Source organism: Myxocyprinus asiaticus, chromosome 10, assembly GCF_019703515.2.
Source record: "Myxocyprinus asiaticus isolate MX2 ecotype Aquarium Trade chromosome 10, UBuf_Myxa_2, whole genome shotgun sequence".
Lineage (NCBI taxonomy): Eukaryota > Metazoa > Chordata > Actinopteri > Cypriniformes > Catostomidae > Myxocyprinus > Myxocyprinus asiaticus.
The window spans coordinates 12,651,921-13,154,155 of record NC_059353.1 but is presented as its reverse complement, the minus strand read 5'-3'; the positions used below and the strand labels follow the sequence as shown (position 1 = coordinate 13,154,155).

At 41.1% G+C, this 502,235-nt stretch overlaps 2 protein-coding genes across 3 annotated transcripts; both read left to right on the top strand.

Moving 5' to 3' along the window:
- The first annotated feature begins 34,332 nt into the window (after positions 1-34,332).
- On the top strand, positions 34,333-34,710 carry LOC127447353 (uncharacterized). Its single transcript, XM_051709173.1, has one exon. It carries the CDS (start codon positions 34,333-34,335, stop codon positions 34,708-34,710), a length of 378 nt encoding a protein of 125 aa, XP_051565133.1.
- Positions 34,711-137,639: 102,929 nt separating this feature from the next.
- LOC127447516 (unconventional myosin-XVI-like) lies at positions 137,640-434,194 on the top strand. 2 transcript variants are annotated; one of them, XM_051709448.1, is made up of 36 exons: positions 137,640-137,800; positions 171,615-171,875; positions 222,542-222,612; positions 228,784-228,927; positions 250,379-250,487; positions 258,651-258,775; positions 267,312-267,437; positions 270,811-270,886; positions 276,284-276,431; positions 278,021-278,171; positions 279,934-280,044; positions 286,180-286,245; positions 289,175-289,302; positions 293,043-293,148; positions 295,822-295,939; positions 299,400-299,547; positions 305,068-305,185; positions 307,047-307,164; positions 309,479-309,550; positions 315,790-315,931; positions 318,143-318,215; positions 328,636-328,788; positions 330,616-330,816; positions 331,021-331,096; positions 332,597-332,769; positions 340,544-340,627; positions 351,285-351,490; positions 384,956-385,058; positions 386,179-386,275; positions 386,355-386,601; positions 390,936-391,306; positions 391,814-392,980; positions 399,518-399,670; positions 402,786-402,871; positions 411,190-411,279; positions 434,058-434,194. In XM_051709448.1, the coding sequence occupies exons 1-35, from the start codon at positions 137,773-137,775 to the stop codon at positions 411,235-411,237; spliced, it is 5,604 nt and encodes a 1,867-aa protein (XP_051565408.1). In that variant the 5' UTR covers positions 137,640-137,772; the 3' UTR covers positions 411,238-411,279; positions 434,058-434,194. The 2 variants fall into 2 exon arrangements, with proteins under 2 accessions (XP_051565408.1, XP_051565407.1); XM_051709447.1 differs by having other exon boundaries at positions 399,518-399,685.
- The last annotated feature ends 68,041 nt before the right edge of the window (positions 434,195-502,235 follow it).

Below are 502,235 nucleotides of genomic sequence, written 5' to 3'. Positions count from 1 at the left end.
GGCCGCAACCCACCACCTATTTTCGGTACAATGAAATAGGGGCTGTAAAAACCTTTCTTCATCTCGGCTGGAGGGACAGGCTCTATCGCATCCTTCTGTAGGAGGGTAGCGATCTCCGCGCACAAGGTAGCAGTGTTCTTGTCCTTCAACAAGTTGAAGTGTATGCCGCTGAACCTGGGCGGACGCCTGGCGTGGTGAATCACGTAGCCGAGTCGGACGGTCCGGACCAACCATCGCAACAGGTTGGAAAGCGCAAGCCACGCATCCAAGCTCCGGACGAGGGAGACCAAGGGGACGTCGGATGTACCTGCGGGTGGGGCCTCACGGCGGGGCGGAGTTTGAGGTGCCACACTGTGTCATGGCCGTGCTGAGTTCAGGGACATCGAAGTATTTACCTGGCTCCTTGTGACCACCCCCGGAACAGCCTGGGATGGGGGAGGAAGAGGCCTGTCCTCGTGACCCGTGGAGGCTGTCACATAGGGGGCGGATTTGTGCCACAGCTGGGTGCGCAGGGGCGGGGAGACCACCGCTGGAGCGCCAAACCTGCCAAAATGGAGTGATGGACGGTGATCATGACCACGGCCGTCGTGCACAATGGGTATGTGACCCAGGGAACAAGGAAACTGCTCTTGCTGAACTCTTGGGTACCGCAGCCACTTGGGCATGTGGCGCAATTAAATGCAAAGGTAATAAAAGATTCTCCTCCCGGCCCTCCACCAGGGATGGAGGGGTCTGCTTACCAGCTCCAGAGCAGCAGGTTTCGTCGTCCCTAGGTCACCCGTCTCAGGGGTGCTTCAAAGCCTTTTGTGGGTTCTTGGCGGCCGTGAGACAGGTGGTGTCTGCTTCCTGCGGTGGGCTCCACGCCGGGGCCGGGCCGCAGGGACAGGCTGTGGCGGAGCTGGTGCAGTCACCGCAGGGGGACGCCCTTGGTGATGAGCAGACTGGGTGCGGGATCTTGAGCCGTGCTGGGGCAGGATGTGCCGAATAGCCTCCGTCTGCTGCTTCACCGCCGAGAACTGCTGGGCAAAGTCCTCGACATTCGACCAGGTTGAGCCAAAGGTGGCGCTCCTGGACCACTAAGGTGGATATCGCCCGCCCGAGAGACCGTGCCGTGACCTTCATCGCCCGGAGAGGGAGGTCGGTCGCCGAGCGCAGCTCCTGCATCAAATCTGGGGTGAAACTACCCTCGTGCAGTTCCTTTAGCGCCTTGGCTTGGTGGACTTGCAGGAGAGCCATGGCGTGCAGGGCGGAGGCGGCTTGTCCAGCGGCACTGTAGGCTTCGGCTGTCAGGGACGACGTAAAGCTACAGGCCTTGGACGGGAGCTTTGGGTGTCCGTGCCAGGTGGCGGCGCTCTGCGGTCATAGGTGCACCGCGAGCGCCTTATCCATTGGGGGAATCGCCAAATAGCCCCTAGCAGCCCCACCATCGAGGGTAGTGAGGGCAGGGGAGCTGAAAGATTGGGACCAGGCAGTAAAAGGTGCCTCCCACGATCTTGTCAGCTCCTCATACACTTCTGGGAAGAAGGGGACTGGAGTGGGGCATGGCTTCTTTGAGCGGCGCCGTGAGCCCAGGAACCAATCATCAAGCTGCAAGGATTCAGGGGAGAGCAGAGTGTTCCACTCTAGCCCGATGCTTGCGGCTGCCTGGGAAAGCATGTCCGTCATTTCCGCATCAGCCTGTGACTGGGCAACCGTACCTAAGGGGGGGAGCCCAGCTGAGGCTTCTGCATCCGACTGGACGAGCCTGCTCTCCGATGCTGCGCTCGAGAGCTCATCAGCTTCGCGGGCTCCGAACAAGAGGTCGAACTCGCAGTGAGGTGAGCCGGTGGACTCATCCAGAAGCCCGATCTAGACAGACGAACGTACTGGGGAATGGGAGGTCCGTGGGGGGATACCCGGCGGAGGTGGTCCCATTGGGTTCCCCAAATCGCCCCCTTTTCTTATGAAAGCAAGCCGTGACCGCAATATTGCCATGGTCGTGTTCTCGCAGTGAGTACATGATCCATCCACGAACGCTGTCTCCGCGTGGGTTGCGCCCAGACACGAAAGACAGCAATCATGGAGGTAACGACCGCAACCAGGAATAACACACAAATGGAATGGCATCTTTAAAAAGATGCGTCTTTAAAAAGACGTTCCATGTGTGCCGCTCTTTTAGAGAAATATACTCTTTTAGAAAAATATATTCTCTTTTTTCTGCCGAAGCACCCAGGGGCTTTCTCTGCAGTGCACCAGTGCAGAGGAGGGAGAAGCTGCTGAAATGTGCCGTCGATCCAGCAGAGGTGAATGAATAGTCAGCTCAGTAAACATCGACCGTTCGGCTCCGAACAGAAAATCTGAATGAGTGGTTGCATACCAGTTCCTTTTATACCCGTATGTCCAGGGGAGTGGTATGCAAATATCATTCGCCAATTTTCATTGGCCTTTTATCAAAGACCAGAGGGGTCTCGGGCTCCCAAGAGTGACCCCTAGTGTCACTACATCGACACAACATCGAGTGAGTGACAGATAGGGAACGGTTGTTAAAATCAACAGTAGTAAAATAGCACCCTCAACTGACTTTTATGAACAACATGGCATAAAAATGCATTATGCCTCAATAATTTGTTGCAACTACAATACTATGAGAATGCACAAAATGATTGACGGAAAAAGTGTCCGTGGATACATTTTTGTTTGCTGTTTACAGAGTCTAGAGTTGTTACAGAGACAGGCGAGATATATCAGGGCACTTATTTCATTAATATCTTTCAGGGAGTAGGAACATTTTTGCATACCTTTCAATGAAAAACAAATCGCTTTCAGCACCTCTAATCTCAGAGATAGTTATTTTGGTATATAGCTCTTTATTGAATTTTTTTAAAGGCCTAGGGAAAAATTAATGGGAAAAATACTTCTGGAACTAAGGGTACTAAAAAAGTGGGCATTCACTATATGCTAGGTCTCCACCTAAAGTTTGTATGAAAGCAGCATACTTTTTTTTTCATTAGTTTCTGCCTAGTGTGATAAGAAGAAGGGATGCACACACACCTTGTTTATAGGCCTACTGTGGAGAAATCACTTGCTCATGGCATATCTTTCACTTTCATACCTTGTACTCATTTCCTGTTGCTTTTCTTTTATCCTAGTTTAACCTTTCCCAACAGTATCCCAGGATATTTTAGACTTAAAAGACATATGGGAGAAGAGAAGGAGAGAGACAGTTTGTGAGAATAAGAGTACGACAGCAAAAGAAAGATAGATTTTGTGTTTCACACCCGCATTTACATACATTTTATCCACCTAAACACACAGGCTAGTTTACTCGAGGCAGATTTGCGGCAATGTTCTTTGAAATGAATATGTAGTCAAAGTGTTTTATCCTACAAGACTACTTATGAATTAATCATAAGATATGTGTTATGACAGCTCCTCTGCACAGTTTAATTCTCATAGAGTTTAAATATTTAAATTGGTATAAACATTAAGGATAAACATGAAACATGAACTTTATCAGAGATTGTGGATAGTTTTAAGGATGCTGCAGGCACAGTTTGTTTTAACTGTGTTCTTTTTTTAATGTTACTTCAGTTATCTCTATTAACTCTACTAGTTTATCTCATTCCTCACTCGAGGTTTCTGATGTTTCTGTATTTTCCCTGTCTGTCTTTGGTGAACACTGTTGCAATTGAAGTAGAAGAAAATTCTTGGGGAGATTTCCTGCTAAAAATAATTATGCTGAATGGTAGTTGTTGTCCCGCAACATCATCAGATGGATTACAGCAGTGGTTGGTTCTCAAACTTTTCAGGCCAAGTACAACCTTTGATCAAATCAGAACATCCACATACTGGTCACAACAATGTTCCTTCTAATTTTTTAAATTTTATTATTATTATTATTATTATTATTATTATTATTATTATTATTATTATTATTATTTTTATGTTTGAGCAAATTGACATTTCAATAGGCACAAAAAATAGTTCACCCAAAAATGAAAATTTTGTCTGTTACTCACAAAGCAAGCGGATGGCTTCAAAAGACTATGGCTTGAAATATAGCACTTGAGTTATATGTACTACTTTTATGGTGATTTAATGGTATTTTTCACCCTTTTTAGAGCTTGACAGATGTGGTTAGCATGAGCAGTCATTGTTTGGCCAGGCCTGCATAAAGTAGGGATGGGCATTATCGATTAATTTGTAGTTGAGTACTCTAACACACAAAAAAACAACTAATCTACTACTAATGAAATTCAAATCTAAGTTAAAAAAAAGTATGACACTTACCTGAAATTTATATTTAGTTTTTATTCACAAACGTTACCAAGAACTGTTTCAAAATAAGCTAACTTCAACCAACTTTTTGTTTGTTTGTTTGTTTGTTTGTTTGTTTGTTTTGTGGTTAAAAATAGTTTTTTTGAATGTAATATTTCTCTTTATTCAATAGGTGTCATACATACTGTAGAAACCCAAACTGGCTGCATTAGGGTAATGCACATTTATTAATTCTGAGTCTACATAAAGGCCATCACATTATTATAATTTTGCATGTTATTGTTCAGTAAAACAAGTGGTGAAAGTTGGCTTTTTAGAAAATGCGCTCTACCACTGTTCAGACATTTAACAAACATACTGGTCTGATATGCTTCAGAGTTTCTCGTACTGCTTCGCATTTTCTTTCAACCATAAAAGCTGATCATCGTCCGTTGGTATGCATGACTCTAACAATAACAGAAAACAGGATCATTTCATAAGATCCAAAATATAACAAGTATTGCCGCACTTGGCTTTGCTTTAAAACAATGACGCCATCATATCTTCTTTTCTCAAGGAATGCCTCGACGACACAGTCAACAGTCAGAAAATCAAATAACACTTTTATTTATTTAAAGAAACAGAAATATAAGTATCAAAGGCATTAGGAGGGGGCAAGGCCAAAATAAACAAAAATAATCTTCCATGAAGAGGGAAGTAAATTACCTGTAAAAAAAAAAAATATTATAATAACAAAGAAAACTTCCCTGTCTCCCTTTCAGGCATATTGAAGCCTTAATGACATTAAGGTTCGGCATAAACAATGTTTTTTCTATATGTGAGTGTTTTTGTTACCAGATTTTAAATGAATGGTTTCTGCCTTTTTTTTCTTTCAGTCGAAACCCTAAAATAGCATTTTATGCCAATTTCGGTCAAAAATGTTCAGCGGCCTAGATTTTGGTGCATCCCAAATTATAATGTAATTGTATGAGTTAATATGCACATTTTGCAGTCCAATTCAAAAACACTAATTCTAAATATAGGCTGTATTAGAATTTAATCTTAAAACTCCCATTTGTCTAGAGTCAGACTGTTAGATTATCGATATCATGCTCACAACGTAGTGCTGAATCCAGTTTTTATGAGTCAAAAGGCCTTTATCAATTTAAGCATGCTTACTTTGGAAACAAATAAATAATATCTCACCTGTTTTGTTGATCGTTGCAGATTTTGCAGATTTTCTTTTTAGCATGTTGAATGCTCTTGCACTGATGTGGTAAAGCACAAATCTAAATAACTTTTTTGTAGATCAGAAATTAGGAATCAAATATGAGGTAAATTGTCTATATTTTTTAGTATTGTTAATTTTCAGAGTCGTGTTGCATGCCACCTTTGAACACACAAGTATTCCAAAGTTTAAAGAAGCACAATCAGGAAAACAATGGAAAAGGACAGAGCACAGGGGGATGACTTGAGTTCAAACTATAATGGAGAGCAGAGAAAAGGCTGAGCCAAGTGAAAGGCCAAACATGCAATCAGCCAATGTCTTTAAACGCTCGCTTTACAAACAGAGCATCTGGCAGTGCAAATGTCTATTGAGCACAGGGTGAGAGAATTGGGTGGCCTCATGTCTGAATGTGTCAGCCAAGCAATGCCCCCCCTCCCAAAAATGTCTTTGTGTGCTGCCATGGCAACTGCTGGTGTGTTGGCGGAAGCTGATGTCATTGTGAATTTGCTTTTGAGGAGAAGGAAGGCAAATGGGGTGATGGAGAGAAAGAAGGAACGATGGAGACAGTTTTGTCCTACAGGAAATGAAACAAGCTGTGTACACACTGTGGCTGGCCAAACACTGATGAACTCATTCACACATATTAACATACATATTCTCTCATAAAACTGTGCCCTGCTTTCCCTTTGTTTATGCAAATCAATATCCATTTCTATCTTTTTTCTGCACTCATCTCTATCTCTATATTCTCCTCTTTATTTTTGTCTTTATTCTCTTCCTTACTCTCCAATAGAAACCTGTCTTTTTCATATACTTACTTTTTAGGGGTGTAGCTATATATTAATGACATTCAGGGCTTAGTTCATTAGTGCCATATCATAATGCAAAGCTATCTACAAATCTAAATAATTCATACCAGATCACCAGATATGTTTAGTATTTTCAGTTTAGCTACTAATGCTGCTATCACGTTTGATAGAAAAGATAATAAAATAAATGATCAATTAAGAATTAAGACATAGAGAAACATTGAATTAGAATTAAAAATTATGACGAAGGTCTTGAGTACTACTTTTTTTTTTTTACATTTCTGTATAGGCACATATTTTTTAGCCTGAATTGGCTGTAAAAAAGCTATTGAATATTTCCACTGTATTTTCCCATGTAAAAAAAAAAAAAAAAAAAGTTAATTGAACACGTGTTGATCTTTTGGGACAACATGTCCCAATGGCGGGAAATGTTTTTGACAGCGTTGTAGTCGAGACCAGCACATCCAAGTCCAGGCCTAGACCAGAGTAGGTCAAGCCTGAGTCAAGAATATGTTAAATGTATATTTAAAGTTTAAAGAACTATTGAGCCTTGGCTCATTAATCAAATATCCCTCATATTGATTAAGCTTATATTGGTTAAATTATTAGTATATTTCCAGTCGAGAATAACAATTTATAAATGCCACATCCTAGGTTAACGCAAGTGTATTACTATTTCAAAATGTCAGTGTTAACAACGGTACGTCCATTGTCCTCTTGGTCCCCCTTTCGCGGAACTTGGATGCGTGGCTTGCGCTTTCCAATCTTTCGCGATGGCTGATCCGGACCGTCCGACTCGGCTACGCGATTCAGTTCGCCAGGCGCCCGCCCAGGTTCAGCGGTATCCACTTCACCTTGGTGAAGGACGAAAACGCTGCTACCTTGCGTGCAGAGATTGCTTCCCTCCTACAGAAGGGCGCGATAGAACCTGTCCCTCCAGCTGAGATGAAGAAGGGGTTTTACAGCCCCTACTTCATTGTACCGAAAAAAGGCGGTGGGTTGCGGCCAATCTTGGACCTGCGAGTACTGAACCGGGCCTTACACAGACTCCCGTTCAAGATACTGACGCAGAAATGCATTCTGGCAAGCGTCCGGCATCAAGATTGGTTTGCGGCGGTAGACCTGAAGGACATGTACTTCCACGTCTCGATCCTTCCTCGACACAGACCCTTCCTGCGGTTTGCATTCGAGGGTCAGGCATATCAGTACAAGGTCCTCCCTTTCGGCCTGTCCCTGTCTCCTCGCATCTTCACAAAGGTCGCAGAGGCAGCCCTTGCCCCGTTAAGGGAAGTGGGCATACGCATTCTCAACTATCTCGATGACTGGCTAATCCTAGCTCACTCTCGGGACATGTTGTGCGCACACAGGGACTTGGTGCTCTCACACCTCAACCAATGGGTCAACTGGGAAAAGAGCAAGCTCCTCCCAGTTCAGAGCATCTCTTTCCTCGGTTTGGAGTTGGACTCAGTCTCTTTGACAGCGCGCCTCACAAACGAGCGCACCCAGTCGGTGCTGGCCTGTTTGAAGGCGTTCAAACAGAAAACAGCGGTTCCACTGAAACTTTTTCAGAGGCTCCTGGCGCATATGGCATTCTCGGCAGTGGCCACCCCGCTCGGGTTGATGCATATGAGGCCGCTTCAGCACTGGCTCCAGACTCGAGTCCCAAGATGGGCATGGCACCACGAGACACATCGCATGGTCATTACGCCAGTCTGTCACCGTCTTTTCAGCCCTTGGACCGACCTCTCATTTCTACAGGGAGGTGTTCCCATAGAACTGGTCTCCAGGTGCATCGTGGTCATGACAGATTCCTCCAAAATGGGCTGGGGCACCATTTGCAATGGGCATGCAGCCGCCGGCCTGTGGATGGGCCCGCGACTGCATTGGCACACCAACTGCCTCTAGATGTTGGCAATTCTGCTTGCCCTACGGAGGTTTCAGCCGTTGATCCAGGGCAAGCACGTGTTAGTTCAGACAGACAACATGGCAATGGTAGCATATGTCAACTGCCAAAGAGATCTGCGCTCTCGTTGTATGTCACAACTCGCACGCCATCTCCTCCTCTGGAGTCAGCAGCACTTCAAGTTGCTGCGAGCCACTCACATCCCGGGCAACCTCAACACTAGAGCGGACATGCTATCATGGCAGGTTACCCTCAGGGGAGAGTGGTCCAGCCGATTTGGAGTCGATTCGGACAGGCACTGGTGGACCTGTTAGCCTCCCAAGAATCCTCCCACTGCCCGCTCTGGTACGCCCTGACTGAGGCCCCCCTCGGAATAGACGCACTGGCACACAGCTGGCCCCCTGGCCTGCGCAAATATGCGTTACCCCCAGTGAGCCTACTTGCACAGACCCTGTGCAAGGTCAGGGAGGATGAGGAGCAGGTCGTCCTGGTAGCAGCCTACTGGCCCACCCATACATGGTTCTCGGACCTCACGCTCCTCGCGACAGCCCCCCCTGGCGAATTCCCCTGAAGAAGGACCATCTTTCTCAGGGACGGGGCACCATCTGGCACCCGCGACCAGACCTCTGGAATCTCCATGTCCGGCCCCTGGACGGGACACGGAAGACTTAAGCGGTCTACCGCCCGTGGTGGTAGACATGATCACTCAGGCTAGGGCCCCCTCTACGAGGTGCCTGTATGGCTTTAAGTGGTGTCCATTCGGATCAGTGCTTTCCTTCCTGCAGGAGAGGTTGGAAAGGTGGCTGTCCCCTTCCACCTTGAAGGTGTACGATGCCGCCATAGCAGCACACCACGACGCAGTCAACAGTAAGTCCTTAGGGAAGCACGACCTGATCATCAGTTTCCTGAGAGGTGCCAGGAGGCTGAATCCCTCCAGACCGCGCCTCGTTTCCTCATGGGACTCTCTGTAGTCAGGGTCACTTCAGGGTCTACAGAGAGCCCCCTTTGAGCCTTTGCAGTCAGCCAAACTTAAGGCACTCTCCTTGAAGACTGCCCTCCTGACTGCGCTCACTTCCATCAAGAGGGTAGGTGACCTGCAAGCGTTCTCTGTCAGCGAAACGTGCCTGGAGTCCGGGATACTCTCACGTGATCCTGAGACCCCGACCGGGCTACGTGCCCAAGGTTCCCACCACCCCTTTTAAGGACCAGGTGGTGAACCTGCAAGCGCTGCCCCAGGAGGAGGCAGACCCAGCCCTGTCGTTGCTGTGTCTGGTGCGTGCTTTATGCATCTATTTGGATCGCACGTAGAGCTTTAGGATCTCTGAGCAGCTCTTTGTCTGTCTCCAAGCAGAGGATTGCCCACTGGCTCATTGATGCCATAGCTATGGCATATCACGCCCAGGACATGCCGCCCCCGGTAGGGCTACAAGTAGTGGCCTCCTGGGCCCTGGCCAGCAGTGCCTCTCTTACAGACATTTGCAGAGCAGCAGGCTGGGCAACACCCAACACCTTTGCAAGGTTCTACAACCTCCGGTTGGAACCAGTTTCTTCCCAGGTAGTGGCACGCAATACAAGCGGATAAGCCCGGGATAGCTGGCCGGGTGTATCGCTTGCACATAGTGCCATCCACATCTTTTTAGCTGAAGATGTGCGCCATTAATTCCCAGTAGTGTTCACAAACTTTGTTCCCTGGTTGACTTCCTCCGAGCCCTGTGGCAGTTGAATTTTCGGAGAGACTCGCTGCCGGCCCAGTACACGTGCTAACTAAGAGCCCTGTTCTGGGGTAGGTGCTCCGCATGTGGCGGTTCCCTGTATGGCAAACCCCATGCAATGTATATCTTCTGCTAAGTAATTTCCCTGTTGGCAAACTGTGTCTTACTTGGGCAGAGCCCCTCTGCCCCAGTCTCCATGTTTGTAGTAACTCCTCCCCTGTTGGGTAGGATCTACCTTGAAGACTCTCCACATGGTCGGAAAGACCATGTGACATATTTTTCCAATTAAATATCCCCCCCTCTCTTTTGGCGAGGTGTGGTCTCCGCGGTGTCGTCCCCTTGGGAGGGACACCCCCTGACTAGACCTGGCGGCCCAGTTGGATAATCCCCCTTCTTTTTTAGGGAGTGGAAAAAAAGAAGGGGAAAAGAGGCCACGACTGGGTTAGCCTGTCTCTATGTTTTGGGTAGTCGACTTGTCCCCAAAGGGCCATTCGACACTCATAACTATGTTGGGGGAGGTTACATGTCGACCTGGTGTGCTGGCTACGAGGCACACAGTGGTCTGCACATCACACACCACCAGTTCACGTAACACAGTTCAGCCAGTTGTGGCATTTCATATAGGGACCCCAAGTGTCACTACATCGACACAATGTCGAGTGAGTGACAGATAGGGAACGTCCTGGTTACTTGCGTAACCTCCGTTCCCTGATGGAGGGAATGAGGCGTTGTGTCCCTCCTGCCACAATGCTGAACTACCTGCTGAAATGGCCGGATCTTGTCTCGGCTCCTCAGCATAAAACCTGAATGAGTGGTTGCATACCAGCTCCTTTTATACCCGTATGTCCGGGGAAGTGGCATGCAAATACCACTCGCCAATTTTCATTGGCCTTTTATCAAAGACCAGGGGTGTCTCGGGCTCCCAAGAGTGACCCCTAGTGTCACTACATTGACACAACGTCTCGTTCCCTCCATCAGGGAACAGAGGATACGCAAGTAACCAGGACGATTCACGTAATATTCAATGATATTGTCAGTCAGATCAATGTTTGTCAGATAAGTTGAAGCGCTCATGATATTTTTTTGAAGGGACTCGACTGGAATGTGGTAAAATCTGAGTCCACATTTATTTGAGTCCGAGTCAAGACAGAGTCCAAATGCTGCAGAGTCCATGAAAAGACCAAGACCATATAAATATGGTCTTGAGACCGTGTCCGAGACAGAGTGTGGTCTTGAGTACTACAGCACTGGTTTTCACACTATCCATCTTTTTCCTGAATGTGGAAGTGTTCCATGGTTGGCCTGTTTTCAATTTCCAGTTTCCAGTGTTTTACCTGCGTTTATTCTTAGCAGGTAAAGTATTACATTTATAGAAATTGTCAAAAAGCATGTGGCTCTATAGCGCCGATGCTTCACAGAGTTGAGGTGACCTTTTTGTATTAACAGTGCTTCACCTGATTAGATAGATGACATGAAGTGATGGTCTGAGGTTAATTACGTTGATATCATTAACTACTTTTACTTATTACTTTTTACTTTTTTTACTTTTACTTTTACTTTTAGTTTTTATGAAAGCCAACAACTGCACAAGTTGAGCGTGAAATACATTTTTACTCCAAATATCACTTAAATGGTTGTTGTTCTCAGTCTGGATCACTCGTTTCGGTTAGTTTTACATTGCGTCTTGAGACCAGAAACAGAAAACAGCTGATTAGAATCATCATAAGTGCTGCCCAGTGGTTGCTCAAGAAAACTGTGGAAGACTGTAAGGAGAAAGTCATCACAACTGGACCTTGCCTATATTGTCCATGCTTGGATGCATGGTCATGATGACATTGCAAGGATTACTGAGAATGATTATAGTTTAGGGCTGTTATAGGTAAATATTTCCGGTAACACTTTACAATACGGGTGCATTAATATGCATTAATTCATGCTTAACTAATGCCATTTTATAAAAGCAATAAGCAACTCCGCTTCCTGCCTAAGAATGCCCCTTACCCGTGGCAAAATCACCGTAACCAACGACCTTTCATGACTTAAAGCTTTATGTCTTTTATCATGTTGTTGTTATTTTTTTGTCAGAGCCAGGAATTGAACTCTGGTGCAAGAGTCTTAATTTCTACCACTGAGCCACAGAAGGGAGTTGAACCCTATAGTCAGACGCGCTCTTAAAAGAACTCAGAAGAGTTTATTAACAAAAATAGCAAAAGAGTACAAAAGCAATTTCTTACTGACAATCACAAAAAACAGCAAAATCTTTAGTCCAGAAAAGGATCTGAAAGGAGGAAAAATAATCTCCAAAAAACTCAGGAAAAAGACATCAAAAAACAGCAAAAAATAAACATGGGGAAAGAACAAACCAAAAGGCTTACAAAGTTTAGTACTTGGAACTAGAGCAAACTTACGGCAGTAACTGGCTAGGAACATCAATAACCAAGCAAAGAAACAAAGGAAGTGAACAACTTAAATACACAGTCCAGAAAGAGGCACAGGTGAAAACAATAACACATGATAAAATGGCGGGAAACTGAAAAGAAATACAATGAGGGCCTCTAGTGTCCAAAATAAAACATTAAAGCAGAAAACTCTGACAGGACCCCTCCCTCTAGGAACGACTCCTGACGTTCCCTACTGGATGACTGGACTTGCGAGCATGAAAATCTTGAATTATTTTGGGGTCCAAGATGTCCTTGGCAGGGACCCAGGAGCGCTCCTCAGGGCCATATCCTTCCCAGTCCACAAGGGACCCACGTACTCGACGGGCATCCAGTATTCTGTGGACTGTGTAGGCTGGCTGGCCACCAATGATACGAGGAGGGGGAGGTTTACCTGTCGCAAGAAAAGGAGAATACGAAACAGGTTTTAACAGTGAGACATGAAAAGTGGGATTTATCTTCAAAGACCTAGGCAAATATAAATGGTAAGTAACTGGGTTTACTTTCCTGGCAATCCTGAAGGGGCCAATGAACCTCTGGGAACGTTTATGGGATTCCACCCGCAAGGGAATGTTCTTGGTGGAGAGCCAGAGGACCAAGAGGTAGTATGGGCAGAGGAATAAATCGGGCGGCCTTGGAGAATCTGTCAACTATGACCAGGATAGTGGTATTGCCTCGTGATAGCAGAAGTCCAGTGATAAAATCCATAGAAAGATGAGACCAAGGTCTATGAGGTATGGAGAGAGGATGCAATAGCCCCTGTGGAGAGCGGTGAGGGACCTTATTTTGGTTGCACGTGGGACATGTGTTTACAAATGTTGTCACATCCTCTTTGATAGTTGGCCACCAAAATCGTCTCGGAGGAACTCAAGAGTGCGAGAGGTACCAAGATGACAAGTGAGACGAGAGGAGTGTCTCCACTGGAGGATCTGGGAGCGGACAGCTTTAGGGACAAACAGGCAGTGGGTTGGCCCCCCTCCTGGGTCAGGTTCTCGGGCTTGGGCTTGTTTTACAGTATTTTCCAGATCCCACCTGATAGGAGCTATTATCTTGGAACTGGGAATAATTGATGCAATAGAATCTTCCTGAGGAGTGTTTACATATACTCGGGACAAAGCATCAGGTTTTAGGTTTTTAGAGCCGGGGCGGTAGGATAAGATGAACTGGAAACGGTTGAAGAATAAGGACCAACGTGCCTGGCGGGGGTTGAGTCGCTTTGCCTGCTGAATGTATTCCAGATTTTTGTGGTCCGTGAATACTTGGAATGGGTGTTTGGCCCCCTCAAGCCAATGCCTCCACTCTTCAAGCGCTAGCTTAACTGCCAGTAACTCTCGATCCCCTACATGATAGTTCGTCTCTGTCGGTGTAAGGCGGTGGGAAAGGAATGCACATGGATGCAACTTGTTGTCCTCCCCTCTTTGGGACAGCACAGCTCCAACCCCTACGTCCGAAGCATCGACCTCCACGATGAAGGGTTTATCTGGGTTAGGGAGAATGAGAAAATGTGCAGAGGTAAAATGGCTTTTGAGTTTGCTGCTTCATGTCCCCAATTAAAGCTGGTTGTGTTCCCCTTGGTAAGGGCAGATAAAGGAGCCATCACAGTACTGAAGTTCCGGATGAACTTGTGATAAAAATTGCGAAACCAAGGAAACGCTGTACTTCCTTTACCGATGAGGGGGAGGGCCAATCCACAACTGCTTGAACCTTTTGAGGGTCCATTTGTATCTGGCCAGGCTTGATAATGAACCCCAGGAACTGAACTTTGGTCACATGGAACTCGCATTTCTCAGGTTTAACATAAAGATGGTTATCAAGAAGATGTCTGAGAACCTTACTGATGTGTTTTATATGTTCTTGGAGGGAACTCGAGAAGATGAGGATATCGTCCAAGTAGACAAACACAAATTGGTTGAGCATGTCTCTGAGAACATCATTAATGAGAGCTTGAAATACTGCAGGAGCACTGGTGAGACCGAAGGGCATAACCAAATATTCATAGTGCCCAGTGGGCGTGTTGAAGGCGGTCTTCCATTCATCTCCTTGCCTGATGCACATGAGATGATAGGCATTGCGCAAGTCAAGCTTAGTGAAGATTGAGGCTTCTTGCAGAATTTCGAAAGCAGTGGTCATTAATGGCAAGGGATAGCAGTTTCGAACAGTGATCTTATTAAGGCCCCTGTAATAAATACATGGCTGGAGTCCGCCATCCTTCTTCCCAACGAAAAAGAATCCAGCTCCAGCAGGGGAAGTGGATGGTTGGATGATACCTGCCGCAAGGGATTCGTTAATGTATTTGTCCATAGCAGTTCGTTCTGGGGGAGACAAAGAGAATATATGACCTCTGGGGGGGCAGGTTCCTGGGAGCAGCTCAATGGTGCAATCATAGGGGCAATGAGGAGGTAAGGAGCTGGCCTTCCTTTTGAACACTGCCTTGAGGTGGTGGTACTGAGCAGGGACTTGAGACAGATCTAGGGTTTCTTGGGACTCGAGAACAAGATCAGGGGAATTCTGGGCCAAGCATGTAGTCTGACAGGTGGGACCCCAACTGAGAACAGTGCTAGTGGACCAGTCAAAGTGTGGGTTATGCTGGAGGAGCCAGGGGTGACCGAGGATAATAGGAAACTCTGGAGTCTGTATAAGGTGAAAGCACATTCTCTCCTGGTGCTGGTAAGTGACGAGACCAAGGAGAGAGGTGAGGTGGGTTATTTTCCCTGGAGCTAACAGTCTTCCATCCAAGGCTGTCACAGTTAGGGGGGCAGGAAGGGAATTAATAGGAATCTGGAGAATCTTGGCAAGGGAAATATCCATGAAATTCCCGGCAGCACCAGAATCAATCAATGCCTGGAGTTGGTGTTTTTGATCTCCCCAAGTGAGTGTGATGGGAAGGAACAATCCAGAGTTGGAAGGTGAAGCTGTGCGTGTAACTCCCATTACAGTCCTTCCTTGCCTGTACGGGACTGGGCGTTTCCTGAAAGCTCGGGGCAGGCAGAGCGAAAATGACCATACACTCCACAATATAGATAACAGCGCTCTCTCATGTGACGGTCTCGTTCTGATGGGGAAAGCCTAGTCCTTCCCAATTGCATGGGTTCCGAGGACTCGTGGGGCACTGGTAGCATTGGAGCAAGTGCTGGACTGGCAGACAATGTGGAAACAGATGGCCGGTTCAGGCTTCTCTCCCTCAGGTGATTATCCAGCCAGATTGCTTGATCCATGAGGGTCTTGAGATCACGAGTAGGTTCTCTGGTAGCCATATCATCCTTGATTGCCTCAGACAGACCATTCAGGAAGCACACCATGAGGGCCTCGTCGTTCCAGCCGCTCCCTGCTGCAACTGTCCGAAACTGTATGGCATATTCAGCCGCGCTGCCATTACCTTGTTGGAGGGTGAGAAGTCTCTTAGAGGCTTGCCGGCCACTGAGGGGGTGGTCAAAGACTCGCTTGAACTCCTTTTCAAACACAGAATAACTGGAACAGAAGGGTGCCTGTGCCTTCCAGACCACTGTTGCCCAAGAAAGAGCCTTGCCAGAAAGGAGGGTAATAACATATGCGATCTTGGCCTGATCTGAGGGGAAGGAAGATGGTTGTAATTCAAATGTGAGAGAGCATTGAGTCAGGAACCCATCACATGCACTGGGATCACCTGAGAAATGTTGTAGTGGAGGTAGGCAAGGTTCAATCAGGGGAGAGAGTACTCGAGAATCCAGAAGGGGTACCGAGGCAGCAAGAGAAGCAGAGGTCCAGGATCTGATAAACAGAAATCATGAGATCTGACAGCACTTGTAAGTGTTTAGCCATCACAGTCTCCTGCTGGACTAGTGCTAACTCATGGCATTGGATTGTGGACTCCTGCTGAGCAATTGTGGCCAGGAGTTCTTGAGCATTAGGCATCTCTGGGTTCATAGTGTGGCTTGGTTATTCTGTCAGAGCCAGGAATTGAACTTGGGTCTCTGGCACAAGACTCTTAATTTCTACCACTGAGCCACAGAAGGAAGTTAAACCCAATAGTCAGACGCGCTCTTAAAAGAACTCAGAAGAGTTTATTAACAAAAATAGCAAAAGAGTACAAAAGCAATTTCTTACTGACAATCACAAAAAACAGCAAAATCTTTAGTCCAGAAAAGGATCTGAAAGGAGGAAAAATAATCTCCAAAAAACTCAGGAAAAAGACATCAAAAAACAGCAAAAAATAAACATGGGGAAAGAACAAACCAAAAGGCTTACAAAGTTTAATACTTGGAACTAGAGCAAACTTACGACAGTAACTGGCTAGGAACATCAATAACCAAGCAAAGAAACAAAGGAATTGAACAATTTAAATCCACAGTCCAGAACAAGGCACAGGTGAAAACAATAACACATGATAAAATGGCGGGAAACTGAAAAGAAATACAATGAGGGCCTCTAGTGGCCAAAATAAAACATTAAAGCAGAAAACTCTGACATTTTTACATGCAATAAACCACTCAAGTCTATGCATTACAGTGATTTTACGACTGGTAAGGGGGATTTAGTTACTCCACTTTGCATCATGCCCAAGAAAACTTACCATTGTAAAATCACGGTAATACGCTGGCTCTTGTGGCTTATTGACAAGCTTAAGCTGCAATATACAGTTATTTGGAAATATGGTAACACTTTACAATATGGGTGCATTAATATGCATTAATTCAAACTTAACTAATGCACAGATAATATTGAGCTAATGTATGACACATGATTAACTAAGCCTCCCTCAGTTTTCTTTTTTTTTTTTTTAGTGAAGCAATGTTTTTGCAAACCGATGTTAAATAAACAGCTTTAATAAAGTCCAATGATGGTCATTAATGATAAATTAGTTCTCAAGTCATAACGTTTTAGGCAGTACTTTGGCTGTATCAGCATTTGCTTTAGGGAATAATTAATTAATGGTTTGCAAAGATATCATTATGTTATAACTTTACTTGTTGAGGCACATGACTATTAACTCATCATTAAGTAATTGTTGTAATTAACACATGAATTTGCAGTAATAAAGCATGTATTAATGCATATTAGTGCACCCGTATTGGGTGGAAGTTCAAATACATGGCTTTGGCTCATTGTTGTAATTAACACATTTAATTTATTAACACTATTAGTTCATATAATAAGTTGCTAGGGAATTAATCCACGATGACACATTTAATTAATAGCAATTCAAATATGACTTAATATATTAATCAGACTGACTCTTTATTAGTTGCTGATGTGGCAATCATTAATGAATGGCTTAGTTAATCATGAGTCATACATTAACTCAGTATTATCTGTGCATTAGTTAAGCATGAACTAATGCTTATTAATGCACCCATATTGTAAAGTGTTACCATATTTCCAAATAATTGTATATTGCAGCTTAAGCTTGTCTATAAAAAGTAATAAGCCACAAGAGCCTGCATGTTACCGTGATTTTACAATGGTGAGGGGGTTAATAGACACCTCCTAAGTTGAGGACTGGTTTTTATCTCAATTTTGGTATCCATTCTATAATTTCAATTCTGTCCTAATAAATGCAAAAAAATAAATACAAATTCTTTAAAATTGCAAAATCAAATATTTTCCAGGCATAGCAGATGTAACATTCCTGTTTGAAGGTGAACAGGATCACCTCGTTCCATGCTGCAGTCAGACTCTGCTTGACAGTGACTTATTTGTTGTTGCTGGGCGCATGATTGGCCACTCATTTCTCCATGGTGGTTCTTGGCTACCTGGGATTAGCCTGGCCATAATACATGTGTTGGTGGGTGGTGCCATTGAGACTGCAGAAATTCAGCTGAAGGACTGTCCTGATTTGGATCAGAGGCATACTATCCAATTGGTAAGTGCTGAATATTGCTGTCAATTTATTTCTGCTGACAAAAAAGATGTGACATTTTATTTGAGGACCAGCTGTCCATTGCACTGTTATAAATGATTTCCTGGCATATTTTACATACGTATGTGGTGAACCAATATACAGAAAAGTTAAAAGAATTACAAAAATACAAGAATTGTAACTGCAAGCTTGTGCAATTTTGTAAAAGATGTATATTTTTATCAGCTGGAAGGGAGCCATAATCTTTTTGAGGAAGAAAGGGAGGAAGACACCAGGCTTTCTGTAATGTGGGACCTTCCTGGGTTTTCTGAACACCACCGGAAATGGCTGTTTAACCGGATACTGCAACATGCTGTGAGAGTGTTAAACCTTCATTAATACTGAACATTCTTCATTGATGTTTGACACTGTTGCAATGCAGTCTCAGATCAACTAAATTTTAGATAGAAAAATTGACTTTCATAAAAGATCATTTTATGAGTGTACTTGATTTTCTTAGGTTTTGTATAGGACTAAATGTCAAGTAAAGCAGCTAAGGTGTGAAATCAAAGAAACCAAGATTTGGTCATTGATCACTGCATGAGAAGATGCAATTAAAGTTGTCTTTCCCAGGGCAAGTGAAGTTCAGTATGACCCAGAGGTATATGTTTTACATAAGACCACAAGTTCTATTTCTTGTTCTATATATTTGATTTATCAATTTGTTTCAACATTGTTGTTGTTGTAGGTCATTCTCCAGCACATTGCTTGACCTGTTGCAGACTCTGATGATGATGATGATGATGAAGACAGTTTTAGCCCTGAGGCTGTCACTCATCAAACTGCATTCCTTTGCGAATATATTCAGAAATTTAAAATGGCTTTCCCTGCCTTCTTAACATTTTGCTTTTTTACTGAATATTGCAACAATCAATTATTAATCATAGTTTATTCATTTATACTTTTTTGATTGTTAAAAGGGCTTTACATCATGTTAAAAACTGTTTAATCATGGGTAATAAACGCTTTCAAAGTATTATTAATATTTTATATTAATATTTTCATTTTAAGACTAGTGATACTGTTGATCACTGTTCATCATAACAGTTGTTAACACATACAACCTCCCTGTGAATCTTTAAATTAGATTTTTATATGCATCTTGTGATTGTTTGCCCATGTAGCCACCACAGACCAGCTGCATAAGCTCATGTCATTTTGGACTGGTTGGGAGGTGCCATCCCAGAGCCTGCAAGTTAAATTATGGAAGGGGAAATTCTTCAAGGCCTCCACCTGCAGCAGAAGCCTGATGCTTCACGCTGACATACTGACAATGTATGATTTTTCTTCCACATTGCAAGCTTGTGCAAACACAGGATCTACAGGATTTGGACTTGTTTGTTAACACTTATGGTCTTGCTCTCATTTGGCGGAGCAATCCTTATCCCAAGATAAAAAATAAAAAAAATGCAATGAAACGTATTTTCAAACTAAGTGTCTAAATGTGATTGTGATTTCTGACAATTTTAGACTGTCCCGCTCTATACTCTGTTTGTCAAAAGACAGTGCCATCAGGAAAAACTGATTTGCATTCAGTTATATAAATCCTTTGAAATATTACTTCAATGAAATAATTTGTGTTTTTAAAAAAAAATTTTTTTATATATATTAACGTAATGTGAAACCAAACTATTGCCATAGCAGATCTTGTACACTATGTAATATGGGGTATTCATTTATGGTTTGTGCTCCTAAGATAATATAATATGATTCATGTTTTATAAAGGCATTATATGTGCTACTGATCCTTTGTAGTGTCTGTTTGGATCTGCCGTGTAACATTAAGAGTAAAGGTTTTGACGACACATGCATACATTTTCATTATGTAGCTAGGAGTTTCAGTCAAGAAAGTTTGTAAAAATTAAAACAGCAGACTCATACAGCCAGCCAGGTTAGCTATAAAGCTAATGATCAGGACACTCTACAAATGGGCAATTTTCAGCTGTCGACATTTAACAAGACACTGCACATATTCATAACTGAGAGAAAATGATATGAACCTTAAGTCACAGTACTCCTCTGATGGCATCCGTTAATTTAAAAGTTTGCGGCCTTGAGCATATCTGTATGTGCTTGATTCCATGCACATGAGAGCGCTGTGACTCTGGTCCCGCCCTGATAGTAAAATGAAGCATGACTGATTGAAGATAGAACATGCTACGATTGGTCTAAATATTGTAGCCATTATCTGATTGGCTTGAGTACACGATGGGTGGAGTCCACCTATTTGTGGATTGCCTGAAGCTCTCGCACAATAAATGTTTCAGAAGTCACAAATGCACAGCAAGTGATCCACAAATGAATGCTGGACTGAGTTGTGTTTGTGAGTTAAAACATATATTTGTAAATCATTTTTTATTTGCAAATCTAATTTTATTTATTTGTGAATTCAATTTATTTTTGTGAAACTCCTAACATATATTTGTAAATTTCATTCTTTTTATTTGTGAACCATTTTTTTTATTTGTGAATCTCTTTACATTTGTATGTTAATTAGAAACATTTCTAACCCCATATAGAAGGGTTGGCACTCCTTAGAACATGTAATATTGAATTCCTATTCATTGTCATTTTCACATTAATGAGGAAAAAGCGGCATTGCTGACATTACAGTTGAAAAAGTTGCACTTACTGTTCATGATGTGGTGAAAATAATCCAAAACACTCTAATCCTATAGACATTGACCTCTGAGATATTATCTATTAAAGGTGCTGTAAGCGATTTTAGTCATTCTAACTTCCACGAGGCTGAGCCGTTGATTTAGCCACACCCCCTCTTTCCAAAACACTGCACTGATACCATTGAAACCGACACAAAGCATGTTCCCATGCTTGTCAAACACAACAGTAGCGAAATAGTGCCCTCAACTGACAAATTATAAATAATAATATAGCATTAAGCCTCAATAATTCGCTGCAATGACAACACTATGAGAACACCCAAAATGATGACAGCAGTAGCGGTTCTAGCTTGCATGGTGCCCTGGGCGAAACCCGCTTCAACACGCCCTCAAAAGCAGTTGACCGGGGGGGTAGTATGGCTTCATGCTACCCCCCCACAAGATGCCGCCCTGGGCAACTGCCCATGTCGCCCATGCCTAAATCCGCCACTGGATGACAGGCAGAAAGAGCCTCAGACACTGCCTGATTGGCTACAGAACGAATATGTCTGCAGTCCACGGACACTATTTATTTGACCTTTTACAGAGATTATAACTGTCACAGTGATTGGTGTGATATCTCAGGGCAGTTATTTTAGTGAAATCTTTCAGGGAGTAGGATTATTTTTTGCATAACTTTCCATGAAAAAATAGCTTACAGCACCTTTAAGGCTGCACGATTGATTGAATTAAGAATAAAATCACAATGTGGCATTGCTCAATTTCAAAACAGCAAAAGGCTGCGTGTTATGAAACAGTCTCCATTCAGAGCTTCAGTCAGCGATGTGTGATCGTGGGGCGCCCACTATAGGTGCACATGTTGAGTAAAGCAGCCATTTTAAATGAATATTTATCATATTACAATATAAATCATCTTGCCGGACAGCGAAAGACGCATCTGATGGGTCCCGGTTACCTTCTCTCCACCTAGTGTCACAGTTAATTTAAAGATGACACTGCATGACTTGATGCTGTTGTTTTGTGATGTGATAGTTAATCCCAGCTCTGACACTATATTCGCTTCTGGAATTCGTTTGAATAGAGGCATAAAACTCTCGTAATGTGTCATTACGGAGGACAGCGAGAAGGCGCATTAATATAGAACGGTGATTAAAACTGACTGGAACTGCCTGTGCATTGAACGTGGCTCAGCCAATCAGAATTCAGGGTCAGAATTATACGTTTTAAAATGTTTGATTAACCCTTAAATGCATGTAAATTTCCCCAAGCACTCTTAAATATTCGGGTCTTTAGAGACCTGGCACTTTATATCTATCAAAAATGGATGTACAAAATGCACAGATAGTGTCAAATTTTAAGATAATTAGAAAATAATAAAATAAAATATATTTTGATGTTTTATTTTTCATATATCAAAGACAAAATGCAACAAATCAGGACAAATTAAGAACAGGATTCATTATTTTCACACTGAAATTTCATGAGATGCAACTGGCTGTCAAACACATATTGATCTGCACATAACATGTAATCTACACATAAGATACACATCAGCTACACTTAAGTTACACATACGTTACACATATATATTTTCTCAGACACTTATTGAGCCTAAATAGATGAACAACTTATTTCAGTTGTACATCCAATTGACAATAGCCATATCATACTGTTCATGTGTTACACTTGCTATAGTTTACTTCAATGTTGTTTCTACATCAGCTAGCAATGTCAAATGTAAATCAAATCAATCACTGAAACATCAGTGCCACCTTGAGTAAGAAATAAAAAGTATAATATGTATGTGTACACGCATATGGGATACCGATAATTCATCACTGTTGATTATTCATTGTTGCACAGAAAATCAATGTGATATATTGTTTATTTGCACAAATATAGTACTCAATTCTCTTGTAATAAACAAAGAAACCGATATCTTGTGTTAGTAAACTTAAATAGATATGAAATAACCATAAAAAATATAATTTCTGAAAGTGCGGACAAAACTACAGTCTTACAGACCTCGGGTCTCTAGAGACCCTATACACTTTTGGTAAAATGTGTTGCAATTTTGACTTTTTTTGTGTGTGTGTGTGTTACACTATTTATAAGAGAAAGATTGAGGAATACTAAAGACGTGTGGGCACAACTCCAAAAAATGGATGAGGTAAAGGGGGTGGAATGTGGTCCTGGGTCTCTAAAGACCCGAGGGATAAGTTTAAGGGTTAAAGAGGTAACTTTATTATTTATTATTATTGGAATAAACAATTCTTCTGCAAGTAACATAGTTCATTGTCCTGACTGTAGGTTGTTTACTTGCCAAGCAATGCAGCAACCAGGCATTCTTAATATAGAATGTGATCAGAGGTGTACATTTATAGCCATTATAAAATGGCTTTGAACAAAGCTCCTCCAATCAGAATTTTGAGTCTGAACTATCTGTTTTATAATGCCTCAATAATATAGTCAAAGTTAATGTACATTCTGTGCCCACGTGCCTTTAAAACTGAAAAGATTTGGGACTACAGCTCCTTCAGCCCAGGTCTAGAGATGACTACATCTCCTTCAGCCCAGGTCTAGAGATGGCCCTGCCTCCTGTTCAATACCCCAGAGCATCACTTTGCATAATTTTTTGCTGTTACGGTGACTCCTTGTATCCTCTTTAGCATGTATGATGAATGAAATTGGTCCCTAAATCGTCTACATTACTGTTGCCTCCTACTCTACCTTGTTATCCACCCTAATTCCCTCTCCTGCCCCAGAACAAGACCACCACACCACAATAATAACAGTGCTAAGATGGACTGTGTCTCAAACCTTACACTAGCCTCAGGTGTCACATAGTATTTCTTAATATAAATGTCAGTGTTGTAGGCCCCACAGCACTTGCTCCTGGCGGCCAAACTCATTTTGGCTGGCTCTGAATCCCAGAATCCATCACTCAATCCTCTATGAGTTCCCTGTCTGTCACTCACTCGACGTTGTGTCGATGTAGTGACACTAGGGGTTCCATCTTGAGTGCCCCAATCACCTTTGTTTAAAATAGAAAAGGCCAATGAGAATTGGCGAGTGGAATTTGCATGCCACTCTCCGCCCCGGACATACGGGTATAAAAGGAGATGGCGTGCACCACTCATTCAGATTTTTTCTTTGGAGCTGAATGCATGCTTGTGTTCGTCCTCTCACCTTTCACTTACGCTGCTGGATTTTACCCCGTATATCAGCGGTCACCCTTGCACGGTCGAGTGTTGTGCTTCCCCTGGGCACTTCGGCAGCTGAGTCTACGGGTGCTAAAAGAGTATTTTCAAAAGAGTATATTTCCTTCTAAAAGAGCTCGCGCAAACGCTTGCCGTCTTTTAAAGATGTCCTTCCGCGTTTGCACTACTGGATGTGGCCATTATCTCTCCCCTCCGGACAGCCATGAAATCTGTCTCGAGTGCTTGGGGCACCAGCACGCCAAGGCAGCTTTCGTGGAATTGCGAGAACATGCCCATGAGAACGTTGCGGTTGCGGCTCACTTCCTTCTTCATGAAGCAAGGAGCCACCGCAGCTGCTCCCCAACCTGGTCCATCCTGGGCTGATGCTCAGCCGGCCGGGTCGGCAAGCACCGCGGGCGATCTGGATGTGGACATGGGAGCGTTTCCGCCGGCTCAGCCCCGCGAACCTCCCATCCCCGAGCACGCTCGTTCTATCCAGAAGAGCTGTCTAGTGATGCAGGCGGCCCGCGACGAGGGTGAGCTTTCGGTCGCAGCATCGGAGGGTTGCCAGGGCGGCTGCAAACATCGGGCTAAAGTGGAACCCTCCACACTGCCCTGAGCATTAGTGGCTGGATTATTGGTTTCTGGGCTCGGAGCGTGACTCATGGCCACGCCCCGCCCCAGTGCCTTTCTTCCCGGAAGTGTACAAGGAGCTAACGAAGTCATGGAAGGCAGCTTTTTCTGCCCGTACACACTTCGCGGGCTCGTGCACTCTGACTACCCTCGACGGCGGAGCGGCTAAGGGATATGTCGAGCTTCCCCAGGTAGAGTGCGCCATAGCGGTGCATTTATGCCTGCAGGGTGCAGCCACCTGGCGTGACCGACTAAGGCTCCCTTCCAAGGCCTGTAAGTTCTCTTCCTCTTTAATGACGAAGGCTTACAAGGCCGTGGGTCAGGCCACTTCCACCCTGCACACCATGGCCATCCTGCAGGTCCACCAGGCCAAGGTGCTGAAAGATCTACATGAGGGTAGGACTGATCTGGGGCTGATGCAGGAACTGCGTACTGCGACCGACCTCGCCTTACGTGTGACGAAGGTCACGGCACACGCCCTGGGCTGGACGATGTCCACTCTTACACTCTCAACCTTGCAGAGATGTGTGACGCCAAGAAAGTCCGCTTTCTCGATGCGGCCATCTCCCAAGGGGGGCTTTTTGGCGACACTGTCGAGGATTTCACCCATCAGTTCTCGACGGTAAGGAAGCAGAATGAGGCGATTAAGCACATTCTGCCACGGTGCGACTCGGCTACCTTCAGGCCTTCGAAGTCCCGTGCCCCGTCTGCTTCTCACCAGAGCCGTTTCCCTGCGGTGCCGGCCCCAGCTCCTGTACTATCGGAGCCCGTACACCGGCCTCAGAGAAAGATATCCTCAGCCGGTACCCAAGAACCCCAGACGGGCTTCGAGGTGGTCCTGATACGGGCAGCCCAGGGATGAGGCAACTAATTCTGACTGGTCTGGCCCCGGGTGATCTCTCCAGACCCACCATCGCCCTTGGGCCAGCGTGTGGTGAGTATTCCATCGCCGAGTGCCCTCTGGGCATCACATGGTCCATAAAAGAGCAGTTTCCTCATTCCCTGGACCATCGCACTCGCAACGGCCAGGCGCTGGAAGTCTTTCCGATCAATCAGGCGAACCTCCCGTTCCCTTGTTCTCTGTTGAGAGACAGCTGGCGAACAGGTAAGTGTGCTGGTCTCTGGGGTCGCTTGCCCGCCCCAGTCACCGGCCACAGTTGCAGGCTTATAAAGCAGCACGTCCCCCCTGGGCTGCCTTCCAGGTGGGGCACCTGCTCTGCCTTGACATAAACCACCCTGCCCGGGCACAGTAAGTCCAGTCGTCCCCTTGGTGTGCTGTCGCGGAGACTGGAGGCCTGGTTAGTGCTCTCCAGCCCCTCGCAGTGGCTCATCAGGACAATTCCCCTCGGCTACGTGATCCAGTTTGCCAGACGCCCACCCAGGTTCAGTGACATCCTCTCCACTACAGTGTGGGGTGAGGGTGCCTCCGTCCTCCGGGCACATCCTTCCTAGACACACCCTTTCTTCGGTTTGCCTTTGAGGGATGAGCATACCAGTACAAGGTCCTCCCCTTCGGTCTGTCCCTGTCTCTGCCCTGGTCCCGCTGAGGGAAAAGGACATACACATTCTCAATTATCTCGACGACTGGCTAATCCTAGCTCACTCACGATATCTACTGTGTGCACACAGGGACCTTGTGCTTCAGCACCTCGACCAACTCAGGCTTCAGATCAACTGGGAAAAGAGGAAGCTCTCCCCTGTGCAGAGCATCTCTTTTCTTGGTATGGTCACTCTCAAGGCATGTCTTACGACCGAATGAAGACCTTCAGGCAGAAGGTAGCGGTGGCAGAAAAAATGTCAGAGGCTCCTGGGGTATATGGCATCCTCGGAGGTGGTTCTCCCCCTCAGGTTTATGCATATGAGACGGCTTCAGCACTGGCTACAGACTCGAGTCCTGAGGTTGGCATGGTGCCACGGCACCTGACGTTTGACCATCACGCCACAGTGCTGTCAGACTTTCAGCTCTTGGTTGGACCTGGCATTTCTACGGGCAGGTGTTCCCCTAGAGCAGGTCGTGGTCATGACAGACACCTCGAACTCAGGCTGGGGCGCTGTGTGCAACGGGCAGGCAGTGTCAGGGCATTGTAAAGGGCCCCGACTCCAATGGCATATCAACTGCTTAGAGTGGCTGGTGGTATTGCTGGCCCTGAAGAGGCTTCAGCCATTGATTCAGGCCAAGCATGTGTTGGTCCGGATCGACAACACAGCGACCGTTGCGTACATAAACCGCCAAGGCGGCGTATGCTCGCATCACATGTCGCAACTCACCCTCGCCTCCTCCTTTGGAGTCAGCAGACGTTGAAGTCTCTGCAAGCCACTCACCCTCCGGCGTCCTCAACTGTGCAGCAGACGCGCTCTCGTGGCAGGAAACGCTCCGCAGGGAGTGTAGACTCCACCCCCATGTAGCCCAGCTGATTTGGGAGAGATTTGGGGAGGCGCAAGTAGACCCTCGGCACGGATGCCTTGGAGCACAGCTGGCCTCGGGGGCTACGCAAGTATGCGTTTCCTCCTGTGAGCCTCATTGCACAGACTCTGTGCAAAGTCAGGGAGGATGAGCAGCAAGTCCTGTTCATTGCGCCATACTGGCCCAACTGGACTTGATTCTTGGATCCCCTCTACGAGGTGGCTGTATGCCTTGAAGTGGCATCTCTTCACGAACTGGTGTTCTTCCCGTGGGAAGACCAACAGAGATGCTCCGTTGGGTCTCTGCTGTCTCTCATTCAGGAAGGGCTGGAGAGATGGCTGTCTCCCTCTACCCTGAAAGTGTACATGGCTGCCATAGCAGCATACCATGATACACTGGACGGGAGACCCTCACGACAGCGTGACCTGATCAACAGGTTCCTAAAGGGCGTGAGGAGGTTGAATCCTCCTAAACCGCACCTGATTCCCTCTTGGGATCTCTCTGTGGTCCTACCTGCCCTGCAGAGAGCCCCCTTTGAGCCCGTGGAGCAGGCCGAGCTCAGCACTTTGTCTCTGAAGATGGCCCTCCTGGTGGCACTCACTTCCATCAAGAGGGTGGTCACCAGCGAATGCTTGGAATTTGAGCAGCACACTCTCATGTTATCTTGAGACCCCGGCCCGGTTACATGCCTAAAGTTCCCACCACTCCCTTTCAGCCCCAGGTGGTGAAACTGCAAGCGCTCCCTTCAGAGGAGGAAGACCTGGGCTTGTCGTTGCTGGGTCCAGTTCATGCCCTACACATCTATCTGGACCACACACAGAGCTTTAGACACTCAGAGCAGCTCTTTGTCTGTTTTGGAGGGCAACAGAAGGGGAAAGCTGTCTCCAAGCAGAGGCTGGCCCATTGGATTGTGGATGACATTTTCCTCACATACCAATTGCAGGAATTGCCGTACTGCTTGGGAGTCTGGGCGCACTTCATTAGAGGTGTTGTGTCCTTCTGGGCACTGGCAAGGGGGGCCTCTCTAGCAGACATATGCAGTGCTGCGGGCTGGGCTACACCCAATACCTTTGCGAGGTTTTAAAACCTACGCATAGAGCTGGTTTCGACCTGAGTGTTACACGGTAACAGCAGGTAGGCCAGGCGGCCAGTTGGGTGTACCACTAGCATTGCACCTTTCCCCTTTTTCAAAGGTGTTAATGTGCACATTTTGTCCACAGTAGTTCCCCTTATCTGGTGAAACCCGGATGCATCTTTAATTCCTAAGCACTGTTCGGTGACAAATTCGGCGGAGGAGTTATGGCACCAGGCCCAGTACTCGTGGTATGCCCCTTTTCAGGTGACCCCATGTGCTCCAGCTCAGTGCTCCATACGTGGTGATTCCCCTTTGTAATCCCGTATGATGAGTTTCCACTGTTCGGTTTCCCCATAGGTGAACCATGTGTTTCCCCTCGCCAGAGCTTTCTCTGCCTTGGCCACTGTTGCTGCATATCCTCTCTGTAGATAGGGTCATCTGGTGGTATCATTCCATATGTGAACTTCCCTGTTGGTAAGTCCATGTGAGGTATTCTCCACATGTTAATCTCCCTCCGGTAGGATATGTTCTCTGTAGTGCCCTCCCTCCTGGAGAGGGAAGAGCACTTCCCAGCGCTATTCTAGAAAGTGCTTGGTGGGAAATTGCTTAACAGCAAATCAGGAAAGGCTCTGCCAGTAGCCTCCTTGGGTAAGTGCCTCCTCCCCCCTTAACGGGACTAGGGAGATGCCTTACCTAACTCGCTGGAAGGTCACGACGTGGTTGAGCGCTCGCTGCAAGGCACACAGCAGCTTGCCCATGTCCACTCTTCTGTACCTCGTGACACGGTTCAGCGCCTGCAGCGTTTCCTATAGGAACCCCTAATGTCACTACATTGACACAACGTCACATCGAGACAGTCAGGGAACGTCTTGGTTACTGATGTAACCTCTGTTCCCTGATGGAGGGAACGAGATGTTGTGTCCCTCCTGCCGCGGGTCTGAACCGGCCACTGGCATGGCCGGGACTCTCTATTGGCTCCTCAGCATAAATCTGAATGAGTGGTGCACGCCATCTCCTTTTATACCCATATGTCCGGGGCAGAGAGTGGCATGCAAATTCCACTGGCCAGTTCTCATTGGCCTTTTCTATTTTAAGCAAAGGTGACTGGGGCTCTCAAGATCGAACCCTTAGTGTCACTACATCAACACAACGTCTCGTTCCCTCCATCAGGGAACAGAGGTTACATCAGTAACCAAGACGTTTTTCCCTGCCAAGAGTGTTTTTGTTTTTTCCTGTATTACATACATTACCAGACAAAGTTTGGACACACTCACTCTTTAGAAGGATAGTAAAGTCTTTAATAATAACACATATGGAGTTATGAGAATTTTGGGACCAAAAACAAACAAAAACATATAAAAACTATTTTTAGTTTAATCTTTAGTTTAGATTCTTCAATGTAGCCACCAGTTGCCTTGCAAACAGCTGCATGCTTGGCATTCTCTCAATCTTAACTTTATGAAATATCAATTTGGGTTGCTTTGCAAACATTATTTCAGGGATTTGCAACTTGCAACTTGCAACGTTCCCTTACGACTCAGTACACTTGACATTGCATGCAACGCATATGGGGAACAGAATCCCATCACTCCGCACTACACGACATATCCTTCCAGAGAGGAAACATAACGCCGCAGTTCTGTGGGATGGCAGCCAACATGAGTATGCCACAAGTGAGTGACCCTCATGTTGGGCCAGGAGGGGAGCACTCAGAATGAATATATGAACTATAGTCATATAGTATGAATGAACCCCTTCACGAACCCAGTCGGGAAGGGAGTTTATTTATAATGTAAGTGCTTGTGACTTTATGGTAAATTACAACGGCCTGAATGCAGGCGGTTGTGTAAAATGATGAGGAGCATGTACTTAAGGAGAGGGGCATAAGTATATGTTTGGCAAACGAAATAGCAAGCGCTTTAAACAGAGAGGACTTGTGAAGAGAGATACATTACCTTTAGGTTGAAAAACCTTGCAAATATGTTTTGAGAAGGCCATCCTGCTGCAAAACATATGTCTTGTAAAGACACACTGTTCGTTCATGCCCATGAGGAGGCCATGCCTCTAGCTGAGTGTGCTTTAACACCAATTTGGCAAATCTTACCCTGCGACTCATAAGCCAGGGCAATCGCATCAACGATCCAGTGAGAAAGTGTTTGCTTGGAGACGGACATTCCTTTCATGCATCCTCCATAGCATACGAAGTGCTGATCAGACATTCTGAACTGGCAGGTGCACTTAATGTATGTGTGTAGTGCCCGCACGGCATAACAAATGCAAGGATTGTTCCTCATCCAAATTAAATGGAGGAGGGAAGAAGGCTTTAAGGTGAACCAACTACGCTCTGAAGGGCGTGGTTAAAACCTTAGGCACATAGCCTTTTCTGGGTTTGAAGGGGCTTTTGAAAGACCGGGGCCAAACTCCAGACATGAATTGTCAATTGATAGTGTATGTAAGTCAATGACCTGTTTTACTGAGGCCAGAGCCAGCAGTAGTGCGGTCTTAATGGAGAGAATGCGCAAATCAACAGAGTCCAAAGGCTCAAAGGGGGGCCCTGCGAGTGAATTTAGGACCAAAGTTAGGTCCCAAGTTGGGACTGTAGCTGGCCGAGGTGGATTTAATCATCTTGCTCCTCTAAGGAACTTTATGATTAAATCATGTTTGCCTTTAATGGTGTTGGCTCCAGGTGCGTGATATGCAGATATAGTCGCCACATAAACTTTGAGCACTGACGGAGTCCTGCATCTAATTGCTCTTGTAGAAATATGAGAATTTAATATATGGGGCAGTTTACTGGGTCTTTGCCATGTGAAAGACACCAGTCAGTGAACACATTCCATTTTAGCACATAGAAGTGTCTCGTGGACGGCGCTCTGGCCTGTAAAATGGTGTTCATGACTGAATGCATCAGTTCTGGCATATTTAGCATGCTCCACTCAAAGGCCACATGTGTAGGCTTCGCAGCTCTGGCTGGGGATGCCAAATCATGCCTTGTGTTTCAGAGAGAAGATCTTTCTTCAGCTGTATTTTCCATGGAGGCCCGTCCAGTATTTCTACCATCTCCAAAAACCAGGACTTATTGGGCCATTTTGGCACAATTACCAGAACTGTTTCCATGCCCACTCAGACTTTGCTGATGACAGAATGAAGGAGGCAAACAAAAGCACATACTTGCGTTTCGCTGGCCATACGTGGGCCAGCGTGACATGGCGACATATATATGCCACTACTATTGTGTTGTCCGAATGAATCAGAATGTGGTGATTCACAATATTGGAATGAAAAGCTCTCAAAGCTAGAAAGACAGCCAGTAGCTCTAGGCGGTTGACATGTCATGGCCGTTTCGCACCTGTTTCCAGGTGTGGAAAGCCAGGCATCCATTATGCACCATGCCACAAGCTGTGTTGGATGCATTTGTGGTCAGTAGTTTCTTTCTGAAACTTGACCCAGCATTACAACCTGTTGGTAGAAGGCTGGCACTGTCCATGATGCTAGAGCAGCCAGACAATGGAGAGTTACCACAATGCACATGAAAATGAAATGACTTCAGTGGTACTGTTTTTTCAGTTTGAACTGGAACAAACACTGACGAATGCTCTGTATGCGCTCATTTATGAGGTGCGCACGCAGGAGATTAACTGGCTGGGGGAAAGTGTGCTTCTGACCAGTTGACATTAGACCAGATTTTCCATATGGCAAAGCAGCAAGTCTCTGTGTTCGCTCAGTATTGCTCTGATTGGCTAGTAATAGCCAATTGCTGAGGTAATTCAAAACACACACACACCATTCATTTTCAAAGGGGCGAGTGCCGCATTGACACATTTTGTGGACGTGCAGGGAGCCAGAGACTGACTGAAATGAAGGACTTTAAATTGATAAGCAGTCCCCTCGAACGCGAATCTAAAAAGCCGGCTGTAACGCAGTGCAATTAGTACATTAAGTACATGTCCTACAGATCTATTGACACAAATCAGTCCCGAGGACGGATGTGGGATAAGATCTGTTTCTGAGTTAACGTTTTGAATGGGCGCATCATGAGCACGTGATTCAAGCATTTCAGAACTAGAATGGGCCGAAGCTTGCCTCCTTCTCCAGAATGAGGAAATAACAGCTGTAAATCCCACTGTGTGTGTCGCAGACTGTGCACGCAACACCAGCATATCGTGTGGCCGGATCATATATTGTGCTCGATCGTTGTAAACACCAGCTCTGACACGCCCATGAGGACTTGGGACAGCAGGCTTATTAATACATATGCAATAAACTCTATCACGTTCTTTGCGATAAGATTCTATATTTTGGTTCGCAACACCGGCACGTCTTCGGATGGAACCGTGGAAGACAGAACACCATTGAAACAGGCTGGCTGACGTGTAAATTGGATTGTATAATTATGTTCGATAGTTTTTTTAGCACCCAGTCAGAATGCCAGTAAGAGCTCGCCATGTGTCCACATAACAGGACAGAGGGCATTTGGTATGTTCATACCATGATATAATGTGCTGCTCACCATTGGGAAGCGATTGTGCAGAATATGTGGGCTTGAAGTGGGAAAGCCCTTTATTGAAATAGTGTGAGCGTCTCGTGCGAGCGCTGTATTCTTTTTACAATCTTTTTATGTTCATACATGATATAGGAAGCGGTTGTGCAAAATGTGTGTGCAAAACTTGGAGCACAGTCATTGCGTGGATTGCTGAACCAGTTTTGCCCGCCACTGACTATGCTTTTCCAGCCAGTGTGGACGTTAGTCGACACGGCTTAGAAAGATGAATGGGGTGTGGATGAGTGTCATGGGAGGATTAATTCTACTGGTTTGTTTCTGTGTGTCTCTGTGTTGTTGTTGGTGCAGAGTTAATCACGCAGCAGCGTTGCCCAGCAACGCTCATTACCAGCCACTTCTTGATTAGCTCGGCATCTGCACACTATCTTCTCTCTCCCTCATAAGCAGCCCTTTTCAGTATCAGTATCAGTTCAGTATCAGATCGTTCCCTTGTTGTGTGCTTTGTTACTTGTGTTCTCACACTGTTCTCTGTATTTTTTAGTCTGGATATATTTGCCTATTTTCCTGTGCTCCAGCCATTACCATCAGCTCCATTCACCAGGATTTCTCACCTCTGTTTCTCTCTGCTCCAGTCGTCACCATCTCACACCCTGGAATAAACATTACCTCTACTCCAACCCCGCTGCAGCTGCAGCTGCTGCCGTCAGAGTCCTCCACCTCATCTTCTTCCACCTCGTCTCTGGACTGTTCCATTGTTTGTGCTACTTCATATTTTTTCATCATATACCTGAACTTTTCACTCATTAAATAGTGTTATATTGTTACTCCTGCATCTGGGCCCTATTTATATCTTGACATAACAATCTGATCAAGATGGACCCAGCAGGACTCACTCAGATACAACAATATCTTACCAACCAGGAATCACGCATCACCCAACAGGAGGAACTGGCTAAAACCACCAGGACGGCCATCGAGGCTCTGGCGGCGTGATTCACTGAGCTCTCATCTATCGTCCAACAGAGTCCAGCATCCAGTGAGTCCCCTGTACCGCCACCATCAACATCCATAGATCCAGCAATGCTGCCCACGCTTCGATCCGAACCTCGCATCAACACACCAGTGAGCTATTCGGGTGAGCCGAACTACTGCAGAGCATTTCTGTCTCAGTGTTCTTTAGCTTTTGCTTTGCAGCCATCTGCTTTTCCTACTGAAGGTTTCAAGGTGGCTTATGTCATCTCATTACTGTCGGGCCGAGCATGCCTTTGGGGCACGGCAGTGTGGGTTATTCCTTGTTCCAGTCATTTTCCAATGAGCTACTGAAGGTCTTCGACCATTCGGCACATGGCAGAGAGGCTGCCCGAGTATTAGCGGAACTATGACAAGGTAATTTGTCTGTCTCTGATTACTCCATAGAGTTTCGCACGTTGGCAGCCAGCTGTAACTGGAATGAGGAGGCGCAGTAGGACTTATTCCTGAATGGCTTGGCTGATCGCATCAAGGACGAGATTTATGCTCTGGACTTACCCAAGACCTTCGTTGAGTTGGTCGACCTCGCCATTTGAGTGGACTCATGTCTTCAACGTCGCTCAAGGTTGGCACTAGCTTCTCGTCCAGAGCACACTCCCAGCGTCCTTCTGCCACCTAGGAGTTCCTGTCTTCACGGTGCGATCAGCCAGTCATCAGAATGAGAACCCATGCAGGTGGGCAGAGCTCAGTTGACCCCGGCAGGATTCATTGTGTCACCGGAGGGAATTCAGATAGATCCAGCTAAGGTTAAGGCTGTGGTGGATTGGCCAACCCCGGATTCTCACAAGGCCCTGCAGAGATTCCTGGGTTTTGCCAATTTCTTCCGGCATTTTATTCGCAATTACAGCCAACTAGCCGTGCCTCTGACTGGTCTCACCTCTGCCAAAACTGAGTTTCGGTGGTCTCAGGATGCCGAATTAGCCTTCACCAACCTCAAAGGCCGCTTTGTTTCGGCCCCAATTCTAATCAACCCCTATCCTTCTCTTCAGTTTGTGGTAGAGGTGGACGTGTCGGATGTGGGGGTAGGTGCGGTACTCTCCCAATAAAGTCCCTCTGATGACAAAATGCATCCATGCGCCTTTTACTCCCATCATCTTTCTCCCATTGAACGAAATTATGATACTGGCAACCATGAGCTGCTGGCTATTTTTTCAACATATATCTGAACTTTTTACTCATTAAATAGTGTTATATTTTTACTCCTGCGTCTGGGTCCATAATCTCGACAATGAACTACTCGCCGGGCAGAGATGTGCCGCTATTGCCTCTTTCATGTGGAGTATTTGGGCATAATCGTTTTCTTCCCTGTGATCCACATTAGAGAGGATGTAATTGCTGCGCGGGGGAGCTGAATAGGGCACGTGCCAGGATTTTGACAGTTCGTTATGAACTTCAGGGAATATCTATGGGATGTGGTCGCTTGACGGCATCCGGACTGCAGGAACCATTCATCAAGGCGAGATTGTGTAGGTTCCTCTGAATGAGACCACTCGATATTGAGCTCTTCAACCACCCTTGAAAGAACGTGAAGCATCTTCTTTTCAGTGCCGTATACACGCTCCTCGCTGGGGGAAGGGGCGGCAGCTTCATTCACTGACCTCTCGCCTGATGCAGCGAGAGACATGACATCGTCATCATCCCCAGCATCAGAACCGCCGAACGAGATGAGGCTGTGCACTCCTGCGGAATGCCGGAGCTCGTCACACACATAATGTATCGGCATAGATATGTTACATGGAGATTGAGGGGCTCGCAGGGCATGTGCTGGCACGAGGACCACCTCAAATTCATCCTGCTTGACCTCGCAGCCCCGCTGTGCCTCCTCGTGTGATCCCTCGGGTGTCACAGAAGAGGTAGGTGGGAGGCTGAATCGTCCCTCAGAAAGAGAGCGATTTGCAAGCGAAGCATCTTGAGAGTCATGCCCTCACAGTGAGGGCAGTTTGTCTCCATGAGAGCTGACTCTGCGTGGGCACGGCCCAGACAGTGAATGCAGTTGTCATGCTGATCCGACGGCGGGATGTGCCTCTCACACAAGGAACAGAATGACATCTTTAAAAAGATGTGAACAGGTAAGTGACTCTTTAATATATATATACACACAAAAAATATACAATTGCTTTATAAGGATACACAACTCCTGCCAAAGCGCTGCGGGGAATCAGAATGCTGAAGCGGCCCGTTCACCAGTGAAGCGTCAGGCAGCGAGGTGGAACACTGCAGGGGAGCGGAGAGTCTTCTCGTTGCCGTGAAGATTCCGCCCACTGACTCATGTAGTCGACGGCGAAGCAGTAGAGGGCTTCTAGATGAGAAATGAATCGCTGTCTTAAAGGAAGAAAATTCTGAGGAATGGTGTTTGTGCACCTGCTTTATAGCGGACAGCTTCGTGCCTAAAAAGGCTGGGCTCAAACACCATAGCCAATATTAGAATATTGGTGTTATTGTAGAGAGGTTTCAACTAGGTCATGTGGAAGGACAGTTTTGTCGTAACGGAACTAAAATGAACAGCTAAGTTGGCCCACCAGTTAAACCAGCAAATAACTAGCATAAAGCCTTGACTAGCATGAAATTTCACAGTGGTCCAAGCTGGTTTTTCAGCAGAGTCTTTATTAACCTACATTTATTTATTTATTTTTGTAGCTCTACCGTATTAACAGAGGCCTTGAATGCTCTGAGACATTCAAGTTTGTTGCATGTAAGGTAGCCATTTTGACATTTATGGGTGTAATGACTGGAAGGGTTATAGTGCTGGCAATTGCAATGAAAAGTCAGTTTATGGTCCATGCCTTAAAACTGTAAGAGTTTTGTTGTTTGTTTCTCTAATAGTTGTTTATTCATGTGCTGTTTGTGGCTTTATATTTTCAGTGTTGCAGTCAGAGCTGCTGAAATTTACTTTAATAATTCATGTGTCTGTGTGGTTGTTCATGAGGCGAGAGTAGAAAAGAGGGGAAGTTAAGGCCTATTTATCAAACCTCTGTCACAGACAGACCAAAGAAAAATGACTCGCTCTCCACACTTCCTTTCAAGGCCTTTGGCTTTAGTAGGAAGAAAAGAAGAAAACAAAATTGGGAATGAATATGAAACAACTAAAATGGTTGTTTTGACCACGTCCCACAATTTCTGTTTGTAGATTATCTTTTCCAGGTGTAGCAGAAGGATGAACAACTTGGTTTGGCTGTAGGGTTTAGACTGGTGGAGGATGTGGTGGTCTTTGCATGCTTTCATCAGTCTTTTATGTCAGATTTGTGTGGGACTACACCAGATTTTACACTGGACATCAAATGGTGACCCAACACAGTACCAAAATTGTTTACTGTCCAAAAGTAAACAAGAATCTCCTGCTATTGTATGTATTAATAATACCATAAACTGCATAGGCCCGACAATATCCACAATTACATTGTGGTGTTTAGTTTTTAAATGTCTCTTGAGTTCGATGATTTCGTGCTCTGGGCAGCCAATAATTCACTGTATAAAATGCATTGCACCCGAAATACAGAATAGTTTGATTGGACACATGGCATTTTACATCAACAACCAAAGATATGGGAAGCATTATTTTTCAACCAAAGAACTAGTTCAAATGAGTTCACTCCAAACACAAGCACACTCTGGATTATTTTGAATTCACATTGACCATGTGAACTGTTCCACAAACATTTTCCAGTACACAGAAAACATTAAATGTGACAAATCACATTTTAGATTAATAAATATTTAAACAATCTCATTCTCATGAAACAAATCAAAACTGCATGATTTGATCTGTGTAACTGTAAATTTAAGCTCCCTTAATCTCTATCTAATTTCAATAGGAGAATGGGATAAAATAGCATAATTGTATGCCTTTTTGCCTTTAAATTCCTACACACCACTAAGAAAACGATAGGGGGAAAAATAAAAGACTCATGTGAATTGCTGGGAGAGAGTGGAGAGATGAAAGAGGAACATTTTCAGACACTGAAACAATTACATACTATGATTAATATTTAATGTAAAATGGCTTGATTTTTCATCCTTGTCATGAAATGTAGGTTACATTTAATTATTTTTTACGGCCAGCCCTAGTATTTTGGGGGCCCTAAGCAGATTTTCAAAATATGGCTCCCCACCTATAGGTACACCTAACCAAACATACCAAACATCAAGCAACTAATCTGTGCAAATAAACAATTTAAAGTCAATTTATTCAAAAGTATTGAGCTTAAAAATGCAAAACTACCAACTGTAGATTATTAGCAGCACTAAGGTTTTTGGATAAAAATGAACAAATTGCCATTATTGATTGAGTACATAAATAATCAGTGTTCAAAACAATTTCCTTACCTTACTCCGATTCACTACAGTAAGCCTATAAAAATTGTTTATATTATGAGCTGTCGTTCGGATTTGGAGCGAAATCGCTGGCTTATGTCGTTCATCCTTACGTCATTACGTTATGTTCGTAAACACAAGAAAGAAGTACTGGCCGTCACATGTTCCGGCTGGAGAAACTACGTTCAGTGCATTGACAGTCAATCTCACACAGTTCAGGACAACATCGCTGCAATCTGGATGGATGTATATCTGTTATCCGTTCGGCAAAGTTGTATTATCAGGCCTATTTACACTTGGCCACTTCAGTGTGTCTCTGCCAAATGTATCTAATTCCGATCTTCAATTCCAGCACTATACATAAGTGATTATGGTAATTCCGGGCAGTGAATTTAAAAGATCTGCTTTATTATTTGATTCCAAGTGAATTTGTATGGGATCAAAATCCCGTATTGGGGTCACGGATCCAAAAATAATAAGCGTGAATCAAAACAGAATAAGTGCAGATCAAAATAATAAGTACAGATCAAATTTATCAGTGCAGATCAAAAAATAAGAAGCATGAATCAAAAATATATAAACACATTTAAAATATGCTGCAAAAAAAAAAAAAAAAAAAAAGCAAAGTCATCAGAATTGAAAACAAAATCATGTTTTCCTTGGTTATATTACTGTTTTTTGTGCTCTCTGACAATTTTGCTCATATTTTCATTTTTTTATAAGCTTATGCTGTATTTTTTTAATTTGCTTTTGTTTCCAAGTTCTGCGCTTGATTTTCCAAAACTTGTGAGTAGCGTTTCATGTAAATCAGTGGGCGTTTTGCATCCCTATTGGTCCACTAGTTCTTGATCGACAGCTCCTCCTCTAGCCAATCATTCGAAGAGGGGAGGTGACGGCACTCCTATGCAACTCTGACGGTTGCTGCTCAATATTATATTATTTGTGGTTGATAGATACACTGTTTGTGTCTGTTTTGAGTATTTTCTGCCATCTTTAGGAAACAATGTGTTGTCCGAGTAGGCTATTATCATAGTCCGTTAACACATGTATCGAATCTGAATTTAATTAGCAGAGTCTTTAGTTTAGGCATTATTTAAGACTTCCTTGTTTGTAGGTTATTGGCTGCATATCTAAAATAAAAATAACAAAATAAGGCTGGGTTGGTGTGGATGTTTGATGCATGTTCCCTCTCTGTCACTCACTCGACATTGTGTCGATGTAGTGACACTTGGGGTTCGATCTTGAGAGCCTTAAAATATTTTTACTTAAAATAGAAAAGGCCAATGAGAATTGGCGAGTGGAATCTGCATGCCACTCTCCGCCCCCGGACATACGGGTATAAAAGAAGATGGCATGCACCACTCATTCAGATTTTTTCTTCGGAGCTGAATGCATGCTTGTGTTCGTCCTCTCACCTTTCACTTACGCTGCTGGATTTTATGGCACATATCAGCGGTCACCCTCACATGGTCGAGTGTTTTGCTTCCCCTGGGTGCTTCGGCGGCTGAGTCCGCAGGTGCTAAAAGAGTATATTCAAAAGAGTATATTTCCTTCTAAAAGAGCTCGTGCAAAGGCTTGGCATCTTTTTAAAGATATCCTTCCATGTTTGCGCTACTGGATGTGGCCGTTATCTCTCCCCTCCGGTCTCGAGTGCTTGGGGCGCCAGCACGCCGAGGCAGCTTTCGTGGAAGGGTTATGTTCTCATTGCGAGAACATGCACATCAGAACGTTGCGGTCATGGCTCACTTCCTTCTTCAAGCAAGGAGCCACCGCGGCTGCTCCCCAACCCGCTCCGTCCTGGGCTGATGCTCAGCCGGCGATCTGGATGTGGATATGGGAGCGTTTCGCCGGCTCAACCCCCGCGGACATCCCGTCCCCCAGCATACTCGTTCTATCCGGAAGAGCTGTCAAGCGATACAGGCGGTGCGCCTCAGGGTGGATTTAATTTGTCTTTCGCGGCTTTCGGTCGCAGCATCAGAGGGTGGGCTTCTACTGTCGGAAGCGGACGAATCTTCTGAGCTCCCGCCCATGGGCGGTAGAGCACAGGATGATGTGGATGCTGAGATGGCAGCCGTGCTTGCCTGGGTGGCTGCGAACATCGGGCTGAAGTGGAACCCTCCACCCTGCCCTGAGCGTTCGCGGCTGGTTGATTGGTTTCTGGGCTCAGAGCGCGACTCACGGCCGCCCCCCGCCCCGGTGCCTTACTTCCCGGAAGGGCACGAGGAGCTAACAAAGTATTTTTCTGCCTGTACATGCTTCGCGGGCTCATCCATCCTAACTACCCTTGACAGTGGAGCGGCTAAGGGATATGTCGAGCTCCCCCATGTAGAGTGCACAGTAGCGGTGCATTTATGCCCACAGGGTGCAGCCACCTGGCCCGACCGACCAAGGCTCCCTTCCAAGGCCTGTAAATTCTCTTCTTCATTCATGACGAAGGCTTACAAGGCCGCGGGTCAAGCCACTTCCACCCTGCACACCATGGCCATCTTGCAGGTCCACCAGGCCAAGGCGCTGAAAGATCTTCACGAGGGTAGAACTGACCCAGGGCTGATGCAAGGACTGCGTACTGTGACCGACCTCACCTTATGGGCGACGAAAGTCACGGCGTGCGCCCTGGGCCGAATGATGTCCACTCTTGTGGTCCAAGAGAGGCACCTGTGGCTCAACCTTGCGGAGATGCATGACGTCGAGAAAGTCCTCTGTGCAAAGTCAGGGAGGAGGAGCAGCAAGTCCTGTTCGTTGTGCCGTACTGGCCCAACCGGACTTGGTTCTTGGATCTGATGCTCCTAGTAATAGCACCTCCCTGGCACATTCCCCTGAGGCAAGACCTTCTCACTCAGGGGCAGGGCACGCTCCAGCACCTGCGGCCGGACCTCTGGAATCTCCACGTCTGGCTCCTGGACCGGAGCGGTGGTAAGCACAGTTACTCAGGCCAGAGCCCCCTCTATGAGATGGTTGTATGCCTTCAAGTGGCGTCTCTTCGCGAACTGGTGTTCTTCCTGTGGGGAAGACCCACAGGGATGTGCCGTCAGGTCTGTGCTGTCTTTCCTTCAGGAAGGGCTGGAGAGCCGGCTGTCTCTTTCTACCCTGAAAGTGTACGTGGCTGCCATAGCAGCTTACTATGACACACTGGACGGGAGGCCCTCACGACAGCACGACCTGATCAACAGGTTCCTCAAGGGCACGAGGAGGTTGAGTCCTCCTAGTCCGCGCCTGATTCCCTCTTGGGATCTCTCTGTGGTCCTACTTGCCCTACAGAGAGCCCCCTTTGAGCCCCTGGAGCAGGCCGAGCTCAGTTCTTTGTCTCTGAAGACTGCCCTCCTGGTGGCACTCACTTCCATCAAGAGGGTGGGGGACCTGCAGACGCTCTCTGTTACCAACGAATGCCTGGATTCCGGGCTGGCACACTCTCACGTGATCTTGAGACCCCGGCCTGTTTACTTTCCCAAAGTTCCCACCACTCCTTTTCAGGTCCAGGTGATGAACCTGCAAGCGCTCCCTTCATAGGAGGAAGACCCAGCCTTGTCGTTGCTGGGTCCAGTTCATGCCCTCTGAATCTATCTGGACCACACACAGAGCTTTAGACGCTCGGAGCAGCTCTTTGTCTGTTTTGGAGGACAGCAGAAGGGGAAAGCTGTCTCAAAGCAGAGGCTAGCCCATTGGATTGTGGATGCACTTTCTCTTGCATACCAATCTCAGGACTTGCCGTGCCCCTTGGGAGTCTGGGCACACTCCACTAGAGGTGTTGTGTCCTCCTGGACACTAGCAACGGGGACCTATCTAGCAGACATATGCAGAGCTGTGGGTTGGGCTAAACACAATACCTTTGCAAGGTTTTATAACCTATGCATAGACCCTGTTTCGACCCGTGTGTTACACGGTAACAGCAGATAGACCAGGCAGCCGTTTGGGTGTACCGCTTGCATTGCGCCTTTCCCCTTTTTCAAAGGTGATAATGTGCGCCTTTTTGTCCACAACAGTTCCCCGTATCCGGTGAACCCTGGATGCCTCTTTAATTCTTAAGCACTGTTCGGTGATGAACTCGGCAGAGGAGTAATGACACAAGACCCAGTACTCGTGGCATGCCCCTTTTCAGGTGAGCCTGTGTGCTCGGGCTCAGTGCTTCATGCATGGTGATTCCCCCTTGGTAATCCCGTATGATGAGTTTCCACTGTTCGGTTTCCCCTTAGGTGAACCCTGTGTTTCCCCTCACCAGAGCTTTCTTTGCCTCGGCCACCGTGGCTGCGTACCCTCTCTGTAGATAGGGTCCTCTGGTGGTATCATTCCATGTGTGAACTTCCCTGTTGGTAAGTCCATGTGAGGTATTCTCCGTATGTTAACCTCCCTCTGGTAGGATGCGGTCTCCGTAGTGCTCTACTTCCTGGAGAGGGAAGAGCAATTCCCAGCGCTATTCTAGAAAGTGCTCGGTGGGAAATTGCTTAACAGCAAATCAGGAAAGGCACCGCTGGTAGCCTACTTGGGTAAGTGCCTCCTCCCCCCTTAACAGGACTAGGGAGACGCCTTACCTAACTTGCTGGAAGGTCACAACGTGGTTGAGCGCTCACTGTGAGGCAAGCAGCAGCTTGCCCATGTCCACTCTTCCGTACCTCGTGACATGGTTCAGCACCTGCGGCGTTTCCTATAGGAACCCCTAGGGTCACTACATCGACACAACGTTGAGTGAGTGAAAGACAGGGAACGTCTTGGTTACTGATGTAACCTCTGTTCCCTGATGGAGGGAACGAGACATTGTGTCCCTCCTGCCGTGGTGCTGAACCGGCTGCTGACATGGCCGGGATTCTCTATCGGCTCCTCAGCATAAGTCTGAATGAGTGGTGCACGCCATCTCCTTTTATACCCTATGTACGAGGGCGGAGAGTGGCATGCAAATTCCACTCACCAATTCTCATTGGCCTTTTCTATTTTAAGCAAAGGTGATTGGGGCTCTCAAGATTGAACCCCTAGGGTCACTACATCAACTCAATGTCTCGTTCCCTCCATCAGGGAACAGAGGTTACATCAGTAACCAAGACGTTTTTACTAGCTGTACCAATGTAGTCGTGAGTTCAGAGCCGAACTTGATCCGCTTTTCCATTAAATAAAATCCAGATCCCGACACCAAGGCCTATTACAATACTGATGAATATAGAAATGCTTACATATAATTGAACTTTTTTTTATTATATAAAAAATCTCAAATGTGTGTAATATTGCTGACACCTAGATTCAAGACTGTAAGTCATTTGCTTCAATGATATTGAACTTGTATACTCTGTTATGAAAATGTTTGTAAATGTTTTGAATATGTATGCTCCAATGTTGCCTGTATCTTTAGAGACGGTCCCTAAATTTGTGACTATTTGTGAATAAAGAACGTCAAGCCCACTTTTTTGCATTATTTATTGACGTGGGGATGCTTGGTCTCTTGTTTCTGATTTCGCTGCAGTATCGTGGAAAAAGAAACTACATGTAGCCGTGCCAACAATGCCAACATAGGATCAGTATATAACGGCATAATCAGCAATATGGAAAAGCAGATTATGTTTACTAGCTGTACTGGTACAGCTAGTAAAAACATTCATCAAACATCCACACCAACCCAGCCTTGTTTTTTTTAATTTTTTTTATTTATTTATTTTTTTTTTTATTGATATGCAGCCAATAACCTACAAACAAGGAAGTCTTAAATAATGCCTAAACTAAAACTCTGCTAACTAAATTCAGCTGACTCGATACATGTGTTAACAGATGATAATGGCCTTCTCGGACAACACATTGTTTCCTAGAGCTGGCAGAAAATACTCAAAACAGACACAAGCAGCGTATCTATCAACCACAGATAATATAATATTGAGCAGCAGCCGTCGGAGTTGCATTGGAGTGACATCACCTCCCCTCTTCGAATGATTGGCTAGAGGAGGAGCTGTCGATCAAGAACTAGTGGACTAATAGGGATGAAAATCTCCCCCTGATTTACATGAAACTCTACTCACAAGTTTTGGAAAACCAAGCACAGAACTTGGAAACAAATGCAAAGGCAAATACAGCATAAGCGTACAAAAAATTTTAAATATGAGCAAAATTGTCAGAGAGCACAAAAAACTGTAATAGGTATAACCAAGGAAAACATGATTTTGTTTACAATTCTGATGACTTTGCTTTAATTTTTCTGTTTTTTTTTTTTGTTTTTTTATTATTTTTTTTTTTTTGCAGCATATTTTAAATGTGTATATATTTTTGATTCATGCTTGTTATTTTTTGATCTGCACTAATTATTTTGATCTGTGCTCATTATTTTGATCTGCGCTTTTTATTTATTTTTGCGCTTATTATTTTTTTTTATCTGCACTTACACTACCGGTCAAAAGTTTTGAAACACTTGACTGAAATGTTTCACATGATCTTAAAAATCTTTTTATCTTAAGGCATATGCTTAAATGTTTGAAATTAGTTTTGTAGACAAAAATATAATTGTGCCACCATATTAATTTATTTCATTATAAAACTAAAATTTAATTTAAAAAAAAAAAAGTTTTTGAAATTGATGACTTGGACCAAATAATAAAGAAAAGCAGCCAATAAGTGCCCAACATAGATGGGAACTCCTCCAATACAGTTTAAAAAGTATCCCAGGGTGATACCTCAAGAAGTTGGTTGAGAAAATGTCAAGAGTACATGTCTGCAAATTCTAGGCAAAGGATGACTACTTTGAAGATGCTAAAATATAACACAGTTTTGATTTATTTTAGATTTTGTTTAGTCACAACATAATTGGCATAGTTCCATTTATGTTATTCCATAGTTTTGATGGATTTACTATTATTATCAATGTGAAAAAAAAATTAAAACAAAGAATAAGTGTTTCAAAACTTTTGACCAGTAGTGAATTATTTTTTGATTCACACTTATTATTTTAATTCACGCTTATTATTTTTGGATCCGTGACCGCAATTCTTTTGACGGGATTTTGATTCCATAAATTTGCCCAGCGTGCACGTGTCTGTGTGTGTGCGCGCGCTGTGTGTTTTACCCCTCAGGGAATTTCATAGGTAAGACACGTCTTGCGTGTCAGCTGCGCTCATGTCAGTGTTTAGTTTCAGTTTCATCAGCGATCTGCATCATATAAATGAGGGAAAAAGTTCTGTCTCTCCTACAACATGTATTTGTCTCTTTCTTTGTTATTATTTACTGCGTGACGCAAACCCTAAGCAAATATTAGGTGATAGCTGAAATGTTTAGCAGTTTTCCTATGCTGACATAGTGCTGTTTGGGCAGAGTAAAGTTTACATATGTGACTTGAACAGCCAGATTCATTTAGACTTGACCAGTTAGGAAAGGAATGTGTCTCAAACCACCTCTTGAAGTGGTCTGAGCGATAGGATTGCAATCCGTCTCGAATGCGTTTTGGAGGGCATTTACATCTGGTCTTTTCATGATCGGATAGCTATCCCATCAGTGAAAACGTATGAAGTGGCCAAGTGTAAGTTGGTTGAGGAGAGTCCCCTCTTCTCTGTGTAAAAGTGCTTTGGGTGTAGAGTCAGATAAGCACTATAAGTGTAAAATTAATTAATTCAAATTATGTAAATAAGAGTGTTTTTTTATATCTTCAAAGTAATATTTCCATTTTAAATGTTTAATTATATAACATAATATAAACGAAAATAGCACATTATGACTCCGTCTCTGAATATCTCCCAGTCATAATCACACATAGGCGATGTCCAGGTAAGCGCAAATCATGAGACTAGAAGAGCAGTGACGAAACATGACTGACGTAATGTGTTTTTCCTCAAATTGCTTGCAATTTTATCTTTCAACAACAGATGGCGCTAGAGAGCACAAATTTACGTAGTGCATCTTTAAGGTATTGTAGATGCTATTGACACTTATTGTAAATAGTGGCACATGGTATTTGCACCCTGGTGTAATTTGTTGCAGATACGATTTGCACAAAAGTGTATTCTAAAACAGAATACTGTATAATATAACAACATATTTAGTGTTTGTTGTATAAGTATCTTGACCAGGGTTGGGAGGGTTACTTTTGAAATGTATTCCACTACAGATTACAGAATACATGCTGTAAAATGTAATTTGTAACGTATTCCATTAGATTACTCAAGGTCAGTAACGTATTCTAAATACTTTGGATTACTTCTTCAGCACTGGTAGATTTTTTCACTTGTTTTGACTATAAAAACTCTGCCAGTACAGTAAGACAAAATACACATGTTAAAAATACATTCTCTGAAAAACCTAAATATATTATGCAGTGTTGTTTCTAAAACAAGATCAATCAAACTGATCTTGTCTTAAGGATTTTTTTTAATATTTTTACAGGAAAACAGTAAAAAAAATTACCAAGAATAAGATTTTTGCCCTAATATCAAAGTTCTTACTAGAAAAAAAGAAATTATGATCCAACGTGAATTTTCTTGATAAAAAAATATGATCGTGCCTGATAACATGTGCATGTAAAATGGCTAGAAATAGCATTTTAGCTTAACGTAAAGCTGACAATTTACACAAGGTTTATTTCTATTTCTTCTCCTCCAAACTTTAAACTTACTTCTCTGTCTGCTCGTATGAATGTAACACATCATAAGAAAGTGTTTCACTGCTGTTCAAATGCACTTTGAATTGCATAATTTATATGTATAAATGTTTTCCATCTGAAAGCACTAAATATTAAATGAAACAAATGACAATAAAATGCAAAGTAGTCTCTTCAGTAATCAAAATACTTTTTGAATGTAACTGTATTCTAATTACCAATGATTTAAATTGTAACTGTAGTGGAATACAGTTACTTATATTTTGTATTTTAAATACGTAATCCCGTTACATGTATTCCGTTACTCCCCAACACTGATTGTGACATAACTTAAATACATCACTGGCAGTGAAACGCAACTGATTTGTTATGTAATGGTGCCTTGTAACTCGTAAATGCAGAGCAGGGCACTAAAGACACTGGTCTCTTCCTCGTGTGCTTGTCTCTTCCCCTCACTCTCCGCCGGCCCTTGAGATGCTGAGCTGCTGAAGAAAGCCGCCACCGATGTGTCCTGGACAAGAAAAAGCATGCCCCCTCCCTCCCTACCTAAACCAAACCATTCCGCTGCACCTTCAGTCCCTGGATCACCATGAGGACATTGTGTTTACTTTTATTTATATCACACTCCCCTTATATATTTTATTTTCACCCTGTGTGTTTGTTTTTATTTAAAATAAATGACTCTCCAAAGGCATACAGCCACTGTCTATTTTCAATTACATGAGATGGATATGGGGAGAAGAATGCAATTTGGAAAAAGGCAGACTCAAATTCTGATTGCACGCACTGAAAGTAAATTGCTATACTAATGTCGCCAAGGGAGTTCTAAGATTTACAAGTGTCAAATGTACATATTTATGTCTTAATACCTTTTCTTTAACATTAAAATAATAATAACATTTTTTAGATTTGTCAGGTTTCATCAGACTATTGGCTTGCATAGCCGAGTGGTGTGGCCAGTATTTTTTGTTTTGTTTTTTGGTGCAATTAATTATTTGGCTTAACCCTAACTGAACCTGTGGTAGGCGGCCCACTGGTTGTCGCTGGGCCCTATGCAGCCGCTTATGCCACTTATTAGGTAGGGCCAGCACTGATTTTTATTCTTAATTTTATAAGTCAGATTTGTTGGGCACATAAAACTTAAATGGCACAAGAGAGTGTTAAAAAGGTCAATGATTTCTGAGCTAGAAAAGCAAAAGCAAATTGAATCATTGTCCAGGAAACCCACAGTAATAATAAAAATGAGAATGTGTGAGTGGAATTGAGGAAAGGTCATTTTAAATAATGAGCACTTTATTAGTGAAGGCGTAGCTGTACTTTTCCAAAATGCAGAGCATGACCTTTTGAGATAATGACAGTTATTCAGAAACCAGCAAAATACACACATTTCGTTACTAGGCTGGATAGGATGTCCTGTATTGTTATAAAGGGATATATCTTGAGGAATAAAAATGTCCTTAATCTTTTGAGATAAGTGTCTGTACTATGAAAAAATACTGTTACTTTCATAATTTAAAGGGATAGTTCACCCAAAATGAAAATTCTCTCATAATTTACTCACCCTCATGCCATCCCAGATGTGTATGCCTTTCTTTCTTCTGCAGAACACAAGCAAATATTTTTAGAAGAATATCTCAACTCTGTAGTGAATGGTGACCAGAACTCCAAAAGCTTATCTTGTAATTGCAGTCTCTAGACGCGATCGTGATTTCAAGTTCGATTACCCTTCCTAGTGCTTGTCGCATGCGCAGAGCGCTAGATGGCGCTAGGAAGTGTTATCATTGAAATCATGATTGCCAAGGAGACTGCTGTCAAGATGTACAGTAAAAAGGAGTTATATTTTGGTCTGTTCTCACTCAAAACCAACTGGATCACTTCAGAAGACATTTAACCACTGGAGTCTTACTTTTATGCTGACTTTATCCTTTTTGGAGCTTTTGGAGTTCTGGTCACCATTCACTTGCATTGTATGGACCTACAGAGCTAAGATGTTCTTCTTAAAATCTTTGTTTTGTGTTCAGCAGAAGAACACATACACGTCTGAAATGACATGATGGTGATTAAATTATTTTCATTCATTCAATGAATTTTCATTTTTGGGTGATCTATGCCTTAAAAAAAAATTATTGTGGAAAATAGAGCATTTAGTCAAATTAAGCTTTCAAAATGCTTGCAGAACTCTGTAACTTTCTGATGTCAGCCATGATTAGTTTGGTCACGTGTGAAAGCGTCCAATTACAGAGGATTAAGATAAAGCCAGTAATATTAAAGTAATGTTCTGGGTTCAATACAAGTTAAACTCAATCAACAGCATTTGGGCATAATGTTGATTACCACAAAAATTTGTTTCGACTCATTCCTCCATTTCTTTTGTTGGGACTCATGTATTCAGATAGGAGACAAAGGTAGGCCTACATACAGTCATAAAGCCTGACTGCAGCCTATAGGTACACTCAAAGCCTGATAACACAAACAGTGCCAAAATCAAACAAAGGGAGTCCAAACAGACTACAGATCCCATCAAGCCATGCTCAGTTTACACCTATGTGTGAAATTCTGAAGGATCAAACTCTCAACTCCTATTGGATGAAACGCACTACAGAATGCTTTCCTCAACAATGATGTCATCGAGAGTATAAAACCCCGGAGATTCCTCATATGCTTCGCTTCCAACGACAGTATGCGCCACGTCTAGTTGCAGCCCTGCTGCTCCCAGGTGTAGCCTCGTTGCCCAAGGAAGTAACGTACATACTTGAACTTTGGCCATACAATCTCCATCTCCCTGGACGAGCCGAGATTTCTCCGTGTTCCACCAAGCACGCTAACGGATCCGAAGGAGACCAATCCGCGTCTCACCCATTTGTCTGCAGAAGTGAAGAAAGAAGATTTCTCTTCCTCCTTCAACGAGTTGACTTCACCGATTTCTCTGCCAACCCGCCGAGAATCAGCTGCCGTACCACCTGCCAAAAGAGCGAGGAAACGGCCTTCCGTCATCACCCGAGCTTCGAGAAACTGAGTCGGAGTCACACGACAGATGAACACACATTCTACCCACGTCCTCACGTGACTCAACTAAGAGGTTTATGTCTGGGCAGAGATAGATTATTATAGTGTGTTATTTTTGTGTATCAAGGCAATTGCTTGTACAGTTTACGGACCGCCGAGTCTGCTCATTGCTGCTAATAATACTCAAGGTATTATTGTAACTTACTGTTACTACGAATGAGATTTCCTGTGTTGTCGTCCAACCACGTTGGGCTGTTTGTGCATTTCTACCATCGCGGTGAGACAGGCACACTGAGTTTATCCATTAAAGAACCAACAACCGCAGCGGATGGATGACGAGCCGTTCACCGCGTCTCTGAGTGATAAATCTAACGGTCGCCTTCTCTCCCACGATCGAATAAACCGGCTTTGGTGCCATCACTCTGTTCTCTCTCTCTCGTACTAACTGCACACAGGACCCCTCGCAAACATACATGCACACACAGTTGGCGAGCAGATAACTTAGCAATAGAGCCCAGCTTTGTCCCTAAGTTATCGTACCAGTGGAGACACGCGTTAAAGAGGCAGACGCCATTAACCAGTCTCTCCACCCACATTCGCGGCCACATTCTCTGTCCGGAAACCTCACGTGACGTACTCTCCATGAGAGCCATGTCCGCCAATTTGTGCCCTCCTTCTCTCCTTACTCACACACACACACGCACACACACACACACACACACACACACACCCTCCTCATATGTAGTATAGGCTTATCTGTTACCATATCTAATCATGTTACTGTATAATTTGTAGTTGGAAGTCGGACGTTTAAGCATTGTATTGATTATTAATTGATATTACTGCATCAATAAATTTTGTTGAGTCTGTTCCACGCCACGTCATAGCCACGCCTGAATCTGCTCCATGCCATGTCACAGCCAGGCCTGATTCTGCTCCATGCCATGTCACAGCCACGCATGAGTCTGCTCCATGCCATATCACAGCCATGCCTGCCACGGCCAATGAGCCGACGCCCACGCCTGCCACGCCAACGAGCCCATGCCCACGCCTGCCACAGCAATGAGCCCACACCCACGCCTGCCACGGCCAACGAGCCGATGCCCACACCTGCCACGGCCAACGAGCCGACGCCCACGCCTGCCACGGCCAACGAGCCGATTCCGCACCTGCCACGGCCAATGAGTCGACACCCACGACTGCCACGCCAGCGAGCTGGAAGCTTCGTTCATCCCAGAGCCTGCGTTGCCAGCCTCGTCCATCCCAGAGCCTGCGTTGCCAGCCTCGTCCATCCCAGAGCCTGCGTTGCCATCCTCGTCCATCCCAGAGCCTGCGTTGCCAGCCTCGTCCATCCCAGAGCCTGCGTTACCAGCCTCGTCTGTCCCAGAGCCTGCGCTGCCAACTTCGGCCTCTTGGAGGAGGAGAAAGGCTTCTGTTCCCAAGTCTCTGTCCATGTACATGACCACGGAGGTCATTTCCAAGTCTCTGCCCATGTTCACGACCACGGAGGTCGTTTCTAAGTCTCTTCCCATGTTCACGACCACAGAGGTCATCTCCGAGTCTCTGCCCATGTTCATGACCACAGAGGTTATCTCCGAGTCTCTTCCCATATTCATGACCACAGAGGTTATCTCCGAGTCTCTTCCCATGTTCATAAGCACAGAGGTCATCTCCGAGTCTCTTCCCATGTTCACGACCACAGAGATTGTCTCCGAGTCTCTGCCCATGTACACGATCATGGAGGTCGTTTCCAAGTCTCTGCCCATGTTCACAACCACAGAGGTCATCTCCGAGTCTCTGCCCATATATATCACCACGGAGGTCGTTTCCAAGTCTCTGCCCATGTTCACAACCTCAGAATTTATTTCCCAAGTCTTTGTCTACGCCCATGACCACAGAGGTTGTTTCCGAGACTCTGCTCATGTTCGCGACCACGGAGGTAATTTCCCAGTCATCCAGGACTCTTTGTCTTGAGCCTCCCACGGCTCCGCCTTCCACTGCTTTGCCCCTCGAGCCTGCCACAGCTCCACCTTCCACGGCTTTGCCCCTCGAGCCTCCTATGGCTCCGCCTTCCATGGCTTCACCCCTTGAGCCTCCTACGGCTCCGCCTTCCATGGCTCCAGTCTCTAGTCTGTAGTCACCACTCAGGCCTCCTGACCCTGTTTCAGCTCTGTGGCCATCAACCAGGCCTCATGATCCAGTCCCCTGAGGTGGTCTCCCTGGTCTCATGGCCAGCCGCCTGATCTGCTCTGGTCTCCTGGGTCCCCTGGCCATCTGCCTGATCTGCTCTGGTCTCCTGGGTCTCCTGGCCATCCACCTGATCTGCTCTGGTCTCCCTGGTCTCCTGACTGTCCGCCTGATCTGCTCTGATTTCCTTGGTTTCCAGGTCGTCTGCCTGATCTGCCCTGGTTTCCTTGGTCCCCTGGTTGTCTGCCTGATCTGTCCTGGTTTCCTTGGTCCCCTGGTCGTCCGCCTGATCTGCCCTGGTTCCCTTGGTCCCCTGGTTGTCTACCTGATCTGCCCTGGCTTCCTTGGTCCCCTGGTCATCTGCCTGGTCTGCCCTGGTTTCCTTGGTCCCATGGTCATCTGCCTGAACTGATCTGGTCTCCTGGGTCCTTTGACCACCAGCTTGTTCTAATCTGGACTCTTTGTTCTCCAGCTCCATGTTGGCCCTGCCACCCCTTCCTGCCCTCCTTGGGCATCAGGAGCCACCCATTGGGGGGGGGGTTATGTTATGATTCACTGTTGTTGTCTGCTCTGTGTTTTGCCTCTGTCACCTGTTCCCCCCGGACTACACTTCCCATAATCCCCTGCTCTGATCACTTCCAGCTGTTCCCCATTGTTTCTCACCTGTGTTTCATTTACCACATTATCCTTGTGTATATATTGCCCTGATGTCTGTTTTACCTTTGTCAGTTGTTAAGTGTTTGTCACCTGTTCATGCTCCGGTTTCTGTCCCATTTGTTTACTTTTGTTTTGCATCCTGTTTTATATTTTGTTTTATCTCCATTAAAGTAGCTTCTCTTAGATCCTGCTCTCATCATCTCCCTCATTTTTTAACAGTAACCATTCAATTTTATGCATATCATCTGTGTAGATGATATAATCATTTTTGTTGAGTGTAAAATAGATTGACAAATTCTAGTCAATCCTTTGGGAATTTTGTCTTAAATCTTCAGCCAAGTTGAACTGGGCAAAAAGCAAATCTGCAACAGTGGGAATGAGATCTACCCATATTTGCAGCTGGAACTGAACTTTAGTAAAGATCAGATAGCTACAGAACTGGAAATGGTTTCTTCCACAAATTTTTTTTTCATAAATTTTTGTCTTCCTTTATTTAAAGGTCAAGTTCAACCCAAAATTAAAATTGTATCATCATTAACTCACTCTCGTGTCCTAGAACTGGTGATATCTGCTTTTGCCAATGAACCGCTCCAGCCAGTTCACAAATCAGACTGAATGTTCGGGTCGCAACAGCTCTCGAGTCAACAGTACATTGAGTCATTCGCAGCAGTTCTTGAGTCAACAGTACACTGATCCGAGGACAGCAGCTCTTGCATCTGCAGTACATTGAGTCCATCACAGCAGTTTGCAAGTCACCAGTACACTGAACTGAGAATTGCCTCTTTCGGACATAATACTGAGAACTGCTGATCAGTGAGCAGCTGATGAGCATGCATGAACCAAGGACTTGAATGAGGGGGCGAAACGTTTCAGTCGAGGGATGTAAACAAATTTTACTATTGTGTATTGTTTATGCAGATTATATCTGAAGTTGTGATGAGCTGGATCATGGTTTCTGTAAAAAAGGGTGAGTTGATTAAGACTAGTTTAATCACTTTTTATGCTTTAAACATGTAGAACATCCATGTTTGTATATCAGTGTCAGTATTGGGTGCTTTAGGTGCAAAACATTAATGTAGGTTGTATTGTAAGATCACTGAATGAAACACTGATGACAATAAACACCCTTATTATTATTACTAAATAAAATAAAATGTTATAATCAGCAATATGCCCTTACATATGGTTTTATTGAATGTGTTTAAGTGTGTATTCTACAACGCCAGCGTATTAGCATTATATATAGTGATGTCATTACGTGATGACATAAATGAACTGGTGAATTGGTTTTTTGAAAGGACTGAAAGGACCGGTTTGCGGAAAAGAATCGGACTTCCCATCATTAGTTCTGTTCTGTCTGTGTGTTAGCTGAAGTAAATATTGTGTGTGTGCTTATATTAGACCAATGGTTCTCAACTGGTGGGTTGGACTTCAAAAATGGGTTGCAGGTCTGTTCTGATAGATAATTTATAGTTAGGATAGCAAAATAAATAGACTTGTCAACTTAAAAAAAAAAGAGAAAGAAAGAAAGAAAGTGCTTTTCATATATTTTGTTGTTGACTTCAAAGGTTGTACAATCCAATAAAAACATTAAGGTATTTTGGCACAAATTCATCTGTCATTTGGCAATATGGCTAACACAATTGGCCCAGTTTTTATTCCATGTGTTAGGTTGGTAAATCACACTTTAGCATATGTCATGTTAATAATTTTGCATATTGTTGTGACTATGCAGTTCATGATGATTTTCAGGACATTTATGTTGTCTTTGTTGGTAAGACTCCCCCATTCCCCTCCCCCGCCACAATTTCATGGCCACCAGAAGTCCTGTGTCACCATTTAAGAGCAGCTGCTCTCTGCTAAGCAAAAGTAATCAGAGATTTGGAGTCTCTCTCTCAGCAACTCATCTGTACTCTACCATGTAGCTCTGTTTTACTCAGTGTAGCCTTCTCCTTTTTAAGTTTTCTTTAAAGCAGACTCATTCTCATCAAATTGCATCCCATTTTACTTCACACCCTTCTTTTCATTCATCACTGTGACTCCTCCCTCTCTTGTTTTTTTTATCTGTCTCCACTTCTGATAGGGCTCGGGTACTCGGATGAGTTGTGGAAGAAGTCCACGGAAGTTGTGTTGAGTAGTAAATCACAAAGCTCTCTGTCCCTCTGTAAGTAAGAGATGCAATAAAACAAAGAAGAGAATGTAAGATCATTTGAGATGTTTTGAACAATGTGGAAGACCTTTGGATTACACAAAACATCAAGAAAGAACTGTTAAACTAAGAGCTAAAGCTAGATCAGCACTATGAGGTAAGTTTTTGTGTTCGTGTGTATGTAGGTTAACTTAGCTCAACTTTAAGGACAAAATTGTCCTAAAATGTTGCTAAATCTGACAAAACCTCTCTATGGCGACATGTTTTTTCCTTTTTTATTTATTTATTTATTTTTGTGTAAAAAGTGGGGTTTTTTTTAGGAGTAGAGTTAGGTTTTGGGTTAAGGTTTGTCTGGAGTAGTTTAAGGGTCGTGTTCCCTCCAATATTTAGAATAGTGGTTGATTGGTTTTTCAAACTTTTACATCTGCTCCAGCTTACTTTCTTGAGTATTTGATTACAAACTTTTCCTCATTTGCGCACTGGATCTTAGGCTAAGTTATGTTTTACTCTTGTTGGATTGTAAGTTTGAGTGCTTATTTGAATGAGGATTTTAGAAGCAGTAGTAGCTTGTCTAGTGGTAGTTTGCCCAGTGTCCTCAGGCCACCCTTCCAGATGATCAGTGTCAAGAAGGACCCTAGAAAAAGAAAAAGTGATTTGAACGCAATTAACAGTGGTCACAGTGGGTGCGTCTCATCTCACTCCCTAACTCCCTATGTCATGAATCAGTGGCACTGAGTGGGTGTTCATCCACTGAACATTGGGACACTTACGACTCAATTACCTGCGACACGATTATGAGGTTGCGCATTTAAACACAGCTGGTATTAATCAACAACATTGCTGTATTAAAGACACTATTGTGCATTTTTGTTGTAGATATTAAAATATACAATCATATTATGAAAGATAAATTACATAAATTAAATTATGTATTTCATTTCATTAAATTTTAAGCATGCAAAGTGCCTCAAAAACACCCAAATATAGGAAGGAATAATAACAATTAATGCGTTGCCATGGCAACAGTACTGAAGATATCAAATATTCCTTTGCAATTTTGCATCAAAAGTGTATTGACATTATTCTAAAGAATTTTGAAGCAATTCATATAAACACAAGAGGGCTATTTCAAACTCTGTTAAAAGTGCCATACTTCCTGCTGCCAGTTGGTGGCGCTATGACCGTGAACCATAATTGCCACATCAATGTGATCATCCCCCATTGCCAAACATACAGCTGAATTTTCATCTAAATCACACAATGCACACAGAAGATATAAGGCACTTCCTGTTTCACATTTTTCACTATAAATTTATTGCTTTGCCATGGCGGCACCATTCAAAATATCAAAAATCCGTTTGCAATTTAGCATCTACGGTGTCTCGGCATGATGTTGCACAAATTTGGTGCCAGTCATATGAATCCCTTAGGAGAAGTATTGAAATGTTCAGAGACTGTGATTTTAAAAAAAATGCACATTCAATCCAAAATGGCTGACTTCCTGTTGGGTGGAGCTAATGACTGTAATTTTGAAAGTTGTCCTGCTTGATGAGAACAATATATGTCGCAAGTTTGGTGACCATAGAAGAAACTGACCCCACCACTTTTGTCAAAAGGTGGCACTACAGAGCTCCCAGGCCACGCCCATGTGTTAACTTTAGCCCAGGCCTAATGGCCGACAACTCTGATGTGTGTGCAAAATATCATGAAAATTCATAAAGTGCACAAGTTGTACAGAAAGACCACATTTATGATACTTTTTTGGTGCTTTTTTGTCCTTTTAGCTGCTTGAAAGCTCCTGGTCTCCAACCACTTATGTATTCTAGTGTATACAAGCGAGCAGCTCTGACATTTAAACTTCACTTTGCGGTTCCATGCAGGAAAAAAAAGATAGTCGAACAGGTTTTGAATGACATGAGAGTCCTCAAAAGTTGCTAAATCTGACAAAAACCTCTCTATGGCGACGTGTGGATGTCTTCAATTTTCTTTTTTTTCGAAGTGTAAAAATTTTCTTTTAGGGGTAGACTTAGGGTTTGGGTTAATGTTTGCCTGGAGTAGTTTAAGAGGCCATGTTCCCTCCAATATTTAGAATAGTGGTTGATTGGTTTTTCAAACTTTTACATTTTCTCCAACTTTCTTTTTTGAGTATTTGGTTACAACCTTTACAGTAATTATAATTAGCTGTATAAAAAAACAATTGGAGTTTATCCTCATTTGCACACTGGAGCTTAGGCTCAGTTATGTTTTTACTCTAGTTGGACTGTAAGTTTGAGTACTTATTTGAATGAGGATTTAAGAAGCAGTAGTATCTTGTCTAGTGGTGTCCTCAGGCCACCTTTCCAGATGATGACAGTGTCAAAAAGGACCCTAGAAACAGAATAAGTGGGTAGAATGGCAATTAACAGGGGTCACAGTGGGTGCATCTCATCTCATCTCGCTCCCTAGCTCCCTGTGTCATGAATCAGCAGCACTGAGAGGGTGTTCATCCACTGAACACTGGGACACTTACAACTCAGTTACCTGCAGCACAATTATGAGGTTGTGCGTTTAAACACAGCTGGTATTAATCAACAACATTGCTGTATTAAAGGCACTATTGTGCATTTTTGTTGTAGATATTAAAATGCACAATGGTATTATGAAAGACAAATTACATAAATGAAAAAATAAAAATACAAAGGAGTGTATTTTTAATCTTCTAACAACTCTACTATTTAAAAGATCCTTCCTCTTTCATGCAGATTATGGATGAAAGACAATTACTAACAAAATCTCTTTTACAAACAAGAGGGCTATTTCAAAGTCTGTTAAAAGTGCCATACTTTCTGCTGCCAGTCGGTGATGCTATGACCATGACCCATAATAGCTGCATCAATGTGATCAACCCCCATTACCAAACAAACAGCTGAATTGTCATCAAAATCACACAATACAAGTGCTGAAACAATTAGTCAACGTTATCGACAACGTCAACAATAGAAAATTGTCGATAACATTTTTTGTTGTCGAATAGTCGTTTGATCTCATTTAACGTAACATGAGAGCACATTAAACTCTGATGATGAAGTGTGTGAGCAGCACTGCAGTTCGTGCCTGACTGAGGAGAGGAAGAATTACACAGCTCACAGTCCAGATGCACTCCAAACTTTCCAAACAGCTTCAGGTGATGTAGACTGCACAGTATGAGGGAATTATATAAAAAAATACCAAATAAGTAAATACAGAAGCACTCTCATTGTGGAATAAGCAGAGCCGGAGCTCTTTAAAGGAAACACCCCAGCGTTACATATTAAATGCAGTTATATTTAATGCGTTATAGCTTTATTAAACTTATTAATACAGAAGAAGATCATGTAAATAACTACAAACTCTGAAACTGGCATTTCTCTGTGCAGTCAGCGCCTCTTCTATTAGTTGCGTGAAGTGTCCCGATCTAAGGGGGAAGAGACTGAAACTGCACCTGGCTGAGGGACATTCTGTCATGGGGACGCTCATCCCACAAGCACGCACACTTAATGCAGCTAGATTATAACATGATGGCTCACAACTTATTGAATCATAATATATGTCACTGTGTATTTCTTATAGTGAAGAAAATTGGCAATATGCAGCTTTATTAATATGAGAGAGTTTTTTTTTTTTTTTTTTTTTGTGAGTTAAGGATGGACATGCAACAAAATATGTTTCTGATTTGTTTTTGTTTTGGCTTATTTTGCCATATAAATATCTAAAACTCCTTTAAAACAATGTACATTTACTTTAGCAGCTATACTGCAGAAGAAAAAATTGTTATCTGAGAATGTTGAATATAATATTAAAATACAAATATTTTAAAATATCTAAAAATCCTTTTAAAAAGGTGCATTCAACTGAGAAGCAGCATATCAGATATTTAGACTTGCTTTTAGAGACTAGATCTTGAATATAGTATATTTTGTCTTTACTGCACTCACAGAAGTATAACCAAGTGAAAAAATACACTTATATTTAAGATACATTCTCTTAAAACAAATATCTTATATGTTGCTTTTCAAGTAAATGTATCTTGTCTTAAGGATTTTTAGACCATTCTAAATGGAAAACAAGACAAAAACACTTCATAACAATAGGATTTTTTGCAATGAATTTCTTTACTGAATTAAACTTAATAAAAAGTATTTTTCCTCTTTAATTCAGTGAATGTCATTTAGAGGTATTTTTAAAAGATGACTTTGTCCTCTTTATTGTTAGTAAGCACATTTATTACAACCTTTTAAGTTGGGGAACAAGCTGAATAATTGGTTAAGAGCTAATGATTTATCGTTGCAATAATCACAGAATAGTCAAATAATCGTTCTAATAATCATTTGATTAATCAATTATCAAAATAATAGTTAGTTGCAGCCCTACACAATACAGACAGAAGATATAAGGCACTTCCTGTTTCCCATTTTTTGCCATAAATGTATTGCTTCACCATGGTGACACTGTTCAAAATATCACAAATCCATTCGTAATTTAGTATCTACAATGTCTTGGCATGGTGTTGCACAAATTTGGTGCCAGTCACATGAATCCCCTAGGAGGAGTATTTAAAAGTTAATAGCCTGCGATTTTTAGAAAATCCAAAATTGCCAACTTCTTGTTGGGTGGAGCTAATGACTGTAAGTTTGAAAGTTGTTCGGCTTGATGAGAACAATATATGTACCGAGTTTAATGACTCTAGGTGAAAAATGGGGGTGCTACAGAGACCATGTTACATGCACATTTTAAAGGGGGCGCTACAGAGCACCCACACACACACGCCCATGTGTGAACTTTTGCCCAGTCCTAATGGCCGATGGCTCTGATGTGTGTGCAAAATTTCATAAAATTTTAAGTATGCTAAGTGCCTCAAAAACACCTAAATATAGGAAGAAAGGAATAATAACAATGAATGCGTTGCCATGACAACATTATTGAAGATATCAAATATTCCTTTAAAATTTGACATCAAAAGTGTCTTGACATTATTCTAAACAATTTTAAAGCAATTTGGGTAAATACAAGAGGACTATTTCAAAGTCAGTTAAAAGTGCCATACTTCCTGCTGCCAGTTGGTTGTGCTATGACCATGACCCATAATAGCCACATCCATGTGATTAGCTCCAAAGACTAAACATACATTTCAATTTTGATCTAAATCACATATTGCACACAGAAGATATGAGACACTTCCTGTTTCCCATTTTCGCCATTACTTGAATGCCTCGCCATGGCAACACCGTTTGATATATCAAAAATATGTTCACAATTAAGCATCTTCAATGTCTTGGCATAATGTTGTCTAAATGTGGTGACAGTCTCATAAATCCCATAGGAGAAGTATTTAAAAGTTCAGAGACTGCAATATTAAAATATCCAAAATGGCCCACTTCCTGTGGGGCGGAACTAATGACTATAATTGTGAAAGTTGTCCTGCTTGATGAGATCTATATATGTACCAATTTTGGTGACTGTAGATGACAATGGGGATGCCACTGAGGCTGTCTTACATGCCTTTCACGACCTGTTACTGACCAACTGTCACTGGTCAACAGGTGGACCTTCTGTTTGAGTGTGGCTAAAAAACAAATGCTTTGTTTTATATCAAAAGCTTCATCAATGGTCACATACTTGGTATCAAATTAAAGCTTAAAACTCAACTTTCATCTTCTGCAGTCTATTTTGCAATTAGAACATTACCGTGAAAAACATATTTTAAAATGTTAATAGAGTGCATTTTTAAAACATGCGATATGTGAGCGACAATAGGCTACTTAAGTATCATATTCTCTGCTTATGATCCAATCCAATGATTGAAGAAAAAACAGCATGCATTTTATTAGGCTCGTTTGAGATGAGCAAGTTCTGCGCAGAACCGATCACCGGTGATCACAGACAGGTGCATGCTGGTTAGAAATGTGTCTGACTTGCTGTGATATCATGACCACGTGTGTCAAAAATACTCCCACGAGAGCGAGGTGGCTGCAGTTGTAGAAAGCAGGCAGCGCAGTTGCTTTTTCCGAGTTGCGCGAACTGCGAGCACGATCGGAAATGCCTTGCTGACAACACAGCTTAATGCTCATTGGCTTAAACAACTGTGATGTTTTTTTCTCTTTTAAAATGTTTGATTTTTTTATCTCTAATATCATGTTTTATGTGTAGAAATTATATGTAAATATTCCCAACATTCTGACAGTGCAATCTCTGCATGGGATATGTGATTGGTATCATATTTCTGAAATATCTCAAATACGTGTCTTTATTCAACTAAATATTTAAGGGAAGACACATCTTATGGGGGGAATTAAATTACAGGTACATTGAGTGTTTTGTTCACCATATTTATTTTCATTTAAAAGCAACAGAATTTAAATTGCATCCACTTTATTAACAACAAAGGACTTGAAAGTGAATCACGCGATATTTGCCTTTGATATCGTTGCAGCTGATCCACTACGAGAAGTGAGAACTGTCCGACTTGACAGCTCTTATTTCACTCCTCCCCAGACTGCACCAGCCAGCTCTCATCTACTTTCAAAAGGAGAGGTGTTTGGCATCTCAAACAAGCCTAACATGTGGGTCCACTGATGAAAATTGACTCAACCATTTTATCAAAAATATCAAAAATAGGGGGTAAATGGAGAAAAAACCTGACTGATCTGCTATTTTTATGTTATCATGTAATCAAAAATGTCTAATTTCAATAAAATATTGATACTAATTAATTTGTAGCATTTTTTATCAAAATCGATCGCTGTGTCTGAAATCGTTCAATCGTTCACTATTTCCTATATAGTGAATGGCAGTGAGTGCACTATATCTCAGCAGTGAGTGAACGAAATGAGTGAGTGAATTCAGATGCTGACGTATACACCGAGCATTGGAGCTCTGGGGCTGTCGCAGAAACAACACATGTCAACTTTTAAAATAATTGAGCCCAGTTGCATAAAGCACCTTAAGTGTAATTTTTCCTTAAAGAGCCCATATTATGCTAATTTACAGGTTAATAATTTTATTTTGGGGGTCTACTAGAATAGGTTTACATGCTTTAATGTTCAAAAAACACATTATTTTTCTCATACTCTACATTGCTGCAGCACCTCTTTTCACCCTCTGTCTAAAATGCTCTGTTGTAGCTCCTGTCTCTTTAAAGCCCCCCTTTCCGAAAAACCCAGTCTGCTATGATTCGTCAGCTGGCCCAGTCTATTGTGATTGGTCAACCGCTTAGAGCATGTGTCGGAAATGTAACGGCACTAACATAACCAAGTTTCAGCTCCTGAGGCTTCCTGTGTAGCACATTCCTGAGGTGGGCATTATGCAAATGTGTTACATAGTGACATAGCTATGCCACAGAAGTAATGGCTGGACTGCAAACCAGGCATTTCAGGCATTTCAGGCAGTTCAGGAGCAGTGTTTTCTGTGGGAGAGTGTAACTCCCTTTGGTGTGGACTTTGTGCTTTGCAACTTTGCAGACAGACAAACAGCTATATTACACACTAAATGAAAGGTAAAAGCCCAAAAATTATAATAGGGGCTCTTTAACAATGCCCTAAAGTTTCCCTTAAAATTAAAGGAGTTGCAGAAAATAACCATTAAGTGTTATTTAAGGGGTTTATAAGTAAAACGTCATAATCCCTTTCGGTTTCCCTTAAGTATTTATTTTTTTACTTAAGAACGCCCTTAAAACATGTTAAGTGTTGCATAAAGCCCCTTAAGTGCTATTTTTCTAAGAAAACCTTAAGGTTGGGAAGTTAAAGTGTTTATAAAAACAAGATGGCTTAGTTTATATAACCAATTGAAGAGTACAGTATGTCAATGCAATTTATTTCATGATAGAAAAACTGTTGCAGGAGTACATATTTGACCATCATGTCTATGACTCCCGGACCATCAGTACTGGTTCCCCTTAAGGCTGTGTTCTTTCCCCTGTACTTTTCTCCCTGTACACTAACAGCTGCACCTCTAATCACCAGTCTGTCAAGCTCCTGAAGTCAGCTCCTTTATTAAAACCAGTCAGTTTAATTTTTCTCTATATATTGTATCTTAAATATAGTTTATTATTTATCTTACTATATTTATTAGGGCCCAAGCACTGAAAGTGTGGAGACCCTATTGTTCTTCTAAGGATTATTATTTTTATTATTATTATTATTATTATTAGGGTCCAAGCACTGAAAGTGCGGAGACCCTATTGTTCTTCTAAGGATTATTATTTTTATTAGTAGTAGTATTATTAGGGCCCAAGCACTGAAAGTACGGAGGCCCTATTGTTCTTCTAAGGATTTTTTTTATTTTTTTTTATTATTATTATTCTTTTCAAGGTTTTCAGTACTTTTGGGGTACATAACATGTGTGAAAACTCTTGAAAGTTTGCACACACATTAGAGTCACTGGCCAATAGGGTGTGGCAAAGTTACAGGTGGGGAGGTGTGGGGGGGTGGGGTGGGGTCTCTGCGGCACCACCTAGAACATGGGCATGTTTGGGGGGCTATGTAGCACATCCCTGTTGAGCTACAGTCACCAAACTTTGTACACATATAGATCTCATGAAGCCGGACAACTTTCACGCTGACAGTCATAAGCTCTGCCCAAAAGGAAGTTGGCCATTTTGAATTGTTTGAAAAATGCATGCTCAGGAATTTGATATACTCCTCCCAAGGATTTTATGTTACAGGTACCAAATGTAGGCGACATCATGCCAAGATATTGACGATGCTAAATTGTGAAAGGATTTTTTATATATCGAACGGTGTTGCCATGGCGATGCGATAAATTAACATAATAAAATTGGAATAAGGAAATGTGTCATATCTTCTGCATGCAGAAAATTAAAAACATCAAAATTGAGACAAATGTTTGTCCTTGCAGGCTGATCACATTGATGTGGCTATTGTGGGTCACGGTCGTAGTGCCACCAACTGGCGGAAGGAAGTGTGTCACTTTTAACAGACTTTGAAATATCCCTATTATGTTAACCTGAATTGCTTAAAAAAATTGGAATAATGTCAAGACAGTGCAGATTTAAAATTCTGAAGGGATTCTTGATATCTTAAATACTGTTGCCATGGCAATGCATAAATGTCATCATTCCTTTTTGCGCACATTCACATTTTTTGAGGTATATGGCATGCTTGGTTTTTAAAGTTTATTGTTAATAAACATATGTCTTTATTTTTATATAAATAAAATATAATAAAAATATCAATTGAAATGTAAAAATACTAGAAAACCCACGTCTAACCCAGTGTTGTAACTGCCACTATGAGTGACAATTACAAGAAATGTCCAATAGAGGGCATCCAAGCTCCATTGTTGAATGATTCCCAATAGTTCTAATTCTAAGTCCAGAATGGGTGGGGACTGAGTTCATGAGTTTGAGCTCTTTTGCAGTGGAATCCCACTCAATATATGCATCAACTGAGGTGCGGATGCAATCTTTGTTAATTAAAACATATAGTTTTATATGGACGGATTAGAACCTTTAACATCTTATGCAATGGGCAGATAAATTACCACTAGACCACTCAGTCAGACTCTCTTTATCAGCACTGATTTATGTACTTCTCCACTGATGTACAATATCTCATGACCGCACACTGGTGTACCATGGCAGGAGTGCCGGTGTGCCATGGAATTTGTAGAGCTCCAGCATTTGCGAGTGAAAATTACTGCGTGTGAATTCGGACAATTATTTGGCTGCACCGGTGCGAGTGACAGCTGATCTTACACCCAAAGTTATAAACTTATTATTGCAAACTACAATCAGAATAAAAAATCCCTGATGCATCTTGCATCATATACCAAGCACTTTTAAAAGAGGCACGTTAGTTAGTTTTACATTCAAAGCACCGTTTTCTCAGTCTCACACGGCTGCGAGTGCTCTCCTCTTCTCTCTTTCACGTGCACGCATAGACAGAGATAGTGAAGATATACCACGTGAAAATGGTTTAAGCGGAGATTCTTGCTTGTAGGCCTATCTATCAAAATGACGGACAGTGTTTTGAATAATTAATTATCGATGGATGATGTCTTAACCTCGCACTCAAACGCAAGTTTCTGAGAAAAATAGCGAGTCAAATAAAATTGCGTGAATCCATAAAATGCACGATACCAATAAACAGCATGTCACCGTCCTCGTCTAAATTATCATGATAAGCAAAATCTCAAAAAATAACCATGAGATGTCACTAACAATAAGAGCCTCTTTGCACAACTGCGAGAGGGTGACAGCGCACTGAACCGAACATTATTCTGCTTCTAATGGAGATGCGCATTGTAATATTATAATCATGCACTGCCAGACTGCAAAAACTTATTAAAACTGCATAGCTAGGTAAAAAGACCCGGTGGAGGGCTGGAAGGAAAATCATTTGTTGCCTTTTTGTTTGATTTTGCCGCATGCCCAAGTGGCTGCGGTACCCAACAGTTCAGCAAAAGAGCGGCTTCCTTCCTCCCTGGGTAACATACCTGGTGTGCATGGTCGTCACCATGACTACTGTCCACGGGTTTTTTCTTGCAGGATTGGCACTCCAGCGGTGGCACACAGCCACCACCGATGTGGCAGTCTCCATGGGTTACGAGGACAGGCCTCTTCCTCCCCCATCCCAGGCTGTTCTGGGGGTGGTCACAAGGAGCCAGATAAGTGCTTCGATGTCCCTAGACTCAGCATGCCCACGACGTGGTGTGGCATCTTGAGCTGCACCCCGCCATGAGGCCCCACCTGCCGGTACGTCCGACGATGTTGTCCCCTTGGTCCCCCTTGCATGGAACTTGGACGCGTGGCTTGCGCTTTCCAATCCGTCGCGATGGCTGATCCAGACGTCCGACTCGGCTACGCGATTCAGTTCACCAGGCGCCCGCCCAGGTTCAGCGGTATTCACATCACCTTGGTCAAGAGCGAAAATTCTGCTACCTTGCGTGCGGAGATCGCTACCCTCCTACGGAAGGGCGCGATAGAACCTGTCGTGGTCATCACGCCGGTCTGTCACTGTCTTTTCAACCCTTGGACCAACCTCTCATTTCTACGGCAGGAGTTCATCTAGAATTGATCTCCAGGCGCTTCGTGGTCACGACAGATGCCTCCAAAACAGGCTGGGGCGCTGTTTGCAATGGGCACGCTGTCGCTGCCCTATGGACGGGTCCGCGACTGCATTGGCACATCAACTGCCTCGAGTTGTTGGCAATTCTGCTCGCCTTGTGGAGGTTCCAGCCATTGATCCAGGGCAAGCACGTGTTAGTTCGGACAGACAACATGGCAACGGTAGCATATGTCAACCGCCAAGGTGGTCTGCGCTCTCGTTGTATGTCACAACTCACCCGCCGTCTCCTCCTCTGGAGTCAGTAGCACTTCAAGTCGCTGCGAGCCACTCACAACCCTGTGCAAGGTCAGGGAGGACGAGGAGCAGGTCGTCCTGGTAGCACCCTACTGGCCCACCCAGACATGGTTCTCGGACCTCATGCTTCTCGCAACAGCTCCCCCCTGGCGAATTCCCCTGAGGAAGGACCTTCTTTCTCAGAGACGGGGCACCCTCTGGCGCCCACGACCAGACCTCTGGAATCTCCATGTCTGGCACCTGTGGTGGTAGACACGATCACTCAGGCTAGGGCCCCCTCTACGAGGCGCCTGTATGCCTTTAAGTGGCATCTGTTCATTAAGTGGTGTTCTTCCCGACGAGAAGACCCCCAGAGATGCGCAGTCGGATCAGTGCTTTCCTTCCTGCAGGACAGGTTGGAACGGAGGCTGTCCCCTTCCACCTTGAAGGTGTACGTTGCCGCCATAGCAGCACACCACGACGCAGTCGACGGTAAGTCCTTAGGGAAGCAAGACCTGATCATCAGGTTCCTAAGAGGCACCAGGAGGCTGAATCCCTCCAGACTGCTCCTCGTTCCCTCATGGGACCTCTCTGTAGTTCTTCAGGGTCTACAGGGAGCCCCCTTTGAGCCTTTGCAGTCAGCCAAGCTTAAGGCACTCTTCTTGAAGACTGCCCTCCTGACTGTGCTCACTTCCATCAAGAGGGTAGGAGACCTGCAAGCGTTCACCAGGTGGTGAACCTGCAAGTGCTGCCCCAGGAGGAGGCAGACCCAGCCCTGTCATTGCTGTGTCCGGTGCACGCTTTACGCATCTATTTGGATCAAATGCAGAGCTTTAGAATCTCTGAGCATCTCTTTGTCTGCTTTGGTGCACAGCAGAAAGGAAGCGCTGTCTCCAAGCAGAGGATCGCCCACTGGCTCATTGACACCATATCTATGGCATATCATGCCCGGGACATGCCGCCCCCGGTAGGGCTATGAGCCCATTCTACCAGGGGTGTAGCGGCTTCCTGGGCCCTGGCCAGGGGTGCCTCTCTAACAGACATTTGCAGAGCAGCGGGCTGGGCAACACCCAACACCTTTGCAAGGTTCTATAACCTCTGAGTGGAACCGGTTTCGTCCCAGGTAGTGGCACATAACACAAGCAGATAAGCCCGGGATAGCTGGCCGGGTGTATCGCTTGCATATAGCGCCTCCCACCTCCTTTTGAGCTGAAGACGTGCGCCATTAATTCCCAGTAGTGTTCACTAAGTGTCCTGTTCTGGGGTAGGTGCTCCATATGTGGCGGTTCCCTGGAAGGCTAACCCCATGCGATATATATCTTCCACTAATTCATTTCCCTGTTGGCAAACTGCGTCTTCCTTGGGCAGAGCCCCTCTGCCCCAGTCTCCATGTTTGTAGTAACTCCTCCCCCATTGGGCAGGATCTACATTGAAGACTCTCCACATGGTTGGAAAGACCATGTGACGTATCCTTCCACTGAAATATCCCCCCTTTCTTTGGGCGAGGTGTGGTCTCCGCTGTGTCTTCCCCTTGGGAGGGACATCCCCCGACTAGACCTGGCGGCCCAGTCAGATAATCCCCCTTATTTTTTAGGGAGTGGAAAAAAGAGAAGGGGAAAAGAGGCCACGACTGGATTAAGCCTGTCTCTATCTCTTGGATAGTCGACTTGTCCCCAAAAAGGGCCATTCGACACTCATAACTATGTTGAGGGAGGTTACGTGTCGACATGGTGTGCTGGCTATGAGGCACACAGTAGTCTGCCCACCACACACCGCCAGTTCACGTAACACAGTTCAGCCAATTGTGGCGTTTCGTATAGGGACCCCTAGTGTCACTGCATCAACAAAACATCGAGTGAGTGACAGATAGGGAACGTCATGGTTACTTGTGTAACCTCCATTCCCTGATGGAGGGAACGAGACGTTGTGTCCCTCCTGCCACAATGCTGAACTACCCGCTGAAATGGCCGGACCTTATATCGGCTCCTCAGCATAAAACCTGAATGAATTGTTGCATACCAGCTCCTTTTATACCCGTATGTCCGGGAGAGTGGCATGCAAATACCACTCGCCAGTTTTCATTGGCCTTTTATCAAAGACCAGAGGAGTGACCCCTAGTGTCACTACATCGACACAACATCTCATTCCCTCCATCAGGGAATGGAGGTTACACAAGTAACCATGACGTTAATGCACATCTTCACCCTGCGTACTGAGAATGACACAAAACACACATTTATACAAAGAATCTCTAACATTCACTTAAAATCCCCATTAGTTGTGTAATAAAATGTGATTAGAATATGAAGTGCTACTAATACAGTAGGCTATGAATCTGAAAATGGCAATATATGCTGAACAAAATGACAATTTGTGGAATTTAAATGTGTACAAAAATACTCAAATATATGAACTCTAATTGTATTTGTTTGATTTCTTGGGGCCAGCAAAGCCTTCTCTGCTGGCCTAACATGCCAAATAAATAAATATTTTTTCATCCTTTCATTCTCAATCACCTTTTTTCCAATGCATTTTCAATCGCTTTCCACTCATAATTCATCTACAAATGAATAGCAAAAAATAAATAAAAATAAAAATAAATTATCCAATTCCTTGATGCTTACAAGCAAAGTGTGACAACTGTTTCACAAATCGCATTCCTGAAACCATGCTTGTTAGCCGAAGCAGTGCATGAGTTTTAGCTCCACCCCAACATCATTCCATCAGAATCCCTCAACAATGCACATGAATAGGCATCTAAAGTCAGTTTGTCAGACTCATCAGCCAATCAGATTGATTTATTTGTTCTTGTGGGTGTGGTCAGTGTGAACATGCAGTATTCTAAACAAATTTATGTCCTCATTTGCCCAACATTAATTTAGAGGCTATTTAAACAGTTGTGCGTATGAATAATTTAATGTACTTCATTTATTTTGACAGTGCACAGAGAAAAGAATGCAACAACAGAACTGCAACGAAATTACAAGTTTAAATGACTTCTGTGCTCATATTAAAATCTACTTAACACCTAATGCCATGAATTACATTTGTTAATTTAATTTAAAGCTGGTTTATGGATAAATATAAATGGTAAATAATTTCATTGCAATATAATCTTTAGATCTACATATTTTTTTCAATAAATAATTAAATTATAGCAAAAATGTCAAATTAATCAGTTAGCAAAAAATTTAAAATTGCAATTAAAAATGTATATAGATAGATAGATAGATGATAGATAGTTAGATTCTCTGAATGGTGATTCATGAGACTGTTCTTCACCACATTTAGACAACATTATGCCAAGACATCAAAGATGCTAAATTGCAAACAGATTTTTAAATATCGAATGGTGTTGCCATGGCGATTCACTGCAATGGCAAAAACAGGCAACCAGGAAGTGTCTCATATCTTCTGCGTTCATTGTGTGATTTAGATCAAAACTGAGTTGTATGTTTTTTCTTGGGGGCTAATCACATGTACGTGGCTATTGTGGGTCACAGTCATAGCGACACCAACTGGCAGCAGGAAATGTGGCACTTACAACAGACTTTGAAAAAGTTTTCTTATATTTACCCAAATTGCTTAAATTGTTTAGACACTGCTGATGGAACATTTTGAAGGGATGCTTGATAGCTTTAATAGTGTTGTCATGGCAGTGGATTAAATTACATGAAGTTGTAGTCAAACTGGAATGGTGGCATATATCTAAAACACATTGTATGTTTAGGGTCCAAGTTTACATTAATGATGAGTTGTTGCTGTGTCCATCATGCTTTGTTTTCCGAAAGCCACAGAGTGGAAATGGACCCATGGTGCTTGGGCCCGTCATCGCTGCTTGCAGCTATATTTGTTTATTGTTATTGTATGCATCCAACACCAAGGCAAATTCCTTGTATGTGAAAACTTACTTTGTCAATTCTGATTCTGATCACATAATATGAAAAATCGCCAACAAGATGGAAGGTGATATAATAGGAACACACACACACAGAAATGTGCCTAGTATTTTCTGCTCTCTGCATCTTTATAAACTGTATAAATGGATTAAAATCATGATGCAAGTTCATTTGTGATATATATTGCTGTGGTGATGGGGGCGTGGCCGAGCGACATCTGTGGAGAACGAGGCAGAGAGAGTGAGTGCGGTAAGGACTGGCACCTGTGGGAGATCACTTCTAACAGCTGTTTTGTGTTTGCAGTGAGAGCGGAGAGTGATTTAAAGGGCGATCCAGACCGCCGGAGGAGAGAGAGAGAGAGAGAGCCAATGCTGCACGTGTGTGTCAGTGCAGCGAGTATTTGAGGTTTAAGCTTTTGAGTTTGAGAAAATAAAAGTACCTTTTGAGTTTGATTCGCCATCTCCCGCTTCATCCTTGAGAGAATTACTTTTGCCACAATTCGGGAATATGTATATAGGCTATATATCTTACAGTCTTACTGACCACCACTAATATTCTTAATTTAGGATGGCAATCAGTTCTCTGCACAGTTAAACAAGCATCTTAACATCTTGCACCACCATCCACCCCTTACCTCCCATAGTAATTAAAATTCAAAGGTATCTTTCTCAAGAGGGCTCTTACAGGCTGTAAAAGCAGAATCCTTCATTAATTGGTCCACATGCAAAACTCAGGATGTTTTGTTTTACTTACACGGGAAAGATTTGAACTCAAAAAAGTGTTTGAATCTATTAATTTCCAGGATTGTACATCATACAAATGGAAATCCACCCGTGTTTCCTCCAGAAATTAGTTTGAAAAAAAGAAACGTTATGCAGTAATCACAAACGACTGTGATTGGTACAGCCTGAAAATTGCTGAGAAAAGGAACAGTTGTCACGTGACAATGTTCCCCTCATGCATTTATTCGCTGCTTCAGAAGAGGACGGACAATAATTTACATATTAATAATGAGTAATATCATTAATAATGATTTATAATAATGATAAACGGATGGCCGCCTCAGTGTGGAGCACTCCTATTCTTTTGTTGTTTTTGTTTGTTTGTCCTGTGTTTAGTAATCTTTTTCCAATCAGTTTTACCAGAGATGAACTGCTGAAGATTCGGCAGCATATTCCAGACAATCTTTCCCCGGTTTTTTAATATTCGGATGCTTTACTGGACATTTTAGACGGAGGCGCAGCTTTGCTGTTCAAGAGACGCAGGCGAGGGAGATGAGCAGGCGCACTGATCAGGCTCTGTCGCACGGCTTTCGAACAGTGCTACCGAGCATTCATCTAGCGAATCTCAAACAAAACGGACGAACTACATCTCCTCACCCATACAAACAATGACTTTTCAACCTCTGCTGCCTTGTGCTTCACAGAAACCTGGCTGAGTGAAGCCATTCCGGACAGCGCATTACATCTGCCGGGCTTTCAGCTGTTCAGGTGGTGGAACATGCTTTTACATCAATGAAAGTTGGTGTACTGATGTAACAACGTTAAAGAAGATGTGCTGTCCTAATTTGGAAGCGCTCTTTATTAACTGTAAGCCTTTCTACTCGGTGCAGGAGTTTTCCTCATTTATATCGCACCAAACGCATGTGTGAATGCAGCGCTGCAACAGATGGCTGATCAGATCACTGTCTGGTTCATCTTCTTCCAACCTACAGACAGAAACTAAAATCTGCTAAGCCTGTAGTAAAGACTGTAAAGAGCTGGACCAATGAAGCAGAGCTGGAACTACAAGCCTGCTTTGACTGCACTGATTGGAGTGTTTTTGAGGCTACAGCCACCGACCTGGATGATCATATATCAGTTTCTGTGAGGATATATGCATTCCTATTAGGACTTATTTAACGTTCAACAACGACAAATCATGGTTCACAGCAGAACTCAGGCAGCTTTGTCAGGCCAAAGAGGATGCTTACAGAGCTGGGTTTAAAGTCTTGTACAATGAGGCCAAGAACACACTGAATAAGGAAATCAGAGTGGCTAAAAAAAAGATACTCTTAGGAGCTGAAAAACAAGTTTTCAGCTAATGACCTTGCATCAGTGTGGAGTGGCATGAAACAAATTACGAATTACAGGAATCCTGCCCCCAACCCTGTGCTGGACCAACAACTGGCTGGCGACTTGAATGTGTTCTACTGTAGATTTAAAAGGCCCAATCTCACACCCCACACCCACTCTGACCTTCACTTCACACAAACACCAACACCTCCTGCAACTCCCCTCCTCCCTCTCCTGCTACTCAACCTGCACTTAAGATCTGTGAAGAGGAAGTGTGCCATGTCTTCTGAAAACAAAAGACAAGGAAAGCACAGGGCCCAGATGGCGTTTCACCCGCATGTCTTAGATCCTGTGTTAACCAGCTGGCCCCCATCTTCATACTGATTTTCAATAGATCACTGGAGCAGTGTGAAGTCCCATGCTGCTTCAAATGCTCAATCATCATTCCTGTCCCAAAGAAACCAAAAATTACAGGACTTAATGTCTACAGACCTGTCGCCCCCTGACGTCTGTGGCCATGAAATCATCATGAGAGACTGGTGTTGGCCCACCTGAAGGATATCAGTGCCCTCCCCACTACTCTTCTCCCTCTACACCAATAACTGCATTGCCAAGGACCCCTCTGTCAAGCTCCTGAAGTTTGCAGATGACACCACTGTCATCGGCCTCATCCAAGATGACGATGAGTCTGCATACAGGAGGGAGGTTAAACAGCTGACTGTCTGGTGCAGTCAAAACAACTTGGAGCTGAACACACTCAAAACGGTGGAGATGATTGTGGACTTTAGGAGGAACACCCCAACACTGACCCCCTTCACCATTCTAAACAGCATTGTGGCAGCAGTGGAGTCATTCAGGTTCCTGGGCACTACCATCTCACAGGACCTGAAGTGGAAGACCCACATTGACTCCATTGTGAAAAAGGCCCAGCAGAGGTTGTACTTCCTTTGCCAACTGAGGAAGTTCAACCTGCCACAGGCGCTGCTGATACAGGTCTACTCAGCAGTCATTGAGTCTGTCCTCTGCACTTCAATAAGTGTCTGGTTTGGTTCAGCTATGAAATCAGATATCAGAAGACTAAAAAGGACAGTTCAGACTGCTGAGAGTATTATTGGTTGCCCCCTGCCCACCCTTCAAGAACTAAACACTTCCAGAGTGAGGAAAAAGGCTGAAAAAATCACTCCGGACCCCACTCACCCTGCCCACTACCGTTTTGAACTGTTGCCTTCTGGCCGACGCTTCAGAGCACCAGAACCGTCAGGCACAGGAACAGTTTTTTCCTCAGGCTATCCATCTCATGAACAGTTAAAACTGCCCCATTGAGCAATAATTATGTGCAATTCACAGTCTAATCTTTTTTATACTTATCCAACACATACAACCTCTTCTGCCATTACATTCCCTTGCACGGTATATAACAGATTTGTATTTAGATTTGCACTATGTATGTGTATGTGTGTGTCTGTGTGTGTATATTTGTATATACTGTATGTATGTGTGTATGTATGTATGTGTGTGTGCATATGTGTATATGTATGTGTATATATGTATGTATGTATATATATATGTGTATATGTGTGTGTGCATATATATATATATATATATATATATATATATATATATATATATATATATATATATATATATATATATATATATTAGTCTTATCGTGTATTCTATATATACATTATTTTCTATTCAATTTTTTGTTATTTTCTTTATTCAAAATGTGTTTTTTTTTTTTTTTAATTATCTATGTCTTGTTGCTGTTTTGTATTGTTGTGCACTGGAAGCTCCTGTCACCAAGACAAATTCCTTATATGTGAAAGCATACTTGGCAATAAAGCTGATTCTGATTCTGATAGTGTGAAAGTTTAATAGTCATTTAAATGAAAATAAAAACATAGTATAAAGTTAAAGTATTTTCTATGTGGTAAAATTGCCCAAATGTTGGTCGGGACATTTCCGATCTTCTGAAAGTAGGTAGGGACATGTTGTATCCATGGTAAAAGTAATAATTTTATTACGGTAAAACCTTGCTCACTGTAGTAAATTCCTTAACGGTTTCCCTTAGCTAAGAGAAGTGTCTTAGGGATTATATGCAACACCCTCATGTCATTTCCTTAGGTAAGGGAAAATCACACTTTAAGTTTTATACTTAAGGTGTTTTATGCAACCGGGCATTGGGCCTTACGTGTTATTCTTATTAAATAATATATTAATACAATAAATCTTCATTCTGTTTAGGCAATAGTGTAAGGTCTCCATGGTTACATGGGCTGGCCTTTCTCAGTTCAGAAAGCGACATTAACCACGTGAACATTTCAAGCGTTCCAGAGAAATTTTCTTGTATAATTTATGGCAGAAAAAAATATAATATGTTTGTTGAAAATGAAAGTTATTATAATATTTCTAATCTTGTAAACATCTTATATAATGTTGTGCAATAAAATGTTGTCACTTCACATGTGGTTTGAGAGGTGTTTCTAACATTAGTTTTGTTTAGATCCCAAAAACTTTATATCTTACTCTCCCACCTTTATGGCATTTTATGAAAAAGAAAAAAATATAAAAAAAAAATAAACTTGTGCTCTCCTTAGAAAAAGCTTTCATATAACTGATCTTTTTGTATTATTGTTCTCAGATTCATATTGTGTTTTTATGTCAGCTCCTGTCGGGTTTACTCAGATAATTGTGCAGATGTGGTCTTTTGGGAATCATTCACCAATGAGCTTCACTGTCCTCTATTGGATATTTCTGAATAAAAACTGCCACCAAAAGGTCATTTTTTGATATATCTACCTAAAATTTGGATCAGATCTGGGTTAGATATGTGGCTTTGATTTTATAATACTTTTAATTTTCATTTTATATTTTTAGTATATTTTATTTATATAAAATATAAAAAAGTTTGTGCAGTACATTATCATTACAATAAACCAGTGTTGTAGTCAAGACCACCTAAACGGAGACCAAGTCATGACCAAGACCAGAGTGAATTGAGACTGAGACAAGACCAAGACTCTGAGGGGTTGAAACCAAGTCAAGACCAAGACCAAGGCAGGGCAAGACAGAGTCAAGACCAGGACCAGACCTGTGTGAGTCCCACACTGCATGACATACTTACGATAAAATGTGGAGCATGCAAACCATAGGTACTCCTCAAATTGATCTGAAAGATCCACATTCCCATAAATACACCCAAAGAAAACAAATGAAGATTCCTCTTCATTCACCTCTTTTATTGCCATATATACAGTATATGTGTGTATGTATAAGTGTACCATGAGAAATGTCTTGATAAAATAATCAAAAGGCATTGCAGAGGTGCATTTTATGTGTGGGAATATTCCTTTGTTTTCTATGTGCAAACAAATACAAACAAACGCTAAGGAGATGAAATCAACTTAATCTTTATTCAACACTCCTTTTCCATGTTTTACCATCCACCTAACACAATAAAATTTTTGTGCAAGCATCAGGTTTTCTGGGTGACTCTTGTCTTACCCTAGAAACCATCATTAAGTACAGAATGTATCTAACAATTATTCAGTACTTAAGTCCTGACTTTTCTCTGTCTTTTCTTAAACTATAGTAATTTTTTTTTTTTTTTTTTTTTACAAACAACAAGCCTTATTATATATGTGTATAAATGTGTGCAATTTGCTAACCACATAGCTAAATCTCGAAAACAGAACAAAGAATGCCAAATATTCAACATTTTAAAATGCAGAAAAATGCAGAAAAGCTGTAAATACCTGAGATACACTATATTGCCAAAAGTATTCGCTCACCCATCCAAATAATTGAATTCAGGTGTTCCAATCACTTCCATGGCCACAGGTGTATAAAATGAAGCACCTAGGCATGCAGACTGCTTCTACAAACATTTGTGAAAGAATGGGCCGCTCTCAGGAGCTCAGTGAATTCCAGCGTGGTACTGTGATAGGATGCCACCTGTGCAACAAGTCCAGTCGTGAAATTTCCTCGCTACTAAATATTCCACAGTCAACTGTCAGTGGTATTATAACAAAGTGGAAGCAATTGGGAATGACAGCAACTCAGCCACGAAGTGGTAGGCCACGTAAAATGACAGAGCGGGGTCAGCGGATGCTGAGGCGCATAGTGCGCAGAGGTCGCCAACTTTCTGCAGAGTCAATCGCTACAAACCTCCAAAGTTAATGTGGCCTTCAGATTAGCTCAAGAACAGTGCGTAGAGAGCTTCATGGAATGGGTTTCCATGGCCGAGCAGCTGCATCCAAGCCATACATCACCAAGTGCAATGCAAAGCGTCGGATGCAGTGGTGTAAAGCACGCCGCCACTGGACTCTAGAGCAGTGGAGACGCGTTCTCTGGAGTGACGAATCACGCTTCTCCATCTGGCAATCTGATGGACGAGTCTGGGTTTGGCGGTTGCCAGGAGAACGGTACTTGTCTGTCTGCATTGTGCCAACTGTGAAATTTGGTGGAGGGGGGATTATGGTGTGGGGTTGTTTTTCAGGAGCTGGGCTTGGCCCCTTAGTTCCAGTGAAAGGAACTCTGAATGCTTCAGCAAAAATCTCTATCTCCAGTCCATCCCTGGGCTGGACCAGCCACAGTTGTTTGGACTACTGGACAATGCATTTTATAGAGATTACTGGGCCGCCCCAGATTGCACACGTACAGCTCCGAGATGTCTGTCAAATTTCAATAATGAAATTTCTAATGAAAAAGCAACATGATGTCATTCTTTTTCAATTAGTCTTGCCAATTTCCAGCATCATGAGCAATCGCTAGCAATGTGACAAAGTTGACAACTACTTGTTCAGTTTGGTTCTTTACTCACTACACAAATTTGATAAAAATATGATTTCACTCCCATAAATCAACTCTGTGTACAGAAAGAGATTTAAAAAGTCAGAAGAGGTGTGACCAGGTGGGTCCGGTTGTGCTTTAAGAAATTACATTTACTTTATTCCCGCTTGATTTCAGACTGACAAGTCTCTTTCCAAACCCTCAAAACAGAGCTTACACATTCCTATCCGTCAAGTGCTACACTGTTGTGAGTGTGTAGGCGTGTTAAGAGTGTGTCATTAAATATTCTGTGTTCACACTATGGGTGTGTGATACTGACAAAAAATTATATCTCTATATTTTCTGGGATTTTTGTGGATAATGATAAGTAGACAATATTTTGCATCCTTCAAAATTGTCTTTGTAAAAGTCTTATATTGTACTAGCTTGCTCTTGTTAATAGGATATTAACTTTTTTGCAGAATGATTCCGCTAATGATTGCTGAGTGTGTTTTTGTGCTGGTACCTTGGCTGGTTTAGGCCTGTCATGGACAGCTGACTCCTGAAGCTTTTCATATTCTTCATATTCTATGTGGTGGTTTGTTCGCAGATGGTGAAACAAGTTAGTTGTCGAGCTGTCTTTAATGGCAACCGATTATCAACAGTTTGCAGATTGCCATCTTTTGAGCAACATCCATATTTTCAAAGACAAATCAACTCCATGCGAGTGAGGATGACACACATCTAGCAATTAAATCTAACGATGTGGATTGCAAGGCTGGAGAAGTCTATATTTTGTCTCCTGGCGCTGTTTGTTCACTAATTTTTAACTTCAGTCATGCATTTTTAGGCAGCTACGCTAGCATAATTTGTGGTGCAGTGACCATGTACGCCTATACTAGCACACTGCATTCTAATAGGCTACATCATGCAGTGAAAGTGTGCACTCTCAATGCGCACATGCAGTAGTCTATCCTACTAGGCTACATCACGCAGGGAATGCGTGGACTCTCAAGGCGTGTTTTTAATTGTTTTTTGTGAAGTGAGTGACATACTCGATAATGTCAGCTCACACATCTTTAAAACAACAATTAAGATATTATCGTAGATGATGCATATCACACAGCCCTAGATCACACACAGGAAAACTTTCTCAGAATGCAGCATTCTGGGTGTACAAAAGTGGGTCAGGTGTAATTGTGTGTGAGGTATCGCGGAGGTTGGAGAAAGGCAATAAAAGTGAGTGATGGCATGTACAGATGGTGTCTTTGGGAATTCAACTCTCTGATATGCCTTCAGATAGAAACTCTGAGGGGGTTGGAAAAAATCCAGCACATTAACCTGATTTAGAGGGTCTGTTACAGCTAATGAGACCACATTTTTTGAGTTTCACACTCTTTGACTCTCTTTCTTCATCCTCACACTAGTAGCGTAGCCAGCAACTTTTTGGTGGGTGGGACAGAAGAAATGTATTGCATTGCTAAATATTTTTAATGTTTAGCTAATTGTTTTGTTGGGCCTCATGTATTCAGATAGAAGACAAAGGCAGGCCTAACACAGTCATAAAACCTAACTCAGGCCCACATACAAATTCATAAATCTTACTGATAAAAACCGCGCCAAAATCAAACAAAGGGAGTCCAAAACAGAATACAAATCCTATGAAGCCTTGCTCACTAAAGGATCGAACTCTCAGCTCCCATTGGATGAGGCACACGACAGAACGCACCTCAACCATGACATCATCAGGAGTAGAAATACCTCTGAAATGCTTCCAGGATTTGCTTCCAGCAACTTTGCTCGCCGTGCGTAGATGCAGCTCATTGCTGCTTTCAGGTGTAGCCTCGTTGCACAAGGAAGTAACGTACGACTTGAAACTGTGGCCATACAATCTCCATCTCGCTGGATGAGTTGAGATTACTCTGTGTTCCACCGAACACTCTAACGGATCCGAAGGAGACCGCCGAGCAATTCGCATCTTCATCCGTTTGCCTGCAGAAGTGAAGAGATTAAAGATTTCTCTTCCATCTTCTATCAAGTCGATGTTGCTGATTTCTCCGCCAGCCCACCGAGAATCAGCAGCTGTACCGCCCGCCGACAGAGCGAGGAAAAGGCCTCCCGTCATCACCCGAGCCTCAAGGAACCGAGTCGGAGTTAAAGGACGGATGAACACACATTCTAGCTGCATCCTCATGCGATTCAAGTAAGAGGTTTATGTCTGGGCAGAGATAGAATATTATAGTGTGTTATTCTTGTGTATCAAGGTTATTGCTTGTACAGTTTACTGACCACCGAGTCTGCTCATTGTGGCTAATACTCAAGGTATTAATTATCACGAATGAGATCTGTTGTATTGTAGTCCAACCACATTGGACTGTTGTGCATTTCCACCATCGTGGGTGAGACCGGCAAACTGAGTTATCCATTAAAGACCAAAGACCACGGGACGGTTTACGAGCTGTCCACCGCGTCTCTGAGTGATAAACTAACAGCTGCTTTCTCTCCCACGATCACGAAACCGGCTTTGGGGCCGTCACTTAATTATTTCTCTCTCTCGTACTAACCACACGCGACCCCTCACAAACATTCTCGCACACATTTTTGGCTAGTAGATAGCTTCGTGATGAAGCTCAGCTTTGTCCCTAAACTATTGTACAAGCGAATACACACGGTAACTGGTAGACGCCATTGACTGGTTTCTCTCCGCCAAACTTCGCAGCCATATTCTCTGGCCGGAAGTCTCGCGTGACATACTCTCCACGTGAGTCACGTCCGCCATTTTGTGCGCATCCCTCCTCACACACACACACACACACACACACACACCCTCATGTGTTATAGGATTATTTTGGTTTCCATATCTAATCATATCACTGTTTAGTTTGTAGTTGTAAGTCGGAGGTTTATTGACTGCATTGTATTAATTATTAATTGATATACTTTGTTATATTTCAAAGAGAAGTGTTTTGGTTTGTTTTGCATACACCTGTGTCACATGCTGACGTGATGTCAGTGCTCAGATTCAAGCCTTAATTCATTGGGTTTTTTTTTCTGAAAATCGATATTCTTCGGATGTCGATTTTTCTAAGAAAACAATCTAATATTGAGACTGTTATACTATCTGGTTATTAGTCCCTGATTCCAGGGTGGTGCCCCAGCAATATTAATCCTTATTAAATTCTATTGATTTCTATTGATAATTATCTTTGATGATTGTTGAATTTGAAGGATCAATAAGCTAGTGTTAATTTTAATTAATGTTTCATCGATGTTAATGATTAGTGATTATCTTTGATAATTGTTGATTTGAAGGATTAAAAAAGCTAACATTGATTCTCATCAATGTTCTATTGGTTTTAATAATTAATAATTATCTTTGATAATTATTAATTATTGCTAATAAACAAACCTGCTCCTAAATGTAGTGCACTACATTTACTGGAGCCCCATATGAAGTTTTAATGAGTTAGATTCAATTAATTAATTTAAATATTAATTAATAACTAAATAATTAATTATTAATTAATTCTGATAGTAACACTGATCTAAACAACCAGTAAAGCCCTACAGTTTCCAGGGGTGTATTTAGGTGATTTATATACAGTTGATGTCAGAAGTTTACATACACCTTAGCCAAACACATTTAAACTCAGTTTTTCACAATTCCTGACATTTAATCATAGAAAACATTCCCTGTCTTAGGTCAATTAGGATCACTACTTTAAGAATGTGAAAGGTCAGAATAATAGTAGAGAGAATGATTTATTTCAGCTTTTATTTCTTTCATCACATTCCCAGTGGATCAGAAGTTTACATATACTTTGTTAGTATTTGGTAGCATTGCCTTTAAATTGTTTAACTTGGGTCAAACATTTTGGGTATCCTTCCACAAGATTCTCACAATAATTTTTGTGAATTTTTGCCCATTCCTCCAGACAGAACTGGTGTAGCTGAGTCAGGTTTGTAGGCCTCCTTGCTTGCAAATGCTTTTTCAGTTCCTCACACAAATTTACTGGATGTGGCCTTTATCTCTCCCCTCCAGACAGACATGAAATCTGTTTCGAGTGCTTGGGGCGCCAGCACGCTGAGGCAGCTTTCATGGAAGGGTCATGTTCTCATTGCGAGAACATGCCCATGAGAACGTTGCGGTCGCGGCTCACTTCCTTCTTCATGAAGCAAGGAGCCACCACGGCTGCTACTCAACCTGGTCCATCCTGGGCTGATGCTCAGCCAGCCAGGTCGGCAAACACCGCGGGCGATCTGGATGTGGACATGGGAGCGTTTCCGCTGGCTCAACCCCCACAGACCTCCCATTCCCCAGCACGCTCGTTCTACCTGGAAGAGCTGTCGAGCGATGCAGGCGGCCCGCCTCAGGGTGGGTTTAATGTGTTGTTCGCGGCTCGCGACAAGGATGAGCTTTTGGTCACATAATCGGAGGGTGGGCTTCTGCTATCGGAAGCGGACGAATCTTCTGAGCTCCCAACCAAGGGCAGTAGAGCACAGGATGAGGCGAATGCTGAGATGTCAGCTGTGCTCGCCCGGGCGGCTGCAAACATCGGGCTAAAGTGGAACCCTCCACCCTGCCCTGAGCGTTCGCGGCTGGATGACTGGTTTCTGGGCTTGGAGCGCGACTCATGGCCGCACCCCGCCCCAGTGCCTTTCTTTCCCAGAAGTGCACGAGGAACTAACGAAGTCGTGGAAGGCACCTTTTTCTGCCCGTACATGCTTCGCGGGCTCGTCCACTCTGACTACCCTTGACGGCGGAGCGGCTAAGGGATATGTCGAGCTTCCCCAGGTAGAGCATGCCGTAGCGCTGTATTTATGCCTGCAGGGCGCAGCCACCTGGCATGACCGACCAAGGCTCCTTTCCAAAGCCTGTAAGTTCTCTTCCTCTTTAATTACGAAGGCTTACAAGGCCACGGGTCAGGCCGCTTCCGCCCTGCACACCATGGCCATCCTGCAGGTCCACCAGGCCAAGGTGCTGAAAGATCTACACGAGGGTAGGTCCGACCCAGGGCTGATGCAGGAACTGCATACTGCGACCGACCTCGCCTTACGTGCGACGAAGGTCACGGCGTGCACCCCTGGGCCAGACTATGTCTACTCTTGTGGTCCATGAGCGGCACCTGTGGCTCAACCTTTCAGAGATGTGTGACGCAGAGAATTTTTGCTTCAGGCAGAAGGTAGCGGTGCCAGTGAAACAATTTCAGAGGCTCCTGGGGCATTTGGCATCCTCTGCGGTGGTTCTCCCCCTCGGATTGATGCATATAAGAACGATTCAGCACTGGCTACAGACACGAGGTGGGTTACCATCACGCCACAGTGGCGTCAGACTTTCAGCCCTTGGTCGGACCTAGCATTTCTACGGGCAGGTGTTCCCCTAGAGCAGGTCTCAAGGTGCGTCGTGGTCATGACAGATGCTTCAAACTCGGGCTTGGGCGCAGTGTGCAACGGGCAGGCAGTCCAGAGCCCCGACTCCAATGGCACATCAACTGCTTAGAGTTGCTGGCGGTATTGCTGGCCCTGAGGAGGCTTCGGCCGTTGATTCAGGGCAAGCATGTCTTGGTCCGGACCGACAACACAGCGACCATAGCGTACATAAACCGCCAACTCGCCTGCCGCCTCCTCCTTTGGAGTCAGCAGACATTGAAGTCTCTGCGAGCCACTCACCTTCCAGGCATCCTCAACTGTGCAGCAAACGTGCTCTCACGGCAGGTAACGCTCCATGAGGAATGGAGACTCCACCCCCATATAGTCCAGCTGATTTGGGAGAGATTCGGGGAGGCGCAAGTAGACCTGTTCACGTCCCAAGAGTCCTCTCACTGCCCCCTTTGGTGCTCCCTGTCTGAGGCCCCCCTCGGCATGGATGACTCGGCGCAGAGCTGGCCTCGGGGGCTACGCAAGTATGCGTTTCCTCCTGTGAGCCTCATTGCACAGACTCTGTGCAAAGTCAGGAAGGACGAGCAGCAAGTCCTTTTCGTTGCGCCGTACTGGCCCAACCGGACTTAGTTCTCGGATCTGATGCTCCTGTCAATAGCACCTCCCTGGCGCATTCCGCTGAGGCGGGACCTTCTCACTCAGGGGCAGGGCACACTCCAGCACCCACGGCCAGACCTCTGGAATCTCCACTTCTGGCTACTGGATGGGACGCAGAAGTAGTAAATACGATCACTCAGGCCAGAGCCCCCTCTATGAGGTGGCTGTATACCTTGAAGTGGCATCTCTTTGCGAACTGGTGTTCTTCCCGTGGGGAAGACCCACAGAGATGCGCCATCAGGTCTGTGCTGTCTTTCCTTCAGGAAGGGCTGGAGAGATGGCTGTCTCCCTCTACCCTGAAAATGTACGTGGCTGCCATAGTAGCATACCACGATACACTGGATGGGAGACCCTCACGACAGCACGACCTGATCAACAGGTTCCTCAAGGGCACAAGTAGGTTGAATCCTCCTAGACCATGCCTGATTCCCTCTTGGGATCTCTCTGTGGTCCTACCTGCCCTACAGAGAGCCCCCTTTGAGCCCATGGAGCAAGCTGAGCTCAGCACTTTGTCTCTGATGATGGCCTTCCTGGTGGTGCTCACTTCCATCAAGAGGGTGGGGGACCTGTAGGCGCTCTCTGTCACCAGCGAATGCCTGGAGTTCAGGCCAGCACACTCTCACATGATCTTGAGACCCCGGGCCGGTTACGTGTCCAAAGTTCCCACCACTCCCTTTCGGGTCCAGGTGGTGAACCTGCAAGCACTCCCTTCAGAGGAGGAAGACACGGCCTTGTCGTTGCTGTGTCCAGTTCATGCCCTGCACATCTATCTGGACCACACGCAGAGCTTTAGATGCTTGGAGTAGCTCTTTGTCTGATTTGGAGGGTAGCAGAAGGGGAAAGCTGTTTCCAAGCAGAGGCTGGCCCATTGGATTGTGGATGCCATTTTACTCGCATACAAATCGCAGGACTTGCCATGCCCCTTGGGAGTCCGGGCGCACTCCACTAGAGGTGTTGCGTCCTCCTGGGCACTGGCAAGGGGGGCCTCTCTAGCAGACATATGCAGAGCTGTGGGTTGGGCTACACCCAATACCTTCACAGGTTTTACAACCTACGCATAAAGCCGGTTTTGACCCGAGTACTATGCGGTAACAGCAGGTAGGACGGGCGGCCGGTTGAGTTTACTGCTTGCGTTGCGCCTTTCCCCTTTTTCAAAGGTGATAATGTATGCCTTTTGCCCACAACAGTTCCCTGTATCCGGTGAACCCTGGACACCTCTTTAATTCTTAAGCACTGTTCAGTGACAAACTTGGCAGAGGAGTTACGGCACCAGGCCCAGTACACGTGGTATGCCCCTTTTCAGGTGAGCTGTGTCCTCAGGCTCAGTGCTCCATATGTGGTGATTCCCCTTGGTGAACCCTGTGTCGCCCACTGTTGCTGCGTACCCTCTTTGTAGATAGGGCCCTCCGGTGGTATCATACCATAAGTGAACTTCCCCATTGGTAAGTTCATGTGAGGTATTCTCCACATGTTAACCTCCCTAGGATGTGGTCTCTGTAGTGCCCTCCCTCCTGGAGAGGGAAGAGCACTTCCCAGTGCTATTCTAGAAAGTGCTCGGCAGGAAATTGCTTAGCAGAAAATCAGGAAAGGCTCTGCCGGTAGCCTCCTTGGGTAAGTGCCTCCTCCCCCATTAATGAGATTAGGGAGACACCTTACCTAGCTTGCTGGAAGGTCACAACGTGGTTGAGCGCTCACTGCGAGGTATGCAGCAGCTTGCCCATGCACACTCTTCCGTACCTCGTGACACGGTTCAGCACCTGCGGTGTTTCCTATAGGAACCCCTAGACACAACGTCGAGTGAGTGACAGATTGGGAACATCTTGGTTACTGATGTAACCTCTGTTCCCTGATGGAGGGAACGAGACGTTGTGTCCCTCCTGCCGCGGCGCTGAACCGGCCGCTGACATGGCCGGGACTCTCTATCGGCTCCTCAGCATAAATCTGAATGAGTGGTGCATGCCATCTCCTTTTATACCCGTATGTCCGGGGCGGAGAGTGGCATGCAAATTCCACTCGCCAATTCTCATTGGCCTTATTCTATTTTAAGCAAAGGTGATTGGGGCTCTCAAGATCAAACCCCTAGTGTCACTACATTGAGGTTACATCAGTAACCAAGATGTTTGAAGGTGGGCCTTAAAATACATCCACAGGTACACCTCCAATTCGGTACACTTCCAATCAGAAGCTAATTGGCTAATTGTCTAAAGGCTTGACATCATTTTTTGGAATTTTCCAAGCTGCTTAAAGACGCAGTTAACTTTGTGTATGTAAACTTCTGACACACTGAAATTGTGATATAGTCAATTAAAAGTGAAACAATCTGTCTGTAAACAATTGTTAGAAAAATTACTCGTTTCATGCACAAAGTAGATGTCCTAAATGACTTGCCAAAACTATAGTTTGCTAATATTAATCTGTGGAGTGGTTATTTTTTTTTTTTAACGACTTCAAGCTAAGTGTATGTAAACTTCTGTCTTCAACTGTACTAAAGTTTGTCTACTTTAAGAATATTAAAAGATCAATTAAGAGTATTGAATATTGTACATTCACAAATTTTTTATTTTATTTTACATGCTTAACAAATTAAATGTTAGGGGGCCTTGTGGCTGAGAACAGATATTGATTATTATATGGGGATTTGGGGGAATTACCCTTGACATTTAAAAATTTTTTAAAACAGAATGGACATTTTAACTATAGAATGGACCAATTTTGGTAATTTGTTTCTTAGCACAATTTGCTGGCGTGTCTTTGGATGTATGAAAATGATGGATAAAAATTATGGATTTATGTTCGTGTCACTGCATCAAAACTTAACTCTCATTAAAGTGGGCAACAGATGATGATGCTGCGATAATGCGGTAACAGAGAAAACGCATAAAGTAATCAGGTTCTGAGGTACAGAAAAAAATATTTTGATCTATTTACGCCTGTGACCGTTTCCATTTCCGTTTTTTTTTTTTTTTTTTGAAATTTTTAAGTTATGACTTTTTAAGTTATAAAATTTATAGCAATAAATTCACACATATGATATTTGGAAATAACATCATTTTATTTTAGTCGTATGGGAAAAAATAGAGGAATCTTAGGAGTTTTGAGGGCATATTTTATCATCCAAAATAATGTATTTCAGAGTAGCTTATTTATGCTGTCACAAGCTGTTTTTGATGCAACGTATAGAAGATATAATGGATAAAATTCAAAATCAATTCATACATAAAAATACATCTGTAATTAACAGATATCACACGTATGTATGATGTAAGATAATCTGTTATGGTTCTGCCCGTGAGCATGTGTAACGGGAGCCAGCTGGTACGTGATAGCTGTGCGGTATGTGTAAACCTCACTCCCCTGGCCTCAAGAGGCACACTAGCGAATGATGCTAGAGCCTGTAGCCTTTAGCCTCCTCGTTAGCACGTCCGACTCCCTTACAAAAATCGAGAGTTCATGGCAAATTAGATGCAAACTTGCACAGAGCTGCAAACTTCTGGCAAACTTTTGCAGCGAATCAAAAGCTCATTTACATGTGAAAATAATGAGTGGCATATTTGCTGCAAATTTGCGGCAAGTTTGCAGCTAGTTTAGATTTTTTGTAAGTGCTCCCATGCTGGGGATCGCTGGTTCGAATCCTGCTCGGAGCAGGTAGAGCAGGACCAATTACAGTGGTGCCGTGACCCGAATGGGAGTGAGGTTTAGGGGGGTGAGTGTAGCGGGAGCCAGCTGGTCCATGATAGCTGTGTGGTATGTGTAAACCTCACTCCCCTGGCCTCAAGAGGCGCAGTAGCGACTGTAGCATTTAGCCTCCTCGTTAGCGCATCTGACTCCCATGCCAGGGATTGGATTGAGCAGGACCGGTTTCACGTGCACAGGTAGAACCAGAACCCAGCTTCAGCTAAAGTATAACTCACATCATTTTTGTTACATTGAAAAAACTATACTGTATATAATAAGACTATTTTATATTTGTGTGGGTATGTGTGTGTGTGTGTGTGTGTGTGTGTGTATCTATATAACGTGTGTAATTTAATACATTATATGTTTATAAGGACACCGGGAGTATTTTTGCGTATGATTGGTTTCATTTGGTCCTATATTTTTTTCAAATAATGCACTTTAGTGTGAATTTATTGATGAATCATGATTTCTGCCTGAAAAAATGAATACGCAGGTTTCAAGCACAAATATGTGCGTATGCACAGTTAATGAATGAGATCCATTGTGCCTAGAACTGATTGCCCATAAAAAAATGATAGCATGCAGGTTGCGTACTTCCAGGATTGCATGCGCCAGCTGAGCAACTGCCATTGAGATGAATGTGAATGCTAATGGTTAACTCTCTCTTGGTATTATGGACCTCTCTGACCCAAACAGCATCTTTCCCAAGGGAGAGAACACAATTTTTCTCTAGTATTTTCTTCCATTTCACACATCTCTTTTTCCTAAATGTCTTTTTCTGTATATATTTTGTATTAGCTGTGCATCAGAAGCATTTGAGATGCTGTGACAGTCTAATCTAATTTTCTCCCTCCTCCCCGCAATACCTTGTGGAGGAATATTTTTCTCTGCAGCTATGAGAAGGCAGAATTATCTTCCGCTGTTTCAGCTAGCCTTTTTCTTGCATATCTTTCCTAAGTAATCATAAAGAGTGGCTGTTTCAAAACAAGTTGTTATTTTACTAAAGCAGACTGTAACACTTGTTTACAAGCTGGGCTTATTTTCTCATGTATTCTGTTAGCATGTGTTTGGATAAAAAAAAAGTGTCTTCTAATTGAAAAAATTTGACTGTAATTGTAAATCAGTGGCATACTTGATTGATATATAAACAGCACCATGGTAACCAAATGTTCTGTTAATATCTGAGGAGCATCCCAACCTAGAGACTTGATGCATGACTTGCTATATGGAGGTCACTGTGGGATTCACATACAATAGTTTTCATGTAGTGGCACACAAATCACACTGGTACTATGTTGACCAGAATTGCATTTGTCCTGTTAATTAATTATTTTATTTAGATCATTTGTCTTAGCTTTAATTTGATTGCTTTAAATAAACTTTTAAATATAAATAAACCTTATTTATACTTTTTCTATCATGAGAAACTAGCATCAGTGTGGTATATAGTCTTTCCAATAAAGAGTGGGTGGGCAATTTAGTTATTTGACCCCTTTATAAAATGGTAAGAATTTCATAAAGAACTACATCAATTGTGGAGATGGCAACTGTCCTGTATTAGCCAAGACGTCCAGTTTTTTGTCCGAAACATGGAAAAAAATATCCCATATTGAAGGTATTGTGTCATGTATTGAAGCGTTTAATCTGACACTCCAGGTGTTCCTCAATTAAGGTATCTTTGACCACATTTTTTAAAATTTAGTTGAATATTTATTTAAATTATAAGAGAGTTTGCATCACTACCCCTAGAATGCATATATTTCCTACAGTATATGACCTATATCTGTTTACTTTGGTTTCAATGCATTTAAAACTGGTATTACTATTTTTTTACATTGAATGTTTTCGGTTTCCATTTTCCATTTATGTAATTAAATTAAAAAAAAAACATTTTCACATTCATATTTATATGTAGTATGCAAGTATAGCAGGTTCTCATTCAGCCCTTGCTTTTATCCAAAGTGCACAACATTATACCTACTACAGGGACAGTCCCCATGGAGCAACCTATGGTAAGAATTCTAGTTCACAGCAAGGGCACAATGGTAATAGCTCCTGGACCACTTCTTAGTGTGTTTGAACCTGCAAATTTTCTTTATTCAGTAAGCCTTTATCATTACAGTTATATTTTCTTAAAGAAATTAATTTATAACCAACACCGCACAACATGTCGGAGCATGCATACATCCCACCAGGCCATATCTCTAACATGTCTCAATATTTTATCATGGATATCTAAAAACAGAAAAGCAGAGAGCTGATGGATGCCTATCCATATGCTGGCTGTTTCAAGATGGAAAACCTGAGAGAAATGTGAAACACTTCTGACAGCTGAATTATCATAATGCTTCTGAAGGTGGTAAATGCTTGATTGCTCTGAATTAGGATTTGTTGCTGAGAACTAGATTTTGGTTTCCTTGTTTGAGTTTAAACTTTGTTTCAAGCAAAAAAAAAATAAAATAAAATAAATGAAATCCTGAGAATGGTTAATGAGTTTGGCCGTTTGTTACCTTCCTGACTTGGTACACACACAGACACACACAAAGAAACATTCACAGACATACACATAGGACCTGCTTGGCTACTTTCTATTCTGGAACCGCTGGTTTGAGAGGCTCAGCTTACTCTGTTTCCTGTTTGGCTCCTGGTATATCTCCAAATGTACAGATCCATTTCAGTCTCTTACGTCCCTTCAGTCAGCTGCTGATTGGACAGTTGGTGTGTAGTGGAAATACTAGAGACAACTTTTTAGAAGGTCACTTTTTGCATTATAGTATCACATTTTCGTCATAATAATATATAACGCAACAGTATGGTTCCGACAATACAAATCCCATCCATTAATTTATTTTTATTTTTTGACAGAATAATTTGTTTTCTTGTGCGTTTTTTATTTTTTAAATACTTTTTTTGCTTCAATCAAAGGTTGTAATGTTGTGATTCATCTCAGAGCTGGTTTGCTTAATGACTTAGAACTCTTTATTGAGGCCCCCCCCCCCCCCCCCCTTTTTTTTTAAGTTGGTGAAAATGAATGGAAAAATACTTCAAAACCAATGCAATTTAAAAAGAGCATGGTCACTGTTACACTCTCTTTCAGACCATGTGCCTTTAAACACAAATCCTTTATATCCATTTAAGGTAAATTGGTAATATATGAAGGTAAAATAGTGCCTAAATGATTCACATGTGCAGGGTGAGATTTGTGAAAGCATAAATCAAATTGCAAGCAAAATTTGTTTTGCATGCCCACAGAACATTTTGAAAAGGTGTAAATCAAGTTGCAAGCATAGGATTTTTTTTTAGTATTATTTAAATGCTTTGCATAAGTGTAATTTGTGTGTTGCGAATCTGTTATTTCGTATTAACACAAAGTAAATGTGGTCTATATTCTTATAATCTCCTTTTTTTTTTTTTTTTTTTTTTTCGCTTACACTTTTGGCACTGTTTTTGTGTCTAAACATGGCCAAAAACATTGCAAACCTGCAATCAGCGATATGCAAGCAAAGAAACGGTATAATGAACAGCAAAACGGATTGACCACATAGAATCAGTCTGTATGTGGAAAATAAACTACTACAAACATGTAAATGACTTGTGTTTGTGGCATAAATATTTTCCTGAAATAATCCGATATACACTGTTCCGTCTTCCCTTTTGTTGCGTTAACAATTTTGGCACAAATTTCTCACTGAAAATAATTTTGCGGGTCTATCTGTGTCTAGTAACCAATCAAATGAGGTTTTCCTTGACCAGTTTACTCTGACCTGATTGGTTTAACAACATGACAGACAGCTTCTTTTTTATATGGCTAAGCGTCTTTCCTCTGGGTATCTCTTCTCTCTTTAATATTAAACTTAAATATTAATACATACACTTTTATTGTGAGAGTAACGTTGAGCAGACACTGTTTATTGATATAAATATGATTCTAAGTCTGGTGTTCAAATGTTTCTTCTTGTTGCTGTTCATTATTTTAATTATATTTTAATTACAGCATGGCAAATGGGTGGATGGATGGACGGATGGATGGAACTTGCTGGTATCATAGAACTCATTCTAAAAAAGAAAATTATATAAGTAAACTATTTATCTATCTGTTCACAGAGTTTTGTTTTACATGACTTTATTAATTTGTTTTCTAGCACGAGTTCTATGATAGCTAATTCATCAAAATGCCTTGCCAATGATAATTAAAAGTAAATATAATTAAAATAGCCAACAGCAACAAGAAGAAACATTTCAACACCAGATTGAGAATCATATTTATGTCAATAAATGGTGTCTGATCAACTGTACTCTCACAATAAAAGTGTTGTATTAATATTTAAGAGAGTAGAGATACCCAAAAGGAACAACGCTTAGCCATATGAAGAAGAAGCTGTCTGTCACGTTATTAAACCAGTCATTGAATTACACTTATGCAAAGCATTGAAGTATTGCTAATATGTTTTTTTCTTAGGCTTACAACTCGTTTTACACCTTTACAAAATGTTCTGTGCACATGCAATTTATTTTTACGCTTGCAATTTAATTTACGCTTTCATAAATCTTACTCTGCGCATGCAAATCATTTAGGCACTATTCTACCTTCATAGTAATAACCACAACTTTTTTTTAAGAAAGAAGTTAAAATCCATTTAAAAATAATATTGCAAGTAAAGAAGGCTGAGATCACTGTAGAGAAACAGATGTAAATTTCAGTCCCTCCAGAAGATACAAGATTCACCTGTTCCTGGCAGGTGATAGATGTCCTTGCTATCTTTGCTTATCTTTCCAGGCTATTATTGGTGAATGGCTTGGCTGGGTGACAGGCCTGATGTCTGGACTTGTCAGGACATGTAGAGAGAGACTGAGGGGAGGGTCAAGTTTGTGTCAGGTGTAAATGTGTTACTGAATGTTGCATATTATGTAAGTAAGTTTTCAAGTTTCAAGTTTCATTTAATCTAAAATGGTCCAGTTTGTTGCCTATTCTGGCTAAGAACCACTTTCTTAGACAGGAAAGGTTTGTCTGACCAACATGGAAAGCTATCAATAAACTACGTTTCCATCCAAGGATTTTTTGCGAAAAAAGTTTTAGCGCATCAAAATAAAGCTGATGGAAACGCAAATTATCGCAAAAATTTCACAAGTGTCGACATAATATTTTTCCATTTAACTCTAGCGCATAAACTCTATGTCAATACATCACATGTCGTGAAAAACTGGTTTGGAAACACTTTTTGTCGAGAAAATTGGCATTAATGCAAAAATATAGTGTCACATGACAGAATTTACCCCAATCGTTAGCCTGTGTTAATCATGACGACAAGGTAAAGGATCCTTGAAAGCCAATTTATTGTACGTGATTATAGATTGATCTTAACGGCTTATAGATCCGATGCTGCAAACATGACATTCCAGGAGTACCAACACAAATATCTTGTATCATGCACATCGACAAGTGCACGGAGAACAAATTAATGGCCACTCTTTGCGATTAATTTAATCACGGTTGCCATCCGTTTATATATTAAAGTTGCTTTTCCACAAAATAATATTCAAAATAATAGACAGCAGTCACGGAATTAGCCCACAATAAAAAAAAATAAATTAAAAAAATATATATAAATAATAATAATAAAAAAAAACATATCATTTCTATGCACAAATATGTTTTAAATTAGAAATAAATACACAATACCAGGAGAAAAGCTTCAGTGTGCTTTTTTGGAACACGAACATATAACCCAATTCTATACAATTATTGTTTAGTTTACTTTTGAAAAAATGCTAGCAAAATTCCCTATATTAAATTAAACAAATTACCAAATGAAAAATGCATTAAATTAAAAAAATTAAATTACCAAACGAAAAAAAATTATATTTATAGACTTATATATGCCTTTTCTTTACACAAACTTAAATTAGCCATACCCTGTTCTGTAGACGAATAAAGTCGTCTGAATGACATTTTCTACACTTCAAGACTATAAACTATCAGAACTATTTGTCCAATGCGGAGTTCACTTTCAGAAAACCAGCTTTTGAACCTTTTAAAACTTTTAAATATTTTAAATCTAACCCTCTTTACCTCGGATCGCATTTGCTGAGCTTCTTCAGAAAATGTAAATTGCATTATGACGCTAAAATTAATTTTAGATGACAATCAAGCTCAATTGGTCGTTAAAAGTTGCTGGACAAATATGCAGGACATAATGCAGTTGTGATGGCAATGCTTTAGATTAGATGATTGTTCAAAATAGCCTATTGAATATCAGGAATGTATCATATGTAAACCTTGATATTACACTGCATCAGTTTTTCTTTCATAGCTGTGCACACCGCATACACACATGGTCCTTATACTAAGACCGAAAGTTTCCCCCACTACTTGGTGCAGGTTGCTAGCTTGAAAAGGGCCATGACGATTCGCTTTCGGGTCAGAACCGGTGGCAACCTGAAATTTCTCTCCATCCAAAAGGAATAAGTACCAATTTAGTTTACTTGCAACTAAAGGCCTAAAAAAACTTTACAGCATCGCTTAATGCACTTCCCTTCTTACCCTGACGCGGCCATCACTTTGGAATAGGGTAAATCTGGACTCATCAGACCACATGACCTTTTTCCATTGCTCCACAGTCCAATCTTTATGCTCCCTAGCAAATTTAAGTAGTTTTTATTCTGTTTAGCCTCACTGACAGGTGGCTAATAATACATTCTCGTCGCATTGTGCATGTGGAAATGCTCTTACTTTCACTGTTAAACATAGCCGTGAGTTCTACCGTCGATTTTTTTACGTTGTGACTTCACCAAGCATTTTAGTGATCTCCTATCATGATAATTCAAGATTTTTTTCTGACCACATTTCTTCCGTGAAGCTGACGGTTCACCACTATCCTTCCAGGTTTTAATAATGCGTTGGACAGTTCTTAACCCAATTCCAGTGATTTCAGCAATTCTTAGTTGTTGTCTTTGTAGCTTCTCTTTTTAATTAAAGAGAAGCTACACACTGCATCAGTTAGGTTAAAAGAATTGTTGCCAGCTGAAACATATTAATCACTGTAATAATGATCCAATCATAGGCTCTTAAGTACCTCCTTATTTAAATCCAAACGGGGATTTAAAAAAATAATAATTTTTGGCCAGGCAGTCTAGTTAAACTCCAACATACAGTAGGTGTGCTCACCTCAGCTGCTTTCTGTATATTCTTCATGAATATACACCCCCTCACTAAACCACATCACCCACATATTGAAGATGTCAACAAATAATCTCAGGAATTCGTCACAGTTCAATGGTCAGGTTTTGGGATATTTAAAGAGGAAAGTCTGATGGAGTAGAGTAGTCTCAGTGTGTATGTGTGTGTGTGTGTGTGTGTGTGCAGGTGGGTTTGGCTGATTTACGAGGACATTTTTTTAGGTTACAAACTGGTAATAAGGGTATTATGCTATAAATGTGGTTTATGAGGACATTTCTAGTGTTAAAAATCATACTAAACTATGCTTTTTTTTTGGAAAATGTAAAAAATGCAGAAAGTTTTTTGTGAGGGTTAGGTTTAGGGGTACGGTTAGGGTTAGGGGATAGTTTGTACAGTATAAAAATCTCTATGTCTATGGAGAGTCCTCATAAGGATAGCCGCACCAATGTGTGTGTGTGTGTGTGTGTGTGTGTGAGAGAGAGAGAGAGAGAGAGCTCTGAGAGCAGCTGGCATGTTCTTGGGGCTTTGGAATGGAATGTGTCTGTTGGCAGGTGCACGGAGCAGATTGGCAGAAGCATCTTACATCAGTGATCACGGCATGCTGACTGTCCACCCCCCCCCCCCCCACATCCCTATCCCCATTAAATCTGCTGAGCAATGAAAGAGCAACCTCTGAGCAATACAATTTCCCTCTGGGTACTTATTTCAGGCTTAAATCAGATCAGTTCATTTCAGTTCATTCAGCAAGATCATAATAACAAGGTTCATACTCAAGATACCAGCAGTGGCTCTCTTGAGTTTAGCAAAGTTTGGAAGAAAAATGCATATGAAATAAGAAATAAGAGAAAGAGACAGATAGAAATATAGAATGCCAGATGATTCCAAAAAGACGAATACCTGAAAAGAGAATGAAAGGATTGCCGCACTGCTGAAATAAGCAGAAGGTGGACTGTGTAATGAGACATGAACCAAGAAAGGGAATTTAAAGGGAAAGCCACACATCATCTCAGAGCAATGTGGATAACAGGGTGAAAGGAAAATGTGAAGAACAAAGAGATGAAGAACATGTTTGTGTGTGTGTGTGTGTGTGTTAAGCAGAGGGGATAGAGGAAAGAGAAGGCATATCTGGCTAGATTAAGTGGGGATCAGGAGATTTGGGATGCGTCTGTCTTCTTTACATGTTCATTGCATGCTGAGGTCTGGCCAGCTCTGTGCTGTTTGACTGGACAGGAGCACTAAAGCCCAACACGCAGGCAGAGCTATGACAATTCACTGCAAGAGCAGATGGTTAGTGGGACAAAAATCACTTCCACACAAAAGTCACAAAGTCTTGTTCTCCCTGTCTCTTCATCTCTGTCTTTTGTTTGCTCTCCTGGTAAGTGACATGTTAGAAGATCCTCGGAGAATCATTAATGGAATAATTCATACATTCACTCATCCTCATGTCATTCCAAACCGACTGCTATTTTTTGTGTGGAACACAGTAGATGAATGTTTGAAAAATCTTCAGATGACCCATGTGCTACATTAAAAGTCTTCTGAACAGACTCAAATCTCATTCACCATTCTATATACAGTATTTAAACTGACACATCATTTTCAGACACATGGGAGAACCAATGGCATTTTGGTACATTAAACCTGGTGCGACATGTCCATAGGCAGTTTTTTTTTATAAGACACAAGTGCAAATGAGATTTCCAGCCTGATCTCATGAAAATTACATGACTGTCGTGACTTTTTTGCAAAATTATATTACATGGTTCAGTATACGTATCACAGCACTTCTGAGGTGAATTGTCCACTGTGTGGCGCTAAAAGCGAGTTATATTCTGACCCAAAACAGATGATGTTTTTAAGGTTTATGCTCTTCCGAGTTTTAAATCAACAAAACCTACCTCCCTACCCTAAACCTTAAACCTAAACATGACCAACAGTGTCATAAAACAACCCCAAAGTGTCAAATACTGCCGCTTGTGCAAGAGCCCAGTGCATCAACATAGGGATGACAAAAGCACCCTCTAGTGTCTGTTTCCCGACATGGCAGGTGAGCCCAGCATAGTCTCATTTTGAGTGGTAGTTTATCTTCATATATATTAAGTGCGTGTTTAACCACAATATATTTTATAATACTAGTAAATATATTAGTGTAGTTACATTCTACAATCATAATGATATTTTATATCCCCTAAGCCAACCCAGTTCCTAAACCTAACCAATGATAAACAATATAAAATATGAAACAGACAGGTAAATATAGTCACAATAATTTGATTTGCATTACACTATTATATGTACATTTTTTAGCTCCTAACCCAACCCCTACACCTAAACGTGACAACGTATCAACAATATAAAAGATGTTACAAGCAGATAATTTTATTTTAAAAAAGTTGCAAAAGCACTATAAAAGTATTCCAAACCAAATGATAGCTTTATGTGAGGAACAGAGTGAAACTGAAGGTTTTAATCGCTGAAAATCTCTCCCCTCCATGAAAGCAGTCACATCCAAGGAGCTCTAAAATAGCAATCATATCTCATTCGAAAGATACTGTAGGCCTACATCTGAACTTAAGATACATCTTTGTCATGCAAGAGCCAATGGATCACAGACATCAAACCTGTGTCTTAATGCTTCTCGAGGGGAAAATTTTTGAATCTTAAAACCAATGCAGGATTTTTTTTTTTACAGCGGATGCAGGGGGACTATGATCATTAAAAAATTGCTTAAATTTGAATCTGTTCGTCGATGTCACAGAAAGCAATCGGAACATATGGAAATACATGGAACAAAACAGGTCACTTCAGCTCTTGCATAAGCGTCAGAATTTTACACATTTGGAGTGAGAATGTGTTGCATTAAAAGCAAATGTGACATGAAAAAGTTATCCTTTGAGCTACTACTCAAACAAGCTTGTAAATGTAGTTGGTTATGTAATGCAAACATTAAAATATATCGGCATTCAAGTCATGCACTTTAGTAAAAGTGTTAAGATGTCATAAGATAGTGATGTGTGAGGAACAAAGCGAAAAGTTAGTGTTTATGAACTGATAATCTGCTGCTTTACTTGTGATTTATGTGAAAGGAAAGGCATTGTTGTAGTGCTTCCAGTGTTCATTTCACTAGGAAACTGCAATGAACCTTAAAAGTATAATAATGTGATTCTTTGAGACCAGGTTGGAGATTTCCAAACTCCAACAAAGCCTTCTACAGGTTAGTGAATACATTTTCAGTTGAAATGTGAAAGCTTTGTTCACAGAGGAAAAAAAGGATATATGGATTATGGGTAAATAAGGGGAATTTGTATATTGATTGCCCTTTCAGTCTTGCTGTATTTCTCAAATGTACTGTAGTTTGTAGTTCCTGATCTTTATGATGAGAAATGATGAAGTCCTCTCAGGCCTTTAGTGGACATAGTTGACATTTAATCTCATTGGTCAGTGTACTGCCTTTGAGATGGCGATACAAACTGGATTAGCACGCTTGGAGAAAGTCATAATGTGATGGAATATCCTTTTAGATTTGTAACAATAATAGAGAGCTATGTTCACTTTTGCCAGCACCTTCCCGTGCACAGCCGTAACAAACAGCAGAGAAATCAATCCTGTCATCTAACAGCGGGGACAGAGATCAATGCAATCATCTGGGACTGGACCGTGTCACTGCACACAGACTCTTATCACACATTACACACAGACAGAGAAGGAGAGAGATGGAGATGAATGGTGGATGCATGAAAGTGAGGAGTCTTTGATGGAGAGATTTAGAACTGGAATGACAGAAACATAGAATTCAGAATTTGATTCTGAGCTTTGAACGCATTGAAATAGTTTAACTTGTGCAACTAGACTGTATGCGACTCTCCAACCAGATGTGATGGGTTCACATGAAAAACTATTAGCTTAAGCAGTGCCTGAATTGATTCCAGTGACAAAAGGACACCTTCTGTGATAAACCTTTTTTAAATGATAATTTTTTTAATTAACCTTACAGGCAGCACCATAATACATCAGTCCTGACGGATCTTATTAAGCCACTAATAAACTAATAGTACTGTATATTGATGACACTTTATACTTCCATTTGCCATTAACAAACATATACATATAAGAATTAGGTAGGCCTAATTCTTCACAGATTTTTAGCTAGTTCATCAACATTTAAATCTTTCAAATCAAACTTTCATGATATTCATAACTACATTAATGTATGAGGGCGTGGCTGTGCCGTGATGGAGCACGGCCGGCACTGAATCAGCTGTTCAGCGGGAGAGTCAATTAAGGGGCGGCTGGAGGTGCCGGTTCGAGAGAGAGAGATGCACGTGGCCACGCTGCACATTTGTTTATGTTGGTTTTAAGTTTACCATTAAAGTTTATGTTTACTGTTCAGCCGGTTCCCGCCTCCTCCTTGCCCGACCTTTACCTGTTACAATGTATTTTCAGTTTTAACTGTCTATTAAGCATTGAATAATGCAATAATGCTAAATGGGTTATTCATGAAAGTTATACAATGTTAATATATTTTATATGACATAAACTACCACAAAGAAGCAATTCTGCATCTTTATATGCTGTTTTTCGCGAACAGACACCACTTCAAGGCATACAGCTGCCTCGTAGAGGAAGCTCTGGCCTGAGTGATAGTGTCTACCATCGCTGGTGGTAGCCCACTTAGGTCTCCTACGTCCCTTCCAGGGGCCAGACATGGAGGCTCCAGAGGTCTGGGCACGGGTGCCAAATCGTGCTCCATCCCTGAGAAAGGAGGTCCTTCCTCAGGGGAATGTGCCATGGAGGGGCTGTCACGAGGAGCGTGAGCTCCGAGAACCAAGTCTGGGTGGGCCTGTATGGTTCCACCAACACGACTTGTTCTTCGTCCTCCCTGACTTTGCACAGAGTCTGTCCAAGCAGGCTCACTGGGGGAAACGCATATTTGCGCAGGCCCCGGGGCAAGCTGTGTGCCAACGCGTCCGTGCTGAGCACAGTCTCTGCCAGGGAGTACCATAGCGAGCAGTGGGAGGATTCCTGGGAAGCAAACAGGTCTACCTGCTCTTCACGGCAATACCACCAGAAACTCAAGGCAGTTGATATGCCAACGCAGTCGAGGTCCTGTCCCGGAGCTCATGGCTGTGTTCCCGTTGCAAACGGCACCACAGCGTGACCTGGATGCGTCTTTTCTGACAACAACATGCCTGGATGCTTGTTCTAGGGGAACCCCTGCCCATAGAAGTGCAAGGTCCGTCCAAGGGCTGAACGTGTGGCGACAGCTCGGCATGATAGCCACTCGATGCGTACCGATGCGCCATGCCCATCTTGCGACTTGAGTCTGAAGCCAGTGCTGAAGCGGTCTCATATGCATCAACCCGAGTGGTGTAACCGGCACTGAGGATGCCATATGCCCCAGGAGCCTCTGAAATTGTTTCAGTGGGACCGCTGTTCTTCCCCTGAATGACTTCAGGCAATTCAGCACCAACCGAGCGCACTCGCTCGTGAGGCATGCTGTCATAGTGACTGAGTCCAACTCCGTCCAGGGAAAAGAGATGCTCTGCACTGGGGCGAGCTTTCTCTTTTCCCAGTTGACCCAAAGCCCCAAACGAGCCTGACTTCCGAGGCAGAATCAAGACATGAATGTACACATCTACTGCCGTGAACCAATCTTGACACTGGACGCATAACAGAATGCGCTTCTGCATCAGCATTTAGAACGGGAGCTTGTGCAGGTCCCAGTTCAAAGCTCGCAGGTCTAAGATTGGCCACAACCCACCACCTTTCTTCGGTATGATGGAGGAGGGGCTGTAGAACCCATCTTCATCTCAGCTGGAGGGACAGGCTCTATCGCGTCCTTCTCTAGTAGAACTGTGATTTCCACATGAAGAACAGTGGCGTCCTTGCCTACTAGTGAGGCAGAACGGACGCCACTGAACCTGGGCAGGCATGTGGTGAACTGAATTGCATAGCTGAGTCAGATCGTCCTGAGCCAGCACGATGGGTTGAAAAGTCCAGACTCCATACAAGGGAACCAAGGGGACAATCACCTTTGACATACCTGCATATGGGGCCTCGCGGCAGGGCAGAGCAGGAGTTGCCACGTCGAGAGGCTGTGTGTCGCAGCTGGGTGATGAAGGCGGGGGACTCGCGTCCCTGCTGCGAATGTTAGGTGTACGGCTGTTGTGACAATGACGGCCGTGTGACCCAGAGAATGAGGAAACCGCTCTTTTTCTGAAAATGAAAGTGCCGGTGCCCCTTGGGCATGTGGCAACCAAAGATTCTCCTCCCGGCCCTCCACCGGCTGCAATAATAACTTAATAACTTTCGGCGTTAGATCAGCTGTACTCGCGCCATGCGCCCAAATAATTTTGTGAGAAATATTGTATTGAAATTGCCTGCTACTTCAGCAGATTGGACAGTTTTGAATAAAGTAAAAAACTGAACATTCACCATGACTGCCACCAGGGGGCGAAATCTAACAGTAATTTACAAAGGTGAACAGTGGTTTTATTGCTGGAGATCACCTTTTTGGTCATAGTGCATGTTCCTACTTCTCGTTGCCGTAACATTATTGGTGGGCTGCACAGCTGGCCATACTGTAGTTTCTGAAGACCTGATAAATGAGATGTTCTAATTAGAGTATATATTTTTCAATGTATCTAGATCTTCATTTAAACTATTCCGATATCGATTCTCAAATCCCAACATCGATGTGAGTAAATCACTTGCATATGCCATTACATTTTGTTCTATGCAACTACAAATCTCTGTGATTAGCCACTGCCTGGTAAATTTTCAGTTTTCACTCAGCAGTAATTCAGTAGCACAGTGGGGAAGAAGTTCAGCACCCAAAATACTTTCACTGGGCTTTAAGAGTCGATGTTTGGTTTGATTTATTCTGTGTATGTGTCTAAAGATGAGATCCAAGCAATCCACTTGTCACTGAAAAATGTCTCTTTTAATACCCTGTCTGTTCTTTACAGTCGGTTGTTGATAAAAAAAAAAAAAAAGATTTGTAATCACACATAGCATGGATGTGGTAAAGAGGCTTTGTGACTCCACTCCCGTTAACATGCACTCAACTGAGATACTCACTGAACTGCTTCTATTCTTAAAGAGACAGTACTGTAGGCCTATCCCTGAATGCACTGAAAATAAATATAGAACACTGACACAGCGATATTACAGTAACATTAACTTTTCTGTCTTGCCTACACACTACATATCTCTCCAGTGTTTTCACTCCTACTGGTAGTTGCTGCATCGCAAACTTTTCTTAACTTTTTCATGTGTTGACACACCCACAGCACATTGCTAATGGTCAATGTCACTCATGTCACCAGAAAATGCCAACTGAGAAGGAATTACTCCCGGTCCCTGATGGGCAACTGATAAACCAACCTGTGCTGAGAGAGGCTGAAATATTTATGTTCATTACCAATCTAGAGCTTGTTCTATCATAGTGCCTTACAGGCTTCATCTTCTCATTAAAACACTGACAGCAAGCCAATGTTGCCCCCAGTCATATATCAGAGCTGTGGTGTTTAATGACAGAAATAGTTTTTTTATAGGGAACGTGGGGGTGAGTTGGACAGGTTACTGATGTGACAAAACAGCATTCTTGATGCAGTATTTCTGTGTGTTATGAATGAGTGAACAGAGTGTTTTCATCTGCCTGTTAACCTGCTTCATTACCTATGTGCAGAATATGAATCATTATTGATTACTGACTGTGGTGCACCTGTTTAAAGGAGCACTTTGGAGAGAATGTTTAAATCAGTGGGTCTCATTCACTCACCATGAATACACAAAAATGTATTATAATTTTACGAAAAAATGTAGGACCAACTGAAACCACACATACAAAATAATCACATACTCCCTGTGTCCTTATAAACATGAAATAAACATGAAATTGATTAAATAATACACACTACATATACTATACAGTATGTACTGTATGAACACAATATACTCTCATTGAGCACTTTATTTGGAAGACCTGTACACCTACTTATTCATGCTTTTAAAGACTGACTTTAGCGCATGCCAATAGCATTTGAGAGTGGGCTGTGAAGGAGCTTATCATTGATTTGACCCACTGAATGAATACAGCCATTTACTGAACTAGTATTCAGTCATTTGAGTCTGAACGAGACGAGATTAGACACTTCGTTAAAGAACGAACTGAATGAATTCAGTCATCTCAAGCTGCTGAACGAGAGGAGAAGCTGCATGTTGATCGTTCATTTCGTCAATCTCGTTCAACAAGAAAATGGTCCAGATGTATAATGAATAAAAGTGAGTGATGACCACACATTACAATGACATATGGACATTAATGAAACTCAGAATAATTTATTTAGGTTAGTATATTGTTTACTTTTTTGCATAACTTGATAAAAAGTTGTGCTCAGCATTTCACTGGTTCTGGATCTGCCCGTGCATGCTCAGTGATAGAGCGCACAAAGGCGTAATATGCCATTGGATGTGCCTGGATGCTGCTGGTGGCTTCTTACAGAAGAGAAAAGTTTTGTCAGATGGCTTGAGCATGTTGTGTACTGCACAACATTGCAATGGTATTGGGAGTTTCTTTAACTTATGGCAATGCTTGAAGTGCGCAATTAGTGACACAATACTGGCATTGATTATAACTCTTATAAGGTGCCGGTATGGTGTCCTGTTCACGAAACAATCAGGCCAAAAGGCAGACCCCACGTGGATTTCTTTGCACTTTGAGCACTGCATTATGGACCACACAGACAGTCTGAACCTGTGGATGATGAGGCAAATATAAATGCTCTTGCACAAGCTCCTGATAATCTGTAGTTTTGCTCGTGATGGAAATAAAAGTCATTGTTGTTTTAGTGCCTCTAGTGTTCATTTCACCAGGAAACTGCCATTAGCCATTTAGCAAAAATGTAGGTGTAGTAGCGTGATTCTGTGAGACCAGGTTGCAGCACCTTATTGAGTGTGCTGTCAGATTATGGAAGTAAAATGGGTTGCTTACAGTGTTTCATGTTTTATAGTGCTGTTTTCAGTTTTGCTTTCTCACTATTATTCAAGGTCATGAAAAGTTCACTTATCTTTGCATACTGTAGATGGCATTCCAGTGATTATGATGATTATGATCAAATTTTTTGTGTGTGATTTGAGAAAAACATTGCTGCACACCTGAAGTTTACCAAAGACCAACACTACTGGGAAAATGTTTTGTAGACTGATAGAAACTAATGTGGAACTGTTTGGTAAGAACAGGCAGCACTACGTATGGTGTAAAAAGGGCACCGCATACCAACATGAAAACATCATCCTGACGGTGAAGTATGGTGGAGGGAGCATCATGATTTGGGGAAGATTTGCTGCTTTGGGGCTGGACCGTTTGCCATCATCGAGGGAAAAATTTATTCCCAAGTTGATCAAGATATCCTACAGGCTAATGTCAGGGTTGCTGTGTGCCAGCTGAAGCTCAGTAGAAGTAGGGTGATGCAGCAGGACAATGACCCTAAACATCGAAGTAAATCCAATACAAAATGGCTTCAAAAAAAGAAAATCCACCTTTGGGAGTGGCCTAGACCTCAAGAGAGCTGTTCACACCAGGCATTCTGATCCAAGAATATGGATGAGCTGAAGCAGTTCTGTAAGGAAGAATGGTCCAAAATCCCTTCTGAATGTTGTGCAGGTCTAATCCGCAGCTACTGGAAATGCTTGGTTGAGGTTTATTGCTGCCAAAGGAAGATCAACCAGTTATTAAATCCAAGATTACAAATATCCAGATATTTACCAGTGGATGTCTACAGAGACATTGGCAGTTTGTGTAGGAACCATTAAGCATTTGTTTGCAAATACTTGCTTGAGGAATAGACACCATCAACATACAGTAATAGTATATGGACATTTTGTTACAAAAGTTGAACACAAAAGAGGTATATTCTCCTCAACAAGTGCTTTTGAACAACAGCCACAGGAGTTTGAACTCTTTGAGAATCGTTCCTTTCACTCCAGGGAAACATCCACGTAGAAGACATGATTCTCTCTGGTCTTGTTTAGCTGGGAGTATGTGAAGCTCAAAGCTACATATCGGCATCAATTCATAAATCATTCACATCTCTGAGCTTCAGCTCCTGCTCTCCTAGAATCCGTTGTTATTTGATGTCTTTTTGAAGAAGGCTGCTCTGCTGTGGGTTGGTTGAGATGTATATATGACCTACTTTTGCTCTGTTATATATTTTTTTCCTCACCGTTTTGTAGTGTTTTGCCCCCAAGCTGTGCATTGACTGCAGATTTCAAATGAAACACTTTTCTATTCCCATTGAGGTACACATTTATGGTCATCTATTTCATAAAGGCTATTCTGGGAAGATGTTATCTCAGTGTGAAGAAAACTGAATCTAATTTAGCCAACCTGTTTAGTATATAACAATTCAATTATGCACTACTGTGAGATGTATTAATGTTCTTGATGCACTGCGTTGGTAGGTTAGGTAAGAATTGATGGAGCTTTGTTTATTTTTTATGTGTGTGAGGTATTGGCTGTGCCATCAGTTGTTGGCACAAGCTTGCTGAGATCATCTAGCTTTTTCCTTGCAAAACAGTTAAGTGGTGTGACAGTTTCACACTTAGTTCAGTGAGAGTCAGTGAGAGGACAAACAGTGAGGGGAACTTTGCTGAAGGTAATTTGGACACTAGCTTGTTTATGATTTGCTGACAGCAGTATTGAAATACTTGACAAGTGACTGCACACACACATGGATATATGGAATGGGTGATGATTTTTAAGTCAACATGAAATTAAAACTGACCTTCTCAAATTGATTTACTTCCTTAATGCACTTTCCTAGTCTTATTGTGCATGTTATTCTTCATAAAAAATGTTTGTCTTTGTCAAAATATGTAATTGTTTATCTTTTATCAACATATAATAACTTGCTCCGCTTCTGAAATGACTTCTTCAACCCCTCAACTCGTAATGCCTACTTTTTTAAGATTTTATCTCAGTCTGATCTCATGAAAATTACGTGACAGCTGCAGCATTTTTGCAAAATGACATTACGTGGTTTCTTACACGTATTGCAGCAGTCAAATGTTCTCCCAAACAGATGTTGTTTTTGAAGTTAATGCTCTATCGAGTTTAATTAACAAATTGTACCTCCCTACCCTAAACCATCAACCTAAATCTAACTGATAGTGTCATAAAAAGCAAATGTAACATGAAAAATGCAATTGCTGAAGCAACCATGTCATTAGATGACTTTTACCCTGGTCCTTTGCATTGCAGGTGCAACATTCTATCACATGAGCTACCGCACAATTGGATCACAATTGAACAAGGTTAGTTGGTCAAGTTAGTTATAAGTCATGGACTATAAAAAATATAAAAAATATTTAACTGACAATCTGTTTTACTTGTGATACTTGTTTTAGTGCCACTATAGTGTTCATTTCTCAAGAAAATTGCCACAAGGCATGTAAAAATCATTTTGAAAAAATATAGGCATAATAACGTGATTTTATGAGACCAGGTTGCAGCACCTTGTTGAGTATCCTGACAGATAATGGAAGTAAAATGTAACAACACTAACACTGTTTCATGTTCAGTCTGATCTCATGATCTCATTTTTGCAAACGAAAATTAAGTGCTTTATAACACATTTAGCTGCAGTTTCCCAGTGAGATGTTCAGCAGGGGGCGCGAAAAGCAAGTGAAATTGTGTCATAATCATGAGGTTTTTAAGGTGAATTTTGGATGGAGATTTTAATGAGTAAAAGGTTTTTAGGTTTTTAACCTAAACCTTAACAATAGTGTTCTAAAAGATAAATGAGAGGTGAACAAAACGGACATTTTTACCCTGAACCAAGACCTAAACCTAACCGATAGTGTTCTAGAAGCAAATGAGAGGTGAACAAAACAAACATCTTTACCCTAAACCATGACCTAAACCTAACCAATAGTGTTTTAAAAGCAAATGAGAGGTGAACAAAACAGACATCTTTACCCTAAACCACGACCTAAACCTAACCAATAGTGTTTTAAAAGCAAATGAGAGGTGAACAAAACAAACATCTTTACCCTAAACCATGACCTAAACCTAACCAATAGTGTTTTAAAAGCAAATGAGAGGTGAACAAAACAGACATCTTTACCCTAAACCACGACCTAAACCTAACCAATAGTGTTTTAAAAGCAAATGAGAGGTGAACAAAACAAACATCTTTACCCTAAACCACGACCTAAACCTAACCAATAGTGTTTTAAAAGCAAATGTTACATGAAAAGCAAATTTTCTTAAGCAACCACATCATTTCGTGTTGCTTCTATGACACTATAAGTTCAACACTCTGAACAGGTGAGCTAAAGCAAAAGCTAATCACGTTGAAATAGGTATGTAAATGTTGGTGGGTCTGTAATACAAGCGTTAAAATGTTTTGTTTTTCAAATAATGCATTTGAGTAAAGGTGTTTTGATATCATAACATACTGTAGCAGGGTGTGAGTAATAGAGCAAAAAATAACTGTTTATAAAGTCATAATCAGCCATTGTCTTAATGATTTGTGTGAAAGTGAACAAAATGCACAGTTGTTGTAGCGCCTCTAGTGTCTTATCACCAGCAAAATGTAGAATGAGGCACGTAAAACTCAATTTGCAAAAATTTTGTTATAGTAATGTTCATTCCATGGGACTTGGTTGTTCATGTTTTATAGTGCTGTTTTCAGTTTTGCTTGTTATTCAAGGTCATGAAAAGATTATCTTTGCATAGATGGAATTCCAGTAAGTGACTATGATCACATTTGTGTCTGTGTGTGTGTGTGTGATTTCAGCTAAAGAAACAAAATTTATGTTACCATTTTGTCTGAAATTATTGGTTATTTTAGGGGGCTTTCACACTGGCAGAATCCCAGTTTAGTCTAAAACAGAGCATGGGGACTGTGGTATGGAACTCGGGATTACCTATAGGAGGTGGTCTGAGCTGGGTTGCAGTGGAACTGTGGCATGATATGCATGAGTAAGAAAGCAACCTGTATTCAGGTTCGCACTTGTTCAGGAAGTAAAATAACTTGCACATAAGTTTTTGCCGATTTAGGCATGACAACATCATCAGTTGCACAAAAATGCACAAACACTTGCACCTTGAGTGGCAGGGTAACATAAGCAACGCAGGCAAATACTGCTTTCAACCAGCTGTCTCCTCAAAAAATACGTGTGCATACATTACATACTGTATAGTCGCCTTCTCCCGGGCCGGACATGCGTATCTTTTGAATTATGTCATACAACACACAGAGGCGCAAGTGTCATTCACAGTGGTGTGCATAATGACACCAAATTAATAAAAAACACACAAATATAGCGGCCCGCGTTGTGTTCTCTATCATGTGCACAGTTGTGATGATGCAAGTTGATTACGGAAAAGCACCAGAGTTCAACAGAACCTTAAAGAGTCTGAAACCAGACCAACACTGCAGATGGCACTGAGAACATCCACACTTGTATTCGGACTGCAGCAAACATGCCTAGTATGAAAACCTGAAATGTTATTGAAATATATGGCTAAGCTAACACAGACAATTTTTCCCCCATTCAATTAATCAAAGATGGCTGTCGAGTGGACTGACTTGCCTTTAAAGGACTTTGATTGTAGTCTGTTGTAATCTGCTATGTACTAAAAGCATTATACTGATTCAATAATTTAAACAGACATCAGACAGCATTGTATTCTTAACACAACATCACACACTTTGTGAAAAAAGAAACCAATTTCTAGTTTCCTTGTAGTTACAGTATGTCTCTAAATAGGACAGATTACTACCTGAGAAATCCTGTAGGCCTCATTTATAAAACGTACGTTCAATCAGATTTGATCCTTAATTTCATGGATTTGATCCCACGTCAAATGTTAGGAACAAATCGGGATTTATAAAGGCAGAAACTGATGTGAAAATGTTCTTATGCATGCGTCAACTGAAACTTTTTTTATTTTTATTTATTTTTGTGCTCATGTCCTGGTGTGCCAGTGTGCGCTGACTTGATTTTTTTACTTTTTAGTGACTGACTGAATTTATTATTAAATAAGTGAGCACATTTAAGTGAACAAGAATATTCCTATATGAGTCAGAATGTGGTTATATTTAGATTATGTATGTGTAATGAAAATGCTTTATTTTGGAAATCTGCTGTAAGAAAATATTTATTCATAGCCCTATCTGGATGTTTCCATAATATATTAATTTTGAGACCTACGAGACCAGGCAGGTGTAATATGGTATGTAATATGTCAAGCACATTTATGGAGCGATGAGGAGGAGAGATGATAGTTTACAGCCCTTAAAACATAGCTAAATCAAAAGATGGTTGAAAGCACTCCAATAGTCTCATATTAAACACTCGCCTACATTTTTTTTATCAATTCATCTTTCAGCCTCTAATCTGCTGTTGTTGGGGACATGAAAAATGAATGATTTGACTAAAATGCAGCATAATCAAGAGCAAACAGAAGAGAATAGCGGGAAAAGAATGCGCATGTGGTTTACACAGAACGCAGTTGTCATGTTGACTGTGCAAAAGAGCGTGTAAACCTCTTTTTGGAATTTAGGCTTAAAATAAATATGGACATTGGTTAAATAATAGTGTGGATTAACAGTAAACGCAGTTAATGAATTGATTTATTACTGTTAATGAAAATAAATAACAGATGATGAGTTGATGATCAGAATTTTTTACAAAACCTTGCCAACCGTATAAGAACATTCTTTTTTAATGAATGAATGAACGAATGAAAACGCGCACATGTGCTTTAATTGTATTCTGTCTCACCTTGTTAGGATAATTGTGGGCCTTCTGTAGGTAGATACCTAAGATTTTAAGATAAATTGCGATTTATAAAGGTTTTTTCGTGCACACAGGAGTTTTATAAATCGTTCGTAGGAACATTTAGGAAATTTGTTACACATTGTCATTTAAGATCATTCTACAAACTTCTTTATAAATGAGGCCCCAGGAGAGGGTCAGTAGGGTCAGACAGACTCCTGAAGACAGAAGGATGGATGGATGGATGGATGGATGGATGAATGTATGGAAAGAATTAAGAAAGCTTACAAAACTAGAAAGAAATGGCCTGTCAAAGAGGGAAAAACAGCTCCCAGAGGCATTCTTTCTTTCTAATTTCTGACTCTCAGTTTTAAATCATTTCTTCTGTCTTCCTCACACCATTTATCACATGTTCTGTCACCCATTCATTGCTTGCCTGCACTTTATTGAAGTTTGGAGACAGCAGGACAAAAAGCTCTGATCGATTTCCTGTCTGCGGGTGTAATAAAGCAGAGTGTAAGTGTTGATGATACAGTGAGACATCACTTAGTTCTGAAACTCTGATGTAATGTAGATTCTACTCTCTCAGACACATGAGGACAAGAGTAGTCTTATATCAACCTCTCTTGGAGAAATACATTGAGAGGTATGCATAAACTGAGTCATGAATTTACTTGACGAGGGCAGGTTTCTTTCATGTGTTGACATATTTTCTAATAAGGCGGGGAAGGCGGGAAACATGGAAGGACTTAGCCAATAGCATTTAGTTTGTCATAGCTATGAATCATGATGTGTTATGGATAAGGCGGTTGCGGTGCACCTGTGCCCGCAAAACGCTGCCACCTGGTGGGCCCGCCCGAGACCCCCGTCCAGTGCCTGTAGGCTTACGTCGTCTCTGGCGACTAAGGCCTGTGGTGCCGCTGGACATGCTGCCTCCGCCCTGCACGCCATGGCTCTCCTGCAAGTGCACCAAGCCAAGGCGCTAAGAGAACTGCACGAGGGTAGTTCTGACCTGGGATTGATGCAGGAGCTGCGCTCAGCGACCGACCTTGCCCTCCGAGCAACGAAGGTCACGGCGCGGACTCTCGGGGAGGCGATGCCCACGCTGGTGGTCCAGGAGCGTCACCTATGGCTCAACTTGGTCGAGATGTGGGAAGCTGACAAGGTACAGTTCCTTGACGCCCCCATCTCCCAGGTCAGCCTGTTCGGCAACACTGTCGAGGACTTCGCCCAGCAGTTCTCGGCGATGAAACGGCACATGGAGGCTATTCAGCACATCCTGCCTTGGCTCGGTTCAAGACCTCGCACCCGTCTGCTCGTCGCCAAGGGCGTCCACCTGCCGCAACAACACCGGCTCCACCGCAGCCTGCCCCCGCGGCCTGGCCCCGGCCCCGGTGTGGAGCCACCTACAGGAAGCAGACGGCATCTGTCTCACAGCCGGCCACCAAGAACCCAAGGAAGGCTTCGAAGCACCCCTGAGATGGGGTGACCCAGGCATGTGGAGACCTGCTGCAGGCCTAGAGATGGTAAGCAGACCACTCCATCCCCCGGTGGAGGGCCGGGAGGAGAATCCTTTGCCTTTTCTTTGATTCGCCGCATGCCCGAAGGGCTGCGTCACCTACATATTCAGAAAAGGAGTGGTTTCCTCATTTCCTGGGTTACATATCCAGTGCTCACACCCGTCGTTATCACGACCACCGGACCCCCCACCCTTGCGTGCCCAGCTGTGGCACAAACAGGCCGGTTCTGACAGACTGTGGGGATGATTTTCCTCCTCCCCCCTCTCTGACCAGCCCTATGGTAGGTATCCGGAGCCAGATAAGTCCCCAGACTCAGCACGGCCACGGATTCGGGGCTCGAGCCCCTTCGACGTGGCACCTTAGGCTCCGCCCCACCGTGAGGCCCCATCCGCCAATACGTCCGTTTGTCCCCTTGGTCCCCCTCGCCCGGAGTTTGGACGCGTGGCTTGCGCTCTCCAACCCGTCGCGATGGCTGACCTGGACCGTCCGACTCAGCTATGTGATTCAGTTCGCCAGGCGCCCGCCCAGGTTCAGCGACATCTGCTTCACCTCGGTGAAGGGCGAGAACACTGCTGCCTTACGCGTGGAGATTGCATCCCTTCTACGGAAGGACGCGATAGAGCCTGTCCCTTCAGCCAAGATGAGGAAGGGGTTTTACAGCCCCCTACTTCATCTTACCCAAAAAAGGCAGTGGGTTGTGGCCAAAAATGCACTTTAGCGAGCGTCTGACATCAAGATTGGTTCATGGCAGTAGACCTAAAGGACGCGTACATCCACGTCTCGGTTTTACCTCGACACAGGCCTTTCCAACGGTTTGCTTTCGAGGGCCGGGCATACCAGTACAAAGTCCTCCCCTTCGGTCTGTCCCTGTCACATCGCACCTTCATGAAAGTCACAGAGGCAGCCCTTGCCCTGTTAAGGGAAGTGAGCTTTCACACCCTCAACTATCTCGACGACTGGCTGATTCTGGCTTACTCGCGGGACTTGTTGTGTGCACACAGGGACCTGGCGCTCAGGCACCTCAGCCAGTTGGAGCTTCGAGTCAACTGGGAAAAGAGCAAGCTCTCCCCGGTTCAGAGCATCTCTTTTCTCTGCATGGAGTTAGACTCAGTCTCGATGATGGTGCGCCTCACGAGCGAGCGCGCGCAGTCAGTGCTGAACTGTCTGAGAGCATTCAGACAGAAAATGGTGGTCCCACTGAAACTGTTTCAGAGGCTCCTGGGGCATATGGCGTCCTCAGCGGCGGTCACGCCGCTCTGCGTGATACATATGAGACTGCTTCATCACTGGCTTCAGACTCGAGTCTGAGATGGGCATGGCACCACGGGGCACACCGCGTGCTCATCACGCTGATCTGCTGCCGTCTGTTCAGCCCTTGGACCGACCTAGCATTTCTATGGGCAGGGGTTCCCCTAGAGCAGGTCTTCAGGCACGACGTTGTTACGACGGATGTCTCCAAGCATGGCTGGGGCACCACGTGCAACGGGCGCGCAGTCGCCGGTCCTTGGACTGGCCCGTGACTGCGTTGGCTCATCAACTGCCTCGAGTTGCTCTCCCTGAGGAGGCTTCGGCCGTTGATCCAGGGCAAGCACGTATTGGCCCGGACGGACAACACGGCGACGACAGCATACAACAACCGCCAAGGCGGCATGCGCTGTTGTCAAATGTCGCAACTCCCCCGCCGTCTCCTCCTCTGGGCGGGGTGTGGCGGGGTGCAAAACTTGAATGAGTGGTTGCGAACCAGCTCCTTTTGTACCTGTATGTCTGGGGGAGTGGCATGCAAATTCCATTCGCCAATTCCCATTGGCCTTTTCTCAAAGATCAGAGGTGTTTGGGGCTCCCAAGGGCGACCCCTAGTGTCACTACATCAACACAATGTCTCGTTCCCTCCAGCAGGGAACGGAGGTTATGAAAGTAACCAGGACGATCACCAATATTCATCAGTATTATTAGATATTAATTTATATATCCTTCAATATCTTTGGTCTAAAATGTCAGGGGTCTTTAAATGTTTATTCACATTTCTTGCTGTCTCAAGGTCCTTTCACATGACTTGCATTAGGGCTTCAACGCACTACTAAATGCAAACATCATGTACTGCTTTGACATCCACATGATGAATAGTGTTGCAAATAGTATCACGGAAGAATGATTTTATGAATTTGTTACGTAGCAAGAAAGTAGTATGTGTACACAGTTTCACAGGGAATCCATGTATTTGAGCGTAGAACAGAAAATAATTCTTGGCAATTGCAATATTACAGAAAAGAGCAGTCAGTAAAGTTAAAGCATATCAAAAAAACATTGCATGACAGCATACAAAAGATGAAGAGTATTAGATATTAATAAAACAATAAGGTAAATATAAATGTATTTAAATTATGAGGTATGCAAAATATTTTCATAAAGTTTGACCATTTTTAAAAATGTCTTATTACTTTATTCTCTAAAAGACATCATTGGTGAGGCAAAATCATGTGTGAAAATCCCAAAGTTAGGTACAAAGCTGAATATGCTATTGCAAAGACGGACATTGCATACTTAAGGTACTGCGAATTGTCCGGTAGTCATGGGCTGGGCTTCGAAAGAACTTTCAGCACAAAAGAAGAGTGACTTCACTGTCCATAACCAGGTCAGTTTTTGAAAAGGAATAGAAAACTACTGCATTCAATGCATTTCTGAGCAAGGTCATATTTATCCACACAACATACACCTAATGTTAGATCAGCGAGAAAATGTGGCCTTGCGGTTACAGAATCAATTTTCATTATTCCACTAGAACGTGCAATTCAGTCTGGTTCTAAGAATTCATCAGACTGATGATATTCCAATTGACTATCAGTCCAGACAGTAATAAGGAGGGGGTTCTTATCTCTTTACAGACATGAAGGTCTGGATGATTAATTTGAGGATGTACAGGGTCTGTATGAATATGTAGACCCCCCAAGGTCAGTCCGGAGCCTGCCAGAGTGTGCACTGTAATGAAGGGGGGCAGTCCCATTAACTATTTATTACTGGAGTCTGGGGGAAAGAGAGAGCTTAACCTAAACACCAAGACAGGGCTGCAGGGGGCGTCAACAAGGTGGTATGGGGGAACACACATAGTATGCCAATAAGCAGTTAATTTGTGTACATGTGTGTGTTTGAAGTACATGATGATAGGACTCAACCCAGCATGAAGATTGTAGGGGTTCTTGATTAATGGCTGGATAAAACACTCTCTCCCTCTGTGCTTCAGGGGTTTTACTGCTTAAAGGGATAGTTCACCCAAAAATGTAAATTTTGTCATCATTTACTCATTCTCATGTTGTTTCAGACCCATATGATTTCTTCCTTGGAACACAAAAGGATATGTTAGTCAGTATGAGAGCTGCAAAATTAATTGAATAAATTAGGGGTTTTCAAACCTTTTGATGCCAAGGATCCCTGTGTGAGAAAAATAGTAAACATGATATTATAAAGACATGTTGTTTGCTAAATAAAACACTGTTACTGGCTAGTGCCATTGTACTAAAGCAAAATTAACTATTCAGATTTTATATGGAAAATATATACTTTTTTTTAATTATTATTATTATTTATATTAGGCTTTAATATACAATTGTTTTGGATGTGTAGCCTACATAAAGAATATGACATGCAGTTGATTGTCCCCAAATAAGTATTTTAATGTACATTTTTATTAATCAAAATAATAGCAATATTGCAAACTGAATAAAATAATAATGTTGGTTTAACTTAATTCAGTTGTGGACATTGGTTCTACACAATGAAAAGGTCAAGGAGTTTATTTGATATGGAACTAAAATGTAGGCTCGACTCAAATACTTTGTGTATGAAAACCTAAATGATACTTACATAAATTAAACTTACATTTTATCTGATCAAGTAAACTGAGTGTTTACAGACTCCCAGTCAATCATTAAATTGATGATTCCTCAGTATTTACTTCATGAGAATAGCAATACTAACTTATTTTCTTTGTAGTAAAGAACCCAACCTCCAAATAACCATTAGCTCCAATGTTTTCCACAATGGTAACCTAAAAAGAATTCAGCATGACAGAAACTCCTCGAAATCCTAACATAACAGAACATTAAACACTAACAAGTATCCTACTTGTTTCATTTTGTGTAGAAATACATTAAAATACCACTTAATTTTTAGATTTACTCTACCAGTCTAGTCCCATGCAAAGCATGCTGGGAACTGAAAATCTTCTGTTCAGTTTCAGCAATACATTGATACAACACATATTATTCACATAGTCCCAACACAACTGGATTAAGTGAACACAGATGGAATGTACACAATGCAATTAAGTTGAGACCATATGTTAAAGAATCATGATGCATTAGCTCATAATAAATAAGTTAACTGAGCAAGCAGTAAAAATCAAGTTGAGTGATTTGACCATCTATTGGAGTCTGAATCCATATGAACATTTCATAGCAACGTGATCATATCACTTTTTGATAACTGTGTTGAATATCACTTGGACTTTACGCAATACAATTATATTCTCACCTCAAACATAAATGTATTAAGTTGATTTCAAGTGTACTGGTTTAGTACTTTCAATAGAGATACTTTCCTTTTTTTTATCAAGGAAAATAATTGATTTTTGTCATAATGGAGCAGCGCTAGGCTGGGGCGGAGCTGGGGGGGGACCCCATTGGCCACCCCACTCACAGCCACACCTCTCCGTCCGAGTGTCACTGTACCCACTCCCCTCTGTTTTTGTATACACTCGCCCCTGCTACGCAGTATGTTAGCCCAGTATTATTCACTTTTATTGCATTTTTTCCCCCATACAATGAAAGTGAATGGTGACTGAGGCTAACATTCCACCTAACGTCTTTTTTTGTGTTACTTGCAAGAAAGAAAGATGGTCAAACAGGTTTGGAACAACATGTAAGTAAAGACAGAATTGTTTTATTTTTGGGTGAAGAGGTAAGACAAGTGAGATGGTTTTGTGTTTACTGATGCTTCATGTAGATCAACTGATAGAGCATCAAGCTAGAAACACCAAGGTCATGGGTTTGATTCCCAAGGAATGCACATACTGAAAAAAGAAATGTGTAGAGAAAATTAATAACTTGAAAGAATTGTAACACCCCACGTTAGCTGAGTGAGGATTGGGAGTGTGGGACTTAAAAGAATGCACTGATATGCAAGAAAACAGTGTTATAGAATGGCTGAACCCCAAACTACACTGGCCAGGGTTTCCATGGCAACTCCAAACTGATGAATGAATGAGATAATGGGGACTGGGAGGTGAGAGAGTGTTAAATTCATTTGGTGGAGCAGAGTGGAGGCGTACACGGGCAGACACATTTTTTCTCCTTCTCCCTACCTTGCCGCCCCTCTTTCACTTCGGTTCTTCACACGTTCCCTTCACCACTGGATGGGATTACTGGTAAGACGGGTTCTTCATTGTTTACTCCAGTGTCTGATTTGCTTGCTCATGTGTTGCTTTGAACTCTAGTGCATATTGTTCTTCTTAGCAACATGAAGTAAAAAATGTGGTAGAGTAAAGAGTGCATGAGGATAGAAGGGTGCAGAGAGATGTGTACAGTATTTATACATCTAGCAGCCCAGTCAGGATGAGTTAGTGGGCTGATTTGAAGTGCAGTTGATTTGGCTCTAAATATACCATGTGTAACGTGAGGGGCGGCTTGTTAGAATGTGTGAGAGGATGAGATCACAGAGTGGAATTTCGACTCACTAACAAACACAAAAATGCCAATGGACTGTATACTGTGACACCAATAGATCCAAGGTCACAGATATTAGTGGACATTTATTTTTTTCCATTGTACAACAATTTTATAACCAACATATTACTTCAGACCAGTCTATATAAGTGTCATGCCTTTTTGTGTGCATGTACAGACGTGCGTAAGCTAGGTATATGTGAGTGTGTAAACACCATGTGCACATTTGTGATACACTGCCTCTGTGCCAGCCACATTTTCTTTTACCAGCATATAAATGGAAAAGTCTTTCAATGTCACGAGGAGCTGTGTGTGTGTGTGTGTGTGTGTGTGTTTGTGTGTGTGTGTGTGTGTGTGTGTGTGTGTGTGTGTGTGTGTGTGTGTGTGTGTGTGTGTGTGTCTGAATTCTGCTTTAGAAGATCATCCACCTTTCTCCTCAACACATTATTACTTAGCAGGAAAAAAAATTTCACTCTCAGCCATTGTAACATGATGTTGATAATTTAGTGGCTACTAGCGCTTGTGATTGATGACAAGCACCGACTTCTGTGATAATTGCAGGAGCGCAATCAGCAAGGGTGAAAGGTCATGGCTAAGCCAATCAAGATCCATAATCTTGTCTATCCTCTGCTCAGTTGTTTTGTGAAGCACTGACAGATGAATTTGATGAACAGTAGAGACACTATGAGGTTTTAGTTTGGGCATGTGTCTAGAAACAAGAGTATGAGAGTTTGTTTGCATCCAGGGGTGTTTGTTTATGTGCACTTTGGTTATTTATGCATGCATCAAACACTGTGGGCATCATTTTTGAAAAACAAGCAGGACAAATTTCTGTGCAAAATACTGGTAAAGCGATTCTTACATAAGTGGTCGCATTGAATTGAATGCATTGCAGTTTTGTTTGTTAGTGGAGAAACTATGAGCTTTAAGTTGGTTCATGTGCATCTAAACAAGAATGTTATTGTTTGATTGCATCCATGGGTCTTCGTTTAAGGGCACTTTGGCTATGTATGTATGCATTTCGGTTTGATGCCCATAGTGTAAATTGCTGCATTCACTTCAGTGCAGCAATTTAGGTATGAATGGTTTCATTAACAATGAATACAGTAATCTATTCTGAGTGTGTTCATGAATGAGACCTTATTTGTGTACATACATTATCACTCATAATGTGAGAGTTTGGAAAATGTTCTGCTGCATTCGTTCATCAGTGCTACGGTATTTCAATTATTCATGCTGTTCATTATGCCTGTGGGTTCATTTAGCAGCTTCATTTGAATATTTACTGCAACTCTGAGGAAAAATATGGAGCTCTAGGAGATCCTTTGTTAGAGACTTAATTCATATTTTTAAAACCAAGCATATGTATTCATTCTCTGTTTTGATTCTGAAAGAGTTGGACAATTGATAACCTTGCACAAGATCCCTGCAGGGGGACCAATGCATGCTGCAGTTATTTGTTTCTTTGTTGGCCTTTTCATGTCAGGTTATGGTAGATTAGAGATGATTAAACTGGGGCTTTGTTGTGTGTGGCTGAAATTTGTTTAGCTGGTGACAGGGTCCAGTGAGAGAATGGAAAAGCGTAGCCCAAACTGTACAACTATGGATAATGTGGGAACAATGACACCCGCAGTCCGTAATGGGAAATGCAGTGTGGTTGTTACAGCCAAGGACCATCATTCAAATGTGCCCTTTCAGGAATTTGAGGCAAGTGGATTGATTTTGAAAATAAAATAAAATAACACATCTTTGATAATTAAGTTGCATAAGTATTGTAGATAAAAAAGTATTTGTCCAAAACCGTGTAGCATACATCACTCCCATACACATGTCTAAATTTGGTCAGTCCTTCCGCAGATCATTTGCTTTAAACTGAAAATGTGTCATCTACCCACCCTAATGTTGAAACCCAAAAGATATCACAATCAAACTGTTTACTTGTACTCTGCTGACAAAACACAAAAAAAAAAACACACACACACACACACAAAAACAATTAAAGGTGCATTCAGTAATTTTTTTCCTCAGTAAAAAAGTTTCGCTCCTAAGACATGAATTGTAATTTTCGATATATGTAGGAAATCATGACCACTCACATTAAAATTAAGACTCCGCACATGGGGGCAGCCATGTTAGAATCACATGACCAGCTGAATACTACTCGCTTAATCTCAGTAACCCTCCTGTTATTTGACACTTTCTCTCATTGATTAAAGTAATAATGGCTGACTGTGAATAAACTTCTACAATGGCATCTGAAACTGAAAACTACTGATTTTAAATGATGCTGCATTCAAGCTGCTAGGTGTCAGTGTTAGTCCAAGACAACACAAAGACAAAAGTTGCTGAGTGCACCTTTAAATCAGCATTGATTTAGCTTGCTAGGCTTGATTAGCTCTTTTGCTGGTTTTAAAGCAGTTTTGTTTATTATTATTATTATTATCTGCAGGGTACAACTACACTATAACAAACAAGTACTAAAGCAGGTGTATGTAGCCCAGCAGTCTCATTCACACTTACAGTATATTCCATTACTATGCACAAGCTGCTGTACTTAGACCGTTTGTTGCTTAGCGACATGATGAGTTTGTTTACACAACCACAGAGGAGTGAGCGAACTAATGAATGTGTGTGTTTGGATCATCTGGTGTGCATGGCTGTGGTCAGATCCTTCTTTCCTCTCTCTGTTCCTGTCTCTGGGGAGATATTTACTGCCACCACATGTCTCCCCAGTGCTGTCTTTGGAGTGAACAGATTTATATGTTCTTGTCTGCTTTTCCTTAGGGTGGAAAATGCAGAGTGTTTGAGTATATGACCTACTGTCTCATGGGGATCAAAATAAAAGCCAGTGTTTGGGTGCTTCTCCAGCTTTAAGCTCTATAATGTAGGTCTGGAGGGCAAATCAGCTGGCCTGGCACGAGTCTTGGTATTAGTCATTTGAAATCCCGTCCCTCTATCCTCTCAGGATCAAACTCCTCCCCTCTAGCCCTTTTTATGTTTTCCGTTAGGCTCCATTTTCAAACAGCTGTGGCTTGAGGGACAGGTGGAAGTTTGAGAATGTTGAATGACTTCAGAGGGTGCAGCTGTCAAAATGGCTTCATAGCATAACAACATTGTCTCGACGGTGTTGAAAGGACTCTAAACGAGGCTCAGAAGAAGAGAGAAAGAAGAAAAACGGTGAGGGAGGCAGGGTAGCCCAGTACGATGCTCACAATAGGACTGACAGATGATGTTGAGGGTAAGCTGAGGACATGGGACTGTGTTTGACTGTGTTTCTATTTCTTTCTTTCTTTCTTTCTTACTTTCAAAATAAGCATTGTGGGCAAGTAGCTCTCTCTCTCAATCTCTTTCTCCTTCTCTTCCCCTGGCAATGGCAGTTAATGGAGCAAATTAATCACTGATTTTTCAAGGCCAGTCTTTCTGCAGCTTTGTATAATGGCGAGTGTAGGAGTGAAAAAAATAAATATTTATGACTATACTGACTCTGAAAATGTGGAGAAAACAAATGAAACCTTTTCCCAACAGATGAGTAAACTAACATGGTAGAAGAAAAGATTAAATGTCAGCACAGAGCGAACTGATATTATTGCTCCAGATTTTATTTTAAGAGGTTGAAACTTTGCATTGTTGGAATTAAATTAGGGGCAATAATGTCATTGTGCACACTTTTTTTTACACTGTTTCCAAACCATCAGGTTTTTTTTTTTTTTTTTTTTAACCTGCCGTGTTGAGACATTTTGTCAGTTGCTTGGTTTTTATGAGTTCAGAATGGCATACTACCATACTACTCTTACTATTTCTGCCATGTACATGTATTGCATTGTGTTTCCTGGTTAGTGATTAGGACACAGTGTTACTAGTTTTTTTCTCCATGCCTCACTGGTGTTGGATATGCATATTGTTTTATAATTTCTACTAAGCAATTACAGTACAAAGACTAAACAAACCAAAAAATAACAATAACAAGGAAAAAAAGATTTATTGATGGAAAATGTCAGCTTAAAAAAAAAGAAAAAGAGCGATCAATATCCCAGTCTGGTGGGGTGTATTGAGTCTGTGGTGTTGGTGTTTACCTGAAGGTTGCTCAGTAGACAGGCAAGTGAGTGATGAGGCTTACCAGGTCTGCCTGTTCCGTTCATCAGCTCTGCTTGTTCACGTGCACATATTCCTCAAATGGAGTGGAACAGACCTGGAGCCCATTCAGGGAACAATGCACAAATTTACTGCAATGCCTGTACATCAATCTCCACCCTCTATAAACATTATTGTAATGTTTGCTCTTCAATAGGATGTATCTGGGTCATTCTTGCAATGCAGTACCTTTTAAACTGTAACAGTGGATATGTTTGCAATGTAATTTAAGGACATATTTGGTGTAAATAGGTAAGTGGACATTCCGGGTTCGATTCCCCCATTTGTCCCACTTTTTCCCATCTTGTCTCCTGTCTCCACTCTTAATATTTATTTTAAAACAACTTATAATAATAAGTAAAAATGAACATAAATGTTGTTTGTTTGTTTGTTTGTTTGTTTTTTGACATGGTGGGGAGTTGAGAGAAAGGTTTGATGTGGGTAAAATTAACCATGATTTTACTATAGTAATATTGTAGTAACCGTGCTTTTTGGCCATAGTTTTAATGCAGTTAACCATGGTGTTACTACATTAATATGGTGTTAATATAGTAACCATGTATAATTTTGTGGTTTACTATGATTTTACTACAAAATACCATGGTGATACTATGGTTTCTGTAGCTAAATCATGGTTAATTTTTGTAAGGTAAGGTTAGGGTTAGGTTTAGGGGTAGGGGTTGGTGTAGGGTGTCTTTGGGAAATAAACACAGTGCAGTGATGCCCTGTTAGTATTTAATTAGGAGTGCAAATAGCAGATGCCAAGAAGCTTTTGGTTGCTATTTACACTTAGTGCAAATGGCCGCTTCCTTTTTCAATTTGATATTATTATGCTGCTTTCCATAATTGTATAAAACAGGATAGATGTTTTAGAGTGAGACAAACACTCAAAAGTGGCTTAGGGTTAGGTGTACACTCACTGAGCACTTTATTAGTAACACTTTTTCACCTACTTATTAATGTGATTATCTAATCAGCCAATCACGTGGCAGCAGTGAAATGCATAAAATCATGCAGATATGGGTCAGGAGCTTCAGTTAATTTTCACACAAACCATCAGAATGGGTAAAAAATGTGATCTCAGTGATTTTGGCCATGGCATGATTGTTGGTGCCAGATGGGCTGGTTTGAGTATTTCTGTAAACCGCTGATCTCCTGGGATTTGCGCACAACAGTCTCTAGAGCAGGAGTGGGCAATTATTTTGGTACAGGGGCCACATCGGGCTTTAAGTAGTCCATAGTGGTCCACATTGTACTCCTTTTGAGATACAGTGTTCCATATTGATTTGGTTCTTGTATCTTTTAAGCCCAGAAATAGTTGTGTACTAAATTTTCTGAAGGGTATATGTGAGGAATGCAACTATTCTGTAATTGGCTAAAGTATTTTATTGTCTACAAAGGTAGATATTTTTCTATTAGGCATTAAATAATTTAATAAAGGCTGAGCATAATTACAAATTATTTATTTTACCATATTTACTTCCCTGGTAATTTATTATTCAATTTTAACACTCTCTACATCAGGGATCTATTTTAATTTGTTAAAAAACTATAGAAAATTAAATAACTTTTTAATGTTTGGCACAAAGTGGGCCAGTTTACTTATTTTATTCTCAAAATATTACCCATTTACACGCAAAAAGGGTCATGATGTGGGTCTCGTCAATGGTTTGGCTTTCCATTCAGCACACAACTGAATAAAACAGGCTTCATGACTATGATAAATTATTTCTGCAAGAGTTAGATTAACATACAGGTGCAAGGGACTTCAACATTTCTAAATTACACAAATAAAAAATACAATAATATTCGTCTCTCGCTTGCTTTTGCTCGCATCTCAATGATTACCCCTCCACGTGTTAATGATGCCGAGATCTATGTTTATCTTTTTATTGAAGTTCATCACTGAAAAGGTTTGCTCGCAAACTTAGTAGAACCAAACAGCACAAGCAGCCTCAAGAATGGACACAGAGTGGCCATATCACACATTTCCTTGAGCAGAAGAATATCGCACTAGCAGGGTTGGGAATGTTACTTTTGAAATGTATTCCACTACAGATTACAGAATACATGCTGTAAAATGTAATTTGTTACGTATTCCATTAGATTACTCAAGGTCAGTAACGTATTCTAAATACTTTGGATTACTTCTTCAGCACTGGTAGATTTTTTCACTTGTTTTGACTATAAAAACTCTGCCAGTACAGTAAGACAAAATACACATGTTAAAAATACATTCTCTGAAAAACCAAAATATCTTATGCAGTGTAGTTTCTAAAACAAGATTAATAAAATACATTTTGTTTTAAGGATTTTTTGATATTTTTACAGGAAAACAATACAAAAATGATTATCAAGAATATGATTTTTGCCCTAATATCAAAGGTCTTACTAGAAAAAAAGTAAGTATGATCCAACATGAATTTTCTTAAAAACATTATTATGCCTGGTAACATGTACATGTAAAATGGCTAGAAATAGCATTTTAGCTTAGCGTAAAGCTGACAATTTACACAAGGTTTATTTCTATTTCTTCTGCTCCAAACTTACTTCAAACTTACTTCTCTGTCTGCTCGTATGAATGTAACACATCATAAGAAATTGTTTCACCGCTGTTCAAATGCACTTTGGATTGCATCATTTAAATGTATAAATGTTTTCCATCTGTAAGGACTAAATATTAAATGAAACAAATGACAATAAAATGCAAAGTAATCTCTTCATTAATCAAAATACTTTTTGAATGTAACTGTATTCTAATTACCAATTATTTAAATTGTAACTGTAGTGGAATACAGTTACTTATATTTTGTATTTTAAATACGTGATCCTGTTACATGTATTCCGTTACTCCCCAACCCTGCGCACTAGAGATCGCTAGGTTTGTTCAAAGGAGAAAGCAAGAGCTAGAAAGAGCACAATCACATGCATGGTTGCCAGATTGCACAAAATATGTATAACATTAGTCCCAAGTATAAACCATTAATTGGGGAGTTTGTAAATGTTTGTGGAGGCACGTTAGGTCCCAACGCAAGAATAACTGAAATATGTGATAAATGAGCTGCGGGCCAGATTAAACCATATGGAGGGCCAGATCTGGCCCGCGGGGCATAAGTTTCCCATGTGTGCTCTAGAGTTTACTCAGAATTATGCCAAAACCAAAAAACATCCAGTGAGCAGCAGTTCTGCAGATGGAAACGCCTTGTTGATGAGAGAGGTCAATGGAGAATGGCCAGACTGGTTCGAGTTGACATAAAAGCTACGGTAACTCAGATATCCACTCTGTACAATTGTAGTGAGCAGAATAGCATCTCAGAATGCACAACACGTCGAACATTTAGGCGGATGGGCTACAACAGCAGAAGACCATGTCAGACCATTGTGTTCCTAATAAAGTTCTCAGTGAGTATATAGGAATAGGACATGAACATGTTCTGCATATTTAGAATGGCCCATCTGATCTTTAACTGAAAAAGTAAGACTATCTCTTTAACTTATTATGGCTTGAATTCCTTTATTACCTTTTACTGTCTCTGTTAGTTTCAGTTTTTTTCTTTCAATCTGTAGCTTGTCAAATTCAAGTTGTAGATGTGACAGAAGGGGGTTCAGATTTCTGCTCCTTGGGTTGTAGTGAGCGACAGAGAGAGCGTGAGTAGTGTGTCCATTAAACATTCAGAGGCAGCTCTAACAGTACTGACTCTACACCTGCTGCCTTTACTGGATGAAATGCATAGTCATCTTAATTGGTTCCAAAGACTATCCTCTTGAGACATGGCTTTTACAAAGTTTTTGGCTTCACTATGTAGTATGTAAGTGTAAAAGTGTATCTTAGTTTGAGATAACAGTGACTACGTTTGCATGGACACCAGAAAGCAGCTTATTGTTAGAGAGTCATGTATTGCGAAGAAGTGGCGTTCCAGTTTACATGCACTGTATAAGCAGTGTACTCTTTACTCCCGTATACATGCGGCTCAGTCAGTAAGCAGTTTTCTCCACAGCAACGTAATTTCCCTGCGACGCTTGTGTAAATAACAAACATGGTACCCAAGGAAGACTTCACTATTTTATTCCCCATTGCTTCGCTTTATTTCCAGATATTCCAGAGTTGTTGCTGTGTTTGTTTCCTTAACTTTCTAATGTGGCCGGTAACAGGATTGCGCCACTATATTGGAGTTTCCCTCTAACATAAAACTCCAGGATTCTCTCAATGTACGAGCGCATACGTGGCCACATACTGTAAACTGCGTTCTCTGGAGAAACCTATATCTGTTAAACCACTTTCTCTTAATCCCTTAAACGGCAAAAGAAAATCGGCGTTCTCTTTTACATGACGTTTTAGAATGCTGCTTTCTGCAAAAACTGTTTTCATAAGTGCATGTAAACGTGGTCAGTGTTAACGGAGGCTAATTACTCACAGTCAGTTATAAAGTGACAATGACTGATTCTGTCCTTTTGGTGATGTGCTGCTAAATGTTGAGCTGCCTGTTAGGAGGATAAACTATCGGATTAAAATCTTAAATACACTGCCTGATGCTGAGATTTGGATAGATTTAAGGGTGTTATAAGAGGATATACCAGATCCAAATCGGGGATAAGTGATAATCAGTGTGTTTAGATTAACCCTGCTGAAATCTTTATTTTGGGGATCTAAATCAATTTAACTCTGTGAGTGAGGTCATATTATACACCTTTAATCATGCTATCGCAAACATAAGGCACTTATAGCCTCTGCTGGAAATTTAATAGCAATTTTTTTTTTATTAATTTTTTTTTCATTTAGAAGTCATGTGTGAACAGGATCCATTGTTTAACTGCAGGCAAATCAGCTCTGCAAACTTTAACATTTAGCATTTTGCCCCACTATCCTTCAAACTAGTAGAAGCCTTGTATACATCCGGCACTAGCCACGACTGCATCAAGCGAGGAGCTACCCAACATTTCACCCACTGTGAAATCCAGCCTGATCTAATGACAATTATGTGACTGTGGCAACATTTTTGTTAAATGATAGAAGGTGGTTCCTTATATGTATTGCGGCAGTTCCGAGGTGAAATGTCCACTGAGTGGCACGTTAAAAGAGAGTTAAATATTCTCCCAAACAGATAAGGTTAGTAATGTTAGTTTGAACAAGCTAGCTGTTGGTTTGTTGTGAAATGAAAACTTAAAAAATGTATCACTTTACCAGCTATGCACTATAGTAAAAGTGTTCTGATGTCATATCCCTGCTGGTCACCAGCTTATGTTGTGTTTTGTGCGCTAACTAGCTAAACTAGCTTCATCAGAAAGATCATGCTGGCCAACCAAAAGCATGATTATGGTGGTCCACCATCTAGACCAGCACTAGTTCAGCACTAACCAGCATAAACCAGCCTAGACCAGCATGTGAATTGCATTCTGGTTATTAGCATTATTAGCTGGTCTTATTAGCATGGAATATAGCATTGTGTTAGGAACAGTGCGAAAAGCAAGTGTTTATGTACTGAAAATTGGCCCTTTTACTCGTGATTTGTGTGAAAGGGAATAAAAGTTGTTGTTGTAGCACATTTTGTGTTCATTTCACCATGAAACTGCTGTGATACATGCAACAAGCCATGTAAAAATCATTTAGCAAAAATGAAGGTATAGCAACATGATTCTGTGAGATCATGTTGAGAAATTGATTAAAAATCCTGCTTATTATAACCGTACATTTAACTTCCAATATATTCTGATTGGCAATAATTATGTCAGGTCACTCATGCAAATTGCTTGTTGCTGGAACCTTATTGCATTGTGCCTGGTTTAGACACAGTGTAAAAGATAGAAAGCCATTACTTGTGTAAATAACATACCATTATATGGTATCTTTTCTGGAAAAAGTTAATCTGGCAAGTTTACTGGTTTCATGTGTGAAACGGGCTGTGGGAAAAATGTTCTCTAGTTCTCCAGAGTGATTGGTTTGGGAAATATCTCTCTGCTGACTTTGTCAAATCTCAGAGAGCATTCCTCATCCTCAGTGGGGCACCAGAGTGTGTATATCAAAGTACTTTGTGTGTGTGAAAGAGAGAAGAGAAACTGCTGCACTCTTTACAGAAAATAAAGTTATAAAGTGGTTATCAGGAGTGAGCTATTGATTAGTATTACAAACTTAATCATAATTAAATCTTATTTACATCTAATCTAATGTAGTCTTGTAGAATTATTTCATGTAGTGACAGCTAACACAATAAGCTCTGCTTATTTCAAACATCATTCAGTGGAATGGGGAGGGGGTGGATGATGAGCCTTTGAATGTTGTTTTGCACAACAGAGGACGGTGATCACCCGGTTTGGCTCGATCACTCTTAAAAATACAGCTTAATTATATGGTCAGAAATAAGTAATTATGTACAACCACTGAGTAGTGATTTATCTTTGTTCAAACATCAGCCAAATGTGCTGAGTACTTTCCTCCCAAAAGGACTCACTCCCAAAAATATGGGAGTGTTAACTTGCCATCTGCAACAACAGCTGAGGTAACTGCATGTCATACCTTTTTTCCTTTGTTAATGTATCCTTATAAAACGTAAGTTGAGTGTAGAAAAAATACAGACCATAGGCACCGATTTATGTTTGGCAAAAACGGGACAGTTGTAAACCTTAGCAGCATTAAGCATTACATATGCCACCTCTCCCGTTTTTTTAAGCAGTTTTCTGTGAAGAATGTGTTAATATTTGGATGCCCTCATGAAAAACATTCTTAAACTCTCACATATTGTATGGTGAACATACTCAAGCTTGCATCGTTACTATGACAACTAGTGGACGTGCTAGCAAAAGCGACTGCAGTGAGAACAGAAAAAAAAAAAAAAAAATCTGTCCACATATAACCTGCAGTTTGAACAGTCAGTCTAAAAAAATAATATTTGTGGGAAAAAAAGAAGAAAAAATTATCTGATTTTCCTGCAGTGTGAACAAAGCAGTGTAATTTGGGCTAAGCACGGTGCATGCACGAACACTTCCAGACACACAACAAATGCCCATTAACTATAAAAAAATGTGTATCCTAAGTAATAGGAAGGAATATAAGATTGTGCATACTAAGCATGCTCAATTACAACGTTTTTTTTTTTTTTTTTTTCTCAGTGCGGTGGTGTGCTTGATGAATAAATTATTCAAGAATTCAATCTGCAGTTGTGTCTCGTAAAATCCAACGAATAATTCCTCTGGCTCCAGAGTCCAGGGGCCGGTTGCACCAGCTATATGTACATTACAACTTAGCCTAGCTGTAGCGTAAATGGGAACTAAGTCACAATTTACGCACTACTAAATATTTGAGCGTTGCACCATTAAATTAGGTAGGACATAACCCTACGTATAAACATAATATTTACGGAAGACTCCGACCAGGAGTAACGGATGGAATAAAAAGCAGACTGACATTTTATGACAACAATGAGCTCATGTTTTGCATGACAGGCATCGATCATTTCAACATACATTTGTTTACATTAACGAGAGAGAGAAAAAAAATGCTCTTCAGCATGAAACCGATCTAACGGTGCAGTTTCGATTTCAACACATTCAAAATATATATAGGATCTTCAAATGAATAAATGTCTATTTTTCCAGCCTGTTGTATTAGTATTTATTTATCACCCCTCATTTATTTTAGATACAGTTCATATATATTGTTATATACACAGGGCAAATATACTATTTATCAAATCTACTTTTATTACGTATCATATTTTAGTGGGGATATAATTTATTACAGCTGACATTTACATGAGCAAACAAGGTTTGAACATCAACTGTAACAAGATCAAATTGAAGTTCACGGTTGTTTAACACTTGTATGTACACATTTGAAGGATGTTTACTGAATAATACAGGTAAACATCATATTATGTGACTACGCATTACTTTATGGAGAGCTTACGACCTACTAGTTAAGTCTTGCGTTAAGAAAAGGTGGCCTACTCTTTGTTTCTTCAAAAGTAAAAAAAATAAAAACAAAAATAAACATTTAAAAGCTGTAGCAAAAATGTATTATATTCCCTCACTCCCCTAATGTAGCCAATGACTAATTTAATAGAGCTGAACTAGTGATATGATAATTTTTATTATCAGTCTATTTCTGCCTAAAATACAGTTAGTGTTACTATAGTAAATTCAAGGGTGGCCATGTAGAATTCTGTGCCGAATTTAAATGGTTTCCGCGTCTCACTTCTCACTGGTTTTCGCAGCACTGCAATAATCAGAGGTGCACATTTAAGAGCTCGAGACCAGTCTGTGATTAAAAACGCACCTGCTTTGTGCTCGTGCTGCTTTGTCCACTGAGCCATATCCACCTACAGAGCCATACAGGTGCATTAGCTGAGGTTGCGACTTCACCTGTCTATTTGACGCTGCTAAACCAGATACTTCAGATGCGTCACTAGACTTCAGAATCAGATGAGCTGTGGTACAAATGCATCTAGAGTCTAGATAAACATTTTAATGCAAACAGGAACTTGACGATAGATTTGATTAACATGACTGATAAACACCCCCATTTGTAACTTAACGCCCTCCTCTCTACTAATTTGCTCTCAGCGCCCCCTAGCATCCTTTGAATGGCCACTGGGGGGTGGTACCGCCCCCGCTGAGAACCCCTGGTCTAACCTGTTAACATGGGTGGCGAAAAAATATGCACTGCTTCTGCTCTGCTTTCATGTGTGGTGTGCAACAGGCATAAGCCTTTTCAGTGTACAGTGAAGCACACAGCTGTAGCCCAGTAGATTCACAGACCTTCTCTCTTAATTCCATCTCTCCACATGCAAACACTTTACCTGGTGATCACTGCAGCAGACTGGCCTCTATTGACAGTCAGTCCTAGTCGCCACATTGCTTTATCACATTTCTCAAAATGGACATTGAACCAGACAAGCTCATTTAAAGAATCAGCCGTTTAATCTAATAAAAGCACTTCAGCTCTGATCATTAAAGTGGGGTAGCGTCTACAGTCATCGTTCAACCTTCATTCCAGACTCTTAACACATTCCTTAATGCACAGAAAATTTGTCCTGCTCTTGAGTGAGTGGCAAAGCATTTAATGAATGGATTTTAAAACCTGTCATGATAGAAGTAACATTGATTTAGACCACCAAACTGAAAAGAGAAAGTGTTATAGAGAATCACAAAGGGGCTTTTTACACTGCGATTAACCCTGGGTTATTGTCTTTTTAAACACTGCCTTTGACCATGGGTACTGTGTCCATTACAACAGTCTTAGTAGAGTCAGATATTTTAATGCAATAAGTCACACCGTATAATTAGTTACTTTCACACATACAACCTTTTCTTGAAAATTAACTGCAATTTTCAGTTTAGAGGTCGTGTGTAAACACGACCCATTTGAAAATACCGGTAAATTAAGCATGGGTATTCCCTGAATGAGAAGTTATAACATTACCTGAAAGGTTCAGTTTTGATGTTATGTGTGAACAGAGTCTTAAGATTAATGGTTTGAGCATGTACGATGTCAGAACATAAGACGGAGATGATTCAGTTAGTCTGGAGTCTAAAAATGTAATCAAATTGGACAAATACTTAAATTATTCAAATAAACTATGATATAAAAATACACTCACTGAACACTTTATTAGGAACACCTGTACACCTACTTATTCATGCAATTATCTAATCAGCCAATCGTGAGGCAGGAGTGCAATGCATAAAATCATGCAGATACTGGTCAGGAGCTTCAGTTAATGTTCACATCAACAATCAGAATGGGGAAAAAATGTGATCTCTGTGATTTCGACCATGGCATGATTGTTGGTGCCAGATGGGCTGCTTTGAGAATTTTTTGTAACTGCTGATCTCTTGGGATTTTAACGCACAACAGTCTCTAGAGTTTACTCAGAATGGTGCCAAAAACAAAAAACATCCAGTGAGCAGCGGTTCTGCGGATGGAAACCCCTTGTTGATGAGAGAGGTCAATGGAGAATGGCCAGACTGGTTCGAGCTGACAGAAAGGCTACGGTAACTCAGATAACCACTCTGAACAATTGTAGCGAGCAATGGGCTACAACAGCAGTAGACCACGTCAGGAACTTTATTAGAACCGTAGTGTTCCTAATAAAGTGCTAAGTGTATTTTATATTTTAGAGCAGACTATAGAGGAAATATCATAGTGTATGGTGTTCCACAACTCAAATCTGAAGTCATATGGTGAGCAGCCAATGGAAATCGACCATGCACGGCCACAACACTGGACCACAAAGAAATGGAGATTGCGAACAAGTGCTCAAAGTGGAGCTAATCATTAACGCCACTCACTTCTAACTTGCATTCTCTGTCTTTTCACCCAAGACCGCACACAAATGCGCCCGCCTCGTTTCTTTTGAGACTCGGAACAGAGAAGCAGTAACATCAACGGCAGTGCTCCCATACATCCATGTTTGTGTACATCTGCCATGTGTCTCTGAGAAGGGGGGTGTGTGTTTTCTCTTGAGTTTGGGATGGGATCGACTTGACAGCTGGAGTGATCCCCAGTCATTTAGTGTGTGATGCCAGTTTTTGTCTGTATCCATTTCCATAGACGGTAGGTGTGATTATTTTTAGTATTTTTAGATTCTGTTATTATTTTAGAAGTGGTGTAGTGCTTCTCTTCATTCGCTCAAATTTGTCAATAAAATAACTAACATGTCAAGAGTTTTAATGGCTTGTTAGTGCAGATGTGTGAATGGTATCAAAACGGAAAAAATACGGAAAGCATTGCATGTGTGAATAGCTGTAATTTACCAGGTTGCATGTATGAAAGGGGCTAATGAAACCTGCAGTTTAGGATGGACAAGACAAATCAGATTACTAATCTTTCAACCACAGCCTGAAAACTGATGTTGGAGAGCTTATGACCCTTTTGCACTTTTGTATTAATATCCAACTCGGGTGATCCAATCACAATGGACAGACAAGGGCAAATCCTCATTTACACCTAATAGTAATGTGCATGTCAAATGTGTCTAATCATTTGTGATGTTCAGAACTCTTCTTTTAGTGCAACTGATGATTGATTTGTGAATAGACAGTCCTTCGGGATGCATCATGATGGATTAGCATTTACACTACAAAAGTGATGTAGCTCCAGAAGGGATTACAAAATATTTTGGACTGTTTACACCTGTATTTTGTGCTCTCCACTTGTTATTGGATCTCACACAGATGTTAAAGGGATAGTTCACCCAAAAATGAAAATCCTCTCATTATACTACTTTCTTTCTTCTGCTGAACACAAACAAAGATTTTTAGAAGACTGTTTCAGCTCTGTAGGTCAATGCAATACAAGGGTTACAAACCAGTATGATTTTTTTCTTCCGTGGAACAACAAAAAAAAAAAGGTGAAATTTTGAAAAATACCGTATGAAGAATATCCAGTGAAAGTGAATGTGGACTGGGGCTGTCATGCTCACATATGTGATGTCATGTACTAAGCCTTAGAGGAACAGTTCACCCCTAAATTAAAATTCTGTTATTATCCATTCACCGTCATGTTGCACCAAACCTCTATGATTCTTTTCTATTGTGGAACACAAAAGAAGATATTTTACAGAAAGTAGACAGTGACCAATGGCTGTCAAGGTCCAAAAAGGACAAAATAGCACCTATTTTACATGAATTACTCAAAATGTTCAAGAGATAAGGGTAATAATATGCCACTTAATGGACCACTAGATTACAGTCAACTGTACTATTTGTGTGATCTTAAATCTCCAGTAAACCTCTTTTTTAGATTTCATAAAATATTTTTAAATCATCTTTGAATCAGCTGTGAATTAAGTGTTTCTAAGGTTTACGCTTGGCGGACAATCTGTGTACTAGACTATTCACAGTTTTAGAAGATTTCCATTTGCCAGTCTACTGGTTAGTGAAATTAACCCTTCAATTACGCTAATAGGATTCAGCACTCAAATTTGGGAAAAATAAATATTTAGCAATGTAAATATAACACAGGAGCTGAATAATTAATGTCATGTTGAGATTGTATCACATGTTTAATTCATTCTTCAAACCCTGGCCCTTTCTCGGGCGCTTCCCCTCCCCAGGCCAAGACTGCTGCTGTAATTGAAAGCATTGGTTCAATATGGCTGTATTGATTCATTAGTGTTTGTGAGATCCTTTTCACATGCTGTTTTAATTAGTGAAAAGAGCTTTCTCAGGGTCTCATCAACTGTTTTAAGGCAGTGGTGTGTGGATATAAAGCAAGTGATGATGAGGTCGTACACATGATATTTTTACTAGGCACTATAAAATGCTGTTTGGCTATGCTTTATTATGCATATTTAGAGGAATATTTGATAGGCTCATCTGCCTGAGCTCTTGGGTATTCATGCTGACATAAAAACTCGTGTGATGTTTGTGACTGCATCAGCAAAAGCGTGCATTGTTATCATTATGCAAAATGTAGCATATTTCTTTTACCCATAATTCATCATTCATAATTCATGAGATTAATTTGGGCCTCTTACACTGCAGTCTTTGAACATACTCTGCTGTTGAATTACAGAGACAAAGCTTCATTTTCACTGTCTGAGCTTGGAGCCTAATAATCTGGAACAAAAAGGCCTGCAAGCCTAGGGTAATTGCGCCTAACTAATAATAATCAAATTATTACTTATTTATAGGTTTAGACATAATCTCCAGACTTTTTTTGTTGGGAGTTAAGAGTACTATACACTTACTAGTAGCTGAAAGAATGATCTAATTAAACAAAATATTTTGTTAACAGACATGTAAGGGGAGGGGGATGTGTAGAACTTTGTGTATAACATGCGTGTTAAAGTTCTATGAAAATCTGCAGATATTTCCACAGAGTTCTGTTGGAAATTTATGTTCAAGTTTTTGTTATAATCGATTACTTTCTGCTACACCTAAACTGAAAAAAGAATGAAAAAGAAAATTGTTAAAAAAAACAAAGGAATTAATCATTACCTACCATTAGAATATAAAAAACTTAAAAATCAATAAAGACATATAATTTTTGCCTTACAGCAATAAGTTATGTTTGCTGACAACATTTCAGGTACTATTGGGGAGACCTTTTTAATGTATCTATTCCTTGGAGAGATGCTTTAGGACACTTAAACTTAGTGTAAAAATGTGAGCCTTCCGTTTTAAATTATTTGATAATATATTGCCCACAAAATTGATGTTATGCAAGTGGAATATTGAATTAGATTCCTCCATTAGATTTTGTTTAGAAGAGGAGGAAGATATTATGCATCTGTTTTGGTGTTGCCCTTTTGTTGTTACCTTCTGGTCCAATATAGTAAATTGGCTGGCTACACTTGATATTAAAGTACCACTGAATCCGTATGTGATAATTTGGGGTGATCACACACACACACACACACACACACACACACACACATGTTGGTGCAGCTATCATTATGAGGACTCTCCATAGACATATTGATTTTTATACTGTACAAACTATAGATTCTATCCCCTAACCCTACCCCTAAACCCAACCCTCACAAAAAACTTTCTGCATTTTTTTTAAGCGATGTGAATTATGGGGACACTAGAAATGTACTCATAAACCACATTTATAGCATAATACCCTTGTAATTACCAGTTTGTAACCTAACAAAATGTCCTCGTAAAACCACTTAACTCAAGTATTATTTTGGTTGGAAAAGCAGTCATCTTTAAAACCATTGACTGTGAGGGTTTAAGTCTATCTGCATTTAAAGTATATCTTTAAGGGTTATGAAACCTCCTGTTTCAGCATAGTTCTCACCAGTTATGAAAAATGCAAAGCAAATTGGTTGAGCAGCTGAGTGAGGGGAAGGGGGGAGAGCACACAAACTGCATTTCTCATCCAGTCAGTTTTATTTAGCTATAAAAGAGTTAACAGTATCTAAGTTTCCCTTGAGTGCACATTGTTATGCACAACTGCATGCAACAACATGATTAACAAGTAAAAGGTGATTTGATCATTAACACACACTCACTGTAAGAATGAATGGGGTTTGTGATGCTACTGCATCACGCCAAGGCTGCGTCTTTCAGGACAACCAGCCCGTCTGACACCAACAATCATGCCACACTCTCACACAAATCACTGAGATCACATTTTTTTCCCCATTCTGATGGTTGATGTGAACATTAACTGAAGCTCCTGACCTGTATCTGGATGGTTTTATGTACTGCACTTCTGCCACATGATAGGCTGATTAGATAATCACATGGATGATTTTTGGTGCCAGGCGGGCTGGTTTGAGTATTTCTGTAACTGCTGATCTCCTGGGATTTTCACACACAACAGTCTCTAGAATTTACTCTGAATGGTGCCAAAACCAAAAAAACATCCAGTGAGTGGCAGTTCTGTGGATGTAAACAGCTTGTTGATGGTCGGACTTTAGGAGTGAATGCACTTAGCTGCATAGAGAGCTATAGGATGATCCCTTGCTCCCTATTTAGTGAATGTTTTAACATTTAGTGTGCTTTCTGTCTGCACTGGTCTCAGAACAGTTTGAAATACACCTTATTTTCATCCTAACTTTATATAAAGCCTCTGAAAGCTATTTTTTCAGCTTTTGGATGAACCCATTGATTCTCAATGTGATAATGCACAGTAAATATAGGATTTCAACGGAAATGTTTTTTTCTAAAGTACACATTAGTGTAAATTGTTTTTAGCAGCATGGCGTTTAGTGATAAATCACTCACATTTAAAAAAAATGGCTAGATAGATAGATAGATAGATAGATAGATAGATAGATAGGTAGGTAGGTAGGTATTTTATTAATCCCCTGTGGGGTAATTAGTGTGCAAAAGCAGCCAAACTATACAATACACATAAGTACCACATATAATAATACAATAAATAAATAAATGACATCCTAAGATAATTACACAATATGCAATATATGTGTGTGTGTGAAGTGGTGATGAGGATGAGGCGTCAGATGAGTATGAGTGTGCTTGGGTGTAGGTGGGGGGTTGCTAATTTACCAGCACGTTCACCAAAAAGTCAGTGGTGCCTCTGCCCATGTGGGATGAATTGTACAATCTTATGGCAGTAGGCACAAATGACCTTATGTAGTGCTCACTGTTGCACCGAGGTAGGATTAGCCTACTGCTGAAGGTGCTCCTCATTTCAACAAGCATGCCATATAGGGGGTGAAATATATTGTCCATGATGGTCAGAAATTTAGACATTATTCTCTTCTCAGCAGCCACCTCCAGAGGGTTCAGGTCCACCCCAATGACAGAGCTTGCCTTCCAAATGAGCTTATTTTTAATGAGGATGAAACTAGAGACTCTAATCATTTGACTCAAACAGGTTTCAATGTAAAAATTTAATTAGGTTTCTTACCAGGTGTAGTTTTGTTGGCGTTTCTCCCAAAGACAAACTCTGCTGTGATCGGCGGCATTTTGTTTTGTCACTTGACTCCATACGTTGAAAGTTTAACCCTTTACTGACAGCCCAGAGCCTTCTGAACTGAGATCAGTCAGTTTAAATGATTACATTTTTGGTTGTTTTTCACCAAAATCAATCGAATGCCTTCAGCAGACTCGAAATATGTCTCACAAGTCACATTGGCTCCTTTAGTGACATGTTTGGGTCCTAAGTGAGTCACTATTAACTATCATTGTATTGAAAGCAGCAAACAGGACATCCTTTAAAATTCTATCTTTTGTGTTCCGCATAAAAAAGTCATATGGATTTAGTAAATGAAGACAGAATTTTAATTTTTGAGTGATATATTCCTTTTAATTTATTCAATACTGGGAAAATATGTATCAGAAATCTATTTTATCTATTTTAGTAAATTTTTATTATTAAAGTACCATGTTATTATTAACTTAGCAACATGCTAATGTAAAACTATTGAAAACATTTGTGAGTTCAGTCACCAGTGCACTTTGAATGAGGAGCACTCTTTATACCTTTTCGACTCACAGAATTGCCGCCTATGTTGGCTGTAGACAGCAAGGCAGCTTATTATGATTTGGAACAGAACCTCAGTGTTGTAAAAGGCCATACTGAATACAAAATTAAGTTCCTCTTTTTCTACATGATTACATTTTAATGTATTTCCTTGCCACTCTTTATTTGGCTGTTTTAGTCTCTAACACCTTTCATGTTTTTGTCATGACATCTCTGTTATCTTCAGTCTCTTTTGTCACCCACTGAATAATCAAAAGCTGCATAAAATATTCCTCTTGTCCATTCCTCAGCCCAATTATTCTCCATCTATTTGCTTTCATATCTCTATCTATCATTCACCCTTCCATCTGTCATTCCTCCATATCCCTTCTTTTCTATTCCTTTTGCTGAGGGGCGCTGGGTGAATGCATCTGTTGCAACTGATATCAGTGAGAAAGATGCATCCTTTCAAATACGTCTCCTCGTCATAATAATTATTTATCTGTTTTTCGGGGTTTTTTTGTGATGTGGACAAGCTGACAGAATTGCTTCCACACAATCAACACTCTAGCTATTTCAGAGCTATTTCAGAACATATTGTGTACGTTCTATGAGAATGTTAATTATCTCTGTAAATGATGTAAATGTGGATTAAAATATTGTGGATTAATGGATTGTGGATGGGGATATGGGTTTTATGATGGCTTGAAACATTAAAGGCTCCCCCAGTTAGAACATTGTTAGAATATCCATCCACGCCATATGAATTTTACTGCAAATGAGTCCCGGCGCTCCTTGCAGAAGCAGGAAGATGAGGGTTAAATCTGTGACCTGGATACAGATGACAAGCTTTATTTTGGTCTCTTTCTCCATTACTCAGGCTCTCATGGTTGGCTTTTTTCTTTGTAAAGTGTAGTTGATGTGTGGGTTGTGTGGAGGTGTTTGGCATAAGGACAACGAAATGCACACATTCACAGACAGTAATACCCACACACACTCAAACACACAGTGAACCAGATTAACTTGTCAAAATGGCAGTGGTAATGCAATGTAATCAGTCTGATGTGTTTTATACTTTCACGTTTTCATACTATCACGTCTGTAATTCACAGTTTTGGCCTTGCACATACGTGAAAGTGTTAACCCAGAACAAGAGCTTGTCAAAACTAATTTGTGGCCAGTTAAAAAACACTGAGAGTGAGAAATGAAACCCCATTAAACTATGTTTTGTAGATTCTAGAGAGGTGTACACACGGGATGCGTTCTTGTGTTCCATCTACACTAGTTTTTCATTGTTGGTCTATGTACATAGTGTATATCAGACGTACAATTAGTGTGTTTACATGCACACCAATATGCTCAAAACTAACAAAGTATACTCTGGTCAGAAATAAACGCTATGCACCTGCGTACAGGACGCGTGGTACAAATTTAGTCATTAGCAGAGTGCTCGAGCAATGAACGCATGTGGCCCAATTTTTCTAACCACATATACCCTGAATGCGCTTCAGCCTGTCAGTGCCAAAAGGGCACCTTTAGATTAGTGAATGACAGGGGCAGGGGCCTGCGCCCGGTAGCCCCCGTTCTGTGCACCTCAGTGAGAAGCGGTGTCAGATAGCTGCACTGCAGCAATTTACCTCAGCCGCTCTCTTCCTCAGTCTAAACCCTCTTTTCTTTCTTCTTCTTTAAATGTCATACGTCCTCTCATTACTATCACTGTCATTTCTCACTATTAGCCTCTATCTCTCTGGAGAGAACATTTTGGCGCGTTTCTGTGTCTGTGAGCTATTGGGGGTGTGTGCTGCGATGGGCGGGCTCACGGACGTGTCTATCAGCAGCGCTAGAATAGCACGTGTGGCGGTCATGGTCGTAGAGCTGCTCGGTGAAGTCGACGCGACTGCAGATTGAGAAGCAAATGAGAGAGAGAGAGAGAGAGAGAGAGAGAGAGAGAGAGAGAGAGAGAGAGAGAGAGAGAGAGAGAGAGAGAGAGAGAGAGAGAGAGAGAGAGAGAGAGAGAGAGAGAGAGAGAGAGAGAGAGAGAGAGAGAGAGAGAGAGAGAGAGATGCAAGCGCCGGTACCGTCACCTTGCCAGTCATTCACCACTCTTCCTTTACTACTACCACAAGCATCTCTGCAACCCTATCGTTCTTTAATAATGCATGGGGAGATAAACCGAATACCAGCGGCTGGGCTCTGAATTATGTATCCCACCCGTAACTACAGCACGGTACCGGAGAGCAGGAACTTGTAGCTTTGTGATCAGCGGAGAAAATGTCACACTATCATTTCATCAAATGCTGTGAGTAACGAGCCGGGAGAGAAACGACTTTCGTTACATGCATCTGGCAATGATGTCATTTATCAATGATGTAATTTATCAATGATGTCATTTTGTGCGTTTGCTGGAGAGAGTGATCGAGATGGATGTGTGTGTGTGTGTGTGTGTGTGTGTGTGTGTGTGTGTGTGTGTGTGAAATTGTATTGGGTGTGTTTCTACAGTATATAGATGTAAACCCTTCTATTATAGTCAAAATAAAGACAACAATAATTATAATGATATTAATTGTATATAGTTGTATTAAGAATGTTTATAGCAATTAGTAATCCAAATAAATGCATGGACGTTGAATGCAAGCACGCCATATAAGCATCCGAACCATCATATGCACTGAGAGCATCAGAGATGAGCTGAAATTATGATGCGGTTTTCTGACTGTGCATGTGTGCCTTTGTGTGTGTGAAGTTGCAGCAGGGTAAAAGTTGACCAGTGGCTTCGGCAGATGTGTAGGTATCTCCTGCGGGAGTCTGCCTGCATTCAGAGAGACAGTCGGTGTGTGTGACAGAGTCTGACAGCCTCTGCAGGATTCCTCTCTGTGTGTATTTGATGTGTCACATCTTTGTGTTTGTGTTTGTGGTGTGTGTTTGTCGTGAAAAAAATAAAATAAAAATAAAATCAGGTATGATAATAGAGAAGGATGGAGAGAGGGAGAGTGTTTTAGAAAGAAACTGATGGAGAAATGGTGGATGGGAGGATACAGATGCTGATGCGAGAGAAGGGGTTAATCAGGAAGTGTTTTGTTGCCAGCTGCAGATGAAATGCAGTCCTTAAACTGCCATCCCTCTCTTTTCATCTATATTCAGATAGTCTAATTCTCCTTCATCTTTGATTCTTTCTCTTTTGTTTTACACATTGGAACACACACCCACACACCCCTCTGTTGCTCTCAATGGACTGTATTATGTCTTTGCTCTTTTAATTTATATATATATATATATATATATATATATATATATATATATATATATATATATATATATATTAGGGCCGCATATTATGAATATTTTGATAATCGATTAATCTAACGACTATTAGAATGATTATTTGACTATTCTGCGATTATTACAACGATTAATCATTAGCTCTTAACTGATTATTCAGCTTGTGCCCTGACTTAAAAGGTTGTATTAAACATGCTTACTAACAATAAAGAGGACACAATCATCTTTTTAAAACACCTCTAAATGACATTCAGTGAATTAAAGGGGAAAAAATACTTTAATTCAGTAAAGAAATTCACTGCAAAAAATCCTATTGTTATCAAGTGTTTTTGTCTTGTTTTCCATTTAAAATGGTCTAAAAATCCTTAAAACAAGATACATTTACTTGAGAAGCAACATATAAGATATTTGTTTTAAGAGAATGTATCTTAAATATAAGTGTATTTTGTATTTAAGTGTATTTTTCTTCGCTTGGTTACACTTCTGTGAGTGCAGTTAAGACAAAATATACTTATATTCAAGATCTATTCTCTAAAAACAAGTCTAAATATCTTATTTTTTTTTTAAAAGGATTTTTAGATATTTTAAAATATTTGTATTTTTAATATTATATTCAACATTCTCAGATAACAATTTTTTCTTCTGCAGTATAGCTGCTAAAGTAAATGTACGTTGTTTTAAAGGAGTTTTAGATATTTATATTGGAAAACAAGCCAACACAACAACAAATCAAAAATGTATTTTGTTGCAGTGAATAATGGGGCAAAGACTATCCTCTCTCACCTTTCTGTTCACTTCAATCCATCTTTAACTCACAAAAAAAAACAATCTCTTCACGATAAGAAATGCACAGTGACACATATATTATGATTCAATAAGTCACGAGCCATCACTTTATAATCTAGCTGCATTAAGCGTGCTCGCTCGAGGGATGAGTGTCCCTGCGACAGTGTGTGCCTCAGCCAGGTGCAGTTACAATCTCTTCCCCTCACATCGGGACATTCGCGCAACTCATAGAAGAGGCGCTGACCGCACAGAGAAATAACAGTTTCAGAGTTTGTAGTTATTTACATGATTTGCTTCCGTATTATTTGATCTTTAATAAAGCTAAAACACATTAAATATAACTGCATTTAAGATGTAACGCCGTGTTTCCTTTAAAGACACTCGACATGCTAGTTTTGCTTGAGTATTTTTGCATTATAATTCCCTCATACTTTGCGATCTACATCACCTGAAGCTGTTTGGAAGGTTTGGTGTGCATCTGGACTGTGAGCTGTGTAATTCTTCCTCTCCTTAGTCAGGCGCGAGCTGCAGTGCTGCTCTCACGCATCATCATTAGAGTTTAATGTGATCTCATATTACGTTAAATGAGATAAATTTTTGTTGTCGACAATTTTTCCTGATATGTTAGGGCTGAAACGATTAGTCGATGTTATATATATATATATATATATATATATATATATATAAAATGTATGTTTAATGTATGTATATATGGTGATATAGATATACTGTATATATTTTATAGTTTGTGCTATAATTTATCCCTCTACTAGTGGTTGCCCGATGCCTATATGTAGAGGGCACAATGGTCCATATTATGCCAATATAATACAGTTTTAAAGCTGAAGTGTGTAGTTTCTGCACCACTGTCTCCAAGTGGAACTGCAAAAAACAAATGTTGATTTCAAACATATTTCAGAATACACCCTTTGTATGCCATTGGCCGAACAAACAGACAGTCCCGCCCCAAACTCATGCCATTAGTGGAGCCAATGTTGCTGTGCCGGGTGGAATGGGCCGCTCCAAACAAACAGATCAATATTTAAAAGCACCACAGAGGCAGTGTTTTCACTTTTCGAAGTAATCATCCTACAGATGGGTTACTAAGAATTGTCTATGCATAAAGGTGCACTCAGTAATTTTTTTAATGCATGTCGTCTTGGATTTAAACTGACACTTAGAGGCCTTTATGCAGCATTATTCAAACGCAACAGTTTTCAGTTACTGATGAGATACTGAGTTTTACCTTTGAAAAGGGATAAGAGAAAGTATTGACTGTCTTGTATCCCAATGTGCAGAGGCCGCTAAGACATACGTCATTTGTATCAAAAATTGTAAACAACATCAGCCCAACACATTGACACTAGCTAAACCAAAAGAGCAAGCTTGGGTGAAGGACTCTGATCTGTCTGACCAATTGGATAGTTCATTATGATGGTCACGTTTGATTCCTGGTTTAGATAGTGTGGCCAATGCATAGACTGCTGAAAATGGCGTTTATATGAGGTGTTTACAGAAAATGAATTTAAAATGTGTTGTAGTGTCTCAAGGAACACACATGAGGCCAAACTTATAAACAGTGTGTCGTTGGCCACAGACACGCCGTACACTCTGTATCTGTTTGGAGAACCACACTTGAAACAGCGGTGAACCCCTTTATAAGTTGGATATGCAACTGCAGGGTAAATGATGTCATAGAAATCCTCTGCTGGACAACAACCAACACTTTATAAAATTACAATTTCTGTTAACGCCTTTCTTATGATTTCACATATGCAACTTTATTCACTTTTTGATAACACTTTACAAGTTTCAATTTGTTAACATTGGTTAATGGATTTGGTATAATGAAATAACAATGAAAACTATATTTACAGCATTCATCTAGCTTAATGTTACATTTTAATATACTATTGTTCATTGTTAATTACTGTTCATTAATAATATATTACATCATGTTAATGTATAAAAATTGACATGTTAAATGTATACATAGAATTAACATAAACCAAGATTAATAAATGATGTGAAAGAGTTGTTTGCAGTGTTATTTTATGTTAGCTATTGCATTTACCTTATTGTAAAGTGTTACCCACAATTTTAACACTATTTATTTCATACCATTTGTGTGCTCTTCACTGTTGGCAGAGGCACACAGTAACACAATGTTAAGAGGATGTTATCTCCACTCTCCTCCCTTTCTTGTAAACACGCTCATGCTGGTCTCAGCCAAGTCTCTAACAAGTCTTCTCTGGAAGTCTCCCCTCACATCAACAATTAAGCCCTACTCACACCATGATCACACTGTGAGATCTCACTCAGTTTTAATGAGCGCTCATATGACCGTAAGTAAGCAAGCACATGCACACGCTTGTATCGCGAAAGCTGATCTTGTGCACTGAGCCAGTTGAACACATCGGGAGTGTTTGGGAAACCTGTAAGAAAAGTTTTTTGCATTTCCGTTTGGTGATGTTAATGGTTTAGAAATTACACACTTCACCTTCAATGATAGCAAATGAGACATACATAGAATTGAACACTTCACCCAGTATTTCAAAATGCACTTTTTTTCATAAAGGCAAATAGCCAGTTATGTTATTGGCCAACTGGATGTTGGATATTTGCTGATGGCGATAATCTCAAAATGGCCAGATATTGGCCGATTAATCAGCCTATCCAATACATAGGTCTATCTTTAACATCTGTTCTTTCTCTCAGCATATTTGGGCAGAGATACTAAATGGTGGCCAGTGCCAGCAGCAAACAGCGAGAGAATATGCAAGGTCACACTCTCAGGTGCAGAGCCAGTAGAGTGTTTCTTCATAGATTCCCCTGAAGGTTTGACAGTGGGTAAGCAACCAGATTGAGCCTTACTACCGCGGGGAGTACCGCCGCGTGAAAACTTTAAATTCTCACACGTGAGACACGTTCGCAAAATCACCACCAGAAGGCTCAAAGGGACACTTTTGTCACCATCGTTTAGTAGTGTGAAGAAAGTGAGTTATTATGATTAAATTGTTAATATTATTATTTGTATTGTGTTTTTTACATTTTGATGTGTAGAAAGTGATCTAACAATGCAAATTTAATGGCAGCATTATATAAGTTATAGCTTAGTTAGCTTATGAATTGATATACAGAACAAAATGCTCGAATGTCAGCCTTTTTCAGTAAATTAAATTAAAACTGTTGCATCATAGATATTAGTTATTTAATTATCTTCCAGAAAATCAAAATGAAAATACATTGTGAACATTTATCTTATCTTATTGTCTGTTTGGACACATGTAGAAAGTAAATAAAATCCAGCAGATTCACAAAAAGCCATTTTGCGCTGTGGCTGCTTACTGACTGTGTCCAGTAAGATCATTGTTGGTCATTTGTTCATATTATACTGTATATATTTTATACATGGTTTTTAACTTATATTTGTCACCACAACTGTGTTTAAAAGGTAAAATCATTTGTGATACAGTGGCATAGGTTGGCAGCGTTCTTGATTACATGATAAAATTAATTATTCAACTTAATGATATTATACAGAAGCCTACAACAGCGTGAGTGTAGTTCACGATAGTGTGGAACACAATTGCTTTTTGTCACATTGTATTGCACACGCTGCAGCCGAGTGAACCGAGACAATGTGCCCCGCGATGCGTGTAATGAATATGACGTCTGAGCAAGATTTGTTCTCCTTGCTCTACTTTGTTGTTGTTGTTTTTTCATCACGCCTGCCGCTGCACTGTTATAGTGGGGGTTCCCTCTACGTCATTCTTCAGTGTTACGGTTTAACTGGGGCTGAGTTCTGAATAAACTTATTACATAATGTTTGCATCCTTGTACAGATGAAAACAATGAGTACAATTAGCTCAAACAGCAGAATGAAAAAAAAAAAAAACTTACCGAAGCAGGAGATTTAATCTGGTTCAAAAACAATATGATCAACGCAACTGAACAGTCTTATCAGTTTGAGCAATTAGGCGGCGATAACAGTAGCGAGCATCTTTATGTTCAAATGAGGTTTCTTTATTCGGTGTGAAATGGTGCACATTATCAAGCAATATTAATGTAATTTTAGACTTTTGCTTCACGTAGTATTGGGTTCGAGTCCACCTTAGTCGAGTCTGAGTCTTTAAACAGTCGAGTCTGAGTTGAGTCCGAGTCCAAAAGGGGCAGAGTCGGACTCAAGACCGAGTCCATAACAGGCCGAGTCCGAGTCGAAAATCATAAATCTGAATTAAAATTGGAACCGTAAACTCAACATCAATATTTTAAGCTTATTTTAAACTTCACAACTAAGAAAAACAATTTGTCAATATAAATGCAACAAAAATACCTCTGTTGCATTTCATATTCACATTTTATGATTAGTATCCTGCTGAAAAAAACTTAAATTTGGTTTCAGAATGAAAGCATGTGCTTTAGGTGTATGAAGACAAAACTGTCCTTCATCAAAATTCTTATTGCGTTCTGTTGGTATTTCAGTTATTTGTTGTGTTTCCCCTCCACTGAAACATAGACTAAAGAAAGTGAAAGCTGCATTAGTCATTAAAATCAGAGTTATTATTATTTCGAATTTTAATTTTGTTTTTATTTCTACTTCATTTTCAATTTGTCCATTCAATTTAGTTTTGTTTTATCTAAAATTATGGGTGAAATACATGTAATGTAATTAATTAAATATATTTAATGTGTTTAATACATTTAATAAATGATAATATTAAAACATTTATTAATGCCCATAAAATTAAACAGAAAATAAAAAACAGAAAAGATCAGATACCATTAGAAATGTAATTTTATTCTACTACACTTCACGCTTTTCAGTCCTCCTACTGTGTCCAGGTATAGCCAGCCTACTTTCCTAAAGTTAAGATACATTTTTTTATGACAAACTCTCCTTGAGCTGATGTGTTGTTGTTTTTTTGTTTTTTTTTTCACATTATATTTAGTATGGATAATAGGTGAATATAGACTTCTCCCATCACTTGTGTTCATTGTATTTTCTGACTTTTTTTGCCATTGAAACGAAAGTGCCAGCTTTACAGGTAACACACAGAGGTTGTGCTACAAATATGTGAAGGCCTGAGTTGTACAATTTCCATCATGGTCTTTTTCATCCATCATGTTTGTTTAAATATCCCTAATGCATAGCATATATGATTTTCAGTTAGAAATGGCTTTGCGTAGTAATGTGAGTCTGATAAAACATTTGTTCTATTTAATGATTTGCAGAGTTGGGAAACGTACTTTCAAAAGTGTACTTATGTTATTGATGTTTCTGGATGAGGGTGACAGAGCACGTGTGGCGATCTCTTTCATGCACACACATACAGCACACGCGCGGGCGAGAGAGAGCACTTTGAAAGAGTGCGCGCTGCTGCTCTCAGCCAGAATAATCACACGTAAGAACATATACGTGTGAAAACTGATGTGCAGTATCAAATACACAGAATGTATGATAGTGCTAACTGTATAGAGTCTTCATCATTATGAAGACAAAGCCAAATCCCGGACATTTAGAGGCAATTTTGAATCCCGGCCCGACGCTTTTTCAGGTCTGAAAAAGAGGACATGTCTGGGAAAAAGAGGACAGATGGTCACCATATTTATGTTATTTGTTTGCTTATTTGTTTGTAATTGCAGCACAAATGTCATGGACTCGGCTGGACTCGGAAAAAATTCAGAGTCCAAAAGGCTCGAGTCTGAGTCAAGTCCGAGTAAAAATGCATCCGAGTCCGTGACAAGTCCAAGTCCATTAAAATTGGACTCGGACTCGAGTCCGAGTCCGAACTCGAGTACCCCAACTCTAGCTTCATGTTCACAATATGATGGTCTTGTCAAATTATGACATTGTATGTAATCTGAACGTCTTTTTCTCATCGAAACGCTGCTCCTAAATATTATGCAATATTATAAAATCAATCAGTAATTGAATGAACAACAAACTGCCAGAATGAATAAAACCCTACTGAGTTTGTTTGTTGTTAGTGTAAATATATTTTTTAAGTGCATGTTGCTAATGTAATCGATCATGTTCTTGCCTGGCAACATGTGAGTCCCCACTGCACCTTTTTCAGCTCAAACAAAAGATTTGAACACCTCCTCCCCCAAATTAAGGTGTCAATCGCTGAAGCTCTGGGTGAACGTATGTCTGTTAAAAAAAGTTTCTAAAAAAATATCTTGATAAAAAGTGTTAAAAGGGTTCTAAAGTCCTGAATAATGCACTAAACCGATTGGAACACGGGTCTGTCCTGACGTCCTCTACAGATAAAATAACTTTAGTATCACCATGGTATTTTGTAGTAAAATAATTGTAACAACAAAATTAAACATGGTTATATTAACACCATATTACTGTAGGAACACCATTGTTAATATCATCAAATCTATGTTTTCCACCAAATAAAACATCCTTTATATTATTTTTTTTATTATAAATAGTAAAAAAGAAAATATTAAGAGTGGAGATACAAAACATTGTCGTACACCAAGTTATGCTCCACGCCATTGGATTGACACTCTCAACACATTTTATTGTGTATTTCTATGTTGCCAATAGTCTATTGGGGTTACGTCTGAAAGCAAATAATCACTCCGAAAAATAATCAAATGTAATCAAGCTTTGTGTCAAGATTGGTTAATAGCAAATATGAATTACTAATAAAATATTAACAACAGATAATGAATAACAAAGCGCGTAACCTACAGGTTTGAACTGCATAGTGTTTCTGGTTATAATATGTGTAGTGTAAAACTCAAACACATGTATTGAGACAAATATCTTACAAATAATGGGTAACAATACTTCCACTCTAATCCATGTAATGGAAAATTGCGATACTTCTTCAAATATTTTATAACATCTCATTTGATTAGTATTCTGCTCCTATAAATAAAGATTCTGCTAAATTTTTCTTTCATTTTTATTGCCAGGAGAACATAACATAATATGACACAATGGTATACATATAAATTAATTAATTCACATTTGATAATCCTGTTTAAAAATAGAATATATTGGCTAGCATATTGACACATTAAAAGAAAGCACAGGTGTAGAGTCTTAACAGTATTTTGAAGTTACAATTGTTGCTGTCTAATGATGATCGCTCATAACGTCTGTGCATATGTATAAAGATACTCACAAATGATAATACTCTCTAATGAAATGTGAATGAATAAATACAAAAAAATAACTTTACAATGTGTAGATGTCCCCGTGAATGATGAATGCTGCAGTAAAGTATTTATCATGCTGTAACAAAAAGGTCTCTTGCTTATCGGAAAGGAGGAGGCGGGAACCAGATGAACAATCACGAAGACTTTTAATCAGACACAACACAAACACTGACGCACACACATAACTCCACGTGCATCTCTCTCTCTCTCGAACTGGCAGCTCCGGCTCCTCTTTATCCCTCTCCCGGCTGACTGGGATGATTCAGCGCTAGGCGTCCAACCTTACGTCCGGCCACGCCCTCCTCCTTGTCGCACATTTGTCTCCATTGCGATGTGTAGCCAGAACATATGTTGTGGTGTTTTTAAGTTTGTTGTTGTTCTTCTTTCTTCTCTTTTTTTCTTTTTTATGGCGGTTGACAGAACAAGCATAACTTGCCCTTACTGCCTCCAACTGAATGGTCATTATGTTGGGAGCTTTGAGGCATTTTTGAGGCATTCAGCTCTGGCCTGTTGAAATTATATTGTAATAGCTCCCCTTAGCGGGTAAGAGCTGCTAATGACCCATTCACGCGGTGATCGCGGCAATTAAAAGCCTATTCTGAGTGGATACCCACTGTAGCACAGGAGACAAGGGTAGGCTTATGGAAGACTCACACATCTGTATTTGTCTAATCCCATCAGTCTCCTGTGGAAAAAAAGCAGTCATTTTTTCAGTCAGTGCATCCGCAGTAGGAGTTTGTGTATTCAGGTTGAATATGTTTGTGTTTGCTAAAGAAAGAGAGAGTGCTCTCTGTCTAATGTATGCCCCTCTATTGCCCTTCCTTTTATATTAACAGAAGCTCATAAAATATTCCAGTGTAAATCAATATCTGAGAGCCAAGAAATAGAGACACAAGCTACTCAAAGGAAGGAGAAAACCTCACCCATCTCCCTCTCTCCATCCTATCATTCCTGTCATTCACTGCCACTCTCTAACACACACATGCCTCGTTCACTTGTAAATGAGTGGCATGTTGTGTTATCAGTGTCACCAACACAACCAGCACCCATGACACACTGTATGTGTGTAAATATCAATACCGTAAACATTTTCATGCCCTAAGGGTTTACGTGGATTCTGTACTGTAAGTAAACAAAGTTAAAATCGATCCTACTTACATTCCTGGTCTTACTGTGCACAAATCATCAGTAGATAATGTAACCTTTCTAAAATTGTGCCAAATAATGTGCTATTTTTGGAAAATTCACATAAAATTTCACTACTACTTGACAGATGTCACTGAAATAGGTGAACTGAGGAATTGAGACTATGTAAACAGCAAAAAAGAGTCAGGGGAACAGCCTGTGCTTTTCTTTTTTTAGCCAATCAGAAAACTAGCCAGTCAGAAACATTCTCTGTTTGCAAATTATTTTGAATGTTTGGGCTTGTTGACATTTGGTTTGCTGTCTTTGGTGGTGGAGAGATTTTGGATTGAAGGGGCAGTCACACTAGACATTTAGCATGCGAAATTATTTCAGACCACGCAAAGAAAGGGATATGATGTCACATGCAAGGACTTCTGGTTTTAATGAATAATAAATCACAAATAACAAAAAGAAATCTTCAAAATGTTAAAACACACTGTCTAGTACTGCAACAATAAAAACACGCAGCTTTGTAATATGTTTCCTTTGAATTGAGCCAAGAAGTCAGTGTGTGATGTTTTTATCTTCATATTGGTCACACATTTTTTTATCATCCAAATTCGCAGGTCATAGTTCACCAAACTTGAACCTTCCTCCACAGCGGAATGTGAGATTTATTTGCAGGATCTTGTGTTTCCGGTCTCCTGTGTTCAAATTTATTTGAATAGGAGTGAATGGAGTGCAGAGTAGTGTGAGTTAGCAAGTTGGAAAAATTGTAAAATTAGTGAAATCGTTGACAATATCCATACTGTGATAAGTAATGAGCCATGCAAAAATAACGTAAAAAAAATTTAGGGATAGTAACGTGATTTTTTTAAGACCAGATTGACAAAATGTTGCTAAACCTGACAGATACCATTGAAAAGGTGTAGGGGCCTACTGAAAAATCACACCTGTCTCTGTGAAAGCCCTTCGTTCAGTAAACAGCAAAAACAGTCTTCAACAAGTGACTGCAAACTCGCATTCATGTCTCCTTTGTGGTATGCAACACTTATTTTTTACAATAATAATCTCTTGATAGATAAAATCACGTTCTGTCCTACATTTTTTTTTTTTTCACTTGGAAGGATGTCACATTACGGAAATAAAATGGTTTGATAATGCTGTTTCATGTTGACTTTGAGGAGAACTTCTATAATGTGTGTGGGTGTGTGTGAGTGGGTGGTTGTGTTTGACTTAATGCAGTCCTCTATAAAGCAGTTGTGGACTCTTCAGTGTTGCAGGCAGCAATGAATGAGGTCAAGAGGAAAGAAAGAAAGAAAAACAGCTGGAAAAGTTGGTGATAAATGGCTGAATAAAGAATCAGGGATGGAGGGAACAGCAGGTGGATGGGACTTTAAAGTGGCTGTAAAATAGAAAAGAATAAAAGCTGATGGCTTTATTAGACAGAGAGGGAGTTAAAAGGAAAGATGGCAATGGAGGAGAGCAGAGGGAAGAGATAAAACAGAGAGGGAGATTATTTCTGCTTCATCCAGTCTCATGCTGGGACTAGCAGTTTGCAACATCTTATTTCTGCCTCTTGATTTATGTATACTGATGTCCGAAGAAAAACTGCTCTTGTATTCCTCACCACTGGAAATGTTTTCTGCTAATTACCACATATACAAATTAATATAGTAATTCTGTCCTGGTTTATGTCACCATTGAACCTGCAAACAGATGTCAAGTTGTGTTAAAGGAATCGTTCACTCCCAAATAATAATTATGTTATTATATTAATTATGTTCTAAACTGGAATGACTTTATTTCTTCTGTGGAACACAAAAGGAGTTATTTTGCAGTTGTCTCAGTTGCTGTTGTCTATACAGTGATAGTAAATGGGTACATGGTCTGTCGAGCGGCAAAAAAACATAAGAGTATTATATATGTAGGCGATATGACTACTTTATATTCCTAAGTCTTTGGAAACTATACTATAGCTTTGTGACATAAATTTAAACCTTGCTGAAAATCTTTGTTGTACCCCTTAAATCTAATTCATGTTCACATACACTGAAATATAATGTATTCAACATGTGTTGCTCCACCATATTTTAATGTTTGCAAACATGATGAATGATTACAGAAATTCCTTTTTTCTTTTTTTTTTTTTTTACAGTGCCTTTTTAGAAACACATTTAGATGGCTATACCACACTTTTTCAAGTTACACCGTGACCATGTTGTGTTTGAAAGATTTTGGGGATTTATGTTTCTATCACCCGCATCTGAATCACATGTCTTTAATGTCTCGAATGTCGATTCGAATGTCTTGACCTACTTGAAAATCCTTGGTCCTTACCAGTAGCCAATTTATTTCTCAATTTTACTATCCTACTTTCTGAGAGTAGCATCTAATCTCCAAATTGTAAACCATCGCCATTGCCAAGTAGAATGTATTTGGTCAGTGTTCATGGCTGCAACATTAATCCATATGATCTTCATTCTTGGCTGAGTTTAGATCGTGCTTGTTTGATTTAGTGACTGGGAATAGGCAGTGTGTCAGAAATATAGCTTCATATGAGCTCAAATCCCATGCCATACAGTCCTGTGATTATACTGTATGACTGCCATGCTACTGTGCCACTGTGCTACATATCTGTGGTTTACTGATAGCAGGCTGAGTGGGAGATGAAAGCTCAAAGCTATTTCCCTTTTGTTAATGAAACTGTGTTCATGCTTCTTCTCTCTGTGTGTGTGTGTGTGTGTATTTTGGGGGTGTTTTCTGAGAGTGTTTTACTGACTTCAGCTCAGGGTTAAGGCTTGTGGATTGTGTTCAAGGATTTAAACGAGCAGAATGTCTTCCAGTCTTCCACATCCATTATGTTGAAATGGAGTTGTGGGAATCCTTGCAGCTCTTAGTGTGTCTGACGGGGTTTGACATTGCCATGCATTTGAAGGGCAAATGTTCATGGCACAGCGTTTAAATCTGCAGGCTTTTGAATAACAGCAATCATAACACTTATGCTGCCTTCAGATAATTCCAGAAAGATTGTATTTACGAGATGAGCACTTAAGAGCAGCATCATAATATAATTACAGTAATTACCAGTGAGAAACTCTACATTTTCTTAGAGCTGCGACTTTCTAAACTGGGTGCGTGTCAGTTAAAGAATAATGTCAAATGAATTAATCATATGTTAATGGTGAATGTTGATGGTACATTTTAGCTTGTACATATTTTGTGTCCTTTTTATGAAGAACAGCAATAAATACTACCTATTTAGTTGCATTTATGAGTTGCAGGCTTGAGCAGCAAAACTACATTACCCATCATTTTCTGTGCATCAGTTGTGCATTCAACACTCCAAATGTGCATCCTCTGCTCCTTATTTTAAAAAAAAAAAAAAAAAAAATGCATCGTCTTTGTCAAGTATTGAAATAAATTTGAAAGAGTGAAAAAAATTGACCTATGCATCCATTCTATTCAGACCAAAATCACTTAAGCGAACACCATGTCATAATTACGATTTGCAAACTCTTATGTAGGAACTACCCAGGAGGACTTGAAGGCAGCATTACTTGAGGAGCTGTGTGTGTTTACTTGTGTGTTATGTGTATAGTCAGATGGAGGCGATTAAAGGTTTTTGAAAACTTATATAATGTGTGAAAGACTCGCCTCATTCCTCTCGATGCTTAGTATTGGGAATAAACATGGTTTAGAGCTGTAACCGCCCCTGTGGAATTGGATTTTACCAAACACATGCATTTACTGAGGTTAACACATATTCGATGAGAGTCCAAGAGTGTGAAGATGCTATCTGTTTCCTCTGGGGCTTGCGTCATAACTCCTCTTACCAGCGTTCCTGGGGAGAGACAAAGGATAGAGACTATGGTACTGTTTTTAGGGTAATTGGATTCTTTTAGGACCAAAAGCTTATTTAACTGCAGTGCTGGAGCAAATTTTGAAATGTTTTTAATCTTCCCACAATTTTCAGAGCAGAGACACTGAGTCAGCACACAGAAAGAGAAAGCCTATATCTGCTGCTCTCCTCAATGAATCCAGCACCAGAAAAGAGAAGAGAACAGAAGATTGGAAGGATGAATAATCTCTGCATCCTGTTCTGTTTGCAGATCCTGTATTAGGGGAAGAAGGAGATGTAGGAGATTAAACTATTTTTTTCAAAGTGATTATATTTCAGGCAAAGTCACCAAGAACTGATGCCATCCACAGTAATGCATAGTAGCGGGTAATGCATACTATGGAAATCACTTTGATGACAGCGCAAGTGTTTGTCTGTCCGTCCACAATTTGCGGCTGACATTGTGCTAAACTTCTAATTTTATTTGCTGTGGTGCTGTAGATTCAGCTGTGGTGCTAGACACTTTCAAGAGTATTTTAGTACAGTGTTTCAAATTAGAGGACATACTGTATGTAGACATTCAAGAAATTCTAGATTCTGAATAAAGGCAGAAATATACTCTACACAAGTACGTGAACGCAGATGCTTCCATATACGCAAGCTTGATTTTGTGTGTTGTGTTTCAAAATGTGTCAGACTGCAATTCATAACATAAGTATGCATTGCATTCTCAATGTTGCCGTAAGGGGCGCAATAGCGCACATTAGTGTCTGTACTTCAGCAGAACTCTCGATGATGTAAACATTGTTGAGCAAGTAAGGTAAAGGCAATATATTTATAGCAAGTTAATAACACATCCAGTTTAATGGCTCAGACTTTTAAAGGCAGCTCTATCACCCCTTTGATTACTGAGGTCTGTTAATGCCACAGTAACACAAGAACACATGTTAAGCAGTAGCGGTTTTAACCACCATGCAAACCACACAGTTGTGTGGGGCCCCTGACGTCGGGGGGGCCCCCGCTCCGGAAGGAAAGCTCCACAAAAATCGCTTGAGGGGTGACATGTTCTGGGCACATGCACGAATACGTTATTCTCAGAGCGGTTCTCATTAGAAGCCGACGGGTTCAGGTCAGTTTTTCAAGTAGGACTTTGGGTTCGGGTTTGTAATTTATGAAAAAATATATAGGCCATCTGAATTTGTTTCACCCACGTGCTCTCACTGACAGATATGCGCAAACGGATGAGTTAGGGGCCGTGCACACCGAATGTGTTTTTGTGGGCGTCTGCCCTGTTTTTTCATTGTTTTCCTATGTAAACCCGCTGGACAAATGTGCTTGACTACTGCACTGTGTCTCACTGTTTCTTCAGTGTCTCACCATGAACCGGCACATCTTTAGACACTGTGTCAAGTTAATAAGAACTTCAGGTTTCAAAAACGCATGTCGAGACTTAACATTCTAAACAAGTTCAGGTTGCAAAGAGGTGACTGCTACAATGTTTAACATTATTCCAGATTGTTTTGCACTAAGCAAAGTTTCAGTGCTTGATAAACGGTTACGCTCTAGTGTGCTGAGGGGCCGCCGTGTCTTGTATGTTTACTGTTACAATACTGTTATGGATGTTGCCTGCAATGCTTGCAAAAAATACAGCCTTTTGCAACATGGTAAACAATACACTACAGCATCAGAATATAAGCTCCAGGTGAAAGTAAATAAGACAGGAATATATTACTATTGTATACATCAAATCCTCAAAGTAATAATAATAATACTATATCATATTATAATGACAAACTGGACAACAATACATAATTGTTGGGTTATATTATTAATAAATAACAACTGAATTCCAAAATGTTACTGGGTGAAGTAGTAGGTTTTGCACACCCTGTTTACTAAAAAAAAGAAGTGTTTTGTAAACATATATGTAGTTAAATATTGCTTTTTTATCACTGTATTGTGGAAAAAATGGAAAACAGGCATTTCATTAAACATTTTGAATGTACTTGGCTAAAATTATGATTTAAAATAAATTGTATGTAATTTATAAGCTTAAATTTTCCAAATGGCGCCCCGGGTTGGTCGGTTGTTTAGGGCCTTTGAAATCGTAAACCCGCCCCTGACGTTAAGCATGTTGAACTGGACCATTCAATTTCCAATTAAATTAAATGAATGTTAACTAGGCATGTAATACACTATCGATAGACTGATTATTGATTGGCTTGTTATTTTATTGAAATATTTTTGAGGCATCTATATATTAACATAAGCCAACTTTTAAATTAGAAGCCTAATTTGCGTGCTTTCCAATTCACTCAGTTGGACTTCGGTTGAATTTCTGGCATAATAGCATTGGGAACCATAAGGGGATGATATATATAGGTTGCAAGGCACAGGATGGGCACACACAGCACAGGACGCATACACACAAAAGTTATGAAGGTTTTTCTGCTTCTTAAAGAATGAAAGTGACATTGATGAGTTTGCAGGTTAGTGTCTGAAACTGAATTAACTGCGTTAACTAAGCAATTCGAAATTAATATGCAATTTCCCTGTATGTATGTTTGAAGAGGTTTCATTCAAGCTGTTAAACCACAAAAAGACTTGTAACTGAAAATAAATTGTTTAGGCTATATGAAAGATTCATATACATAATATATCATCCAATGATGGCTAGAATAAATGACCTTTGTCCTCTGATAATGATTTGGGTTTAATTGAATTTAATGGAAAACTATGCCTCCGTGGTATTGCTGAGACGGTGAGCCTGCTTTGTGTACGTACCTTCATTGAAAAATATTATTTTGAATTTTAGAACACGCCATGTCATCTGTTGGACACGACCCCCTTTAATTTACCCTGCCGATCACATTTGATTAAAGTTGTGTTGAGAAATATGTTTGAAAAGACAAAGACTATAGTGCAACAGGTAGCCCTATTTATATCTGAAAAATCCAGATATATCGATAATCATCGGGAAAATCTTCCATTATCGATGCATGAAAAAGGCATCAATCCCAAGCCTAATGTTAACACAATATATAATTAAAAGTTATAAAAAATAAGAAAGCTGAAATTTATTTCTTTTAAATTGACATGGTTGTCTGTATATTATAACTGATGATCAGTTGAGCTGCAGTTGTTATCGGCTGCTAGCAACAATCTCAAAATGGCCAAATATTGGCTGATTAGCAGATTAATAACTACTCAAATAATAGTAATTTACAACAGTAAATTGTGGTTTGGGATAAACACTTCATGTCTACTTCTCTCTTTCTCTGTTTTTGTCTTTGTCTTGAGGCTGTTTTCAACTCAAGCGCTTCTCAAGTTCATGTATCCCATATGTCACTTTGTTGGATTGTTGTTTGGCATAATTACTATTTAACACTCCACTCACATCTGTCCTACAGTGTTATGCAAAGTAAACCTGACCGTATGCAAATGCTTCGCTGAATAATGTCATGCCGTATGTGTTCTTCAATGTCCTCTTTTTAAGCCATTGAACAGGTGTGATGCTAAAAGCAGATAGTTATCTCTGTCTCTCTTTCTCTCTCTCTCAGAGCAGATTGAAAGCATCAGTCATGCTCTCTTTCTCTCCTCAGCCGGTGTCTGATTATCATCACAGCTCACAGCACAGAGAATGCTTTCTCTTAACTCACAGAAAGACAGAATTACCTTTTTCAAAATGTCTTTGTTCACATCAGTGTGTCCTATAGAATGGGCGGCGGTACTCTTAGGTGTTTTGGTGCATGTCACTTAGTAAATGGGTTTGTTCAAAAATCTCTTAGGGATTGGCATTGATTTTCACACATTAACATTGTCGTCTAAGCATTGGTGCGGTCCAATGACTTGACTCTAACAAACCCAAGGGCACTCTGGTTGAATACTCTACCACAGTTTGAGTCTAGCTTTTTGGGCCTGTTTTAACTAGTTTAGGAGGGTTGCTGATACCTCAAGTTCCCTATCTGTCACTCACTCGACGTTGTGTCGATGTAATGACAATAGGGGTCGCCCTTGGGAGCCCCCAAACACCTCTGATCTTTGAGAAAAGGCCAGTGGGAATTGGCGAGTGGAATTTGCATGCCACTCCCCTGGACATACAGGTATAAAAGGAGCTGGCTCGCAACCACTCATTCAGATTTTTTCTTCAGAGCTGAGCGGTTGTGTTTCAGCGAGCTGAATTCCTATGCCGGTCCATTCACCTCTGCATGCTGTTGGATTTAAGGCGCATTTTAGCGGTTTCTCCCCCTCGTGCACTGATTGAGTGCAGAGAACGCCCCTGGGTGCTTCGACAACCTAAAAGAGTATATATTCTTGCAAATAAAAGAGTATATTTTCTCTAAAAGAGTGGCACTGACGGAGAGCATCTTTTTAAAGATGGCTTTCCGTCTGTGTATATTTCCTGGTTGCGGTCGTTACCTCCCTGCTTCTGACGGTCATGATCACTGCCTCGCATGTCTGGGCTCAGACACGCTGAGACAGCGTTCGTGGATGGCTCATTTTCTCACTGCGAGAGCATGACCATAGCAACATTGCAGTCGCGGCTTTCATTCTTAAAGGGAAAAGCCACTCCAGCTGCTCCCCGCCCCAGTCCTTCTACCTACGGTTATGAGGCCGCTTTGGTTAGCGCATTTACTTGGATCGCATGCAGAGCCTTAGATGCTCTGAGCAGCTCTTTGTCTGCTTCGGAGGACAGCAGAAATGGAGCGCTGTCTCCAAACAGAGGATGGCCCACTGAGTCGTTGACGCCATCGCTTTGATATACCATGCCCAGGACTTGCCGCCCCCCACTTGGAGCTTCGAGCACACTCCACCAGGAGTGTGGCGGCCTCCTGGGCCCCGACCAATGGCGCCTCTTTAGCAGAGATCTGTAGAGCAGCGGGCTAGGCAACACCTAATACCTTTACGAGATTCTACAATCACAGGGTTGAGCCGGTTTCGTCCCGTGTGTTGTCAGGTACAAACAGGTAAGTATGCGGGACAACTGGCCGGGTGTACCGCTTGCGTACAGCGCCTTTCCCCTCCTGGAGGGGAAGACATGCCCTTTTTATCCCCCAGCCGAATTCACGAGACCATGGACCCTGGATGTCCTTCCTCCTTAGCCCTGTGGCAGGCGAATTCGCGGAGAAATTCGACGCCGGCCCAGTTCGTGTGCTAGTAGGCCCTGTACTGGGGTATGTGCTCCATCTTCCGTGATATGTTTTCCCCGTTGGTAAACCAGCATCTTCCTTGGGCAGAGTCCGCTCTGCCACCAGTCGCCGTGTTTGTAGAGCTCCGCCCCCTCTGGGTAGGACCTACCACGGGGACTTCTCCACATGCGACACTGCCGACAAGACTCGGTAAGACCATGTGACATACTTCCCCACAGTTGCCTCCCCTTCGGGCAGGGTGTGATCTCTGTGGTGTCTTCCCCTTGGCCTGATGCGGACACTTATGGCCCTCAGCTGAACAATTTCCACTCTTTTTTGGGGACAAAAAAGAAGAGAAGAGGCCACGGCTGGGGTGGTCTGTCCCCATTTTGGGCAGTCGACTTGTCCCCGAGGTGCAGGGGACCGTACGACGCTCGTAGGAGTGTTGGGGGAGGTTACGTGATGGCCGGGTGCGATGGCTACGAGGCACACAATGGTTTGCCCATCTTGCACCGCCAGTCCACATAACACAGTTCAGCTAGTTGTGGTGTTTCATATAGGGACCCATAGTGTCACTACATCGACACAACGTCGAGTGAGAGACAGATAGGGAACGTCCTGGTTACTTTTGTAACCTCCGTTCCCTGATGGAGGGAATGAGACGTTGTGTCCCTCCTGCCACAACACTGAACTACCCGCTGAAATGGCCGGGACCCAGTCTCGGCTCCTCAGCACAAAACCTGAATAAGTGGTTGAGAGCCAGCTCCTTTAATACCCATATGTCCGGGGGCGTGGCATGCAAATTCCACTCGCCAATTCCCATTGGCCTTTTCTCAAAGATCAGAGGTGTTTGGGGCTCCCAAGGGTGACCCCTAGTGTCACTACATTGACTCAAAGTATTCCCATTAACTTGGAATCATATAATGAAATAGGGATGCACGATTTCCTTTAAGGCTTTATAAACGTATGAAAAAAATAATATTTTAAATATCAAAATAATGCCCTTAAATTTTCAACATGGAGTGCCATTTTATATTTGTCCTTGCAAATGATGTGCCTATGCCCAGATATCTGTATATAAATATGACAAATACATACATTTAATACAGATTATTTTTCATTACAAATAATATTCATCAGCATAACAGTTTAAGTGAAAAATTGAAACCTAAAGATCCATGTTCCCTATCTGTCACTCACTCGATGTTGTGTCAATGTAGTGACACTAGGGATCACTCTTGGGAGCCCCAGACACCTCTGCTTTTTTGAAAAAAGGCCAATGAGATTTGGCGAGTGGAATTTGCATGCCACTCCCCCGGACATACGGGTATAAAAGGAGCTGGTATGCAACCACTCATTCAGATTTTCTCTTCGGAGCCGAGGGGTTCTATTCATTGAAGCTGAATTCATCCGCAAAGTTCATTCACCTCATCTGCTGGATTCTACGGCGTATTTCAGCGGCTTCTCCCCCTCTGCACCCGTGGAGTGCAGAGAACGCCCCTGGGCGCTTCAGCAGAAACAACAAAAAGAGTATATTCTAAACAGAGTATATTTTCTTTCTAAAAGAGCGGTACACACGGAACGTCTTTTAAAAGATGACTTTCCGTTTGTGTGTTATTCCTGGTTGCGGTCATTATCTCTCCGCTTCTGACAGCCACGATCGCTGTCTTACATGTCTGGGCGCTGCCCATGTGGAGACATCGTTTGTGGATGGGTCTTGTCCTCATTGTGAGAACATGATCATGGCAACGTTGTGGTCATGGCTTGCATTCGTAAGAAAGCAAGCCACCCCAGTGGCTCCCTGCCTCGGTCCTTCTACCTACGGGTACGAGGCCGTGCTGGTTAGCACTGGGGGCAATTTGGGGACCTCAATGGGATCACCTCCACCGGGTATCCCCCATGGACCTCACATTCCCCAGCACGCTCGCTTGCCTCGGTCGGGCGCTCGGACGAGATCGCCGGCTCGTCTCAAGGCGAGATCGACCTCTCGTTCGGAGCCCGGGAAGAAGACGAGTTATTGAGCGCAGCATCGGAGAGCGGGCTCGTCCAGTCGGACGCAGAGGCTTCGACTGGGCTTCCTCCTTTGGGAATGGTTGCCCAGTCCCAGGCCGACGCGGAAATGACTGACATGCTTTCCCGGGCGGCCGCGAGCGTCAGGCTAGAGTGGAATCCTCCACTCTCCCCTGAACCCTCGCGGCTCAATGATTGGTTCCTGGGCTCGGGGCGCCGCCCACGGCCACGCCCGCCCCGTTCCTTTCTTCCCGGAAGTGCATGGTGAGCTGACAAGATCGTGGGAGGCACCTTTTACTGCCCGGTCCTGGTCTTTCAGCTCCCCCGCACTCACTACCCTTGATGGCGGAGTGGCCATGGGGTATTCGGTGATCCCCCAGGTGGCTAAGGCGCTTGTGGTTCACTTGTGCCCGCAGAGGGCCGCCACCTGGTGCGGGTGCCCGAAACTCCCATCCAGGGCCTGTAGGTTTATGTCGTCCCTGACAGCTAAGGCCTACGGTGCCCCTGGACAAGCCGCCTCCGCCCTGCACACCATGGCTCTCCTGCAAGTACACCAAGCCAAGGCGCTAAAAGAACCGCACGTGGGTAGTTCTGACCCAGGATTGATGCAGGAACTGCGCTCGGCGACCGACCTCGCTCTACGGGTGACGAAGGTCACGGCACGGTCTCTCGGGCAGGCGATGTCCACCCTGGTGGTCCAGGAGCGCCACCTTTGGCTCAACTTGGTTGAGATATGAGAGGCTGACAAGGCACGGATCCTTGACGCCCCCATCTCCCAGGTTGGCATATTCGGCGACACCGTCGAAGACTTTGCCCAGCAGTTCTTGGCGGTGAAGCAATAGACAGAGGCCATACAGCACATCCTGCCCCAGCACGGCTCAAGACCCCGCATCCCATCTGCTCGTCGCCAAGGGCGTCCTCCTGCAACTACAACCTCTGCCGCAGCCTGCCCCGTGGCCCGGCCCCGGTGTGGAGCCCAGCACAGGAAGCAGACGCCACCCGTCTCACGGCCGGCCGCCAAGAACCTGAGGAAGGCTTCGAAGCGCCCCTGAGACGGGCGACCCAGGAGCAAGGAGACCCGCTTCTCTGGAGATGGTGAGCAGACCACTCCATCCCCCGGTGGAGGGCCAGGAGGAGAATCTTTTGTTTCATTTTCATTTAATTTCACCGCATGTCCAAGAGGCTGCGGTACCCAAAAATTCAAGAAAAAAGTGGTTTTCTTGTTCCCTGGGTCACATGTCCGGTGCGCACGGCCGTCATCACGACCACCATCCACTGTTCCATCTTTTCAGGTATGGTACTCCATCGGCGATCCCCCCGCCTCTGTGTGCCCAGCTGTGGCACAAACACGGCCACACGGGATTGGGTCCGGTGGACTACGGTGACGAGACTCCTCCTCCCCCTCCTCGGGCAATCTTATTGTGGGCGGCAGGAGCCAGGTAAGTGCTTCAATGTCCCTGGGCTCAGCATAGCCACGGGGCTCGAATCCCCTCGACGTGGCACCTCGAGCTCCGCCCCGCCATGAGGCCCCACCCATCGGTATGTTGGGTTCTACAGCCCTTACTTCATTGTACCGAAGAAAGGTGGTGGGTTGCGACCAATCCTGGACCTGCGAGTACTGAACCGGGCTTTGCACAGACTCCCGTTCAAGATGCTGATGCAAAAACGCATTCTAGCGAGTGTTCGGCATCAATATTGGTTCGTGGCGGTAGACCTGAAGGATGTGTACTTCCACGTCTCGGTCTTACCTCGACACAGACCAGGCGTACCAGTACAAGGTCCTCCCCTTTGGCCTGTCCTTGTCCCCTCGCGTCTTCACGAAGGTCGCAGAGGCAGCCCTTGCCCCGCTAAGGGAAGTGGGCATCCGCATCCTCAACTACCTGTACGACTGGCTAATCCTAGCTCACTCTTGAGAGTTGCTGTGCGCACACAGGGACCTCATGCTCTGGCACCTCAGCCGACTGGGGCTTCGGGTCAACTGGGAAAAGTGCTCCCAGGTTCAGAGCATCTCTTTTCTCAGTTTGGAGTTGGACTCCAAGTCTCGATGACAGCACGCCTCACGAACAAGCACGCACAGTCAGTGCTGAACTGTCTGAAGGCGTTCAGACGGAGAACAGCGGTTCCACTGAAACTTTTTCAGAGGCTCCTGGGGCATATGGCATCCTCAGCGGCGGCCACACCGCTCGGGTTGATGCATATGAGACCGCTTCAGCACTGGCTTCAGACTCAAGTCCCGAGATGGGCATGGCGTCGTGGGACACATCGCGTGGCCATCATGCCAATCTGTCGCCGCCTCTGTCGCCACCTGCGGTGGTAGACACGATCACTAAGGCTAGGGCTCCCTCTTCGAGGCGCCTGTATGCCTTGAAGTGGTGTCTGTTCGCTAAGTGGTGTTCTTTCTGACGTGAAGACACCCAAATATACGCAGTCGGATCAGTGCTTTCCTTCCTGCTGGAGAGGCTGGAGGGGCGGCTCTCCCCCTCCACCCTGAAGGTGTATGTAGCCGCCATTTCAGCTCATCACGATGCAGTAGATGGTAAGTATTTGAGGAAGCACGACTTGATCATCAGGTTCCTGAGAGGCACTAGGAGGTTTAATCCCTCTAGACCGCGCCTTGTCCAGGAGACCACGGAGACCAGAGCAGATCAGGCAGACAGCCAGGAGACCAAGGAGACCAGAGCAGATCAGGCGGGAGGCCAGGAGACCAGGGAGACCAGAGCAGATCAGGCGGACGGCCAGCAGACCAAGGAGACCAGAGCAGATCAGGCGGATGGCCAGGAGACCAGGGATACCAGAGCAGATCAGGCAGATGGCCAGGAGACCAAGGAGATGACCTCAAGGTGGGGACATGGTCAGGAGTCCTGGGAGGCGGCCGCAGGACCAAGACAGGGTCACGAGGCCTAGGAGGCGGCCGCAGGGCCGAGACAGGGTTAGGAGGCCTGGGAAGTGGCCGCAGGACAGGGACTGGTTCAGGCAGTGGAGCCTCTGTAAGAGGAGTCTCTGGGGGAGTGGGCGGAGCCGCTGGGAGAATAGTCTCTGGGGGAGCGGGCAGAGCCGCTGGGGGAATAGTCTCTGGGGGAATGGGCGGAGCTGTGGAAGACTCTGGGGGTGGAGCCATGGAAGAATCTGGGGCGGAGCCGTGGAAGGCCAAGCCATGGGAGGCTTGAGACAAAGAGTCCTGGATGAATGGGAAATGACCTCCATGGTCGCGAACATGGGAAGAGACTCGGGAAGGACCTCTGTGGTTGTGGGCATGGGAAGAGACTCGGAAATGACCTCCGTGGTCGTGAACATGGGCAGAGACTTGGGCACAACCTCTGTGGTTGTGGGCATGGGCAGAGACTCAGAAACGACCTCCGTGGTCGTGAACATGGGAAGAGACTCGGGAACGACCTCTGTAGTCCTGGGCATGGGCAGAGACTCGGAAACGACCTCCGTGGTCGTGAACATGGGATGAGACTTGGGAACGATCTCTGTAGTCGTGGGCATGGGAAGAGACTCGGAAACGACCTCCATGGTTGTGAACATGGGCAGAGACTCGGGAACGACCTCTGTGGTTGTGGGCATGGGCGGAGACTCGGGAACGACCTCCATGGTCGTGTACACGGGAGGAGACTTGGGAGCGACCTCTGTGTTCGTGGGCATGAGCGGAGACTCGGGAACGACCTCCGTGGTCATGTACATGGGAAGAGACTTGGGAACAGAAACTTTTCTTCTCTTCCTCCTTCTCTGGATGGCCGAAGCAATGCTGTCTCTGGCATGGGCAAGGCTGGCAACGCTAACTCTGGGACGGACGAGGTTGGCAACGCTGGCTCTGGGACGGACGAGGTTGGCAACGCTGGCTCTGGGACAGACGAGGCTGGCAACTCGTTGGCCATGGCAGGCGTGGGCGTTGGCTCATTGACTGTGGCAGGCGTGGGCGCTGGCTCGTTGACCGTGGCAGGCGTGGGCGCAGACAATTTTTGAGGTAGGGTCTTCATGGACCTACGCACCGACATCAGTGGCAGATCATACAACTTGGAGACAGGGGTCGTGGAAGGCTTCAGAACCGGGGCCGTGGTACCAATATCTTTCAATTTGAGCAAAATCTGTACATTATTCCAAACTTTTGGCTGCCAGTGTGTGTGTATATATATATATATATATATATGTATATATTAATGTGTGTGTGTGTGTGTGTGTGTGTGTGTTTCTGTGTGCAATTAATTAGTTAAACAAATTTGAATCGATTTACAGCCCTAAAAATTATGCATTTATGCCAAGAGATCATATTTGCTTTATTCCTCATTTGGACAGTAACATTTTATTAGAATTTAAAGTGCACAATAATTGTGCTCAATAATTGCGATTATCTTAAATAACCATAGAACTGATCATTTGTCTTCATTAGATTGATAAATTAATAGAAAATAATACAATAGAATGGAACAAAAATAGAACTGTCAGTTTCATTAATATAATATAATAGAATATTTCTCTCTTGATAAGGTTCAGTTCCATGAATAGAATATAATAGAATGTAATCTTACTGCCTTTATCAGATTCTTTTCCATGAATAGAATAGATTCAAGTCATTTTGGAATAAATCTGAGCCTTCATTTTGGAATAAATTTGAGCCTTTTGGTTTCATGAATAGAATAGAATAGAATAGAATAGAATAGAATAGAATAGAATGGAACAGTCTATGTGTCTACATCAGATTCCATTCCATAAATAGAATTAGATTAGAGTGAAATAGAATAGAACAGAATAGAATATAATGCTTTCTGAATACATTTGATCATTTGTTTCATGAATAGAATCTTTGTCTCTTGATAAGAATCAGTTCCATGAATAGTATAGAATAGAATAGAACAGAATCTTTCTGACTTCATCAGATTTTGTGCCATGAATATAATATAATAGAATGCATTTGGATTATATTTGATCCTTTCAATTCCATGAATAAAATAAAACAGAATGGAACAGAGTCTTTCTGTCTTCATCATATTCCGTTCCATGAATAGAATAGAATAGAATAGAAATGAGGAATGTCAGTGAGACACTGGGGAAAAAGCAGCATCTTAAGTGGGTTTTTTTGCTCTCAGTGTAACAGACGTGCCAAATGTTGGAGAGAGAGAGAGCACCAAGAGTCTGTGTGTGTGTGTGTGTGTGTGTGTGTGTGTGTGTGTGAGTGTTAAAGAGAGCGAGAGGGCAAAAAAAAAGAGCTCCCTCTTTAATTTGTCTACTTTTGAAACTTTTATTTCCCTGGCTGAAGGGCTTCTGGTGACCTGGATTATCTGAGTAATTACAGCTTTGCACAGAGGCCTGTTTGAGAGAGAGAGAGTGAAGTCATCCCTCTCACTCTTGCTCCTAAAACACAGCCTAAGGGAAGGGGATTGATGTCCCGTGATTAATATGATAGAAGTGGCCACGTCAGCAAGGTCAAACAAACTTTTTCTAATCCACACAAACTTTAAAGCTCTAGATTTAACGCTTTCTCACTCAGCCTCTTTTCCTAATATGAGCTCATCTTCTTTATGGGATTTCTCATTCATCTCTCTCTGTGTGAGATGGGTGGTGAATGGCTTCATAATGTATGATGTATGTGTCTGGCGGTGGCTCAGTTGAAACCTGTGAGAGAATGACTGAGCAGCTCTGTGATTGCAGCAAATGAACCTTGAGGAGAAGGGCAGCCAATCTGACTCAAACGTTCCAAACCTTCAATTATTTATCAGCATAAAAAATTCCTCTTAAATGGAAATGGTGATACATCCACTTGTGACCGTGAGTGAAATACCAATGTTTCTAGTGCTTCTATAAAAATAAATAAATGAATACATGAAGAGCTAATTGTTAGCACACTTGCTCCAGACATATTGAGCCTTGGTGCTCATTCTAGAGATGCAGGTTTAAATCTGTGTACTATACTGTCTATACTGTCTATCAGTGAAAGTGGTGAAAGCCCCCTTCCTCCAAAAGTTAGACAGCAGTGATTTTATATCTGAAGTATTCATGGAGCATGCATCAATTGTAATGGATTAGACCAAAATCTTATATCATGGTATAAGTAATTTAATGGTAATGTTATATATCATGATGTATAGTTATTTTTTCTGGAAATTCTATTATAAAATTGTTTATATTTTATATAACACTGTGTTTATGCTTAGTTTTGCATAATTGGATTAAATATTTGACCAATGAAAAGGTATTTAAAGGAATATTCGGGGTTCAAAACAAGTTAAGCTCAGTCGACCCCATTTGTGGCATAATGTTGATTACCACAAAAAAAATAAAAAAATAAATCCTCCTAGGTTACAGCGAGACACAATGGAAGTTAGGGGGGCCATTTTTTGGAGGGTTTAAAGGCAGAAATGTGAAGCTTTAAATTTGATAAAAGTAGTTACATTTACTTCTTCTTTTAAAACTAATTTATTATTTAATTTTTACAGTCATTTTAGGGTTTTAGGGTAGAGGTCGACCGATATATTGGTTTTGCCGATTAATCGGCACCAATAACAGATTTCTGGAACTATCGGTTATCGGCAAAAATCCACACTGATAGTTTTTCGGTGCTAGAGCGGCTGGGAAGGGTTCGCTGTTATTATACAGTATGAGAGCGGCCTCTAGAGGCGAAATAAAAACAATCACTTCACTGATGCCATGAGGTGTTTGTTTTGACACGTGAGACTACACTGCATGGAGCGGAACACTTCAGATGCAAATTTAAAAGATCAACAACGTAAAGGTATGTATATCCTAGTATATCCTAGGTATGGTATTGTCATGTCATTATAAAGTAATTATTTTGATGGCTAGATGCTGCATTAGTAGAGAATAGCAGTTTGATTGCCGACATGGCTGAGAGGACGCTAACATTAAAGCTAACCTCAAGCGGTTAGAACAATGTGACAAAAATACATGCAAGTCCTACCCAAATGTTTAAATGTCACGATTGTTAACATCTATTACCATATATATTCACATTAGTTTATATCCAGCTGGTCAAGTTTATGCATTCGTTAGCCAGCTAAGTTGCATATTTAAAGCTAGTGACGTGAGAAAGCAAATTAATATCTTCATGCAGTCAAGAGAAACGTATAAACAAATCAGAAATGCATCTAATTTCAATTTAAAAAAAATACGACGACTTCAGATCGATCACATTCTTGCACTAAAAAGGCTAGACACAGCACAACAAATACAGTTTAACAGAAAGCAGGTGTCTCAATATGCTTTTAAAGTTCTTTTTAATTAGACACATCATCTTAAAAACAGCGCTCCTGCACGAGACGATGAATAAACAAAAACAAAGGGAAACAAATACGTTCGTCTAGCGCGCATTTACACCGAGAAACAAATGGATGGTTGCAGAAGCGTTCAGTGTGAACAGCCCCTTACAGTTGGTGGAGGTCTTTGGCCATTACGTCTTTCTCTCTTATAAGCATTTCTCAGATTAAGCAATGCGATTTTTTAAAGGCTTTGTCAGGAAAATAGTTCAACTTGGGAATGTGTGTCTCGAGATCCTCGCGTTCGGTTCCAGTCTGTTGTGTTCCATCTGTTTGAACAGCCCCTGGCCTGGGCTCATAGTCTGAGCCGCTTCACCACCAAGTTCAGACGAATACTACTGCTATCTGTGAATATTGCTACTCTACATACAACTGTACTGAATAAAAAAACTATGTGGTATTTCGCTGTTATTTTAAAGCTTGAGTCTGGAGTAGTAGAAATCAGTGCAAATGTAACACCATATGAACTGTCTATTGAAGCGTTTCCCCTCTTCATTTTACTTTTGACTTAACATTTGAAAATATGGGCCAACTAAAACTTTGTATTTATTTATTTTATGCACATTAGTTGAAATGAAATGCTCTTTTTTTAACAGCCAGGATAGGAATGTTCTATGCAATAAAATAAGTATTTATTGCGCGCTCTTGTGGACTAAGGAAACAACATCAATTGAAAAATCAGCTGACTTTAAAATTTAAATATTAGTTCATATATATTAATATTTATATATTTATTTCATTTAAAAAAGTACAATAAATTTTCATGGTTCAGTCAGTACTGTTTATTTTTGTAATAAAGTTCAGCACTATTTTACTTTTGAGTGTTATTTTTCCATTCAGTATCAGTTTTAAAAACTATCGGGCGATTAATCGGTTATCGGCAGGTACTGCCCAACTTAGTTATCGGTATTGGTAAAATCCATTATCGGTCGACCTCTATTTTTAGGGTTTGTTGACATTATCGTCATGGCAACAAACTTGTAAAATTGGCTATAACTTTACACAGAAAAGGTTAGTAAGTGATTTTATCACACTACAATCATGTTAACTTGCATATTGTTTATGTCTTGTGGCTATACTTTTAAAACAGTGAGTATTTTAACGTTTACAGATTGGTCCCATTCACATCCATTGTAAGTGCCTTACTGGAACCCAGATTTTTGCTTTTTAAAGAAAAGGAGGGGTAATTAATATTATGCCACAAATGCTGTCAATTGAGCTTAACTTGTATTATATTCATTTAAGCTGAATTTTGATTATTTTCTCTTTTCAGCCACATTTGAAGCCGTTGTTAAATACACAGTATGTGCACATAGTTCAGTTCATTTTTATATTATTGCTGCAAATTGCAACATTGTTCAGCAATCATATACAACTAATGCACAGCCTTTAATTACAAGTTCGTCCTTGTTTTGACTTGTTTGGGACACATTATTTGTATTTTTGTATTAATTCATGTTTCTTTGTCGCTGTGGGTGCAGTTTTCACTCTAATTTATGGCCCCCTGCAGATCCCAGAGCATTTGGCCGACACTGCTCTGCTGTACAATGTGTAAAAGGAGAGAGATGGCTTTATGCCATGCTAGGGAGAATCTCGGCTCTCTTTCAAGGTTAAATAGACTCAGCACAGTGTGCCAGATTACATTTGAATGGACTGAGCTTTGAGGAATACACAGACTTTTTCTAGACAAGTATCCGTCTTGACCTTGTTTTAGTGTGAAAACAATGACAATGTCTGTAGCCCGATTCCTATACTATCCATACTATATAATCTGCAAGACTAGTGTAGGGCTTTACTGGTTGTTTAGATCAGTGTTACTATCAGAAATAATTAATAATTATTTCTGTAGTTATTAATTAATATTTGAATTAATCAATTGAATCTAACTCATTAAAACCTCATGTGGGGCTCCAGTAAATGTAGTGTGCTATGTTTAGGAGCAAGTTTGGTTATTAGCAATAATTAATAATTATCAAAGATAATTATTAATTATTAAAATCAATAGAACATTGATGAGAATCAATGTTAGCTTTTTTAAATCCTTTAAATCAACAATTATCAAAGATAATCGTTAATTGTTAACATCGATGAAACATTAATTAAAATTAACACTAGCTTATTGATCATTCAAATTCAATCATCAAAAGATAATTATCAATTATCAAAAATCAATAGAATATTAATAAGGATTAACATTGACGGGGCACCACCCTGAAATCAGGGACTAATAACCAGATAGTAAAACAGTCTCAATATTAGATTGTTTTCTTTGGAAAATCGACATCCGAAGAATATCGATTTTCTGGAAAAAACAATGAACGAAGGTTTGAATCCGAGCACTGACATCCCGTCAGCATGACACAGCCGTATGCAAAACAAACCAAAACACTTCTCTTTGTAATATAAACAAAGTTTATTTATGCAGTAATATCAATTAATAATTAATACAATGCAGTCAATAAACTTCCGACTTACAACTACAAACTAAACAGTGATATGATTAGATATGGAAATAAAATAATCCTATAACACATAAGGTGTATGTTTGTGTGTGTGTGTGGGTGTGCGTGTGTGGTTAGTACGAGAGAGAGAGAGATGACGGCCCTAAAGCCAATTTTGCGATAGTGGGAGAGAAAACAGCTGTCAGTTTATCACTCAGAGACGCGGTGGACGGCTCGTAAAAGTCCCGTGTTATTTAACTCTTTAATGGGTGAACTCAGTTGCTGTCTCACCCGCGATGGCGAAATTGCACAACAATCCAATTTGGTTGGACCACAATACAGCAAAACAAACTTGTGATAATTAATACCCAGAATATTAATAATGAGCGGACATGGCGGTCCGTAAACTGTACATGCAAAACCTTGAAACACAAGAATGGCACACTATAATATTCTGTCTCTGCCCAGACGTAAACCTCTTACTTGAATCGCATGAGGACACAGGTAGAATGTGTTTTCCTCCGTCCTTTAACTCTGACCCGGTTCCTTGAGGCTCGGGTGATGACGGGAGGCTGTTTCCTCGCTCTGTCGGCGGGCGGTACGGCTGTTGATTCTCGGCGGGCTGGTGGAGAACTCAGAAATGTCAACTTGATTGAAGATGGAAGAGAAATCTTTAATCTCTTCACTTCTGTAGGCAAACGGATGAAGATGCGAATTGCTCGGCGGTCTCCTTCGGATTCGTTAGTGTTCGATTGAACACAGAGTAATCTCAACTCGTCCAGCGAGATGGAGATTGTATGGCCACAGTTTCAAGTCTGACGTTACTTCCTTGTGCCACGAGGTTGCACCGGAGAGCAGCGAAGAGCTGCATCCACACGCTGCAAACAAAGTCGCTGGAAGCGAATTCTGGAAGCATTTCAGAGGTATTTCAACTCCTGATGATGTCATGTTTGAGGGACGTTCTGTTGTGTGCCTCATCCAATAGGAGTTGAGAGTTCGATCCTTTAGTGAGCAAGGCTTCATGGGATTTGTAGTCTGTTTTGGACTCCCTTTGTTTGATTTTGGCGCGATTTTTATCAGTAAGATTTACGACTTGGAATGTGGGGGCTTGAGTTAGGTTTTTATGACTGTTAGGCCTGCCTTTGTCTTCTATCTGAATACATGAGGCCCAACATTAGGATTAGTGCATTTCAAATGTAGTTTGATGTAAATGATTTGACAAATGTTGCACCCGGATGGCCAACTGTTTCCGTTGAATTTTGCAATTATGCATGGCATGCATGTTTTTTGGGCCGATAATTTCCATAACCCTATGTGCTACAAAATAGGAGATATTTGGAGGTTCGGACTTTCAGTTAAAAGGGCCAGTTGCCTTTTTGATTGAGGCATTAGATTAGACACATGCATTAGTTGGACCAGCCTGAAAAATACAAAATGCTAAATGTATGACACCATTGTTGTTAGATTTTATTAGTTATTTGACATATGTTATTCAAGGTGGATAGGAGCTGTACTTGCATGCCTATTGCTTACAGAAAATAGCTGCCTGGGGGATAGCCCAGAAAATCGGCAAGTGCACTGATTTAAGGGTCCATTTTGCTGTGGTATCAAGACAAAGTGGTCTTTGGTATTAGTGCACAATTTTATGGCATGGTAATGTCAATACTGGTGTGCACCTTACTACTTACTTTAAAGTATGCACCTTCCCATCACCATCAAAGTTAATAATTTCAGTGCAAAGCATAAGTAAACAGATTTAAAGGTGCACTCAGTAATTTTTTATGCATGTTATCTTTGACTTACACTGACACCTAGGGGCCTGAATTCGACTAGTCTAAAAAGAAACAAACCTTCAGAAAACAAGAAATAAAATGTGTTTATGCGACCCATTTAAAATACTTAATCTATTCCAAATCTGATGCTAAATTCCACTGAAAAGGGGCATTATGATCATTGTACATTAAATATAGAACATGACACGCATTCACAGAATCAACGTTAGCGAATATTTAACAGGCGTATTAATTGAAAACGGAATTGAAAATGGAATTCACGGACATTGTTGAAAATAATTAACAGACAGGCTAAGCCAAATTTACGAGAGAGAAAAAATGTGCTGAAAAGTTGCGCATATTTCAAGACGTGCAGTCATGATTAGCCATTGATCTAATATGACAGCTGCTCAGTAAAGAACGATAACCAATAACAGTTACGATGTAAAAAAAAAAAATTAGCTATAGGATAGAAAAAATTGGTCTGTGATGTAGCCTAAAATAAACCTAATGTATTCTAAACATGACGTGCACACAGAATAAAAGATTAAGTTAAGCAGTCGGCACCTCGTTGAAAATAAATAGTCATTTTCTAGGCTACTTACTCAAAAGCATAAATTTTTTGATGAGCAAAATTAACACGTCGACATGGTCCGGTGAAAGACGGGACTTGACTCACCTGAGGCGGCTATCCTGCGCTAGAAAAAGCCTGCATAACGGAAAAATAACGTACAAGCATGCACAGATTTAAAGAAGACTTAAATGTGAAAACATCCATAGGGACTTTCATACGTTTGGAAATCCAATTCCTGCACCACCATAACTATTTTGCTGAGTTTGCTTGTCTAGCGAGAGGACATGAGTTAGAGACGGAAGAAGCACACGCAGCCTGAGGTGAAATGAACCTTTGTATCTGCTCCAGATATCCTCTTTTTAAAATAATATTTTTTATGATTCATTCTATTTAAAAATATGTAACATTAATATTACAGTAATTTAAGTGCAGCCTCTATAAAAATATAAAGCCAAACGTAAATGTGTAAAAATGTTGATCAGATTAATGGGGGGAAATATAACCAACTAGTAATTCCAGTGTTGACTAGCAGCATCAGAACCGTTTAGTCGACTAGTCTCGCAAATCCCTACTTTAAATTCAGCCAAGCTATGTCTGAGATTAACAGATTTTTTTCTCTTCTATTCCCTCTGTCCTCACTTTCTTTCACTCCTTCCTCATGTTCCAACTTTTCCCTGCCCATCTCCTCTTTCGCTCTTTCTAGGTTGTTTTCAGCTATGTAATGTGTTCAGGCAGAACATGGAGATAGACCAGTGTCTGCTTGAGTCTCTGCCATTGGGCCAGCGCCAGAGGCTGGTCAGACGCATGCGCTGCGAGCAAGTGCGGGTCTACTATGAGCGGGAACGAACGTTACAGAAGCAGAGCTTCGCCAAGCCTCGGTCCACCCACCGCAAAAAACAAAGAATCAGATTTTTACTCTCAGATGTCATCCAGGACGCAATCATACGGCACGATGACAAAGAGGGTAGGTGTAAAAATCTATTTGGCCATTAAGCAATGAGAGAAATGTTTGTCTGTTGTCTTGGATTCATGTTGGAATCTATGAACTTTTAACAAAAAGTTAGTCCTGTGCAGAGTGACGTTGACACTCAAATGTGCTGCAAACTATGTAAGGGGTCGTTCACACAGGATATGCTCCTGTGTTACAAATAGCTAAACCGAGCACAATGGAATGCCTTACAAACATGGCACGAGACACTGACAATACAGGGGAAATAATAGACTGTGGGGGAGAAAAACATGCTTTGGAACATGATTTGATAAAAAAAAATAAAAAAAATAAAAAATGGTTGGCATAGACAACATTCAACGATCAACAAGGGGCACTCATGTGAAACCTGGAAATGCCCACATTCAAACATGGTGGCCAAAAGTTTGGAATAATGTACCGATTTTGCTGTTTCTGAAGGAAATTGGTACTTTAATTCACCAAAGTGGAATTCAACTGATCACAAAGTATAGTCAGGACATTACTGATATAAAAAAAAACAGCACCAAAAAACAAAACAAAACAAACCTGAAGATTTCATACAAAAGTGTACACTACAGTCTTCAAAGACAAGGACAACTGGCTCTAACAATGACAGAAAGAGATGTGGAAGGCCAGATGTACAAATAAACAAGAGGATAAGAACATCAGAGTCTCTAGTTTGAGAAATAGATGCCTCACATGTCCTCAGCTGACAGCTTCATTGAATCCTACCCGCTCAACACCAGTTTCATGTACAACAGTAAAGAGAAGACTCAGGGGTGCAGGCCTTATGGGAAGAATTGCAAAGAAAAAACCACTTTCAAAACAGAAAAACAAAAAGAAAAGGATAGAGTGGGCAAAGAAACACAGACATTGGACAACAGATAATTGGAAAAGAGTGTTATGGATCTTAACCCCATTGAGATTTTGTGGGATCAGTTAGACTGTAAGGTGTGTGAGAAGTGCCCGACAAGACAGCCACATCTATGGCAAGAGCTACAGGAAGTGTGGGGTGAAATGTCACCTGAGTATCTGGACAAACTGACAGCTAGAATGCCAAGGATCTGCAAAGCTGTCATTGCTACACGTGGAGGATTTTTTTTTTTATGAGAACTCTTTGAAGTAGTTTAAGTAGTTTTTTCAAATTGTAATAGTAATTTTTTATGTTATTAATGTCCTGACTAGACATTGTGATCAGTTGAATGCTACTTTGTTGAGTAAAAGTACCAATTTCTTTCATAAAAGCAAAATCTGTACATTATTCCAAACTTTTGGCCACCAGTGTAGTATGTCCAAAATGTATACACACAACTGCATACCTAAAGAACATCCTTTATTAACAGGCAAGAAGTTCAGCTCTGAAAACAATAGGGTGGGATCTGAACAAAAACAAGAAGGCAAGATGGACACCAAACTTCAAAATAAAAACAACATAAAGACACATGAAACAAATTCCACAAAAAACACTAAATAGCCCCCAAACCATACACTGACTATTTTCAAGACAAGTATTTTATGCCAGTTTGCTTGTCAAGTAAATAAATCACATTTTAAGAATGTTTAGATAATTTTACTAGAAAACATGATGAAAATACTTGTCTTGAAAATCATTTTTTGCAGTGTAACACTATGTGATTATCATGACGTATATCTCACTTATGACATAAAATAACCAAACTAAAAGGAATTGGGTGTCTGTTTTATAAGTGCTTGTGATTGATTGTGTGTGTATGAGTATCTGAGAGAGAGAGAGAGAGGAAGAGAGAGTGGTATAGTCAGCGAGAGAACCGGTGAAATTTCTCATTTTCAGAGAGTCGAACTGTCACAGGAGTTGCCATTAGTTGCCGAGTATTAGATCATTCCTCAAGCTGATTATTGGCAAGTCAAAAAGCTAATATTCTGAGTGTGCTGAGCCACGCCTGGGACAGGCAAAAGTAATCTAAACAAGAGCTTGTGCAAGACAGGGTGACTGGCCATCTTCTGCCATCTTGAGCGATGGCGCAGGCAAAATTGATTCAACCCAAGTCAGCTATTTCTGCCTGTGACTTTGCGGTAGGGAGTGGCAGAGCTATTCTCATTCTGCTTATGCAGGTTGGAGCGCTCTCATTTTTAATGTAATGCCATCCTTCAGAGGAGAACATAAAACTTTTTATATCACCCACTATCTGTTCTCCTTCACAAGTAAGTACTCAGACAATTTTAATGTCATACAGACTAATTTCCCATGTGATACAGATGTTTTAAAAATTGGCTCTGCTAAAACTTAAACACTTGACTCCTAATAAATATACCCAGTCTTACTGTGCACATTTCAGCAGTGCATGTTGTTCTAAAATAAAATAAATAAAATAAAAAAATGAACAGCACATTAAACAAAAAAACACAAAATTCAAACACAATACAATCACAAATTTCTGTATACATGGTGTAATATTTATGCCACCTATTACTTGGAAAATGGCATAATGTTACTTAAAACTGAGAATCCCAATTAAAACGAGCCCCAAAACAAAAAATATCGGCAGTAATTCCACTATTGCCGCCATAATAAAAATTATTTGAGTCTCCCAGTAATCAGCCAGTTATATATTGGCCTCTGATATATCGTGGACCCCTACCTAACATGTTTCACCCCAATCAAATATAACCAAATCAGGGTGGATAAAATAATGCCCTGGCCTACATTATTTCCTGGTGAATATTTTGTTTCTATATGAAATATGTCTTATTATTGAAGTTAAATGCATTGCAAAAGCCGTTTCATGTGGCTTTACAGGGAATAATTGTAAGAGGTTAGCATTAGACTGCTACGTTTTGATTGCCACTTATGACAGCCTGCTACTGATATGAGGTGATGTTTCACTACCTCCTAATACTGATCCATCTGTCCTTTTGTCTTCATCTATTCAATTTTTTGTTACGCTCGTCTTTATATTTTTCATTCCCTCTGTCCCTGCCAACCATTTACCCAGCTGTCTGGGTAAATCTGTGTCACATATCCCAGCAGCCTTTGCAGGTCATCTTGTTCATCTGCCTTGTTGGCTGCCGGCCAGCTTCAGCTGCTCCATGGCACCAGCTGATGTTCCTGTGGCAACGCCTGTTGGAAACATGGCACCTTTGGCTGTGGATGAATGACAACTTTAGCCCACCTACTAAACACTAATTACCAATCTGGCAGTGGCCTTGGTTTTTGTTCTGCTCATGCTCACCCTCCCTAACGTGATCAGTGTCCTGTGCAAATGCTTTTTGACCAGTCAGTGACACAGAATATTGATTTCTTATGGCTCCATGCCTGTGTTTTGGTTTAAGGCAGGGGTGACAAACTCATTTTGGGCGCGGGCATGATTGGACCAAGAGACATTGCTTGGGGGGCGAAGTTTTCTTCCAGGATAACCTTGTACGTGGCTTGATTCATGCTTCCTTCACAAACATGAATCTGCCCAATTCCAGCCTTGCTGAAGCACCCTCAGATCATCACCAATCCTCCACCTGGTCGTCTAATGGTTAGACGGAGACCTGGAGAGGCCTTCAAGCCACAGTGTCTTGCACCCACTGTGAAATTTGTTGGAAGATCGATGATGATCTGGGGGTGCTTCAGCATGGCTGGAATCAGGCAGGTTTGTCTTTGTGAAGGACGCATGAATCAAGCCACGTACGAGGTTATCCTGGAAGAAAACTTGCTTCCTTCTGCTCTGATAATGTTCCCCAACTCTGAGGATTGGTTTTTCCAGCAGGACACTTAGCGAACAGACGCCACTTAAAGGCATACAGGCGCCTCGAAGAGGGGGCCCTAGCCTGAGTGATCGTGTCTACCACTGCAGGTGGTAGACCGCTTAGGTCTTCCGCGTCCCATCCAGGGGCCAGACATGGAGATTCCAGAGGTCTGGTCGCGGGTGCCAGAGGGTGCTCCGTCCCTGAGAAAGAAGGTCCTTCCTCAGGGGAATTTGCCAGGGGGCTGTCGCGAGGAGCGTGAGGTCCGAGAACCACGTCTGGGTGGGCCAGTAGGGTGCTACCAGGACGACCTGCTCCTCGTCCACCCTGACCTTGCACAGGGTCTGTGCAAGTAGGCTCACTGGGGGAAACACATATTTGTGTAGGCCAGGGGGCCAGCTGTGTGCCAGCGCATTTATGCCGAGGGGAGCCTCGGTGAGGGCATACCAGAGTGGGCAGTGGGAGGATTCTTGGGAGGCTGGAGCGCCATATCCTGCAAGAAAAAACCCGTGGACGGTAGTCATGATGACGACCGTGCACACCGGGTATGTGACCCAGGGAGGAAGGAAACCGCTCTTTTGCTGAACTGTTGGGTACCGCAGCCACTTGGGCATGCGGCAAAATCAAACAAAAAGGCAACAAAAGATTTTCCGCCCGGCCCTCCACCGGGGATGGAGTGGTCTTCTTACCAGCTCCAGGTGAGTGGGTTCCTTCGTCCCTGGGTCGCTTATTATAATGTTTTGAAAAACAAAACAAAAAAACAAAATGCAATAAATATCTCTATTTCAAAATATTTTTGATGAACCAATAAAATCATAACATTAGGGATGCATCAATATGGAATTTTGCGGCTGAGATGGATTGTGGCCCATACTGATACAGATGACCGATAATTTTAAATTTTAAGTTTTAACCATGTAAACTGGTGCTGCTAGCAAATTAATTTAAAACTACCAAAAGAACAAAATAGGTGTCGTTTAAAACTTGGAATTTGGACTTAACAATATCTGACCAACTCTTAACTGCTGCTGTTTAAGGTTTGGCAGATGTAACCTGAACCAAAAGTGTGACTATATAACAGATGCGTGCTGAGTTGAATGAGAAATAAATTGCATTACAATTGCATAAATTGTATCGTGTATGTATGGTAATCCTGATGAATCACTAAGTTTAACAGAGAATAATGAACTTCAAATGGATGTAATGAATTAAGCCAAAACGGGAGGATAAATTAACAGCACATTAAACAAAAAACACAAAATTCAAACACAATACAATCACAAATTTCTTTATACATGGTGTAATATTTATGCCACCTATTACTTGGAAAATGGCATAATGTTACTTAAAACTGAGAATCCCGATTAAAACGAGCCCCAAAACAAAAAATATCGGCAGTAATTCCACTCGCCGAGTCGGTCGCCGAGCGCAGTTCCTGCATCAAATCTGGGGCGGAAATACCCTCGTGCAGTTCTTTCAATGCCTTGGCTTGGTGGACCTGCAGGAGAGCCATGGCGTGCAGGGCAAAGGCGGCATGTCCAGCAGCGCTGTAGGCTTTAGCCGTGAGGGATGACGTGAGCCTACAGGGCTTGGACAGGAGCTTAGGGCGTCCGCGCCAGGTGGCGGCGCTCTGCGGGCATAGGTGCACCGCGAGCGCCTTATCCACCGGGGGAATCGCCGTATAGCCCCTGGCTGCCCCGCCATCGAGGGTAGTGAGAGCGGGGGAACTGCGGAATCGGAGCCGGGCAGTAAATGGTGCTTCCCACGATTTCGTCAGCTCCTCGTGCACTTCCGGGAAGAATGGCACTGGAGCGGGATGTGGCTGCTTTGAGCTGCGCCGCGAGTCCAGGAACCAATCGTCAAGCCACGAGGGTTCAGGGGAGAGCGGAGGGTTCCACTCTAACCCGACACTCTAACCTGAACCCTCGTGGCTTGACGATTGAGTCCAGGAACCAATCGTCAAGCCACGAGGGTTCAGGTGAGAGCGGAGGGTTCCACTCTAACCTTGCTTTTCTTATGAAAGCAAGCCGCGACCACAACGTTGCCATGGTCATGTTCTCGCAATGAGAACATGAACCATCCACAAACGCTGCCTCCGTGTGGGTCGCGCCCAGACACGAAAGACAGCGATCATGACCATCCGAAGTTGAGAGATAACGACCGTAACCAGGAATAACACACAATCGGAAAGGCATCTTTAAAAAGACGCGTCTTTAAAAAGACGTTCTGTGTGTGCCGCTCTTTTAGAGAAATATATACTCTTTTAGAGGAAAAAAGCTCTTTCAGAAAATATATTCTCTTGTTTTCTGCCGAAGCGCCCAGGGGCGTTCTCTGCGTGCACCAGTGCAGAGGAGGGAGAAGCCGCTGAAGTGCGCCGTCAGATCCAGCAGAGGTGAATGAACAGTAGAATTCAGCTCAATGAGCATGACCGTTCGGCTCCGAAGAGAAAATCTGAATGAGTGGTTGCATACCAGCTCCTTTTATACCCGTATGTCTGGGGGAGTGGCATGCAAATACCACTCGCCAATTTTCATTGGCCTTTTATCAAAGACCAGAGGTGTCTCGGGCTCCCAAGAGTGACCCCTAGTGTCACTACATCGACACAACGTCGAGTGAGTGACAGATAGGGAACTGATAATTTTGCAGTGGTCTCTTAATTATATATATATATATATATATATATATATATATATACACACACTACCAGTCAATAGTTTTGAAACACTTGACTGAAATGTTTCTCATGATCTTAAAAATCTTTTGATCTGAAAGCATATGCTTAAATGTTTGAAATTAGTTTTGTAGTCAAAAATATAATTGTGCCACCATATTAATTTATTTCATTATAAAACTAAAATGTAATAAAAAAATAAAAAAAAATAAAAAAGTTTTTGTAATTGATGACTTGGACCAAATAATAAAGAAAAGCAGCCAATAAGTGATTACCCAACATAGATGGGAACTCCTTCAATACAGTTTAAAAAGCATCCCAGGGTGATACCTCAAGAAGTTGGTTGAGAAAATTTCGAGTACATGTCTGCAAATTCTAGGCAAACGGTGACTACTTTGAAGATGCTAAAATATAACACAGTTTTAATTTATTTTGGATTTTTTTAGTCACAACGTAATTCCCATAGTTCCATTTATGTTATTCCATAGTTTTGGTGACTTTAGTATTATTCTAAAATGTAAAAAAAAAAAAAATAAAACAAAAAAAAAAAATTATAATAAAGAATGAGTAAGTGTTTCAAAACTTTTGGCCGGTAGTGTGTGTGTGTATATATATATATATATATATATATATATATATATATATATATATATATATATAGTATATATATATATATATAGTTGAAGTCAGAAGTTTACTTACACTGAAGTCATTCAAACTCATTTTTTAACCACTCCACAGATTTCATATTAGTAAACTATAGTTTTCCAAGTCATTTAGGACATTTACTTTGTGCATGACACAAGTAATTTTTTCAACAATTGTTTACAGACAGATTGCTTCACTTTTAATTGACTATATCACAATTCCAGTGGGTCAGAAGTTTACATACACTAAGTTAACTGTGCCTTTAAGCAGCTTGGAAAATTCCAGAAAATTATGTTAAGCTTTTATGCAATTAGCCAATTAGCTTCTGATATGCTAATTGGCTAATTGGAGTCAATTGGAGGTGTACCTGTGGATGTATTTTAAGGCCTACCTTCAAACTCAGTGCCTCTTTGCTTGACATCATAGGAAAATCAAAAGAAATCAGCCAAGACCTCAGAAAAAAAAAAAAAAAAATGGTGGACCTCCACAAGTCTGGTTCATCCTTGGGAGCCATTTACAAACACCTGAAGATACCACTTTCATCTGTACAAACAATAGTACACAAGTATAAACACCATGGGACCATGCAGCCATCATACCGCTCAGGAAGGAGACGCATTCTGTCTCCTAGAGACACGATGAATGTAATTTGGTGCGAAAAGTGCAAATCAATCCCAGAAAAACAGCAAAGGACCTTGTGAAGATGCTGGAGGAAACAGGTAGACAAGTATCTATATCCACAGTAAAAAGAGTCCTATATCGACATAACCTGAAAGGCTGCTCAGCAAGGAAGAAGCCACTGCTCCAAAACCGTCATAAAAAAAGCCAGACTACAGTTTGCTAGTGCACATGGGGACAAAGATTTGACTTTTTGGAGAAATGTCCTCTGGTCTAATGAAACAAAAATTTAACTGTTTGGCCATAATGACCATCGTTATGTTTGGAGGAAAAAGGGTGAGGCTAGCAAGCCAAAGAACACCATCCCAACCGTGAAGCATGGTGGTGGCAGCATCATGTTGTGAGGGTGCTTTGCTACAGGAGGGACTGGTGCACTTCACAAAATAGATGGCATCAAAAGGAAGGAAAATCGTGTGGATATATTGAAGCAATATCTCAAGCCGTCAGCCAGGAAGTTAAAGTTGGTTGCAAATGGGTCTTCTTAAATGGACAATGACCCCAAGCATACCTCCAAAGTTGTTGCAAAATGGCTTAAGGACAACAAAGTCAAGGTATTGGAGTGGCCATCACAAAGCCCTGACCTCATTCTGATAGAAAAAATTTGGGCAGAACTGAAAAAGCGTGTGCAAGGAGGGCTACAAAGCTGACTACACCAATTCTGTCTGGAGAAATGGGCCAAAATTCCGTCAACTTATTGTGAGAAGCTTGTGGAAGGCTACCCAAAATGTTTTAATCAAGTTAAACAATTTAAAGGCAATGCTACCAAATACTAACAAAGTGTATGTAAACTTCTGACCCACTGAGAATGTGATGAAAGAAATAAAAGCTGAAATATATCATTCTCTCTACTATTATTCTGACATTTCACATTCTTAAAATAGTGATCCTAACTGACCTAAGACAGGGAATGCTTTCTACGATTAAATGTCAGGAATTGTGAAAAACTGAATTTAAATGTATGTGGCTAAGGTGTATGTAAACTTCTGACTTTAACTGTATGTATATATGTATTGAAGTCAGAAGTTTACATACTCTTAGGTTGAAGTCATTGTAGCACAGAGGAAGGCGGGGCTGGGCCGGAATGACGCACGATCAGCCTGATGAGGCGAGCGAGGGATAAAGGCGACCAGAGACAGCAGTTCGAGAGAGAGAGAGAGAGAGAGAGAGAGAGAGAGAGAACTACAGGCAGCTACCCTGTATGTGTTTATGCTTGTGTGTTTTTGTTTTAGTTTATCATTAAACTTTATTTATATTGTCAAGCCAGTTCTCGCCTTCTCCTTTCCCTTATAACCCCTTTACAGTCATTAAAACTCATTTTTGAACCACTCCACAGATTTCATATTAGAAAACTATAGTGAAAATTGTTTAAATGTATTTGGCTAAGTTGTATATAAACTTCTGACTTCAACTGTGTGTGTGTGTGTGTGTGTGTGTGTGTGTGTGTGTGTGTATATATATACGGGGTGGGAGGGTTACTTTTGAACTGTATTCCACTACAGATTACAGAATACATGCTGTAAAATGTAATTTGTAACATATTTTGTTAGATTACTCAAGGTCAGTAACGTATTCTAAATACTTTGGATTACTTCTTCAGCACTGGTAGATTTTTTTCACTTGTTTTGACCATAAAAACTCTGCCAGTACAGGAAGACAAAATACACATGTTAAAAATACATTCTCTGAAAAACTTTGTGTTGTTTCTAAAACAAGATAAATCAAACTTATCTTGTTTTAAGGATTTTTAGATATTTTTACAGGAAAACAAAATTATTATCAGGAATATGATTTTGCCCTAATATCAAAAGTCCTACCAGAAAAAACGAAATTATGATCTAACGTGAATTTTCTTGATAAACAAATATAATGAAAAAAATAACATGTGCATGTAAAATGGCTAGAAATAGCATTTTAGCTTAGCGTAAAGCTGACAGTTTACACAAGGTTTATTTCTATTTCTTCTGCTCCATACTTACTTCAAACGTACTTCTCTGTCTGCTCATATGAATGTAACACATCATAAGAAAATGTTTCACCGCTGTTCAAATGCACTTTGGATCGCATCATTTATATGTATAAATATTTTCCATCTGAAAGGACTAAATATTAAATGAAACAAATGACAATAAAATGCAAAGTAATCTCTTCAGTAATCAAAATACTTTTGGAATGTAACTGTATTCTAATTACCAATTATTTAAATTGTAACTGTAGAGGAATACAGTTACTTATATTTTGTATTTTAAATACGTAATCCCGTTACATGTATTCCGTTACTCCCCAACCCTGTATATATATATATATATATATATATATATATATATATATATATATATATATATATATAATTCTTTAACTTTGTTTAAATAACTTTTAAAATTATGCAATAACATTCTTAATTATCTTGACTGAGAGCAACCTGAAGAAAATCACATATTCATTCAGCCCCTCCGAGTAATTCAGTAAGTTCATTCACTGAATGATTCGTCAAAATGAGAACTCGTGAGCTGGTGAATCACTCTTTTAAAAGTACCGGCTCATAAGAGTCATTTAGTCATGAATCAGACTAAACCAGTCACCATGCTTGATGATGAGTACAGCCAGCGAACACAACACAATAGAAAGGCGTGCTGTTTTGGTGTTATTTCACGGTGCATGCTTTTTTTATGTCACCACATTCAATTCAGACTGCAATCTCATAACTTGGGTAAAATATAATTTATTTAGTGATGCTGGTAGTTCAGCGGTGGAGGAAAGGAAAATTGGAGCAGGAAAATAGAAAGATGCTGTTTTCATATCTAACACTGGGGTAAAATTATACAAAATTCTTTTGCCCACCAGCCACAGTGGCTGTGAATGCTCAGTTTCACCAGTCACTTTGCTTTTTTTTACCAGCTCCTTTGGTTATTCACAAAGGTATATAAAACACCACTTCTGAAGCTGTAGTGAATTATGACACACATGACAGTTCATTAATGTCGCTGCATATCATTTGCTAAGTTTGTATGGTTATGTATTCAGCCACAAATGTTTGGAATTAAGCAACGATGCATTCACAGTGCATGTAAATGCGAACTGCTCCATGGAAATCAAGCAAACTAAACTTAAAGCACCTCCTGGTAAGGTCTGAGATAATTTGCAGCATTGTCACGGACGACACTGTTATTGCAGTTGCAAACTATTTTCAGATGACTGAGACCGCAGAAACAGTGAGCAGTTCAATGAGAAGTGTTGCGCTTATGGGCAGCAGAGCACCTCTGAATACACAGCAAATCAGATATGCGCATCATCGGCTTTTCTTTCGTCTGTTCTTCAAAATACAATCAAGTGTGTTTCTTCAAACGCTGTCTTTGTATCTGACAGCATTTCTTGTCACATGTCCAAGACTTTTCATATGTCACCCACCACAGAAATAACCCACCACTGTGCATAAAATATCCACATTTGGCGGGTTGGTGGTTGCTAATTTTAAACTCTGAACAAAAGGAAAAACACAGAATTTAGGTTACATCACAAATACACACACAGTTAGTTGAAGGGAATCAAGCAATAATATTTACAAACAATGCAACAGTTATTACATCTAATATGTATCCTTGGACCTGTCCATGTTGTCATTATTTCCATGAGAGAAACTTCACTGTGCGAACGTGTGGCCATGGAACTTGTGTCACCCTCAGACATGTGTGGCATTCGCTGATACGTGTGACTCTGCGAGTGCTGAATATCCGCGTAATTAAAAGAAATTCCTCTGATCATGCAAGCTATAACATAGCTACATGCAACACAATAAATTTAAATGTTTATCTGTTCTGCTTTTGCTAATTAAATAATAGAATGAATACATCTTACCCAAGTTATAGGCTAAATCAACGTGAATGTTTTCAAATATTTCTTATTTATTTTTTCCGCAAATCATCCCGCGGGCTGGAGAATCCGGCCCGCGGGCCATGTGTTTGACACCCCTTGTTTAAGGTGTCAATGCTGCTTGGCTACTGGATACAGTGATAGCTAATGTCAGAGACTACCAGTCTTGAATCAGACATTCATTAAGTGAATTGAGAGGATATATGCGGATATACATGCACAGACAGACACATTTCTGAAATCATCCAGCCTCTTACAGTGTAAAAAAACTGAAAAAAGATTTTAACAGTATGAACAATCAGAATCAGAATCGGAATTAGCTTTATTGCCATGTATGCTTATACATACAAAGATTTGTCTTGGTGACAGAAGCTTCCAGTGCACAAACAATACAGCAAAAAATTGTAAAAAAAGGTAATAGAAAATATAAGTATATATAGAAATACACAATAAAACAATATATATATATATATATATATATATATATATATATATATATATATATATATATATATATATATATATATATATATATATATATATACATACATATATGTGTGTGTGTGTGTGTGTGTGTGTACAATATACAAATACAATCTGTTATATACAGATGCAAGGGAATGTATGGCAGAAGAGGTATGATATGTTCAATAAATATAAATAGACTAAGCTGTGTATTGCACATAATTATTGCTCAGTGGGGCAGTTTTAACTTTTCATGAGATGGATAGCCTGAGGGAAAAAACTGTTCCTCTGCCTGATGGTTCTGGTGCTCAGTGCTCTGTAGCACCGTCCAGAAGGCAACAGTTCAAAAAGGTAGTGGGCTGGGTGAGTGGGGTCCAGAGTGATTTTTCCAGCCCTTTTCCTCACTCTGGAAGTGTACAGTTCTTGAAGGGAGGGCAGGGGGCAACCAATAATCCTCTCAGCAGTCCGAACTGTCCTTTGTAGTCATCTGATGTCCGATTTCATAGCTGCACCAAACCAGACAGTTACTGAAGTGCAGAGGACAGACTCAGGGTACATTTACACGACAACAATGTACTAAAAACAGAAAAGATTTTCCTTTGCGTTTTTGAAAAGTTTCGCGCACAGACGACAACGTTGTCAAAACGATCCCCGTTCACATGGATCCGTGAAAACGACTAAAAACGCTGTATTATGCATGCCAGGCCAGTAGTTGGCGATGTCACTTTGTAAAGAAACACTATGCACCTGCGCACATAAGCATTCTTCCACAGAGCGGTGAATACAAACAATGAATATGGCGAAAGCATCGAGCAATTTTGTCTGGACGGATGATGAGGTTGCTTTATTACTACAATTACTTTGCTGGAGAAGTGTCAATAAACTCAAAATCTTGAGCAGCACAAACACAGTCCTGTAGTCCGCCATTGTAGTTTTGAATGTCTCGTGCGTTGTTTTGAAGTACTCGTGCGCATGCCTATAGACTGAACTCTCAAGATTATTCAATAAACTCTGCTCATTTTTACCATCACTTCGTCTCCTGCCTTCTTCTGTATTCCCCCTGCTGACTCTTGGGCTGGTAGGAGAGTAAGTTAACATAACAAGCTGTTGATGTTGACTGGTTTTGGATATCAGACAGAACTCTGATATATGGATATCTTCTGACGGAGAGAGAGGTCTTGTGAACACTGGATCTAACATGCATTTTCACTGCCTCATGTTTTTATATTCTAAGCATATCATTGAATACTGTACATGACATCACATTTCTGTCTATAGGCTACATACATAAGCGGTGGGTGAATGAATTGCAGGGTAACGGTACATCAAATAAAATTAAGTAAATAAATAAATAACATTTAAAATACAAATACATTTTTCCCATCTGGATCCATACATTAATTTCAAGATTTTCAAATTGAAGGTTCTGCCTACTGTACAGTGTTCACACTCCATACAAAACACTCCAAATGAATAAATTGTTGATTATTGCTGGTTGACATCAGTATTCATATTGATAATTATACATCTCAATTTGATGCCTATCAGTCCATCATTCTTTATATAACACATAATAGGCGTGCGCATGATGTCATCGTTTTCACAAATTCGCGTTTTTGTATGTTTGCACGGAGACGATAACGGCATCGTTTTCAAAAACTTGCACTTTGAAACCCGTTTTCAAAAGTTTGCGTTTTCAGGCCCCAAAACGCTGTTGTTGTGTAAATGAACAGCCAAAACGCATAAAAAGTTTTCCGTTTTTAGTTGAAAACGTTGTCGTGTAAATGGCCCCTCAGTAGGATCATTCAACAAATGTCTTATTCTGGCCAAGAACTGCCCACTTAGACAGGGCTTACATGTATGGTGACTAGCCACAGTTTATTTAGGTTTTTACATGTTGTTTTGGGACAGTGACATTTGAAATAGATCTCGTGACATGCGACATTTTTGCAAAATGATATTATGTGGTTCATTAAGCGTATTTCAGCGGTTCCGTGATATAATAAAAAAAAATAATAAAAATAAACCTAACCGATAGTGTCATAAAAAGCAAATGTGACATGAAAAACGCAATTGCTGAAACAACTACATCATTTTGTGGTTGTTCTATGACCCTTTCGGCTCGCGTTTTGACTCGTGTGCTCTTTAGGACTTTGCATCACAAGTACACTCTATCAGTTGAGCTGCTGCGTAATTTGATCGGATTAAATTAAATTTGTTTATGTAACGTAATGCAATCATGTAATGCAAATGTTGAACTGTCTCGCCTTACAAGTTGTGTGCTATAGTAAAAGTGTTTTGATGACATAAGATAGTATTATGTGAGGAACAGGACATAAAGTAGGTGTTTCTAAACTGATAGTCTTTAGTTTTACTCGTGATTTGTGTGAATGGGAATAGAAGTCATTGTTGTTGTAGTGCCTCTAGTGTTCATTTCACCAGGAAAGTGCTGCGATATGTACAACGAGCCACGTACAAATCATTTTGTAAGAATTTTGGTATAGTAATGTGATTGTTTGAGTCCAGGTTTTCCAGAAGTGCTTAAAGCCAGCCAATAAGATTAGAGCTAGACAAATTGAGAAACTTCTTTCCAGTTTGTTTGCAATTTGCAAAGCAATATGCCAGCTCAACACATGTCTGTACAAAGACAAAAGACTGGTCATCACACTTAAAATTGAGTGTATGCAGATACGCTCCATTGGATCATTTTGGTTGTGTGTTTCACAAGGTGTATGTGTGTTAATGCTGATGTTTCTTCTCTGTCTGAGATGCTCGCAGTCGGACTCTTAGTCTGGTTGATTTGTTTATGTATGGAATATGTTAGGCTCAGGCTACAGATATCTCAGAGGAATCCTGGGAACATATTCGGCAAAGTTCCTCATCACCCCTTTAATCATTGTAAGAGTCAGTCAAAATGTGTAAATACCACATAATCAGGACTTTAGGGTTGTTCCAGAGGTCAGAAAAGTAAAGGGCATGTTTGGTAGCAGTGTAAGGGTGTGATGTTTGAGATGAGATGTGGGTGAGGATGAACACACAATTGAAGGAATGGTTTACCCAAAAATGAAAATTGTCATACTTTACTCACTCTCATGTTGTTCGGAACCTGTTTGGCTTTCTTACTTACACCGATCAGCCACAACATTAAAAGCACCTGCCTAAAATTGTGTAGGTCCCCCTCATGCTGCCAAAACAATGCCAACCCGTTTGCATCCCTATTCTTCTCACCACAATTTTACAGAGCAGTTAGCTGAGTTACCGTAGACTTTGTCAGTTTGAACCAGTCTGGCCATTCTCTGTTGTCCTCTCTCATCAACAAGGCAGGTTTTTGGCACCATTCTGAGTAGAGACTGTTGTGTGTGAAAATCCCAGGAGATCAGCGGTTACATAAATACTCAAACCAGCCCATCTGGCACCAACAATCATGCCACAGTCCAAATCACTAAGATCAAATTTTTTCCTCATTCTGATGGTTGATGTGAACATTAACTGAAGCTCATGACCCACATCTGCTGATTTTATGCACTGCACTGTTGCCATATGATTGGCTGATTAGATAATTACATGGATGATCGTTGGTGCCAGAGGGGCTGGTTTGAGTATTTCTGTAACTACTTATCTCCCTGCTCATCTGTATGAACGTGCCTTAGGCATGCTGCATGGAGGCATGAGGACTGCAGATGTGGCCAGGGCAATAAATTGCAATGTCTGTACTGTGAGACGACTAAGACACGCTACAGGGAGACAGGAAGGAGAGCTGATCATCCTCGCAGTGGCAGACCATGTGTAAAAACACCTGCACAGGATTGGTACATCCGAATATCACACCTGCGGGACAGGAACGGGATGGCAACAACAACTACCTGAGTTACACCAGGAACGCACAATCCCTCCATCAGTGCTGAGACTGTCTGCAATAGGCTGAGAGAGGCTGGACTGAGGGCTTGTAGGCCTGTTGTAAGGTAGGTCCTTACCAGACATCACCGGCAACAACATCGCCTATGGGCACAAACCCACCTTCGCTGGACCAGACAGGACTGGCAAAAAGTGCTCTTCACTGACAAGTCGCAGTTTTGTCAAACCAGGGGTGATGGTCGGACTCGCTTTTATCGTCGAAGGAATAAGCGTTACACCGAGGCCTGTACTCTGGAGCGGGATTGATTTGGAGGTGGAGGGTCCGTCATGGTCTGGGGCGGTGTGTCACAGCATCATCGGACTGAGCTTGTTGTCATTGCAGGCAATCTCAACGCTGTGCGTTACAGGGAAGACATCCTCCTCCCTCACGTGGTACTCTTCCTGCAGGCTCATCCTGACATGACCCTCCAGCATGACAATGCAACCAGCCATACTGCTTGTTCTGTGCATGATTTCCTACAAGACAGGAATGTCAGTGTTCCGCCATGGCCAACGAAGAGCCCGGATCTCAGTCCCATTAAGCACTTCTGGGACCTGTTGGATTGGAGGGTGAGGGCTAGGGCCATTCCCCCCAGGAACTTGCAAGTGCCTTGGTGGAAGAGTGGGGTAACAACTCACAGCAAGAACTGGCAAATCTGGTGCAGTCCATGAGGAGATGCACTGCAGTAATTAATGCAGCTGGTGGCCACACCAGATACTGACTGTTACTTTTGATTTTGACCCCCCTTTTTTCAGGGACACATTATTCCATTTCTGTTAGTCACATGTCTGTGAAACCTGTTCAGTTTATGTCTTAGTTGTTGAATCTTTTTATGTTCATACAAATATTTACACGTTAAGTTTGCTTAAAATAAAAGCAGTTGAAAGTGAGAGGACGTTTCTTTTTTTGCTGAGTTTATGTTTGCATGAGTGCAGAATAGCAAGTAGGACTTCCATTTTGGACAATGCTATTTATTAATGGTGCTTGCTTAGCCAAGCTTTACTATTACTATTGCTCATACTTAGGGTTAAGGTTATGCTTTGGTGTGTAACTGGGTCGACAAGGATGTGAATGACACCTCAGATCATGTGGATTGTAGAGATATGTGCTATTACCTTCTAAGCAGTCAGGGCCCGTATTCACAAAGATTTTCTTCTTACCACTAGAAATGCGTCCTAAACCACACACTTTTGCACTATTTACCATTTTGTAGTCTAAGTAGTGCGAGTAGTATGTTAACACTAAAATGCAGTAAAAGAAGTGTACTTTAAGTGATGATACACTTTTTCAACCGTCAAAACGGAGTGTGGAATGTTGTACACTTCATGCACTCAGCGCACGCGGCTTGCCATAGATAGCAGAAGGGGCGGAGTTACCTGGCTGCGCTAGTGGTCTGGCAAAACAGTTGTAAATAATGAAGAATGTAGCAGCTACCGAAACTTCAGTGGATACAGCACCTTAAAAATGTGAGTTAATTGCTTTACCATCACCCCAAGCTGTGTGAATATGTATGTTGTTTAATATACAAGTGTTGAACTGAGGTTGGCTAACGCGCTGAAGCTAGAGGCAACACATTACGTGCGCTTTAAATGTCACTTCCGTCAGCTGTTAAACAGTGAATGCTTCTGTGTGCTAAAAAACTGTTAAGTGTTCCATTTGGGATGATACTATACTTTGAAAATTCATACACTACATGGCTAAATGTAGGGACACAGCTTAGGAGTTCTCCAGAGAGTTCCTAGCTAAGATTTTCTGCTTAAAACCCATTCACAAAACTGCTAAGAGCAAGTTTAACTAAAGAAATCTTAAGGGAAGAGTAAGGCGGAGTTAACCTTGTTGCTATGGATGACATCACATTCTATGAATGCGGTCTTGTAAATTGCCCAAAGTGATTAGTAGACAGGGAACCGCTATTTGTCTACATATTTATTATAGACAACGGGAAATGTAAAATATTATATTTATTAATTTATAAACTAGTTTTGAAAAAGACTTCTAGCTTAAAATATCTATGGATAAAACCGAATCCACACCAAACTGAATGCAAGAGCAACTGTTGCTACTTCCTCAGCTTCTATGGACACACTTAGTTAAAAGCAAAATTTGGAGGCAGAATCACCGTTGAAGTTAAAAATGAAGCTTGGGAACAAATATGTTTCCACATCAATGTGGCATTTCCTTTGATTTCGTGATGTATCGAAGAGTGTGAGAAACAGTGGTACTCTCTTCAGTCTTAGTCAAGAGCAGAGATTGCAAACTTTAAGCGACAAACATCTGCCACAGGTAATTGTTTAATTCGTTCTGTGTAACTGTAATCATACAAAGAAATGTAACTTTTTTTCACTATTGTTCAATGTAGCCTATTTATACAAAATTAATACAGATTTATCCCACATTGGCTGCACAAATACTGTAGTAGGCTAGGTTCTGTTAATATATTTCTCAAAACCTTTATCTTTGGGTTGTAATTGGGTTGTTTCGTTCAAGGGCGAGGTAATTGCATCCCTAAATAAGTTTAGTTTTTTTAAAGATTTTTAAAAGGTCAATGTCATTAAAATATTCTAAAACATTTATTCGATTTTGATGTGAATGGACAACAGCAGCCATGCTTCGGTTCATTTGTGATTCACTCTTTGGCATTTAGAAGTCCTCAATGTCATGGGTATAGGAGCTACTTTTAGCATTAAAATGGTTTATGAATTTCTCTTAGATTCAAAATTCTTCTAAAATAAACCTAGATGATAAAGAGTCCTAAAATTAGTAGTGACACTCCCATCATTTTTAAGAGTTACTCTTAAGAGCTACTTTTTTTTTTGTTTTTTTTTTTGGTGAATACGAGCCCGGATTTATAATTTTCGTCTGGTGGAAGATAAAATGGGGGAAAACATCCCAAATACTTGAATTAAAGGAGGGACTCGAGCCATATCTAGGGCACAGTATATCATCGATGCTTGGGTGTTTTTACTCAGTACATTTACTGTACACACGCAGTTGTGTTCGAGATCGGGTTTTTTGCATAGTTGAGCTACAGTCTTCGTCTGACTGTCCAAGTGTACATGGCAAAATACATAATCTAATATTTGAAGCAAGAACATCAGCTGAGGAAATGTTAGGTACACATTGTGCGTGACATCTGTCTTTCGAAACGTGCACATTGCAGAGGCCAATTGTTGTCCGATTAACGTGTATACATGCTGGATGAAGCTGAGCTATGATCACATTATCAAGGTCAGGGTTTCTCAAACTTTTGCCCACTGCAACCCACTTTTTTTTAATGCCAGTCATCCATGACCCACCGGGTGCTTCAGCCATTCAGAGAGCTAGCATAAACCCTCTGAAAAAGGAACACTTCAGTTGAATTCATGCACATTTGATAGGCTATTGATAACAATGCGGGCCGCAAAAGATGGGTCGAGGGCCGCATGTGGCCTGCGTGCCACGTGTTGAGTAGCGCTGCTAATGCATGCAACGCTACGTAAAGAGACGTTGTCCAAAAATAATGATTCGTAGCATTTATGGATTATTGTGACTGTACAGCTAATAATTAATATCAGACAAATGCAGCCTCTGACTTACAGTCGTTTACGTAAATATGGAGATATTAACACAATTCGACAATAGAGGTCACTGTTGCCACAAACACTGCATATGTACAGTTTTGTCCTTCTAATTGGTAATTTGTACTCATGACAGAAAAGACCTTGCGGCCTAGCAGACAATGATCCACGACCCACATTTGGGTCGCAACCCAGTGGTTGAGGAACCCTGATCTAGGTCTTTTAGTTCGATTTCAGTCAGATGTTTACATGATATTTAAAAAGATGAATTTGTTTCATTCCAACTCAAATCAGACTTTCCAAGTGCATGTAAACATACTTGGAGATAAAAATTCACCAACACACTAGGTTAATTTATTAGTTTTTTATATTTATTTATTTTAGTATACACATGATGACAAAATCAAGTGTGACCCTTAATGCTGGAGCTGTGGTTCACTAGTAATGCATGTGCTCATGGTGCATTGGGTTTGAGGTTCAGGTCTGGACTGTATCATATCCTGATCCCATTCCTTTCTGTTGCCCAGTAACCTCATGTCTCTCTATACTATGTCTGATTTTAATAAATTAAAATAAATAAATAAAGAATGACCTATACATGGTGGCTGCAATATCAGTTTCTTTAGTTGAGTGAATGCTTACAATCCTTTGTATTGTAGGCTTTTACCTGTTTATATGTGTTTCTTATTAGTAGTCAACCTCATTTACCTAACATGATCAGGCCTCTTTGAGAGTGGGTGCAGCAACATGTGGTGCTCTCAGAATGATGAAATCAATTCCAGCTGGATTGTTTTATATGCTGTTTCTAAATGCTGTTGGGAGCTCTGTTTGCCGCAGGTCTCAGCCTGTTATTGGGATATTCTCAGTGTCAGTATGATAAATGAGATTATGAATATATTCTCCATCAATACTTTTAAATGGTATTGAAGGAGTTCCTATATATCCTGGACACTCATTTGCGGCTTTTCTTTCACTATTCAGTCCAACCATTTAAAAAACATTGTTTTTTTTGTTTTGTTATTTTTTATTTTAATACGTTTTTTGTTCAGGTATATTTGTCTGTGTAGTTAATTTCAGCCACTTAAGCATAAGCCTTTAGAGCAAAAGGTTTTCAAGATTACACGAAAAATCATTTCAGTCAAGTGTGTCCAAATTTTTGGAGGAGTGAGGAAATAAAGAAGAAGAATTTTGAAGTTTGAGAAGCAGCCAAGCTCTTGCAGGAAATCTTTTAAACTAAATGTCCAGCAATATCTAATTCATAGTTGAGAAGTAAATTTCATGCACAATGACAAGAAAACCCTCACAGAACAAGCCCACTATTAAAAAATATTACCTAGCACTCCACTGAAGTCTATATGGGAGGGCACCAGGCATAATTCTTTTCACCGCCCTGTGTCACAAGGTCCCTGTAAATGCCACTAAATCATCGTTCCATCTCTGCAATACAAATTAAAGACAACCACAAACAACAGTACCCATTACACTAAAAGACCAAGAGGTCAAAAACATTTCACAAATGACCTGAAACTCTAAGGGTTCTGTAGTTGGTTTACACAAGGATTTAGATTGAAGTGTCGTGTTCTACTTTTCAAAGTCTGTGGAATGGAGTGGAATGATGCAACATATCATGGTCATGTATTTTGGCAGGTGGTTTGCAGAGGAAACATAAAATGGCTGTCAGGATAATGGAATAATGACAGAGCTCTGGGAGTGAGCAAATGAGAACGTTTACAAGCCTCTCACAGCCCACTATGATGCAGTGCTAGTGGCGTTCCTGCAATGCGCTGTTTTGCTCGGTGTGACAGGATGGAAATTAGCAGGAAATTACACAGATGGAAACGCTGCAGTAGAAATGGCTTGAGTTCAGTCATTAAACTCTACATGGTGCAAGCTGATAGGTTCTTTGAACTCATTATCTGTTACAATGTGTCCTAACCAGATGTGACGCAACACCGCAACACTCTATAAAAGTTTTTCTTTCTATGTTAATCAGTTTTTGACTTGGATTCTATTTCTGCGATGTCACGACCACAGCCCCATACACAAATGATTTTGCATGGGACTAAATCCTTCTCATAACAGTATATTAAAGCCAGTGTCTCACCAGCTGGTTCAGAACAACTTGATTTTGAACGAGGGTGTAAAAGCTACTGACTGTTGTGCATTAGGTCTGATTCTCTTCTGTCTGACTCTGAGTTCTGTCACACACACGTACCAATTCAGAATGGCAGAGGGGTGATACATTGTGACTCACTCTGACTTTACCTCTGCTTCTCTGTCACGTGGAGATCGGCAAAAATAACAACTGGAGTACTGTGTGAACATAAACAATGGAAACAGAATGAATGGGTTGTCTCCTGATTTTCTTTTTTTGTACTTTATCATAATTTTAGTGTATAAATATCGTGGTGTCGTGTCAAGTATAGTGTGGACAGACAGATTGCCTGTCGTTGGAATTTTATTGCGTTGCGTCTGTTTAGGAATACAGATTCAGCCATTCGGCTCACTCACGTGTTAATCCAGTCGACTCACATGGTGTAAGCTGATAGGTACTTTGACTTGTTATCTGCTAGCCAATCAACTTGCGTACTCTCTCTTTGTCAAACATTTCAATTGCTCAGTTTTGCAGATAAGCTGGTTTCACTGCAGCACTGCAAGAGTTCCTCCCTAAATCCCTCCTCCTCCCAAACTCCACATGACTAGATCTGCAATATGGGGATTGTATTTCTAAATGTGCAGCAGCAGCATGTCATACATGTTTAATGCAGCATGTTTTGTGTTTGTCTAATTGTGCAGCAGCATGCCCACATGCTTAACTTAGCATGTCTGGCCCCATTTACACCTTGCATTAATGTGTTTTTGGTGATTGGATCGCTATCGGATAGTACTTGACCACATTAAATGCCAGGTGTAAATGAACCCAAGGCGCATTGTGATCGGGTCACTGAAACCACATTCGGAGGTGCTCAGGGATGGATTCTTACCACAATCAAAGAAGGTGTAAATGCTTGTTGTCCAGATACAACTATGCAAGTAATTAATTATGTATTAAGACTACTCTACAGTCAGAACACAACAGACACTGCCACTGTCTTGCGATCTTGTCACCTGAACAACGAACAATGAACTAATCCATCGGAATACACTTGGAATATCTCTTTCCTCAAATCCTCACTCACTCACATCTCTCTCCTGTTTTCTCATCACTATGTGGCTCGCGCTACACACGAAAAACACGACAGTCTTCACTCTTGCGTTTCAGATTAGAAGCATATTTATCACTTAAAAAGTGCAGAACGTGAGATGAATATCATTACATTTGCTTCAGCGACCCCAAATTTTGCTTTGGTGGCCACCAAAGAATGTTCAATGAAGGAAAAACGTCATGGTTACTTGTGTAACCTCTGTTCCCTGATGGAGGGAACGAGACGTTGTGTTGATGTAGTGACACTAGAGGTCACTCTTGGGAGCCCGAGACACCTCTGGTCTTTGATAATGAACCATCCACAAACGCTGCTTCTGTGTGGGTCGCGCCCAGACACAAAAGACAGCGATCATGACCATCCGAAGTTGAGAGATAACGACCGCAACCAGGAATAACACACAATCGGAAAGACGCGTCTTTAAAAAGACGTACCGTGTGTGCCAATCTTTCAGAGGAGAAAAAGCTCTTTCTGAAAATATACTCTCTTGTTTTTCTGCCGAAGCGCCCAGGGGCGTTCTCTGCAGTGCACCAGTGCAGAGGAGGGAGAAGCCCCTGAAATGCGCCGTCAGATCCAGCAGAGGTGAATGAACAGTAGTATTCAGCTCAATGAGCATGACCGTTCGGCTCCGAAGAGAAAATCTGAATGAGTGGTTGCATACCAGCTCCTTTTATACCCGTATGTCCGGGGGAGTGGCATGCAAATACCACTCGCCAATTTTCATTGGCCTTTTATCAAAGATCAGAGGTGTCTCGGGCTCCCAAGAGTGACCCCTAGTGTCACTACATCGACACAGTGTCGAGTGTGTGACAGATAGGAAACCTTGACTTTCAAAGTGTTGCAAAGCATTTGAAATATCCATCAATGTTTTTAAAATTCATTTAAAGTTACCACTGTTACCACAGCCTCTGATGCAATATGCACGTAGCGTTTTTCATTTTGCGGTATCCGATCACAGTGGAGACTCATTTGACTGCAAGGTGTACAGCAATCCAGCTAAAGAATATACAGATATGAAATGCATGTTAATGCGAGGTGTAAATAGGGCCTCTGTTTATGTTCTTGCAGTAGCAAGTCTTGCTCTACATCAGCAGCGTAGCAGTTGTAGTCCACCAAGAACAAATTTATATCAATGTCAATTGCAAATGAATAAGCAAAAATTATATTTGCTGTGGTCTCCCATTCACCACTCTTCAAGTATACCCTGCTATCGTATACTTCCACATTCCAAACCCGGATTTGTGAAAAGGGTCCATTAGGGCCACCATGATGCATTTGTTGTATTTTGGATGCTGTTCCACATCATTAGATGCTGGTGTGCTTGTGGTCCCACAAGGCTTCTTGTATAGCTTAACCAGCAAAATCTTTGGAACAGCCATGGTCCAGCAGCATCACCCGGAAAAAAAACAAACAAACATTTGGACTATGTTTTTCGACCAGCTTAACTTGCAAATTTTTTCTGGTGAATAGAATGGCTGTGGTAGACCAGCATCAAACCAGCACTAACAAGCCTTTATCAGCATTGGGATTCATGCTGAAATAAGCTTGCCTTTTCTGCAGGGGCAGGCTAACTAAGGTTAACTTTTTCACTAAAATTGTACTAGCGTATTTCTTTTGTGGCTTGTCTGTTGTAACAGCATCGTTGCAAATCAAATGACCATGGTGCACCCTACTCTGGGTGTGCTGACCAACCAATCAGGATTAAGCGTAGGCTATATTCTGTTAACACGCAGTAGAGAAAATGAAGTGCAATGAAAATTTAAATTTAAATTTTTTTTCTTGTTGAATGGTTTGGGAAAGTGTCTGCTTTGTGGTGGTGTATTCACACAATTTAATCAATCAAACGTTATATTACACTATGAAACCATGATGTCTAGATGAAACAGCTGAAATGGGATGGTTTATAAACATTAAATTTTAGCAGAGCTGCTGATGATAAAGGCTTATGTAACAATAATTTCAGGGTACCAAGATCACAGGACTGTGTCCACTGATCCAAACCACAGTGTTCACTTTGCTTGGCATAGGTAGGGATACGATTATATGCTGTAAATTGCAACTTTGGCTCTCTCTGAGTGAAAACATTTCTTTTAGGAATTCTTATGGAGCACTGACTCTTTATGATGAGTTTTGCGGGTTTTTAGCTTCTCAAAGGAGCAGGGACACTTTTTCCACCCAGTGAGTTCATTTTAACCACAACATTCCCTTCAGTTCCCCCTAATTTTAGAGTACCGAATTCTCTCCTGATCAGAAAAACATAGCCATGCCTCCAAAGCCCATTTCGAAAACATGAAGTATCTATGCTTGACTGGAATTCCCAACGGAATTCTGTCAGGATTAGAGATAAGGAGAAACGTACTTTGCTGTTTTCGAGGGAAAGACAATTCATTTTAGAGATGAAAGGCTGAAGTCTCTTGTCAGCAATGGTGAAACATGGAGGAATGAGGGGGAACAAATGAGAGAGAAAAATGATGTGCAGCAAAATGGAGATTGGAATTTATGTGATCTTGTAGGGGAATTCATTTAAAGTGCATGTCTGTGCCTTGAAGTAAAGGAGAGAGATGAAATTAGTGATATGGAGGAGAATGTTAATTCACTGTATTAATTATGCTTGCAAGTCAGCACTACAGTATATTGGTATTCCTCAACTATTCTGGTTGGTGGTTTGTTCTTAACCACTAACCTTTAGTATTAAACTTCTGCAATTAAAGGAATAATTTACACAAAAATGAAACCTACTCACTATCATCTACTCACCCTCATGCCAATCTAAACCCGAATGGCTTTCTTTCTTCCATGGAGCACAAAACAAGATATTTTAAAGAACATGCTCTTCATTCTTTTCTGTGCAATTACAGTGGAGGGGGACTGATTTTCTTAAGCCTAAAAAAGATGCAAAAGCACAATAAAAGTATCATTAAGGTGGTCCATATGCTTGGTGTAATGAACAGACTGAAATGTACAGTAAGTTGTTTTACGAAAAAAAAATAAAAAAAAATATGACATTTATCATGGCTGTTCTTGGCTTGTTTATGAGAGCTCATGAGAGAAGTAGCGATGTCAGATTCATGAGCAAAGTAGTTTTGAGTTGGGTATTTTTAGTGAATTGGTTGATCTGGCTCACAAAACCAGCCTTTGGAATGATTCAGACAACAAAATTCAGAACTACTGTACATCATTGTGATATTTGCATACTGGATTGGAAGTACTTTTCTTTGCATTTATTTGCATACTGAGTTGTGATTGGACTTCCTTTTGCATATTTTTAACCATCTTAACATATACCGCCGTTACAGTTTAGATTATCGTACAAAGCTGACATAAAAAGAGGCACATGCTATGTTTTAATGACAGCGTGTGGTTCAGTTGCGAAATTTCATTTATGCAGATAACCTAAACTTATCTAAAACACTGTTCTTTTGCTTTCTTGAAAGCAGCATTTTCTAGTCTGTATTGGCCTCTCGTCTAATGGTGATCTCACACTCATATTGTCTCTCTCACTCTTAGACAAAGTGTTGCAAATGGTTGTGGATGCTCTGTCTGAATGATTTGATATGTCTGTTTGTGGTGCCACTAATCGAATTCCAACCTCTGGAGACATCATTTTGTTGTATACACCTCGCATACACCCCCTCTCATTAGTGTTATGCATTATCTAATATGGTCTAGGCCCTTCCACATCGCCTAGATTGTAGAGATGACTGGCTCCCCTTGCCTATTATATTCAGTGATAATGGATGACACCTGTATGCTGCTGCAGAACATAATGCACTATTGTAGTATACACTATAGAAAGATACATTCAGGCACTTCATTGTAGTTCTGCAATGGATTTGATTTAAAGTGAGAGCTCAAAAGCACAATTGAGCAATTTTCCTAAGGGTTTGTTTTCTAAATCTAACAAAGAGTCCTTGACGACAAAGTCCTCCTTCCCCCCAAAAACCCACACCCATCCCGAAACCAACAAACACACTACACAATGACACACACACTGTGGAGTAGGTAACTGGATCTGTAGTAGTCCAAATTCCTTTATATCTCTCTATTCTATTATTTCTTCTTTTCTTTTGCACTAGAAAGACAGTGTAGGTCTATATTAGGGCATGCATTGAGTAGTCAGTTAATTCTGCCACTAGTCAATAAGTTGGGTCTGTGTCGAGCTGAGGATCACATTCACATTTAATTGAAGCGATTCATCCTAAAGGAGACAGTAGGAAGCAATGTGCTGTACAACAAAAAATTGCTTAGAGAAGTATACATAGCGAGGAAGGTGAAAGACAAAGTTAGAAGAATGGATAGATTTCTTTTTTTTTATGAAGCCAAGAGTGCATTAGTAGGGTGGGGTTAAGTGCTCGCGAAAGAGCTGTGTTTTTAGGTGTTTTTTGAAAGAGGTTAGAGAAACAGCTGCTCGTGTGGAATTCGGCAGGTTATTCCACCAGCACTGTCGAAGTGAAAGTCCGGGAATGTGATTTTGTTAGCTACCGTAGATTGTCAGGCTGGAATGAGAGGTAGAGTTGTGTGTCATCGGCATAGCAATGATAGGAAATGTCCTGGTTACTTTCATAACCTCCGTTCCCTGATGGAGGGAACAAGATGTTGTGTCGATGTAGTGACAATAGGGTTTGCCCTTGGGAGCCCAGAACACCTCTGATCTTTGAAAAAAGGCCAATGGGAATTGGCGAGTAGAATTTGCATGCCACTCCCCCGGACATACGGGTATAAAAGGAGCTGGCTCACAACCACTTATTCAGGTTTTGTGCTGAGGAGCCAAGACAAGGTCCTGGCCATTTCAGCGGGTAGTTCAGTGTTGTGGCAAGAGGGACACAATGTCTTATTCCCTCCATCAGGGAACGGAGGTTACGAAAGTAACCAGGACGTTCCCTATCTGTCACTCACTCGACGTTGTGTCGATGTAGTGACAACAGGGGTCCCTATACAAAACACCACAACGACTGAACTGTGTTACGTGGACTGGCAGTGCGCCCGGCAGACCGCTGTGTGCCTGTAGCCAGCACACCAGGCCGTCACGTAACCTCCCCGACGCTCCTACGAGCATCAAACGGTCCCCTGTACTTCGGGGATAAGTGGACTGCCCAAAAAATAGGGACAGGCTAGCCCAGGTGTGGCCTCTTCTCATCTTTGTTTCTCCCCAAAAAGAGTGGAAATCGTTTACCGACTGGGAGCCATAAGTGTCCGCGTCAGGGGGTGTCACTCCCAAGGGGAAGACACCGCGGAGACCACACCCTGCCCGGAGGGGGGTATTTGAGTGGAAATACGTCACCTCTGCCCAAGGAAGATGCAGTTTACCAACAGGGAAAGCATTTTGTGGAAGATACATCACACGGGGTTACCTACAGGGAACCAGCGCATGTGGAGCACCTACCCCAGTACAGGGCCTAGTTAGCACACATACTGTGCCGGTAGCGAGTTTCTCCGCAAACCCGCCTGCCACAGGGCTAAGGAGGAAAGTCATCCAGGTTCCACAACTTTGTGGAAATGACTCGGAATCAAAGCGCACGTCTTCACCTGGGGGAGGGGAAAGGCGCTATGCGCAAGTGGTACACATGGCCAGCTGTCCCAGAACTTACCTGTTCGTACCTGAAAACACACGGGGTGAAACCTAGCTCAACCTGGAGATTACAGAATCTCGCAAAGGTGTTGGTTGTTGCCCAGCCCACCACTCTGCAGATGTCTGCTAAAGAGGCACCATTGGTCAGAGCCCAGGAGGCCGCCACACTCCTAGTAGAGTAGGCTCTTAGCCCCAAGGGGGTCGGCACGTCCTAGGTGTGATATGCCATAGCGATGGCATCAATGACCCAGTGGGCGATCCTCTGTTTGGAGACAGCGCTCCCTTTCTGCTGTCTGTCAAAGCAGATAAAGACCTGCTCAGAGCGTCTAGAGCTCTGCGTGCGATCCCAATAGATGCGCAAAGCACGCATCGGACACAGCAACGATAAGGCTGAGTCTGCCTACTCCCGGGGCAGCTTCGCTTGCAGGTTTACCACCTGATTCCTAAACGGGGTCTTGGGAACCTTGGGCACATAGCCGGTCGGGGTCTCAGGATCACATGAGAGCAACCCGGACCTAAACTCCAGGCACGTTTCGCTGACAGAGAATGCCTGCAGGTCCCCTACCCTCTTGATGGAGGTGAGCACCGTCAGAAGGGCAGTCTTCAAAGTGAATGCCTTTAGCTCAGATGACTCTAGGGGCTCAAATGGAGCTTCCCGTAGGCCCCGATGGACCACAGAGAGGTCCCATGAGGGGATGAGACACGATCTGGGGGGGTATAACCTCCTAGTGCATCTCAGGAACCTGACGATCAATTCCTGCTTCCCCAAATACCTACCGTCTACTGCATTGTGATGTGCCGATATAGCGGCTACATACACCTTCAAGGTGGAGGGGGACAGCCGCCCCTCCAGCCCCTCCTGCAGGAAGGAAAGCACTGATCCAACTGCACATCTCTGGGGGTCTTCGTGTCAGGAAGAACACCACTTAGCGAACAGACGTCACTTAAAGGCATACAGGCGCCTCATAAAGGGAGCCCTGGCCTGAGTGATCGTGTCTACCACCGCCAGTGGTAGGCCACTTAGGTCTTCCGTGTCCCGTCCAAGGGCCAGATGTGGAGATTCCAGAGGTCTGGTCATGAGTGCCAGATGGTGCCCCATCCCTGAGAAAGAAGGTCCTTCCTCAGGGGAATTCACCCGGGGGGGGGGGGGGGGGGGCTGTCATGAGGAGTGTGAAGTCTGAGAACCAGGTCTGGGTAGGCCAGTAGGGTGCTACTAGGACGACATGCTCCTTGTCCTCCCTGAGCTTGCACAACTTCTGTGCAAGTAGGCTCAATGGGTGGAATGCATACTTGCATAGCCCCAGGGGCCAGCTGCTTGCCAGCACATCTGTGCCGAGGGGAGCCTTGGTCTGGAAATACCAGAGCGGGCAGTGGGAGGATTCCCGGGAAGCGAACAGGTCCACCTGCACCGAATCGACTTCAGATCAGCTGGACCACCTAAGGGTGGAGTCTCCACTCTCCCCTGAGCGTGACCTGCTACAACAGTGCGTCCGCTGTGCTGTTGAGGTTGCCTGGGATGTGAGTGGCTCGCAACGATTTGAGTCACTGGCGACTCCAGAGGATGAGACGGCGGGCGAGTTGCGACATGCCACAAGAGTGCACACCGCCTTGGCAGTTGATGTACGCTACCTTGTTGTCCGTCTGGACCAACACATGCTTGCCCTGGATCAACGGCAAAAGCCTCTGCAGGGCGAGCAATACTGCTAGCAACTCGAGGCAGTTGATGTGCCAACGTAGTCGTGGGCCAGTCCAAGGACCGGCGACTGCGCGCCTGTTGTACACAGCACCCCAGCCATGCTTAGAGGCATCCATTGTAACCACGATGTGCTTGGAGACCTGCTCTAAGGGAACCCCTGCCCATAGAAATGCCAGGTTGGTCCAAGGGCTGAACAGATGGTGGCAGACCGGCGTGATGGTCATGCGGTGTGCGCCGTGGCGCCATGCCCATCTCGGGACTCGAGTCTGAAGCCAGTGCTGAAGCGGTCTCATATGCATCAAACCGAGTGTCGTGACCGCCACTGAGGATGCCATATGCCCCAGGAGGCTCTGAAATAATTTCAGTGGGACCGACATTTTCCGCCTGAATGCTCTCAGACAGTTCAGCGCCGACTGCGCGCGCCATCATTGAGACTGAGTCGAACTCCATGTCGAGAAAAGAGATGCTCTGAACCGGGGAGAAATTTCTCTTTTCCCTGTTGACCCGAAGCCCCAACCGGCTGAGGTGTCTGAGTACCAGGTCCATGTGCGCACACAACAAGTCCCACGAGTGAGCTAGAATCAGCCAGTCGTCGAGATAGTTGAGGATGCGAACGCCCACTTCCCTTAACGGGGCAAGGGCTTCCTCTGCGACCTTCATGAATGCGCGAGGTGACAGGGACAGGCCAAAGGGGAGGACCTTGTACTGGTACGCCCAGCCCTCAAAAGCAAACTGCAGGAAGAGTCTGTGTTGAGGTAGAACCGAGACGTGGAAGTATGCGTCCTTCAGGTCTACCGCCGCGAACCAATCTTGATGCTGGATGCTTGCCAAAATGCGCTTTTGCGTCAGCATCTTGAACGGGAGTCTGTGCAAGGCCCGGTTCAGAACCCTCAGGTCCAAGTTTGGCCGCAACCCACCGCCTTTTATGGGTACGATGAAGTAGGGACTGTAAAACCCCTTAATCTCGGTTGGAGGAACAGGCACACGAGGCAGCAGCGTTCTCGTCTTTCACTGAAGTGAAGTGGATGGCGTTGAACCTGGACGGGCGCCTGGCAAACTGAATCGCGTAGCTGAGTCGGACAGTCCTGACCAACCACTGCGACGGGTTGGGGAGCGCGAGCCACGCCCCCAAGCTCAGAGCGAGGGGGACCAAGGGGACAATCGCATCGGACGTACCGGCGGGTGGGGTCTCGCGATGGGGCGGAGCCTGAGGTGCCACGTCTAGGGGGCAGGAGCCCCGACTTCGTGGCCGTGCTGAGTCTGGGAACATCGAAGCACTTACCTTGCTCCGGATACCCACTATAGGGCCGGTCAGGGAGGGGGGAGGAGAAAATTCATCCCCGCAGTCCATCAGAACTGGCCTGGCGTGGGTGTGTTTGTGCCACAGCTGGGCGCGCAGGGGCGGGGGGCCGCCCCTGGAATGCCATACCTGCCATAAAGGAACGGTGGCCGGTGGTCGTGATAACGACGGCCATGTGCACCGGATATATGACCCAGGGAATGAGGAAACCGCTCCTTTTCCTTTGGGCATGTGGCAAATCAAAGAAAAGGCAAAGGATTCTCCTCCCGGTCCTCCACCGGGGGATGGAGTGGTCTGCTTACCATCTCTAGGCCTGCAGCAGGTCTCCACGTGCCTGGGTCGCCCGTCTCAGGGGCACTTCGAAGCCTTCCTCGGGTTCTTGGCGGCTGGCCGTGAGACGGGTGGTGTCTGCTTCCTGTGGGTGTCTCTACGCCGGGGCCGGGCCGTGGGGGCAGGCAGCAGCAGAACTGGTGTTGTTGCGGCAGGAGGACACCCTTTGGCGACGAGCAGACGAGGTGCGAGGTCTTGAAATGCGCATATGCAGGATGTGCTGAATAGCCTCCATCTGCTGTTTCACCGCCGAGAACTGCTGGGCAAAGTCCTTGTCAGCTTCCCACATCTTGACCAAGTTGAGCCATAGGTGGCGCTCCTGGACCACCAGGGTGGACATCGCCTGCCCGAGAGTCCGCGCCGTGACCTACATCGCACGGAGAGCGAGGTCAGTCGCCGAGCGTAGGTCCTGCATCATTCCCAGGTCAGAACTACACTCCTGCAGTTCTCTTAGCGCCTTGGCTTGATGGACTTGCAGGAGAGCCATGGTGTGCAGGGCTGAGGTGGCCTGTCCAGTGGCACCGCAGGCCTTAGTCACCAGAGATGACGTAACCTTACAGGTGCTGGATGGAGGTCTCAGCCAGGTGGCAGCGTTTTGCAGGCACAGGTGTACTGCAACCACCTTATCCACCTGGGGAATCACCGAGTACCCCCTGGCAGCCCCACCAACAAGGGTAGTGAGAGCGGAGGAGCTCAGAGACCGGGTCCGGGCAGTGAAATGTGCCCACCACAACCTCGTGAGCCCAGGAACCAATCATCAGGCTGCGAGGGTTCAGGGGGGGTGGAGTGTTCCACTCCAGCCCAACACACGCAGCCGTCCGGGCAAGCATGGCTGCCAGCTGCGCGTCAGCCTGCGACTGGGCGACCGCACCTGAAGGTGGGAGCCCAGTCGAGTCCTCAGGGTCAGACTGGACAACCCGCTCTCCGATGCTGCAATCGAGAGCTCATCCACTTCGCGAGCGCCGAAATGAGATCGCGAACTCGCCCTGAGACGAGCCGGCGGTCTCAACCCAGCGGGGCAAATGAGCGTACTAGGGAATGGGAGGTCCGTGGGGAGTTACCCGGCGGAGTGGCTCCCATTTGGGTCCCCAAATCGCCCCCAGTGCTAACCGACGCGGCCTCAAACACGTAGGTAGAAGCACCGAGGTGGGGAGCCGCTGGGGTGGTCTTTCCCTCTAACGAAGGAAAAACCATGACCGCAACGTTGCCATGGTCACGCTCTCGCTTTGAGAACATGACTCGTCCATGAACGCTGTCTCCGCATGGGCAGCGCCCAAGCACGTAAGACCGCGATCTTGGCCATCGGAAGTGGAGAGGTAACGACCGCAACCAGGAAATACACACAAACGGAGAGGCTTCTTTAAAAAGACTCTCTCTATTAATGCCAGTCTTTTAGAAGGGAAAATATTCTCTTTCAGTAAGAAGAGTATACTCTTTTATCTTCTGAATCACCCAGGGGCATTCTCTGCACTTCTCCAGTGCAAGAGGGGGAGAAGCCGCTGTAATGTGCCGTAAATCCAACAGCTTTTTGAGTTGAATGGATCGGCAGAGTAATTCAGCTCGCTGAACACAACCGCTCGGCTCCGAAGAGAAAATCTGAATGAGTGGTAGCGAGCCAGCTCCTTTTATACCCGTATGTCCGGGGGAGTGGCATGCAAATTCCACTCGCCAATTCCCATTGGCCTTTTTTCAAAGATAAGTGGTGTTCAGGGCTCCCAAGGGCAACCCCTAGTGTCACTACATCGACACAATGACAGATTCCATTGATGACATTTATATGGAGAAGAGGAGAGGTAAAAGCACTGAAGGTACCCGAGTAAGGACTTCATTTGCGCTCTATGCATGGGGACAGGAGTAAAATTCCTCTACATATATTTGGAATTTCATGGAGGTGAGCAAAGTAAAACTGGAGTGCTTTGTGTTAACGAGGAATGCCATAATCGAAACACACTACATGCGCTGCAAACATATGAGATGGTCTGAGTTCATTAGGAGTGTTCACATACTGTATAAGCCAAAAGTCCTGCAAACCACCCTGAAACTAATCAAGTGTCACTCAGATGCTAACGGAAACTGTAAGCAAGTGGGCCATAGCTGTTTTTAGCATAGTTTATGGCTATGCACGCCACATGAATCTTTAATCTTGAATCTCACATCTTCGCTGTGCAGACATTTTCTACTCCCACACTGTTTGTTAACCCTGCCAGAAATGGCAAAGACTGCTGATGCTGCTTGGCGAATCTTGAGTCATTTACAAAATCAAACATTGACTAGTCGACTACATTTCTGGATGGCTAGTAAAAATGAGTAGCCTTGCATTCCTTGGATACATGGCAAGATCTGCTTAATTTCAAGTAGTATGTGTGTAATTATAGCCACATTAGTCTCCTAATCAGAGAGAGGTGCTACTAGGAGACATGCCCTGTATACTTTCACTTGTTTTTTCCTCTCATTCCTGCTCTTTTAATTTCCCATCTGCTACTATCTTGCTCTTTCTTCCCTCTCCTTCTCTTTCCCCATGTGTGGTTTCCATGGAAACGCCACATATGGTTCCAACAGCTGTTTTCCCATTTTCCCGTGACAGGTTGGATTCCCCCCACTCTTGTGCCCAACAACTAGTCACAGGAAATGTAGCAGATTATCAGCTAGGTGGAGGGAAAATCATATAAGTCTTATCAGACAACTGCCAACAGAGCACATTCCAATAAACTGGAGCATCCAAATGTTCAGATAACGCCACAGAGCACATTCCAATAAACTGTAGCATCCAAGCATTTGGATAATGCCACATACACAATGCTGTTTTCAAGATCAGAACATCTGTCCTGCAAACGCCCTGTAATGACAACATTTTATTATGGTGTATCTGACCCAAATTAGCTAATTTTCCACTGGTATTACTTCAGCTGGAAATGTACATATTGAGCAGTATCAATAGCATAACATTCTTCCATCCTCTGAGTGGCAGATGGTGTAGAAACACCTCATAGTGCAAATGTGTCTGCTGACTAGGGCTGCAACTAACGGTTATTTTGATAATCAACTAATCTAACGATTATTAGAACGATTATTCGACTATTCGGGTGATTATTGCAATGATTAATCATTAGCTTTTAACTGACTATTCAGCTTGTGCCTTGACTTAAAAGGTTGTATTAAACATGCTTACTGACAATAAAGAGGACAAAATCATCTTTTAGAAATACCTCTAAATGACATTCACTGAATTAAAAGAAAAAACATTTAGTAAAAAAATCACTGCAAAAAAATAAATAAAAATAAAAACATTGTTATCAAGTGTTTTATCTTGTTTTCTATTTACAAATATCTAAAAATACTTAAAGCAAGAAGCATTTACTTGAGAAGCAACATATAAGGTATTTAGACTTGCTTTAAGAGAATGTATTTTAAATATAAGTGTATTTTGTATATAAGTGTATTTTTTCACTTGTTTATACTTCTTCCAGTGCAGTAAAGACAAAATATACTCATATTCAAGATACATTCTCTGAAAGCATGTCTAAATATCGTATATGCTGCTTCTCAGGTGAATGTATTTTGCTTTAAAGATTTTTAGATATTTTTAAATATTTAAATATTGAATATTATATTCAGCATTCTCAGATAAAAAAAAAAAAATTCTTCTGCAGTAAACTGTACCTCCTAACGTAAATGTACGTTGTTTTAAAGGAGTTTTAGATATTTATATTGGAAAACAAGTCAAAACAACACATCAAAAATGTATTTTGTTGCAGTGTTTAATGGGGTAAGACTACCCTCTCACCTTTTTGTTCATTTCAATCCATTTTTAACTCTCTCTTCTTAATAGAGCTGTGTATCAACGATTTTCTTCACGATAAGATACACACCACAGCACATATGTATTATGATACACTACATTGTGAGCATTCACGTTCTAATCTAACTGCAGCAAGTGCAAGCGAGGGATGAGCATCTCCATGAGAGATTGTCTCTCCCTCTTAGATTGGGTCATTCCACTCAGCACTGAAAGCACAGATAAATGTCAGTTTCGGAGTTTGTACTTATTTACAAGACATGCTTCCTTATTATTTGAAATTTAATAAAGGATGCATTAAAAGATATAATGGCGTTGTGTTTCCTTTAAAGTCACTTGACATTAAAGTTTTGCTTAAATGGAACGGCAGCTCCGGCTCCGCTTATTTCACTAGAGTGCTTTTGTATAATTCCCTCATACATTGCAATGTACTTCACCATAAGCTCTTTGGAAAGTTTGGAGTGCATCTAGACTGTGAGTTGTGTCTTCTTCCTCTCCTCAATCAGGCGCAGGCTGCGGTGCTCCTCTCGTGTGTCATCAGTAGAGTTTGACGTGATCTCATGTTACATTAAATGAGATCAAACGACTATTCAACAACTAAATGTTTGGTCAAAATTTTTTATTGTCGACGTTGTTGATAACATCGACTAATCGTTTCAGCCCTACTGCTGACCTCTGTTTAGTTTTGTCAAAGTAGCTTTCAAGGCAAGTCAGTCCACTCGATGGCCATCTTGAGAATGCTCCCGAGCAGCATTTTTCTATGGACACAAGCGGTATAAAAGTACAACTCCTGTCTTACTGAATGGGGAAAGGCCAAGATCTCCAAAACCGTTAGTCAGGATTACTATCAAATAACATATTTCAAATCAGCAGTAAAATCTGACAACAAAGATGTCATAAATTGTGCTGCTTATACTGTATATTTGATCTAAAAGGTGTATGGCTCTTTTACCTGTAAGGTGGGACTACTTTTTCTACACTTGCCACTATAAGTGATCTGATTTCTCCAATTAATTTTAATACAAGTGCTCCATCTTGGGCTAAACAGTCTCTGGTTGCATTCAGTAAGGAGTCCTTAGACCCAGGTGATCTCTAGTGTTTCCTAATGCCCTCAGCAGAACCATCTAACAGATGTGCTCATCTGGCTCTATAGCTCCATGTTAATATGAACCATTACAGTCAGCAGAAAATCTTTACTCTAAAGACCACACAAATGTAACCTATTTTCTTAATTGTTAACCCTTTTAACACGGATTTACTGCAGCTGAACGTTAATCTTAATGACATCCTCAACAGATGTGTTTTAAATACGGCAATGTTAATTGATTTCTCTCTGGTCATGTCTTTTACACATGCTCAGTCACAGCCAGCAAATTGCATCTCTTGAGCTGTGATTTGTCATGTAGGGTTAATTTTACCCAGAAACAGCTACTCTGGGGCTTCAGTGGTAACAGCAATGAAAATTTTAAATAGTAAATTGAAATCTTTAGAGGTGAGGTGTGCAATTTTTCAACATTTAAATGCTTTCTCCTATCCCACCTTAATATGCAGACAACTATAAAGGCTAAAACATACCCTGCGCAAGTACGTAAATGCAGATGCGATTGCTTGGCCACCACACTGCCAACACATGGTCCAGTTGAACAAACCTCAGTACTCAAGGGGGCAGTAGAGTTACCCTTAAATGCCTGTGCCATTAAACTAGAAATGTCATTATTCAGGTAAGTGCTATAAATATATTGACTTTAACTTACTTGCTCAGCAATATTCTTTTTGAACTGTTGATTTGCCATGACAGTAGTTGACTTGAAAGAGAAAAATCATCATAGAAGTGGACAGTTCACACTAATCTCACTATAGCGCCCCTTGTGGCAATGCTGAGAATACAACACGTACATGTGTTAGGTTATGAATTGCACTCAGTGCAGCTAGGGAGAGGTGTTAGCAGAAGACACAGAATGAGTGTTTAATGAAAAAATAAAAAGTATCTTTTAATTCTGGTCCTATATGTTATATCCAGTACTCGGCCCTTGGAAAAGAATTTGAAACAATTGTAAAAAAAAAAACAAAAAAAAAAAACACTGGCACATTGTGAGTTCAGATACAATACTTCAAGATGAATTTAGAGAATTTCCTAAAATTGTATATAAACGACCTTCTAATTTGAGACAAATGTTAGTACACTCTGATTTAAGTCCATATTATCAAACATTTGTTTTAGATAATTTGTCACAGTGTGTTTCCGTCATGTTTCCAAGGTCCTCTGTCTTCTGTTTCCCCCGGACTACATTTCCCATAATGCACTGCCCTCATCACTGCCATCTGTTCCCCATTGTTCTCACCTGTTCTCCATTCCCTCATTAGCCCTTGTGTGTATAAATACCCTCTAGTTTTGTTCCCTCTTTGTCAGTTCTTGTTTTTTGCTGTACGAGTTCACGTTTGTTTGTTTCACTATCATCATCTTCATTAAAAGCCTGCAATTAGATCCAGCATCTCCCGTCTCATCTCAGCAACTACTTTCTGCAGAAGAACTGACCAACATGGATCTAGCGGCTGTCAGAATTCTTCTGCTCAAGCAAGGGGACCGTCCAGTTGAGGATCACATCCGTGAGTTTTTAGAACTAGCGAATTTAGTGCACTATCCTGACCGCTCTCTGGTGGTTTTCTTCCGGACCGGTCTGAATAGTGCACTGAAGGAACTGATGCCTCTGGCTGATCCTCACTGGACACTCTGTGAGTATGTGGAGAAGGCTCTGGAACTTTGCAGTTCCCCTTACACAGTGGATTATGGCGGAAACCCCGGGCCAAAACCTGCATCCATGGCTCCTTGCTCCGAGCCTCCCATGGCTCCTTGCTCCAAGCCTGCCTCTTCAGAATGAAAGAATGATGGAGAATTTGCCCTGGGTATGAGGAAAACTTCTTGGTTACTGGTGTAACCAGAGGGAAAGAGACATTGTGTCGAAGTAGTGACACTAGGGGTTTACTCTTGAGAACCCCAATCACCTTTGCTTTATTCAGAAAAGGCCAATGAAAATTGGCGAGTGGAATTTGCATGCCACTCTCCACCCCGGACATACGGGTATAAAAGGAGATGTTGTGCACCACTCATTCAGAGTTGTGCTGAGGAGCTGAAAGAGAGTCCCGGCCATGGCAGCGATCGGTTCAGCACCACGGCAGGAGGGACACAATGTCTCATTCCCTCCATCAGGGAACAGAGTTTACATTAGTAACCAAGACGTTCTCTGTCTGTCACTCACTCGACGTTGTGTCGATGTAGTGACACTAGGAGTTCCTATACGAAACGCCACAGGCGCTGAACCATGTCGCAAGGTATGGAGGAGTGGACACGGGAAGGCTGCTGCGTGCCTTGCAGCGAGCGCTCAACCACGTCGTGACCTTCCAGCGAGTTAGGTAAGGCATCTCCCGGGTCCCAATAAGGGTGGGAGAAGGCACTTACCCGGGGAAGCTACAGGTGGTGGCCTTTCCTAATTTTTGTATTAAGTAATTTTCTGCTGAGCACCTGCTAGAATAGCGCTGGGGAAGTGCTCTTCCCTCTCCAGGAGGGAGAACATTACGGAGACCACATCCTACCGGAGGGAGGTTAACATGTGGAGAATACCTCACATGGACTTACCGATGGGGAAGTTCACATATGGAATGATGCCACTGGGAGGACCCTATCTACGGAGAGGGTACACAGCAACAGTGGCTGAGGCAGAGCAGAGCTCTGACGAGGGGAAACACAGGGTTCACCTGAGGGGAAACCGAAGAGTGGAAACGCATCATACGGGATTACCAAGGGGGGAATCCCCACGTATGGAGCACTGAGCCCAGGTACACGGGCTTACCTGAAAAGGGGCATACCACGAGTACTGGGACTGGCGGCATCACTCCTCCACCGAGTTCGCCACCAAATAGTGCTGAAGGAATTAAAGAGGTGTCCAGTGTTCACTAGTTACAGGGAACTGTTGTCATGTCAAGTCAAAATGTATTTCTATAGCACATTTAACAGCAACAGAGTTGCGCTAAAGTGCTGTACAATAAAACGTTGAGCATATAAAAAAAGCATTAAAGGAAAACATGCAGCGTACAAAATATAAACACATTAAATAAAATACAATCAGAAAACTTCAACATAAAACCCTTAAACTAATCTTAATCAAAAGCCAGAGAGAACAAATAAGATTTAAGAGCCGATTTAAAACTGGCTAGTGAAGGAGCAAACCTCACATTTACGGGCAGACTGTTCCAAAGTTTAGGTGCTGCAGCAGAGAAGACCACCCTTAGTTTTACAGCGACAACGTGGGACGATTAAGAGAAGCTGATTACTAGACCTAAGTGCTCTTTGGGGAGAGTAAGGAATCAGAAGGTCACTAATGTTTTTTGGTGCGACACCAGATAAAGCCTTGTACACAAAAACAGCAATTTTAAAATCGATTCTAAACTTTACAGGAAGCCAATGTAAAGTCACTAAAATGGGAGAAATATGATCCCTCTTTTTTGTTCCGGTAAGAAGTCTCACTGCAGCATTTTGGACAATTTGCAGGCGAGAGATCACAATTTGAGGCAGGCCACAGTATAAGGAATTACACTAGTCCAGGCGTGATGTTATGAGAGCATGGATTACAGTCTCCAAATCTTTCGGGGGTAGAAACTGTTTTAATTTCGCAACCGATCTCAGAAAGAGACTGCCCCTTACCACTGTACTGATTTGTTTCTCAAAATTTAGTGACAAATCAAATGTAACCCCAAGATTTCTTACATGAGGTTGAACACTGGCAGAAAGAGAACCTAAATTAAAAACAGATGGAGACCTGGAGGGGCCTAAAATCAGAATTTTGCTTTTGCTTTCGTTTAATTGCAAAAAAATTATTAGCCATCCAACATTTGATCTCCTCAAAACTTGTCCTTATTGTGGACAAGATAGCGCACATTATCACCTCAAAAGGGGAAAGGCACAATGCAAGCGATACACCCGACCGGCCACCCGGCCTACCTGTTGTTACCCTGTAACACTCGGGCCGAAACCGGTTCTATGCGCAGGTTGAAGAACCTCGCAAAGTTATTGGGTGTAGCCCAACCTGCTGCTCTGCATATGTTTGCTAGAGAGGCACCCCTCGCCAGTGCCCAGGAGGATGCAACACCTCTGGTGGAGTGCGCCCGGACTCCCAAAAGGCACGGCAGTTCTTGTGATTGGTAAGCCAGAGAAATGGCATCCACAATCCAATGGGACAACCTCTGTTTGGAGACAGCTTTCCCCTTCTGCTGCCCTCCAAAGCAGACAAAGAGCTGCTCCGAGCATCTAAAGCTCTGCGTGTGGTCCAGATAGATGTGCAGGGTGCAAACTGGACACAACAACGACAAGGCCGGGTCTTCCTCCTCTGAAGGGAGCGCTTGTAGGTTCACCAGGAAGGGAGTGCTGGGAACTTTGGGCATTTAACTGGGCCGGGGTCTCAAGATCACGTGAAAGTGTGCTGGCCTGAACTCCAGGCATTCGCTGGTGACAGAGAGTGCCTGCAGGTCCCCCACCCTCTTGATAGAAGTGAGTGCCACCAGGAGGGCCATCTTCAGGGAAAAGTGTTGAGCTCGGACTTCTCCGGGGGCTCAAAGGGGGCTCTCTGTAAGGCAGGTAGGACCACAGAGAGATCCCAAGAGGGAATCAGGTGCGGTCAAGGGGGATTCAATCTCCTCGCACTTTTGAGGAACCTGGTGATCAGGTCGTGCTGTCAGGAGGGTCTCCCACCCAGTGTATCGTGATATGCTGCAATATCAGCCACGTACACCTTCAGGGTAGAGGGAGACAGCTGTCTCTCCAGTCCCTCTTGTAGAATGGACAACACAGACCCGACTGCGCATCTCTGTGGATCTTCCCTGCAGGAAGAACACCAATTCGCGAAGAGACACCACTTCAGAGCATACAGCCGCCTCATGGAGGGGGCTCTGGCCTGAGTGATCGTGTCTACCACCGCTGACAGAAGGCCTGCTAGGTCCTCCGCGTCCCATCCAGGAGCCAGATGTGGAGATTCCAGAGGTCTGGCCACGGGTGCCGGAGCGTGCCCTGCCCTTGAGTGAGAAGGTCCTACCTCAGGGGAATGCGCCAGGGAGGGGCTACTGCCAGGAGCATCAGGTCTGAAAACCAAGTCTGGTTGGGCCAGTATGGCACAACCATCAGGACTTGTTGCCCGTTTCCTGACTTTGCACAACATCTGTGCAATGAGGCTCACTGGGGGAAATGCATATTTGCAAAGCCCCCGAGGCCAGCTGTGTGCCAAGGCATCCGTGCCGAGGGGAGCCTCAGACAGGGAGTACTAAAGGGGGACAGTGAGAGGACTTTTGGAAGGTGAACAGGTCCACCTGCCTTGGTGGAGTCTCCACATTTCGCAGAGCATTACTTGCCTTTGAGAGCACGTCTGCTGCACGTTTGAGGATGCCCGGGAGGTAAGTGGCTCGCAGAGACTTCAACGTCTGCTGGCTCCAAAGGAGGAGGCGGCGGGCAAGTTGCAACATGCGAAGTGAGTGTACCCCGCCCACCTCGCTCGTGAACTCTACCGGGCAGAATGGTGAGGTCCACAGGGATTGAGCCGGCGGAAACACTCTCATATCAACATCCAGATCGCCCGTGGCGCTCGCCGACGCAGCCGCCTGAGTTTCAATGCAGGACGGACTGGGAAGCAGTCGCGGTGGCTGTCTGCTTCACAAAGAAGGAAGAGAGCCGCGACCGCAACGTTCTCATGGGCATGTTCTCGCAGTGAGAACATGACCCCTCCACGAAAGCTGCCTCTGCGTGCTGGCGACCCAAGCACTCGAAACAGATCTCATGGCCATCCAGTGGGGAGAGATAACGGCCGCAGCCAGTAGCACAAAGGCGAAAGGACATCTTTTTGACGCCAATCATTTGTGCAAGCTCTTTTAGAGAAAATATACTTTTTTGGAATACACTCTTTTAACACCTGTTGACTCCGCCGAAGCACCCAGGGGAAGCACAACACTCAACTGTGCGAGGGCGACCGCTGATATGCGCCGTAAATTTCAGCAGCAAGAAGTAAGGTGACGGGACGAACACACACACACACATGAGCTCGGCTCCGGAGAACAAGTCTGAATGAGTGGTGCATGCCATCTCCTTTTATACCCGTATGTCCGGGGTGGAGAGTGGCATACAAATTCCACTCGCCAATTTTCATTGGCCTTTTCTTAATAAAGCAAAAGTGATTGGGGCTCTCAAGAGTGAACCCCTAGTGTCACTACATCGACACAACGTCGAGTGAGTGACAGATAGGGAGCTTAACTGGTACTCATTAGAGCTAAGAGGCTTGGGAAAATAATTAAGCTCCCTGACTGCTAATGACTTCAGATTGGACAAGCTGATTAATAATGTGGTCTGAGCATCTGACTCGGCTTCTGTGTGAACAGCATTGATTAAAGTTGATTGAATGGATGTTTCTGTATTAGAGGCAAATACATTTTTGCACACTTAAAGAAATAGTTCACCCAAAAATGATAATTCTTTCATCATTTACTCACCCTCATGCCATCCCAGATGTGTATGAATTTCTTTCTTCTGCAGAACTCAAAGAAAGTTTTTAGAAGAATATCTCAGCTCGGTAGGTCCATACAATGCAAGTGAATGGGGTCCAAAACTTTAAAGGCAGCATAAAAGTAATCCATTAAACAGTGGTTTAATCCATGTCTTTTGAAGCCATCTAATCGGTTTTGGGTGAGAACAGACCAAACTGTAACTCCTGTAAATTCATACACATCTGGGATGGCATGAGGGTGAGTAAATGATGAGAGAAGTTATATTCCTTTAATGCTTCAAGATTCCATTAAGTTGCCTTTTCTCTGGTAATTGTGTTTGCTCATTGTTGTTGCACATATTTGTTCAATGTGTATCATAATCATACAACTGTTAGTTCTGGTTCTCTAATCTGATTGGACAATAAATAAACAAATAAAAGAATATAATAAATATAATCACCCATCCATAAATGATATATACCCACCCCATTTCTCAACGAACCCGTTGTACTTCCCCATTCTTCTAAATGAGCCCTCCTCAAAGGCCACCACCCTTCCCACTCCTGAAAGGAGGGTGCTTCAGCCCCTTAAAATTATCTGTCTGGCAATCATGACACTGGTTAAGACCCAACTCTTTATGTGTCTATTTTCAATGTCGATGACTGCTCCATCGCCCAAAATACAGAGTCTGGGGCAAAATGATACCCAAGTGCCTAATACATTGCACACCAGACTCTAAACCTTCAACCAAAACTCCTGGATCTCAACACACCCACATAGACATGGGTTATGTCTCCATCCTCTGATTGGCATCACCACGAGGTGGGTGTGTCTTTTAGACCAAGCCTATACAATCTAGAGGGGGTCCAATAGAACTGATGTAAAATCTTGAATTGCATAAGATGCACCCTTGCATCTCTAGATGCAGTCTTGACATTTTTTAGAATCCCAGCCCACTCTCCCTCCTCCAATTCCAAGTTTAAATCTTTCTCCTATAATCTCTTGAGAGTGGTCGAGGTTCCATCTCACAGATTCTGAATTAACAGGGAGTAATACACTGATGCCACATTACCTTTTCCAAAAGCAGTAATCACCACTCTCATAGTATCTGCCGCTATGGGGGGTGAATGCTATTCCCAAAAATAGTACAGAGCAAGTGGCACAGCTGTAGATACCTAAAAAACTGAGATCTGGGGATCCCAAAATGTTGAACCAAATTTTCAAAGGATCAGAAAGGGGACTTATTAATACGTAGTTTAGGGTTCAGCCATAAGGCAACATTTAGATAAATATCCGAATTAAACACTCTGGACACTTTTGTCCATACCGAGTGCAAATGCGAGATAACGGGGAGAAATTGTACTTCTCCGGTTAGATTGATAGAAAGGCTTTGCAATGGCAAAATAGGGGCAAGAACTTCCTGTTCAATACAAAGCCAGGGAGGGGCTATTTCAGGTGGACGCGACCAATGAGCCAAATGTCTGAGACCAAACACATAATAATAAAACAAAATCTTGGGTAGGCCTAGCCCAGTTTACCATTCCAAATGAAAGACTTCACTATGCTCTCAAATTGCTTGAAATAAGAGAGGGGGACATATATAGGGAGTGACTATAGCAGGTAGTTGAATTTTGGAATACAGTTCATTTTAATAACATTAACCTTCCCAATCATTGATAAATATAATGGAGCCCACCTGCCGAATAATGCAATATCATCTGCGTAAAGCAGAAGCTTATGCGCCATACCTCCCACCATCACCCCTGGAAAATCATCCTTTCTTATCGCGGCTGCTAATGGTTCCAGGGCAAGACAGAACAATAATGGGGAAAGAGGGCAACCCTGACGGGTGCCCCTATCCAGAGTGAAATAATCTGAAATTAATCCATTTGTTTGTACCGCCGCTACAGGGTGTCTATAAAGTAACTTAATCCATCCAATAAACGTACTCCCAAACCCATACATTTCCAAAATCTTAAAAAGATAATCCCATTCTACCATATCAAACGCCTTTTCGGTGTCAAGTGAGATGACAGCGACCGGAGTCTGATCATTAGCCACTGACCACATGACATTGACGAAACGCCTAATATTATCAGAAGAGCTGCGGCCCCGAATAAACCCCACCTGATCTGTATATATAAGAGATGGCATAACTTTACTTAATCGATTAGTCAATATTTTTGACAATATTTTAACGTCTAGCTGGATGAGGGAAATTGTACGCTAACTCTTACACTCGCTTGGATCTTTGTCCTTTTTAAGAATCAGACTGATCCGGGCTTGTGTCATGGTTGGCGAAAGCTTTCCATTCTTTAATGATTTTGTGTAAACTTCTAACAAAAGTGGAGCCAGTTCTGTAGCATAAGATCTAAGCCATCTGACCCCAGAGCCTTGCTTGTAGGCAGGGCCTTAATTACCTCGCCAAGCTCCTCCAAGGTTATCTCAGAATAAAAATATTTGTTTTGCTCAGTCGTCAATTTAGGGAGTTCTAGAAGTTCCATAAAGTTTCTAATATCTTCATCAGTAGACGAAGACGTGGAACTATAAAGACAGATCAAAATAGAACTCTTTAAAAGCAATATTAATATCAATGGCTGAGGTAAATATTTCACCACCAGCAGATTTCACTGAGGGAATAGTAGAAAAAGTCTCTTTCTGCTTTTTATATCTAGCCAAAAGTTTTCCTGCTTTGTCCTCAGACTCAAAATATGACTGAATAATAGTTATCCCTGAATAACCATAACTCCATTTTCCGTGGCAAAATAGTATTATATCTGTATTTCAATCAAACAGTGCAGATACTTAAAGGTGCTGTAAGCGATTTAGACCGCTCTACTTTCCATGAGACTGAGACGTTGATTTAGCCACGCCCCCTCTTTCCAAAACACACACCAATACCGATGAAAAATACACAAAGCATGTTCCCCACGGTTGTCAAACACAACAGTAGCGAAGTAGCACCCTCAACTGACAAATTATAAATCACAATATGGCATTAAGCCTCAATAATTCTCTGCAATGACAACACTATGAGAATGCGCAAAATTATTTACAGGCAGAAAGCGTCAGAGACCGTGGACACATTTTTGTTTGCTGTTTACAAACTCTAGAGCTGTCATAGAGACTGGTGAGATATCTCATGACACTTATTTCAGTGATATCTTTCAGGGCATAGGAAAAAAAATTGCATACCTTTCCATGAAAAAAATTGCTTACAGCACCTTCAATTATACATAAAAAGCACTGAGATGCTTCGTATCACTCTGTTTGTCTGTGTTTGCGGCATTCCAGACGGACTGTCAGTACGTTGAATGGCAACATGCAAGGGTTAATCCTGCATTTGCTTTAACCATTTTCATTAGCGGAGCAAAAATAGACCAAATAACAGGCCATATTTTGTCTAAAATGTAAGTTACTCAACATTAAAGTCTTGTTTATAGAACTGTTGTGTAAAAGCTTTATCACACTTGCAATTGTGCTTTTGAACTAAATATCAGCATGGTTGTGATTACCTATGGCCGAATAGTGCTGATATTTAATACAACAGCACTTTTGCTCATGTGATATTTCTTAATTATTTTGCTGTTTATCCCGAATACTGCCATGAGTTTTCTCTCAATCGTCTGACTTTGTTCTCCAGGTGATATTGCTGTTTGCTACAAGGGCGTGATGGAGTACACCTAAGCTGATGCTTGTTGTTTTTTGTTGTATTCCTACATTCAAAGTATAATGGAGGTCGCATAGATGTTTACAGCACTCAGTGTTATCAGTTTAACAAACGAGCCAACCGCATATCGCTGAGTCAGATCGGCATAACAACAACTCATGAATATGAATGAGTGTAGACTGTGTTATCTGCATGAACGCCTCCCCCAAACACCACCACATATACTCAAAGTCAAATGTTCTCATGCATAAATAGGAATACAACTTGAATAAACAAATTGTGGGACTGTGAGGTTGTGCGCCATTTAGAATTGAATTAAAAATGTCTTTGAATTTCCAATTTATTTCCTGAATTTGGATTTAATTTGAAATTAATGTAGCAAACAGGGTGTAGAATTGTAATTCTAATTTAATATAAGTTTGATTAGTATTACAGTGTAATTGAAAGAAATTCAGAGAGCTGCTATGAGTGTGGTGGAAGAACAAATTTCTTTGTCATGTACCAGAATGCTCTAATTTTATGAAGTTGAAAACAAATCTGAAAACAGTCTGTTGGGCATTTATTTATTTTTATTTTATTTTTATTTTTTTACATTTTGATGTTTTTGAAATATGTCTAATCATTTGATACAAAAATGTATTCTATATATCAGGTAATAAATTGGCATAATTAGTCAATTGATGATTTGTATGATAATTATGTTTTGTTACAAATCCTTTGTGTGACTGTTGAATTTCTTTCAATTGCAGATTAATTAATTTCTCTTCCTGTCATACCAGTTTAAATTACCACTGTAATTAACCTTCACTCTTTCCTGGTAGGTGGTTAATTAAGCACATATGTGTGCCATGTGCAGAACTCACACAGGTACATTCTAGATTTTTTAACTAGTTTAAGATGTATTGACCTGTTGGAGCCTTTGGCAACCAGGCACATTTTTGCATAGAGCTGGCAAGACTTCAGGCTGGCAGGCATATGTGATTAGCATTGATTACATGTTTTGGATCCTGTGATTAAGATGCACGGCCGTTGTGTTGTGATGATCTAAAATATTCTTTAGCTGCATCAAGCTAGTCTGGCACATTGCATAGCTACCCTTTTACCACTGAATAGACCTTGATTGCTTTGGCATCTATCAGACACTGTCCTTTACAAGCCTGACACCCTGACTTATTTCCTCTCTGGGATCTTCATTCACTTTTATTTTCCCATTTTATCAGCCCTTTATAACCCACACTAGTGTTCAATTTCCTGTTTAGGATTGCTGAGATCTCTCAGAATCACCCATTCAAGCCTCTAAGCTATCCATCACACCGATGCCGCAGTTGACAAGGAAATAGATAATTAAAGGTTTAGTTTGCCCAAAAATGAAAATTCTGTCATCGTTTAATCACCCTCATGTTGTTCCAGCATGGTATGGTTTTCTTTCTTCAGTAGAACACCAAAGAAGCTGAGAATGTTTACAGTGCTCTTTTCCATACAGTGACCACAAGCTGTCAAGCTTCAAAAAGGATTAAAAAAGCACAGTAAATGCATCATAAAATTAGTCTTTACGAAACTTAAGATATACAGTGGCAAGAAAATGTGAAACCTTTGGAATAACTTGCATTTATGAATACATTTGTCTTAAATTCTGGTTTGATCTTCATCTAAGTTACAATAATGAATAAACACAATCTGTTTTAACTAAAACACACAAATTATTGAATTGTTCTTGTACATATTGAATACATCATTCAAACATTCACAGTATAGGTTGGAAAAAGTATGTGAACCCCTAGGCTAATGATGTCAACAAAAGCTCATTAGAGTCAGGAGTTTGCAAACCTGGGATCCAATTAATGAAATGGATTTGGAGGTGTGGGTTAGAGCTACTTTGACATAAAAATAACTCAAACATTTCGAGTTTGCTATTCACAAGTAGATCTGCTGACCTGGACCATGCCTCACAAAAAAGAGATCTCAGAAGACCTATGATCAAGAATTGTTGCTTTGAATAAAGCTGGAAAGGGTTACAAAGTTATCTCAAAGAGCTTAGATATTCATCTGTCCAGAGTTAGACAATTGTAAAAAACTCTATAGTGACAGCTAAAGACTTGAAGGAATAATTGGAACTGGTTAACATCTCTGTTCATTAGTCTACTACACGGAAAACATTAAATAGGCTGGTGTCCTACAAAGGAAGCAGCTGATTTCCGACAATAACATTGCTGCATGCCTAAAGTTTGCCAAAGACCACCTTGACTCTCCACATTGCTACTGGGAAAATGTTTTGTGGACTGATGAATTAAGGTTGAATTGTTTGGGAAAAACATGCAGCACTACGTATGGTGTAAAAAGGGCACCGCATACCAACATGAAAACATCCCAGTGGTGAAGTACGGTGGAGGCAGCATCATGATTTGAGGATTTTGCTTTGCTGCTTCAGTGCCTGGAATGCTTGCCAACATTGAGGGAAAAATGAAGTCCCACGTTTATCAAGATATCCATCAGGATAATGTCACAGTGACTGTGTGCCAACTGAAGCTCAGTAGAAGCTGGGTGATGCTGAAAGAAAGACGTACATCATTGGAACAAAACGAGGTTGAGAAAATGATGACAAAATTTTTATTTTTGGTTTAAATATTTCTTTAAGAACGGAGCCTTGCACCACATTTGTGTCTTCCTCGCTTTATGCATTTGTTTAAAAAATTTCTTCTCACATATTGACCTATTAAATGGTGGTACTCCTTAAATTCTGCCTGAGTGGAGGCCAGATAGCCTTAGTAAGCTAACTTGCTGATGCTAAGATTTTGTGTGTGTGTGTGTGTGTGCATCTGTCTTTTCTTTTCTCTTTGGTGATTTAAACCTCAGCTGATATCATATGGGTCTCCGTCATGCCTCATTTATTTCTCCACATATGCAGATTAATATCCCACCGGGCAGATTTTTGAAACAATACCAGAGGAATCATGATTTGGAGCTGAAAAATCCCTCCAGAATTTGTGAATGTTTTAGAGTGTGTATGTACGTTCTGTCATTCATCAAGTGTTGGAACCAACACTGAATCCCTTCCTTCTCTCATTGTGCTCATTTAAAAAAAAACATGCAAGGAATGCTCCATATTTTGCATTTGGGTTTGAATCAGTATAGTGTCTGATGGGTTCTTCAGTAATTAAAATCAATGAAGTTTGGCTGTGTGTGATGTAGTGCACTTGAGTTCAGGCCAGAGGTAATGGCAGGAAGAGATGGTTCGTATCACAGAGACTATGCTTACAGTAAAAAAAAAAAAAAACTCATCATTGCACTAGACACTGCCACAGAGATTCAGATATAGACTGTCTGTAGCCTTGTGGTTAAGGATCCAGGTGTGGTTAGGCCAAAAGGCTGGTAAAGGCTGAAAGTTTGATCCTTGGTTATAGGATCAATACCAGTCTAGTGTGCTTTATGGGGTAAGCTCATGTCCTTAAGAGTATTAAGATGCTTTGGATAAAAACGTGCACATACTCACCAACATTTATGGAGTTGGCATCCTGCTCAGACCACTTAAAGGTGACATGTGTAATTTATGTGCCTATAGGGGCACCAAACGGAAATAATAACTTAAAAATTATTTTAAAAATAAAAGGTTTCCAAAACATTCCTACCATCTTTCATGGGTTGGTTGAGCCAATGTTTCTATGTTGGGGTGCTCAAGCAAACAGAACAGTGTTTTTGATGACTATGCTGCATTTTTTTTTTTTTTACCCAATTATAATGCTGCATTGAATGTATCCTTTGTAGAGAAGGCAATTTCGTAATTTATTGCAATGAGCTCAGTGATAAATAAATAGGCGTACAAGGTGGCAGACAAAGACAAATATTGATTATAAATGTACTTTTATGAATTCATTAATTTATTTTTTGACTTTTAAATGTTTAAAATAATAGCTGTTTTTTTTTTTACCCAATATCTGTGTGCTATGTACTACTATTCTAACACAAACCACCATCTTCTTCCTCTGTTTCTTCACTGTATGATTGTGTATAGAGAGAGTCATATAGAGATTTGGGGAAGTGTTCAGTTTGCAGTTGTAGTCATCCATCTTTGCATGTCTTTTGTTCCAGTGCTGAAGCTGTTGAAGGAGGGAGCTGACCTGAACACAGTAATTTCCTCAGGAGGATCTCTGCTCCATCTGGTAAGAACACGAGGACAAGCTCTGACAAATTCACTTACATACACACTGCCTCTTGAGCTTTTATACACTGTGACTGAGCTGAGTATAACATCCAACTGTCCCCATTTCAAAACAATGTCCCAGTACTCAATCAATGTCCCAGTACTCAATCTTGAGGTACTTCACAAAGCAATGAATAATAATAATAATAATAATAATAATAATAATAATAATAATAATTTACTCACCCCGTGTCTTTCATATTTGGTTTTACTGTTCTTTTAAGACCACTGACATAATTGATTAATTCGCCTTTTTTTTTTTTTTTTACACAATGCCTGTTTATGTCACAGACTTGCCCTGTTCAGTGATGGATTCCTTACTAAATGGTGGAAATCCATTACACTCACTCCAATGGGTTCAGTGTAACACTGGAAAACATTTGAGGCATTCAGTCACACTGACTTTAATAGACCTGGTCCAGTGTGTGACTCAGGCTATACTCAAGCAAGACAGATGACTGTTAATTTTGCGTCCATAGAGAGTTAAATAAATTTAAAGAGTTCGCCAGGTTATAGTACAAATGGAAAAAATCAAATTTCAGTGTTAACTGGATTCAGTTTAATTAAGCCTTGGCTTTCTCTCAGAGTCAGAGAGACCCAACCCCAAAACGATGCAGTTTATTTGTGCAGCATATGAAATCAACCATTTATACCCAATGCAATATATGAAATTAACATTTTAAATTACAGATGTGATTGTTGCGCCTCTAACAGCCTCTGCCGCAGTGCATTTAATGTAATTATTTAATCTGAAAGAGCTAAATCTTTTTATTTCATTAAAATGTTTAATTTAAATACAAGTTAAGTGAACTAAATGTTATTTGAACACAAATAAAGCAGTTACATACTAAAGCACTCAGAAACTTTTTTAAAGAAAAGTTGTTTGGTTGAGGCAGTTGACATTCAATAAATGTCATTCCTGAAATTACAGTGGCCCCATTTGGGCAGTTAAGACACACTTAAAAATGTCATTGCACTAGATCACAACACATCAAACCAAGTGGCATCTGTAAACAAATTATGCTAAAGATTTTATGCAAACTAAATTTACTTTTGATCTTTGCCATTTTTTTGCTATCGCTTTTAACCAACTGGTCCCAGGGTTTAGTGTTTGTATGAACAGTGTTGGGTGTAATCCAATTACAAAGTAATTAGTTACTGTAATCTAATTACATTTTAATAAACAAAAATGTAGTGTAATGCATACAATTTTAAATTCTTGTAATCATGTTATAGTTACTGACTTTCAATTAATTGAATTACTTTTAAGTACATTATAGGTTTATGCTTATTTCTGATGTATTATTTATGTAGAATACGTCATGTTTACTTGTGTAACCTCCAATCGCTGATGGAGGGAACGAGACGTTGTGTCGATGTAGTGACACTAGGGGTCACTCTTGGGAGCCCGAGACACCTCTGGTCTTTGATAAAAGGCCAATGAAAATTGGCGAGTGGTATTTGCATGCCACTTCCTCGGACATACGGGTATAAAAGGAGCTGGTATGCAACCACTCATTCAGGTTTTATGCTGAGGAGCCGATATAAGGTCTGGCCATTTCAGCAGGTAGTTCAGTTTTGTGGCAGGAGGGACACAACGTCTCGTTCCCTCCATCAGGGAACGGAGGTTACACAAGTAACCATGATGTTCCCTATCTGTCACTCACTCGACGTTGTGTCGATGTAGTGACACTAGGGGTCCCTATACGAAACGCCACAATTGGCTGAACTGTGTTACGTGAACTGGCGGTGTGTGGTGGGCAGACTACTGTGTGCCTCATAGCCAGCACACCAGGTAGACACATAACCTCCCCCAACATAGTTATGAGTGTCGAACGGCCCTTTTTGGGGACAAGTCGACTACCCAAAAGATAGAGACAGGCTTAACCCAGTCGTGGCCTCTTTTCCCCTTCTTTTTTTCCACTCCCTAAAAAAGAAGGGGGATTATCCGACTGGGCCTCCAGGTCTAGTCGGGGGGGTGTCCCTCACAAGGGAAAGACACAGCGGAGACCACACCTCGCCCAAAGAGAGGGGGGATATTTAAGTGGAAAAATATGTCACATGGTCTTTCCAACCTTGTGGAGAGTCTTCAAGGTAGATCCTGCCCAATGGGGGAGGAGTTACTACAAATATGGAGACTGGGGCAGAGGGGAAGATATATAAATCGCATGGGGTTAGCCTTACAGGAAACCACCACATGCGGAGCACCTACCCCAGAACAGGGCTCTTAGTTAGCACGTGTACAGGGCTGGCAGCGAATCGCTCCGAAAACTCGACTGCCACAGGGCTCGGAGGAAGTCAACCAGGGAACAAAGTTTGTGAACACTACTGGGAATTAATGGTGCATGTCTTCAGCTCCGAGGGAGGTGGAAAGCGCTATGTGCAAGCGATACACCCTGCCAGCTATCCCGGGCTTATCCGCTTGTGTTGCGTGCCACTACCTGGGATGAAACCGGTTCCACCCGGAGTTTGTAGAACCTTGCACAGGTGTTGGGTGTTGCCCAGCCCGCTGCTCTGCAAATGTCTGTTAGAGAGGCACCCCTGGCCAGGGCCCAGGGAGCCGCTATACCCCTGGTAGAATGGGCTTGTAGCCCTACCGGGGGCGGCATGTCCTGGGCGACATATGCCATAGTTATGGCATCAATGAGCCAGTGGGCGATCCACTGCTTGGAGACAGCACTTCCTTTCTGCTGTGCACCAAAGCAGACAAAGAGCTGCTCAGATATTCTAAAGCTCTTCGTGCGATCCAAATAGATGCGTAAAGCGTGCATCGGACACAGTGACGACAGGGCTGGGTCTGCCTCCTCCTGGGGCAGTGCTTGCAGGTTCACCACCTGGTCCCTAAAAGGGTGGTGGGAACATTGGGCACATAGCCTGGTTGGGGTCTCAGGATCACTGAGAGTAACCCGGACCGAACTCCAGGCACGTTTCGCTGACAGAGAACACTTGGAGGTCACCTACCCTCTTGATGGAAGTGAGCGCAGTCAGCAGGGCAGTCTTCAAGAAGAGTGTCTTAAGCTTGGCTGACTGCAAAGGCTCAAAGGGGGCTCTCTGTAGACCCTGAAGAACTACAGAGAGGTCAGATGAGGGAACGATGCACAGTCCGGAGGGATTCAGCCTCCTGGTGCCTCTTAGGAACCTGATGATCAGGTCGTGCTTCCCTAAGGACTTACTGTCGACTGCGTCATGGTGTGCTGCTATGGCGGCAACGTACACCTTCAAGGTGGAAGGGGACAGCCTCCCTTCCAGCCTTTCCTGCAGGAAGGAAAGCACTGATCCGACTGCGCATCTCTGGGGGTCTTCCTGACGGGAAGAACACCACTTAGCGAACAGACACCACTTAAAAGGCATACAGGCGCCTCGTAGAGGGGGCATTAGCCTGAGTGATCGTGTCTACCACCACTTAGTTCTTCCGCGTCCTGTCCAGGGGCCAGACATGGAGATTCCAGAGGTCTGGTTGCGGGTGCCAGATGGTGCCCCGTCCCTGAGAAAGAAGATCCTTCCTCAGGGGAATTTGCCAGGGGGGTGCTGTCGCAAGGAGCTAAGGACATCGAAGCACTTACCTGGCTCCTTGTGACCACCCCAGAACAGCCTGGGACGGGGGAGGAAGAGGCCTGTCCTCGTGACCCGTGGAGACTGTCACATCTGGGGCGGATTTGTCCCGCCCCTGAGTGCCAAACCTGCCAAATAGAGTGGTGGATGTTGGTCATGATGACGGCCGTGCACACCGGATACGTGACCCAGGGAACAAGGAAACCGCTCTTGCTGAGCTCTTGAGTACTGCAGCCACTTGGGCATGCAGCGCAATTAAATGCAAAAGGTAACAAAAAGATGGAGAGATCTGCTTACCAGCTCCAGAGCAGTGGGTTTCGTTGTCCCTGGGTCGCCCGTCTCAAGGGCGCTTTGAAGCCTTTCATGTTCCGTGAGACGGGTGGCGTCTGCTTCCTGCATTGGGCTCCACGCCGGGGCAGTCACCACAGAGGGACGCCCTTGGTGATGAGTAGACGGTGTGCGGGATCTTGAGCCGCACCGGGGCAGGATATGCCGGCTAGCATCCGTCTACTGCTCCACCATCGAGAACTGCTGGGCAAAGTCCTCGACGGTGTTGCCAAATAGGCCCGCCTGGGAAATGGGGGCAGCAAGGAACCGTGTCTTGTCGGCCTCGCCCATCTCAACCAGGTTGAGCCAAAGTTGGCGCTCCTGGACCACTAGTGTGGACATCGTCCACCTGAGAGACCGCGCCGTGACCTCCGTCGCTCGGAGAGCTTGGTCGGTCGCCGAGCGCAGTTCCTGCATCAATCCCATGGCAGAACTACCCTCGTGCAGTTCCTTTAGTGCTTTGGCGGACTTGCAGGAGAGCCATGGCATTCAGGGCAGAGGCGGCTTGTCCAGCGGCACCGTAGGCCTTGGCCATCAGACATGACGTAAACCTACAGGCCTTGGACGGGGGCTTTGGGCACCCGTGCCAGGTGGCGGCACTCTGCGGGCATAGGTGCACTGCGAGCACCTTTATCCACCAGGGGATTGCCGAATAGCCCTTGGCCACCCCACCATCGAGGGTAGTGAGGGCGGGCAAGCTGAAAAGATCGGGACCGGGCAGTAAAAGTGCCTCCCGCGACCTTGTCAGCTCTTCATGCACTTCCGGGAAGACAGGAACGGGGGCATGGCGTGGCTTTGAGTGGCGCCGCTAGCCCAGGAACCAATCACCGAGCCGCAAGGGTTGAGGGAAGAGCAGAGGGTTCCACTCTAGCCGACGCTCGTGGCTGCCCGGGGAAGCATGTCGTCTTCTCCGCGTCAGCCTGTGACTGGGCAATCGTCCCCGAAGGGAGGAGCCCAGCTGAGGCTTCCGACTGGACGAGCCTGCTCTCTGATGCTGTGCTCGAGAGCTCATCACTTTCGCGGGCTCCGAATAAGAGGTCGAACTCACCGTGAGACGAGCCGGCAGACTCATCCGGAAGCCCGATCGGGGCAGACGAGCGTGCTGGGGAATGGGAGGTCCGCAGGGGGATAACCGGCGGAGGCAGTCCAGTTGGGGTCCCCCAATCACCCCCAGTGCTAGCCGCGCTAGCCTCATACTCGTGGGTAAAAGGACCGAGGCGGGGAGCCTCTGGGGTGGCTTGCTTTCTTACAAAGGTGAGCCGCGACCGCAACGTTGCCATGGACATGTCCTCGCAATGAGAACATGACCATCCATGAACGCTGTCTCCGACAGTGATCGTGACCGTCAGAAGGCGAGAGATATCGAGCGCAACCAGGAATTACACACAATCGGAAAAGCATCTTTAGAAAGACGCGTCTTTAAAAAGACGTTCTGTGTGTGCCGCTCTTTTAGAGAAATATACTCTTTTAGAGAAATATACTCTTTTTTTTCTGCCGATGCGCCCAGGGGTATTCTCTGCAGTGCATCAGTGCAGAGGAGGTAGAAGCCGCTGAAATGCGCTGTCAGATCCAGCAGAGGTGAATGAACAGTCTTGGGAATTTAGCTCAGTGAGCATGACCGTTTGGCTCCGATGAGAAAATCTGAATGAGTGGTTGCATACCAGCTCCTTTTATACCCGTATGACCGGGGGAGTGGCATGCAAATACCACTCGCCAATTTTCATTGGCCTTTTATCAAAGACCAGAGGTGTCTCGGGCTCCCAAGGGTGACCCCTAGTGTCACTACATCGACACAACGTCGAGTGAGTGACAGATAGGGAACTTGAATTATGGCCCGTAACGAGTCACTGTGAAGGAGAAATGTGAGGTGCTGAGTGTATGACGTGTGTAACAATGAACAAGAAATATAAACATTAACAATAACAATGGACATGCTGCACTAATGTTTGACAACCAGAACTGTCAAAATACTTTGTCTTAATAAATTAAACCCAAACAAACTTCTATTATGAAATGCTTTGCTTGAAACATTTTCTTTATTTAAAATAAATGTCACTTGCTTTGATATTTTGCAATCTAATGGAGTTACATGGCTTAAGTGGCCAAATATGTTTTGGGGCCACTGTAAATATAAACATTTCAACAGGGCAGTTCTATACAACTGAAGAGTTTTTATGCATAGAAATCCTCTTTGCTTCTTTATGACTGGGAATGTCACACCAATATATTTCCTTTGCTCTCATCTATGCAGTGTGCCCGTCATGACAATGTGTTCGCAGCAGAGGTTCTGATAGAGAAAGGACTGAATGTCAACCAGCAAGATGAGGACCTCTGGACAGCCCTGCATGTGGCCTGTGCCTGCGATCACGCTGATATGGTGCTGCTGCTGCTGCTGGTGATGACTGGACCACACACACACACACACACACACACACACACACGCACACACACACACACACACATAGACCACTCTCCCATTTTCTCAATGCATTCTACTTCTCCCTCCCTAAGCTTTGAAGATCCTGTGAGGTCAAAATTTGAGTTTTGTTGCTTTAAGTCCATGTCTGTTAACTTTGAGGTCATTTATCTGCTAGTGTACTCCTTGAAGTTGACAAAATTAACTTTAAACAGATACAGTATACGCTCAATTTTACAGTATTTTTCTTCTGGTAAAATGGACCAAACATATTGATGACACCGATTCACGGGCATATCCACATTTTTGTTCTGTCAAAATCTCTCTAGAATGAGAATGATCCTTCCTCTAATACCATCTGCAAAATACCAGCAATAACAAGTGGAAAATCATGCTTCATGACTGTGATGTAAACGAAAGGCTCTTGGCTATATAATTCAGCACAGGAAAGAAAACTGCGATTGTCAAACTATTTTCATGGAGTCTTGATGGGAAATCTTTGTCTGTTTCAGCTGTAACACCTCTCCTTAATATGATAAAAAGGTTTGTGTACTGAAGGATGAAAGAGAAAATAAGATGGAAGAGATGAAAAGCTTGCCTGCTTGCCTCCCTGCACTCACTCACCAGGGTATTGTCAATTTAATGAGCTCCTTGAGTCGACACACCACACCCCTGACCAACCTAGTTAGATTTGTGTGTGCGTGTGTAAGTTGGCAATTGCATTTGACACAGGGTTACATATAGATTCCTCCTGACAGCCTTCGTAATTGGTAAGCACATCTCTCAAAGTGTGCTTTCCATCAGTTAGTTGACAATTGACAAGGAATAGGAAAATCACTGTCATCACTTCAGTCAACCAAAATATGAAAACTCTTTTATTATTTACAAATCTTCAAGTCATTTCAAACCTGTAAGAATTTCTGTTTACAAAAGTTGAAGTTTTGAAGAATGTCCTGTTCGCTCTGGCAAAATGTCAGCATAAAAGTATCTAAAATGTAGTTCATATGACTTTTATTCCAAATCTTCTGTAGCCATACTATAACTTTGTGTTGGGAACTGAGCAAATTTTGAGTCATTATTCACTGAAAATCTTCACCTCCGCTGAATTAAATTTTGGTCAGTTTCTCACACATTTTTATTTTTTATGTTGGAGCTTAACAACCTCATTCCCCATTTACTGTTACTGTTTATCCACTGCAAGGATATTCTTAAAAAAAAAAAAATATTTTCTGTTCCACTGAAGGAAGTCATACAGGTTTAGATTGACATGAGGGTTAGTAAATGATGACATAATTTTTTTTGGTCATTCATCATACACCAAAAGGAAGTCAGATGTTTGTATTACTCAGAGACACACAAAGACTCACTCACACGTTTCTCCTGCTGGAGGAAAGACAGCTTAGAGTAAAGTTCTGTCATATGTCGGATCAGATGAGTGTAATCCTCCACAGTGCTGACAGATCCAGGCGGGATCAGGATTTCCCTGTATCTTTAGACAGGTGGCTTTCAGCCAGAGCACAATCATGTCAAATCACTGCCTTTACTGCATACAAACACAGCACATCCTAGAATATAACACACAGAGCTGTTCTGAGGATATTCCTTGTCTTGATAAAATGGCTACAATGTTCATCTTACAGATGGAAATGTTTCTTAATGTGCATAAATGGATTTTTGATGTTCCCAACCCATTTTGCTTCCATTATGTCACATATTCCTAAATGAAACGGGTTAATAATTTAGGAAACATGTAGTGCTGTACCAATGTTAGGATACAATAACAAATTATGGTAACACTTCACAAAAAGATTCTATTTGTTAACATTAGACGATGCATTGAGTATCGTGAGCTAACAATGAACAATATATTTTAAAGCATTGTTCATTGTTAGTTTGTGTTAGGTCTTAATGGATTAACTAATGTTAACATGCAGTATACAACATTTAATTTAATAATATAACGTTTTTGTTGAAATTATCAATAACCAAGATTAATAAGTGCTCTAACAGTGTTGTTCATTTGTTAGTTCATGTTAACTAATGTTAACAAATACAATCTTTTTTTAAAGTGTTACCAAAATTACTTTTGTAATCTTGTTAAACCCAATTACTTTTTTATTCAAAAAAGTAATGTAATAGATTGCATTTTAAATTATTGTAATCATATTACAGTAAATTACTTTCAATGAAGTCGCAGTTACATTACTTGGGATACACATATTTCTAAAATAATATTATTTGCATGTGCATACAACCCACAATGATTCGTTGTAAGAGAAATACATGGTGTTAAGTGTGACTTGCATGCAACAATGGATAAAAAAACAAAAAATAAATACTAATTATTTTGAATTTGATGAGTGCAAAAACAAAACAAAATATTTCTTTAAAGGTGTTAGTAGGGGTTTTAGAAAGTAACAAAGTAATTAGTGATGTGACTACTTTTCATACAGTAATCTGATTACAATTTTGGTGAAGCAATTAGTTTTTATGATTAACTTACCCAACACTGGGCAGGATTTGTGCCATTTCAGAGAAGAAGCAAGTTATTACATTTTGATGAAAGATTACGTGACAAGCTTATTTTATTTAATTTTGAATATTGTGCACCAATGATTTGTGCACCATAAGACCAGGAAAAAGTGGACTATTAATAAAGTAAATAGGGTCAGTTTTGATTTCATGTTGACTTCATGCACCAGAACACTCATATCAACACACCCTTGGATTCATAAATAATTAAAACATGCTAAAAGCTGTTGTTTTTTCCCTATTATGCTACTCAAAAGCTCACTGTGCATGTGTAAGTGTCACTGAAAGCATAAAGTAAGTTTGTTTTTAGAGCTGTGACTACAAAGAGTGACTTTTCTTTTCCAAATGTTGAGTGGAGAGAAGCCCAAGATTATTTCAGCTTATTGGCTCCAGTGCACCACAGCAGGCAGATGTAGCCTGTTTGCTATAGGCAGTGATAGACCGTGCAGTGTGTGTGTATGTGTGTGTTTGTGTGTGTGTTTATGTTTGTGGTTTGTGGTGATATTGCAATTTTAAATGTGGAGCATGAAATCTTTATCCTGCATACTACATGTACAAAAAAAAGAAAAAAAGAAATATATATATATATATATATATATATATATATATATATATATATATATATATATATATATATATATTTAATGTATATCCCCATGATGAAAGAATTAAATTGCTAGTAGCATTATATTTGCATTTAGCACTGTATTTCCCTGCTGTCTTTGACCCTACCAGAACAGACCTGAGACCCACCAGTTGAGAACCACTGCAAATAAAGGACTGAGCACAAGCTCTGTATATGTGTCTTTAGTCAATGTAGTAGTAGTAGTAGTAGTAGTAGTAGTGATGGTGGTGGTAGTAGTAGTAGTACTGAAGTAGTATTAGAAATGCTAGTGGTAGTATTAGTAGTAGTATTAAAGTAGTAGTAGTAGTGATGGTGGTAATAGTAGTTGTAGTAGTAGTAGTAGTATTGAAGTAGTATTAGAAGTGCTAGTGGTAGTATTATAGTAGTATTAAAGTAGTAGTAGTATTAGTAGTAGTGATGGTGGTAGTAGTAGTAGTAGTAGTAGTAGTATTGAAGTAGTATTAGAAGTGCTAGTAGTAGTATTAGTAGTAATATTAAAGTAGTAGTAGTAGTAGTCAGGGTTGGGGAGTAACGGAATACATTTAACGGGATTACGTATTTAAAATACAAAATATAAGTAACTCTATTCCACTACAGTTACAATTTAAATAATTGGTAATTATAACAGTTATTATTAGTTACATTCAAAAAGTATTTTGATTACTGAAGAGATTACTTTGCATTTTATTGTCATTTGTTTCATTTAATATTTAGTCCTTACAGATGGAAAACATTTATACATATAAATGATGCGATCCAAAGTGCATTTGAACAGCGGTGAAACACTTTCTTATGATGTGTTACATTCATACGAGCAGACAGAGAAGTATGTTTGAAGTAAGTTTGGAGCAGAAGAAATAGAAATAAACCTTGTGTAAACTGTCAGCTTTACGCTAAGCTAAAATGCTATTTCTAGCCATTTTACATGCACGTTACCAGCCATGATCATATTTTTTTATCAAGAAAATTCACGTTGGATCATAATGTCTTTTTTTCTAGTAAGACCTTTGATATTAGGGCAAAAATCGGATTCTTGATAATATTTTTTTTATTGTTTTCCTGTAAAAATGTCTAAATATCAATTTGATTGATCTTGTTTTAGAAACAACACGGCATAAGATATTTAGGTTTTTCAGAGAATGTATTTTTAACATGTGTATTTTGTCTTACTGTACTGGCAGAGTTTTTATAGTCAAAACAAGTGAAAAAAATCTACCAGTGCTGAAGAAGTAATCCAAAGTATTTAGAATACGTTACTCACTTTGAGTAATCTAACGGAATATGTTACAAATTACATTTTACAGCATGTATTCTGTAATCTGTAGTGGAATACATTTCAAAAGTAACCCTCCCAACCCTGGTAGTAGTAGTATTGAAGTAGTATTAGAAGTGTTAGTGGTAGTAGTAGTAGTAGTATTAAAGTAGTAGTAGTAGTAGTAGTGAAGTGTATTTTTGGCTAGTATTCCTAAAGGGGCTCTGTGATTGAAGTGAGCTGGCAGGTGCACATGGGTTGCTGCTTCATGCTTCATTGAAAATCAGGTCAGAAGTGGTCTGTAGTCACACACACTAGAAAGTATATAGCACCTTCAGAATAACAATAACTGGACGAAAGGTTTATTAGAGGACGTTGTGTGTATTTGGAAAATTGTAGGTGAAGCAGGGAATGTGGCGACATTTACAAACTGTAGCTTGAGTTTGTGCTTGTGTTAGCTGTCAGATAAATTTAGTTTCTGTTTACTGTTCATATTAATAAAGTGAATTAGTCATCAGTATTGATGTGTGATAAAGGGGGATGAAGAAGCTTTTCGTTAATGGGTTTAGTTGGAAGGGTGTGAATATCTCCCCCTGGCATGTTCCCTTTAGATTCTCGTCAGAGATAAACACTTAATCACACTGATTCACAGTCCGTTTACACCCCACGGCTTATCATTTTTGGTGGATGTGCTGTTCAAAGACTAATTTATGGTATAAATATTTTTTTTTTTCGCATAAATTGTTTTGTCGCATAAATCTAATAAAATCTAGTGAGTTTTATGCTTAAAAGAAGAAAATTTAGATTAATACAATATATCAGTGATCAGTTGAATGCCAATTTGGTGAATTAAAGTACCAATTTCCTTCCGAAACAGCAAAATCTGGACATTATTCCAAACTTTTGGCCACCAGTGTGTAATTGTTATTATACTTCACAATTTGGCTTCTAAGGAAAATAAATATTTTTGTTTGCATATTGTTTGCAACAGTTTATATTGTTTACATATTTTTTGTTGTCATTCTTTTCATACTTCTTTCTGGAAAAACAAGACAAAAATACTGATTTGAAGAACAGGAGTTTTGGAGGTGAAAGGGGCCATTCCCACTGATCCCTTCCTTGCTCTAAAAAAGAGCTAAACATATAATGTACCACAAATAGAGCTGAATGTAGATGTGTCAAGACTCATTGTTAAGAGTTGAAGTTCTTTTTAACTTGACACGTCGTCTAAAAACCATGGTGTGTCTGCGCGAGACACTGAGAAAAACAGCAAGATGTGGGACATCCGTCTAGCGTGCGGTTACATAGAAAAATCTGTTGAAAAACAGCACGAACGTGTTCAGTGTGAGCGGCCTCTAAGACTGGTGACCCACTAGCTGATTTTTCAGCCGATTTACTGTCGTAAACTTTATTTACATAGTCATTCAAGAATATGTTTTATTGGTTAGTGAGACGCCGCTTTAATGTGAAATATACACCTGGCAGAGGTTTACAGAGTGGAACTCGAATTGTGACGAGCTCAGTGGCTTTATGTGTAGGTATCATAATCCAAAAACAATAGTAATGTGAGAAATTAACTTAAAATGCTTTGTTGGTTTGTATTTTTGTGTATAGTGAAAGCCTGTGTCATATCCTGTGGCGGAGGTGGGAAGTGTTTAATATTTGCGATAATGAGGTCAATATTTCTGAATTTAAACCATCTACACCATCACCCACACTGACACCCTGTGTGTCTGTTTGTTTGTTTGTTTGTTCGTTTTTCTTTGGGGGGGGCATGTGAGAAGTCTTTGAACATTTGCATGAGAACTGTGCCATTACACTTTGAAGCATTTTCTTTTATAGTACTCACAACAACTTCAATTATACATGTGTGTGTGTGGGAACAGCTCTTCAGCGCTGTATGAATGAATATTTCTAAAAGTAGGTCTCATTTGCATAAGAGTACACAAGTCAGTGTGCGCAGAGCTCTCGTATGGCAGAGATAACATAAAGACTTAATTAACTGCATGATGGCGTGATCCTCTCTGACTCACACATTTTTCTCTATTTGTGACTCTGAAGCTGTCCTATATAGTGGACATGGCCTTGCTTTAAAAAACATGACACTTTGGAATCATTCTACTACAGCCTCTTCTGCTGTCTGATGCACATGCCCTTCACAGAGAGATAATTCACACAATATCTTTTTTTAGAGATAAAATAATGACTGTATATGAATGTATATACAGTATACAGCATATAGATATGTTTGAAATGCTATGAATTGCCATGCTACTCCAGCAGAAATGCAGTAAGGATACATGTGTACAGCATACTAATTTCTTTGGATTTATAATGCATTTTCATTAATGACTCATAATTTATTACTAATGCAAAATCACTATATTTACTTATGGCATGATAACTGGGCATCACAAGATCAAGTAAACATGCAACATAGTGAGGTCATGTGCATGTTTGATATGCAATTTTCTTTTTTTTTTTTTTTAGTAGTTGACAGTATACAATTTGTTATACAGTATGCAGTAAGCAGTATGTTAGTATTCCGTTCCATGCACAGCAAATGTCTGTACAGTTATAGGAGACAGTAGACTTTGAAGAGACCTCCTTTCTGCATACAGTGGAGTTTGATTGGCATGGTTAAACCTGACTGACGTTTCAGTGTTTGATTAGCTGTGCTTCACAGTCCGACACAAATATTTTGGATTAATGCAGCTCTATGATTTGCTCCTGAATGTTATTAAGATAAAAAAATCAAAGGGTTATCCACAAGCGAGCCCCTTTAACCTCTCTCTGTTCCCTCTGCTTCTGCCTGGTAGTGAGTCACCCTTATGGAGAAAAGGTTGTCTCTGTTGCTATGGATACAAGTTTTTATCTTCTCCATATTACTTTTCAGCATTCTTCCTGTGTCTTTTGCTCCATTCAATTGCATTAAAGGCATATGCTCTAGAACCATTCAATTATAAACCAGATTCTAGTTATTTCTAACTCGTTTTTTGTTGCATTCTTCTTCAAGGTTGGAGCACATAATAAACATGTCAAGGTCACTTTTCACCCCTAAAAAACATTTACGGTAAGCGCCTCACCTGAGCGCGTTCATGTCTCACTAATGAAAGTCCAGCGACAAAATATCCCTGACACTATCACCACCACCGATCGTGAATGATAGCAGCGCAACAAATCATCCTCAAATTCTCCCTGCTCTGTATCTTATCCTTGCTTGATGTGCTTGTGGAATCATTTGCAAAACACTTTTTTTTCTAAGACGTCATTCAGCAAAAGGCTTTTTTAGTCTCTTTTAATTGAAAGAAACACATATTACAACACAATGCACAATATCAAACTTGGAAGTTTTAAAAGGATGTTAATCAGAGCACAAGCAGGGAGAAGACAATAATGCACTCGCTGTTCAGGTGTGCAGATTCAACAACAAAGCGGAAATTCAGGCGTCCAGAGCACGAGATGCCATCACGACCCTAAATGAACAATTCTGATGAAATGGCGCTGTGCTCTGGTTTATATGCACGCGATGCTGCACTCATCAGAGGCGTCAAGGTCCATCTGCCAATAGATTAGAGTGATTTTTAGACCTTCAGAGATCATCACTTCTGGGAGGAGTTTCCCATAGTGTCAGCTACTGACACAGCACTGAAGTGGCCGACTTGAAGGGAATATTATTTATTATTAATTGCTGTTATGAGAAATATTAAAGGTCCACATATCAATACAACTTCTATCATTCTCCTTCTCTTTCTTCTCAACAGTTCCCTGTAACCGTTAACTGTCTTGTCTAATGATAAAAAGGCAAATATCAATAAGACTTCTATCATATACCGTTGGCAAATATGAGGATATCTTGTTTAAACCGATTTAATGCTTTTCATTCTCCTTCTCTTTCTTCTCAACACTTCCTTGTAACCTGTAAACCCTTTAATCCTTTTGCTTCCTATGGAGCGATCATAGATATTCCTCTTAAGCATGTTTTATAATAGCCTGTGTCAAAACTGTGTCACTCTGACTCACGAATGTTGCACGACGGTCAGTCCGTGACACTCCAAACAGGCGATCTGGGCTGAGTAAACTGGAAGCTGTCATTGATTGCTGCTCTTGCTGGATCCGCACAAGAGAGACTGAGCAACTTCAAAGTAAAAATGCTTCACGTGCGCTATAAGTAAATGTCATATTTACAGTGCACTGTTTGTACAATTAGTTTGATTCTGTCTTTTTGTTAGAAAATGCGATTGCTAATGTCATACCATCTGTAGTTGCTGGTGTGTGCACTGTTGTTATTTCCTTTTTCCTAATGTATTATAATTTCTTTATGTGCAAACAATTAGTAAAATGGAAAGACTAAACATAACTAAGAGAAACTGCTATCTACCATCTAAAACACACAAAGCCATTTTATGTATATATATATAAAACAGTTAGTTCCGGTCCTCGAATCTGATTGGACGAGAGACGTTCCATGAGCGTTGATGGTCTCACACCATCAGCACTCGGACGCTTCACTGTGTGTACCACTCCGCTTGTGTTCGTGCCATTCTAAACTAAAGTGTAAGAGCATTGCAGATGTGTTAAGAGCTACTGTTTGTCTTTTTTTACACGTATTTTTTTACATTATATATGTTAGCCAGCAGGTGGTGGCAAAAGATCATTTTTATGTGTAATATGAGCCAGTTAGGTGATGTGAAGTGAATCCGCGTCAGCCAGTGTTTACATACTGCACTCTGTGATTGCTTGTATTACTACACTACTAAAGCTAGGAAATAGTTTTAAACAGCTTTAAATAAACAACTTCAGCATTAAGGCTCATCACAGCTGAGAGACACAACAGATTGATTAATTACACAATCTCAAGGTGCTTACCTCTTACCGGACTTTCCACATTGGAGCGGACACACTGTTTAAAAAGGCAGAGGACATTGCGGTTTCTATAGTGAAAGACTCTTGTGCACCGGCTACCATGAAGTAGGGAGAAATACCCCCCGCTTGGACGGCTATTTTTCCACTGAGAAAGCTGATCTTCAGAAAGCTGACAACTTCTCTGCTTGGGTGTAGCAACAGGTGATCGCACACGCTCCGTCTCTCTCTCTCTCTCTCTCTCTCTCTCTCTCTCCACACACACACACACACACACACACACACACACACATCCATCCATTCATCCTTGTTTATCCAATAACTTGTTAGAAACAGCACAAGCCATGATACTATTTCTGAAGTGACATTTTTGAATTACTAACGAAGGCTTGGACGCATCATTTGGTTTGAACCAGCGACGGCACATTCTGATCCATTGCATAAGAAAGTAGTTCCATGCACAAATGCGTTTTTATGACTGTACTCAGTTTTTCACAATTTTTTACAATTTACTTGTTCATTGAACTGTTATATCACACTCGCAATCATGCTATATGGCCCTAAATCACCTAAATTACCTACGGCACTCGGCCTGCGGCCGAATCACAGCAATGCTGATGTAGGGCCATATCGCACTCTTGCTCGTGTGATATTGCTTATTTATATATATATATATATATATATATATATATATATATATATATATATATATATGTGTTTGTGTGTGTGTGTGTATATCGGCCTGCGGCCGAATCACAGCAGTGCTGATATAGGGCCATATCGCACTCTTGCTCGTGTGATATTGCTTATATATATATATATATATATATATATATATGTGTGTGTGTGTGTGTGTGTGTATATATATATGTATATATATATATATGTATGTATGTATGTATATATATATATATATATATATATATATATATATATATATATATGCATGCCATTTTAGCCATTTTATGCCATTTACTATTATATTAAATTGTGTGATATATCTGTATTATATCGGCCCATTGACCACCCTGCCCTCTGGATGTCGGCATTGGCATCCGCCATTAAAAAACCCATATTGGTCGAGTTGACATCTAATTTAAACCACATTCCTTGCCTCTTTTTGTATTTTTAAAAGTATTTATAAAAAAGTATGCTGTTTTAGGATGAAACCTATCTCTCTCTCAGTTGTTGTTAACTGTCTCTGTTGGTAATGCTCTTATCTCCACAGTGCAATATGCATTGCTGTAGGTCAGAATCTTCCACACCCAGTTTCACTTTTGGCAAGTCATCTTTCTCTCTCTTTCTTTCTCTCTCTCTCTCTGTCACTCTTTCTCTTACTGCCCCATGCATTAGTGCATATACACGTATCCTGGTTTCAAAACTAGGCCATAGTGGCCTATTTTTTGGATTAGTCAGAGTGAGGATTTAGGAGGTACTCTGTTAGATTGCCAGTCTCTGACTCTTCAGTTATCTCTCTTTGGTAAAAAAATAAATATATATATATATATATATATATATATATATATATATATATATATATATATATATATATATATATCAGGGCAGAGCTCATTAGTTTTTTCCCACTGCCTAGCCATTCACTATGAGGATTACTTTCTGAAAAACCACACCTACATTAAATGGGAACATTTAGCATATTTTATTGCACAGAAAAGAGGGGTTTAAAAATGGCTGACATGCCAAAGTCTTCTTTTCAGCATTGCAGATGAAAGTGGTGTTTGGCATGTACTGGTCATTAAAGTTGCCAGGTTAGGGCCCATGAGGGGTCTGTTTCTTAATCTAGAGACTCTGAAATACTTGTCTTCCTGTTCTTGTTCATTCTTGTGCAAAATTTGACTTGGAAGTGTAAAGTGAATTGCTGGAAATGCAAGTGAACTCAACACTTCAGCAACTGAAAAAAGACACTATACTGCGATGTTCAATCGTCATTAAATAACACAAAAAAAAAATGTTTTCTCAAGCGTTTGGTCATACAGTATTTTTTTAGTAGACTGGAGTAATGACTGCTGAAAATTGTTCTTTGCCATCATGGGTGAAAATTTTATTTTAAAATGAATACAAATATACAACAGCTATATTTATTGCAAATGATTGGTCACTTGCCCAGTCAGTCCATTCTAATCCTGATTTCGCAGCACCATGGTAAAAAAAAAATAAATAAAAAAAAAAAAAGGTAACATGCCAATGAGCCCTGATCGGGACGGAACGGCACAGTTCTGCAATGTGAACCGATCGGCCCATTGGTGGAAGTGTGCCTAAAGAGTTTACGTGCCATTTACTTTTGCTGCTATTAACCTATTATCATAACAGATTCAGTTTAACAAAGGCAAATAAACCAGTGCTCATAGCCCAGTAATGGGACACAAACAGCCATTATCAAGCAGATTAGATTTAATTGTATGATTGTGTTTGTCCTTGTAATTTCCTGGTGCAGTCAGAGGAAGATGTCTGCTGTTATTCATTTTCCCGGTGAGATCGTTTCATCTCACTCTCCTTTGTTGACACGATTTGGAGTTTTCTGTACTGTCAGGTTAAGTTACTGTGGTACCTTGGCTGAATTCCAGTAGTGTGTGTGTGCTTATATTTGCAGGTTTCTCTGCTCCTCCGTGTGACCTTGCATGCATCAAAATATCTATAAATGAAAGTAAATAGAAAGGTAATGATGTGGATGCGTGGAGTGGGATTGGTAGATTGCATGTCACAAGTTGAAAATGAACTGGCATCTCCCACATGCATCACACCAATTGTGATTTATAATATCTCTGAATTTCCCTCTTTTTTATTATCTTGCATGAATGAAAATATATATATTTTTTTTAAATCAGCAGTCTTTGTTTCAGACGTTTGCAGTCCATTGATTTTCTCTGATTGATAATTAAACATATTATTAAAACTAGGTTAGCATAATCGGATTGTGTTCTTGGGGAATCCACAGAGACCTGACTCTACCTGATTGCTTGTTTCTAGCTCTGGGTATTTTCCCAGCTTCAGATGATTTGAAAGCATTTCCGTCGGAGACTGGAGTAAATGAATTACTATCGTTATCCATCATAATCTGAGTTAAATTTTGAGCATGTCCAGAGGTCATAGAATGCTCGGCTTGTTAACCCCTTGTACTGCCCTGTGCAGGATAGGTAGAACACTATTAATGTGTCACAATTTATGACCTCCTGTCTGTGATGATCGGCTAAGATCAATGGAGGTAATTTATTTGGAGCTCGACCCTCACTGCTTTTCTCAGACACAACAGCATTCAGTTCAGTTCAGTGCTCTGGAGCAGGCAGAGTCAGTGAGGGTCTTGATCACACTTCACACCTGCTTGTTGTGGTTGTCGTTTCTATGCAAAAGTGTATATTCAAACCTAGAACAGAAAAAAACCAACAACAAAAAAAAAGTTTTGCATTGGTGAATAAGAAACTTTTAATTAAAAATGTATATTTACCTTACATTTTATGTATTTATTTTTTACATTTGTAACATTACATTTTACTTTATAAATATAAAATATTTATATTTTAATATATAATATAAAACTTTATAATTATATTAATTAATATAATTGTAATTATAATTAAATTATAATTTATTGTATTATTATTTTATTTTTAATTTTAATTTTTTTAATATAATTTTTAGAATATAATGTATATTGTCTAATTTCAACACCAGCACTATGATTAAAAGCACCATTATTAAATAATTAGTTACATTTTTCAATATTAATATATTTATAAAAATATTTTTACTGCTAAGTAATATTGTTCACATGACTAAATAGTAGGCTAGCAACTTGGCACATGTAATATAGAATGTGTGTTCACTGATCTGTGCTTATTGGAGAACCTTGCAGTTGTTAATATTTTATTAAAATTATGTATCATGTATTTTCTTTATTATTTTTATGTAAAGCACTTTGAATTGCCATCATGTATGAAATGTGCTATATAAAAACTTGCCTTGCCTTGCCTATCATCATTTTATGGCTTCAAACATGATCCATCTTATACATTTTTTACTTTTTTTTTTTTTTTTTTTTTTAGAGGCTGTCCATACATTCATATTGTACGTATCAGTAGCCCCTTTCACACATACAGCCTTCATGAGAAAATGTACTGCAAATTTCAGGTTAGAGGTCATGTGTTTGCTCTGGCAATTTACCTTAATGAGAAGTTGTATCATTACCTATACATTTCCATATTGATGGTATGTGTGAACAGAGCCATAAGATTACTGGTTTCAGTTCGTATAAGGTCAGGACACGCTGACGTAAGAAAGTTCTGACGGAGATGACATAATAACTCCAAGCCATAACACCGGTGAATTGGAGCTAAGAGAAATGTCAACAAATTGGTCAGATAGTGAAACTAGAGAGCTTCTCTTCATCTGAGCGGATGAAGACATTTTCCATCAGTTTAAAGGAACAGTAAGCGATTCCGTTACGTAAGAAAAAATCATCAGCCTCCTTCGGGAACGGGCAGGCATGTTTGTAGCGATATAAGTACACATTACTGTGCTTTTCAGACACAGATAGCATCTTCTCCTTCTGATGCTAGCGACAGCATTTTGCTCTCTGTAGTTCATCAGTCTTATTTGAAGTCGTCGCTTACGGTGTCCGTGAGTCTCAACATTTCCAACCGCATACATTCAGAATTCAGATACAAAATTATACCCCAGGGATTCTGACAGCTTCATTAGCTCTTCTCTCTGTATTAGAGTGTAAAAATACAAATTCTAATCACCACCACTATCTCCTTCACATTGAACCCACCTTATCAATACACACACTTTTGCTCAGCTATCTATATGGGGACATACAGTACCATAGACTTCTATTTTTTTATATAAAGCAAACTATAATTAATATTAACTAACCCTAACCCACATGCTAATCTTAACAGAAAACGTTTTGCATTATTAGAATTGTAAAAATCATTATTTAATTTATGTATGTATTTTTCCAAATGAGGGCATCGCAAAATGTCCCCAAAGGGAGTTTTTTTTTTTCTATTTGGTTTTGAATATGCAATTTCTACAAATTTGTCCCCAAGTAAATACACACATACACACACACACACACACACACACACACACACACACACACACACCTCCAGTCACTTCTTGTTCAATAACAGTCCCAAGCCAGACGGATCGATGGATCACCACCAATACACACACACACACACACACACCATGTCCTCATCTGTCCCCTGTGAGTTCTGAGTTGGAAGACTGTGGTGTAGTGCGTCATTAATGTTGTGATTTCTGGTGTGTGACATCAGGCAGGGAGGAGGTCACGGCAATGACATACTGTCAATCCGTCAGAGGTCTCTGGTGCTCTGTGTGCATGAATGTTTGTTAGTGGGGGTGTGTCTTTAAAGATTTTCGCTCATAAATCAGGGAATCCACGGGTCCTTAAAAAGTCTTAAAATGTCTTAAATTTACTTTTTAAAATGTAAGGCCATAAAAAGTCTTAAGTATCTTAAATAAATTACAAGAAGTCTTAAATTTCGTTTGCTGAGGTCTTAAATTTTGTGGCGTGAATAGAGGAGACTCTTAAATCAGCAGAATCTGGCGAGTAAAAATCATCTCTCTCTCTCTCTCTCTCTCTCTCTCGTGCATCCGTCATTTAGCAGCTGATGCTTGAGTTTAGTGTGAGCTCGCACAGGAAAGAGCATTTTTACTAAACTTACGATGTTACACATGTATAAACCCGTTAATCCGAAATGCAAATGCCATTATTTTGCGTATATCTAACACTTTCACTCCTGCTTATAATCGACAAAGCTGTCAACGTTACAGTTTGCAAGCGCGCAAGGCTGGAGCGGTCTTTTGACGCCTTTCAAATTGTTGCACTTCCTTATTTTACACTATACCTTTGACAATAATTGTAAAGCTAACAGAACTACTCAGCTGCAGAGTTACACCTGTTATATCTCTCATCTCCATCTCTCTAGATCTAGTGCTGCCAACGTAATTGACACTGTTCTCACGCTCTCAGGCCACACGTCCCTTTTCTCACGCAGTGATAACGTCGCAGAGCAAAGAGGACACTGACAGCGCACGTACAGACAAGACAGAGCAAGCTGCATGATGCTGCAAGTTATTCAGACCAATCAGGGAGAAAGCAGCAGCTCAGCGTCTCTCCCTCTCCCTCTCTTTCTCTTTCTTAATTTAATCTGTTAACATTTTCAGTACATCTTGTCAACTTTATACGGCCATTTTAAGGTAACTGATGAGTTTTTATTTGAGATATTTCTCAAAAATTAAAATTGTCATCACTTACCTTCATGCTGTTGCAAACCTATATGACTTTCTTATTTCAGTGGATATCAAAAGGAGATATTAGGGAGTTCCAGTCACCATTCACTTACATTGAATGAAAAACAAGATGCAGTGACAGTGAATGGTGACTGAAACTAAACGTTTTGCTTAACATCTCCTTTTTTGTTCCATGGCAGAGAAAAATTAATTCAGACTTAAGGGTGAGCATTGATGACAGAAATTAAAATTTTAAATGAACTGCCCTTTAACTACCTGTTAAAGTATTTGTTAAAGGTATCTGCCAAGAAAAAAAATATAAATGTTATTCAGCACATGCTAGACCTTATTCACAGCAGCGGTATCTTTGATGTTTAATGACAATGACAACAAGGCTGTGTGGGATAGACGTACAGTCTCTTTGATGAGATGTACTGCAGTTTAAAGAGTTTTTGAATCATTCTGTGTACAAAACATTGAAAAAAATATATTTTCAAGGACACTCAGTAGACAAAAAACTCCAGACAACATGAGTTGTGGAAAATCAGGTGGGATATTGGAGCTTTTTACAGATTTATACCGTGCATGCCTTTGAAGAAATGGTAAGTCTATCGCTCACAGCCTCGTTTCCATTCCCATTAAAAATCAAACATGGTGCTACTGTGAATAATGTCTATAGACCAGTCCTCTTATTTACAAAAATGTCAGCGCATGCGCAGTAAGTGGTGGCAGAAAGCCCGCTGATTGTTGTGTTAGATTTGACAGATTAGAGGATTTAATGAAAGTATGACACAAAACCATCATATATACAAACATGTTCTTAGTGATACAATTACTATAATGATATGAGTTAATAACAAACATGTAATCATGTTCGTTATAAATTTATGCTGCAAAGTTGAGATGAAATGATCTCCTCAGTCCAGTCAGCTCTGTTGATGATCTTGAAGCCACAGCAGTCAACGAGAGCCCTCAGAATAATTTTTCAACAACGTAATCCAATAAAAGTTTATTTTTTGCACATGGTTTTTGCCACCACTTCTGTGTTTGACATAAACGGTAACGTTGCCAAAGCATTGGTCTAATGCGTCATGTCTTGCTAGAAAGCAAGTGACTAAAGAGAAGGGTCACAATATAGGCTACATGCATTCTTAATGATTTCATTTAGAGTTTTAATGTTGTATTAATTTATTAACACATAAATGCACAGTAATATATATATATATATATATATATATATATATATATATATATATATATATATATATATAAATGTCCAGATACATTCAAGTAGCCTCAGTGGTTTTATATTTACCAGCTAATAAATTAATGTTTTTTTTTTGTTGTTTTTCAAAAGTGGTCTTATATTTTTCTTAAAGTTGGCCTTAAAAAGTCTTAAATTTCATTCCTTCGAACCTGCAGATACCCTGATAAATACACACAAAGGACCCAGAGATAGTTAATGTTAATTAATCCATTAATTAACCTGGTGCTAACCCCATTGTGTGATTGACACAGCCTCCCCATCTGAATGTGCTGATGACTGCATCTGCAAGGCATGCTGGGAAAAGAGATGATAAGCCACTGATTTCTCACTCCACCTTTCTTTGTGCTGCTGTCATTCAGATGGAGACATGCCATTTATGGTTCTAATTAAAGACCGATCATTATAAGAGAGGGTTGTAAATCTCACTCAATGATTCACTGAAGTTTCATTTTGTGATTCAAATGTCATACCCCCCCTGTTTTAGTCCCTGAGCATGACCACAGTGTTAATACACTCGTTGGAATTCTGTTTTGCAATGATGTAGCAGGCTAATTAAAGCATGTTGCACCTCTTTCCTGCATCAGCACAGGACCCATCATTACCCCAAACATCTCTCAGTGGCTGTGTCTCATTTGGAAGGCTGCGTCCTCCAGAGGTTGCATTTCTTGGCCGCATACGTCATCGAGGCTGTCTCATTTAATAAAAGCGAGTAGGACACTTCAAATGCAGCCTTCGAATGCGACCTTCTTTCACGGGAATTCGGATGATGCATGAGGTGTATCCTTCGTGGGCACTCATAACCCACAATTCTTTGCTTCAACGGAAAAGTCTAAAAAAATGACGCCAATTTGCCTGTAGATATGATGTTCAAACGCAAGTAATGTTAATTCCCAAGTTGAAGTACCTCAGTAGATGGGTGCAAAGTATATAATATGTATAATTATATTCATAAATAATTAAAATAAAGTATTAGACTAAAAGTACACCTGTAAAATCTATTTTCTTTCCTGTCTACATCATTATAACTCTCCGAAAATGTACCTCATACATTCCCTTCCAAAGGCACTTTGTTACCTTCTCACTCAAAGCACTCACGCTTGTTAAAGAGTGGCGTGCTGTCATAGCAACCATGTTACGTTCCGTTTCCGTTTGTCCTACGATGGCCATCTTTAAACGAGGCTTGTTTAAAGGAGGACACTCGGTATACTGCAGCCTTCAAAGGACGCATCCTACCTAGCACGCAGCCTTCGAAACGAGACACAGCCAGTGTGCTCATAAATCACAGTGCCATTTATCAGGACTAACAACAGCAGCACCCACAGTGGCAGCACTTGTATTATCAGAGCACATTTAAAGAAAAACCATGTAGTCATTTCTGGGGTTGAAAACCCCTTGAAATGGCTTGCAAGCACTGTTTTCTTTCCTGTGTTGACAGGAATTTCCTATTGAAACAGGATGTTGGGACAGGACATATCAAAGAGCGGGTCCTTTGTTTTAATAGCCAGAAGCCTTTCATTTATGTTACAACCATGACATTTGGATACACCCCTGAGTGCAAGATTAGTTATCAGTACTTTTGGTTAGTTTTCAGTTAGTTACAGTTTTCATACTTGAATACATCTCTACTATGATGAACATGTTTTTAATTTACGAGTTTAAAATAATTAGATTTATTTTTTCTTGGGTTTAAAGTAACCATTGGGAGATTGTTAAAAAAAGTAAAAAAAATTTTTAAAAAGCCGATATTCTTAGTAGTTTTAATAATCTTTCATTGATATTTCTTGTTTAGTAAGCTGTGAAGCAATTTTGTTTTAAAATATTATTAATATTTGTAAAAAAAAATAATTGTGTACCAAATCAAAATCAGGTGGTTTAACCAACATGCAGGGAGACATTTTGTTGTCATGTTACCCCCCCCACCCCCCCCCCCCCCCAAAAAAAAAAAACAGCATAAAACAGAGAGGACCCCTTTAGACCCGCATGACTGTGTGTGAATTTCTTTTTTTTATTTATGTATTTATGAAAAGGCACATTTTGTTCAGATCAAATAAAGTAACCCTAAGAAAACAATATAAAATATTGTTTTTCGTAGAAAATGCTATTATTGTTTTTCAAAAGGTATGAAACCAACATGGACACAAATATTGCATTTCTATGAACTTGACATGTTTTAAACTAGATTTTTCATTTTTATTATCTTGGACAACCTTAATTGTTAACAATCCATATATCTGCTAAAAGTTAATTTTGCCAACTTTTAGGAGTACATTTGCATATAGATGGTTTAAAGCTAACAGACATGGACTAAAAACCACAGAACTTCCATTTTGATTTTATGGGCTCTTAAAGTGCATTTCCCAATGGAGCAGTGGCAATAGTTCATGGATCACCTCTTGCTGGATTCAAACCTGCAGCCAGTCAAGATCTTTAACCACTATGCCACACATCAGTTTATTTTGAATAGCTTTATTTTAAATGTATTGTTTTCAATATAATTAGGCATATTTCCCCCAATTCTCATTACCGTTAAAAAAAAGACAAATACAATTTTATTCTCATTATTGCAATGCGGAAAAACAATAATGTATTATTTAAATTCTAAAGTATTTATACATAATTATAGTATTTGTTGTTTTATTTATGATATTTCAACCACCACCATACTGTAATTTTTTTTTTTTTTTTTTTTTTTTTTACTGTATGAAATCTAATCTAATGTAATTCACCATTGATAGTGGGAATTACTAAGAATTCAAAACAACAATGTCTGGACACATTACAGTAATAAGAATGTAGGAGGAAATATACTGTATTGTCATGAAAATAATGTGATAATGAAAAAAACAAAAACAACAACAACTCAGTGGTCCGTGGCTTAATTTCTTTATACAAAATATTTATTTTTTAGTGCTGTCAGTCGATTACAATTTTAATAGCAAATTTTTTTCATAGTTAATCTCGATTAATCACTGATTTTGAAAGTGCTGAAATTTGACTCTGTGGCCCAGTTTACTAAAGGTTTGTGTGTATAAAAACTTGATAGCTAAAAAAAGGTCCGTGCTCATCTTCTTACATAATCATTTAAAGATTGCGTCTTTCAGATGCGCAAAATAGCTCGTTTCCTCAAAATTAATATGCAATTTAGAGGCGTGCCTCCAAATACGCATAATAAAGGGTGGTTTAGATGCAAATGAATCAAATTGCACCCGCAAAGTGATTTATCAAGCTTGAAAGTAATTTCAGAATCGGAAACAATGAGAGAAAATTAATACGAATGAAAGGCAGGTATTAATCAGATTTGCACTGTGCATAATGCTGTCATTGTGACAAAAAGGAGACTTTGAGAACAAATAATACACAGAACACCCTTTATTGACACACATTAATGTGAAATTAAATTAATACTCATGAAAAAACTGTTTTATTTGATTATTTTAAAACTTAATATCATAACTGATAACATCATAAGCCTACTAACAATTTATGCCCAAATTATGTCATAATTTAATGTTTTAAACATTGTTTTTAAGTGGTGGTTCTTTCAAGTAGGCAGTCTGATACGCACCCGTATGCCGAACAGGTTTCGTCTTGATTCCGTGAAATGAACAGGGAGCGCATGTTCTGTACTGTGCAGCTTCCGGTGTCTCTCGTGTGCAGCTAACTTTGCCATGGTCAAGATAATAGCGGTTTGAAATTCAGATTTCATTTAAGTATACATCAGTGGTGCGATGGCTTAATGTGTATGTGCATTCTCATCAACTACTCTTAGATTTGTTAAATAGCAGGGATTTTATGGTGATATCATACAATCCTATAAATAAACATATAAATGCCATTTTGAATAAAAATAAAATGGTATTTAGTGAGAGCTGTACTGTAATTGCACGTGTAGTTATTTGCACGATATTTCTTAGTAAATCACCCGCAAAACACTCAAGACGCGCACATGCAATTTCAAAGATTGCACAATCAAATTAGCACCAGTTATTTGAGATCTTAGTAAATCGGGGCCTATATGTACTTATTTTGATGTGAAAATTTCCTTCTTAGGAAAGAAAAAAAAAAAACAGTATTTAACAATAATTTTTTATTAACATTTTTTAAACAAAGCCTTCTATAGTATAAATATAGAACTGCACTAAAATAGCACCAATTATTAATTGCTATTACCATGATGCTCCCCCATCTATTTTTTTTTTTTTTTTTTTTTTTATTTGTTTTTTATTCCTACATTCATATAATAAATTAATTATCCATGTGTAACCCCACATTCTGCTTCCTACCCACATGGAGTCTTATCATAGTCTGGAGTCTCTAGATAGCAAATGCTCATAAATCACATCACCCCCTGCCATCCAAGCACCCGACACACTATTAACCTGCCCCTATCTTAATGAGTTAGTTAACACAGTAGTTTGTGTTAATGTAGGTCATGTCTGAGCTCAGGTGCCTGGGGAATGCTGGGAAAGTGTGATAATTGCAATACTTTACCATCGATTGCAGACTGATGAATGAGGCGAGAGGGACTCAATTTGTTTACGTCTTGTTTCGTTTATCTTGCTGCCATCTCTCCCCCCACCCCCTCCTCCTCTCCATCACACATTGTCTACAGGCTGGGGTCAATGTGCTGCTCCAGGATGTCAACGGGAACATTCCACTTGACTATGCCACAGAGGGGACTGAAACTAGCTACATCCTCATCAGACACCTGGAGGAGAATGGTATGTTCCTTTACAATAGTTAATTATATTGTGTATCAGTTTTATTTCTTTATGTAATCAAACAACGTTAACACTGTACAATAAGGCTGTATTTGTTAACTTTAGTAAATGCATTTGGTACCATTAAAGCTGCACTATGGAAGATTTTTTTTGGTTGAAATGAACAAAAGTCCATTATTAAGCAAGTACATACAAATATGTGTTCAAACCCATGTTCTTGTCTTACCCCAATTCACTACTGTAAGCCTACACTAATGATTTATATTTTGAGCTATCGGGTCGGATTCAGCCCAAAATTGCAGTTTTGAGGTTCTTTTAAGTGTGTGTGTGTGTGTGTGTGTGCCGCTGTTTTCTTATTTATTTTCTTATTTTAAAATTGTAAAATTGCATCACAGTCTGAAACATACGAGTGCTCTGAGCTAAACTCAACGGTGAGTTTAACAACACTCAGCAGTGCATGCAACATCCACATTCATCAGTAGTGTGTGTGTTTAAGCTTGCTTACACTACTCTCCAAAATGTGAACCAACAACTTTTAGGTGAGCATATTTTGTCGTGTATTTATACAAATTGCCTAGCTGCTGGGTGCAGTCAGATCTACAGACTTAAAAATACATGTCACAGCAGTTGTTACAGAAGTGATGTTGGCTTATATGCACAACCTTTTTCAACAAAAGAGAAATTGATGAAAAAAATAAATAAATACAAACCAAAAAGCACAGAAAAGTTTGCTCAGGGTCTGTAGTGCTCATTAAAAGTGATAATGTAAAGTGCCACTGAACTTGCATACATGCATATATACTGTCTGTATTTGTTTTTATACACAGATGTTTGTCAGCATTCTCAATCAAACATCATCAAATCCATTTACTGATGATAATCTGCACAAGTATCTGGTTTCTCCACAAATTTACTATATGTGCAAGTCAAGGAAAGGCTAATTTTCACCTCATAGAATGGGAGCATTATAGAGAAAAATTAAGAACAGATATTTTCTCTTTCTTTTTTCTTTATTTTATGTAAAAAGACAGTTCTATATTAGATTGGCATTGTTTTCTTATGTGGGTTGATATTGTCAATGATACAGACTTTTGCAGATCTAAATGTTCTTCCTCAATTTTCATAATTTATAAAAAATAGACTTGCATTGATAAAACTTATCTTTATGTTTTTATTTTAAAAGTAAAGAATATCAAAACCTATTTGTTAGTTGAGGGTGTAAGGTCATATGTTTTCTTTAGCAAAATCTTTAGAAGGAATTTATAGCGAGACCTTAAAAAATATTCATTGAATACCCTGACTATTTTAATGTTAATAAAGGCATTGCATTAACAGTGTTTAGTTCCCTATCCGTCACTCACTCGACGTTGTGTCGATATAGTGACACTAGGGGTCACTCTTGGGAGCCCTAAACACCCCTGATCTTTGAAAAAAGGCCAATGGGAATTGGCGAGTGGAATTTGCATGCCACTCCCCTGGACATACGAGTATAAAAGGAGCTGGTATGCAACCACTCATTCAGATTTTCTCTTCGGAGCCGAGCGGTTCTATTCATTGAAGCTGAATTCATCCACGAGTTCATTCATCTCATCTGCTGGATTTTACAGCGCATTTCAGCGGCTTCACCCCCTCTGCACCCGTGGAGTGCAGAGAACGCCCCTGGGCGCTTCGGCAGAATAACAAAAAGAGTTTATTCTAAAAAGAGTATATTTTCATTCTAAAAGAGCAGCACACACGAAACGTCTTTTTAAAGATGCCTTTCCGTTTGTGTGTTATTCCTGGTTGCGGTCGTTATCTCTCCGCTTCTGACGGCCACGATCACTGTCTTACGTGTCTGGGCACTGCCCACGCGGAGACATTGTTCGTGGATGGGTCTTGTCCTCATTGCGAGAACATGACCATGGCAATGTTGCGGTCGCGTCTTGCATTCGTAAGAAAGCAATCTACCCTACGGGTATGAGGCCGTGCCGGTTAGCACTGGGGGCGATTTGGGGACCACAATGGGACCATCTCTGCCGGGTAAACCCCCACGGACCATTCCCCAGCACGCTCGCTTGGCCCTGTCGGGCTCTCGGATGAGACTGCCGGCTCGTCTCACGGCGAGTTCGACCTCTTATTCGGAGCCTGGGAAGACAATGAGTTATTGAGCGCAGGATCGGAGAGTGGGCTCATCCACTCTGACACGGACATCTCGGCTCCCTCCTTCGGGTGTGGTCGCCCAGTCTCAGGCCGACGCGGAGATGACGGTCATGCTTTCCCGGGCAGCTGCAAGCGTCGGGCTAGAGTGGAACCCTCCACTCTCCCCTGAACCCTCGCGGCTCAATGATTGGTTCCTAGGCCCAGAGCGCCACTCATGGCCGCGCCCCAACCCGGTCCCTTTCTTCCCGTAACTGCATGAGGAGCTGACAAAATCGTGGGGTGCACCTTTTACTGCCTGATCCCGATCTTTCAGCTCCCCCGCTCTCACTACCATCGATGGTGGGGTGGCCAAGGCCTGTAGGTTTATGTCATCCCTGACAGCTAAGGCCTATGGTGCCGTTGGACAAGCCGCCTCCGCCCTGCACGCCATGGTTCTCCTGCAAGTTCACCAAGCCAAGGTGCTAAAAGAGCTGCACGAGGGTAGTTCTGATCCGGGATTAATGCAGGAACTGCGCTCGGCGACCGACCTCGCTCTCTGGGCGACGAAGATCACGGCATGGTCTTTCGGGCAGGTGACATCCACCCTGGTGGTCCAGGAGCACCACCTTTGGCTCAACCTGGTCGAGATTGGAGAGGCTGACAAGGCATGGTTCCTCGACGCCCCCATCTCCCAGGTTGGCCTATTCGGCAACACTGTCGAGGACTTTGCCCAGCAGTTCTCGGTGGTGAAGCAGCAGACGGAGGCCATTCAACATATCCTGCCCTGGCACGGCTCAAGACCCCACACCCTGTTTGCTCGTCGCCAGGGGCGTCCTCCTGCAGAAACAGCACCGGCTCCGCCACAGCCCGCCCCCGAGGCCCGGCCCCGGCTTCGAGCCCAGCGCAGGAAGCAGATGCCACCCATCTCACGGCCGGCAACCAAAAACCCTAGGAAGGCTTCGAAGCGCCCCTGAGATGGGCGACCCAGGGATGAGGAGATCCGCTTCTACGGAGCTGGTAGACAGACCACTCCATCCCCCGGTTTTTCCATTTTTCGCCGCATGCCCAAGAGGCTGTGGTACCCAAAACTTCAACAAAAGAGTGGTTTCCTTGTTCTCTGGGTCACATGTCAGGTGTGCACGGCCATCGTCACGACCGCCGTCCATTGTCCCATTTTTGCAGGTTTGGCGCTCCAGTGGCGGATCCCCCGCCCCTGCGTGCCCAGCCGTGGCACAAACTTGCCCACACCGGGTTGGCTCCGACGGACTGTGGGGACGATGTTCCTCCTCCCCCCTCCTCGACCAATCTTATGGTGGGTATCAGGAGCCAGGTAAGTGCTTCGATGTCCCTGGACTCATCACGGCCACGGGGCTCAAGCCCTCGCGGTGTGGCGCCTCAGTCTCCGCTCTGCCACAAGGCCCCACCCACCGGTATGTCCGACGTGATTATCCCCTTGGTCCCCCTCGCCCGGAGTTTGGAAGCGTGGCTTGCGCTTTCACATCCCGGGTGACCTCAACACCACAGCGGATGCGCTGTCACGACAGATTACGCTCAGGGGAGAGTGGAGATTCCAACCCAGGTGGTCCAGCAGATCTGGAGTTGATTCGGTCGAGCACAGGTATACCTGTTTGCTTCCCGGGAATCCTCCCACTGCCCACTTTGGTACACCCTGACCGAGGCACCCCTCGGTATAGACACGCTGGCACACAGCTGGCCCCCTGGACTACGCAAATACATATTTCCCCCAGTGAGCCTACTTGCACAGACCCTGTGCAAGGTCAGGGAGGACGAGGAACAGGTCGTCCTAGTAGCATCCTACTGGCCCACTAGGAACTCACGCTCCTCGCAACAGCCCCTCCCCCTGGCGAATTCCCCTGTGGAAGGACATTCTTTTTCTTGGACGGGGCACTATCTGGCACCCGTGACCAGACCTCTGGAATCTCCAGGTCTGGCCCTTGGACAGGACGTGGAAGACCAAAGCGGTCTACCACCCGCGGTGGTAGATACGATCACTCAGGTTAGGGCTCTCTCTACGAGGCGCCTGTATGCTTTGAAGTGGCATCTGTTCGCTAAGTGGTGTTCTTCCCGGCGCGAAGACCCCCAGAGGTGCGCAGTCGGATCGGTGCTTTCCTTCCTGCAGGGAGGCTGGAGGGGCAGCTGTCCCCCTCCACCTTGAAGGTATATGTAGCCGCTATAGTGTCACACCACGATACAGTAGATGGTAAGTCCTTAGGGAAGCACGACCTCATCATCAGGTTCCTGAGAGGCACTAGGAGGTTGAATCCCTCCAGACCACGTCTCATCCCCTCATAGGACCTCTCTGTAGTCCTTCGGGGTCTATGGGGAGCCCCCTTTTAGCCCCTGGAGTCAGCTGAGCTTAAGGCACTATCTTTGAAGACTGCCCTCCTGACTGCGCTCACTTCCATCAAGAGGCTAGGGGACCTGCAGGCGTTCTCTGTCAGCAAAACATGCCTGGAGTTCTGTCCGGGCTACTCTCACGTGATCCTGAGACCCTGACCAGGCTATGTGCCCAAAGTTCCAACGACCCCGTTTAGGGATCAGGTGATGAACCTGAAAGCGCTGCCCCAGGAGGAGGCAGACCCAGCTTTGGCATTGCTGTGTCCGGTGCGTGCTTTACACATCTATTTGGATCACACGCTTTAGAAGCTCCGAGCAGCTCTTTGTCTGCTTTGGTGGACAGCGGAAAGGAAGTGCTGTCTCCAAACAGAGGATCGCCCACTGGGTCATTGACACAATTGTGATGGCATATCATGCTCAGGACGTGCCGCAACGGGTGGCTCTACGAGCCCACTCTACTAGGAGTGTGGCGGCCTCCTAGGCCCTGACCAGTGGTGCCTCTTTGGCAGACATCTGCAGAGCAGCGGGCTGGGTGACACCCAACACCTTTGTGAGGTTCTATAATCTTCGGGTTGAGCCGGTTTCGCCCCGTGTGTTGTCAGGTCTGAACAGGTAAGTTCCAGGACAGCTGGCCGGGTGTACCACTTGCGTATAGTGCCTTTCCCCTCCCATGAGGTAAAGACGTGCGCCTTTGACTCCCAGTCGTGTTCACAAGTTGTGATCCCTGGATGATTTTCCTCCTTAGCCCTGTGGCAGATGAGTTTGCGGAGAAACTCGCTGCCAGCCCAGTACATGTGCTAACCAAGCCCTGTACTGGGATAGGTGCTTCACATGCACTGGTTCCCCATAGTTGACGCCATGTGATATATCTTCCGCTAAATCGTTTCCCTGTCAATAAACTGCGTCTTCCTTGGGCAGAGGCCCCTCTGCCCCCGGTCACCATGCTTGTAGAAACTCCTCCGCCCTTGGGTAGGACCTACCAGGTGACTTCTCCACATGACATATTTCCGACATATTTAAGACCATGTGATGTATTTCCACTTGAAATACCCCCCCCCCCTCCCCCCTTCTCTGGGCAGGGTGTGGTTTCCACGGTGTCTTCCCCTTGGGAGTGACACCACCTGACGTAGACATTTACGGCCCCCAGTCGGTTAACAAATTCCACTCTTTTTGGGGAGAAAATAGGAAAAGAGGCCACGGCTGGGCTAGCCTGTCCCTATTTGTTGGGCAGTTGACTTTTTCCCGAAGGACCATTCGACGCTCATAAGAGCATTGGGGGAGGTTACATGATGGCCTGGTGCACTGGCTACGAGGCACACAGAGGTCTGCCCATCTCGCACCACTAGTCCACGTAACACAGTTCAGTAGTTGTGCCATTTTGTATAGGGACCCCTAGTGTCACTACATCGACACAATGTCGAGTGAGTGACAGATAGGGAACGTCATGGTTACTTTTGTAACCTCCGTTCCCTGATGGAGGGAAGGAGACGTTGTGTCCCTCTTGCCACAACGCTGAACTACACGCTGAAATGGCCGGGACCTTGTCTTCGCTCCTCAGCACAAAACCTGAATGAGTGGTTGCATACCAGCTCCTTTTATACCCGTATGTCCGGGGGAGTGGCATGCAAATTCCACTCGCCAATTCCCATTGTCCTTTTTTCAAAGATCAGAGGTGTTTTTGGCTCCCAAGAGTGACCCCTAGTGTCACTACATCAACACAACATCTCATTCCCTCCATCAGGGAACGGAGGTTATGAAAGTAACCAGGACATTTTTCATTGTTACATGTTAGTTACAATGAAATGTATGCTAATATAAAAACTGAAAAAGGTTTGACCTTTCAAAAAAAAAAAAAAAAAAAAAAAATGTCACAATAGCAAAAGCACATCCAAGTACATTTTTGAAGCAGGGTGCAAAAGCAGTTTGTGAAACTAAAACTAACTTTACTGCAATTATGCAATCGATTTGGCATTTATTTGTAGATTACCACTCCATCTTCATTCTAATTATGACATTTGGCTAGTATCAAGTATTTAAAAAAAATATTTAAAAAGAAGAATATTTAAAAAGAAGAATTAGGGGGAACAATAAATTATGTAATCTATCAAAAGTAACTGTAATCTGATTACGAGTACAGTATTTGAAAATGTAATTTAATCTAATTACAATACTTGATTTGTTTGTAATCTGATTACATGTAATCTGTTACTATCTAGTACTGGTCAGCTCACGCGGTGTGGAGTAGTAGTTAATTTATAATGGAGAGCCTGCTAATCAATCAGTGAGACAGAGAGATAGACACACTTATCTGGAGTGCTGTCAGAAAGGGTCATTCATCATTACAGTCAGGGCTCTCGCTATCCCAGGATGGCATTCCCGCTACAAATAAACAGACACTGCCATCTCCACCTCCTCTGATACTTCTGATCAGCATGCTTTGTGTCTAATAGAGCACCATATGCAAGTGGAGATGATTTGTTCTTGAAAAATGTGTCCTCCAGCCCACACATGATGGGGAGCAGGAAATTAGAACAGAGAGAGTAAGAGAGATATCTGATCCCATAAGACTGTTTGATAAATAAGATCTCTTTCATGTGACATCTGTCCAAATCTCCCTCTCTCCATCACCTACATCACATGAGCTCCATCAGTAGAACATCAGCAGTGCCTGATCAGATCTCGCTGGGTAACAACTCTCTGGAGCAAATTCACTAAACACTTTTGCATGCAGTTTTTCAGTGCAAACACCTGCATCTTATTTACTAAATATTCATAATCCAGTTTTAACGGATGCTGAAATAGTGCTGCACTTATTTAAATGTGGTCATTGCCACAACAGACTAGCACTCAGAAATGGTCGGTAAGATGAGGAATTATGCCATCCAAATTGCATTCAGCACTAAATGTTTGGCTGTGATTGCACCATTACCTGATTTGCATGATTACTTCAGTGAATCAGGTGCTAAAACAACACAGCAAGTGTGTGAAAATAATCCACACTATCAGTGGGCAAAATTCAATCTTAGTGTACTCTACCATACTGAAAAGAAACCGTGCCCTATACAAAGCTGTGCAGTACCTCACTGATCTTCTCTAGGCACATTATCAATGAATACTAACTTAAATTATTTTAGCTGATTTGGTTCATTAATAGTTATTGATAGGTTTTATAGATTTATTGAAGACCTCCTTTTTAAGTTGACATCACAACCCACTCTCCTTCCATAATATGGCATATTTCCAAGTGAAAAATAATATGCATTGATAAAAATAAAACAAAAAATAAAGTACAGCAGGAATTGATTTTATCCATCGGGAACTGATTTGATTGTTAAAAGTAGGCATTACGTACCAGACCTATGTACTTTATTTGCTATAAAATAAGATTTAAAGAGACAATAATACAATGAAAATAATGCAATCATATCATAGTACATTATACTGTAGATGTTATACAGAGAGTGTGTACAGTACATTGAAACTGATTGAAATGGAGTGCATAAGGTGTCCCAGAGAATGCTGCAGCCCTAGGTGACTACCTATATCACCATGCTAGGATTTGCCACTGATGCTTAGTGATACTTATGGCATAACATGCAAACCTCTCTCTACTCTAATAGAGCAGTGTGGAGTGAGCTTATAACTGTTGTGTATGTTTACTTGTACATGTCTCTATGTATTTGTCAGGTGTGGACATGAGCTCTATGCATCAGATGAAGACACAGCGTTCATCCACCATGCTGTCTGACATAAGGCTGCTGCTCAGTAGCGGTGGCACTGTCAACCAAAGGAATGATGACGGGGTCACGCTGGTAAGAAAAACTGATTGCAAGCCATCCCCAAAATATACAACAATTTCTAACATTCAGTGATCTTTTTAAAACAGTGGTTCTCAATTGGTTTTGTTTGTTTTACACTGTACATGAAGTACTGACCCAACAAAGTACCAAATTTCTTTATAGTACGAAATAAACAAAAGTGCCCTTAAAACTAGGGATCTCTATTTAACACGTTAATTCAGTGCAGTTAATTATATAAAAAAATAATGTGTGAAAAAAATAACGCAATGAATCATGTCGCCGTAATAAGGAATATCACTACCATCAGAGCAATTTAAGCTTTAAGTACCACCTGTTTTCAGCAGGGGGCAATAAGCGTAACTTCAGCTGCATGGGCAACATATAGCTGTGCAGTTAACAAACCACACACAGGCTTACTTGACACTAGCAACAGCACAAGATGAGGACACAATCTTGCATTCAAACACAGCTGGATGGAGTGCAATTCTATCAGAAGACTTGCAGATGATTGGATTCACGGAATCTATTATTGAAGGAATACAGTGAGACAATTGATTATTGTCAATCTTTGGCGTAAGCCCTGTCTGACGGTCCGCTGAGATTCTAACTCGAACGGTCAAATCCTGCCAGAATAAAGGCGGCTAGGGCGAGGAGCCTACCGCCGAGACAGGACGGAGACTATACTGGTGGCGGTGAGAAGGTGAAGGTAGTCACGTCGGCACACTGAACAGCAGAGATGAAAGGCTGACAGAGAACTTTTAAAGGAAAGCTAAAATGTGATTGGCTAACAGGTTAAATTAATTACTGGTCAATGATAATGACTACGAGACTCCCAATAGAACTACACTTACACTTCTTTTCTATCAGAAGACTCGCAGACTGTCTGGATTCACAAAATCTATTATTGAAGAAGTACAGCGAGACAATTGATTGTCAATCTTTGGCGTAAGCGCCGTCCGAAGGTCCGTTGAGATTCGTCAAATCCTGCTGGATGAAAGGTGGCAGGGGCAAGGATCCTACCCCAAAAGAAAACCTTAAATAGTGATTCCCCCCAAACAGAAAAGAGAAAATGAATAAATAGGATCACAGACCAGGTCTTCATGGTCCAAGTTTGCAGGTTTGTAAATGTTTTGCTGAATGTATGTGAACCCTAGCGATTAGGGTGAACATTGTTTGTGCAATATCCTTGCAAAAGGATAAACAGTGTTTGAGATATGAACCCTAGCGATTAGAGCCAACACTGTTTGTGCAATATCCTTGCAAAAGGATAAGCAATGTTTGAGATTTGAACCCTAGCGATTAGGATGAACATTGTTCCCTATCTGTCACTCACTTGACGTTGTGTCGTGTGACAATTTAGTCATGTAGTGACACTAAGGGTCACTCTTGGGAGCCCAAAACACCTCTGGTCTTTGATAAAAGGCCAATGAAAATTGGCGAGTGGTATTTGCATACCACTCCCCCGAACATACGGTTATAAAAGGAGCTGGTATGCAACCACTCATTCAGAATTCCCACGGCTGTTCATTCACCTCTGCTGGATCTGACGGTGCATTTCAGCAGCTTCTCCCCCTTCTGCACTGGTGCACTGCAGAGAACGCCCCTGGGCGCTTCGGCAGAAATAAAAGAGTATATTCTAAAAAAGAGTAAATTTCTCTAAAAGAGCGGCACACACGGAACATCTTTTTAAAGGCACATCTTTTAAAGATACCTCTCCGTTTATGTGTTATTCCTGGTTGCGGTCGTTATCTCTCGCCTTCTGATGATCATGATCACTGTCTTTTGTGTCTGGGCACTGCCCACGCGGAGACAGCGTTCGTGGTTGGGCCATGTACTCATTGCGAGAACATGTCCATGGCAACGATGCGGTCGTGGCTTGCCTATGTAAGAAAGCATGCCACCCCACTGGCTCCCTGCCCCGGTCCTTCTACCTAAGGGTATGAGGCCAGTGTGGCTAGCACTGGAGGTGATTTGGGGACCCCAATGGGACCACCTCCGCCGGGTATCCCCCCCGGACCTCCCATTCCCCAGCATGCTCATCTGCCCCGATTGGGCTTCCAGATGAGTCCGCCGGCTCGTCTCACAGTGAGTTCGACCTCTTGTTCAGAGCCCACGAAGGTGATGAGCTCTTGAGCACAGCATCGGAGAGTGGGCTCATCCAGTCGGACGCGGAAGCCTCAGCTGGGCACCCCGCCTCAGGTACGATCGCCCAGTCACAGGCTGACGCAGAGATGATGGACATGCTTTCCCGGGCAGCCGCTCACAGCCACGCCACGCCCCACCCCAGTTCCTCTCTTCCCGGAAGTGCACGAGGAGCTGACAAGGTCGTGGGAGGCACCTTTTACTGGCCGGTCCTGATTTATCAGCTCCCCCGCCCTCACTACCCTCGATGGTGGGGCGGCCAAGGGCTATTCGGCGATCCCCCCGGTGGATAAGGCACTCATGGTGCAGAGCGCCGCCACCTAGCTCGGGCGCCCAAAGCTCCCGTCCAAGTTCTGTAGGTTTACATCGTCCCTGATGGCCAAAGCCTATGGTGCCGCTGGACAAGCCACCTCCGCCCTGCACAGCATGGCTCTCCTGCAAGTCCACCAAGCCAAGGCGCTAAAGGAACTGCACGAGGGTAGTTCCGCCCTGGGATTGATGCAGGAGCTGCGCTCGACGACCGACCTCGCTCTCCAGGCGATGAAGGTCATGGCGCGGTCTCTCGGGTGGGCGATGTCCACCTTGGTGGTCCAGGAGCGCCACCTTTGGTTCAACCTGGTCGAGATGGGAGAGGCCGACAAGGCACAGTTCCCTGGTGCCCCTGTTTCCCAGGTTGGCGTGTTCTGCGACACCATCGAGGACTTTGCCCAGCAGTTCTCGGAGGTGAAGTAGCAGACGGAGGCTATCCGGCACATCCTGCCCCGGCGCGGCTCAAGATCCCGTACCCCGTTTGCTCGTCACCAAGGGTGTACCCCTGCAGTGACTGCACTGGCTCCACCGCAGCCCGCCCCTGCGGCCCGGCCCCGGCGTGGAGCCCATCGCAGGAAGCAGACGACACCCGTCTCACGGCTGACCACCAAGAACCCACAAAAGGCTTCAAAGTGCCCCTGAGATGGGCGACCCAGGGAAGACGAAACCCGCTGCTCTGGAGCTGGTAAGCAGACCACTCCATCCCCCGGTGGAGGGCCAGGAGGAGAATCTTTTGTTACCTTTTCATTTAATTTCGCCTCGGCCCAAGTGGCTGCGGTACCCAAGAGTTCAGCAAAAGAGCGGTTTCCTTGTTCCCTGGGTCACATACCCGGTGTGCACGGCCGTCATCACGACCACCATCCACCATTCCATTTTGGCAGGTTTGGCGCTCCAGCAGCAGTCTCCCCACCCCTGTGTGCCCAGCTGTGGCACAAATTCGCCCCCGATGTGACGGTCTCCACGGGTCACGAGCACAGGCCTCTTCCTCCCCTGTCCCAGGCTGTTCCAGGGGTGGTCACAAGGAGCCAGGTAAGTGCTTTGATGACCCTGAACTCAGCACTGCCATGACACGGCATGGCACCACAGGCTCAGCCCCGCCGCGAGGCCCCACCCTCCGGTACGTACGACGAGATTTTCCCCTTGGTCCCCCTCGCCCGGAGCTTGGATGTGTGGCTTGTGCTTTCCAATCCATCGCAATGGCTGGTCTGGACCATCCGTTTCGCCTATGCGATTCAGTTCACCAGGCATCCGGCCAGGTTCAGCGGCGTCCACTTCACCTCCTATGGAAGGGTGCGATAGAGCCTGTCCCTCCGGCCGAGATGAAGAAGGGGTTTTACAGCCCCTACTTCATTGTATCAAAGAAAGGCAGTGGGTTGCGGCCAATCTTGGACCTGCGAACACTGAACCGGGCTTTACACAGACTCCCGTTCAAGATGCTGATGCAAAAACACATTCTAGCGAGCGTCCGGCATCAAGATTGGTTCGCGGCGGTAGACCTGAAGGACGCATACTTCCACGTCTCGATTCTACCTCGACACAGACCCTTCCTGCAGTTTGAATTCGAGGGTCGGGTGTATCAGTACAAGGTCCTCCCTTTCGGCCTGTCCTTGTCCCCTCGCGTCTTCACGAAGGTCGCAGAGGCAGCCCTTTCCCTGTTAAGGGAAGTGGGAATGCGCATCCTCAACTATCTCAATGAGTGGCTAATCCTAGCTCACTCTCGGGATGTGTTGTGTGCACACAGGGACCTGGTGCTCTCGCATCTCAGCTGACTAGGGCTTCGGGTCAACTGGGGAAAGAGTAAGCTCCTCCCGGTTCAGAACATCTCTTTTCTCGGCTTGGAGTTGGACTCAGTCTCGATGACGGGCACCTCACGAACGAGCGTGCACAGTCGGTGCTGACCTGTTTGAAGGCATTCAGACAGAAGACAGTGGCTCCACTGAAACTGTTTCAGAGGCTCCTGGGGCATATAGCATCCTCAGCGGTGGCCACTCCTCTCAGGTTGATGCATTTGAGACCGCTTCAGCACTGGCTCCAGACTCGAGTCCCGAGATGGGCATGGCGCTGCGGGACACATTGCGTGGCCATCACGCTGGTCTGTCACCGCCTCTTCAGCCTTTGGACCGACCTCACATTTCTGCAGGCAGGCGTTCCCCCAGAGCAGGTCTCCAGGCGTGTCGTGGTTACGACAGACACCTCCGAAACGGGCTGGGGCGCTGTATGCAACGGGTAAGCAGCCGCCGGCTCCTGGACGGGCCCGCGGCTGCATTGGCACATCAACTGCTTCGAGTTGTTGGCAATTCTGCTCGGCCTGCGGAGGTTTCGGCCATTGATTCAGGGCAAGCATGTGTTAGTTCGGACAGACAACATGGCAACCGTGGCATACATCAACCGTCAAGGCAGTTTACGCTCCCGGTGTATGTCACAACTCGCCCGCTGTCTCCTCCTCTGGAGTCAGCAGCACCTCAAATCTCTGCGAGCCACTCACATCCCGGGCGACCTCAACACTGCAGCGGACGCGCTGTCACGACAGGTTACGCTCAGGGGAGAGTGGAGATTCCACCCCAAGTGGTCCAGCAGATCTGGAGTTGATTCGGTCGAGCACAGGTATACCTGTTTGCTTCCCAAGAATCCTCCCACTGCCCGCTCTGGTACGCCCTGACCGAGGCACCTCTCGGTATAGATGCGCTGGGACATAACTGGCCCCCTGGACTATGCAAATATGCGTTTCCCTCAGTGAGCCTACTTTCACAGACCCTGTGCAAGGTCAGGGAGGACGAGGAGCAGGTCGTCCTGGTAGTACCCTACTGGCCCACCCAGACATGGTTCTCGGACCTCACGCTCCTCGCAACACGCTCAGGACGTGCCGCCCCCGGTAGGGCTATGAGCCCATTCCATGTGGTTGCCTCCTGGGCCTTGACCAGTGGTGCCTCTCTAACAGACATTTGCAGAGCAGTGGGCTGGGCAACACCCAACACCTTTGCGAGGATCTACAATCTCCAGGTGGAAACGGTTTCGTCCCGTGTAGTGGCAGTCACAAGCAGATAAGTCCAGGACAGCAGGCCTGGTGTTTTGCTTGCGCATAGCGCCTTTCACCTCCCCTGAGCTGAAGACGTGCGCTGTTGACTCCCAGTAGTGTTCACAAACTGTGTTCCCTGGATGACTTCCTCCGAGCCCTGTGGCAGACGAGTTTGCGGAGAAACTGTTGGTAAACTGCATCTTCCTTGAACGTCCAGAGACGTTGTGTCCCTCCTGCCACAATGCTGGACTACCCGCTGAAATGGCTGGGACCTTGTCTCGGCTCCTCAGCACAAAACCTGAATGAGTGGTTGCATACCAGCTCCTTTTATACCCGTATGTTCGGTGTTTGCATACCACTCGCCAATTTTCATTGGCCTTTTATCAAAGACCAGAGTCTTTTCGGGTTCCCAAGAGTGACTCCTAGTGTCACTACATTAACACAATGTCTCGTTCCCTCCATCAGGGAACGGAGGTTACGCAAGTAACCAGGACGTTTGTGCAATATCCTTTCCAAAGGATAAACAATGTTTGTGATTTGAACCCTAGCGATTAGGGTGAACATTGTTTATGCAATTTCCTTGACAAATGATAAACAATATTTGTCATTTGAGACCTAGCGATTAGTGTGAGCTTGGTTTGTGCAATACCTTTGCAATGGTGATGCGTGAAGCAAATGAATGAACGTGATCCCAGGCCACCACCAGATATGTTAGGATGATGAAGTTTACTTACTGCTGATGAGAGGTGCGCATGCTGATGGTGTGATGGTTGGGCAGATGAATTTCTTGTAGCAAAAGAAAACCAGCGCTCAGCTTTGATCATGAATTTTGATAGACCTTGAGGTGCTTTGCAGCTGTGATTAGTATTATTATTATTTCAGTAAAGTCATATAAATACCTTACTTACCTGCTAATAAAAGTTACTGCCCTGACCACGAGCAAATAGTGAACACGTATGTTGATGACTAATGTAGAAAGTATAATGGGGAGCTTATGCTTTGACCAGCAGATGCAGAAAATGAAATGTATGCAGAAACTTGTGTAATGAAACTTGGAATTTCAAACATTTGTGATAAAGCCCTATTGTTGTGTAAGGCCCCATAGTTTAGAAGCTTCATGGTGTATCAATGATAAAATAATTAATAGTTCAGTAACCCATCTTTACGCTCTAATGATGCCAGATCGCTCTCATAAATGAAACATGTAACGTGCTAGAATGGAATTAATACCTGGATCGCTAGGTAATTACTTGTATTAGAGTGCAGACAGCATTGAATTGATAATGAAATATAGATATGTAGAGCAAAGCCTAATTCTGAGTGTCAGGACATATAGCAGCAGTGATACTTCCCCTTCAAGAAGAATGTGGAAGTACCCATATGAAGTCAAAAGACGCTTCGTGATTAACATACTATAGGAGCGACCAACGAACCGTGGGAGTATGAACTTACCTAATGAATATAATCAGACCACCTATGCTGAGTACTATGCCCGATGACGTGCATGAATATTGTATCTTGATTCGCCCGATGAGGGGTACATTTAGACATGCAAACGCTGAGTGAACAGATCATCATTATAATCCTAAACTCAGTTACACGTGTGTGCGGCCGCCACGCTGCAGGACGCACGATCACCTGCATAAGCGGTAAGACCCGTGTTCCCCAAAAGAAGAAAAGACTGAGAACGTAGCATATTTTCTGATGGAGACTGGCTGGAGGGAGCGTGAACATCAAGGCGAGTAATAATCGGTTGATGCTTGGAGCAGCGAGGCATAACGTGTAACATGGGGAGTGCACGGCTCCCAGTACCGGGTAGAGCAGAAGTAGCCACATCAGCACACTGAACTGCAGAGAGGAAAGGCTGATAGTGGACCTTTAAAGAGAAAGCTAATATGTGATTGGCTAACAGATTTAATTAATTATTGTGCAATGATGATGACTATGAGACTCCCATTAGAACTACGCTTAATTTCCGAATGCAGGGATCTCGAGAAGTATTTTTCTAAGTTTCAAACTGTTTAATTTGACACAGCGAGCTAAAAAGCTGCTTAGGATGCAATGCAACCAAAGTGAGACATTCCGAAATCATACAGTACGTCTGAGGCATGTGCACATTGACCCATCCTTAGAAAAGCCCTTATAATAAGTCTACTTTTGACAGATCGACAAATCCAATGTAAAATGGATTGCTGTGGACTGTACGGCAATGATAGGCTTATGTTCAATAATATGGAGATTATATTGCCTTTTAAAGCCTCTTTTTGTATTGACTTATCAAAGCTTTACTCGGCTGCCACAATAATGTAATTTTATATATATATATATATATATATATATATATATATATATATATATATATCTGTTTATACAGTGTGTACGTACTTATATATATATATGTGTGTGTGTGAGTGTGTGTATTTGTAATTATTTAAACATAACAATTATAATTATTTAATCATTATATATTGAGTTGTTTTTTGAGAGTCTTTCTCAGCAAATATTTATATTTGTGATTAACTGCGATTAATCAGTATATTATGTAATTTATTCGATAAAATTTTTTTAGACACAAACCATGTATATCGTCATTGAAAGTGACCCCGTATTTAATGTATTCTGGGTTATATTTTCTTTTTCCTTCCACAGTTTGGGGCAGGCTGCTTGTTGGCATATGCCTAATTTAGTTAGCTTTTACCAAGTGACGAATGAATTTGCAAAAAATAACATGAGTTATCATGATAGTTATATGATAGGACCCACAGCCTTTTATAAAACAATAAAATAAATGTGAAGTGTTTTCTCTTCACATTTAAAAGCTGATAAGCCTATATGTTGATATCTTAAACATGCATGATTATATGGTGAGTTGCATTTTAGTATTTTTAGTTTTTCCTGCTGTCCACACCTTATCGCAACAGACCTGTGACCTATTTTTGGCTTGTCACTGCTGAGAACCACTTCTTTCAAAACATTGGACAATCTGTTAAATTATAGATGGCAATTTGAATGTAAAGCTTGCACATTTTGGCCAAATTAAACCTGTTACCTGTGATATTTTTGCCTGTGTTGCGTTTGCAGCTCCACATCGCCTGTGCCAGTGGTTATAAGGAGGTGGTGTCTATGTTGCTGGAGAACGGGGCAGATGTCCAGGTCTCTGACAACAGCTTCTGGACACCCTTACACCTTGCTGCCAAATATGGGCAGGTATGTAGCACTAAATTCTTTATTCAAGAGATTCTAGAATCAATATGCAATAGACATTTCACAAAACAAAACACCAATTTAGTGACACACAAAAGATTGCACACATCCGTGGATTAAGGTAATATTGTTAACTTTAAATTAAGCAAAATGGAGTTGGCAATGCAGTGAATGTAGAACACTTGAAAGCTAAGACAGGTTGCAAACATAGAGGCAAAAGTACATCAAATTCTTCTTTTTGATGCAGCGCAGACATTGCCGATGCAGAGTTGATTGAAATGTTATTATACTTTCTGTCTTATGGGCACTGACTGTTAAAATTATAATCAAATATGGACTAAATGAGCAAGATGACTGATTGGAATATGCATGAGCATAGTGTTATATTGCCCTTGCATCCTGAGATTAGCCAGTATCTCAGATTGCTGTTTACAGTCATGGGAAAATATCGATATTAGAGTAATTGTAGACCAAATACAGTTCATTATATCCCCCCCACCCCCCTCCTGTTTTTAATTAATGAGACTTCAGCATTGCATTGATCTGACCAATTCCCATCCAGATTGGCCAGAGCTCTGAGGAGCACATGCATATACTGATTTGTTTTATATGATTTGAACAGTGATTCTGGTAGAGCAGAGATTGATTTCTGGAGGAAAGGACAAACTTGCTGAAGCGGACAAATATTTGATAATGCTTTATTTGCTGATGAAGAGAGTTGTCTTTCTTTCTCCTCCTTTGTTCTTTTCCCCTCAGGGAACTCTCTACCACATACATAAGCGTAGATGTCCCTACTGACTTTTAGAAAATCAGAAATGTCCTGACCAACATTTAGGCCATTTTACCACAAAGAAATACTTTAACTTTATACAGTGTTTTTATTTTTCACAACTATTGAAGTTTCTTAATGTGTTTTCAAACATGGCTCATTTGGAGAATATGTTTCGGAACCTGGTGCATTTTCTCCCTTAGTTCTGTTTGTTTAGGTATATATGAACATGGCAATCACGCTCACAGTCTGCATCCAAACAATTGGTCCAAGACCACCAGGACAAGGTAGTTTCAGTCCGATTGCAAATTAACTCTGGAACGTTTCGCTTGTGGAGAGAATGCAGTCCGACCAAAATAACCACGTAAATTTTATTCGTTTTTAACGGATAATGTTTATTTGCAATGCAATCTCTGCCTGGAATGCACATTCAGTACCATGCAGCAATGTTTTGCATAACTGTGACATAAACAAAACCCAAAAATGTATACTGGTTGACAAGTTTTTACAGGTATATAATTTTAATTGGTATATTGATGTATGAGCTAAATCCCTAAATCCATGTACGTGTGCTCCGTTTACCTGGTCAAGTGATGTCACCAGGATGCACTGTGGGAAGCCAACAAGACAGTGGAGGGAGTGTGATGCTCTGGGCAATGTTCTTCTTGAAAACCCTGGGTCCAGCCATTCATGTGGATATCAATTTGACACATGCTATTCCCTGATGGCAGTGGACTCATTCAGCAGGATAATATGCCCTGCCACACTGCACACATTATTCAGGAATGGTTTGAGGAACATAACATAATGAAGAGTTCAAGGTGTTGCCCTGGCCTCCAAATTCCCCAGATCTCAATCCGACTGAGCATCTGTGGGATGTGCTGGACCAAAAAGTCCGATCCACGGTGGCTCCACCTCGCACCTTACAGGACTTGGAGGATCTGCTGCTAATGTCTTGGTGCTAGATACTTTCAGGGGTCTAGAAAGCTGAATAACTCTCTCTCCCTTTATCTTTTTCTCTGTCCTAAACCCATGCAAACACATTCACTCAGTCATTAGCACTGCAGATGGTTGGGTGACTCAGCAGAATAGCCATGCCTTAGTCACTGAGTTTCAGTTCAAGCCCAGTAAGTCAGTTAGAGACTCATCTTACAAAATCTTTACAGTTACAAACACAGGGCTCTGTGTGTATCGTAAATGTTCCTTTATTAAGTATTAATGAATAGGGAGCCCAGCAGGGTTTTTGTGCCAGAACAAGCCAGGCCCAGAACCTCCGGAATTGGATCCAGCACCTGTTTTAATGGATCCCCCACCTCATATGCCTGTAGTAGAAATTTATGCTACCTGTACATAGGTTTCAGGGAAAATCAAGTATACTAATAGTAATTTGTCAATAACTTGCAATTTGACTCTTAAAAAGCTACAAAAAGTAGTGATGCATGTGGTTTGTTAATCATATGTGAAACCTCTCATGTCTTAAGGCACATACACACACAAACTCTAGCTTGTTGAGTTCTGTTTAAGAGTTTCAACAGTGTTTTTTATTTTATTTATTTTTTATTTATCTTATTTAAGAGAATCTTCGCTTGCAAAATTACTTATTTACACTTTCATTTACACTAATGCATCACCACTGTAATGCTATTTCAATGCACCTATTAAACAAATGTACATTACAAGCGAACGCTACGATTCAGGACACAAAAGAACAGCATCATGTCCAACAGCTTATTTTTTTATTTTTTTTTTACATTAATATTCTTGAAAAAAAAAAAAAAAAAAAAAGAAAAATACTCAGAGCAAGTGTGTGAGAAGACGAAACATAATGTGTCAAAAAGTCAAAACAAATGGTTATTTTTATTCGACCAAAATACAAACCAGCTAAGAATACAGGTTTAAAACTAGATTCATCCTCCTTACAGCACTCTTAGAAAGGGTTCTATAGCTCGCTTCATATCTGGAACCCCTAAAAGGTTCTATGTAAAACCCTTTTTTAAGGTTATTAAGAAGGTTCTTTCTTTAAAATTCTTTGTAAATACAACCTTTTTTTGAATAACGGGTTCTTTGGAGCTTCTTAGGGTTCTTAGAACCCTAAAGAATATTTTTTTTTTTTATATATATATATAAAAGCAAGACTGCATGGGTTTTGATATACACAATGGAAGGTATGGCAAGGTGTGCTATTCCTTTATGTAGTATTGTTTTTATATTGACACTAATATGCTCAGTGCCACTTCTTTGGTAAGTAATGCAGGAAGACACCAAATTGTAATGAACATGAATGAGAAAAAGTTAGTAAAAGAATACAGTAAATCACAGTTTTGAATTACAATACACGGAGCATAAAGAATCACATTGTATAGCAACCCAGATATCTATATGATATCGTGTCACCAGGTCCCTGCTAATTCCCTCCCTCTAGTGTGAATGTGAGGTGTTTGCGTATGTTTTTGCCACTGGAGGCAGGAGCAGTGCTGCTGTGGTGACAGCTGATGTTTTGGATTATACTCAGCCTCATGACCTACATCTCTTACTATTCTCTTTGATTTCCTCTGAAGTTACAGAGATATCTGAGCGTGTATGTATATGTTTGTATCTTCCCTACAGACCCACATTGTGCGCCAGCTGTTGAAGCACAAAGCAGATCCAACTCTTCTGAATTGCAACCAGGACAAACCCTTAGGTACAAACACACATTAACATGCATGCGCCTTAAAATATTTTTTTTTTTTTAAATCGTAAGATGGAATAGTGATCAACTGATATGGATTTTTCAGTGGCCAATGCAGATATACAGTATAGAGAGCAGGGTGGCCAATGGATAATATAGTGTGAGCTTAAATGGGATATTTAAAAATCAAAATAAAATCAATCAATCAAGTCTATTTTAGGACCATTTTTGTGACATTTAAGCACAGAGTCCCTCCAAATTTGCATGAATGTAATGTGTCACTTTTGATTTAGATTTTTTTACAATTTCCAATCTTTTGGTGATCAGTGCAGTAACTGTAATACATTTTCCTTTATTTAAATTTGCATAAATAGAGCAGATTAAGAATCAAAAATAAATGTTATATCATTTTTTCACATTACAGTATTGGTAATGGGATTTATGCATTATGGTAATATGAATTTGTGGGACAATAAATAAAAAAATAAATAAATAGAAACTATTTAATACTTTTGATTTTGGGGTAAATTATGTCTATATATATATACTCTATATAAAGCAAAAATTGTGTTGACGCTGTACTGATGCTTATAAAATGGCCAAATATCAGGCTTGGTCGTATAAGCCTGGACAATGTATCAGTATATCACTAAAATGTGCACTTACATACTACTTTTCAACCAGTGTAGTATAGAAATGGAGGAACTGGGTTCCAGAAACATCATTACTGCCCATACTGTGTGATTTCATAATTACATACTGTATGAGAGCTTAGATACAGTCATCCACTCACTGCCAGGACTGCTCATTACCCACACTGCTTTACTGTAGTAATTAAACCTATGAGTAACATGTGAGAAAAGACACATGAAGAGAAAGAACAATATTGATATGCATCTAGTACCCATTGCTCTCTGCACATAGTTCATTATCATAGCGTGTGCCTGTATCCATTCAATGCATTCACTGTGTGTATATATATATATATATATATATATATATATATATATATATATATATATATATATATATTCATTTAATAGCACAGTTTATATCAGCAGTTAATTTGTCAAGCTGTTAGAGATTACTGGAGCATAACCCAGGTATGACCTAACAACATGTCACTTTCATTCTAAAGAAATGTCTGTGTGAGAGAGAAAATGTGGACTGCATAATTTCTGTATCTATATATGCACATAAATAGATAATAATAATAATAATAATAATAATAATAATAAGATAAAGATATAAACAGGGACAGAGTTAGTAAATTCTGTTAATTTCATTGAATTCATTGAAGACTGTCAGTTCAAAACTCTAAACTCTAATTTGTTTGCATCATCACTCAAAACATTTCACAGAAGCATACCTGTGGTAGATATTGCCATTTATTACAATGTTATGTTTTGTTTTATAGGTGCATATACAATAATTTTTCTTTTTTGTTTAGTGAAAAACCATTATGTTTAATTGTATTTCACTTCTTGCATCAAACATTTTAGATCTAATTGATTACATTTCCTCTAAATAAATATCACCCTTTTAAGCCTTTACAGAGCAAATGAATCGATTTCAAGATGTATATTGAATATAATTAAAAGACAAAAAATATCAAGATGCTATTTCGTAGCTATCGTCCAGCCCTAATATGTAAATATTAAATAGGGTGTGAATATTTCATAGCTGGGCAGAGAAGAAACTTTCTTGTCCTGTGGCTCAGGATGTTTACTATCAACTACTGTCAAAGCTAATTGAAGCCAAGTTCTTGTTACCACCTAATGGCAGCTATTTTCTGTTTACAATTGTTAGTAGGCATACACTATAACTACTTTCTACTTGAATGGGGAAATAGATAAATATCTAAAACTGTTTGTCAATATTTTGTTTCAGTGCTATTTCAAACCAGCTATAAAATGTGACAACCATCAGGGTTGGGAGGGTTACTTTTGATATGTATTCCACTACAGATTACAGAATACATGCTGTAAAATGTAATTTGTAACATATTTCGTTAGATTACTCAAGGTCAGTAACGTATTCTAAATACTTTGGATTACTTCTTCAGCACTGGTAGATTTTTTCACTTGTTTTGAATATAAAAACTCTGCCAGTACAGTAAGACAAAATACACATGTTAAAAATACATTATCTGAAGAACCTAAATATCTTATGCAGTGTTGTTTCTAAAACAAGATCAATCAAATTGATCTTGTTTTAAGGATTTTTAGATATTTTTACAGGAAAACAATATAAAAATTATAATCAAGAATATGATTTTTGCCCTAATATCAAAGGTCTTACTAGAAAAAATAAATTATGATCCAACGTGAATTTTCTTGATAAAAAATATGATCGTGGCTGGTAACATGTGCATGTAAAATGGCTAGAAATAGCATTTTAGCTTAGCGTAAAGCTGACAGTTTACACAAGGTTTATTTCTATTTCTTCTGCTCCAAACTTAATTCTCTATCTCCTCTTATGAATGTAACACATCATAAGAAATTGTTTCACCGCTGTTCAAATGCACTTTGGATCGCATCATTTATATGTATAAATGTTTTCCATCTGAAAGGACTAAATATTAAATGAAACAAATGACAATAAAATGCAAAGTAATCTCTTCAGTAATCAAAATACTTTTTGAATGTAACTGTATTCTAATTACCAATGATTTAAATTGTAACTGTAGTGGAATACAGTTACTTATATTTTGTATTTTAAATACGTATTCCCGTTACATGTATTTCGATTCCCCAACCCTGACAACCATGGTTTCATAAAGGTTGGTTCTTTATCTCTTTTGTCATTACATCATAGCTTTTTTGATATCACAACCATGAGTATGTTTACAAATCACCTCCCATGTTTGCATATCATTGCCTATTCAGTATTCAGAGACTTGGGCATTGTCACTCATTTCACATTTGTAGAGGTTAGCCAATTGCAATGGAGGTCATTTACGCATAGAAGTTGTAAATTCTAAGGGTCAGGTAGAGGGTGGAACATGGTCATGACAAATTAAAAAAACAAATAAAAGTGCAACATACTTTTGCAAGTTGGAGTGCTGCTGACATAGTTGCCTCAGTTCTGCCTGGACTTTTAGTTAAGTAATTATTAAATGTAAAAAAAAAAAAATAATAAAAAAATATAAAAACATATATATATATATATATATATATATATATATATATATATATATATATATATATATATATATATTGTTGGCAGATCATATTGACTTCCCAGATAGCACACGTACATCTCCGAGATGTCTGTTTTAGATCTTTTCATCTTAAAAAGAACAGATTTACAAACATTTTTAATCATAAATGTCTCATGAATCTCTGACATCCGAGACATATTCTCATAGACCGATTGCAGATGAGCAAACAATGTAAAAAAACATCTTCCAGATGTAAACACACACATCAAATAGACATCTGGGTGATGTACATGTTCTATCAGGTTGTGGGAACTTTTGGGTTGTGTTTAATGAGTAAAATGGCTGTATGATCACAATCTGGAATAGTAAAATTCACAGATACAGCAGGGAGGCGTCTGGGACAGTTTAATTGATCAATGATGAAACCACAATTTCATTCAAGAGTGTTAATTTTCGACATCAAAGCATTAATTCTCAGAAAGCATTTTAGATGCCTTTCACTTATAGTGTAACCACGTCTTAACGTCAGGGGCCACACAGCGGGCCTCATTTTTTAAAGAAGAGCAGAACGAACCTTTGTGTAAATTTGTTTGTAAAGCTATGCTTGCGTAAATTGCCGCATTCCGCATTCATAAAGGTTTTTCGTAGGGTAGACCGAGTACAGCTGTAATGTAGTACAGTTGTAACACTGTGAATATTTCCCTTCTCATGCAAGTTTTTATTTGCATCCTCACTCTGTGGGGGAAATTTGAAGGACTTTTTTTATGCAACTTTTTATGCAAAACTGATTAGAGATCAACTGTTTTGGGGGGTAAATATTTCTCTCTTTTTTTTCTCCTCTTTCATTGTGAATAAATCATTATTCCTGAATGACCATGAAAGGAAATAATTTGGCATAAACTGATGTGACTACATTTTGATAAAAAATAAATGAAAAAAATAAATAAAAAAAATAAATAAATAAAATGCAATAATGAAAACAAATAATTGAATAAGTGAAAGTAGCCATAATAACTGACATAAATTAGCAGGGTTTGGGAGGAATGGAATACTCTGTTCTTAATGCCTAAACATTGAAGTAGCATACACTTTGATCCAAAGCAACAGAACTCTTTGTTACTACATTTATCAATGGGACACGGAAACACAGGTACTACAAAATCATACAATGTTATTAAATATAAAAATAACATATTATTGACCAAACTCCCAGTCAGAATATAACCTAGTGATGTGGCTTGTGATCTCTCGCACATCGTCCATTAGAGGCATCACCTCGCAACAGCAACAATTATGTGTCCTGCAACATGTTTCTACTACATATGGTATGCTGGGTGGTTCGGGACAATATTTAATTAAAATTGAGTTAAATTTGCAGAGCAGTACCGACTCTCTTTCTGGCCAGTAAGATTAAGGCTGTATAAGAAAAACAGGGTGGGTTGACCAGTCAGATGAAAGGGATGTGGAACCGTAAACAATTTTTTACCAATGAAGAAAAAAAGAAAAGAAAAATGAAGCAGAATTCTCATTTTTCCATTTCTAACACAAATAAATGAGACATTTTCCCTTTCTCTTTATTTTAACTAGAAAATGCAATGATCAAAATATACACTGACCTTGGAGCATCAAAGAGACTCGTGCTCCTAATGCTAAACCTCCAGCGAGGGGTCTTCTGATTTTATCCCATTCCCTCCCTCCACGTCGCTCACCAGCACTCAATTCCCTAGCACTCTGCACCACAGACTCTAATCAATAGCTCATTCTAACACACCAGCTTAACTCAAGGATGTCTGGGATGAAACACAGAGCCAAAGTCAATCCTTTCTTTTCACTTAGAGTCTCTTTAGGGAGGCATAAAAATACAGTATCTGACTTTGTGGAAGAATGTGTGTGTGTTATTGGTGGATCGTTCTCTGGGGTCTTCTAGTGTCGCTCTCTTTCAGTAAGAAAGGGAAAGGCTCTTACAGCTCATTTAAAGGGTATGTATTATCCGTCTCCCTGTTCCCCTCAATCCAAGCACAGATGGATCAATCTATAATAGGGCTCAATGCCCATTACAGTGCGGGCACAGCCATGTGAAAGACAGCATGGGGGTGATATCTTGATGAAAGTGTGCTGACTGAATGCTTTTCTTTTCTTGTTAGTACAGAGTTGTCTGACTTTTGACACAACATTTTTGAAACTTGATAACAAATTATTAAAAACATAATAATAACAATATATGCTACTGTGGCCTGCTTTTAAAGACATCGCTGGCACTGAGCAGATTGCAGAGATGCTTCTGAGAGCAGAGGAATTCTGGGTACTGAGACAGACAGATCCCTCCGCCCCACCTCCACAATCAGACGAGCACTGCACAGACAACCAGGACAGCAACTTGCCTGTCAGAAAACTGTATGTACAACAGTTACAGTCTTATATTCATCATTCAGTGAATGTTTGGTAAATCCATGCACATGAAAACTGTGGATTTTAGAGACTTATTGATTAAGACATTAGAAATACATTAATATGTTATAAATATAAGGCTGCACATGGAAGATCATATGGAACAAAGGCTACATCCCTGATCTGCTTGGACCAGCATGCATTTCCATTCTGGTTCAAGCTGGGTAGTGCGGGCCTGATGCTGGTCGAGCTTATGACTAGTATACCAGGAAAGCTTAGCTGCACTGCAAACAATTATTTTCTTAATCAGTATTGTGTTTTTATTTATTTAAAATATCTAAAAGTCCTTATCACAAGATACATTTATTTGCAAAGCAAAATTGTGCAACTTAAAGGAATATTCTGTGTTCAATACAAGTTAAGCTCAATCGACAGCATTTGTGGCATAATATTGATTAACACAGAAATTAATTTTGACTTGCTGCTCCTTTTCTTTAAAAAAATAAATAAAAAATTGAGGTTATAGTGAGACACTTATAGTGGAAGTGATGGAAGTGAATGGAGGCATTCTGTAAATGTTACAATATTCACTGTTTATTCACTTGTATAGCCACAAGATGTAAACAATATGTGTTCACAGGATTTCAGTGTGATAAACTCGCTTACTAACCTTTTCTGTGTAAAGTGATATCCAGTTTTACAACTTTGTTCTAAATGACTGTAAAAATTATAATTTAAACAACTTTAAAGCTCAAATAATATATGAGTTTTAACAGAATAAATGATGTAAGTGCTGTAATAAAATTATAAGCTACACATTTCTGCCTTTAAACCCTCCAAAAATTGGCCCCATTCACTTCCAATCCAAAGTCTCACTGTAACCTCGATTTTTGCTTTTTTTAAAGAAAATGAGGAATGAGTCAAAATAATGTTTTGTGGTAATCAATATTATGCCACAAATGCTGTCGATTGAGCTTAACTTGTATTGAACCCAGAATATTCCTTTAATGAGACTTGCTGTCAGAGAATGTATCTTGAAGTTTATTTTTCTTACCCCACTGGCAATTATTATTATTATTATTTTTTATTTTCTAGTTTTAAGCATGAATCTAAAAAAAAAAAAAAAAAAATGCCAAAACGTAAAAATCCAAATTTATCCAATTGAGAGTCTGTGGAGATATTTGAAGTGGGCTGTATGTGCAAGAAACCTTCCAATTTCACACATTTAAAGGAATTCTGCATGGAGGGATGGGCAAATATTTATCCTAATTAGAAGACATTTTTCTAACAATTATAAAGAGGTCTAAAGGAACTTATTTCTGTCAAAGAGGGCATAATTTTTTCTCTATATTTTTGTTGAATAAAATATTTGAAAGTCACATTTTCATTGTTATTTATTAAATTATATCACCAATATTTACCATCAGTACTGTCAAAATAAAGTTCCAGTATGTATATGCCCAACACGTGTACCCACAAATCACTTCATGAGGTTTACATACTTTTTCACAGCACTGTATAGTATAAATGCTAAAACATTTGGCAGAGAATTTGCTTTGATACTTGTTGATCTACTGAGTGTTGTGTTTTTTCAGGGCCACCATGGCTGTACCCATTTCTAGGAGGGACAGTCTGCTAGAGAAGGAGGCTATGTTCAGGGACTCAAGAGGAGCATTGACCAGGCAACCATCACTTGATAATGGTCTGGATGGAGCGTTCCCCAGCGCTGCTGGAAAACTTGAGCAGGTCAGAGGAGAAATGGAAACTAACTTGGGAAAATTGTACTTACAATTGCAGATATGTGTATATTGTCTAAAGCAGTCTATATGTGTTTAAGGCAATGTTTCTCAGTCACTGTTCTGGAGGACTATTAACACATTTTGGATGTACCCCCTATTTGCAACCCAATTCAGATCATGGAGCACTTTACTAATTAGCTAATCGGTAGAATCAGGTGTGTTAGACAAAGGATACATCCAAAATGTGTAGTGTTAGTTGTCCTCCAGGAAAGGATTGAGAAACACTGGCCAACAGTGTATATTGTGGTCATTCAGATGAAACCTATTCTATAAGCATGACTTTCAGAACCTGTTCAGACTGATTCTGATTTTCAGACTGAACACGTTATTGTGTTAAAAATAGATAGATCCAGCAATCCAACGAATGGAATGGATCCAACGAATGGAATGGAATGCAGGTTTCTCGAGACAGTTTTTTTTTTTTTCAAAAGCTGTAACATGACATGGCGTCTTAATAACGTGGCTCTCCTGCCCAAGACGCTGAACCCCCCCCCCCCCCCAAAAAAAAAAACAGCGAGACAGCAGTGGTCAAAGGCGTAAGTCTAGTGTTTACATAAATAAAACAATTAAAAACAGATCATGACATGGCAAGACATGGTGTCTGAAAAACTCGGCACTCCAGAAATCCATCCATGATGGCGGATGAGGTGAGATGAATGTTGTTTTTAAATATATTTTATTCAATACTGTGAATTAAGTTACATTTATAGCCCAAAGGATACTTTGGTTGGAATGAAGAGTGCTCAAGCCCTGAACGTGTGCAGCCCAATTTTTCTGACCACATGTACACTGAATGCGCAGTATGCGCATGCGCCTATAATTATTTGCACTAATTAGTGGTCCACAAGGTGGCAACACTCACAGTTGAGCCACTTCTATCACGAAGAAGCACTAGAAGGAGACATTATCGCCGGTAAAGAACAAGAGACAAAGGTGGAAACAACAGTGGATGTGCATGTCTAGAACGCATGTGTGAAGAGGTCAGAAGATACCTGCATTTGTATAAATCCAGTCTAAAGGAATATAAAGACTTTTTTATGGGTCTAAACTCATAGAGAAATAGTCCAGTATCTCATAGCAGTTGTAGGAAACATGTTAGGCTGTTATATTATTGGTTAATATTATTTTTCGATGTTTGTCTTGGTTACATTAGCAGAAAAGTTTAAAACATTGTAGAGACATAGTCTCGTTTAAACTTGTGCCAATGTTGCTGCTAGTTTGGTTTCTTCTACAAACATAGCAATAGTGCCATAGTGTTTACAGTTTTAGGGGAAATGAACCTATGAACGGCATACTTACAGTTGTCTCTGCATTTTAGGCAGGGCTAGAGGAACATATTTTAACATAGAACAAAAATACAGACTTCCCCTTTAAGAAATATATTAAAAAGGGTCCATTTTGATTTCAATTAGTCTTTGAATTAGAACACATAAATACTCCACGGACCCTTAAATCAATGCAGGCAGGTGTGTTCAACAAAGGAATAATATGAAGAAAGGAAAAAAAATCCTGCTGACTACAATATTTATTGAAACAGAAAAGTTGCTGTTTCAATCAATATAAGGTTTCTTGCAAGCTATGGCAGTTTTCAGAATTGTTTCTTCTTTCATCATCTTTTCTTTACAAAACAATTTGTTTGAATAATTTGAATATTTGAGTAATAAATTATTTCTTTGTTTTGTTGAGGAATGCTGTGTTTTGTATTTCAGGTGAAACTTATGCCTCCTGCCCCTAATGATGACCTGGCATCCCTCAGTGAGCTCACCGACAGCAGTCTGCTCTACGAGATGCAGAAGCGCTTCGCCAATGACCAGATATATGTACGTACATACACACAAGCATATGTGTTAAAATAATGTATTAAATATATTAAAACAGAATGTATTAAAAGAAAGTTCACTGAAAAATATTTTTAATCATTATTTACTCACCCCCATGCTGTTCTAAAGCTACCTACTGTTATTTTTTTTCCATCTAGCACAAAATAATAATTTTTGAAGAATTTTCAAAGCTCTTTTGCATAGAACAAAGGACAAAGAACACCATAAAAGTAGTCCATGTGACTTGTGTGCTATATTCCATGTCTTTTGAAGCCATAACATTGCTTTGTGTGATGTACAGACTGACATTTAGACCATTATTTGTTGAAAATCTTCTTCTCCACTCTCCAACTCTCCATTCCACATAATTTGAATTGGCTTTACACGTTCAGAACCAATGGTGTTTTGGTGTCAGTGACGTCACACCTAATGCAATTTTTATTTTTTTTACCTGAATGCAAACACCACTTCAAATAACTCAGAACAAAGTCATTAAGATTAATTTCATGGTGCTTTTATGGCATTTTTGTTATTTTGGGAGCCTGACAGTCATGGTCACTATGGACTGTCCTTAAAAATTCTTCAGAATTGCTCATTTTGTGTTCTATGGTAACAGCTTACGGGTTTAGAATGACAAGATGGTGAGTAAATAGTTACACAATTTTCAATTTTTTTTAACAAAGTAGTTGTGAAAATAAAACTGAACTCTCAGTTAGGGACCTAACCCTGAGTACTTGTCCATTTCTGGGCCATGACTTCAGGAAGAGCCCTCCATTCTATGTTCTTTACTCGCTCTGAGGGAGGTGATGCCCGGATGCTAGCCTCAATTATACTTGCTTTGGTCTTTCACCGAGCCATCCGGTCCAGTATGCGTCACCCTGTGCTGAAGGGACTGGTCTCACACACACACACACACACACACACACACACACTGCTGCTGGCTCTCTTCTCTGTGGTCTTGCAGAGTGGCCAAGGCCCCTGACTGTAGGCTGGCCAGGGACTAGTGTCTGGATGGCAGCCATCTAGGTCTCAATGTATTCAGGCCAAAGACTTGAGCCAACCCTGGGGAGATGAAAAGACATTCTTACATTGATCCTCTGTTTACAGCTGCTGTCGTTACTGAAACTATTACTACAATGACTGTTTTGTGTATAAATCTTGGCCCTTCTCTTTTACTATTAGTCTTGTACTACTGCAATCCTACTTTGGTAATTAAGTTTATGGCAATCAGTATTCTTTCTATCACTGCCATCACAGATTCTGCCAATGCCAAAGTGATTACTTTTACTATTTCTATTAAGGAGCAACATTATTTAAAATGGTTGCTAAGGTTTCTTGCACCAAATAGTCACAATTTAGTTTTACATGACCATTTTTGACCCTCTATCTGACCCTTTGAGTCAAACAAAACAACTGTTTTTGCTACTGTACCTTAAGATTGATATATGTAAATGTTATTATTGACTAACCTGTGAAATGAGTAACATGAGTGCTGTTTATTACTATGTAATGTTCGATTGGTGCTATTAAAATAAAAATAAAAAATGATTAAATAGCATGATTATTTTGCAAAAGAACAGTGTATGAAACATGCCTTGACCATGATTAACTAGATTATTTATTTTACATTAAATGATTTGAGTCCACATAGCAACCATAGTTTGGTTGAAATTATCATTCCTCTGTCTGAATAAAAACAATTAACCTTTTCAGAGCCAGTTCAGAACAAATACGTACTATACAATATCACATACTGTGTATATATAGCTACTGTATATCACCCAGCCTTTGGCATTATGTAAACTTGGATGGATTACGTGAGGAGGGTGCTTTGTGTTCCGCAAAGAGTATGTCTATATAGTTCATTGGATACACTTATTTCACAAGAGAAATTTACAGTGTCGACAGTTCAATAAAGCTCCCATTCTTACATACACATCTCCCCACACTCACATCTGATGTGGTACATCTACTATTTTTTCCTATATTCTCTCCTATATCTTGTCAATAAATGATTTTGATTAAAGGAAGAAATCAATCTCTATATTACTCACCCACCTCATTGTGGATCATTCAAACAGGCCTGCAGTTCACTGCACACTGTGCTAGTTCATGACTGGAGACAAATCTATGTCTAATGGTGGCTTCCATTTCCACACTTTACAATGGAGCAAAATTAAGTCTCCCTACTGAGGCTGATATCGAGGAAGAGAGCAGAGATTGGGCCTTTTATGTACACTGTAATGGGCCTAATGATGTCTGTCATTACTGCAGAGATGGATAGAGATAGAGGTGGCTACTGGTCTTTTATATATACAGGTGCATCTCAATAAATTAGAATGTCTTGGAAAAGTTCATTTATTTCAGTAATTCAACTCAAATTGTGAAACTCGTGTATTAAATAAATTCAATGCACACAGACTGAAGTAGTTTGTCTTTGGTTCTTTTAATTGTGATGATTTTGGCTCACATTTAACAAAAACCCACCAATTCACTATCTCAAAAAATTAGAATATGGTGACATGCCAATCAGCTAATCAACTCAAAACAACTGCAAAGATTTCCTGAGCCTTCAAAATGGTCTCTCAGTTTGGTTCACTAGGCTACACAATCATGGGGAAGACTGCTGATCTGACAGTTGTCCAGAAGACAATCATTGACACCCTTCACAAGGAGGGTAAGCCACAAACATTCATTGCCAAAGAAGCTGGCTGTTCACAGAGTGCTGTATCCAAGCATGTTAACAGAAAGTTGAGTGGAAGGAAAAAGTGTGGAAGAAAAAGATGCACAACCAACCGAGAGAACCACAGCCTTATGAGGATTGTCAAGCAAAATCGATTCAAGAATTTGGGTGAACTTCACAAGGAATGGACTGAGGCTGGGGTCAAGGCATCAAGAGCCACCACACAAAGACGTGTCAAGGAATTTGGCTACAGTTGTCATATTCCTCTTGTTAAGCCACTCCTGAACTACAGACAACGTCAGAGGCGTCTTACCTGGGCTAAGGAGAAGAAGAACTGGACTGTTGCCCAGTGGTCCAAAGTCCTCTTTTCAGATGAGAGCAAGTTTTGTATTTCATTTGGAAACCAAGGTCCTAGAGTCTGGAGGAAGGGTGGAGAAGCTCATAGCCCAAGCTGCTTGAAGTCCAGTGTTAAGTTTCCACAGTCTGTGATGATTTGGGTTGCAATGTCATCTGCTGGTGTTGGTCCATTGTGTTTTTTGAAAACCAAAGTCACTGCACCCGTTTACCAAGAAATTTTGGGGCACTTCATGCTTCCTTCTGCTGACCAGCTTTTTAAAGATGCTGATTTCATTTTCCAGCAGGATTTGGCACCTGCCCACACTGCCAAAAGCACCAAAAGTTGGTTAAATGACCATGGTGTTGGTGTGCTTGACTGGCCAGCAAACTCACCAGACCTGAACCCCATAGAGAATCTATGGGGTATTGTCAAGAGGAAAATGAGAAACAAGAGACCAAAATATGCAGATGAGCTGAAGCCCACTGTCAAAGAAACCTGGGCTTCCATACCACCTCAGCAGTGCCACAAACTGATCACCTCCATGCCACGCCGAATTGAGGCAGTAATTAAAGCAAAAAGGAACCCCTACCAAGTATTGAGTACATATACAGTAAATGAACATACTTTCCAGAAGGCCAACAATTCACTAAAAATGTTTTTTTTTTTTTATTGGTCTTATAATGTATTCTAATTTTTTGAGATAGTGAATTGGTGGGTTTTTGTTAAATGTGAGCCAAAATCATCACAATTAAAAGAACCAAAGACTTAAACTACTTCAGTCTGTGTGCATTGAATTTATTTAATACACGAGTTTCACAATTTGAGTTGTTTACTGAAACAAATGAACTTTTCCACGACATTCTAATTTATTGAGATGCACCTGTATATATATATATATATATATATATATATATATATATATATATATATATATATATATATATGTATGTATGCTGGACTTGCACTTTATAATAGGGGAATGAACCATATACTGTAACTCTTTAAACTGACCTGAAAGAAGATAAGCACTGTCTAATAATGTTAGGATTTGTAAAGTAATTCATTACTACATGTAGACACATTCCTTTCCAAGATAGACTGGAATGCCTACACACCTCCTATGCATATCTTATTATAGTCGATAGGTGCACAGGTGTTCACAAGTTTCTGATGTAGAGTCCAAATCAATTCTCAAGTCTTTCAGGGCCAAGTCTAAGTAAAGTTTCAAGTCTTAGTCTTTCAAGGCCAAGTCAAGTCTCAAGTCTTTTAAGGCCAAGTTCAAGTCAAGTCTCAAGTTTTTCAGAGCCAAGTCTAAGTCAAGTCTCAAGTCTTTCAGGGCCAAGTTCAGGTCAAGTCTCAAGTCCTCCAGGGCCAAGTCTAAGCAATGTCTCAAGTCTCTAGTTTTTCAGCACCAAGTCCAAGTTAAGTCTCAAGTCTTTCAGGACCTAGTCCAAGTGAAGTCTCAAGTCTTTCACGGCCAAATCTAAATTAAGCCTTAACCGCCAAGCCACCACTGCCCCTTTCTGGGTCAAGTCTAAGTGAAGTCTCATGTCTTCATCTTTCAAGGCCAAGTCTACATTTACATTTATTTATTTACCAGACACTTTTATCCAAAGCAACTTACAAATTAGTCTAAGTCAACTCTCAAGTATTTGTCATTTGTATGAGTCCAAGTCAAGTCTTCTTCTCTGAAGGCAGAGTCTAATTGAAGAATCAAGTTTTTAAGGGCCAAGTCCAAGTCAAGTCTTATGTCTTTGTTTTATTGTCATAAGTCCAAGTCAAATCTCAAATCTTTCAGGGCCAAGTCTACATTTACATCTACAGTTATACATATAGTAGATGCTTTTATACAAAGTGACTTACAAATGAGTCTTTGTCAAGTCTCAAGTATTTTCCTTTTGTCATGAGTCCAAGTCAAGTCTTTGTCTCTCAACGCCGAGTCTCAAATCTTTAAGGGCCAAATCTACATCAAGTCTCAAGTCTTAGTCTTTTCACAATCAAGTTTTCTTTATGCTGCTAGTTACCACTCTGTCCTGATAAACTGATAAAAATAAATAAATAAATAAATTGTGTGCAGTATGCATTAGATGTTCTGTGAACAATCTGTTAATGTGCAGTGGGCATGCTGTGTGAAGCTGAGATTAAAAAGTTATTGACCTTTAGACTGAAATTGATGGCACACTAGTGGAACAAAACAGTTACATAGTAGCCCTTGATTCCCAGGAGACATTGCTGTCGCAGTGATAACAAGGCCACCTCCCAATTTCTAAACCTGTTATAGATCATTATTAGTGTTCTGACCAGGAGGAGTGGTTGTGCCCTGCAGTACAGATCTTTCTCCAGCTGACTCTCATGGGAAATATATTAGCAGTTGGCCTGTGCTGAAGTCCTCAGGACACATGAGCACCATTGTAGCTGCAGGGATAACAAGATATTCCACCATCCCACCATCGAGGTACAGTGAAGCCAAATATCCGGGATATTGATTTGGTGCCTCTTTGTGTTGGTACCACAAGGCACCGCTCATTTGCAAACCGCAGGCTTCTGGTTGGAATTTAGCTATGCAGGAATGATTGTAGGTAAGCTGGTGCAGACACAGTGATTGTTCTGTATGCCAGCATCAGAGCCTTGAATTTGAGATGTGCAGCAACTGGCAGCCTGTGTAGAGAGACACTTGGGATGTTTTTGAGATGTGGTCGGTGAAGTTGAGCTGGTCGTCGATGGTTATCGCCAAGTTTCTTTTTCAAGTTATTGTAGATGAACCCAGCTGAACAGTGATATTGTACTCAAATGCAGGGAGGAGCTCGGTCTTTGCCAGGTTGGGTTGAAGGTGGTGTTCCTTCTTCCAGGCCGATGATGGACTTAAAGTTGTGCCAGATTTTACTTCTTGTCCCTTTACAAAAAACTCTGCTAAATGACTTCTGTATCACTTTAGGTTTGGGTTAAATAAAAAAGCACAGATTATTTGATAGATTTACAGTTGTAACTAAAAAACAAAACACAATTTTAGGCCTGCTCATCCCATTTTTATGTGCAATACACATCATCAGTAGATGTGCAGTCTAAGGCTGAACCTAAGAGTAACTGTTTTTTTTTTTTTTTTTTGGCTTTTCAGACCTACATTGGACACATTCTTCTTCTCATTAACCCATACAAGGACCTGCCTGTCTACTCTAATCTCGTAAGTACAGACCTAGGTTTTGTGTAGTTGGTGCTTATTTTTATCAGATGAATATTAATCACAAATGTGATTAAGAGCATGTGTCGTTGTCTGTCTAGTCATTTTAAGCGGTTCCCTACACCAGTGGTTCTCAACTGGTTTTGCTTCAGGACCCAGATTTTTTCATCAAGTGGTGATCCAACACAGTACTTAAATTGGTTATCATAAAAAAGTAAACAAGAATGTTCTTTAAAATCAAAAATAGAAGTGTATTTATATTACCATGAACTGCATAAAATTATTAACATGACATAGGCTGACAATTTTAGTTTTGAATATCTCGTTTTTGCTCTTGGCAGGCAATTGTTCACTGCACAAAACACATTGTTGTGTTTTTGTTTTTTATATGCATCCTATGACCCTATCAGACCCAATTTTGTGTTGTGACACTCCAGTTGAAAACCACTGCTGTCGTTCACACTCTGTAAGCACAACGCAGCACATTCACTCGGGACTTGATCTCTTGATAAATATTTCATGGGCTTCCTGACAGTGATAGCCTACTCAACATACAGCATCCACTTCCTATGCCCTCTTCATCTCCCGCCACAGACCGCCCCCCCCCCCCCCCCATATCATCTCTATTTATTTATTACTCCTCAGTGATGTAAGTGATTCTCAAGTTTAAAGGGATAGTTCACCCGAAAAAGAATCATCTTTCATCATTTACTCACTCCCATGTATTTTTAAACCTGTATGACTACTTTATTAAATGGAACACAAAAGGCATTATGGCTGTCAAGCAACATTTCAGTGAATAAAGACTTAAATTTAAATTTGTTTCTCACACTAAGCTTATGGTATGGCTTTAGATGACACACAAGTCATATGGACTACTTTTGTGATACTTTTTTGTCCTTTTTGAAGCTTGATAGCTTCAGTCCCCCATCTACTTTTGTTGTATAGAAAAGGACAGCTTGGACATTCTGCTAAATATCTAATTTATTGTTCCACACACGAGAGATTCATATTCATATTGCAATTCATGTAGGTTTGGAAGGACATGAGGATGAGTAAAAGATGACAGAATGTTTTTGGGTGATCTCTCTAACGTTCATCCCTGACCGGTGTCCTCTCTGATACAGCTGGCTGTCCACAGAAAGACATGAGTTGATGAGAGTAAACTCATCAGGGATCCACAGCATGTGCCACCCACTGCTAAAAAAAATAAAAGATGACAAGATGGCCATCTGGCCGCTGTAACGCTTTATTGGCATGTGAGGAGGAACACACACACATAGACACCCTTCATCAAAGAGGTGCAGTGCATCTGATGGGGCCCTTTTCCTATGTCAGCCCCCTGCATCAGAGACTCATTTCAGGCATGGTTTCTCCTGTGTGTGTCCCACCATGGTGTTCAGAGCAGAATGATGGGTTGAGAGAGAAGGACATATGTCCTTCTTTCTCAACCCATCATTCTAATCTGTGATGGCCCCAGACGACCGATATGCTCATGTTGCATCACCCAATCCCATTTTATTACAAACTTTAACGTCCATTTACAAAGACAGCAACTTGTTCTGACAAAATAAGTGGGAGCGTGGCGGTTGTGCATAATAGTGTCAGAATTATGTTTCATATCTGAGGATGATCTGTAAATGTCACTCATTGTCCTTTTTAATGGATCAGCATTATATTATTTCCCCTACAAAATATAGCTTCTTTTTGTAAAAATAAATAATAGTAATAATCAGTAATCATTCTCTAACTGTGTCCGAACACGAAGGCTGCTTTTTCTGCATTTTTGACCAGATAGTTGATGATTTAACTGACAGTGTTTCTTTATGAAGTCACTTTTTAAGGAAACTGTTTTCAGACCAGCTTTAAAGGCAGCATAATGTCACATCCAATGATCAAGAACAAATTCAAGTGAGCTTTAGAGATAACTAACCAAATATGCAATGACTACAATGCTTATTTCTCAGTAGAAATGTAATCATAAGTAAAAAAATAGAATTTACTTCTTTCAAATACTTTCAGGCAAATCTTTATTTATTTATTTATTTATTTTTATGAACCAGACATGCATGATTATGGGATGCAGAGAAGCACACATCTCTGCTGCCTTCAGAAACTGAACAGATGAAGTCAGTAATATTAGTATACAAAATGTTGCACACAAATTCAGTTCAGACATACAGTATATTGATGCCTTTCTACTTCCGTATACTGCCAGTGAAGGCAGAAATTATATGTTTTAAAACACAGCCTATGTCCCCCCCCCCGCCCTTCCTGTGTCCTGTGTCTCTGTCATACAGCTTGTGTGAGTGTGTGTATATTGTGTCTCAGCGGTAAAGGGTAATGAGATCTTAGTGTAAGCTTTTCCCCCCTTAAACTGGGATAAAATTTAGCTTACTATGCATCTTTACACACACACTCACAAACTAACACACAAAACCTTCTTTTTCTATGCACCTTTTTTTATACAACAATTGCTACAATGTAATTCTGTGACCGGTATCATACAGTAAAAACAGTTTTTGTGGTATAGGACTGCACACAATGCAAAAAAAAAAAAAAAAAGATTTTCAAACCATATACAGTATTATGTTTAAATTGGCATCATTTTCAAGAAGAATGTTTATCACAGAAAACTAAATGTTTAAGTTTGCAAGATATAAAAACAATAAATATAAGATGACAGCACAGGTCTGATATGGTCATCTGGCCAGAAACTCACACTGGCCCTGGGCCATCCTTACTGTTGAGCCCTGTCACAGGTTATGCCACTTTTAGCCAATAAGTGTTCTGCCCAGTAAGTTACACACGTTTTGTGTTGCATAAATAATGAAGAACACAGAGCATGGGAAATTATGAGAGTTCTGTAAATGTTTTATACTTTTAAAGTACTCTTTCTCTCTGTCTCTCTGTCTCTCTCTCTTACTCACAGGTGAGTCAGTTGTATATGAGCTCCAGTGGTCGTCTCTGTTCGTCTCTCCCGCCTCACATCTTCTCTTCAGCTGAGCGTGCTTATCACGTGATGCTGCAGGAGCGACGGCCGCAGTGTTTCATCATCAGGTGCCATACACTGATATGCATAACACTGCCTCTGTGAAGTACATGCAATTGCTACACCTGTCAGCCATTACTCACTTTTTCTTACTTATTCAGACATGCATTACACATGCACATTTAAATAATCAATAACTTGATTTCACTGCCCAAGTTTACACAGTTGCAATTTCACATTCTCACCATCAGGGTGGCCAGCTCCACTTCCATTTTTGACACCATTCTGAGTTATATGAAGTTAAAATCTGGAGGAATCTCCAAAACCATATAAGACTAATGAAGTCACTTGGATGAGTGGTAAAACATCTGAAATACAGGGTTCCCATGGTTATGGAAGACATTGAAATATCAGGAATTATTATTAATATTTTAGAAATGTTTTAATATTTAATATTAGCTGGTATATATATATATATATATATATATATATATACACACACACACATACACTGTATATATATATATAATATATTATATATATATATATAATAATTTATACATATTTTTATTTAATAATATTTTATTAAAATATTATTTTATTGCAATATATTTAATTTTAATTTATAGTTTTAACATCAAACATGGAAAAGTCATAGAATTATTATTATTATTTTTTTTTTATTTTATTTGAAGTCATGAAGAGTTTAATACATGTCTATTGTAAATATAAATAGTTTAAAAAGTTATACTCTGCTCAATTTTCTTTCTTTTTTTTTTTTACAATTGTGAGTGCAATCTCTATAATATATATACATAAGCAGAAAAACATGTCCAGATGTTTCTCCAGACGCTCTCGAGTATCTTTTATAACCCTTTTGTTACCTACTCTCATTTATGTACCAGCTTGCAGGTTGTAATGCATATCTGCACTCAGCTCAGTAGGCAATCCTGTTTTGGTAGAGAGGTAAAAATGAGTTAGAGATACTGGCCCCCATATTTGGGTATACCAACTCCTGCATGGGTGGAGCAACCCCAGTTAAATGCTGTCACAGAGACAAATATGCCGGGGACGGTGTAAATCCAAACCTGTTAAACACTCTCAGGGAGATTAATAGATTCGGGGGCAGTGGTGTAGCCCGCTGCATGTCCTGTTCTGTACTCCGGTCATCTCTGATTGCAATTAAATGCTGTTTCACATTCTGATGCTGCTCTGCTGGCCCGGTCCCCGTGTTCCGCTGAGCCAGAGAGAATCTGGCAGCTACTTTAATGTCCTTTCTGCATGGGTTATCCATCACACACACACACACACACACACTCATCCTGCAGGTGGAGACAGATCACTGTTGCCATACTCCAGTGACTTCAGAACCATGGAAACAGAAGTGGTGGAATGCCGGTTCAAAGGGCTTTTAAACACACATATACATATGGGCAAACACACACACACACACTCACCCTACTTGCTCAGGAATGCATTGTGCCCTTGAGTTCAATTACAACCCAGAATAGATTTCCAAAAAGAAATGGAAAAGTGGGGAGAAAAAGCATCAGACCCTCCAGAAAATGATTAGTGGGAGGCCAAATGACCTTTAAAAACCATCTGCTCTGAATGGTTTTCTTCCATTCTCCTCACTCTCTCTAGAAGGAAGCAGGCTACCCTGCCTATGAGATGGTAGAGCCGCTGCAAGCTGTTTGACTGTGCTTTATGGCTCATATTAAGAGGTTGTAACATGGATCAGTGGTGTAATTAACAAAGTTACTGTACTTCATAAAGAATATGAAGTGGGGTGTAAATCTTGCCCTGTTATTGAAGAAAGTGTACAAAAGTCCTTGTCGGTAGTAAAGCTCTGGTGTGGATTAACACACTGGAAATATACTGGGTTTCAAGCAAAACAACAATTGGTATCGCACAGTCAGTCACAGCAATATATAAGCCATTTTATTATACAGCTCTCTTGAATACTTGATTCAATCGCACAATCCATTGGTCTGATATTTGAAATGATGAAAAACATATCTGAGAAGACAAATAGAAAGAGGATGCAAGATAAAGTATAATGTTGGAGAAAAGTAACAAATTAATCTATAAACAAGAAGAACAGGTTAATTATGCATTTGGATATTCAAATATGTATATGACAGGCATCCCTTCCTGGATGACTCTGCTCATATACTGTACCTGCTGAGGAGACACAGACACCAGTAAGCCAGGGTGAAGGGTAAGAGGTGGGGAATCTTGAGCCTCTGACCACCTTCTTCCCACTGCTGGAGTCATTAGTCTGGCCTTTTGATGGAGTAATGCTGTAGTAGGCTGAGTGTGTCCTCTCTCATGTGCTATAGTGATGTGGAGAGGAATGATGCAGCTCAATGACCTGCTACAAGATCTCCCACTTTTAAATTTACAAGAGGTTGATAGGAGAATTGTAAAATGTACATTATGGTTATATTTTTTTATACTGCCTTTAATTTAAGTTGATTTGAAAATATAATTGTATTACACCAAAAGATCCTCTATTACATTAAAGAGAATCACCATGGAAAATAATAGCATTACGAAAAACAAAACAAAAATCAAGATGTAAACCATCTTTGCAGTAATAAGAATTTGGGATGGAAATGTGCTTATTTGGTATAAAAATATGCCTTAACCTCGTGTGACCCGAGCGTGACTGCTGTGTGCATTTTCCATTTCCCCTTTTGATTTTCAAGTAGTAGCACCTAATAAACATGCAAAAGATAAATGAATTTCTAGAGAAAAAAAATCCAAAACAATTATGGCAACATATGTGGACAGCAGGACTAATTTTAAATAATACCACCAAGCTATAAAAAGTTGTATTTATTTATTTATTTTTGTATCAAATTGTTATGTTTCCACATGTGTTGGTTATTTAAGTTTTTGAGACGTTACAGACATTACCTCAGAAATTAGTATAAATAATTCTGATTCAAAGTAATGGCCAGCATCATCCAATCACCGCCAAACATGTTAAAATAAAATTATACATTATAAATTCTGAATCTATGTACTGATTACCATTGTCCCATGTGTGTCAAAAATGCTGAGTGGTCCAAACAGCATCAAACTGAACTTTTGATGGGAAGTTTGATTGAATGCACTTAGCTGCATAGAGAGCTATAGGATGCTCCCTTGCTCCCTATTTAGACTTTACCTCCAGTGTGCTGTCTGTATGCACTGGTCTCAGAACAGTTTGAAATGCACCCTATTTTCATCCTAACTAAATATAAAGCCTCTGAAAGCAATTTTTTTTCAGCTTTTAGATGAACCCATTAATTCTCAATGTAATAATTCACAGTAAATGTAGGATTTCTAAGGAAAAAAATGGGCTAAAGTGCACATTAATGTACATTGTGTTTATCAGTGTGGCATTTCGTGATAAATAGCTCAAAAAAAAAAAATTTAAATGGCATATCGGATGAAACTAGTGACTTATCTATTGATAAGAGGTTTCAATAAAAAAAAAAAAAAAAAAATAGGTTTCTTACCAGATAAAGTTTGTTGGCGATTCTCCCAGAGACAAACTCTGCTGTAGTCTGCGCCATGTTGTTTTGTCACATGACTCCTTGCGTCGAAAGTTTAACCCTTTACTGACAGAGTCTCCTGAACTGAGATCACCTGGTTTAAATTCATTTAAATTACGAGTTGCCAAAATACAACGTCCACACATGTGTACGCGGGGTTGCACAAGGATAATGCAAATCTTAATATAACATGTTTTTAGTGAAATTTACCCCCACTTTTCTCTCTCTCTCTCTTTCTCTCTTTTTTTTTTTTTTTTTTCTAGTGGAGAGAGTGGTTCTGGGAAGTCTGTGGCCTGTAAGCACATCCTGAAACACCTGGCTGCTCGATCAAGTCCCAAAAGCTTCGCTTTAGAGCCACGGATGAAGCATGTAAGTCTCTCTGTCTGTCTGTCTGTCTATCACTCACATGCCAACTCACCAACATAAACATACCTCTACAGTTTGACAATTGAGAATACACAACATCTAAAGCCAAATGTGAAATACATATTGAAATCTTTGATTATTCTGCCTCTTGTAATCAATCAGGCTCCAACTTAATATTTAGCTTAATCCAAGGAGGTCAAAAACACCCAGAGAGAACTAGAGTGATCCGTTAGCATTCCCATACATCTCAATTGCAGTTTCTTGGCTGGTGCCGGTGCTTTGCTAATGGATGCTCAGTCCTGTAAGCATGTTTGTTTGAGCCAGTCACCTTACCCACAGGAAGATTAAATCATAACAACACACATTGGCTGATGCGGCCACAAGAATGTCTACAGTCCCAAGCCTTGCACTAGCGACCATCCTACCAGTTTTATGAGCTGTGATGTCAAAGTTAGCAGACGTCAGAGGGAAAAATATCCTTGTGTCTTTTTCTTAAAAAAAAAAAAAAAAAAAAAAAGACCCTGGTAAGCCATCTGGTATAATATTGAAATAATTGTGATTTATATATTTCTTCATCGGAATAGACCAAGCTTATCTGTCTGTGTGACACAAGACATGCCCACTCCAGTAATGTCCCCTATTGGCTAAAATAACTTTTAAAGTCTTGTGCAATCGCTATATGACTCATGTTGTCTCAACTCTGTAAATATGACTTTTAAATTATTTGTCACATATATTATTAAACTGAAAATATAAATGGTGGAATTAAACATTTCTCTGTTCTGTTTTCTCCAGTTAGCTCACAAGCTAACTGGTTAGACTATTAGCCAAGCAAACCGCTAGCCAATTAGCTTGCTAGTCACACAGTGGTACAGCTTCAACTCTTTTTCATTTTTGTCACGTTTCTCCTCATTGTCACCCTCTAGTGATTCGGCGGTATGATATTATTCCACTACAGTTACAGTTTAAATCATTGGTAATTAGAATACAGTTACATTCAAAAAGTATTTTGATTACTGAAGAGATTACTTTGCATTGTATTGTCATATGTTTCATTTAATATTTAGTCCTTTCAGATGGAAAACATTTATACATATAAATGATGCGATCCAAAATGCATTTGAACATTCTTATGATGTGTTACATTCAAACGAGCAGACAAAGTAAGTTTGAAGTAAGTTTGGAGCAGAAGACACAGAAATAAACCTTGTGTAAATTGTCAGCTTTACGCTAAGCTAAAATGCTATTTCTAGCCATTTTACATGCACACGTTACCAGGCATGATCATATTTTTTTTTATCAAGAAAATTCACGTTGGATCATAATTTTTTTTTTTTTCTAGTAAGACATTTGACATCAGGGCAAAAACTGTATTCTTGATAATAATTTTTTTTGTATTGTTTTCCTGTAAAAATATCTAAAAAATCTGTAAAACAAGATCGATTAGATTGATCTTGTTTCAGAAACAACACTGAATAAGATATTTAGGTTTTTCAGAGAATGTATTTTTAACATGTGTATTTTGTCTTCCTGTACTGGCAGAGTTTTTATAGTAAAAACAAGTGAAAAAAATCTACCAGTGCTGAAGAAGTAATCCAAAATATTTTGAATATGTTACTGACCTTGAGTAATCTAACAGAATATGTTACAAATTACATTTTACAGCATGTATTCCGTAATCTGTAGTGGAATACATTTCAAAAGTAACCCTCCCAACCCTGTATATATATATATATATATATATATATATATATATATATATATATATATATATATATATATATATAGAATATAGAATATATATATAGCATATAATATATGCTGTTATATGTAGAGATTATGTTTGAGATCATTCATTGTCTTGAGCATTCAGTAGTGTCCGTGTCTTACTGTAGCTCTGATCCTAACATGTGCTCTGTAATCTGGAGCCCTGGAGGTGTTTATGCACTTTCAGTCACTTCAGTCATCCTTTAGAGTCATAATAGCCCCAACAGCTGTTATTTTCTCCTTTACAGGGGAATTAAATTCTTTGAATGATTATGTGAAAGCCCCAGGCAGGCAGTTTGTTCTTATGGTCGAATCTCAAAAAGCCATTTGTTGTTGGCTAAAAGTTCCAGATCCACATACTGAAATGACTATAGTAATTGTATGGCCATGAGCAATGGGTGACATTATGACACATGAAATACATCTGTGTGTGTATGATCTCAGCACTAGTTTAAATATACACATCAGGCATAGTAGCTTAATACTGGAGCCAATGTGTATCATTGATAGCTTATTGCCACCTGGTGGGGAAAAGGGTCACCTGCTCTGATTACACAAATCCTCATGAATAGTGGCATAGCTGTGACAAAAAAACAAACAACAAAAAACAAGACATATTTCCAATGTGGTCTCAGACTTTTGGACCCCATTGTATATGACCCCATACTGAACTTATTGCAATGGATTCTGAATTTACATATACTGTGATGGATACTTGCAATGCCAGCTTTAGGCTGAAATGAGGTTTTTGCTGCCCACTGTTTGGAACAGCCATCACCTAGTGAGCATGTAAGATACCTTAAAATGCTGCACAGGTAGGCAATTAATTAGTGTTTGAAACAGTCTACATGGGAATCTCTCTGTGATTATTGCTTAATTATTTATAATTTCTTCTCTCCATGTTTGCAGGTGAATGCCATATTGGAAGCATTTGGCCATGCTAAAACTCAGATGAACTCCTCAGCAAACCGTTTTATAAAGCTTGTCTCACTGCAGTACTGTGAAAAGAGAAAGACTCTACTCAGAGGTTTGCTCCTGTTTGCCTTTCACTCTGAATAAGTCTCATCAAATGCAATACTTCCTGAAAAGAATGATAGCCAAACCTTGTGGCTGTGTTCAAAATCCCAAACTTTTATAGTGTGTACTGAATTTGATGTACTTGACCGTTGAAGTATGTTTTGTAGGTAAGCAGGTGTGTAGTAGAAATACATTCCTGTACATAATACATTTGATATGTTGGCAGTGCCATTTTGTTGTACTAACAACTGGGAAAACTTTAAAGGGTCACAACACCCCCCTGTTTCAGCACAGTTGAGCTCTCATTACATTTTTAAATGATGCACTCAAAGTGGGCATGATCAGCAGGGGAGTGAGGGGAGAAGGGGGATTGAACCCAACAACTGTCTGATCCAGTCACTCAGCTTTATTTTAATAATGCAGTTAACTGCATCAAAAATTCTCACAGTTGCTCATAACAGAATGCACAAATAAATTATACAGTGTTTTGTAAGCTCACAATACATTACACATGCTGGTAATTTATATCTGTAATTTAATATGCAAATAAATGCCAAGCCATGTACTCTGTATTGAAAATATGTTAATGTTTTTACACTTTAATAACTTTTGAGACTTATTCCAAGATGATGATTTACAAATATACAGAAAGTGCTTAGAACGGTTAACACACTTACATTAGGGATGCTTGGATGGATGGATGAATGGATGGATGGATGGATGGATGGATGCATAGCGTTTGTGTCTAGGGCAATCAATGTAAACCACATCTCTAACGAGTCCCAGTCAGAGACACCGCACATCACGGCATATCTCAAAACACTCACGTTAATAAATACGTGCTGCGCGAACATTTAAAAGGTGTTGCCTTTTGAATGAAAGCCTGTCCTGTCCACGGAGCTATTAAATACCTGGAGAGAACTATCCGTTAGCATACCCATTCATCTATGATTGTGCTCAGCTAGTGAAATGGAGGCTGCCATCTTTGCACATGGGCGCTCTGTTCCGGGATTGGGTGTCACGTGACTGATCACTCGTCAATGGGAATAGATAGGGAAACATATAAATCAATTTCACGCTTTTAAGAGCCCTTCAAAAGCAATCTGTCACAGGATGACAATGTGCTATAAAGTATTGAAATAATTTTAATTGAAATGGTTCTTAGAAAAATGTCTATTTTGTCATAAAACACGGCTACTTTTGCATGGCTGTCTATGGAGAAACATGCTTTTTGCCATCGGTTGATGTAGTTCCAGCATCTACCAACTGGTGCTAACAGGGACCTGCTAACCAGCCAGTTCCTGACCCCCTGGTCCTGTCCCTCTGTTAGCAGTGCAGGGGGGACTTGCATCACAGTACTATTAACTCTATCAACAGACTGATGGCGCTTGAGTTCGAAGCACTGGTCACATGCATGGCAACAACTCGCTTGTCAAAGGGTAAAGGCCACACCTTCTCATGAATAATATCGAGAACACCCATGACGTAGATTTGCTGAAATTCAATGGAAAGCCTAAACAACATATGTCACGACATGTGACGTTGACTTGAAGTTCATTTCAAACCTGGAAGACGAAAATAGCCCAAAAAATCTCTAAATTAACCCTTTTCCTCTTGAAATAATAATAATTTAAAAAAAAATGTTGACATTCTCTGCCCTTGTGTGCAAGACATACAGTATATACCTGTTAACATCTCAAAAAAATGTGTTGTAGTGTTTCATGACCATTTAAAGAGCCCAAGCACAGATTAGTGTAGCAACATCATTGTCAGAAACATTTATATGATGGTGATGGTTTTCTTCTGTGAACTGATGATGTATTGATTAAGTCCTTCAATATTAGCTCAGCCTGTTGTTAACAAAAACACTGAAAAGTCTTTCAACATTGAGTTCAACATCTATTCAGTCTCCCTTAACCTAATTTTAAGTCTAAAATTTACACTTGAGTAATGCCGCACGGCTCAAAGTTTTCCTTTTTTTTTTTTTTTTTTTTTACTTTCAGAATGTATGGAGCACCTTAGAGGACAGGGAGTGATTTTTATTTTTATTTTTTCTGAAATAGTTTTGCGCTCCTTCGCAATAAATTTACCATGGTTTTACTGAAGTAACCATATTTTAATCTTGATATTCGTAGAAAAACCATGGTAGTAAATGGTAGTAAAAATTATGGTATAATTTGGTGCCTATTAAATCCCTATTACACGTTATGGTATAAATAACGTTTAGTTTTAACTGATTGCAATTTTATTATGCTTGTTAAAAACAATAAAGACTATTTGTAATGTTGTGGGCCCAAAGTTACATTTTAAATAACTGAAATAATTTACATTTATTGAATATTTGTTTAATATTTAATTTATTCTTCATGTCCCCAGAGCTGCATGTCAAACATCTTTGACAAAAAAAAGTGCTAAATTATTAGATTTGTTTTTTTGTTTTTTTTTGTTTTTTTTTTTCATGCAGTTAAGTGTTTAGTATCACATTCTCTCACTAAAATGTATTCATTAGTGGTAAATGTGTAATTGTAATAATGATAGTGGAGTTTTTTTGTGTCTCTTTTGACTTTTTTGATGTCTACTATGTCCACAATTTTATGTAAAGATATAGGGAAAATCAGTTATATTTTAAAATTTCAATATTTATGTTAACAGAAATATATTATCGGTTTACAAATACTCTCACCTACCACTTTATTAGGTACACCTGTACACCTACTTATTCATGTGATTATCTAAGAGATCAAATTTTTCCCCATTCTGATGGTTGATGTGAACATAACTGAAGCTCCTGACCCGTATCTGCATGAATTTATGCATACAATTGGCTTTTTAAATAATCGCATGAATAAGTAGGTTTTCAAGGGTGCCTAATAAAGTGGTCAGTGAGTGTATGTTAGCTAGATATACAGACCATGTAGTGGCTGGTTTTATCCACTGTTTATCCACCCTGTTATTAACCATTGTGACCCAGCCCACATAACAGGATGGACATCTAAATTTGTAAATCATATACCTTGACCTGTATGACTGTTAAAGTCTTTCAAATGCCCATTTAATGATTACATAAATATATTTCTAAAATTATGTTTCATTTACTCTAAAGTTTTTAATTCAAAAAGGGACCGAATTGTAGGAATGACCTGGCTTCTCAGCTTCGACGGCCTTATGGGATAGCAGCGTGTCCATTTGTTGCACATCTCAGCAAATGCACTACATTATCCTAGTAGTGTTCCCCTACTTGACATCCTACTGATTTAACACATACTGTATAGCAGAGAAGTATGCAAATTCAGACGCAGGAGATGTACCTTTACTAGCATGCGTTTTGGTACAGTATACACAGAATGCACTCAGTAGAGATGATTTCTGCTTTATTATCCATCACCTATAGAGGGTGATAACGTTCTATTGAAATGTACAATGATGAGCCAGCAGTACCTTTCTCACTGTGTCACTGTGTGTGTTTTCAGCCCGCCTGTACACTTATATGCTGGAGAAGTCAAGGGTCATCTCTATGCCGCCACATCAGCAGAACTTTAACATTTTCTACCTGATGGCTGAGGGACTTTCAGTAGAGGAGAAGAGTAATCTATATCTCAACAATGTCCTAGCCCACAGGTAACACACACAGTGATGATATGAATGTTAATCTTTTGTGAGAAAACACCAATTTCTCTAACCATCCATTATTAGGGTTACCATGGCACAGTGATTGTTTAAGATGGTAAAACCATGGTATTTTTGATATACTGTTTAACCTGGAACTGATTTATTAACACCTTAATATGTTGACGTACCATAATATATACATAGTAATCCAAGGAACTACCGTACACACAGAAAGACAAAACGTGTAATAGACATTAAGTGTATTACTGGTCAAATTGAACCAATTTTAAGACACAAATAGGGTTGTAAATATTTGATCCAACAACAATTTAATTTGATTGTGATTTTATTTATTTATTATTATTAAATTATGGTATCATTTTTAATTCATTAAATCTGAAATTTGGTCACAATGTGGTTCTCCTCAATTCAATTAAAATTTTGGTATGATTCATAATTATTTTGAAAAATATATTGAAGACACACATATAATTGAAGGGGAAATTTACACCGTAATGGGATATTGACAAAAACAACAGATCAGGATTTACATCAAGAATCTTATTTTGCTTTAGAAATGAGTTACACCTGGGTATTATTAGAGTAGTTCAAATTGATTATTGAAATGCACTGAATTTTCATTGTCAGATTGATGCATTGATGCCTTTGTACACCCCTAAACAAAAGCGTTGTAAGCCTTTAATATTATCAGGATTCATCAGTGTGTTAAAACATGTTAATCCCAAGTGATGCTATTGACTAGTTTAACACAATTCAACTCTTTGCGACCCCAAGTTCCTCAGCAAATCATGCACGAGGGGCAGTGGAAGTTTGTCGTTAAAAATGTAGCATTCACCTCTGTTTGATTTGAATTTTTGGGTATGTTGGTGAGAGTTTGTATATTTTGAGCATGACTCAGATCTGCAGACCCAGACTAAATGCTCACATAAAGTTGGCATTGCCAACAAATTTGCTAACAATGTGGCATTGCCAACATAATGTCTAAATCAGAGGTTCTCAACTAGTTTTACCTGAGGGCCCAGATTTAATATTGAACATAATGTGGCGACCCATCACAATACCAAAATTGTTTATTGTACAAAAGAAAACAAAAATGTAAAATCTTAAAATCATTGAAACACATTTGAAATGTGTTGAAATGTATAAATTGGTTTATTATTCGATGGTTTCATGCTTAGCAGCCAATAATTCACCACACAAAACTGTTTATCCTTATTGCAAGTGAACCTGCATTTAATGTAGTCTGGGTCATATTTTCTTTTACCTTGCACAGTTTTGTTTATGGTTATGGTTTGAGGCATGTCATGCAAACTGTCCATGTTGACATTTGCCTAATTTGGCTAGATTCTGCCAAGTAACAACACATTTTATAGATTGGATGCACAACCTTTGATTTCAATGACAAAAGCTATTGCAAATGTTATGATAAGTGGATTTATTTTGCTTTACTAAGTATGCCTGAATGTATGGTTTGTTACTTGGCTTAGGATTGATGCTGTTTTCACGTATCAATAATTGGAAGATTTTCCCTATGAGTACTGAGATATATATATATATATATCAGGATATTTTTCAGATAAATAGGGCTGCTCAATGCACACTAGTCTTTATCTTTTCAAACATATTTCTCAACACAACATTGGCAAAGTGTGAGCGGCATGGTAAAGTAAAGGGGGTCACGCAGACAACATCAGAATCAGAATCAGAATCAGATTTATTGCCAAGTATGTTTACACATACAAGGAATTTGTCTTGGTGACTGGAGCTTCCAGTGTACAACAATACAAAAACAATACAAAAACAGCAGCAAGACATAGATAATAATAAAAAATAAAAAATAATTATACACATACGTACACACAGACACACACATACACATATGTAGTGTAAATCTAATACAAATCTGTTAAATCTGTAATGTACATTGCAAATGTTTTTTTTTTTTTTTTTTTTCCAGAGGAATGAAATGGAAGAAAAGGTTGGATGTGTTGGATAAATATAAAAAAGACTAAACTGTGTATTGCACATAGTTATTGCACAATGGGACAATTTAACTGTTCATGAGATGGATAGCCTGAGGGAAAAAACTGTTCCTGTGCCTGACGGTTCTGGTGCTCATTGCTCTGAGGTATCGGCCAGAAGGCAACAGTTCAAAAAGGTAGTGGGCATGGTGAGTGGGGTCCAGGGTGATTTTTCCAGCTTTTTCCTCACTCTGGAAGTGTATAGTTCTTGAAGGGTGGGCAGTGGGCAACCAATAATCCTCTCAGCAGTCCGAACTGTCCTTTGTAGACTTCTGATGTCCGATTTCGTAGCTGAACCAAACCAGACAGTTACTGAAGTGCAGAGGACAAACTCAATGACTGCTGAGTAGAACTGTATCAGCAGCGCCCGTGGCAGGTTGAACTTCCTCAGCTGGTGAAGGAATTACAATCTCTGCTGGGCCTTTTTCACAATGGAGTCAATGTGTGTCTCCCACTTCAGGTCCTGTGAGATGGTAGTGCCCAGGAACCTGAATGACTCCACTGCTGCCACAGTGCTGTTTAGAATGGTGAGGGGGGTCAGTGTTGGGGTGTTCATCCTAAAGTCCACAATCATCTCCACCGTTTTGAGCGTGTTCAGCTCAGGGTTGTTTTGACTGCACCAGACAGCCAGCTGTTCAACCTCCCTTCTGTATGCAGACACATTGTCATCTCGGATGAGGCCGATGACAGTGGTGTCATCTGCAAACTTCAGGAGCTTGACAGAGGGGTCCTTGGCGATGCAGTCATTGGTGTAGAGGGAGAAGAGTAGTGGGGAGAGCACACATCCCTGGGGGGCACCAGTGCTGATTGTACAGGTGCTGGAAGTGAGTTTCCCTGTCTCACAAGCTGCTGCCTGTCCGTCAGATAGCTGGTAATCCACTGACAGATAGACATGGGAACAGAGAATTGGTGTAATTTATTCTGGAGTATAGCTGGGATGATGGTGTTGAAAGCCGAACTGAAGTCCACAAAAAGGATCCTTGCGTATGTCCCTGGTCTGTCCAGATGTTGGAGGATATGATGCAATCCCATGTTTACTGCATCATTCACAGACCTGTTTACTCGATAAGCAAATTGAAGGGGATCTAGAAAGGGTCCAGTAATGTTCTTCAGGTGGGCCAACACCAGTCTCTCAAATGATTTCATGACCACAGACGTCAGGGCGACAGGTCTGTAGTCATTAAGTCCTGTGATTTTTGGTTTCTTTGGGACAGGAATAATGATTGAGCGTTTGAAGCAGCATGGGACTTCACACTGCTCCAGTGATCTATTGAAGATCTGTGTGAAGATGGGGGCCAGCTGGTTAGCACAGGATCGAAGTCACACTGGTGAGATGCCATCTGGGCCTGAAACTTTCCTCGCCTTTTGTTTCCAAAAGACCGGATCACATCATCTTCACAGATCTTAAGTGCAGGTTGAGTAGCAGGAGGGGGGAGGAGGGGGGTTGCAGGAGGTGTTGGTGTTTGTGTGAAATGAAGGTCAGAGTGGGTGTGGGGTGTGAGATTGGGCCTTTCAAATCTGCAGTAGAACACATTTAGGTCGTCAGCCAGTTGTTGGTTGGGGGTAGGAGTCCTATAATTTGTGAGTTGTTTCGTGCCACTCCACACTGATGCAGGGTCGTTAGCTGAAAACTTGTTTTTCAGCTTATCAGAGTATCTTCTTTTAGCCGCTCTGATTTCCTTGTTCAGTGTATTCCTGGCCTGATTGTACAAGACTTTATCCCCACCCCTGTAAGCATCCTCTTTGGCCTGAAAAAGCTGCCTGAGCTCTGCTGTAAACCACAGTTTGTCGTTGTTGAACTTTAAATAAGTCCTAGTAGGAATGCACATATCCTCACAGAAACTGATATATGATGTAACAGTATCTGTGAGCTCTTTCAGATTGATGTCTGCAGCCTCAAAAACACTCCAATCTGTGCTTGTAGTTCCCGCTCTGATTCATTGGTCCATCTCTTTACAGTCCTTACTACTGGCTTGGTTGATTTTAATTTCTGCCTGTAGGTTGGAAGATGATGAACCAGACAGTGATCAGAGAGTCCCAAAGCTGCTCTAGGGACAGAGCGATATGCATCCTTTATTGTTGTGTAGCAATGATCCAGTATGTTCCTGCCTCTGGTGGGGCATGTAATGTGCTGTTTGTATTTGGGCAGTTCACGTGTGAGATTTGCTTTGTTAAAATCCCCAAGAATAATAATAACTGAGTCTGGGTATTGTTGTTCTGTGTCTGTGATTGGATCAGTCAGCTGTTGCAGTGCTGTGTTCACACACGCGTTTGGCGCGATATACACACTCACCAGAATAAACGAGGAAAAATCCCGTGGCGAGTAGAACGGCTTACAGTTAATAAAGAGCGCTTCCAAATTAGGACAGCACGTCCTCTTTGACGCTGTTACACCAACTTTCATTGATGTAAAAGCATGTTCCGCCGCCTCTCGTTTTCCCCGTTAACTCCGCGATGCGATCCACTCTGAACAGTTGAAAGCCCGGCAGATGTAACGCGCTGTCAGGAATGGCTTCACTCAGCCAGGAGTTTGAAAAGTCCTTGTTTGTGCGGGTGAGGAGATGTAGTTCGTCCATTTTGTTAGGAAGAGAGTGGAGATTCGCTAGATGAATTCTCGACAGCGCTGTTCGAAAGCCGTGCTGACGGAGCCTGACCAGCGCGCCCGCTCATCTCTCTCGCCTGCGTCTCCTAGCACGTTTAAACAACACAGCTGGGCCTCCGACTAAAATGTCCGGCAAAACCGAATATTCAAAAACCGGGAAAAGGTTGTCTGGTATATGCTGCTGAATGTTCAGCAGTTCGTCCCTGGTAAAACTGACTGGAAAAATATTACTAAACACAGGTTTTTTTGTGGTTTGACAGCTTAAATGAAAGACCTATTCAATGCTACGTGCAGGGAAATTGCATAATAAACAGCTATATCAAATTATTCAGTTTGCACTGTTGCACCAGTTTTCATACACACCTGCAAACTCATCAATGTCACTCTGTTCATTCTTGAAGAAGAACAAAAACCTTCGTAACTTTGAATTGCCATCAGGCTCTTAATGTGTGTGTGATCTGCCCTTTGTCCATGCCACAACCAGCTTCAGTAAATGTTATGTCGCCCCCTTGTGGTGTCCCAAATCTATTACGTCAGACTACATTGAATGGAAGTCAACTGACAGTGAATTGAAAGCACACAAATTAGGCTTCTAATTTAAATGTCGGCTGATGTTAATGTATCGATGCCACAAAAATGTATCAATAAAATAATGTGCCGATCAATAAATGGTATCAATATTTTATGACATCTCTATTAGTTACATTTTATATATGAATTTACAATTGTTTTTTTCCATATCAGAACAGACTTGCAACCCATTTTTAAGTCGCAACCCACTAGTTGACAACCACTGGTTTAAATCCTATTGAAATCGAAACCATGTCTCTTGACTCATTTTCTGTGTGTCTCATTTCATCTATCTGTGTGTGTGTTATATTGCAGGTGTCTGAATACAGCAACTCCAGGTGAAACTCCTGTAGTAGCTACTGCATGTCCTCAGAGCAGAGAGAAGCTGTCAGCCCTTAAACAAGCTCTGCGTGCTCTCAGCTTCAACAGACTGGTACACACATATTCAATATCACATTCATCCTCATGCACACATATGTATACAAATGAAAAGATACAAATCAACTTAATATCTACTCGTGTAGTTTTTAAGTAGTTGTATGTGCAAGGCTGTGTGTGAGACAGAGAGGGAAAGTGGCTCTATCCTAGATTATAAGGTGAGGGATTTGTCAGTGCTGACATATGCTTGTTTTTAGTTGGGGGACATAGTGCTGATGTCCCCCACATAAAGATATTCTTTACATACAGAGATGTATTTACATGAGCTGATAAGAAACATTTATGTATTGTAATATTGTGATGCTTTTTCATTGATCCACTGATGTCAAGTATTGACATTATTACTTTTTCATTACAAGGCTTATCTTACAATGAATAAAGTTAATAAAAGTCTTAATGCATCCCAACAATGGGAATCATTGCAAGTTATAGAAATAGTCATGAAATGTGCTGTTCAGATGTGCTGTTCTGATTTATGTAGGTCTATCTATCTATCTATCTATCTATCTATCTATCTATCTATCTATATATCTGTCTGTCTGTCTGTCTGTCTGTCTGTCTGTTATCATTCATGGATATTTAGTTATAACGGGGTATAATATCAGTTAAATGTATATTTTGTTATAATAGGGGGCATACCAGAGTTACACCATGTTTTCAGATTGGTGTGTTTAGTTTAAATGCACACATCTACACACTCACAGACACCTGACCTCCAGCCAGACAGAGTGTTCTAATCCTACCAGGAACCTGTAAATCTGCCTCATTAAAGAATTAATGTTCTCTCATCCGATCAGTGCAGCATGAACCACAATGAAACACACACACACACACACACACACACACACACACACACACACACACACACACACACAATTTGGCAGCCTCTCTCAGATTGTTTTATCTGCATGTACTGTATTTACTACTGTTTTATAATGATGCACACTCATTATCTATATAACCCCCCTTACACACAAACAGGGCATAAAATTAAAATACCTGCAAGTTCTGGGTGAATTAAGATAATATACCAACCAAAAATATTTCTCACTGGCTGTATTGTTGTATTTTGGTTTAGTTTTATTACAAAATATAGCATTTTTTTCTTATGAAAATGGGATTAATTAGCTGTTTGTTTTTAAAGTTATCAGCAATTGTTTTTTTTTATTTTTATTTCTTTTTATTTTTTCGCTAATTGCCAAACATTTTTCACTGAAAAGAATTATAGTATTTTTGAAAATGATGTTTAAAATTATGTACACTCACACGAGAGGAAGACTAGTCATATCAGTGATCAAGATAAAAAAATAAAAAAATAAGTTCTGCCATGTTGAGATCACATGACCAGACAAACAACAATAAAGGTTTTTTCACTTTTGAACTAGAAGTGCCTTTTTCTCATTTTTATTACTTACTTTATCTCGATAATCCTCTGTTATTGGACACTTTCACTTGCAAAATAAATTAATCATGGCTGACTGCAAATACCACACTTGTTCACTGGCATCAATAACTGAGAAATTTTTCTATTATGTGATGCCGAATTTACGCTGCTAGGTACAACATAAACACAGATATTAATTGAAAAAAAAAACGAATGTTTTATTTACTCGCCAAAACAATTTTTTACTTGCATGTGGTGCTTGGTGAGTGTTAACTTTGGAAATTTGTACACAAATTTAACAGTACAATTACATTTGTGTACAGGGTCCAAATTCAACACTCACCAAGCAACACATGCAAGTAAACATTTGTGGCAGAACCAGCCCTGTTTCTCTGAAGGCCTGTTTTCTGCTTTATAAAAGTCCTAGGTTCAGCCTGACCCTCATAAAGTTGTTTGTTTGTGTCTCGTTCAGGAGGTGGAGAATTTTTTTGTGGTTCTTTCTGCTCTTCTGCACCTGGGAGATCTGCGCTTCACTGCCCTGACAGATGCTGACACTGCGTTTGTGTCCGACTTGCAGCTGCTAGATAGAGGTCAGTGGTACAGCTGCATGATGTGGCCTGCAGGGGGCGATCTCCTCCACCAGAAGGCCTTTTTTCAGACACTCAGGGAGGGAAAGGGAAAGTGGGCAGGTGACTACGCAGCAAGAATTGTGTCACACGCCATCCTGGGTTGTTTACATCAATTCTAGTGTGGCGTAATAGCAGAATCACTCACCACACAATGGAAAACTCTTCCTGCCTCTAATACACAGCACACTCGAGCGCATAAACACGTTCTCGTACTGTTTTTGTGCTAATCACCCTCTCCAGCCACATACAAACACAGGGTCACCTGTTTCCTTAAGCCCCGCAGTGCAGTGTGGCGGAACAGAATGGCCACTCGTTGCCCTCTCTGATACATAATGACACACATAATACCGAGACTGGGTAAACAAGTGATGTCAGCATGCACAAACGTGGATTCATACACATCCATATGAGGTTCCCGTCACTGTGGATATGTGAGATCAGAGTTTAAAGTGGGCCTCATCACAGTCTATATAAACATGCCCCATTATACACTAATGGACACACACACACACACACACACACACACACACACCACACACGCACGTATTACTGTGTTTGGCATCTACTGTGATTTACAAGTGCATAACAGAAAATAAATCAAAGGGTTGGACTGGCATTAGAAAACAGGACTGTGTACAGTGTGAGTGCACATCATTTGTGGTTCTATATTAATATGCTGAGTCTAAATATCTACTGTAACACATGCAATTAGGCTAATGTATCATATTACTTGGCAGAAGAATTGCCCTGCTGCAAAGACCAGCTCAGATCAGTTTGAATTTCCATTCTGGTCCAAGCTGGTTTATGCTGGTTAGTGCTGGTCTAGCTGGTAGTCCAACACAATCTTTCTGATCACCAGCTAAACTTAGGGTCAACAGCAGGGATGTGCATAGACATTTTGAGGGGCAGTGGCGCAAGCCAAGAAAAAGGGCACCTTCCCCTCCTCCAAAAATAAATAAATAAATAAAATAAATCTATACTGTATAATGCACAATACTAGACAGCAAATAATAAGGAAATTCCAGCTGTCCTTTCCCTCTTTGACAAGTATCTGATCTAGTTTGAGCTTAAAAGCGCAAATTAGTGCATATATGAGCAAGACCGTGCCGCCACGCATAATGATCTATCGCTCAAAGAGGTGTTTAATATTTGATGTTTGTTTTTAAGGAAATAGAGGTAATTATAACTGTTAATGTGTTATGGCATTTGTACTTTGTATGTTAAATTACATAAGTGCAAACAGAGAAATGTTTATGAAGAAATATTGCTGTTTATTGCCTATTTGATTATGAAGGTCTGAAGACTCGATTAGCAAACGTAGTTGTTGTAATAACATAAAAAAATAGTGAAATTTTACATAAACTTAAACGCAGCAAAGCAATCACAGATAAAACATGTCAGATGTGTAAGTCTTTTTAAGTGTTTGATAAATAGATGTCTATTTATTTAGGCTACCCAGGGGGGCACTTGAGCCTCTTGTGGGCAAAGGGGCAATGGCTTGAGCCACTGTAGCCACCCCCCTGTGCACGTCCCTGGTCAACAGTGTAATATCAGATGCAATTACATGCAGATACATTCAATTTAAGGACAATGCAACTACACGTAATACTTATTTTGTATTAAGTCTTTTATATTTTTTTAATCTACGTGCATAGTGGTTAAGGATACCTAATATAAAATGGGTTCGGCCTTCCCAATTCATTCTGTATGGGAGCTAGACTGTGGGGTTTACAGCTAAGCAGATAAAGCTGTGAGAGAAAGAAAGTTGTGAAAAGCTCAACTTAATGCAAGCGAGTGGTGAAAAATCATCTTAAACTGAACACAAGACAACTGTGACGTCTGTCATAAACTGCCATACTGTGCATTATAGTGATTTGACCACAAATAAGGAATATTCTTACTCTTAAACCCCTTTAAGCATGGTAAGATCACTGTAACACTCATCCTCAAGTGGCTTATTGCTTGTTTTAAATGGCAGCCACAACAATATCATAAAATACACCATTTCTGATTAATTGTTTCATTTATTAATAATAATCATTTAATTTAAATCAGATCAGATAATTTCTCCAAGTAATATAGTTTATAAGTCTGTTACAGCAAGCAATGTAGGAAGAGCCCATTAATGGATAATTCAACTGATGTGTGATCGTGGCTTTACGCATATTGGCTATTTTACAAAGGCTTCAAACTTGTCTCATCCAATCACAATTCAGAACTATCCATTTTGTAAATGTTTCAGCAGTCAATTGTATTTGAATGTATTTTTCTGCAGTCGCTGGAATGTTGCAGGTGAACTCTGAGGATCTAGGCTCCGCCCTCACCTCTGATGTGCAATATTTCACAGGTACGACCTTCGATTTCCACTTACCAAGCACTCGATCAACACACAGACTATATGCTGTTAATCAAAGTTATCTTTTTGTACCATAACCCCATATATGGAGTAAAATGTTACTGCTGGGAGGCCTGCTGATACTGTTCATTGAGATGCACTGGCCTTTTCTCAGTCACAGTCTCATCAATGAATGTGGCCTTGGGCATTTGGCCTCTGAATCATTTAGTGATGAGCCCAATTTGAGCTTATTTGGACAACTTCCTCCTCATTCAGAATACTCAGACATAAACACACAGTTCTGTTGTGAGGTCTAGACTGTGTGAATGTTTATGTGTGTGCTTGGCATTATACAACAAGTGTGAAGTGTGTATGAATCACATGGTAGAGTGTCTGGATCTTAACCTAATTCAGCCACAGAGAACACTCTGACTAGGACACTTGTCATTGTTTTGTATCTCTGTCTGTCTGTGATTTGTCATTCTTGTTCTTTCTCTCTTTTTTCAAGCATGCTTGCTCTTTCTTACTTATTTTGACTTGACAAAAGCCAACATACAGTTCTGTTGTTGCATAAATTTGGGTTAAGGTGCTGTCACATTTACCTTTGCACTTCAAAATTCTGCGGGGATAATACAGTCATCTCAATGGGAATCCACTCATTCGTGAATTTTGAGCGATGGACTTCCGGTGGCGAAGAATTTCCCCTCGCACATTTTGCATGGAGTTCAACTTTGGTGAACTTTAACAGGTGAATTTGCAGCATTAAACAATAGAAAGTTGCTTGGTTTGGCAGTGAGTTCTGGTGGGCGATGCTTAATATACATACACTGACAATTCACAATGGACAAGGTTATCATAACTTCATTCTCTCTCAGAGTTTATAGTGCAGCGTTAAAAAGAGGCTACTGGCAATTTGTTTTCTTGCTGGATTTCACACGAGCTCAATATCCACCCAGACCTTCTTCACCCATGGAATTTTGCTGTGCAAAGGTAAATGTGACCCCGCCATTAGGATTTTTCAAAATCTCTAACATGAGATCAAAATTTCTGACTCATAAATCTTCCAAAAGCTTTCAAGTCATTTCTACTAAACTCGCCGCAGACATTCAGCCTGTTATGATTTTAATGCTATGTATTTTATAACTGATCGGACTTACAGTTTTCCAGTAGCAGATGATCAAAAGTTCCATTGACTTCCATTGAAAATTTGTGACTGTAACTCCTTCCAGAACTTTCAAGCTATGGCCACATCCACACTAATAAGAATATTTGAAAATGCATTGATAATGCTATATTTATGGCTCTCATCCACACTGGAATGTTGTTTAAACAGAGCATTTTCGAAAAACACTCTCCATTATATTTTGAAAAAACGATGATGGCACAGACCTTTAGGTGACCTAACAATGCCCTAGAAACCACTCACAACACACTAACAACCACCTGGCAATACCCTAACAACCACCTCACAACATCCTAGTAACACACTAGCAACCACCCAGTACTCCCCAGTAATGCCTAAGCAGCCACCCCACAGTAACCCAAAAACACCCTTACAACCACCTTGCAATTCCCTAGCAACAACTCACAACACCCTAGCAGCACTCTAGCAACCATCCAGAACTCCCTAGTAATTCCCTGGTAACCACTCACAACACTATAGCAGCCACCCAGAACTCCCTAGTAATGCCTTAGCAGCCACCCCACAATAACCCAGAAACACCCTTACAACCACCTAGCAATGCCCTAACATCCACTCACAACACCCTAGCAACCCTCTTGGATCCACCCAGAACTCCCTAGTATTGCCCTAGTAACCAATCATAACACCCTACCAACCCTCTAGCAACCACCCAGATCTTCTTAACAATTCCCCAGTAACCACTCACAACACAGTGGTAACACTCTAGCAACCACCTAATGTTTTATAACTCGACCTTATACAAGATATTACACCTAGAACTCCCTAGTAATGCCCTAGCAACCACCCCACAATAACTTAGCAACACCCTTGCAACACTCTAGCAACCACCCAAAACTCACTAGTAATGACCTAGCAACCACCCCACAATTACCTAGCAACGTCATTAGAACCACCTAGCAATGCCCTTGCAACCACACACAACACCCTAACAGCCCTCTAGCATCCACCCAGAACTTCTCAATAATTCCCCAGTAACCACTCACAACACAGTGGTAACACTCTAGCAACCACCTAATGTTTTATAACTCGTCCTTATACAAGATATTACACCTAGAACTCCCTAGTAATGCCCTAGCAACCACCCACAATAACTTAGCAACACCCTTGCAACACTCTAGCAACCACCCAAAACTCACTAGTAATGACCTAGCAACCACCCCACAACTACCTAGCAACGTCATTAGAACCACCTAGCAATGCCCTTGCAACCACACACAACACCCTAACAGCCCTCTAGCATCCACCCAGAACTCCCTAGTAATGCCTTAGCAGCCAACCAGCAACACCCCATCAACACTCTAGAAAAGCATCTAGGAGCGCCCTAGCAACCATCCCCACAAAAACTTAGCAATGCCTAAGTAACCTCCCACAACATTTAGCAACATCCAAGAAACACCCTAGTAGCCTCTTAGCTCCGGGTCTGTAAGGCCTAAATGGCATTCTAATTTCAAGACTTCTGTTTACACCTGACAAGGCTTTGTCAAGTCAAAATTACAGATTTCTTTTCACAAACTTTTCCTTTCTAGTTATTTATTGTTTTGTTTATTGTCTCTATCAAACAAGTAAACAAGCCAGAGGGAAATCTGGTGCTTACAATACCACACTTGTGTGCATATGTGTGTGTAGTCAAACATATGCAGCAGATGAATCCATCTCTGATGTGCATCAGTCACAGGGCACTGACTGACTGCCGAGTGCTGTCAGTGTCTGCATCTGGGAGTTGACACACTGTGGCCGCCATGAATGGCATAGCAAATGCAGTGATTCAGTGTCTGACATCATCAAAGGTCACATCATTGGAGCCCAGGCTCTGTGCATCCTCCCCATTTGCATGTACGATGTCCCCTCAGCCAGCACGCCCAACAATTGGCCGCTTGTTTTTCAGCCACCCACATATGCTGTATTTCAGTCAAAATGTGACACTGTCTTCGGTTTGTTTTCCTCTTTGTTCTGTTCCCCTGTTGTTTTGTGCACACACCGGCTGTTTTTTTATGTTTATTACTGCAGTCACTACTGTTTACTGTTTTTACTGCAACCCTGCGGAAAAACCAACATAGACCAGCATGCATTTCAATGCTGATCCAGACTGACATATGCTGGTTCAGTGCTGGTCTAGCATTGTCTAAATGTTCACCATCAAAACTAAGGCTGAGTGAGGTTGACCTTGCTGGTTAATCTAGTTAGAGAATTGCACTGGCGGCCAAATATTTGGAATAATGTACAGATTTTGCTGTTTCGGTAGGAAATTGGTACTTCAATTCACCAAAGTGGCATTCAACTGATCACAAAGTATAGTCAGGACATTACTGATGTAAAAAACAGCACCATAACTATTTGGAAAAAGTCATTTTTTAATCAAATCTAGACAGGCCTCATTTCTAGCAGCCATTACTCCAACACCTTATCTTTGAGTAATCTTGCTAAATTGCTAATTTGGTACTAGAAAATCATTTGCCATTATATCAAACACAGCTGAAAGCTATGTGGTTCATTAAATGAAGCTTAACGTTGTCTTTGTGTTTGTTTTTGAGTTGCCACAGTATGCAATAGACTGGCATGTCTTAAGGTCAGTATTAGGTAAAAAATGTCAAAAAAGAAACAGCTTTCTCTAGAAACTCATCAGTCATTGTTTTGAGGAAGGAAGGCTATACAATGCTTGGGAAAAAAAAAAGATTTCATACAAAGGTGTACACTACAGTCTTCAAAGACAAAGGACAACTGGCTCTAACAAGGACTTGAAGAGATGTGGAAGACCAGATGTACAACTAAACAAGAGAATGAGTACATCAGAGTCTCTAGTTTGAGAAATAGACACCTCACATGTCCTCAGCTGACAGCTTCATTGAATTCTACCCGCTCAACACCAGTTTCATGTGCAACAGTAAATAGAAGACTCAGGGGTGCAGGCCATATGGGAAGAATTACAAAGAAAAAGCCATTTTTGAAACAGAAAACAAAAAAAACAAACGAAAAAGGTTAGAGTGTCCAAAGAAACACAGATGTTGGACAACAGATAATTGGAAAAGAGTGTTATGGATCTTAACCCCATTGAGCTGTTATGGGATCAGCTAGACTGTAAGGTGTGTGAGAAGTGCCTGACAAGACAGCCACATCTATGACAAGTGCTACAGGAAGCATGGGGTGAAATGTCACCTGAGTATCTGGACAAACTGACAGCTAGAATGCCAAGGATCTGCAAAGCTGTCATTGCTGCATATGGAGGATTTTTTTTATGAGAAATCTTTTAAGTAGTTTAAGAAGTTCTGACAATTTATATCAAATCGTAATAGTAATTTTTCATGTTATTAATGTCCTGACTGTATTGTGATCAGTTGAATGCCACTTTGGTGAATAAAAGTACCAATTTCTTTCCATAAGAACAAAATCTGTACATTATTCCAAACTTTTGGCTGCCAGTGTAGTTCAAACAGAATTTTAAATTCTGTCATCCTCATGTTATTCCAAACCACTATGACTTTCTCTTTTCCGAGGAAAACAAAAGGTGAATTTTTGAAGAATATCCTGGCCTCTCTTTTCCATATAATTTAAGTGAATGGAGATTGGGTCTGTCAAGCTCCAAAATAAAAAAAAAAGAGCCTGATATACTTCTGGAGAAGTTCTTCGTTCAGGGTTAAAAAGAAGTTTGAAACAGCCAAAAAAAAAACAACCAAAAAACAGTATGACATCCGCCACACCGCTGTGGGAGGCGTTTAAAAGTACATTTAAATATAAGGACGCTCAGTAAAACCTTAACTAACGTGACATAAAAATGTGTTATCAATAACTTTATGCCTCTTTCTATGAGTAGAATCCACACTAGATCAGTAAAAGATGCTTTTTGTTCCACTCGATGATGATTTAAAGTAATATACTGGATATACAGCAAAAAATTTGCAACTTGTCTTGTTTACATTCCGAATTCATGACGCTGAAGCGCTAACATGCTATATGTGGCCATAATATGTGCCGATTACACTCTGTTATTGTAATTTAAGATGACATTGACACAACTGCAATGATTAGTGTATAAAAGAGTGTTAATGGGAAAAATACAGACAAAAGAATGATGATAAGAGAGGCATATCTTATTATGGGCAGATGTGTGAATTAATTTCACTGCAGAATGCACATGAGTGAAGCAGCATATAAAACAAATGAGTGAATGGGCACTTAAGACTATTTGAGTAAATTTGATTCCTTTTGTAGACAAAAAAAAACAAAAAAAAAAAAACGCATGGAAATTGTCTCTGCACAAATGATCATACAGATGTAGGTACATTTGCACCAGCTTGCTAATAACTGCACGCTGATGTGTTCATGTTGACTGATCTTAACTGACTGAATGCCATGAATGGGAATTAGCTGCCGGTCTCAAGGTAGGTGGAGCTCCAGGTCACACCTACCGATGACGTGGACCAACAGAAGTACGAAGGTGTTTAGCAGCCGGTAAGAAGTTTTCCTAAAAGTTCGGCTAGACGAGCTGTTACGAACCACCGAAATGAATGCAAAAATGCCAGATTTTGTTCTAAATGACATTCGTTCTTCGATTTCATTTGAAGTAAATCGGGGCCTTAAGAGTATCATTAAAGTGGTCCATACAACTTGTGGACAATATTTCAAGTCTTCTTAAGCCATATAATAGCTTTATGTGAGGAACAGGCAGAAATGTAAGTAATTATTTACTGAGAAACTTCCCGTTCTATTTGATTTGAGAGCTACTGTGGAGCTGAAGGTTTTCATTGAATAATGGCATATATTTTGTTGTACGGGCCAGTTTTACGATACTTTTATGGTGCTTTCTTGTCATTTTAGAGCTTGTCAGCCCCAGTCCTCCTTGTCAGCCCCAGTCACTTTCATTGTATGCAAAATTACGGCCATGATATTCTCAAAAAAAAAATCACATTTTGCATTTCACAGAAGAAAGTAAGTCATGTGGATTTGGATGTGGATTCACATTAGGGTGAATAAAAGATTTTCATTCTTTGGGGAACTATTCCTTCAGTTGTAAAACGGTCACTCACAGCTTGGCAATTTACATCTTCTTCAGGTGATATCATAACAAGACGCCATACGGTGGAAATGTCTAACCATCACAGAGACCTCCTAGCCAAAGCTCTGTATGGACGACTCTTCAGCTTCTTGGTCAATAGTATCAACTTTTACCTCCAAGGTCAAGAAGAAAGCAATGGGTAAGATTGTACTGCAAGGGTGTGAACGTGCATGTGATTTTATGTGAACATGCTGTCCTTCATGTACTGTATGTAAGTGTCTTAGCGTGAATGAGAGACCTGAATAAAGGAGATTATTATTGAATGCTTACAGTCCCATTTCAATGTACATATAATTTCAATGATGTTTTCCTGCGAATGATTAGTATGAATCATACATATCAATAATTCACTAAACGTACTTATCTGTGACTAGTAGTGACATTCCCAACAAGTCCTTCTGAAAGACCTGTGATAACGTCAATCAAAACAAGGGGTTACGGTAAAGTTTTTGAAAAGTTTACATAGCATATATGAGACTTCATCCATAGAGCATCTGGCAGTAAGGGACACAGCCATTTGAGTACCAGCAGGAGGATACACCCACTGCTCTGTCATTGCATTGTGAGAAAGACATCTTGTGGCAATAAGAGAGATTTTCATGGAACTCGAAGAATGTGCGTATCCACATTTGGATAAGTCAGAGTGAGTCATCATTCCACACATTTTCACACGTCTCGCTGTGCTCTAAAAGACACAGGAACACACAGTGAGCATATTTTCACCTTTGAAGATGTGCAAATGTGCACTTTGAGAAACCATTAAAACTGGCAGCTTCTTTAACAGCTGTATGGACTGAATTTAAGGTGTGAGCTGAAGCAGTGGTTTTAACTGTTGGGTCGCGACCAAAGAATGGATTGCAGGTCTTTCAGTGAAAACACAATGGTAAATGCATATTATAACAAAATGCTAGTAGCCATGTCATTGTGCATAGTTAGGATATATACTTCCTATATATTTTGTTGTTGAACTAAAAGGTTGTGCATCCAACCAATCTCTATGTTCTTTTTTTTTTTTTTTTTTTTTATTGCACAAATTCTTCTGTCACATGGTAGAAGCTGAATAATGTGGCTTGACCTCCCTTCATCCTTGAAATCCATGAACAAAACTGTGCAAGGTTAAAAAAAACAAAAAACAACCCAGACTACACTAAACATGTGGTCACTTTTCATGGTTTATATCTTCATGGTCACAAGGACATGGTTCGTGCCAACCACAATGTGTTTTGAGCGATTAATTACTGGCTCCTGAGAGCATGGAACAATCAAAATTGTATTTTGTACGCTAAACAATTTTGTTACTGTGTTGGGTTTCCACTTGATGTAAAATCTGGGTCCTGAAGCAAAACCAGTTGTGAACCATTGTGCTCAAGAAATGATCACACACCCACACAATGAAAAATCCATTTGTAATCTATTTACGAAAGGTTTAGCATTATAAGGAAATGAAGGTGTCACGCATAAATGGCTCTCGATGAGGACATTCTGATGTGTGATCAATAAACGGGCAAAGCAGAATGTACCTGGTTTGTCCTAGTCAGCACTTCAGTGTTAGCTGTTTTGGATTAGGCTAATGTACATCGACTTGCACATGAAAATGTTCATTATGGGTCAGTGAGGGCATAATAGCTTTCATCATGATGACTGCACCAGTACAGGGGAGAGGCTTATTGTGACTTGGACAGAAACCTTACGCAAGCACAGTACATAGTACGTGAATGCTTGGCCATTGCATTGCAAGTACACAATCCCGTTAAACATACTTAATGTGCACTCTTGTGTTGCTCTACCGGTAACAAACCTCAGCACTGAAGGGGTGAAAGAGTTACCTTTTAATGTCTGCATCATTAAAATGGGTGTGTTATTATTCAATGAGTTAGAAGTAAACATATGCTACAGTAATGTTCGCTATAGTCCCCCTTTCGACAATGCTGAGAATTCAACGCATACTTTGTGTTGTGTTTTAATTTGTGATCTGACACATGTTGGAACTCAACATGTGTGATGCATTTGTGTGATGTGTGTGTGTGTGTGTGTGTGAATGACTTTATGCATGTAGAGACAACAGTACCTTTACATTTACCTGGAAATGGTCTTAATACATCAGAACAGTAAAATCTGACTGCATGTTCTCTACTTGACACTACCTTTACTTCTTGGAAAAAGAGCATGAATGCTGTTTTTGTTGTTAGTGACCTTTTAATGTTTATTTGCATTTAAACTATACTGGTAGTTCAAATGCTTTCAAAGACAAATTGCTGGCGTCAGATCACAAATAATGAGATAAATGGTAATGTTTGTTCTTCTCCCACCCCTCTACAATGTTGAAATGTGTTCTTGTCTGTTTTGACAGAGATCCTGCCATTGAGATAAGCATCCTGGACATCTCTGGCTTTGAGGAATTCCAAAGGAATGGTTATGAACAGGTAAGAGGAGACAGCAGGACCAGACATGATGACATTAATGATGATTATTATAAAAATGTGCATATGATTACCCTTTTGATTGTGGCACATCTGTATATGCCCTTTTGAAAGAGTCTTTGACTAATGGCAAACTGAGGCAGTGGCCCTGGTGACTTTTCTAAGTCTATTCAGAGTCCTTCACCCAGCTTTAAAAAGCACAAGCTGCCCCAAACTTCTCGTTCTGGGTAGAGTCTGTACCTGCTAAACCCTCTGCTACCCTGCTTTGGGTTTGATGTGGGGCTGCTGCGGAGCTGCAGACCAGTGGGACCGAAGGTATTGTTCGCTCAAGCTGAACTTTCAAATTGGATGCCAGATATAACTTCAGATACTTTCCTTACAGCCTCAGAGAGGTCGGTTGAGCTGAAAGGTCAAACGAGGATGAATTGTGTGTGGGGAGGCAATTCAGCTCATTGAAAAACCATTAGTGCATTTGTCACGGCCATACTTCACAGAGCTGTGTTATTTTGGACAGAAGCCATGGCTGAAGCCATACCCAGACGCATAGCTGGGTGTGCCATATGCATTATATATGTCTACTTTTTTCTCAGAATCAACAGCAGCATGAAATAAAGCAGCAGCTGTCAGAGTTGTGTTATTTTTGTGTTTTGGAGAGAGATGAATGTTTGTCTAAAGGCTAAGACGCCACATGTGCACACCGCCACCCCCTGCCCAGAATTCTCAGTCTACTGTGCGAGCTGTGTTTTTGTATTGGACAGATGAATGTTTTCTCCTCAGCTGAACCCTTGGCTGCAGACACAAAGGAGTCTCTGTGCACAGTTGGGTTGAACCATTGAAACACTGGCCTGGATTTGGCACCAGTCAATGTCATTGTTGACTTAGACTCTATAGGGATGGTGTATGAGGTAAATCTGGGGGACTGTGGTGTAATGGTTAAAACATATCAGCTCTTGTCTGAGAGGGTTGTACCTTCCAGTTGCTAAACCAGTTGACTGATCCTTCCACACCTGAAACAGGGGCTAAAATGTTGCATTATTCTTCTTGTCTCAGTTTGGCAGACTAAAATTTGTTAATACAAATCACATGTGAGAAAACTCTCCCCTCATTGGTCACAATGTTTGTGCACTATTCAGGGGTTTAGCTCCTATACCAAAATACCGGTTACAATTATATATAGGTTGAAATATGTCAACCGATTCAAACTTTTGAGTAACGTTTCTATCTCCATTATGCAAAACGTCTCTGCATGGTGCAGAATGTGCGTTCCAATCAGAATGTTCCAATTCTACCACTCGAACGGATGATAGCTGTAAAATTTCCACCATGGTTATTTTTATCTGTCATTATTTAATTTAGCGTTATTTCTTTATTAACGGACAGTTATTCCTTAAACGTGCTCTACACGGATGGTTTTTGCAGTTGCACACTGTCTCCGTGTTTATATCTGCATCTCCCACTGAACGTGTTTAGATGCACTCTACAATATGGAATAGTCTTTCTGTGGACCCCCCCCTCTACTCCGGGCCCTCCTCAAGCCTGGGCCTGGGACAAAAAGTCCAGTTGTACCCCCTAATCGGCAGCCCTGCTCATGGTTATCAGAAGGATATTGGCTGGTTTGTTGGTCCTCTGGGTCAAATTATCATCACAAGCAAACCGTTCCAGAGCTTGTTTGAAATTGGGCCAAGACTACATACTCAAGGTGGTCTCAAACCTAATATTTTGTTGTGAACACAACAGATGTTGATGACTAGCTATGATGGTCTTTTCAGCAGGGTCGTCTTCTCACAATCTCTTAGACCTCAAATGAGGGTCTCACAAGTGTCTTTCTCTATCACCTGAGTCTAGACGAGGGTCTTTGTATGTGTACATCTGTGGATCTGTTCTCTCTGTGCCAGAGATCTATCCTGACAGCCAATGAGAGGTCGGCAGGTGGGTGTTTGTGTTTCTGTGTATTTTTGTGTGTGTGTGTGCCATTCCTGGATATCTTCATTGACAGTGTTGGACAAGGAGGTGTAAATCAGGGCTGGCACTAGACGAGATAAGTGCATACCCACAATCCCCTGGGAGACCCCCTTGTGAAGGTTGTATGTGTGTTACTGTTGGGGAATGCTTAAGAGACAGCAAGATGTTGATTGCTTGTCTCCTAAATGGTATGCACCTTTAATCCACACATGGAATGAAGAGATTTATGGTCCTGACCTTTCAAGGTCACACGGAATAGAGAGAGAACACAAATTAGGAGAGAGTGACAGTGATTAAGGATAGGGAACCAGATATTTTATGCCCACTAGGGATGCATCGATACCGGTGTCATTACTGGTATCAGAATCGGGTCCGATACATTGCATATTGCATATTTTCTCATACTCAAGTCTAATACATACTTTAGTTCCATTTGACATTTACATAGCTTTCAGGTTAAACCCATACAGAAACCTGAAATGTCATAATATGATATAATAATAGGCCTATATAAAAATATATGATATAAAGTCACATACAGTACTTGCAGATACTGTATATGCAACAAAATATATTTCAAAATACTAATAAAATGTCTGTTTTCATGTATAACATATATTTTCCTAAGTCATGGTGGAATTTGAATAGGCCCTGTTGCCTACATATACTGTATGCCCAAATATATGAATCATACTTTTACATGAAAGTTCATTGCCATATATGGGATATCTGTATGGGAAGTCATATGAAATACCTTTTGTCTTACACTGTTAATAAACATACAACACTTATACTTTTGTACTGTAATAGTACAGACTATGTATTAAACTGAGTCTAGCCATTTTATTATAATTATATTTACAAGATGTCTACCGATAGTGGATTTTGCAGATACCGATAACCAAGGTGGTGGAAAAGGCCAACAACCGATTAATCGGCCAGTATCGATTTACAGAATGATGAAACATTTCTTTGTCTTTCCTTACTATGACAGGCACAAAAATTGAGGCTACAAGAGTCAAAATTGAATAAAATCCCAAAAGCAGTTTAGTGCTTTTTTTATATATATATATATATATATATATATTTAAGCAATATTACACGAGCAAGTGTGCGATATGGCCCTGTGGCTGAATCATAGCAGTGGTGATTTAGGGCTATATAGCACGATTGCGAGTGTGATATTGCTTATATACAACAGTTCAATGAACAAGTACATTTAAAAAAATAATAGGAAAAACTGAATATGGTCACAAAAAATGCACTTGTGCATGGAACTACTTTCTTACGCGACGGATCAGAATCTGCCGTTGCTGGTTCAAATCAAATGATGCATCCAAGCCTCTCAAAAACATAACTTCAGAACTACTAGTATCACAGCTTGGGCTGTTTCTAACATATTGGAGAAACAAGGATGTGTGTGTGTGTGTGTGTGTGTGTGAGAGAGAGAGAGAGAGAGAGAGAGAGAGAGAGAGAGAGATATGGAGCGTGTGCGATCACCTGTTGATGATGCTGTAGTTTGTTAGTCAGCTTTCTGAAGATAATGTCATTTTGGTCAAATTCATCCTATTATCTCAGTGGAAAAATAGCCGTCCAAGCGTGGGTATTCCTCCCTATTTTGCGGTAGCTGGTGCGCTAGAGCCTTTCACTATAGAGTGAAAAATTAGGAAAAACTGAGTACGGTCATAAAAAACGCATTTGCGCATGGAACTACTTTCTTACGTGACGGATCAGAATCTGCCGGAGCGTGTGTAGATCACCTGTTGCCACACCCAAGCAGAGATGCTGTCAGCTTTCTGAAGATCAGCTTTCTCAGTGGAAAAGTAGCTGTCCAAGCGGGGCTATTTCTCCCTATTTCATGGTAGAGTCATTCACTATAGAAACCGCAATCTCCTCCACCATTTTAAACAGCATGTCCTCTCCAATGTGGAAACTCCGGTAAGAGGTAAGCGCCTTGAGTTCTGTAATTAATCAGTCTGTTGTGTCTCTCAGCTGTGATAAGCCATAATGTTGAAGTTGTTAGTTTAAAGCCATTTAAAGCTATTTCCTAGCTTTAGTAGTGTAGTAGTAATACGAGCGATCACAGAGCACTGTTGTATGTAACCTCTGACTGATGCGGATTCACTTCACGTCACCTAACTGGCTCATATTACACACAAAAAATGATCTTTTGCCACCACCTCCTGGCTAACATATGTAATGTAAAAAAAATAAAATACATGTAAAAAGAGACACATACAGTAGCTCTTAACACATATGCACTGCTCTTACACTTTAGTTTAGAACCGCACTCGGAGTGATACACACAGTGAAGCGTCTGAGTGCTGATGGTGTGAGACTATCAGTGCTCATGGAACATCTCTCGTCCAATCAGATTCGAGGACCGGAACTAACTGTTTTATATATATATATATATATATATATATATATATATATATATATATATATATATATATATATATATATACAAGGACATAAAGAGATGTGGCAGGTACGATGTACAACTAAACAAGAGGATAAGTACATCAGAGTCTCTAGTTTGAGAAATAGACGCCTCACATGTCCTCAGCTGACAGCTTCATTGAATTCTACCCACTCAACACCAGTTTCGTGTACAACAGTAAAAAGAAGACTCAGGGGTGCAGGCCTTATGGGAAGAATTGCAAAGAAAAAGCCACTTTTGAAACAGAAAAACAAAAAGAAAAGGTTAGAGTGGGCAAAGAAACACAGACATTGGACAACAGATAATTGGAAAAAGAGTGTTATGGATCTTAACCCCATTGAGATTTTGTGGGATCAGCTAGACTGTAAGGTGCGTTAGAAGTACCCGACAAGACAGCCACATCTATGGCAAGTGCTACAGGAAGCGTGGGGTGAAATGTCACCTGAGTATCTGGACAAACTGACAGCTAGAATGCCAAGGATCTGCAAAGATGTCATTGCTGCATGTGGAGGATTTTTTGATGAGTACTCTTTGAAGTTTAAGCCATTACTCAGTGTGCTCAGAACCATTCGGCCCAAAGGTGGAAAACCGCTTTTTGTGCTCTGAGTTATGTCAGTGAAATAATCTGTACTTAGTACTTTTGGACAGGCAGAATTCATGATCATAAATTCATTTAAGGAGACCATTGCACCTTTTTATTTATTCTGGGTGTTTTTTAGATTCACAGGCCCATAAACAGCACATAAAAGTTAAGCATAACAATTATTGATTGGTAGTTTTACCCATCTGTCAGATGGTCTCTTCCTCTCTTCCATATTTTCCCCAAGTAAAGTCATACTTGAATATAAGTTGCACCTGGTGAAAATGGCATTGTTCCCTGCGCTCAACATGTCAAAACGCCCTCTGTGAAGAGATCTACCAATCTACACATCGTATCACAGTGTTTTGGGGCTTGTTTTAATAATCTGAATGCATCTGCTTTAAGTAATCATGTATAACAATTTTTCATATTCTGATTATGTTTAATTGAAAAAAATGCAACCAATAAGCCACATCTGTTTATAACATGTGTAACTCTATGCTGTATACAAATAAACAGCTCTTTCTCTGTTAGTAAAACAATATGCCTGTTGTATTATATTGATTTATTAACGTTAGCGACTGTCTGTGGATATTTCTGATATTTGCAACCCTCTTTGCTATGCACTAATTATCTGGTTCACTGACTGAATGTTTTTACTATGAGTGTGCTGGAATGTTATTTTGTGGGCGTGTGAGAGTTGCGTTTGACAGTGGTCTAGAGTTTGTTAGCACAATAATGTTATGGTGGGATGGAATATTTAAACTAGTTGCATGAAGTACTTTGTAAAGGCAAAATACAATGATGAGCCAAAACATTATGACCACTCACAGGTGAAGCAAATAGCAGTAATCATCTCCTAACAAGGCCACATGTCAAGATCTGGGTAGATTTAGATGGTAAGCGAACAATCAGTTCTCAAAGTCAATGTGCTGAATGCAGGAGAAATGGGCAGGAGTAAAGACCTGAGCGACTTTGACAAGGGTCAAATTGTTATGGCCAGATTCAGAGCATATCTGAAATGGCAAGACTTGTGGGGTGCTCCTGGTCAGGAGTGGTGAGTACCTACCGACAGTGGTCCAAGAAGGGATAAATCACAAACCGGCAACAGGGTGTTGGGCGCCCAAGGCTCATCGATGTGCGAGGGCAACAAAGGCTATCCCATCTGGTCCGAACCAACAGGTCTACTGTGGCACAAGTCACAGAAAATTTGAATGATGTTTATGGGAAAAATGTGTCACAGCACACAGTACATTGCACCCTGCTGCGTATGGGGCTGCGTATCTGCAGACCGGTCAGAGTGCCCATGATGGCCCCTGTCCACCGTCAAAAGCACTTACATTGGGCACGCGAACATCGGAACTGGACCTTGGAGCAGTGGAAGAAGGTCGCCTGGTCCGATGAGTCCCGTTTTCTTTTACTGTGAGATTTTTTATTTATTCATTTATTTATTCATTTATTTTTCTCAACGGTTGAATTTTTGGTCTGTGCACTCCAACTTCACTGCTCTGGAATTCTCCCTCTCTTTTCCAAGCTCCTCATCTCAGCTTTGATCCCTTGACAGTGAAGTTGTGTCAGCTCTCAGCTCTTGGGCAGGCATCCAAATAACATACTATAGTGCTGTTAAATTTCTTGATGAGAATTTGATGAGGTGCACCCAGTTCTTCTGAAATGTTTGTTTTCTTTCCTATCAATTTCTTCCACCATTGCAATTTGTACTTCTTCCAATGTGTGCTGCAACATAAATCTTGGAAGGCACCTCTGATGATACAACCGTGCTGTATACTTCCATCTGAGGGATTCTGGGCGGCAGTATCAAAGTAGCTGTATCATATAAACCTTATCTATTTTGAAAACACTAAGGTAAAGATACTCTTCTCAAAAATCTTTACTTTCATATACTTATTATTATTTATTTTATTTTTTGTAATCATGAAAATGACAGGTTCCCTGCATGTTGATTCCTGCATTAGGAATTTGGCAGACAATGTCAGATATTGATAATTTGTAAAAAGTGTCTCACTGTTTTATATTTTTTATTATTTATATATATATATATATATATATATATATATATATATATATATATATATATATATATAAAATAATGAAATATACTTTTGTTTTTTGTTTTTTTGTTTTACCCAGGAATTTCTAAAACTTAATGACACCTTTGCCTTTATTACAACTTGTGGACAGTTACACCATGTAGACATCATTGACCCATACTGCTTACTGTGGAATCCCACTATGGTTTCTGCTTTGGCTTTTCTGCAAGCTTTTGTTCCTTGTTTTTAACTCTGCAGGGTTATAGTGATGATGGTGATATAAATCAGTAATTCTCTGAGAAACAATGTCCGGTAATTTGGTGGTTAGTATGAATTCCAGGAATAAACTGGCTTAAAGCGTGTGTGGAGTGGAGCTATGAGTGTATGTTGAGTGTGAGGGGTTAACATGGTAAGCTTATTAAAGCCATGTTCATTAAAAGCCCCAACAAAAAGGTAATTAACATGCATGCCAGCTTTTTGTTTTATTGCACAGAGTGTGTATCATGTCGCCTGTCATATGGCTATTGTTTGGAAAGTATGTGTAATGCTTAATATACTTCATTAGTGCGAGTTTTATTTCAGTGGTGGCTGTCTGGATACAATATGCACATGTTTCTTCTAATGGTTTATTAAAAAAAAAAAAATTCTTCTTTTTTTTGTAGTACTTTGTTTAAAAAAAACAAAAAAACAATACCGTGTTTTGGATGTGGGTCCCCAGTATAGGGTTCTGGTGTCCCTACCAGGCTTCTTATTTAACTCAACCAGCAAGTCTGCCTTGGTCAACCAGCTTCATCAGAAAGACTATGTTGGTTATCCAGCCCTAAGTAGCCTAAACCAGTTTGGACCAGAATGGAAATTCATGCAGGTTTTAGCTGTTCATTCCAGCAGGGTACCCATATATTTATTAAAGGAATAGTTCACCCAAAAATGAAAATTCTTAATTTACTCCCCCTCATGACTGTCTTTCTTATGCAGAACACAAAAGAAGAAAATTAAATTAATGTCCCAATCCGTCTTCTCAATACAATTGCTAAGGGTCGGAAATTAACGTTTGAGTGGCAAAACTGCCCTGAAATTGACAAAGATTCCCCCCAAATTCAAAATATGTGGACAAAATACAGTATGCCCCGATACCAACGGGTTACTAGTTTTTTTATGTATTAATAACATCTGATATAGTTACAAATCCATACATCGCAATCTTACATTTTTGCTGAACATGATTTAAATCTTTAAAAAAAACACCCAAAAGTATAATAAAAGTAGTCCATGTGACTCATGCATAATATTCCAAGTCTTTTGAATGTTTTGATGACAACCAAAAATGGATATCAAGATTTTCAGTAGACAATGAAAAGATTTCAGGTTTAGGGTTTGGAGAGTGATTAGGCATTTGAACAACATTCTTAAATACTGATGACCGTGATTTTGCCAAGTACTATATGTTTCTGAATCCTTTTGTTGGACCTGAAACAACATTCTTGTTTGGCTGATGAATCTGACAGTCTGACTTTAGATGCCTATTCACTTTTGAGGGATTCTGTAGAAATTCTGAAGGCTTAACAGGGTGGAGCTCAGACTCACGCACTGCTTCGGCTAAAGCGCTCGGCTTATATATATATATATATATATATATATATACAGGGTTGGGGAGTAACGGAATACATGTAACAGGATTACATATTTAAAATCATATTTATAAGTAACTGTATTCCACTACAGTTATAATTTAAATCATTGGTAATTAGAATACAGTTACATTCAAAAAGTACTTTGATTACTGAAGAGATTACTTTGCATTTTATTGTCATTTGTTTAATTTAATATTTAGTCCTTTCAGATGGAAAACATTTATACATATAAATGATGTGATCCAAAGTGCATTTGAACATTCTTATGATGTGTTACATTCAAACGAGCAGACAGAGAAGTAAGTTTGAAGTAAGTTTGGAGCAGAAGAAATAGAAATAAACCTTGTGTAAATTGTCAGCTTTATGCTTAGCTAAAATGCTATTTCTAGCCATTTTACATGCACATGTTACCAGGCATGATCATATTTTTTTTATCAAGAAAATTCACGTTGGATCATAATTTCTTTTTTTCTAGTAAGACTTTTGATATTAGGGCAAAAATCTTATTCTTGATAATATTTTTTGTATTGTTTTCCTGTACAAATATCTAAAAATCCTTAAAACAAGATCAATTTGATTTAACTTGTTTTAGAAACAACACTGCAAAAGATATTTAGGTTTTTCAGAGAATGTATTTTTAATATGTGTATTTTGTCTTACTGTACTGGCAGAGTTTTTATAGTCAAAACAAGTGAAAAAATCTACCAGTGCTGAAGAAGTAATCCAAAGTATTTTGAATATGTTACTGACCTTGAGTAATCTAACGGAATATGTTACAAATTACATTTTACAGCATGTATTCTGTAATCTGTAGTGGAACAAACAATTATTAGACAATACACAAAATAATTATTTAACAAACATAAGCTTACATTCGACAGCAATCCATTTTGCGATTTAATTCGTCAGTCTGTCCTGTTCTTACAAGACGTGCTCTTACGATCCATCTGCACTTATTTTGATTGTCAATTTATGTACATATGTGTCACACAAATGCTATACAAGTGTTTCGCTGGTTTTCAGCATCATAAAAGCTATGTTTTTAGAATGCTGTGTCAGGTTAAAAGTAGTTTAAAAATCGTGAGATATGCACATTGTGTTGTGCTTCATATGGCTGTCAGGAATGCTTCCTAAGTGACCTGCTTCGCCACATGTGATGTTTGTTGTGCCGCGCTGCGCCCTGACATGGCTTGTAAAAACATACTTCAAGCTTGAATTGCTCTGATGGTAGGAAAATATGAACTTTTAGCACATCATTTACGTGCTTGTCAGGGGTATGATTAATTGCATAACTTTTTGAATGTGTTATTTTTTTATATAATTAATCGCACTAAATCAACATGTTAAACTGACAGTCCTAGTTTTTACCCTACCCTAAATATTCACTACCCCTAAAATCAGAGGGATTTAAAAGGGGTTTGATAATCTCTAGCCCAAAGCCTAACACTAACCCTAAACCTAACTCTGAATTCTGATTGGTTGAGAGGAATGTTGTTTCAAGGAATCAACAATGTTGATCAAGGACATGTCCTACTTGGCCTAACTATGGTCACCTAAATCACATTGTCTTTCTTTTGTGAGTTTAAGAGGGAGCATTTGTGTGTGACCATATGTGTCTACAAAGGCTTATGAACATGAACAAATTGATTAAAGCATCAGCAAAGTGTGTGTTATTCTATTTACAGTATGAGTAAAATATAAATATACTGTGAGAGCAGAGGTTTAACAAAGGCTTTTGTTTGTTTTTTCGTCTCTCTAGTTGTGCATTAACATGGTGAATGAACGGATCAGGCAGTACACCACAGAGGTGCTCTTCCAACAAGAGCAGCAGGAATGTCTGCAGGAGGGGGTTGCCATGGAGACGCTACACTCCCTCGGCAACCAGCCAGCGGTACTGGACTTCTTCTTCCAGGTACACAGTCAAAGCAGCTGTCCGAGAGCCAGGAAGGGATGGAGGGGATGGGAAAGAGTCCCGCTGTCGCCTCTTTAATTTCAAGTGCTGCAGTCACTTCATTTACACACTCAGTAATGAATGTGCTCACTTGCTCTTTTATCAAGAAAAGCACACATGAAGAAACACATTCATCACTCACATCCACAAAGGCATGTTGAATTCTCTTTGGTGTCCCTAAGAACTGGTAAAGTCCATCTTTTAGGCTATGACTCTATTAGACGTTTGTCAGTTGTGACCATTTTATGAGTCATGAAATGACTCCGGCCTTTGGCGAGACACAGTGACACAGCATTTTTTACACACACTCACAATAAAATTTTCTCTTCCCACAAACACAACTGTGCTACACTTCACTATAAATATTCTTTAACATTTGAGGGGTTTTATGGCAGCCCATTTCATGGGTTCACATTTGTCCTTTACTGACAAGCAGCTACGCCAAATTTTATGTCATATGTGAACTGTATACAGTGTAGTTGACATAAAGTACTTTTGTAAGTTTACATGTCCTGTGGTGTGACTATAATCTATCTAAATCCATTTTAAACAACATTTTGTGAATTGTTTTTCTTGCAGTTTTAGCGTGTAAGGCTACATGGAATATTTATACTTTTTAAAGTTAATTTGACACACTGCATGACCATAAATGTAAAAAAAAAAAAAAAAAAAAACATGGCTGGAAAAGCAACTAAAATATACACTTTCCCTCATGCATTTATATACATTTTAACCTAAAATCTAAAAGCTTGTGGACATATTATGCATCAACTACCAAAATTTGTCTCAAAAGATTCAGAGGAAAATAATCTATTGCCCCTAACAAAAAGGTGGTAGTACCATGGTATAGTATTTTGTTATAAATACAATTGTACTGTATGATTACAGTATTCATATACCATGGTATTTTTATGGTAATCCAGTGTACTTTTAAGATTACTTGGATACTAAGCTACTAAAATTTCTTCTAAGGCAGCATTACACGTTTCATTTGTGGAAAATGCATTCCCTGAATGCAAATGCAACAAGCTCAGTGAAAAATATCCAAGATGGTGGACAAAGAGAGAGAGATGTCCATTTTAAATGTACTTATAATGTACTTAAGGCCAAAGTATACTTCGGGTGTCCGCATCATAAGCACAGTTGCGCGGCTGGAAAGAAAAGAACGGCCTCAAAAGAATGATTGGTTCGTTAATCAGGCATCACTAGTTCTGATTCTACACAGCCAACAGAAATTCGGTACTCACGTCATAATCAATGATATTGTCAGTCAGAAAAATGTTTGTCAGATAAATTAAAGTGCTCTTGGAATATTTTTGAAGGGACTCGAGTCCATACTTGTTCGAGTCAAGAATGAGTCCAAATACTCCAGTGTCCATAAGACTGAGTCCAGGTTCGAGTACTACAACACTGATTATAACTGTATTATAAATATTAAAACTAACAAAAAAGCTATTTTACACAGTATTTTTGTATAATAACTGCTAAACGGTATAATGGACCGTTGTCCCAGGCAAACAATTTCCTACATGGCTGTGCTAGTTTCATGTCTTTCAATATTTCATTTCCATTTATTTATTTATTTGTTTATTTATTGATTAGCTGTGTAATTAGCAGAATAAAGTACAGTAAGCCAATCATTATCGTAACATATACAGGTTTCGGATCACCCTGTTGAGGGTGTATTTTATGATAATTACAGACTGAATGTACATTATCCCTTTCATGTTTTACTGCAAAAAGCCCTCCATGCAACTGTTTGTGTTTTTTTGTGTGTGTATGTTACAGAAGCCTCAGGGGGTGTTGTGTATCATTGATGAAGAGAGTCAATCCCTCCGGCCATGTGAAGTGAACCTTTATAAGCGGCTTCAGACACAGCTGGATTCCTCCTGCATGGATGCTGTCTCCCTCTCAACAAAAGATGGCAATGGGAACCCCCCACCCAAAGACCAGGGGCCTTCATTTACTGTCACTCACTATGCTGGCAAGGTAGGTTACGGGAACTGCATGTTCACACATGCTCACACTGAGTTGTCGATCATGTGCTCAGCCAGGGTCTCTTAGTTCACACACAAACAAGAACCCATAGTCACACTCTTCACAGAAATCCTCTAGAGTCTATACACTACATCATGCTGAGGGTGAGGCTATTATTAGTGTTCATCTCTTGTGTTTGTGTGTCCTTCATTGCAGATGAACTATGACCTGACTGGCTCGTTGGACAAGAACAGGGATGTTCTGCCACAAAACATCTTGTTTGTTATGAAATGTAAGTACTGGTGTTTTGTACTATAGTTGACTCTCCGCTAACAAAAATTCACAATGGAAATAATTGTTTCTGCCAAAATACCACCATAGTTGCCATATTTTTTGTTACCACAATAAGTAACAGCCTCTTTCTATTGCTCTCTCCAGTTCTGTCTATCTAAGATACACACACACTCTAGAGTTTTTGATTAAATGTTAAATGGCCTGTCAGTGTGATATATAGAGCCTGACTGATGAAGATTCTCTAGTTAAAGAGATTCATTTTCTGTGCTCTTTTTACTCAGTGCTAATGAACATACATCTACATATTGTTTTTCTCTTTTTTTTCTGATGTTTTAGTATTCATAATAGTCTATGGAAATGCAATGTTGGTGAAGCTACTATAAAACCTTAACTTGCCAAGATAAGATATTGAAATTGGCAGAGATAAAATGTATAAATGTATTTATTATATTATTTTTATTTTTTTACATTTCAAACCTGATGCTCTCAGCTTGGAATGTCTCTTTGGCACTTTTGGCCTGTGTCAACTGAATGGCCCAGTGGTTAAAGCATTGGAAGACAGGTTAAAAGGTTGTGAGTTCAAGTCCAGGAAAAAGCAGTTTTAAAATATGTACTTCTCTGTGTCTTCAAAATGTGTTTACTACAATGCGGACTGTACTTTATTGTGTAATTTCTGCTTCAATTAAATAGTTGTATACTCTCAACCAAGAATGTCTCTTTGACATCAGTCAGACTTGTCAATTGTGTGGTGGAGTGGTTAGAGCTCTGGGCTTCAGTTCAAAGGACTTGGTGAACCATGGTTCAACACCTGTTTCAGCTGGTATAAATGTTGTGAATAGGGAATGGCTTTTGTGGGCTTGTTCCCAATCAATGCTGCTTGCAGCTATATTTATAATCAGAGCTTAATCACAAAAACATAAAAAAAAAAAAAAAAAAAACAATAAGGATCTTGCTTGGTCTGACAACATTAAATAAAACATAAATGTACAATAAATAAAACTAGACAACACCATAATTTATATTACTGAGTGTAAAAGATATTTATCTACAAAAAAGGGTCTTAAATGAATCAGTTAATCATTTAATTGATTGGGGAGTCATTTTTATATTGACATGAATGGTGCAAATAAACTACTTCACTAAAATGAATGAGACTTGCCGGCACTACATGTGAAAGAGAAAGAGGATATGTGTCCACTGTGACCTTAACAGTTGTCCCTGCTGACACACATTTCCTGTAAATATAAGCGTCCCCTCTATCCATACACCTCCTTCTCTCCCCTCATTTGAGCAGGTCAGAGGTCGGCGTGATGCAGGCGTGTGTTTGCACAGCCTGATTTGAATGGGGTCCTGTTATTTTGTTTGTGAGGGTGTTCGGCGGCGGGGGGGGGGGGGGGGGTGTAAATGAGGGGAGACAATTAGCTCTGGCGCCTGCCATAATTAAGCTCTAAATGTGTGTAGCCTTGTGTTTATTTTCTCTCTCTTCCCCCCTGAGCAGCTAGTGAGAACGTGCTCATCCATCAAATGTTCCAGTGTAAACTGTCTCAGACGGGCTCCCTGGTTCCCCAGCACCAGCGGATGAGGCTCCGTGGGCCCAAAGGCACTATGCTTAACAAGAGCACCACGCTAACTCCTGCCAGAGACGCCAAGAAATATGTGGAACTGAACAAGGTACCCAAATACACCTGTGGAACTGTTAAGGCCCATTCACACCAAGTACGTTTTTAAACTGAAAATAATGTGTCTCTGTGAACCCTTTTTACTGATTCTGAAATATTGTACTGTGATGAACTTTTATTTTTTAACACATTATATATATATATATATATATATATATATATATATATATATATATATATATATATATATATATATATATATACACAGTTGTGCTCAAAAGTTTGCATACCCTGGTGGAAATTGTGAAATTTTGGCATTGATTTTGAAAATCTGACTGATCATGCAAAAAAAAACTTTTATTTAAGGATAGTGATCATATGAAGCCATTTATTATCACATAGTTGTTTGGCTTCTTTTTAAAAGACGGTGTGGTTGTTTCAAGGAGCACAATACAACGATACTTGAACAAAAATGAGCTGCATGGTTGAGTTGCCAGAAAGAAGCCTTTACTGCACCAATGCCACAAAAGAGCCCGGTTACAATATGCCCGACAACACCTTGACATGCCTCACAGCTTCTGGCACACTGTTATTTGGAGTGACGAGACCAAAATAGAGCTTTATGGTCACAAACATAAGCGCTATGTTTGGAGAGGGGTCAACAAGGCCTATAGTGAAAAGAATACCATCCCCACTGTGAAGCATGGTGGTGGCTCACTGATGTTTTTGGGGGGTGTGAGCTCTAAAGGCACGGGGAATCTTGTGAAAACTGATGGCAAGTTGAATGAAGCATGTTATCAGAAAATACTGGCAGACAATTTGCATTCTTCTGCACGAAAGCTGCGCATGGAACACTCTTGGACTTTCCAGCACGACAATGACCCTAAGCACAAGGCTAAGTTGACCCTCCAGTGGTTACAGCAGAAAAAGGTGAAGGTTCTGGAGTGGCCATCACAGTCTGCTGACCTTAATATCATCGAGCCACTCTGGGGAGATCTCAAACATGCGGTTCATGCAAGACAACCAAAGACTTTGCATGACCTGGAGGCATTTTGCCAAGACGAATGGGCAGCTATACCACCTGCAAGAATTTGGGGCCTCATAGAAAACTATTACAAAAGACTGCACGCTGTCATTGATGCTAAAGAGGGCAATACACAGTATTAAGAACTAAGGGTATGCAGACTTCTGAACAGGGGTCATTTCAATTTTTTCTTTGTTGCCTTGTTTTGTTTTATGATTGTGCCATTCTGTTATAACCTACAGTTGAATATGAATTCCATAAGAAATAAAAGAAATGTGTTTTGCCTGCTCATTCATGTTTTCTTTAAAAATGGTACATATATTACCAATTCTCCAAGGGTATGCAAAATTTTGAGCACAACTATATATATATATATATATATATATATATATATATACACCAATCAGCCACAACATTAAAACCACCTGCCTAATATTGTGTAGGTCCCCCTCCTGCCGCCAAAACAGTGCCAACCCGCATCTCAGAATAGCATTCTGAAATGCTATTCTTCTCACCACAATTGTAGAGAGCGGTTATCTGAGTTACCGTAGACTTTGTCAGTTTGAAACAGTCTGGCCATTCTCTGTTGACCTCTCATCAACAAGGCGTTTCCATCTGCAGAACTGCCGCTCACTGGATGTTTTTTTTTTTGTTTTTGGCACCATTCGGAGTAAGTTCTAGAGACTGTTTTGTGTGAAAATCCCAGGAGATCAGCAGTTACAGAAATACTCACACCAGCCCATCTGGCACCAACAATCATCCATGCGATTATCTAATCAGCCAATCCTGTGGCAGAAGTGCAGTGCATAACATCATGCAGATACAGGTCAGGAGCTTCAGTTAATGTTCACATCAACCATCAGAATAGGGAAAAAATGTGATCACAATGATTTGGACCATGGCATGATTGTTGGTGCCAGATGGTCTGGTTTGAGTATTTCTGTAACTGCTGATCTCCTGAGATTTTCACACACTACAGTCTCTAGAATTTACTCAGAATGGTGCCAAAAACATCCAGTGAGCGGCAGTTCTGTGGATGTAAATGCCTTGTTGACGAGAGAGGTCAACAGAGAATGGCCAGACTAGTTCAAACTGACAAAGTCTACGGTAACTCAGATAACCGCTCTGTAAAATTGTGTTGAGAAGAATAGCATCTCAGAATGCTTGTAATTTTTTTGGCTACAAAAATATTCACTAACAATACTTGTTGGTATATGAACAGCAAATTTAGGTGTGATTGTTTATTTCTGAATATTTTTAGCAATCATGTCATTTAGTTGCATTGGTCTTGGTGTGAAAAGGCCCAAAGTTAACAGACTGACTTATTTTGTATTATACCTGAAGTGTGTAACTTTTTGTTTTAAAATGCTTTCTCCTGTCACAGCTTAATATGCAAAGACAACTATAAGTAAGCCATTCGTTGGTTAATTTTCTTGAAAACTGTAAACACTAAAAATTCCTTGACTTGTCCAGTCCGAAAAAACAACTTTCACTCGACCAATGGCATGAGTTTGGGGCGGGACTATCTGTTTGTTCAATCAGCAGCAGATGGGGGGGGGGGGGGGGGACTATTAGAAAAACTATTTCTAAACTTTTTCCAGAGAATGCCAGAAATTCGACATTGAATTTGGTGTGATTTGTTCAGCTACAAAAATATTCTCAAACAAACAATTATCTTGTGTTGTTGAACACATCAGATTTGATTAAATTGTATAATTTTTCTGTACTTTGTGTTGTTGTGTATGTCTGCATCATGTGTCTACATGTGCTTCCCTTCATCCGCAGTGACGCAGATATTACGATAACAATCGTACAACACACAACTCAGCCACATACAAGCTAGTGGTAGCCAGTGATCAGACTAGCCAGAACAAACTGAGCTGCAGTATTTTTAACTTATCGAGCTTGTGCTGGGAAGTGACCTAAATTAGACACCGTTACGCCAAATATATTCTCTTCATTGATTCGCTCTCCACAGCTAGCAGTCCCATTCAGAGAAAACACAGAGCTTTAACATCACACACCACACAGAAATACACACAGATGTGAGTGTTTGCTCTCCACACAGCTCTGGCATGCCAATCTTCAACATCCACCCCCCTTACAATCTCTTTCTTTTGTTTTTTTTTTTTCCCTGCTTCAATTTCTATTCTAGTGATTATCTGTCAATTTTGTTCTCTCGCTGTCTGTCGAGGCTTTTTCTTAAGCAAAACGCAGCCGTTAGTTCTGAGCTGACTTCTAGGGTGAATCTCATGAAAACAAGTTTAGGTAAAATGTCAGCTAATTCTATTTTGCATAAAGAAACAAAGACTATTTTTATGAGCATTTTTTATTTTTTTTGCATTGTGACATTAAAATTACATTTTACCCCCAAATGTTCATACTGTAATGCTACTGACCGTGCTACTTTTATTATTATTATTATTTTTTTTTTTTTTTCATTTTTCTCAATGGTGATTGTCAGTTACAGAAATTAACTTTTCCATCAAGAGGCAAAATTTGATCCCTGTATTTGATTTTTATGGGCATTTTCATTTTTTACCCTTATGAGGGCATATTTTTCTAACCATATAAAAATGAACTGGATTATTTGTTACTTGTGGTTTCTTGTCATGGAAATAATGCCACACTGCTAAAAATCTTAATGTTTCAAAAATAGTAAAATATTATTTCTTATTTCTTTCTTTTAATTATGAGGTAAAATATTACCTGGACATATTCTTGACCAGTTTCCAAGAATGAGATTCACCCTTTAATGGTTCATCATTATCAGTCAACTTTGACCAAACCTTTCTTCTGCTCGATCTTTACTTCCGCAGTGCTTGTCTTTTTCTTTCAATCTTATTTGCCATCTATCCTCCTGTCTGTTTCAAGGTCAGGGCTGCTGCTGCTGCTGCTGCTGTGTGTGTGTGTGTGTGTGTGTGTGTGTGTGTGTGTGTGTGTGTGTGTGTTTGCTGTGTAACATGCTCAGTCTTATGTAAGCCACCCAGAACATGAGCTGCTGTCACCCCTGGTTACCCACATTATGCACCAGGCCTACAGTTCGACACTTACATAATAAGCGCTAGTTTGGTTGCCATAGAGTGACTGGGATAGTAATATGAAGTATCATAATAACATCCTAATGTGGTTTGACAGAGAAAAACACAAATGAGTGGTCTGGTTGGTTTGGTTTGACCTTTGATGAGAGAAGTGGGATATAAGTTGAATTTGAGCTGATTTTATTTTATTTGGGTACTTTCTTTTTGATTGTATGTCCTGGTGGTGAAGGGAATGTAGCCTAATTATTCTCTTGGAATTAGGGCACCCCAAAGATATTTTTATTTAAAACAGCAGTTCCCTGTGAAATATAATAATTTTCTTTCCTACTGAGTTGCTAAATAACTGAAATGTTTTTACTTTTTTCAACAGGACAGCTGTTTGACTAAAGAAAAACACAGTGTTACATTTTCATTTTTAAAACAATAATACATCACCATTAATGTGACACATGGGGAGACATGTTTTAATATTGACACCAACAGTATTGAAAATAAATATTATAGGGTAAAGATGGTCAAAAATACTCTTTGGGTAAACAAGCCAACATCTACTATGGGTAACACTGTGGTACTTTTTCGGTACTATGTTTTTCGAACATGGTAACGTGATAATGTCATGTTTTATCTTGGACATTTACTGTGGTAATACCATGTTTTTGGACATGTTATCATGGTAATAACATAAAATGTACTGTTATATTACCATGTGTTTTGAACATCTGCTGTGGTAAAATCTTGTTTTTCTGGACATTTGTCATGCCATGGTAATACCACATTTTACTGTGGTAATGCCACATTTTTTGAACATCTACTGTGATATTAACATGTTTTTTGAACATTTGCTGCGGTAATACCATATTTCTTTGAATCTACACCAATGAGCCTAAACATTATGACCACTCACAGGTGAAGCGAATAACTTTTATCATCTCCTAACAAGACCACATGACAAGGTGTGAGTAGATTAGATGATAAGTGAACAATCAGTTCTCATAGTCAACGTGTTCAATGCAGGAGAAATGGGCTGGAGTAAAGACCCGAGTGACTTTGACAAGGGCCAGATTGTTATAGCCAGATGACTGGGTCAGAGTATCTCTGAAATGGCAAGGCTTGTGGGGTGCTCCTGGTCAGCAGTGGTGAGTATCTACCGACAGTGGTCCGAGGGACAACCCAGGGTGTTGGGCGCCCAAGGCTTATCGATGCGCGAGGGCAACGAAGGCTATCCCGTCTGGTCCGAACTGATAGAAGGTCTACTTTGGCACAAGTCACCAGAAATTTTAATGACATTTATGGGAGGAATGTGTCACAAAGCACAGGGCATCGCACCCTTCTGTGTATGGGGCTGCGTAGCCGCACACCAATCAGAGTGCCCATGATGACCCCTGTCCACCGTCGAAAGCACCTACAATGGGCACGCAAGCATCGGAACTGGATCTTGGAGCAGTAGAAGAAGGTGGCCTGGTCCGATGAGCCCCATTTTCATTTACAACATGTGGATGGCCATGTACATATGTGCAGTTTACCTGGGGAAGTGATGGAACCAGGATGCAGTGTGGGAAGATGACAAGCCGGTGGAGGGAGTGTGATGAGCTGGGCAATGTTCTGCTGGGAAACCCTGAGTTCAGCCATTCATGTGGATGACAATTTGACACGTACCACCTACCTAAACATTATTGCAGAACAGGTACACCCCTTCATGGCAATGGTATTCCCTGATGGCAGTGGCCTCTTTCAGCAGGATAATGCTCCCTGCTACACTGCACATTGTTTGGGAATGGTTTGTTGAACATGATGAAAAGTTCAAGGTGTTGCCCTGGCCTCCAAATTGTCCAGATCTCAATCTGATTTAGCATCTGTGGGACCAACAAGTCCAATCCACGGTGGCTCCACCTCGCAGCTTACAGGATTTGATGGATCTGCTGTTAATGTCTTGGTGTCAGATACCACAGGACACCTTCAGGAGTCTTGTAGAGTCCATGCCTTGGCGGGTCGGTGCTGTTTTGGCGGCAGGCGGAGGACCAACTGCATATTAGACAGGTTTTTTGGCTCATCAGTGTAAATTGTGGTAATGCCATGTTTTTGGACATGGTACCATAGTAATACCTAGTTTTTTGGACATTTAATGTAGTAATACCATGTTTGTTTAAGCATAGTACCATGGTAATAGCATGTTTTTTTGAACATTTACTGTTATATTACCATGTGTTTTGAATGTTTGGTGTGGTAATACCTTGTTTTTCTGGACATTTATCTTGGTAATGCCATGTTTTTGGACATGGTACCATGGTAATAACATGTTTTTTGAACATCTACTGTGATATTACCATTTTTTTAAATTTTTTTTTACATTTGCTGTGCTAAAATTTTTTTTTTTTTATTTATTTTATTTTATTATTTTTTTTTATTGATCATGGTAACGCAGTGTTGTTGGACATGATACAGTGGTAATACCACATTTATTGGTCATTTCCTGTGGTAATAACATGTTATGTGGACATGGTACCATGATAATGCCATGTTTTTTGGACATTGTACCATGGTAATAACATTTTGCATATTTACTGTGGTAATACTATATTTTTTGTTATGTACCATGGTAATACTATATGTCTGGAAATGGTTTAGTAGTACCTTGTAAATACCATGGTAAATTAATATGGTAGACATTCTGCACCATAGTATATATCAAAAGACCATGGTATCACCATCTGACACCACCATTGAACAATGGTACAGCCACAGTGCTTTTTTGTAAACCCTAAGGATCTTCTTATAAGCTGCAATGGGCACAGATAATACCATGGTACAATGTTTGTTGGACATGGTACTATGGTAATACCATGTTTGTGGATGTCCACCTTGCAAATCATACTTTCTGGTACTTTTTTAGTACCATATTATGTTTTTTACATGTACCATGGTTATATCAAATTTTTGGACATGGAGCATGGTAACAATGTTTTGTTGGACAAAAAAGAGCAGGAGCACAATGATAAGTTACTGGTCATTTAGTCGTCACTGTAATCCAGAGTGACTTACTGTACAGCACTCTATTTCCCAGAACAGCCCCTCTCTAGGGCTAAAGGGCAAAATGATGCTATAGCAGAAGTATAATTACAGTAACTTTCCAGTTCCTGAGTCACCTTTATTTGAAATGAAATTTGCTGCCTTTGTGTAAGTGGCATAGATCCATTAAGCTACCTCAGCTTAATTTCCCCAAATGAAATGGGAATGATTCCAACTAAAGTACAGGACCTAATGTATCAAGTTTATTAGTAAGGACCTCTTCTCATTGTATTGTGATCCATTGGTAAGGAAATGCCCAGACACAATCGGTCTGCCATAAATAGAAATAGTGTGGCCAGTATATCCAAGTTTGATAAAAATACAGAAAATAGTGTGTAGGTAAAATATCCCACATATTGTGTTTTGTATTTTTTATTTATTTTTTTTTGCACTTGCATGATTCATTCATAGCTCACTGACAATTCAGTTTCCATGGCAACATCATGGTTAAAGGGCATTAAGAAATGAATAGTCACATCTACAGCACATCTCCTTGTTTGTCCTCTCTACTTTTTACATATATACAGTGGCCCCAAAATGTATTTGAACACTTAAGACACTCTTAAAAATGTATGAATGTTATTGCATAAAAAATCAAAATGGTAGTTATTGTGATGCACTACACCTGTGGCCAGGATGACTTAAAATAAGAAACACCACATTCTGCAATGCCATACAGTGTCTTTTTTATTTAGCAGATCCTGAAGAAAAAGGGAGCGACGTCCTTCCTGCAGAGACTGGAGCGCTGTGGACCGGTTACTGTGGCTGTGCAGCTCAGGGTGAGTTTACAGACACTTTACAAACACTTAAGATCCAAAACCTGATCTTAGCCGACCCATCAAAATGCTCTGATGCCATCAGACTCCTTGGTTTTAACTTGCTGCTTTTTGGCATCATTTAATCTTAAAAAGACATGCAGGTTCACAGCACCAGAAACACTGAAATCCTAACTTTATAGAACAGCCATTATAGAACTGGAAGACATCTTAAGATATACCCATGGTTTGATGAACAGGCTTTAAAAAAGTGTTCTTGTGTGTGGTTTGTGGGCAGCAAAGAGTTTGGCCTGCTGGTGTTTCGGTGATTAGGGTGAGTGAAAGAATAAGTGGAAGTAGATTCTGCATGATTGAAGAATGAACAGCAGTCTCATTGTTACCGTTTGAGAGAACAGCTCATTGACATTTAATACACAATCACTGATCTGATCGCTATTGATGGGAACCGTATGGAGCTTAACCATTTAGATTCCGGTGCCTTAATGATTATTTTAACAATTCTTAAAGTACTTCTGCGGAAGCAAATTGGTCCTACCTATACTGTATACCGAACAACAGTTCCTCTTCTTTTTCTACACCTTCTTCTCCCTCTAATTCTTCTACTTCTTCTTTTTCCTCTTCTTCTTCTTCTACTACTACTACTACTTCTACTTATTCTACTACTACTGATCATACAGATTCGGACAAGTTGGCTATGAGTTGGCTAAATCGTGTGAAATCAAAAGAGTTGATTTGTACGAATTCGTATGGCTTTTGCAACAGCTCTTCTTCTTCTTCTCCTTCTCCTCCTTCTTATTCTTCTTCTTCATCTTTTCCTTCTTTTTCTTTGTCTTCTATTTCTTCTATTCCTTATCCTATTCCAAAGAAGGAGGCTTATCTGCGAGAACTTTTTACTTATAAACAACACAAGTTCTCGAGTGAACACATGCCACTGTGAATGAGCTTCTCATGCACAATGGACATCAAATTTTTCACTGAAAAATTACATTTTGCGTTGTTGTTTGACTTGGAATATGATGCATGAGTAGCATGGGCTACTTTTATGATAATTTTGGGGGCTTTTTTAAGGTTTAAAATGGGTCACTATCAACTGCCATTGTATTGAAAAGACGGACCAAAATATTCATATATAAACATTTCCTTTTGTGTTACACCGGTGGCCAAAAGTTTGGAATAATGTATATACAGATTTTGCTGTTTCGGAAGGAAATTGGTATTTTAATTCACCAAAGTGGCATTCAGCTGATCACAAAGTATAGTCAGGACATTACTGATGTAAAAAAAACATCACCATCAATATTTGGAAAAAGTCATTTTTGATCAAATCATGACAGCCCCCATTTCCAGCAACCATCGCTCCAACACCTTATCCTTGAGTAATCATGCTAAATTGCTAATTTAGTACTAGAAAATCACTTGCTATTATATCAAACACAGTTGAAAGCTATTCGGTTCATTAAATGAAGCTTAACATTGTCTTTGTCTTTGTTTTTGAGTTGCCACAGTATGCAATAGACTGACATGTCTTAGGGTCAATATTAGGTTAAAAATGGCAAAAAAGAAATGGCTTTCTCTAGAAACTCATCAGTCAATCATTGTTTTGAGGAATGAAGGCTATACAATGCTTGAAGTTGCCAAAAAAAATGTCCTGGTTACTTTCGTAACCTCCGTTCCCTGATGGAGGGAACGAGAAGTTGTGTCGATGTAGTGTCACTAGGGGTCACTCTTGGGAGCCCAAAACACCTCTGGTCTTTGAAAAAAGGCCAGTGGGAATTGGCGAGTGGTATTTGCATACCACTCCCCCAGACATACGGGTATAAAAGGAGCTGGTATGCAAACACTCATTCAGGTTTTGTGCTGAGGAGCTAAGACAAGGTCCTGGCTATTTCAGCGGGTAGTCCAGCGTTGTGGCAGGAGGGACACAACGTCTCGTTCCCTCCATCAGGGAACGGAGGTTACGAAAGTAACCAGGACATTCCCTATCTGTCACTCACTCGACGTTGTGTCGATGTAGTGACACTAGGGGTCCCTATACAAAACGCCACAACTAGCTGAACTTTGTTACGTGAACTGGCGGTGCGAGATGGGCAGACCACTATGTGCCTCATAGCCAGCACACCAGGCCGACACGTAACCTCCCCCAATGCTGTAATGAACGTCGAACGGCCCTTCGGGGACAAGTTGACTGCCCAAAAGATAGGTACAGGCTAGCCCAGTCATGGCCTCTTATCCTCTTTTTGCTCTCGGTTGATGTATCCACCGTTGCCATGTTGTCTGTCCGAACTAACACATGCTTGCCCTGGATCAACGGCCGAAACCTCCGCAGGGTGAGCAGAATTGCCAACAACTCGAGGCACTTGATGTGCCAACGTAGCTGCGGGCAAGTCCAGGAGCCGGCAGCTGCATGCCCATTGCATACAGCGCCCCAGCCCGTTTTGGAGGCGTCTGTCATAACCACGACGTGCCTGGAGACCTGCTCTAGGGGAACGCCTGCCCGTAGAAATGTGAGGTCAGTCCAAGGGCTGAAGAGGCAGCAACAGTCCGGCGTGATGGCCACGCGATGTGTCCCACGGCGCAATGCCCATCTCGGGACTCGAGTCTGGAGCCAGTGCTGAAGCGGTCTCATATGTATCAAGCCGAGCGGTGTGGCCACCGCTGATGATGCCATATGCCCCAGGAGCCTCTGAAACAGTTTCAGTGGAACCACTGTCTTCTGTCTGAACGCCATCAAATAGGTCGACACCGACTGTGCGCACTCATTTGTGAGGCACGCCGTCATCAAGACTGAGTCCAACTCCAAGCCGAGAAAAGAGATGCTCTGAACCGGGAGGAGCTTGCTCTTTTCCCAGTTGACCCGAAGGCCTAGTCAGCTGAGGTGCGTGAGCACCAGGTCCCTGTGCGCACACAACACATCCCGAGAGTGAGCTAGGATTAGCCAGTCGTCGAGATAGTTGAGGATGCGAATGCCCACTTCCCTTAATGGGGCAAGGGCTGCCTCTGCGACCTTCGTGAAGACGCGAGGGGACAAGGACAGGCCGAAAGGGAGGACCTTGTATTGATACGCCCGACCCTCAAACGCAAACCGCAGGAAGGGTCTGTGTTGAGGTAGAATCGAGACATGGAAGTACGCATCCTTCAGGTCTACCGGCGCAAATCCATTTTGATGTCGGACACTCGCTAGAATGCGTTTTTGCATCAGCATCTTGAATGGGAGTCTGTGTAAAGCCCAGTTCAATACTCGCAGGTCCAAGATTGGCTGCAACCTACCGCCTTTCTTCAGCACAATGAAGTACGGGCTGTAAAACCCCTTCTTCATCTCGGCCGGAGGGACAGGCTCTATCGCACCCTTCCATAGGAGGGTAGCGATTTCCGCGTGCAAGGTAGCGGCCTTCTCGCCATTCACCGAGGTCAGGGACGACGTAAACCTACAGGCCATGGATGGGAGCTTCAGGCGCCCGTGCCAGGTGGCGGTGCTCTGCGGTCATAGGTGCACCGTGAGCGCTTATCCACCGGGGGGATCACTGAATACCCCTTGGCCGCCCCACCATCGAGGGTAGTGAGGGCGGGGGAGCTGAAAGATCGGGACCGGACAGTAAAAGGTGCCTCCCATGACCTTGTCAGCTCCTCGTGCACTTCTGGGAAGAAAGGAACTGGGGCGGGACGTGGCTGTGAGAGGCGCCGCGGGCCCAGGAACCAATTATCGAGCCACGAGGGTTCAGGGGAGAGCGGAGTGTTCCACTCTAACCCGACGCTCGTGGCTGCCCGGGAAAGCATGTCCGTCATCTCTGCATCAGCCTGTGACTGGGCGACCATACCCGAGGGGGGAAGCCCAGCTGAGGCTTCCACGTCTGACTGGATGAGCCCGCTCTCCGATGCTGCGCTCGAGAGCTCATCACCTTCACAGGCTCCGAACAAGAGGTCGAACTCGCCCTGAGATGAGCCGGCGGACTCATCCAGAAGCCCGATCAGGGCAGAAAAGCATGCTGGGGCATGGGAGGTCCGTGGGGGGATACCCAGCGGAGGTGGTCCCATTGAGGTCCCCAAATTGCCCCCAGTGCTAGCTGCACTGGCCTCATACCCGTAGGTAGAAGGACCGAAGCAGGGAGCTGCTGGGGTGGCTTACTTTCTTACGAAGGCAAGCCGCGACCACAATGTTGCCATGGTCATGTTCTCGCAATGAGGACATGATCCATCCACGAACGATGTCTCCGCATGGGTAGCACCCAGACACGAAAGACAGCAATCGTGACTGTCAGAAGGCGAGAGATAAGGACCACAACCAGGAATAACACACAAACGGAAGGGCATCTTTAAAAAGACGTTCCGTGTGTGCCGCTCTTTTAGAGAAATATACTCTTTTTTAGAATTTACTCTTTTATTTCTGCCGAAGTGCCCAGGGGCGTTCTCTGCAGTGCAACAGTGCAGAGGGGGAGAAGCCACTGAAATGCACCGTCAGATCCAGCAGAGGTGAATGGACAGCCGTGGGAAATCAGCTCAGTGAGCATTGACCGTTCGGCTCCGAAGAGAAAATCTGAATGAGTGGTTGCATACCAGCTCCTTTTGTACCCCTATATTCAGGGGAGTGGTATGCAAATACCACTCGCCAATTCCCATTGGCCCTTTTTCAAAGATCAGAGGTGTCTCGGGCTCCCAAGAGTGACCCCTAGTGTCACTACATCGACACAACGTTGAGTGAGTGACAGACAGGGAACTGAAGATTTCATACAAAGGTGTACACTACAGCTTCAAAGACAAAGGACAACTGGCTCTAACAAGGACAGAAAGAGATGTGTAAGGCCAGATGTACAACTAAACAAGAGGATAAGTACATCAGAGTCTCGTTAGAAATAGATGCCTCACATGTCTTCAGCTGACAGCTTCATTGAATTCTACCCGCTCAACACCAGTTTCATGTAAAGAGAAGACTCAGGGGCGCAGGCCTTATGGGAAGAATTGCAAAGAAAAAGCCACTTTTGAAACAGAATAAAAAAAAGAAAAGGTTAGAGTGGGCAAATAAACACAGACACTGGACAACAGATAATTGGAAAAGAGTATTATTGATCTTAACCCCATTGAGCTTTTGTGGGATCAGCTAGACTGTAAGGTGCGTGAGAAGTGCCTGACAAGACAGCCACATCTATGGCAAGTGCTACAGGAAGCGTGGGGTGAAATGTTACCTTTGTATCTGGACAAACTGACAGCTAGAATGCCAAGGATCTGCAAAGCTGTCATTGCTGCACGTGGAGGATTTTTTTGATGAGAACTCTTTGAAGTAGTTTAAGAAGTTTTTTTTTCAAATTGTAATAGTAATTTTTCACATTATTAGTGTCCTGACTATACATTGTGATCAGTTGAATGCCACTTTGGTGAATAAAAGTACCAATTTCTTTCCATAGAGCAAAATCTGTACATTATTCCAAAACTTTGGCCGCCAGTGTAACTCTCACAAATCTTAAATACACATAAACCGATAACTTGTGAGTTCTAGGCTGATTTGTGAGTCATTTTGACTGATTTATTGAAAAGAACAGTTCATAAAAGTTATATAATTGTGAAATCAAACTACAGTGGTTGCTCTGCAAGCAAATTCCTATTGGTCGACATCAACGCTGCAAATTTATAGTTGAGTTGGTTAAATCGTATGAAATCAAATGAGTTGGTTTATATGGATTCGTATGACTTTTGCAACAGCCAAACAGATGACTCTTCCTCTTCTCCTAAAACACAACAATTACTTTCTTCCGCCAGACAAAACATACTCTTTACGCTTTAAGTCATCCTTACAGACTCTACTCTATGGTTAGGTTTAGATATGGGGTTTGGGTTGGGGCATAAAATTAATTAGCATGTACACAACATCTGACACATGTAACTTTCCATACTTCCCTATTACACATCCAGGTATTTGCACATCTAGAATTCATACAAATTCGTACGATTTCTCATGACATCGGGTTGGCGAATTCCTACTGGTTAAACTTGAACTGCATATGAAATTCATGTAGGGAAATTTGTACGGTAAAAAAGAATCCTGTTAAATTTACGGTAAAAAACTGACAGCTGTGGTTGCCAGAAATTCACCGTAAAAAATACAGTAACCACATTTCAGGCTTTACGGGATGTAATTCTGATGCTTATATATTTTACGGTGCATTGCCGTCATTTATATTATTAAATAATAAACTTGATATATTAACCTTCTGAAACTGTAAAAATGTAACGTTGTTGGCTGCTGACAATGATGGCAATGATGAAGACGTGAAGATGAAGAACCCAAGTGCAGTTTATTTACAAACGTGAACCAAAACCCTGACTACAAAACAAAACATGAACATGGACTAGACTAGACTTGACTTGACTTGACTATGGCTTGACTTGACTACAGCGTACCAAACACATACCATCACATACAATACTTGACAACCAGACAATGCAAACATGAGGGCTTAAATACAAGACATGGGAGAACATAAACCAATGAACAAACAGAACTCATAACAAGCTAATTAAACAATAACCCAATGAAAACATGACACAAGAACATGGAGGGAAAACAGAAATCACATGACTAGGGAAACAGGAACACATGACATGAAACAGGAACTAGAATTTCAAAATAAAAGACATGAATCAACAGAATACACATGACATATCCCCCCACTAAGGGGTGGCTCCTGACACCCCAACACATAAACAAAACACGTAAAACATGACACAAATTCAAAGTTCTGTAGGGAGCGGGGGGGGGGGTGTCTTGAGGTGTGGGGCGTAGCATAGCGAGAAAGGGCGAGGGGCATGGGACCAAGGCAAAGTCCGTGGGGGGTGGAGCCATGAGAGGCTCGAGGGGCGGAGCCATGGAAGGCGGCGCCGAGGGAGGCTCGAGGGGCGGAGCCATGGAACTTGGTGCCCAGAGAGTAGCCGAAGACTCGAAGGGCCAGGGTGGAGCCGATGGCAGGGAGGACCAAGGCGGTGCTGGAGGCTCGGAGGAGCAAGGCGGAGCTGAGGGATCGGAAGACTGAGGTGGAGCCGGTGGGACTGAGGACCAAGGTGGAGCCGTAGGGAAGGAGGTCCCCGGTGAAGCTGACAGATCGGAGGGACGAGGCGCAGCCAGAGGATCGGAGAGCCAAAGCGGAGCCAGGTGACTGACAGACCAAGGAGGAGCCGGAGGAACGAGGGACCCCGGCACAGCCGACAGGCTGAAGGACCGTAGTGGAGCCGAGGGAACGCCGAGCTGAGGCAATGTCGAGAGACCGACAGGCCAAGGTGAAGTCCAGGGCTCGGAGGGTCCAGACGGGGTCGGAGGACCGAAAGTTCCCCTTGCCTGCTCAGGAGAACTAAGGGTGGGTATAAGGGTGGGAACCATCTCCAGGTCCCACTGCTCAGGTGTGGCTGTGACATGGCATGGAGCAGGCTGAGGCGTTGCTGTGACGTGGCATGGAGCAGGCTGAGGCGTTGCTGTGATGTGGCACTCTGGCTCGGCGGAGGCCATTCATGGACCTCTGGCTCGGCGGCGGCCATGTCGTGGACCTCTGCTCGGCGGCGGCCATGTCGTGGACCTCTGGTTCGGCGGCAGCCATGACGTGGACCTCTGGCTCGGCGGCGGCCATGACGTGGACCTCTGGCTCTGCGGCCATGACGTGGAACTCTGGCTTGGCATCCACCTCCCCCACAGTGAACGGGGAACCGATGAACCGTAGGGCGAGGTCGATATATTGAGCCAGGCTGAGGGAACTGCGACCGCCAGGCATCAAAAAAGAAATGGACTCATTCAGACCAAATCTAAAACAGTCTTTGAGGGCAACCTCATTAAAGTCCACCCGGCTGGCTAGACTGCAGAAGTCCTCAACATAGTCCTCCAGGGGATGATTCCCCTGACGTAGGCGCAGAAGTAAAACTGCTGGATTCATGGTTGGTCAAGTATTCTGTAACGTTGTTGGCTGTTGACAATGATGGCAATGACGAAGACGTGAAGATGAAGAACCCAAGTGCAGTTTATTTACAAACGTGAACCAAAACCCTGACTACAAAACATGAACATGAACATGGACTAGGCTTGGCTTGGCTTGGCTTGGCTTGGCTTGGCTTGGCTTGGCTTGGCTTGGCTTGGCTTGGCTTGGCTTGGCTACAGCGTACCAAACACATACCATCACATACAATCCTTGACAACCAGACAATGCAAACATGAGGGCTTTAATACAAGACATGGGAGAACATAAACCAATGAACAAACAGAACTCATAACAAGCTAATTAAACAATAACCCAATGAAAACATGACACAAGAACATGGAGGGAAAACAGAAATCACATGACTAGGGAAACAGGAACACATGACATGAAACAGGAACTAGAATTTCAAAATAAAAGACATGAATCAACAGAATACACATGACAAAAAATCTGCTTTTCAATTTAATGCCCGATAACTGTAATTTTAACAATAATTTACTGTAAAAAGTACATGTACTCTCTTGTTAAACATAATATACATTTTTACTCTTAATTATACAGAAAATCACACTTCTTACATAAAAATGATTTTTCCAAAATTTTACTGTAAAACTACATGTATTGTCTTTTTAAATATATTTTAAAAAATTACCGTATATTTTAAGGTAACTACCTGTTAACCAATTAATATATATATATTTATTTTTTTTACTGTAGCATTTTTACAGTCTTTTACCATTAAAATTACGATTTTTTTTTTACAGTGTACACACTCCTTTCTACCAATCCAAATGGCACTTTGTAACACACCCACCATTTAAGTAATGTCACATTCTTGCATGCATGCAGACATGCTCTCACTCTCATCTTGACCTCATTCTCATTGCAGTAGTATGCAGGTACATACAGTATGTGCACAAACATGCAAACACAACATGAACTGATTTCAAAACCCTGTTTCTGTGTTTGCTCAAGAAGATGAAAAGCGTAGAGCTTTTTATGTGAAAAGCACACTGTGTTCCTGTCTAATCTGTGCACTCTGTGCTGGGCATGATGCAGATTACATCATAAAGAACATTCAATGCACCCTGCACACAAACTCACCTGTTATTTTTTCATGGCTAAATAGCTCCCAGGTGAGCAGTAGAAAAGAAGTGAAATCCTTCAATAATAACAAATATCATCTAGTCTAATGTGTTTTTCATTAGTGTTCGTCCTCACAGAGAGATGGAACAGTCATAATTGGCATCTTTTTTTAGTTTCTTCCTTTGAATAACTGATTGTGTGTGTTATGGCTCGAAGCCGCCTCTCCGTCTCACTTCTGGCATCAAGAGAAATGTCATATGACGATGGCAGGCTCATCTTCAGCCGTGCTGAGTAAGCACTGAAAGAGCAGAGGCTAATGGGCCAGTAACATCATCACTCTGCTGCCAGCCTTTCTTTCTGTGCCTCATAAGCAGGCCCACACATTGATTTCCACAGAACTAGAACAACCGTCATCCAAAAAGTTGTATACATCCCTCGTCTTTTGCATATTCGCTTATTAAGGAATGAATTCTCTAAATAGTTGCCACTTTTCTACATAGTATTTCAAGGCAAAAACCTGTGTCTTGTTCACTAACCTCCCACTATGCAGTTTAACCAGATGCTAAATGCACTGAAATAGCGCTGTGCCGTATTTAAATGAAGTCACTGTCATTCTTTTCAGTGCAAAAATGCCTCCTTTATATGCAAATAAGGTATATAGTATTGTAGATTGCACTCTATTTACAAAACACAGCTCTATTTGCTTTGTGCAATTAAAATTGTGCCATTACTGTCTGCAAAAAGCAAGTTGTAAACTGGTGTAACAAAGTCTCTGACTTGAGTTCTTTACTGTAAGCGGGAGCCGGGTAAACAATTCAATGTGAGTTTTATTTCGACACTTTTCAGCGTCAATCAACAAACTGCTTTTCAGCACAACATAAAATGCATGAGCACACAGTCAGCATCATTCGTCTTTCTCTCTCTCCCCTCCGGCAGTCTGAACACCCTTTTTATCCCCATCCAGCTCTCACTGAAACACAGAACAGCTGTTAGATATAATTTCCCACAGGTGTCAATCCTTACCATTCTCCTTCTCCCGGCCTTGCTCTCCACAGATGTCGCTCGGCCACGCCCACATCACCACAACTGGATTTTATTAAAAAAGAGATGTTTGTAAATTTGTATTGATCATGCTAGCAGTAATTCATCAAATTATGATAAAGTAATGGCAAAAAGCATTATAACCAGACATTTATCCAGACTCGGGTTGTTCAGCACAGCTGAACTGGCTGGATCGGAGTTGTGGAGTGATACTGTACATTCCCAGTAAATTATGCCAGATAGTCGACATCTACTGCATCCTGCAAAAACGAGCACTCAGAACTGGCCTGCGAGAAGTATAATTGTGTCATGCAAATTGTGTACAGCACGAAATTTTTGGGCAAATTTGCAATGTTAACTGATTCGCAAAATTCCTATCTTGAATCGAATTCTAAAACAGTGCAGACTGTATGCAAATAAACAATGCAAATAAATTAATTCAACTCAAAATATTTTATATTGAATATTTAATTTAGCTTTATGCTACCGATACATGTATAGTGCTCTCAGCTCTGTTAAACACATTTCACCAAGTTTAAACACACACCTCACCTGTCCTTTTCTGCCTGTGTTTCTCTTTTCAGAACTCTCTGTCTGAGATCATCAGTAAGCTGCAAGTGTGCACCCCCCACTTCATTCAGTGCGTGAGGCCAAACAGCACTAGCAAGCCTGATGTGTTTGACAGCTTTCATGTGTCCTCTCAGCTTCAATATGTGGGGGTTCTGGAGATGGTCCGCATGATCCGCTATGGATACCCAGTCAGACTGTCTTTCATCAGCTTCCTGAGCAGGTGAGAACCTCCATCAACCCCTCAATGAGGCATTGAGTAAATTGCCCCATTACTTTTAAGTTATAAAGGCAAAAATACATTGTTCTTTGGAGAGAGAACTATAAGCTATGTTAGGTAATATTTCTAATAGCTAATAGTAACTGTTATCTACCACAAAATTAATATAGCATGTAAAGTAGCTAGATTTAAACACATGCCATGTTAAAATGGTGATTTTGGCCGGTCTCACCTCAGTGGTCTTGACTTTCTTTACTGTATCCAACAATTTAAATCATACTATAATGTCATAATTTTGAATTTTTTTTAAAATTAATATTCCACTTAATACATATTTTTGTTTGATATGAACTTATTTTTACTATCAAAAACATGCTGTGTCCCACATTTTGAGTGCAACCATGTACAGGATGTTTGCCGGGTGGTGAGTCGCACCCCCGATCATTTTGACGGTCGGCCAGGAGAGGAAATGCCCTAGACTGATTTGCTGCTTAAATATAGGAAAACGGTCGTCCCAACTCATTCATTTCGGCCAAAATTCGGGAAGTCCTGACTAATACAATACAGATGAGATGGTAGCCATTAGCTTGTACTACACCATTGTCTTTTGTGTGTGCTACGCTTTCTTCTTACATAATAAAATAATTTAATCTCACATAATTATTTCATGAGAAATTATGTATTTCTTTGGTAAGTAACCATGTTATCAGCACAATCCACTCCACGTTGGAGCCCTGATCATGGTTTATTTTGTGATAAAACCAGCTGACTATACAATTTCTTACATATCAAACAAACAGAGGCAGAAACAATAGTATTAAATTGGTTACTCATTGGCATTACTGTAGTGTCCAATATAGTTGGCAGTGCTCCATCTTTTAACATAAGTTTATTTTCAAAGTCTCAGTCATAATAGTTCTCTCAGAGGACTCAATAATATGGAATAAAATGAGTTAGTGATAATTACTATCTTTGGCGTAAGTCCCGTCCTACGGTTCAGCATCAGGATTCTCGCTCGAACCATCAGATCCTGCCGGAAGGCAAAGACGGCAGGGGAGAGGAGCTTACCCTTAGACCAGGACGGGACCTAAACTGGTAGTGTTGGGGTGGAGGTGGGTGAACGCAGTGTGTCGTACAAGCAAAGGATGACAGCTGTGGGCCTTATGATACATAGGCTAGATCGTGATAGGATGAGAAACTGGAACTGAAATGCTTACGCGTTCATTTCTCAAAAGAATCCTTAGAGAAATGTGCAGAACAAAACATATAATCCCACAATGATCGATCAGAAACTTTATTAAAAATAAACTTCAGCCACTCTTTCCTAATGTTCTCATCATTCGGAAGGCTATGCAGAGTCAGAGACTCTAAATTTCCACAGCCAGGAATGGCACAACTTTTTAGAATCTACCCCGAAATCGCAGTCTCTTTTTTGGTAAATAACAACTTCAGCAATGTTCCCTCTGGGTGTATAGCAATAGCTGTGTACCTGTCCAACTCTCATCATTCACTATGACTGCACACCAGTGGGCAGATCAATGAGGCGATGATGTAAAAGAGGCGTTGATATATTGCTGTGGAGGTGGTCATGCATTAATAAATACCCCCAAGTGACATAGGGAAGTAGAGAACGAGCTGTTTTTGCCGCTCGGTGTCAATAAATGCTCTTTTTGGACTAGGGGGTACGTTTTGAGTTCTGACTCAGTTTTTATAGTTCAGTGAACTGTTATATGTCAAAAGATCAAGGGAAATTTGATTCCTCATTAAATGCCCCCTTTACACAAATTTTAGTGTTTACTGCATTCATTAAGCTCAAAATTTTTGTTTGCCAAGTGTTATGTATTCCTAATATGTATTCCTAATATGTCACCTTATTAATACAACATCACCCTTTTTTTTTTTGCTGGGCAAGGCACTTAGCCGAAAGCATTGTAATATGTTTCGATGGACTGAGGAACATGAGTCTGACTATCTGAGTTTTGCCTTTATCTCAAATGTTTATTGCAGAGAGTATTATTGTGATCAATACAGAGGATGTTGGCACATAGGAAAGCAGAGCAGAAAGAGAGAGAATTCCTTTATTTCTATTTATACAGTAAAGGTGTACATCTGTAACCTGACAAAGTTCCTACTAAGCATCCTATTATTTTGAGGCCATATACTATATATGTTGCTTAGACAAAAGGCCAATGATAATTTATTACATAGAGGAATTAGAAAAGGAGTAAGGGACTTTACAGTAGACAAAGTTGTTTGAATATGTGTCACAATTTGCTACAGGGAGAAATAAGATATATACTGTATATAAACAGTATACTGTATATCTGTCAGCTCATATCATATTTATATTTTAAAAAAATCAGATTTCGTCATTGTACTGTATGTTGCTTTGGACAGAAAGCATTTGCTATGTGATTGTCTTACTTTTTCAAGTGTCATATCAAGTTTTAATGTCAAGCACTTCATATCCTAAGTAAGTTTCCAATACAGACAGTGTATCTAAGTGAGGTGGAGTCATCTGTTAAACTCTAATACTGTGGATGTATATTATATGTTTTTTATACGCTCAGCACTAGAGGTTTTCACTGCAACATTTCAATCCATATCAGCAGCTGTAGTAAAGAGGTATTCTGAGGGAAATATATTGTTAGTGCACTTTCTCAGATGCTGAAATGTGTCTGCCTGACTCTAGCTGTCTGGACTGTAGGCCTGAGATGGCTTTCAGTTCAACTGGTGATGCACAACAGTCTATATGTTGTGAGTGAGTGTGCTGTTCGTGCTGAGAGCAACGTCTAGGGTGTGACACTGGTCTCACACTTTGATTAATGGTGATAGGCCTCAGTGCAAACTAGGAATGTGCATGAGTAGTATACTAATCAAGTACTCTGTCTGCATCAGCTTGTCGACTATTAAAACACTACTAGAATATCGCAAACTGACTTTTCTTTGCACATTTGACTGCTGTGAGAAACGTTTGTGCCTGCCGTTTGTGAATTAAACAACATACAAATTTCACACCTATGTCATACATATTATTTTTAACTTTTTAATTTATGAGTAATCGATTACTAATTTTTGAGGGGTTAGAGCACTCGGTTACAAAATTACTCGAAATGCCCATTTCTAGAGCAAACGGTTTCTTTGTGCAGCTATTTTTTTTTTGATGGGGTGATAATGGGGCAGTTTTGGAAAGGATGAAGTGCTCTCGCTTGGGTCACCCTGTTCTCAGCTCAACTCCACACGAGTGGAAGAAAGAGAAATGGGATAAAGCATCAAGGAGATGATGGGGCTGGAAATATTGGATATTGGATTGTAAGGGGGTGCAGGATGTAATTTTACGATATCTTCCCCCCGCTTTTCAGAATGTGAAAGAGGAACATAAAATCCTGAGAGAGAATGAAAGAGGAGCAGGCTGTTCCTTGTGTCAGGGAAAAAGGGTTCAGTGTGACTTTGGCTTCATCTTCCTCGGGAACACTGTGCCTCAACTTTATGTCACACTGACACTCCCAGAATAGGTTCTCAGCTCAGTGTCCCTGCTCTTTTTACAAAGCGGATTTTATTTCAGCATATGAGAGGCTCATACAGTTCATACTCCATCTTTGAAACTTTCTTTTCATTTCTCTATAACACCCTCCCCAACTTTCCAGCTTCATTTCTGTCAGATGTTCACACCGAGGTTATTGTAGTTTTTAATTTTTAAATGTTACTTTTTTATTTTAATACTATCTTCAAATTTACCTTAAATTTCAGTTTAGTTTTAGTAATGGTTTTGTTAGTTTATGTTTATGTTATATTTTTGTATAGTTAAGACCCCATTAAATCAAAATGTAGTCCATGTCTTTTAGCTTTGAGGCAATCTATATGCTGATCTGTTTTACTACTAAAAATTGATAAAGTCAAGTTTCAGCAGATATATGCTTTTAGAATTTGTATTTTTCTTCTAGGGAAAATGGACCAAAAATATTGATGACTCGTGTTGCATTAGAAGTTTTTTGTCCAGTCAAATGCTCTCTATTATATTTCAAGTATACAGTATAAATTTGCTTAAATGTTTTTAATCAGTAGTTGCAGTCTTAATTTAGTATACGATAGTAGCCAGGGTATGAAATTAACACCCGTCACTAGAGGTAGACCGATATATCGGTTTTACTGATTAATATGTGCAGGTAGTTGCATTTTGGAACTATCGGTCATTGGCAAAAATCTATGCCGATAGGCTGAGCTCGGAACTGCATACTAACCATACTACTCATACTACTTCTGCCATATCTGTCTGTGGCAGAAATAGTAAAAGTAGGATGGTAGTATTCAATTCTGAACTCAGCTATATTTTTTTCTTCTATTCCTCCGTGTTCCTCTTCCATAGTATTCTATAGTTAGTGACCTCTAGAGGTGAAGTAAATACAGTAACTGACACCTTGTAGGGATTTGCTGTATCTAAATCATTGACAATATTCATACACATTTTTATCCTTCAATGCATATTTATTTATTCTGATTAGATAAATCAATTGTTCTAAATTAAAGCAAAGGCATGCAAAGAAATGTGACAATATTGAAACGTGCCCCATCATCACATACATTGTGTCTCCAACTTCATATATATATATATATATATATATATATATATATATATATATATATATATATATATAATATGTATGTATACAGTATATGTATACAGTTGGGGAGGGAGTTATAGAGAAATGAAAAGAAAGTGTCAGAGATGGAGTGTAAACTTTGAGCCTCTCATGTGCTGAAATAAAGTCTGCTCTGTAAAAAGAGCATGGACACTGAGCTGAGAACCTATTCTGGGAGTGTCAGTGTGACATAATGTTGAGGCACAGTGTTCCTGAGGAAGATGAAGCCAAAGTTACATGGAACCCTTTTTCCCTGACACAAGGAACAGCCTGCTCCTCTTTCATTCTCTCTCAGGCTTTTATCTTCCTCTCACACTTTCTGAAAAGTGGGGGGGAGATATCATAAAATTGCATCCTGCACCCCCTTACAATCCAATATAAAATATTTCCAGCCCCATTGTCTCCTTGATGCTTTATCCCATTTCTCTTTCTTCCACTCGTGTGGAGTTGAGTTGAGAACAGGGTGACCCAAACGAGAGCACTTCATCCTTTCCAAAACTGCCCCATTATCACCCCATCAGAAAAAATAGCTGCACAAAGAAACAGTTTGCTCAGCAATGGGCATTTTTGAGTAATTTTGTAGTTTATATATATATATATATATATATATATATATATATATATATATATATATAAGATGTCTCAGAGTGACAAATGACAAGAAATGTCATTAGACACAAAGATGTGTGTCATCATATTTCAGTACAGCCTCAGAAATAGTGTTTAAACAAGAAGTTTTGCTTGTATGCTTGTCAACTCTTCAATATATATACAATTGTGCTCAAAAGTTTGCATACCCTTGGAGAATTGGTAATATATGTACCATTTTTAAAGAAAACATGAGTGAGCAGGCAAAACACATTTCTTTTATTTCTTAGGGGATTCATATTCAACTGTAGGTTATAACAGAATGGCACAATCATAAAACAAAACATGGCAACAAAGAAAAAAATGAAATGACCCCTGTTCAAAAGTCTGCATACCCTTAGTTCTTAATACTGTGTATTGCCCCCTTTAGCATCAATGACAGCGTGCAATCTTTTGTAATAGTTGTCTATGAGACCCCAAATTCTTGCAGGTGGTATAGCTGCCCATTCATCTTGGCAAAATGCCTCTAGGTCATGCAAAGTCTTTGGTTGTCTTGCATGAACCGCACGCTTGAGATCTCCCCAGAGTGGCTTGATGATATTAAGGTCAGGAGACTGTGTTGGCCACTCCAGAACCTTCCCCTTTTTCTGCTGTAACCACTGGAGGGTCAACTTGGCCTTGTGCTTAGGGTCATTGTCATGCTGGAAAGTCCAAGAGCGTCCCATGCGCAGCTTTCATGCAGAAGAATGCAAATTGTCTGCCAGTATTTTCTGATAACATGCTGCATTCATCTTGCCATCAATTTTCACAAGATTCCATGTGCCTTTAGAGCTCACACATTCTTTTCACTATAGGCCTTGTTGACCCCTCTCCAAACATAGTGCTTATGGATGTGACCATAAAGCTCTATTTGGTCTCGTCACTCCAAATTACAGTGTGCCAGAAGCTTTGAGGCATGTCAAGGTGTTGTCATTTGTGTCATTGGCACAGTAAAGGCTTCTTTCTGGCAACTCGACCATGCAGCTAATTTTTGTTCAAGTATTGTCGTATTGTGCTTCTTGAAACAACCACATCGTCTTTTTCCAGAGCAGCCTGTATTTCTCTTGAGGTTACCTGTGGGTTTTTCTTTGTATCCCGAACAATTCTTCTGGCAGTTGTGGCTGAAATCTTTCTTGGTCTACCTGACCTTGGCTTGGTATCAAGAGATTCCCAAATTTTCCACTTCTTAATAAGTGATTGAACAGTACTGACTGGCATTTTCAAGGCTTTGGATATCTTTTTAAATCCTTTTCCATCTTTATACAGTTCCATTATCTTGTACGCAGGTCTTTTGACAGTTCTTTTCTGCTCCCCATGGCTCAGTATCTAGCCTGCTCAGAGCATCCACGTGAGAGCTAACAAACTCATTGACTATTTATACACAGACACTAATTGCAATTTAAAAAGCCACAGGTGTGAGAAATTAACCTTTAATTGCCATCTAAACCTGTGTGTGTCACCTTGTGTGTCTGTAACAAGGCCAAACATTCAAGGGTATGTAAACTTTTGATCAGGGCCATTTGGGTGATTTCTGTTATCATTATGATTTAAAAAGGAGCCAAACAACTCTGTGATGATAAATGGCTTCATATGATCACTATCCTTAAATAAAAGGATAAAAAATTTCACAATTTCTGCCAGGGTATGCAAACTTTTGAGCACAGCTGTATATATATATATATATATATATATATATATATATATATATATATATATATATATATATATATATATATATACAGTGCATTCAGAAAATATTTAGACCCCTGTCAAAGCAAACACCAAATTGATAACTTTTCAAATGTATTTAAAATAAAAAATAAAAAAATAATAATATCACATTGACAGAGGTATTCATAAGTACTTATTTGAAGCACCTTTGGCAGCAATAACAGCCTCAAGTCTTTTTTGGGTATGATGCGAGGAGCTTTGAACACCTGTATTTGGGGATTTTCTGCCATTCTTCTCTGCAGATCCTCAAGCTCTGTCAGGCTGGATGGAGACCATTGGTGGACAGCCATTTTCAGGTCTCTCCAGAGATGTTCAATTGGGTTTAAGTCTGTGCTCTGGCTGGGCCACTCAAGGACATTCACAGAGTTGTTCACCTTCCAACAGTACAATGACCCTAAGCGCACAGCCAAGACAATGCAAGAGTGGCTTAGGGACATTGTCCTGTTGGAAGGTGAACCTTCAGCCCAGTCTGAGGTCCTGAGCACTCTGGACCAGGTTTTCATTAAGGATATCTCTGTATTTTTCTGCGTTCCATTCCTTCAACCATGACCAGTCCCCCAGTCCCTACCGCTGAAAAACACCCACACAACATTATGCTACCACCATGATTCACCGTCGAGATGGTGTTGCGCAAGTGATGAGCGGTGCCTGGTTTCCTCCAGACATGATGCTTCGAATTGAGGCCGAACAGTTCAATCTTCATTTCATCAGACCAGAGAATCTTGAGCCCTTTATGTGCTTTTTTATGTGTCTGGCCGCTCTGCCATAACGCCCAGATAAGTGGAGTGTTGCAGTGATGATTGTCCTTGTACTTGTAAGTTTCTCCCATCTCCACACATGATCTCTGGAGCTCAACCAAAGTGACCATCTGTGCCTCCACACAATCCTGTCTCTGAGCTCTGCAGGCAGTTCTTTTGACCTCATGGCTTGGTTTTTGCTCTGATATGCATTTTCAGCTGTGAGACCTTATATAGACAGGGGTGTGCCCTTCAAAATCATGTCCAATCAATTGAATTTGCCACAGGTGGTCTCTAATTAAAGTGAAGAAACATTTCAAAGATGATCCAGAGAAATGGGATGAACCTGAGCTAAATTTTAAGTGTCATAGCAAAGAGTCTGAATACTTATGTCAATGTGATATTTCAGTTTTTTATTTTAAATATATTTGCAAAGTTATCAAAATATTTTGCTTTGTCATTATGGGGTATGGAGTATAGATTGATGTGAAGAAAAATAATTTAAAGCATTTTAGAATAAGGCTGCAACATAACAAAATTTGAAACAAATGAAGGGGTCTGAATATTTTCTGAATGCACTGTGTGTGTGTGTATATATATATATATATATATATATATATATATATATATATATATATATATATAGGCAAGGCAAGTTTATTTATATAGCACATTTCACACACAATAGTAATTCTAAGTGCTTTACATAATTGCTAAAGAAAATACAATGTTTTTAGAAAACTCTTGGTATTTCTAACCGACTTGATCCTAATGATCTGAGAGGTCCTTTAGGTTTATATTAAATAAGCATATCTGCAATATATTTAGGTCCTAGGCCATTTAGTGATTTATAAATGAGTAATAGTATTTTAAAAATAATTCTAAATGTAACTGGAAGCCAGTGTAAAGACATAAGGACTGGAATAATATGATCAGATTTTTTGGTTCGGGTGAAAATCCCAGCAGCTGAGTGAGCTGCAGCTGTCTAATGGTCTTTTTAGGAAGGCTGGTGAGGAGTCCAATGCAATAGTCGACCTGTCTGGTGATGAATGCATGAACAAGTCTTGACTAGACACAAAATATTTAATTATTGCTATATTTTTGAGATGATAGTAGGCTGATTTAGTTATTGCTCTGATATGACTACTGAAACTAAGGTCTGACTCCAAAATTGTACCAATATTTCTGACTTGATTTCTGTCTTTAGACCTCTGGAGTCAAGGTATGTGTTCACCTTGAGAATTTCACCTTTTTTGTCAAATTCAGTTATCTCTGTCTTGAAGGAAGTTTTGGCACATCAAACTGTTAATTTTGTCAGTGCACAGGCACAGGGTGTCTATGAGGCTGTAATCATTTGGTGATAAGGCTAGGTAGATCTGAGTGTCGACAACATAGCTATAGTATGGAATTTGGTTCTTTTTCATCATTTGACCTAGTGGGAGCATATACAGGTTGAAGAGGAGCGGTGCAAGAATTGAGCCTTGTGGGACTCCACACATCATGGATGTCCACTCAGATTCATTGTTTTCTATGTTCACATAGTTACACCCTCACTTCTAGATATGACCTGAACCATCTGAGGACCGACCCAGAGAGCCCTACCCAGTTTCCAGTCTGTCCGGGAGTATGTTGTGGTCAACAGTGTCAAAGGCAGCACTGGGATCTAGTAAAACCAGCACTGATATTTTGCCTGAATCAGTATTAAGGTGAATATCATTAAGTATCTTTATGAGCATCATCTCTGTGCTGTGATGCGGTCGGAATGTAGCGATTCGAGTTTAAGAATTTGTACAGCTGATTGAAAACAATCTTTTCAATGATCTTGCCTATGAAAGGAAGTCTGTTGGTCTGTAGTTGTTTAATATGGAGTTATCAAGATTGCTCTTTTTTTAGGAGGAGCTTAACAACTGCAGTTTTCTGGGACTTCAGAAAAGTGCCTAAAAGGAGGAGGCATTTACTATCTCTAAGAGGTCGTTTTCTAGGCAGTTAAACACATTTTTGAAAAAATGATGTGGGGAGTGTGTCAAGATAGCAGATTGACATTTTAAGATGCTGTACTGTTTCTTCCAGGGTTTCATAATCAGTTGTCTCAAAATCAGACATAGTGACTAATTTCTGAAGTTTTTGTGGTGGGTGCTGTCTAATCTTAGTGCAACATGAGGATGAGCTGATCACCATTCTAATATCATTGATCATCTTGATCATCAACGTGTTGCATTTGCTGTCAGAGAGCATTTAACAGGGAACCTGTGGGTCCCACTTTATATTAGGTGTCTCTAACTCAAATCAAATCACTTTTATTGTCACACAACCATATGCACAAGTGCAATAGTGTGTGAAATTCTTGGGTGCAGTTCCGAGCAACATAGTAGTTGTGACAGGGATGAGATATATACCAATTTACAATAAACATCAGATTTACACAACACAATTTAAAATCTAATATACACATTATTACACACAACACAATATACAAATAATAACATACAATGTACAGTATACAATACACACAATATAGAATACACATTATACAATAAAAATAGTATATAGTATATATAAAATATACAGTAGGTTGTATTGTACTTTATTGACATTCAGGCTGTCGGTTGATAGTAAGTTGATAAGAGAGAATATAATTTATGACAGTCCGGTGTGAGATAATAAGAGTAATAAAGTGCAGTGCTGATGTATTTGATCGTGAGAGATCAAGAGTTCAAAAGTCTGATTGCTGGGGGGAAGAAGCTGTCATGTAGTCGGCTGGGCGGGTCCTGATGCTGTGATACCGCCTGCCTGATGGTAGCAGTGAGAACAGCCCATGGCTCGGGTGGCTGGAGACTCTGATGATCCTCCGAGCTTTTTTCACACACCGCCCGGTATATATGTCCTGGAGGGAGGGAAGCTCACCTCCGATGATGTGTCTGGCAGTTCGCACCACCCTTTGCAGGGCTTTGCGGTTGTGGGCAGTGCTATTGCCGTACCAAGCGGAGATGCAGCCAGTCAGGATGCTCTCTACAGTGCAGGTGTAGAACTGTGTGAGGATGTGGCGGTTCATTCCAAACTTCCTCAGCTGTCACAGGAAGAAGAGGCACTGATGAGCCTTCTTCACAATGGCCTCAGTGTGGACCGACCATGTGAGTTCCTCAGTGATGTGGATACCCAGGAACTTGAAGCTGCTGACTCTCTCCACTGGTGCTCCATTGATGGTGTTGGGGCTGTGTTCCCTTTTTCTTCTCCTGAAGTCCACCACAAGCTCCTTTGTCTTACTGACATTGAGGGAGAGGTTGTGCTCCTGACACCAGTGTGTCAGAGTGTGCACCTCCTCTCTGTAGGCTGTTTCATCATTGTCAGTGATCAGACCTACCACCATCGTATCATCAGGAAATGTAATGATGGCATTGGAGCTGTGTGTTGCCACACAGTCATGTTTGTACAGAGAATACAGGAGTGGGCTGAGAACACAGCCCTGCGGGGCTCCAGTGTTGAGGGTCAGTGATGAAGAGATGTTGCTGCCCATTCTAACCACCTGGCATCTGCTTGACAGAAAGTCCAGGATCCAGCTGCACAGTGAGCTGTTTAAGCCCAGAGCCCGGAGTTTCACATAAAGCTTAGATTGCACTATGGTGTTGAATGCTGAGCTGTAGTCTACAAACAACATTCTCATGTAAGTATTCTTTTTTCCAGGTGGGAGAGAGCAGTGTGTATTGTGGATGCAATGGCATCATCAGTGGAGTGGTTGTTGCGGTAAGCAAACTGCAATGGGTCCAGTGATGGAGGCAGCACAGAGCAGATGTAATCTCTGATTAGTCTCTCAAAGTATTTGCTGATGATGGGGGTCAGAGCAACAGGACACCAGTCATTTAAGCAAGTGATTTTGGATTGCTTTGGAACAGGCACAATGGTGGACATTTTAAAGCATGTGGGGACCACAGACAAGGAGAGAGAAAGGTTGAAAATGTCCGTAAAAATACCAGCCATTTGGTTCACACACGCTCTGATGACGCGGCCCGGAATGCTGTCTGGACCCGCGGCTTTGTGAATATTCACCCGTTGGAAGGATCGGGTTACATGCGCTACAGAGACGGAGAGTGAACTAACCTCTGTAGCTTCGGCCGCGAGAGCTCTCTCCGCGAGGGCGGTGTTATTTCCCTCAAAACGAGCATAAAATGTATTTAGCTCATCCGGGAGAGAGGCAGCAGTGTTCACAGCGGAGTTTTTATTCCCTTTAAAGTCCGTGATGATGTTAATTCCCTGCCACATGCTTCTAGAGTTGGTGGTGTTAAACTGTCCTTCAAACTTGTTCCTGTACTGACATTTTGCTGTTCTGATTTGCTGTTTTCGGAGGGCATAACTGGCTTGTTTATGCTCCTCCGCGTTCCCGGAATTAAAAGCGGAGGTCTGCGCATCAAGTGCCGTGCGAACATCGCTATTAATCCAAGGTTTCTGGTTCGGGTAGATCCGTATTGTTTTGGTTGGAACAACATCCTCTACGCACTTTCTGATGAAACACGTTATGCTATCAGCGTAAAGCTCGATGTCGTCATCAGAGGCGGACCGGAACATCTCCCAGTCCGCGTGATCAAAACAGTCTTGTAGCATAGAGTCTGATTGGTCTGACCAGCACTGGATCATTCTGAGGGTGGGTGCTTCCTGTTTCAGTTTCTGCCTGTAAGCGGGCAGAAGCAGAATGGAAGAGTGGTCCGATTTGCCAAATGGTGGGCGGGGGAGGGATTTGTAGCCATCTCGGAAGGGAGAGTAGCAATGGTCCAAAACCCGGTCCCCTCGTGTGTTAAAACTAATGTGTTGGTGGTATTTTGGCGCGACTGATTTGAGATTGGCTTTGTTAAAGTCTGCGGTCACAATGGACGCGGCCTCAGGGTGCGCGGTACAGTTCCTTGAATGCCCGATCTGTGTCGGCTTGTGGCAGGATGTACACAGCAGTGATAATGACCGCTGTGAATTCCCTCAGTAGCCAGAATGGTCGACACCGAAGCATGAGAAATTCCAGATCAGGAGAGCAGAAAGACTTGATAGAATTTATGTTCCTCTGATCACACCAGGATTTGTTCATCATAAAACATACACCACCACCCCTGCTTTTACCTGAGAGGTCTTTCGCTCTGTCCGCTTGGTGCACGGAGAACCCTAACTACTATGTATTAACATTAAATTCATACAATACAATGTACCTGTTGTGTAACTACATGTTTGTGGCGGGGGAGGGGGGGGGTGGTCATGTGTCTGTCTACTCTGCTCGGGGCTATGACCAACCCGTTGCTGGATGAATTTGTTCAGATGTTGGTAGTTCAGAAGGCTGGCAGCAGGAAGTTGCTGTGCTGCTAGCTGTGCCTCCCCAGAGAGTAAGGGCAATAAGAGGGCCGCCCACTGGTCAGGAGGCCACTTCCATACCTCAGCTGTTTTCTCGAACATGTTGAGGAAGGCCTCCGGATCATCATTTGGCCCCATTTTTATCAGGATCACGGGTAGGGTGGGCTCCGGGGAGGTTGCAGAGGTAGCCCCCTGATTGGCGATCAGGCTCCAGAACACCTGCCGGTCCTCTGCATGTGCCTGGAGCAGGACTTGGAAATGCTGTTCCTGCTTCAGGCGTAAATCTATCAGGGCTCGATGCTGGTTTTCCTGGATGCTGGCAAGGGACTTGAAAACTTCGCCCAGCATTGAAGACTCCATAACGGAGTAGTGCTCCATAGCCGGGTTTCAGCACCACTGTGATATGTTTAGGTTCGAGGGCAATGGAGGAGTCACGAGACAATGAAACAGGTTCAAGGTCAGTCTCTGTTTTTGTGATCCACAGTCGACGGTAACCGTCAGTAACAAAAACATAAAAATTCTTAGGGTAAAGGAAGCACTCTTAAATAAGAAACATTCTCTGAGCTCGTTGCTATCATGCTTCCTTGTCTCGCTTTCTCTCACAATGACACTTTGGTGTGCCTTATCAGGTCTCCCTCCGCCATCACTATAATGAAGGACAGGTGTTAATCACAAGCCAGGTGACGAGCCTTACTGCTCTCCCGCAGACAGACACATGACCACGCCCCCCCATGCCACAATGTTGTTTTGCTAAATTCTCACAAGATTTACATTAGCTGCTACTGAGTTGAGATATGTGTAGGTTTAGGGTTAGGGTTTAGGTTAGGGTTGTGGTTTAGGGTAAAGGTTGTATTAGGGTTAGGGTTAGGATTAGGGGTATGGTTAACAGTGTAACTACAGATGGAATTAAATACAGGTACTTTAAATGTAAGTACAATGCAGCAATATGAAATAAGTACATTGCATCAAATGCTTAAGTACATGTAACCCCCCTGTGTTGGGGGGTTAGTTAGTTTCTCTACAGTACCAAAAAATGAGTGTGAGTGTTGTTTATGTTGCTGTTTATTATGTTTGAGAATAAATTATTTCTAGCTGTGTCTATTTCCACCATTTACCATATAAATCACCAACCACTCTGACTGCTGGACAAAGAGTTAATTTTCTACCCTAGTGACCCTAGTTCACAGTCCTAAGAGGGTTGTTCACACTAAATATATGTTTTTGAGTATGTCTGTACTGTTTTTCAATTGTTTTTCAATGTAAAATTGCACTAGATGGGACACTTTTGACCATTGCTCCATGTCACACTGTTTTTCAGTGTCTTGCATTGGAGTGCCATGTTTTTTAGATGCTGTGCCAAGTTAAAAGGAACTTCAGCTGTTAAAAACACTTCTTTAAACACATGCATTTTGTTCTAAATGTTGCGCTGCATCTAGCTTTTTGTTGCAAGAATGCGTATGGTCTGAATGGCCTGAAGTCATCTCTTGGTTTTCCCCCTCTTTTGTCGCTCCCCTTTTCTCCTGAATGTCGTTCTCAGTGTTTTAAAATTTTAGATTTACTATGGTGTCTGATTTTCCAATCTCCTTTCCGCTGTTAATTTGCAGGATAATTCAGTGCACTTTCATTAGAGCCAACAGTTTTCTTTCTCTCTCCCACTCTCTCTGTAAAGGATAAAAGGATTACGGTAACATTCCAGTGTGATAACGAATGGGACACTGCTGGTCAAATGACACTGAAAGTTTCCACTACTCGCAACATCATGAATCTTTCAGAAAGAGAGAGCATGAATGAGAGAGAGAGAGGAATACGGACACTTTATCTTCATAGAACATTTTAGTTCATACTGTAGACCGCAGCTCGTGTGTTGACATGGATTAAATGGCACAGACAGTTTGTGACATTGGTTGTGTTTAGACTGGGGATAAAATAGCTCAGATTCTCTTGTGATATTGAATATTGTTTTGACTATATGAAATGGAGCAGATAGCTTCCCGACAGGCGTAACGTTGCTGTTTTTGCTAGTGATGCCCCTTTTTAAAAATGTGGATTTGACATTCACCTCAATATATTAAGCATGACCTGACCTGGAACCAGCATGGAATTCTAGAGCCATTTTTAATGCAAAATGACAGATGTACTGTGGCCCCAAAAAGTATTTTGGTAATTAAGTCACACTTAAGTGTATGGATTTCATAATATTTCATATAAAATAAACAAATTCACTAACTACCTGTAACATATACTCAGACTCGAGGATGATGTTTGAACCCAAGCAGTATTTATTGATACACAAACAAAGACAGCAGGTAAGTGATGACGTGACAGTACTGGGTTGCAGTGGTGATAGTTTACGTGATGAAGACTAATACTGATAGAGATGGTGACTTTCCTTGTGGTGGAGGGTGTGCAACAACAAAGCTTGCATTGAGGAGATGGACACTGGAGTCACTGGAGAGGAAACATTTGGAGTAGAAGAGTCGCTGGAGAGGAATCGTGATGGTGTTTAACACTCGAGATACAGGTAAGTGAGTCTGTACACGAAGTTGAGACCAGACACAGAATGGAAGGGGAGTGAGGTTTATATAGAGGGGTTGATTGATGCAATGATTGGAGGCAGGTGTGGGTGATCAGTACTCAGGAGAGTGAGAGGGTTGAGTGAAATTGGTAGGTATGTCAGAAGGATCCGTGACATTACCCCCCTCCACGGAGCGCTCCAGTGGGATGTGCTTCCCAACGCCGTGGCCGACCCCGTCCACGCGGATCTGGACTATCAGGATGTGCATCGTGGAAGTTGGAGAGTAGGGTTGGGTCCAGGATGTCATCTCGAGGAATCCAAGATCTCTCCTCTGGACCATAACCTTCCCAATCTATGAAGTATTTGAGACGACCCCTGTGGCGCCGGGAGTCCAGAATGTCTCGGACTGCGTAGATCGGTCCGTCCTCCAAGACAAGTGGCTGGGGGGTCGTCAACAGGATCAGGTTCTGAGGAGTGAGGAGAGAGAGAGGGGTGGTAAGGTTTTAACAGTGAGACGTGGAAGATGGGATGTATGCGATATTGGGGAGGGAGTTGGAGCTGGTAAGTGACTGGGTTGATCTGTCTGGTGATTGTGAAGGGACCAATGTAACGGGGACTTAGCTTTTTGCAGGGCAAATGCAGCCTGATGTCCCTTGTGGAGAGCCACACCTTCTGCCCAGGTTGGTAGGTGGGAGGAGAAGATCTTCAGGCATCGGCGTGGAATCTCTGGTGGCGCAGTTAAGTTAAGTCCCAGACCCTCTCGCTTTCTCTGAACCAATGGTCAACTGCTGGGACGTCAGATGGTTTGCCGGACCAGGGAAAGAGAGGCAGTTGGTAACCGTGTATGCACTGGAAGGGTGTGAGGTTGGTGGAGGTGTGACGAAGGGAGTTCTGTGCATATTTGACCCAGGACAGGAAGGGACTCCAGCGGTTCTGGCAGCGATGATAGAAGCTTCTAAGGAAATGGCTTACCTCCTGAATCTTCCTTTCTGTCTGCCCATTACTCTGCGGGTGGTAACCATGAGAGGCTGATGGACACTCCCAAGAGAGAGAAGAAAGCTCTCCAGATTCTGGAGATGAATTGGGGACCACGGTTGGAAACTATGTCTTCAGGGATCCCATAGTTCTGAAACACATGGTTGAAGAGGTACTCTGCAGTCTCCAGAGTGGTGGGCAGACCCTTGAGGGGGATCAGTTTGCAGGCTTTGGAGAAATGGTGTATAGCTACCAGCACGCAGGTATAACCCTCAGGGGGAGGAAGGTCAGTGATATAGTCGACCACTAGAAGTGACCAGGGTCGCAAGGAACGGGCAACGGAAGGAGTTTTCCAGCAGGTAGTTGTCATGGTGTTCTGGATATAGCACATTCTGGGCATCCTTGGACGAACCTTCTGACATCTCTAACCATGTGGGGCCACCAGAACTGGTCCTGGATAAGCGAGAGGGTCCTATTGGTCCCAGGGTGGCCAGTGTCCAAGGAGGAGTGTACGGAGTCGATGAGTGTGAGACGTTGAGAGGAGGGTACATAGGTTTTGTTGGTAGGGCATCCCGACGGAGCTGGTTCAGTGGTGGAGGCTTCGCGTATGCTATCTTCCAGGGACCATTGAATGGGACTTACTATGACATATGGGGGTAAAATGATATGCGGTTCCTCTGAGCCTTCCTCTGGAGCGTAAAGGCGGGAAAGTGCATCTGCCTTGGAGTTCTTGTCACCTGGACAATAGGAGATGGGAAAGTTAAAGCAAGTGAAGAGGGCCCATCTCACCTGGCGGGGGTTTAAGCGACGAGCCTCTCTGAGATACTCGAGGTTCTTGTGGTCTGTGAACACCAGGAATGGATGTTGCGCTCTCACCAGCCAATGCTGCCACTCCTCCAAGGCCAGTTTAATTGCCAACAGCTCTCGGTTCCCAATGTCATAGTTCTGCTCCGTCGGGGAGAGTTTCCTGGAGAAGGCACATGGATGAAGTAGCGGTGGTTTCCCCTGCTGCTGAGACAAGACTGCTCCTATGCCACTGGTGGAGGCGTCTACCTCAACAATAAATGGCTTATTTGGATCAGGGTGTACAAGGAGTGGAGCGGAGGTGAAGGCATCCTTCAGGAGTTGGAAGGCGTGTGAAGCTTCGGAGGTCAAGGAGAGAGATTTGGGTTTGGATCGGAGAAGAGAGGTCAGCGGGGATGTGAGGGTACTGTAGTTCATGATGAAGTGGCGGTAGAAGTTGGCAAATCCTAGGAATCGCTGGAGTTCCTTGATGGTGGTTGGAGTGGGCCAGGATTGCACCGCTGTTACCTTCCCCTCGTCCATCCGAATGCCTTCCGGGCTGATGATGTAGCCAAGGAACTGGAGGGATGTCTGGTGGAAAGAACACTTCTCAGCCTTGAGGTACAGGTGGTATTCCCTCAGCTTTTCCAACACGAGCGCTACATGATGACAATGGTCGGTCATGTTCCGAGAGTACACCAGTATGTCATCAATGTAGACGAGGACGAATCGTTGGAGATACTCATGGAACACCTCATTCATGAAGCCTTGGAACACGGAGGGGGCGTTGACCAGGCCATACGGCATCACCCGGTACTCAAAGTGGCCTGTAGGAGTCATGAAGTCTGTCTTCCACTCGTCTCCACTCCGTATTTGAATGAGGTTGTAAGTGCTGCAAAGGTCCAGCTTGGTGAAAACAGTGGCTCCTCTCAACAGTTCCAAGGCAGCTGGGATGAGGGGAAGTGGATACTGGAACTTAACCATAATCCTGTTGAGGGAGCAGTAATCAATACAAGGGCATAGGCCTCCATCCTTCTTAGCCACGAAGAAGAAACTCAAAGCAGCAGGGGAAGTGGAAGTTTGGATGTAACCTTGGCTGAGAGCCTCCTTGATATAATCCTCCATGGCCTTCTGCTCAGGAATGGATCACAGCGACGAATAAAACCTCTTCCTATGGGCTTGCCAATTATGGAGTGGATTTGAAGCTTGTGTTCGCAGGGTCGTTTTTGAAGCTGGCATTGGTGACAGAGCACATCCGAGATGAAATTGCTGGCTGAGCCAGAGTTGAGTAGTGCGGATACTGAAAGAGAGATATCAAGAGTTGTAAGCATTACACAGGTTACTAAAGGAGACGTACTGACCATAGTTGTGGTCAGATGGCTCACCTGAGGACGGGGAGATCGAGTGGGACACGCAGAGGTTACGTGTCCTTTACCACCACAGTACAGGCACAGACCCTGGCTCAGCCGGCGTTGGCACTCTACAGTGGAAAGACGAAAAGCATCCATCTGCATGGGCTCGCTGCTAGTTTCTGTAGAGTGGAGAGGGGACCTCAGTGAAGGGAAAGGCGGGGACTGCAAGGTGGGTAATTCATTGAGGCAGCTCTTCATCCGGTTGGCTACTCTGATGGAGAATTGAATGAAGCGCTCCAGCCCCATGGTGTTGTCGTATGATGAGAGATGCAGCTGCAGCTTGGGATCGAGTCCATGGCGATAAGTGGTCAGTAGAGCGGACTCATTCCAGCCACTAGATGCTGCCAGAGTACGGAACTTTAGAGCCTTGACGAAGTTTGAGAAGTTGTTCAGCAGCTTATGTGTCACCCTCAGAACTTCCAAACACCTCCTTAAAGTGCTGAACGAAGCTATCAAGAGACTGTATTACTGGACTTTTCTGTTCCCAGAGTGAATTGGCCCATTGAAGTGCTCTTCCAGACAGCAAGGAGGTGATGTAGGCCACCTTCAACCGCTCAGTGGGGAATCGATGCAGCTGCATCTCAAGGGCGAGTGAACATTGGAGTAGGAAACCACTGCAGTCCTCCTCCAATCCTGAGAAGGGTGCTGAATTGACCACGGGCTGGCAGAGTAGACCGGTGAAGAAATTGCGGAAGTGCTGAAAAGTTTTGTTTAAAAATTGTTGGTGCTATACCATTTCTTTTTAATAAATGCCTCTTAGTTTTATATTTTGTTAGATAATGCAAAGGAATTCACAGATTTTTAAGTATGGCTTAAAGGAATAGTTCACCCAAAAATGAAAATTTGCTGATAATTTACTCACCCTCAGGCCATCCAAGATGTATCTGAGATTCCTTCTTTATCAAAACAGAATTTAAGACTTTTAGGATTTCATTTCAGGCCTTCTCCCCTAAACAATGCAAGTGAATGTACTCAAATGAAATTTTTTGATGGTCCAAAATGCATATTTAGGGTGCATCAAAATAATCCACATGACTCCAACTGACAAATAAAGTTCTTCTGAACGCATATGATTGATATTTTGAGAAATAAAACAATACTTATATACTTTTTAACAACAAATGTTTGCTTCCGTACATCTCTGTGATGCGCGCTCATGAGAGGGTTGACATAAGCTCGTTGGTAAGGTCACGCATCATGTGGAGGAGTCAGGAAGCGCTTCATTATTTACAAGAGAAACTTGTGCCGTTCACAAACCAAAACAGTCCAAAACAATTTCAAAACAATATAAAATAAAAGAAAAAAATAATTTCCAAATAATAATTAAAAACAATGTAAATATGTAAACAATGACATGCTTCCTGACTCCTCCTCCACGTGACACGTGACCTTACCAACAAGCTTACGTCATACCTCTCATGAGCGCACGTCACAGAGATTTACGGAAGCGAACATTTGTTGTTAAAAAGTATATAAGTATTGTTTTGTTTCTCAAAATAATCAGTCATTTGCATTCAGAAGAAATGTATTTGTCGACTGGAGTTGTGTGGGTTATTGTGATGCACCCTAAATATGCATTTTGGACCATCAAAAAATGGAGGACATTCACTTGCATTGTTTAGAGGAGGAGGCCTGAAATGAATTCCTAAAAGTCTTAAATTCTGTTTTGATGAAGAAAGAAACTCAGATACATCTTGGATGACCTGAGGGTGAGTAAATTATCAGCAAATTTTCATTTTTGGGTGAACTATTCCTTTAAGAGTCCAAATACTGTATACTGAGCATATAAGAGTAGAATTCAGCTGTGCATGAGAGTATGGCCTCTGGAAAGAGCTATTACCTCTGTGTCAGAAGCAGCCAGGTTGAGACTGTAAGGGAGTTTAAGGAAAAGGAGAACACAGGGAAGCGGGTTTTCCAGGCTCAGGTAAGACTTTTAATCAGCCACACAGAACCATACAGGCCTGTTGCTCTTAGGAACAAGAACAACCAGGCTGGACCAATCACTGTGGGATTCCTCTATTAACCCCATATCAAGCATTGCATCCAATTCATACTGGACAATTTTCTTTTTGTGCTTGGGCAATGGGAAGGGACCGCTACATACCACCACCCCTGGCTCGGTCTCGATGTGGTGTTGGATGAGGTTGGTGTGACCCGGTAGAGGGGAAAATACATCTGCAAATTCTTGTTGTAGTTTGGCAACCTCTGCGAGTTGGTACGTTGAGAGGTGGACTCTGCAAGTGAAATGATTGTGTTTCGTATTCACCTCCGGCCCGAGCTCCACCCTCTCTGGAACTACCGTAGCCAGCATCACAGGGACCGCCTCCCTCCATAATTTCAGGAGGTTAAGGTGATAAATTTGACGTGTGCCCCCTCTATCGGTTCACTTTACCTCATAGGGTCCTTGCCACTTGGCGAGTAATTTGGAGCTCGATGTGGGGAGTAATACGAGTACCTTATCTTCCGGTGCATGTTCCCGCAGCCGAGTTCCCCTGTCATACAGCTGCCGCTGTATTCTTGAGCTTGGAGCAAATTCTCCTGTGTTAGTTTCCCCAAGGTGTGGAGTTTTGCTTTAAGATCAAGAACGTATTGAATTTCATTCTTACAGTTTGAAGGTCCCTCCTCCCAAGCTTTGCGTATGACATCAAGCACGCCGTGCGGGCGCTGCCCATACAGCAGCTCGAATGGGTAAATCACGTGGAGGCTTGCGGGACCTCTCATACTGCAGATAACAGGGGATCGAGCCATTTGTCCCAATTTCCTCGTGCATGAACTTACAAATCATATTTTTAAGGGTTTTATTAAATCGCTCCACCAGGCCATCTGTTTGTGGATGGTAAACGCTGGTGCAAATTGACTTAATGCCCAATAATTCATAAAGCTCGTGTAGTGTTCATGACATAAATGTTGTTCCCTGATCGGTGAGGATTTCTTTCGGAATCCCCACCCGGCAGATTATTTTGAAGAGTGCCTCTGCAACACTATGTACTGAGATGCTGTGTAGAGGCACTGCTTACGGATATCGCGTTGCATAGTCCACTAGGACTAATACAAAATGATGTCCACGTGTTGACCGCTCTAATGACCCGACAAGGTCAATTCCAATTCTCTCAAAGGGGACCTCGATCAGTGGAAGAGGGCACAATGGCGCTTTTGGGCATGTGGCATGCCGCACACCACCTGCGGACATCGCCGCCAATGCCCGGCCAATAAAAACGGGCTATTAGACGGTTCAGTGTTTTCCTTTCCCCTAGATGTCCTGCCATGGGATTATAATGAGCCGCCTGGAAAACCATTTCCCGACAGCTCCGCAGTATTAAGAGCTGGGTTGTATCTTCCTTTGTTTGAGCATCCTGCGTCACTCTATACAACCGCTCATTTATAACTGTGAAATATGGATATGAAAGTGCGACATTCACCTGGAGTTGTTGAACATCGATCATTCTCACTTGGTCAAAGGCATGCTTGAGGGTTTTGTCTCGTGACTGCTCCAAAGGGAAATCCCCTGAGGATGGGAGGGGCTGCAGCCTCTCCCCCCTCACGTCATCCTGATGTGGAGCTGACGAAAACGGCTCCGCCTCCCCTGCCAGAGCATCGCGCGCTTCATATCTCATCACTTTAGGGCAGGACCCATCCACACATATTCCCTTTAAAACTTTTCTAAATTCAGGCCAATTAGTCCCCAAAATCAGTGGATGAGTGAGGCGGGAACTAACTGCAGCCTCCACTCTATGCATTGTTCCCCGGAATTTAATCACAAGGGTCACCACAGGGTAGTTGTGAATATCCCCATGCACACACTTCACCCTCATTGTTTTAGTTGTGCCCAAAGACCCTTGTTGAACCAAGCATTGGTGGATAGTGGTTTGATTACAACCCGTGTCCACCAAGGCTTGGTGAGTACCCCCTTGACTCTTACCGGTATCTGGTACGCTCCGGCCTGATCAGGGAAAGCCTGCGGAGTATCGGGGATCTGGACCACCGTTCCCAGCTCCATCACAGGGCATTGATCCCAGAAGTTACCCGGATCCCAGCAACTCCAGCAGGCCGGCCCAGGCACCACGCCCGCACTTACATCGGCAGACACTTCCACCTGAGGGGGAGAGCGGCGGGGCACTGTAGGGGCTGACGGTGGTGCAAATCCCCACACGCGGGGAACCGGCCTCTGCAGTGGAGCTCCTCATCTCCACGGGGCAGGAACGGGCGCTGGGAAGAGAGCAGAGTGAAAGAGAAGAGGGGAGGGGGAAGAGACCAGAGAACACACAAGGGGAGGTGAGAGAGAGTAAGAGGAGGGCTTTTCCGCTCTCGTGTACGCCACCAAATGGTCTTCCGGGAGCTGAACAGCTTCCTCCAGTGACACTGGGCGGTGGCACTGGACCCACTCTGCCATCCCACTGGGCAGTCGATGGACCAACTGTTCCAGCACCACTTGATCTATCAATCCCTCGACATCGCACCTCCCCGCCAGTTGCCACTTCCGGCACGTGTCCCGGAGCTGTTGGGAGAACGCAAACGGGCGGTCGGTCTTCTCCAGCTTCAGGGTTCGAAAGAGCTGCTGGTACTGCTCTGGACTCTGACCCTCCCACTGCAGGATGGCCCTCTTCAAGTCGTTGTAGGCCAGGAGGTTAGCTGCCGGCAGTTGTTGGGCAGTGAGCTGGGCTTCCCCGGACAGCAACGGGAGGAGCCTGGCTGCCCACTGGTCACGCAACCAGCCCCAAATCCTTGAGGTCCTGTCAAACAGGTCAATGAAGGCTTCGGCTTCGTCATCCGCCCCCATCTTCAGAAGCGGGGGTGGGGGCAGGGAGCTGCGGCTGTCTGGGGTCGTGGCCGGGGCTTTCTCCTGGCTGAGGAGGCTCCGGATTGCATGCCGGTCCTCCGCTTGAGCACGCAAGATTAAAAAAAAAACAGCGATTCTGGTCCTGGCGGAGCTCAAGCAAGACTTGCTGATGGTTTTGATGCAGGCTAGCGAGGGACTGGAGGATCTCGCTCAGCTGGGAGGGCTCCATGGGACGTACTTCGACTTCCCGGGTTTTGGCACCAGTGTAAGGGAGTTAAACACAGGGAAGCGGGTTTTCCAGGCTCAGGTAAGACTTTTAATCAGCCACTTCAGTGCTTTACAACTTCACAAACTCATTAGCTTCACAGGCACGTAGTAACTTAAACACATCAGCTTCACAGGCACGTAGTAACTTCAACTCATTAGCTTCATAAACATAACAGAATAAATGTAACAGCTTCAGGAGCACCATGGCCTTCCTTGTGCCAGACTCTCTCCATGCTCACTGGAATTAGAAACAGGTGTTAAACATAATCTAGCTCAGGTTATCATCCTTACCGCTTTCTCTCTCTCCGGACGGACGCATGACCACACCCCCTCTGCCACAGAGACATATGCATTTTATGTATTTTTGTTAATCAACATTATCCAGCCTAAGAGACAAACACATTCCCATGATGTGTTCTGTTTTTCTGCGAGCATCTCACTGGGTGACATGGTGCCATGTGCAGGGTTTGTTTTTGTTTGAGTGTGTGCATGTGTGTTAGCATCACAATAAAGCTGCATCAGGCCAGACAGGGTGAGAGGCTGCCGAGGGGAGGCACGCAGACGGAGTCAGAGAGGCCAGACGATTGTGATGGAAATTTCAGGCTCTTCGAGCGGGAGGTTGTCTGATGCAGAGGTCAATTTTCATGGCCTTTCCTGGGGGACGCTCTGCCAACATTGTGTGTGCTTTATGACATTCAGGCTGTTCATATCTGTGTGTTGGGGGGGGGGGATGTGCGAGCTTGCGTGCTTGCAAGCACGTATATCTGTATCAAAATAACCCTGCAATGAAATCTGATTGCTTATTGTTCTTTGTTAGGATTTATTTATGTCCCAGTCACATACTGTTTTTACAAAAGGCTGCTTTATTAAATTTCAAGCCCTCTCTTATAATCAGCAAGCATTTATGCTGTCTGTCAATTGACTGCCTCAAAAACAAGGCAGAATTGAAAGCACCTATCTACAGTATGTGAAGTCATCTGTCTATTAGCCATTAGGACTAGGCGATATAGTTAAAAACAAATAGATCTTGATATTTTCCAGTTGTTTGGTGATATATATATATATATATATATATATATATATATATATATATATATATATATATATATATATATATATATCAACTCATTCGTACAGTATATAGCTGTTGTTGCCAAATAAATTCATTAATGTAAGCTCTAAAACACATTCAAAATTTAATCAAGGCATGTGTCTCACACTTTTTCCAGTAATTGAACAAAAGAATGATATTTAATAAATTTCATTTATATATACAAATATAATGATAAATAGTTATAAATAGCATTATTTACCTACAAATATTTCATTATACATTTTAATTAGGGCTGTTTAATTTAATTTTTAAACAAATTAATTACATGGTATGCTGATTAATTAATTGAATTAATCACATACATAAATATTTGCTGAGAAACCCCTCAACAATAATTAAAAATATAATTATTAAAGGGGCCATGAAATGCTCTTTTTTTATAGTTTCATTATCTTTCCTGAGGTCCACAGATAATGTTAGTTATAGTTTTTTATAGTTTTTTTTTTTTTTTTTTTACCAAAACAGTCATAATTTTTTTATATATTACAATTTTCCACCCTGTCTCTGACCATCTTTCTGAAAAGCTCAATTTTTGCCTCAGCTCCTCCTTTAAACTTCAGTGTAAATGCCCTCTGTTATGATTGGCTAACAGCATACCTCAAATGTAGCCATTTTTGAAGCTCAATCGGAAGAGAATAAACAAGCACCAAAACATTAAAAATATACATTTCATGGTTTACACATAATGCACATCCAACACATTGCATCCGAATATATTACACTATTCATCTCGAGCACAACTGTTAGCACACACCCTATCTACACTGGATGCAATAATCAATGATGCTGTCTACCATGGAAGCATCCGTTGTGGCGTGTCACTCCAACAGTAAACAAAAAGAAGTCCCGTTCCATTTGTTACTGCTACTGCCAACAACACAAAGAGATGTTTCAGAAAGTTTGTCAACGCGCCTGGCGTAGACAGCCTCAAGCCGTTGCGTCAACGTACTCACCTGATGTACAGTAGACAGTGTGTCAGCATTATATACAATCATGACATTTGAAATATTAATGAATTGAACTGTTTACTTACGTTTTTGATCGGGTCCAATAGTGTTTTTAACTGCCACATATCCTTCAGTGACAATTCCTTCATTTTATGACTGTTTCACAAGAAACACATTCAGTTTATCGTCCTGCACTGAGGTGCACATCGCCGGAAACAAATCAAAACGGTTAAAGACGTCCATCTAGTGCGTGTTTACATAGAGAAACAATTTAAAATAGCAATGATAGGCGAATGAACAGTTTGTTGAGCAGTTAAAGCAACAAAACAACAGGAGCCACATCTTCTCTTCAGAGTTGAAACTTAACACCGCGTCTTTAAAAAGCGTGCCAGAGAGATGACAACAGTCAAAAACGTATGTATAGTACATGATGGTATACAAAAATAATTCAAAATAGTCCAGATGTGTCACCTTTCATGTTCAGGAGTAGTTAGGCCACAGACAGTAGGCCTGTTGTCCTTCTCTCTGTCTCTGTTTACGAGCCAAGTGAGCACCAGTGGGCGGGGCCATGGGTGCGATGATTTTAAAATAAGTGTTGATGTTGATGCTGTAGAGGCCGTCTTGAATTAATGAGTACCCCCAAGTAACGTAGGGAAGTCGTGGAAGTAGGGAATGGGGCGTTTTGGAAGCTTGGTTTCAATAAATAATTTTATTGCATTGGGGATTAAGTTTTGAGTTCTGGAATTTACAGAATGTTTTTATAGTAGAATAACCTCTTATATGCCAAAATATCAAGGAAAATTGTATTCCTCATGACATGACCCCTTTAAATAGTTATATTTAAATAATTATAAATAAAATATATATACTGTTTATATAAAAAATAAAATAAAAAATAAAACAGAAAATTTAAATGCATTACATTATTTAGGAAGACAATACAAAAAGTGGCTTTAGAATGCAATATATTGTTTATTTTCATATTATTGAACATAAGCCTATCATTGGCCTACAGTTCACAGCAATCCATTTTCCAGTTGAATTCATCAGTCAGTATGAGATTTATTATAAGGGCTTGTCTAAGGACACGTCGACGTACACCTGCATCGACAGACACTTTTGGAGCGTCTCGGTTGCAGCGCGTCATCAACATGCCATTTTTAGATCGCTGTTTCAAGTTAAACAAAGTTTAAAACTTAGAAAAACACATCTTAAGATCCCTGCCTTCGAATGTACGCTCCATCAAGCTGTGTGTGTGTGTGTGTGTGTGTGTGTGTGTGTGTGTGTGTGTGTGTGTGTGTGTGTGTGTACAATAATTTGTTCTCATCTTGTGTTGTCTGCTCTTGGTAAGTGTGGTTTGTTCGCTATTCTGTGTCTGTTTGAGTTGCGCGGTGCCTATACAGTGAGTTCCCCTTACTGCCCCCTGGAGAAAACAGGTGGTACTCCAAGCTTGAATTGCTTACATGAAAGCAATATTCCTTATATGGCCCAGGGACCGAGTAATTTAAATAACATGTTATTTTTTACATAATTAATTGCACTGAATTAATGTGTTAAATCGACAGCCCTAATTTTAATATATGAAAAAATATCACAATGAATGCAATGGATTGTTCAATCAGTTTTGAATCAATTCACTGAAACAGTTTGAACGATTCAAATGAATATTTGATTTGCATTTGATTTGTTTTGCCTTAATCATGTCCATCTGAACAAGAGTGCAACACGACACAGACAGAATAATATTGTTTTTAAATAAGAACATTAGCATTTATTCTAAATGTCTGGCAGTTGCATATTTATTGTAATTATACTATCTACGTACACAATCCTAAATATGACACCATTTTTGCTTCAGAACTTAAGAGATGCTATTAAAACATCTGTATTAACACTCTCATAATCGCAAATAGCAGGACAAGGAATGATTGTGACACTAGTCTAGTGACAGTATTTATTGCAAAATTTAAAGCACCTTAAAAGCATTGCAATAATTACGATGTTGCTTAATTTTATTTACAAGGAAAAATCAATCCGGAATATACCATCAATATTCAATATATATTTATTTTGCATTGACCAGTACGGTGGTACAAGTAATTTTCCTCTCTTTTCCCCCGGCGCCGTGTGCCTGGCTTTGTCCAAGCGCACGTTGTTTTCTGTTGAATTGTAGATAAATAAAGAAGTGAAGGCCTTGGATAAATGCAGCTTTGTGTTTGCTTATGATGTGAAGTCATGTGTACCCACCAAAGAGCACGTACTTCCAAGGGTGCCTTGACTTCCTCAGGCAGAGAAGAGCTTACGAGTCACAAAGAACTCATTCACAGCCTCCAGTGCCTCCATCGAGCCATTCATGAGCGGGTGTGAGAGTGAAGAGAAAGCTATTATTTTTTTGAATGGATGTTGGTTTTGAACGTGTGTGACATGTGGACAAGAAGTTCTTGGAAGACTTGACTCTCCATCATCATGTCATTCTCTCTCTCTCTCCCTCGCTCTTTATGAATGAAGTTTGGTGTGTTGCCTGAGGTGCCTGGTTCTCTCTGGCCCAGCACTAATGAATATGACAGGCTTATTTATTACAGTTTAGATCAAAGCCCTCAGGACAAACTGCTCATCCAACTTTAACCAATGGAACATCCTCACTGTTGTTACACACTTCAGCAAAGAGAATTCGAAACAAATACTATTGACCTGTCGGTGTAGACCAAGGAGGTCTATTATAACTGGAAAAAGTTGTATGTTAACATTACCGTTCATCTTAAAGGCAGATGCTATGCTGCTGTTTGATTTATGCAGATGTGCATGACCTGCTTGCTGCCATCTTTGCTCTTTCACACACAGTTCCGCATACAGGTTTTTTGGAGCCAATCACCTGAGACATAAATGCAGTGTGACTAACCACTCTGGAGCCGCGGGAAAATTACATCATGACATTGATGATTGGCTGATTGCACCACAAGAATTCGCACAATCCCAAGCCTTCCTCAATCCTGAGCTGTGACATCAAAGGTTGCAGACAAAGAAAATATAATAGAAAGTCCATTTCACACTTATAAGCAAAAACAAAAATGTCTAAATGCTAAACATCTACTTTAATATAAATATGAAATATGCGTGATGTATATGTTGCTTGCAAAAATGTATTTAATCAAAATACACTGCTACTTTTGAATTGTTGTCAATGGAGAAAGATGTTTTGACCCCATAATTGTGTTGTTATGGCATCTACCATCAGGGGCTAACTCTTGGAGTTGATGCCAACTTTAATTTGAAGCAAACAAAAATTACCGTTCTGTGCACTTACACAGATGTTATCAGGTGTGTAATCGACATCAAATGAAGCTTTTCAATCAAATTACTGTGTAATTTAGCAATTTCTTTTATAAAAAAAAGTCAGATATGTATGCTTTAAAATATCACCCTTCATTCCATTCCACGTAAGAATATTATAGATTTTGTTTATGAGATTATTTAGCCAAAAACCACACTGATCAAGGCAATCTCCCATTCATTCCAATGGGAAGTTCTGCAAAGCTTGACAGAGCGAGTAGCAGTAACCAAGAGGGGCAGGGCTTAACGAAAGGTCAGTTAGCTCCCCATTTCACCAGGCTTATTTGTTCTGCATAAACACTTGTGATATTTATTTTCTTTAACCTAGCGAATTGCTTAATGGAACACAGCTGAGAACAGGAAACCCTGCAATAATACACTGATTTATGTAAGACCATATCCTCTCTCTCCTTTACCTTGCTTTAGTATGCACTGTTGTACAGCTTTAGTAGCAACTTGACTTTAATCTGGGTCATGCAAAACTGCATATTTTCATTAACAACAAGTCGCTGGTTTGAATTAGTCGGTCTTACAAGAATAAAATGATGATAACTAGCTCACCTTACTGTATGCCGTCTCAAATTCATATTACTTTTTTTTCTTTTGTGGAACACAAATGAAGATATTTTGATAGAGGTATGATGTGATTACATCCATGCAATGCAAGATAATGGGGTCCATCACTTCCAAGCTCCAAAAAAGGACATTAAGGCAGCATAAAGGTAATCCATATGACTCAATGATTTAATTGATGCCTTCTGAAGCAATTTTTGGGTGAACTATTCCTTTAAGAAAGCTTTGTATAATTAGTCATATTTAGGTTTCATCTGATTTATATAATGCAGGTTCTTGGGTTCAAAAACAGCTAAACGGAGCACAGAATGAAACAGAATGCAGTGGTCTTGAAATGCCTTTTAAAAGGTGTTTTTAATCTGTTTTTAACTTGATACACCATCTTAAAATGCAACACTCATTGTACGAGACAAAAACATTGATATATTTTGCAACGGCCAAATGTGGACCATCTAAGTATAGAACAACATAATTTTATTTTTAAAAAGCCTGACTGAAAAATGCACAGCCTTTCAACAGGGTAACTGATAGATGTTATTCTGTAACTGAAATATGTTAATAAATAGGCTAAATATAAAGCATAGATAATATTAAATATTTTTATTGCACAAAACTGTAAGTAAACACAGTTTATATTTTGCCTGTTTGTCGGCAGCAAAAATGCCTTCAGCTGTTCTTAAAGCCGTAATGTTATTCAAAATAAGATATGATGGTCTGTTGTCATCTTCTGTTTAATTGTGGCTATTTCTAGGGATATTAAGGTAGAGGGGACCTTTGGTGATTTCCCCTCCCATAACCCCAATTTAGAGCTTAACTAGCAGGCAGTTCAACCATTTTGAGTTCAGATGATTCAATCCCCTAAGGCCCCACAAACTCTGAGGGCATCGATAATTTTCATATTCATATACAATAGGTCTTTGGTTTCCCTTGGCTCCTTTTATGGTTTATAACTCCTGTGGGATGCCGTAGGTATTGGTCAGCTGGCATTACCATATAAAGGGAGGGTTAGGGGAAGTTCAGAAGCACAGAGCTGCTGTAAATCACACTGAAAGGGAGATTCTGAGTTAATTTGGCTTAAGGTTTAAGCCAGTGTTTTACTGAGCCCATGAAGAGGCCTACTCCAGTCCCCCCAACACACTGCTTAAGATCCATCCTGGTTACTCCCACCCAGCCATCTGTTCACCATGTGCCTCTGCATCTGCATCACCCCACCAGAGTATGTGAGCAGCATGGAGTGGAAGCGGAATGTTTTATTTAGTTTTTATTTCTATTTTATGTTCAGTTTGTTCTTTTAATAAGTTTCCATTTTATTAGTTTTCACTCTATGATTGTTAGTTAAGTTTAGTTTTTTCAGTGTTTTCTAGTTTTAGTTTCAGTTTATATATATATATATATATAAGCAATATCACACGAGCAAGAGTGCGATATGGCCCTACATCAGCACTGCTGCCGCAGGCCGAGTGCTGTAGGTAATCACAGCAGTGCTGATTTAGGGCCATAAAACATGATTGCGAGTGTGATATTGCTTATATACAACAGTTCAATGAACAAGTAAATTAAAAAAAAATAGGAAAAACGGTACGGTCATAAAAACACATTTGTGCATGGAACTACTTTCTTACACGACGGATCAGAACCTGCCGTTGCTGGTTAAAACCAAAGGATGTGTCTAAGCCTCCGTTAATAATTCAAAAATGTCTCTTCAGAAATAGTATCACGGCTTCTGCTGTTTCTAACAAGTTATTGGATAAACAAGGATGGATGTGTGTGTGTGTGTGTGTGTGTGTGTGTGTGTGAGAGAGAGAGAGAGAGAGAGAGAGAGAGAGACGGAGCATGTGCGATCACCTGTTGCCACTCCCAAGCAGAGAAGTTGTCAGCTTTCTAAAGATCAGCTTTCTCAGTGGGAAAATAGCCATCCAAGCGGGGGGTATTCCTCTCTATTTCGCGGTAGCCGGTGCGCAAGAGTCAATCACTATAGAAACCGCAATGTCCTCAGCCATTTTAAACAGTGTGTATCCAATGTGGAAACTCCAGTAAGAGGTAAGCGCCTTGAGTTCTGTAACCAATCAGTCTGTTGTGTCTCTCAGCTGTGATAAGCCATAATGTTGAAGTTGTTCATTTAAAGCTGTTTAAAGCTATTTCCTAGCATTAGCAGTGTAGTACCGATCACGGAGCGCTGTTGTATGTAAACAGTGGCTGACGCGGATTCACTTCACGTCACCAACTGGCTCATATTACACACAAAAATGTTCTTTTGCCACCACCTGCTGGCTAACATATGTAATGTAAACAAAAAAAAACAAAAAAGACAAACAGTAGCTCTTAACACATCTGCACTGCTCTTACACTTTAGTTGAGAATGGCACAAACACAAGCGGAGTGATGCAAACACAGTGAAACGTCCGAGTGCTGATGGTGTCAGACCATCAGTGCTCATGGAACGTCTCTCGTCCAATCAGATTCTAGGATCGGAACTAACTGTTTTATATTCGGGAGATGCCAAAGTAAATGCATTAATTGATAAAATGTAAATATTTTTAAACACTCCTAATTTCTCAGAGCTGTCGAGTGTTATCGCTATCAAGTGGCATTTTTATGTTTCATGAAGAACAAAAAAATTCTAATTTCTTATGTATTAAAAGCTCAAATTAAACTGAATCTGTGTTATTTTATTGTAGTTTCATTTTTTTTTTCAATAATGTTAGGATTTAATTTATTTCAGTGAACTAAGCTAAATATTATCATTTTAGTTCAGTTTTAGTTTTCATTAATAATAACACTGAGCAGAGTTGCATGACTTTGCTTAGAGTATGAAACATTTTTTGAAAGTCGGAACCTCTGTGTTCTCTCTTGCTCCAAGTTTACTCAGAAACCACAGAGAACTCCATTACGAGCATAACACATTAATGGTTCATAATTCATATTGTTACTAGACTGTTAGCAGTCAAAAAAAAACAAAAAAAAAAATCACTTTTAGAGTGATTTCTAAAATATTATTGTATTATTGTTTTTGTGAAAAGTAGTGACAGATTAATATGATGGGTGAACTCGAGTTTGAGGATGACCAATGATTCGTTCATCATTCATGCCCTAGTTCTTCCTTTGTGAATTCCTTCAATATCGCCAGCTATTAATTACCATTCCCTCACAGCAGATGTTCGTAATGCATAATCCAAATGCACAAACACATACACGTGTTTGAGGGGCGTGTCTATGGCTTACCCTACAGCCACCGATGCTTGATCCCTCTACTCCAGAATAATGCTGTAAAGTTCTCCAAGTCTGACCTTTCTCTGTGAATGGTTGCCTTGCCAACACCCACCGCAGCAGATGCTGAGATGTCACCCAGACTCTCAAACCCTTTGACCCCTGAATTGCATCTCTCATTGAGTTTCCCTAACCATAGAGGGAAACAGATTGAGCCATGGACATTTGCTCAAACATTATCATCCTAAAGCGTCTTTGTAGCTGGGTGCATGTGATTCAATTCAGGGGTCTTAAATGGTTACTGCATTTGAAAATCTCATAACCAACACGATTAAACAGGCCAACAGAAATGGCTTGTCGTTGTGGTTTATACAGGCAACATTCCAACATATAGACATTAGTGGGCATCATGCTATAACAAATCAATCACGCAGCAATAATGGGGCACTGAGATTATCTGTTGTTCAATATATGGATGATTATGTTATTCTGTGGGTTTGTGGTGCAGATATAGAGAGCTGGTGGACACCATCCTCACCGACAGGAAAAAGGTGTCCGCAGAGGAGAAATGCTGCCTCATTCTGCAGCATTGCAAACTCCAGGGCTGGCAGGTGAGTTACCAAAGACATCTTCAGAGCTTTAGGAAAATGTTCTTAAGTGCTCTGTTTCAAAAACTAGTGAGCTGCTTTGCTGACTACTGCCTACATAGGGAGCTGTCTCCTAAGGTAGCATCCTAACCCTGCTGGAAAATCCAGCTTAAGCTGGTAGCTGTGTTTTGGAACATGTTAGATGGTTTCTAGCTGGTTCAAGCTGCTCATTAGCTGGCCCAAGCTGGCCTTTAGCTGGTTTAAGCTGGAGGACCACCTTGAACCAGCTACCAGCTGGTAATACAAGCTCAAGGTGGTCAAGCTGGTTTTTGGAACATGGTGGCTGGTTGACCAGCTACGAACCAGCTTGGGCCAGCTCAAGACCAGCTTGGACCAGCTCATGATCAGCTTGGACCAGCTCCCATGTTCCGAAATACAACTACCAGCTTAAACTGGATTTTCCTGCAGGGTTTCCAAATGGAACCTCATAAATGACAGATTTGGAAGACTTTACATAGCCAGACAATTTGTCATACAAATAAATTTCATTTCATCATACTAATTAATTTCAATAGAGTTTGAAATGAACAATAGAGTTAGCTTAGCATGTTGTCAAGCTAACGATGCAATACTTAAATAAGCATAAAAATACACAGCACACACAAGTTGTGGGCAAAATAGTCAGGGGAAAATTCACTTAACAGTTGCGCCACTTTTGCGCATGGTAATTCAGCCCAAAAACCTGTATCATATTCACTAACCACCTGCAAACTAGTTTAAGCAGATGCAGTCAGCTCTGAAATTGTGCTGCATCTTGAGTATGAAAATAAAGTAATTGTCATTCCTTTCCACACAAAACACTCCTCCTTTCGATGTAAACTAGGCTCATTATAGATTGCACTTCATTCACAAAAATTGCCTTATTAAATTCCCCCCTCAGTTTTTAAGTAGAGTGAGCATTTTATCAATAAGTTTTGTCAATATTGTTTGATGCAATGAATTATGTCTTCTCTCATACATGTGATCCTACATAAGAATTTATTTTAAAGAATTTAAAATATCTTAGAATGTAACAAGGTGAGATGAGCTATTTTCTTCATCTGTTTTCTTTGTCTTTTCCTCTTACTCTTTCTCACATGTTAAGATGGGCAACAGTAAGGTGTTCTTGCGATACTGGCAGGCTGATCACCTTAATGACCGCTGCCATCAACTGCACAGGAAGATCATTATCTGTCAGAAAGGTAAAGTAACCGCCAGAGAGTATGTGATGAAGTGATCAATGGACACATATTTATTCTTTGTTCTGTGTTCGTGATTCAGTGGTGCGCGGTTGGTTGGCCAGACAGCATGCGCGGCGCAGACTTGCATCTCAGCAGCAGGATCACTGCGGCGTTCAGCGCTTCCTACAGGGGGCAGAGGACTTGGGTATGTGCGCTTACGACAGCATGGTCATCCAGAACGCAGCCGATATTGCACGAGAGAATGACCGCCTCCGGGGTCACATCAGTGCTCCACCGCTGGGCGAGCGGCCAGAGCCTGTGGGCAAAGAGGAGGACTCGCCTAAGAGGTGAAATTCATAAAGATTCAGGACCACTGACCTTTGTGCATTATGAGGTCCCAAAACGGGGACTGAAGACTGGTTTGGGGGATGGTGGGGGGTGGCTCTGGTTGAGGGGTCTCAAGGAAAATATATGAAAAAGAGTGAATTTAGCACAAAATGGACACTGGAATTAGGAAGCACAAAGCCACAAAATTACATAATTCCGAATAAAATGAGCTCTCTACTTTGCAAATAGCCTGATGTTGGGCTTTTGGAGTGTAGATAGCTTTTTTTAATTATCGTGGGAGTGATCTAGCAATCACACAATGGCATGGCATTCCATTGGTGGTGAGTTTCACAATAACTTGCATTAGAATTGATGAATGTGTAAATAAGATAAGTTTGCTAGGAAAATGGATTTGCTCCTTTACGAATAAAAAAATAAATAAAAAATGCCATATAGCATATATGCCATGACATGACGTGACATAGACTCCACATACATTGCAAAAAATATCATATTCTTAATAAATATCTCTGTCTTTTTCCAGTCAAATATTTAAATATCTTTAAAACAAGATAAAAACTGCATGTTTATGCTTAAAACTAGTGAAAAATGTGCATTACTTCTTTTTTCATTTGTGAAGGGGACATTCCAAGTTACTGACAGCATTGTTGTTATTATACTTATTTTTTCTTTAAATATATCATAGTAGAAATATATTTCAAAGGTGTATGAGCTGTTGGATCCATTAATATAGGTGCTGGATCCAGTTCCGGAGGTGGCTGACCCGGATCTGGCTTATTCCAACACAAAGTTAAGCCCTAAACACTAGTAACCATGAACAATGTATAATTTGGCTATACAGTATGTGGAGTAATAAGGTTTGCAACTTGTGCATGCCTGTATTTATTGTTTAATTGGTTCTGAAATAACATAAATAACGAGACAATAATTCTATTCAGATAGTTTCCCTTAGAGGATCTCCAACAAGAAATCTTGTTTTGTCTGCGGAATTCAATCAGATAGGTCTGTCCAGATCTGTCTGCAGTACAGAGACTTTCTCTTAAACGATTATATTATACACTCTAACAGTCTAAATTATATTGCAGGGCCTAATTATATTAGATACTCTAAAATGTGCCTTTCCCACTTGAGTTTAAGGAAGCTATAAACATTCATAGCTGGTTTTATTAGTTCTCCTTGTTCTTTGCAGTGCAAACATAATGAGAACAGAATGAGTCTTAGTGTGCCACAGATGTCAGAAGCACTTGTACTTTGTCTGATGTTGTTAGTGTTGTGGGGACTCAAAAGGGAAAACTGATCTAAAATCAGTGGTAGATACCATTAGAGTGGCATATACCATTTGCCCTACAGAGTATGTGAGTGTAGCGTAGTGGAAACGGAGCAGCTCTGCTGCACTAAGCAGATTAAAGGCACAACTCTGCAGATCTGGGTGACCCTTTTGATTGATTTTCATTCCCCAAAATAATAATTCTTGATACTCCTAGATGTGATGAAATTTAAGTGTTATTTTGATCATTAACAATGATGCAAAACAAAATGTACCACTTGAACCTGGAAGGTACAAAGCACTATTAAGGCCGTCGCACACCAGGTGAGAAGCACCATGCCACATCGTGGCTAGGACACTACACGGGTATCAAACACAGGGCACGTCGATGTGGTTCAGGTGGCAGACAGTACACACAGAGGTTTTTCCCTTCTTCAAGAATGCACAAAGTGACATTGATAAGTTTGTAGGTTGGTGTATGAAACTGATGTAACTGTGCAATCTGAACTTTTAAAACGATTAGATATGGCAAAGTCAATTATGCAATTTCTCCATCTGTAACATTGAATGGGCTTCATTCAAGCTTTCAAACCACAAAATACATACTTGTAACTGAAAACACATTGTGTAAGCTAATTTCAGAACGCGCTATGTCATCCGCCAGACGCGTCTGGTGTGCGACCCCCTTTAGACAGCAACAAAGTTTTATGGTACTTTTAGGAGAATTTATTCTACAATTGCATTTATAAAATTCCAGCTATAATTTCTGATAGGATGAGGCGCATTTGATGCCATTGTAAAATTATGTTAAATGTACGCCTGTGACCAGACATTTTACAGTATAGTAATGTGCCATTGATTGGAAACCGTAAACAGCCTACAGTAAGACTAATGATCTATATTACTTGGAAGAATTCATTATTCTGATTATTAGCAGAATGATTAATATTATTAAACCTTGGTGTCTTGTATCATATTGCTGTTGACGCCATTTTATAAAAGCAATAAGCTTCTCAAGTGCATGCATTACAGTAATTTTACCATGGTTAAGGATATTTTGGCACATTACTTTGCATTGTGCCTAAGAACATTCCTAACCTATGGTAAAACCAATCAGTTTTAATGTATCAATCCTATAGTCATGTAGTCATGTTGGGTTTATTGCTTTATTAAAACTATCCAAATACACAGGACATACAAACATGTGCATTTAAGTGGCGCTTGACATTATCAGGGTCTTGAGCGTTAAACATATACCATCTGCTCTTATGAAGGGATTGGCTTCTTGTTCTTCAAAACATGCAAACACATTCATCACATACAGTACATTCAGATCTTTTAGCATCACTAATAGTGGTGGGGGGTGAATGATGGGGGTTTCATAGCTAATCTAGATGTGGCACACTCAATCAGTAAATGAAGAGGAGTGTCATGCTGTTAATCAGAGAGAGATAAGACCCTCCCCCACTCTGGGCTGGTGAAATCTCCGTAGGGTGTTACATCGCTGTAACCCCTTACCATCACCCCCTGTTCCACCGAACACCATCCACCCCAACACACACTCCAATGGCTCTCCTGTAAGAACAACAGATGGTAGGCTCAGATTAAAGTGAAATATCAGACAAGAGTGTGCATGTCACATTAGAGTATTACAGGAAGCTGCTTAGACTAAAACAGTCAACAATGAAAATCATCCTTTCCGGCTTTAGTTCTATGTATCATCCCATTAATATTCATAGTGTAAAGCTAATTTGTTGTTGAGCGTTTTCTAGTATCATGGAAAAAAATTGTGCTCTGACATTTTGCATTGTCTTTGAGCCTTTAAAATGGACAATTCTGTAATTTACTCACCCCTTATGACATTCCAAACCCATATGTTATTATTTTTATTTTATTTATTTATTTATTTATTTATTTTTTTTTTTTTGTGGAACACATTTTAAAAAAATCTAATTATAGCTGTTCTCATACAACAACAGTAAATAGTGATAATGACTGTAAAGCTCTAAAAAGGACAAAAATACCATAGAAGCATGTTAAAAGTAGTACAAATGACTTGTTCGTTCTATACTAAGTGTTTGGAAGCAATGCGATAGATTTGTTTGAGCAACAGACCAAAATTTGTAATTCACTGGTAATCTCCCACTGCCGAAGTCTGCGTCTAGCCCACATCTGTTTTCAGATTCAAAAATGCTGTTTCACAGTTGATTATGACACAAGTGAGAACCATTGATTATTTTATTTTATTTTATTTTTTACTGTGTTGACGGGGGAAAATTGTCAGTGATTTATGAATTAAATGTTGATCTGGCCTTTACACAAAGCTACCTTGTGATTTCAGAAGAATATAGGCAGGAGTTGTAAATGTTTTTATTTTTATGTTTTATTTTTATTATTATTATTATTATTATTATTATTGTTATTATTATTATTATTATTATTATTATTATTGTTTATCCTTTCTGGAGCTTGATAGATGTGGTCACTATAAACTGGAAGTGCTGTGTGAAGACTATTCATAAAAATCAATCTACATTGTGTTCCACAAAAAACATAAAAAAATAAATACAGATGGGTTTAGAACAACATAGGGGTGATTAATTGTTTTGCTTGAATTATCCAAGTTGCTTGAATTATAAAGCAAGTTTGCAGTTCTTGTATTATTTTTATTAATTTATTTTCATTGTTAGGGAACCACCCATTCCAGTTTGTGTAGTGCAATGAAATCTTGGCCCAGATATGAGCAGACAGATTGACATCAGTGTATTGATTTTATGATGTTTGATGCTGATCCTCTCACATTTGACAGTTGCTTAGCACCTTCACTACCACCGGTCATACACTGAGACAGGACATACAAGTATGCTTGCTTCAAGTGTAATGGTGAGTGAATGATTGAAAGAATGAATGTATAAATGAATGAATGAATGAATGAATAATGATTTGCCTGAGTAGGCAAGGGGAAAACAGTGACAGATACCTGTCGTGACGAGTGAGGGGGATAGCACTAGCAATTTAAAAAAAAAGAATTTTTTTAATTATTCATCCATTTGTCCTGTTGTGTAGGGTTGTTGAAAAAAGTGGGAGGGTTAGCGACGTGGCAGGCCATGGGGGGAACCGACCAATCCGGCATTTCCGCTCCAGTTCTGTGCCTCTCCCCCTGGTAATGGACAGCTTGGTACATTCCAGCATTGGGGCATCAATCAAAGCAGCCCTTCAGCCCATGCCACACTCCACTGAGGAGGGTAGTGGGGGAAGCCTTTCCTCCCCACGAAAACAACCTCCTCCCAAACCCAAACGAGACCCCAATACTCGTCTGAGCGCGTCGTATGAGGCAGTAAGTGCAGGGCTGAGTATCGCTCCCAAGGACAGCCCTGCTGAGGGTCAGGCCTCTCCCTCTGGAAGTCCACCTAAAACCCAGGTCTCGCCTTCTGATCGTACGTATAAATATCATATCAGTCACATGCATAAATGCCTCAAAAATACACTACATTGACCAAAAGTAGGTGGACACCCCCTTATAATTAATCAATAATCAAGCATATAATGGGAGTACGTTTTGGTTTAAAGTGAGGTCCATAAAAAAATGGTTTACACAGTCTGATATTAATTGTGGCTGATTGTGAGCCAGGTCCCATCACCCAACATCAGTACCTTAATGGAAGCAAAATGTTGCAGCCATGTTTCAACATCTAGTGGAAAACCTTTCCAAAAAAAGTGGAAGCTGTTATAGCTGCAAACTAGATGACCAACTCTATATAAATGTCAATGGTAGTGTTTGGGTGTTCACATACTTTTACACATGTAGTGCATATTCTATATACAGCTTCGTAAACTATTCATCTATTTCAATGTTGCAATGAAAATTGAACCTGGTCCTCTGGTTAATGTTTTTTTTCTTTCCCTCCCAACCCATCCATCATCCTGTACAACTACGCCTTTAGCTCTCTCCAAGCCACGCCCTCACAGTGATGACTACAGCACCATGAAGAAAATCCCGCCCCCTAAGCCCAAACGCAGCCCTAATACCAAGCTGACAGGCTCCTACGAGGAGATCTCAGTACCCTCCCCTGTACGCCCCACAGACATGAAGCTGTTCAGCCTGGCACGAGGGGGCCACTGCTTAGGCCTCATCCAGCGTGCAGCATCTGTGGACGGCCCCCACTCTTCTGTACTAAGCTTTTACCCCTGCCAGGATGAGGAGGATGTGTATATTGAGATGGTGGGGGCCTCTCGGGCCCTCTGCCTGGCTGACTCAGCCAGCCCAGACCTGGGTGAGGCTGTATACGAGGAAATGAAATACTTCCCACCTGACGAGGTGGGCTCAGCTCCGGTCGTCAAACCTGAAGCTGCCCATTCAACTCCTGGACCTGTCCCAGTACTGGAACCCAAGAGGCCTGTGACCTTGATGGACCACCCTAGCACACTCGGAGGCAAACAGCACTGCAAGGATGGGACAACATGCGACATTCCAGCTCCTTTCCCCAACCTCCTTTCACACCGACCTCCACTTCTGGTCTTCCCTCCATCCCCTGTAACATGCTCGCCTGCCTCGGACGAGTCCCCGCTCACCCCTCTGGAGGTGAAAAAGCTCCCGGTGTTTGAGACCAACCTCAACTACAGCAGCCAGGATGGAGGTAGTCCACTCTCGCCCCAGTATGCCCGCCAAAGGGCCGACTCCTCCCCCAGTCTGTCCGTCTTAATGCCAGACAAGTCTACACTGCCCTTGACTCCTCCCCCTCCACCCCCTCTGGCAGAACTCCCACCTCCCTACCGCCCCCCTTCTCACTTCCCCTTCCCCCCAGAGCCAAACTTCCTGGCCCTGAACCGTGCAGCATCTGTAGCTAGCACTGATTCCTCCAAAGTTACTCATAAAACGGGGCACGGTCTGGCAGAGACGCCTCCAAGCAGCGCTAAGCCTCCCTTCTCCCCAGTGAAGTCCTCACGGCCAGAACCACGCAGAGCTCACTCCTGTTCCTCCTCTCCTCTGCTTTTTAACCCTGCCAATGGGAGAGCCCTCACCAGCCCCCTAGATGAGCTCAACACTATCTTCAGCTCAGGGCGCAGCCTGCTCCGCAAGTCTACCACAGGAAGAAAAATGCGAGACAGCGGTGAGTTTTTCTTTGTGTAAGGTAAATGCATTTCAAAGAAGCAGTTTGTACCATCAGTGACACCAAATGGAATTGCAAAATAATGATGTTGTTTCAAACACTCATCGTGTCTTACATTGTTCAGAAAACAGGTAGTGCCGCCCTAAACTCGGCCTATGTCAGGCCACTCAGACAAACTATTCTGAAAGTGCCACAGAGCCACAGCATTTATACATATTTTAGAGAAGTCAACGTAATAATGGCTTAATTAAAGTTTTCTGCATGTTAAACAAGAATAGGAAAAAGTGTTTTAATGTGGGAAAATACACATGAATTCTAAGCTGTTACATTACATCCTACAGTCACTTGAATCAAAGTTTAACCAATTTATCCAGAAATAACAATCTGTATAGCCCATCAAAGGAGTTTGCCACATGGTCATGCTTAATTTGCTGCAGGAGGATGACAATAGTCTGCGGTTGTTGTAAGGCACATCTTGTTTAGTATTTAGTATATGGTTTTTCTTGACTCATTCAGTGCCAGGATTGTGTTTGTCGAAAACAGTGAGGTCAGCGCTCATAAAACAGACATTTACCATAAAAGCCACAGCACTCTCTCATAAACTCATTGTACTGAAGGCAGATTGTTTATGTAAGATTGAGTTTTAGGCCTGGATGTGTGTGCTGATCTGTTTTGTTACTATACCGCAGCAGCCTTATCCAACAAATGCCCTTAAATCACTCATGAATGGACATTTTGTCATAATTTACTGTCTCTAATGTTGTTCTAAACCTAAATGACTTTCTTTTTTCCATGGAACACAAAAAGGGAAATTTCTGAAGAATTTTATCAGAAAATTCTGTCATTATTTACTCAAATCAAATTATTGATTAACTCATGTTTACAGAGACCAAATCAAATATGGCTGCACGTCAAGAACATCAAGCCTTATCAGTCAATGAGGTTTGATGTTATTGACATGTCGCCATGTTTAAATTGAGCTCTGTATATGAGTTGATCATTCATGTGATTTAATTTGAGAGTGAATAACAACTTAGATTTCAGTCTGTTTATCAAACAAAGTATGTACTTAGTGTATTGGAATATGATGCACAAGTCACATGGACTCATTTTATGAAGCTTTAAGGTGCTTTTTTACATTTTAAAGTGAGTCACTATCAAACTGCTATTGAATGGAAATCATCATTTACACCATTTTTCAAATATATCCTTTGTGTATATTCCCATATGAAAGTAAGTCACACAGGTTTGGAACAAGGTTAAGAGGTTGAATAAATTACAGAATTTTCATTTTTTGTAAACTATTTATTTAAACCAGGACCATTTATCTCTTGCAAGGAACAGAAACCTGTAGGGTTGAAGGGAGATTCAAAGGGAGGATGTTGGGTGTGTATGGCTCAGTTGGTTCACATGCTGTGCCTAACACAGTCTCACTTGCTTCCCCCTCTCAACCTTTGTGTTTAATTAAAGATGCTTTAGTGTAGTTCCTCTCCCATTATATAGATTTATATTGGTTGATTCCATGTGACCCCCACCCATGCATGTTTGAGTGCAAACAAGTATGATAAATGGAGCGAGAACCTGCATGAGGTTACTCTAATAAGCAAATGACAAGTCAAGTCTAAACATCTGAGTCCACTTGCATAACTGGTTGCATCTACCATTAGGACTCCAAGTTCATAGGTAGGAATAGTGTGTTCAGTTGAGATGTTATAAAGACATAATCGGTGAGCTTTATTCATACATGTGTAAGGTGGCTGTTTATCCTGAAATCAGGTTTCTTCCTTTGAAATGAGGAAGTCAAAAATGTGTGTTTTATATGACTTGCTGCCTTAGGATGTGTGCTGTTGATCTCAGAGCAGGGGTTTTCAAACCTTTTGATGCCAAGACCCCCCAAATATGATGATTCCATTGTAAGGGACCATCTTCCTAAAATAAAAAGGCAGCTATATATTTTAATGTTTAAAACCCCATTTACACTGTGTAGGAAAAAGTAAGTGTGGTATTATAATGATATACTGTCAATGGATTAATGTAAAAATATAATAATAATAATAATAATAATAAAAATGTTATGTTATTCAGTTGACAGTGTATAATTTTTTCTACCCACTATAAGAGTAATGTTAGATGTATAAACCTGAAGAGAAACATTTCAATTAAATTCAGATTACACAACAAATATTATTCCAGAGCATGTTTTACAGAAAATGTTGTCGTACAACCCCTAGAAAGCTATCTAAATGCAACAATGATGAAGAGAAATGACTGCTGTCAATAAAATAAAATAACTGCGATTAATCTCATGATTTATGACCAGTCTTTAGAAGGGAGATTGAAACAGGAATACTGCCAAAAAAATAATAATAATAATAATAATAATAAAAAAAAAAGAATACATTTTTTTACACTTTTTTTCTCACTGATATTTTACGCGGACCCCCTGGCACCCCCTTGCGACCTCATGTGGGTCTCTGAACCCCAGTTTGAAAACCCCTGTCTTAGATAACACACGCAGGCATACTGTGCTACTTTCTTAGTTCTTGGCCTGTACTGGCTGTTCTTCTAGGCCAAGGGTGCTCAATCTTAGATCTTAGAGATCTACCTTCTTGTTCCTGGAGATCTATCTTACTGCAAAGTTTTGTTGTAATTCTGCTCAATTCGAACCTGTCTGAACTTTTCAAATGAAGTCTTTGATAAACTGCTTCAAGTGTGATTAGAATTAGAACTAAACTCTCAAGGACAGTAGATGTCTAGCAGCAGAACTGAACACCCCTGCTTTAAGTTCCTATGGAACACACTAATGGGTGAACTTCACCCATAAGTGAATCCTGTCATGAACATTTCCTGGTCATATTTCACCCCAAATCTAAAGAAAGAAGAAAGAAAGAAATAGTTTGCTTGAAAACTTGAAGCCAGTTTAAAGGACCATTATGATTTGTTGCACTGTGACATTAGTTTAATCAGAATGTAATAGTTTTAAATGTTGTATGAGGGAATACAGCACAAAACTGATTTGTTTTTTGCATTTAATAACATTATGGTGAAATGTGTGATTTCCATGTCATTCAACTGAATTGCAAAAATAATTATTATTTTTAAGCAGGTTTCCTGAATACTTCCCCTGTTTTCCATTAGCCACGGCATTGGTTGAGCCAGAAGTTGTTTTGAAATCTCTCTCTCTCTCTCCCTCTATCTCACACACACACACACACACACACACACACACACACACACACACACACCTCTCTCTTTCCAAGTTTCTCTTGGTTCATGTGGGGAAAGACAGGCATGGGTGTATTAGCCCCAGTCACATAAATATTACATGGACAAGAGATGATGTACACATGAAATATTAAATATCAAAGTCTCCAGGTCTGCTGACGATTGTGAATCATTCCGATGATTGTGAATCATTCCGATGTGTGTGTATCCCCAGAGGAAAGTGTGTGTGTGTGTTATGACTTGCTCAGTGTGACTCCACAGGAGAGGAAATAACTACCTGGATTACTGTATGTGTGAGTGAGTATGTAATGAACAAACATTAAACTGTCATAACATTTGTGTAAAAGGCATGCTTGAGGAATATTTAAACACATGTCTCAAATACACCTGTTCTCACACAGTATTATACTTTTACAGTTAAGTGTTATCATCTCAACAACCCTGGATATTAGGGCTGAATGAATGGACCAAAAATTGAATTGGGATTTTTTTGACAAATATTGGGATTGCGATTTGAACTGCAATATGATTAACATTAAAAAATAACAAGTAACTGATTCCTTTTGACCAAAATCAAACATGCTCTACTGCCTACATAGGCAGCTGTCTTCTATAGCGGCATCCTAACTGAAACGGAGTCTTATAAGAGACCGATTTACATACACATCGCTTTTACTTTGTACCTATGCACTTTGTACCTGTATTTGTCCACTTGACTTGTGAGTCTCAGTCTACTTGTCATCATTATTCATTATTTATTTGGTACCCAATAGTAAGTTATCATTTGTAAGGTACTTTAGATTTTCATAGTAACTTTTAGCAGCCAAGCTTATTTGGAATTATGCAAATGTGCAATTAGTGAATCTAGAGCACTGTAAATATAACACACTCAGCATACGTTAGCACACTGAACCGAACTCGTTCACACCTGTTAACTCTCTGCACGAGAGGGAACTTGTGTGTATCAAGCACAGAAATGCTCTAAAAAAACTATCATAAGTCTCATGCATGCGAGTATTTGTAATATACTACAGACAGAAAGGATCTGCTCTTAAATCACATTGTAATAATAATATAATAATATATTTATTTTATATAGCACCTTTCTGTGACAACTCAATGTCGCTTTACAATTCAAGAAAAAAAAAAAGACAAATAATCTAGAGGTAAAAAAATAAATACAAATTGGTGTTTTGTGGATTTAGTCCCAAGCTTTGAGGGTATCTACTCTACATATATGCTGGTACTAAAATGTGACAAAATTAACAGATATACGCATTTAAAATGTACAGTCTTTCTCTTATGGGAAAATGGACCAAAAATATTGAAGACAGATTTTTGTCCAATGATATATTCTCTAGAATGAAAATGTCCCACCCCATAATCCTGCCACTAACTAGCAAGTTGCAAATCATTTCCACGACTGACATAACCCTATTGGCTGTTTAAAAAAGGGAGGTAAGCTCTTCAGTATGTCCTGGCGAAACTTCCTGTTTCAGAAAAAAATACACAGGACAGGAAACAGTACTCATCAAGCGATTTCATGTTGTCTTTAAAAAAAGATTAAGGTAATAAAATCCTAACCTAGTTAATTAACTTAGATATTCTTTATAATGTGAACAGCATGTCTCTTTTGCTTGCCTAATTTTATTTTGAGTGTATTGGGTAAACTATAATTGGTAATCTGTCAGTCATGTTGTGGAGGGATAGGACGAGGCGGATTCAACTCTTACTGCATTAGTGACATGGTCTGTCAGTCTGTCAATCATCTGGAGTGACAGGTCTGTCCTCTGGGGTGTAATTTTCTTTTCCATGTTTGATCTATCTAGTTCATAGCTGTTGACATAACAGCAAGTTTACTTTAAGTATACAGTGGGGTCCAGAAGTCTGAGATCACATTGAAAATCTTGGATTTTTTTAAAAAACTGGAACTAAACAAAGTTTTAGGATTTAGAAAAATGTAAAACAAATACTGTTATGATGCAAAAAAATAAAATAAATAAATGACAGATTATATTGAAATATGTAAGATGCTGCACTCTAGGTCACTAAACAAATGTAAGCAAGTTTGTGACCTTGACCATGTTAACTCTTTTGCGTAAAAGGTCCAATTTTGATCGCTTCCATTAAAGCACATTAACAATAAAACCATTAGATAGGCTCTTTTAAACATTCTGAAATCATCCTGGATAACATGGATCATTAGAATTTGCATAGACTTGTGGACTCCATGCCAGCTTGAGTGCATGGAATTCTGAAATTCATTTAAATGGTTCAATTGTACATTTCACTTAAATTGTTATGTGGACAATTTGTTAGAAAAATAAATAATTAAATAAACTTTTGGACCCCTCTTTACAGTATATACTGTATCTGACCTTAAAATACTGAGAGAATGAGATCAGAATTAAATATTTCTAAAGACAAAGCCATTTCCACATAAATGCTTAGATACACAGAATCAAAGTAGCAGATGTGGAGTGTAATGTTATGTGACTAGTTTCCTCATGTGAATACATAAAGCACTACCAGTAGGGGTCCCAGACACAAATGTGCAGTCAATGAATCTGTGATAACCCCAGATACGGCTGTTGTGACAGTCAGATGCCCATGACACAAGTGAAAGCATGCTGTAATGGAAACAAGGCTTCTAATAGTGCTTTAAAAGACCAGCTGACCCCTGTGCTATATTAATCTCTGTGGCGGTCAGATCCAAGCAGACCTGCATGCCGTGAGGCTTAAACATCCTCCCCTCGTGCTTCCGTTCTCTCTCCCATTAACGTCATCACAAGACCCCATCATTCCCACTATGCCTGACCGGGACAGCTGCAGAGGTCCCAGCAGAAATATTAGTGACTCAAGGTGGCAGGTGTAAACTCACATGTCACATCGTCACCCTTATTTCTCATAAACCTGGAAAGTATAGTTCAAAGGTCACAGTTAGGCCTCTATACTGCTGTAGGACCTTACATAGTGCTTCTCAAAAGGTTCTTCAAAGTGTGACATTTTTTCAGTGTTAAAATACTTTGTCCCATCCCAGCTAAATATGCAGAGACAACTATAAGAAATCCATTAGTTGGTTGATTTCCCCCAAAATTGTAAACACTTTGTCTCTGTAGTGCTATCAAAAAGACTGTGTTTCTTTGAGTATCCCAACCAGCCCGACAAACAACATTGGCTTAACCAGTGGTGTGAGTTTGGGGCAGGACTATCTGTTTGCTGACGAGGGTAGTGTTTGGGAGATTATTTTTGCAAGGACAGAAATAAGACTTGACCGTTAAATTAATAAATGCTTCTTCTTTTTTGGCGTAGGACTCTCAAATTCCAACATAAACCTACCAGGTCGAGAGGATCAAGGCCCCACCTCCCCATCGCCACAGTTGCAGGACAAAAATGCCAACAACCACACCTCTCCCAACACTTCCAGCCCCGCCCCCGTTGAGAATGGCAACCAGATCTCCAATGGTAATATTATAAGATGTAAGGGTTGATGAAACTTATCAGTTAAGACCAAATATCATTAAAAAAAAAAAAAAGTGTTAGGCTGGCCCTCTTTTCAAGGCTTCATCATTGTTAATAAGCACAAAGGTGCTAAAATGTGCATGGCCTAGTGCCATGGATCTCAACTGATTTTGCTTCAGAACATTGAAATGTATTTATATATTTATTTACCATGAAAAACAGGCTTTTTTGATAGTTTAATTGTATGGTTCTCGAAATGTCTCTTGAATTTCTATTATTTTTCAGCAGCCACAAAATACATTATGGTTGGCTCAAGCCATGTTTATCCTCACTGCAACTCATATTTAATGTAGCCTGGGTCATATTTTATTTTTCCATTCAGAGCTTTGTGCATGGTTTTCAAGGATGAGGGCATGTCACGCAACCTGTCCATGTTAGCATCTGCCTAATTTGAATAGCTTTTACCAAGTGACCAATGAATTTGTTCCAAAATACCTTAGAGTTTGATTTGATGCATTACCTTTGATGTCAACAACAAAAAATATTGGAATCAGTTTATTCTCCCTTTTAAAAGTTGTTAGGCCTTATTTTGCTATCCTAACTATGCATGTTTATAGTTGCATTTTATTATTTGCATTTAGCATTGGTTTTCCCTTGCATGATCCAATCAGAGCAGACCTGCGAAGACCCAATTTGGGGTCATTACTCACCAGGAACCACTGGCCTAATGTACATTAATCCTGTTATTTATTTCCATTAATAATGGAGGGAAAGCTCAATCACATGTCATTAGCAGGCCCAGCCTTGCCCCAAGGTTTGTTTACCACAGAATGTGAGTGTGACATGCAGCACAGAGACAATGGAGTTTGCATGCGTGAGAAAATATTGGAAATAAAGCGAGAGATAAAAGGGAATGAAAGAATGGCAGAATGAGGGCAGTTGGTGGAGGATGTTGATGAGATCCATAGAAGGGGAAATGGAGAAATGGACAAGAGAAGATGAAGTTAGCTGACCCAGGCAGTCCATGATTAAAGTGAAAGACACTGCGATTGATAAAGTGCTCTGCCTCCCTCACATAAACACTCATATACACACACTCGCTTGGCCTTTTGTGCCCTCAGTGAGGCTAATATCTGTGTGTATCTGTGTAAACTACCACATGCCACATGAGGGGATGTAGCAGAAAGTGGGCAGAAGTTTGAGACATGCAGCTCAGATAAAGTATTGACCAAAACACTCAGACATTATACAGTATGCCTGCATCTTCAAGATAATGCAATACGAATAATTAGTACAGTTTATGATTGTGATGCACATCAAAGCCGCATATTCCTGTATGTGCATGCAGGGTCCTGCCAATTGCAGATGAATTGAGGAAATTTACTAGCCATTACTGTATGTTATTATTTATTTATTTATTTATTTTGGATCCTTCTTCAAAATTATTTTTGCAATTTTTTTTATTATTGGAATAGTGGAGAGGTAAGAAGAAATGCTAGGGACAAGATGGGGAGTTGGTGTCAAAAACAAATTTACTACCCACCAGGCCACGTTTCTAATATTTAGCATTATTATTTGTTATTTTTTTACCCATATGACATTAGAATTATCTAGCAACAGATGTTTAATTTAGTAGACAGTTTGTATGTCTTTGAGTCACTGATGTAAGGGTCAGACCATCATTCTAATTCAGTTTAGGCCCTGTACTATGTTTTAGTTCCTAATAGAGTGCACAGCTTGTTTCCGCAAGTAAAAATCACATTTATTTTATTTTATTTTATTTTATTTATTTATTTTGCTTGTTTGTTTCCCATAGGGGATTTGATTATTAATGATAACATATGAACTTTTAAAGGCAGATCTACTGTGAGCTATGAGGTTGTTAAAAGATGGCATATGCTTCTGCTGAAGCCATCTGTCTGCATTATTTGAACTTAATTTTATAAAAAACACATTTAATAGTGGAATTTTAGGTGAAGAACTGCACTACCAGTGATCCTGAGAGGGGAAATCCACTAGTCAGAGTATCGCGGCCAGTCTCTCTACACTTTCAAACTACTTATATTTGTGTATATATATCAGAATATTTTGCAATATGCTTTAAATATACACTCACTGAGAACTTTATTAGGAACACTATGGTCTTAATAAAGTGTCTGACGTGGTCTTCTGCTGTTGTAGCCCATCCGCCTCAAGGTTCAACATGCTGTGCATTCTGAGATGCTGTTCTGCTCACTACAATTTTACAGAGTGGTTATCTGAGTTACTCTAGCCTTTCTGTCAGCTGAAACCAGTCTGGCCATTCTCCGTTGACCTCTCTCATCAACAAGGTGTTTCCATCTGCAGAACTGGTGCTCACTGGATGTTTTTTATTTTTGGCACCATTCTGAGTAAACTCTAGAGGCTATTGTGTGTAAAAATCCCAGGAGATCAGCAGTTACAGAAATACTCAAACCAGCCCGTCTGGCACCAACAACCATGCCACGGTCAAAATCACTGAGATCACATTTATTCCCCATTCTGATGGATGATGTGAACATTAACTGAAGCTCCTGACCCGTATCTGAATGATTTTATGCATTTCACTGCTGACACACGATTGGCTGATTAGATAATTGCATGAATATGTAGGTGTTCCTAAGAAAGTGCTCAGTGAGTGTATTGATTCTATACTTATAATCGACAACTTTGAATTAGGAGTTTTATTTATTATTATTTTTATTTTTATTAAGCCATTCACAATGGTGCATGGGATTGTAGTTCAATACCTCATAAAAATGTTTAACAGAGTCTTGTAACTTTGTCTTTTTGTCTGATTTTTAAATGCTTTTTTGCTTCAAACCAAAATTTGTAATGTGATTCACCTCGGAGCTGGTTGGTTTGGTTCATGACTTATAACTCTTGTAAAGATATTTATGAAAACTTTAAAAAGTAAAAAATTAATGGGAAAAATACTTCCAAAACCAAGACAGCTGAAAAAGTGGGCAAGCACTGTTTGACAACCAACACTTTTATTTACTCGCCAAAGCCAATTTTTACTAGAACTAGAATTAAAAAATTAAATTTTGAACACTGTGTGAATGTTACATTTCAGATCTGGTAATTTCTCTCTAAACAGGGATGCTGGAAGATGAGGGACATCCAAAGTCAAACCCATCCAGTACCTCGACGTTACATAGGCACATGGACAGCCATCACACTCAGGTGAAGCATGTACACAGCTCACACAAACATGCACATATGTACACATTCTCTTAAAGCATCTGTCATCCTCTCTTCCGAGGGGAGCAGGTCTCCCGTGACCCCAAATGGCAGATGTAATCATGGGTAATGCAAGTGAGAGCGGGTTCCATGTCAGTCCAGACTCAGCACTCTGCCAAATGAAAAGCATGGAGGCTTATCTGGAGATCGTATTCAGAGGTCCATTAGAGAGAGAGAGAGAGAGAGAGAGAGAGGTGGTGCTCTGTCCCAGCTTTCCTCAGCTGTGGATGCTATGTGGGAAGAGGTTGAAATGATCACTGTGTGTCCTCTGTGCTTCTCAAGCAGGGTAACCCTCACAAACCATTAAAATGAATGAGGGGACACCGAGAGCTTTCTGCTTCACTAACATTATCTGTCTCTCCTTCTCTGTACAGTATCTTTCTCTGACTAGTGGGGTTGGGAATCTAGAACTTAAAAAACGCGTTAGGGTCATGTTAGGGTTTGAGTAAAAAATACTCAAGCTGAATTATTTTTTTGACGTTTGGTTCCATTAATAGTTCTTAAATATCTGATGGCCATAAAGATATCTAGGCATCCTTAAAGGGGTCAAGTCATGAGGAATCAAATTTTCCTTGATATTTTGACATACAAGAGGTCATTCTACTCTAAAACAATAAATAAAAATACTGTCAATCCAGAACTCAAAGCTAAATCCCCAATGTGATAAAGCCACATTGAAACCAAGCTGCAAAAACACCACGTTCTCTACTTCCGCAACTTTCCTACGTCACTAGGGGGCCCATTACTTCATAACCGACTCTACAGTGAAAAAACATCAACTCCTACTTTACATCATTGCACCCTCAGCCACACCCACTGGCACTCTGTTCGTACTCAGAGAGAGAGAGAGAGAGAGAGAGCAGGACAAACAGGCCTAGTGTGGCCTAACAATTCCTGAACAACAAAGGGGACCCATCTGGCCTATTTTGAATTTTTATTTATTTATTTATTTTTATTTTTTTATGAACTCTCGCCACTTTTAAATGATGCAGTGTCAAGTTACAACTCTGAAAAGGAGACCCCATTTTGTTTCATCAGCTGCTCTGGGTCTTGCTGTTTTGAGCAGAAACACGTCCTGGTCATGATCTTTCGCCCATCTGAGCTATTTTTAATTGTTTGTATATGTAAACATGAACTAGACGGACGTCTTTGACTGTTTTGATGCGTTTCCAGCAATGTGCACCTCGGTGCAGCCTGAAACTCTTGTTTTACCGTGCTTTGGACTATGTATGTGCGTTTTTTTTTTCCGGTATCAGCGGGATTGTTTGTGAACCAGATATAATACAATTCAAGCTTTACAAAGGAACTGTTATTGAAGGATGGGGCAGTAAAAAACACTTGAACCCGATCGCAAAACCGCAAGTAAATGGTTTAATTCATGAATATTTCAAATGTCATGACTGTTTCATAGTTTATGGTGCTGCTGTGCTTGTATGAGCTTTATATGTAAACCCTGAAATTTAGTTTTATAATATTGGGGACCTTGTTCATTCTCTTCCGATTGAGTTTCAAATATGTCTGTATTTGAGGGGCTGCACGTTGTTAGACAATTTTTAAGGTGGCCAAAACTGAGCATTTCAGACAGAGAGAGGATGGAGAATGATCATATATTATTATTGGTGCAAAAAAGCTTTATTAACAAAAAAACAACTTCACTAACATTATCAGTGGACCTCAGGGAAGATAATAAAATGATTAAAAAAAATAAAAATAAAAAAAAGAGTATGTCATGACTCCTTTAAAATATTTAGATATATTAACCTGAGAAGCATATTTACTTGTTTTCAGGGAATATATCTTGGATTAAGTTAAACAGTAAATAGTGTTCTAGTTTTAAGCACAAACCTCTCTAAATTTTGAGTTATGCTTAAAACAAGAAAAAAAAAGAAACTATTAGCCAGTGAGGTAAGAAAATTAAATGTAATTCAAGATATATTTTCTTAAAACAAGTCCTAATATCTTATTCAGTTTTACTTCTCAAGTAAATGTTGCTGTTTGCATAGTACAACAAAACATCTGATTTTGGAACACTTATAAGACTTATAAATTATTATTTTGAATGAATCTGTCAAAAAGACTCACAAATCAGTCTTACACAAAGTTTGAGTCTTAATAATTCTACTTAAATTAAATAATTGTTGACAGGAATTGTTTTTAGTATTATGGTTTAGTATACATTTATATTGGGGGGGGGAGATGACTTCTTCAAAAGTTCTAAAAGCATCGTTAATAAGAAAGAAAAACAGAATTGTCCAATTCTTTGATTCCCACCACATTTGTCCATCTTTCTTACTCTGGTGCCTTCTAAACAAGTATGACTTATAGAGGTAGGAATCCAAAGATTTGTTTAAAATTCAAATCACAAAAAACAGACATGGGATAGGTGCTGAAGAAAGACTGATGTACATAGGGTTTGTGATGTGCATTTTTTATAAACTGATGTTACATCAGTGGGTTAGCTCCTTTATAGATAGCTATGACCGTGACATTCATGGCATGACATGGTCAGTATATAATGTATGTGACTGCGAATCACTAACAGGTAGACCATATCAGGAATGAGAAAGCCGGTTGGTAGTAACATTGAAAAAGACAATACATATGCATACAATCGTGCATGCACACAAAGCCATGGCTACAGCAGACACCATCTGCTGATGGGATTGAACACAGATATATGGCACTGTCACTTGCTGACAGCAAAGAGAGAATTCTTGGATTTATAGCAGTCAAATGATCATTTTATGAGCTTATGTGCTTTGTAGAGTACTTTGCACAGCTGTGACTGTATCGTCTCACGTAAATGTTTCATCAGAGCTGAATGACTTTGACTCTGTTCCAAAACCTAGTGAGCTGCCTTTTTAGGCAGCATTCTAGGCTGTCCAGACAAAAGTAAATACATACGACTTTAAATACATTTCATTCGATACTGAAAAATATTGATAAAAACATAGTTCAATCCCATTTAAAATTACTTATTTAATATTTATGAGTACTTATTGTATTTAGGCTTAATAGTGTCACATCTTTAACTTAGCAACATTCTAAAATTAAACTAGTGTAATCAAATGTGAATCGTATATCTTGTGTGATTCACGTGAGAAGCGCTATGTTGCTGCCTGTGTAGAGCATTCCAAATTAATCCCTTTTGAGGTTCCTCACAAGCAGCCTATGTAGATAGCAAGGCAGCTCAATAGGTTTTGGAACAGAACTTGTATCTTTCAGAACATGTTTCTTGTAATTTTTTCTTGCCAGCATAATCTCCATACTTTGCTCAACAAATCATACGTGAATTCCAGTAATGGAAATGTGCTTTTATAATAATTGAAAGCGAGAGAGAGCGTGTTTGTGTGTGTGGCTTATACCCACCACAGTACACCTGTCAGTCTCTATACGTAATTTGTGGCCCACTGCCAAGGGCCCCACATTATGCTACTTGTGCTGAGCCTTAATGATTTATGAATATGTATTCTATGTATACAATACGGTGGCCTTGAAGTGCTCTCCCATGAAATGCATGCACTTGTCATAAAATCATGTGGGCCACTTGCTATTAAATGCAAAACAACAAGCCTTTAAACTGGAACAGTGTAAAGCAAAGCACAAAATACAAGATGGGATTTGCTCATTGCGATATTTAAGTCTGTGACAAAAATTACGATTTTTAGAATAGTATCTCTGCTCTGTAGGTCCATACAATGCAAGTGAATGGTGGCCAGAACTTTGAAGCTCCATAAAAACATATAAAGGCAGCATAAAAGTAGTCCATAAGACTCCAGTGGTTAAATCCATATCTTCAGAAGCTATATAATAGGTGTGAATAAGTCATTTTGACTATAAATCTCCACTTTCACTTTCACATTCTTCTTCTTTTGTTTTTGGCGATTCACATTCTTGTGTGTATTGCCACCTATTGGGCAGGGAGGAGAATTTAGAGTGAAAAAGGACTTAAATATTGATCTGTTTCTAACCCACACCTATAATATCACTTCTGAAGATATGGATTTAACCACTGGGTTCTTATGGATTACCTCTATGCTGTCTTTATATGTTTTTTGGACCTTCAAAGGCCTGATCACCGTTCACTTGCATTGTATGGACCTACAGAGCTGAGATATTCTTCTAAAAATCTTTGTTTGTGTCTGGCAGAAGAAAGACAGTCATACACATCTGGGATGGCATGAGGGTGAGTAAATGAAGAGAGAATTAAAAGTTTTGGGTGAACTATCCCTTTAAGGTCACATCCACTCAAATGCGTTTTCCTTTTTCAGTTTCCTAACATAATTTTTTCCAAAGTATTTAGTACTAGAGAACGTTTTTGGTGGAGGAAAATGCTATTCTAGTGTAGATGAGAGACATGAACATTAATTAATTAATGTGAATTTAATGTGTTTTAAAACTAATACGGGTTAGTGTGCTTGCTCTGACTCAGCTGCATCGTCATATTGCCCAGCCAGTGCTGAGAGTCATGGATTGTCTATGTATTAAAAGAGGGAGCAAGATGCGTCTTAGTATATCTGTAATGGCTTCTGCATTCTGCGTTTCCAATCCAGTCTGTGCTGGCCCAGGCTAAGAATGAAAGAAGCCTGTCATTATCCTAATGAACATACAAACAGTGTAACCACTCTTTCCTGCACCTTATGTAATCTTCTGTCGGACCACTTTATTTAAAACAGCTGCGGTGTTCCCTATCCAAATGGTTTATAAATATAGAAATCCCTTGTGCTTGAAGCAACTAAAGTCTCAAGCATGTATCGAAATGTTGTGTTGACTTTTGTAACAACAGGGTGCCCTTTGCATTTCACTTGTGATACCCGAGATGCTCTGTACATCAAGAAGGTCTGAGTGCCACAGCCTCTCTGGTTACAGGATCCCATACCTGTACTCAGTTTCCTGCCTGTGTCGCACGATAGGGGTCAAGGTCACAGGACATGGAAACCAGGAAGTAGCTGGAAAAAAGCTATAGGGACATGCCCACAAATATCTTTAACAATAAACACGCTGTTGTACAGATGCAAACCCATCCCCTACACATAATTATTCAAATGGATGATGAAATATTCACAGGTACAGAATTGCCCCCTACAGAGGGAAGTGAATCTATACACTAGCACTCTCTGAAATTGGACACTAACCTTTTAAACCACAACAGCTAGAGTTTATACTCACTCACTACAAATACTCAGCCCTCCGGTAACTTTACACTGAAGTTTCAGATTCACCGTTCAGTGCCAAATATGCATAAACAAAACATTGAATAAAACAATGCTTAAACGTCATGTACGCCATGAAGTTCACTTTGCTGTCCAAACAGACCAGTTAAAGACCCCATGAAATTGTTTTACGATTGTATTTTTATTTTTGTTTATTTTTTGGTCTCTGTTGACGTATTTCCTGATAAAGCAGAAGCTTAGGGCCATGAACCATGATTTGCTACTTGCTTGTCAGTTGCAAATGGTTTTAGGGGGAGGGACATTCTCATTCTAGAGAATTTGATTGGACAGCAATTTGTCTAGTGCAAGATGAGTGATCAGTATATTTAATCTGTTTTCCCAGAAGAAAAAGACTGTATATTTTATGTGTGTATATCTGCTAAAAGTGAGTTTTGTCAACTTTTAGAAGTACCCTAGCATATAGATGGCCTCAGAGCTAGCACAGACTAACTAAAAGCCGCAGACTCTTATTTTGATTTCATGGGGTCTTTAGTTATGAGATTAGGACAAAACCATGATCTAAGAGTCCATCTTAGTCTTAACGCATTTATCCATGTAGCATCAAACAGCACAACCCAGGTCCGACACATGGTTTTATCTGTTCCAGTAATAACCATCCCTTTATCTAAGTCCTGACCTGAGGATAAACAGATGGCAGTGTCGATGTGCCCCATCACTCAAATGTAACCCCACCAGGGGTCAATCTCAAAGGGACACTCTTCCGCTTAATGTCCTCATGGTACTCGGAAGCAGGAAACAGCCTTTTAATGCCCCTTAACATGTATTAGCACATGCCTGCTTCATGTTTCCCTGTCTTTGTTCTCTGTATCTTACTCCTCCTCTTGTCTGGTTCATCCACTCCTTATTGATCCATATCGTAATGTCCCATAATATGCAGAAAATCATCATGTTTAATTATTGATCAGCCTGGTTTTGCCGGAGATTGCAACTGAGAACAAGAATGAGGCGGGCACGCGCTGTTCTTATCGGCATTCCAATCCAATGGATGGAGAAGATTGCTTAGAAAATGACAGCAGAAGGAATAAAGTGTTCCCGCACTGCCGGTCTGGTAATGGACGATTGAAGAGGACACGCAAGAGGCCATCTGCTCTGATAGAGATGCTGTGGATCACACAGTCCTGTAGATGGTGACTAGCATGCGATGAACCCTCAAAGATCTGTTGCACTCTGAACTGTAAATACAGTGACCCCAAACAGTATTCGGACACTTAAGCCACGCTTTAAAATGTATGAATGTCACTGCATTTGATAACAATATATCATGGCATTTATAGTCAAGGTGAAGGGTGTTATTACTGCACCACTCATGGCACCAAATGGAATTGCTAAAATAATGACTTTTTAAAAAGACAGCCCCCCCCCAATTTCCTCTGTCTTCCCTCCTTTTCCAGGCTCTTGTTATATCTAGACTTGACTACTGCAATGCTCTTATGTCAGGACTTTCTGCATGTACAGTTAAACCTCATCAACTGATCCAGAATGCAGCGGCACAATTGGTCTTTAAAGAGCCCAAGAGAGCGCACGTCAAGCCTCTTTTCATCACACTGCAGTGGTTACCAGTGGTTGCTCGCATCAAATTCAAGGCATTGATGCTTGCCTACAAAACAACCACTGGTTCCGCACCCCCTTATCTACACTAGCTACTTCAAGTCTATGTGCCCTCCAGAAGCTTAAGATCAGTGGGTGAGCAGCGCCTCAAGGTACCATCTCACAGAGGCACAAAATCACTTTCCCAGACCTTCACTTCATCCTTATCTCACTGCTGGAATGACCTTCCAAACCCCACCCAAGCAGTTGATTCTCTAGCCACCTTCAAAAAACATCTCTTGACCCAGTCCTTCTAATGCAAAAACTGTCTTCTTTCTTCTCTATTAAAATAAAAATAATCTAAATTTGTCTGTCTCTCACCTTCCTCTCTACTTGAGCTTCTTTAAGCAATTTGCAACTTTGTATTACAGCACTTCTCTTATTACTGCTACCATAGGCTGAATTACTTCTATTGTACTCCTCATTTGTAAGTTGCTTTGGATAAAAGTGTCTGCTAAATGAATAAATGTAAATGTATTCAGCTCTCACACTAAACTTGCGCCATTGGTTGAGGCAATGTTGCTGTATCAGGTTGGTTGGAATGCTTAAACAAATGGAGAAATGTTTAGGAAGCATCATTGAGCCACATTGTTTACATTCTGGGGGGAAATAAACCTTAAATAAAGCCAAACCTTAAATATCAACCACAAATATTAAGCTGGGATGGGAGAAAGTATTGACAAATTACATAATTTGACTATAAAGAAAGATAGCACACTTTTCAAGCAAAACTTTACTTGAAAAAAAGTTTTTATTTTTTAAGTTTTAAATGTTTAAACAACAGATAAACTGTTCAATATTAAGATAAGAAGTATTTTAAAACTTTTTGGTTATCAAACAATAGTGGAACATGTCCAGTTTAATATGATGAACCATGGGCAAATTCCAATCGAAAGTGATCATCCCAATGCCCTACTCACTCCAAAGGACAGAACTCTTGAAGTGGGCACTCTTAAGGGAGCTTGCATTTACTGTATTAATGTACAGAACCATTCGCTAACAGTCTTGTAGAAGGGCCCTTCCTGAAAAAAAAATCATTTTCTTACTTTCGTTTGGAACGACCCTTTGAGTGGCTTCTCCTTCCGGTAGTGCCGTTCAAGGATGCAAAAATGCAGTTTGGAAAACACCCAATACCTGTGTGAACTTGAGGCGACCACTGTATGTATCAGAACTTTTTGCATACTGGTATACTGAAAAGGTAATTTCCGTGAAATGTTGTTTGTTTGCACATCTTGAAATAGACTCTGCCTCCTCAATCAGAACAACCTTGTGTTGATAAAATCTCTTTGTGCAAGTTTCCCTGGCTTTCAATAATAAAATGCCTGCAGTGCACATTGCTACATTTACTCACATGTATTAAGCACATGATTTCATGTTTTGAAAAGAATGTAAGAAATGCTGTATATGTGTTTTGAATGCTCTCTCTCTCCTCTCTTTCAGAGGGGTCACCTCAACTTCTCGCCCTTCGGTGCAGGGGCGGCGCTGTAGGCTGGGGGGCTGAATTAGCCCCCGGGCCTGTGTAGGGATGGGGTGAGTTTGGTCTGTAGCACAGTACCTCACTGGCTGCCCTTCACCTCGCACTCTCCCTTTATTTTTAGTTTCCATGCTGTTGAAGGAAACTGCAGCTCACTGCAACATTCATTGGAGTAGCTCTTGGGAAGTGATAAGGAAGGCCACTACCATTATGATCCAGGATCATACATGATAATGTTGTCTTACAGTATCAAAGTATCATTGTTAAAGAGATAGTTCACCCCAAAATGTAAATATTGTGATTATATACTCACCCTCATGTCGTTTCAAACATGTATGCTGTTATTTTTATTTTTTCTATGGAACAAGAAAAAGAATTGTCATGCTGCAATTTCCATACAATGACAGTTTATAGTGACCAAGAGGGGGGAAAAACACTAAAAAAGGACCCTAAACAAGGTAGTATAAATTTTGAGCTATATTCTAAGTCTTCAGATACAATATAATAGCTTTGTATGATGAACAAACAGAAATTAAAGTTGAATTGAATTCACTGATAGTTTCCCCTCTGTTGAAGCTCTGAAATGGACCACAAAAATGGCTTATTATCACCTTTTGATGGCAACAACACCAAAAGCTATAGTTTTCCATGTGATCTCATTTCATTGAAATGGCCATATTTGTTTTCGAGAGCTAAAGCAGAGGGACAGATTTTCAGTGAATAAAGAAATTTCACTGTTTGTCACTAAGCTATTATATGGACTACTTTTATGGTACTTTTTGTGTGTTTTCTTGTCCATTTTGGATCTTGACAGACATGATCTCAATGCATTTTTGGGTGAACTATTCCTTTAAATGTTATATTCTTGAGAATCAGATGTACAGTCAGTGACCTACAAATAGCATGTAATAGTGCTTCTTGTTCACAGTTACTTTTTGAATGTGTAAGACAGGAGACACAGTCACAGTTTTATAGTCAATCTCTGTTCACTTGAAAATGAGCTGCAGTTTTTGTTGAAATTCCACAATTCCTCACCGCTGGCTCTTCTTTTGTTGCTGCATACATAGCAACCCTGCTCTTTTTGATCCCTCATTCAGTCTGTTTCCTTTTTTGTTCTCTCCTTTCCTAAATGTTGCTTATTGATTTTCTTCTGAGACAGATGCTCTTTATGGAGTTTGTCCTCATGCTGAGGCACTCATTGTTGCCTGCTGAATCATGCCTTAGAGGGAGTATGGAGCAGAGCCATGTCACTGCACTGAATCAATGGCACTTGCTCTAACATTTCAACCACAAACAAATGTTCACATGTGCCACACATATGGCCAGAGGTAACAGTGTATAATAATGCAAATGGAGATATATTAGGGATGGACACGACTAATTCCTGTGATAAATCATGAGACCGCAATAATTGCATGGCTTTTTTTTTTTTTTTTTTTTCATTGACAACTCTAAAGAATCTGGCTAAAAGGGTCACATTTTTACACATTTTACGTTTTCATTTTCGGAAGTATGGCGTTCTGACACCACTGTACACTGTGGCTTTCAGACAAACAATGCTCAGCACGCAGGCGAGATAACATGGTGTTCACACAAGACACATTCATCCTTTGACACAGCTAGATGGTTAGTTTTGATAAATATTATTTATATGTGTTTTTAAAAGTTTAACAATTTGTAACTTGACATGCTGTCTTAAAACTTGATACTCATGGTGCAAGACACTGAAGAAATAATTTGACACAATGAGCTAAAACGTCTGTCTGACACATTCTGTAATATATAGACCAACAATTACAAAATAGTGCAATATTGGGATTATATATTTGTAAAGTACTCAAAAATAAAAAATTTAAAAATAAAAATAAAAAATGACCAAAATACCATCCCTGAATAGGAATTATATATTTGTAAAGTACTCAAAAACAAAATGGCCAAAAAGACCATCCCTGACATAAACATAAAAAACACATTGTGGATGGTATCCAAACGCTTGAAACCAGAGGCATCTGCAGTTGCAACAACTCTCTGAACGATTTAGCGGACTAGATCTGCTACGCTGCTGCTGCACAATTAGGAAAATACAAGACATGCTGCATAAAGCATGAATGACATGCTGCTGCACAATTAGACGTAAAAACAAGCCCCTGCAGCAGACAGGTTGAGCTGTGGAAGGGGAGGGTTTATGAGGAAATTCTCGCTGTGTGCTGCTGTGAAACCAGCTTACTTGCAAACTAAGCAAATTTAAATGTTAGGCAAAGAGAGAGTACACAAGTTGAATGGCTACCCGATTACACGTCAAAGGACCTATCAGCTTACACCATGTGAGCCGATTGGCTAACAGATAACAGTTTAAAAGAACCTACCTGCTTGCGCCATTCAGAGTTTCATGCCTGAACTTAGTCATATATCCTTGAGCTCTGTAGTGCACTTGACCCCAGACATCCTCTGCCTTCTACCTTCAGGCTAATATAGATTTATGAGTGACACGGGTATCAGTTTAGCCTGTAAAACCCTCCAATTATCAGGTTTGTCCTGCCTTAACATGGTTTGATATGCCTGTCAAGGCTTCAGAGATTTAAAGAGCACCTATTATGGTTTTTCAAATATTACCTTTCATGTAGTGTGTTATATAGCTGTTTGTGAATTTAAAAAATCTGCAAAGTTTCAAAAATTAAAGTGCATGTCAAATGGAGTTATTGACTCCCAAAAGAAAGAAACGATTCTGAACACCTGAAACGAGTCGTTAATCAAATCAAATCACTTTATTGTCACACAGCCATATACACAAGTGCAATGGTGTGTGAAATTCTTGGGTGCAGTTCCGATCAACATAGCAGTCGTGACAGTGATGAGACAGTACCAATTTACAATAACATCAAATTAACACAGCACAATTTAAACATCTGATATACACATAATTACACTCAACAATATACAAATAATAACATACATTGTACAGTATACAATACGCACTATATAGATACACATTATTCAATAAAAATAAAAATATACAAAAAAGTATATATAGTAGTATATATAGAATGTACAGTATTGTACTGTATTGATATTCAGGCTGTCGGTTGATAGTCAGTTGTTAAGAGAGAATATAATATAATAATAATATAATTTATGACAGTCCGGTGTGAGATATAAGAGTAAGGGTAATAAAGTGCAGTGCTGATTTATTTTGATCGTGGGAGATCAAGAGTTCAGAAATCTGATTACTTGGGGGAAGAAGCTGTCATGGAGTCGGCTGGTGCGGGTCCTGATGCTGCGATACCGCCTGCCTGATGGTAGCAGTGAGAACAGCCCATGGCTCGGGTGGCTGGAGTCTCTGATGATCCTCCGAGCTTTTTTCACACACCGCCTTGTATATATTTCCTGGAGGGAGGGAAGCTCACCTCCGATGATGTGTCTGGCAGTTCGCATCACCCTTTGCAGTGCTTTGCGGTTCTGGGTGGTGCTATTGCCGTACCAGGCGGAGATGCAGCCAGTCAGGATGCTCTCTACAGTGCAGGTGTAGAACCGTGTGAGGATGTGGCGGTTCATTCCAAACTTCCTCAGCTGTCTCAGGAAGAAGAGGCGCTGATGAGCCTTCTTCAGTGTGGATGGACCATGTGAGTTCCTCAGTGATGTGGACACCCAGGAACTTGAAGCTGCTAACTCTCTCCACTGGTGCTCCATTGATGGTGATGGGACTGTGTTCTCTGTCTTTTCTTCTGAAGTCCACCATAAGCTCCTTCGTCTTACTGACGTTGAGGGAGAGGTTGTGCTCCTGACACCAGTGTGTCAGAGTATGCACCTCCTCTCTGTAGGCTGTTTCATCATTGTCAGTGATCAGATCTACCACCGTCGTGTCATCAGCAAACTTAATGATGGCATTGGCCTATTCTAACCACCTGGCACCTGCTTGACAGGAAGTCCAGGATCCAGCTGCACAGTGAGCTGTTTAAGCCCAGAGCCCTGAGTTTCTCATCTAGCTTGGAGGGCACTATGGTGTTGAATGCTGAGCTGTAGTCTACAAACAGCATTCTAATATAAGTGTTCTTTTTTTCCAGGTGGGAGAGAGCAGTGTGTATTGTAGATGCAATGGCATCATCAGTGGAGCGGTTGTTGTGGTAAGCAAACTGCAACAGGTCAAGAGAGAGAGGCAGCACAGAGCAGATGTAATCTCTGATTAGTCTCTCAAAGCATTTGCTGATGATGGGGGTCAGAGCAACAGGACGCCAGTCATTTAAGCAAGTTATTTTTATTGCTTTGGAACAGGCACAATGGTGGATGTTTTAAAGCATGTGGGGACTACAGACAAAGAGAGGGAAAGGTTGAAAATGTCTGTAAAAACACCAGCCAGCTGGTTCGCGCACGCTCTGATGACGCGGCCCGGAATGCCGTCTGGGCCCGCGGCTTTGCGGATATTCACCCGTCGGAAGGATCGGGTTACATCCGCTACAGAGACGGAGAGTGAACTAACCTCTGTAGCTTCAGCCGCGAGAGCTCTCTCCACGAGGACGGTGTTATTTCCCTCAAAACGAGCATAAAAATTATTTAACTCATCTGGGAGAGAGGCAGCGGTGTTCATGGCGGAGTTTTTATTCCCTTTAAAGTCCGTGATGATGTTAATTCCCTGCCACATGCTTCTAGAGTTGGTGGTGTTAAACTGTCCTTCAGTCTTGCTCCGGTACTGGCGTTTTGCGGTTCTGATAGTTATTCAGAGGGCATAACTGGCTTGTTTATGCTCCTCCGTGTTCCCGGAATTAAAAGCGGAGGTCCGCACATTAAGTGCCGCGCGAACATCGTTATTTATCCATGGTTTCTGATTCGAATAGATCCGTATTGTTCTGGTTGGAACCACGTCCTCCATGCACTTTTTGATGAAACACATTACGCTATCAGCGTAAAGCTCGATGTCGTCATCAGAGGCGGACCGGAACATCTCCCAGTCCGTGTGATCAAAACAGTCTTGTAGCGTAGAGTCTGATTGGTCCGACCAGCACTGGATCGTTCTGAGGGTGGGTGCTTCCTGTTTCAGTTTCTGCCTGTAAGCGGGCAGAAGCAGAATGGAAGAGTGGTCCGATTTGCCAAATGGTGGGCGGGGGAGGGATTTGTAGCCATCCCGGAAGGGAAAGTAGCAATGGTCCAAAACCCGGTCCCCTCGTGTGTTGAAACTAATGTGCTGGTGGTATTTTGGTGCGACTGATTTTAAACTGGCTTCATTAAAGTCCCCGGTCACAATGCTCACTTATAATCCCATACAGATCCTTGAGTGCCCGGTCTGTGTCGGCTTGTGGCGGGATGTACACAGCAGTGATAATGACCGCTGTGAATTTCCTCGGTAGCCAGAATGGTCGACACAGAAGCATGAGAAATTCCAGATCAGGAGAGCAGAAAGACTTGATAGAATGTACGTTCCTCTGATCACACCAGGATTTGTTGATCATAAAACATACTCCACCACCTCTGCTTTTACCTGAGAGGTCTTTCGCTCTGTCCGCTCGGTGCACAGAGAACACCGCGGGTTCAATGGCTGAGTCTGGAATCTCCACAGACATCCAAGTTTCCGTAAGGCAGATAATGCAGCAGTCCCTCGTCTCTCGTTGGAAAGAGATCCGCGCTTTCAGCTCACAGAGCTTGTTATCCAGAGACTGAACATTTGCCAGTAGAATAGTGGGTAGCGGGGGTCAATTTGCGCGGTGTCTTACTCTGATGAGAACGCCGGCTCTGTTTCCCCTTTTCCTTTTGCGTTTCCGCGGCCGTGCTGCCCAGACAAAGGGCTCCGCTTGCGTGTTTGTAAATAGCGGGTCGGCATTGAGGAATTTGAAGTCCGGTTTACGGTGTGAAATTGCTGAACCAATGTCCAAAAGTGTTTGTCTGTCGTAAACAATAAAGCAGACAACATCCAAGACAAAAAACATAAGAATTGTGAACAAAACAAACAAAACACTACTATGTTGTGTCGGAGCTCGCAACGCAGCAGCCATACTCGGCACCATCTTGAGTCCAAGTTCTCAAGTTCTTAATATTTAGTAATTCCAGGCTTACTTCCTGTACTAATCTACGTAATTTGGTAACAAAAAACCCTCCTCTGGTCTTCACTGGCTGCTTGTTAACAGCTTGGACTCGCCCTCAAACACTACACTAAGCAGTAGACCAATCACAACAGACTGGGACATCTGACCAATCAGAGCAGAGTAGGCTCTCTGAAAGGAGGAGTTTAGAATGAATCCTTTAGAACGGATCATTGAACGAGTTGTTTCTGACACCAGGAAATAAAGGTAATGCTGCAAATTAAAGTGTTTTTTGACCTTGCATGCATGGAAATCTATTGTATGAGACCTTTAAAACAAAAACGTTTAAAAACCATAATAGGTGCTCTTTAAGATGTCCTCAAATGCTCTGCAGACTAGAGGCTCTTCAGGAACGTGCAGAGAAGCATGCATGTACTTGATTTATGAAGCTTGCATTTGTTTTTGTTCGTTGGTTAGAGAGTGAGACATCGCTTAAAGGGATAGTTCACCCAAAAATACAATTCTGTTATATCGTTCCAAACCCCAATTACTTTATTTCACGGAACACAAAATTAGCTACTTATATCAGAATGTCCAAGCTGCTCTTGTACATACAATGAAAGTGAATGGTGAACATGGCTGTCAAGCAAGATTTTAAAAGCAATATTTTAAGTGAATAATAACTTGAATTTTAACACAAAGCCATCATATGGCTTCAAAAACTTGGAATATAGTACACAAGTCATAAGGACTGTTTTATGGTGCTTTTTTGTCCTTCTGGTGCTTGACAGCCCCACTTTCATTGCATGGAAAAGAGCAGTTCCCTATCTGTCACTCACTCGACGTTAGTGTCGATGTAGTGACACTAGGGGTCACTCTTGGGAGCCCGAGACACCTCTGGTCTTTGATAAAAGGCCAATGAAAATTGGCAAGTGGTATTTGCATGCCACTCCCCCAGACATACGGGTATAAAAGGAGATGGTATGCAACCACTCATTCAGATTTTCTCTTCGGAGCCGAACGGTCATGCTCATTGAGCTGAATACTACTGTTCATTCACCTCTGCTGGATCTGACGGCGCATTTCAGCGGCTTCTCCCTCCTCTGCACTGGTGCACTGCAAAGAATGCCCCTGGCCGCTTCGGCAGAAAAACTAGAGAGTATATTTTCTGAAAGAGCATTTTTTCCCTCTAAAAGAGTATATATTTCTCTAAAAGAGCGCACACACGGAACGTCTTTTAAAAACGTGTCTTTTTAAAGATGCTTTTCCGATTGTGTGTTATTCCTGGTTGTGCTCGTTATCTCTCACCTTCTAACGGTCACAATCACTGTCTTTCGTGTCAGGGCACTGCTCACGCGGAGACAGCGTTCGTGGATGGTCATGTTCTCATTGCGAGAATATGTCCATGGCAACGTTGCGGTCGCAGCTCGCCTTCGTAAGAAAGCGAGCACCCCAGAGGCTCCCGCATCGGTCCTTTTACCCACGGGTATGAGGCCAGCACGGCTAGCACTGGGGGCGATTTGGGGACCCCATTGGGACCGCCTCCGCCGGGTATCCCCCCGCGGACCTCCCATTCCCCAGCATGCTCGTCTGCCCCGATCGGGCTTCCGGGTGAGTCCGCTGGCTCGTCTCATGACGAGTTCGACCTCTTATTCGGAGCCTGCGAAAGTGATGAGCTCTCGAGCACAGCATCGGAGAGTGGGCTCGTCCAGTCGGAAGCCTCAGCTGGGCTCCTCCCTTCGGGGACGATTGCCCAGTCACAGGCTGACGCAGAGATGACGACATGCTTTCCCGGGCAGCCGCGAGCGTCAGTTAGAGTGGATCTCACTGCTTTTCCCTGAACCCTCGCTGCTCGGGGATTGGTTCCTGGGCTTGTGGCGCTGCTCAAAGCCACGCCCCTGTTCCTTTCTTCCCGGAAGTGCATGAAGAGACAAGGTCACGGGAGGCACTTTTTTCTGCCCGGTCCCGGTCTATTCAGCTATTGGGCGGCCAAGGGCTATTCGGCAATCCCCTGGTGGATAAAGGCGCTTGCGGTGCACCTATGCCCGCAGAGCACTGCCACCTGGTGCGGGTGCCCAAAGCCCCCGTCCAAGGCATGTAGGTTTACGTCGTCTCTGACGGCCAAGGCCTATGGTGCTGCTGGACAAGTCGCCTCCGCTCTGCACGCCATGGCTCTCCTGCAAGTCCGCCAAGGCGCTAACGGAACTACACGAGGGTAGTTCCGCCCCGGGATTGATGCAGGAACTGCGCTCGGCGACCGACCTCGCTCTCCGAGCGACGGAGGTCACGGCGCGGTCTCTCGGGTGGACGATGGCCACACTAGTAGTCCAGGAGCGCCACCTTTGGCTCAACCTGGTCGAGATGGGTGAGGCCGACAAGACACGATTCCTTGCTGCCCCCATTTCCCAGGCGGGCCTAGTCGAGGACTTTGCCCAGCAGTTTTCGATGGTAGAGCAGTAGATGGATGCTAGCCGGCATATCCTGCCCCAGCGCGGCTCAAGATCCCGCACCCCGTCTACTCATCACCAAGGGCATCCCCCTGTGGGGACTGCACCGGCTCCGCCACAGTCCGCCCCTTCGGCCCGGCCCCGGCGTAGAGCCCACCGCAGGAAGCAGACGCCACCCGTCTCACGGCCGCCCAGAACCCGTGAAAGGCTTCAAAGTGCCCTAGAGACGGGCGACCCAGGGACAACGAAACCCGCTGCTCTGGAGCTGGTAAGCAGATCTCCATCTTTTTGTTACCTTCTTGCATTTAATTGTGCTGCATGCCCAAGTGGCTGCAGTACTCAAGAGCTCAGCAAGAGCGGTTTCCTTGTTCCCTGGGTCATGTATCCCGTGTGTACGGCCGTCATCACGACCACCGTCCACCACTCTATTTGGCAGGTTTGGTGCTCCAGCGGCGGTCTCCCGCCCCTGAACGCCCAGCTGTGGCACAAATCCGCCCCCAGTGTGACAGTCTCCACAGATCACGAGGACAGGCCTCTTCCTCCCCTGTCCCAGGCTGTTCCGGGGGTGGTCACAAGGAGCCAGGTAAGTGCTTCGATGTCCTTAGACTCAGCACGGCCACGACTTGGTGTGGCACCTCGAGCTCCGCCCCGTCGCGATGTCCCACCTGCCGGTACGTCCGATGACATTGTCCCTTTGGTCCCCCTTGCGCGGAACTTGGATGCATGGCTTGCGCTTTCCAATCCGTCGCGAGGACTGGTCCTGACCGTCCAACTCGGCTGCGCGATTCACTTCGCCGGGCATCCGCCCACGTTCAGCGGTGTCCACTTCACCTTGGTGAAAGACGAAAATGCTGCTACCTACGTCTTTATGAAGGTCGCAGAGGCTACCCTTGCCCCGTTAAGGGAGGTGGGCATTCGCGTTCTCAACTTTCTCGACGACTGGTTAATCCTTGCTCACTCTCGAGACGTGTTGTGCGCACACAGGGACCTGGTGCTCTCACACCTCAGCTGACTAGGGCTTCAGGTCAACTGGGAAAAGAGCAAGCTCCTCCCGGTTCAGAGCATCTCTTTTCTCGGTTTGGAGTTGGACTCGGTGTCCTTGACGGCACACCTTACGAACGAGTGCGCCTAGTCGGTGCTGGCCTGTTTGAAGGCGTTCAAACAGGGAACAGCGGTTCCACTGAAACTTTTTCAGAGGCTCCTGGGGCATATGGCATCCTCGGCGGTGGCCACCCTGCTCGGGTTGATGCATATGAGGCCGCTTCAGCACTGGCTCCAGACTCGAGTCCCGTGACGGGCATGGCACCACGGGACACACCGCGTGGCCATTACGTTGGTCTGTCACCGTCTTTCCAACCCTTGGACTGACCTCTCGTTCCTACGGGCAGGTGTTCCTCTAGAACTGGTCCCCAGGCTCGTCGTGGTCACGACAGACGCCTCCAAAATGGGCTGGGGTGCTGTTTGCAATGGGCATGCAGCCGCCGGCCTCTGGGTGGGTCCGCGACTGCATTGGCACATCAACTGCCTCAAGTTGTTGGCAATTCTGCTCGCCCTGCGGAGGTTTCGGCCATTGATCCAGGGCAAGAACGTGTTAGTTCAGACAGACAACACAACAATGGTAGCATACGTCAACCGCCAAGGTGGTTTGCGCTCTCGTTGTATGTCACAAATTGCCCGCCGTCTTCTCCTCTGGAGTCAGCAGCACTTCAAGTTGCTGCAAGCCACTCACATCCCGGGCAACCTCAACACTACAGCGGACACACTGTCACAACAGGTTACCCTCAGGGGAGAGTGGAGACTCCACCTTCAGGGGGTCCAGCTGATTTGGAGTCGATTCAACAGGCACAGGTGCACCTGTTTGCCTCCCAAGAATCCTCTCCACCAAGAAAGGAACGGGGGCGGGGCGTGGCTTTGAGCGGTGGAACCAATCACCGAGCCACGAGGGTTCAGGGAAGAGCAGAGGGTTCCACTCTAGCCGATGCTCGCGGCTGCCCGGGAAAGCATGTCGTCATCTCCACGTCAGCCTGTGACTGGGCAATCGTCCCCGAAGGGAGGAGCCCAGCTGAGGCTTCCGACTGGATGAGCCCACTCTCTGATGCTGCGCTCGAGCTCATCACTTTCGCGGGCTCTGAATAAGAGGTCGAACTCGCCGTGAGACGAGCCGGCGGACTCATCCGGAAGCCCGATCGGGGCAGATGAGCGTGCTGGGGAATAGGTCCGTGGGGGGATACCCGGCGAAGGCGGTCCCATTGGGGTCCCCAAATTGCCCCCAGTGCTAGCCGCGCTGACCTCATACCTGTGGGTAAAAGGACCGAGGCGGGGAGCCTCTGGGGTGCTTGCTTTCTTACGAAGGCGAGCGGCGACCGCAACATTGCCATGGACATATCTTCGCAATGAGAACATGGCCATCCATGAACACTGTCTCCACGTGAGCAGTGCCCAGACACGAAAGACAGTGATCGTGACCGTCAGAAGGCGAGAGATAACGAGCGCAACCAGGAATAACACACAATCAGAAAAGCATCTTTAGAAAGACACATCTTTAAAAAGACGTTCCGTGTGTGCCGCTCTTTTAGAGAAATATACTCTTTTAGAGAAATATACTCTTTTATTTCTGCCAAAGCGGCCAGGGGCATTCTCTGCAGTGCACCAGTGCAGAGGGGGGAGAAGCTGCTGAAATGTGCCGTCAGATTCAGCAGAGGTGAATGAACAGTAGTATTCAGCTCAGTGTGCGTGACCATTCGGCTCCGAAGAGAAAATCTGAATGAGTGGTTGCATACCAGCTCCTTTTATACCCGTATGTCCAGGGGAGTGGCATGCAAATACCATTCGCCAATTTTCATTGGCCTTTTATCAAAGACCAGAGGTATCTCGGGCTCCCAAGAGTGACACCTAGTGTCACTACGTCGACACAACTTCGAGTGAGTGACAGATAGGGAACAGACTGCTTGTATTCGAGTGATTACTGTCATGCAAACCAGTTTGCAGATTACATTTTTATGCTCTGTACACCATGTCGCACCTGTTTTAATGACAAGCTCCTCTTCATTTTCTTGACCTGTTTGGGAGTCGTTCCATTCTGTGGAGATTTCTTTCTCCATTTGGGGTTTTCCTGGGTCAAAAATGATTGAGTAGTGCGAATGATGCTGCTCAGAGCTCTGCTGTCTGTGGAGCACAAATATTGGAAAGCCTGCTGTACTCACGTGCACTTCGGAGCTCCAGAGACAGCGTGGACCACAGTCACGTGAAACATTCACGTGTCAGATGAGAAGAATATTTAGCGCGTTTAAAGTGCCAAACGTGCAATGAAGGTCATTAAATTTGTTTGGGCGGCTGCAAAAAAATTTCAATACCAGAAAAACCCTGTCCATGTTTTTCAATTCTCTCAATCTCACGTGAAGCCCTGCCCACTGATATATTAGCCCATGCTGTGTACATGGATATTTACATTTCGTAATATACACGATATAGCAAAATCTCTATAGATTAACACTTTATATTGTCGCTACGATATATATCGTTATATCGCCCAGCCCTATTATGAAATGTAAAAAAAAAAGCACATGAAAAGCCATTTTGTTAATTGTCATTTCTGCTGTGATTATTAGTACAGTATAAAATGCTCTATACAACACAGAAAAGTGAGAGAGAAATATTCTGTAATATAAATAAAGGTTGAATACCCCTGCAGAGTGAAAATGTGACTTGATATCTCATATTAATAATTAATCCCTTGCCCTTTGCCCTTGTATCCAGATTGCTTTAGTAGGTGTGGGGGTTAATACAGTCCAGTGTTCTCTGTAGAAGCCCCATGATGATAAGGCCACGATGAGTTTGACATGTCCCCACTGACCTTTCACTGAGGTGACATTCAGGCACAACCCGTACTGAGTATCAGCCCTATATCTCCACGATGGGGTGAGCCAGGCTAAATGTCAGGCCACGAGCCACCCTCTCCCCAGGGATGGGATATTTCCATGTGTCTTCCCCTCCCCACTTGTGGGCCTACTGACCAGCTGGCCTTATTTACATACTTTTAAAATTACAGCCTTTGGTTTAGCCATCACTTCCGTTTGGGTGAACACTGTTAGTATGCTGTTTTAGGGTTTTAAATTGTCTGCAGAACTTACTGTTTCACTGTGTAGGGCTCAACAGCAAGAATGGCCTGCTGGCCTGGGGCAAGTGTAAGAGAGTTCGGGGGCAGTTGATGCAACTGTCACTTGCACTAGTGGCCAGTGCTGTGATGTCACTACACCTGTTCAGATAACATTTGTCGAATATGTACATGTGTTTTTATGCTTTGCAAAAATGTTGTAAATTCTCATTATTTAAGTACCAGTATGTCAGTAAGGCAAGGGCGTAGATTTGGCTTGAACATTGGGGGGGTTGCAGTGTGAAGCATTTACATGTTTCCATTGATCATGATATAAATATATGTATATCATATTGTACCCCATCCATCCCCCCTGGAATCTACACCTGACCAAGGTAAAGTTGTCTATAGCTGACTAACATAGATTTAGAATTGTGAAAATGATGTGTAATAGTCTTAGAAGTAGGCCTGTCGCGGTTATTTTATCTAACCCCGGTTATTTGTGATAACCGCAATTATTGTGCACTTTGAATTCCAATCACATTTTACCATACAAATGAGGGAATGAACGGCTGTTTGAGCATCTCATTCAGTTAAACTCTGACAGTCTCTGCACTCTGAAGAGCGTGTGAAGAATAACCGCTTCTGAACCAGGCTCGAAGCGATGGGATGCACGCCCTGTCTTTGAAGGTTTGCGCCAAACTCCCACGAAAATATAGGAGAGGATTTCCATGAACGCAAAACGCTCTGGTTTCACTTTAACTTAATGATCGTGTAATGGAAAATATTATTTGTCATTGTGGGTTCATACACGCAGTGTTAATGACACCCAGTGACACAGAGGAGCCCTGTGTTATGCCAGCTTACTCTGTTTCTAAGGAGATGATAGAATGAAAAAACAGAGAATCTCAAAGGTCTTTCTTCATCTGAAATAAGGGCTCATGAGTTTAATCGGAGAGCCTTAAAATAACGTGTTAAAGTTAAGAATTTTGGACAAATATTTTACTATTGCATAGATATAATATAATATAATATAATCAGGGTTGGGAGGGTTAATTTTGAAATGTATTCCACTACAGATTACAGAATACATGCTGTAAAATGTAATTTGTAACATATTTCGGTAGATTACTCAAGGTCAGTAACGTATTCTAAATACTTTGGATTACTTCTTCAGCACTGGTAGATTTTTTCACTTGTTTTGACTATAAAAACTCTGCCAGTACAGTAAGACAAAATACACATGTTAAAAATACATTATCTGAAAAACCTAAATATCTTTTGCAGTGTTGTTTCTAAAACAAGATAAATCAAATTGATCTTGTTTTAATGATTTTTAGATATTTTTACAGGAAAATAATACAAAAATTATTATCAAGAATATGATTTTTGCCCTAATATCAAAGGACTTACTAGAAAAAAAGAAATTATGATCCAACGCGAATTTTCTTGATAAACAAATATGATCGTGCTTGGTAGCATGTGCATGTAAAGTGGCTAGAAATAGCATTTTAGCTTAGCGTAAAGCTGACAATTTACACAAGATTTATTTCTATTTCTTCTGCTCCAAACTTACTTCAAACTTACTTCTCTGTCTGCTGGTATGAATGTAACACTTCATAAGAAAATGTTTCACCGCTGTTCAAATGCACTTTGGATCGCATCATTTATGTGTATACATTTTTTCCATCTGAAAGGACTAAATATTAAATAAAAAAAATGACAATAAAATGCACAGTAATCTCTTCAGTAATCAAGATACTTTTTGAATGTAACTGTATTCTAAATACCAATTATTTAAATTGTAACTGAATACATTTACAGTGGAATACAGTTACTTATATTTTGTATTTTAAATACATAATCCCATTGCATGTATTCCATTACTCCCCAATCCTGAATATAATATAATATAATATAATATAATATAATATAATATAATATAATATAATCGCTATTTGGGTTGCCTGGGTTCCAACAACAACGTGTAAATGCAAAATGGACCAAGACTAGAGTAGGGCCAAAAAGAGAGACAGATATTTTAAGTATTTTAAATTGTTTGAGATTTTAAATATTATTATTTTTAATGAAAAGGAAATCATGTAAAAGTTAGAAATAAATGACTTCTTAAGGTTAATAAACCACACCTATGACAAAAGTATGATAATTTGTATGACAATTAATCGTCATGATCGTAAAAGTCCTAAAACAGACAATTAATCATCATAATCGTGAGAGCCCTAAAACAGACAAAACATTTACTGATGTCTTTGTAAAAATGCGCTGTCCATAGTCAGCCATGATTCATTTATCCACAAGCAAAAGCATCCAGTTTCAAAGGATTATCGAGATAAAGTTAGTAAAATTAGGCTGATAATATGATCTGAACATGGCGGCGCTCGTGAATGTGCTGCCAGCACCATATGTAGAATAAATAAAGCATCTTTTTCTCTAAGATGGATATGACAAGAGTCTTCATCTCATGTGAGTGTACTATACTAACTACTATTCTACTATTACTATATCTTTCCTTCTACATGTTTACTTTTAAAATGTAAAATTTCTATTGTAGAGCCCTGTTGTGCTTTGAGATGCGAGATGTAGCTGACTCGTAGTGCTTGTCCAGGTGCATTAGATGGCTTTGAATGCTAGCCCTCAAAGGGATCTCCTCATTAGAGCATCTTCAGAGAACACACTGCACTCAATTGCAAATACATTGCAAAAAATTTTTTTAAAACAATTGCTAAATATTCTGTCAACTCATTTTCAGAAAACTGGATATTCTGGGTTAATTTTAGATTCTAAGTGGTCATGTAGCCTGCCTGTCTGTATCCACTTCTCTAAGCGTGCATGTGTGCCCTTTGATAATGCCCATTAATAATGCAAGGTTAAACATAATGGTCTTTTTGCTTGAAAATGAATAGCTACATGTGATCCACATCCTTTGTGTATCACTTTGTGTACTGCCCGGGTAGCATTACAGGTGTGAATGAGTGTGCGTGATTGGGTGAGAGACTGGGTGTGAGTGTACTTACCTATAGTTACATTTAGCAATTAGTAAATCTGACAAAAACATCCTGGGACATCCTCAGTTGGAAAACTGCTTCATAAATAAAGTATTTTATTGGTTTTAAATTCAGAACGTTTTCTGTTAGGGTTAGTCTGTAGTCATTATAATTAGATTTATATATGTAAAAGTCTATAGTACTATTTAAATAATAGTAAAACATGAAATCTGTTACCATGTGGGGACCATTCAACTGTCTGGCATTATAAACATACTGTCTAAAAAATAATGTCTTAATGAAAATGTAAAAGTGCAAAAAAAGGTTTGTTTTAGGGTTAGGAGATAGAAAATATCATTGGCTCAGTAGAAAAATGATAGAAGTCATTGGAAGGTACATAGCATGATAGAAAAACAAACGTGGTTTGTGTGTTTGATCGTTTAGTTGGGTACACTCTGTGCAATCTTAGTGTTCTGCAATGCAAAGGTTGTGATATCAGAACTGAGAGCCGAGTTTAAATTATGTATCAGGCTTTCAAGAACTGTATGTGTGTGTGTGTGCGCTTTTCTCTCTGTTCCCTGGTTCTCTCTCTAGATGGCCTGGATTCCTAGAATACGCTTCTTTTCTACTGTAGCATCACCACTGCACTCTCACTCTCATGTTTATGGATGAATTTCCTCTTAGTTCTGCTCAGTAGTGGTAAAATAGGTCGGGGGTCCCCATTACGTCATCCGATATGGTTCAAGAACAGTTTCTACTGCATGATCAGCCCCTGTAGCTCCTTAAACGTTCTCCTCATGCAGCGAGCAGGAAGATTAGCAGCTTTAATCAGGTTTAATCCTCAAAGCTAGATCAGTTCTAGTATGATATACTACTGTAGAGTTCCTTAAGCCTTTGCAAACAATAGAGTCCCATAGTTATGACCTGAGGTGTTTGGTGAAGTGTCATGAAATTGGCACATTAAACATATTAGATACTGCCATTTTTCCTATTCCTTCACTTCTACTTTCTCTCCTATCTTATTCAAACAGCGATGAGCTCATTAGTAATGTTTGCTAAGGCAAGGATCACTACAACTATTGCTCATACTCCATTGTTTGGGATTACACTTTGGCATAAAACTTGTATCACATCGTTCCACATACAGCCATGAATGATATGAATAATGCAGATTGTTAAGGGAAGGTGTGCTATTACTTTTCTAAGCAACCAAACTTGGTGGACAATAAAAAGGGGTACAAAAAAATCCTTTGACTTACGTTGAAGGAGCGACCTGAGCCATATATCTAGGAACCAGAACATCATATAGCCCTTTTCCACTGAAATTGCGATGGTTCGTGTGCCAAGCCTGTGCCCCGCTGGTTCACGATCGGGGCAATCTGGAGCCTTTTGTAAGCCGGCTGCGCTTTTCCACCTACTTCAGAACCGAACAGTGACGTAATGGGTTACACGACTACTCTACCTGCCCATAAACAAACATGGCACATCACAACAGTGTTTGTGTACAGCTTTTACTCTTGTTTTTGAGGACATATTTAAATATATGGAGTAATGCAATCCAATGTTACTACATTGCTTAACAAGACTGTCAGAGACGACATCTACTCTAAAGATGACAGGTAATGTAATTACATTATTTTGTATGAACTATGGCTTAACTTCTGTAAACTGTAACAGTGGAATCATTATTAACATTTGTGTAGCAGATAGTTATATTTGGAGTTTTGCATATAATATTATGTTTACGTCTTGATTGAGAATCCCTAAGTTTACATAACAGCCGCGATCTTCCGAAGTTAATGAGTAGCTGGTCAAAAATCCCATTACTGAACAAAACAATGCACAAAATAAGAGGACAACAGTGTAGGAAAAGCTAACAAAGTTGGCAAATATAATAACTTACTGAGATTAGCAGCAGAGGACACCGGCAATTCTGTGTTTATCTCGAGCGTGACTGCCTGAATTTAATGTCCTGGTTAGATAGCAGGCTGGTCGTGTCTGAGTCCAAAACATTGTTGCTCCATCCACTGTCACTTTTGTTTAGGTCCTTCTTACAGTCTCTGCACTCCCTTAAGTGTTTTTCAATTTGTTTATGATTTGGCCAGTTGTCTGATTGAAGCCAATGTGCATCATTTCGTGCTGGATCTTTTTGTAGATGCTTTTTTCCCCCTGCGTGATCACTATAGTTAATCTCGGATCTCCGTAAAGACCACATTCGCAAGTAGAGTGCTCGTTTCATCTGCGTTACCTGAACGCTTTTGATGTCTGATCATTTTGTGGGTTTTTTATTGTTTTTAAAGAGTGAAGAAGTACTCTTTGCTGCAGACGGTAGCTACTGTTGTTGTTTGGGAAAAATTTGGTGATGAAACATTATCCTGTCTTCCACCCCCTGACATAATCGGTTCCTGCGTGGAGACCAGCAGTCTTTTGGGGCCGGTGTTGAACCAGATTTTTGGCCCCGGAACTGCCTTTTCTGCAGTGGAAACTCGCAGGAGAGTTCAAGAATTCACACCGGCCCAGGAACCCGCCCCCGAACCATGTCGGTGGAAAAGGGCTAATAGAGACTTGGGGGTGGACTTTTTTTATGGGACCAGCAAGTAAAACCTGGCAATGCTATAGCAACTACCCACAACACCCTAGCAACCACATAGCAATGCATTAACAACCACCCACAGCACTCTTGCATCTTGGTGGCGTGTGTTGTATGGGAAAGCACCACTCACATTTTCTTCAGAAAATGTAAAAATTTAGTTTCTATAGTTATTTGTTTTGTAGCAGACATTTTCATACACTTACAATAGGGGCAATCCCTGTGGAGTGATAGGTTAAACCTCATAGGGGTTTTCAGCAGCTCTTCAGTCCATGCATGACTCCTAGGGTTGGACGTAACAACTTTTCGTTTAACAGCCCACATTTTTACTTTTCTAAGCAGCATATCTACAGTATGTACAAAATGCTCTTTGTAAATACTGTAAGGATCATATTATTAACTTCACCAGTAATAATATCAAAACACAATCTAAATGGCCATTTAGGGCTTAAATTCTGCTTTTACAGACTTGAGGCTCATTTGGGAGTCCTGTTAGAATGAGAGAACAAATGGACAGGGTGTTTTCTCTTTAAACAAGCTGAAGCCATGTGACTTCCCTTTAACCTTCATGGATGGATCAGGGGCACATCAGGAGGTCCTCTTCCATTTGTGGCATTTACCAGCTGCCGATGATTGGGATGCATTGATTTATCTGTGTATTGATCACTTTTGTTTGATGGATGAGAGACGCCTATGGGTGGGTTTTGTGTTTGTGCATGTGGTAGTGTTGCTGGTTGAGTCTTTCATGCATATGCAGTTATGTCAACCAGCAGCTGTTAGGAGGTGGTTTCTACAATAATAGACCTTACTTACCACAGCTATTTGTGTCCAGTTCTTTAGAGCACAACAGTGCTCGTCCCCTTTTTCAGCTGTCTTGGTTTCTGAAGTATTGTTCCCCATTCATTATCTTATATGGATTTAATAAAATCCTTCATAAAAGAGTTGTAAGCCATGAACCAAACCAACTAGCTCCCAGGTGAATCGTAACATTACAAACTTTGATCTAAAGTATTTGAAAATCTGAAAAAAAGACAAAGATATAAGACTGTGTACGTCTTTCATGATGGAATGAACTAAAATCCAGTGCAGCATTGCGAATGACATTATCAAATTTAAAATGGAGTTATATAAAACTATACAAATAAATTTTTTAAATATAAGTATAGAAACTATGTATTTTAAGTTGATTTGCAAAATATTTAGATATACTTGATTGTGTCATTCGCAGTCTGTCATGGGAGTGGGCGAATGCTACAGGGCTCTTTTGGCGTGCTCTGTTCGCCGTGATTCTCTGATTAGTGGATCTTTCTCTGATGGATAATGGGTAGTGTAGTTCTTTACCAGGAATTCTGTGTTAAACACAAATTAAGGTGATAATATGCAGACTGATGGTTTAAACAGAAGCATATACCATCGACTAACAACCTCAGAGCTCATAGTAGGTCTGTCTTAAAAATTGTATTAGGTACCCTGTAACTGTGCAAAAAAAAAAAAAAAAAAAAAAATCAGGTTCACTACCATGTATTAAAGTATTAGTTGACCAAAAAATATAAACCTGGTCCATATGATTTTCAGGGAATTAAGACTTGCATTTCAGCCATACAATACAAATTTATTGTATGGCTTCAGATGACTCTGAATATAGCACACACAAGTAAAGGTTTGTATGGTTCTTTTATGGTGTTTTTTGTGGTGTTTTTGTTCTTGTTGGAGCTTTGAGCATCTTTATCCTTGCCCATACCAGAATTCTTAAAAATATTAAGAGATGGGGAATTTGTAAGAAATCGTACAACTTTGTTCATATAAAAACGTATAACTTATACACCAACCAATCACATAAGCTTCCCCCGTGTCCTTGTAGACCCATATGTTATATCCTTGTTAAACTAAATGTGTCGAGGCAAAGGTAAACCTAACAATGAAGAGTAACACCTTACCCAGACCCTAAACATGATAGTAATGAAAAAAGCCCTGTTGTTGTTGGGCCTCATGTATTCAGATAGAAAACAAAGGCAGGCCTAACACAGTCGTAAAAACCTAACTCAAGCCCCCATATTCCAAGTCGTAAATCTTACTGATAAAAATCGCGCCAAAATCAAACAAAGGGAGTCCAAAACAGACTACAAATCCCATGAAACCTTGCTCACTAAAGGATCGAACTCTCAACTCCTATTGGATGAGGCACACGACAGACCGCACCTCAAACCATGACATCATCAGGAGTTGAAATACCTCTGAAATGCTTTTGGGATTTGCTTCCAGCAACTTTGTTTACAGCGTGTGGACGCAGCTCTTCGCTGCTCTCAGGTGCAACCTCATGGCACAAGGAAGTAACATCCAACTTGAAACTGTGGCTATACAATCTCCATCTCGCTGGATGAGTTGAGATTACTCTGTGTTCAACTGAACACTAACGGATCCGAAGGAGACCGCCGAGCAATCTGCATCTTCATCCGTTTGCCTACAGAAGTGAAGAGATTAAAGATTTCTCTTCCATCTTCAATCAAGTCGACATTTCTGAGTTCTCTGCCCAGCCCGCCGAGAATCAACAGCCGTACCGCCCGCCGACAGAATGAGGAAACGGCCTCCCGTCATCACCCGAGCCTCAAGGAACCGGGTCAGAGTTAAAGGACGGAGGAAAACACATTCTACCTGTGTCCTCATGCGATTCAAGTAAGAGGTTTACGTCTGGGCAGAGATAGAATATTATAGTGTGCTATTCTTGTGTTTCAAGGTTTTTTGCTTGTACAGTTTACGGACCGCCATGTCCGCTCATTATTAATACTCAGGGTATTAATTATCACGATTTTGTTTTGCTGTGTTGTGGTCCAACCAAATTGGACTGTTGTGCAATTTCGCCATCGCGGGTGAGACAGGTAAACTGAGTTCATCCATTAAATAGTCAAAGTACGCGGGACTGTTTACGAGCCGTCCACCACGTCTCTGAGCGATGAACTAACAGCTGCTTTCTCTCCCACGATTGCGAAATCGGCTTTAGGGCTGTCACTTCTCTCTCTCTCGTACTAACCACACACACACACACACACACACACACACACACACACACACACGCACGCACGCAGGCACACGACCCCTCACAAACATTCTGGCACACATTTTGGCTCGTAGATAGCTTAAATGCTAAAGCCCAGCTTTGTCGCTAAGCTATCGTACAAGCGGATACACGTGGTAACTGGTAGAAGCCAGTCGCCATTGACTGGTTTCTCTCCGCCCCCATTCGTGGTCATATTCCCTGGCCGGAAGTCTCGCGTGACATACTCTCCACGAGAGTCCCTCCTTATACACACACACACACTGTCACACACACACCTTATGTGTTATAGGATTATTTTTATTTCCATATCTAATCATATTCTAATCTAATCACACTGTTTAGTTTGTAGTTGTAAGTCGGAAGTTTATTGACTGCATTGTATTAATTATTAATTGATATTACTGCATAAATAAACTTTGTTTATATTACAAAGAGAAGTGTTTTGGTTGCATACGCCTGTGTCATGCTGACGGGATGTCAGTGCTCGGATTCAAGCCGTCATTCATTGTTTTTTTTCCCGAAAATCGATATTCTTCGGATGTCAGTTTTCCTAAGAAAACAATCTAATATTGAGACTGTTTTACTATCTGGTTATTAGTCCCTGATTTCAGGGTGGTGCCCCGTCAATGTTAATCCTTATTAATATTCTATTGATTTTTGATAATTGATAATTATCTTTGATGGTTGTTGAATTTGAATGATCAATAAGCTAGTGTTAATTTTAATTAATGTTTCATCGATGTTAACAATTAACGATTATCTTTGATAATTGTTGATTTAAAGGATTAAAAAAGCTAACATTGATTCTCATCAATGTTCTATTGATTTTAATAATTAATAATTATCTTTGATAATTATTAATTATTGCTAATAACCAAAATTGCTCCTAAACGTAGCACACTACATTTACTGGAGCCCCATATGTGGTTTTAATGAGTTAGATTCAATTAATTAATTAAAATATTAATTAATAACTAAAGAAATAATTATTAATTATTTCTGATAGTAACACTGAACTAAACAACCAGTAAAGCCCTACATTATGTTGGACGGAAGAAAGAGAAACTTCCTTGTTCCGAATGCCCGTTTCATGATAATTTTCCTAATTTGAACCCTTAACCCAAACCTCATACCTAAACCTATCCATAAAATGTAACACCTTACCCAGACCCTAAACATAACGACGATTGTAATATAAAAAGCCCTGTTGTCTAAATCTTCATGATATATTTTGTAATTTGAACCCCAAACCACATATCTAATCCTAACCATAAATTTTAAACTGTTACCATAATTGTGACTGATAAATTAGTTTTGTTTAAAATGGAAGAATGGAAATATGAGGGATTTAAGGAGATGAAGACAGCAGATGTGATTGGTTGGTGTCATACATAATCATACATAATCATACGATCTCGTACTATTCTTACTAATTCTCATAATATTGTGTTGTTCATTCCCTGCTTAGATGCTTTGTACTGTAAATGTATTATTTTGCTCTTTTGAGATCCAAAATATTTGGAATTATAATTTGGATCATTGGAATTCTGTGCATGTCTTCATAATCGACAAAGGTGGTAAGTTCTGTAGATAAATCAATTGCGCGCCATGCTAAAAACTTCTGTCTTTTTCTTAGGTGATCCAGAGGTCGCATGTGTGTGGAGATCAGCGGACCACTCTGCAGGATTTATTGCATTGGCGGAGAAGTGTTTGTGATGGTCGATCAGACTGGCAGAACGCTTGGCTCCACACAAAGCCCTCACCCACCCTAACAGTGAAGAACAAGAGTCCCATGACAAAGAAAGCATCGCCCTAGAGATTGTGGTCTTCCTGAGTCAAACCTCACTTATCCTGACCCCATTCCTTAGGTCTGATTGTCCTTTTTAAGTTAAAGAAATGCCCATCACATAGGGATGAAAGCAGGGCCGGACTCCGAGCTCAGGTGTGAGGGGTATCAAAGGAGGAGGTAGCTGGACTTCCTATCCCCTCGTTTTTCCTTTTCTCTTTTTTCTCTTTGCCTCTTTTGAAAGAACAAATAGATCTATGGAAACAAAATTGCTCCACACCTTTCTCTCCAAATAATGTACAACTGGGACAAAATAACATGAAGCCCCAAAGACTACTGAGCCCAAACCTTGAGAGAGAAAGATTAATTACTTGGCAGACACAATGGGCATGGCTATGATGAATCCCATTCACAGTGTTCTAAACGTTGCACTGTTTGGAAGATCTGGAGATCTGATCACGTTGCCTTGAATTGTAACACATCAACGCTAATCATAGGGCTGTGCAAACATATCTCTACTTTGCTACTGTGTGCTATAGTCTACATTGTTGGCCATATTTTATTTTGAAACTCTGGTGCTGATCGCTCCACATGAGATTGTTGCTGCCTGGGTTAGGTAAAAAGTGCAAGTATTGGCTCAGTTCAAGCACTGCAAGTCACATGGTTGTGGCAGACATACTTAAAGTTTACATGAAAAAAAAAATCACCATGTTGACCTCAGCTACACCTCATGCTCTTTCAGGTGCTTTGGTGACCCTCCTCAGAGGCTACCATCACACAAAGGTTGTGACCTTAAAAAGAGGTCAGGGTTCAGGGAAATTAAAAGGAACAACCCAGGTCCATCACATCTCCACCAGCTTCTTGAATACTTTCATTGTTTTGTGTAAAGCTTTGCACTCTAGGCCTGTGTTTCTCAATACTTGTTCTGGAGGACCTCAGCATTGCACATTTTGGAATGGATGTCTCCTTTATCTGATACCCAGTTCAGGGGTCTTGTCTAAAAGGATGCCTTGATCAACGAAAGTCTCACAAGTCGCATTTACTGCTACTAAGGTTAGGGTTAGGTTTAGGATTGGGCTAAGGTTAGGGGTAGGGTTAGAGTTAGAGTTAGGGTTAGGTTTAGAAGGTAGGGTTAGGAGTATGTGTTGTGTTTCTGTGGGACTCCAAATAAACACAATAAACAATGTTTAAATGTTGCCCAACCCTAACAACATCAAGAGGCAATGTCCATTTTCAAAGCTTTGTCATATACTGTTGGCAAACTGAAGACACCTCATTTATTTAATGGTTAAAGAGCACAAATATCCAAAGACACCTGTAGATGGACCAGTCATTACCAAGGATGGATGTTACTGCCGAAAATTGCAGAGCTGTAATCCGACAACTCTACAACATCTCCCATACCAAGGCTTTTTGGAAATTGCCTCAAAGATGCTTATGTAAGAATGCTCTCAGTTATATGGAATCTTGTGCATGTCGGTAACTTGGTAGATGACCAGTACAAACAAACAGTCCATCTCTTTCGACGTTCCTCATGTGCTAAGGTATACAAATGCCTCCAAACAGATTTTTCAAGAGGTGATGGACGTTTTGTTTATACATACAATGGGCACATGCAGATTTATTACCTAAACAGACTAAAGCATAAATATTTTTGGACTTGGATGCAGTTTCTGGCTTGCAGCAGGAGACCCACTATAAGCACAGTCTGATGTACAGGCACTTTTCTGAGAATAAACAGGACACAACATGTACTGGTTGTCTTCAGTATGACCGAATAGATTGGTAGTGTTCAGATTGTGAAGGCAGAATGTATTAGGACAAGTATTTGTCTTTATAATGGAAAGAGATTACTGAATGTTCAAGGATAACCGCAATTATTACAGAAAGACTAAGGTGGTTAATTTTATAGTGCGGATATCATTTTAGTACAGAATGATTGTTTGTTCATAATGAACTCTTTACCTGTTCTCCATCCCCACAACACTGTAGTCAGTATTAGAAATGTATAAAGATCTTTAACATGCTGTACAGAACGTTTGTGTTTGTGCAAGTATGTTTGAGTTGCATTTGGGCTCAGCATTTCTTTTAGGCTTTATTATGTACCCATTCATACCTGCCTGCTTATCCGAGGTCAGTGTCCTGTCTTGCTGAAAAAATGGTATTTACAGTATACATCCCTAAATTACACAACAATGTTACACCTTCCAAAAAGAGCCCATTCAGCCCACTCTGGCAGGACTACTGATCCAATACACTGCCATGTCAAGGTCTTTGGTCAACAGTTGAATGTACATACATTATATATACATAATAATTGTCCAAAAATGGGGAAAAAGTGATTAATGTGTTAACTTTACTAGTTTTGTATATTGATTGTATTGATGCAATTTATTAATGCAAGTAATTTATTTTCAATGCAGAAACAAGATTTTAAAATAATTACATCAAACAATAGAAATAATATTTGTAGCCTGGTTTTGTGAGGAAAAACTAGGACCAGTATTTCCTTCAGGATTTTGTTGGGCACTGAACATCCCCCACCCCCCTAATAACTGGCCTAACACTAGCAATACTATTTTCCCCAACATATTTTCATTGTTTTCTTGTTGTTTTTGCTGATACTGTATGTATGTTCAACTACTCACTGTCCTAAGAAAAACAGAACATATGAACAGTCAGTGTAGTATGATTTAAGTCTTGCCTTGACGTTGCTTTCCAAAATTACATATAACACAGTAACAGTCATGATTCAGACTGTTGGCCTTTCAGTTTGATTGATTAATTAAAAAGAACCATTTCAATCAAGTGATTTGTTTGTAAATTGTTTGTTTTTACGTGCAGTCAGGGACAACAGTGAAACACAATGTCCATTCGAGTCCAGACTCTTTCTGGCTCCATAAACCATTATACACAATTCTCAAATCAACCTAATGGGCTGCTAAGGCTTATTTGTCATAGCTGTATTTCAACATTATTATCATGCTTCCCAAGTAATGTGAATAATCCCTCCTTCCCCCATTCCATTGGACGGTGGTTTAACCATCTTTCACTGCTGTGGAGATCAGAGACACATAATAAAAATCACTGTGCTTTTTCTAGTGCAGGCCAGTGCTAACAGAGACCGGAACACTTCTTGTGTTTGATCCATAGTTGTAGGTCTGTCCACCTGAGTAACAACAACAGCTGCTTCGCATCACTACTGCTTAACAGGGTTACTAATACTAGTATCTGAAACATTTATTTATTGAAAAATCTTTATTTTCTAATGTGAAGTATTGACTTGCCGTTGATATTATAAAGCAAAAAGAGAATAAAAATGATTGTGCAGTAAGGGCCCATTTTTCTACTCTCTTGTTGAAACAGGGAACATATCTTAATGCATGAAAACCTATGAAGTCCACGGCCCATATGTCCAACCTAGTCTGTTTTTCTGTGCTTAGCCTGCTACGTTATTGAGATGTAGTCATCATTCGAACATTCTCTGTCTTACCTGGTGCTGTGGAACCATCCTGATCCCTCTCAGAACATTTGATGTGATGACAACCACCCCCATTCAAACACGGTCTCATTTTAATGGGCTTTTGTTTTGATGGCAGAACTGAAAAAACAGACATGGTCAGACCGAGATTAATACATAGAGATTGTAGAGAACATCTCCATCTTTAAGACGAGAACAAACTCATTTTGATTCCAGTGCTTGCTCATATATGCTGAGCTAAACAAAATAGTTAATTCACATGGCTGTTGCTGTCTTTTGTAGTTAATGTGTATGTTTGTATTTTTTCTTGCTTTTTGATCTTTCTGTAAATTATATATAAATATGTGTATTACTTCAATACATATGTGTTTGTGGGCAGAGAAAAAAAAATTATGTCTTGGTACATATTTTGTCTTGAAATGTTTTATAAAATTCCTGTACAGCAATAAAGCACAAAAGTGTCAGTCAGCTACGATTAAAGTCTGATTATTTCTTCAAGAAAACAAAAAAAACGAAGTATTTTTAATAAATGTAATGACTCTGCACTCTTAGAACATTTACATTTAGTCATTTAGCAGATGCTTTTATCCAAAGTGACTTACAAATGAGGAACATAGCAAGCAATTTGTCATACAAAGTTCAACAACATCTACAGTGTTGTACTGCCAAGCTCTCAAGGTAGCTGGTGTAGTATAGGTGCAAGTGCAGAAGAAAGAGAAATAATTTTTTTTGTGTGTGTGTGTACAGTAAGTGCAAGTTAAGTTTAGTGGATTGGTTTAAGTGCTTGCGGAACAGATGTGCTTTCAGCTGGTTCTTGAATGTTGAGATGGTACCAGCAGATCGTGCAGACGTTGGAAGCTCATGCCAATACAGTGGAACAGAGAAAGTGAAAGATCGTAAAATAGACTTTGAGCCTCTTTGTGATGAGACCACCAGGCGCTGCTTGTTCGTAAATTACAGAGAGCGAGTTGGAGCATAGACCTGGAGAAGTGAACTGAAGTAAGAGGGTGCGGTTTCATTGGCTGTCCTGAAGGCCAGAGTCAAAGCTTTGAACTTGATGCGGGTAGCTACATGTAGCCAGTGAAGTGAAATCAAGAGTGGGGTGACGTGAGCCCTTTTTGGCTGATTGAAGACCAGGGTCCGGATTCACAAAACACTTCTTGCGAAAAAAATTAAGAAGTTAATTAAGAAAATTAAGAAGTTATAAGAAGTTCGTAAGAACATTCCTAAGTGCAATTCTTGAAAACATTTAAAGTCAAAATAAAACAGTCAAAAACGTGTTTTGGTCTAATATCAAATTTCTATGTAAAAAGCCCATTATGACTTCAGGCTCAACATGATAAAATGCATCACATTTGAAACAACCCAGTAAATTAATTAAACATCTTACCTTTTAGGGTTTATGACAACTGTGAGGTTATCCTAACTTTAAGATGTTATTTATGATGATTATTTAAAATTTTCTTTAGAAAAAAAAAATAAGAACTTTCTTAAGAAGTTTTTTGGGAATACAAAATATTCTTAACTTTTTTCTTAAGTTAGAAATTTAGAAGAAAATGGTAGTTAAGAAGAATTTTCTTCTTAAGAACATTTCGTGAATTCGGCCCATGATGCACTGCTGCATACTGGACCATCTGCAGTGGCTTATTTGTGTTAGCTGGGAGGCCAGCCAACAAAGCATTACAGTAGTCCAGTCTTGAAATGACCAGAGCTTGGACCAGGAGTTGTGCGGCATATTCAGACAGAACAGGTCTGATTTTCCTGATGTTGTAGAGTGGTTGATAAGATGTGGGCGGTAAAATTAAGCTAGTCATCTACCACCACTCCCAGTTTCTGAGCTGTTCTGGTTGGTGTTAGTGTAGTTGAACCAAGATGAATAGTGAGGTTGTGGTCAGCAGATGGGTTGGCTGGGATCCCGAGGAGTTCTGTCTTGGCAAGGTTGAGCTGAAGGTGGCATTTCTTTATCCAGGCCGAAATGTCTGAGAGGCAGGCAGAGATACGAGCTGAGACAGTAGGATCATCAGGCTGGAACGACAGGTAGAGCTGTGTGTCATCTGCGTAGCTGTGGTAAGAAAAGTCATGTGCCTCAATGATCGGTTCGAGTGATGTTGTGTATATCGAGAAGAGGAGGGGTCCAAGCCCTGATCCTTGAGAAGTAAAGGTTCCATATAGAACCCTAAAGGGTTCTATCACTCGCTTCATATTTGGAACCCCTAAAAGGTTCCATATAGAACCTTTTTATATAGATCTGTCATTTAATCTTTTCTAATCAAACCCAAAACTGTAGAAGGACATTGTAAAAGTTTATTTTTTTCTGCAGTATGAAATGCAAATGAAAAAGTAGTATAGTGTTCAAAACTATTTATAAACAAAACTTTCAATAATGTAATTTATGCATACACATACATACATACATACATATACGCATACATACACACATACATACTCACATTAATTGTCAACCCAAAGAACCCTTTTGTGCGAAAGGGTTATTTTTTCTGTCAATCTTTATAAATAGAGTAAAGAACCCTAGGGTTCTATATAGAACCCCAAAGAACCTTTTTTTTTTCTAAGAGTGTGTGTGAGACTGCAACCGGGATCTGTTATTACTGTCAGAAACCAAATTCCACGTAGGGGTGGGCTATATAAACCAAATATTTGCAATTATTTAGTGGGCATTTTGACATTTTAATGCAATAATTTTATTTGGCCATTGATATTCCTAAAGACTGTGAAATAAGATCCATTTCACAATCCTTCCTTGCCACGCTGTTTGCGAATATGAGAGCATTAAGACCAGTTTTAATGCCATCTCAGGTTTAAACTAAAAAAAGAAAAGAATTACCTTTTTAAGCCATTCCAAAGCAAACACATAAAAAGGCTATCAAGATATTCTGTATATTAAATATAGTCAAATGGCTGAACATTTTTTTTTTAGCTACTGTATATTGCCGAGGTTGCTATTTCCAGGTCAGTTAGTTTTCAGTGACTATTAACCTGTTATTGTACATTTCATGTTCTGCATACTGAACATTGTAGGGTAGATTGCAATCTCACAAACATCAGAAATAGAGGCTTTCCTCCTGCCTGACAGCAAACATCCACAGCTGTTCCCCAGCACACAGGGCAGGTGCGTGCCAGGATTTCTTCACAGTGGGGGCCGTGCAGGGTACAGTGATCAGTCTGTCAGTCTGAGGTGGGGGGGTGGGGGTGTGTGAGTGTGGGGGCACATGGGTCCTCTTGAACCACTCCTGACACAGGGTATGTAACCAGGGTGTGTGTGTGTGTGTGTGTGTGTGTGTGTGTGTGTGTGTGTGTGTAATAATGTGGAGATGTGAATGAGTGGTGGGGGGTGTGTGTGTTTACTGTTGGCCAGTGCAGGGCTGGGCGCAGTGCTTGTGTAAGCTGATTACACTCTTATCGCTCACTGGGCCATAAAGACCAGCAAAGACTCGTAAATCAGACCACACAGAAAAGAACACACACGCCATCCAAGTCACATGTTCAAAACAACACAGCATGCTATTCAAATGTAAGCATAATTTGCTACAATGAGCAATCCCTTGCAAATATACATAATTGGGGCAATATAACACAGCTACAACCCCCAATACATAATGTACACATGCACGATATCTTAACAGATACTATCGGTCACCATGAAAACTTCAACCAGAAACTATGAACTCATCCTTTGATTACTGACACCTCGCATAGCAAGTGAGTTTGCTGATAGACAAAAGCGGAGATTGGGGCAAATTGTCACACATGGAAGGTGTTACAAGGGCTATATCTCAGTAACTATACAGTTTTGAGTCTAAGGTACAGTTAAACAAATTTTTTTTTTTTCTAGCAATGGTTTTGTATGTTGGTTTCAAATACCAAAACCGCTGGCATACATTCAGGCAAGCGCCAACTGTATAATAAAGGTAGATTTTACTTGAAAGGTGAAACTGTGTTCTCAGGACAAGGGTATTTTTTTTATAAATGAAAAAGTATTTGAAAATCGGACAAAAAGACAAAGGTACAAGACTGTGTACTTACCGTCTTTCATGAGGGCACAGACTACATTCCCATGAAGCATTGCGAATGAGGTCATTGAATAAAAAAATGATGGGACTATATAAAACTATTAATTTTAGGTTGTTGATCATATGTAAGTGTAGAAACAATATATTTTACGTTTATTGCAATATATCCCGATATGTTCAAATAGATAAGTAGTTTAAGGGTCAAGAGTCACTCGATTCCATCATTCACAGTGCGTCATGAGAGTGGCCATTCGCTTCTTATCTTATTTGGCAGGCTTGGTTGGCCCCGCTTGGTTCTCTGATTGGTGAAGGTTTCTTTGCTTGATTGGTAATGTAGCTTTTCACCATGAATTCCGCTATCAAACACGATTTTTAAACAATGAAGTTGAAATAACGCAGATGGATGGCTTCAATGGAAGCATATACAACAATATGAACAACCTCAGAGCTCAAGGTAGGTCTGACTTTAAATGTTTATAAGTTATCACTGAAAATCAATTAATCTATGGAAAAAATGTATGGGATTTTTACTTCCAGAACCAGACTGTTGAGCTCTATTGTATGTTTTTGCCTGGGTAATAATGGTGGAAATGTTAAGCAGCTTTTATGTAGGCAAGACATCAAGGTATGTGGCGTTTCAGATACTGATTTTCCAAAATAAACCTACACTCAGAAATATTCGCTAGAGTACAGAGTGTTACAACTATCCCCAGTCTGCCCTATAGCATTTGGGTAAACCATATCCCCTTTCAATCAATGGATTATCAATAAGTCATATCAATGGGTTTGATTTGATGTTTGGAAAGAGTCAATAATGAAAGTATACTGTACGTAAGGAAGGGTAAGGAGACCTCAAAAGGGCTCTTCATTTATATGGAAATCTACATGGAGTACACATTCAGACACAGCATTTTACCTGCCATGCACCACATCAGTAGATCAATGTTGACAGTTTGAAATGAAATTCTTTTGAGTTTAGATTATAATGTGAAGATTATTAACAGCACCTGATATAATGTGAGGGTTTGGGCTGTTCACACATGCTTGCACACTCTTTTAGAAGAGACAGGGTGTTCCTCCATAGCGGGACGCCTATTATAAGGATAAGAGGACGATTTTGTCTTGTCTTCTTCTGCCATCTGCTTGTGTTGACACATTTATTAGGCTGAAGAGGAAAAGCATCTCACTCTTATTCCAGTTAGGAGCTGGATTTCTAGGGATTTCTTTCCAATCAATCGGAGCTATGGGCTAAAAAAGAACAAGCGCAGATGGTGATGGCAACCGTGGCCACAGATGACCCTCACAACAAGGGGCCATTTAATTAAAACTTCAGGAAAAGCACTGCTAGGCTATTTAAGAAGGGAAAAAAACTAGGGCTGTCAATTTAATGCATCCATTTAGAATGAAAAATAATAATACAAAATTTATCACGCCCCCTGAACCACCAAACCTGACTTACTGAGAGCAGGTAACACATAACAGGTCTGTTTCAAAACCTAGTGAGCTGCCTATGTAGGCAGCATCCTAACCTAAATGTAACCTCATAAGTGAGAGTTTCCCATTCTTTTAAACTTTTTTGTATCAATGCTTTTCAGGATTAAATTAATTATAAGTATGTTTATAATCAAAATTTCACTCGCTTCATCCAAAATTTCTGATTTATTTTTCAGCTCGTCGCATTTCATTCTGGGATTGCTTTTTCTGAGAATGATTTGACAAAATGAGCTATCTTAGGAGGCAGCATGTTTAAGTTATCAACCTTTTGTAACAGCCTTCGCATAAGGAGAGCACATATGATGCCTTAAAATACTGCGTCCGGAGGCAACTCACTACTGTAGGTTTTGGAACAGAGCTATTTAAAACAGGAAGTGTTTTTGAATGCTGATTGTTCGGAATTTTGAATAAACTATGACATATTACCCATCTTTAGATTTTATTTCCATATGTGCAAGACAGTCTTTCTATTATTCTGACTGCTAATAGTCTATTAGTGAATTCTTGCATTATAGGCCATTGAAATGTGTTATGCACATGATGGAGTGGCATCCGAGTGATCCTGGGATGATAAAAACCAAGACATTATGACTTTCATAAATAAAAAACATTTCTCACTCTAGGCAAAGACACACAACTCCTCTCTTTGTTCCGCTCTCACTCTGCATGGCTTACATACTCTCTTTTCTTCTGACTGTATAGCAACCCTTCAGCTAGCAAGTATGTGAGTTCTGATGGGGAAACAGTTTTAGGTTAAATCAGATACAATACTGTGTACTGGTGCGCTAAGGTTGTATCAGTGAATATTACCCTGACACATGCATGCTTAAGGCAATACAACCACTGAATACATACACACGTTATTATTGCAAAACACAGCTAACACAGACATGTGACCACAGTATTGTGGCAGATCAGACTGTATTAAAATTAAGACTGTGTTGTACATTTTCATTCATGCCTGATTTTTATCTGTCAGTAAAATATTGTAAAGCGACATTGATTTTACAAAAACTTTTTGGCAAGAGCTCTCTTGGTCTTAACAAGCCCTGTGTTGCGTGTTCTTGGCTACTTTGTTATTTTTATTTTTCAATGTGAGAAAGATTTGAGAACTGACAGTGGGGTCTGTATCCTCGCACTTTAAAACTGTATTTACTTCCACATTCTTTACTTTGAATCTCTTTAGCATCCTTTACTGTGGGACCATTTCTAAAGTAGGGACACTAAAAGGACCAAATTATTAATAGACCGTATTTTTTAGCATTTTGATTCATCAGTCAGTGTTCTTAAAATTCTGTAAATTACTGAACATTTCATATAACTCAATCTCTGCGCCTACTGAACGCTGACACAAATGACACGCATGGACAGCAGGAAACTGGTTTGCATCCCCTAAGTCTTAAGGATTGTGAGCAACTTAAGATGGGCTGTTAGCTGCCCTTAATGTTTTTTAGTCCTGACTTAGGTAACAGCTGGATAAAGACAGTTTACTCCTCACCCATCCTTACAGCCAGTCATTATCCATATGCCAGTATCTTCTCTGGAAGGGCATTTTGACTACAGGTCAAATGTCATCAGAGACAGAGGCAGAAATGAAGCATGCAGGTGTTAAGGATGAAAATTATATTGCCCCCTATGCCATTTGACAGTCTGTTTCTCTGCTCTTAATGAGGTCTGTATGGCTTAATGACTGAAACAGTCATAAAACAATAAAAAAGATACAGGGCACAGGAAATAGAGCAAGCATCATTAAAAACAATGCATGCATTAAAGGATAATGTGGAGGAGTAGAACATATTGGAGGGTGACAGCAGTGTGAAACATACTGTCCTTTGTTCCAACAGTGTGGGACCCGCTATCTTTTGATGTTGACCTTAAAAGGCCATGTTTTCAAATTTGATATTTTGAATCAAATTCATCTGTCATTGATAATATGGCTAATATAGATGCAATATTTGGCCCAGTGTTTGTTCCATGTGTTACTCTAGTAAACTGTGAATATTTCTATTCAGTTTACTATAGCCTATGTCATGTCAATGATTTAGCAGATTGTTGGACCAATGCAGTTGTTGCACACTCAAATAAACTGAGTTCCAGGCTACATTATTTGATGGGATCCACAGGCAATAACTTACAATTCCTCATACATATATATATACAATAGCACTTGACTAGCTCATGGTTGTATAAATACATTTCAATGTTTGATTTTAAGGACTTTTTTGTTTTGTACAATAAACAATTTTTGTTCTGTGTCTGGTTGCTGAGAAGTGCACAACACAACCAAATAAGCAAAGCAAATAAAAGCTGAAAACACAACAGAAATAAGCCACAACACAATGAAAATAAGCCACAACACAGACAAATTTACAGAAAATAAATATTTTTAAGCACTTGACTCAATGCATGTGATATTATAAGGCTGTTTGGAAGATGCAAAGAGCTGCTCATCCCAATGCAAGTTACTACAAGACTTCCCCAGTCAACCTGTCACAAGAGAGTGCTAACCTGAGAACTGAGCGTTTCCCCTGAATTACAGAAGACAGAGATAATCAGAGAGTATATGCAAACAGAAAAATTGAAGAACGACTTTTATTTAAACATGATTTATTGTTTTGACAAATGCGTCATTCTCCAAAAAAAAAAAAAAAAAAAAAAAAAGACTTTCTGACTTAAAAAAAATATTGACATTTTCACTTCAGTGCAGCTCCATTTTCACCTATAAAAGCTAAGGGTAAACATTTTTTAACATCTTGATATAATTTTTATTCATAAAGGACAACTTAACTGTTGTTCTTTATTTTATTTAATTTTGCTTCACAAATGAAGCAAGGGTTGTAACACCAGTGACGATAACACCAGTGACAAATTCTCTTGATGAATTTTCTAAAATGGTGTTTCACGAGTTCTTTTGCCCATATAATCTTTAAGCTTTTAAGATTAAACTTATTTGGCTTGCTGTTTACGGTGGAGGAACTCGAGGAATAGTATCTAATATATCTCGCCGCTGCGTTTATCGACCAAGAGTCATGAGCGAGCACTGCTTTGGCAGTGACACTCTGAAATTGCTCCTGCAGGAGCAGTGTTTGGACTGGAGGGTTTAAAGTAGTAGAGCTGGAGTACGTCCCGCTGCAGCGCTTATGACATGGAGCCCATGAGTCAAAGGTGCATGGGCTCTCAAATGTCACAGACAGGGAAGGAGGTCCTCGTCTCCAGTGGAACGGGCCGAACGATATCCGAAGCAAAACCTCCCAGCATCAGAAAGAAGGAGCCTACGGTATATAGAGGGAGGGCCCACACTGCAATCCGAACAGGAGATCCTCCATGGTCGAGAACATGACTGATCACACTGCGATTCAGAAGGGGAGAGCCCCCACAGCACATGAATGAAGGGTTCACACTGCGATTCGAACGGGAGAGCTCCCGTTATGCTTAAAAAGGGAGATCTCCTGATCTATAAAAGGGAAAGCTCACTCTGCGATCGGTCAGGAGAGCCCACTCTGCAATTTGAACAGGAAAGCCCGCATTGCATCTGGTTGTGAGGGCCCACACGGCAATTCAAATGGGAGAGTCCATGCCAGGTGTGGTAGCTCACATGTTCTCGAACGGGAGGGCCCTCATTGCATCCAGATGGATACGAGCCCAGCAGGGCTAGGTTAGTGGTGAGGTACATAATAGTAGGGAGGTGTGGTCCGAGCCTAAAAAGATGTGACTCTTTGGTGTGCTTGTCTGATGTGGTGGAGGTTGGATCGAATGTAAGTTTCGAAGGTGTGGGTTGACCACTGACAGAGCATTTTAATTTGGTGTTCAGATAAACCTTGCTTGGTGGCTCTAGTTGCGCCCCCTATGCGGAACGAATGGGCAGAGAAATGCAGTTCTGTTGAGGATGATTCTTAGATTATTTTGAAACCAATGTCTAGACTTGGGGAGGTTTTTGTTGTCAACAAATAGAGGGTCGAGTGATTTGAGGTGATTTGAGAGTTTCTCTGGAGTAGAAAAAAGGTCAGGAACTGGTATTGCTGAATGGGGGTTGACAGACTGAAAATGAAAACTGAATGTCTGCATTTCAATTGGTCAGTTTTACTCTGTTTGATGTTGAAACGGATTGTGTCATGGTTTAAGAATTGAAGGGCGGCGAAGGTGGGATGGATGGCTGGGTTGAAAGTGGAGTTGATGGTGAGTTCTGAGACTCTGAGGAGGCCGAAGAAAGCCAAATAGAACATAGCATCTAGGGTTCTTGTTTTGTTGGGGGAAAATAAACTGGAGCGAAGAGTAGCAAGGCAATTTGCTTAGGATGTCGATGGTTAGTGGTTGTCTGGTGTCAGGGTGGGTGGGATTAATTTTTTTGTAAACCCTTGATAAGGAGAGATATCTGGGGGTTTGTAATTGTAGGGCATAGTTGTCTGTGGACGAGTTTAAAAAAGAAATGTACACCACTGAGGTAGACTTTGATTGTTCCTGGCTGAATTGATTTGTTATTATGGAGGTGAGAGATGAAAGAGGATATGGAGAGGTGGGAAAAATCTGGAAAAACTAAATTGTATGATTTGTGGAAGTTTCTGAAGGAACTCCAAGCTGTTCAGTAAGTTCAGTGAAGTGTTCTGGGAGAGATGGCTTGTAGTATTGAAACCATAGATAGGGTGTGGAGATGTCTAAGAGGGTGGTCTAAAGGAATATGAGCTCTGAATAGGGAGGAACTGGAGTTGGGTTGGTGTCTGCTTCTGGAGCCAATGTTCTGAATTTCTGAAAGAGAAAACGGGATAAGGTGTCAGCGATTTTATTTTGGTGACCTGAAATATGTTCAGCTTTAATGATGAATTGGTTGCAGGCAGAAATCCAAATAAGGCGTCTCAGAAGGGGCATGATTTTTGGAGTGTTTGAACAGCCTTTTTTAATGCAGTGGATGGCAGCTGAATTAATGGAACAAAATGTTTTTTGTTGACCATTCGGAACCCATAGATGGGCTGCTACGAGGATGAGATACAGCTCAAACAGGGCAGTTGATTCGGCAGACTGGGGTGAGAGGTGACCTCGGGTGGCCAGGTCGAGACGAACCAGCATCCTTTGTGGTAACCTCCGAAACCTATGGAGGGGCAGCGTCGGTAAACAGGGTGATGTCTCAAGGTTGTAACAAAAAATTGTCATAGAAAAAGGTTAGCCTGTTCCATTGCTTTAAGAACGTGGTCCAGAGTTTCAAGTCTGTCCGGCAGTGGGGGCTTAAATTAATGGTGTCATCTAGACCTGGAGCTGAGGTAGCGACTATAATCAGGTGGGAAATGAAATGCCGGCCTTGGAGAATTATGCACATAGCGTAATTTAAGTGGCCTAAGAGAGAAAGCAAATCACGCTTGCTGCACTGGGATGCTTCTAGCAGATTTGATGTAATGGCGATTATTCTGCCTATTTTTTCTTTGGGAAGGGAGGCTTGGAATTTTACAGAATCTAGGAGGATTCCGAGGAATTCCAGGGATGTTGATGGGCCCGAGGTTTTCTCGGGAGAGAGGGGAAGTCCTAGTTCAGAAAATACTTTTTGGATGGTTGTTAAATGTTTTGCTGCAGGAAAATGGCTTGGGGAATTGACGAGGAAGTCGTCAAGGAGATGAATGAGGTAGGGGATTGCATAATTGTTTTGTAAAATCCAGCAGAGGGCTTCGGAGAGCATGGAGAATATTTTGGGACTGCTTTTGCAGCCAAAAGCCAAACGGACTGCGTAGTAGAATTGATCGCGCCAGCGAACGCCGAACAGATGCCAGAAATCGGGGTGAATGGGCATAACTTTAAAAGCTGATGTTATATCTACTTTTGCTAGCCAAGCTCCGAAACCTGTGTTTTTAATGAGGGTGATAGCTTGGTCTATATTGTGGTAGTGCAAGGAGAATTCATCTAGTGGAATTAGACTGTTGATACTGGGTTGGTAATTGCCATGAGGAGCAGAGAGATCAGTGATAAAGCGTTTCATGAATATAGAATCTATTTCTTTGTTGATGAGGGCTTCTACTATGTTGGGTTCAGCTGTCAAATAGCGATGTTCACGTGGCACTTAATGTGCGGACCTCCGCTTTCAATTCCAAGAACGCAGAGGAGCATAAACAAGCCAGAACAGCAAAACGCCAGTACAGGAACAAGATTGAAGGACAGTTTAACACCACCAACTCTAGAAGCATGTGGCAGGGAATTAACATCATCACGGACTTTAAAGGGAATAAAAACTCCACCATGAACACCGCTGCCTCTCTCCCGGATGAGCTAAATATTTTTATGCTCGTTTTGAGGGAAATAACACCGCCCTCGCGGAGAGAGCTCTCGCGGCCAAAGCTACAGAGGTTAGTTCACTCTCCGTCTCTGTAGCGGATGTAACCCGATCCTTCCGACGGGTGAATATCCGCAAAGCCGTGGGCCCAGACGGCATTCCGGGCCGTGTCACCAGAGCATGCGTGAACCAGCTGGCTGGTGTTTTTACAGACATTTTCAATCTTTCCCTCTCTTTGTCTGTAGTCCCCACATGCTTTAAAACATCCACCATTGTGCCTGTTCCAAAGCAAACAAAAATAACTTGCTTAAATGACTGGCGTCCTGTTGCTCTGACCCCCATCATCAGCAAATGCTTTGAGAGACTAATCAGAGATTACATCTGCTCTGTGCTGCCTCTCTCTCTTGACCCATTGCAGTTTGCTTACCACAACAACCGCTCCACTGATGATGCCATTGCATCTACAATACACACTGCTCTCTCCCACCTGGAAAAAAGAACACTTATGTGAGAATGTCTGTTTGTAGGCTACAACTCAGCATTCAACACCATAGTGCCCTCCAAGCTAGATGAGAAACTCCGGGTTCTGGGCTTAAACAGCTCGCTGTGCAGCTGGATCCTGGACTTCCTGTCAAGCAGACGCCAGGTGGTTAGAATAGGCAGCAACATCTCCTCATCACTGACCCTCAACACTGGAGCCCCACAGGGCTGTGTTCTCAGCCCACTCTTGTATTCCTTGTACACACATGACTGTGTGGCAACACAAAGCTCCAATGCCATCATTAAGTTTGCTGATGACACGACGGTGGTAGGTCTGATCACTGACAATGATGAAACAGCCTACAGAGAGGAGGTGCACACTCTGACACACTGGTGTCAGGAGCACAACCTCTCCTTCAATGTAAGTAAGACGAAGGAGCTTGTGGTGGACTTCAGAAGGAAAGACAGAGAACACAGTCCCGTCACCATCAATGGAGCACCAGTGGAGAGAGTTAGCAGCTTCAAGTTCCTGGGTGTCCACACCACTGAGGAACTCACATGGTCCATCCACACTGAAGTCGTTGTGAAGAAGGCTCATCAGCGCCTCTTCTTCCTGAGATGGCTGAGGAAGTTTGGAATGAACTGCCACATCCTCACACGGTTCTACACCTGCACTGTAGAGAGCATCCTGACTGGCTGCATCTCCACCTGGTACGGCAATAGCACAGCCCACAACCGCAAAGCACTGTAAAGGGTGGTGCGAATTGCCAGACACATCATCGGAGGTGAGCTTCCCTCCCTCCAGGAAATATATACAAGGCGGTGTGTGGAAAAAAGCTCGGAGGATCATCAGAGACTCCAGCCACCCGAGCCATGGGCTGTTCTCACTGCTACCATCAGGCAGGCGATATCGCAGCATCAGGACCCGCACCAGCCGACTCCATGATAGCTTCTTCCCCCAAGCAATCAGACTTTTGAACTCTTGATCTCCCACGATCAAAATACATCAGCACTGCACTTTATTTTTATTACTATTACTCTTATATCTCACACCGGACGTCATAAATTATATTATTATTATATATATTCTCTCTTAGCAACTTACTATCAACCGACAGCCTGAATGTCAATACAGTACAACACAACCTACTGTACATTCTATATATACTACTATATATACTTTTTTAATTTTATTGGATAATGTGTATCTATATTGTGCGTATTGTATACTGTACAGTGTATGTTATTATTTGTATATTGTGTTGTGTGTAATTATGTGTATATTAGACTTTAAATTGTGTTGTGTTAATTTGATGTTTTTGTAAATTGGTATATGTCTCATCACTGTCACGACTGCTATATTGATCGGAACTGCACCCAAGAATTTCACACCCCATTGCACATGTGTATATGGCTGTGTGACAATAAATGTGATTTGATTTGATTTTCACAGACTGCAAGTTGTTGCAGATCAAACTGGAGTTGGGTAGGCTTTCCAGGCCAGGGAAGCCTTTTTTCAGACCTGAAATGAGGAACTGAGTGAATTTTTTATCTGGATGGTTTTCTAGTTCAGTTGCTAATGTGGAAGCAATAATAGGGGAAGAGAGATACATTTTGAAATTTTTATTGAGATTAGCAGAGAAGCGACGTACAGGACAAATAGAGCAGACATGGTCTCTGCCACAGAAATTACAAATGTGAAGGAAGTGGCACTGTTGTCTGGTGCAGTCTGAGTTGTTGAAGCTGTTGCACACTTGTCTGCTTGAGTTAAAGGTGAGAGTCTGGTTGCAGTCACTCCAGGAGTGGGGATGTACGAGGTAGACATAGGAGCTTGGGGCATTGCTGAAAGGGTTGGTGGATCTGGGTTAATCTGGGGGCATAGCAAATTGCCCCCAAATTGTGTGAACTATGGATCAGCAAATGGTGCAAAATAGTCTTTGACATCCTAAGAAAACTCTATTGTAGAATTCTAAGTTGAGTGCCCCCCAATATGGGCATTGGTTCCAATGAGTGAAGCGAGTGGTGCATTTTGCTGTGAAAAGTTTATGGTACGTGTAAAAGTGACCGTCTCCGAAGGAGAGACTGAGCTCTGCTATAATGGAGATATAATCATTTAGCTCCTTGCGTCTTGTTGGAATAATAGAGCATATTACTTTGATGAATCTACCAAAAGCTATGCAGAATTCTGCGAGAGTAAGCAATTGTTTTGTAGAAGGGGTTGAGTTTTTTAGGTTGATGATTAAGGGGCTGCAGTCAAAAGAATGATAGGATTCATTAGTGGTGACTGATGTGAGCAAGATCTACATCAGCACCTGATAGGATTAGGGAGTGGAGGTGGGTTGAGACTGGAGGTGGCTCCAAAGTGACAGCATGGGAAGGAGCTGGAAGAGGAGCTGCAGAAGTGAGTGTATGGCCTGGCAAGTGAGCTGGAGCTGCAGAAGGGAATGTAGGGTAGGGAAAGAGAGGGATAGGATGAATGGGAGGTCTCCTTGCTGACGGGTCTTCGGCATGGCTGGTACAGGTTGGTGCGGCAGGAAGGGGGTGGGGTGGGAAAAAAGGTGTGGTGAGACCTTTTGGGGAGGCGTCTTCAAGCTATGAATAGCACCGTAAACATCTGAAGTGGAGTGTAAAGGGAAAAGGGGGACAGGTCCATTTGCGGAGGCAGCCTCACACTAGGGTCCGCTTCATGAAAAGGATTAGAATGAAATGTAGGAACAGAAGGGAGAAGAGTGGTATGTAGTGAAGTGGAGTGGAAGGGTGGGTGTGCTGGACAGTTTGCGGAGGCAGCCTCACTCTAGTGTCCACTCTCTGCTTAGATGCAGTAGGTTGAATGGGGGGGTGGGAGTGACAGTTTGCGGAGGCATCCTCACATAAGTGTCAGCTCCATATAAAGGATTAGAATTAAATGGAGAATCAGAAGGAAGAAGAATAGAATGTGTTGAGAGTGCTGTTCTTGCCTGGAAATTGGAGGAAATAATGTAGAGGTGTGGATGAGGGCTGGATTAGCAGCTGAACTATTTTGAAGGACCACTGTATTTGGCTGGGAGCAAAAGCGGCGGATGAGGAAGTGCGAGCGGCTGCGTCTGAATTAGCGCACTGTGAACGAGAGCATTCCGAGTGCTGAGACGGGAGGGAGATAGAAGTGGATGAGAGCTGAGTTTTGTCTTAGGAGGAATATTTGAAAGGTTATGGGAGCTCACGAGAAGTTTGTATAGTTGAATTCTTTAAGATCTGCGGGAGAAATGGATTCCTGAACTGGAGAGGGCTTGATGTAGGCTGTTGACAGATCATTTTGAAATGGTGGGACATGATGGAGTAATGGTGAGAGAATGAGGAGATGAAGTCCAGGAAGATGGGGAACAAAACACGGTTAAAGCTGGCTGCCTTGAAGGAGGAGGAGAGAGCGGTCTTCTGGAGCGTGGTTTGTAGGAGCATAAGAGGAGATTGTTGGTGTGTCAGGAAGAAAAAAGTGTTCGTCGTCTGATGGGAATAGCTGGTTTTCCGGGAGGTTGGACATGTTTCAGGGATGGAACGACTGGATGCTGGAAATAAGGTGCCTTTCAAACTGTTCTGAGACCAGTTTCCATAAAAGGTCCATTCATACAAAATGCTGTTGGTTAAGCCATGAACTGATAAGGCAGCAAGTCAGCTGTCTAAGCTTTTGGATGCAGCCACAGCCTCACATTTGAGCAGCCTCTTCTTCCTCTGAAATTTGACCTTAAATGTTATTTTCCTCAACTTTATGTATTTTCAAAATACGAGTTTTTAACATTGATAACGTCCTGGTTACTTGCGTAACCTCCGTTCCCTGATGGAGGGAACGAGACGTTGTGTCAATGTAGTGACTCTAGGGGTCACTCTTGGGAGCCCGAAACACCTCTGGTCTTTGAAAAAAGGCCAATGAAAATTGGCAAGTGGTATTTGCATACCACTCCCCAGAACATACGGGTATAAAAGGAGCTGGTATGCAACCACTCATTCACGTTCCCTGTCTGGACGTTGTGTCGATTTAGTGACACTAGGGGTCCCTATACGAAACGCCACAACTGGCTGAAATGTGTTATGTGAACTGGTGGTGTGTGACGGGCAGACCACTGTGTGCCTCATAGCCAGTGCACCATGCCGACACGTAACCTCCCCCAATGCTGTTATGAGTGTTGAACGGCCCTTTGGGGAGAAGTCGACTGCACAAAGATAGAGACAGGCTAGCCCAGTCGTGGCCTCTTATCCTCTCTTTTTTTTTTCTCTCCCCCCCCAAAAAAAAGAGTTAACCGACTGGGGCCACCAGGTCTACGTCGGGGGGAAGTCGCTCCCAAGGGGAAGACACCGCAGACACCACATCCTGCCCAAGGAAGAAGCAGTTTACCAACAGGGAAACGAATTAGCGGAAGATATACGTCGCATGGGGTTACCTATGGGGAACCAACACATGTGGAGCACCTTCCCCAGTACAGGGCTTAGTTAGCACATGTACTGAGCCGGCAGCGAGTTTCTCCGCAAACTCGTCTGCCACAGGGCTCGGAGGAAATCATCCAGGGAACACAGTTTGTGAACACTACTGGAAGTCAACAGTGCACATTTTCAGCTCAGCGGAGGTGAAAGGTGCTATGAGCAAGTGATACACCCGGCCAGCTTTCTGGGAAGAAAGGAACTGGGGCGGGGCGTGGCTGTGAGCGGCACCGCGAGCCCAGGAACCAATCATCGAGCCACAATGGTTCAGGGGAGAGCGGAGGGTTCCACTCTAGCCCAATGCTCACGGATGCCTGGGAAAGCATGTCCGTCATCTCCACGTCAGCCTGTGACTGGGCGACCGCACCCGAGGGGGGGAACATTCTTTTTAAATTATTTAAATTATTAATTACCTTTTATTATTTTGCAGTAATGCTTGACCTGAGAAAACAAACAAACAAACAGATAAATAACTGTAAATGCCATAGAAGCTGTGTACCAGCTGAAGCTGTTTTTTTTAGGCAACTGAAGTATTCATATATAATTTTTTTTTTGTAAAACAATATAGAGACAAACCATTTCATATTATTTTATAAAAGGTCAGCTTATAGAATGATGCCTTTTAAGTTAGGTTTCTTGACTATTTGAAATCTTTTTCTTGACTGAAAATTCAAGGGGCATGTCTGATACCATATTTTGATTATGATCCCAAATACTTTTTAAAATTGTAATACTTAAATAATGTATTTTAAGTCATTGCTTTCTTGATTAGAAAGGTGTAGACCTGTGCTTAGGTGGAATGCTGTAGTTTTGCAGTAGAATTTAGCTAAATGTTGTTAACCTGCCCAGGAATGTGCTGCCCCATGCTTGGGATTGAATACTTCTCGAATGTCATGGGTTTACTTTAGAATGTGTTTAGAAAAACTCTGTCTCTGGAATGCTGAGGGTTTGACTATTGTGGAACTTCCTAAACACAGCTGACAATGTTAAAGGAATATTCCAGGTTCAAAACAAGTTGAGCTCTATCAACAGCATTTGTGGCTTAATATCGATTACCTTTTCTTTAAAAAAGCAACAATTTGGGTCCCAGTGAGGCATATACAATGAAGTGATTGGGGCCAATCCATAATCATTAAACTACTCATTATTTCAAAAGTGTAGCCAAAAGATGTGAACAATATGTGTTAACATGATTTTAGTGTGATAAAATCACTTACTAACCTTTTCTGTGTAAAGTTATAGCCAATTTTACAACTTTGTTGCCATGACGATGTAATATCAACAAACCCTAAAAACCTTTACAGCACAAATAATAAATTTTAACAGAGTTTATAAAGAAGAATTAATGTCAGTGCTTTTATGAAATTATTAGCTACACATTTCTGCCTTTAAACCCTCCAAAAAGTGGCCCATTGTAAGTGCCTCACTGTAACCTTGATTTTTGCCTTTTTTTATTTATTTTTTTAAGGATGTATGAGTCTAAATTATTTTATTTTTTTTGTGTGGTAATCAATGTTATGCCACAAATGCTGTCAGTTGAGGTTAACTTGTGTTGAATCTGGAATATTCCTTTAAGCTGAAGGTTGTAAGGCAGGACTTTTCTTGTGTTTGTATCACTTAGGCATTGCAAAAAGGTTGTAATTGAAGGATGCAGAGTGGAAACTTATGGACCCAACCACAAACCTACAGCTTGTATATGAGCATGGTTGCTCATTGATTTCACATGTGAAGAGGGTGTTTCAGACTCACCTCACTGTGAATTTGGGAACAGAAGGTTGACTTTCCTGAGCTAAACTCCTGAGCTTACCAAAACTGAACCAAATCTAACCATCGGTGGAGTAAAAATTTAATCTTAGAGGACAAGTGGAACCTCTGAATTGCAATCATCACTCATCATGCAAAATGGTCACTTCATGCTTTCAGTGCAGCAACACACTCTTGGTCACACCACAAGAGAAGGTAAACGCATTTGAACCAATGCAAAAATGTCTGATGGGATATGCCACTTGTCAGTGACTTGGTATTGTTGGGCCTCATGTATTCAGATAGAAGACAAAGGCAGGCCTTACACAGTCGTAAAAACCTAACTCAAGCCCCCACATTCCAAGTCGTAAATTATACTGATAAAAATCGTGCCAAAATCAAACAAAGGGAGTCCAAAACAGACTACAAATCCCATGAAGCCTTGCTCACTAAAGGATCGAACTCTCAACTCCTATTGGATGAGGCACACAACAGAATGTCCCTCAAACATGACATCATCAGGAGTTGAAATACCTCTGAAATGCTTCCGAGATTTGCTTCCAGCAACTTTGTTCGTGCTGTATAGACGCAGCTCATCGCTGCTCTCAGGTGCAACCTCGCGGCACAAGGAAGTAACGTCCGACTTGAAACTGTGGCCATACAATCTCCATCTCGCTGGACGAGTTGAGATTACTCTGTGTTCAACCGAACACTCTAACGGATCCAAAGGAGACCGCCGAGCAATTCCCATCTTCATCCGTTTGCCTACAGAAGTGAAGAGATTAAAGATTTCTCTTCCATCTTCAATCAAGTCGACATTTCTGAGTTCTCCGCCAGCCCGCCGAGAATCAACAGCCGTACCGCCCACCGACAGAGCGAGGAAACGGCCTCCCGTCATCACCCGAGCCTCAAGGAACCGGGTCAGAGTTAAAGGACGGAGGAAAACACATTCTACCTGTGTCCTCATGCGATTCAACTAAGAGGTTTACGTCTGGGCAGAGACCAGACATCACCCGAGCCTCAAGGAACCGGGTCAGAGTTAAAGGACGGAGGAAAACACATTCTACCTGTGTCCTCATGCGATTCAACTAAGAGGTTTACGTCTGGGCAGAGATAGAATATTTTAGTGTGTTATTCTTGTTTTTCAAGGTTTTTGCTTGTACAGTTTACGGACGCCATGTCCGCTCATTATTAATACTCAGGGTATTAATTATCATGAATTTGTTTTGCTGTATTGTGGTCCAACCAAATTGGACTGTTGTGCAATTTCGCCATCGCGGGTGAGACAGGTAACTGAGTTCATCCATTAAAGAGTCAAAGTACGCGAGACTGTTTACGAGCCGTCCGCCACGTCTCTGAGCGATGAACTAACAGCTGCTTTCTCTCCCACGATCACGAAATCGGCTTTAGGGCAGTCACTTCTCTCTCTCTCTCGTACTAACCACACACGCACGCGACCCCTCACAAACATTCTGGCACACATTTTTGGCTCCTAGATAGCTTAATGCTAAAGCCCAGCTTTGTCCCTAAGCTATCGTACAAGCGGATACACGCGGTAACTGGTAGACGCCATTGACTGGTTTCTCACCGCTCTCATTCGCGGTCATATTCCCTGGCCGGAAGTCTCGTGTGACATACTCTCCACGAGAGTAACATCCGCCATTTTGTGCGCGTCCCTCCTTACACACACACACACACACACACTGTCACACACACACCTCATGTGTTATAGGATTATTTTTATTTCCATATCTAATCATATCACTGTTTGGTTTGTAGTTGTAAGTCGGAAGTTTATTGACAGCATTGTATTAATTATTAATTGATATTACTGCATAAATAAACTTTGTTTATATTACAAAGAGAAGTGTTTTGGTTTGTTTTGCATACGCCTGTGTCATGCTGACGGGATGTCAGTATTCAGATTCAAACCTTCATTCATTGTTTTTTTCCCCCAAAATCGATATTCTTCGGATGTCGATTTTCCTAAGAAAACAATCTAATATTGAGACTGTTTTAATATCTGGTTATTAGTCCCTGATTCCAGGGTGGTGCCCCGTCAATGTTAATCCTTATTAATATTCTACTGATTTTTGATAATTGATCATTATCTTTGATGGTTGTTGAATTTGAATGATCAATAAGCTAGTGTTAATTTTAATTAATGTTTCATCGATGTTAACAATTAGCGATTATCTTTGATAATTGTTGATTTAAAGGATTAAAAAAGCTAACATTGATTCTCATCAATGTTCTATTGATTTTAATAATTAATAATTATCTTTGATAATAATTAATCATTGCTAATAACCAAACTTGCTCCTAAATGTAGCACACTACATTTACTGGAGCCCCATATGAGATTTTAATGAGTTAGATTCAATTAATTAATTTAAATATTAATTAATAACTAAAGTAATAATTATTAATTATTTCTGATAGTAACACTGATCTAAACAACCAGTAAAGCCCTACAGTATGATGGCGCCGATGTCAGGGCACTGGAACATTTGGAAGCAACATGTCGACTTCCCTGTGATCACGATGGGACACAGACATTGTAAAGACAGAACATTCTTCAATTGTATGAATCAGACAGAACTTGGAAAATTGTCATGAAAAACTAAATCATGACTGTTTTGGTAAGAAATAAAACTTCACTAACATTATAAATGGACCTCAAGGGAAACAAAGATTTAAATAGTAAATGTATGATATGACACCCAGATAGTCTCTGAGATGTCTGTTTTAGATATTTTCATCTGAAAAGCTTCATAATCTAATTAACATCTGCTAAACATCTTAAAAAGATCAGATTTACAAACATTCTAAATCATAAACATCTCAAAGACATCTGATGAATGTCTAATTGACATTAAAAACATACTTATTGACATACATCTTATGGACGTATTGCAGATGAGAAAACAACATAGAAAATAGGTCTTACAGATCAAATCTGGTCACATCAAATAGACGTCTGGGTGATGTACGTGTGCTATCAGGGACACCTTTAATATCTCTGGATAGAACACACTGTATCAAGTGTCTCTGGTTACAATAATCTCTTTGCATTGGATTCACATGACTTATCCAGGAGACAATCCTACTATGGATTTGTTTTTTCAGGGGGGAGAGAAGAGATGAGCAAATGGGAAAAATGGACCAAGTGAATGAAATGGAGACAGCTAATAAAGTAGGAGAGAAGGAAAGTGTGCTGAGAAAGACAGATGATTAATTACACTGTATACTGGATGAAATGAGTGATGGTAAGGAAAGGCATCTGTCACAGGATGAGATGTAGCAATTATTACTGTAGCTCTTAATAAAAGAATAGTTCAACAAAAAAGAAAGAAAAAAGAAAGAAAATTCAGTCATTTAACCCAGAGCTGCATGAAGATTTTCCTATTGTAATACACAGAACAAATAACAGCATACCAGTTTGATGACAGAATTGTTATTTTTGGGTGAACTATTAGTTTATTCGTTTAAGTGACATGTTACGTCCAGGGACGTATTTATTTTTATTGTTGTTATTGTGTTTAGTTGTCACTGTCACTAGTTGTGGATATTGTCTAAGAATTAGTGATGGGTCGTTCATGAACGATTCATTCATTTTGAACGAATCTTTTATGTGACTCGGAAGAATGAGTAGTCTCAGAGAGTGATTCGTTCATTTTGTGTTGGCCGCGCATGTGCATTGCGCAACCTTTGTTACGTGAAAACCGCATAGGCACTGTAGAGGAAATTATTAGTTCACCTTTCAACTCTTTTGGTCCGAGTCATTCGTTCGTGTGTCACGTGACAGCCATATACGCTATGCACACACACAGGAAACAGAAATGATTAGTTCACCTCTCGAGTCATCTGGTCCGAGTTGTTCGTTCTTTTGTTATGCAGTGCATAGCATATACGGCTGTCACGTGACAAAAGAACGAACGATTTTTTTGGAAGATTCCAGAGGTGAACTAATCTTTCCTTTTCTCATCATTTGTCCTTGGCTGCATTATCATTTTTTCCTTATTGGGACTATAATCAAAGTTTGCGTAAGTAGATGTGTTGGGGGGATTTGACTATTGAAAATGTAGCATTTTAATTTAATTCTTCTCAAATGAACGAAATGACTTGAATAAAGATTTGTTCATTTTGCTGAATGAGACTCAAAGATCCAAGTCAGTAAAATTATCTGATCTTCCTGTCATAACTAAGAATTGTTATTTGAATTACTGTGGTGTGTAGTTCCATGTCTGTCACTCACTCGACATTGTGTCAATGTAGTGACACTAGGGGTTCGCTCTTGAGAGCCCCAATCACCTTTGCTTTATTCAGAAAAGGCCAATGAAAATTGGCGAGTGGAATTTGCATGCCACTCTCTACCCCGGACACATGAGTATAAAAGTAGATGGCGTGCACCACTCATTCAGACTTGTTTTTCGAAGCTGAGCGCATGTGTGTTCATCCCTTCACCTTGTTATCGCTGCTGGATTTTATGGTGCATATCAATGTCACCCTCACACGGTCGAGTGTTGTGCTTCCCCTGGGTGCTTCGGCGGCTGAGTCCACAGGTGTAAAAAGAGTATATTTAAAAGAACATATTTTCTATAAAAGAGCTCACACAAATGATTGGAGTCTTTTTAAAGATGTCCTTTCGCCATTGTGCTACTGGGTGTGGCTGTTATCTCTCCCCGCCGGATGGTCACGAAATCTGTCTGGAGTGCTTGGGTCGCCAACATGCCGAGGCAGCTTTTGTGGATGGGTCATGTTTTCACTGTAAGAACTTGCCCATGAGAACGTTGCGGTCGCGGCTCTCTTTCTTCTCTGTGAAGCAGAGAGCCACCTCGGCTGCTTCCCGACCCGGTTCATCCTGCGTTGAAACTCAGGCGGCTGGTTGGCCAGCGCCGTGGGTGATTTGGATGTGGTTATGGGAGCTTCTCCGCCAGCTCAGTTCCCGCGGACCTCCCATCCCCCAGCATGCTTGTTCTGCCCGGTAGAGTTCACAAGCGAGGCAGTTGGTCCACCTCAGGACAGATTTAATGTCTCGTTCGTGGCTTGCGACGAGGATGACTTATCAGTCACAGCATTAGAGGGTGGGCCTTCTGCTTTCGGAAGTGGACGAGTCTACTGAGTTCCCGCTTTTGGGCAGTACAGCTCAAGACGAAGTGGATGCTGAGTTGGCAGCCGTGCTTGCCCGGGCTGCAAACATCGGGCTTGAGTGGGACCCTCCGCCCCGCCCTGAGCATTCGCAGCTGGATGATTGGTTTCTGGGCCCCGGTACCTTTCTTCCCGGAAGTGCACGAGGAGCTTGCAAAGTCGTGGAAGGTGCCTTTCTCCACCCGTACACGCTTCGCGAGCTCGTCCATCCTAACTACCCTAAGCGTACGGGCTCCACTCCCGCCCATGGGCCAGCACGAGGTGAGTACCCTCACAACATCACCAGGTGCCTTCTGGACCCCGGCACCCACTTTGTCAGTAAAAGAGCATTTTCCTCATTCCCTGGGTCATTCTCCAATGCTTGCGACGGCCAGATGCTGGAAGTCTTTCCGGTCAATGTGTGGGATGCGAGTATCTCACGCTCCCTTGTTTTCCGTCGAAGGTAAGCCGGCAAACAGGTAAATATGGTGGTTCTTGGGGCCGCTCGCCCGCCCTAGCCATCGGCCACCATTGCTGGCTCGCGGGGTAGCATGCCTCCCCCGGACGATCTTCCCAGTGGGACATCTGCTCTGCCTCGCTGCGAACCACCCACCCCGGGCATCATAAATCCTATTGTCCCCCTGGTGCCATTAGTGTGAGGCGAGGATGCCTCGGTCCTTTGGGCAGAGATCGCAACCCTTCTGGCGAAGGGAGCAATAGAAACCGTCCCCTTAGCTGAGTCACACAAGGGCTTTTATCCTGGATCTGTGTGCCTTGAACAGAGCCTTACACAGGCTTCCGTTCAAGATGTTGACACAGAAGCACATCCTCACGTCTGTACGACATCGGGATTGGTTCGCGGACATCGACCTGATGGATGCGTACTTTCATGTATCGATCCTTCCTCAACACAGACCCTTTCTTCGGTTTGCCTTCGAGGGACGAGCATACCAATACAAGGTCCTCCCTTTCGGTCTGTCCCCTCACATCTTTACCAAAGTCGCAGAAGCGGCCCAGGCCCCGCTAAGGGAAAAGGGCATTCGCATCCTCAATTATCTCGATGACTGGCTGATCCTAGCTCACTTGCGACATCTATTGTGTGCGCACAGGGACCTTGTGCTTCGGCACATCGACCGACTGGGGCTTCAGGTCAACTGGAAAAAGAGAAAGAATCTCTTTTCTCGGTATGGAGTTGGACTCGGTCACCATGATGGCATGCCTTATGAACGAGCATGCACAGTCGGTGCTGGATTGCCTGAGAACCTTCAGACAGAAGGTAGCGCTCCCAGTGAAAAAATTTCAGAGGCTCCTGGGGGATTTGGCATCCTCGGTGGTGGTACTTCCCCTCGGGTTGATGCATATAATACCGCTCCAGCACTGGCTGCAGACTCGAGTCCCGAGGTGGGCATGGCGCCACGGCACCCAGCGCGTGACTATCACGCCATGGTGCTGCCAAACTTTCAGCCCTTGGTCAGATCTGGCATTTCTATGGGCAGGGGTTCCCTTAGAGCAGGTCTCGAGGTGCGTCGTGGTCATGATGGATGCATCGAATTAGGGCTGGGGTGCTGTGTGCAACGGTCAGGCAGTATCGGAGCTCTGCACAGGGCACATCAACTGCCTAGAGTTGCTGTCAGTATCGCTGGCCCTGCGGAGGCTTGGGCCGTTGGTTCAGGGCAAGCATGTGTTGGTCCGGACGGACAACACAGCGAATGTGGCGAACTCGCCCGCCGCCTCCTCCTTTGGAGTCAGCAGATGTTGAAGTCTCTGCGAGCCACTCACCTCCACCATCAACCATGCAGCAGATGCACTCTCACAGCAGGTATGGCTCCGCAGAGAATGGAGGCTCCACCCCCTCGCAGTCTAGCTAATTTGGAAGAGATTCGGGGATGTGCAGAGAACTCCCGAGTGTCCTCTCACTGCCCCCTTTGGTAGTCCCTGTCTGAGGCTCCCCTCGGCATGGATGCCTTGGTGCCCAGCTGGCCTCGGGGGTGCAAGTACGCGTTTCCCCCAGTGAGCCTCATTGCACAGACTCTGTGCAAGATCAGGGAGGATGGGCAACAAGTGGTTGACAACTGATGGTTGCACCGTACCGGACCAACTGGACTTGGTTCTCAGACCTGATGCTCCTGGCAGTAGCCCCTCCCTGGCGCATTCCCCTGAGACAGGACCTTCTCACTCAGGGGCAGGGCTCGCTCTGGCACCCGCGGCCAGACCTCTGGAATCTCCACGTCTGGCTCCTGGACTGGATGCGGAGGACCTAGCAGGCCTTCTGTCAGCGGTGGTACACATGATCACTCAGGCCAGAGCCCCCTCCACGAGGCGGCTGTATGCTCTGAAGTGGCGTCTCTTCGCAAATTGGTGTTCTTCCCACGGGGAAGATCCACAGAGATGTGCAGTCGGGTCTGTGTTGTCCTTCAGGAGGGGCTGGAGAGACAGCTGTCTCCCTCTACCCTGGAGGTGTACATGGCTGCTATAGCAGCATATCACGATACACTGGATGGGAGACCCTCACGGCAGCACGACCTGATCACCAGGTTCCTCAAAGGCGTGAGGAGATTGAATTCCCCTAGACCATGCCTGGTTCCCTCTTGGGATCTCTCTGTGGCCCTACCTGCCTTACAGAGAGCCCCCTTTGAGCCCCTGGAGCAGGCCAAGCTCAGAACTTTGTCACTGAAAACGGCCCTCCTGGTGGCGCTCACTTCTATCAAGAGGGTTGGGGACCTGCAGGTGCTCTCTGTCACCAGCGAATGCCTGGAGTCCATGATCGTGAGACCCTGGCCCGATTACGTGCCCAAAGTTCCCACCACTCCCTTTCGGGATCAGGTGGTGAACCTGCAAGCACTCCCTTCAGAGGAGGAAGACCCGGCCTTGTCATTGCTGTGTCCAGTTTACGCCCTGCACATCTATCTGGACTGCACGCAGAGCTTTAGATGCTCAGATCAGCTCTTTGTCTGCTTTGGAGGGCAGCAGAAGGGAAAAGCTGTCTCCAAAAAAGGTTGCCCCATTGGATTGTGGATGCCATTTCTCTGGCTTTCCAATCACAAAGCCTACCGTGCCCTTTGGGAGTCCGGGCGCACTCCACCAGAGGTGTTGCGTCCTCCTGGGCACTGGCGAGTGGCACCTCTCTAGCAGACATATGCAGAGCAGTGGGTTGGGCTACACCCAATACCTTTGCGAGGTTCTACAACCTGCGCATAGAACCAGTTTTGACCTGAGTGTTACGGGATGACAACAGGTAGACCAGGCAGCCGGTCGGGTGTATCACTTGCATTGCGCCTTTCCCCTTTTTTAAGGTGATAATATGCGCTATCTTGTCCACAACAGTCCCCCGCAACTGGTGAACGCTGGACACCTCTTTAATTCTTTAAGCACTATTCGGTGATGAACTCGGCAGAGGAGTAACGCCGCCAGGCCCAGTAGTCATGGTATGCCCCTTTTCAGGTGAGCCCGTGTACTTGGGCTCAGTGCTGCATATGTGGTGATTCCCCCCTCGGTAATCCCATGTGATGCATTTCCACTGTTCGGTTTCCCCTCAGGTGAACCCTGTGTTTCCCCTCATCAGAGCTCTGCTCTGCCTCGGCCACTATTGCTGTGTACCCTCTCTGTAGATAGGTTCCTCCCCAGTGGCATCATTCCATATGCGAACTTCCTCGACGGTAAGTCAATGTGAGGTATTCTCCACATGTTAACCTCCCTCTGGTAGGATGTGGTCTCCTTAGTGTTCTCCCTCCTGGAGAGGGAAGAGCACTTCCCAAGCATTATTCTAGCAGGTGCTTGGTGGGAAATTACTTAATACAAAAATCAGGAAAGGCCACTGCCAGTAGCCTTCTCAGGTAAGTGCCTCCTCCCACCCTTATCGGGACCAGGGAGATGCCTTACCTAACTCGCTGGAAGGTCACGACGTGGTCGAGCGCTCACTGCGAGGCACGCAGCAGTCTGCCCATGTCCACTCCTCCGTACCTTGTGACATGGTTCAGTGCCTACGACGTTTCGTATAGGAACCCCTAGTGTCACTACATCGACACAACGTCGAGTGAGTGACAGACAGGGAACGTCTTGGTTAATGATGTAACCTCTGTTCCCTGATGGAGGGAAAAAGAAGTTGTGTCCCTCCTGCCACGGGGCTGAACCGACCGCTGACATGGCCGGGACTCTCTCTCGGCTCCTCAGCACAACTCTGAATGAGTGCTGCACGCCATCTCCTTTTATACCTATATGTCCGGGGCAGAGAGTGGCATGCAAATTCCATTTCATTGGCCTTTTCTGAATAAAGCAAAGGTGATTGGGACTCTCAAGAGCAAACCCCTAGTGTCACTACATCGACACAACTTCTTGTTCCCTCCATCAGGGAACAGAGGTGACATCAGTAACCAAGACGTTTCCCTGTGTTTTCTCCCTCTTTTTCCTGTTTTGCTCCTCCCACACTCTCTCTGGCAGGTAGCTGATTGCTCCCAGCTGAGCCTGCTCAATAATCAGGAGGGAGGCAGCTTAAAAGCAGAGGGGAATCTCAAGGATAGTGAGAATCTTTCCTTCAGAGAGTTCGCCACAGTGGTGTTCTTTGTCCTGTTCCAGCACACTGTGTTGCGCTGTACTATTTTGTACTTTATAGAGTGTTATATTGTACTGCTTAGTACTCTGTTCATTGAGTAACTGGAAATCTTATTTGAAGTTTTCACAGTTATTATTACTTTAACTACTGTTGATGGTGACTCCCAACTTTTAAGCTTGTTGTAGACTAAACATGGTTTATTTGTTGTTTCATTTATTTACTATTGTTAGTTTTTTTTTTTTTTTTTTTTACGTTTAAGCCTGTTGCACAGCTTAAACACTGTTCAGTTGTTCATGTTTTACTTTTCTATGGAAGCTGTTGGGAGGTGTGAGCCATTTCTGTTTATATTACACTGTTTTCTTCTGTTTTTTTGGCCAGTCAGGGAGTTAGTGTACATTTTCTGTTGTTTTTCTTTGAACAGTTTAGTTACGGTTTTATTCCCGCTAGGTAGACCTCTCTTATGTTTGTTGTTTTGGCCTTTCCCCCTCCTGAAGTTGATGCTTCCTATTTAAGCTATTTAATGCAATACTTCTGTTTTCTGAGCCAAATAAATGTTTATAAATAACTCTGTCTGTGGTGCTGGGGCAGGGTACAGATCATTGCTCTTAAAACCACAATCCTGTTACTCCTCTAAAACCCCTAGATATAGTGTGATGAGGACGTAACAGACAGAAATGCTTTTCAGTACATGACCTTCAGCCACAATGCATAAACAATATAGAGAAGCACATGATTACCCCTGATCCTACCTCAGTGCATCTGCTGAATGCTTGACATAAATAGAAATTAACAATCACTATTTTCAGTGCCCTTAGTAAATGTGACGACACGTGGAGAACATTTCGCCGCCCATGTACACAGTGCTGCTATCAGATACAAAGTGGTTAGTTTGAAATGTCCTACATTTGTCATCAGAACTTATTTTAGTATTAGATTAATTGTGTCAAAAATGGCATCTGTATGCTTTATGATGCTTGACCTTTTCATGCGTAAAAAAGGATGAACTGCTGATGCAAAAATCTTCACCCACCACCATAAAATCAGATTTATTATGATGCGTTCATCAGACAATTGATTTACATGAAGTGTTGTCTTCAGTGTTCAGAGTTTCAAATTAAATCAGTCCTATGTAAAAGGCACAGTGGATTTATTTAATACTAATGAAATCAGAGGCATTTGTTGAGTAGACTGTGTTGTTTTGGCAAGGCAGTGTCCCTGTTGTGGTATTTTTGTTTCACCCCTGCCAAGCTTCAATAAATGCAAGATCAATTTATATGGTTATGTGAGGGGGTAATACGTCTGGGAGATTTTGAATACACTTTCACGTGACGGAGCTTTCATTTTGTGTCTGTTGTGCACTGTCAATTCTTTGACAGAAGGCAATTCAGGTGCTCATCCGATGAGCAAAACATTGTATGATATGAAGTAACTACCTAGATTTGCATTTCAGAAGGAAACATTAGTGCTTGCAAGCCAGCAAAAAAAAAAAAAAAAGGTCTATATGTTGCTGTGTTTTCATAGTGTCACTGTCACAGTCTGGCCTGACAGTGCCTTTCCTGACTGCCTGTGTGTGCAATGTCTGTGTGTGTCGGTGTTTTCCCTCTTGTTTCTCACAGGTGCTGCCCAGCAGGTTGCATAGCTCGTTTAACAGATCTGCAGCACCTGTGTCCCTTTATTTCTCATTTATTTAAACTTTCCTCTGCCTTGTGTTGTGTCATTTGTCCTTTTTCTGTTTCTGATGGTTTAGTGCCTTGTGGCCAAGTTTATGTTGATAATTTTTTCTCCATTGTTAGAGTTTTATTTGTATTTTGTCTTTCTGTTAAATAAAACATATTTTTCTGCCATTTCTGCATTTGGGTCCTTGATCTCATCGGTGATTGTGATAGCCACATAACGCCACTTTACACTTTGTGTGGAAATCAACCTACAAATGGCTTTCTTATTGTGGATGCGTATTAAGCTGGGATGCAAGAAAGAATTTAACATCATAAAAATCACACACTTCAGCTGTAAATTTATAAAAAGGAAGACCTATCACAATTCAGTATTCAGACAGAAATAAGAAGACCTATCGCAATTCATACACAGTACAAATATTACAGTGATGTAATTGATGTCAGTTACATTTTGAATGCTGAACATTACCTAGATCAATCCAAGTAAATGTGAGAGTTCAAACTTTAATCATAAATTTCTTAAAAAGAACAAAGATTGCAAAAAAAACTAAAAACAAAAACAAACCAAAAAAAAAAAAAAAACAGATAGCACACCTATAGCTGAAATTATCTACAAAGCAAAGTTTGAATGGAGTCTGTTTGTTAAAATGTTTGAACTAAAAAAAAAATAAATAAAAAAAAAAAGAAGAAATGTAATTAAAAGAAATATCAATGCAAACACTGTAAGTTTTAAAACACAAATATAAGACAGCTGTCGCAAAACAGTATAGTACAAGTCTTAAATAGGTTGGATAAAAATACCTTAGAGACAACATACACATTTTTATCATTCAGTTTCTTAGTCTCCAGTGGTCCCGCCTTAAAGCTAATGATGCAATAACATTTATTGACAATCTGGAGCTTTATAATGCAAGAAAACGTTATAAAACAGTATTAATGCATAGTTCACATGAGGCAAGCATTGGCCCACTGCTGATGCAAGACTACGTCAGAGAACACATTCATTCAATAGCATGATCCCAGAAATATGCTTTTCAGCTCGGGCCCTGAGGAACATGAATAAAGTAGTCCTCAACTATTGTCTTCAAAATATCTGAGGCTAAGAAAATAGCAGAGTCAATCAAACCTCACTTGGTTAGATTACTAGATTTTTCTTCTGTGTTGTCATTGTTGTTGTTGTTTTTCATTTTGTTCTAATGGAGTAAACAGATACAGTGACCACTGTGTGAGAGAGTGAATATGTGTATGGTAATAAGACGCAATCAGGACATGTTGTTCAAATTCTGTGGTTTCAAGAAATCAAGAGATAATTGCTTGATGTTTCATGGATGTTTCTTTATTTTGAGCAGAACCACATTGACATTGAATATTTGGTCTGGCATTCCACCCACGACAAAGTTTTCAGATCAGACTCACAAACCATGATTACTTGGACCAGTCATGGTCTTGGCAGACAAACACTCTTGCAATGTGATCACCGCTAATGTTATTTCAGCACGTTCTGTGTTTCTGTCTATTTGTGTGTGTTTGTGTAGATGTACGTGTTTAAAACAATACAAAAGCAATTAAACATACACCTCAACACTTACAGAGTCCATTAGTCAAAGTGTGCTACAATATTGAGCTAATTATCAGATCCACCTTTGTTAATGTGGTAAGGCACAATTGGGTGTGCCCATTGTGGTGCCTGCATGACTGCAGCCCAAGTCATGTGCTTTATTTGTATTTGTATTTATTTATTTGTTTGTTTATTTATTTATTTTAGTTTCTGTGACATGGCTGTTGTTTTGGGTAAAACTACTGATTGAGTACTGCTGTTTTCTGAGTGTGCATTTGTGCATAGGTTATTTTTTCACAATTCTACAATATAATGTATTTTATTTTTTTGGTTTTTGTTTTGGAGATTTGGAGAACGGACTATGTCTTATACTATCTCATATACTGTTAGTAGGCATGTCATTAAATATCGATTACTGATCAGCATGATATTTTATCAATATATTTTTGAGGCATCAATATATTAACATTAGCCAACATTTAAATTAGAACCCTGATTTATATGCTTTTCAATTCACTCAGTTGGGCTTCTGTTGAATGTCTGGTGTAATAGCACTGGGAGACCACAAGGTGGAGGTACAAAAAATGACTAAAATATTGATCTGTTTCTCACCCACACCTAACATATCACTTTTGAAGACATTGATTTAACCACTGGAGTCATATGGATTACTTTTATGCTGACCTATGTAATTTTTGGAGCATCAAAATATTGGCACCCATTCACTTGCATTGTATGGACCAAAAGAGCTGAGACATTCCTCTAAACATCTTCATTTGTATTCTACTGAAGAAAGAAAGTAATACACATCCAGGATGGCATAAGGGTGAGAACATGAGAGAATTTTCATTTTTGGGTGAACTTTTCCTTTAAATTTAAGAATATTTTGGCTTTGCTTTTGTACCATTGTAGAACTTCACTTCTGTTGACATATCTGCCAGGGATTGGTAGGGATGGTTGACTAATTATCCAACAACCAATGTGTCAGTTAGTGAGGTGAAATTGTCAGTTTATTTAAAATATTTTCTTAGTTTTCTTTTTTAGCTTTAATATTAAGACATGTTTCATCAGTTATATAGCCTTTTTATGAGCCACATTTTGTACCAAATTCATTGCCTTCAGCAAAACATTTCAAGACAATTACTGTTGGATTTCAAATCGCCTGCTGTGAGCAATATTCTAGTTATTTAATCCCTAAGTCTCCAGTTTTTGTGAGACTATGGTAATTCTGTTTCTGTCAGTTACACTTTTGACTTGCTTATTGTGTCATTATATCCCTAAAAAAAATTGTTGATTGTGTCTGGTGCACATGATCTAAACTAGCTTAATTAAACAAGAGAGACATGTCTGAAAGACATGCAAAAGTATGGGTGGACGTGTGTGTGCTGCGTATGGGCGCATACCTTTATACTTTGTGTATCTTTGTATTTGCCATGACAGGTTTTCCAGACATACCAAGTGTACTGTACACAGTACAAATGTGTTGTTTAATACATTACATAAAATGACCTGGGTCCAAAAAACAACAACATAAAAAACACAGTGATACTATGAAGTTTTTACCATAGTACACTATCAGTGAAACATTTGGGCCTCATTCTTTATTATTCATACATTTTAGAGCGAGAACAGTAAATAACAGTACCTGCTTTTCCTTCACTATGCAGTCCAACTCATCATTGTTTTTTTATGACACAAACATATGCAATTGTTTTTTTTTGTTTTTCTTTTTGTTTTGTTTTTTTAAGAGCTCAAAATGTACTGCAATTTTTCCCCCATCTTGTCTTCTCTTTGCAGTTGGATGACTCTGAAATCAGGATGGGATATTAGCTTTTGCTAATTGGATTAGCACTTAAAATGCTTCAAAGAACAAAAGGAATGCTGATCATGATCAAGATGTTGGGGGATTTGTAAAAAGCAGTATGTAAATTGGAGGACAAAAGGAAAGCTGGAGCTAACTAATGAAAGAAGGACCACAAGTGAAAAACAGTGACACTGTGCCACTTCTGATTGCTTGTTTCTCTCTTTAAAGTTGTTTGCAGAGCAGGCTGACTAGAAAGCTGTCAGCATCATGTAGAGAACTGCATGTTTGCTGGAGATAAACCAGGCTGAAGTGACCACTGAATACAGAGCTAACAACCTCATTGAGTTTTATCCTCTGATTATAAAGTCTTGATTGGTTAATTCAGGTTCTGGTGGCATCTTGATAATTTCTGTCCAGAAAATGTGAGAGTGAAGTTAGTTTATAACTGATTTATTTAAGTTAACCAATTGGTCTCCTTTAGGCCTTAGAGAGAGATACTGAAGGCCAGTCTCTGCATGTTGGATCTTATATTTGTACCGAAACTCAGATAATTGTACTAAGGGTCAGTATTAAAACTGGAAATAGGTATCTGTACACCCCTTGTTTGCATATATACTGTACACTATGCTATAATATAGCTACATTTAAAACCATTTTTCAATAAAAAGTACTGGACTGCTACAATGATTGAATTTGATAAAGAACTCATTGCTGGATTTGCCAAAGTTTATGATCGTTTCAGAATATTCAAGAATTTAGTTTGAGGCATATAATTACAACAAGTAAACAAGGTGGTACATGGATATATTACCTGATCCACATCATGTAAAACAAACCAAGTGTGTCAAATCTGTCTACCTTATCACTTAAGGTATTATATGGGCATTTGAACATGTGGAAGAACATTTGGCGCTTTGCAAGTGTTATTTTGCACAGATTTTCCTATTTCCTTTGTAATTAAACACAAACAAACACACAAAGCTGGTGTACAGTACATCTCCCAGTATGGTGCTTTGACCTTTGAATGAAGCTAAATGGCATTTGTAATGTGACTAACTGTGAGAAGCCCAGCAGTGGCCCAGGTGACATTTCAATGCCGACTTCACTGTCACTGGATTCAAAGCAGGTGGCACTGGAGAAAGGTGGCAAATAATAACTTGTAAGATCAGTCAATGTTCTCCACCTGAGGAAAGTGTAGGTGATTTCTGTGAATATGGATCCTCATGAGTGTAATTTCATTGGCTGCTCAGGTTTGTTTTTACGTACTTTCCACTTCGATCTCAATGATGTGTGTTTTGATTAGGAGAATGAAAGTGAAAGGGATTGTGTGTGTTTACTCAAGGCATTAGGCTTCAGCAAAACAAGCACCCAGAACTCACATGCAAGATGAGGAATTGTGGTGTGCAAATTGCCTTCAGCACACTTTTTTTGGCCATGTTTGCACTATTACCTGATTTGCATAATTCCTTTAATGCAGGGGTCGGGAACCTTTTTTCACTAAGGAGCCAATTTTTGAATTTTTGGTTGATGCATTTTTTCGAAAGAGCCATACCACAAATGAATAATTTACTATTTTCAAAAAGTACATTTTTCAATAAAATAAAATGTTGATATTGCCCATAGACTACTCAAAAACAAACAAATATGCAAAAATTAATAGGTAACATGTTGCAATATGGAATTGAGTACACGTGTCTGTGCGGGTCTCCATAAAATTATTTCATTTAACAATTGTTCATGAATTTAACTTCCCTTTTGGGCTGGGCAATATATAAAAAAATATTTTAATGATAATCGCATTTAAAATATCACGATATCTGATTATATGGTCAACCCCCAATGTCTGTGAATATTTTTGCTAATTGATTTTGCTTAAAAAAATTAATTTATTTATTGAAACACGAAAAACTTCAACAAAAGACATTTCTAAATTCAAATTGCACTTTAAACCAAACAAAAAATGCAATTAAAATAACTGATTAAAAAATCGTATATATAACCACCTCCCCAAATCCAAACATTTATAGTCTCCAATGACCCCATTTGCCATCATGCAAATATCAGTACGTGGCAACAGGTGAAAAATTACTCAAATTAAGAACTAAAGACAATTATAAATGTAAAGATAATTATAATAATCATCATAATAAATACGCCTAATAAATTCCCTTGTCTTCCCAAAACAACGCTGCCAAATGTGTGCTCATATCAAATGTGTTTGTATTGTGTTTTGGTAATACAGTTAATGCTGCCTAAAGAAAAGAAAATAGAACTACATTTTAGGTTCAAGGTGAATGTGTCTTGTATTACTTTATGATTTAATCACTTTCGTATTTGTTTCTTTAATACAAAGATATCTGTATATATTACTGAACCTGCAGAGTTGCGTTCACAATGTGTATGAGCGAACTGCTCCGTGGAAATAAAGCGAAACTCACAGTACCTCACGAGTTGATCGGAGATCATTTGCAGCATTCTCATAGATTACAGTATTCTTGCAAACAGTTTTCAGTTGAATGAAACAGAGAAAAAGGAGTGATAACTCTTTACATGCGCTTGCTCCATGAGACAGACTAGCACTGTACACCTCTGAAAAACAGCCAATCAGACACGAGCACTGACGGCTTTTCTTTTGTCTGTTCTTAAAAATATAATAAAGTGTGTTTCTTCAAGCATGTCTTTTTGACTAACAGCATTTGTTGTCACTCTGAGACATCTTACAGGTCACCCACCTGTTGTGGGTAGATATTTTATATTATATTTGGACGAGGAGCTCGCGAACTGGATTGAGCCTCATCGCATTTTGCGGGTGGCGGGTGCTATATCACACCCTGGGTGCACATAAAAAAATAACGAACGTTCATAAAATCGCTCGTAGAAAATGCTCTTAACAGCTAAGATCAATAGTTATTGGGAAACGAGGCCCAGAACTCTATGAATGTGCGTGTCTAGGAGAAGTGCTTTCATTGCACTCGTGAACAGCGGAGCTCACTGCGAACACATATCAAATAAGACACACATCGGCGGCTTTTCTTTGGTCAAAATATAATCACGTTTCATCAAACGCACGTCTTTGTGTCTAATTTCTTGTAATATGTCACTCCGAGAAGTCTTACAGGTCGTCTTCCACAGTGGCTGGTACATCAGCAAAATACTCCGCATGAAAAATCCGCATTTGGTGGTTGTTCATTTCAAACCTTGTTTATCAGGAGTAGGGTGTACGACAAATTTGGGAGAAAGGAAAGGAAGCTTTGCAATCGCACCCACATTTTCTGTTGGAAAATTCTCTCTAGAAAGTTTTAAACGATCATGTGTTGGTGAATGGCAAAACACTTGGCGAGCCACTTGATTTTTAACAAAGAGCCACTTGTGGCTCACGAGCCATAGATTCCCGACCCCTGCTTTAATGGCTCGGGTGCTAAAACAATACAGACAGTGCATGCAGATAAACAATGCTATTGGCAGATACAATTCATTCTTAGTAAATTCCCCCAAGTGAATACAAGCACAAAAGTATACAAAAAATAAAGTGTTTTGAGTACAAGTATACATACAGTAGAGCATAGAATTTAGAATCGTCCAAATATATAAATCTTCTATGTGTAAAAAAAAAAAAAGAGCCTAAATAGTAAAGGAGCACTGATATGGAAGGTGCTAAATAGTAGGTAAGTGAATTCCATAGTAGGCAGTGACAGTGCTGTAAATTGACAGCTATTTTCATACAGCCACAGGTAATACATCAGTAAATATAAAGATGAATCAGAAACAATAATAATAATAATAATAATAATACAACAACAACAACAACAAGCAACATATCAGTAAGTGACAGAAAGTGGCATTGCATTAAAGTGCCAGAATGAAGGTGGGCTAGGTCAGTAGCCTGATGTCATCCTGATATTTGGCATTTTAATGACACCACTATCCTGAAAACTGGAGGTGTTGAGTGAGTCTAATGCCATATGTCATGTTCACACCTTTGATCTTGCTCTCACAGATATTTCCTTGTTCTCTACAAATGCTCAAATGAAGTTTCTCATGTTTTGACTTGATTCAAAGGAACAAAGCAGGAGGATGATTTGCATTTAAGTGGCTAAATGTAAACCTCACAAACAATGTTTACTACAGGTTTCTGTGATAAGAAGATTGGCTTTGCCTCTTGGGAACAGACTGATGTCATGGGGAAAAAAAATAAGCCACCACATCTACAGCTGTTAATGGAATATTATGACTGTGATGAATACCTTGTTCTTTTGCCATAAATTCTTTGTAAAGATTTCAGTTTTGGAAACTTACATAATATTTTACATAAAAATAATACGAAAATAATATGAAAAAAATATGATGATAAGAGGGTTATATTAAAGGGGTCATGACATGAGGAATCAAATTTTCCTTAATCTTTTGACATATAAGAGGTCATTGTACTATAAAAACATTCTGTAAGTTTCAGAACTCAAAACATCCTTCTCGCTGTAAAAAGAGCATTTGTTGAAACTAAGCTGCCAAAATAACTCATTCTCTACTTCCTCCACATTGTGATGTCACACTGTGGTAGACATTTGCATCTGACCACCTTCACAACAACACATCAGTGCCTACTTTACCTATAATCACTTCTGTAGCCCTGCCCAGTAGTGTTAAGCAGTGAGATGGCAAGTAGAGAGATCAGGTCAGTCAAGAGCAGAGAGCCAATCATAACAGTAGGTGTTTACTGTCAAGTCTTAAAGGCACCAGCAGCACCAAAACCGAGCGTTTCTGACAGAGGGTCAGAATGAGGGTGGAAAATAATCATGTTTTACAAATATATGACTGTTTTTGAACATATTAAAATAATAAAAAAAGCATGTCATGGACCTTTAATATTGATGAAGATGGTTATCATTAATATTAATATCAGAATTAATAGTATTGTTGTTATTAATGGTGCTCGTTAAGGTATCTTGCTCATTCTAAGGGTTAGGGTAGTAAAATCTAAAATTTAACTCGTCTGCACCATTTATCCTACACACATGAATGATACATAAAATGATTCGGCTTCTTAAGGAAAAGTGTGCAATTACTATTCTAAGCAATTAGACTTTTCAATTTTTCACATAAATTGGGCCAAAAAAAATAATTCCATAGACTGGCATTGAAGTAGGGACCTGAGCCACATCTAGAGACCAGAACATTATATAGACTTGGGGTGAGTTCTTTTGTCTCATGGGAGTGGGTATTGCCCTAGCAACCACGCAGAAAACCTAAGCAAATACTGAGAAAGTTCTTCAACATTAAGCCTGTTTACATGCACACTAATACGCTGATTACTCTCTAAAATCGGCTTATTTTAAAAATCCGACAAGGCAAGAAATTTTCATTTATGTGACATTTGAAATAATCGCGTTATTCTCTACTTTTGATGTCAAATCTTGAAGAGGCATGCGCTCAAGTATGTGTGCACATTGGATGAGCCGGTAAGAACACCGGGTAAGGTGTTTACATTGCATGCAAATTCGGCATAATTGGCAAAAATCTACCCGTTTCAACTGGTTCATTCATAAGCTGTTTATAGCCTTTATACCGATAAAAAATGCGGTTTATTGCCTTTACATGACCGCACACGTTGTTGGCTTATTAAGCATAATTAGTGTAAGAATGTGCATGTAAATGTGCCTGCGAGTTTTGCACATTTCCTGCAGAACATCTGAAAATCTTGTCTTGTCTTGTTGAGTTGTCATTGTCATATTGAAAAAAGGAAACAGTTTTTAAAAAACCAATGTAATCTCATGAGTATTCAGATATTCTTATTTAAAGTGTGGTTCTAACTTATTTAAATTTTTGTTTGTTTGCATAGACACATAAACTTACAATATTGACATATTGACAGCATCTAAAATGCCCTTTTAACCCTTTTAAGTTTGAACAACTTTAGAAACACAAAAATGTTTCAAATCATTTGGGATTAAAATAAAAAGAAGTTTCAGAAAATGCATTAATGTTACACAAGTCTGAGTATTGAAAGACACTTAAATTTTAGATGTTGTGAATAAACGGATTTGTATGTTTCAATGTTTTTTTTAAAAGTACAAAAATGTATGTGTAAACCTTCCGAACAAATATGTATGAATACTCATGAGATAATCCTTAAAAAAACAGCTATACAGAGCACAATGTCAGAGCCAACAATTGATAAATAGTGCAGACGGAACTCAAGAAAACGTCTTGTGTGAACAGCCCCTTAAACTATCTCAATTCTATAAAATGTATACAGCCCAGTCCAGAGAAGGAATATGTGTTACTGCCTGCAGTATTCCAGAGATACAGTAAGAGTTACACCCTTGTTCTGATCATTTACATTTCTAATCTAAACATCTTTCTAGGATGAGATCTCTCGAGTCTCAGCACCAGTTAAGGCTTCCAGCAGCATGCAGCCTCATCTATTTACAAGTGTCTCTGCATTTCCTCATGGGGATTGTTAGACTTTCTAAACAGCCTTCAGTAAATTGCACACACATTGCAGTAAACGCAAGCTCACATACAGTATTCACACTGGGCATGTGAAAGTGTTAAAGATTTCATGATCTATAAATTTATGCCTCCACTATATTGCTATGTGAAATTCTGCTGGATATGTAATCATGGCAAACATATAACTACATTTTCTGAGGTTATTACATATAGGTTTAAACATATGTTTCTGGCACAGAAAAACATTACAATGGAATCAAATCCCTATATTATTGCACTTTAACTTGCACAGTGCATCTTAGTTATTAACATGCTGTGCCTGATAATATATTATTAACCTATTCTTTTAAAGCTGATCTCAATGGTAGGCCTGGTAGATGTCAGTTCAGCTGTATCAAGGTGAAGCGTAATTTAGCAGCATGTGAAGCTTTTGGACATTGATCTACATTTTTGAAAGTGCATAGAAATCGAATAAATGTGTTTATTTACATCACATTTGCACTGATCACATTTGCATTTATTCATTTCACAGACACTTTTATCCAAAGCAACTTTGAGTTGCGGAATATTGCTGCAATTTAAGTGATTTATGATAAGGAAGCAATAACTTTAAAAGTGCCGTGAGAGAGTTGCAAAGCAGGGCAAATAGTAATTATTAAAAACACTTGATTAATTCATTTTTTAAGCATTGGATTTCAGAGGTTCCCTTAATTACATTAATCTTTCAAAGTAATGCAGAATCCAAATGTCATAATATTTGCATCAGATCAGTTCGACGATTAATTCCTTTGAGGTCTGGGTATCTATGGGTATCTGGGTATCTATACAACATCCTGCATGAACAGGTTTATTAGTGCTCCTGTATGAAAAGCACACAGCTTCTAAATAGCTGCTGCTTGCTTTTTAAAGTACAGTACAGTTGAACAGAAAGGGATTGTAAGTGAAGCAAAGCCATGAAGGATCTACCCAAATTTTCAGAGGGAGAAGGAAAGAAATAGCCTAGATATAAGAAACATAAGGGTAAAAAAAAAATTTCAGTATTTTGTCATATTTTCCAGTAAAATATCCTACTAAATACCCCACTAGCAATTTTTTTTTTCTTTTCTTGTTTTAAGCATAAATCTTTGTAGATATTTGACTTGAATTTGAGATGAATTTTCTGAAAACAAGTCTTAATACATATATAATTCCATTGCATCATGCAGTTCCCTGTCTGTCACTCACTCTACATTGTGTCGCTGTAGTGGCACTAGAGGTTCGATCTTGAGAGCCCCAATCACCTTTGCTTAAAATAGAAAAAGCCAATGAGAATTGGCGAGTAGAATTTGCATGCCACTCTCTGCCCCCCGGACATATGGGTATAAAAGGAGATGGCGTGCACCATTCAGATTTTTTCTTCGGAGCCGAATGCATGCTTGTGTTCGTCCTCTCACCCTTCACTTACGCTGCTGAATTTTACGGCGCATATCAGTGGTCACCCTCGCACGGTCGAGTGTTGTGCTTCCCCTGTGTGCTTCAGCGGCTGAGTCCGTGGGTGCTAAAAGAGTATATTCAAAACAGTATATTTTCTTCTAACTGAGTATATTTTCTTCTAACTTTACAGGCGACGAAAGTCACGGTGCGCGCCCTGGGCTGGACAATGTCCACTCTTGTGGTCCAAGAGCGGCACCTGTGGCTCAACCTTGCAGAGATGCGTGATGCTGAGAAAGTCTGCTTTCTCGAATTGGCCATCTCCCAAGGGAGGCTATTTGGTGACACCGTAGAGGATTTTGCCCATCTGTTCTCTACGGTGAGGAAGCGGACTGAGGCGATTAAGCACATCTTGCTGCGGCGCGACTCGGCCGCCTTCAGGCCTCTGAAGTCCCATGCCCCATCTGCTTCTCGCCAGAGCCATTCCCCTGCAGTGCCGGCCCCAGCTCCCGTACCATCGGAGCCCGTATGCCGGCCTCAGAGAAGAAGATCCTCCTGTGGGAAGTCGGCTCCACCTGCCCATCAGCTGGCCCCAAGAACCCCAGATGGGCTTCGAGGTGGCCCTGGCACAGGCGACCCAGGGATGAGGCGACTGACTCCGATCGGTCTGGCCCGGGTGAACTCTCCAACCCCACCATTGCCCCTGGGCCAGCGCATGGTAAGTATTATATCGCCGGGTGCCCTCTGGGCCTCGGCGCCCACATGGTCAGTAAAACAGCAGTTTCCTCATTCCCTGGGTCAGCACACTCGTGACGGCCAGGTGCCGGAAGTCTTTCCGGTCAATCAGGTGAATGAGAGTACCTCCCGTTCCCTCATTCTCCGTCGAGAGACAGCCGGCGAACAGGTAAGTGTGCTGGTCTCTGGGGTCACTCGCCGCCCCAGTCACCAGCCACCGTTGCAGGCTTGCGGAGCAGCATGTCCCCCCTGGACTGTCTTCCAGGTGGGGCGCCTGCTCTGCCTTGCCGCGAACCGCCCTGCCCGGGCACGGTAAGTCCAGTCATCCCCTAGGTGCCACTGGCGTGGAATCTGGAGGCCTGGTTAGCGCTCTCCAGCCCCTCGCTGTGGCTCATTGATCCAGTTCGCCAGATGCCTGCCCAGGTTCAGTGGCATCCTCTCCACTACGGTGCGGGGCGAGGGTGTCTCCATCCTCTGGGCAGAGGTTGCCACCCTTCTGGTGAAGGGAGCAATAGAGCCCGTCCCTGTAGCCGAGTTGCACAAGGACTTTTACAGCCCTTATTTTATTATGCCCAAGAGAGAGGGAGGGTCACGCCAAATCTTGGATCTGCGTGCTTTGAGCCTTACACAGGCTTACGTTCAAGATGATAATGCAGAAGCGCATCCTGGCGTCAGTATGATATCAGGGTTGGTTCGCGGCCATTGACCCGAAGGATACGTGCTTTCACGTATCAATCCTTCCTCGACACAGACCTTTTCTTCAGTTTGCCTACGAGGGATGAGCATACCAGTACAAGGTCCTCCCCTTCAGTCTGCCCCTGTCCCCTCGCGTCTTTACCAAGGTCGCAGAGGCTGCTCTTGCGCGCTGAGATTCTCAATTATCTCAACGACTGGCTAATCCTAGCTCAATCACGAGATCTATTGTGTGCGCACAGGGACCTTGTGCTTCAGCACCTCGACTGACTCAGGCTTCATGTCAACTGGGAGAAGAAAAAGCTCTCCCCTGTGCAGAGCATCTCTTTTCTTGGTATGGAGTTGGACTCGGTCACTCTCAAGGCACGTCTTATGAACAAACATGCTCAGTCAGTGCTGACCTGCCTGAAGACTTTCAGGCAGAAGGTAGTGGTGCCAGTGAAACAATTTCAGAGGCTCCTGAGACATATGCCATCCTCGGCAGTGGTTCTCCCCCTTGGGTTAATGCATATGAGACCGCTTCAGCACTGGCTACAGACTCGAGTCCCGAGGTGGGCATGGTGTCACGGCACCCAACGTGTGACCATCACACCACAGTGCCATCAGACTTTCAGCTCTTGGTCAGATCTGGTGTTTCTATGGGCAGGTGTTCCGCTAGAGCAGGTCTCAAGGCGCGTCCTGGTCACGACAGATGCCTCAATCTCAGGCTGGGGTGCTGTGTGCAAAGGGCAGGCAGTCTTGGGGCTCTGGACAGGGCCACGACTCCTTTGGCAAAGCATCAACTGCTCAGAGTTGCCGGCAGTATTGCTGGCCCTGCTGAGGCTTCGGCCATTGATTCAGGGCAAGCATGTGTTGGTCCGGACCGACAACACAGAGACCGTAGCATACATAAACTGTCAAGGCAGTGTATGCTCACATCGCATGTTGCAACTCACCCGCCGCCGCCTCCTCTGGAGTCAGCAGATGTTGAAGTTGCTGTGAGCCACTCACCTTCCGGGCGTCCTCAACTGTGCAGCAGACGCACTCTCATGGCAGCTAACACTCCGTGGGGAGTCCCCACGTAGTCCAGCTGATTTGGGAGAGATTTGGGGAGGCGCAGGTAGACCTGTTCGCCTTCCAAAAGTTCTCTCACTGCCCCCTTTGGTACTGCCTATCCGAGGCTCCCCTCTGGCCTCGGGGGCCGCGCAAGTATACATCTCCTCCAGTGAGCCTCATTGCACAGACTCTGTGCAAAGTCAGGGAGGACGAGCAGCAAGTCCTGTTTGTTGCACCGTACTGGTCCAACTGGACGTGGTTCTCGGATCTGATGCTCCCGGTAGTAGCACCTCCCTGGCGTATTCCCCTGAGGCAGGACCTTCTCACTCAGGGGCAGGGCACGCTCCAGCACCCACGGCCGGACCTCTGGAATCTCCATGTCTGGCTCCTGGGCGGGACACGGAAGACCTAGTGGGTCATCTGCCAGCAGTGGTAAGCACCATCACTCAGGCCAGAGCCCCCTCTATGAGGAGAGCTGTATGCCTTGAAGTGGTGTCTCTTCACGAACCCACAGAGATGTGCCGTCGGGTCTGTGCTCTCTTTCCTTCAGGAAGGGCTGGAGAGACGGCTGTCTCCCTCTACCCCGAAAGTGTATGTGGCTGCCATAGCTTACCACGACACACTGGATGGGAGGCCCTCACGACAGTGCGACCTGATCAACAGGTTCCTCAAGCGTGCGAGGAGGTTGAATCCTCCTAGACCGTACCTGATTCCTCTTGGGATCTCTCTGTGGTCCTACCTGCCCTACAGAGAGCCCCCTTTGAGCCCCACTCCTTTTTGGGATCAGGTGGTGAACCTGCAAGCACTCCCTTCAGAGGAGGAAGACCCGGCTTTGTTGTTGCTGTGTCCAGTTTGCACCCTGCAAATCTATCTGGACCACATGCAGAGCTTTAGATGCTCGGAGCAGCTCTTTGTCTGTTTTGGGGGACAGCAGAAGGGGAAAGCTGTCTCCAAGCAGAGGCTAGCTCATTGGATTGTGGATACCATTTCTCTTGCATACCAATCTCAGGACATGCTGTGCCCCTTTAAAGTCTAGGCGCACTCCACTAGAGGTGTTGCGTCCTCCTGGGCACTGGCAAGGGGGATCTCTCTAGCAGACATATGCAGAGCTGCGGGTTGGGCTACTCCCAATACCTTTGCGAGGTTTTATAACCAACACATAGACCTGGTTACGACACGAGTGTTGCACAGTAACAGCAGGTAGACCGGGAGGCCGTTTGGGTGTACCGCTTGCATTGTGCCTTTCCCCTTTTTCAAAGGTGATAATGTGTGCCTTTTTGTCCACAACAGTTTCCCGTATACTGTGAACCCCAGACGCCTCTTTAATTCTTAAGCACTGTTCAGTAACGAACTCGGTGGAGGAGTAACAACACCAGGCCCAGTACTCGTGGTATGCCCCTTTTCAGGTGAGCCTGTGTGCTTGGGCTCAATGCTCCATATGTGGTGATTCCCCCATGGTAATCCCGTATGATGAGTTTTCACTGTTCGGTTTTCCCGTATGTGAACCCTGTGTTTCCCCTCGCCAGAGCTTTCTCTGCCTCGGTCACTGTGGCTGCATACCCTCTCTGTAGATAGGGTCCTCCGGTGGTATCATTCCATATGTGAACTTCCCCATTAGTAAGTCCATGTGAGGTATTCTTCACCTGTTAACCTCCCTCTGGTAGGATGTGGACTCTGTAGTGCTCTCCTTCCTGGAAAGGGAAGAGCACTTCCCAGTGCTATTCTAGAAAGTGCTCGGTGGGAAATTGCTTAATAACAAATCAGGAAAGGCACTGCCGGTAGCCTACTTGGGTAAGTGCCTCCTCCCCCCTTAACAGAACTAGGAAGAGACTCCTTACCTAACTTGCTGGAAGGTCACGACGTGGTTGAGTGCTTGCTGCGAGGCACGCAGCAGCTTGCCCATGTCCACACGGTTCAGTGCCTGTGGTGTTTCCTATAGGAACCCCTAGTGTCACTACATCGACACAACGTCGATTGAGTGACAGACAGGGAACGTCTTGGTTACTGATGTAACCTCTGTTCCCTGATGGAGGGAATGAGACATTGTGTCCCTCTTGCCGCGGCGCTGAACCGGCCGCTGACATGGCCGGGACTCTCTATCGGTTCCTCAGCATAAATCTGAATGAGTGGTGCACGCCATCTCCTTTTATACCCGTATGTCCGGGGGTGGAGAGTGGCATGCAAATTCCACTCACCAGTTCTCATTAGCCTTTTCTATTTTAAGCAAAGGTGATTGGGGATCTCAAGATCAAACCCCTAGTGTCACTACATCGACACAATGTCTCGTTCCCTCCATCAGGGAACAGAGGTTACATCAGTAACCAAGACGTTTTCTTTTCACATATTTTAAAAATGATTTTTAGATAGTTTTATTGGAAAACAAAACAAAAATACTAATTAAACAAAATATTTACATGACCCCTTTACTTTAAGAAATTTCTATCATCAGCTAATTCTCAAGTAATTGTCAATAATTGTCTATATCAAAGCACACACTTTTTTGGTAAATAATCATATTTTAAGAGTTTCGTTTAGCGTGGCCACAGTGCCAACATGATCACACGTCGACATGTTGCTTCCAAATGTTCCAGTACCCTAACATCGGTCCCATTATGCCAAGTTACTGATGAGCACCATCTTCCGTCAGACATTTTTACACCATTTCAAGTTTGTTTACCTCATCCTGTGACGTGACTGGTAAGGTGTTGCATTCTGTGTTGAGACCAGGAAGTAATTGCGTTTGCATAATCAGTGACCAGTGCGATTCAGAGGTTACATTTCCCTCTGACATTACATTTTTACTCCACTGATGGTTAGGTTTAGGGTTTGGTTTGGGGGTAGAGAAAATGAAAATTCTCTAATCATTTACTCACCCTCATGCCATTCCAGATGTGTAAGACTTTCTTTCTTCTGCACAACGCAAATGAAGATTTTTAGAAGAATATTTCAGCTCTGTAGGTCCTCACAATGCAAGTGAATGGGGACCAACATTTTGAAGCTCCAAAAGCACATAAAGGAAGTATCATTTGTTTTACTATCAATCTCCACTTTCACTTATATTTTCACATTCTTCTACTTTTGTTTTTGTTGATTTGCATTCTTCGTGCATATTGCCACTTACTAGGCAGGGAGGAGAATTTATAGTAAAAAAGGATTTAAATATTGATCTTTGTTTCTCGCACACGCACTTATCATATAGCATCTGAAAATATGGATTTAACCCCTGGAGTCATATTGATTACTTTTATGCTGCATTTATGTGCATTTTTTTTTTTTTAGCTTCTTCTATTCTTCTAAAAATCTTTGTTTGTGTTCAGCAGAAGAAAGAATGTCATAAACATCTGGGATGGAATGAGGTAAATGATGAGAGAATTTTCATTTTCGAGCTAACTATCCCTTTAATAAAAATGTATTCCTCTTCACTGTATTACATGATTTACAAAAAAAAAAAAATAAATAAATAAAAAAAATAATTACAACTCTCATTTGGCACCCCTTTATGAGCATTTCACCTAGAAACTGGAGGTCACACGTGCTCTTACGTTCAAAAACACTTCCCACTTCAGCCACTGGGGCAGTGTTTTTAATTTTGGTAAGTGCAGACAGAGTTTAGTTTAAAAAAAAAAAGTAATCCTACTGTTACTGAATTCATTGTGAGATCAGTCTGATGGTGCGTCTAAATAAAATTGCAGCCGGCTGCGTAAAACAACAATTAAGACCAAGCAGAAGGTTAGACTTAACAAACGGTAATAATGCTTATATGCTAGCACTCACTTACCTGCCTTTCATCAAATCAATAGGAGGAGTACTGAGTGAATGTTACGTCACCTAATTATATGCATTGCATCACCTAATTCACAAACTACTGTAAGCTTGTTAGGTTTTGATGTGACCACCCCCAAACCACACCGAAACACACTGTTCATTGCCTCTGGTAAAAGGTGTGATATGTAGGGAATGCTGCTAGTGATGTACGACACAAAACGACAGTTGGGAAAAAGTGGAACAAGTGGGGGTCGTACAAACAGGAAATCCTGAGGAAAAATCAATACAATCACTCAAGGCCACCATTAGATACCCAGGCAAAGAGCAGTCCGTGTGGGGATGCTGAGGTAGGGAGAGGGAAAGCATGTTAAACCCACCGCTAATAACACATTGACCTGTATTTACCCTTTCCCCTACACCTGACTGCTTATATATAACCTTCCTTTATCGCAAACACCATGCTTAAACCCCCACCATTCACCCCACTCCATTGTGGGATAATAAGTTTAGAACATAAGCAGCAAAATGGACAAAGGGTTAAACCGCTGACCAAAATGCCTGTACTTACGACACAGATCCTGCGGCTTAAGGCCTATTCACACCATGAGTAAAACTGTGTCAATTGGTGAACAATTTTTGCCTCACAACTATGAGTCACACACCATTGTTTCATCTCTTTCACCATATAATGTGCGCTTTGTATGAACAGGTCTTTAAGCTTGCACTAAAAATGTAAGATTGCAGTAAAACTGTTCTCATCACGTAGAAACAACATCTTTACTACCATCTGTTTAATTTGTCACAATAAGTTCTAACATTTCTACTCAATTTTATATGTTTTCAGAGATTTTATGTGATTGTTTTAATCAGTAAGTTAATTCAAAAGTGGTAGAAATATGTAATAAACTTATAACTGCAAGTTTTAACTTAAGTTAAATTTAACTTAATTAAACTTAAGTTTGCAAATTTAGTGGACTGATTTGATAACATATAGTTCTTAAGAAAAGCACCTCAGCTCACTCCAATTACTTTTTTTTTCATTGTTACTCAAATGAGCATTACTTTTCATAAATCATGAACATTTTTAAAATGCCCACTTTGAAAGTGTTTGAAATGGTTATCCTCAGAGAAATTCTCAGGTAATTTTCAATAATTGCTTTTATCAGAGCACACATTTCAGCTTAAGTGTCAGCTAAGGCAAGCAATCATTCAAACTGTCAACTTGTAATCTTTTCAAAGAGCATAGACCTTAATCAACAACATTTCGACCTAGAAAGTCAGCATTTAAACTAGAGCACTTTACAGCTGTTTGTTCGGAACAGGCAGCAAACATGGGGGACCATTTAAGAGACATTATAATAACCTTTCCTTCACAGATTTGATTGGTTCTCCCCATAGCCTTAAGACAAATATATACCAATCACACACTCAGAAAGCACCTGACAAGCTTGTAAAATTAATCACAATGCCCCCCACCAATGCACTCCTCACATCTCACCACCAAATCCAATATGTGACCAGTCATATCTATCAATCCATCCCAGTTTCAACATTCTCCAATTATCCCCCTGCAATCACAAACATACACCACACACACACACACACACACACACACACACACACACATGCACACACCGTATCGGGTTTGCTACCACTGCAGGACCATGCTTTCACCTGATTTATTTCTGTTTTCATGAGAATGGCTAAGAGGCCATTTTGTGTAGGTTGAAAGGTCCTCCATTAAAGCTGTGAGGGGGCAGGGGGGTAGAGTTATGGGCTAGGGGTGTAATTGCTCTCAAACTGCCCCTTGATGCTTTGGTAATAACGGTCCAGGCCACCCTGGCCCACTCGGCCTCTCCAGCTGTATGGGGCTCTCTAGGTCACCTTTGTTGTAAATTTGCCCTGCCCCATGTTAGTCGTTCTGCCCAACAATCGGCCTTTTCTCACTCTCACCCCATGGCTAGTTAACGGCAAGTGTGTTTGCTGCAGATTACCTGAAAATGTCAGATTACCTGTAAATACCAGAGGAAGAAAAGTTAGGTGCTTTCCAGCAATACTGAAAACACTCCATCATGTCTGTACAGCAATCTAATTGACCAACAAAAACACAGTCCATGTACAGTCGCCCAAATAGGCGGTGTAAACAGGTAAACTCACTTCAACTGACAATAAAAAGAAATCAATACCTTCTTGCCAAAGCACACAAACACCATTACACACAAACATACAAGCACATGTACAAAGAAGCTAATGAAGTCTGTAGGAGGTGACCTAGTCTTCCCCTAGACAGTTAGCTGTGAAGAGAAGCAGTCTAGCTGTTATCTTCCCAAGAGATGCACCACATTTCCAGTCACTAATATACTGCGACTATGTCCCTGTGTACACCTAATATTAACATCCGTCTTGGGTGATTTGATCACAGGCGGTCAGTTTTGTGATCCGATTACTGAAACTACATTCGGAGGTAATCAAAATGCAGGTGACCACATCACATTCGTACCGGCAGTGTGAACACTAATCACTCCTGATGCAAAAATCCTACTGTGCCAGCAGAGCAATGGTTAAGATGAGAGTGAAAAGGATGAAATAACCAATAATGATTGATGGTTTGAAATAACAACATTTTGAAGCTGGTTTTAAGATCTATATTTTATTGTTCCTTGAATTTAAATTCAAGATTAGCAGCTTGCGACAAATGTGAGCCATACCTGATTTTATAAATAGCCTTGTTGATTTGTACACAGCCTTTTCTGTTTAGAATGCTATAGACTCCAGTATTGATCTGAGCCTTTGTTACACCCAGCTGTTTTGGGAAAAAGGATGCAACACAAGCCTTTATCTCTGAACAATATGATGATGGAGGCCGGTGAAAAAATAATTCAGAGTGGCATGCTACAGTGGAAGGCCTTGTACAGGAAGCAAGAGAAACAACATGCTTGTGCAATATAGCTCAGGTCATGGCTGCAGTTAACAAGGAAAAATATAGCTATTACAGTCTACTTTTAATGCACATTTCCATGCATTTTTGTGTGTTATGTTTTATGGAACACAACTACTTTAAAAGTGAAATTTCAGCTCTGGGAGAAAAATATCTGTAATATCTGTTGAAACCCAATCCAGCACCTACAGAGAGGAATTTTGGCCAACAATGCAAAAATGATTTTCGTCCTCAGTATTTTGGTCTCATTTTCTATTAAAAATATTAAAACATCCTTATAACAAGATGCATTCACTTGAAAAGTAAAATAATATAAGATATTCAGAGATATTCAGAGAAACATAAACATTTTAACAAATATTCGGACAGAAATCTAACAAAATACACTCGCCGACCACTTTATTAGGTACACCTGTACAACTACATATTCATGCAATTATTTAATCAGCCAATCATGTGGAAACAGTGCAATGCATAAAATCATTCAGATACGGGCCAGGAGCTTCTTTGAATGTTCACATCAACCATCAGAATAGGAAAAAAATGTGATCTCAGTGATTGACAATGGCATGATTTTTTATGCCAGACAGGCTGGTTCGATTATTTCTATTACCGCTTATCTCCTGGGATTTTCACCCACAACAGTCTCTAAAGTTTACTCAGAATGATGCCAAAAACAAAAAACATCCAGTGAGTGGCAGTTCTACGGACAGAAATCCCTTGTTGATGAAAGAGGTCAGTGGAGTATGGCCAGACTGGTTCAAGCTGACAGAAAGGCTACAGTAATTCAGATAAACCCTCTGTACAATTGTAGTGAGCAGAATAGCATCTCCGAATGCACAACACATCGAACCTTGAGGTCGATGGGCTACAACAGCAGAAGACCATGTTGGGTCTACTTCTATCAGTAAATAACAGAATGCTGAGGCTGCAGTGTGCCTCAGCTTTCTGTTCTTGGCTGACAGAAGTGGAACCTGTAGGATCGGAGCAGCCAGACAGAAGGAAGAATTAAGACAGAATTACACCAAGATGGCCTAAAATTCCGGGAAATTCCTTTAAGCATTAAGAAGCCAGCAATTCAGACTGGCACCAAGGAGTCTGAGCTGACCTGCATCTAGCCAATGTAACTGTCACCAAACAAAGGAAACTTGTCCAAGATAGCACAAAGCTGCCTTTAACACCCCCTTCTATTTCCTGTGGTAAGACCAGAAAATCCTTATGTTAATGGTCGTCACATGACTTATATGGCCATCTCAGCAGAGAGACCCTCACCCCTAAAGGGCAGAGGTGATGGTCAGTATAATTCTAACATGATAAAACTCATCCAAAACAGAGAGATTGAACAGACTCACACTAAATCTGAACTTTTGAAAACTCTCTTTAGCTGGACCAAAACTAGTGCTTTTCTGTCATCTCCAAAGGTACAAAATTAACTTTTCTTGGGTTTTTTCAATGCATATACATATATTATGAACTATAACACTATCAAAAGACTCCATTGTATCATCATTCTACACTTTACAATGTACATAACTGAGTTTTATATGATTACATGCATCACATGATGCCTAACTGTGGTTAGAATAATAGAATGCATTCATTCTGATCTCATGTATACATGATGCTCAATTGTAAAATATATAATAATGTGTAGTGAAGTAAACACAAAGAGAAAGCATGTCATGTTTCATATGTAAATGCTTGCCTATTTATGTAGAGAATGTTGAAGTTAACAGATGTCATGTCTCTTGCACCGATTTCATTATATAAAAGTCAGGATAAAAGTATCTTCACTTTTGAGCGGGAAAACTGACAAACCTTAAGAACAGTGACTCATTAATCACCTTCAAAAGGAGGGAAAGAGGTGATCATGTGACATTGTAAAGACACTTCTTATTGGCTCAAGACACCTTTGGGGTGTGGACAACCTCAACTCAACAAAACCTCCCTGCCTAGGATTAATTCTCTCTCTTCTCTTCTCCTCTTCTCTCTTGGCTCTGGCTCTTCTCTTAGCTTTTCCTTGGCTGGCTTCGCTTCTGCGCCCCTCTGCCCAGGTTCTGCACAATGTAGAGTTCAGGAAAGCTCAGAACCTAAAGTTCCTAGAGGAGTTCTCTTCTCTGCTCTACGACTCACACACGTGATGGGGAGTCATGAGTCTCCCTTGTGAGAGGCCTCGATTCAAAGCCCCACCTGATCATTCCAGCACCGAATCATCCGGCATCCACAAACATCATCGGAGAACAACTAGAACTGTCTATGGACCCAGCTAAAGAGCCAAAGAACTAAAGCAATGCAACGAAACGCAATGCAACGCAACGCAACGCAAGTACACCTCCAGACTTTTGCTAGAAAGTGCTGGTGTTTTATTTAAAAACTTTGGGTAACCCGATTGCAAATCGAGGTATACTAAATGAAGTATCGATGGTCCAGGCCATGGTCTGTTGACTCCATAAAGTTACATTTTCTCTGTTACAGATCATTTCCATTTACCTTCTGTTACAGTTCACTCACCAAACTGGTTTTATGTTCATCTATGTGTATTAGTTAGTTTGATGTTGTAGATTAGAAATAAAGTATTTTTTGTATTCAGAGAGGATTTGACTGTGGTGTATTTTGATAAATATTGTCAGCAATTGATTCTTAAAAGATCTGCGCTCTGTGCTCGAACAATTTTTCAACATATTTGTCATATTATAATCAATGGCCATGCAAATAGTATTATTGTAAAGAGTTAACAGATGTGTCATATCAACTCTGCGTGGCCGAGTGATTAGAGGTTCACCTTAATTCTTTCAATATTCCCAGAATTAATCATAATTCCCTTCTTGAGCTAATATTCCTTACATATAAATTGTGAGCAGATACGAGCCTGTTGTATTACATATTTAATGGTGGATAATTTTTATTCAGATCTCTAATCTGATCATTTGTCATTTATCCTTCATATAATGGTGGTCGAACGCAGCCAAGATTCCTAAATTAATTCCATTATAAAATTCTTACATATTATTGGTGATGAATGCTGGCAGCTGTAAATATACCCTGCCACAAAATCGCTAATTTCCTACAAACCTGACTTGGTCTTATGCTGTTATAGCCCATTCACCTCAAGGTTTGACATGCTGAGCATTCTGAAATGCTATTCTGCCCACTAAAATTGTACAGAGTGGTTATCTGAGTTACCGTATGTTACACCCACAGCGCCTGCTATCTCTCCTGTATGCCACCAGAGGTCGCCATCCCAGAGTACTAACTTCTCACAAACTACATTTCCATAATCCTCCTCTCAGACTGATTACTCTCACACTTGTTTCACATTAACTCTGGTTATTTGAGTTCCTTGTTTTCTCGCATTCAGTGCGAAGTCTTGTTTGCCTTGTCAACATTTCTGAGTGTTATTTACCCATCCTGTTTTCCCTGTGTTTTGACTCCTGCCTGTTTCTTGTATTTCCCAGCCTGCTTGTGAGTTTTGTGGATTTATTGCCTGTTTACTGGATTACCCTTCTGCCTATCGGATTTACTTGGTTTGCCTTTCTGGACTGTTAACATGTGTATTGAACTATTGCCTGTTTACTGGATTACCCTTCTGCCTATCGGATTTACTTGGTTAGCCTTCCTGAACTGTCTGCCTGTGTACCGAACCACTGCCTGCCTTTTGTTTTCTCTGTTTTGTTACTTTGTTTTATTATTTATACCGTTATTAAAACTGCATATGGATCTTAACACTCCTGCCTCGACATTCTCGCTACACCATAGCCTTTCTGTCAGCACGAATCAGTCTGGCCATACTCCATTGAACTCTCTCATCAACAAGGCGTTTCCATCTGCAGAAATACCGTTCACTGGATGATTTATGTTTTTGGCACCATTCTGAGTAAACTCTAGAGACTGTTGTGCATGAAAATCCCAGGAGATCAACAGTTACAGAAATATTCAAACCAGCCTGTATGGCACCAACAATCATGCCATGGTCGAAATCACTGAGATCACATTTTTTCCCCATTCTGATGGTTGATGTGAATATTAACTGAGGGTAATGACCCGTATCTGCATGTTTTTATGCATTGCACTGCTGCAACATGATTGGCTGATTAGATAATCATATGAATAAGTATGTGTACAGGTGTACCTAATAAAGTGAGTGTAGTGATGTTTATGCTTAAAAAAACATGAAAAAACTACCCACCAATGGTGTACAAAAATAAACTTAATTCAAAGGAAAAACACATTTATTTTTCCTTACACTATAGGCAATTTTTTAAGCATAAACCTCTTTAAATTTTGTTAGATTTCTCTGAAAACAAGACTATATATTTTGTCATTTTGCTTCTCGGGTAATTGTTTCGTGTTTTAAGGATGTTTCAGTATTTTATTTTTTTTTTAACTGGAAAACGGTTGGAAAACAAGACAAAACATTTTCAGTGCAACAAAAGGCTCATTCTCACATATGTGGATTTGTGTTGATTACTTTGCTAACATTAACCCTTGCTCATTAAAGCCCATTACATCTCTCTCTGGGGGTCCTTCAACTGCCAGACAAAAAGCCCCAGACTTCCCCATCATCTCCACTGCCCCTGCTCTGTCAGCACCATCCCATCGTACTAATCGCTCTGTTAATTAGTTTAATTATTGAAGACCTTGGCAGTGCTACTCAAAAGCTGCTGGCAATTTACGGCATGCTAAAAAAGAAAGAGCTGCCTGTCCAGCACTACTGATCAACCCAATACCGGATCAACTGAGACAGTCACAAGCTATTCGCCTAATAACATATATTTTTAGAAACACGGGTGATATCTGGGTACTATTTAATTAAATGGTATTTAAAACCCCTTTATTTTAGGTATGCTTAAATATCCTGTCCTAGATATATATATATATATATATATATATATATATATATATATATATATATATATATATATATATATATTTGTGTGTATGTATGTATGTATGTATGTATGTATGTATGTATAGCTCTGGAAAAAATTCCAGACCACTGCAAAATTATTAGTTTCTCTGGATTTACTTTTTATAGGTATTTGTTTGAGTAAAATTAACATTTGTGTTTTATTATGTAAAGTACTGACAACATTTCTCCCAAATTCCAACAAAAAATATTGTCATTTAGAGCATTTATTTGCAGAAAATAACAACTGCTCAGAATAACATAAAAAGATGCAGTGTTTTCAGACCTCAAATAATGCCAAGAAAACAAGTTCATATTCATTTCTAAACTAAACAATACTAATGTTTTAACTTAGGAAGAGTTCAGAAATCAATATTTGGTGGAATAACCCTGATTTTCATTCACAGCATTCATGTGTCTTTCATGTGTCATGGTCCTGATGCTGCGATACCGCCTGCCTGATGGTAGCAGTGTGAACAGCCCATGGCCCGGGTGGATGGAGTCTCTGATGATCCTCCGAACTTTTTTCACACACCGCCTAGTATATATGTCCTGGAGGGAGAGAAGCTCACCTCCGATGATGTGTCTGGCAGTTCACACCACCCTTTGCAGTGCTTTGCGGTTGTGGGCGGTGCTATTGCCGTACGATGCGGAGATGCAGCCAGTCAGGATGCTCTCTACAGTGCAGGTGTAGAACTGTGTGAGGATGTGGCGGTTCATTCCAAACTTCCTCAGCCGTCTCAGGAAGAAGAGGCGCTGATGAGCCTTCTTCACAACGGCTTCAGTGTGGATGGATCATGTGAGTTCCTCAGTGATGTGGACACCCAGGAACTTGAAGCTGCTGACTCTCTCCACTGGTGCTCCGTTGATGGTGATGGGACTGTGTTCTCTATCTCTACTCCTGAAGTCCACCACAAGCTCCTTTGTCTTACTGACATTGAGGGAGAGGTTTTGTGACACCAGTGTGTCAGAGTGTGCACCTCCTCTCTGTAGGCTGTTTCATCATTGTCAGTGATCAGACCTACCACCGTCGTATCATCAGCAAACTTAATGATGGCACTGGAGCTGTGTGTTGCCACACAGTCATGTGTGTACAGGGAATACAGGGGTGGGCTGAGAACACAGCCCTGTGGGGCTCCAGTGTTGAGGGTCAGTGATGAGGAGATGTTGCTGCCCATTCTAACCACCTGGCTTCTGCTTGACAGGAAGTCCAGGATCCAGCTGCACAGCGAGCTGTTTAAGCCCAGAGCCCGGAGTTTCTCATCAAGCTTGGAGGGCACTATGGTGTTGAATGCTGAGCTGTAGTCTACAAACAACATTCTCACATAAGTGTTCTTTTTTCCAGGTGGGAGAGAGCAGTGTGTATTGTAGATGCAATGGCATCATCAGTGGAGTGGTTGTTGCGGTAAGCAAACTGCAATGGGTCCAGTGATGGAGGTAGCACAGAGCAGATGCAATCTCTGATTAGTCTCTTAAAGCATTTGCTGATGATGGGGGTCAGAGCAACAGGACACCAGTCATTTAAGCAAGTGATTTTGGATTGCTTTGGAACAGGCACAATGGTGGATGTTTTAAAGCATGTGGGGACTACAGACAAAGAGAGGGAAAGGTTGAAAATGTCCGTTAAAAACACCAGCCAGTTGGTTCGCGCACTCTCTGATGACACGGCCCGGAATGCCGTCTGGACCCGCGGCTTTGCAGATATTCACCCGTCAGAAGGATCGGGTTACATCCGCTACAGAGACGGAGAGTGAACTAACCTCTGTAGCTTCGGCCACGAGTGCTCTCTCCACGAGGGCGGTGTTATTCCCCTCGAAACGAGCATAAAAAGTATTTAGCTCATCCGGGAAAGAGGCAGTGGTGTTCACGGTGGAGTATTTATTCCCTTTAAAGTCCGTGATGATATTAATTCCCTGCCACATGCTTCTAGAGTTGGTGGTGTTGAACTGTCCTTCAATCTTATTCCTGTACTGAAGTTTTGCTGTTCTGATAGTTTTTCGGAGGGTATAACTGGCTTGTTTATGCCCCTCCATGTTCCCGGAATTAAAAGCGGAGGTCCGCGCATCAAGTGCCGCGCGAACATCGCTATTAATCCAAGGTTTCTGGATCGGGTAGATCTGAATAGTTCTGGTCGTAACGACGTCCTCTACGCACTTTCTGATGAAACACGTTACGCTATCAGCGTAAAGCTCGATGTCGTCATCAGAGGTGGACCGGAATATCTCCCAGTCCACGTGATCAAAACAATCTTGTAGCATAGAGTCTGATTGGTCCGACCATCACTGATCGTTCTGAGGGTGGGTGCTTCCTGTTTCAGTTTCTGCCTGTAAGCGGACAGAAGCAGAATGGAACAGTGGTCCGATTTGCCAAATGGTGGGTGGGGGAGGGATTTGTAGCTGTCCCGGAAGGGAGAGTAGCAATGGTCCAAAACCCGGTCCCCTCGTGTGTTAAAACTAATGTGTTGGTGGTATTTTGGTGCGACTGATTTGAAACTGGTTTTATTAAAATCCCCGGTCACAATGAATGCGGCCTCAGGGTGTGCTGTTTCCTGCTTGCGTATAATCCCATACAGTTCCTTGAGTGCCAGGTCTGTGTCGGCTTGTGGCGGGTTGTACATAGCAGTGATAATGACCACTGTGAATTCCCTTGGTAGCCAGAATGGTTGACACAGAAGCATGAGAAATTCCAGATCAGAAGAGCAGAAAGACTTGATAGAATGTACGTACCTCTGATCACACCAGGATTTGTTGGTGATAAAACATACACCACCACCTCTGCTTTTACCTGAGAGGTCATTTGCTCTGTCTGCTCGGTGCATGGAGAACCCCGCGGGTTCAATGGCTGAATCTGGAATCTCAGCAGACATCCAAGTTTCCGTAAGGCAGATAATGCAGCAGTCCCTCTTCTCTTGTTGGAAAGAGATCCGCGCTCTCAACTCGCAGAGCTTGTTGTCCAGAGACTGAACATTTGCCAGTAGAATACTGGGTAGCGGGGGTCGATTTGCATGATGTCTTACTCTGATGAGAATGCTGGCTCTGTTTCCCCTTTTCCTTTTGCATTTTCGCGGCCGGGCTGCCCAGATAAAGGGCTCCACTGGTGTGTTTGTAAACAGCGGGTCGGCATTGAGGAATTTGAAGTCCGGTTTACGGTGTGTAATTGCAGAACCAATGTCCAAAAGTGTTTGTCTGTTGTAGACAATAAGGCAGACAACATCCAAGACAAAAAACATAAGAATTGTAAACAAAACAAACAAAACGCTACAATGTTGTGTCAGAGCTCGCAACGCAGCAGCCATACTCTTCACCATCTTGAGTCCACACTAGCAAGAACTAGTATGAACTAATGTAAGAACTAATACGCTGAAGTTTAAAGCAGACACATTATGAAAACATTTGGTTTAATGCTCTCATACACACAAGTCGCAAGACAAGGATCATGCAACTACTAATTATTTACAAACTTTATGAAACGTACTGGCCAAATAAGCATATTACAATGGTTGTCATATTCATGATACTTAATTTTACATAGCCAATAAAATCATCTCGAAATCATTGTAAATATTCAGTATATCGCCCAGCCCTTAATAAATTCTTTCATGTCCATCTCATGTGCCTCAAATGTTAAATAAACTCTGCAACCAATCAACTTATAGAACTGTAATTTTGTCATGGTTTGTTATCTTATACTTTTATAGTAATTTTGTGTGTCCATATACCTGATAGAATGGATTTTTGTGGCTTAGCTTGTTTTTTCAGACATGGCTTAAAATGAAGTATGATCCTAAAAAGAACGGTGGACACATCTGCTTGAGGAGCAGTATTTGATTGACCACCCCTCAGAGAAGTCTGCTGAACCTGTACTCATCTTTAATTGAAAATTGAGATGAAAATGTAGTGTCGAAATGAAAATATTGATTCATTCACAGGGAAATGCAAAGGCCTGGGTTGCCTGGATCTGTGGGATAAAGGAGAAAGCTGGAGGAGGGGTGGATAAAGGATTGTGGGGAAACCTCTTCCAAAGATGGATCCTTGCATGAGGATGAGTAGATTTTGGAGAGAGCGGAATAATTGAGAAAATGGTCTGGATAATATTGAAGGCAGCAAATTAAAAGTACATTCAGACTGATATCTACTGCTGCCTTCAAGTGCACCTGAGAAGCTCCTACTTTCAAACTGGGCTATCGTTATTAAGTCTGGTCTCACATTCAAGTCAGAAACAAAATATGGAAATAGCCAGACCAAAACAAATCTACTATGATTACTTTTAACACAGCCTACACTGTAAAACGTACTAATCTGCAATTCTTACCTTTAGAAGCTATTTCTATGGTAGTAGAAATTCTACCTGATCTCCCTGCTGAAAAGACCAACTTAACCAGCATAGCCATGCTTTTCACCAGCTAAACCTTGCTGGTGAAGTTTGTTGAACAGCATTTCTGATAAAGCTGATTAAGCTAGTTAAAAAGCCTGGTGGAGACACCAGTACACCAGCATGCCATGCTGGGGAACTAGCACCCAAAACACAACATACAGTAAGCTGGCGACCAGCAATGCTGGTCTTTTCAGCAGGGAGCTAACCCTTAAAATAAATAAAAATTGTTTGGTATAACAACGTATTCAGGTTTCTTAAGTGATTTTAAATAATACTTTTGACTTGAATAAAACCAGTTAATTTAGATGTTACCACATAAGTGCAATTTTTAGGTTTACATTTCTTATATTTATCTACAGTATTTATAATATAAATTTGGTTTTCATTTCCAAGTTTCTCACTGGTAATATGACCTTGCTGTGCACAGAACTTGAAATTACGATATTTTCAACTCCACTTGCAGGCCACATCTCTGTATGGCAGGGCTGCCCTGCTTAACAAACAAACAAACTAACTAATAAACAAACTAATCAGCCTAATCTGGTTTTAGCTGGTCATAAGTGCTTTAAGCTGGTCTTCCAGCTTAGCCAGGCTAAAAGTGCCCAGAACCCCTCTTAAACCAGTCAACAGACCAGCCCGACCAGGGATGTGTTTCCCATACAACTATGCAACTCACTGCTTAACCAATATCGTATGGTTCATCGTTGTTTAAATTAACTAGCTAGTCACGAGTATGTTGCACATCCATCATTCGAACCGCATTGATTCAGCAATATAGATATAGAACAATATATGTTGTGACGTTACGCAGGGGGTGGAGTAATAACTTCTGTGGATATCAAACTATAAAATCTCATTTACACATACTCCAGAAAGATGTTTATTGTGTGAAATCTGCTGAAGACATGAAAGCTGCATGCACTATGTAAATGCAACAGATACTGTACATTATGTTGCAATAGTGGGGGTTCCCTTTACATCAGACTTTGGGGTTCCCCTGAAATATTTGAGCACATACGCACATGCGCACTCTTCAGATACCTATTAGAATGTCACTAGTCTGTTAACATGGACACATAATCCGTGTTCTCCAAATGAAGCCTTGTCTGTTAGAGCACTTTCTCTTAACAGTCTTTTAATCCCTTAAATGGCTGCATTCGCGTTTACATGACGCTAGAGCACTGGAATAAGCAGGTTTCTTAAGTGCATATAAATGTGGTCAAAGACTTGACAGAATAAAAGATATGGAATTAAAGATATAGAAGCCTCAGCGAAGTGAAATGATGTCCAAACAGCAAACTAACAGGGAACTATGTTTCTAACCATAGGTAAAGAGCCGTAGTTCCAACCACACAACTTTGCAATGCTGTTTGCAAATGTTCATTGGAAATACAGTTTTGGGAAACACCAAATTGTTGAACTATGTTGGTAACGATATAACTTGCAACCATAGTTAGCTAACGATGCTTTTGGGAAATGCACCACAGGCTGGGAGACCAGCTAAAACCAGCCACCCAACTTAGGCAGGTTTTAGCTGTTTTTTCAGCAGGGTGGGAAATGGTAACAACAAGGCATGCCATTGTTTCTGTTATAAGTTAATTGCTCAGTGGGAGTGTGGAATGATATGTTTTAGTTTGTTTCACACTGAGCCGAGCAAGTGCGACAATCTTAACAGCCAAATAATTCACACATGAGGTAATAATAAGATGAATGACAGCAGCCCCTAACACGAGGTTCTCTCTGTGTCTTTAGATATTTGACTGCTGTAATCATGCACTGCTGCCTAATTAGAACCCGTAATTGATTTCATTAATTGGATCTTAAGAGAATCAAAAGAGGAGGCTGTTCTTAGGAGAGGAAGAGGGTTAATGAAATGTGTTAGTAGTAAACAGGTTAGCAGATCTAAAAATATATCTGCAAACCAGTAAGCCATTTGGATCTAAAATCAATAGAACAGGAAGCAATTACAGCAGAGATCTAATGCAGCCATGTAGCACTGAGCCAATTAATGCTGGAACTTACAACCACCAAAGAATTATGTTATTATGTGTAAGTACTCAATTAATAAAAGTAATGTATTACACTCAAATTAAAATCTGATAAAGATAAATTGGCACTTTATAGTTGAAGAATAACATGGTTTGTATTTCAAGCACAATCTAAAAAACATTCCTAGCCCAAGAGTTCCAAACAGGATGCTGTACACGGTGAGAGAAAGTCCAGGATTATGATTTAACTCAACTCATAGTGTGAGGAACATCTGTAGTCTCTGGTTCTCCAGGGGGGATTGTTGGCTACTGTTGTTTTAGGGCCTGATAGCTGCCATATCCATTGATTTGTACACCTTCACCTTCAAGAGTCTGTTATAAGACATTGGAGCAGAAGATTCTATGATTTATTTATTTTTTAATCCTTACTAAGACAAAAAAAAAAAAAAATCCTGTAAGCATATGAAAATTCCTCCATATACAGTTAGGCTATATTAAAATTTACATTGATGGTACTGTATATCAAGGGTTTGTCAAAACACAATATACAGTATGCACAAGTATAAAATAAATCCATGTATTTTCAGCTAGATCTTACAGCTAAATAATAAAAGGATGTTTTAATCTCCCAGTGCATTCCCAAAAATGTTTACACTCAATCACACACCTAATTAAAATAATAAAGGTAATCTCTTTATTGCTGCATAACATTTTTTGCTTGACCTTAACAAGCCTTTTATCATTTTATAAAACTATGTAATCTGACTTGGAAATAATTATTTATATATTTTTGTTTATGTATTGCTTAGTAAGATAATGATAATCCATTGTTTATTGGAGAGATGCATTTCTCATGTTTCTGAAATTCTGCAAATAAAACTCAATATGTAATCATGAAGCAATACTGTGTTTAATGGTCAACTGTCATTATCACAGTCATTGTGGAAATCAGAAGAGATGAGGGTTTAGTAGGAGACTACTGAGCTTTAGCTTTATTTGGTCTGCTTGCCCATTCAAACCCACTTTGCTGAATGACTGTGCCACTGCAAACATGAAATAAATGACACTTATTTCATAGAACTATGTAAAGTGCAGATACTTTTTTTATCACGTTATATTTGAATTGTCAAGTATTTTCTCTCTACCTATCTTTCTCTCTCACACATGCTAATTAAAACTCTTAATAGATGTAGTTCATTAATGAGTATGCAATTCTGCTTATAGACCTGAGCACTTTAAAATAAGTTTTATCTGTCTGTATGACAGATGTCTCTTGTTTCGTGAATTTTCTTTGCAGCTGTTTTCCTTGTCCCATTGGACTTGTCCATTGATATGTACAGTTTAAAAGCAAATGCATAAAAATAGATATGTAGGATTTAGATGAAACGCTTGTGATATTTGAATGGGAATGTAATGGTTTTGGTTCTGGTGGCCTCTTCTGCATTAGAGATAATGTGATTGCAGTATGCACCATGACCATACTATCATTACACATTAAAACATGGAAACAGCATACTGATGCAGTGTGCGTGATCAGACACGGCCGTTCTCTTTGTTGTGATGCTTATTACAGCAGATCATTATGCTGTCACATCATAGACACACACAAGAGAACAAGCCCACGTTTTGAAGTTGACAGGTTGAATGAAAATGTAAATTGATGTATTGATCTAATTTTTGTTTACAGTGCAGTGGTATATATATATATATATATATATATATATATATATATATATATATATATATATTTATATATATATATATATATATATATATATATATATATATATATATATGTGTGTATGTGTGTGTGTGTACACACACAAGAAAGAGTGTGTAGAGCCTTCACATGAATATGTCACATTATTCCAAACTAATCAATATGAGTGCAAAATGATGTGAATGATATCTTCATCCTATGCTCAGGGCCAGTTTGGGTGAGTGTTACGCTATAGTTTGGTAATGAAATTTTGTTACTGTCTCTTAAAAGTGAATTGCTTTTTTTTGTGTGTGTATGTGTGTGTGTGTGTGTGTTCTTTATTTGTTTCCTTGGATAAAAGCATCTACTGAATGAAGAAATGCAAATAAATGTACATTTAAAATTGCCCCCAGAAGTGAGCAGCTGAGTCTCACAAAAACTCCCTTTGGGAAAATGTGGGGACATCCTCATTTTGAAAATAATATAATAAATAATTTTCTAGTTTGTAATTGCAAAAGGTTTTCTTTTGGGTGTAGGTTTATGGCTAGTCAATAGTATAGTTAAATTGTAGATCTAAATGATCTATTACTACTATATTAAAACAATAGAAGTCTATGGTGTGTTCCCATGTGTGTGGATCAGGTTTTGCCTACATTGTGGGGACCAAATGTGCCCACAAGGATAGTAAAACCTGAAATCGCTTTATGAGGAGCAGACAACAGTTCCCATTGCTAAATATACATAGTAAATAATGTCGTAATAAAAATGCAAAAAGGTTTCCTGTGTGGGTAAAGTTTAGGTAGGGGTAGGTGTATGTGTATGTGTATGTGTATGTGTGTGCATGTGTGGTTTAATCAATAGCTGTGTTTACATGGACCCTGGTAATCTGTTTGTGATCGAACTAGAAGCTCAATCCGAATAAAAAATGATCATGTAACCACGTTAATCGGATTAAATTGGCCACATCCGATTTAAATTTCATTCAGATTGTAGGGTGTAAACCTTTTCTAATCCATTTGAAAAGAAAATTTTTGCCATGTAAACACTTGATCGAATTGCTTTGTGAAACTGGGACAATCTGTGCATGTTCAGGACTGACACAGTAATGGCATCATGACGTTTCATGCACAACGACACTCTTTCATCACAGTGGCCATATCTGTGACCATCAGTGTAAAGAAGCAACAGCGGTGAATGGAGAAACACCGGTGAAATGACGTCAATAAAAGCATCCAAAAGTTGCTTTTGATCCATGCCAAGTGCCAGGAAAAGTATGTACATGTCTGAAGTCAGCAGAAATGTTGCCAGATTTGACTTTCACAGACATTTAAATATATTTTCTTCACGATTCATCTCTGTACGCTGGCGTGTCTGACGTGTAACCGGTAAA

Coding starts and splice junctions, on each gene's coding strand:
- LOC127447516 (XM_051709447.1), top strand. CDS start 137,773: ATGTCACACTATCATTTCATCAAATGCT. Junction 318,216..328,635: donor AAAGGAATGGTTATGAACAG/GTAAGAGGAGAC, acceptor TCGTCTCTCTAG/TTGTGCATTAACATGGTGAA. Junction 340,628..351,284: donor CTGTGGCTGTGCAGCTCAGG/GTGAGTTTACAG, acceptor TTCTCTTTTCAG/AACTCTCTGTCTGAGATCAT.
- LOC127447353 (XM_051709173.1), top strand. CDS start 34,333: ATGCAGGTGGGCAGAGCTCAGTTGACCCCGGCAGGATTCATTGTGTCA.